Source organism: Myotis daubentonii, chromosome 14 (genome assembly GCF_963259705.1).
Source record: "Myotis daubentonii chromosome 14, mMyoDau2.1, whole genome shotgun sequence".
NCBI lineage: Eukaryota > Metazoa > Chordata > Mammalia > Chiroptera > Vespertilionidae > Myotis > Myotis daubentonii.
Genome location: NC_081853.1, coordinates 41,237,521 through 41,814,236, shown reverse-complemented (window position 1 = coordinate 41,814,236; position 576,716 = coordinate 41,237,521). Strand labels below are relative to the sequence as shown.

At 40.4% G+C, this 576,716-nt stretch overlaps 3 protein-coding genes, 1 long non-coding RNA gene, 1 other non-coding gene and 2 pseudogenes across 10 annotated transcripts; 2 read left to right on the top strand and 5 right to left on the bottom strand.

Moving 5' to 3' along the window:
- Window positions 1-42,706: 42,706 nt before the first annotated feature.
- LOC132215616 (ribose-phosphate pyrophosphokinase 2-like) lies at window positions 42,707-43,965 on the bottom strand. The gene has a single exon (XM_059664092.1). It carries the CDS (start codon window positions 43,940-43,942, stop codon window positions 42,983-42,985), a length of 960 nt encoding a protein of 319 aa, XP_059520075.1. The 5' UTR covers window positions 43,943-43,965; the 3' UTR covers window positions 42,707-42,982.
- A 69,637-nt stretch (window positions 43,966-113,602) lies between these two features.
- Window positions 113,603-135,677, bottom strand: LOC132215158 (uncharacterized). The gene is made up of 3 exons (XR_009448461.1): window positions 134,736-135,677; window positions 117,542-117,595; window positions 113,603-113,892 (listed from the first exon to the last, which is right to left on the bottom strand). It is a non-coding gene; the product is annotated as an uncharacterized LOC132215158 (long non-coding RNA).
- A 50,166-nt stretch (window positions 135,678-185,843) lies between these two features.
- LOC132215998 (small nucleolar RNA SNORA8) lies at window positions 185,844-185,974 on the bottom strand (annotated as a pseudogene).
- Window positions 185,975-202,730: 16,756 nt separating this feature from the next.
- Window positions 202,731-485,914, top strand: THRB (thyroid hormone receptor beta). Of its 6 annotated transcripts, XM_059664086.1 has the most exons (10): window positions 203,397-203,626; window positions 332,621-332,692; window positions 412,223-412,286; window positions 436,312-436,572; window positions 464,088-464,188; window positions 465,854-466,001; window positions 469,002-469,207; window positions 473,593-473,739; window positions 477,256-477,514; window positions 480,985-485,914. In XM_059664086.1, the coding sequence occupies exons 3-10, from the start codon at window positions 412,265-412,267 to the stop codon at window positions 481,224-481,226; spliced, it is 1,386 nt and encodes a 461-aa protein (XP_059520069.1). In that variant the 5' UTR covers window positions 203,397-203,626; window positions 332,621-332,692; window positions 412,223-412,264; the 3' UTR covers window positions 481,227-485,914. The 6 variants fall into 6 exon arrangements, with proteins under 6 accessions (XP_059520072.1, XP_059520073.1, XP_059520070.1 ...); XM_059664089.1 differs by lacking the exons at window positions 203,397-203,626; window positions 412,223-412,286 and adding an exon at window positions 202,731-202,746; XM_059664090.1 differs by lacking the exon at window positions 436,312-436,572 and having other exon boundaries at window positions 203,394-203,626.
- On the bottom strand, window positions 313,411-313,517 carry LOC132215976 (U6 spliceosomal RNA). Its single transcript, XR_009448665.1, has one exon. It is a non-coding gene; the product is annotated as a U6 spliceosomal RNA (small nuclear RNA).
- A 59,419-nt stretch (window positions 485,915-545,333) lies between the features above and the next one.
- On the bottom strand, window positions 545,334-576,064 carry NR1D2 (nuclear receptor subfamily 1 group D member 2). The gene is made up of 8 exons (XM_059664084.1): window positions 575,754-576,064; window positions 563,245-563,511; window positions 562,245-562,333; window positions 559,349-559,493; window positions 556,671-557,293; window positions 554,556-554,741; window positions 551,976-552,186; window positions 545,334-547,100 (listed from the first exon to the last, which is right to left on the bottom strand). Exons 1-8 carry the CDS (start codon window positions 575,767-575,769, stop codon window positions 546,904-546,906), a joined length of 1,734 nt encoding a protein of 577 aa, XP_059520067.1. The 5' UTR covers window positions 575,770-576,064; the 3' UTR covers window positions 545,334-546,903.
- Window positions 565,052-565,947, top strand: LOC132215331 (small ribosomal subunit protein uS5-like; annotated as a pseudogene).
- Window positions 576,065-576,716: the final 652 nt, after the last annotated feature.

The window sequence follows — 576,716 nt, the reverse complement described above, 5'->3', positions numbered from 1 at the left end:
TTTATTTTGTTCTAGGCTGCCATATTAAACTTTCTTGATTATCATAATACCTTTCTAGTTCATTCTCTTGGATTTTCTTTATTTTATTTTTCCATCAGCATTTATCCCCCCTATACCCTCTTCTCCCTTCAAACAGGCCCCTCCCCACTGCAATCACCACACTGTTGTCCAAATTCATGAGTTCTTTCTCTTTTTTGTTTTGCTCAATCCCTCTAGCCCCCTCCCCCAACTTTAAATTCCTTCTTTGATTGAGAGGCCATCTTATTTGCAATAATTTCAGTAAATTAAAAATATTTGCCTTTATTTTAAGATACAAAATCCTAATTCTGAATACAAATTTTTCTTTCCTAAAAGTGTTTACTTACTATTGTATTGTGATTTATGCTGTCATAGGTGCTTCTTTATATTTTAAAATCATAAGACACATAGAACATATTCTACCATATGTTTAGGCATTCTGCATGTCCTTTTACATGAGTGACTGAACTGGTAGGAATATAAATGTTGAATGAAATAGTCAGACTAGCATGACACATACAAAGGATATAACCAATTTTGTCAAGAATTGCAGCAAAAGCCTGTTTTAAAAAATAAATGAAGAATGTGAAGGATTAGGACAGGCAGCCAATGAACATAGAAAAACATGCTCAACCTCAAAACTTATCCCCCACAATTTCAGATTATAACAAAAGTAGACTATGTTTTTTACTGGCAAATAGGCAAATTTTAATTAAATAATTTAATGTCAGTTTATGCATGACTAATCAAATAAAGACTTAGAAATGGGGATTGTCCCCAAAAGTTTATATACATATACGAAAAAATTTTATATTTTGCAATTCAGAAAGAATCTATTGAAGAAAAAATAAAACACAGAAAATAAGCAAACAAACAAGTAAAAAAACAGCTGCAAGGATACCTGAAAACATAGAGCCAAGTAACTAAGTAAAGTTGAAAGTTATCTCCCTCAGTTTTCTCCTAAAATTTGCTGTTATTTTTGTCAATAATTTGGCCTTCTAGAGCCCGGTAAATAAAACTCTTATTATTGTTTATTTAGTAAGTAGGATTATATTTGAATAGTTAGAACTGCAGATTTTTCTGTAAAGTGCCAGATAGTAAATATTTTAGTGTTTCAGGGCCATAAAGTCTCTGTTGCAACTACTCAACTGTTGCCATAGAGCAGTGAAGGCAAATCTTTTGAGCTCGGCGTGTCAGCATTTGGAAAAACCCTAACTTAACTCTGGTGCCGTGTCACATATAGAAATTTTTTGATATTTGCAACCATAGTAAAACAAAGACATATTTTTGATATTTATTTTATATATTTAAATGCCATTTAACAAAGAAAAATCAACCAAAAAAACGAGTTCGCGTGTCACCTCTGACACGTGTGTCATAGGTTCGCCATCACTGCCACAGAGTGAAAGCAGCCATAGGTAATACATAAATGAGTGTAGCTGTGTTCCAATAAAACTTTATTTATAAAAATAGTCAGCGAGCCATATTTTGGCTGCAGTTTTCTGACCTTTGCTTTAGAATATACCTCTTCTTTGTTCCCTAATCATTGTACATAATATATTTATATGTATTCATCTGAGGAAAAAGCTAGGAGACCCAGGATTTAGAGGCCAAATTTAACCAGACATAGGCTGAGAAAGAATGATGACTCACCAGGATAATCTATAACTTGCTATACTGGCTTATAACTTGAAAATAACTAAACACTTGGCAATATCCAAGGGAAAAAACTCATTGCCGCGGTATTTATGCACAATTCTTTCAGGAATTTTTTAGTTATCCATGAGAACTCCGGATCCCTACCTACTGAGTAGCTGAGTATAGAGTTGAAACTGAGAAAATATACAGAGGGTGGGGGCTGCATAGCAGAGAAGAGAAATGAAGAGAAGGTAACCTCTGAACTTTTCTTGAAAAAGAAAACATGGGCAAAAGTTTCAAGTAATGTTAGAAGAAAATGCATTCAAATAGTATTGATAATAGCCACTGAAGTTCCTGCTGTAAAAGTAAGCTTTGTGAAAGTAAGAATGAATCAACCGTCTGATAAAACAATGATGGTCTGGGCCCTCGTTGTTCCTTCCTCTTATCCTCCTCTTTTCCTTTTTCCCTTCTTTAGTTTTCCTGATCTCCCATTTCCCATTTTAGGAGTGATGATTAAGTCCATGAGAGCACCCCAATCAGAAGTCCCTGACCACTGAGTACTGCCCTTGGTTATTTAACCGTGATGGGTATTTCTGAGAAGGTCATCGTTTCTTTCCATTGCGATGAGTGATTGACTCAACAAGGAGTTCATATTGCACCAAACACTTTCAAAAATGATTCATGTTAATGGCATGTCTCCGGGGATTGATGCTAAATAGAAGCTACAACTAAAGCTTAAAAAATGATTTAGCAATATGAAATCCCACAGACCACGGCGCATGTAGGCACAGTTGATGGTAAACATCAAAGAATAAATACAACGAAAAGTCATAAAATTGGATAGACAATAAATCTGACAGTTCAAGACCTTTTGGGGCTTGAATCATAAAAAATAAAATGACTTACTCAGGCATTCCTAGCTTTATTTTTTTTTATTTTTTTTATTTTGTGCCACACATCTTTTACAGGGCAGTGAGCTGAAGACAGTTTCATATTTCTGACATGTTAGTGTGGTTTACAAAGGTGGTTGCCTCACAAAATAAAACCAAATGGACATATTGAAGAACTACCTCCCTTTTGTCCATAATACTGATCACTCCTTGAGGGGGGAGGTTGTTGGGAATTTATTCACCAAAATCATACTTGAAGTTTTTATAGTCTTCCCATGGCGGCCACAAAAATGCAGCAAAAAAAAAGGAGAACTGATATAGCCAACTCATTTTAGTGTGTGTGTGTGTGTGTGTGTGTGTGTTTAAGTCTCCTAGTAGTCCTTTTATCTTTTAAAGGGGTTATAGTTGGGTGTTTAGAATCTTTTTATTCAATAATGACTAACATTTTATTTTTAAAAAGGAAAAGAATTATAACATTTTATATGAACTGGAGGGAGAAAATAAAGATACAAACTTAACATGTTAAATTGAAGAAAATATTAATGTCAAATTATTTGTCTTCAAATATAAAATATTTCCTTTGAAAAGCTTGTCTTAAAAATCTAAACTTAGATTATTCTCAATATATCTTTAAATGAAAAAGAAAAGAAAAATGTAAGCAGACATATACCTCTCTTTCTTCTCAAGAATTACTTTCTGTCTTAACTACTAATTCAAAATTCAGACAATACTCCACCACCATTTAGAAGGCATGGTGTTAAGACCTCTGTAGCACTTAACAATGAACAAGATGAGGTTCTAACCTCAAGCTTCTGTCAAAAATGCTCCTCAAGGGAAGGATTAAATCTCTACTGAATGAAGGAAAATGACCTTGGCTGTCTCTTGCTACTCCTCACACACAACTCTAAAGAACCCCATGAATACATGTTCTGTTTTACATGCCTCATCCCCATTTCCCTGTTAGACATTAAAATCCTTATTACTATGTTCGAGAAATAATGACTGGCTATTTTGTACCAGAGTAAACTCAATAATGACTAACATAGACATGCTCCCAGCAATACAGAGCTTGCAACTGGGTAAGAGAGATACTGGACAATTATATAATTAATTATTTTATTAATCTTATTTGTTATAAAGACAACAATGAGCATTGCCTAGTAGGTTAATTTTATACACGATCCTCATACCTACATTGTTTGAGACCTTCTTCTGTAAAGACAGTGGATAAAGTTGTTTATTTGACACAATGACTTTTAGGGTTTCTTTAGGTTTCATAGTCTAGGCCAGGCACTTTCAATGAAAGCAGTATTGCCCCGTGGGGTGAAATTCAGTTTTGATGGGGATGAAAAAAATCTCTTTTAATATTATATATATATATATATATATATATATATATATATATATATATATATATATCACATAACCAAATATATAGTATATCTGAGATAATAAAATTTCATGGGGGAGCAATTAGGAAAATAAATGTCTCAAAAGGCTTCTTAGGGTGGGAGGCAATAATGAAAAAAAAGATTGAGAAACACTTGCCTGGGCAGTGCTTACTGCTTACTAATAATCCATTTGTGTACACCCATTCTACCCAATGTTCTCCCGCTCTTCCTCATCTTGTGGGAACTGCTATCATCAGACACCTTGCCAACCAAATCTCTTACCTTTTGACCCTGCTTTGCCAGATCCTGGATGTAGGAAACATAGGCGATAAAGGCTATAGTTTAAGATAAGTTTAAGGCATGTGGGTTCTGGTTTAAGAGAGCTATATCCTTATAGCTGTTTTATATTCTTTATGTAAACCTGGGGTTGTTTTTTTTTTTTTTTTTTTTGCTTCATTGCATACTATATCTGATTTTACTAATCGATTCAATTACACTGGCGTTGTTTGGGATCTACATCAATTGTATAAATAGCAACATGAAATAGCTCTCAGGTGACTGACTGGAAGGGGTCACAGATCTACTGCAACACTCAACAATGGGTCATTTCTGTAGCACCCTTCAACTTTCCTTGAGTCTCACAAAAGAGGGTAGGGGGTCGAAAGCTGAAGAATAATAGAGAAGAGTGCAAAGGAAGGCACATTTAAAATGCAGATTCTTTAAACCCATCCCAGACCTACTGAACCAGAATGTCCAAGAGCAGGGCCCAGGAATCTGCATTTTCACTCGTTCTTTAGGTGATGGGAATGTCTGCCAAAGCAAGAGGCTGTGAGCCTTTGGATTAAAGCCAGATTCCTTAACGCTCAAAACCCCCAGATGCAGGCCCGGCCACACCACAAACATCACGTTCTGACCTCAGGGATCACCTGAGGATCTATGGCTTTTGGCTGCTTCCTTAAGCAGCAAAGCTCCCCGTACTCTGCTGGGCTATTCCTCTCTGGCCTCGCCCATCTTCGACACTACAACTTGTCCTATAAGGAATAGCTTCTACATCCCTTTCTCTGACAAAAGTTTATCTGGCTTTGCCCTAGCCACACTCCCTAGGCCCACATCAGGAAGGACCTCTTCCTCTACGTCCCATGATTCCCTGCTCATTCTGCCACCAAGCACTTAGCTCGCTCATTATATCATGGTTCTGCATTTTCAGGTCTTCCCTATTCAACCAGAAATTCTTTAAAGACCTGTCGTGTTATTTAGTCATTTTACCCCCACCCCTTGGGTAGAGTTTAAACTAAAAAAAATGTTGAATAAGTAAATGAATAAACAAATAAACTAAAGTGTATTCTGTATGTCTGATGGCCTCTAATTATACTCTAAAGTCAAATTAAAAGTCACAGTCTGCCTGTTTAGCCCCCAGTTCTCTATAGTGATGAGCGTAACAATAACTTCATAAACTAGTGACTAGGTCTCTTTGCTTGGCATTTATGCCCCCTTCTTGAAATGACAGCACCTCTAATTTATGAACTGCCACTTTGAACTAACTCCTATTTCAGTTCAAGTTGCTCAATGCTTATTTGAATAGCTCTATCAGGGTTCAAGCCTTTGTAAAAATGATGCAGTATTTCATAAAACTCTGGTTGACATAGTTATAAATTTCAGGAATGAGTCCTAGGCTCTTTGTGCAACTACATTTAGGCTCAGGGAACATTCCTTAGAGGCGGTGGGGGCTGCCACTCTAGGCTAATTATCAGGCCACATTCGGATCTCCTCCTCTGATGATAAAAGCTTTGGCTGCCTTTGAATGAGGCACTTCAAAGTCTTCCTTTCATAAGATTTTTGAAATCTCAGCCCATCGAGACTGTCACAGCTTGACATGCTTGTGCATTTGTCATACTCTCTGGAAGCCTGCCTCCCACCCTGACCTGGGATAAGCTGAAAGCTCTTCCTACTGATAACGATTCTTAAGGGAAAAAAAAAAACAAAAAGAAAGAAAAAAAAAGAGACAGCACGGTGTCATAAAATAAGGGGAAAAATCACTCCATTTGGTCCAGGAATTTTAAGCGTGGAGGTATTTCCATGATACCAGAAGGAAAGGATTATGTTCATCTGAGAGGTTTCTCTGGACAACACAGACCAGGCCCCTAAAAGAAAGTGGGTTGGTGGATCCATGTCAGTGTCCTGGCAGAAAACAATGGGATATTTGAGAAGAACTTAATTATAATTTGCAAAGGTATAAACAGGATTTAGGGAAACCAAGTGGTGATGATGTGATACCCTGGGACTAACTACAGTAGGGGAGCCATTAGCATCTTAAACCTAAAGGAGTAAGAAATGAGAGTGGTTACAGAAACCCAGACAGGTGATCAAATGGAGCTGACCTCTCAACAGGAGCTTTGGCCTTCCACTGAGGGACATAATCATCCCAGAGCCACTCAACAAGAAGGCAGGTAGGAAAATAAATGCCTCAGCCTCACTCTCTCCTTATCCTCCAAAATTCTGCTCATTTTTTCCATCAATAGAACTTGCAGCCAGAAGATAAGGGAATTCACTGGTGTTGTCCACGTGGGTCAGCCTCACAGGCCACAGTCCAGGATGCAGGAGGCAGAGAATGGCTTCTTGGGGCACACAGAAGACATCAAGCACAGAGAGTTTCATGGAGAATTGAAGTGGGCGTGGAGCAATGGAATTTTCTTTGCTGTTGTTGAAGGAAGGAACGGAAGCTTTATTGGGTACATATACGGTACAATAAAGATTTACTGACCACAATGGCTCCAGTGACTTATACATCCTCTGCTTTAGGTTCTATTAAGGTGCTGAGAGCCTGGATCAATGATAGTATGTGGATGTGGTGAATGGTTATTTTTCAATGACATGCTGAAAGGTAGCAATAATAAATGCTACCTTTTTTAGAAACAGAGAAGAACCATATACTGGGAAACCCTAGTCACATCTACTGCATAAATTAACTAATAATTAATTGAGGATAGACAGTATCAACCAATTACATAAGTAAAATTTTAAAATGTATGTGAAAACAATGGCCTCTGTATTTCATATACATCTAGATATGGTTATGGTGGGGACTGCTGACCTCAGGACCAACTCCAGCCATAAACAAAGTCAATGACCACCTACATGGTGTGACTCAAGCGAGGAGTGAGACTCTCCAGTGCCTATTGTCCCCAATCTTCCCCAAAGCCAGCCACTCATGCTTGGGATTCTGCTATTACAGAAGCATCTTTGTGTTTCCTATACTCTGGATTTGCTGGTGTCACTTCTCAGAACTCAGGTACTCCTAAAGCGGTGTCAGGTTAGTTATTGACATGTTGAGTCAGGCAGTAGTAGTAGCAGCAGGAATTAGATTATTAGTCCCATTTAACCCAACAACTATCCGCAATTTTTAAAGTGAGGAAAGTGGACTTGTTGCACAGGCCACTGTCTGAAGAAGACAGGCTTAGCTGAGATTATCACCAGATAGTGAGACAATCTCTGGATAGTGAGGGGACTCCAAGGAGTAGCTAGAAGTCAGCATCAGAGGATCAGTAGAGAAAGAAATCTAAAGGGGAAGTAAGGGTATGGAGTAGGTTCAATGACTATTTGTTTTAAGCAACATATTTTGTGCAGGTTGTCACGGTAAGCTATTTGAAAGAATTGCCTCATATAATCTTTACATCAGTCCTATGAAGTAGATCCTCTTAGCTCCAGATGAGAAAAATTATGTTTCAGGAGGCTCAGTAACTTGCCCAAGGTTACAGAGATAGTAAATGATGAGTGAGAAGGATTCAGAATCCTCTGCCTCCTTTTCTCTAAGTTTACTTCCTCTCTTGTCCCCTTTGCAAGGGATTTAAAGAAGGGTGAATTAGAACTGGTAGTGGATTTAAAAAAAAAAAAAAAAGGAACAACAACAACAAAAAAAGCTTGAATCCAAAATGCATGCATACTGTCCCCAAAAGAGTTATTTAGTCATCAATTCATTGTCCAACAAACTTTTACTGAATGCTACAATAGCCTGAGCTTATACTAAATTCAGGGTTTATAAGAGTGAAGAAATATTCCCCTACTTCATAAGTTAGCAATGCAGTTTTTTGGGCTGTTACAAACCAGAGAGACAGAGTTTAGGTATAAGCAGACTTCTTAGGTAAGTATTTGGTGCTGGGAAAAGTTGAGGTAGAAGAGGAAGCACTCATATTAGTTAGTAAAATCTAGGTTATGCTGCAATGACAACAGAAATATCAGGGGTTTTATGTGATGCAAATTTATTTTTCACTAATTCAAAGTCTTGATGGGTCCTGATGATTCTGTAGGAAGCCATTCTCCACATGATGACTTAAAAATCAAGGCAGCTTCCTCTTTGGGGGAATGGAAGGGTTTTTTTTGTTCGTTTGATTATTTTATCCTAACACAAGGCCTCCTTCACTATTGCCAGAGCATGGGAAAAATGAGATGTGAATAATACATGGGATTTTTATTGACTCAGCCTGGAAATGAGATGCATCATGGTTGCACTTACTGAGAGGATGTTGAGGAGAAACAGAGAAGAACCATATACTGGGAAATCCTAGTCACATCTACTGCATAACTTAACAGCAAATGTACACAAAATGTCTGTGATAATACAGCCTTTTGTAGTGCAGGAACTATTATTTGTGACATTTCTGATTTTCAGGGTACCAAAGAAAACCAGGTAAGAAAGTAGACTATGTTGATAAGAGAGGCATGAATATAACCTAATCCACTCTCAATCCCAGCTGGACAGCAGGGATCTTCTTGAGAACTGACTCCTGTGGACAAAAACAAATAAACAAACTAAGGGGAGGAGATTCTTTCATTTCATTTCCTGGCTACGGTCAGAAATCTGCAGGACCTCTCCTGGAAGGGAAAGACCATCTTCAAGGGTAACGTGTTAAAAGATGGTTTGGCTTTGGCCAAATAGCACAGCAAGAGAAATACACCAAAAGTTGCAATTTACAAATCAGACACATTAAAGGCTTGGAGGCACTAATTAATTCTTAGTCAATGCACTGTAAGGCTACCCTGAAATTGTGGCTAAACTGCATAAAAAGAAACATGGTTGGAACCAAGGTTGGAAACTGAGAATTTGGGAAATTAAACTCATTACTCCATATACCTCTGTTATGACTCAATTCTTTTTCATTGCCCCCTTTTGAGCCTTCTCTGTGTCTATTGTGCTCCTGAGATGAGTAATGGAATTTAATATTAGGTTCTGTTTTTCCAGTTGCAGGTGTGATTTGGCCTTGCACAAGAGCAGCAGGACACTTAACAGTCTACACAGAGAGGCTTAGACAATATTCAAGGAAATGCCCCTTTCTAGCATGCTGGGGTACGGTTGTTCCAAAGGAGAAGGGCAAAGAGCTTTGAAATTTTGACAGTGGGATTGAATGCACTAGGTAGGAGCAATGGGGAAAGAAGCAAAGTGGGAATGGAAAGGGTGCTGATCTAGGAGTCTAGACACTGGGTCCAAGTCGCAGCCACTCTAACAATCAATGTGTGACCTTGGGCAGGACACTTCATGTGGTGGAGTCTAGGATGTGCTACCCAGACTCTTCTTTCAGCATTGAAGGACTCATTTACCCACCTGCCGGGAGGATTCCTACAGAAAGCCTCAGCTGTCAACCCTTTCAAAGATGGTTTCAGTTGGAGAGTGCAGCTTCACCCAGGGGAGTCCCCATCTTGAAGCTGGTCAACAAAGCAGCCTGGCTGGCCCTCTTGCCCTAAATCTGGAGGTAAAGGCCATTTTACCTATAGAGGTCTCCAGGAGCTCAGCTGATGCCTTTGCTAAGATTGCCTTGCAACTCAACTTCTTGATTGGCCCGCTTTCTGCCTCTCTCTTGAATGGGTGTTGATCCCAAGAACACTCCCTGATAAACACCTGCTCGCAGTCTCCACCTCATGACCTCATGACCTCATGACCTCTTGCCTGGGAAATCCAATGTGCCAAAGAAATTCATAAAAGATGTCTGTGAAAGTGGCAGTTGGCCACTGGTAGATAAAACAGTGTAGGTGACCCGATAAATATCTTCCTGACTGTTCAGAATTTTGGGACAGAGGAATTTTTTAAAACTTTATCTGATGTATTTGGACTATGCCAACAAAACCCAAGCAGGGCATTTGTGAGTTAATATAATACCAAAAGTACTGTTCACTCCTATAAGATAAGGAGTTACTACTATTAAATATACAGTGTTCATTCTATTCAGCTAAATGGGTTACACAGCAAACCAAAAATGGTCTCCTTTAATGTCAGATTTTCATCATTTTGCTATGATAATCAGTACTGTGATCTTAATAATATTACCTCTTACATGTGTATAGTATGTGCTCATTTTAATTTATCTCATTCAATCTTCCTAACAATATTGTGGAGAAGGCTGAGCAGGTATTATCTCCAGGTAATAGATGAGTAAACTAAAGCTTAGAGAGCTTAAAAGATTTACCCAAGACTTCATAATAGTGTGGTGGCTTCTAGACTTTCTCAAAATTTATTGACAGGTAAAAAAGCACACATTCAAATGAGCCCCAAATGTACAACGATCTCCATGTTACCCCCTATGCCATACTTCCATGTAGCAACCATAGTGAACATTTATTTTTATCTTTAGTGTTGAAAGTATTACATATGCCCGCTTTTTCCCCCATTGACCCCTTCTAAAGGCGCATCAGGTCTTGTCACTTCCCTGCTCTGAACCCTCTAGTGACTCACCATCACACTGAGATAAAACTCCTGAATCTTTTCTCTGGTCTACAAGTTCTTACATGTATAGACTTCTCTGACCACTTCCCCGACTCCATCTTCTGCTCTACCCTCTTGCTCACTGACTCCAGCTTCCTAGTTCTTGAATGAATAAGCATGTTCCTTCTTATGCATTTGCATCTCCTATTCTCTCTTTCGCTTTCTCTGGAATTTTCTTTCTTCAGATATTCCCAGGAAACTTTTTCCTAACTATCCCCAACGATAAAGCAGCCCTTCATTCCCCTATCCTTTGACATTGGCTTTTGTTATTCAAAGTTCTTATAAGTGCTTAACATTATATTAAGCATGCATATGCTTATTTTCATATTTGTTTCATATTGTTCATATTTGTTTATTTATTCTTTCTCCCCTAGAATATGAACTCAGTGAAGGCAGGGACTTTCTCTGCCTTGCTCATTGCTAGATCCCCAGTGCCTGGCAGAGAGCCAGACTTAGAGTTTGTGCTCAATAAATGTGTGCTAAATTGTGAGTGAATGAGTCTTGCCGAAGATGTCAGTGAAGTAGTTGAGATGATAAAGACAGGATTCTAAGTTCACATTTGCTGCAGTCAGCACTTCCCTTCTCATTAACTAAAAAACTATATAAGTTTCAAAAGACTTTTATGAGAAACAGCCCCAGCCTGGCTTCTTCACCACTTACAAGCTGTGGGAGTTTCAATGTGTTATTGAACCTTTCTCTTACTCTTAGATTTCCTCATGTGTTAAGGACATACTTGTAGTTGTGGGAATTAAAAAATTGGATGTAAAAAGCAAGCACAGTGTTTGACACTTGGTAAGTGCTGAGTGAATGTTTGTCAATAGAATTATGAAAATCATAAAGAAGAATTACATACACAATCATTCCATTTATTTATTTTCTCATTCATCATCCATATACTAATGAGCTAAGCACTGGAGAAGCAGAAAAGAATGAGATTCACTCGAATTTGTAAGAAGGCCTGAGACTGGTAGGGGAGAGAAAGTGTGTACATTATCACTTTTCTCTCTGCACTAACAGAAACTTCCATAGTATTCACATGTATAAAGAATTCATTGAGATAAATTAAAAGAATAAATAATTCATGTATTCATTATTACACTGAATGATGTTTTGCTCATTTGATCTTCAAATGCCATTAAGACATAGCTATGGAGAAAGAGATAAAGATTCTGACCTCAAGAAATATACAGTTTAAGGAGAAAGGCAGGCTTGAGGTCACTCAAATACTGACCCTGCCTGAGGACCTGGATTGTGTGGTATCAAGATGTTGAAGTCTTGCCCTAGCCGGTGTGGCTCATTTGGTTGGGCATTGTCCCATGCACTAAAAGGTTGCTGGTTCAATTCCCAGTCAGGGCACATACCCATGTTGCAGGCTTGATCCCCAGTAGGAGCCCTTATAGGAGGCAGCCAATTGATATTCTTCTCTCACATCAATTGTTTCTTTTTCTCTCCCTCTCCCTTCCTCTCTCTTTTAAAAAATAATAAAAAAAAAACATTTTTTTTACATAAAAAAAGTTTTAAAAAAGATGTTGGAGTCTTAAACTCTCACACTATCAATAAGATCTAACCTCATAATCCTGATTCCAAATTTTTCTTGAAAGATCTGATGTTTGAGCAACAGTAGGCCTGCATTTCCTTCTGATAACCAAATTCTGAAGTGAATAGTGGTCACCCCCTTTACACTAACTTCCAAAGATTTTTAAAATCTGTATAGTTTACCTGTATTCTTATAATCTTTTATCCTGTTTCCAATAGGCAAGAGTTAAAATTTGCTACAATAATTGTATTTTTTATTTTCTTCATATAACCATGCCACTGCTTGTTTTACATATATTTAAGGCTGTGTCGTTAGAATCATATACATGAATATAATGTATTCTTGGTGGATTGCTGTTTTTATTATGATTTCATGCCACTTTTGTTCCTAGTAATTGTTCTGCTTTAAAATTCTATTTTTTTCTGAGTTAGTATTATTACAAGGTGTTCTTTTGAGTATTACTTGATTGCTATATGCTTTTCCATTTTCTTCTTTTTCTTACCTCTCACCTCCATTCTAGCCTTTATTACCCCTGACTACCAGTTCTAAAAACCTCTTCAACCTGCCCCTCAGGTCCAAAGAACCAGATCTTACATCAGCATCTTGGCGTACCATCTGAGAGGTCACTGGGAATTCTGATGACCCAGTGACATCATCGATGGGCAGCACGGCCAGGCACCCAGGGAGAGGCTGGGTCTGATTCCTATAGCCTCCCAAGTAACTTCTCTCGGTTTGGACCTATTTTCTCTATTTTTAAAATTTTCTCTTAAAAATATTTATCTGTCATTACTATGCATAGAATTTGAAGGTGGTTTCTAGTTCTGTGAGGAAAAAATTAGACCTTAAGAGCCTTCCTCAGCAAAACCAATGAGCACACAGAGTCCATGAGCAACTCCTCCTCCCTTCCTTCATAGCTGGACAGATCTGGGAATACGAGTTTCAGTCCCAAGGTCATAATAAAATTTAAGGACAAATGTCTTTAAATAAGTTGTATATTATCAGTTTAGAGGGTACATAAGCACTAATTATTATATCCTTAGCTTCAACGGTGTATCTCAGATACTTCATCAACACCATTCATGTGTTATTATATTAAGTAACAATGCAGTCTTATTACAGAGAGAGAGAAAGGAAGCAGACATTGAGTGGATAGAAAATAATAATTGACCATGAAGTTGAAAATATGCAGTGTGGGAACCTAAATTTAAACAACACAATGCTTTTACCCACTGAAAACCAGCCTGTCCCGCTATGTCCATTCAGATTTCCCTAATCTAACCACTTCAATTTGTTGTTCACTAATTAGATAGAATTATCCAGGAAAAGAAATCACCGCCCAGTAATTACTTCATTGTAAAACATAACGAGCATCGCAACCCTGACACATACTGTAAAAATCGCAGCACAATAAATAGAACACTGTTTTCCAACAATAACCCGGCAGTGAATTCTGCTAGTGTATTTCTTCGTGAAACATGTTTATGTGATAGTCTTCCAATTTTATGGGGGAAGTTTATCACCATAAGGTGCATTTCATGACAGCCGAATAACTACATTCAGTTAGGCTTGTCACCATGTGCCTTCCGTATCAAGACACATGCTGATTGTATCAAATACTGTTGACTGTCTTAGTGCCACAAATAGAAAAGATGATTACACTGTTCTGTGTAGATATGATGCAATATTATTCACATTGCAAGAAACCGAAGGTCAAGGTTGTCTAACAACATTAGAAAGATTGGGTATTGAAAGCTTCTTAATGTAGCGATGATTCACTAATGGGCAAATGACAGGTGTACCTTAATATGTGGATGATTCTTTATGTAAACGGGTGGGATAGAAGTATATGCACATCAAATCATTGCATGTTGTTGGGTGGGGATTTAAGTTATTCATTTATCTTTTTGAAAATAAATAAAAGCAATGCTTTAGTCACCCCAGCCCTTAAAATGCATGTATTTATCTTAAAGGACCCTAGTAGGGGACAAGGAATCAAAAATTTTGCCTCTGTCCTGCACAGAAGCATTCTGTGATGAGTTGGAAAATATGAGTTCCTTTGCCCTACACCATGGCCTTCACCTGCATTTCTGGTTTTAGCATAGGTACTTTTACCCTCATTTAGTGTATACTGCAAATCATATGTCTATTAGGCTATATAATCAGGTTGATTTTTCTAAAATAGCAAAGATCCTTAGAAGTTAATCAAATTTGAAATCTATTTATATGCCATTGTCACACAGCTATTGTGGTCCTATCCCAGCTCTGCAACTGACACAAAGTATATGAGCCTAGAAATTTAATTTCTCAAAATCTCATTTTGAGATTTGCTATGCAGTAACCTTTGATCTTGGTTAGGTCTTAAAGTTCTTTTATATTCATGTTGTAGAGTTTTAAAAAAAAAAAGATGTTCACTAGGATGATTTTTACAATAGCATATTTTTTCATCATTTCTTCCTTCGTATCCACACACTCTTGAACTAAAAACATCATAAAATTGTAATTTCAATGATTTGCCATATAAATGCACCATTAATTTAAGAAATTGAGCAACCATCCGATTGAATTGTCTTGGGTTAAATGCTATGGAATGTGTATTGACATAACAGCTGTGTCATGGAGACTTGACTGGCTTTCAAAGGATAAAAGTTAGTGTGATGTAATTAACAACACACATGTGTTGCCATTTAATCATAGCGTTTTAAAAGATATTTGCAATTCTCTAATCCACAGCCTTTTCCAGCCTGATCCACAGAGTGTCCTGGAAAGAGCCTGTGAGCAGTATTCGAATGGACAAAGTGAGGCATCTTGATCTGAGATTAGGACAGAATTGATGCTGGATGAAGCCCAGCTGGAGGAGATAAAAGAAAATATTCAGACGAATTAGTCATGTGGAGTAGGAAACTCAGTATTGTCCATTAGATGGTAATTGGAAAATTGAAGACAGTGTCTTCAAAGAGTGCAGAGAGAAATAATAGGCTGTTCCAACATAGCTCGGGAATCTAAGAGAAGAATGTAATTGCAGTCTCAAGCTCCTGACTAGTAGACATTACTACACTGTTCTGGGTATTAAGGCCTCATCCAGCATTATAGTCATGGGTAAAAGAATGAAGAAACTGGTGTGGCTCAGTTGCTTGGGCATTATGCCGTGCACCAAAGGGTTGCTGGTTCGATTCCTGGTCAGGGCACAAACCCGTGTTATGGGCTCAATCCCCCACCCGCGGCTAGCAGGAGGAGGCTAATAGGTGCTTTGCTCTGGTATTGATGTTTCTCTCCCTTTCTCCCTCTCCCTTCTCTCTAAAAATCAATAAAAATGGTTGTTTGTTTGTTTTAAGAATGAAGAAACCACCACAGGCAGGGATAGAGTATATGTGAAATGGTTCTGTGGAAAGTAGGACAAGTATGTGTATTACTTGATGTGCTGCATAGGTGTGAGGAAGTTAAAACAGGAAAGATTGTGGAAAGGAGCCGAGGCAATTATCTCAGTTCCACAAAGAAAAAAAAAGTAATAAATGTAGAAAAAAATAGGAAGGTTGGGCCTTAGAAAAGTAAGAACTACATAGACTGAGGCTGAAGGGGATGGGTTATGGGCCCACAATTCAAAATTGGAGGTCTGTATCAGATGTTTCCTTTTCACCAACATCTGATATGTGCCCTGACTGGGAATCAAACTGTGACCTGGTTCATAAGTCAGTGCTCACCCACTGAGCCACACTGACCCAGCTATTTTATTTATTTGTAAACACCTACTTTTTTTTGAAACATCAGTTTCCTCTTATTTGTAAGATAAGACTTCTTTGAAGTCTAATCTATATATATATATAAAAGCCTAAGTGGCCGGCTGACTGGCTGACCAGCCGGTAGCTATGAGGCACACTAACCACCAGGGAGCAGACGCTCAACACAGGAGCTGCCAAGCAACAGCAACTTTGCAGAGTGCCCTCTTGCACTCCCGGACCCCTTGGGGGATGTCGGACTGCTGGTTTCGGCTGGATCCCCACAGGCCAGGCTGAGGGACCCCACCTGCCAGAGGGAGCCTGCTCACTCCACAGATGCCCTTCGAGCCCTGGCGCCGCCCCAGGTGTGGCCGGCCAGGGAGAGACCACGGGAGGTTTGCTCCAGGGTGTGTCTGGCCTGTCTCGCCCAGTCTTCTAATTAATTTCCTTTCAATGTGCACAAATCCGTGCACCAGGCCTCAGTATTTTATAAATGTTGAAATTGTTGGCAGTAAGAATCTTTCAAACATTTAAATATGGGAATTAAGTTATAAAGAGAAACACAACAGATTTTTCAATTTAACACTTATTCCCACATTAACCAGCTTTGGGTCATTAACTGCTATATAAGGATTGATGGTTTTCCACCTTGCTTTAGTGAAACAAGTCCAAAGCTATAGAGTAAATGTTCCCAGAATATGAGACTTCGTTGCAGAATGTTGTAGGGAGGAATGGCTTCTGCAGAGAGGAGCGGGGCAAACAATACCCACAATAAGAATGATTATTTGAAAGAGGAAAGGGAGAAAGAAAACCAGAGAGAAGGAGGAAGGAAAGAGAGGCAGCGAGAAAGACATAAAGAAGAGACCTCAAAGGAAGCTACAACAAGCTACCCCAGAGCTTGCAATCTACCAAGGTCAACACAAAAGCTGAACTTGAGTGTGGGCTCCAAGAGGCTGCTGCCCATTGGTAGAGGCTGACAATGTGACCCTCAGGATTTTTATTGAAACTCGAGTATCCATCTTGTCTCAGGCTATGTCAGAATCCAAACAAAACACAACAAGAACAACTGTTTCTGCTCTCTAACTCAGTGGTCCCCAGTGAAAGTAAAACGGAGTTGCTGCCGAGTGGGAAAATGCTACCTGGGAAAACAGAGAATAAGCCTTCACTTCTTTAGTACATCCACATTCATTCTGTCATTTATCATTAGTAACCTGCAATTAGTGGCATCTGGAAAAGAAGCCTAAATCACAAATCTAAGGGAAGAAAGTGACAGTTTCCACCCAGACTTCCTCTTCCCTCTTTTGCACTACTTAACCCGCCCCTAAAGTCAATGCAATGTGTTGGAGCTGGAGCAGAGGACAGTTAGGTTTCAACATGAGAGCACACACAGGCCAGCAAGGCCTGTTGGAAGATGAACACATGGAATAGAGCTGAGTTGCCCCAGTTGCCTCTGCCTATGCCATCCCTGAGGGCTGACTGGGGAGTCAGCCCTCCATGTGAGAGGGCTCAGCCAAAAAAAAACAATGCGCCGATGAGCACATGCAGTGGGACCAGAGGAACCACTCAGCTGACCTGCAGATTTTAAATAAGTGCCTATGGCAGTGGTTCTCAACCTTCCTAATGCCGCAACCCTTTAATACAGTTCCTCATGTTGTAGTGACCCCCAACCATAAAATTATTTTCGTTGCTACTTCATAACTGTAATTTTGCTACTGTTATGAATCGTAATGTAAATATCTGATAGGCAGGATGTATTTTCATTGTTACAAATTGAACATAATTAAAGCATAGTGATTAATCACAAAAAACAATATGTAATTATATATGTGTTTTCTGATGGTCTTAGGCAACCCCTGTGAAAGGGTCATTCGACCCCCAAAGGGGTCGCGACCCATAGGTTAAGAACCGCTGGCCTATGGTTTTGAGCCACTGAGTTGTATTTGTTATGCACCACAATTTTGGCAATAGATAACTGATGCACTGCTTTATGCTACCACTTTTGTTATCAACTGTTGTTTTTACAGAACTCTTCAATTGATTTTTTTTTTATTTTTGCATTTGCTTCATTGATCATAGAAATAGTTTCCATACAGTATTCATTGATTCAAGTGTTACTTATTGAGCACCTAATATAAGCCAGGCCCTGAGAAAACAGGGGACAAAGGTAGTCTTGGACCTTAAGGATTAATTCTTGATATGTTATATAATGGTAGAATAAATACCTTATATTTATTGAATGTATTCTATGTGCCAGACATAGTGTTTTTTATTCATTCATCCATTCATTTATTCTTCAAATATTCTTCATTCAACAAATACATATCTAGCACTGCTACATACCAAGCACTGTGTTACATATTAGGGATGCAGTCATGAGGAAAAACAGACAGGAGCAGCCATCATAAGTTTAGTCTAGTTGGGAGAAGTCCCAGGCTGGCTGGGAAAGATGTGCATTAAATCATCTTACCAATGTACAACAACTGTGATAAGAGCTATGAAGAAAAGTTATAGGGAGTTAGTAGAGCATAGGAAGGGGACTTATCTAACCTGAATATCAGGAAATTGAGATTTTCCTGAAAAAGCGTATTTAAGGGGAAAGAGAAAGAGTGTGGCAGGCAGATGAAATCATGCAGGTGAAGGCCCTGAGGCAAGAGGGAGCTAGCTGGCTCCTTCAAAAAAGCTAAGGGCTGGTGTGGCTGGAATGTGTACAGACAAAGGTAAATGGGATGATCACTTAGTAAGTTATGTAATGTCTAATCACTGGGGTATACACCTGAAACTAATGTAATATTTTCTGTCAACTGTAATTGAAAAATAAAGAAGATCTATAATAATAAAAGCATAATATTCTAATTAGACCAGACGACCTTCTGCATGAAGTGGGGGCTGCAGCCACGGGATCGAGGCAGCCGCCACAGCTGTGGCTGCGAGGGAGGGACCCAGGCCCCAGGCAGCCACCCATAGCTGCAAGGGAAGGATCCAGGCAGCCACCACAGCTGTGAAGGCTTACTCTTGCACGAATTTCATGCATCGGGCCTCTAGTTAAGTAATAAAAAAAAGAAAAGAAAAATAAAGGTAAATGGAAATGTGGGCAGGAGCTGGAGCCTGCCTTAATGAGGCTTCTTGGTGTTTGTTCTTATGCAGTAAAGTCCTTGAAGGAATTTCTCATTCAATATTCACTACTCCCCTAGCACATAGATAATTTTATTATGTCCATTTTATAGATAAGGAAACTAGGCTTAGGGGAGCTAGGCAACTTGGCCAAATTCATTATTTCATACGTCACACCCCAGAGCCAGCACTCCAGCATTCAGCTATCCAGCTCATTCCTGATACTTTCTCTCTTTTTTTTTTTTCTGTTCATCAAATTATTTATTCACTTGATTTTTAGATTCACTTGTTGATAGATATGTATTTGTTGTTCATAATTTTTATCTTTGCCTTTTTCTTCTTCCTCCTCTTCTTAAAGGATACCTTTCAGCATTTCATATAATACTAATTTGGTGGTGATGAACTCCTTTAGCTTGTTCTTATCTGTGAAGCTCTTCATCTGACCTTCAATTCTGAATGATACCTTTGTTGGATAAAGTAATCTTGGTTGTAGGATCTTGGTATTCATCACTTTGAATATTTCTTGCCACTCCCTTCTGGCCTGCATAGTTTCTATTGAGAAATCAGCTGACAGTCATATGGGTACTCCCTTGTAGGTAACTAACTGTTTTTCTCTTGCTGCTTTTAAGATTCTCTCTTTGTCTTTTGCTCTTGGCATTTTAATTATGATGTGTCTTGGTGTGGTCCTCTTTGGATTCCTTTTGTTTGGGGGTCTCTGCACTTCCTGGACTTGTAAGTCTATTTCTTTCACCAGGTAGGGGAAGTTTTCTGTCATTATTTCTTCAAATAGGTTTTCAATATCTTGCTCTCTCTCTTCTTCTGGCACCCCTATAATTCAGATGTTGGTACACTTGAAGTTGTCCCAGAGGCTCTTTACACTATCCTCATATTTTTGGGTTCTTTTTTCTTTTTGTTTTTCCGGTTGGGCGTTTTTTGCTTCTTGGTATTTCAAATCTTTGACTTGATTCTTGGGATTCTCTAGTCCGCTGTTGGGTCTCTGTATAATATTTTTTATTTCAGTCAGTGTATGCTTAATTTCTAGTTGGTCTCATTCCTGATACTTTCATTAACATCTTGAGAGGAAGCTATGTCATACTTCATGGGCTCTCCCCCATCTGGTCCTTAACAGAGAGGCCTGGTACGGCAAATAGCACAGCTCTGAGAGTTTGGCAGACATGGGTTCAAGCCTGACCCTGACCCTGGGTAACCTTGAGCAAACAATTTAATTTTCCCAAACCTCTGTGATTTCATTTTTTTTTTCACATTAGGAAAAGGGATAATGATACCTCTTTTCAGGCAGGGTCATGGGGACATATAAGTAAAGAACTTTGAAAATAGTGGCTACTCAATAAATGCTGGCTGTTATTATGATTACTGGGGATTCCATAATGGGATGTGGACCTAATGCTTACTCATTATCACTATCATCAAAAGGCAACCAGCCTTACGACACTCATAAGTCAAAAAAATGACACTGACATTGAACTTCACCGGGGATTAAATGGCTCAATTAGTAAGAAGCCCTGCTAATTTCCCAGTCCACATCCTACTCTGGAAAAGGCCTCAGGTCTTGTGCCTATGGACTTAATGACTTGCACATGGACCCCATCCATCCTAACTACTTCAACACCCTCAGGGAGGGTGGACAGCGGGCCTCTTCAAAGCTCTCTTCTGGGGAGAAGCATCAGTCTCAAGGTGACTCCAGGAAAATGCAAACCTTTGGACTTCTCTCATGTCTCTATTTCTCTACAAATCTTACTACTTCCTCACCTCTGTCTCCCTGGTTTTGGCTGAGGAATCTGAGTTTACTTGCCATGTAACACCACTGGGGAAGGCACACAAGATATATGTACCACCTAAGGAACATTTGCTGAATGACCAACAGGATGAAAAAAACAACATCAAGTGATTGAAATCAATATAATAGCCTCATTCTAGTACTTCATAGGTGTTTGGGCCACAGAAGGGCTCATGCTGCCTTAGACGTCTGTGTAGTATAATGTTGTATATGTAAATGTCTGTGTTGTATAATGGTGAAGAGCAGGCCTCTGGATTCAGACAACACCCTTCTACTTAAGAGCTGTGTGACCTTGGGCAAGTTGCTAACCCACTCTGGGCCTGCTTTGTCTGTAAAATGGGAATAATAACCACTTTACGGGGCTTTTGTAGAGAACAAATAGATCATGTATGTAATAGTCATATAAAAATGATCATGTATTGTTGGCAGAGTGTCTGGCACTCCATATAGGTCTCATACACACACCGTATAGTTATTGTTACTGTGAACATTGTTCAGGCCTCTCAGAGAAGCTGCCTGCAGTCCGTGTGTTTATTTACTCAGGTAGGGAAATGCAGCGTAGAGTAAAGAAGTTTCAAATTCATAGGAAAAAGGCTTCCTTTCCCCGCCTCTTACCTACAGGGAAAAGGTGGCTTCATGGTTCCCCTTCCTAATCCATTACTAGCCCTGGGCGACATAGAAATTCCTTCACTGTGTTTTTCCAAGAGAGTGGATCAAAAAATAAATAAATACTTGAGTTCTGTATAATGAAATTCATAGTGTGCTAAAAATATGAGGAGGAAGCTAGGACCTGGCTATTTTTGTAGGTCAATATTTGTTTCTGAGCAAGGAAACCCCATGGCTAACCAGACCAGGGAAGTCAGGATAAGTCAATAAAAGTTTGTTATGTTTTAATTACTTGTTTGTTTGAATAGTCCTCTTTCCTAGTTCCTCTTGAATTAGCCATGCACTGAACAGCCTAGATTTCCCCAACGCCCACTTCATTCCACAAGACCTCCGGCAAAGCAGCTCTCCTGGCTATCATGTTTCCTCTGTTATCACCGTCCCTCAGAGAATCAAAGAGCCCAGGGGGAGGAAAGACCTCAGCAGGCAAGCCCCTTTCCCCAACACACACAACCCAGGGATAGTGTGCCACCCACTCTGTGCCCCTGAATGGCCATGGCCCCGGCCTTGCTGTGCTTGGACAAGTCCTTCCAGGGGCCCACCAGACCATCAGGGTACATGATGCGTACTGATTCCTTCTCCACCACAACTTGGTATTTCAAGTGCAGTTGACCCTTGAACAACGGGAGTTTGAACAGCCTGGGTTCATTTATACATGGATTTTTTTTTTTTTGCAATAAATATAGTTGGCGTTTGTATCCACAGGTTCCCCATCGGCAGATTGAACCCAACCACTGATCAAAAACAATATTTTCATTTCCCCAACTTTGGATTCCCAACTGCAGTTCAAAAATACTGTTTTGGATCCACGGTTGGTTGAATCCCAGGATGTGAAGGGCCAACTTTAGAATCAAACATGTTATTCAGATTTTCATCCGTGTGTGGCTCATTGCCCCAACTCTTCCTTCCTGCCCCCCCCCGACCCCCCAACGTTGTTCCAAGGTTAACTAACTTTCAAAACCACAACCTGGATTTCAGGAACCAATGACATTACTTTTCAGCATTGTGACCCCCCAGTCAGTCGGAATTCCTGGGAGCTTCAAGTCCCCTATCTGAGAAACCAGAATAAAGATGCATGCTGTTCTCTGACCCCCAGAGCTGTGCTGAGGTTTAAATCCCATCTAACATGCAAAGTGTTTTTGCAAACCTGTCAATTGTGCTGCAAAAAAACATTATTACCTATACATGGGCAAATAGATACTAGAAAAACCTGTGCCCTCGCTCTATTCAGATAATGTGAAACCAAACTTATTTTGAGCATGTCAATCTAAAAGTCCTGAACATGGAAAGCAAGTGGGCCTTGACACAGAACTAGGGGCTGAGTAGTGTTTGTTTGATGGTTTCCAGGGCTACCCAGGTTCTGGGGCTCAGAGATAAGGCTAGGAGTCAGGATACTCAGTCTCATCCAGGTAGCCTTTCTGTTGCTATGTTGTTTGGCCCTGTGAAAACTTTTAGGAAAAAGAAAAAAGAAATGAGTTTATTGGATGCTTTTAAATTTGAGCAATATTTCTTTTTCTGCAATGAGTGATTCTTTTCAATTCAGGAAGAATAGAATTGATTTTTTTTCTGGGTAAATTCAACAAAACAACTTAAAACATAGTCTAATAATGTAGCTATGATTATTAGGGAATTACTGGATTTTAAAAAAATGCACATAAACACTTAGAGAGTCTGTATCTCTGAGACATTCGCTGATTTGTTCACTTAATCACTTATTCAACAAATATTTATTGAGCATCTGCCATGAGACAGGCATATACTGTAGGTGTTAAAGATACAGTTGTAAATAAAACAGCAAAAATTTAAGATCTGCATTAATTCAAACTGTATCTAGTCATTTAAATAATCAGGAGAATAATGAATTTAATGTAAGATAAACCTCTAGCTAACCCAGTAAGTCTCAAATGCTCTCTGAGGAATCACTGAATTTTGCATCTGTCCACATTTCTGCTCCAAAAATATTTGTGGTACAAGACAAGAGAAAGGATACAGGAGTGAGAGCAGAAGCATTGTGCTCCATGCCCTGCCTTGCCACAGACTGATTGTGTGGCTGATTGGGTCCTTTCCCTTTCTCTGAGCCTCAGTTTCCACACCCGTGAAACAAAAGTGTCTTCTAGTTCCTATGCATATGAGTCTCTGATTCGGTGACTATTGAATTCAGCTGCTAGAAGGCAGTCTGTGAACCACCTCCATGATTTTCTGGGACTAGAATCGAATAACTATATTTTCTGTTGTTTTTGTTATGTTATGTTATTTATTTGAATTTCCTGTACATGTAAAAATTGAGACACTTATTTTAACTATCTGGATAGCCAACTCCTCTTGATGGGTAACAGGATCTGGCCATCCAGACACTTGCCTCAGGGCAACAATAGATCACGGACTAAAGAGCTGTCACCTCTAGACGTCTCCTGGGTGCTCAAGTTAGCAATAGTCTCTATTGCTCCCTACTGCCTCCTGAAACAAATGCTGAGGATCCATGTTTCCTGTTCCCAGCACTTGTTACTCATCTATTACCTGCAGGCTCAGGTGTAGGTACTTCCCATGCAGCACCTCAGACTTGAGGATCTCCAAAAGGAAAATTCTAGAACAACCAAGATGTCTTCCTGAGGACCCTTCAGCTGATTTCCACAATGCACAGCAGCATGGCTTGGTGGGTAAGGCAACTTCCTTGATTCCTACTCTTCATTTCCCACTGATAATCTGGGTGACCTTGGGTTCATTCATTGCTCCCAAGAGAGGAGTGACCTAATTGTTAATATTAGAGAAGGGTATACAAGGTACATGTACAGGCCTCAATCAGACTCCCACATACTGGCCTCTCTGCTCAGCACCCCTAGACCATCTTGGTAGTAAAAGGAGGCCCTTCTCACCAACTGCTTTGCTTGCTTTTGGTCCAGTGTAGTGGTAGCACTGGCTGAATGCAGATTCTGCACATAAAAGCTATACAACTTTGGGCACTCTACTCAAACTATCTGTGCATCTATGTTCTCACCTAGAAAGTGAGCATCACAATAGTATCTACCTCAAAGGCTTGTTTTGAGAATAAAGTGAGTTCCTAATCTATATCAAGGGCTTAGAAAACATATTAAGTGGTAAGCATCAGATGTGATTAGCTTGGTGGCTGGGAGACAACCAAAAAGGAGTAGGAAGCCCATTGAGCTGTAGATGTGAGCCAGGTTTCCAGTCCAGTGTTACCACAATTAGGTCAAACCCTGATCCCTGGCTCCTACATCTAATTCTCATACAGTTTAGAGTCTGTAAGCGAAAAGTGTAGGATTAATAATCCCCTTAACACCACAACACAGGCCAGTTGTTATTAAAGCTTCTTTTTGCTTCTTCTATAATCCCACCACCATTGTGCATAGGGGTTATCACCAAACCCGAGAAACACCACTCCTCAAACCTGCCATCTGGAAATGCCACCCATGAACCTCAGCCCCTAAAGTCAGAAAAGCTTTTGGAAATGAAAGGGAACTAGCAGATCATCTTCCAGATGAGAAGACTAGGCAGAGAAGTCCAAGGTCGCCCAGGTTGTCAGTGGGAAATGAAGAATGGGAATCCAGGCAGTTGCCCTCCCCGCCAAGCCATGCTGCTGGGCATTGTGGGAAATTCTTCCTTCTCCTATGTGGGATGGAACATGTCTCAATGTGTAACTATCCATTGGACTAAGTCGTTTGGGAATAAGTTGTTTCGTAATCTTATGTGTGTTGAATGGGGAAGATGACACTGATATAGCAGTGTGGAATGAGGAAGGGAGAAGGGGTACAGAAGGAAAGAAAAAAGCACAGGCAGTCCTTCCCTTGTTAGAAACGATGCGTGTAAGTCTCAGCTGGGAGGGGGCCCTTGCTCAGGCAGTGTGGTGAGGAAGGCAGGTCACACAGGGGTCTTCCCTCCAGGAAATAACCTTCAGCAGCATTGTTTTCTAATATGGGGGATAATGAACAACACTGTTGATCCAATTTTCTCTTTCTTCTCAGCGTAGAACTTTCTCCCATGCTGTCAGCCCTTTGGATTTATTGATACTATAGGGAGTTTGGAGAAATATAGATATTACTTTGGCTTTTGGGCTCTTTGTTTCAAAAGAAATGTTTGAATTGTCCTATTTGACAAAAAAATAAAAGGGGAAAAAAGAAAATAGGCTTGGCAGTCAGAATGGCTATTTCTTACACTGAAAGGAAGGAAAAGGAAAGGTGAAGGAAGGAATAAAATAGGTTTTTATTCTATGGTGTGGTGTTTTTTTCAATTAATGATATAGAATGTCAAAGATTTTGGTGGGAAAAGTATTAGATAATAAACAAGAAACCCACACCTAATAATGGAACAATCTGTGTTATTAGCTTGATAGCTTTGCCCTGCAAATATCATCAGAGTAGCTGGCCAGAGTAATACTGGAATGTATTAAATATATATATTTCTCCCTACTGATAGTATAGAACAACTCAGGTCAGGCCCTATTACCGAATACACCTAATATTGTTTTCTAAATTTTCAACACCTATTCAAATAGAAGCCTTGAAAAGAAAAATTGCCTCTCACTCCAAAGCTTTAAAACACACAAAAAGGCACCATATTGCCACTTTAGGGACACATTTGTTCCCTGCTGTTGCTATTTTATATGTCATTTCAGTCCTGCAGTTAGCTATAAAGCAAATCTTTTCTTTTTCCGGAGAGGAATAAGAGCTGCCTGAAGGGAAACAAGAATGAGAAGCATCCTTAAAATGACTGATTTACAATTGGCAAGGATACACAATATGAAAATTATAGCTTTCTCCTTTTGAACATGGGAGCCTCAGCTCTTACCCTAAAAGGACCCCCTAAGGCCCCCTATTGGCACAAGAGAGAGGCTGTCATGAAAGGACCATATGGGTTTTCTGAAGATATCAGGAAAAGAGTGTGTGTGTGTGTGTGTGTGTGTGTGTGTGTGGTCTGTATGTGTTTCTGTGTGCTGTGTTTGAAATGTGTGGATGTGATTGGAAGTGGTGGTATGTCATGGTAAGGGAATGAATTCAGCAAGGGTTAGGTAGAGTTAAAAGGAAATTCAGAGACATTAGGACATGCCACAACTCATTATGCACCGGAGGTGGTCTAGTCTAAACATAAGCATTGAATTCAGATACCTTGAGTTGTAATCCCTATTCTGACAGTGACATATGGTGTACCCTGCCTGTGTTTTGACCCTAACTTATCATCTGTAATAAGGAAAATAACACCCACTGAAGAGGGATGTTGTGGAAATTTATTTATGTTGCCAAAGGGCAAGGGGGACCAAAGGTGAAAGGTTGAAGATAAGTCAAACACTCTTTGCCTGTCAACAACTCATGTATAGTTCATGTGTCATTCTCCATGGGTTTAACCTTCTCTTCATGACCTTCCCAAACACCCCTCTGGGCTGTGACCAAGTAAAAAAGATTCTCTGATACTTCTCTCAAAGAATAAGGAGAAGATTCACAAAGCTAGGTGTGACAGACGGCCCCCAAGTTGGCCCATGGACCCTCACTTCCTTATATTGTCTTCTAGTGTTGTTCCCTCAACAACTGAATCACAGCTAGAGTATTTACCCAATAGAATATGGCAAATGTGTGAGATTTCCATGGCTTTCTCTGGGGAAGTCAGCTACCACATGGTTAAAACATTCAAGCAGCCACAGGGAAAGACCTAAGTGGAGAAGAACCAACGTACCAGCACCAATTTGCTAGCAACATGTATGAGCCACCTGAGAAAGGTATCCTTGAGCCACAGTCACACCTTCAGATAATAGCAGCCCCATTCAGCATCTGACTGCAATCTCATGAGAAACTTGGATCTGCCCAACCAAGTGACTCATAAATTGCTGACTCACAGAACCTGCAAGATAATGAATTTATAGTCTTATCTTAAAAAACTATATTGGGTAATTATTTGTTACATATTAGTAGATAACTAATATACCTAAAATGGCCTGGGTTGGTGTAATTCACAAACCATTCTATTGAAGAACCTACCCTCAAGTTCCAGTCATCTTTTAGACACTGGTTATACTATTGTGAATGTTCTCAGGAGACTACAAGTCTACTGAAGATTCATTAATGTATTCATTTGTTTAGCCTTTAATTTGCCAAATAATTTACGAAGTACCTGCTGGATCCTAGATTCTGCAGTAGGTTCTGGGAGAATAAGAATCAGTTAAACATATTCCCATCTAGTGTACTGGTGGAGGCAAATAAATAAACAGATAATCGTAACATAGGGTGGAAAAAATGATGACAGGGAATTGAGTAGAGAATACTGTGGGAGCCCTTGCTTGAGGGCAAAGCTAACTTAATCTTGAATAATCAGTAAGGATTGCTCTGAAGAAGGGACATTTAAGGGCATTCCCAAAGGTCAGGTAGAAGTTATCAGAGTGACATAGAGGAAAAGAAAGAGGGGCTGAAGAAGAATGAGCAGCATGTGCAAAGACAGACCAAGCTGCAGTGTATAAATCAGCACCAAATGCACTAACAGTGGCTGGAGAGAAAAGGATTTCTTTTTTCCTTTTGATTTACACTTTAGGTAAATGGCCCTTTTCTAACATAATTACCTTTCTCCTGTAAAGTCAAAGAAATGTTCAACTACATAAACTCTAGGACAAGCAAGGAAACAAAAAGGCTTCACTTCTATATCCAGACACCCTTTAGTTCTTTCCCCCCAGTTGTCTTCCCTGGTCTGGGACCTATATCCTCTTCTGTTCCCTTTCACAGCTCATATAGGGAAGTCATTTATACCCCAGGGGATGTGTCTACTGCATTGTGGTCACTAATGAAATTAGTTCTTCCAAAATGGTAGGTGGCCTCCTCCAAGAGGCCTTCTCTCCGTATCCCAACTAGAGTTAGGCCTCTGGGGGCCCCAGGGGACTCATTCTTAAGGTTTAGCCTAGAACCTACTAGAGTGGATTGTCACCTGTTAGTTCATTTGTTTGTTTGTTTTCTCAATTAGACTGAAATCTGGTGTTTCAGTGAGGAATGACCCCTCTATTATTTCAGTGACTGGCATACTCACAGTAGGCCCACAGATATAACAAAGACCCTTCATTTTCTCTCGTACCACTCTAGACTTCCCCTTTAGAGTCTTCTTTTCATTATTTGAAGTTACTCATGTATATACATTTATAATTTGATGGGTGTTCATTTGTTCGATATTTCTCACACCCACTCACCCATCCACAGTAATTGGAAGTTCTGTGATCATTTGGACCTTACATGCTTGTTTTCCACCATATATAAAGCCTGTCACAGTGCCTGGCAATTAGTTGGCCCTCAATAAATATATTTGGAAAAAAGGAACTATTTAATTTAGTGATTAATATTGATTTTTTAAAAAAAAAATCAATGTGGTTTTGCATGCTTGCATATTTGTGAATCTTTGTTCCGCTTTTCTTGAAAAGTTAATCTTAAATACAAAATATGCAAATGCCATTTTTCAGGGAGATTTAATGAGTTTTAATTTGATTCAATAAATTAGTTTTTAGTAAGCTCATTATCCACCAACTCATTTTCTGAAAAAGCACACACAGAGTCTCATAAATATGCAAAATCAAAGTATCTTTTCATGAATTAGAAACTTAGACATAATTATATATTTTTTTAATAATCAATTACTAAGTAAGTGTTGGATTAATACCTAACAAGATAGCACTGAACTGGCAAGTGAGATAGCAGAATTCGTCAGCATGTGTACAAGCCATTGTGTTTTCACACTGTGTCTAATGAACATAAATAATGCCTTTGACACAGATCTAATGGTATTAGCCTTGGGTTTCTCTCTGCAAGCTGTGGGTGTGAAAGCAATGCCCCAGGTTGTTTCCCTAAGAAGGAATGTGTTTGTTTGTGACTGGCAGCAGGGGCCAGATTAGACATTCCCTCATCACACTGCTGATTGGCAGGTGGAGCTGAAAAAACAACCAGCAGGCTTTTCTGAGACCCAGGGGGGAGGGCCCATGTTTGAATAGGTGAGCAGCTTCTGTGGCAGTGCCAAGGGAAAGGAAGTCCTTGGAACAAAGGTTGAAATGTTGGCCAATAGCCTCAAGAAACCCAATGACAGTGTAACTGGCAATTTTTAAGAGAGTAATGGAGACTGCGAGAAGCTTCTGCCTAACTTAAAATGAAGCCGCCTCCTATCTTTCTGGGCAGTTTCTCAAAAGCCACAGCGAAATGGATGTTGGTGGGGTGAGAACGAAAGGGGATTCCAGGACTCTCCAATAAGCTGGTGGATGGGCCCAATGAAAAGCTGAAATTTAGTATTTCCTAAGGTCTTCTCCAAAGAAGAAATTTGTCCATGAATTACTCCAATGTCCAGGGAGAAAGGCCAGTATGAAGTCATTTGCTTATTTACTTTTAATAAATCTCATGTTTCCCTTCCTAAATATACCCTGTGGTTAGAAAAGTGATGTTTTGTTTCAGAATTATAGTCATAACGCTACTGGATACAGAGAGCAGCAGTTGAATTAATGGCTGGAAATTTGATTGTATCATTACAAAATGAGGGTGATAAGAACTAAATTATAATCTTGCATGTACAAAGAGATAAGAAAATAAAGCTTGTAAATGAATGATCATAGTCTATCATCATTGACACAAACATCAGTGGGTGTTTGCACTGGAGGGAAAGAAGAGATGCCCACATACTGTTTGCAGAGTTTGACCATAGACGAAACTCGATACACTCCTACTAAGATGGAGAGTAGGAATTAGAGAAATACAGAAAAAGCCTGTCTGATTTTAAGACTCCTGGAGTGTTAAACCTTTTTCTCATTGCCTTATAAATACAACCTATTAATTTAATTAATGTATGGCATAGATAATGGCCAAGACTTCCCTAAAACGGGCATTTTCCAACTTAAAAGTGATACGGGAGGGGAGTGAACCCAGTTAGGTTAGATCAGTCGTCGGCAAACTGTGGCTTGCGAGCCACATGTGGCTCTTTAGCCCCTTGAGTGTGGCTCTTCCTAAGCCTTAGGAGTACCCTAGCTAAGTTAATAACAATGTACCTACCTATATAGTTTAAGTTTAAAAAATTTGGCTCTCAAAAGAAATTTCAGTCGTTGTACTGTTGATATTTGAATCTGTTGACTAATGAGTTTGCCGACCACTGGGTTAGATGATGCTGTGGTATAGCTTTCAAATAGTAAACCAACATTTCAAGTTTAAGGTTTTCATTATGATCCATTTGGGTCTTCATTATTTACTGTGATGATTAATTTTATATGTTAACTTGGCTAGACTATGGTGCCCACTTATTTAATTAAGCACCAGTCTGGATATTTCTGTGAAGTATTTTTTTGTTGTTGCTAATCCTCACTAGGGGATAATTTTTCCATTGCCTTTTTAAGAAAAAACCCACTATCTAATAAACTAGATAAGATCTCTTAGGATTGAAATAGTGTACAAATCCAGAGGCCTTCAGGGTTTGTTGTAGAACTTCTAGCTAAAACTTTTCTGGAAATCCCAATATTTAGAATTTCTATGATACAAGTACTGAATACAACTTTCTCATCATATCACAAGACATGATCTTTGGGGGACGGGACATAAACAGAGCCCTATTAATGACAAGAGAATGTGTGCATGGAGCTCCAAGTTCAGAAAAGTATCCAATAGAACCAGATATTAAATTCATAGAAAAATATAACCCAAACACATATTTTTTCAAAATTAATAAAGTGGCCTAGTTTTGATAGAAATAAATGAATTTACTGTATAATAAAACTAGAGACCAGGTGCATGAAATTCATGCAGGGGTGGTGGCGGGGGTGGGGGGGATCCTAAGCCCAGCCTGCACCCTCTCACAATCTGGGACCACTGGCTCCTAACCATTCACCTGCCTGTCTGCCTCATCGCCCCTAACCCCTCTGCCTGCCTGCTGCCCCTAACTTCTCGCCTGCCTGACTGCCTTTATTATTACAGATAAAATGGATTTCTATCCTTAAATAAGTCCTGTGAATGACAGAGTATTCATATCCCTGGAAAAACATGAAAAGGTACTGTTTATACATCGTAGTTAAATTTTAGGTTCTGATCATTATAAGAGATATTTCCCCCTAAATGAGTGCCTAGCAGGACATTCAAAAGTCATACGGGCTAGGACACCATAATTCATTGTGGGAGTCACCCACGCAGTGCAAGCTGTCTAAAGAAAATGGTCCCTGCTCACTAAGTGCCAATACACATCATTATGGCAGCATTAAGGAGGTCCTGTATCCTTTGACAACTGCTATGTTATTCCTTTCTTATAAAGTCCCTTTGATGAGGTCCAGTTAGAGTCACACAGTCTCCATCAAGAAAGGGACCCCAAAGTCCATAGTATCCCATTTAGTGCTTGAATCTCTTCTACAACATCTCCACCAAGTGGTTGTCTAACCTAGTGTCCTAAATCTGGTTATTCACGTACAACCATCACCGTATTTCAATATTCCAATCCACCTCTTTCCTTGTATCCCTGAAAAACATGTGGTGGTGAATGTAGAGACTCAATTTATATAAATCCACACTAGCTGTCCATATCATCTGTCTATATCAGAGATGATTTGGGTGATAACTGCAGTTATCAGAATTTTGAAACAATTCTTGACATGGTGAACACACCGCCTATAGTTCTTGCTAATTTGTGGAGTTGGATGGCTACCTGTGTGTGAAATCACGAGTTTGATGTACTAATATTTTCTATTTATTTTAGTAAACAGAAAGGTATACCAATTAAAAGATAAGCTGTGTGCCACCTGAAATATCTTGCAGGTCACACTTTGAGTAACACTTGATCTATACCCTCAAACATCCACGGTGTGGTTTTTGGATGAAATTACGAAAATGTACTGGAGTGGTAATCCAAAGACCTATATACGTACTCTTAATTCTGCTTCCAGTGTGCTGAGGCTGAGTTCACGCCCAGACTTGAGCCCGAAATCCTGTTCCCAGCGTGGGTCTTCTCCCCAGCTCAAATGTACTTGTCTGCATAGCATTTTACCCCCCAAATCTCTCTTGAGTCATAAATAGACAATATCGTCTCTCCAGGCCTGTTCTGTAGAGTTCTAGCTTTCTTTTTAAAGTTTCTCCTCTAGAAACCAGCTAGTGCTTATCTCTGATCAGCTGTTCTCATAAAGAACATAGGCTCTCTTTTCTCTGGATTCTGGGAACATTCTTTGCCAGGTCACAGGGGAAAGGCAGAGAAACATGACCTATATTGCCACACAGAGGGAGTACTACCTTGCTCTTTGGTTTACCCCTGAGGCTGCACAGTTCAGATTGCTTGGGTAGGAGTGAACGTTTAGCATTAGTTGAATACCCATGACCTTTCCACACAGTCCAGGTGTGATAGCTAAGAGAAACTAAATCTAACAAGTATTTCACAGGCTTGAGCTTAGAGTAATCAGCTTTTCGGTGATTCTTGGTTCTGACTTGATTGGTTAAAGAAATGGTAATGGCCAGTTTAAGAACAGATCTGTCCTTGAAATGCTTTCACTATGAGTGACAACATATCGTCTTACTGTATAATTCTGCTGGAGAGGTATTTTAGCACATCCAGGCTGCTATCACAAAATGCTATGGATTAGGTGGTTTATCAACAGAAATTTATTTTCACAGTTCTGGAGGCTCGCAAGTCCAAGATCAAGGCACCAGCAGGGTGGGTGTCTGGTGAAAGCCCGCTTCCTCATAGATGGCCATGTTATCACTATAAATTCTCTGTGGTCTCTTTTGCAATAGCACTAATCCCATTTATGACCTAACCCCTTCCCAAAGACCCCACTTCATAATACCATCACACAGATAGGGCTGGGATTTCAACATATGAATTTGGGAGGGGATTTTTCAAGTAATCCTCATTTGCTCCAAATTACCAAACGGCTTCTACCAGAATCAAGCATTTTTGCATCACCAGGCAACATGCATTTATTGAGTGCCTATTACATACACGTTACAGGAGTGACACTTGCCACTCTGGGAAAACCAAAGCAATAAGAAGTTAGAGAAAAAAATTCTTTTTACCCAAACTATTTATTGGGGATTAGCTGCCCTTGCAGACAACTAAGGAGGGTGGAAAAGATAAAAAATACTAGAGAGGGAAGTGTCTAGAACTCTGTATGGAAACTCTAGTAAAGACAGAGTGGAAGCCAGGAAGATAGAGAAAGGAGGTGAAGGAAAATTGTTCTCTGCCCTGTCACCACTCACCATCAGCCCTCCCCCCAAAATGTGTAAATTTTTCTGAAACTTACAAAATGCCTGTTGTAAATGGATTTCTCAAAAAAATTATACCGGTATCTGAGCTTTGCACCTGGAGTAATATGGGTGAAATAGAGACAGCACTTACAGGCTCAGGAGTCAGAGACATAGAGAGGCATAACTTACCTAGGGATTGCAAAGGACTTCTTCTTTAAAGAGCTTAATATCACCCTGGCCGGCATTGCTCAGTGGTTAGAGTGTGGGCCTGCAAACCTGAGGGTCTTGGATTCAATTCCTGGTCAGGGATGGGTACCTGGGTTGCAGGCTTGATCCTTGTCTCCAGTTGGGGTGAACTTGGGAGGCAACCAATCAATATATCTTTCTCAGGTGGATGTTTCTCTCTCTCTCTCTCTCTTTCTCTCTCTCTCTCTCTCTCTCTCTCTCTCTCTCTCTCCCTCTCTCTCTCTCTCTCTTTCTTTCCCCCTCCTCTTCCTGTCCATTTTCTCTGGGGGGAAAAAATTCAATGGGGAAAAATATCCTCACTCCTTGAGGTTTAAAAGTAAATAAATAAAAGAGCTTAAAATCTAGTGAAGGGCAAAGATACATATTCATAAGCCCAAAGATAAAATGAAATATGTAAGTGCAAAAGAGTGAGAGTGAGATTATCGGAGCTGGTAGTCAGAGGAGGGAAAGAATCCCTGTGAGCTGAATGGTGGGAAAAACCATCAGAACTGGCCTTTGGGAGTGATTTTTTCACTTTGAAAATCAATGGCTCCACAAAAATGCATTGGCAGAACGGGGAGAGGATGTAAAGTGAATTATTAGAATATATTATATGACTAAAATGATTTTATGATTAAATTATTTTGTGAATGTTGTTTAATTTTAAATTGAAATATCTATATGCTCATCAGAAACACTAAGACATGAGTCCATGAGTAAGTGTCAAAGAGGAAATTCTCTAACAAGAGAGCAGGAATATTTCAATTTCTTATGGCTTTCAACCCATTAAAATGTCCTATCAGGTTTATAAAAATGGCAGTATATTTTTAATGTTTATACTTTACAAATGACCACTTTAACTATAACACACAAATAATAATAGCCAATGTTTGTTGTTCCTAGGGTTTAGAAACACCATCAATATTCTTGCACCCTCAATGACTGCATAAGGTATTTATGTATTACTAGAGGCCCAATGCACGAAATTCGAGCAAGAGTAGGCCTTCCTTCCCCTGGCTGCCAGCACCGGCATCCCTCACAGCCCTGGCTTCATCCAGAAGGTCGTCAGGAAGGATATCCGGAAGGACATCCAGTCTAATTAGCATATTACACCTTTATTATTATAGATAATTATCTCTATTGCACAGATGAGATGCTAAGTCACAGAAAGATTGGCTGAGCTGCCTAACGTCACACAGTACTAACAGATGGAGCCAGAATTAGAACGCAGGCAGTCTGACTCTAAAACCCACACTTTCCACTGTACCATAAAATTATCTGTACATCCTCATTTGGAGAAAATGTCCAAGTTTAAATTTAACATGTTTCAGGAATGTGACACACCCACATCCTGGCACACACACACACAGTTTCCATAAGAGGCTTTGAGAAGATATACAAGCAAACAACTTAGAAAGACGTGTAGGTCTGGAAGAAATGCATTCTTATCGTCAAAAGGTAAGAAGTTGGGGTTTTCAACTCCTGGATGTAAAAAAGCATCAAAAGAAAAACTTCCCCATATCCAGAGACCAAGAGTTAACACCTAAATTTCTGTCCTAAGCCGTCTCCCGCAAGCATAAAATTCTACTTCCACACAAGCATGGAATAAAATTACACCAACTAATTGTGTCCTCCAGCTCCGCAAAGGTTACCTACCGCAAGTGCAAGGAGACAGAGTTTCTGATAATTAAGTCTCAAAATTAACTTCCTATTAAGATAAATGAAGAAAGTACATTCCCCCTAGTGATAACGTTTTAGTCTGGCTGTTGATTCAGTAAAATTAGCAGAGATTGATTTATATGCGAAAAAGAGGGGGGGTTGGAGGGTCAGGTCAGGGAAGTGCCTCATGGAAAGGAAGGCAAATCTAGGTCATAGTTCATGATCTCAAGCACATGGGCCAAACTATAGTTTATTAATGTCTGTGAACTCCCAATTGCTTAACATCTGACCTCAGCAAGACAGACTTCAAATCAGGAAAGCCGGTCTTTAGTCCAGTTTCTGCCACTTACTAGTGCCGGGTCCTTGGGAAAGGCAACTGACCTGTCTGAGTTTCATTTTTCTCACCATTAAAATGGGGATCACATGCCAACCTCACTGTTAGGGTGTGTGTGTTGGGGGGCGGGAGGGGGGCGGGGGGAAGGTCCTCATGAATATAATATGTATACAAATCCTCTGGGGACTCCATAGGCCACAAATGATGCAACTTTATTTCATCATTAATGTGAACAGAGCCAGCCATTTTTGTATAACTTTATTTCTTCCACCTGAATAATTCAATTCAGATGACAAATTTTACAAGCAGCACAAGGCGAGAAATGAGGATCAGTATGGCTTGCTTCCAAGCCAAAATTGTTAGAACCAATGGTTCTACTCTTAAAAGCAGGACCCCTCAAGCCTGCCATTATCTGGATAAAAGTGAGTTTACTAATTTAGAAACACCACTGAGTGTATTCCTGGCTAACCAAAGTCATCCTTCTCAAAGGACTGAGCAGAATTAATTATCTCATGACTGAGAACATTATATGCTACAAGCTGATTTTGAAATGTTAGTAAAATAAGCTAAGTTGTTTTAAAAGGCAGGGAATACTGTTGTGTGGTGGCCAAGGGGGAAAATGAGATAGAAATGAAATATTGTATTAGCAAGTCCTAACTCTGGCTTGCTTGGGGAAATGGAATAAGAGACCGGTCTTCTGTCACTAGAAGGAAGTGTGCCCAGATGGCAAATACAAGCAGCTCAACCTGCAAAGAAGAAACCACCCCAAGTAGCGGGAAAGGTGTAGATTCTTCTGAAAATGGGTTATTTCTATCTCCGTAAGCTCACAGGTAGTACATATAACTGCCTAGGCTTCCTGGAACTTTTATTGAAAGTTGGTGACTGAAGCATCAGTCACTGTAAAGCATAAGAAAACTTAATGGGAAGATTCTGTATCATTTAATTTCTTAAATACTTAAATGATTTGAAGGAGAATCGTTTTAATCCCCATTATTCTGTACATCCATTTCCTTTCCTCTTACATTCCCATTTTACTTCCATCATATCCACATGTATTCTTCTGCTTTTATTCTAAAGTCTTTCTCCAAATTTTCATATATTCTAATGAAGTTTCTCTAAAAGTTTCTTCATAACTGATAGCTATAAGGATTGAAATGTGTATTAAATAAATATTATAACAAGAATCAGTGTACCGTTTTAAAATTAGAAGTAACTGTCTACAATTCCATGGTGTCACTCCAACAATTATTTTCCAAGTAAAAAGCTTATAGAGAAATAGCTTTAATCTAGTTTAAGTACAATGTGAATTCTATTTGTATATGTAACACTGTAAATATTTCCATGCTAAATTTATCCCAATAAAAATTATCAATTAGTATATCTTAAGCTAAAATCGGTATATTAACTGATTAACCAGGTTTCTTTTTTACTACTAAGATTAACCAGCTTTTTGAAATATATAGAATACTTTCTTCTTCTAAAAGAACTTTTAAAAAAAATAGCACAACATGAACAATTATAATGACAGTCATAACACTGTCACAGTCCAAGCTGCCACATATGGTTGTGTAGGTTGAATATGGCTCAACTCTAGGGGCCATCACTGACACTTCTAGTCACCATGGATTTATACTTAGATAAGTCACTACTCCAAGGGAGGACAGGGAAGTATCTAGGTCAGGGTTGGCTTTATCTGACTCACAGGATTGGCCTAATGGTGAGCTCCTCCCATTTCCTAAATCTGTACCATGTGCCAGGCTCTGTTAAATGAGCTTTTCCCACATTACTTCATAGAATCCTCTCAACAATCCTATGAGGGTAGAAACTATTATGTCAACCCCATTTTACAGATGAGGAAACTGAGACCTTAGTTCACTCAGTTAGCAAGTGGCACGATAAAACTTTATGTAAGTTCTTTCTGACTCCAGAGTCCAAGTTCACCCAACTCTTAAATTCTATGTTATACTGATTTTAAATAAATATCAATACCTATATAACACACATTATCTACACACCAAATGGTGATTTTCATCTTTTAGATTTTTACCTCAAAGGTAGAATTACTGGGTCAAAGAGTAGATCTATTCTTAGGGTCATATAAATCTACTTTTGTCACCAATAATATAGCTAAGTTCCACTACATGTTTTCATCCACCATTTAGAAAATATTTATTGATCAAGTACTACTCTTCTAGGAGTTGGAGAAAGAGCAATGGCAAATAGACCACTTTCTTAACTTGAAGAAGCTTAAAATTAAGGGGCACCCGAGATTATTTTTCCATTGATATTTAGAGAGAGTGGGAGGAAGAGGGAGATACACAGAGAGAAACATTGATGTGAAAGAGACACATCCATCAATTGATTGCCTCCTGCACACAACCGAGGTACGTACCCTTGACTGGAATCGAACCCGGGATCCTTCAGTCCAAAAGCTCATACTCTATCCACTAAGCCAAACCAGCTAGGGCTAGAATGTTATTCTTATTCCTGTTTCTAACTTGGTCTGGATAAAATGTTAATCTCATTATTTAGATTTATATTTTTTATCATGGTGACCATGGATCCCAGTGAACTCTAGTGACTGCTGCCCTGCTGTGTATGGAGCAGTGGTAGAATTGAAACAGAAAAGGCAAAACATGGTCAGGAATTATGTCCCCCTTCTAAACACTTCTATAGCACATTGTTTATACAATAGCATCATGCTTTATGACTTAGTTACTTGTGTGTGTCATTTATAGAATTCTTTCAGGCAGCACATTACGTGAAACATTTTAAAATATTGGTTTTTGTGGTTACTCAATAAATATTTGTTAAATGAATGCAAATACTACCTGAATGACCAGTAATACAAAATAACGGAATAAAATAAAAGAATTAGTAATCTATCACACACACACAATCTTGTTTTAAAAACAGCCTTAGAAATCACGACTCTACAATTATTATTTAAGACACCAAATATGCAATTATTTGTAATACTGCTTTGCACTTTTTCCAAATCAGAGCTGATCTAAAATATCAGTTTTGAAAAACAGGCATTCCTAGGTGCCTCCTCATAGCATCTGATCTAGTTGGACCAGGAATCTATTTTTAATAAATTTTCCAGGTGAGTCTTATAATCAGGCAACATTTTTAAGAACTATTGTTGAAAAATGTGTGACATAGTAGAACTTGCAATGGATTGAAAATATGAAGACTAGAGAGTCCTGCATAGGTGAGCACAATTTCTAGTCCTACTTAATGCTGATTTAACAGATAAGATTTGGGGATTACTTATATGCCTGTTAGAAATGGCTTAGATGCTACTTTAATGTTGCCACCCTCAGTTTTGAAAATGGGTTTGTGACATGTCCACGTACTAGGAGAAATAATCACTGAAGTTCCTTAACAAGATAGACACCACATATAATAGAAATACTATAATCAGACTAACAGAGGAGTTTCATGTTAGAGAATGCTCTCCCAAATATAGAATTTGAATTAAATGATGCCCATGCACTCATGCTATCTTGTCTTGAGTTGGTCATATACGGTTATACTCATAAACACATAAACCTCAAAAAAGCTCTGTGAAACAGAGCAATTTAATTCCTGTGTATAACCCAGCAGATGTCTTTATATGTTTTCAAACATGTCCAAGAATACAGGAATGTACACAGACAAGAATGCTCATAGCAGCCATATTCATAACAGCCCTAAACCAGAAACAACCCAAATGTCCGTCAGCTGTAAAATAGTGAAATAAAGGGAATATTGTACAGCAATGACAATAAACAAATTATTGGTCAAACAACATGAACGATTCTCACAAACTATTTGTGCAAAAGAAGCCAGCCATAATAGAATACGTATTGCACAATCTCATTTATATAAAGTGCAAAGCCAGGCCACCTAACCATTGGAATTAGATGTCAGGACACTGATTATCTGGGTGACTGCTTATTAGGAGAGGACATAAGGGGTCTCTGCTGGTAGTTTTTTATCAGATGCTGGTCATATGGGCACGTTAATTTTGTGGAAATGTATTGAATGGAACACTTGTAATTTCTGCACATTTCTGTAAGTATGCCATCTCACTAATACAATTACTTTGAGAAAAATATCTGAGTATGTTTCTCCTCCAATTCTGCATTGTTCATACAATAGGGGGATGGCTGCTGGTTATCTCCACTGATGCACAGTCTCCTGTCCTACAAAGAGCTACAGAGAGTTTGTATAGGAAATGCATGACAATTTTCAAATGCAAAGATTCTGCCTTTTATCTACTTCCAGTCTATTATTTACTTTGAATGTGTTTTCCAATAATGGCCCTATATCTTTGTGCTGATTCATCCTCTTGACTCTGCCTGATCCTCTCTAAGAAGATAGAACTCATTTATGTCAATGGTTCTAATGAAGTCTGCAAAAGAATAGACAAGGGCTGGGTTCTCCAAGGGTCACCTCTGTCGGCTGTATCCCCATCAGCCGTCATGAACAGCCACCGCTTCCAGGCCAGGGGACCCTGTGCGTGAATGTGTTGACAAGGCATGTTTATCACCGATTAGAATGACAGGTCATTGGGTCAAGAGCCCTATTGTGGATGAGGACGGCGAAGGTGGCGCTGGGATTGAGCTGAGGAGCTGTTGAAAGATCAGTAATGGAAAACAGCTTGGACGGCAAACAATGTGGGAGCTGCCAGAGACCTCCATCAATTTCTTTGAGTGTTTTGGGGGAGCCTCTCTCCAATCGTTTGGTGGGATCTCCCATCCAACAATCAGTACCTACAGTTCTTTCTCAGAGGATTTAGGGGTTCCAGAGCTGCTTCACCAGCAAATGCAGGGAGCAGGGAGCCTGGGAATCTGCATCTCCCCGGGGGGACACGTAGTGACAGCTCCTTCACCCCTGCTTCAGGAACCCCTAAGTCAGGATCAGGACAAGAGTGAGGTAAGAGAGGAACACAATTTAAGGGGGAACCAAAAAATTTAGTAATCAAGATAATATTTCAGTACAGTACTTTTAAAAATCAGAATGAACGTAAAATCCATGATGATCAAAGTATCATCATTTACATAAAAACCGGAGCAGTATTGCTGATTTTTCTTTTTACCACAGCCACCCAAGTGGGAGGACACCTCTAGGGGGAGCTCTGGAGCATGTCACACTCAGAAGTGTCCTTGAACCAGAATGGAACCCGAGGTGAAAGGAAAAATCAGTAATACCATTCTTGTTTGTATTTCAAATGGCAATATTTTGATTATCATAAATTTTATGCTCATTCTTATTTTTTTTAAATATATTTTTATTGATTTCAGAGAGCAAGGAAGAGGGCAAGAGAGAGAAACATCAATGATGAGAGAGAATCATTGATGGGCCTCCTCCTGCATGACCCACATTGGGGATCGGGCCTACAACCAGGGCATGAGCCCTGACCGGGAATCAAACCATGACCTCCTGGTTCATAGGAAGGCGTTCAACTACTGAGCCACACGAGCCAGGCTGTTCATTCTGATTTTTTAAAATATTGCACTGAAATATTATCGTGACTACCAAATTTTTGGCAGGGAGGGGCCATGTGTCATTTTGATTTGGGGGTTTTCTTTTGCCTCATAGGATTGTACCCCCTCACCAGGCTCCTTTTCTCACCTCCGTCCAGTTTGCAAAGGGCACCTCTCTCAGAGCTGTCACCTTCCCAGGACTGCCTCCAGAGGCGCATGCTCACTCTGAGCCCTTTCCCTGTGCTCTTGGTCACTGTTGTTATACTTCCTATCATCTTCCTTTGTCTAGCAATGATTTTATCTCAATCTCCTTTTCTTCCCCTTCACACAGTAAGACCCTCACCCCCCCACACACACACCCGACTCTAACCCAACTTGTGGGAAAGCTTCTGTGGAAAGCAGTCTTTGTTTTTTACCCACAGGTAAGTGGACCATGTTCCACCAAAGGCATTGGAGCTGTGCACTCTTGTTTTTCTTGTTGACTGGTAACTTAAAGGATATTTGGAGAGATTTGGATTCCAGTAGCTGCCATGATCTTGGACTCCGGAAGTTCTCCCCACCCCGGTTTTGACCCCTTTGGGAGAGTCTGCTGAAGCCAGAACCTTCTCTTACTCAGCTGTCTCATTTTAACCTTCTTCCGGAACCCTTTCTCCCATCCTCAGGCCGACAGCCTCAGTAGTAGAAAATGTGAAGCAAAGAACAGTGCGTAGACCTTAGCATTCCAAGTGCAATACCCCTTTCACAGAAAATAATATTTTTTTATTTTTAATTTTTTTTATTGATTTTAGAGAGAGAGGAAGGGAGAGGGGGAGAGAGAGAAACATCAATTGGTTGCCTCCCACACACCCTCCAGGGATCAAACCCACAACCTGGGTATGTGCCCTGACCAGGAATCAAACTGGTGCACAGGACAATGCACAATCAACTGAGCCACACTAGCCATAGAAATTCCCCCGAGCATACTTTCATATTTAAATCATTGGGTGTATGGTTAGAACTGTGGCCTTGGCTATCTTCTCTCCCACCCCCCTGGAACAAGAGAGGCTGCTAATGAGTATTTAAGTTTTCTAACCTCTACCCTGGGAGGGAGAAGGGGGCTAAAATGGATGTTGGATCCGCTGACCAACATTGCCCATCATATTCACCTACTACATCTCATCAATCATTATTTCTGCTCACTTCACCTCATGGCATCATTCTTGAATCTCCACAGCCACCTCCCTAATTCAAAACCGCATCCCCGATAGCCTCCACTTAAAAAAACACACACCTCCAAAATGGTTTCTATTTGTTATGTGCTTTTGCTGTAGTATTTGAGACTATTCAATTCTGCTATAAAAGACAAAACAAACAGGATGGGTGTAACTCTTGTTGGGGTCCAGCCTCAGCAGGTCCAGGGGTTCCCAAAGGTGTGGACTGAGGCCGCGAAGAATGAAGGACACAGAGGCAGCGTTCAGTTGATCGGTCTCGAGGTGCAAAGGAAGAAACAGTGGGTGTTGGACGGCACAACAATCTGATGTCTTGCGTTCTAACTGCTGAGTCCTAAAGCTAAGAATCAGATAAAAACACGCTAGTCAGAAGCCAGCAGGCTTGCTCCGCGCTCGCGTCTGGATTCACAGGGGCACGTGGCTGAACAGGTAGGACAGGGATTCACCGTTGTGGTTACTGCGGATCGCCTCGGCCAAGATCATCGAAATGTCAATAACCTGGATCTTGGAGCAGTGACTCATTTTGTCCTCTTGCGGGATTGTGTTTGTGACAACAACGGCCTCAAAGGGGGCACTATTTATTCTGGAAATAGCCGGCCCAGAGAAGATCCCATGGGTAAGGATGGCATAAACTTTGGTGGCTCCGGCCGAGATCAGCTTGTCAGCAGCGTGGCAGATGGTGCCACACGTGTCGGCCATGTCATCCACGAGGATGGCCACATGGTTCTGCACGCCGCCCACCAGCACCATCCGGTCCACTTCGTTCGCCTTCTTCCTCTCCTTGTGGATCAAGGCAAATTCCACATTCAACCTGTCTGCTATCGACGTGGCCCTTTTGGCTCCTCCCGCGTCCGGGGACACGATGATGCAGTTCCTCCAATCGGCGACGTTCTCCCGAATCCACTGCAGGACTGCGGGCTCCGCGGACAAGTTATCCACAGGAATGTTAAAGAAGCCCTGGATCTGGGGAGCATGCAGGTCCATGGTGATGATGTGGTCTGCGCCAGCCGCACGCGAGAGCATATCGGCCACCAGTTTCGCAGAAATCGGAGCACAACTCCGGTCCTTCTTATCCTGGCGGGCGTAGGGGAAGCACGGGATCACGGTCGTCACCCGGGACGACGACGCGATCTTGCAGGCCTGGATCATGAGGAGGAGCTCCGTCAGGTTGTCATTGACCGCCCCGCAGCCGCTCTGGATGATGTACACATCCTTCCCTCTCACGCTTTCAAGGATCTCCACTCTGGTCTCCTGGTTGCTGAACTTCTTGGTGACCACCTTGCCCAGCTCCAGGCCCAGCCGGTCGGCCACCTGCTGGGACAGGTCCTTGTGGGAGCTGCCGCTGAACAGCATGATGTTGGTCATCTTTGGGCTCGAAGGGGGCGCGGCGGAGACAGACACGCAGCGGGGGCACCAGAGCCTGCGGCGGGAGCGGGAAAGCACGCAGCCGGACAACGGTCGAGCGCCAGATGTTGGGGTCCAACCTCAGCAGGTCCAGGGGTTCCCAAAGGCGAAGAAGGAATGATACCGAGACTGCGTTCAGTTGTTCAGCAGCCTAGCCAGGTTCTCCAGGCAGGATCTCCAGCCAGGTTCTGTCACAGAAAATAATAACCTCCCCTAAAAATATTTTACAATGCATTACAATTCATGAAGCTCCAATGCGAAATCAAAACCCTGTGACATAAAAAGCTCTAACTACACATGTAAACAAGTCTATGCTCTAAGTGGAAATATTACGTTGGATTCATGGCTTTAAATTTATTTCATTACCAGCTATCTCGTGGCAAATGAAATGCTGAGAAGCCGGAATGAGAAGTGACTGCTCTGGTTCCCCTGCTCAGGAATTTCATCTCATACATGTGAGGTGCCATCTTCTGGCGAAAGCACTTCTGCACCTCTCACCCACAGCAAGCATTTTCTCTGAAACAGCCTATAATAATAGCATCTGGCCCACTTATTTCTGAAATAAATATAAAAAGGGAAAAGTCCTTTTGCTATTATTTAATCAGTTAAAAATATGAGTCTTCGAAATAAGTGCTGGGGATGATATCAATGTCAGTTTCCTGGTTTTGATATTGTACTGCAGTGAGGCGAGGTATTAACATGGGGGGAGGCAGGGTGATGGATGCAAGAGGCCTCCGGGTACATTTCTTTGCAACTTCCTGGGTATCTATAATTATTTAAAACAAAATTTTTAAAAAAATTAAAAAAATAATGACAAAAAAGAAAGGTTTTCATGTTCTATAGGAAAAGCTTTTAGTTTGAAAGATAGGACAGCCCTTATTAGCTGGGATTCAAGAGACAAGCTGTGCAGACACACTGCCCAGCAACCTAAATCCCATTGCAGATGATGTCAGTGAGAAATGCTTCACGTGCATCTGAGAAATTGATCTGCACTGATACCCAGGGCCACAGGAGTGGCTGTCTCAGGACTTCAGCTGACACTTGGCCTGAAGTGCTTGTCTTCATCCTGACCTGCCGGCTGGGAAATGTCTCTGAACACACCTCATGTATTGTGCCATCGTTGCCTGTGTGTGACAGACAGGCTGAATAACAACCCCCAACGATAGCCGGTCCTAATCTCAGGGTCCTATAAATGTCACCTGGTTTTGAAAAGGGGCCTTGGCAGATGTTGTTAAGGATCTGGAGGTGAGGAGACCATTCTGGCTTATCCAGGTGGGCCCTAAATGCAATCGCCAGTGTCTTCGTAAGAGAAACACAGACAGAGATTCCACACAGACACGCTCCAAGGGGAAGGCAATGTGAAGGCAGAGCAGAGAAAGGTCTGCAGTTTCTGATGCTGGAGAGTGGAATGATGCAGCCACCTGCCAAGGAATGCCAGCAGCCCCAGGAATGCCAGGCCGGACCAGGCAAGGAACAGATTTTCTCCTAGAGCCTCTGGACACCTTGATTTCAGCCCAGAAATACTGTATGTATTTCTGGCCTCCAGAACTGTCAGAGGAGAAATTGCTGTTGTTTTAAACCCCTAAGTGGATGACAGCAGCCACAGGAAACGAGTATGTCATGAGGGTAGGAAATTTCCTGCACTGACCCAGACGGGATCCTTTGGACACAGTGGATGGAGCACTAGATGGAGCATCAAGAGGCTTATGTTCTAGTTGATGTCTGAGGTCTCTTCTGCCTCCAAGATCCTGACATATTACTAACTTCTGCTGCAGTTGCAACCTCTGTGCTCATGGGGGGGAAAGATAAGTCTCCTAAAAGTAAGTGTGTGTCTTTTCTATCTCATATTGTAATAGGCATATTCAGATGCTAATTGAAGTCCATTATCTTCTCCTACCATAGCCTGAGTATGTAATCTAATTAGTTCCAAACCTGCCCTACCATTTCTCATTATGTTGACATAATGATTTTCAGAATGTTGCAACTGCAAATGTGATCTGTGCATCAGCATCACCTGGGAACTGGCTAGAAACGCAGGCTCTCCTCTCAGGCCTCACCCCAGACTTACTGAATCGGAACCTGCGTTTTCACACACGTTGCAGATGACTGTATTGTGCATAGGAAAGGTTAAGAAGCTCTGCTCTAGGACCCAGGAAACCAGCTACATCTCCAACGGCCTCACATAGCTGAGCCTTCATGTAAATTCTCAACCCTAGGCTTTATGCTACCCGGAAATGTCAGTGTTTTAAAGCACACCTTACCTTTCGCACAGATATAGCATCTACTGCTGCATCAGCACGCAGGAGATGGCGCTGACATAACACATACCATTCATAACACTGTCAACGTGGTCGTTTCCCTAGGAAATAAAGGCTATGTCTTTTCCCCAGCATTTGCTAAAATACCACTTTTATTTGTGGCTCTCCCACTGCCAGGCCTCATGTTGTTTTCCTCAAGCGGTGTTATGCTGGTGCCAGCTGGGAAGGGCCAGCTCAGCCCGCTGGTTTTTCCTTTGCTATTGTCACTATGCTCACAAGTTAGCAGCCTCGCCTTCTTTGGTACCCAGTTTGAGAGCTCCGTGGGTGTTCCCTGGGCTTGTCTTGCAGTTTGTTTGGGAACAGTAATGTTTCCATAGTTCCGATTGCTCGGTTTGTCTGGCTTCCCACTACCAATGTTTTCACTCTCCCTGGGGCAGATTTGTCCATATTTGTTTCCCATGTTTGCAACAGTGCAGCATTTTGACCCTATTTCACAAAACACACGGTGCATTTCTCCTCATCCTGCCCTAATTGTTTAGTTTAGAGTGTGCCCTGTTTTGTCAAGATGAAAGTAAAAGTTGGCTTCTGTCTTTTAGCCATTCCAACCCACATTCCATGGATGTGAACGTGGGACCCTTGAAGCTCATACATGGGGACACACCTTTTTTCCCTAGTTGTTTTTAGAGGAAATGATTTCCTGTCTATATTTGTCCGCTGGAGAACAGTCTGTGATCACCAAGAGAAAAGAAACTAAAAAATAGCGAATTACTCAGAGAAAAACTCTTTGCTAGTGACTTAGTGAATAAGAAAAATACAAAACTCACATCAACCTGACTTAAATCCTACCTCTCTTTGGAACAGGCCTCCTGGGGTTGCAGACTAGGCCATCAAAGCCACAAAAAGCAAATAATCCAGGAAATCCAATTGCCAGGGCCGGGGGATAAATAGGAGCAAGTCAACTTTAATTCCACTCTCTTGGCCAGAAAAAGCAGAAGAAATATAGGAATGGATTCAATGCTACCCATTCTTCAAACCAAATATTTATTTACAATAACCATATGGCCAATGTTTACTTGATTTGATATTTGTATTTGTTTTCTATTTCCCCCTAGGCAACCTGAGAAGTAAATGGCTATGTTTTTAAAATAGGATTAAGAATGAATTGGCCATAGAAAGACTTAAGACTCTACCAGGCAAAGAGAACAGCATAGGCAAAGGTTCTGAGGTGGGAACTTTGACCTTACTATTTTCAGAGAATGAGAAAGGGGCCAGTGTGGTTAGCATCTTCCCCCATAGTATAAGATCCACTCCCATATATTATATATTTGGTCGTGAAGATCAGGATGAAGAATTTGAAAATGGAAGAGCTAACGATCTAAGATTCTAGAAACCACAACTGAGTCAATCCTTTTGCTGTGACCAAAGGCAGTGTCATTGCTTTCACACAGGACTCCTAACCATGTAAAGGCTTCCCATCTCTCAAAATCTATAGAGGAATTCAGGGTGGATTTCTAGAAATAATGTGAGACAAAGCATTTGTCATTGAAGAAAACATTAAGCAGTATTTCTAAATTAGTTCCCTCCATCCCTTCCCCAAATAAATGGGTCTTTCTTTTTAGCAAAGGGCTGTAGAATTTTCCTAAGTAATTTTTTTTTATTTTGGTTCTAGCCTCACAAAAATTTTACTTTCAGTTAACTCAAAATATAGAAAACTCTTATTCATTGCATTAGGCACAATGAAAATAGCGACAAAACCTACAAGAGGCAGAAGGGTAGGTCAAGGTAGTGGAGCTTTTGGCCCATGTTCCATAATATCTCCACAGTTAGTAGTCTACTGGTTGCTTTCATATGTAAGAAATGGGGTCCCTAAACTAGGAGTCAGAAAGCTTGGGTTCTAGGCCTGGATAAAAGCCTAAGAATAAAGGATATGTCTTATTCACCTTTGTACAATTAGCTCTTTTGAGGAAGCAGTAATTTAGTACTAAATAAAGGGCTGAATGCTGGCTGGCTGGCTAGCTCACTGGTTGGCTGCATAAATGAATGAGACTGAAGGGAGAAAACAGAGCACAGGCCAAAATAAGATTGCTCAAAACCAGGTTTTTTAAGAAACATTGCCAACGGATGATTAGTTTTCTCTTAGTTGGCCATAGATAGGAAAATAGACATTGGCTTCACTTCCAATCAAATACTCAAACCATTCCATAAAGATAGGCATTAGCCATTTGATTTTGAGAAAATCTATCAAACTCTGTTGGCATCAACATTCTCATCTCTAAAATGAAGTAGCTAGACGAGGCTATTTCTAGTTTCTTTTCATTTCTTACTCTTTAGGCTTCTATGATATTCACTACTAGGCACAAGAAGATCCTTGATCATGAGAAATGTATTTCAGAACCTCAGTTTAAGGGCAGTGGCCTTTCTGCCATTTTCTCTTTCAACTTGGGAAAAAAATGCTTAGAACATTGACATTAATTTCATCAAAAATATTGAACTAGGCATTTTAAGCACATGAAATATTTACATTGAAAGAAAAAAGATATAATAAATCCTTGTTTTCTGTGGAGTTCTCCATTTTATAATTCATCTTGTTATGTGGCCAAAAATCTCTTTGGCAAGAGTCTAATTCCATCCCCCATGCCACTCCTCAGAATTCTCCATCTGATATGCCTGATGATTGGACATAATTCCTTTCCTTGTTTAAAACACCTCTTCCCACTTTTTCCTCAGGGAAAATTGCCTTTTCTCACTTCATGTGGTTCTGGTGATAGGGGCAGGGACTTTTACCAAGATGTACCACCTGACACAGGAGTGGGCACATGACCAGTGGTAGCCAATCATGTTGTACTTTCTAGAATTTGCTTCTTGGATGGAAACTCCCAGAGACAAAAATGGTTTAGAAATGACTTATCCAAGGGCAGCCCTGGAGAAGTAGCTGAGGATGTTCTAGTTCTAAGATTCCAGGCAGTAGTTCTACAACCTGAGCTTACATCAGAATTGCCTGGAGGGCCTGTTATAACACAGATCACTGGTCCCCACCCCTAGAATTTTTGATTCAGTAGATTTGATATGACAGGAAATTTCAATTCTAACAAGTTCCAAGGTGATACTGATATTGCTCATATAGGAACTGCACTTTGAGAACTACAGATTTCCAGAAACACCCTAGATCCTTTCTTTTGTTGAAGTCTTGTTTTCCAACATGTTCCTCAGTCTGAAATTATCCAGAATCCTTCTAAACAATCCAGTTTTATTGTTTAAGTTGCCATAAGTCACTTTAAGTCAGATTCTATAATTTGTAATAGAATTTTGGAAATGGAGATTTTCTGAAGCGTGGGAGGCTGAGGCACACTGTTTAAGCTCTCTTGGCCAATATGATGCTTATATTTGCCAAGGTCCACAAATGCATGGGTGAATCCTTCTAGTTCTTCCTGTCTCCCTGCCTACCTGCCTACCTTGGGCTCCGAAGTTGTCCACGGGCCTCACACTTTCACCCCTGCTCTGTCTGAATTTCCCCTGCCCCAAATACCTGCTACTTAAGCCAGTTCCTAAGTTCATAATCATCTACACCGGGTCCCATCCAGATGGGTAAGAGCCTTGACTAAGACCATTGTTCAGGATGTCTCTTGTTTTCTGACCTTTTCTTTGGAAATAAATCTTACTTTGCTTATTTATTTAAATATGTATTTTTTTAACATCCAAAACAAATCTTATGTTAGATGTTAAGTTAAAATGGCTTATTTATTTAAATATGTATTTTATTTAACATCCAAAACAAATCTTATTTTAGATGTTAAGTTACAATAGTGGTCTTCTTAAAAATGTTCTTAGCATGATGTCCCCAAAATGAATACTCATACCAAAGATATTTTCCTGCTCTAGTGAGAATAAATTTTTGAAATTTTGAGAAAATGCTTCAGCCATCTGTCCTCTTTCCCTCCAGCTGTGGTAAAGGTATCTAATTTTTGCTGGTCTTTTACAAAATGATAAACTTTAAACTCAGGCAACCTGTGGACATAGACTTAGATGAGTACCCCCTTTTATCTTACTACTCCTACCATTGCTCTGGAGTATCAATGTAGATGTTGCCGTCTTTGGGAAGTTACTTTCTGTCTCAAGACTGGTGTTGCTTCCCTGCTATAGTTCCCATAGCAACTTCTCTCTCATTATGGACTGCTTATCAGGACATAATTGCCTGTCTACTTTCTGTATCCCTCCTCCCTCCACTACACCTTAAGCTTCTTGAGGACTCTTGGTTATTATATAACTGGTATCTAGGACAGGGCATTATCTGAACATTATGTAGATACAAATGTTATCACATTCTGGGTGTCAGGTGGGTGTGTCAGCTGATATGCTAAACATTAGTACAGTTGTTTTTGCCTACCCAGCATCCATTTCCCCCCTTTTCTGGTGAATCAACCCTGGCACTTTATGGTGAAATCACTTCTCCCGCAACCTTGAATAGTGCGCTTTGAATAAGGCAGACCCCACTCTAGGCTCCATGGAGCAACATACTAACAACGCCTGGTATTTTAAGCATTTTTGACCAAGGGTCAGAAAAAATTTCTTTCTGAATTAATGAAATGGTCCCCTCAAGAAGTGCTAATATGAGCAATCAGAACCCTGAAATAGCTCAAAATAGTTTCTCAACAAAAGTCCTTTAGATTTCTGCCCAAGAAGAACTATCACAACGATCTGCTTGGGAAAGCCTAAAAGCCACATTTTCTAAGAGTCTTTTGACACAGCTGGTGAATTGTCAAGTCCCATCCTTCTAACCACAGTGACTAGCTCAGGAATGGGCATGAGACCCAAGGCAGGACATCAAAAAGCCACCTGAGATTTTAGCCAGGACTCTTGGCAAAAAAGCTCCTTATTTCTACTGGGTTGACTAAGCCTGAGCTGCTATAGCCATCTTTGCCTCCTCATGAGAAGAACGTGCCTGGCCCAAGAAAACTGGATAAACTCTAGTCAGGCCACACAATTAGGAAGTGTTCTTGAATTACAGCCTTTTGTAAAAAACAATGACAACAACAACAAAACAAAAAACAGTAACCTAGTAAATAAAATGTCTGCCTGATTTCTGTGAGCCACTCTAGCAAATTAAATTCAAGGAGGGAATTGTGGAAACCTCTAATCTGTAGCAAGTTGGTCAGAAACACAAGGACAACCTGGGCTTTAGACTGACAGCTGAAGTTGGGGGAGGGGCCAGTCTTGTGTGATCCGATGACTTAACCTGTGGGATCTGATGCTATCTCCAGGCAGATCATGTCAGAATTCAGTGGAATTGTAGGACGCCCAGCTGGTGCCCAAAATGTGCTTGTTGGTGTGGGAACACCTCTCCCTACCGTCACCCTCACTCCCCACCCCCACCATCAGAACTGGATACAGAACCTTTTACTTTTGTTTTGGCTTAATACAAATACCTCAGTGGATCTTTGATGCAAATAATAGGTTAAATAGGGATTTTAAAAGATCTTTTGTCTCACTGGTCACAGGAGATTGCTTAAGACCTTGAGATATGCCTGAAAATTCTATAAAGCAGGGGAAAGGTCCAAAATAAAAAGCTGGAGCGTCCAAAGACACACTTCTGACCCTGATTATGATGAGCAATTTTTAAATGATAGTGATGTGATTAGATAATGATGGTGGACTAAGCCTCTTCAAATACTCAGAAATACTGTTAATACACAGCCCCAGCCTCCACTACCTATTATTTGCATTTCCCTTTGCTGATGATTTTTGCAAGTCCTAAATGTTTCTTCTGTGTTTTCAATTCTGCATTATAAAATTCTTCTCTTGTGGCAGCCACATGCAACTTGTTATTCTCTTAAAAGATTGTACAATTTCATTAGAACTAGAAAGGGCTTTGGGAATGTTACCAAACTGGCAACATTCATCTGGCAATAGATCTTGGCCTAAGTAGGACAGGATTTGATTGAATTAAAGGGCTAAACCTTCTGAGTGAATGATCCAAAACTTTTGGAAGAATATCAACAGTGTTTGCCAAACTGAATAGATCTCTGTGATTATAGGCAGGTGAAAGATCCTTTTACTCTACTCAATATATATATATATATATATATATATATATATATATATATATATATATATATATTATTGACTTTTTACAGAGAGAAAGGGAGAGGGATAGAGAGTTAGAAACATCAATGAGAGAGAAACATCGATCAGCTGCCTCCTGCACACCCCCTACTGGGGATGTGCCCGCAACCAAGGTACATACCCTTGACCAGAATCGAACCTGGGACATTTCAGTCTGTAGGCCGGCGCTCTATCCACTGAGCCAAACCGGTTAAGGCTATTCTACTCACTTTTATTGGTATATTATTTACTTCACCAGGAACCCAATAAAATGGTTTCTTGAAAGGGTTATTACTTGACTTCAGTAATTTCAAAACTCTGATATGTCCTCTTACTCAAAAGAATGATAACATTGCTTGCTTTTGAATTTTAAAAATACTTGCTTTATCTTAACATGTGGTTATAACTCAAAGTATTTAATGTCTAATATTTACTGACCCCCTAGAGCAGTAGTTCTTAACCGAGGGCAATTTTGCCCCATGGGCACATCTGGAAACATTGTTGGTTATCACAACTGGGGATGGGTTCTATTGGCATCTACTGGGTAGAGGCCAGGGTTGCTGCTAAATATCCTTCATAAGACATCCCCACAAAACAAAGCATTATCTGGCCCAAAAGGTTAATAGTGTTGAGGGTGAGAAACCTTGCCCTAAGACCAGGTGGGATTCTGAAGGTATGAGAGCCTATTCTTGCCTTTGAGTTCTTTAGAATCAAGTTAAATAAAACAGTCCTCCCATGGTGTGATGCTTGTATGTGATGTATAGAATTAACCTCTTACTCTACATGTTCTATCTAATTGATTTGTCAACACTTTGAGGCAGGGACATACTTAACTATTTCTTGGTCAGAAAGTGATGGTTAGTTAACTCTTTTCTAGTCTGGGAGTATTGAGGGTAGCACAGTTAACTCTCAGATACTCAGCAAAATAAGGGTTAAAAGAAGTTAGAGATCCAAAATTATGCTTGAAAAAAGTATGAGTCAAAGTGGGCTCAGATGGATTTTATGTAAATATAAGTAAAGTTATATCTAGTAATTTAAAACATACTTTTCATTCTAATATGCACATATAATAAAAGTAATCAATTGCATGTAATATTTAACAAGCACTTAATATAAATTAGTTGATGAAAAGATTGCCCCCAAATTATTATATATTAAAATAGCATGTTATTTTGTATATCTTAGCTGCCCATATCAATCCCATTCCACCCGCAAATATTAAACAGGAATCAGAAATAACTAAAAGATGCAATCCTAAATATATGCTCCTTTCCATTCTCACCTAATTCCTGCATTGCCTGATGCAGCCATAGCTCTGATGCCATCGGAATTACTTAGCTACCTTCCTCCTCCTTTCCTTCTCTAGGGGGCAGCCTATGCTTTGGTTGGAGCTCTGATCAAGTATAGAAGCGGTATTCTGCTTGATTGTGGAGGCAAAGGCACACTCCCAAATTATAGTGCATACCTTGTGGCATTGGCTATTCTAAAGTTCCAAACTATTGTTACTCTGCAATATGGAAATTTGTAACAATACTCTTTTTCCAAGGGTACTGAATATTTAAAGATAAAACCTATGTTAAATTGTAAACATATACATATTCCCATATCATCAAAAGGGCAGCAAAGTTGTTCTAACTAATGATATCAACTCAACTTGAGGAGGTTCACAGAGGCTGATGTATACAATCATCAGAGAGATTAATTTGCAATAAGCTATATAACTGCCAAGATAAAACCTGTGAGTTGACAAATCCATAATCCAAAAATTCTTGTTTAGTATGAGTACATAAGAACTATCAATCATATACTAGTAATTTAAATGTTTAATAACATCAGGCCCTGATAACCCAATATCCACAGAATAAAGTAGCCGGATTTGTGCCAGGTCTTTAATGTAATAAAAGAGTCATGTTTGACCTATTACAGAGCAGTTAAATTTATTTCTCCTGTATTTTGGGCTTTCTCGCTTCCTACTCCTTGTCTTTAGTAATTAGAGTGAAAATAGTCCAAAACCTGACCCTTAGGGACATTCAACACTCTGTTCTCCTAAAGAAATCAAACTGAATGCTGCAAACAGCAATGCAGAAATAAAGAGATCCCTTATAGCCTGAAGATATCAGGAAATCCTTGCCACTGGACTTGTGAAAATTTTGGTTCACTAAGCTCTTGTATGCTTGACTATTAAAATCTAAAGGCATCACTATTTATCTGGTATCACTATAAAATAGAATCAGGATTCGATTATATAATTAGATATGATGAGCAAGCCATCCAAATGGCAGAAATGAAGAGGGATGAATCACAGATATAACAAACAGAATATGATTATGCAGGAAGGACATGAAAAGCAGTGAATTCATGTGAAGTATGTTTAGGGGTGAAATGGATTTAAAAAACCGAAGGAGAGAGTTTTATTTATGAAAGTAACTTTCCTCTATTAGGTTCAAAAATGCTCTTTAAAATAATGTTATTGCTCATAAAAACACAGAAAATTACATGGACATGCTGATTTAAACACAAACTAGAACATACAGTGTTATTTCACTTTATATGAAATTAAAATCTGATAAAATGATTCAATAGAGATAGAGGATAGATTAGGGTTGGTTTTGGAGGGAAGTAATGACTGAGAGGGGCATGAGGGAGCCAGCTGGGCTATCGACCAGACTGCCTACACACCTGTCCTCTCATGTTATATGTCAGGTAGCTCCCACAAGAGTCCCCTGAGTTTCCAGATCTAGGGCAATAAAACCCAGTTGTCCATACCCAGGAGATGGCAGACGTTGCTGATTTTTAAAAGGCAGTATTGGGGGTGGGATGGAATTAGAATGAATGCAGTCCTTCATCAAAGGCAAGACTCTGCAGGTCAGAAACCTCGGAGTTAGTTCAACTGGGTACATCTTCTAGAAAGCACAAGACAATCTACCCCTCTGTAAGGTTTCAAAATACCTCAGCCAGGAAGCACAAGATTCATATTCGTATTAAGAGGACAAATAGACAGCTATGCCTACTTGTTTGACTAGAAAGGCTTTTACACGTCAATAAAGTGCTAGTTTGTCACCATTATGTGGCATGTGGGCCCATAAAGCACACTTGCCGAAAGTCTTTGCACATTCAGATTAAAATGAAACTGCTGAACAAAAGCTATCTTGTACGTAGGCCTAACCGTGAATAGCTAGAGGGGGTTTTCTATGAGGGTTTTTAGTTACATGCACTGAGAATATACCTATCTCTCGTTCAGTTTATTGGAGAGCCAGGAGTTTTTTTATGAGCAAATGCATTAGACTGAGCTGTATTTCCTAAAGGATTACTTTATTCTTTCAAGTACATTGCATTCACATCTAAAAGTTAGAGTTATCTATTGACAAAACAATAAGTTGATCAGAAAGTGGGCAAGTGATTTCATGTTTTATCTTAAAAAATGAAGTTTCTCACCATGGTGTCAAAACACTTGTAGAAACCAAGGGTATAGTCAGCTTTGCAAAATGAATGTCTCACAGCCTCACGTGGTCCCGGATCTCATCCAAAGCCAGGCAATTTGGAGCCTCCTCACTTGAATGTATTCTAGCCACAAGGTGAATAAGGACATTTTAAAATAAAAAGTTAAAAACATATAAAAATAATTCATATACAATATCATCCTTTATCCACAGAACCACTGGCCACCCTGGGGATCTCAGAGCCCTGCTAGGTTCTCTGGACAGGGGTCTCCAGGACGGTCCACTTAGTCTGTGCCTCCAGCCTGCTGCCTTCCCCACGTGACCCAGACTAGGACACCTTGGGAATTCATCAGGCAGGAGCCTGGGGATTTCTGCATCAGGCGGTGCGCTGACAAAAACATCAAACGTGTGCAGTCCTGGAACCACTCTCACAGAGGAGAACTCAAGTGCAGTGGTGTGTCTGCCATCTTCCTCATCTGCCAATGCCCTTCTGTGATTGAGCCGGTTTACAAATCACAGCAAAATGTGCCCCCAACCCCAAAGAGCTTCATGAGAAAATGGAACAAATGTAGAAGGATTATTCAGGAGCGCTGATTTTATTTTAGGATAAGTGATGAAATGTATCTTGTGGATCATGCCTGGAATTCTTTTAAATTGTAAAGGGCAGTGCACGGGATGTAGAAACCAGAAACCTGGGACTTCATGTCATCTCTTTCCCCAGCTCTAATCTTAGGCTAATCAAGACCCCTCTCTGTCCCTGATTCTTGTCATAGGGTAAATGAATGTGTTGTCTTTTGTTTGTTTGTTTGTTTTCTCCTTCCAAAATTATGCTACAATGAGAAGGAAGACAGCACTAGCCTGGCTGTCAATATGAAGACCCATTTTTTGCTTAAGAAGCTAGAAGCTCTGGATAAGGCACTATAAAAATAAATTGCACATTATCACAATGAGCATACTGGAACCAAGTAATTATTCCAATTTCACAAACGACTTCAGGACGTTTTATTTATTTTTCATCCCATCTATATATTTAGGACTAGAAAAATGAGCTGGAAATGCAAGTAGACAAAAAAAAAATCTTATGTACTAGGCAAAAACTAATAATTTTCAAGCATTTAGTTTTCATTATCTTTAATCACAAATTATGTTCAGTTTTACTTTAGCATACTAATAATTTGCAAGCATTTCAACGACTTTTTTACTAACATTATCAATATTTTAAGATTGTTTTTCAACTAAGAATTTTCAAACTAATTTTCAAGCATTGATTGTTCATGGTATCCTTTAGTCAACAAAATCATGTTCAGGCTTCTTTAGTGTAATGGTTGCCATTTTGTGTTGAGAAAAGATGACATGAATTAATTACATGTTGACATTTCGTAAATCAACATATTTAATTAATTCTTCCAAAGTGTGCATTTTCTTTTTCTGTTCTCCATTGTTTAAATTGTTGGTTTCACTTGAAGATGTGGCTATGATGATTTGGAGTCTCCTTCAGCCTTTAATTCATTGTTCATAATTTTGGGTTTGATTTTTACATGATACAGTTTTTCTCCACTGCTTGGCAGACTTGACCTGGTTTTGGGGGGTGGAGGTGTATATTTGCCAGATTGAAATTTAAAGAGAAAGACAGATGATCCCTCCCGGGGTCCCTAAGGTGGAGGTCTCTTAGATTGAGCAGGTTACAGAGAAATTGGCAACTGCGGGGTTGGGCCAATGTTTGCCAGATTTCCTTATTTCCTGAATGTTTTCTTAATTGATTTTTTTAGAGAGAAAGCAAGGGAGAGGGATAGCGAGATAAAACATCAGTGAGAGAGACACATTATCGATCAGCTGTCTCCTGCACACCCCCTTACTGGGGATCAAGCCCGCAATACAAGCATGTGCCCTGACCAGAGACCAAACCAGTGACTTCTTGGTTCCTGGGTCAAGGCTCAACCACTGAGCAACACTGGCCAGGCAGATTTTCTTATTTCTTCAGAGAATTTAGAGAACTAGTATTTTTCTTCTACAGCTCGTAGAACAGCAGAAAACTCTTGGATTATTCCAGAGATGAGTTTCCTAGATAATTCTTAACAATGTGAACGAAATGGAATTGATATTCATTACCTCCAAGTGTAATAGTGGCAACCTTCAAATTATACTAGAAAGTCAGCAACATTAGCTACAGTAAAATACTTGTTTCAAAGGAAAGTTTTTAAACAGCATTTTTTCTTTCAATACCTGATATCACGCCAATTAGTGACTTACATAAATATCCAATTAAATACAATTGCATGTCTCAATTTTCCATTCTACTTAAAGTGTAAATTTGTATAGATTCACAGTAATATTATTTAACAATGTCGCATAATTAGCTCAAATTTTAGAAGCTAAATATTTAGCAGAAATGAAATGCCCCAGTGTATACAAAGGATCATAAGCCATCACTCTGCCCTGAACATCAAATAAAATTTTCGGAATCTTCTAAGACTACAACTTGATGATTTGAGCAGTAATGACCTTGAAATCTAAACAAATGTGTGAAGGCAAGTGCTGGAGGGGGTGGTGGGAACAGCCAGGGAGAGGTCAATGGGGGGGAGGGGTGGGGGAGACATATGTAATACTTTAAAAAATAAAGAATTAGAAACAAACAAACAAACAAAAACCTAAATAAATGTTGTAGGACTATTGGGATCAGGAACAGTTGAGTGAAAGTGTGTCTAAGAAGCACCACCAGATGGCAGGAGAGGAGAAAGAATTCCAAACTTGAAGAAATGATCAGCTCTTCCATGCCAGAGGGTGACGATTTTAGAAGCATGACACATCTCTTACCTGAACTTTGGGCGGTGGAAAATACCAGTAGGAATCATACCTCCTAATACAGGGCCGCCAGGGTCTGCCTCCCAGCCCTGGTTCCCCATGAACTGCAGTAGGATGGGGGTCGTGTCGCATGATAAGCTCTCTGGACTGCAGGTTCCCACTTTCTTTTGTAAAATCAAGATCAAATCCTACATAATGATCAGTAATTTTTAAAATATGTTTTTATTGATTTCTGAGTGATGAAGTGATGAAGGGAGAGGGAGAGAGGGATAGAAATATCAATGATGATGCCGAAACCGGTTTGGCTCAGTGGATAGAGCGTCGGCCTGCGGACTGAAAGGTCCCAGGTTCGATTCCGGTCAAGGGCATGTACCTGGGTTGCGGGCACATCCCCAGTGGGAGATGTGCAGGAGGCGGCTGATCGATGTTTCTCTCTCATCGATGTTTCTAACTCTCTATCTCTCTCCCTTCCTCTCTGTTAAAAATCAATAAAATATATTTTTTTAAAAAAAGAAATATCAATGATGAGAATCATTGATCGGCTGCCTCCTGCATGACCCCTACTGGGGATTGAGCCCACAACCCAGGCATGTGCCCTAACCAATAATTGAACCTCCTGGTTCATAGGCCGATGCTCAACCACTGATCCACACCATTCAGGCAAGAGTTTGTCATTTGAAGTGAACCAAAGGCATCTCTGAATACTTCAACTTTTTCTTCTTTTTAGGCAATATTTAACTAGGCCTGTGCTAACTAGAACTCATGAATTAGTGATCCCTATGCAGGGTAGCCTCACTGCCCAGCCCCAGGGATGCCATTCCACACAACCTTCAGGGAGCCTTCTGAACAGCTGAGCAGAGCCCCCCTGCCCTGTCAAAATCAGGCCAAATAGTTTAGTGATCCATAGGTTCTCTGAAAGGGTTTTAAACAGCCTCAATTGCAATTTCTTCACAACTTCCTTGGGAATTTCTTCAAAAGGCATGTGTGTGTCTTTGTATGTATGTATGTATATATGTATGTATGGGAGATACATTACATTACATTGACTCACAGAGTCTCTGAGTTAGAATTATTTATTCATCCCTTACTTGGACTTAAAACAAATTACTTAAGTCCTCTGTGGCCCAATTTTCTCATCTATAAAGTAGAGTAAAAAATGTCTATCATGTAAAGTAATGATGAGCAGGGCCATCTGAAGACATTCATAGGCACAAGGCACTTGGGGAGTTTTACCTGACAAAATATTATACTTATACTCTTATTTAGAGCACTTATACTCTTTATTAAATATAAGAAATCATTTTTTAAATGTTTGAGAGTTTTATCATTTTATTGTCAAAATGATGAAAAATAATTTCAAGCCTCCCATTCTCCTTTTGTGTTTTGAAGTCAATATTTTTCTCCCCAAGTCTTAACCAGTTTTATAATTTGTTGCAGAGCCATAGGCCTATTATAGGGGTAACGGATAATACGTCTCTGACTGTAAGTTTAAATGAGATAATGCGCATGAAGTATTTCACACTGTACAGACCCGTAAAAAAGCATGTGACAACTGTCAGCTGGACTTATTCATAGTCTTTACTGCAGAACTTCTGAGGCTATCCAGAGACAAAAGGAGAGGCCAACTAGAACCAGGACTTTCAATCCGGGCTGCATATGTGAGTCACCTGCCATGGTCACTTGCCAGGTCAATTACAACAGACTCTCTTGGTGTGGGACCGAGGTATATTTTTAACACTCTCCGGTTACTCCAATGTACAAAGTTGAAATCACTTGAGTTAAGCAGAGGTAAGCATTCCTCTTCACAGAAGAAGAATGTTTCCCTTTAACATAATGCTTCTCAAGGTGTTATCCCCAGACCAGCAGTTTACTTGGGAACTTGTGAGAAAAGCAAAGTTATAAGACCCTCTGAATCAGAAGTTCTGGGGGCCCAGCTATCTGGGTTCTAACCTGATAAGTAGTACATTTTGAGAATCATTACTTCAAAGAAACATGTCTGTGTTCTGTCAACTCTCAGGACCTCATAATTTATTATCTGTTAAAATTTTAGGATGACAGGGCTTATAAATGCCAATATTATTTAAGTCACAGCACACAAGAAATCATTATCTTCCAATGGTTGACAAACAGGTTGTTAACTCTTCCACCTCAAACTACCTGCTCTGATAGCAATCAATAGATATAGTTGTCACAATTGTCATTCCTCACAATTATGTTAAACTCTCCCAGTCCATATTCTAACTTCTCAAGGGTTGAAGGTGTGGTGAGCAGAGACAAAATTTCTCCTCCCTCCATAATCTTTTGATTCCATGATCTCTAAATTCTCTTTCCACAAAAACTCTTTTCATACCCCTTCCTGTTCATTCTTGAAACTGCAGGGTTCATAAGCACGTCTTTGAAATGTCTTCAAGTAACCTTTCTCCTTCCTAAGAGTGATTTATATACCAAAGGTGGCCTCTCACATAGGGATCCTGGGTAGGTATTTCATATTATTTCCTTCTTTTGCCTATTTTGTGGGTAATTTTCACCCCTGTTTCTTCCATACTCCTACCAACGTGGTCTTTTTCCATTTTGCATTTGCCATATTTCATCAAATTGTCCTAGTAAACATCATCTCATTTATTATTCCAATGTTTTTAAAGGGCTACATTCAAAGCACTACTAATGCTGTGAAATTTGGTCACACTTTAGAAACTTCCAAAGCCTTCTTCCCTTGGGGATGATAGCTATAATCTGACTAATGAACCTGGCTGGTTTTTACTCATTTCTGTCCCAGTCTTTCCTCAAACCCCAAACTTAGTCCTCTGGGCTTCCAACGGTCTGTTATATATGCCCCAGCAACCCCTCCAGAATATCCTCTCCCTCCTTCTCTCCATTAGTTCCACCCAGAGCAATGACTCCCAAACTTGACTACACATGAGGACAACTGGAGCTCTTTGCTAAAATTCCAAGTCTTAGAAAATCTGATTCAATTGGACTGGACTTTGACAGAGAAGTGGGGTATTTAAAAAATTCCCCAGGTGGTTCTAGCATGCAGCAAACGTTAAGAACCATAATCCTGGAGCAAACCCACCTGCTAAAATGGCTCCTGCACCCTCTGCTGTCTGGCACTTTGCTGCCCTCTGCTGGCTTCGTTCAGCTTCTTCAACTGGCTCGGCCCGCTGAAAGCTGCAACAGTACCCTTTGGTTTAAAAGTGTAAAGTAGGTTGCAGGTATCCGTGAAATTTAATATACCCTAACTCCCCCTTTTTACTTTATTTTGTTTATTTTTTCATCTAAAAGAGTATCTAGGCAGAAAATCGGACTTTTTTTTCTGGCCTGATGCTATTTTCTTGTTTGAGTAAGAGATATTGGGTGGATCAGGAAAGAGGAGAAAAAAGAGTTGGCATCTGTTCAAAGACACTCCTGGTTGTGAGGTTTAGAGAAAAGTACTCTGGGCTACTGAGGTTCTTTTTAAATAACTGGTGGTGCTGGAGTGATGCAATTTAAAAATATTTGAGGGTTTCCTTTTGTGTGTTTTAAACACTCATGCTGTTCTTTTTCACAGCAATAATAGCATAGATATTTAAACTTTTTCAGTTTTTACTGTGTGCCAGCCAGGGTTACAGGTGGTTTACCTCTCCCCTTACAACAACCTTTTATCCCTACTTTAAAGATAATAAAGATGTCTCAGAAGAATTAAGTGACGAGTTCAAGAAAACCGAGTAGGTGACGGTTATGGGCTGAATTATGTCTTCTCCAAATTGTGTATATTAAACCCCTCCCTAACCCACAGTATCTCAGAATGTAACCACATCTTGATATAGGGTCTTCAAAGAGGTAATTAAATTAAAATGAACTCATTAGAGTGAAGCCTAATACATCCAACTGGTGTCCTTATAAGAAAAGGAAATTTGGAGGGAACAGGATATGAAGACACAAGGAAAAGATGGCCATGTACAAACCATGTACAAAAAAGGTGGCCTGGAACAGAACCTCCCCCCATGACTCTCCAAAGGAATTCACCCTGTTGACACCTTGATATCAGACATCTCACATCCAGAACTGTGAGAAAATACATTTCTGTCAAGCCACCCAGTCTGTGGTACATTGTTATAGCAACTCTAGAAACATACAGTGACAGAAAGAATTCAAAGCCAGGCCTGCCAATGTCAAGCCTTTGCTCATTCAACCACTCCACAACCTCGATCCTTGAAACTATAAACTATTAGAAGCTAGTACCATGGATGAGCATAAAGTATTATGTGTCCTTATTTTCACTTTTCATATAATTACTTTCTGCACTTCAACAGCCAAAAAGAGTCCTACTTTGGTGGAATTACCTTTATCTAGTGCCTCCCAGTAAATCTTTATATCTTTGTTAAGTACTATTTTTTTTATCTGTATCTCTCTCTCTGGCCATGCCATAGAATCTTCCTTTTATGCCTGAACTTCTGCACCCTTCAGGTTCAATTCAATCTAAAGTTGTTTTCTTTTATCTCCCGAAGATCATAAACACTCCACTTTTCCTCTCTAATCTGATTTGCCTTTCACGGTTACATTTTCGATAATTTCCCTTTTCATGAGAATTCTGAATACCCACACATTTTTCATATTAAAAAGTAGATAAGCATGCTCTACTGAACCTTTTTCCCAATAAACAACTAGATCATTCAAATTGCTCAGATTAGCCAAGCCCCATTATTAGCTAATGATCTCATACGCTGCTCAGAAAAGGATTCATCTAGTTTTTGCTAATGAGGAAACTTGCCTTTTCTTCCCTTTCGGATAATAAGCTCCTTATTGATTTCCACTCTGAAGTATTAAAAACAAACAAACAAACAAACAAACAAACAAAAACCCCACCCTCGGTTCATCTTTACCTCTGTGAATGAAATAACCACCACATAGTTTGGGATCTCACTTCCTTCTACTTGTCCCCTCTTCCATTCAGTTTTTTTTTTAAAAAATATTTTATTAATTTTTTACAGAGAGGAAGGGAGAAGGATAGTTAGCCAGAAACATCGATGAGAGAGAAACACCGACCAGCTGCCTCCTGCACACCCCCCAGTGGGGACGCGCCCGCAACCAAGGCACATGCCCCCGACCGGAATTGAACCCGGGACCCCTCAGTCCGCAGGCCGACGCTCTATCCACTGAGCCAAGCCGGTCAGGGCGTCCATTCAGTTTTGTGTGTTTTTTAAAGTATATGTTCATGCCTTTTCGGCATTTTGAGGCCAGCAGCAGGATTTATAGATCGGATTCCTATTGCAACATCAGGATGAAAATACCACAAACATTTCATGGGCCTCCACGGCCCACCTGAGGTTTCCTATGACTCAGAACATCGAGACAGGCTCAGTGAATCATGTAGTCAGGACGACCGCAGGATTAACCTCACCCCTCCAGGACCAAGGATAAACAGCTGGATATAGATGCTGCGTTTACGTAATCAAGCAGGCCTTTCTGGAGGCTTCTGGGTGAGTTGGGCCCTGGGGTCCCTTTGGAGACAGAGTCTGCATCCCACATCCAAGTGGGTTAAGAATGCTCCATCCTCCGAGGAGGAGGCTTAAATCCCTCCACGTGGGTGTCCTCAGTGCATAATCAAGTTTCTTAGTTGGAAGAAGCACAAAGTGGACTCTGGGTGCTGTACGCAGAAAGTTAATTGATTGAAAAGATATTGGATAGCTTTCAGGATTACCATGAGGGCCAGAGAACAGAGCTCAGAGAACAAGGACCAGCAGACAGCGGCCAGGCCGCACCTTGGCAGAGATCCAGTCTAGAAAGGACAGCACTTTCACTTCCACTGAAAACTGAACGTGACGGTGGCCTCCTAAGATTGAATGCTGCTCAGTTGCAAAATTCGCTCTTCCATGGTTATAGCTGCTTTGCATCACTACCGCCAACCTCAGATACAGACCAAGCAAGTGCAATTGGCCACCTCTGAGTTGGGTGCTTGCTTCCCAAACCAAACTATGAAATTGTTCCTAAGGTGGTGTAATGCAATTACCTCTCATTTCTAAAAATGTACTCTTCCCAAAGGGAGAAAACTTAAAGTCTCATGATTCCCTACATCCAGCTCTAGCAGAGGATCTCTGGATGATGCCAGTTCTTCTGGCTCTGTCATGGCCCCATGTCCAAATTCTCCTTTGGACAATTAAGTCAGTAGTATAAGTTTAAAAATCGGCATATGTAAATATATGTGACTCACTGCACAGAAGGAAGTATGGGTAGACACGATAAAGTTACATACTAATTTTTACAACTAGAGGCAATACTTGGTATCTATGACTTCTTTCTGCTGGTTCTCATTCCCAATTATTATGACCTCTGCTGATCAGTGCTCTTTAGCTGATGAGATAACTGAACCTCCATCCATGAGGGTTCTGATACCACAGGGGATACCCGGAGTATTTGCCCCCACTATATAATAGCAGCCCTATTGCTCCTTGACAGTATCAGTTTTCCAAGCCCATACTGTATTCCACTTTGGCTTGTTCACCCAATAGTCACAGATGCCCCAAAGAGTGAGATGGCAGTCTCAGTTTATAATTCAAGGAAAGCATCTGCGCATGGATGCCTTCATTTCTACACTGCTAAAACATCAAAACCAGCAGCTCTCAGAGTCACAGGGAAAGGAGGCCCATTCTTCCAGTTGACTCATTAGGAAAAATAGCAATGGGCACATCCTTCCCTCTCATCACTTGATTCTTAAGCCCATATGTAGGCCATGAAAAATGCCCTGGATGCAGTATTGGTCACTCACACCTACGCATCTTCCAAGACAGCACCCAAATCTCATAATGTGTGGTCTCTCAGCTGGTGTGATCACAGTTTTAATAAACCATGCCACCATTCTACAAAGGGTACAATCTCTAGTTGAGAAAGAAAGTGCCTGATCAGATTAGCGATTCCTTTGAGTATCAGCTCATTGCTCTACTTCTCTTGCTGTGAGTCTTCCTGATGCACATCATGGAACATCACGAGGGTATAGAGATAGTCGGGATGTCCACGGATAGTGATGCTGGAAGAAGTATGGCAGGAGGAAAGGCAAACCTAAATCCTCAATGAGTTTCCGATTTACTCCATGACAGAAAGGGTTCGATTAGTAAATAATACGGCACATAAAATCCACAGTGAAAGACTAAAAGCATCTTTCGGGCAAAACATTCTAAAGTATGTGTAAGGAACAAACCTCAAAATAAAAACTGTACAACTTCGGATAGAAAGTGAGCTAGGTCCTGGAGTTTTGTGTACATGGAATGTGCTTAAAATATGTTGTTTCTCCACTTGTTTCCTAGACAGTGGGATTCAGAAACATGGAACTGATTTGTTGACATGTATAGTCAGCAAACACTTATGGATAACAAGCCATGTATGAAATGAACCATTGTGTATATAAGTCATCATTGCATGTATAAGGAAGAGTTCAGAAGAGGGATTTGAGCTAGAAATAAAAATACCTGTGGGCAATCCTCAGATAGCAACTGAGTTGGTGAGTGTGACTGAGACAGCCTTGGGAACAGAGCCAGGTGAGAAAAAGAGATGTTCTAGTCTCAAATCTTGCAGAAATCCAACAGTCAATGAGATGACTAGACTTCTGCTAAGTTCCACATCCCCATGGAACATCTAAATTAAGTATAGCAAATGAAACCTCACTTGTAAACACAGACACTATAATACATTATGGAAAAAATGACACAAGTAGGGCTATATAACGACCAATGTAGAAATGTAGCAAAATGAGGGTTAAAATAATCCTGGGTGTCTCCAGAACTGTGTCCAAGAAGAGACCAGTGGTTTTGATTTATTTAGAGAAAATGTTTGCCTAAAATGAAACAGTTGAATTGCTTTAAAATATTTAATAGAATTGGTGTGTAACCACATCTTTTCCAATCCTGTAGGCAAAATGGTGTCAATGCAAAGATGAGTTTGAAGAGAAGGTGGGATGGACTCATTCTTTGAGCGTGGAGGAAGAAAAGGAAGGATAAGTGTGCATGTAGAAACATGCATAGCTCCAGAGCAGGAAAGAAAGGGAGGTCATACATGATGGTTCACGGTTGGTAGCAAGTCCCGGGGATGAGAGGGCATGAGGAAATGTTGTCATTTGATAGTTAAGGGAAATGGGACTTAGGATAAATAAGGTGATATACAGAAGTCAATGAAGTTTCTGTTAAGCTAAGTGACATGAATTTTTAAATAGGATTGCTTTATTCAAATTTCAGATGAAACTATCTTTATAACATTTGTAGTACCTCGAATTTATGGTAGTTGACATCCAAACCAACAGCTGTTTAATTTTTTTAAATGAGTTGCAGGGTTCCAGTAGATAAAATCATCGGATAGCTGACATTTTTTACTTTAAAGCTGGTTATTTTCTCCCTAAACTAAAGCAATTAATGTGCTATTTTATGGCTTTTCTCTAAATAAATTATAGAAAGCCAGAAAGAGGCTGGGAAGGGAGAGGGGGGAGCCTATTATATGGGCTAAGATTACTCTTAATTATTGACCCTCTTTAGTCCTCACTTCCCACTAGACCACAGAATTTACTCCAACAAGCTTCTGGCCCCTCAAGCCCCACCCTCCACCCCCTTCCCAGCTCTGGACAATGGCCTGCCACAGGTTTTAAATCTGGAGCCACTGTTAATCATGGAGACCTGAGGCCAGTCTACAACTATAAGCAACCACCCAATTATATCATATGCTAAAAGAGAGCATCTTCCTATTTACAAAGAAGGTTAACCAAAGCTGATGATAGTTAGATTTTGTTAGTGCTTTTGGCCCCCAAATGAAATCTAGACAAAGATAAATTAATGATATGTCTGAGTGTGATGAATAGATAAGTAAAAGATGTAGTCCTACATTCATATTTTGGTTTGTTTGTTTGTTTACTAGGCAACAAAAACTTCCTACTATGTACCTAAATGCTGTTCTACATCCTCCTGGAACTTAATTTCCTTTTTCTAAAGAAATGTTACTAGTTTCTGAAGATGGGGATTTTGTTCAGATTGCCAGTGCTGCCCATTTTGTAAAGTAAACATTAGGCAAAGAGCTCATTGATAAACTCATTTTCTAAATTATTAGAGGGTTATTTTGAGAATGTTAATAAAAATTCCATTTTCCAGATATGCATTTCTCCAAGAAGCATTAGAGAAAATTATTGAATTTTATCAGCACTGTGTTTTCCTACATGTTTTTCTATCTAGTCTCTCCATTAGTGAAATCAACTTGAAAGCCAGTAAAATATGTCAATGAGATAGACTTTTAATATTGGCTAATGAAACTAATTTCTTGACTCATCTATTTGCTTTTTTCCAAGGCCATCCAACCAAACAGGCTTTTAGAGAAATTAATATGTTGCCTTCCTCTTATTAAATCAACTCTGAGAAATTAGCCAAAAGCACTGTAGAGAAAAATCCAGCTCTAGCTACCTTTTCAATCCTACTGGGCAACCCAACACAACCACTGTTTAGAGCTCATAAAAAAAAAAGAGCAGTCCAATTAAGATCTATATGAAATCATTGGGCAACTGCATTTTTTTTAAAAAAAATCTTTATTGTTGAAAGTATTACATATGTCCCCTTTTATCTCCCTTGACCTCTTCTAGCCCACCCCCAGCACCCATCCCAGGCCTTCCACCCTATTATCCATGTCCATGGGTTATGCATATATGCATACAAGGTCTTTGGTTGATCTCTTCCCACTCACCCTCTCCCACCTTACCTCTCTCTTTAGCACTGATTTTCTCTCAGTGAGGGCTTATATTCTAGGTTTTCTTCCTTTTTTGAATTTGTAAGTACTTACATCCTATCTGTATATCGCCTTTAAAAAATTGACTGCAGCTACCATATTTCTTTTGAATTTTATAAAGAAAGAAGCATCAGTCTCTACTTGCTGCAGCAATCTCTCTTCATAAATATTATTCTTAATTACTTAAATATAAATTGCTATATGTTTATTGTCTAATCTTATTGCTATTTAGAAAAGACCATATACTACTTATTAATAGAAGTTAAAAATATATAAACTATTTAATAACTTACACAATCCCTATGTTCTGTCTCCCACACATCTTTTCATATCTTTTCAATGTGTCTCTTTTTCTCTCCCCACCTCCCTGACTCCACCACCATAGTTATCATTCTCCCTGACTCGTGCTTCCTTCTGCTCTTTCCTGAAATCTGGATTATTAAAACTGCCTCTGCAGGGACACTGTTGGTGCCCTACCCAGATCCCCTGGAATCCTCTTTTCCCATTTTGTGTGTCCCTCCCCCAGCTTCTGCCTGTTTTGCTTGTCACAGCTTGCACTTGTGAGCTATCTTAAGAGGACTGCCCTTGCCCTTGGCCTGCTGGAGCTGAGTCACCCACAGGTGAAGAGAGCTGGCACTGCCTAGGAGTTTACACCTGGGGAGGAATCCATGCCAGTGCCTGACTGGCAGGGACAGGAAGGCCCAGCTGCCTTGCTCGGAGGCTAGTCAAATGTTGAAGCACAATTTACTCCCCAGGGCTCCCATGGGGATCAGGCTGTGGCTGGGATGCCACCTGTCACCAGTGTGTAGCCTCCTCACCCTCCCTGTCTTGCTTCCCCTACTTCCCTACAGGTCTTCTCCAGCAGCACTTCCCCCATCAATCATTTCAAAGTCCTTATCTTCAATCCAGCTACAGGATGGCCAGCCCTAGGAGAGTCAGCAGAGGTTTCCAGGTGTCTAACATTGACCTTCACGTTCCCTTCTTCACCCTATAACAAGAGTAGCCTTCAGAACTGCAAGTCTGTTCGTGACATGGCTCTGCTTCAAACCGGGCAGGGAGGTCTCACTGATCACAGGGACATCCTGACACCTTGACATGGTGCGCAAGTTCCTTCATGACCTTGCTCAAATAACCCTTCACTGCCCTTTCTTCCTCCACCTCAGTCCCTTTGGTCTTTCTCAGTTCCTTGAATACTCTTTCTCCAGGCTCTCTCTTGCCTTCAATCAGGCTGTTCCCTCAGCCTGAACCAGTCTTATCTTGGTCGGCCTCTTTAACTAGACACTCCTCTTCCTGCTGCAGGCCCTCACCCTTTCTGGGAAACTTGACCCTGCCATCCTCAGACCAGGTCATGTGCTCCCATGACCTTAGAGATGAACATGCCTTATGTCTGTTCCTGTTCCACTGTCGGCCTCTCTTGCTAGATTGTTAGCTCTGTGTGGGAATAGGAAATGCCTATCACAGTGCATGACACAGTTGGTGCTTTGTAAGAATTTGTTGAATGAGTAACTGCAGTGACAGATTAAAAGGCAGGGTAAACTTAGCATTTGCGTGGAGAGCCAATCTCTATAGGTGCTCAAAACAGAACAAGAAAAGAAAAGATCTCATTTGCCAGAATCCTCTCAGGGAGAACATTGTGTGTGATTGGAAGAAACATGGATAAGTGACCCTTGTAAGTGCTGAGACCTTTGAGTGTCAGACTCATTTAACAATGGATGAGAACAAAACTGCCTTCTTAGGAGAGTGGGTCTGGTGAAAGACAGGGCCTTTACAGTTCAGATGAGAGAGTGCAAGTTTGTGGTCAGAGCTGAAAGGCTTGGGTAAATAGAAGATATGAAGAGGGCAGCCAGTAGGAGGCCTTTTCCTCCACCTTTTTATCTTTTTCTTTCTCTCTTTTCTTTTGCAGCCTTTAAAAAATGTTGGAGAAATAAAGAGTATTACTTTGATAATTAGGCCTCAAAATTATTAGCCTGTCCAGAGGTCCCATGTATCTTCTTTTAGGCCTGAATAAATGCGTGTTGTATTTTTTTCCCTCTAAAATAAAACAGAAGAGACTTTTCTGTAGCAAACTACTTCTCATTGCAATTTAGGTCCTCAGTCTTCATTCCTACTGTTGATGTGAACGTTAAAATGGTGCCCATTGATGACAAGACAAAAAAAAATTAGCAGAGCAAATGTTAGGGATAAACCAATAGTAATTCTAAAGGAGGGAACCATCACCCATTCACTCTCACACCTAGCTGGGAGAGAAGGAGGTAATGACAACTTCTTAGAACTAGTTTTATAAGCTGATCAACCCATTTACCTCTTAATTATTTTAATTCATTTCTGAGAACCTTGCCCTTAAGTGGAAAGTTGTTAAGTTTTAATAGGAAGAAAGTATGACATATTCCATCACAACCCAAGATGCCCAAGTAATTTTACAGATAGGAAAATATAAAAAAGTAAATATTGATAATAATTCAATACAGGTAAAAAAAATAAAATAATACATTTTGTATAAAAAAAAAGTGATGTGATGAAAGTTTATTGTATTCTTTCCTTTTTGGCAACAATTTCTTCATTCATTTTCCAACTTTTTGCTTGCTGATAAATAAACTTGAATTTACTTCGAAATAACTAACAATCACCTTTGTAGACAAATATAGGCTGAATACAAGAGAGCTTGAAGCATGGGGAAAGAGCACGAATGGACAAGAACCGAAAGAGGCACAGAAGATGCTGTCCCTTCATTCTTGCCTGCAATATAAATACAACTCAAAGTGCTGGGGGTACATCTAATGATAGTACAGAATTCCAACTGTTTTATTTCATGTTTTGACTCAAAATCATTGACTCAAGAAAATCGATTACTTGGTTTCAGTATTAAACCCCCATTAGTCTGTGGAAGTTACTGACCTTGACTTCTGTTAAGAATAATATCCCAGAATGTCAGCCCAGTGTCAGTGGATAATGCTCCACTGATCCCTTATATTCCTTGGAGGCCTGACCTTTCTAAGCAAAGGACATGTTTATACAGCACACAGCCATGGAAGCTAGAGATAATGTTTTCCTCTGGGGAGATCTGGAGACATCCAGAATGTTAAAGAAGTATTGCTCTACTTCCCTCCCGGGAGAGACTTCGGACAGTCCAAGGCGATCTTTCTCTCCAAAGGGGATGACAGGCAGACGTGCCAGCAGCGCCAGTGAAGACCCATGGCTCCTCATTTGGGGGATCCTTTCCTGCGGCAGCACCACTGCATGTGCAGATAAACATCCGGCACTTAGCACCCCATCGTTTGGGAGAGGACATGGGGAATTGACACAGATGCTGTCCTGACCGCTGCTTTGCCGAGAATCATAAACCATCTGTCTCGGACCAGAAGTCTGGTGTCTTCTGCAGGATACGTGTATCAGACTGGCAAGCTAACCTGTTGGTTTTCAATTCGGATAAAATCTCAGATGTTTCACAATTTCAGACTTAGCACCCAGTTTTCAAAATCTGAAGAAAGCGAATATCCAAGAAGGCTATGGCATAGGAGGACGCTGAACTTGCCCTCTCCCATGAGCACACTCAAATGTACATGTATATGGGAAGCAATTACACCTGCGGTGCAACTGAGGGCTGAATAAACACCTTCTGAACAACAAATGAGAGAAGGAGACTGAATAGAAAAGGCTGGGAAGCTGTGGGACCTCCAGGAGCACCGTTGTTTATGTCACTGATTTTCAACCAGGGTGCTGCAAGGATTTTTAAAACCTGCAATACCTGACTATTTAGTCAGGGGCACTGCCCTCTTTTCCCTTGAATTGTCAAGTAAAAAATGACAACAACCAACACAACAATAGCTGTCGGGTGTGAATGAATCAAAATTATACCCATTTTTTGGTCAGATGGGCAAAAAAATATTTGGGTTATTTTTTGGTGCGCTGCCGAATTTTAGTGATTATGTGTGCCATGAGATGCAAAAGGTTGAAAATCGCTGGCTTATGCCCCACTCCACGTTGATTGGGCAGACGAGAGCTCTGTTCTGTGCTTTGGCCTACCTGCAAGATCATCCCAGTTTCCCATCACATTTTGTTCCCAGCTACACTGCCTGGAGCCTTTTGACTCTGAACAAAGAGAGCAGGCAGGAACAACAGGGTGTCACCACACACATCTGGGCTCCCTGCCAGGAGCCACTCCAGCCCCGCAGGCCAGTGTCCCAAGCACCATATGTGCCTGCCCTGCTCCAACCTGCTTCCCAAAACTACCCAGCACATAAAGCCAACACAGAGGTAGCTTTTAGATAAGACCACTTTCTGTGCAACAAGCAAGACAGAGACTATAGAGAGAAGGTTGGGGAGCAGAAGGAGCTCTCCAGGGACCGCAGGAATTTTCCAGATCAGAGGACTTGGTGAGGGCAATGGTTTCCGGTCCCCTCCACTTCCACAGTGGGCGGGGCATTCTCCAGGTGCTCTGGACTACCTGCAGGATTGCAGCAGCGCATTCCCAGGCACACCACCCAAGCCCATTTCTGGCCCAAACAAAGGGTGCAAGCCAGGCTCACCAGGGCCTTACTTCTTCCACCTGGCTTCCCACCTAGAGTTGATCCAGCTCCATAGGCCAGTTCTCTAGACACCTTAGGGCTTAGGCACCCATTCAGCTTCTGCCAGCCTGGCAACACCACCCGGCACACACAGCCTATACAGGGGCTGCTTCTACATAAGGCTACTTTTTCAGGACTGGAAGAGATAGCTATTTGCCTAATTCATAGAAACAAATATAGGAAGTCAAACAAAATAGGGAAAAGAAACATAGAAAAATACCTCTCAGATGCAAGAACAAGTAAAATCTCTAGGGGGTGGGATGGGGAATCCTGAGGAAAAGGAGATAAGTAATTTGCCTAATAAAGAATTCAAAGAAACAGACATAAAGAAGCTCACCAAACTTGAAAGGAGAATAGCTGAACTTAGGGAGAACTTTGTAACCCCGTAGAAAACTTCGTTTCTTTAATATGACATTTTCTCCTTTCTTTCCTGTTGACTCAAACTGGCCTCACCCAGCACCCTGACTCACCTGAATCCTTCTCCCTTGCACGTCCATTCCCATCATCATTAAGCCCTCAAGGCAATGCGGGTCTGGTCAACATCAATCTTAGGAACAAAGGCTTATGTGTATTGACCCCTGAGACAGCATTTCAGTCGAACTAGAGATAACATCTAGGTCTCAGTTGTGTTTCCGCTCCAGGACCAGGAAAACATTCAAACCAGATGAAGTGATGCCATGGCTGACATAAGGACCAAATGCACTCATCAACTACCCTACCCTAGCACTGGCCAATCAGTAGAGACCAGGACCCTAACTCCCTAAGTCACCATGATTAATGATTTTTTCCCCTGTATAACCCACCCCCTGGAAGCTAATTTAAATGGGTGGAGGACCTGCAGAGATATTTCTCCAATGAAGACATACTTATGTCTAATAGACATATGAAAAGATGCTCATCACTAATCACCAGGGAGATGCAAATTAAAACCATAATGATATATCACCTCACAGCTGTCAGAATGGCTATCATTAATAAAGCAACAAATAACAAATGCTGGTGAGGATGTGGAGAAAAGGGAACCTTCATTCACAGTTGGTGGATTGTAAATTAGTAAAGCCACTAGAGAGATTCTTTAAAAAAAATTTAAATAGAGCTGCCACAAAATCCATCAATTTCACTTCTGGGTATTTATCTAAAGATAACAAAAGCACTAATTCAAAAATATATATGCACCCCTATGATCACTACAGCATTATTAGAAATAGCCAAGATATGAAAGCAACCTAGATGTCCAGCAAATAGATATATATATCACATTTTCATCTATCTATTTGCTGGACATCTAGGTTGCTTTCATATCTTGGCTATATATATGCTTGCCATTTTAAACTACATGGATGGACTTACAGGGTATTATACTAAATGAAATAAGTCAGACAAGGACAAACACCATATGATTTCACTTATAGGTAGAATCTAAAAAGCAACAAAAAAATGAATAAATGAAACAAAACAGGTCCATAGATATAGAGAAGAAACTGATGGTTGCCAAATGGGAGGACAGGTTGAGCAATGAAAATAACTTTCTTTTAATTTAAAAAAAAGGAATTAGGGATCATTCTGACGCATTCTCCCAGAAACACAGCACTGCCAACTACCATTTTGTGTCATGCACTGCAGTAAAATATAGTCTTAATTTTGAAACAGTGTCTGGCACTATGAGAAAAAATATAACATCAAAAATAACCAACAGTTTAGTCAAGGTTATTTTTTTTATATGGAAACCGACCAATTTAGCCTTAGCTTACTTTTATTTAGACTTAGTTTAGGATTTTTTAGATAATACAGGCTAATGCTATGATGATTCATCTTTTCTAACAATAGCTTGATAAAATATCCCTTTACCTATTTTTGTTTGGAAGAACCAGCTCTGTATTTCAAACTTTAAGAATTTGGCAAGTATTTGCCCTAAGCTATTTCAAGAAAATCATGCTTTGATTCAAATGATATTATTCTGAATCCCCTAAAATATCTGTGCCCTTTGCAGATGACGGTGTTTATTGCTCATAGCCACTATGCCACTTTTATGTTGAGGAAGTGGGCGAAGATCTCTTGATGGCTAGAAAGGGAAACACCTCCCATCCTCAGGGGATAAAACCAACTATGATCATTCCTATTTGTCAATGATGGGCCCAAAGATGGGCAAGTGGTCTGTTCTGGCTAAAGAGATGTAAGGAAAAATTTGCTGCAGAGAGGCATACTATTCAAAATAAAAAGACTAAGCCTTCTCAGGAGGAGGCATTTTGCCTTTTATGTCATTTTTTGGAATGTGGACATGATGCTTTGGTTTGTTATAACCATTTAGGGACAAGCATGAGAGTAAAATCCAACATATTCAAGATGACAAAGCAGAACGCTAGGAAGAGCTGATTTTTGGGATCATTGTTACTGGTTGAGCAGCAATCCTTGCCTACCAGCTTCTTACTGTATAAATAAAATAAACTTTTATTTAAAACAAGAATTCGATTTTTTTGTTCTTAGCAGCTGAACATATTCGTAATTATTTTGCAAAGAGAGTTCATGGAGGAGATATGTTGGTAAGAAAACAACCCAATTATTAATTGATTGCCTTATTATTTTAATTTTGAAGTATTTCTATCAATATACAATTATTTGCAATATTGATGACTTTTTAACTCAAAGTCTGATACAGAGACACAAATTTGCTTTAACTGTCCTGTTGTTACAGGATTATCATTAATAACTATAGCATTTGTCTTTTCAACCATAAGGGTACATTTTATTAACAGAATTCTTTCCCAATTTTTCTTCAGACTCAGGAATATCATTCTTTCTTTAGATATTCTCCCTCTTTGTTAATATTTAAAATAGACATATATAGATCAACCTGGTCTTTTGAAATAATTAGCACGTTCTAAAAAAGCATTTATAGTTTTGTTTTGTTTTTAACTAGTAGTTTTACCAAGTCTAGTGAGGGCAAATACATGACTAATCCTCCTGTATATTTTCTCCCTCTGACCAAGACATGGCTTTAAATTCCTTCTGAAAAAAATAAAATATAACTAAACTCTCTATTCCAAACAGCTACTACCAATCATTCAAATTTGGAAAACACTACAAAATGTATGCACAGTCTTCAGGTTTGGCAGTTAATTTAAACATGATTATTAGTCACTTCATAGCCTTCTTGATTAGCAGGTTGGCTGTCATGGTATCACAGCACTTGTGTTCAAGTCACCCTTACTTTACGTAGTAACAACCCCTAAGTACAAACTTAGTGATGCTGGCAATTCAGATACACCAAAGACAAGCCATAAAGTGCTTTCTTTAATGAAAAGGTGAATATAGTACCATAAGATATTTTGAGAGAGGGGTCTCATTCATATAATTTTTATGACGGTATATTGTTATAATTGGTTTATGTTTTGTTAGCTATTATTGTTAATCTCTTACTATATTTAATTTATAAATTAAACTTTACAGTATGTATGTATGGTATAGGAGAAAATATTATATAGATATAGGGCTTGGTACTATCTTCACTTCCAGGCATTCACTGGGGTCTTGGGATATATGCCCCTTGGATAAGGGAATTACGGTACTCTACAAAAATTTCAGAAATTGTCAAGTACACTTATTCTTCATAGTTTATGAACAAAACAAAAAGTAAGGCAAGAGAGTGGATGCAAACTGACAGGCAGGTGTCTCAGGTCCTTTGTGCTGGGCATGAAATATAAGCAGAGCTGGTGCTTTTAATGACCCAGATGCTATTAAAATAAAACACGGAAGCAAACACGGTGAGTGTTCAGATCATTGAAGCAACCCCTTAGGGAAAATTGTTTTATTGCTTGATTTGGATGCTAAACACAATCTAAGTACCTTTCCCAACCTATAAAATACTAAGATCATTTAAGGAGATTCTCTTCCTTCTACAGCCTATCTTTGGGAGGTAAGCAAGGTGAAGCTTAATTCTTCTTGGATCTGATTCACTTTTTATCCACCTTTCTATTCTATGTACGTGTGTGTGCTCCTAAACGCCACAGTTATTGCAGCAACCTCTTCCACAGCCCTGGGGTAGAAGCTGGGGCCAGGGAGAAAGCAGCTTTCCCTGCCTTGGTCTCTTTCCATAATAGCTGGTGAGAACTAAGCAGCTTGCCAAAGGCTTTCTCAATGTGGCATGAGAGGTATTATTATTCATCAACTTTAATATTTTTAGTGACTCATATCTGAAATTAGATCAAAGGCCTGACCCATTTAACTTCAGTACGTTGCTGGTGGCTGAGAAGTGATTGAAAGCCAGAACTTTGGCATATTACAAAAACGGACAATCACTATTATGTAAGTCATGAAGTAAATGACAAACGATACCAAATACTGTCTTAGAAGGAAGGAAAATCAATAGTGCACATTGTAATTGTAATAAATTACAGAGAGAGAGATTATAAAGGATCAAGAAAAATATTCCTGTCAATTCAGGTAAATATCTTATATATAATTGTGGACATAGGATGTGCAGGTATTTTAACTTCTGGAAGGCTAGTGGATTAAATATTTAAAAGTTCCTTTCACTAAAAGAAACTAAAGTTCTGGCGTCGGGGGAGTGTTTAAAATTTTTAAAAATGTATTGTGGAACTGGAAAGAAAGAAAGGAATCAACAGACACTAAGAAAGACAAAGGGAAGGAAGGGAGCAAGTTAATTAGCTAGGTGGGAAATCTGGGATACAGGGAAGCACCCAGGGCCACTTTTGAGATCTGTAGAACCCTGGTAACCTTGGACTCTGGTATTTGGTGATGATCCATGAGACAGAGGAGATGTTGGAATGTAAAGACACAGTAGTTTGAAGCAAGAGGCCTAAGCAGGGACCCCAAAGGGCTCATCTCAGTGAGAAATAAATATACGGCACAGAGGGAGACAGCAAGGTGCTTGCCTGTCATGTCTTGGCCCTGCGCACACAGAAAAATAACTCCTCCCTGAAGATTCATGACGAGCCAGCCTGGTGTGGACCCAGAATTTTTGGAGTCCAAAATTGCAGCAAGTTATGCAAGGAGGCCTCTTTTACAAAATGAATACAAGAATATAAGGGTAAGTATTAAGAATATTTACTTAGAGTAAAAATAATCATAATAAGATATAAATTTGAAAAAGCTGTCAAAAATCAGAAAATCCAGATGAACATAACATGTTCTATTACATAACTGCCTAACACAGCATGTCAATGATGTTTTCCCATGTTTTTGGGGCTGCAATTCCTTGATCACCATTTTACATGACAGAAGTTTTGTTGTATCAATTCTATTGAGGGGATGAAAAGATAATTTAGTCTTTTCCACCATGTTTGATCAAAAACTATCTTTTTAAGACAATACTTGAAAAAGACTCCTTCTGTTTCCCAATTCATTATTGGTGAGATGAAAAATATTAAGATTATTAAGTGTGACAAAATCTGTATTTTTTCTTCATTTGTGAGCTGGAAAGTTTCAGGGCTTTTTTTTTTACATTTTCTTGTGCAGTGGCCAATCTTAAACATACTTGAAGTGATGATATGCATGAAGTAACCGATGTTCTCATTAAACTTCAATGTTAATATCTCTTGTCAAAGCAGCATAAACTTAAAGTTTTTTGACATATTTATATGTCTCACCTCCTTTCATCAGTTGGATTGTAAAACAATCAAGATTCTGCTTGCTACTTCTATTTGACATTTCTCTCTTCCTCTTCATGAAATATTGCTCTTGGTATGATAAATTTTTTATTATAATTTGCTTTTTTGATGCCAGGATAATTTCTCTTGATATCATTGACAATCTTTATTGCTATTGTTTCAAATTCCACTTTTTTTAATCTGAATTTTCTCTCCGTTTTTAGGAAATAGATTCTAAGATGACAAAATATATCTGGAAAAGGCCTATAAATAATGACGTACTTTGTTAAAGCATTCCAAAATGCCCGTCCAAATTGCAGTAAAAATATTACATTCCCAACTAAATTCTTACTCAGAACCCAGAAAGCCTGAGGCAACTCCAGCATCACCCAGTGGGAAGGAAAGTATGACAGAGCAGAAGATGGAATGAAAAGAGACAGTAGTTTGAAGCAAGTGCTGTTTAAATATCATACTTTGACAATACTGACAAGAACATAAGCCCCTGTGAACACAGTGCTATTTCTTCTCCAGGTCTTGTACTTGTCTTGCCAGTGAGGATTCCCATAGGGGCCAGCAGCTAAATTTTATTATTTTCCCAGGAAAATCATTTTTCAAGCCAACCTTCACATCACTTGAAAGCTGGAATTTCTGCTACATGGATAGGACAAAAAGCCTCAAGTGCAAATTTAATTTACAGTGGTCCCCAGTTGGTAATGCCTTCAGGTAATGAGATTATAACACATTGAAATCCCCTGTGGATGGATTAATGTTTTTATTCTTATCTCAAAACTATTTCCACTTTACTGTGAGTGCCTGAAGAAATGTATAGACTTCAGAATAAAACTTGCATACATGGAATGTTGGAATTATGGAATATAAAAAAATATGTTGAATACATTTGAAAGCATCAAAGATAGGCAGGAAGACATGAGCAAAGAACAAGATTTTTATTTTAAGAAATATTTGAGAATAAATCAAATGGAACTTTTAAACATAAAAATGATCAGATTTAAAAACTAAACAGCACATAAGACAAACATGAAGATGTTATTAGTGAATTAGAACAGAGATTTAGAGAAATTCCAAAAGAAAGAAAATAAGAGATATAGTGAGGCACAGATGCTGTATGGAGAAGGGATAGTAAGTCAAAAAAATATTCCAGAAGGAGATGAGAGACAACGTCGAAGAGGCACAATTAAAAAGATAATGGCTGAGCCCTAAATCATCAGCCTGCGGAAAGGTCCCAGGTTTGATTCCTGTCAAGGGCATGTACCTTGTTTGCTGGCACATCCCCAGTAGGAGGTGTGAAGGAGGCAGCTGATCAATGTTTCTCTCTCATCGATGTTTCTAACTCTCTATCCCTCTCCCTTCCTCTCCGTAAAAAATCAATAAAAAAATAGTTTTTTAAAAAAAGATAATGGCTGAGAACTTTCCAGATTTGCTCATAGGCAAAAATCTTACTATTTAGAAAGCCCAATAAATCCCAAAGAGGATAAATAACAGGATGTATATACAAAGACACAGCATAGTCAAACTTCAGAAGAGCAAAGAAAAAGTACGAATCTTCAAAGTAAACTGAGAAAGAAGACAAGTTACCTAAAAATGAACAGGGAATACAATGATGGCTAAGGTCTCAATAACAACAATAGAAATCAGGAAAAAGTAGAATTATATCTTCAGGGTTCTGAGAAAAATAACTATCAAATAAGAATTAAATACCCAGTAAAATGATTACCTTTTTAAAATTGACGATGAAATAAAAAAATTTTTAGACAAACAACTGTTTACCACTTACAGCAATAAACCCTCACTAAATATTGAAGGTATGTTATTCAAGCAGGAGGAAAATTATTATTTTGATTATTCTAAAATGCAAGAGAAAATAAAAAAATGTATCAGTAAATATGTGGGTAAATCTAAACAAATATTGAATTATGAGATGATGATGTCTATATAGTTGTATGGTTTTAAAAGCACAATGAAGACCTTTGTGTGGCTCAGTTGGTTGGAGCATTGTCTCACACACCAAAATGTTGCTGGTTTTATTCCCAGTCAGGACACATACCTAGGTTGTGGGTTGGATTCCCGGTAATGGTTCATAGGGGGGCAAGCGATCAATGTTTTTCTCTCACATCGATGTTTCTCTTTCTCCTTCTTCCTCTCTCTCTAAAAGTCAATTGAAAAATATTCAGGAACTCAATAAATGTGTTTAATGGAAGATTAGACAGAGCAGACAATAAAATTAGTGAAACAGAAAGTAAGCCAAAAAATTATTAAGGATGAAGTGTAGAAGCACAAAAGGATGAGAACTATGGAGGAGAGGGTGAACAAAACAGAAGTGACCATGAACAGGTAAGCATTTAATTAGAGTCCTAGAATGACAAGAAAAAGAGAATGAGGCAGAGGCAATACTCGACAAGATAATGTATGAGACTTTTTCAGAACTGATGAAGGACACCAATATGCTGATTCAAAAAGAGCAAAAGATCACAATCAATATAAACAAAAGAAAAAATCCACACTGAGACATGTGATATCAAAACTCCAGCAAGTTTAAAGATAAAGACAAAATCATAAAAAACAGGTTAAAAAAAAAAACCTTAAAAAAATAGTGGTTAGATTGACAGCTACAATGGAAATCAGAACATATTAGGATAATATTTTCAATATACCTGCCCCCAACAAATCTATCAAACTAGAATTTTAAACCCAGCAAAAATATCTTTTGATATTATAGGTAACATTTCTTAATTTGTCAAACAAAAACTAAGAAAATTTACTGCCAGTATATCAACATTAAAGAAAACAGAAAAGAAAGAAAAAGTGAAAATAATAGGTAGAAAAATTACTAAAATTAAAATTAGAAGGCAGAAGTAAATGTAATTGCAAGTTAGAGATAGAAGGTATAGGAAAAAAATGAAGATCAAATAAAATGATGAATATTTCAGTAAAATTAAATAAAATATGACAGTATAAACAGTAATAAAATGGTATTTGTATAAAATAAAATATACAATTAAAATGCACAATTGTCTAGTGCATTTATAATAATAGTAGTCAGAAGAAAGAAACATAAAATGAAAGTATTCCAAGGTTCTTTTACTGTTTGGATCAAAATATAGGAGCAAATTATCATTAAGTGTTGATTAGTAAAGGATGCAGGTTATATTTTCTTGAGTAAGTGCTTGAAAAGAAATACTGTAATCTTTCAAAATACCAGACAAAGTAAACTTTAAACAAATAAAAGGCCTCTAGTCAGAGATCATTCTCTATTCATGGTTTCTTCATAATGATTATTCACTAGGAAAAAATAACAATTCTATATTTTTATATACCTAAACTCATTTTCTAAATGTATAAAGATCTGAGAGAAATACAATGAGAAGATAAGTAACTCCATAATAATAGTAGATTTTAAAACAGTTTTTTGTAACTTTTCAAACATGCACCAAAACTATCAATAATCTACACTAATAAAAGAGAAACATGGTAATTGGCGTATGACCGCTACCCTTTTCATTGGCTAATCAGCGAGATATGCAAATTAACTGTCAGCCAAGATGGCGGCCAGCAGCCAGGCAGCTTGAAACTAACATGAGGCTTGGTTGCCTCAGTGACAGAGGATCATTAGAGGAAACCAACCTTCCCCGCCTGCGGCTGCAGGCCTCTGGACCGGCAGTTTAAGAAACATTATAACAAATACCTCCAGACTTCAGCCAGCAGATTCGCAACATTGTAAGCAAAGGCCAGAAACCTACTTTCAGCCGTGGAGGCCTAAGAGCTGGAGCCAAGCCTCAAGGTAAAGCTGGCCCAGAATTAAAAAAAAGAAAAAGAAAAAAAGGAGCGGTTGGGAACTTCAGTCACTCCCAGCCTGAAAACAGCCCTCAGCCCCTTACCCAGACTGTCCAGGCACCCCAGTGTGGACCCCCACCCTGATCCAGGACACCCTTCAGGGCAAACCAGCCGGCCCCACCCATGCACCAGGCCTCTACCCTATATAGTAAAAGGGTAATATGCCTCCCGGCACTGGGATCAGCGTGACAGGGAGGAGCCCAAACTCCCTGATCGCCCTGCGGCTCTGTGTGTGACAGGGGGCGGGGCCCCAACCCCCTGAGCAGCCCTGCTCTGTGCCTGATAGGGGGGAGCTTCCCAACCCCCCCCCCCCCCCACGGGCCCTGCTCTGTGTGTGATGGGGTAGAGCCATAACCTCCCCATCGGCCCTGCCCTGAGTGTGAGAGTGGTGGCGCCCCAACCCCCTGATCGGCCCTGCTCTGTGGGTGATACAGGGCGGTGCCCCAACCCCCTGATGGGCCCTGCTCTGTGTGTGACAGGGGGCAGCGCCCCAACCCCCTGATTGGCCCTGCTCTGTGCGTGACCGGGGGTGGCACCGCAACCTCCTCATCGACCCTGCCTTGAGTGTGACAGGGGGCGGTGCCCCAACCCCCCAACTGGCCCTATCCTGAGCGTGACTGAGGGTGGCATCACAACCTCCCAATCTGCCCTGCTCTGTGCATGACGGGGCAGCGCCCCAACTCCCCAATCGGCCCTGCTCTAAGCCCGACCAGGGGCTGTACCTAGGGATTGGGCCTGCCCTCTGCCACCCGGGAGCAGGCCTAAGCCAGCAGGTCATTATCTCCCGAGGGGTCCCAGACTGCAAGAGGGCACAGGCCGGGCTGAGGGACACCCCCCCACCCCCCCGAGCGAGTGCACAAATTTTTGTGCACCGGGCCTCTAGTCCTATACAATAAAGAGGTAATATGCTAATTAGACTGGAGGGAACAACCTTCCAGAACGACCAATGGGGGGTGGGGGAGGGCGCCAAGAGGCAGCCAGGGCTGCAAGGGCTGAGGAAGATGGGGCTGTGAGGGCCAAGTTCCTTGCACAAATTTCGGGCCTCTAGCATAATCATAAAAATCAATCTAATGTATACAGAGTATTTTACCCAACATCTTCAGAAACGTTTTCTTATCCAAGACAAACTGAACATTTACACAATTACTTACTGGGTCACAAATCTGTCCCAAGAAAATTCAAATGGCTGAAAATACACAGAGAATGTTTTCTTATCACAATTCATTTAAGCAGAAAATTAAAAGCTTCAGTCAGTCAAAAAAGAGGAGAAAACTCCCATATGGTTATAAATTAAAGCTTAATGTTTATAAATCACACATGATTAAAGAAGTAATCAAAATGGAAATTAGAAAGTTTTTTAACTGAATTACAACAAAATGTTATATTTCAAACCTTATAGAATGCTCTAAAGTATAGGGTGTTTTTTTTTCAACCTTAACACAACTTACATTTATGAGTGGATAATATTTCTGGGAGGGGGCGGGTGCTGTCCTGTGCACTGCAGGATGCTTAGCAGTATTCCTGGTTTCTACCCATTAAAGGCCAATAGCACTTTTCCCCAGTCACAACAATGAAAAATGTCTGCAGATATTTCCAAATGCCCTCTGGGATAGGACAAAATCACCCCAGGTTGAAAACCACTGTTACAAAGTGATGTCTAGAGGAGAAAAGAAAAGGCCAAACATCATGGGCTCAGCATACTTTCATTTATCTACTTCCAGTCAGAAAAAGACAAGTATCATGTGATTTCACTCATATGTGGAATCTATCACATGATCTCGCTCATATGTGGAATCTAATGACCAAAATAGATTCAGAGACATAGAAGCATGAATCAGACTGTTGAATCTCAGAGGGAAGGGAGGGTGGGGCTGGGAAGAGATCAACCAAAGAACTTGTATGCATATATGCATAATCCATGGATATAGACAATAGGGTGGTGAAGGCCTGGGGTGGGGGACAGGGGCAGGCTAGAAGAGGTCAATGGGAGAGAAAAAGGGACATATGTGATACTTTCAACAATATTTAAAGATATATATGTACAATAAAATAAATAAAAATAGGAAGTATGAAGAATAGTATATCAAATCATAAGAATGGAGGGAAAAATAACTATAAGAGTAGAAAGTAACAACATAGAAAACAAAAAGAATAAAGGGAACCACTAAAGCCAACTTTTTCTTCTTGAAAGGATTAACATGCTTTCTACATCTAGAACAAGATTAACCAAGAACAGGAGAGAAAAACCAAATAACCAAATAACCAAAAACAGTAATGAAAAACATTCATATTTTTACATGATTTTTTACAAAATATCAAAATTATTTCATTATAATGCTTTCTAATCTAAATCAATACCATACTTAAAGAACATGATAAGTTTATATACTACACTCAATTAATTTTTATGGTCTTTGTAGACAATTAACCAATATTTTCCACAAAGTAATTATGGTGCACCTTTGTAGCTTTGTCTTTATTATGAAGATACTGAATTAAATATTTTTCAAATTTTATTCATAATATTCTGTGCATTGATGTCTTAGAAAGGGGTAAGAATGGATGAAAGACCCTCTAATTGATAATGTCAGAAGGTCATCCTGTCCTGCCCTTTCTTCAGACCTTCAGGTTTATTAATCAGTTTCACAAATAATCTACTGCATGCCATCTATACACAAAATATTCACTCAACCATTCATCCATTTAGTGAATATTTATTGAGGATCTATTATGTGCCAGTCACTGAACTGTGCTCTGGGGGAAAATTATGGACAAAAGAGATAAGGTTTCTCCCCTCGCCCCAATAGGGCCTTTTGTACATTCTGGAAAGGCTACCAAAATCCAAGTGTGGCTGGATTTTCAGTCACCAAGAACACTCAGTGCATTGCTTTCTGGAGCCTACTATTTTTTCAGTTTGTAGTGGAACTTTATTGTTAGATAAAATGAATAATGGATCTACTAACTGATCCTTTGATTAATAAGAGTTCCTTAAGGGGTATCCCTTAAGGAAAAATATTAAAACAATCACTGTTTAGAGGTCAGATTTCTACATGGATCTCACTTGAACCAGTTACATAAGGAAATCAGTGGCTGACCTATAAAGTGAAACTCATGCTTATATTTCAGGCATTTTGTGTTGCATAACAAGATAGTATTAAAAAGTACATTTGAATTATAAATACTGAGTTCTAGTCAATGATATGCAGACTGAAGTAGAGAAAAGTACATTGATGCACTCAACTTACTTTGAAATATATTTAAAAATATGATATATTGGTGGATGGACAAGGCATGGAGGGATATGTGATAAAGCCAAGTGTATTAAAATATGTATGTGAAACTAGGGGGTGGATATCTGGGTGTTCATTGTCTAATTCTTTCAGTTTCTCTGTATATTTGAAAATGCTTATAATAAAGTATTGAAAAAATGTTAACCAAAAATAAAGTATATACATACTTTTAAAGCAGATAGTACTAGTTTTCTGGAATTAATGTTTATGTTTTAGTTATGCAAATATGCGAAAGTACATTGTTGTAAAAAATATTCAAACACTATAGATAAAATCTTCCTTGGCCAACTCCCCAAATCCTAGACCATTCTCTAGATTCTAGAACTAAACTTTGTTATGAAATTGGGGTGTATATTCCAGATTCACATAAATATTCATATATGTATCTGTGAGTGTGTCTATGAAAATATGCCAGTCTTTCCCTCAGAGTTGTATCTGACACATAGTAAGTGCTCAAGAAATATGTATTAAGAAATATCACCCTTTAAAATTGATTAAATATCCAGCAAATGGGATAATAGTAGTAGTACCCTGTAGAAAAAAATACTTTTTTTGTGACCTCCCTATGCCAATTTGCAGTCCGTACCTCCAGTCCAACTTGACATAGAGTTGAATACAGTATTGACTTGAGAAATAATCACTTTCAAAAGCTTAGCCATTTACTCACTCACGCATTAATTGATGCAATCAATAAGCAATTTTTGAGAACATCCTACGTTAAAGCACTATGCTTAAGCTGTCACCTTATAACAGGGCTTTTAACTTTGGCACTATTGACATATTGAACATTTTTTGTTGTGGGGCTATCTGGTGAATTGCAGGATGTTTAGTAACAATCCTGACCTCCACCAACTTCTTGTCAGTAACACTACTCCCTCTAGTCTTGACCATCAAAAATGTCTCCGATATTTCTAAGTGTTCCCTTAGGGGCAAAACCATTCCCAGTTAAGAAATACTGGGCCACAAGAAGGCTGTAGCCTTTATCCTGGGCCGTAGCTTTAGGCCTGTGTATAGCAGTCTCCCTTGAGCATACACACCACCCCTATGAGATGACCACTTACGTAAAGTACTGTAACTTTTAAAACACAAACATCACATCATTCTCCCTATCCTCTTCCTCTGTTGTCTAGAAACTTACATTTTTAGAATTATAAACAGAAAAATATATCATTAAAGTACATTTCCATGCAATATAGCTACCATCCCTCCCTTTTGCAAATGTCCTATGCTTCTGAGGGATAGAGTATAGATGGGGTTGGAGGGGCATAGAGAATGAAATCAGAAATTATTCCCAATCCATCAAAGTTCAATTTTAGCCTTTTCTGATAGAGAAAACATCCTGGCACCTTCCATGGAGTGGAATAAAACAAGCACAAATTTAATCTTCACTAGGGCACACATCTAACCTCTCTAAGCCACAGGTAAGCCATGGGCATGCCCTGAGGATCACCTGACCAACTGGCCTCTAACTCCTCACCTGCACTTAACTCCTCACCTGCACTTCTGTAAGCACCGTACCTCATATAGGGGTGATATATAGGGAATTTCAATAAATATTTGTGGCATGGATGGATGAATCATAGTATATAAAACGTAAGAGAAATGTGATACCAAACAATTGCTATTGTCTATAGAAGCATTGTTGACCCTGCTCTGTGATTAAAGATATATACCTTTTTCTATGGTGTTCAACACCAGCAATTTTTGTTTGTTTACTTATATTAATCCTCACCAGAAGATAATTTCTCCAATGCTTTTCAGAAAGAGTGGAAGGGAGGGCGGGAAGGGGAAAAGGAAAGAGAAAGAGAGAGAGAGAGAGAGAGAGAGAGAGAGAGAGAGAGAGAGAGAGAGAGAGAGAGAGAAAGGAGAGAGTTACTAAAAGAAACTTCACATTTTATTCACATGGCAAACTAATTATTATTTTAAAAGTCATAAACCATATTTCTCATTTTACAAATATTTTTTGCACAGATCTCTCAAGTCACTCATAGTAGTCCCTCCCTTATCCAGAGGGCACATGTCCCTAGACTTCCTTCCAGTGGATGCCTGAAACTGCCAATAGTAATGAACCCTCTATGCACTGTTTTTCTTTTACAGACATACCTTTTCATTTAAAGAAGCATTTTAAAGCTTCTCCATGGCATATCCAAATTGCCAGCATCACCACTTTCACACTTGGGGCCATTAATCAGGTAAAGTAAGGGTTACTTGAACACAAGTACCACCACAGTCCATCTGATAATCAAGACAGCTATGAAGTGACTAATGGGTGGGGAATGGATGCCATGTGGAGATGCTGGACAAAGGAGTGATTCTCATACTGGGTAGGTTAATGCAGGATGGCTCAAGATTTCATCACACTACTCAGAATGGCCCACAATTCAAAATTGGGCATTTCTAGAATTTTCCATTTAATATTTTCAGACCATGGTTGACTGCAGGTAACTGAAACTGCAGAGAGCAAAGCTATAGAGAAGTTCTTATATTTTTTAAAATTGAATTTACTGGGGTGACAGGATCATATTGGTTTCAGGAGTGGATTTCTGCTACAAGATCTGTATATTGCATTGTGTGCCCACCACCCAAAGTCAAGTCATCTTCCATCTCCATTTATTAGGCCCTTTTCACTCCCACCCCCATGTATTCTTTACATAAAATTATATCATGTATATTTGCCCAGCAGAATTATAATTACACCACTTACATAAAGCTCAAAATAAAAGTCAAAATTCTCATTTAGAATATGCTATATTTAAATGCAATTTTCTTTCCCTCTCTGATTTGTATATTACTGCCTTGACCCTGGGAAAGTGTGAAATCATCTGGGTGTTTTTTTTTCCTATTTTTGTACTAAGGCATTTTTTAAACTCTAAAATGTAACATAGAATTCAAGCAGCATGGGAAGAGCTTTAAATACAATGTTTAGCCCTCATTGGAGATATAAAATCCATCATCTGAAGCAGGTTTTATGTGCTTCCTATGGAGTAGGACTCATAATACTGTTTATGACCGAGACTAGACTGGTTCAATTTAGTTTCCCAGGGGAAAGAAAAGAGCCCCATTTATTACTCACAGAGATGCCCCATACAATAGAGCCTGTCATTCTTAGCAGCTTTAATTCAGTAGTCAGAGGATGTTACTGTTAGAGGATAATTTACTAACAAAAGCAATAGACCCAAATTGCTTAGCAAAAGCATCAACATGGACTGGCAATGACTGCATGTGGGTGTCAGGAGGAAACAGAGGGACAGGCTCACTTCTGGTGAAGTTCAGGGTCTGAGGATGCCTCTCGACCCGATCCTCTGTGGGCGAGTCTTCATAGCCTGGCCCTGGTGCCATTTGGGCTCTACTTGAAGGGCCTGCCCGTTCAGGTCTCTACTACCTGGGCACCACCTCTCAGGTGCTACCCTACAAACCCTCCTCTTGGGGCTCCAGGAATCTTCCAGAATTTGTAACCCTTCAGCTAAAGCTAAAGGCGGGTGTGGAGTCCAATTTCAGCTGCACATTGGCATCACCATGGAACTGTTAAAAAAAGCACCACCCTGGTGTTGGGTTTTCTTTGCCATGCAGGATGCTATTGGAACAACTGACAAAAATCTCAACCAGGCTGTACATGAAATAGCACTCTTGTTAGCATCCTGAATTTCAGTAACTGTTCTGTGGTTACAGATGGGAATTCCTTGTATTTGGGAAATATGCATGAATAACTAGAGCCAAAAAAATCATATCTGCAACTTACTCTTAACAAGGTCCAGAATAATTATATTTGGAGCAATTGGGTGAAGGGTATCTGAGAGTTCTTTATATTATCGCAAATTTTTTTGTAAGTGTGGAATTATGCCAAAATAAAAAATTGTAAAAAACAAGTAAGACTCATGCCTAGGTCCCACCGACACTTAAACCAGAATTTCTGGAGATATCAGGCATCAGTATTTTTATATCTTCCAGGCCATTCCAGTGTGGAGCTGGAATTGAGAACCACTGAAGTAAACATGCTAGTGAGAGAGAGTACACAATAGGGAGGCCAGAGGACACGGTGAGCCAAAGGGGCAGTTCAAGTTCACATAGAGGTAGCCAGTTATTTTTGTTTCAAAGTTGATTTTCTACCAGCATCTTCTGGATTTGCCCCAGACATGATGACAAATGACAACCACTTGACAACATTATTTTAAAACTACCACAAGCACTCATGTTAGCAGGATGGAATGAGGCCTTGTTATACGATGGTAAACAAAAAAATCTGTTCCCCTCATCCTACCAGCCATAACTTCTTAAATTATTCACCCTTTACCCACTAAGTTTTCACTCCCTTAAATAAGAATCAACCATACTTTTCTCACTGTATATTATAGCAATAAAATGTTTATAGTTTTAATGGAATTAGTCACTTTTAGGAATTCTTTACTCTCGCCTGGGCATTTTCAAGTAGAATTTACATGTGCAGTATATTTTTGAACGTAAATTGAAAGAAATCTTACAGCATACAATTACATAAATGCTTCCCAGTTGCTACAAGATTCTGAAGTTGGCAATGAATTTGTCACCAGAATGTAAATCTCCTTCACAGAAATGTGTGGATTTTTATCAGACATGACTGCTATGGCCAACATTTACTCCACTGAGAACTTCAACTTCACTACGCTCTCCTTGGTGAGTATATTTTTAAGAAATGCTTTAATTAAAAATACACTTTGCATCTCCTGTCCAGCTCCTTTAACAATAATAATCAGGGAGGGAAATCATCTGCTATTAAATGCAAACTCTCTTCTTGCTACTATTATTGATAGAGGTTTTAATGATTGTTTTATTTTCTTCCATTGCCTACTTTAATGTAGAGGGTATGAATCTCAGCCTATATGTTTACGAAATAAATTTAATTTTGTTGTAACTAAGCTTACTTTCTATGTTGAGCACTCAACCCACTGGATGGTAGGTGTGATAGGCTGAATAACAGCCCTTCAAAGACATCCACATCCTAATCTCTGAAACTTGTTACTTAATGTGTCAAAAAGGGACTTTGTAGATGTGATAAAATTAAGGAGCTTGAGATAGGGAGATGACCATGGATTATCTGGGTGGATCTGATGTAATCATAAGTGTTCTTATATGAGTGAGGACACTGTGAAAATGGAAGCAGAGAGGGAAGACGCTGCATAGCTTTGAAGATGGAGGAAAGGACTTCAAGCTAAGCACTAGAATCTAGAAAAGTCAAGAAGATCTTCTAGAGCAGCGGTTCTCAACCTGTGGGTCGCAACTCCTTTGGGGGTTGAACGACCCTTTCACAGGGGTCGCCTAAAACCATCCTGCATATCAGATATTTACATTACAATTCCTAACAGTAGCAACATTACAGTTATGAAGTAGCAACAAAAATAATTTTATGGTTGGGTCACAACATGAGGAACCATATTTAAAGGGCCAGAAGGTTGAGAACCACTGTTCTAGAGTCTCCAAAGGAACACAGACCCATTTTCGACTTCTGACCTCCAGAACTTTAAGATAACAGATTTGTGTTGTTTTAAATTGTTGACTATGTGGTAATTTGTTATAACAGCAATTGGAAACTTACACAGTATTTTAAACTCAGTCTCAAGGATCCACCCCTTCATAGGCATCAGTCAAGGTCCTGGGAATCTATCACAGTGCTCAGGTGCTGGGAGAGAGGCCCAGCTGGCCTTCAGGCATCCATCCACACGTGGCTGCTGACTGCTGCCATTCCTATCTGGGTGGCCCGTTCAGCTCCATGGATCCCTCTACCCTAATACCTCAGAGCACAGGATCTGGAAGAATCTATATGGACAACTACTCTACTACTTCTAGGGGATCCTTCATAATTTGTTGGAAAAGTAGGGGGAAATGTCATTGGAAGCCCTAAATAGCTTTTTCCTTTTTTCAGTTCTTTCTCTCTCACCTTGTCAGAGTGCATTTTATTTGCTATTTAATGTTTAGTAAATAAAGAAAAACTAAAATATTAAATAATTACCATGAATTTCAGAGTTTATATTGCGCAATTCCAGTTTTAAATGCAAATGGAGGAACATCTAATGCATATGCACAATCCCTAAATGACACAATTTGTCATTTGCAGCAAATTTATACATAGGTATTTTGTTTTTACCACAACAGTGAAAACGCTACAACAAAACTAACCTGTTTCCATTTCAATTCTTGATCTACCAACACACTCTATATTCAGGTTGCTGATAACTAAGACAGGACTAAACCAAAAAGGAACTGTGGGTAGTCTCATCATTCCATTTCCTTCTACATCATCATCTTCAGCCTCGGTGGTTCACTAATATAGGAAAGTACAAAAGCAAGGAGGACATGTCAAATCCCTTGGTTGAGGTCATTCCTGTTTCTTAGGGTGCCATTGCCTTCTGCCTGCACTTGAAGCACCTTCTGGTTCCAACGGGGAAGCACAGACTCTCGGGGCTGTCAGTGCCCCCAGGTACTCAGTCACAGACATAGCACACTTGTTATTCACTTTGAGTCCATTGGAATTCTGAGCTCAGGCAGCATTGGAAAATGTTCCTCTGCTCATGCATGCGCTCTGCTTTCCCATCAGACTTCACTTACAAAGCCCAAGTCCAAAGACAAAACCATTAAGGTTTTCAAGAAGGCAGCAGCGCAGCATGAAACCAAGCACGTGGCCCTTCTGAGTGGCTACTTCCTCTCTGACTCTCACTTCCTCCCTAATGCTTCTGTCCAGGATGTGGGGCTCAAGGGCTTTCTACTTCATGACTTCCTGTCTCCGCTTGCCCAAGTCCAAAGAACTCTTTGTCTAGTTAGGGCGATGGAAGCAAATCTCTTCTCTTTATTTTTCCTCAACCTTGTGTCCATGTCTAGAATCCTCTCCTTGCCCCTGAAGCTTAGGCCATTTGCACAGTCCTGAAACAGCACGCAGGCTTTTTATGCCCTTGTCTCTGTCCCTGTTCCAACTCATTCCAGGGATAGCCACAGCAGAGCTTCCTGGGATCTTTACAGTGTTTTCTGTATCTTCACATCCCCTCTGGGCATGCCTGCTATTACCTGCTCGCTGGGTAGGTGACTGGTAAAGGCCACTTAGCCTAGCCTCATTTTTTTCTGGAGTCTGTGGTCCCAAACATTTTATTTCCAGTTGTAAAACACTATCTGGGCTGTGCTTCTTAGGACTAGAAAGTTGTGTTAAGCCCTCTGGAACTCTCTTAAAAAGACTCTGGAAGTCTTTTTAAGAAATTCAGCTCTCTGGGGCTAAGGCATATGGTTAAATATAATGGTGTAGGTCAGAGTAAGCAGGTTCTATGGCAGAGTTAATGAGGCACTGAAAATTATGTCATTTATCCCTAATGTTGTAATAAAATATGACTGACACCACACCAATCCCATTTCTCCTCCAACGCACATTCTTATAAAAACGCAATAAAATAGCTTCTATTGAGAACAGATGTTGATTTTTCTGTTAGCTTCCTCAATATTTTGCCAGACTTCTTTTAAACACAAATTTCATGGACACGGTTAATTATATGCTTAAATGCAAGTGCATTTAAAATATTTTATTATTACTGTCTAAGTAATTACTTAGGCAATGTAAAAACCATGTGTAATTGTATAGACTGGAGATATTTTTATTTTAAAGTTTTCTGCCTTGAAGAAGGAAACTAGCATAAATTACTAGAGAAACATTTCTCTATTCAAAAGTATCAGAATGCCTATGTATATTTAAAAAACATTACCCTGTGTGAATGTATGTGTGCTTAGGTAGATGAAAGGAACTTTAGAATCATTTACAATCATTTGTTTATATAGTCATGGCTTATAGGTGAAGGGGGGAGGAAGAATCTCCATCAAATATCAGTTTAATTGCATTTCTTTCCCATACTGTCCGATCAAAGTCAAATTCTCAAAGCCTTACTCTTCCAAGCAATAACAAATTACTTTGCATTTACACCACTACCTGTATCTTTACCAAAACCCCAATTGGGAGCATATAACATCGGGGGTGGAGGGGAGGGAAGAACACAATATTTAAGTTACAGGAATAAGACCAATGGACTGAAAGTTGTACATTTATAAAGGGTGTTCCATTAGGCCACTCCAGAGGGCACCATTTACACTTTCTCTGCATCAGGCAACATGGTGACTCTAGTGTTCACTTTCCTGCTATTTCTTAATGTTTCTTATTATTTCCAAATGTGGTACAGAGGTTAGGAACCTGGTGACTGCTTAGTTTTGAATCTTTCCACTTCTTCCGGAAGCCAAATAGAACAACAAGGAGAACAAAAATACAGCCATGATATACATCTCTGGTGAAAGTAAAAGTCAGAGAAAAATCCACAAACTCCAAATGATGTGTAAAGGTGGCCAAAAGAAACTGAGCCCAGGTCTTATGCAGGAAGCTGCCAGATATATGGAGAAGAAGAGGGAGTGCAGCAGAGGTATTTTGGTATCAAATGTTAGATATCAACAAATATCTCACCCTGAGTAAAATCTACTTGAACAAAAATTAAATATACCAGAACATAATAGCTGAAGGAGGTGAAGAAAGACATGAACATTCAGAGTGGAATCCAGAAAAAGCAAATCTCAAAAAGTGCCCTCTTTTGCAAAAGAAAAGGATGTCTCAGAAGACAGAGGCTATGTCTCTGGACTATCCAGCCAGTGAAGGACTCTAGAAAGTTCAGGGTTTGTGGCAGAAGGAATGTGGAATCGTTAGGTTCTGTGAGCCAGAGGAATGGGGCTACATAGAGAGCCCTATATTCAAGAAACTATCGATAATGGTAGCCATGAAGCAAAGAGACCTTGGGATATCACTTGTCCCCACGGGCTATATTAATTTCAGACAAAGCAGACTTGAGAACAAGAAAAATGATCATGGATAAAGAGGAGCATTACATAATGTTAAAAGTGTCAATCCTCCAAGAAGACATAATAATTAACAGTCTAAAGGAGAAAAATATGATTATATCCACTGATATGAAAGATAATTGACAAAATCCAATACTCATTCATGATAAAAACTGTCATCAAACTAGGAAGAGGGAAACTTCCTCAACTTGATGAAGAATATCTATAAAAAAAACACCCTACAGCTAACATCATAATTAATGGTGAAAAACTAAGTGGTTTCCCCCTATGTCTGGGAAAAGGAAAAGAATGTCCTCTTTCACAACTTCTATTCTTTAGTACAAAAAATCCTACCCAGTACGAGACAATAAAGGAAACAAAGAAAGATATATAGATTGGGAAGGAAAAATAAATTTATCCTTGTTTGCAGATGATATGATTGTATGTGTAGAAAATTCTCCCAAAAAACATCAACAAAAACACTCATGCAACTAATGAATGAGTATAACAAGTTCACTGAATACAAGGCTAGTAGTATACAGAAATCAAACTGCTTTCCTGTATACCAGCAATGAACAATTCAAGTTGCATATTAAGAAAACACCCCTTAAATAGTACCAAACTATAAAATAATTTGGTATAAATCTAACAAATATGTGTAGTATCTATGTGCTTAAAACTATAAAACTGATAAGAGAAGTAAAAGAAGATCTAAATATAAATGGATAGATAGTCCATGGTCACGGATGGCATACTCAATACTGTTAAGATGTCAATTATTCCTAACTTGATCTATAGATTCGACACAATCTCAATACAAATCTCAGCAAGATATTTTGTAGGTACTGACACCCTAATATAAAGTTTATATGGAAATGCAAAAGACCTAGAATAGCCAAGACAATATTAAAATGAGAAAAGCTTTATGTAAATAACATGAAAAGTTAATGAAGCACAGAAAACAAGTAGTCTGGTCAAACCCCATCTTGGGGCAAAGACTAGAGAAGAGACTGGAGAAAGTTTGTCCAATAGATAAAGGGCAGGATTACAAAGGGTGGGGTAGGGTTTTGCATAAGAGTGGTTAAACTGGACCTGTGTCAGAGAAGCTCTGAATACCAGCCCTAATTTTTGTTGCTCCCACATCTTTGTTGCAGCCAGGGCAAATGAAACATGCACTCTTAAATATATGTCTGTGTCTCATGTTATCACTGCAAAAAATTGGGTTAAAGAATTCAAGGCTTCTTCTTGGGTTTCTGTGAAAGTTGATTGGAGATTATAGTTGTGTCTTTTACTGGTCTCTCCCTACCCCCTCATCATCTTCCTCAGAGTTGAGCCCAAGGGGTGTGGGCATAGATCCAAGGGCAAGCTATTTATATTTATCTTGTTTACTCTGTTGTTTTTGTAGCAATTCTGTATATTCAAAATGGTATTTTTAAATGGATTAAGTGAGTTTTGAAAGAAAAAAGCTTTCCTGAGATTTTAAAGTCACTTTACAAATTTTATATGTACTGACTACTCTCTGCCAATCAACATCAGTTTATAGGATAAAAAATTTATGAAGCCATTTTCACCAGAGATCTGCCTAAATAGTTGGCATGGGAACTGATATGTCAGCCTTGGTCATAATGGTAGAGACATGGAAGATTTGTAAAAATGAATCTTGAAATTTTTGGATGTCCTTAAATTTTGGATAAATTGATTGACTTATATTTGTGTATTAAGGTCATCTATGCCATGTATGTAATGCTCTTATGACACTACTTCAGTTTGGGGAATGTGACAGGTTTTAATGTTATCTTCATAATGTAAATTATCAGAAATAGTATCTGATAGTTATATTAGGTAAAGAAGATTCTGAAGTTAAAAATCACATGGAAGATAAAATAATTGGTGAATTGTATTAATTTACACTCAAAATTCTAAATTAACTAATGCATAATGCTCCCTATATCTAACTATCAAAATCCTTATTTAAAAAGTATATGTACTGCTTCCTTCAAAAAATGGTCTCAATCTCATTTAGTTGAAACAAACATTTTTAAAACTTTAAAATGCATTTATTTTGTTTCCAGATATGACAGAGTAGCTAGATTTAGTCTAACCTCCCATTGAGAACATCTGTAAAAACTTGCCCCAAACCACCAAAACAACATCACTATATGAAGGCACTGGAGACAAGGCAAGTCAGCTAGGAGATTTTTTTAAAAACGTTAAATCTAACCACAGGGTATTTACAAAAGACACCTTTAAAATGAAAGATCAGAAACACTAAAAATAAAAGGATGAATATGGATATAAAAATATTAAACAAAGGCCCAACCAGGTGTGGCTCAGTGGTTGAGCATCGACCTATGAACCAGAAGTTCGTGGTTCAATTCCTGATCAGGGCACATGCCCAGGTTGCAGGCTTGATCCCCAGTAGGAGGCATGTAGGAGGCAGCCAATCAATGATTCTCTCGCATCATTGATGTTTCTATCTCTCTCACTCTCCCTTCCTCTCTGAAATTTATATATATATATATATATATATATATATATATATATATATATATATATGTGTATATATATATATATATATATATATTAAACATTAAGCAAAGAAAGGCTAAAATAGAAATCTTAATATCTGGCAAAATTTAATTCAAGGCAAAATATAGAAAAGGAGTAACGAGGAAACATTATGTACTGGTAAAAGATATAATACAAAAAGAATTTTAGCCACCATAAGGTTATACTTGCAAAACAATCCAGCTTTAGATTATTCATAGAAATTTAGGGAGAAATATGTTTATCAATAATTGCAGTTGAGGATTCTAATAACCACTCTCAGAAATTTGAAGGTGAAAACAGACAAAAGGTAAGCAGGTATATCAAGGCAATTCAATGAATAAGTTCCAAATATTTAGATACATATGGAACCCTCAGTCAAAAAACAAACAAACAAATGAACGAAAACAGGGAAAATATTCTTTTTGAGAACGTGAGAAATATTTATAAAAATTGACTGCAGATTAGGCCACAAGGGTAACTTTCATAAATCCCACAGACTCATTTTTATATTGACTATATTTTTTGGTCATAATGTAATAAAATTAGAAATGAATAATATAAAGCCTGAGTTTCTAAATTCCTGTATGTGTAGAAACTAAATTATATACTGCTAAATAACCCTTGGACTAAAAGGGGAATAATTAAATACTTAAAACTAAATGGCAACAAAACACCCCAAGTCCCAATTTATTTGACACAGCTGAAGCAACACATAAAGAGATATTTATAGCTTTAAATACATTGACCTGGGAAATAAGAGAAGTTAAAACCCACAAGCTAAAAACTCAACTCGAAAAGTAAGAAAAATAGCAACAAAGGACATCCAAAGAAATAGGATTGAAAGAAGTAGTAAAGATAAAGATAGAAAACCATGGCATGAGAATTTTTAAAAACCAATAGACAGTATTAACAAAATTAAAAGGTAGTTCTTTTAAAAGATGAATAAAGCATATGGCAAAACTGGTCAACAATATGGGAGCTAATGAAAATAAAATAGAGATAGCCGAAACCGGTTTGGCTCAGTGGATAGAGCGTCGGCTTGCGGACTGAAGGGTCCCAGGTTCGATTCCGGTCGGGGGCATGTACCTGGGCTGCGGGCACATCCCCAGTGGGAGGTGTGCAGGAGGCGGCTGATGGATGTTTCTCTCTCATCGATGTTTCTAACTCTCTATCTCTCTCCCTTCCTCTCTGTAAAAAATCAATAAAATATATTTTAAAAAAAAAAGAAAAGAAAAGAAAATAGAGATAGAAAAATGAAAAATAAACACAAATGAAATAGGAAGTGTTTTAAATGGTAAAAGAAAGCTAATAAATATGAAAGCCTAGACCAGGGGTGGGCAACCCCTGGCACGCGTGCCAAACATGGCACGCCCGTAACTTTTGCTGGCACGCGAAACCCTCTCTTATAATCTTCCATTTACAATTTTTTTCTTAGTATCGACTTTTTAATTTTTCAGATAAATTCAGTGTAGGTGCATCTTAGATAAATAAATACTTTTACATAACAAGTTATCTTAAAGACCATAGACATGGATTGATGAGAGAGGGGAAGAGCAATTTCTATGCCTCTGCCTTAACTCTCCCTGCCTTCCTAGATCCGACCAGTGTTTTGGTTTCATCCACATACACTTGTGAATCTTTGTTCTCAGTGATGAATTTTGTTAAATCTCGTAATAGGAGTAGCCTGATGGATGAAAGTAGTAGCTCGTGCATATCTCTGAAGATCACAAAATATGAACCTGATGTAAAATCTCTGTCATCAGTGATGCAGCAGCAAAAGTCTCACTGATAATATCAAACGGAGTCATAAAGTTTTCTGTCAGACTATCAGTGTACACGTATACATTAAAAAATAAATGTATTTTTCATCATCATATACTGTGTTTTTGTCGCTCGAATCAATTTTATTATTTCTTCAAGGCCCTTCACATACGTACACCTTAAGAGATATCAAGTAGGCGTAACATCTTCTCAAAAAATTAGGGTTGGCACGCAGAAGAATTTTGAGTCAGAGATTTTGCTGGTTTTGGCATGCACTCACCAAAAGGTTGCCTACCCCTGGCCTAGAAAGATAAATTATTTAAAAAGCATAAAAATATTAAAATTGGAACAGGAAAAGTATAAGCCTTTTCATTCATTCCATAAATGTGGGAATCAAAAAGTTCTAATTAAAATGTAAGCTGCCCTAGCTGGTTTGGCTCAGTGGATAGAGCTTTGGCCTTCGGACTGAAGGGTCCCAGGTTTGATTCCAGTCAAGGGCACATACCCGGGTTATGGGCTTGTGGAGTGTGCAGGAGGCAGCCTATCAATGATTCTCTCTCATCATTGATGTTTCTATCTCTCTCTCCCCCTCTCCCTTCCTCTCCATAATCAATAAAAATACTTAAAAATAAAAAAAATTTAAATGTAAGCTAAGTAAATGAAAAAGGTGCATTGAAAATAATTAGTCATGATCAAGCCGGATGTACCTGGGAATAAGAGAATGTTTCACCTTCAGAATAGCTATCAGTGTAATTCTCCACATTAATGATTATCTCAGAAAATTTAGAAAAAGTGTTTGATAAAGTTCAACATCTATTTATGACTGGTAAACTTAAAACACTCATCTATTTGATAATGTTTGTTTTAAAAATTAGAGCAAATATAATAGGTAATGGAGAAATTTCAGGTGCATTCTCTTTATGATGGGGAATAAGACAAGAATACTAGTACCCATTTTCATCACCACTGCTCAAATCCAAACCAATGCTGTGAATAAAAACCAAGCAGTTTAAGAATTGGAGACCTGTCAATTGGAGATGATAGTGATGATGCACCCAGAAAACCCAACAGAATTTTTTAAAACTACCATAAATAAAGATAGAATTTAGTAAAATTGTTGGATACAAGATCACCTTAGAAAAATCTCTCTACCGTATATATAATTAAATGAAAATTATAATAAAAATAAGAAACCAGTCTATAAAAGAAATAAGAATTATAAAATATCTAGAAATAACAAAAAATACACAAATGCGCTAAGGAGAAAAATATTTAAAACTAATAAAAGACATAGAAAATTATCTTACATTGGAATATATTCCATGCTATGGGACTGAATAACTTCATATTATAATAATGTCAATTTACAAAAAAATATTAATCCAATGCAACCCATATAAAAAAATCTTTGGATTTTTTTTGAGAAAATCAATAATCTAAAATGTAAATGAAAGAATAAAGGCACATTACCAGCTAAGTTAACTTTGAATGAGAAAGTAAACTTGCCCTACTACATATTTTAGAATATACAGCCAATATTATAATAGTATTGGTTCAAAAACAGAGAAATTAACCAATAAAACAAATAAGGATTCAGAAAAAAATTGCATGTGTAAGAAAATTTTATTATTAAGATGAAATCACAAGCAAAAATGAAAAGAACCCAGTGTAGTGCGGGAAAAAATGACTCATCCATGGAGAAAAAATAAAAATGGTAGTTGACTAACATAAAGATAGCGTCACAATATAATAAAAAACCTAAGTGTGAAAGTTAAAACATTGAAGTTAATTAATAGAAGATAAAGTAGGAGAACATTTTTGTGGTTTAAAGTAGAATTAAGGAAGAGAACTTCAGAATTAAAAATTTAAAAATGTGACTCATAAGGACAAAAAGAGATGAATTTGATTATATCAAAATTTATAACCTCCATTCAATCCCTATGGACAAAGGTAACAGACAATTGGCAGGTTGAAAGAACCACAGAGCAATTAATATCTAGAATATACAAAGCAACAAGAAAAAGGCAGTTAAGCACGGGCAATAGACAGGAAATTTATAATCAAGATAAAAAGATAGTTATCTGCTTGTGGTAGCAAGAAGTTGAAGGCAATCATAAGGGAAAGGATAAAAAACATACACATAGCCGAAGCCGGTTTGGCTCAGTGGATAGAGCGTCGGCTTGTGGACTGAGGGGTCCCAGGTTCGATTCCGGTCAAGGGCATGTACCTGGGTTGCGGGCACATCCCCAGTAGGAGATGTGCAGGAGGCAGCTGATCGATGTTTCTCTCTCATCGATGTTTCTAACTATCTCTCTCCCTTCCTCTCTGTAAAAAATCAATAAAAAATATATAAAAAAAAAAAAAAAAAAAAAAAAAAAAAACATACACATATAGTATGAAATTTCAAAATTCTAAAATCTTTCAGAAGCTCAAGAGGCAACTTTATGGCAGAAAAGACCACAGGATATGGAGAGAAGTAAATTATAGGTTTCTCTCAAAATTACAAGAGTGAGAATTGTGAAGAGAAGAAATACAAGATATATTATGGTATCTTCCATTTGATCACTTTTAATAAAAATATATGGAATACCTGATGTGCCAAATACTAGGGATATACTAATAATTATTTGTTGACTATCATATTGGCATTGTGAAGGTTTTATAAGATAAGAAAAATAAAGGGATTGTTAGAATTCTGGCATTAAGGTAATAGTTTTAATTTTAAAAATTAAAAATATTTTTAATTTACTGTTTCACTATTTCCTGTGACTTTCCTTTATCTTTAAAGACAACACATTGATTTCTCTTTACATGTGCGTGGATTTGCCTACAACTTCTGTAACTATAATAATAAAAGCATAATATGCTAATTAGACCGGACAGCCAAACGACCTTCCAGACAAAGCCAGGGCTGTGAGGGCCGTGCCCCTTGCACAAATTTCATGCATCGGGCCTCTAGTAATAAATAAAAACCTTAGATATTTCTTAAGCTGGAATTTTTAATTATTAATATAAATTTTAACATTGATATTTAAACTTTACGTATACTGTATAAACATACAAATATATATATCATACTTTGAAAAACTTTAAAGATAAATTATTCATTCAAAAGCATAGAAAACATTAACATTTTTAAGTGTTTAATATAAAGGCAGACATTGAGTCTTGAATCTCATGCATTTTCAACTTGTCTACAGGAAAAAGAAAGGGTTTCCAATTTTATACTATAAGGATAGGTCTTGCATACGAAATATCTCTTCATGCATATCTTCTGAACAATGTGTTTGCACTGTTTATTCCTTCACCTTCTTTGCCAGGGTGACACCCTTGGATGTTCGGGTAGTTCACTGCGTGCCAAGTGCCACATCTAACGGGCATCATTGGTATCATTACTATCTTTATTATCTTGAAAAGTTCTTATTTTAATTAAGCAATTTTATATAATAATTTTGAAATTTTCTGACACATGGCAGGACTCTCTCTTTTTCTAGCCAAATAAATATATTTTGCCAGTCTTCTAGTTGATAGAACTAACGTGCTTAATTCTAAAAGGGCTAAAAAAAAAATTAAACTTTAGATTGAAAACTTATAAATTTGGAACCAGTTTGACAATAAAAATACATTGTTGAAATCATAGAGACAGAAAGTATAATGGTGGTTACCAGGGGTTGGGGGGAGCGGGAGGGGGAAGTTGTTTAACATGCAGAGAGTCCAAGTTTTACAAGATACAAAGAGTCCTGGCAATAGATGGTGGTGATGGTTGCATATCATTATAAATGTATTTAATACAACTAAACTGTACACTGAAAATGGTTAGTATGATAAATTTCATGTCATGTGTATTTTATCACAATAAAAAATGGAAAAAGAAAAAAACCTTGTTGATCTAATATCTCAAGTGCCCATGCTTCTAAATAAGAAGCTGCTATTCTTCAATGTTGCTATTAGTGCCTTGGCTAAATTTGACATTCCAGATTTATATATTTATATATTCTATTTATATATTCTGCCATTTATACATACACCTGAAAGGAGCTGTTGAATACCAAAATAAAATTTACAAGTAAGTTAATTATGTCATTAAACATAATGTAGCATCTGAATATATTTAACTTTAATAATCTATAAATAAACATTATATAAACATAATTATGCTCATTTATTCTAGTAATTGTTTTTAATGGAAATTCCACTAGTATAAAAATTAATCACTGTTAAAATTAAGTGGGTTAAAGTGTTATAAATTCTAAGTTAAAACATTTTTTTTCTGATGGAAAATAGAACAATTTGTATAGAAAATCAGAGTCAGAAAACAAAAAAAAATGGCATGGTATATAAAAGGAAAATAAAATATAATATTTGTATTTTAAAATAAATTCTGGGAAAATAGCTCGAAGGTAAAAAATATTTGAGTTAATTTCTATTAGGTAATTTCTAATATTTCTATTTTTAGAGCTAGTAACTTACAGTTACATCACTGATGGAACAGAATATGAATTTATTTTCTAACTCTAGCTCAATCATAATAGATGAATTTCAAAAAAAATGGATGATATAAAAAAGTCTCCATTAAAATCAGTATTCTTTCTGCTCATGGAACTACATGGCTGTGTTGTTCAGTTACACAGCAGTCTCTCATCCACTTCAAGCATGAAATTTTAATTTTCCAAAAGACAGAATAGGTAAGTTTCAGAAACATATTAAACACAAATCTACTTCTAAGAATTCTATATGCTAAATTCTTTGGGGATTAAAAAAGAGAAAGAGAGAGAGAAAAAAACTTGAATATTGGTAGCAGCATTTATCACATATTCTTAGTAAAATAAAGAAATCCAAAAGTCCATCAAAAATGATGTTAATATTCTAAATTGAAATTAAAAATATATAGTTATTAATGACACAGAACAAGAAAGGTAAAGAGCATCCAGGTGTGTTACTGTTAAGCTGATTCGTTTGGTAAAAGTATTTTATTATTTTATATTATAACTAGAGACCTGATGCACGAAGTGCAAGAGTAGGCCTTCCTTCCCCCTGCTGCCGGCACCTGGTTTCCCTCTGGCACCCGGGACCCAGGCAGCTTCCCTCTGGCCCTGGCTTCGTCCAGAAGGACCTACAGTCTAATTAGCATATTACCCTCTTATTATTATAGATATTAATTCAGGATATCAACAATGAAACCAAAATATTATAATAGTTGAAGGCCTTGCTGAGACCACATCATAGTTCACCTTTCCCCTTTGTCCAAACCTGCTTCCTTCCCTTCCCTAATCTGTCCTGCCTTTACCTTCCTTTCCTTCTCTTTCAAAGGTGTTAATCTCAAGTGTGCTCACCGATAACTGTTTTACATCCTAATCTATATCTCAGGGTCAGCTTCCTATAGAACTAACCTACAACATATGCCAAATAAATTTTTACCCCAGACATGGACAACAATTTCTCCAATGTAGAAAATACTAATAAAATAAAAGGGTGAACAAAACTCAATTCTCCTGCAAATCTTATTATCACCCTGCATGTGTTATAATATCATCTTTAAAGAAAAAGATTAAGAAACCAGAAGAATGTCATGACCTTTTTCACATTCCAGATTGACCTATGAAATTTGAAGAATTAGAGTGAATACAAGCTATTGCAACGATGTACAATTTGAATTTATTAACATACCAAGGAATGCATATTTATGAGATAGTGCAAGTATAAGAAATAAACGGCCTTTAAGTTGTTTTTCTAAAATCTTAAATGAGGTGGGTTGAAGTACTATAGTATGCATGTAGAGCAAGAAGTTACATGAGCCCTGGCCAGTGTTGCTCAGTTCGTTAGGCATCATCCTGTGCACAGAAAGTTTCAGGTTCAATTCCCGGTCAGGAATTGAATTTGCCGAGTTGAGGGCTCCATCCCCTGTGGAGGACATGCAGAAGGCAGCTGATTAATGTCTCACTCTCATAACTATGTTTCTTTCTCTCTCCCTCTCTAAAAGTCAATTTAAAAATCCTAAAAAAAATAATTTACATGACATATTTGTGACTATTTTATAGCTCTCATTAGTTAATTTCATCAGTAGAGAATGTAGCATCTCAAAATTAAAAATGTATTAGAAAGTATGCAAGTTCTACTATAACTTCACAAGAAAGGCTGTTAAATCTAATAACTGTAACATTAGATATTAGAGCAGGTAAACTTTGAAACTGTCAGAAGGAATTTTATTATCATGAAAGCAAGATATGTAACTTTTATAACAAATTGTTAAATCCTAAGACTTAATGCCTAATTATGACCAAAATTTTACATTTTAGAATAAGCTTAATAATTTGATCTGTCATTTATCTATAATAACATCATTCGTTTTAGTTATTATTGATAAATAAAGAACCAAACTTTTTTGGTACTTTTGGGCCAGTAGTGGCCTTGTTAGTTGCTGTGAGTATTTATGTATTTTTAAAGAATTAACCAAAACTTCTACAGTGAGTGAGCTAATTAAGCTTGTTAAATAATTAAAAGATTAAAAAATTAATTCCCACGAATTCCAAGCCTTCAGTTTCAGATTTGTATCAAACGTTCTTCTGTCACAAGCAAGATAATATCACAGAAGTTGAGATACACTAATTTTAATGGATTGTTATTATATGAATCATAATAATTCTAGGTCTTTCATTCAGTTAGTCATCACATACAGGGGTGGGTAAATGTAGGCTTACAGTTGTGATACCAATAAATAATACAATAATTAATAAATAATACAAGAATAAACTCTGTTTTGCATTCCCACAGCTGTACACCTACTATTGCCCACCCCTGTAATTTTTTTAGTACTCTATTAGGTATATATTGCTGCATAATAAAGTACCTCAAAATGTAGCCTCTTAAATCGACAAGCATTTATTTCACTGACAGTTTGTTAGGTTCAGACTACGACAGCACCTTAGCTGGGTGGTTCTGACTCAGGGTCTCTCAGGAGGTTGCAGTCAAGCTGCTGGCCCGGTCTGCAATCTTCTCCAAGCTCAACTTAGCCTAGGGAATTCACCTCTAAGCTCACCAGTCATGGGCGGGCCTCGGTTCCTTGCCACATGGGCCTCTGCGTAGGGCTTTGCACAACATGGCAACTGGCTTTCCACAGAGAAGAAAGCAAGAACAAGAGAACACCCAAGGTAGCAGTCGCAGTGCATTATAAGTAACCTCGGAAGGGATAGACCATGTCATCTGCTGCATCCGATTGGTCACACAGATCAACTCGGAGAGGGAAAACTAGCATGCGGACCCTGAGAGGTGGGGCTCAGGGGAACCATCTTGCAGGCTGGCTCATGTAAGCACCTTCAATCGGCTAAGAAATGCACTAGGCACTCAGAGGAAAACAGACATGAATCCTTCATTTTGAAAGCAAAACTGACATTAAATATATAATTATGTTCCTACTATCATAAAACTTGTCTGAAAGAATGAGCTCATGGTGATCTAGGCAAGTATAATAGGGGGATTGCTGAGGGCTTCCCTGAGGAAGTGTCACTTCAAGTAAAAATGAATGAGAGTAGCCGGGTGAAAATATTAAAGGCAATAGAGGGGGTTTAGTTTGAGGAAAAATGGTGTTGAAATAAGCTCCAAAACTGAGAGAATGTAGAAGGGAACCTTATAGCTTCCTCTTTAGAAAGATAGCATCATAAATATTTTGTCCATTAAGAATGGAAGTAAATTTCTGAATAGTAAATGACATAGTCGTTAGATCTTGAAGCCCGAGAGATAGTCTCAAAGCAGCCACATGTCTGATTTGACTGAACTTGTTATTCTTAAACTCGTAACACCCAAGGCCAGGTAAGAATTTTCCCAGTGGCATTAAACCTGTTAATTGACTTTCATATTACACACACTAAAGGCCTTGATGTAACTAGTTGTTTACAACTCTTACAAAACATTGTTTAGTTAATCTCTTGAGCCATAAAACAACAGTTATTGTGGACATTAATGATGGATTAAAAGCTGTAACTGTTGCAGATGATTCACAAGCAGGCTTACTATGCTTTTCCTAAAGGTGTATTTTACAGAAAGGCTATAAAAACACAATCTGCAAATGAGTCATTAAAAAAAGCTATCCTACAGTTCTCATCCTACTGCAGTAGAAAATTTTAATAAGGTGATCTCTAAAAGCTATCCCCCTTCCTACACACACACACACACACACACACACACACACACACACACACACACACACCTGAGAATTGCTGCTGGGGTGGGGCGGGGAGGACAGACAAATAAGAAAAAAATTCCTTCTCTAATTTATAAATCTTAGCAATTTTTCACATTAAGTTTATTATATTTGTTAAAATAGGTATCTGACCTGACCTCTCCCCTAACATGAATATTCTGCATTGGGGGTAAGGAGAGGCATTGGGAGAGAGCAATAGTTTCCAAAGTATAGCCCCAGAGAAAAATCTCTTGGGAATTTGTTAGGAATGCATATTCTCAGCCTCCCCCAAAGCCAGTGAATCAGAAACTTTGAGGGGGAGCCCAGCAGCCTGGTTTTTAACGAGCAAGGTGGTTCTAATACATTGAAGCTTGAAAACCAGTGGGATATCTTGTCAACTCTTTGTTATCACTCTGTGATGAACCAGGACCCACAGAAGTGATTTTGCAATTGGGATTCATCAGTTCAACCAACTTTTGCTATTGCAATTCAGCAGTTCAACCAACCCTAACACAAGGAACCCCACAGGCTGTCCCCATCCACCTCTCAAAGTTGCAGGGTTCATAAATCAAGAGCAGAGATGTGTTGACAAGGAACTATTTACAGTTCTCCCAAGCCTTCCACAACTTTAGCATGAATTTGGGGGAAGATACCCTAGCTAGCACACTGTGATTTTAATCAGTGGTTTGAGCCATGGGAAAGAGAAACAATGGGGTGCAAAAGAGAATTGTCTGGACTGGCAGCCAGGTGCTCTGGACAGACTGAAAATGTGAATCTGACTCTATGAAATGGGATGACCCCACTGGCCTACCCCCTCAAGGCCTCCATTTCCTCATCTGTAACATGAAGGCTCAGTTTCCCACAAATTGCATCTTTTAAAAAAGATTTTCTTCTCACACTTAATTTAAATATTCCTTCAGAAATAGATCATGGGTGGGGTGATGAAACAGCCTGGCCTCCTGGGACTTCCTGGTTTTAGTACTGAGAGTTCCTCAACCTGAGAACCCCTCTGTCACAGGCAACCTGGAATGGTTGGTCACCCTATGTGCGCCAGTTGGTCAAATGGCATCCTGTTGTTGAAGAAATTTGAATTGATTTTGAATTTTTACCAAATTAATATCAATTTTTCTAAGGGACTTCAATGTTCAAGGGAGTTTTTTACGGTTCTAGATTGAAATAAAAGTAAGAGCAGTTTAACATTGATGCTTTTAGGATCAATTTATAAACCTAAATGTAACAAAATCATGTTTAGGTTTCATAATGACGAAATGACTTTCTTCTGATTACTTTCCCCTCTTCTATCATGACATACAGATGTCAAAGTGACCAACCATCTGGTTTGTTCTGATTTTCCCCATTTTAGTTGAAAATCAGGATAGCTGGTCATCCTACCATTATGTTTGATTGCTGAGTAATGCAATCTTCAGATTCCATTGAAAAGTTCCCTTCTGTTTTGTTTTTTGTTTTTTTTTTTAAGTCCAATTGGCTAATTGGGTTCATTTGTCCCTTGGTTTAGTAGACTTTAGATTAGACACGGTGGAATCAGAATTTCAAACACTGACTCTAAAGGAGGTTTTGTGACTAGTCGCCTTGCTCACAGTTGCAGTGAAACGTCAAAAAGTGATTTCCAGGGAGAAATAGAAATAAAGAAACAGACACTAATACCTTGGCCTGCTGGCAGAATGTCCCAGCAGCAGCCTGGCCTCACCTTCCAGGTGAGTTATTGCCAGGAGAGGTGCATAGGGGACTACAGCTCTCAAAAGTGGAGATGGCACTTGGAGGTGGCCCTTCCTGGGTGGCCTGCTTAAAGCTTCTATTTATTTTTTATTTTATATTTTTATTGATTTCAGAAAGGATGGGGAAGAGAAAGAGATAGAAACATCAATGAAAATAGAGAATCATTGAACAGCTGCCTTCTGCACACCCCCCACTGGGGACTGAGCCCACAACCCAGGCATACACCCTAACTGGGAATTGAACCATGACCTCCTGGTTCATAGGTCAATGCTCAACCATTGAGCCACACCAGCTGGGCAAGCTTCTATTTCTTAACTGAGACACTAGTAGGCAGATGCCCAAACATTGACCTCAGTAGTATCCCAGTTCCCATGGATCGGATGACCATATGGTCAAGTGTTCATTCATAGGTTTTCTCTGGGCATATGGCAGCTATTTATTTCTACTTTTAGTAGCTTCTTTAAGGGAATTATATATATACTAGAGGCCAGTTGCACGAAGAGATTCGTGCAATAGGTCTTCCCTTCCCCTGGCTGCCAGCTCCGGTTTTCCTCGAGCACCTGGGACCCAGGCCTTGGCTCCAGCCCAGAGCCTTCTGTCTTCGCTGCTCCAGCCTGGAGCCTTCCATCTTCGCTCCGCTGCTTTAAGCCTACGTATGCAAATTAACTGCCATCTTTGTTGGGTTAATTTGCATGCTCTCCTGATTGGCTGGTGAGCGTAGTAGAGGGACAGTCAATTTACATGTTTGTCTATTATTAAGTAAGATGCATAATATGCTAATTAGACCAGATGTCCTTCCGGACGACCCTCCAAATGAAGCCAGGGCTGTGAGGGAAGCCCGGGTCCTGGGTGCCAGAGGGAAGCCGGTACTGGCAACTGAGGGAAGGAAGGCCTACTCTTGCCCAAATTTCGTGCATCAGGCCTCCCATACACTCTGACCATATAAATAAATTGCTGTATTCAATTTCCAATTATTCATAATCTTCAGACTGTACTCAACCCTTTTAAATTAGCAGTGAAATCAGTACATACTTTTGTGAATAGCTGGAAGAGATCCTGAGAGCGGGTAATTTCTTCACCAACTGCATTTCCTCACAGCACTATACCAAGGGCTAAATATTTTTAGTGAAGTATTGCTTCAATTATGCTAATTTAATGAGTCATCTGATGTAAACTTGCCATGATAACTGATGACTATCATGTTGGAAATAACCATTAATTCAAAAGGTGAGTTTTCATTCTAATTTTGCAGGTCATTTGGCTAGTTGACATTGGCAAGTCATTTCATCTTTATGGTTTTTAGCCTATTATATATAAAATGGTGACATTAATCTTCACTTTTATGGTTTATATTATAAGCTGAAGGCAAGTATATATGATAGAAACAGTATAAACATCAGGAAATCATCAAACTTTATTATGATTCAAAGCAATAAAATTTAAGGTTATTTTAAGCCTACATTTTAGGAATATAGAAGTCCTATCTTTTAGAAGTAAATCAAAGTAATCTGGTAAGATTTGATAGATTTTCCAAAATCTAGTTAACTGACTCTATTTCAAAGTTGTTCCTACATTAATGAAATTATAGTGTCAATTTGGAAAAAATATTCCTGTTTGGGGATCTCTTCTAGATAGAAAAGAAAAAATGGCATTATGGTGGCATCCACTCTATTCCAAATTATTCTTGGTTTGTTATTCAAGGCAGTGCCTGTAGCTTGGTCCATGGTGTTTCAAGCTTTGCACTTAATTTAATAGAGACCATGGTGTGTAGGGGGCTTTTTCACTCAATGAAAATCCTACTGGGTCTGCTCATGTCTCACATTTTTACCACTGACACATATTTGGCCTTCAATATCTTAATTACTACTTCTTTGTTTCTGGTTAAAGCTTATGTGAAGGCACAGCCAACCATGTTTTCACCTGGTAGGAATGAGACATTTCCAAGCACTTACAAAGACTGGAAATAACTACAGTCTACTACTCTCTGCTGCTATGGCAATCAGCCTGGGCTTAATGTGAGGTTTTTCTCACTGTCTAGATATGGTGAATGAGAACTTGAGTTACCCTTGGGGCTGGACTGAGTTGGGAAGGAGTAAATAGTCAGGTATACGCAGCTGATTACTCCTCAGGAACTATGGCATCTCCAGGGATCTCCTGCACCAGATAGAAAATCCATCCTTGACTACCTGCTGTCCTTGTGTGTCTCCACTCACATATTGTAATTCCAATTCCAGGCAGAAGGAATGTGATTGGCCTAGCTGGAATCACATGATCACTAGTGTGGTGAGAGGGCTGAAGGACCGTGGAAGGAAGCCTCACAAGAATCACATGGGGTGTGGGTGTGGGTGGGTGCAGTTACTAGAACCAGGGCAGGGATGGCGGAGTGCAAAAGTTTTGTCAAACTTCACATTCCCTCTACCCATCCTCAGATTTCCTATTCAATAAAACCTGGGAGAAGAGACAAGCATGCCTGTAGAGAAAACCCTCCCAGCCCACCTTGGATCCAGAATCTTACTTATGATCTACTGTCCAAAGAAAGAAAAGCTTTCCTCCATATTTCCTTCCCGGATTCTCTCCTTAATTTTAGTAGGGAAAGCAAGAGGAAAAACCTGTGAATTCAAAAATATATAGATCATCCTTTACAGCAAACAGACTAAAAAAGACAGAAAAGTTAACATGTAGATAAATTTTGAGGGAGAACAATTGAAGTGCTGACACTGGATGGTACGCATTTTCATATCAAAATAAGAAGTGTTTCTTTGGCTGGGATGGAGGTATGAAGAGGTGAGTAGAGAACATCTGTAAGACTTACTACCTATTTTCAAGTAGGAGAGGTTATTAAACCATTGTCGAACAATTAAAATGGCTTGAGCAACTGAAGTTAGAAGCATGTATTTCAATGGCCCTAATTATTTGCAGGCACCTGATGGTTAGTTAAATCTGGCATTTATGTTTGAAATAATTTCCGTTCATCTTGTTTATAATTGCAAAATTAATGTGTTCACTGTAAAAAGTTCAGAAAATACAAACAAAAAGAAGAAAAAAATAATACTAAGCAGTAACTATGATTGCCATTTTGTTGTATATCAAGTTTTTTCTGTGCATATGTGCAAATATGAAGATTTAAAATATCCATGTTTTTTCTTTCCATGTAGCAATTCAATGCCCACGGTCAGAAATTTATAAAATACCAAAACACATATAGAACAAAATAGACAACATTCATAATCAAACACTTAACGTGTAGCTGTACATAGATATACATTTTCTCAAACAAAAATAGGATCACACTGCTTTGTAAGACCACTCAGCTTTGTAAAATACTTTCTTATTTAAAGATATAATCTCACTTTTAAAAAATATTATCCATCCCTGCTCCAGTGGTAATCATGCTCCAGGGGACATCTGTCAATATTTGGGGACAATTTTGATTGTCACAAGGAGGGGCACGTACAGAGAGAGGCCAGGGATGTTGCTAAACACCCTACAGAGCAAGGCTCCTTTCCCTGTAACACAAAAGAATTACCCATGCAAATGTCAATGGTGCCAAGGTTGAGAGCCCTACCCTGTTCCCCAAGGTCTCCCCCTCCTTGCAGGTATAGGGGATTAGAGGAATATTTCAGTTACAGTGGCAACCAGTCAGGATCCCTATAATCCCAATCTATCTCAAAAATACTGCCTTTTTCATCCAACCTAAGAACAAACTTGGCAGGGATACCAGTGGGTGGAGGCAACAAAGGCTCCAAATCTTCTGTTTACTTACACTGATAAGTATCTGAATTGCTGGGAGGACCAACAGGCCTGTACCCTCTGAGACAGTCTTGCACATGGATGCTGCGTTCACAAACATAGCCGGCTCTGAAAGCCCTTTCTTCATTTTCTCCATACGGACTCCACTTAGGATGCCATCCAGTCTTTACACTTCATGCCACCCACCCATTCCATGGATTTCTGAACTCCAGTGGGGTATGAAGACCCACCTCCTTGGCCTCTGTGCTGTCCTTCCTCAGAGATAACCCTGAGTATCAGGTGGTTTTCTTCCAAATGTGTATCAACAATAGGTACTTCTGGGACCAAAACTTTGCAGAAAACTACAAGATCACTTGTTATCGTACCTTATAGCGAATAGGTGTAAATTGAACTCTATTTTCATACCTGACCTTTCTCATATTTGTCTACTTATTTCTGAGAGGCCATTAGTCTGTTATTATGTCATGATATCCCCCATCAGTTTTAATGGCAAAATAGAATTCCATTATGTGAGTGGATTAAAATTTAAGAAATCCCTCGCTAGTAAAAGTACCTGATATACTGTGGGGTTTTTTTTTCACTATTATAAAAAACATTTTGATGTCCATGTACCCTTACATAGTGTCATATTGTTTATGATAAATTTCTAAGTGAACTGACTAATTCAAAAGTATGCCCATTTTTAAGTAGGCTTGTAACAATACTATACACATAGTTTTAATCATATATGGCATAATTATAACAATATATAATATAGTAACAATATACAGTACAGTTGTAACAACATACAGACTCACGGTTTGGCATATATACACAAAACACTTGCGTGTGTACATAAGGAGATGCACTCAACTGTCCACAGCAGCATTATTTGCAATAGCCACATATTGGAAACTTTCCACATGGTCATCAACACTAGAATGAATAAGTAAGTAGTACTATAGTCACACAATAGAACACTACTCAGCAATGATAACGAGTGAACTACAACCATATCCAACAACATGAACAAATTTTACCACCATAGTGTTGCGTCAAAGAAAAGACACAAAGGAATACATGAGTTAAATTTGTACATTTAAAAACAGAAAAAATTAAATAGTATTTTCAGTGGTACATACATTGGTGATAGACTATAAAGAAAACTGAAAGAATAACTACCATAAAAGGTAGGGTAATGGTTATCCTTAAAGGTGAGTAAGGGGGAATGCATTCAAAGACAGCCATGAAGCTGGTAGATTATGACAATAGTCTTTATTCTAATTTTGAGTAATGGTAATATGTATGTTCACTTTATTATTATTCTCTAAAAGTCATACATATTTTAAATACTTTCCTATATATATTTTGAAATTTGTACTGAGAAAAGAAAAGTATCCAGCCCACCAAAGTCTTCCCAAGCATCTCATCAGATGCAAGGCATCTGTTCTATCCACCTTCTTCTTCACACATGGAGTCAAACTGTTCAATCTAATATAGAAGAAGAAACACCACCAAAAATAATCAATGCATAATTCTTTGGGTAGTGCATGATGGTTTAAAGAAAGATAATAGGAGGAGACTCAAATACCCCCTACTCCAAATTTCCTCTGCATCCCATAAATTTTTCAGATTTGTGGCAAACAAGGATTTTTGAGAAAGATTGCTCCCTCTTAGTAAAAAGGTTCTTAGGGCTCATTCACTCCATTGTATGTTTCTTCAAGGGTCTAGGGAAGATCTCCAGGAGTTCAGAGATCTGCCTGCCCCAGAGGTAATTCTGGCATCTTAGACATCTTCTGTCAGGTTAAATTTATTGATAGCTTCAACCAGAAAGGATAAGCCAAAATGTTTTTCACTTCCAATATACGTGAGTAAAAGCCGTAGGTGCTATCTTATTTAGGATTCTGAACTGCAAACAACAGAAGCTATCTCTGCTTCATAAAACAGAAAAGGAGTTTATGAAAACAATATTGAGGATCTTAAAGAATCGTTGGGAGGAATGGAAAGCCACACCCAAGCTAATCTTCCGGGAACAATGTCCGAAACCCTGCAGCAGAGCTGGCCTGGTGAGTAACCAGGGACCACTGCCAACTATCAATGTCACTCCAAGGACAGGCACTGGTAACCGTGGTCACACCAAAAGCTGGAGGCCTCTGCTGTCACCACAGTGGAATGAATCCCCTTGGCACTTCCTTCTCCAGTTGCTCACTTTCAAATTGAGGTCTCACATTGAATGTGTCTGGTAGAACTTAGGTCACATTGTACAGACACTGTCTATAAGGGAAGCCGAGTATGAATATTCAAGGTTCTAACAAGGCACTAGGCAGCCAGATATTATTAACAATGTCTACCTCGAGGTAGGCATCCATGCTCTTTTGCTTCAAAAACTTTCTGTCCGCTCTAACTTATGGAATAACAAAAATTTTGTTCCTGCCAAATTCTAAATACATGATTGATGATATTTTTAACTCTCCAGACAAAAACATGAAATTTCACCATCTGCTTTGCTCTTTTGTCCCTTGTGGGCAATAAATTTCACAAAGTCCTCATGATTCAGAGGAGTCAGAGGTGGGGCCTTAGATCTGAGTCTCCATGCACATTTTATATCCATTTGCATACCACTAGAAGAGGTTGAGCAACCAGGAAGTCCAATTCAACCCTTTTGACAGAAGTGGTTGGCACACAAAACCCTTGCAGTGGTAAAAATGTACCTTTAGGTCATTCAGAACTCCCAGAGTCTCAAGGTGAGGCTGGTGGAGAACAAGCACAGGCTGGATTGGATGCCAACTTTATGGCTAGTGGCCATACTGCTCTCCTACAAGCTGTTGCTGTTTGAAGCTATCCTGAAAGAATTTCTGGAGGGATTTAAGACTGGGAAAGTCAGGCTCCTTTTTGTTCTATTCTAATTAGCAATTTTGAGACATGTGCTTTCTATACCAGGGCCTTCAACCCCAGAGGACATAATCTCTGCATATTAAATATATATTTTTACATAGAAACTGAAGATACCTGGTGGGAGTGAAGGGGGAAGTTGCCCTTAAAAGAGAGAGAAAACTGCTGGGATTGTTTCTCACTTAAAACAATTTAAAGCAATTTGAGATGGACTGTCAATATTTATTGGAAGTCACGGAGAACTAGAGGGCTTTGTTAAAACATTGGAACTCCCCTTTTAGTTCCTAAAAAGAAAAACATATATTGAGCCCTTTAGGTTCCAGACAGAAATGAGAATATATGTTACCTAAAAAGATCATCCAAAAAATAGGACTTGGGAAAATATAAAAGCTCCTGCTCTGGGAACTTTTAAGAGAGGGCAGCTACCAAATGAGCCAATAAATTGATAAGGGGAACATGAAGAGTCCAAAAATATATTGTATAATAAATGGGGACTTAGTAAGTGATAAAGCCATCATTCCAATTCACTGGGAAAGGACGAATCTTTTAGTTAATTCAGTTGGCCCAACTGCCTATTCATCTGGAAGAAATAAGGGTAGACTCCCCTCTTCACACCATATGGAAACAAAAATAAACATATAGATTAAAGGTCTAGTATTTTTTTATAAAAATATAAGAATGAAGTATAGGAGATTATCTGCATAATTTAAGGGTGGGCGAAAAACATCTTCTGTAACACCAAAACTAGACATCACGAAAGAAGAAGTTGACGGATGTACATCAAAATAAAAAACTGTGTAGCAAGGATTCTATAAATAAAATGTATGTTAGACTGGGAGAAATTATTTGCCACCCATATGGTTACTATCCCTGATATATTAAAAGCTATAACATATCATTAAGTAAAATATAAAAATGAGCAAAAAATAGCAATGCAGTGCTTGAAAGTATGAAAAAAAATGCTCAATATCCCTCTAACTTAGGAAATTAAAACAATGAGATGCAATTTTTAACAAGAAAAAAAGCAAGTTTTGATTTTATTTGTTTGGGTTTTTTTTTTACTATGTTTATAGTATGATTTTTTTTTTTTTAAAGAAAGGTAGGAAAGAAGGAAAGCCCTATGTATTTGTGTGTGTGTACAGGGGAGGGTTGTTTTGGAGGATACACACCAAAATGTTAATTACTTCAGGGTCAGGGGAAGATACTAAACCAAAAAGAAAGAAAAGGAAGGGAAGAAAGAAAGAAAGAAAGAAAGAAAGAAAGAAAGAAAGAAAGAAAGAAAGAAAGAAAGAGAGAAAGAAAGAAACTTAATTTTTCTCTTAATACATCTTTGTATTGTTTAACTTCTTCTAATGAGAATTTATTTCCTTTTTAATTAAAAACATCCAATAATAAAGCACTTCCTTAAAAGTAAATGGGTTATTGACTATTACGATGAATTAGGACAAAGAGTTGAGCCAATTGATTGACTGTTACGTCATTCATTGAGATAAAGATATTTTCATTGACAATAAGATATTTTCACATGGCCCTAACTGGTTTGGCTCAGTGGATAGAGCGTCGGCCTGCGGACTGAAGGGTCCCAGGTTCGATTCTGGTCAAGGGCATGTACCTTGGTTGCGGGCACATCCCCAGAAGGGGGTGTGCAGGAGGCAGCTGATCGATGTTTCTCTCTCATCGATGTTTCTAACTCTCTATCCCTCTCCCTTCCTATCTGTAAAAAAAATTAAATAAAATGTATTAAAAAAAAGATATTTCACATGATTAATTCTTTTTTTTATAATATATTTTATTGATTTTTTACAGAGAGGAAGGGAGAGGGATAGAGAGTGAGAAACATCGATGAGAGAGAAACATCGATCAGCTGCCTCCTGCACACCCCCTACTGGGGATGTGCCCGCAACCAAGGTACATGCCCTTGACCAGAATCGAACCTGGGACCCTTCAGTCCGCAGGCCGACGCTCTATCCACTGAGCCAAACCGGTTAGGGCTAATTCTTGTTTATCTACAAATCAGTCTACAACTAATGTTCAAGAAATATTACTCTCTTTCAAATCAAAGTTATTTAGACTCTGAGTTCTTCCATCACATGAGGGTGTTGGGACATTCTATTTCTATCATGATTGGGCCCTGTCCAAGGCCCCACCAGACATCTGGGAAATGATAAGGCTGCAAGTGCTGTAACTAAGTGTGGGGAAAGAGGGCTGGACTGGAGACAGAAGATGTGGGTGGAGGCCAGTCTTTTACCTTCCAAATGATCCTGGTAGATTGATACAACTCTCTGTGCCTTGATGACCTCATCTATAATAATAAAAGTGTAATATGGTAATTAGACCAGACAGCTGAACAACCTTCTGGACGTCATTCTGGAAGTCCTTCCGGATGAAGCTGCAGCAGCGGGGGCCAAGGCAGAGGTGGTTAGGGGCAATCAGGCAGGCAGGCGAGCAGTTAGGGGCAAGCAGGCAGGCAGGCAGAGGCAGTTAGGGGTGATCAGGCAGGCATGCAGAGTGGTTAGGGGCGATCAGGCAGGGAGGTGAGCAGTTGGGGGCGATCAGGCAGGCAGATGAACAGTTAGGGGCAATGAGATGGGCAGGCAGAGGCAGTTAGAGGCGATCAGGCAGGCAGGCAGAGTGGTTAGGGGCAATCAGGCAGGCAGGCAGAAGGGTTGGGGCAATCAAGCAGGCAGGCAGAGTAGTTAGGACAATCAGGCTGGCAGGCAGAAGGGTTAGGGGTGATTAGGCAGGCAGGCGAGCACTTAGGGGTGATCAGGCAGGCAGTGGTTAGGGGCCATCAGGCAGGCAGGCGAGCGGTTAGGAACCAGAGGTCCCAGATTGCGAGAGGGATCTCACTGCCAGTTTAGGGGATCAGGCCTAAACCAGCAGTTGGACATCCCCCGAGGGGTCCCAGATAGTGAGAGGGTGCAGGTCAGGCTGAGGGACCTCCACCCCCCGCCCCCGTGCATGAATTTCGTGCACTGGGCCTCTATTCTATAAAATAAGATTGGTATCATTTGCCCTGCATAGGTCACAGAGGTGTCATGGCATTATGGTGTTTAATCCTGTTAAAATGATCCATTCTGAAACTCCTGGTGATCTAGGACTTGGCTGAATGACTGCCACGTAGACTATGAAGATAGTCAAGTCTTTGAGAGGATAATGTGTTTACAATTAAGAGATCTTAGAGAATGGAGCAGAGATGACAAGGGTGATCTGGAATTCAGGTCTCAGAAAGTTAAATCAGCAGAAGGCTCAACAGACTTTCCTTGGTCCTAAGAACTCTCAATATCTAGGTCTAGTGCTTCTTCCAACAACACAGTCGCATAGAATAGTTTATTCTCAAAAAGATTTAAATTAAAATAATCTCTTTTTTTTCTCATCACACATAAATTCTTACAGAATGACTAAAGACTTCATTTAAAATTTCTTGGATAGCTCTTTAGAGAAATGATGATTATCCAAATCTTTCTCCAAAGTCTTTGAAAACAAGGAGGTGATTTATGAAATATTCAATGAATGTCTGAAATATCAATGATTGTGTTATAGCCACAATTACCATTTTTTCTGGGCTCAGTGAGAATTCTCTGAACTAAGAGTACCCTGTATTTATAATATTTGATTAGTGCTTTGTCCACTCTCTAGAGTTAATGCCTGGGAAGAGTAAAATTGTGTTCAGGGAATGAGAACCCTGGTTTTATCCTAAACTGGTCAACCATTAGCTGTGGACATTGAACCAGGGACTCTGCCTAGAAAGATCTTTGTTTAACCCTCATGGTCAATAAGGCACTCCTACCACCTAGGATTTAGATCACTATTTTCCATTACAACATGATAACAGAAGGCACCAGCTATTGGATGTTTGCTTTTTAATTGATTGTCTGGATGTTTTGTGACTTGGTGTTTCTGGGCAGCTTGTAATTTTTACATATCATAGTGTAGTATAAGCTCTGACAGTTGTTGTTGTTTTCTTTTTTATGCCAGTGTCTGACATAAGATTTGATTGCTGAGGCATCCACTTAAAAGACTGCTGTCTCCAATGAACACATTGCCAGTCATAGTGCTGGATAAAGAGCCAGGCCACCTCCCCGCACTGAGATGGTTTTGCTTTAGAGATCTTGGTTAATTTCAATCACTGATCATTTGGACTACTCGTTTCTTTTTTCTCTTTTCACACCTTAAATTCCCACTCTTGTGTTTTAAATTCACCACTAAACAGTGAGCCCTAGAAATCCTAGGCCCCCACCCATAATCTAGCTGTGGAGTCCCAGGTATGTTTTGTAATTTCCAGGTCCAAAAAGGAATAAGCCTTCATTTTTTTCAAAGTTTCCAGATGGTTATTGCAAAAATCATTTTAAAATCATAATAAGAACCACAAGGGTTGGTCCAGTCATCACATTGGTTATGAACAGCATAAAACACTTAGTGTGACTTCAGTATTACTAAAAAGTCATTATGTATCTCACATGTTAGGGAACTATTGCTTTATAACTAAAACTGAACCAATTATGCTAATAATTGATATTTGCTCCTATGTTATTAGTAATGACTAATACTGAGGACAGTTAAAAACAGATTCTATATTATATAAAAACTAGTGACCTGGTGCATGAATTCATGCACATTGAAAGGAAATTAATTAGAAGGTGGCTGGTGGGGTGGGACCAGACAAGATGGGCTGGACACGCCCTAGAGCCAACCTCCTGCGGTCCCTCCCCAGCTGGCCACACCTGGGTGGTACCATGGCTCTGTGGAGCGAGAGGGTCCCTCTGGCAGGTGGGGTCCCTCGGCCTGGCCTGTGGGGATCGGTCGAAACCAGCTCTCCAAAATCCCCCAAGGGGCCCCAGAGTGCAAGAGGGCACTCTGCAAATTTACTGTCATCCAGGGTGTAGAACGCAAACACAAGTGTGCAATAAACCAGATTCGGGGCTGACAGTGCCCCAGCAACAACATAATCCACTGCTGAAGGTGGAATCACATGGCCCCGTGAGGAAGCGGGCTCCCACCACTGCCAAGTCACTACAGCTAGGCGGCTCCTGCATTGAGCGTCTGCCCCCGATGGTCAGCGCATGTCATAGTGACCAGTCGAATAATTGGACACTTAGCATATTAGCCTTTTATATATATAGATTCTAATTGATAAGTTGCAACTTCATTCTAAACTTCCTCCTCCATGTGAGCCACTAATGCAGTGATGGCAAACCTATGACACACATGTCAGAGGTGACATGCGAACTCATTTTTTTGGTTGATTTTTCTTTGTTAAATGGCACTTAAATATATAAAATAAATATCAAAAATATAAGTCTTTGTTTTACTATGATTGCAAATATCAAAAAATTTCTATATGTGACACGGCACCAGAGTTAAGTTAGGGTTTTTCAAAATGCTGACATGCTGAGCTCAAAAGGTTCGCCATCACTGCACAAATGCAAGGGTCAGTAAACTTTGCTCCACAGGTCACATCCAACATGCTCCTTGTTTCTGTAAATAAAGTTTTTTTGGAAACAGCCATACTCATTTCTTTACATATCATCTACAGCAGCACTCATGCTATATCAGCAAACTTGAATAATTGAGACAGATCATAATGATCCACAAGTCCTAAAATATATACTATCTGGCCCTTTACAAAAAAAAATGTTTGCCACCCCCTGCACAAATGTATCTCTCACCTCAGTTGGAAGGCCTTGCCCTACAGAGGCAATTGTATATCTTGGGCTGACATTGAGGGCCTGACTTACTTGGCCCCAAGTGACTTCCCATTTTTCTCTTGCATAAAGCCTCTGCTCTAACCAAGGTAGCCCAATCTCTTTTCTACTTCTTGCAGATAAAAAGGTCTCCCCTTCCCCGCCCCAGCATACACCTAGCAACAGTGGCCCTAATTAATTCACAATGATATTCCCAAATCCTTGCCTCTCAAAACATGGTCCATGAACCAGCAACCTCGACATCATCTAGGCACTTGCTGGAACTGCAGAATCTCAGACCCCAACCCAGAACAACTGAATCAGAATCTATATTTTAACAAGATCCTCGGATGACTTGACACACTGATCTAGAGCAGTGCTCTCCAAGAGAACTTTCTGCAATGATAGGAATGTTCTCGCTGCAATGGCCAATATGGTAGCTACTCACCACCTGTGACTATCAAGCAATGAAATTGTGACTTGTACAACTCAGAGTCGCAATTTTTAAATTTACTCATTTAAATAAATTATGTCTATAAAACCAAATTTGGCTGATGGCTACCATATCGAAGAGCACAACTCTAGACTGTGCCCTCAGAAAAGGATCACTGGTGAGCACTTGTAGCTCACTTTTTTAAGGTGCCAAAGTCACCTGGAACATTCCAGAATTGCCCTGAGCCTGGAAGAGGATATACCTTATGGAACATCTAGCAATGCCCCTATTGGGTTCTGTGGCTGGAGCAGTCAGATTGTCCCCAAAAGCCCAAGATAGGCACAGACATGGACTATGAATGAAATCTCAAGAACCAAATCCTTCCAGGTGGTAGTTGAGACATGGGGAGGATCTGCATAAGGATCTATCCCAGGAGGGCGGTAGGGAGAAGGAATACCTTCATCAAGCTGATACATCCAACTGAGGAAACCAGTCCACAGGCAGTATCTTGCAAGCTCAGGCCTGACCCTCTGCCTTACCCTAACTACACAGGCCCATGAACCAAAAGGCCTCAACCACAGGACCTGTAGAAGCCATCTTGTGAAATCTTTGTACACAGGTTCTGTTGCCAAGGACCTTGTGCAAGGGTGTACAGTGCAGGAATCTGGTGGCAAAGCAAGGGGTAACCTGGATTTTCTTTTCACAGTCAAGTATTTCCTCCTCAAGACAGAGCAAAGACCTCTCCATCCACTCTTGCTCAGAGTCTATATTCTCACAGAGACTGGGGCCCCCACCACCACTTTCTCCCCAGTGCCTCACACCCTTATGTTCATGGTCTGGGAGCTGCTACTGAAGAAAGTGGAGGCATGCTCTGAGGTGCCTGATTCTTATCTCCCTTGGCTCAAACTGGGTTTCCCAGAAGAACTCTGCCTGTCATACATCAATTTCTTAGGGTTGCCATAGCAAATTATCACAAACTCGTTGGCATAAAGCAACAGAAATTTATTCTCTCACAGTTCTAGAGGCTTAAAGACCAAAATCAAGAGCCATACTCCTGAAGGCTCCATAGGAGAATTGTTCCTTGCCTCTTCCAGCTACTATGGCCCCTGGTTTTCCTAAGGTTGTGGAAACATAACTCCAGTCTCTACCTCCATCTTCACATGGTCTTTTTCCCAGTGTCTCTCTGTGTCTTCTACTTTTCTATCTCTTAAAGGACATCTGTCGTCATTACATTAAGGACCCACCCTAATCCAAGATGATCACATTTTAAGTTCCTTACCTTATTTACATCTGTAAGGATTCGATTTCCAAACAAGATTACATTCACAGGTACCAGAGTTAAGGCTTTGGACATTTTTTGGGGGGCCACTTTTGAACCCACTATGCTTTGTGTCCAGCATCCTTTCCAGAAATTCTCAATGTCTTCCCTTCTGTGGGTTTCATCGTCCTGCCTGTCCTTCAAACACATTGAAGGGCCCCTACAAAGCTTGCTTTCTGGGGCCGGGAAAAATGATCCAGCTAAAATAACTCTCTGAATAGCAGTGTTTCACTTTAGCTGTGTACCCTGGAAGCATGGAAATCTGTGGGGTGCTGCCCCTTTTCAACTGGCCCCTCCTACCTACCTTATCTTTACTTTCATGGCACAATGGCATATAGCAAGGACACCCCCTTCCATTTCCCTGACAGCTTGGTCTCATTCCCACAGTCCTCACTCAACATGCTCCTGTACCCACTGGGAGAACGCCTGGAGAATGTCCCATATTCACTAACATATTAGATGCTCTCCCATTGTCTCCCACCCACACTCCCTCCATTGAAATGAAATCCCCAGCCCTATTAGAGTTAGGTCAGATACGGAGATTGTGGTTGGGCCAGATTTGAACATTTGGCCTGGGGAAATAGCCACAGAGTAGGTTAAGCTAATCAGACTCCTTTCAGAAAGATAGAGTCTGAGCAGGTTGAACAGGGATGGGCACTGCCCCTGGCTTGAGGTCTTGTGCATCCTGAATTGCAGATCGTGTAGGGATGGCAGTCATGTTGGGCCATGTGCAAGCAAAGGAAGCCTGATTAGGAGGCGGGTGTGCAGAGAGCTGTAGACACAAGAGAACATTTGGTCTGAGCATTCAACACAGAGAGAGAGGTGCTTAATAACTCCCACTTTCCTCACTCCCTACACATTTTTCCAGAATGTGTCCATTACTTTTCTACAAACCTCCTTTTAACTCAAACGGGCCTAAGTGGGTTTCTGTTCTTTGTAACTAAAAGACAACCAAAATCATTTCTGAGTTATAATCTGTTACGTTAGGAAGACCAACCTAATGGAAAGAATTATCTTATAAGAAAGAGGCATTCCATTAGTTGTAATAAAAATAAATAAATAAACAACAACAAAAAAGATCAAAGCCCAGTGAGCAAACTCATCTTGGGCCATAATAATTTAACATATTGGTGACATGATTTACAAATTAAGTGCTTGTGACTTTTGTCAATAACAAAGTATTCTTCCCCTGAAGAACTTGATCATTTGTGGATGCGTTGATAAAGTTGTGTTTCTGAATCTGATATTAGAGGTGACAACCACAACAATCATGAGGACTTGATTAGCATCTTGGCGGCTCTACACATTCTTATTTCATCAGCTACAAAAGGCTCTGCCAAAGGGAGCACATGAAAATGGGAGGAGGGACAGACAGCCTAGTACCAGGTCTTAGATAAAACTGACCTATCTAAGGCTCAGATTTAGACTTTCACGTGTGGGTAATTATTTTTGTTTTGAGGCTATGGCAGGTATAAGATGCCCAGTAAATATTTTGCCTGTTTAATATCTCCCTCCAAACCCCCCCCATATAAATGAGCAGAGAAATTAAAAGGAAATACCCAATCATAGAAATGGCAGATGCCATTTTTATGGAAGAGAGTGGGTTTCAGAGAAAAAGGGTTTGAAAATGTTGTTTTCTATAATGTTAAAATGCATGTGGAGAAAACTCTAGAATGTCGCCTTTTGGTGCCCTGCCTTAAAGTTCACATGTTGGGCAAAAGGGGAAGGAAGAAGAGAGAGATTTGATACAGCAGTGCCAGCTTTTTCAATGTGACATTATGTAACTGAGTGAGAAGCACTGAGGCCTCTATCCTGGTAAACCTTCAGAACTTCAGAGTATCTGCTAAGCCTTAAATAAACCTTCTAATTTTGGCCTAACCACTATAATTGAATTTTCTTTTCCCTTTCTCTTTCAATAGTTATAAGTATCTTTCTATGAAAACTCTTTGACCTCACTGGGAGTATTAAGAAATGTGAATTTCTTGGTATGCAAAATTAGAATGGCAAAGCATACTTACCAGGGGGATCAGAAGGGTGGAATAAAATAAAATTTTTCTGTGGTCCTCAACCTTGGGTGTACCCTACAATCACCTGGTAACCTTTAGAAATATAAGAATACCTAGGCTCTGTTCTTGCCCAATGGACTCAGACTCTGTGAGAGTGGGGCCTGGGCATCAATATATTTTTAGAATCTGTAAGCACTCAATACAAAGCAAGGGCCCAGTCTTTAAATCACTGTTAACTTGAGACTCTTAGGTAGAAAAGAAAAAAAAAGGGGGGGGGGAGAATATGGTGTGTGTGTGTGTGTGTGTGTGTGTGTGTGTGTGTGTGTGTGTGAAGTTGGGGGGGGGGGAATGGAATCAATGAGATAATTACTTAACTTTGCTCTAAGTCATAGCCACCGCTCTAATATCATCTCTAAACTTTCATCTTCAGAAGCCTATTGGTCACTAGAGGATTCTGATGGGGAGGTGTCTAGACACTGGATGGATAACTACAGCCAATCCCATCTTTAACACTGGGAAAAAATAACCTACAGCTACCCTATTGACCAGAATGACATTACATTTGTACCGAGAAACACAAGTAGAGGTAAATACAAATAAGTATTCTTCTCTAACATGATTGAACATGAAAAATTATATACTCTATTTTCTCAAAAACATATCAAATATGGATTTGAGCTTTCCGAGAATAAACACATGACAAATATTTGGAGCTTAAGTGCTCCTGAGATATAGGAGAACAAAAAGATACCTATTCCTCACAATGTAACCTTGGAAAAATTACTTTTAGCCTTTCTGAATACTATTTGTTTCATCTGTAACATGATAATATAACTTATTTTGCAGAAATATTTCTGTTACTTAAATAAGATAATATATTACATTAGCAACTTTATTAAAGCTTCTGCCATATAGTAGGTATAAAAGAAATAGTAGTTAAGACTTGTATCCTGAGAGTCATCATTGTGAATAGGAATCATTATGTTCTAATTTTCGAGGTTGGCTGGGAGTTCCAGCTTATTAAATGCTGATTCACCCAGCCTTTACCATAGGTATTTTTAACCCTGTGTTCTTTGGGATTGACTAACTTCGGGAAGTTAGAAACTTGGGATTGACTAACTTCGGGAAGTTAGAAACTAAGTTCGGCAAGTTTAAACTTGTTTAAAGCCAAGTTTGTGGTACGTTATTATGATCTCTGGTACATCTCCACACCCTCCTATAGAATCCTTGTAATTCTGATTGCCATCTTTGTATTTTAAGTCAATGTCAAAAGCTACCAAACATTGCCAATTTAGCATTGTGTAATGCTAAAAAAGTTTCCACCAGAAATTATGCTACTGAACATGTTCTTCTTTAAGGAAGTAACAGGTCTGAACAAAGATGTTCCAGAATGTTATTGCTATATCTAATGTAAAGTTCATGTATGCATGTATAATTCATATATCATTAGTTTGCTGAAATAGTCAAGATGACAGTCTCTAAGAGTTTAAATCAAATGGGTAATAGCATACCCTTTACATATATACTTCACAGAATATCACTTTAGTTACACAACTTTTAAATGGATTATCTCATGTAATTATTAAATTTTAAAGTATGATTACCATGTGTGTTTTATTTATAAAAATTAAAATAATCAAAACTTACATTGGGTATTTATATCTCAAAGTTGAGATGTCTAATACCAGATTGAAGTAAAAAAATATGTTCTGAAATAGAAAATGCACAAATATTTGTAGATGTCCTTTAAAACAAGTTTCTATTGTGCCTTTCCTCATATTTTATAATAAAACAGCCATTCCATTTCTTTTTTTTCTTTTTTAAATTTTTTTTTCTTTATTGATTAAGTTATTACATACGTGTCCTTATGCCCCCATTGCCTCCCACCCCCCATTGACTATAGATAACAAATCCTATATAATAAAAGCATAGTATGCAAATTGTCCCTTGGACCAGGAGTTCAACCAGGGGGTAGGGCCGGCTGGGAGAAGGGAGAGAGGCCCTGGCCGGCAGCCAGCAGCTGCTAGGGACCTTACCAGTGCTCAAATTTTGTGCAATGGGCTTCCAGTATATAATAAGAAATAATATAATTCAATTTTTAAAGGTGAAAGGAAAAAAAGTAATCCTAAAGTGATTTTTAACTAGAACGCATAAATTTTTTAATAAAATCACTGGCTAAATTACTCAACAACAACAAAATAAACTCATTTTGAATAAATGGTATTATCATGAAGCAATAAATTCTGGAGTCTCCCTGTCACATTTGTCCCTATTTCATGGCCTACCCAACCCCTAGCTGCCCAAGCCTATTTTTCCCCCAAGTAATCCAGACCTGACCTCTTATTCCTCATAGGCATCAAAATTCCATGTATCATCCTCATAAGACTCTGGCCTGGGAGACAGTGGGTAGCAATGGTTATTAACCAGGTAACTGTGTTCCTTATGCTTTATCATAAACTCATCTATGACCCCCTTCTAAGTGGCACCTTGCACACTTCTCTGTTGGGAGAATTCTAAGAGATTATGCTGATGTAACTTTCAGACAATGTGGCAGGCCAGTGGTCGCAGTACTTTGGGTCACATAGGTAAATATCCAGCTCTGGAGACTATGTAGCCTTCACTTGGAATCTGTATGAGCCTTCCTCATCTTTAGGTCTGAACTGGCTACCTTCATCTTCTATGCTCAACCTGCATATTCCCTCTAGACTTCAGATATTGTCTTTACAAGGATGAACCCTGAATCTCCATCTCTAGATTTAACTTCTAGTTTGTTCCAGTCCCCAATTTCTTACCACATATTGAGTATCGAGCATTTCCACATAGGTGTCCCACTGGTACCTCAATCTCAATATGCCTATAATGGAACTACTTTCCCCCACCCCACCCCTGACCCCCGCCACCATCTCTTTATCTTAATTTCTTTGTCTGCTATGAATGGCATCTCAATATTCCAAGTAGTTAAGCTCAAGATTATATGCTTATCACTGATTCCTACAGTTTCCCCCTTTGTCTTCCATAAACATTCAACTGCCAAGAGTGTTAATGACGTCATATAAAGGACAGAAACACACCACCCTAATGAACTCTGGGCTGGCCAGACTCTAAGTGGAGTCTAATTCTAGGTACCTTTCTAGATACTTTACATTAGGTAGAATAAAGGGCACCAAGAAAATAGTGAATATTCAAGAAATCGTATTAGGTGGAAACAGGACAGTGGTCACAGAGAAGAAAAAACATACGGGTTTTATGAGATACCAAATTTAGCTGTGAGACCAATCTCCAAGATGCAAATTTTCCAAAGAAATACCTAGAACTGGTTATAGGATACATGACCCTTTACCCAGACTGGGAATTTAAAGGAGCTAAATTGTTGGATAAGGAGAAAGGAATTGTGAAGTGATTTTTTTTTTTTTTTTGAGAGTTGAAATCCACCACCGCCCTTCCTCACGCCCCACCCGCCTAGTGTGGGAGAGTTCTATATTCATTCCTTACATGTGCAGGACAGAGGTGCTGGTGCCTGGCATGCAAGTTATCTTTGGAAAGTTGCAGTGCTCTATGGCTGCCCAGCAAGTGGCTGTATAGGAAGTAACTGTGTTTATGTCAAAATGAAAGTCAAAGGCATGTGAAACCCAGGGACCAGACGAATTAATAATTACCTGTGGAAATGGAACCTGAAGTTATATTGAAAGGTATTCTGACCAAAGCGGGGGGCCGACATTGGGGTGAGTGTCCCCAGTAGTAAAAGGTAATGATGTATATCACCAGGGGCTATAGTTGAAAGAAGTTGGCTGGATTAAAGAAATTTCATTAATTACATTAATTGGCTGCATTAAAGAAATAGCAGTGAGTGGGTCCAAAGGAGAATCTTCAAACCCTAGCACCATCTGTATCACCTGGGAGCTTATTAGAAATGCAGAATCTCAGCTATCACCCAGGCCTTGAAACAAAATCTTCACTTTAATGTGATATACACATAATTCATATGCACGTTAAATTTTGCGACTTGGGAGCCAGTGTAGGGAGGTATCAATCAAATAAGAACTTTTCTGTCCCCTTTAACTTTCCTTCCTCTCCCTGCTTAGATCTCCATGTTTGGAAATAGCAGTTATAGAATTGGGGAGATGAGCAATAAAGAGAACAGGAAAGCCTGCTACTCGAAGGTAAGAGGGTAGAGGGAAGAAAGCATACTTCCAATATCCACGAAAGAATCAATTGGTATCTTTGATTGAACACTGTAAATCACAGGATTGCGTCTGTGTTTACAACTTAAAGTGACTATAGAAATTGATTTCCCAAGGTTGACCAGAAGTGTCATGGGACTGCCCTGGCAGGAGAAGAGCATCGCTTCAGAGCAGGCTTGAAAAGAAGTGAGAGACAAAGAAAAGGCAACTCTTTGAAGACGATGAGTCCTGGCGTTTCTGGTTACCATTGCACACTGGTAACACTTGTCTTCTAATCCTTGATTGATTGTCAGGCACAAAAAGCACTGAACACTAGCCAATTGGCAGGCATTACTAAGAGAGAGATTTTGCCTAGCAGGCTATAAAAATCTTCTATAATTGCTAACAATGTCTAATCAGAAAAGAACTGCATGTTGTCATACTCCTGGAATGGCTCAGGCAAAAAAGACCCTCTAGCCTTTGGGTTGAAGATAAACTTTACATTGACTCATAGGGTCTACACATTGTGCTACCATATAGTCAAGCCCTCAGGGATAAGTAAAGTCTGTGGGAATGTCTGCCTCTATATTAGTGACCGAACTATTACCTAGGCTTCTTGATTTGTTGTAATGATGGCTCTTTACATTCTTCCATCTCTTCCCTGGATATCAGCTTGTCAGTTAGTAGCTATCACTTCCCTACCAATCATTCTTAATTTGCTATCTCTAATCATCTGTAGGCTGCAAAAACATATGACCCAGCTTGAGAGAATTGTGTACAAACAAACTGCCTGTGAGGTCCTTTCTTATAAATAGAGAATTTGGACTTTGGGTCATCTACCTGGTCACTCAGGCATCTTCTCTGCTTATCCTCTGGTTCTAGTGAATTTGTTCAATAGCCAAGGTAGGTACCCAGAGAAGGCAATTGATTATAACCTTACATATTTAGGAAACCTTGGGAGAAGTGTTAATTTAAATTGTTCTAAGTATCCTTGCAATGTAGCTAGTTTAATATGTGAATCTCAGATCTCTGGGTGCAAACTCAGATTCTCCAAATAGTAGCTTACAGTCACAGGGGAGATCCTTGGCCTCCAGGACCGCTTTCTTTTCACCTTTAAAAATAGAGGTAATAATACTTATTTTGCAGCGTTGTGTAAACTAAATGAGCCAATGTTGGTGGTGCACCTGGCATGTCTAGGAACCCAGTAATTTTAGTTCCCTTTCCCTACTCAATTTTACCTTTTCTTCAAGCCTTGGCACTACAATGTATGTGTAGGGGCCATGTAAAACCATGGCATATGAGCAGCAATTCAAACACCTGGAGATGTTTGCTCTGAATAAGGAAATACCCAGCAGAGAACTGTTGGATTCCAAGGTTCGGAGGAGAGGCTGGTAGCAGGGAGAAAATGACTTCCTCCTTTTTATTTTTGGATTCTAGCCCTAGCTGTCCATCCATACTGTTATCAACTCACGCCAGGCAATCATTGTCTCTCACCTGGGCTACTACAGCCACATCCATACTGGTCGCCCTTGACCTACTCCTGCCCTATCTCCATTCAGTTCATTCTCTACCCTGCATCCTGAATGACCTTTGAAAAACATGAAAGCTGGCTAGGTCCTGCCTCTGTTTAAAATTCTCCAGGCCCCCTTTGACAAAAGCCAAACTCCTTATCACCTGAGGGTATTTGTGACTATTACTCAGCCTCATTTCCCATCCCTCCATGGGTGCCTGACCACCTACTGCCCTGCTCCCCCACACACACACTACACATACCTCGTATTTACCAAAACCCAAACATGTGAATTTCCTTAGAGATGCTTATCTGTCTCACGGTCTTCATGCTTATCTGTTTGGAACAGCCTCTAACTTGCCCTTGAGGTGAAATGCTTAAAATCAAATCATCTTCTCTGAGAAGCCTTGTTCTGTCCTCTGACCCACCTTCCACCCACAGAATTAATCACTCGTCTGCCCTACTTCCATATCTCTACTGCCAATAGTGTGTCATAGCTATGTGTCTCCTCTTCACTGTGAGCTTCCACACCACACACACACTCTAACCCTTTCTCCAGTTCCAGGACAGTGCCAGGGGGTCACCATGTCAACGTTGACACCATAGCTCTTAAAACTTTAACACAGGCTGAGCTGCCAGCAGGATGCTCAGCAGTAAATGACACCATCGAGGTGCCTTCTACTGTGAGGGGTCACTTATCTTCACATTATTTATGGTATCTTCAAAAGATACTATCTATAATAATAAAAGCATAATATGCTAATTAGACCAGACATCTTTCCGAAGGACCTTCCAGATGAAGCTGGGGCTGCAGCTGTGGGATCCAGGCAGCCACCGTGGCTGTGAGGGAGGGATCGAGGCAGCCGCCATGGCTATGAAGGCCTACTCTTGCACGAATTTCATGCATCAGGCCTCTAGTAATTTATAAAAACTGATCTACTGAGTCCCATTAATTTGGAAATGCCATCATAAAGTGGAAGGATTAATCAGAACAGAGATTCTCTAATTTAATGTGCACAAGAATCACCTACGAACTCTTGCTAAAATGCCAATTCTGATTCAGCGGGTCTGGGGTGGGGCCTGAGATTTTGCATTTCTAATAAACTCCCAGGTGAGGCTGGTGCATCTTGAGTGGCAAGGATTTATAGATTATCAAATTCAGCTGGGCTCTGAAGGCTGGGTTTAGGATAAAATTGAAGCAGAAAACCTAAAAATCAATGTTTTAAAAATCCAAACCAATAATAATAAGTTCAATTATGATATCCACAATGAAGGAATGGAAAGTGCTTTCCAAAAGTGGTATTTTAAGGTACCATTTCAGAAGCCCAAATATTGAATAAGGCAGAAAATGTAAAACATGTATATGACCTATACATGTGTTTAAAAATACTTCTCAATGGTTGATTAAAATAATTGTTTTCAAGGAGTTGGCAGACTATGTGTAGAAGTGGAAATTCAAAGCTACTAAAAAATTGAAAAAAAATAAGTTACTAAATGATAATTTCCAACTATTAAAGTCAAAGCTTTTGATTCGACTAGAAAAGAAGTTAAGTGAATTACTTGCTTTTAAAAAAGATATAGAACTCCTCCTCCAGAGGTTTCTATGGTTTCATTTAATACTTTTGCTATTAATAAATTCATAAAATGGGTTTGAAACATAATGGACACTAATTAGGAGGAGAGTAACAAAAGGTTCAAATAATTTAAAAACTGAAAAAATGGTTTATGCTCCTCCAGTCAATGACTCATAAACAGAAAAGCAGTGGAAAATATTATTCATACATGTTGCTGGGTAGTCAAGTGACAAAGAAGCATTTCCAGACCTTCCGTCTTGGGAAATTCTTGGCGAGGTATAAAGAGATAGGGATCTGGAGGACAGGGAGTGTATAACTTACCAGGCTGGAAAGACAGTGGAGTTAATAAACCATTTCAAGTGCAGGAGCCCATTCTCCTCTCATCATTTCTATTAATAAACTCCTGCAGTATAAACATCTCTCATATAGAACCAGTGCTGACAAAAGACTCATACAGTACCAAGCTACAAACAATATCATTTTGTAAGGACAGACCGCAATATCCAAAGAACAATTTTATGGGGAAATGCCTCAAGCCGCCATCTCCCATCACTGACAGCTGTGAACTTCATCACTAGCAATGTGTACTATGCACTTGCTCTGAAAGCTGGGCGTTCCCAAAAGACATAACTATTGCTCTCTTCTTACACAGACCCACTGATATCACAACCGGTTCCCAACTCCAGGAAGAGGGTATTTGCTTATTGATCGGAGACGTGTAGGTTTTCTCACAATGGACTGCTGACAACCACAAACACACTCGTTATTGGATTCCAAAGGAAGATTCCCCCTCTTCCTTGAGCCAGCTATATTCTACCTGCCCATAATGATCCCGCTTGGTTAATGCCAAGTGTGGTTCTGTTCCAAACTTCTACCATCTTGCCTGGGAATCCTCCAAACCCAGGGCCAAGAAACAATGATGATTATTACTGTTTTATTTATTGAATTTATTAGAGTGTCATCCTATATAATAAAAGGCTAATATTCAAATTGTCCCCTCGACTGGGAGTTTGACCAGGGGTGGGGGCCGGCTGGCCAACCACCCATGGCCCCTCCCCCATGGCCAGCCCTGCTTCCAATGCCCTCCCACCCTGATTGAGGGTGGGGCCAGCCCACCAACCTCCCATGGCCCCTCTCCCCCGCCCGATTGGGGTCCATCAAAGCAGGCCAGCCGGACCACACCCATGCACGAATTCATGCAACGGGCCTCTAGTTGGTTAATAAAATCATATAGGTCTCAGGTGTACAATTCTATAACATCTGCATATTGTAGTGTGTATTCACTACCACAAGTCAAATCTCCCGTCATCACCACTTATAGTCCCCTTATCCTCTTTTACTTCCCCTCTCCCCCCTTTCCCTCTGAAAATCATCTTACTGTTGTCTGTGTTTTTGAGCTTTGTTGTGTTTCTTTTTTGTTTGGTTGTGGGGGTTTTTTGCTTAATTCCTTCACCTTTTTCAGCCAGGCCCCAAACCCCTCCTCTCTGACAGTTGTCAGTCTGTTCTCTTTCTCTAGGTGTCTGTACCCATTTTTTGTTGTTGTTGTTGTTAATTTATTTTGTTCATTAGATTCCACATCTAAGTGAAATCATGATTATTTCTAAAGAGATCAGGTTTACTTAATAGCATCTTAACAAATGGGAAAACCAAGAGCATTTACATAAGATTACATGAGATTTGAACTGTAGATATCATCAACAACACTGATTTTAGAAAAAAGAAAAAAAGAACATTTCTTTCCCAGTACAAATGTCCTTGATTTCTGTCCATCATCTAAGTCAGGAAACTAGAACTTCGTGATCTGCTCCCAGAGGAATGGTCTATTGAAATGATTAAAATATAAGCCCTGCCCCTGCCCCCTAAAGTGTTATGCTTACATGTGTCAGATTTTTTCCATTAGGAAACATGGGTACATTTTACTCTTTGGAAATAATTTTTTAACTGTTTTTTTTTTTCATTTTCCAGCAGAAAAAAATAGCGTGAGTCTTTGTCACTCCTAGGAATAAGTGTGAAAGTTTATTAGCTACAGTCAACTAGTGGAGTCAATGCCATGAATTCAGTCCAGGGAGTGACCAGGAAAACATATTTTAAACTTCATAATCTAAATCCTCTTATCAAATTTGAACAACCAAGCCTATTTCCTCAAATGTATCTATACATACTGGTAAGAATTACTGGGCTTCTCCCCAAATTGCACTGAGTCAGTCAAAGGGAAGCCTGATGAATCTACTTTTTAACCATCACCCCATATGGTGCTGATGCAGGTGGTCCTAGACCTTGCTTGGGAAGACTCTTGTAAAGTCGCTGGTCTTTCCCAAATTACATGTGTTGGGGACACAGATGAGAGTAAATGCAGCTCTTGGCAAAGTTAAGTGACCAAAACACTTAAAGAATGATTACCTAGGAATACAAACAACATATAGGACAAATCAAGGGGGAAAATAGTGCTGATTTAGGTATAAAAGTACCTGATTAGAAAGAAATAATGCACTCTTTTTACCCAGTCTTTTTGCCTTAAAGACTTTCCTAATTAAAGAACCCAGAGAAAAAGCTGTCAGTTTTTGTCCAGAATTGTAGCAGTTGGTTTAAGCTCAATGCATCAACGGTTCCAGGAAATGTTGGACTAGAGGTATAAATAGAAAGCAGTAACAGAAGCAATATATCATCAGCGTTAAAGCAAAGTATTTTGAACAATTTATAATCGTGGAGTGGGGGAGAGGTGTGGTGGGTGTAGAATCAGAGATTTGCCCCGCTTACTTGTATCACAGCTGTGACAATCAAAGGAAATGTCTGGATTTCCGGATGTTCCTTGGAAATTCTGGTCTCGGTGAACTGAGAAAGGGTGTATGCAGGAAGTTGATCTGTACCTATCTTTTCCATCTGCTGTTTTATCAAGGCAGCTCCATGTTTTAGAACAAGAATTAGCAATAGGTGTTATTTTCAGGAGGCATGGTGGCTTAAGGGGGGAGGTCAGGGTGAGGGAGGGACTGGAGGTGGGAATGAGGTTACAGGTGAGCTGTAGTGAGGACAATCCAGAAGAGGGGAGGCAGGGAATGCTCCCATTTCCACCTTAGACTGAAGTTTTTCTGAGACTTGTTGCTCCCTAGGTGATTGAGGCAGAAGTTGTAGGGGAGAAAGGTGATAGAAAGGGTGAAACTGGGCCTTTGATGGATATCTTAGGTTGAGTTCTCCCAAAACAGACTGAGACAAGGATATGGCATCAGAGTTGATTCAGCAGGTGATCTCAGGTTACCAATATGGAGAAGTAGGAACCAGTCCCTCTGGGGAACTCTGACGAACAGTAGAATACACTTCAGCATTGTCCCCATTGAGGGGTGAGGCAGCTGGGTTATTTTCCCACCAAGAGCTTCCCTCAGTGGCTGGTTGAGGGTGGCTGCCAGAAAATGTTACCTCCTAAGCATTTCTGGTCTGCCCCATGAATGATTAGGTGAACTCCCAGGACCAGAGAAAACCCTCAGGGAAAGGACCACTGGAGCTTAGAAATGTGAAAGCTGAGAGGATATGGGTGGGACGCTGACAGTCATTGGTACAGTGGAAGACACTGGATGGACTATAAGTGAGTCAAAGATTGGGATATCTCAATATCCTGACTGGATGTTCCATTTGCATGTAAAGGATTAAAGAATGTCTTCTGGTGAGAATAGGGTTTAAATTGAATTCATTTTTTTTCTATTTTAGAAAAATGCTTTCTGTGGTCAATCTGCTCCCATGGTTTTCCCTGTGGAAAATCCTGTAGTCAGCTGCATAATTTTAATTATAATTAATATAATATAATTAATATAATATAATATAATATAATATAATATAATATAATATAATATAATATAATAAATATAATTAATATAATATAAATTTCATCAACAACTGCCATGGTAGAAAATGGAAGCCACATTATTTTTTGTTTGACTAATATAGCTCCTGCACTACCACATCATTTATAACCATAAAAAAGAATTATGTTGATAACAGTAATATTTAATAACAAATTAAACTGCTATTTAATAACATGTATTTAAAAATAGCTAGAGATATCCTCTGGGTAGTTGCCTAGTGGAGAGCTATTGCTTCCTCCCAGAAGAGCTGCCTACTTAACATTTTTACATTTGGTTTCTTCCATAATTAGCTTAATAATTGTAGCTTGGGAACAATTTATTTCAGCTTCTTCCTTCTTTCATTTATTTATTTTATTGGTTTTTACTTGCTTTTAGACTGAATGAGTTGGGGAATTGAAAATCATCCTTGAGTTCCTCTGCGTTTCTGGTTTCAATCTAGGCTTGGAATGGAGATCACTCCAGGCTCCCAGCCTGTCCCACAGGCTTCCCACTGGTGCAGCTGAGGGCCTGGCTGTTGCAATATCACTCATGTCCAATAGGTGCGTGTAAGGCCCTGCGGGGAGGAAGGTTGGCGACTCGGCAGCCTCTCTGGGTTACCAAACTGCCTGCCAACGCAGCTTGGGGCTGAGACAGATAGAACAGGGAGATAAATCTGAGGAGGCAGCTCAAATAACCCTAAGCCACACTTGAGAGTACCCCAAGAGGATGCACTGGAGGAAAGAAAATCAGATATCAGATCCCCCTAAGTGGAAATTTCCCAAAGGACTCCATTTATCACTAACTGCTTGGTTCCAATGGAAATTCCCCAAGACACTGAGGGGCTTGGTAGAGAGCCATATCGTTTGGAGGGTTGGATTTTAGAGGGATGGGTAATCATGTCACAAAAGTCAGATCTTAGTAAGTAGTCCCCATAACTGCCTAGAAATCCAGAAGGTTTAAAAGCTGATATGATATTAGAAATCTAAGCTACCCTGGTACCCAGGTATATAGCCACCTCATTTAGTCAGAATGTATAGGAAATGGCTTTTCAGCTTCATTTAATTTCTCTGGTTACAAAGCCTTCCCTTTAAACACTTCTTTAATTTTTTTTTTCCACTGGCTTAACTAAATTTTAAAAAAATCTAAAGAACGGAGACATTTTATTCATTATTTGAGTAATTTCAGTGTTTAAAATGGGTCATCTGAACATACTTTTCACCATAAACTGTTTTTGACACAATTAAAGAAGGAAATAGAATGTTAGACTCTTAGTAGACACTGATGTCAGTTTATTTCCTGATTTTTTGTCCTTTTTTTAAAACTCTAGGTAATTAAGGGTTGTGACTAAGCAAGGTTATGATCAATTGAGGTTTTGCTGTGGTAAATGTAACCTATGTTCATTTGTCCTTGCTTATGGATGTCTTTCGTTGTGATTTTAAGCTTTTCCATTTTGTTTTGGTGAGTGTATTGATCAAGGTTACATTGTAAGGTGCCTCAAAGGCAAGGCACTGACTTTAGTTCATGTCTACTGCCCGTCTGCGTGCCCAGCACCCGACTTCATTCCTTTCCGCCTTCCCATCTTACACTGTTGAGTCCCTGAGGGATCCCTCAGGACATGTGTTTGGCAGACACACAAGTGAACTGCCAGGACTGTCCTGTGGAGTCCGTGACTTGGCACTTGATTTCTCTTTTATTTGCGGTTCTCATGAAAGTCTTCCCAAGTCCAAACACTGCCCAGACTGCTTTTCTGCCCTCTGCTAGAAAAACTCCCGTTTTCTTCTTTCAGTGATCACAGCACCTAGGGATGCCCGGTATCAACGGTCAGCCCCAGAAGAATTGGTCCACTGTCCACATCCCAACCCTGGCGAGACAGGGGGTGAATGCTTCAAAACAAGGGGATCGTTTGACACCCTTTATAACTGCCTTGATGTATAGATGAGATGGACTGATATTTAGTCAAGCTTCCTTAACTTATTCAAAAAAGGCTTCTTTCATCCCTTATTCCTGGAGCCAAATATTAATATACAGGGAGTCCCCAGAAAATGTGTACACACTTTGAGTAATTATTAATGCCAACGTGTTAAATCTGAATAGAAAGAAACATCAATTGAGCTAGCAGCTGTAAAGGGTGTGTAAATTTTTTTTGGACACTCCATATGTCTGAAACTTAGAAACACTACTGGCTTGTTGGCCAGTTATAGCAAATAGACACTTATAGTATTATGTGCCCATCACCCCTGCCTTCTCCTGGAAACTATGTCCTTCTCCCCTCCCCCATCACACGGCCACAGTTGAGGCTGCCTGCTCTTTCACAGGGACACCCAGGATTAGTCCTGAAATGTTACTGAGTATTTCTGTGAGCTTTTTCGTATTGGAACTGGGGAAAATAGTCTATTTCTGTCTTATGGCAGAAGGTATGACATATAAACAGGACAGAGAAACATGGGTGAGGAACATGGACAGAAAGGGAAAGAGGGGTATGTTCAAGTACCAGGTTCTGTTCTCTGTCTTTCCCTGGTACCTGGCTGGCTGCTCAACCTTGCCCACTGCTCCTATTATGGTTTTCTCCTCTTTGATTAATAATTCAAGTCTGGTTTCTGTTTTTTACAATCAAAGAACTAATACACAAAATGAACGTATTTAACCAAATGTAGGTGAAATATTTGAGCTCTGAAAATAAAAAAGTAATCATCTAAAATAATAAAAAGCATAACATGCTAATTAGACCAGACAGCTGAACGACCTTCCAGGTGTCCTTCCGGACAAAGCCAGGGCTGTGAGGGCCAAGGCAAGCCGCCACAGCTGCAAGGGCCGAACCCCTTGTTCGAATTTTGTGCACCAGGCCTCTAATAACTAATAATAACAGTAATAAAAGGAGTCATTTTAAAAGTGGCCATACCTGTGAGAACTAAGACACAGTAACATCTGATATTAAATCTTAGGGTAAGCTATACCCTCCCAAAGCACCGTGTCTTTCTCTTTTGTTTGTTTTGATAACACTTTACCCCAATTGTTTAACTGTCGCACTCATAGCCCTTAAGCAACGTTAAGTTTAGGAGTTATGTCTACCTCCTTCATCACTATATCTCCAGGACCTTGCACAAATTTGGGCACATAGCAGTTGCTCAGTAAGTATTTCTAGAATGAAAACTAGTGAAATCATGAACAAACAAAAGTATGAGAGTGAAGTGGGACCTGGATAAGGACTTGAACCAGGTACCATAATGGGAAAGGGGAAGGAAGAAGACCGGTGCATTGAGCAAAACTAAGGGAAATCTCGGACACCATGATGACGTTAGTTACATGAGACCAAAGGACAGTGGTTTCCAATGGAGAGATAAGAACATTGGCCAAAGATGTCACCTCCTTCACAATGCTGTCTGGGACAGCCCCAAAAGGATCTAAGCCATCACATGCCTCCATAAATGCCCCAGTGCTGGCCTTGGGGAGCTTGAGCATTTTCCCCTTCAATTTCCAACTCCACCACACCACATGCGGAATTGGACCAATAAATAGAATTGTGAAGACTGTACCAAAAATCCTCCCTGAATTCATTTGAAAGCAAAAGCCACAAGAGGGCAGAATGGATGCTGAGGTTGACTATGAGGGATGGGGTTATGAGGTTGGACAAAAAAGTTGCTGAAATTTTAAATTTGGGGTTTTAGCCTGAGTTGCATGTTTGTTTGTTTCACATGACAAAAATGAAGGACTTAGATTACAGATCCTAGGTTGATTGGAGATGAGGGGAAATATTTTTTAAGGCTGAGAGTTAGATAGAGGTTATATCTACAAGAGCTTAGTGAATGCCATTCTAGAGAATGTGTACTTTATCCTCTAGGCTGCACCTACTCAAAATGTAGTCCATGGGCAAGCATCATCATCATCACCTTTCAAAATACAGAATCTGGGGCCTATTAGATCAAAATCTTCCCTTTGATAAGATGTTCCAATTATTTGAATTCACATTTAGAGAAGCACTGGTTTAAGAAATGTGGAGTCATTAAAATTTCATACGAGGAGCCCTAGCCAATTCGGCTTAATGTTTAGAGCATGGGCCCTTGGACTGAAGGGTGGGTCCCAAGCTCGATTCCGGTCAAGAACATATATCATGGTTGCAGGCTCATGTGGGAGGCAACCAATTGATGGGTCTCTCATATCGATGTTTCTCTCTGTGTGTCTCTCCCTTTCCTTTCCACTCTCTCTAAAAATCAATGGGAAAACATCCTTGGGATTAACAAAAAGATAAAAAATAAATAAAAATAAATTTTCATATGGAGAAGCATCATAAATACATTTGTGCTTTGGAAAAGGGATTATAGAGGATGGATTAGAGGACTAGAGTGGAGCCAGAATATTTTAACAGTTTTGGCAAGAAATTATATGGGTTCAACCATCAAAATGATATGGGAGAAATGAAATATTCAGAATTAAGACATGTAAAACGTAGAATGAAGAGGGTTTATAATTAATTAGATATAAGGTTGGGCAACAAGAGAGGGGGGAAGGTTTCTAGATTGTGTCCCAGGCAGGCTGATGTGACAAATGTTGGTACAACCCTCCTTGAGCTCAAGAATACAGAAAGAAATACAAGTACAGAAAGGAAGAATTATCATTTTAGTTTTAAACAGGTTGACACCTCAGATGTGCTAGGAAACATTGGTTGGAAAGCTTCATAGCAACATTGTGAAAATAAGACATTGCAGCAAAAAGGCATGATAAATCATAAAACGCTATACAAAATATATATGCATGTGTGTGTACATATATATACATACATATACATATATCATATACACACACATACATATATACACACACATACATATATCATATACATATGGTGTTTTAAACCACTTGTAGGCTTTTATCCTCTATGTTTTCTTTTATATTCTGATTTTAGTAGGGTAAGAAATGATTAACAGGCATAATCATTGTCCCTGTAAAAATCTATTTTGCAGTGTAACAGCAGACATGAAGCTGAAAAACAAGTGATAAAGGCAGGAAGTAAGAAACCTATCAGATGGGGAATAAGTAAATGTTTGCTTTGGTGCTGATTGGAAAATGGAATGTGTACATGACCATAAGTCACTCACAGTATATAGCATAGACCCTATACTATTCAGTATGGTAGCACCTAGCCATATGTGGCTATTGAGCACATGAAATGTCACTCATCAAATTGAGATATACCTGAAAAATACACACAGGAGTCAAAAAATTTAAGGTAAAAAATAAAGTCCTGACAGGGTGGTTCAGTTAGTTGGAGCATCATCCCATGCACCAAAAACTGCTGCAGGTTCCATTCCTGGTCAGGGCACATACAAACCAAGGCTGTGGGTTGGATCCCTGATCAGGGTGCAAACAGAAGGTAACTGATTGATGTTTCTCTCTCACATCAATGTTTCTCTCTCTCTAAACCTAAATAAAAACATATCCTTGGATTTAAAACAGTAACAATTATTAACATATTGATTTCACCTGCTGTTTTTCATGTATGTGGCTCTCATTTGTGACCCATTATATTTCTACTCAATGGTGTTTGAATAAAACATGACTATGAAACTGACTGTTACTAAATCCCTGGATTTTTTGCATCTCATTTTATTTTATTTTCTTAAATATTTGTATTGATTTCAGAGAGGAATGGAGAGGGAGAGAGAGATAGAAACATCAATGATGAGAGAGAGTCACTGATTGGCTGCCTCCTGCATGCCCCCTACTGGGAATCGAACCCAGGACCCTTCAGCCCACAGTTCAACATTCTATCCACTGAGCCAAACCGGCTAGGGCTGCATCTCACTTTAGATGCATAGATTTCGCCTATGTCACCTTGACTGGTTCTCCAAAGATTTCTAGTTTCATCTTGATTCCCTGTTTTGCTCATTGCTTACCACCAGAAAGTAGTGTAAGTAATGGAAGAAGATGATCTATGACTTGCCAAATTCTCTTGGGCAGATCTTCTTCCCTCTCCCAGTAGTACAGCCTGTCCCTTGGTTGACTGTCACCATAAGTGATCTCTTAAAATTGCGTCCAGACGATTAGGGTTGGAAGGAACCCTCAAGATAATGTAATCCTATACCCTTCACTTATGGATGAAAAATCCAGAGGTCTAGTCATGCCAATAAATATGCCTAAATTATCTTTGTTCCTCTACCCAATACTTTTCCTCTAGTTGGGCCCAGTTGGCCTAATGCAGACAAATGTTTGCACAAATATGTGGGAGCAGTTATAATACAGATTTGAGCACTTCTTTGAAAATGATGAGAGAGGAGTTGAGGTGATTCATTTTATAAAACTATTCTTTCATATAATGAGTAGGAGGCAGGTCATCTGGAGAGAGTCTGCTTAGAAAAGAAGAAATTAATAATTCGCAGAGCATGGAAGAGATTTAAGAGGGTGGAATGTGGGGAAATGGACAGGAAATCAATAAGAGATGAATAAAAATTTTCCAAGCAGTAGTGAAGACTTTAACCTCCAATCATGCATCACAGTAAGTAGGTGCTCAAATCAAAAATATTATAAAAAGAAACATGTAGGAGCCTTACTGTCCTGTGTTCCCTCCTCTAGAAATAATTTGATAGTATCTAGCAGCACTTAATTTGGATATAGACTCGAAATGTAACACTTCTGTGGTCCACCAGTTGTTGAATACATAATCAAACCATGTTCCTGTGGCTGGAAGGGATTTTCAAAATACAGGGTGTATTAGTTTCCTAGGGTTACTGTAACAAGTACCACATATTGGGCGGCTTCAGACAACAGAAATCTATTGTTTCACAATTCTGGAGGCTGGAAGTCTGAAATCAAGGTGCCAGCAGGACCATGTTCCCTCTGAAACCTATAGGAGACAATCTCTCCTTGCCTCTTCTTATCTCCTCATTGCTCACTGGAAATCCTTCCTATGCTTTGACTTTCAGCTGAGAGAGAGAGGCAGACATGGAATGAGAACCAGAAGAACCAAAAAAGAAAGAAACAGAATCAAATGGCAGACAATGCTATCATATCAATAATTACCTGAAATGCAAATGATTTAAATACATCAATTATAAAAACAAAGATTGAAGAATGGATTTAAAAATGACCCAACTATATGCTGCTTTTAAGAAACTCACTTTCAATTCAAAGCAGGTAGGTTGAAAGTTTTAAAATGGAAAAAGATATATCAGGCAAACATCAGTTTAAATAATAAAAGAGCAAGAGTGATTTCATATATGTGATAAAATTTGTAGAAATAAACACATACACAACGGAATGCAGCACAATTGGAGAATAAGAATAAGACAGGTGGAGTGAATCAATGTCAACATACTGGCTGTGATATTATAGCACTATAGTTTTGCAAATTATTTCCAATTGGGGAAACTAGGTAAAGGGTGTTTAGATAAAGGGTCTATTATTTTGTACTGCTGCATGTGAATCTACAATTATCTCAATGAAATATTTTTACCTAAACACCAAACAAATCTACAGAACTGTACTGGGTATCCTCTTAGCTCAATTTTAGAACAAGAAAATAAGAACAAAGTTAGTATTCACCACTCTCCCTCCTTTAGTTAAAAAGTCATACAAATCATATTGAGTCCTTTAACACTTATTTATTGTCTATATGACATATCACTAAGAATACATTTTTGTGTTAACTTTTTTGGTAACAAACCCTTGAAGAGAGAGATATTGAATAGAGCCAAAAAGATTGAAAAAGAGCTTAGTCTATGCTGGTTTCTCAGGTATCCAGTATCATCTTTAATTCTGTTTTAAAGGATTCAGTTCAAAATTCCTTACCTAGACTCAATACAGAGTGACAGAGGCAGCACATGTGGTTACACCTTTGCTTCCGTGTCATGCACTGGCCTCAGGCATAATTCATGAGTGAGCACCATCCTCACTTCAAATCTAAATTAATGAGAAACTGGTGGTAGTTTTGCTAATGAATATTTGTACTTAATCCGTTCTCCTTGACAAGTAGTTTGATCTGTAATGTCACTTTATGGATTTTGTCTCTGTAAATGGCATTACCCTATTTAAATTTCCATATTAACATAAGTGTGTCTAAAGATGCTCTAAGGATGTAAACAAAGTAAACCCTGAGAAAAATGTGTGCTGTCATTACTAACAAGTCTGCCTTCTGAAAACATTATCCTATCTAATAATAGACAAACATGGTAATTGACCATACCACCGCTACGCTTCCTATTGGCTAATCAGCGCGATATGCAAATTAACCACCAACAAAGATAGCAGCTAATTTGCATACTGCAGGCAGGGCGGGTCAGCGCCATCCCGCCTGCCCCGCCGCCATCTGGGCCTGCTATCTGCGACCCAGGGTGGCGGGCATCCCGTGTGCGACCCGACCCTGGGCAGCCAGGTGGGGCAGCAGCGATCTGCCAGCTTGCCCAGGTGTCCCATGTGCAACTTGACCCAGCGTGGTGGGGAGGGACAGTGTGGCTCCTCTGTCACCCCAGCTTCCTCATCACAGCTCCCTTGGGGCCTAAGCCTTTAGTCGGACATCCCCTGAGGGCTCCCTGGCTGCCAGAAGGATGTCTGACTGCAAGCTTAGGCCTGATCCCCCGGGGAGTGGGCCTAAGTTAACAGGTGGACATCCCCCAAGGGGTCCTGGACTGCAAATGGGCACAGGCCAGGCTGAGGGACACCCCCCCCCCCCCCGCCGCGAGTGCACAAATTTTTGTGCACCGGGCCTCTAGTTTACAATAATATCTTGAATGAGTGAGATCTGGTGAACAGTAAGTAATGCCTCAGTTGACTCACTAGAACAGTGGTTCTCAACCTTCCTAATGCCGCGACCCTTTAATACAGTTCCTCATGTTGTGGTAACCCCCAACCATAAAATTATTTTCGTTGCTACTTCATAACTGTAATTTTGCTACTGTTATGAATCTTAATGTAAATATCTGATATGGAGGATGTATTTTCATTGTGGCAAATTGAACATAATTAAAGCATAGTTATTAATCACAAAAACAATATGTAATTATATATGTGTTTTCCGGTGGTGTTAGGCGACCCCTGTGAAAGGGTCGTTTGACCCCAAAGGGGTCGCGACCCACAGGATGAGAACCACTGCACTAGAAGGACAAATTGCAGCATGCCAGGTGTGGTGTATCAGTGAGTCCCAGCCCTCCTGATGTCCTGCTCCCCAGCAAAGCCTCACAGACCCAGAGCTGAGAGCCACTGAACCAAAATGTCCAAGGGAGAGAAGGAGAGTCTACATTTTGTTTTCCTTAGTTCATTCTGCCACTACAAAATTCAGAAAAATTAATGTACTAAATCACAGTCAGAAAACGTTTTCTGAAAAGGTCCAGATATGTATTTTAGGCTTTGGGGGGCCAAATAATACCTTGAAACTATTCAACTCAACTTTCACGTGAAAGTAGCCACAGACAGCATGTAAATAAACAGCTGTGGCTGTGTTCCAGTGAAACTCTATTTATGGACACAGAGATTTGAATTTCATGTAACTTCCACATGTCATTAAATATTTTTCTTTTTTGTTTAGCCATGTTAAAATACAAAAGAACAAAAAACAAACAAACAAACAAACAAAAACAGTCAGTTCTCAGGCTGAACAAAAATAGGTAGTGGTAAGCAGAATTTGTCCTGCAGTGTTGATTTGGTGACTCTGTATGAAATTATCAATGATATTAATATTTTATTCATGAGTAATTATTCTAATTTATTCTCTTTTGCTTCAGCTGTACTGGAAGAACTCAGCATTGATTATTACTTTTTTTTTCCTTTTTCAAGTTAATATGATTTAAATAACTCAAAATCCTATGTAACTTGAAAGTTGAGGGTGGAAAATATTGAATGAATCTGTCTACATAAGCAGCAGGGCATATCAAAGCATAACCTAAATTCTCTAAATGACAAATAAATGGTGTTTTGTGCATAAGTTGATCAATTTGAGAAGCATCAGTAACTAATTTTTTAAAAAATTTCTATCCACTTCTCCCTTTCATTTGTATAGTTGTAGCTACTACATGATGTAGGATATTCCATTTAATGTAATGTAAGTTTAAATGGGTTGGTTTAATTTGAGTAGCTTTTTAATTAAAGTAAACCAACATTTGCTGTTTCATTGCCTAACAGGATAAATTGGGCATGAACATAATGCATGAATATAAAATATGGATAATCTAAAAGATGGTGACTCAAGATCCTTCTCCCATTTATTTTATCTCTTCATGTAGTACAAGTGAGGCCATTATTTGTTCTGTAGAACCACAGAGTAGGGCTTCTGCTGCCTCTCTTTTTAAGCTACTGTAGGTAAAAAAATATATATGGCTAATATGCAAAGTATCCCCTTGGAGTTCAACCAGGAGACCAGGAGTTTGATCGCTTGCTATTACGTGTGATGACGGCCAGGGGGCAGCATGGAATGAAGGAAGGCCCCGGCCGGATGTCAGCAGGAAGGCCCTGATGGACCCTGATTGCTGGCCAGGCCTGGGGACCCTACCTGTGCACAGATTTTGTGCACTGGGCATCTAGTAGGTTATAATGAATTTAACCTTGAGAGAGGAGCTCAAATCATTAAATCTAATCAGTAGCTGAGTGGTCCAGATAAATAAAAAATACAGACAAATAGGGGACTTATAATTCTCAAGAAGCTCTTTGGTTCTTTTGTTAACAGAATTCATATGGCTGAATCCTTTTTTCAGCAAGCACTTATTGAAAGCATGCTATGATTCCAACTAGGATATAACACTGAATAACACCAATAAGCCCTGCCCCCACAGATCTTCCATTTTACTGAGATGGGAACTAGATGTTTGAAATTCCTGGAAGGAAAAAAATCCCAACTTTTTTTCATAAGAGTTTTTATTGTGTTCTAATTGGTTTAGAATAAAAAGTACTAATCCATGGCTATTGATTGTCATGTTTTCAAAAGCTATATGTACTTTCATTCTCAATATAGGACAAATGACACCCATCACAGTGAGATTGGCCATCTTCCGCCAAGATGTCAAGGAGTAGGCATATTTTACGATGTTCTAAGCCCCTCCAGGAACCCCCTCGACAAAACTAGTTAAGCTTAGCTTTTTTCTCACTTATGGGATTCAGCATATATCATTTGGTTTGGAAAATATGGTTTTTGAGGACATATAACTAGACAAAAGCTTCATGTAGTCTTTGGTATCATTCATGTTTATTTATGGCAAGCACTATGCCAAATAAATCCTATAAATGTCATATAAATGCTATTAGATACTATTATCATTCACCTTTTATGCTTTAGAAAGCTAAGACTCAGAAAGTTTAATTATTCATTCAAGGTTAAGTAGAAGTTCTTGACTCCTAGGTCTGTGTTCTTAAAACACTATGTTATATATGGCTATAACGAGGTAAGCCCTGACTACAAGAGTTTATAAACTGTGGCCCCTAAAGGGTGAACTTTCTTTCAGTTTAGAACTCCATCTCAATAATTGAAATATAAAAGATAGAATATATTTGTGTGAGCCGGCATGGCTCAGTGGTTGAGCATTGACCTATGAACCAGAATATATTTGTGTGAATTGCTTATTATCAACCCTGGAAAACTATGGAAATATTAATTTGGCATTAGATTATCATCATATTGTATCATATTTAATTGTAAAAGAATTGCTATTGATCAAAACCACAAAAGAGTTGACCCTCAGGATAGCATTTAACTATTATACTATTGAAATAAATATGACAAACATCAGCCCTGGCTGATGTGGCCCAGTTGGTTGGAGCATTTTCCCAGGCACCGAAGGGTTTCAGGTATGATCGCCGGTCAGGGCACATAATCAGGTTGTGGGTTCAGTCCCCAGTCTGGGCATGTATGGGAGGCAACCAATTGATGTTTCTCTCTCACATTGACATTTATCTTTCTCCCTCATCCTGTCTCTCTCTCTAAAATCAATAAAAAAAATATTCTCAGGTGAGGAGTAAGAAAATATATATGAGAAACAAAAATAGTAAAATATTGAAAAAACATTTAAACTTATTTCAATGTCATATGTGATTCTGGCAGGCATTTCTTTTTTTATTTGACCTCTAGGAGTTTAATAGTATTGGTGATATGCCTATAAAAAAAAAAGGGAAAATAGCCATGACTAAAAATATGGATTTTATTTAAGCACTCATAAAAATTTCAATTTCAACACCCAGGTGTTTTGTTTATATTTTTTGGTGGCCAAAAATAATAAATTTATTTGATGTTAAAACTGGTCAATTTGAGTGTTCCCATTTAAAAAGGTGTTGAGCTTACCTCTTTGCCTTCCAATTAAAATAACTTTGCAGTTAGAAAAGTTTGCAATAATGCTGGAAATTAATACAATTGACGTAAGGTTAGTATCTGGAAGGCATTTCTAACTAAAGTCTATTGGAACCCGATGGAGAAAAACCAGAGTATAACCAATGGATGTTTTGCCCATGAGGCAGAGCATTTCTTCCTGCTTTAAAGAATGGAAAGTGCCGGGAGCTGGTCCATCCTTGCTGTTTCAAGGGACCTGGCATATATGGCATATGGTTCTTAATATGTTTGCTCACCTTCTATGAACAAGCATGCTTAAGCTACATAATCTTTACTCCCTGGAATGGAGATAAGAAACGCCCTAACCTTTGTAATAGAGATTGATAGGATTGAATCAACTGGTATAAATACAGATGTAACAAGACAGCAAGACACAGAACTTAGAACACAGAACCTAGCAAGAGAACATGGACACACAGCCTGGCTGGAGATCCTAACCAGAACTTCACTGGAGATCCAGACCAGAACTTGGCTGGAGATCCTGGCTAGAGATCCTGGCTAGGCTGCTGATCAACTGAACGCTGTCTCCATGTCCTTCCTTCTTCGCCGACTCCGTCCACACCTTTGGGAACCCCTGTACCTGCTGGGGTTGGACCCCGGCAGGAAAGAATGAAGTAAATACTTTATCCCTTTGCCACTTCCCCCAACTGGACCTGGGGCGATAAGAACAATAAGCAACATTCTGCAAAATTCTGGTTTTCCAAAGGAACACCTTTCAATATCTTTGCAATCAATATTGAAACTCTAACTGCCAGAACATAGTAGAATGTTGTTGTGCATGGTGAAGGGTTGTGGCTAGCTTTGCATGGTGCCTTTTGCCTCTAGTCCCCAAAACAAAATGCTACAAGAGCAGTAGAACTATACTATGGACTGAGTTGTATCCTCAAAATTCATTGGAGGTTGAAGCCCTAACCTATAATGTAACTATATTTGGAGACAGGGCCTTTATGGAGGTAATTAAGGTTAAATGGGATCAGAAGAGTTAAGCTATAATCCCATAGGATGTGACCTTATAAAAAAGAACACCAGAAAGTTCAAGTGTGTGCTGTAACCTGCTCCCTGGCTCCTAGTTCTCTCTCTCTCTCTCTCTCTCTCTCTCTCTCTCTCTCTCTCTCTCTCTCTCTCTCTCCTTTCTTTTCTCTACCTTTCCTTCTCTCTCTATTACCACCATGTGAGGTAACTGTCAGAAAGTGGCTGTTTGCAAGCCAGAAAGAGAGCTTTCACCAGAAATGGAATCAGCTGTCACCTTGATCTTGGATTTGCAGCTTCTAGAACTGTAAGAAATAAGTTTTGTTGTTGTTGTTGTTGAAGCCACCAGTCTGTAGCATTTTGTTATGGCAGCTCAAGCAGACTAAGACACACTAAAGACAAGGGATTGCCTTTTGTCAAGTGTTTATCACTTTAGCACTACAAAGAATTTGGCAATGATGGCTCAGTGATCCAAGTGAATAAATGTTATGTTAAGAATTATGGAAATTTAATTAATAACATTAAAGAGTTCTACAATAAATAGGGAAAACAGACACATTCATGAATACAAGATTCAAATATTGTCAAGATGTTAATCAAGGTATTCCAAAACAAAAAGATACAGCAAGATTTTCTCCAGTTCAACAAGCTTTTACTAAAACTTATATGGCAGAGCAAAGGATAAAGATACAAAGAACACCTGGGAAGGAAAAAAAACACTTAGGAGGACTTCCTCTATATGACATAAGACTTCGTAATAAAACTAGCAAATAAGACCACGGTATTTGGTACAAAGATAGACAAATAGATCTGCATAAAGAACCCAGAAATAATACAACATATACGTAGAAACTTATTTTATAAAAGAGCTGACATTTTAGATCCATGGGAAAAAAATAGATGTTGACTTTGTGGAGAAATAAAATTAGATCCCTATCTCACACCATACACAATTCCGGATGGATTAATGATTTATATGTAAAAGGCAAAATTTCAAAACCTTTAGAGTCAATATAGGAGAGTATCTTTATAACATCAAGAGCAATAAGCCAGAAAACAAATCAAACATAGGCCTCAGTAGCAATGTTAGTATCAGACAAAGCAAAACTCAAGGCATAAAAAATAAAGAGCAACAATATATGCTGGAAAAAGGAACAGAATATCAAAGAGCTGTAAGATTACAAACATGTGCACCTAATTTAAACTCAAATAGAGCCACAACTGAGAAAAATAAAGTGGAAAACAGATACATCAACAATTGGAACTGAAGTTTTCACATGACCCCTCTCAGAACCAAATAAGTTAAGCAAAACAAAAATAGAAAAATTTTAAATACTAAAACTAACATATAGATTCCTATAGAATTGACTCCCAAAAGAGAACATATATTTCTTGGAATACAGAGCACTTACAAAAATTAATTATGTAAAGTTCCACAATGAAAATCTCAATACATTTTTTTAAAAACAATTACCATACCTACTATATTATCTTTCCATTAGGAAAACTTGGAAATCAATAACAAAATAATAAATTTTAAAGCTGCAAGCATATAGAAATGAAATAACATTACTAAATAACTCCTCCATCAAGGAGAAAAAATCATAAGGGAAATCTAAAATCATTAGGAGGAGGAAAACTAGGTAAACATTTTATCAAAAAATTTAGGCCACATCTAAAGCAATATTCAATAAGAAATTCATAAATGCATACAACAGAAAACAAAATATTCTGAAAAATGAACAATGAAGGAGGTTGGGAAAATAGCAATAAAGCAATCCAATAAAACTAGAAGGAAGGCAGTAATAAGATATGAATTAAAGAAATAAAACACACAGAAATAATATAGAGTATTAATAAAATAAGCTGAAATTATGAAACCCTTAACAAGATAGAAAGCTGACAAAAGAATATTAAATACTTCATTCACTTATAAACATGAATCCAAAGTTAATTAAGTGATAAATGCATAAAACAAAACCTTCTAGCTAATGAAACCAACAGAGTTGTGTGGTGGGTTTTTTTTAAAGTCATGATTAAGCAGGATTTATCCCAGTAATGTAAGAAAGTTTCAACATCAGGAAATCTATCGACACTATGTTAAGGAATTAAACAAGGAAAATTATATGATTATTTAATAGATGCTGAGAAAGTAATGATAAAAGGTTCACCATCGGTTTTTTTATTAAAATACCCAAACTAGAAATAAAGAAACTTACTAAATTTGTAAACATCTACGGTACATATCTAAAAAAACTGTAACAAACATTGCGCCAAAATGGAAAAACTATAGACACATTCAATTAACATTACAATCAAGAAAAGAACGCTGCTATCACCACTCTCATCAAACTAAACATAGGACTTACTTAAAAAGTCTTGTCCAATTGTATATGCAAAGCAAAAGAAATAAAAGGTGTAAGCGTTTTCCCGGATATGATTTATCTCCATTTTAAACACAAAAGAATCAATACACATTTAAATTATTATCAGTGTACCTCCTGGTCGGTAGATATAAAGTAGTTGTCTATACCAGCAGTAACCAAACAGATAAGATATAGATTACAGAAAATATAAGGGAAACAAAATGCTGCTCAAAGTAGCCATTAAAAATATAAAATACATATCAGGGTCTAACTGGGAAACACACACCATTATGAGTTTTTAAAATAGAGGAAATTAAAGCTGTGAATTGGTTTCAAAAGTGATAAAAGAGCTAAAAAGCCAGACAGGACAGAGAGCCAACCCAGAGATCTGCAACAGGAAGAACCCACTGCAAAGAGGTGAGCCAGGGGCCGGGCTTACCAGGCAGTCGCTGGCCCCACCGTGGGACTGTCCAACAGGACCTGGAACTGGGAAGGAGACAGAGAGAGGAAATCTCTGTGGCTTCTTCCTTCCTCTTGCTCTCCATCCAATCTCCCACCACTGCTTCCATTTGCTCCAACCAAGGGGGGAAGCCAGCCGACACAGGGGCCTGGGGAAGCACAGCTTATCTACCTGGGACTGCAACTTCCACAGCTCCTGCCTCCAAGTTTCCGGATGGTCCCCTCAGGCCTAGAGACAGTATAGGCTCCCAGCTGATGCTATTATCTCGATAGTTCACATCTGTTTTGTTTGCCTTAACCCTGCCTACAGGTCTATAAATAGCCCCTTGTTAAGCTTCTCAATTAAGTCCTCTGAGGGTGCCTTTGTTTCCTGACTTATAAATGCCAAGCAGGAAATGCTAACTAACGCATACTATAGGAATTCCTTGAACTGTGCTCACAAACTCTGTTGTCCTCCATTGTCAGAAAGAAAACACTCAGACTCTAGATCAGCGGTTCTCAACTTGTGGGTCACGACCCCTTTGGTGGTCGAACGGACCCTTTCACAGGGGTCACCTACCAGGGGTCCTCAAACTACGGCACGCGGGCCACATGCAAATACAAACATTGTATTTGTTCCATTTTGTTTTTTTACTTCAAAATAAGATATGTGCAGTGTGCATAGGAATTTGTTCATAGTTTTTTTAAAAAACTATAATCCGGCCCTCCAACGGTCTGAGGGACAGTGAACTGGCCCCCTGTTTAAAAAGTTTGAGGACCCCTGCTAAGACCATTGGAAAACACATATATAGTTACATATTGTTTTTATATTAATCACTATGCTTTAATTATGTTCAATTTGTAACAATGAAATTGGGGGTCACCACAACATGAGGAACTGTATTAAAGGGTCGCGGCATTAGGAAGGTTGAGAACCACTGCTCTAGATGAACAAGGAGAGGATCCTTTCCTAAAATTTAAAAGAAGATATAATTTAGTCCATGAAAAATGCAACCCTCTTTTCAACGTATTCCTGCAGTGAGGAAAGTACTCTAATGCCAATTTGACACTTTTTTCTTCAATAGCATTGAAAGGGTGAAGAGCTTTAAAAGCAATCAAAAACGTAAAATTTAAAACATCCTTTTGTAGAACATATTGCAGCATGTGCTTCCAATCACTGGTTTTCAATTACTGTCAAACAAGAATTCTGTTTAATTTCTCTAGCTATTTTCCTCTTTTTTATCTTCCTGATTTTGAGTCTTTAAAAATGAATCATTTGGAGAGGGGTGAAGTTGTCATCTAAAAATTTTATCATTTCTTCTTTATTTTTTTTCCTTTTTTGTTTAAATCTTTATTGTTGAAAGTATTACATCTGTCCCCCCTTCCTCCCCCATTGACCTCTTCTAACCCATCCCCAATTCCCACCCCAGGCCTTCACCACCCTATTGTCTGTGTCCATGGGTTATGCATATCATTCCTTCTTTAGGTAGCTATGGTATACAGATGGCTTAAAGCATTCATAATAGATATTTGTATTCATTAGAGATGTTCTCAATTTCTGAACAAGTTCCTTAAAAAGAATAAAAAGAGTGATGTGTCAACTTCTTAGAAGATATTGTGAACTAATTCATTTCTTCATGTTAAGGGAAAAGTTCAAATCTACCAATACTGATGGTGTGTTAGTTTTAGGATTAGGACTTTACTCCTACTCTTGAAACACTTTACTTCTACTCTCAAGACATCATCAGGCCCCTTGTCTAAAAAATATTCACAGGACTGATTTTAAGAACATAGTGGATCACATCTTACTAACTTTATGACCTTGTATGAGACTGTTTCTGTTAGGTCTGATCAAATAATTGAGTCAATACCCCTTCCCCTTTAGACCACTTCACAATGGACATTCCCTTTTGCTTAGACCACATTCCACTTGCTAAGACCAATATCCTTCCCCTCCAGACCTTCTAGGTTCCAGACCACCCAGAGAATACTCCACCCAGAAAAAGCCCACCCAGAGTCCTTTAAAATCTCTGACTCCCTGTCCCTGGGTGCTGGCGCCATTTGGGGGCTCAGCCCACCTGGGTTTCCCGATGACTTATTACATTTATAATTCTTTGCGGCATTGGCTTCATGTGTTCCTCCTTCGGTGACCCTAACAGTTTCCTCATCTAAAAAACAGCAATACTATTAATCTTTATTGTTGGAAGTATTATAGGTGTCCCCTTTTTTTCCCCATTGACCCCTTCTAGTCTGCCCCAGCCCCTCCCCCCAGACCTTCACCACATGTCTATGGGTTATACATATATGCATACAAGTTCTTTGGTTGATCTCTTCCCACCCACCCACCCCACACCCTCCTCCCACCCCCACTTTCCCTCTGAGGTTCAACAGTCTGTTGCATGCTTCTGTGTCTCTCTATTTTGTTCATCAGTTTATTTTGTTCATTAGATTTCACATATGAGTGATACTTGTCAAATAATATTAATAGCATCTTCTTTGTGGGTTGCTGTGAATATTAAATAAGTTAATACTTGGAAAGAAGTTAGGAGAGTGCCTGGCACAATGTACTAATTAGGAGAATGTAGCAGTTCCTCTAGTTGAAACTCCTTCTATTATTACTTGTTATATTGAGTCAAATAAAAATATATGCCCCTGGCAGCATTAAATTAAATAAAACTATCTAACTAGTGAAATTACTATCCAAATCTAAGGAGCAAACAATGCACTGGAGGAGGGTAGAACAAGGGAAAATGGTGTAAATTAAAATTAGTATTATACAGTGATTATTCATTTCTAAAATGTGTCCTCACTTATAAAAATTAGCTTGGCAGTTGCTTGCTCACATTTCCTCCATATTTGGTACAAGTTCAAATTTGCTAAAAAATCCTGGACACTTAATAATATCTGTGCAGAAAATCATAGAACAAACTAGAAGAAAGATTATATGGGTGATCATTCTTTACATATTTTGTTAAACACTAATGTAGTTTCATTTTCAGGATTCCCTAATTCAGTAACATTTAAATGTTAGAGTAAAATAAATATCAATTATATCTACAATTCTTTACTTCGGCTGCAGATTATTCAGACTTTTCATGGCTAGCAAGAGGCTTAAATAAAAAAATGTCTGGGAACCACATTGTTTGGTACATAACCGCAATAAATGTTACTGACTTTATCATCATCATCTATATATATAAAAGCCAAGCGACCGGAATGATGGAATGACTGGAATGACCGGTCGCTATTGTGTGCACTGTGGCAGCCAACCAGCCCGATCAGGGCTCCAATGGGCCCCCCAACCTCCTGCAGCCCCTCCCCCTGGCCAGCCTGGCCCCCAATCACCCCCTCCCATCAGGGGCAGGGCCAGCAGCCAACTTCCCACGTTCCCTTCCCCCCACCAGCCCGGCCCCAATCAGCCCCCATAGGGGCAGGTGGCCAGACCCTACCCATGCATGAATTCGTGCACAGGGCCTCTAGTTGTCATTATAATTCAAGGTAGGGCTAGCTAATAATAAACTTGAGATCCCTCACATACAGTATGAGAAGGTCAGCCTGGAATGGCTCTGTAACCCTTCACCTGCAAAGTACACTTAGAAGAGTCCTGGCCAGTGTTGCTCAGTGGGTTGGAGCATTGTCCCATACACCAAAAGGTGGTGGGTTCAATTCCTAGTAAGGGTACATACCCAGGTTGCTCAGGGCGAGTCCAGGAGACAACAGATTTATATTTCTTTCTCTCTCTCTCTCCCTTCCTCTCTCTAAAATCAATTTTAAAAATTGATACTTTTATACTTTTTTTAAAACTTTTTAAAAGTTCACTTAGAAGAGCTGCTTTGGATTTGACAGTTGTTTTCAGATATATTTTATTTGAACATTATCAGTAGTGCTCATTCACAGTACCAAAGATATGTAGAGTTTTGAGCCAGAATCATCTGCAGTCCTCATTCTTTACTTAATATTTTGCTTTGTAGACCCAGCCAAAACTGTAAAAATAGCTTGTCGTTCAAGAGGTATTTAGACTAAGAGCCAAAAGATTCATAAGTTTGATTTAAATGGCAAGATGCTCTTTGCTGGGTAATTTTTATCTACTTGAACACTGGAGATAAGAATTAAATAATTGAAGGTGGGCATGAGTGCCATGAGAAGTGTCACGAGAAGTGTCATCTCACTTAAATTTACTTCTTTGTCAGGAGTATCTGTATTGCCTTTTATCCTCTCATGGCTATTAGATAAGGTAGACATCAATAAAGCTCCATAAAAAAATCTGAGACAGCCTAATAATTACATGTGTCGAGACACTTCATCTGGAATTTTCAGACCTAAAATTAATCGTTTTTTGATCATCAATAAAACCTGTTTCAGAACCACCTTTCCCAGAAATTGCCAATGAAGGAAAAGAGTACAGTTCCTCGGGTTACATAAGAGACTAACAGGAAATGGCCCAGTTTTTATTCTCCAACTATGACCTAGGAGAACAGGCATAGTCTAGAAAGGGTCTGTTCCAAGTCATCTCTACTGGCAATCAAATAAAAGGACATAGTCTTAAAATCCCAGTGAGTGTCCTTTGCAGAAGGTGGTACCGAATCAGCAGTAGCCTCTTCAAATGGGAAAAAGTAGTTGGTGAAGTGAAGTCATTATGCACTGGGCAACTGGGCAAGTGTAGACCCTTTTCTTTATCGTTGGATTCTTAAGAGCATCTAGCCTATTTAGAAAAAAATAAATAACACCAGGAATATAACAATCATCTTAATGTTAGGTAAAAGGCCAGAAACTGTGGGCTTTTTAGGGCTATTCGAATGAAAAATGCAATTGTACATTCTTACATGAAGAATCCTAATTTTGAGATTGCATTTCTACCTGGAAAATGTCTCTTTGGTGACTCAGATTCCTCTTTGTACAGAAGGAAGCTTGTTAACTTTTAGATCCAAAATTTCCCATTCACAGACCTCCTTCCCATGTCTGTGGGGCAAAACCTTTCCTGCAAGGGCTCCCTGAGGTATATGCCCACCAAGGACTGTCCGGAGTCTAAGTCACCCAAAGTACAACTAGTACCCAGTTGGGTCCTTCGTACTGGGAAGTTCAGGAGCCACAGTTTGCATCTACAGGTAAGAAAATATAGGAATTTTTTTTTCAAATACATATGAATCTTTTCCCCTTCTACTCCTGTGGTGCTTTATTTATCCTTCTGCGCTTTCATTTCCTAAAACAATCCCTAGGAGAGATTTTTCCAAGATTACTCTGTGACGTGGTTGATGATTATAAAACACTGCCCTTTGGAAGAATCCCTCCCAATGAGGGAAAGATGACCAAATCCACAACAACAACAACCTTGGCTTGCATTCCTCCTCCTATTGATAGCATTTTTCTTAAAAAAAAAAATAATTAAATAGATGATTTGACTATTTGCAGTGTGAATGTACCAACCATCCACATTCTTTTACTTGTTCAGAAGAAAATTCTGATTAGAAAACTCTGAAGGCATTTGTTGCTTTAAATACTAGTGGTTTTGTGAAGGGAGAGAAATTATCATGTAAGTGGACGCTTAATGGATGGTTCACTAAGAGAATGACTTCCTGTTTTGCTGTTCAAATAAAGAGCAACTGCATTGCACGTGGGGATGGTCAGTAATGCAAGGATCCCTTCTTGCATGGGATCATATTTTAATTCTTCCACACTTACCACTTTTCATTGATACTTCTGAGACTCGCCCATCAGACAAACTGATTTCCATAAGAGCCTTGGAGAGAGAGGAGCAATTTTTTTTCTTTTTTAGAGAAGTGAGAGGGCCATGGTCTTGCACAAAGAGGTCAGCTGGCCTGAAAAAGAGCCAACTCCAGTTGTATAATGAAAACTGACCCTGGCCTCTGAAAGCTCCCTTGCAAGTCTTCCAGCAAGATTTCATCACTGCCCAGACTATGGTATTTATAGGGGATGGGCTAGTTTAATAAGCTGTTTCACCAGCTTCTTAACTTTCACTGCAAATATTTCTCCAGAAGCCAAGCCCTCCAATCCCACTCATTTTGTGGGCTCGGGGTATTAATTATAGTTCAGTTTCTACAAAAAACAAAAAAAATACACGTGGAAGAACTGTACATTTCTATGTCTGTTCCTAAATTGTTTGGCCATGACCTTTTGTTTTTCACTCTGTTTTAGCCCCAGTTAGTAGGAAGTTCAGCATTTTAGAATTGTTATAATCTATAGAATTTGAAGTTGTCCACCACTCCTAGTTCCTTAAAGGGCATTTTGTCTCATTTTTCAATGTGTGCTACTAGTTCAGGCTTAAAAGTTTAACAACAAAGGGGAAGAATCATCAGGTCATGTGCATGAACCAAATTTGGTGCAAATCTCAATTTATATTTGAAGCAAATATATAATGGACAGTAGTTAGATTTTATGCTTGTGGGATAATCAGCATTTAAAAAATAATATGAAAAGCAGAAGTCTTCTGTAATTTCTCACAGGCGTAAATTTTTCTCACAGAAATTATAGATTGGAGAGAAAAGACAAATAACATACATATACATTTTTGGAAATCACATATTTTGAAAATGTGAGAGAATTTTATATCAAACCATTTTTATATCAAACTATTTTTATGACTCATTGTTTTTAAATTTTTAGATCAAATATTTATTCCTTTTATTAAAAGAAACAGTAAACAATAAATATTTTTACTATGTTCTACCAATTAGAATAAGGGTCTTTTTCTAAGCCCTACGATTATACATATATGGTTCTTATATGATTGTAATTATTGTATGCATACCACACGATTGCTATTTGTAACTTAACAAAGAGTTTTCTGTGTATCTCTAAAGTCCACATATTAGTCAGATTTAAAGGCAATAAAATATTTTATTGCTATACCATTATTAACTCAGTTCCCAATATTTGGACATTGGTCATGACTTTCAAAACTATATACCTTATGACTGTGTCCATGTAGTAGTTTTTCAGGGTTGCCATAACCAAAGTATCACAAACTGGGGTAACTTAAGACAGTAGAAATTCATACTCTCACCGTCCTGGAGACCAGAAGTCTGAAATCAAGTTATTGTTTTGTGTTTTTGCAGTTTCTGGTATCCCCGGGCATTCCTTGACTTCTAGCAGCTTAACTCCCAGCTCCAACTCGATTTTTTCACACCATCATCCCTCTGTCTCTCTTCTCCTCTTTTTTTAAGGACACCAATTACATGAACTAAGGCCCCACCACCCTACTGTGCTATAAACTCCAACTTAACTAATGTCATCTACCCTACTTCCAGTTAATGTTGTATTCTGAGGTTCCTGGAAGGACATGAAATTTGGGGGACATTTTCCATCCCAGTTGCATGTACCTAAATCATATTTCTAGATATGCTAACATTCTCAGTTTCTAAGGGACGAGAAAAGAAAATGCTCTCACATTTTTCAAAATATATGATTTCCAAAAATATATCTGTATGTTATTTGTCTTCTCTCGCCAATCTGTAATTTCTGTGATAAAAAATAATTCTGCTTTTCATATTATTTTTAAAATGCTGATTATCCCACTACTATCCATTATATATATTTGAGGAAACAAAAAAGCTTTATAGCAATCATGAATGTAGTATCATGTCCTGTAATCAATACTCTTTTTCCCAAGAGCCAACAAATTTCTTCACAGCTCCCTATCTATGACTGGGGCTTGTAATGGAATAAACAGCTTCTATACCTCAAAGTCTATAGAGGATCCCATTTCCCAAAAGAGAGGGGACACATATAAACAGAACAAAGCAGCATTTGTCTTTCATCTCCTCCATCATTCGACTTATATTTGTTGATCTTTAGGAAACCCCAATGTACTCTTGCCAGAAAAAAAGGAACATCTAAAATTTAAGAAGAGGCCATAGTCTCTTCAATGTGGAGAATTTGGAGAGGCAAACATGCCAAAGTTCATCAGCTTTGCAGACATCACATAGGGAGGGGATCTGGTCTATACATTCCCTCAGCCATTTTTTTTTTTTTGAGAGAGAGAGAGAGAGGAGGAGGAGGAGGAGGCGGGGGGGAGGGAGAGGGACACAGAGAAAGAGAGAAACAGATCAGCTGCCTTTTGCACAACCCCTATGGGGATTGAGCCCACAACCCGGGCATGTGGCATGTGGCATGTGCCCTGACCAGGAATTGAACTGGCAACTCAGCCATCTTTTTAAAAACAGGGTAAACACCAAACACCCTCATCCCTTACCCTTCAACGCATCTACTATCAGCACATCAGAACATGTTCTGGCACAGCATAGGACACTGTGTGAGGGTAAAGCGTAACACGATATTTATTCTGAAGATTGAGATCATTGGTAAAATATTACAATGTGTTGTTTTATTATTAATATTTTCTTTTCAGAGGAGTTTAAGGTTACAGCAAAATTGGGGGGAAAGTACAGAGCTTTCTCATATATCTCCTGTCACTACACATGCATAGCCTCCCCATTATCTACATCCCCCACCAGAGTGGTACATCATTTTTTACAATTGATGAACCCACCCTGACACATCATTATGACTCAGAGTCCATACTTCACTTTACGGCTCACTCTCCATATAGTCCATTCTCTGGTTTTGGACAAACGTATAATGACATGTATATAATATACATACCGTGATTATAGTATTATACAGGTTATTTTCTTCCCTAAAAATCCTGTGCTCTGCCTATTGATCCCTTCACTGCCCCCCTCCTCCCAAATCCCTGGCAGTCTCCATAGCTTTGCTTTTTTCCAGAAGGTCATATAGTTGTAATCATACAGTATGCGGTCTTTTCAGATTGGCTGCTTTCATGTAAGAATATGCATTTAAGTTTTCCTCCAAGTCTTTTCATGGCTTGGTAGCTCATTTCTTTTTAGCACTGAATAATATTTCATTGTTTAGATGTGCCATAATTTATCCATTCACCCGCTAAAGGACGTTTGGGTACTTCCAAGTTTTGGCAATTATGAATAAAGTTGCTATAAACACCTGTGTGCAGGTTTTTGTGTGAATATAAGTTCCTAGCTCCTTTGGGTAAACACCAAGGGGTATGGTTGCTGGATCATAGGGTAACACTATGTCTAGTTATGTTAGAGCCCCCAAACTCCAAACTCCCTTCTAGGAAGCTCTTTACCTGCTCTGACGATTTAGGAAAGGATGAACCTGCAACAGAGTATTTTTAGACCTTCACAAAAATTAGCTTTAAATTGCCATTTTCCCGAAGAAACGACGTTACCTGGTAGCCGTGCATATTCACTAGGAACATGTCATGCTTGTACTGCCTACCTGCTTTCCAGGAAGCCCCCGATGTGAGACATATATGAGACTTGTAGCATTTTTATTTGAAAACAACAAAATTGCTTTCACTGGGAAACATTTTTTAAATACAAGGTTAACCCTGGCTGGGTGGCTCCATTGGTTGGAGCATTGTCGCATACACCAAAAGGTTGCGGGTTCAATTCCCATTCAGGGCACATGCCTAAGCTGCAGATTTGATCCCCGGTTAGGGCGTGTACAGGAGTCAACTGATCCATGTTTCTCTCTTCTCTCTCTCTCTCTCTCTCTCTCTCTCTCTCTCTCTCTCTCTCTCCCTCCCTCCTTCCTCTCTCCCTCAAATCAATAAAACATATCCTCAGATGAGGATAAAAAATTACAAAGTTAGTGATCAAGGCTGTATTGTCACCTAGCCAGTTTGGCTCAGCACATAGAATGTTGGCCTGCGGACTGCAAGATCCTGGGCTCCAGTACAGTCAAGGGCACATGCCTGGGTTGTGGGATCGATCCGCAGTGTGGGGCGTGCAGGAGGCAGCCAATCAATGATTCGCTCTCATCATTGATGTTTCTATCTCTCTCTCCCTCTCTCTCTTCCACTCTGATATCAATAAAAATATTTTTTTAAAAAAGACTGTAGCTTCCCAAGTAACATCCATTCCACTTCCAAAGACAGGGGACTTTCATAAAGACAGGTCAAGATAAGGTCCGTCACTTGACAAGAAACTGGCGAAATGAACCTTGACAGAGATGCTGCGGAACTTGGCTCTCCAGTCACAAAAGAGCCATGCCTCTTTTGATAAAGAAAGTGAATGCTCAACTTCAAGGTATGCAGATAATGTTCTATTTGTTTTGGAGTAGTTAACATAAAGTTTCTGTGGTCAGGACTTCTAGAGAGAAACAGAAAAACAGACATAAAGAATTCACCAATAAATAGACTGCCTACAATCCAAATTCTATAAAGCCCACAACTAACCATTTCCCTGATATTTCAGACCAATATGGAGGCCTTTTCTATTTTTCATAGTGTCTGCACCTACCATGAAATGCAGTAAATGTCTGTTGAATTGAGTCAAATCAAGTATAATAAAAAATAATAATAATCAGCAACATTTTTGCATGTCACCCATCTGGTGTGGAAATAAAGAGACTGATTTCTTATTTGCTGGCTTTCTTTTTATTCTATTCCTCTACTCTCTTTTGTGATACTACTAATCCTTCAGTATAAACATTTTATTCACTCTATCTAGATTTTTTTATGTACTAACAAATATCATAATTCAATTGACGACCCTCTGTTATAATTCAATATTTCACATCTTTGAATTGAGAAATTAAGAAATCAAAGGTTTTATTTTCTGTTTTTAGAGTTTCACCACCAATTTCCTTTACTATGTTGAGATCACTCTTTCTCTCAGGAAATACGTGATCCAAAAAACTTCTTTGAAAAGCATTATCTTTTCAAGGGCTTCTTATATCAGGCATTTGACACTGACTTTTGATATGGTTACAAAACTTGACCCCTCCATGTTAAAAGGAGACCCATTTATAAAAGAAATAATTGATGTCATTATTTCCAACACTCTTTCTATAGAAGAGGATATGGAGATTCAGAGGGTATGATCAAGTTTCATTCACTTAAAACCCTTTAATGGCTTTCCAAGGCCCACAGGACAAGGTGAAAGCCTCTCAATGTAGCTTGCAAGGCCCTGTATACTAGGTGTACCGGTTAAAAATGCGGATACCGGTTAATAATGCGGATTGACCACTTACCCGGTTAAAAATTCGGATTTTGTAATCAAAGAAAATATGATAATTTCAAGAGAAACATCAAAAGTGCTTTATTCAAAGTAATGTCCATCGCTAGCTACACATTTCCCCCATCATTCAGGTAATTTGTGGATACCGTCCCAATAGAACTTTTCTTGTTTTGAGGCAGACCATTCAGAGACCCAATTTTCCACTTCTTCATATGTTTTGAAGTGCTGCTCAGAAAGACCGTGTGCCATTGATCTGAATGTAATCTGAAGGAGCAAGGTCTGGTAAATTCAGTGGATGGGTTAATATTTCCCAGGCAAGATCTTTTAACGTGTCTTTAACTGGTTTTAAAGTGTGTGATGGTGTGTCATCATGAAACAAAATTACTTTGCTGTATCTTCTGGCCCATTGTGGTGGTTTTACGATCAAAGCATGGTTCAAATGGATTATTTGTTGTTAGTAGTGATCAGTATTAATGGTTTCACCTGGTTTTAGAAGCTCATAATACCACACCTTCCTGATCCCACCAAATGCAGAGCATTGTCTTCTTTCTGAAGCAATTTGGCCTTGCAGTCGATGTTGACCTGAATCAACCCATGAATTTGTGCATTTGGGATTCTCAAAATAAATTCACTTTTCATCGCCAGTCACAATTCGATGCAAAAAAGACTTTCTTTCGTGCCGTTGAAGCAATATTTTACTGATCACTTTTCGGCTTTCCATTTGTCTTTCTTTCAGTTGATGTGGCACCCATTTTCCTTCCTTTAAAATCTTTCCCGTTGCTTGTGAACGATCAGAAATTGTTTGCTGAGCAACATTTAATCTTTCTGCAAGGGTTTTTGATTTTGACATGCATCTTCATCCAATAATGCTTATAATTGCTGGTCTTCAAACGTTTTCAGTTAACCTGGACATTCTTTGTCTTTCACATGGAAATCATCACTTTTAAAGCGTTTAAACCAGCGTTCACGAGTATCTGCTGATGGAGCACGGTCACCCTAAGCTTCTTGAAGTACATGATAACTTTCAGCAGCACTTTTCTTCAAAATAAAGTAATGAATTAAAACTTCCCACAGATGCTCTCTTTTTTTGGTGTGAAATTTGACTTTTTTAAGCATAAAATATGAAGTTTCAAAGCTTGTTGTCAATACAACAAAATAGCATACATATCAAATCACATATGTATCAACATATGTGTAACTCCATCTAGTGAAAAAAATCCGCATTATTAACCGGTACACCTGGTAACTGGGTCTCTGCTCTATCACTCCATACGACTCCAGCAGCCACTGGAAACCACTTACACTCTGCCAAACTCAGTGTGCTATGATGCCCCTCCCCTCCCTGAGTCTTTAAAATGCTGTTTCCAGTGTCTTAGAAAACATGCTAGCGCTCTCCTATCCCATCCCATCGCCCAATTAGTTCTTACTAATCCTTCAGGTCTTAGACTAGATATGACTTCCTCTGCTCAATCTTCCCAGACATCCCTAGATTGTTTAGATGCCCCTTCTCAGATGCCTAATATTTTCAGGTGTTAGACAACAGGCAGTCCGGGTTATTGTCCCCGAGAGAAGGGAAATTTCAAGGTGAGCTACACAATAGCCATGACTTTCTGCTTGAAGGCACTTTCCAGACCACGGTGCAAGCAGAGCAAGGTGGTCTTGGAGAACTGAGGAGAGAGACTGGGCTCCTGGGCTGCTGAAGCAGCTGGAGTTTGCAGAACAGAGTACTACAGGGAAGGGCGTTTACACAGAGAATGAGCTCCAGAGCTGTTCCCAGGGGTCCCCATTAGTCCTTCACTTAATACCAAGCTATGCATATGAGGACAAGGACCAGAGAGCAATGAGCTGAATACAGATTCTAGAGTGGCTGGGAGTCATTGGAATTCTGACCAGACAGTGACTTGTGGGAAAATATTAGGCAACCTGCAGATAGTGTTGCAGAAAGAGAGAAGGAATGGGGACAGGAAAATATATTTATTGAAAAAATAATGTCTGAGGGGGAAAAAAAGAAGCCATTGGTCCAACAAGCTTAATTAACCCTAAGTAATATTTTTAAAAATAATAAGAAGAAAGACTATATCTAGGCACATTCTAATCAAATGTTAAAACCAATGAATAAAAGAAAAATCTAGAAGAAGCCAGAAGGTAAAAAAAAGACATTTCAGAGGAACAATAAGAATCACCAGTGAGTTCTCTCCAGAAACAGTATAAGCCTGAAGACAATACTACATCTATAAAGTGGGGGGAGGAAAAGCTGTCACCCACGAATTATATACCTAGCAAAAATAGCCTTGAAAAAAAAATGAAAGCAGGTGAAAAATATTTCAAGATGAACAAATGTGAAAACTTAACCACCAGCAGATTTAAAATAATATTTTTAGGCTGTCGGAAAATGATACTGTATGGAGACTCATAAAAGGAATGAAGACTAGTGGAAGTGGAAAAAATGTAACTATAAAAGTGGGGTGAAGAGGAATCCACAGAGCAAAAAGGCCCAGCATTTGAAACCGGAGGCTGAGAGTAGTAAAGAAGGCATCCAATATAAGAAAAGAGAGAAGCCTGGCTGGTGTGGCTCAGTTGTTGAGTGTCGGCCTATGAACCAGGAGGTTACAGTTGGATTCCCAGTCAGGGCACATGCCCGGGTTGCAGGCTTGATCCCCAGTGGGGGACGTGCAGAAGGCAGCTGATCAATGATTCTCATCATTGATGTTTCTATCTCTCTCTCTCCTCTCCCTTCCTTTCTGAAATCAATAAAAATATATTTTAAAAAAGAAAAGAGAGAAGTGACTGATTGCAGAACTGGACCAGAGAAAATAGTAAATGAACTTGGAACTTTTGTTGCACAGAAAGCAAGGAAATGGTCAGAGAAAGATAGGGACACGTCAGAAGGACTCACAGAAGCCGATTTGAAAGCCAGCAAAATAATTTTGAACATCAAAATGAATTATGACAATCATTAATTACAAGCTATTGATTACAATGGGAATCCATAAATCCATATTTATATAAATAAATTAATGAATAAATTTAAAGTTTGTGAAAAACTGGATATTTGCTTGGTTCTATAGCACAATCCCTATAAAATACTTATTAATTACTAGAGGCCCGGTGCACAAAATTTGTGCACTGGGGGAGGGAGGGTCCCTCAGCCCAGCCTGCACCCTTTCACAGTCTGGGAGCCCTCAAGGGATGTCCTACTGACAGTTTAGGCCTGCTCCCCATCTGGCCTCCTTCTGCAGGCTGATCAGTGGAAGGTGCCACCCCCATCACCCTGCTGCTGCTGCCACTGCCGGCTGCCAAGGTGTTTTCATCAACATGGACTTCAGTCCCTTCACCATGAAAAAAATGACAACTTTCTTTAGGCATTTTCAAGATGTCTCTTTCATAGTATATGACATTTCTTTCTTTCTTTTTATTTTTTTTATCCTCACCTGAAGATATTTTCCATTGATTTTTAGAGAGCGTGGAAGAGGGAGACAGAGAGAAACGTCAATGTGAGAGGGACACTTTGATTAGTTGCCTCCTGCATGAGCCCTGACCTGGGCCCTGGCCAGGAGGAGCCTGAAACCTAGGTACATGCTCTTGATCACAATTGAACCCAGACCCTATGGTCTGCAGGCCGAGGCTCTATCCACTGAGCCAAACTGGCTAAGGCAGGATATGACATTTCTTAGCCCCTCCAGCAGTGGACCTTCATTTATTTCCTCCAGGAGTGAGGTGGAAAAACCCTAGATCACCTTCTTGGATTCTTATTATCCAAGTTATCAAGAACACTGCAAGTGGCATACTGGGAGCTTAGCCAATGAGCGATCAGAAAAGGTGTTTCCTCTGCAGCTCATGTGCAGAGGCGGGCCTGCTGGGGCCGGGCGGCAGCGGCAGCTTGGGCACGCCCCCCTGCCTCCCCTCTGGGGCTGTGCCATCCGTGGCTTGCCTCACAGCGCAAGCAGTCCCCTCCCGCCCATCCGTGTGTGCAACCTCCTCCTGAGCCGGTTGTGACTGTTATGGTGTCCTGGCTAATTTGCATATTACCTCTTTATATATCTAGATGATAGAGAAAAAGGTAACTTTAGTGTAGCCTGGAAAACACCCTCTTTTTAAAAATATGTATATTTTTATTGATATCTGAGAGGAAGGGAGGGAAAGAGACAGAGAGAAACATCAATGATGACAGAGAATCACTGAACGGCTGCCTCCTGCATGCCCCACAATGGGGATTGAGCCCACAATCCAGGCATGTGCCCTGACTGGGAATAGAACTATGACCTCCTGGTTCATAGGTCGCAAAGCTCAACCACTGAGCCATGCTGGCCCAGCCTGGCAAATACCCTCTTGATCAAGTAACCAATGTGAGCATCATCAGTGGTGGGACAAATTAAATTGTGCTACCTGATATAATAAAATAAGAATACAGCATGACCTCTGTAATATTTTTGCCCAAAGATGCATAATCTGAACCATAGGACAAAGCATCAGGGAAAAAAAATCAACGAACAATTCTATAAAGACCTTTAATTTTCAGAAGTGTCAAGGTCATAGAAATCCAGGAAAGACTAAAGAACTGTTCCAGACTGAAGAGACCTAACAATTAAATGCAACAGGTGATACTGAAGTGGACCCTTTGCTCTCTATAAAGGATATCATTGAGACAACTTGCAAAACTTGATTGAGGTTTGGAGAGGAGGTGGCAGTGATAAATCAAGGTTCATTTCCTGATTTTGATGGTGGTATTGTGAGTGTGAAGAATGTATTGGTTTGTAGGAAATGTGCACTAATGGGAAATGTAATTTAAAGTAAACACTCCAATCAAAACACAGGGATTAAAGAGCCTACTATATCCTGTGGACCAGAGACACACTTTAAATGTAGAGAACTTCTTGAGATATTATGTTCATTGTTTGTCTTCTCCCAGGAGAATGAAAATCCCACAAAGACAGGGATCATTGTAAGGTTCCCCTTTCTTTCTCAAGATCCTCAGAACTTGGAACAGAGCTTGGCACATAGTAGCCATCCTATATAATAAAAGGATAATATGCAAATCGACGGAACAGTGGAACAACCTGAACACCTGCAGCCCCTCACCCCGGCTGGCCCTACCCTGGAGTGGGCACCCCCACCCCGATCAGGGGCAGGGCTGGCCAGCAAACTGCCCGTGGCCCCTTGCCCCAGCCAGCCCACCCCCAATGGCCCCCATCAGGGCAGGCCAGCTGGACCTTAGAGTGCACAAATTCATGCCCTGGGCCTCTAGTTTTTAAATGTTTGTTGAATGAATAGTTAAATACTCCTTTAGCCTGCAGGCTCCAGGACAAAGCCCATGTTCCCTGTATGGCCATTTCCCTGTGGCCTGACATATAGAAAGCCCTCAATGAACATTGGTGGAATGAAAAAAAGAATTGAGAATTGAGTCAGTTGCTTTGCCAGTATGGAATGAGGCCAAATTCACATGGAATTTATTGCAGTTATCTTAAAAGAAATTAAAGCAAATTAAAAATTAAGTTAAGCCATTTTCTATTAGAAACTGTTGGCTGCTGGACCATGGAGACATACATTTACTGAGTTATCTATTATCTGCTCCCACCTCTTTTTTTAAAAAGCCTATAAATGGAAACATTTTACCAGGGTTTTCATTTCTACTGGAATAGATATCCCAGGTATTGATTACCAGATGGTCATGATAATGGCCATGAAACTTCATTACCACTAAAAATGCTGGGCCCAGCAAAACCTTGCTTACAGAGGTTTTAGGTTTCTTATAAGATATACTGATAACATGAATTAAAATATCTTCTTAAGTATACCCTGCCCTGATTTTATGCTTGCTTGTACTTCCATGCATGAGAAAAAAGAATTCACTTTCCCATTGCAATCTAATATAGATTAAACTAACTTTCTTTTTGCATGGAAAGTGGAATTATTGTTTAAAGTAAAATGGGAAGAAATCTCAATTTCTTTAAAAAAATTTTGACTAGCTCTGTATTTTGTGACTAGAAAGCTAATATTTGGTTCAAAACTACCACACCCATGCTCATATTTATGAATCCCTTCTTTCTTAAAACACTAATGTAACATTGTAGAGATTAATGTTTTGGAATTTTAAATCAGCTTATCACACACATTGAGAAATGCACAGTTCTTATAGCTCAAAATGAGCAATGAACATAGTTATGTAACCAGAATCCAGGTCAAGAAATAGATCATTATTAGCACCACCACCCCCCAAAAAACCCCACATTTTCCCCTCCCAACCACTATGCCTTCTTTTCTCCCCGAAGATATGTCCTCTCCTGACCTCACACATGATAAATGTTTGCCTGCCTTTGTATTTTCTATGAGTGGCATGGTGTCGTATGTACATTTTTGATATCTGGCCTCCTTCACTTAACCATATGTGTTTATAGAGATTAACTTTTTATCTTAAATTGAAATCATTATTGAATTTTCTGTGATAAAATGTAATCAAACATTATCCTGGAATTCATCCTCTTACCAAATAACAAATTTTAGCAACATAAAATTTTACCAAACATAACAAAAAGTCACTAAAATAGTTAGATACTGAAAACAAGAGTAGCCAAGGCAGATCTTATTAAAGGTAATAAAAGCATTCAAATTAGTGCTCAGTTAAGTGACTGGCAATCCACTGCTAACATTCTGTTTATATTGGTAAGACATTCTATCTAAAAATCATTGCAGACATATCGAATAGTGTATTTTCAAGGCTGTGTATACGTCTTTGCTCTTTGATGTTAGATTTGAAGCGGGGTATTTATAGAGAGAACTATGTGCCTGTGTATCACTCAAGTAACATATATACTCTATTGGCCCTCCCCTTTCACTAGGCTGTCACTGATACTATAGAGTTTTACAGATTACAGGTTTTGCCTAAAGCGACAATCAGCTCTCTTACCCAGTAATTGGATCGACAGATTTGGCTCAGCTCAGCAAGTCTGTACTTTTCTGTATGCAAAAGAAGCCCAGAATTGAAGTGAACCAGCCTTTTGCTGGGTCAGGATAAACAGAGCTCCGTGAGGGAAGTTTAGGAAATCTTCTTAAAGAATATTGTGGGTCCCACTTCTGTATCTTTATCAATTGAATTTCATGGTTTATGGATACATTGGCATAGTGTATATTGAAAAGAGTAATCCAAAACATTGAGTTGGTTGAAAAGGATTTCAAAAGGTTGGCTTCATTAAAGTGGAATGTTTTCTAACTTTCTACATCCAAGTCCTGGTTTTCAGGCCATGGTATTTTTGTTTTTAGGACATTCAATTGCTTTTACAAAAGAGAAATAAATAACACCCATGCTATGAGCTGCTTTTAAATTTCAAAATCTAAAATCTAAAGTGAATTTATTCATAGCACACTTGCTCTATTTAAAAAACAAAACTTAAATCTGGAATAGTCTAGGTCATAAATTTAAGTTCGGTGTGGGTGAGCTTACGACACCACGAAAAACTCCACTTTTTCACTTCCTAAATGTACTGCCCTATTGGCCAACATATAAGGCTTTGTTAGGCTGTCTTAATTTTTAAAGGAGAGGAAAAATTCAAGTTGGAAAAAAAAACAAAAAAACCTGTCACATAAAACTTTCCATTTCTAGCCCCCAGGGCAGCTTTAGGAGTGAAAATGTACCCTGATACCCCTTCCTTCCTTCTGCTTTAGGTGGTTCCAGCTAGTGTTACTGATACTGAAATTTAAATATAATTGCTACTTTAGCAGGCCAGCCAGTCTGTTACAAGTTGCATTCTGTTACTCTGTTGGCTCCGAAAAGGGGCTAGTGTCTCTCACAGAGTCAAGCATTGTTAGAAACAGAAAGCATTTGAAAATGGAGATTTTTAAAACAGATTTCAGATGATTTAATCGCCTCTCTCCTCCGATTCTACCACAGACCTCTCCCCTCTCAGCATCTACAAAGAGAGGCTTGGCGAAAAAGGAAGAGGTAGCAATTCTTTGCAAAACTGGTGAAGGTACTTGGGAGCTGTTGCCTCGTCTTCTCTGTCCACACCAATTACCTAGCTTGGTGGGAAATCCTGACCCTCCAGGTAAACAGCATTTAAAGTGTGAATCTTGGCTTTCCATTTGACGTTCAGTTTTGTGCAAGCTTTTTAACCTTTCTGAACCACAGTTTCATCATCTGTAAAATGGGAACAAATTTTCTCACTGCACAGGGTTGTTGTGAAGATGAAGTAAAAACATGTAAATGAAACCCTTCGCACATTAAAAGCACGAATAAAGCCCAGCCAGCATGGCTCAGTGGTGGTGTGTCGACCTATGAACCAGGAGGTGACAGTTCGATTCCCGGTCAGGGCACGTGCCCAGGTTGTGCGGGCTTGATCCCCAGGATGGGGCATGCAGGAGGCAACTGTTCAATGATTCTCTCTCATCATTGACGTTTATATCTCTCTCTCCCTCTCCCTTTCTCTCTGAAGTCAATAAAAATATATTTTTTAAAAAAAGCACTAATAAGTATCAGCTATCACAACTATAACATTTAGAGGAACAGGATGGTGTGGGCCAGGTGCTAGTGTCTACCACAGATGTAGTTCGTTTCTTCTTTCTCTGCCCCCAGGATTCTCTAAGGGAGGTGGGGTCACATGGCTGAGTTTTAGCCCAGAGAAGTGAACAAAAGGCTTGGGTACCACTTTCGGCTCAAAGCTTTTAAGAAGCAGATGTCCCCTCCTCCCTGTTTTCCCCCCTTCCATCTACATCAATGGTTCTCAACCTGTGGGTCGCTACCCCTTTGCGGTTGAATGACCCTTTCACAGGGGTCACCTAAGACCATCCTTCATATCAGATATTTACATTACGATTCATAACAGTAGCAACATTACAGTTATGAAGTAGCAACGAAAATAATTTTATGGTTGGGTCACAACATGAGGAACTGTATTTAAAGGGCCAGAAGGTTGAGAACCACTGATCTCCATGCAAAGGATTACAAGCCCCTACCAGAAGGAGGAGCCACGGATGGGAGAAGCCACCACTCCGAAAAACCTGCATGAAGGAATGCAGGTACCACTACACCCCAGCCAAGAGCAACATCCCGGCCTGTTCTTTGTGCCATGGTTTATTTGGGGGTCTATTTGTTACTGCCATCTACTTTGACTAAAAACAGCAGGTAGGGAGCCAGGATTCACATTTTAAATATTCTGGGTCTGGTAAGTCAGAAGTTCTCACTATAAAAAAAATGAGAAAAATTTCCAACTAATTAAAGGTTTCACTCAGCCTTGCACCTTCACATCCCCACAGAGTTCCTCTCTTGAGCTGAACTTTTTCCCAATGCTGTTCACTCTGCACAGCTGCCAGATATCTGTGCTGCCCTTTTGTCTTCCGGAGCAATTTTCCTTAACATCGCCAAAACAGGGTGCCGTTTTTCTGTGCTTTATTGAAATCCTAAGGGAAAATGAAACCAAAATAAGGAGTATCGGTTTTCTAACCCTAAGAATCCCAGTAAAAGGACACATGGACTTTATCGAGCATAAGAGCCCTGAAGATACTGAACTTGGATCCTACCCTGTATGGTTCCTGGTCTTGGGTGGTGAGCGCATCTTGTTTTATCTGCCTGGAAGCAGGCTCCCGAAATACACAGCTCAGCTCAAACACAAACACAAGCTTCCCTTTTCCAGGGGAACTCATTTCCTGTTTCAGTTCTCCCCACCTCACTGGTCTGGGCACCCAGGATCTGTCTCCACGTTGGAGAATACACTCAGTTTAGAGTTCATGTGAGAGTCAATAGTGATTAAATGCCTTGAGCCCCAATACATGATATGACCATTCCCAGCTCCAATAACAAATGTCGCCTTTTTTCTGAGGTGTTCTATCCCTGTAGTCAGAGATCGTTAATATCACAAATATTAACTGCTCAACTACCAAAGCATCGCCTAAAACATGTAGGAATCCACAAAGGGGCCTACTGTTTTTCTCCAGCTCCTTATCAAAGTTTCAGAACTTCTTAGCCATAAAACAAAAACGATCCGTAATGCAACTGCTCAGTTTGAATCCAGATTAAGTAGTAGCCTAAAAAGTAGCAACCACTCAGCAATCACAAGGTTTAAATGAAATGTAGGAACCCAAACTATATGGTATTTCTGTAGTTCGTTGTCAATGACAATGCTAAAGCAGGGTTGGTCTATCAGCATAAAATACTTTTTTGGGAAAAAACAGCAGCAAAATCTCAGTTTCATTATCCAAGGCAAGTCCTTTTGTCTTTAGTGTTTTAGAAAATAGTTAAGATTTCCCAAAATGCCATGGATGGTTGATTCAAACAATATATATTAGATATAGATATAGATAGAGATAGAGATAGAGATAGAGATAGAGATAGAGATAGAGATAGAGATAGATATAGATATAGATATATGATTTGAAGACAGCAAGGGGACTCAGTCAGCTATCAGCAGAAATTACAAATTTGGAGGTAGGTTTAGATGCATTAGGTAATGCCCCAAGACAAATCTGAAAACAGACTTTAATGCATCCCTAGCAATGGCCAACGAAGATCACAACCAACTTTGCTAAAAAGAGGAGCTTTACAATGTTCCATTAACATCCAGGAATGGAAACCCTGAAATCTCATAACCAACAATATGTAGGAAGCCATTCTCTAAGGTTTAAGCCTCTGCATACTGCTATTTTAATTATGCATTGCAGGCAAACTGTGATTGCATCTTGCCAGCATTTTATTAGAATGTCAACTCAATTGAATTACATCCCGTGGGAAAGATTAGCATGGATTTGGGTATGATGTGTGAACGTGTTGCTGTGCCCAGGCCAACTTCTTTTAAAGTTGTGTGCTAATGAGAGTGAAAATGGAAAGAGAAGTGTGAGATTCTCAAATCCAAGAAATCCTGCAGCCACTCTTCCATTCCATGGTAATCCTCACTCTGTTTGCAAAGGCTGCAAAGGCAACACGATGCCTGCCAGAGAGCACAGTGTCCTTTGAGCATGAGGAGAAGATAAGAGGGGTTTAGAATGAGGGGGTATAGGTTCAGTCATCTCCTCAGCATTATGCTGGAAAGGAATCAAATATTAAATTATACACCTGATAGAAATTTGATGGAATCAAATTGTTTAACCTCTCCCCAAAGACACTTGGCCTAGCAGATTTTGAGATAATACCCACATTTTACTGAAGAAATGGAGGCAGAAATTTGGAGTCACTGGCTTGCAAATGAGTGGCATAGAAAGATCCCAGGTCTCCCAAAGTCAGCCCAGTACCCTTCTTTCATACTATCAGGCACGAAAATTCCTGCAAGAGTAGGCCTTCCTTCCCCTGGCTGCCAGCACCAGCTTCCCTCTGGCCCCAGGTTCATCAGAAAGGACATCTGGTCTAATTAGCATATTACCCTTTTATTATTATAGATTCCAGTTTCTAGACAATATGCCAACACTTCCCATTTTGTCTTTTTCTTTCTTTTTTGAAACTTGTAATTAAGGAGAAAATCTGAGTATATAATACAGGCAGATGATGACTTCCTTTGGTGGAGTAAAAATAGGATCCAGTAGAGGAACTGGATAAAAACCAAGGCGAGATACAGTGGTAAATCTTTTTCTTCCTCCTTCCCGCCCACCAGTGCTTACAGGTTATTGTGTTTGAAAACCAGCTGAGACAGGTCCCTGAGAACAAGCCTGTGGCCTTCCAATTTCTGCGTCTCGTTTGATTTTAGTCCTGGGTATTTTCAGGAGTTATCCCTGGCTTCCCCCGGTGAAAATTAAAATCACCTCTGAAAACCTCAAAGCAGGATCCCCTCCTCTGTGATGACTGGGGAACTGAGTGGCCATCTGACAGCGCTTCCCCCACTGACGGGCAGAGCAGAGCCAGCGACCATGGTGGACAAGGCCTTTGTGCTCTCCTCTCTCTGTGACCCCAGGAGAGAGGGGAGTTTGGGAGGGCAGAGCCCCCGGAGTTGGGCCAAGGGACCAGAAACTTTTATGTTTTCAGAAAGAAATGTGGGATATGCTAGCGTTCCAGTCGCTCGCTCAGGCAGCTCCCTCCCAGATCGCACCTTGCCACCCTGCACCAGGGCCTCCAGCCCCAGCCTGGGCAGAGATGGGAATCAGGCAGAAGGCGAGGGCCCTCCCTCGGAGGAGCCAGTAGAGTTCTCCTCTGGGCGCCCCCTCCAGCGCTGGTCGGTGCCAAGGCCTGGGGACCAGGGAAGCGGTGGGCACGGGGCGGTTCTTGGGGACGGAAAGTGCCAGCCAGCGGCCCAGCTGCGCACAGGCGACGCCAGGCCTGTGGAAAGTATCAGATCGCCTGTGCCAGGATGGAGGCCACTCACGCGCAAGCAGCCACTGGTTTTCAAAGCCCAGGGGCATTAGAGCAAAACCTGGCGACCCAGAAAGTCTCCGCGTGACTGTCGCTGGCTCTTTGCTGCCGCCCATCCCCCACTTGCCGACTCTCGCTGCTTTCCTGTCCCCCGCCCACCTCCGCCCCGGCTCTTGGGTGCAGAGCCACCTCCCCGCCAACACCCCCAGGTCCTGAGCTCGCGGGGTGCCCCCTTCCTTCACCTCCCTTTGGTTGTAGGATGGAGAGGAGCAGCGCGCTCTCCTCCAACCCTCCGGAGTTTTGGGCTCTAGACGTTCCACTCTCGATACGCCTCCTGACTCGGGCTCCCAGGGAACCCCCACGTTCCCCCTGGCCCCGATTCTGTACCCGTGAGGGAATCTCCCACCCTCTTCCCCTAGGAGGCGCCAGACTGACTCGCGGGGCCCCCACTCTAGCCTGTCGCACCCCCTTCCCCCCCCCCCCCGCCTCCCTCCTCCTTGCGGTCCCCTGGGTTGCGGCCGGCAGCCCGCCCTTCCTCCGCCGCGGGGTCACTCGGGGACAGGCGCCTCCCCGCCCTCCCCCGGCGGGAGTCCAAGCCTCCTCGCGGCGGCCGCAGCGAAGCCTGGGCCCGTGCGGAGCCTACGACTCACTCCCGCGCGACGCTGGAACCCTGTCCCGGCCCCGCGCCCCGGGGAGAGCGGACCTGGGCGGCCGAGATCGGCGACCGCCCCGGGAGGCAGCGCTGTGAACTTCGCGGGCAGAGACGCCGGGGACCGAGGCGGAGGCGGACGGCAGGTGCCCGCGGACGGCACCGAGTGTCGCTAGGGCTCGAGGACAGAGAATCCCAAGGTCGTTTGGGCTTTGCAACCCAGCGTTTCCTTCCCTAGTCCCCCTCCCGGGTCTCGCACTTGACCCTCCCGCGCTGAGCATCAGTGAGCGCGCAATGCCAGGGCGCCAAGCCCCAGGTACTTTGTAAATGTGATTGAGAGCTCCCACGCTCTCCTGGGCAAACCCCCGGGCAACTGTTTTCATGTCAATTTCATCGCAGTGCAAAGTGTACATAAACGTGCACCCGCACAGCTGGGAGAATGATCACATGCTGCACACACCTGTGCAACCAGCAGCCAGAGCAAGAAACAGACCATGGCCAGCACCCCAGGCGCTCCACCCCCATGCCAGCTCCTTCCAGCCTCTCTGCCCTTCCACCCACCTCACAACCATGCTCCCGATTCCAACACCAGATTGGTTTTGCCTGTTTTTAGTTTCATATAAATGTCATGGTCGAGAGTGTGCTCTTTTGTGTCTGGCTTCTTTTCACTCCACGTCACGTGGCCTCTGGTTGAAGGTTCTCCTTTCTGTGTTGTATTTTCTTGTATGGAATATGCCAGAAATTGTTTCTTTGTGTATTTTCGTGGACATGTTGGTAACTTTCAGCTCTGGGATGATTTACGTGGATAAATAACCTAGGAATGGAATTGCTGGGTCACAGGAAGGTATTTGTTTGGTTTCAGTAAACTTGGCCAAAGAGATGACCAAAGTGCTGTACCCACTGACTTCTCACCAGCAAAGTAGGAGAATTCCAAAGTAGGAGAATCCCTGCGGCTTCAAGTGCCGGGGTCCAACCCCAGCAGGTCCAGGGGTCCCCAAAGGCGTAGACGGAGTCGGCGAAGAAGGAAGGACACGGAGACAGCGTTCAGTTGATCAGCAGCCTAGCCAGGATCTCCAGCCAAGTTCTGGTCTCGATCTCCAGAGAGGTTCTGCTCAGGTTCTCCAGTCAGGTTCAGTCACCAGGTTCTAGTCAGGCTCTCCTGCCAATCTCCGCAGTCAGGTTCAGTCCAGGATCCCCTGCCATGCTCTCTCGCCAGGCTCTGCCTCCAGGCTCTGAGGCCAGTCCCGGTCCAGGATCCTCCGGCATGCTCTCGCCAGCGAAGTTCTTCTGTCTCTAGAGAACGTTCTGTGTAGGTTCTGTGCCTAGGCTCTGTCTCTCTTGGTCCTGTCTTCCAAGCCCTGTGTTCTAAGTTCTGTGTTCTAAATTCTGAGTGTTTCTGTCTTGTTACAACTGTATTTATACCAGTTGATTCAATCCTATCAATCTCTATTACAAAGGTTAGAGCGTTTCTTATCTCCATTCCAGGGAGAAAAGATTATGTAGTTTAAGCATGATTGTTCGTAGTTAAAGGGATTAATTACCCGCCTGGCACTTAGTTGAGGGGTTTTATTCCCTCCCTAACTTCAGGGGAAAATCCCTACCTGGGGATTCAACCTTTCTCGGAGAGGTGACCTTGGTTAAAACACAGCGCCAAGGGGAGCAAACATATTAAGAACCGTATGCTATATATGGCGGGTCCCTTGAAACAGCAAGGATGGACCGGCTCCCGGCATTCAAGACCAGGATTTATTGAGTACCTATTTATGCAGTGAACCCAATACACTGAGCCCCTATACTCAAGGAGTTGTACTAGTATATTGACAGACAGTATGTACTAGTATAGTGACAAATACCTAGACAAGTTAATGCCTGATGGCGGTAAGTGCTGGGAAAACAATAAAACTGAACCAGGTGCCAGGCTGGCGTGGCTCAGTGGTTGAGTATCGACCTATGAACCAGGAGGTCAGGGATCCATTCCTGGTCAGGGCACATGCCAGGGTTGTGAGCTCGATCTCCAGTGTATATATTTTTATTGATTTCAGAGAAGAAGGGAGAGGGAGAGAGAGAGAGAAATATCAATGATGAGAGAAAATCACCTGATTGGTTGTCTCATGCACACCCCACACCTCACACTCGAGATTGAGCCTGCAACCCAGGCATGTACCCTGACCTCCTGGTTCATAGGTGGATGCTCAACCACTGAGCAACAGGAGCCGAGCTAAAATACATTTTAAAAAAAACAACACACAACCTGGGCCATGAGATGAGGAAGGGCACTTAAAACAGGCTGGTCAGAGAAGGCCGCTAGGAGGAGATGACAACTGAGTCCAGACCTCAGAGATAAAAAGGCCACAGCCTGAAGGTGCTCCAACTCTCTCCTACCCTCCCCTGCCTCCCAGTTTACTGAGCTCCCCAACTTAGGGAAACCAGGCTTTGGTTTCCAAGGTCTTCATGCTCACCATGCTTATTGCTACTCCTGGGGGCGTGGCGGGGGGGGGGGGGGGCTCCATTCCCAAGCTCCCCTATGATGGCTGCTCCAGCTCTGGCCATTACACTACACTGGCATTATACTTGAAGCCATCAAGAAGAAGTGAATTTTTTTTAAAAAGGAGCAAAATATATATATATAAAAAATCTTTCCCAAAGCAACTGTACAACACTTCTGTTTATATCCATTGCCCAGATGTATTCACCAGAACCAGAAAAGCTGCAAGGGATGCTGGGAAACATAGTCTTCACTCTGGACAGCTGTGTCTGCAGCTAGAAATCCTATTACTTGGACTAAGGGGAGAATATTGAGGGACAATCCGCATTTCCCCCCAAAATGGAATTAGAGGTTTTTCATTTTTAAGGGCTTTCAACAATTCAAGGTCAATGGTTTCCACCTTTCGAATATTAGTGTTTCTCATCTATCAAACAAGAGGGTTTCTACCAGGTGAGCTTTATCATTTTTCCCAGCTCTAGAGTGCTATGATTCTAGATACACTTTATTTACAACATGGGCCTTTATAATGATTATATTTTATTTGTTACAAGGAAATACGTTTTGCTGGAGACATATGATTTTTCCTGCAATTATTCTCTTTGCTAAAGCTGGATTGACTGGAACTAGTCAAACATGTTTTGCTGGCCCTTTATGTATTTGATACATTTATTTTGTGGAAAATAAAGAAGTTAAAAAAAGGTCAAACAATGGAAAATGTACATTTTTATGGTTGCTTAAGTTAACCATGTGTTCTGAAAAAAATGTTAGACATAAGTATATCTTCTTTTAAGGAAATATAAACAAATACTTCTTCAGTTAAAATAATTCTTGATTTTTAATCGTGAGTAGAACAACCAGAAATTAGTCAACATTATCATCAACCCTTCTCCAAATCTGATTTTAGACAGTTGGGGTAAAGAGACAATTTACCTATTCTGCTTTGTTTGTTCATTTTAATCATGTTTATTGTTCAGTGTTGTTTGGGTTATCGCCAGTGGTTAGACTGAATTTTCCGCAGTGATGGTGGAAGGTAACCCATGAAAGGACTGGTTACCCACAGGAAATGAACTTGGATTTATAATTTGCCAAGATTACACCACAATGTAGATCATTTATAATGCAGGGTATTCGATCTTGACTTTCATCTCTAGACTCTTCATAACTCTAGCTAGCCATAGAAAAGTGGCCAAATGATAACTTTGACTCTGATTCCAATTTACTATTGAAATAATTGATTCAATATTAGAGCAAGCGATAATTCCTATTTAATTTAGTATGCAAAACTTTCTTGATTTGATTTGCCTTAATTGAGTAATTCAAAGAACTGTTGGCATGAAATAGGATTTTACAAGTTTTCCATCAATTAGGAGTTGTTCCTATGAAAGGCCTCTTAAGAAATATTAAAAATAAGGCACCGAATATATAAATTTTATGAAAGCACTGTTTAAATCATGAAACATATTTCTTGTTAAATTAATTTAAATAACCAATTTAGCAAACAAGGTGCCTGTCCTTTGGAAGTATATTTTCTCTTCAAATAAGGGCAATTCAAAAATTAGTGAGAGAATACATATCTATAAATAGATATAGATGCAAATATTTTCATCTATTTTCCTGCATGGGGCTATTTGCCCTGAAAAATAAAGCATCCATTTGTATGACCTTTGAAATGATTTTTACAGTGAGATAATTGAAATAGAAATGATTTTAAAACTATTAATCTTCTGGTAACTTGATAAAATGCAGAGCCAATGACTTACCATCCTATATAATAAAAGAAAAACATGTAAATTGACCATCCCTTCGCTACACTCACCAGCCAATCAGGGTGAATATGCAAATTAACCCAACAAAGATGGTGGGTTAATTTGCATACACAGGTGCCAGCCCAGGCTGAGAGCAGAAGCAGGAGAGCCAGAGGCTTGGGGGGGGGGCCATGGCCCCCTTGGTCGCTCCCAGCACAGGGAGCACCAGGAATGCTGGGAATCGTAGTTCTGGTGGCAGACGAATCTCCTAGACCAGTGATGGTGAACCTTTTGAGCTCAGCATGTCAGCATTTTGAAAAACCCTAACTTAACTCTGGTGCCGTGTCACATATAGAAATTTTTTGATATTTGCAACTATAGTAAAACAAAGACTTATATTTTTGGTATTTATTTTATATATTTAAATGCCATTTAACAAAGAAAAATCAACCAAAACATGAGTTTGCGTGTCACCTCTGACACGCGTATCATAGGTTCGCCATCACTGTCCTAGCCACTAGAGCAAAGTGAGCCTGGGGCAAGTTACTATTGCAGTGGGGGATGGAGGGAAAGCAAAGATGAGAGAGATAAGTAAAATCAGAGTGTCTAGGGAAAATTAAAGGGAAGATATCCTAAAACTTCCAGGAAATCTCCACCAATGAAGCAAAGAAAAAAAAATGCCTCTATTATTCTGTGAGCAACAAACCAAACTGGGTTGGAGGTCTCAATCAATTCGTTCATATGATTGCAAAGACAGACAGAAACTCCTAATTGGAGAGGGCTCCCCTGAGGGCTCTCAGATTGGAGAGGGTGCAGGTCAGGCTGAGGGATCCCCAGCCTGTGCACGAATCTTCGTGCACTGGGTCCCTAGTAAAATATAATCTGTCATCTTTTAAGATATGAGCTAAACTTGCTTATTCAGATTTGAGCATAGATCAGAAACCTGAATAATTAAGCAAGACACCCTCTAGTCTTATAATTGCTCAGAGATTTAAATAAGGTGGAATGATTATCTATCACAGCTCATAATAATACTCTTAAATTTAGAGCTCCAAATACCCCCACTTACCAGTCGGCATGCTTCTCAAAGCTTCAGACTGAAAAACTGCAGCTGTGTTTATGTGATAATTTAGAAGCCCTATTACATATGCAAGCAACTGGGCTGCATGACTCAATCACAATCATTCATTTTGCTTTTTTTGTATCGAAGAAATAAAATCAGAGAACTATATAGCATTATGGCCAGCTCTTTAAAATCACAAAAATCAGGAGATTGAAAATTATAGTCCCACCAACACCCCCCCCCACACACACACACACAAATCTTTTCCCTTCCCCATTAAATAAAGTTTACAACAGAAATTCCAGATATATGTAGTTAAGGTGTGGTGTTCAGTTCAGCAAACATTTATTAAGGCAATAAAAAAAACCTGTATTATCATAATAAGATAAATTAAGCCATGAGTAAGACAGGCTTCTTACCCTGAGGATCTTGGAGCCTAACAGAAGATATTTGGAATTAAATCGTGTGTGTGTGTGTGTGTGTGTGTGTGTACATAGATAATATTCTTTATGGAGAACATCAATAAACAGATGAAGTTTGTTTCAAATGTTAATACAATTCTGGAATATTTTCTTTTGGGGATAGAACAGGTCAGAATGATTCATATTACTTGTGATTCACATGGCAACAATTTCTAACGTATTTATTGTCTAGATCCACAGTGACCCTAGCAAAAGTATGTATAGTTCATCTCGCTATATATAACACCCAGATTCAGAAAACTTGTGTAAAAATTTGTTTTGTATAAATGAATACCAATTTAATAATACTGAATGATTAACTCAATTTTTAAAAATCAAAATCTAATTTAGGAGTTTTTCTAAATCTGAGCTTTTCTCGTATTATTTTTGCTTATCTAATATGTGTGTGCATGGGATGAGGAGAATGTACTGGCTTTTTGGAAGAAAAATTTTATTCTGAAACATTCAAACACTTTTTTAAAGGTGCTATAGAGAAGTGGAACTTTTATAATTGTATTGGGACATAAACAAGGCTGTTTCCAATTTACTCCTGGGTTGCATTTCAGATGTTAAGTTGATTGGAATGCAAAAGTTTCTACTGGAAACAATCTCTTATGTGCTGAGTTTTCAAGAAAGCACACAAAAGCAATTCTTTTATCTAAAGCTCTTTAGCAATCATTCTTCAACACTTTTTTTCTTTAACTTTTGAGGGCTTCAGGGGAGGGAGGTCAACAGCCTTCTTATTCCTCCACCTCAGTAGCCAGAACCTTCTCAACCTCTAAGTCACAGTGATGGCTAAGTCAGAGCTCCTGAGGTGATGGGAGAGGTGGCTTGGAAGGAAGACCTGCAGGACAGGACAACTGTGCTGTAAGGGATGAGAAGGTGGGTAAATGGTTAAGGAGTCTTTGCTTCTTTTCTAAGCAGCTATAGAAAAGAACCTCTATCACTGAGATTAATGAAAGGAAAAGAGACATCAAACAGAATGACTTCATTTATACACTCTTTAATCTCTAGATAGGTAGATAGATAGATAGATAGATAGATAGATAGATAGATAGATAGATAGATAGATAGATAATAGAAGGATGGATGGAATAACAGTCAGACAAGCAGAGAGACAGACAGATAGAAGCTGTAGAGTCATAGGAAAAGATAAAGGTATACATGTGCATATTCAGATATTCAGTAACTACAAGCCTGATTGCAAAGTTGGGCTACATGGGATCTGATCTCTGATTTGCTACTTGGAAGTTGCATGATTTGGGGCATGTACTTAAACCTCTCTAAGTTCCCTGTCAGAAAAAGAAACACACAGAAATAATAACAGTACTGACCTCATACAATGTGGTAAAGGAGTAATTGTGATAATCCACATAAGTCTAGAACAGTGGTTCTCAACCTTCCTAATGCCGCGACCTCATGTTGTAGTGACCCCCAATTTCATTGTTACAAATTGAACATAATTAAAGCATAGTGATTAATCACAAAACAATATGTAATTATATATGTGTTTTCCGATGGTCTTAGGCGACCCCTGTGAAAGGGTCATTTGACTCCCAAAGGGGGTGTGACCCTCAGGTTGAGAACCACTGGTCGAGAACATAGGAAGCAGAAACAGCATTTTATGACACATAGTTGAAGGCTACATGGAAAAGGAGAAAGGCATATTCAACTAGAGATCAGTTCCAGTTTAACTAGATTTTTGACCTTGAATAGGTCCTTCAATTTCCTTGGGGCTCAATTTCCTCAGGTAAAACGAGGAAATAAGTATAGATAAACTAGTGCTTCTTAAATATTAATGTGCATAGAATCACATGCTGAGGATGTTGTTAAAATGCAGACTTTGATTCAGCAGATCTGGGGGTAGGGGTGGGAGGTTCAAGATTCTGAACTTTTAACCAGCTTCCAGAATGAGGCTGCTGCTGCTGGCCTAAGTATCTCACTTTGAGTAGCGAAGATCTAGCCAAGAGTGAATTGCAGCTTCAACACTGTAGTTTATAATTATGATAATGGCCCATTTTTGCACATAAAGAAGTGATGAAGGATTTGGGTTCACTTGGGAGGAAAACCAGTCTCAAATTATCTCCCTAGAGTGCTGATTGATTTTGGAAGTGAAGGTCAGGCCATAGCTAAGGGGTCAGAAGATTGCTGGCTGCTGAGAAGATGGCCAAGGGGGATTGTTCTGTCATGGTCCTCAGGACAAAGGCAATTTTAAGAAGTGGAAGGAGGCTTGAGCAAATTTCAGTTGGGATATTTCTTTTTTTCTTATTCTGGAAGGCAGCATGGCATGATAGTGAAGAGTGTGGGTTTTATTTGAGCTGTGTGTGTGTGTGTGTGTGTGTGTGTGAGAGAGAGAGAGAGAGAGAGAGAGAGAGAGAGAGAGAGAGAGAGAGAGAGATGTCAACTAGATACGGACCATTTTCCCAGCTCTGCAATTTAATGGCTGACCTTGGGCAAATTGATTAATTTTTCTTGACTTCATTCTCTCTTCTATAAAATGGGAATAACAGTACTTTGTTGGGCTCTTGTGAGAGGGAATTAAATGAACTACTGCTTAAAATACATAGCATAAAACTTACATGAACAGTTGGGTTCGCAAAAGATTATTTATTAAAATGATCATCACCATCACCCTAACCACTACCATTAAGTTAGGGACACTGGAAGGCTGAGCGTTATAATCTCAGCTCTATTTTAGTTTCTACCACAGTGGTTCTCAAAGGTCAGTGCACACAGGAATCAATGGCTGGGCCCCACCCTCCAGAAATTCTGACTCAGTAAAGAGGTCTTGGGTGGAGTCCAAGATTCTGCATTTCTAATGGATCTGGAAACCACACCTTGAAAACCACAAATCTGCAAGATTAATTCCTATAATTGGCATAATTAGGGGTTAAAGCATCCCTGGCAACTGAATGTTCCCTATAAGTGAAGCTAACTTCAGGTGGGACATGTTCTTATTTCCATCCATTCTGATTAAAACTTTCCTAAAATATATCATTTTCACTTTCGTCTCTGTGAGCAGGTGCTCTTAAATACTTAAATTCACTTTGGGGCTGAAATCATCAATAGTTCATTTTGATTCCAGAAGAGATGATAAAGTATGGCTTTTGATACATGAACTTAAAGATCAACCTGAATATTTCTAGAATGTATTTCCAAAGGGTCAGTCATAGATCCATAAAAGAGATAGTGATGAAACAGGAGTCAGCATGATGAGTTCCTGAGAATAAGTATCTCAGGTTAACTTTATTTTTATTATTATTACTAGATTGTTAGACTGTTAAATTAGAGAAATGATGCAGGCATATATATATTGGACTAACCAGGAATATGAGGCAATATGAAGGTGTGTCGAGTTGGAGGAGTGTCATCCTGAGTAGATGTTTCTTCTAGTTTGCCAGTGGATTCTATCCTCAGTCCTGTCTTCCTTGTTCTCAATTTGGATGTAAACATACTAGTAGATGGCAAACTGAGCCAGAATAAAACACAATACCATTACCCATAGGTATTAAAACACAGGCAAGAAGACCACTTGACAGGCATAATAGTTTGGAGGCTTGGAAGGGAGGCCAAGGCGGACTTTCAAACCCCCCACTCCAATCCCCAACTGTGACTCTCTGATAGTTATGATCACTTCTTATGACACATGGCAGAATAGCCAACAAAGGTAGGCAACTGCCTCAGAGTTTTTGGTCTTTGTTGCCAGGATGACAGCAAATTACCTCTCCCAACACACTCATTACTGCCCATCCAACTTTTACCCCTTCACGTGTCTTCTTCCTTCAACCTGTTCTTAGATTGCTCTTTCAACTCTACAAAGATATGTGAAACCAGATCACCAAACTTGATAAGAAATATAAATGCCACAAGAGAAACAGACCAGTGAAAAACACAGGCCACCATTTGTGGGGTTTGGTCTTAGGATCTCAGAGGGTGTTTTTTCTATATTACGGAGAAACGAAATTATCCGAACTTTGGTCTCCAGAGCTGTCGTATGTTAACTAAAATAAAACCCAACCATCTATGTAGTTATCATTCACATTTCAATGATTGTGCTCATTTTATTAAAAAGTGACTTGGAAAATGGTTGCTAAAAGTGAATAGAAGGTAAAATAGCATCATGCTATATGTTCTGCTTAAATATACTTGTTCAATTAAATTGGGTTACAAACTCAATGTGTATATATACCCTACACTCACTAATCTCTCATTTGTTATTGCCAAGGGGATAATTCCTAATGACAGATGGAAAAAAATGGTTTTTTTTTTAAAAAAAAATATTGTATCAATAAAAATACCAGGTTTAACATGCCAAGAAAACCAATGATGCCAGGTGCTGAATTCATATTGCAATGTCCTTTGAACACCCAGCAGGAATAAACTGCTGAATCCAGATACCACGCGGTGCAAGAAAAAAGTGTTTTAAATGGAAAGGAATTCAGAGGAAACTTAAATAATTCTCATTTTACTTCGCTACTTTGTTCGACATCTTCTTTCCCTGAGTGGCACCATACTAGTGAGGACTCTCTTAACAACATATCAGTTTTATTTGATAAACTGTCTAATTCACACTTACCTCCCATAGTCAATGGGTTCTTAAGTCCAGGCTAGGTTGGGGTCAGACAGGTTTTTCATTTATCATTCCTAATGATCTGTGACTATTCCACTCGCTTAGGCTTTTATGTCTGAGATAAACATTTTGCTAACTAGTCATGGGTCATGCAAGCACATTAACTACTCCCTGCTAATTTGTCATCATTGGTCAGCTGACCTTCACTGGGTAAGCCAGATCCTCCCTTCTCTCATGATTCCATGGCGTTGGCAGTGGCAGTAACTATGTATTACTTTCTCTCATCCACAACCTGGGAAAATGAACCTGCATTTTAGAGTCCTTTCAACCTGATTAGGTTATATAACTGCTGATGTATTCTGAAAAGATGAATTGTTTTATATTGCAATGTTTCCACTGAGTAATAGCGTATCATGCGGGTAAGTCAGGAGAAAAGTATCAAATTACAAATTTAAATACACTGGCTCTGTATTTAGAGATATTTATAAAAGGGGATGAGGTGATATAAGATATTCAGGTACATTCTAGTGGTGCTGTGTATTTCCTAGGTTATTAATTCCTTAGCTACACTTTTGGGAAATACTGCCAAACAAAAGAATTGTAAGTAATCCATAATTACTGAATGTGTATTTTTTTTTTATCTTAGTAGCCACGTTTGTAAAAATCATCTCATTTCTTGGTCCAATCATTTCTATCTATTGGGCAGTTTGTGAGAAGTATATTACTTGAAATGTCATGCTTGCAGGATTTTTTTTTTCTTTTCCTGCTTTTTAAGGAAAACATTGTTTAAATGAAATTAAATTGTTTTTAATAGAAGTGGATTAAATAACATGTTATTAATAAGCTCCATATTTTTCTCTATTCTCTATAAGATGCTGAAACATGCCAGCAAGCAATTTCTTAACCTAGAAAATCATTTCAGCAGCAAAGTTCAAATGCTCTGACAGTGGGAGGTAGAAACAGTGGTTCTCAACTGGGGATGAGCTTGCCCCCTAGGGGACATTTGGCAAAGTCAGGAGACATTTTTGGTGGGACCAGGAGGAGGAGGGGGAGGAAGAGGTGGATGTATGTGCTACTGGCATACAATGCAAAACACAACGATTTACCCAGCCCAGAATGTCTATGGTTCTGAGATAGGGAAACCCTGGTCTAGAATCTTGTTTTAAATGCAAGTGAAAACCACTGAGGCAGGCTGAACTTCACTTACTGGACCCCTATCCTTTTCAAAGGTGAGAATGTAGCAACCCTCAAACATGAACTCGACCTAGGATACAGGAAGAAAGAAACCTTTGTTCCTTTGTGTTCCAAGTCTCATTAAGAAATACAAGTGCAAGAACCATTCCATTATAATGATTCGTGACCACATGCTCTTTAGTTCCTACAAATTGTCTTATTTGTTCTTCTTAACTTTAATATGCTGTAAATTGGGGCATGGCATCACCACACACCATGAAATGTGTTCGCCCCTTTTCTAATTGTGCATAAGCTGATGGTTGAAGTGTATGCTATCCTTCTGCTTTTAATTCTGCTCATAGAGCATAGCATTTAAAACAGGGTGATAATTCAAAGCGCATGTTCTTCTAAACTTTTTTGTTCAAACCTAACAATATGACAAAAGAAAAACACTGAAAAACTGAGATGGCGCTTCAGGATAAATATAAATCATATATTTCACAATGATTTGAATGTTGGTTCTTTCTTTTTCAGGATACACTCTGGTATATTCTCTTGCAACTTTATTCTTTTGTTCTGTCTTGCCCATTGCTTTAATCCTGACTTGATCTATATATATATATGAACATATATATATGTTTAGGATATATATATAAACATATATACATATATATGTTTAGGAGATATATATATATATATATATATATATATATATATATATATATATATATCTCCTAAACATTTTTCCCACTGACCACTGCCATCCTATCTAATAAAAGAGAAACATAGTACTTAGGCATACCTCCACTACCCTTCCCATTGGCTAATCAGGGTAATATGCAAATTAACTGCCAGCCAAGATGGAAGCTGGCAGCCAGGCAGCTTGAAGCAAACATGAGGCTTGCTTGCTTCAGTGACGGAGGAAGCCAACATTCCCCGCCTGCCACTGCCGGCCTCTGAGCTTGCAGTTTGAAACATTGTTACAAATATAGAAGCTAAACAAAACCCCAGAAACCTGCTTTCAGCCAGCCAGGATCTCAGAGCTGGAGTTGAAACAGTGTTTCGATTATAGAACCCAAACAAACCAGATACCTGTTTTCAGCAGCTGAGGCCTAAGAGCTGGAGCCAAGCCTCAGAGCTAAAGCTGGCCCAGAATTTTTAAAAAAAGAAAAAAAGGAGCAGTTGGGAGCTTCATTCACCCGCCAGCCTGCAAACAGCCCTCAGCCCCTCACCCAGACTGGCCAGGCACCCCAGTGGGGACCCCCACCCTGAAGGGTGTGTGACCAGCTGCAAACAGCCATCATCCTCATCCAGGCTGGCCAGGCACCCCAGTGGGGACCCCCTCCCTGATCCAGGACACCCTTCAGGGCAAACCAGCCGGCCCCCACCCATTCACCAGGCCTCTATCCTATATAGTAAAAGGGTAACATGCCTCCCAGCACCGGGATCAGTGGAGCCGCAAGGCCTCCTGGCACCGGGATCAGTGTGACAGGGGGCAGCGCTCAAACCCCCTGATCACCCTGCGGCTCTGTGTGTGACAGGGGGCAGGGCCACAACCTCCCTATCTGCCCTGCTCTGTTCGTGACAGGGGAAAGCACCCCAACCCCCTTATCAGCCCTGCTCTGTGCCTGATATGGGGGAGCTCCCCAACCCCCTGATCGCCCTGCGGCTCTGTGTGTGACAGTGGTGGTGCCCCAACCCCCTGATCGGCCCTGCTCTGTGTGTGACAGGGTGTGGCGCCCCAAACCCCCCCTCCACGGGCCCTGCTCTGTGTGTGACGGGGTAGAGCCATAACCACTCCATCGGCCCTGCCCTGAGTGTGACAGTGGCGATGCCCCATCTCCCCTATCGGCCCTACTCTGTGAGTGACAGGGGGGAGCTCCCCAACACCCTGATCGACCCTGCTCTGTGCATGACAGGGTACGGAGCCCCAACCCCCCTGATGGGTCCTGCTCTGTGAGTGACAGGGGGCAGCGCCCCAACCCCCTGATTGGCCCTGCTCTGTGCGTGACAGGGGGTGGCGCCGCAACCTCCCCATCGACCCTGCTTTGAGTGTGACAGGGGGCAGTGCCTCAACCCCCCAATCGGCCCTACCCTGAGCGTGACTGAGAGTGGCATCGCAACCTCCTGATCCGCCCTGCTCTGTGCATGACGGGGGCGGTGCCCCAACTCCCCAATCGGCCCTGCTCTGAGCCTGACCAGGGGCTGCACCTAGGGATTGGGCCTGCCCTCTGCCACCCGGGAGCAGGCCTAAGCCAGCAGGTCGTTATCTCCCGAGGGGTCCCAGACTGCGAGAGGGCACAGGCCGGGCTGAGGGACCCCCCCGAGTGCACAAATTTTTGTGCACCAGGCCTCTAGTCTATAATAATAAAAGCGTAATATGCTAATTATACTGGAAGTCCTCCCAAACGACCTTCCAGATGAAGCCAGAGCTGTGAGGGGAGCCCGGGTCTCAGGTGCCAGAGGGAAGCCGGTTCTGGCAGCCAGAGGAAGGAAGGCCTACTCTTGCATGAATTTTGTGCATCGAGCCTCTAGTATATTATAAAACCCTTTCTTATAGCTTAGAGTTTAAGCAAATTATCCTCGATAATTTCTTACAAGTCTCCATTTACTGGTCTGTAAATGGAAATACTTCTACTCTCTCTCTGAGAGGATTGTTGTGTATAAGTAGGAAACTGGGAGCTTAGAAGGTGTCTGGCACATAATAGATGCTCATTAAATAAAGCTATTATTTCTTTATGAAAAAAAATCAGAGCAGGATTTTGAAACCATATAATCAGCAATATTTATTAAGCACCATCTATGTAGTATTTGGTACTGTTCTAGGTGTTTGGGAGACTTCAGAAAGCAATGTAGACAAAAACAAACCCTACTTTCATGGAACTGGCACACACACACACACACACACACACATACAGAGAGAGAGAGAGAGAGAGAGAGAGAGAGAGAGAGAGAGACAAAGGCAAGCACATACACAGGTAAAAGCACATGCACACACAATGATAATATAAACAACCTGCAGCTCTTCCCTTACTTATTTTAGAAAATAAATGAGAGTAAGCACTCCTCCTGCAGTTGGCCAAAATGGAATGGTCAGGGACAATTAAGAATTCTGGAGGAAGATTTTTCTTTCGAATACCATTTCTTTGGAGTTTCAAGGAAAATAAAGGTATATTTATAGAAAGTAGGAAGATGATCTCTCTTAAGAAAAAAATCACATATAATGGCAATCGGTACCAAACCATGGGGAAGGAGGGAATAGGCTTTTTAGACACCATTTTATTTTATTTTTTAAATATATTTTTTATTGATTAAGATATTACATATGTGTCCTTATCCCCACGTTACCCCCTACCCCCCCCCCCCCCCCGCTCATGCCCTCACACCCCACCCCACCCCCCGTTGCCCGTGTCCATTGGTTAGGCCTATATGCTTGCATATAAGTCCTTTGGTTGATCTTTCCTCCTTACCCCCACCCTCCCCTCCCTTCCCTCCAAGGCCCGACAGTCCAATCAATGCTTCTCCGTCTCTGGATCAGTCCTTGTTCATCAGTTTATGTTGTTCATTATATTCCACAAATGAGTAAGATCACATGGTATTTATATGCTCTCCAGTTCCATCCATGCTGTGGCAAATGGTAAGAATTCCTTTTTCTTCTTCTTCTTCTTAAAGAATACCTTTCAACATTTCTTATAATGCTGGTTTGGTAGTAATGAACTCCTTTAGCTTTTTCTTATCTGTGAAGCTCTTTATCTGACCTTCTATTCTGAATGATAGCTTTGCTGGATAAAGTAATCTTGGTTGTAGGTTCTTGCTATTCATCACTTTGAATATTTCTTGCCACTCTCTTCTGGCCTGCATGGTTTCTGTTAAGAAATCAGCTGACAGTCGTATGGGTACTCCCGTGTAGGTAACTGACTTTCTTTCTCTTGCTGCTTTTAAGATTCTCTCTTTGTCTTTTGCTCTTGGCATTTTAATTATGATGTGTCTTGGTGTGGTCCTCTTTGGGTTCCTTTTGTTTGGGGTTCTCTGCGCTTCCTGGACTTGTAAGTCTATTTCTTTCACCAGGTAGGGGAAGTTTTCTGTCATTATTTCTTCAAATAGGTTTTCAATATCTTGCCCTCTCTCTTCTTCTGGTATCCCTATAATTCTGATGTTGGTACGCTTGAAGTTGTCCCAGAGGCTCCTTACACTATCTTCATATTTTTGGAATCTTTTTTCTTTTTTCTTTTTCAGTTGGGTATTTTTTGTTTCTTTGTATTTCAAATCTTTGACTTGATTCTTGGGATCCTCTTGTCTGCTGTTGGATCTTTGTATATTATTCTTTATTTCAGTCAGTGTATGCTTAATTTCTAGTTGGTCCTTTTTCATATCCTCGAGGGTCTCACTAGATTTCTTGAGGGTCTCACTAAATTTATCGGCGGTTTCCATAAAATTCTTGAAAAACCTTATAAACATGGTTTTGAACTCTATATCCAGTCGTTTGCTTTCCTCCATTTCTGTCATTTGTGACCTGTTTCTTTGTCTCCGCATTTTTTATGCTTCCCTGTGTTGGTAGAGTGGTTTTGTGTGCTAGGTGTCCTGTAGGGCCCAGTGACTCAGCCTCCCCAGTTACCTGAGGTGGACACTCTTGATGCACCCCCTTGTGGGCTTTGTGCACAGTCTTGTTGTAGTTAAGCCTTGATTGTTGTAGGATCACTGGGAGGAATTGACCTCCAGGCCAATTGGCAGTGAGAATCGGCTGTGTCTGCAGTGGGAGAACTTCTGTGCTGAAGACACCCTTCTGGGGCAAGACTTGCTTCAGTGGGGCTTTGGTGCTCACTGAGTCTGCCCCCTGGGTGTGTCCCTTATGGATCTGAGGAGTTGTAATCCGGATGGTCCCCCTCTGACCACTGGGTACACTGGCTCTTGGAGGTTACCCAGCAGGAGCTACGAAGAGAACTGCAGATTCCCCTTCCTTTTTTGAAGTTTGGAGGTGCCCTGATGAGGCCCAGCTGTGAAGCAATGAAAGCTGCTGTGGGCCTTGGGTCTTCTCTTGGAAGTTCTGGGTCTGTCTGGCCCAGCTGCAGTTTGTTAGGTAATTTTCAGGTTGCAAAGGGCCAGGGCATTCATATGCAAAAGCCTCTGCCGCAGCCTGGGTGGGGCGGGGTCTCAGGGAATCAAAGGGTGGAGCAAGGAACTATGGCGGATTCTCAGCCCTGCCCTAAAGGGCCGCGCGTCTCAGTGTCCTGATAATTTAATTGCTGCAAGCACCTCTGAGGGAAAGCCGCCCTCGAGTTCCGAGTTCTGCCTGCTGCCAGACAGTCCAGTTTCTCCCCGTATGAATCCTGGGTCCCCAGAGACTTCCCAGAACCGGAGTTCAGAGCAGTCGGGAGCTTGTTTAGACACCATTTTAATAGCTGGCGAGATCATGGAAGAAGAAATATATCCACAGTAGATTTACTTATTCCTCTTGAACATAAAAATAAACAATCCATAGACTGCAAACAGACCAAGTAAATGAGAGCACAACATAATTGCTAAAATATGCATGAAAAGGGAATAAAAACTCATTACAGAATACATGAGTTCTTGGTAGAAATTCTTTCTCTGTCTCAGAACTTTGCCATCTCTTTGCCTGAAATAATCCCCCCGCCTCTCCTCTTCACCTGACTGGTTCCTGCTCATCCCTCAGCACTTAGCTGAAATGTTCCTTTCAACTAAGAGACACCTTCCCTGACTACCCCATCTAAATTAGGTGCCTTCACTCACCACCCTCCCTTATTTATCCTCTCTTTGTCTGTCTGTCTATTATCTATCTATCTATCTATCTATCTATCTATCTATCTATCTATCTGGATATATATTTTAGGTGTCCTTCTACCCCACTTGAGTCAAAGTTCTACAAAGAGAGAAAATCATTTTATATTGGCCACCATGATTTTTCCAGAACCTACTTTTTCCTCAGTAAATGTTTATGGATGAAAAAAAAGCTACTCACTCAGGGTACGTTGACTGCCAAGAGCCCTGACACAATCAAAGCATGCTTCCTTTAGTTCTCTTGATAAGCTGAATACACCCTGCCCCTGTTGTTCTGTGTGCAAACACATTGCATTATTTGGCCTCAGTCTATTTTTTCCCTGCGTATGTGGCAGAAAGTGAAAAATTCTTGGTATGGTGATAATCCCCTAGGCCCAAGCAAGGAACCAGGGGTAGGTAAGGCTTCTTGGAAGATGTTGCTCAATTAAGAGAGGAGAATGAAAGGGACCTATGGTTGTTCTCATTTGGAACTTCTCAAACGACATGTTTGCCACTAAACCTCAGCCATTTGCCTCAATCAGATCCTAGCCACATGACATTGCTGATTCTCCCCTCCAGTGGTGGAGCCCATTTTCCCTTCCATCCAACCTAGGCTGAACATGCGACTTGCTTTGACCAATAGAACTTAAGCACATGATGTGACATAAGCAGAGACCTGAAAGTGCTTGTGCTTTGGCGCTTGCCCTCCTGATGGTCTTTGGGCCCTGAGATCACCACCATGTGAAGAAGCGGATGAGGAGCAAAGCTGATCCACCACAGCTGAGGGCCTCCCAGCCTGACCAGTCGACACCACCAAACATGTGAGTGAAATGATCAGAGATTACCCAACCTCAAATTAAGAAACTGCCCAGCTAACCCACACAACCATGGGAAAGTAAATGGTTTCTGAATTAAGCCACTAATTTGGGAAGTGATTTGTTAGGCAGTCCAGCTAACTGATACAGTCACAGGTAGCATATTACTATGTGACTGGTCCAGGAGTCTATAAATTGTAAGTTTGGCACTAGTACCCTAAGATTGTCCAAGGTATAAAAAGGGACTTCCTGATCCAAAGTTTGGGACTCACTGCATTCTAAAGCATTTTCCACTTAGAGATTTGCAAAATAAACTGTGTATTAAAATTCTGAGGAGCCATGCAGTAAAAGAAAAGATACCTGCTTAAAAAATGCTAAAGATACCCTCCCCTTTTTCAACTTTTATGACCTCTTGGCATCACAGTGTTGGCATCAACATCATTGCTGAAACCCTACTCTGAATGCAATGGAAAGGGGACTGAAGAAGAACTGTGAGATCTTGGTTCTGGTTCAAGGTGTAGAGTTTACAAGCTGTAGAGCCTTTCACAAATCTAATGGGGTAAAATTAGATAAAATGAGAGACATAATTTCTTCCTTTCTAGGCCACCACCCTATTCGTGTCACCTTGGTTGGAAATTTTAAAAATGATGCATGACAATTTGTCTTCTGTATTATATTCTGTTTTTGATGAGTCATGGCAACTCTAAAGTGGCAAATCATTCATTCATCTTGAAATCTTTGTTGAGAGTTTGAATGCTGGGGACATATTAGTGACCCAGTCTCTCTATGACAGCTTGTATTCTAATAGAGGGGGTGGTACATTTGTTCAACTGAGGAATCTACATTGACACATTATAATCATTAAAAGTCCATAGTTTACATGACAATTCACTTAGTGTTGTGCCTTCTATGGTTTGGACAAATGTGGGATGACATGTATCCATCATTGTATCATACAGAGATTTTCACTGCCCTAAAAATCCTCTGTGCTCCACCTATTTATCCCTTCCCCCACCCCAACCAGTGGCAACTGATCTTTTTATTGTCTCCATAGTCCTGCCTTTTCCAAAATGTCACATTCTTGAAATCATACAGTATGTAGCCTTTTCATATTGGGTCTTGTCATGTAAGAATATTCCTTTAAGTTTCTTTTATGTTCTTTAATTACTTGATAGCTCATTTCTTTTTAGCACTGAACAATATTCTGTTGTGTGGATGTACCGCAGTTTATTTATTCATTTACCTATTGAAGAACATCCTGGATGCTTCCAAGTTTGGGAAATTATGGATAAAGCTGCTATAAACAGCTGTGTGCAGATTTTTGTAGGGACATACTACTACGTTTTCAGATTCTTTGGGAAAATGCCAAGGAATTCAATTGCTCAATTATATGGTAAGAGTATATTTAATTTTGCCAAACTGTCTTCCAAAGTGCTGTATCATTTTGCATTCCCATCAGTAATTAATGAGAGTTCTTGTTGCTCCCCATCCTTGCCAGCATTTGTTCTTGTTAATGTTCTGAATTTTGGCCAGTGTAATAGGTGTGTAGATGTCTGGTTGTTGTTTAAATTTGTATTTCTTTAATGACATAAGGTATGGAGCAGGGGTCCTCAAACTTTTTAAACAGGGGGCCAGTTCACTGTCCCTCAGACCGTTGGAGGGCTGGACTATAGTTTAAAAAAAACTATGAACAAATTCCTATGCACACTGCACATATCTTATTTTGAAGTAAGAAAACAAAACGGGAACAAATACAATATTTGTACTTGCATGTGGCCCGCGGGCCGTAGTTTGAGGACCCCTGGTATGGAGTATCTTTTCATGTGTTTCTTTGCCCTCTGTATATCTTCTTTGGTGAGGTATCTATTCAGGTCTTTGGACCATTTCTTAATCAGGGTGTTTGTTTTCTTATTGCTGATTTTTAAGAGTTGTTTGTATATTTTGAATAACAATCTTTTATCAGATATGTCTTTTGCAAATATTTTCTGCCAGTCTGTGGCTTGTTTTTTCATTCTCTTGACATTGTCTTTGGCAAAGCAGAAGTTTTTTATTTTAATGAACTCCATCTTATCAATTATTTATTTCATGAATTGTTCTTTTGGTGCTATATCTAAAAGTTTTGGGCATTTCCAAAGTCATTTAGAGTTTCTCCTATGTTATCTTTTAGGACTTTTATAATTTTGCATCCTACATTTAAGCCTGTGATCCATTTCAAGTTGATCAAGTTGAGAAGGGTGTAAGGTCTAGGTTAATTTTAATTTTAATTTTTGCATGTAGATGTCTAATTGTTCCAGCACCGTTTGTGGAAAGACTATTTTTGCTCTGTTGTATTACCTTTCCTTCTTTGTCAATTGTGAGTGACTATGTTTATGGAGACCTGTTTCTGGACTCTAGTCTATTGAATTTATCTATTTGTCTATTCTTTTGCCAGTATCATACTGTCTTGATTACTGTAGCTTTACAGTAAGTCTTGACATTGGATAGTGTCAGTTCTCAAACTTTGTTCTTATTCTTCAATACTGTATTGGCTATTCTAGGTCTTTTGTCTATCCATACAAACTTTATAATTAGTTTATCAGTATCCCCAAAATAACATGCTGGGATTACATTGAATCTATAGATCAACTTGGAAAATCCTGACATGTTGACAGTATTGAGTCTTCTTATCCATGAGCTTGAAATGTACCTTTGCTTATTTAGTTCTTCTTTAATTTTGTTCACATTATTTTTAACATCAGGAATGAGTGCAAGAATGAGTAGGAATTACTAAAGAAAATATCAGAAAAGAACATTTGATGACCTGAATTTATCGAATCTCTTATCATTAATTAATTAAATCCAAAAGTATGGCAAATTCGATCTGTAGTTTATCCAAACAAACAATGAAAAGCGTTCTGTCATTTGACTTACATGTCTCATGAAAATGCTATTAACATGGTCAGGAAAACAAAGCAGATGCTTTCCTGTCTTCCCCAAAGAAGCTGCCATCATGGATTTGAGCCTATTTCATTTTTATCCCATATAGTGGAGAATAATATCAAAGTCTGCTTTAAACAATTAAGTTTTTCCCAGGTATTTAATTTAGTAAATGAATGCAAAATATTGCTTAAAAAAATAAGGAGCTCTCCATCAAATAAATGTCTTTCTCTGGTCATTGAGTGGGGATAAAATTGCATACAGTTTTGAAATGTAAAGTAAAAGCTGGCAATTACATAGTCCAATCCCTTACATTGATTCATGAGGATGGGAGGACCAGGAAACCAATGACAAGGCCAAGAGAATACAAGCTATTTCATGGCTCAGATCAGATCAGATCAGCCTGGCTCCAAATCCAGCATTTGGGGATTTCTGGATGACTTTACTCTCACCTATATTCAGGAAAAATTTCCAAAATTCCACACAGACATTCTAGAAACTTGATGTTAGAGAAAGGCATTCTAACTTAAGAGTTTAGTAGCAGTTAGGAAGTGCTACCGAAAAAAAAATATTCAGAAAAAGAATTTTCTAAGAACAGAGTAATTTCCTCCAAAAGACCACCATTAAAGCCTAGAACTCAGAGATCAGTAAAGGAGTCTGTCTCCAGAAGATTTTATTTCTGCACAGCTAATTTCAATCATGTATCTGGGTTTGTGCTCAATCTTTGCCACAGATAGGAGTGTTCCTCCTCTTTCAGAAGCTGTTTCCATCCTGTTCACTGTTCTCTCTCCAGAGCCTACAGCAATGCCAGCCCAGGAGTAGCCAGTTGGTAAATATTGTTACAAATATTTATAAATATTTATTGAGTTAATTAATTTAGAAAGAATTATACTTCAATTAAAAAATTATCACAGCAAATTTGTTTTAAAAGAATCTTTCAAGATAAGATTTTAGCCTTTACTATTTCCCTAAGTTTTTAAAATAGCATCAGTGGATATTTTTTTTTACAAAATAACAACAGGTCATATTCAGTGGCCACTTGCTATGCACCAAGCACTATGTACAGCATTATTCATCTATTTTTACAGTTTTTCTTCACACATCCCAATCAAGCAGGTGTAATTGTTTTCTCCATGTAACTAAGGCATGGAGAAGCTACGTAACATGCCCAAAATGATTCAAAAAGGTACAAAATTAGAGCTCAAATCCTTAGCCAGCCCATTATTGTCAGGAACCACAGCAGAGGGCTTTGCTCAAACCTGCATAAATGGAAACTCAGGACCCTCTTGTTTTCTCTGCCAGTTCTATGTTTGGTTGTTTGCCCTACATGTATCATTTATGGATGCTCAAAATACGTCTGCACTTGTGTCTGTAGGAGCGCTGTGACTAATGTTGTATGCAAGGCTGTGTAAACTTTGGATGAGGCAAATTGATTGTAATAGAGAGCTATAACACATGAAGATAGGGAGTGTCAATAAGACCTATATTGCCCTCAAATTGAGAATCTCATTTAACTAACAAAAACAAATAAATTCAAAGTTATAACTGTAACTCCAGATAAGACTCATTCAGGAATTTTAGGACCTGGAGATAGTCCATAATCATAAGTGTTATATTATATGTATTATTGTATCTAGACAAATTAGAATTTATTCCATGAAAATGACTAAGAAACAGAAAGGATATTTTCACAGAATTTTTAAAATCACATTGCCACTTTTCGTAAACATAACCAAAAAAAAGTAGTACACTTAATTGACATGTTTGTGGAAGATGTGTCTTAAACCACTAAATTTCTTCTGTGACTGACTGAATTTAACAACATAGTGTATTTTTGTATGCTCACGATGAACATGGTTACTACAGTCCAATTAGCAATTATTCAGCTCATCTTAAATCTATTTTTCAGACAGCTGAAAATTAGTATTTAATTTAAAAATGTTTTGGAATTCTTACCTTCTTTCCCTCACTCACCTTTTTCTCAATGCACTTTAATTCATCGAAATCATTTTTTGTATAGGCTTTTAATATGTGCGTTAGTACATAGAAATGATTTGTGGCTGCAAGCAGAACTTATAATTGCTATATAAGGTAAGAGTTGTCTTGAATATTAATTATTTTTAGGATTTTCATGTCTATGATACTAATATTTATTCACTCAAATTAGATTTTGTTTATTTTATTTGTGATAACAGTAAGAATGAACAACAGAGCTCTGATAGAATGACTAAGAGATAATATATGACCAACAATTCCACTCCTAAGCATGTGTCCAAGAGATATGAATAAATGTACCAAAAAGAATTATTCAAGAATTTTATTGAACGATTTGCTTTATTTGTAATACTCCCAAACTGGAAACAACTGAAATATCCACCAATTGGAAAATAAATAAATAAATTGTAGTACTATATATTTATATGATTGAATATGAAATAGAAATTAAAAATAGGACAACTATCTAATCCACACAGTAATGTGGATTTATCTCAAAAACATTACAATAGTGTAAAAGAAACCAGCTATGAGATAATACATTGTGTGATTCCATTTATATGAAGCGCAATAAAATAAATGATATTAGCAAAGCTAATAAATGATGATAGGATTCAAAATAATGTTGACTTCTAGAAGAGGAATGTTAATCAACACAGAATACATACAGAGAAACTTTCTGAATTGCTGGAATTTTTCCTATCTTATTCTGTGTGGTGATTACACAATGGCATAAAAATCTAAAAATGTATCCAACTGAATAGTTAGCATTTGTCTATCTACTGTACATAAATTATACTTCAATAAAAAAATTATCACTCTGAACATTGTTTTAAACACACCTTGTTTTACAGCTATGTCGACAGTTGATGCACCTAGGCCTACTTCATTACTTTAATAGTATCTATCTAAAGAAAAGATGATTTAGGCTCTAATAGAGTTTGGCTTGGCTGATGGGTGTGATGACATAACACTAACTACTGTAACAAATACGCTTTCATATTTCAGTGGCTTACCACAGAAGAAGCTGATTACTCAATCACTGAAGAGTCCAATGTGAATCTTATCATTCTCCTCTGTATGGTGTTTTAGGGACCCAGGTTCCTTCCAGCTTGTGGTTTACTAGTTCCTGCCCAGGGGCCCCAGAATCTTATACCACCAGGTGGAAGACAAGAAGAGAGAAAGAATGCAATTAGGGAATTTTCTAGGTTTCTAGCTGGTGACATGCATGTTTTACTTAAGTCTCTTCAGATCAGCCCAGTGTACAGCAGCCCCTGAAGCAAGGAGCGAGGGAGATGTCTCATGACTCCCAGAATGTGTTCACATTTTGTAGCCCAGTGACTCCTTCTCCTGCTTAGAGGTAGCATGATGTGCTGCTTAAGGGTCCATCCCTGTTCAGGTCATTCCTTTGTTTCCAACAATCTGGTAAAATCCGGCCTATTCTTGGACTATTTCAAATGCACCTAGTTCTGTGAAATCTTCCTGATTTTTACCCTCACTTTACACCCACATCTTTAACTTCCTGACCTCAAGTTCCTTAATGTATACTAGTTATCTTTGACACAGAGAAAATTCTAACAGAATTTTACTTCTCTTATTAGACTCTGGTAACATGAGGGCACAGCAGAGTGGGGACTAGAGTGAGGCAAGTGAGGCCTTGGATGTAAAATTCAAGGGGACGGACGTCCAAAATCTCAGTAATCAAGAGAAATTATATTTTAATACAATATTTTAAAATCAAAATTAATGCAACCATTGTCCCAGATGAACAATATATCAAATTTTTAAATAAAGACTGGTTCAGACCCTGCGCTGATCTCATTCACTTCAGTCTAATCCCAGCCCTTTTGGATCCTATGTTTTATTCGTCTTCTAACCCAGTTATTGTTGAATGAATGAATGAGTATCTGAATCTCTTGAAATGATTCATTAGCTTGAAATGTACAGATCCTGGCAATGAAGATGGACAGCTATGGTGAAATGTGCTCATGGGTCATGAAAACAGTTTGGTGATGTCTTCTGAAATCTACAGGATTAGGACTGCCCTCAATCAGTTCCCCTTAAAATTCTCCTTCATTGTCCCACTAGTGTAAAATGGGGAGGGGGGATGCATGCTCTATTGGTAACCATTTGTTACCATCATGCAGCCTATGAGACTGCCCTTCGAGGGCCCGTTCAAATGGAATCCTAGCAGTTCATGTTGTTTCAATAACGTCGCATTAAAATTGTCCTCCCCATTGTTCTAAAACATTATTACAATCACAGTCGCATGAATTGTTTGAGTCATGCCACATTATTTATTTAATGTTTTAATTTACTCTGTACTTCAGAAGTTTCCAGGCCAAATGAGATCAGAAAGGCAAAGCCGTTTGAACAACGGGAAGCAACAGTGTTTGTTATAATTCATTCTCTGTACCGCATTTCCTACTTAGGAAGGAATTTAGCTCCAAGTTATACTCAAGAAGAGAAAAAAATAAAAAGTTCCAGCAGTCTTTAAGGCCTATCGTGCACCTTTCAGATGGAAGATTGACATCACCCTTATCTACACACCACCACCACCACCACCACCACCACCAGCACCTCCACCGTCTGGCCTTATTACAAAAGTTGTTTACCCACTCTTGGGCCCCTGCCATAACCAGTCAACTGTTGTGGCCTATCAGGGCCAGGCTGTTTTCTTCAGTGGCCAACGTTTTCACTCACAGTTAGCCACCAGGGGGCCCCCTGTTTGGAACAAATGGTGAGACTCCAATAAGCTTTCCTCCAAAGGAACCAAAACATCCCGGGGCAGCCGGGGCGCAAAGCTAGGGAACTTCCCCGCAAAGAACAACTCACCAGCCACAAACCTGCAAGTCCTATGGCGCAGCCTTATTACGAGTAAAGAAGAAAACACGGATGTATCGCCAAGGACGGAAGGGAAATAGGATCCCTGGAATTTCAAGGGAGAGGTCCCTCCTCTGGCCAGAGAGCCTTGGGGTCTTCCACTCGCCTGGGGAAGCTCCCTGAAACTCTGTACATCAGGCGCTTGGAACGGTTTCTAATTTCCTGACAGTGGTAGTTAATGCTGTCTGCAGGGGTGGCGGCTTCTCGCCCCCTTTCCGTGGGATGCTTCCCAGAAGCTGGAATAAAACACACGCCACTGTCTGGCAATCCAGAACAGTCTCCAAAAAATGATCTATACATTGTTCAGGCAGTTGAGGTTTCATACAAATCGTCCTAGCTCTCCACATTTAGTATACACATGTATATTGACTCATGAAGTCGGAATTATTTTAATATTACCTACAAGAAAATAATTATACCCTGTCGTCAAAATAGTTTTGTTGCAACTGTGTAGCTACTGAACCACTACCTTTTCGCTTTGGGGGTACTCAGTATTTTTACTGCTTCATTTTCTCCCAATCTGAATCCTTGGCCTTCAGGACTCGGGGGAGGCAGGGGGGGGGGGGCACCTTAGACATTCCTATTTGCCTGGGCAGAATTTTTCGAGTATACATTAGTTTTGTCTTCCGGCTTTCTTTGTACATATCCAGGGCAAAGACACATGAACAGGGCGGCCCTCTGGAACCTGTGGAGTGCCTCAACCCCGGCACACATCTCCCAGGATATGCCCAGAGCTGGGAAGGGGTGTCTCCCTCCAGGGCAAGCCAGGTCTTCTGCAAACTTCCATTCCCGGGGTGGCGTGGGTAAGAGAACACCAGACGCCGCGCTGGGTGGGAGGCCCCGCGAGGAGCCAGTGCGCCGTGTCTACCCGGCAAGCGCCACAAGTTGTTTGGAGGAAAAAAAAGGGAGGAGCGCGGCCCGGCAGGCAAAATCAAGCCGTACTTCTGGAAGTCACCTCCTCCCCGCCCCCGGTCACTCGTTCCCCATTCCTTCCACTTTGCCTACTGGAGGAATGACGCCCAAACCCGAACGTCCGTGCTCACACAGCCGGGTGGGTGAGCGCGCTGCCACCAACACCCACCGGGGCGACATCGCCACCGGGGCCAGGGCACCCCGGGTGGGAGGCACCAGCGGGGCTGGGAGGCGGGGGAGCGGCCGAACCTGGGGACGCAGGTGTGGAGCCGGCCAGCCGGGGTGGCGTGCACGCAGGGAACCGGGGTCGGGGGACGCGAGCCCGGAGCGGCCGACGCGTCCGACAGCCGGGCGGGAGGCGGCGGCGGCGGCGAGACCTGCGGCCGGGAGGCCATTTCCTCGCTACGCCCCTGGCGGAGCCCGCTTTGCCTGCTCCGGGCTGTCGCCGCCGCGGAGCCGAGCGCCGGGAGGGCTGGAGGGGAAACCAGGTCACCGGTTCGCAGACGCGGCGCGCGGGGCGTGCGCCCCGGGCTCGGAGGCAGGCAGCGCCGGGGCGCGGGCCGGGGCAGGCCGGGCGCGCGGGGGGCCGCGGGAGGCGGGGACTCCGGCGGCCGGGCCACACTCGCTGCCTCCGCCTATAAAAGTGGGGTGGCCGGAGAGCGGGGGCCGGCGGGGCCCTGCGGCGGCCGCCCCTCTGCGCCCCAGGAGTTGACATTTTTCTGGACTCGCGCGACGTCCCGTCGCCGGCGCTCCCGGGGACCCCGCCGCCGGCAGGAGGGGGCGGAGGAGGGTGGAGACTGCGGGGCTGGGCCAAGGAAGGCGCACATCCTCGGGCGGGCGGCCGTGACGCGGCGGGGATGAACTTTGCATGAATAATGTGAGTGCGCCGGGCGAGGAGACCTTCTGCTCCCCGGGCTCGGGGCGAGCGCCCGCCGCCGCCTTCCCCGGGCAGGGGCGCGCCACCCCAGCGGCTCCAGGACACCGGCAATTTGGCGAGAGGACCGTGCGCGGAGGCCGGGGTGAGGGGGGTGTCGGGGGGCGGGGGGAGGGGCGACAGTTCCAAATGTCCAGAAGGGTGGGCAGGATGGTGACCGGGGTGTCGCGGGACACTGAAGGGGTGCGGCCGGCCAGCTGAGCGCCTGCGGGCGGGCGGGCGTGGGTGGGTGGGGGTGTCGGTGAGCCGCCCTGTTACCTGCCTCCGCGGGGTTTCTGCGCCCCGAGTCTGGGAGGCTGTGCCCTCTGGCGCCGGGGCAGCGCGCAGCGGCGCTCCCGGAGCCACGGCGTGGGCCGTGGCAGAGCTGGGTGCCCGCTCCCCTCGCAGCGGCTCTGTGTCTCAAACCCCAACCCGGCTGTTGACAGGCTCCTTGTGAAATGGAGTTTGGCATCCTCGGCGCCGAACCGAGTGGAAGTTTCCATGATGAGGAAGTTCTGTGACACGGGAATTCGGAAAAGGTTGGCAGACACGGGGGTGGGGGGGTGCGGTTTAAAGGGACTGTGGGTCCCCCATCCCCCCTTTTGCTCCTGCCCGGGAACTGCCGGGTTTGGAAAGGAGAAGAATCCTGAATATTGGCGTGCGCTGTCACCGGTGCCTGGCTACTTGGTGTCTCCCCGCCTCTTCTGCGGGTCCGCGGCGATCTCGCCAGTCGCACTTCTTTGCCTCGCTTCTCTTGACGCAGCATCGCTGTCTGAGTGGCCCGAAGTGGGTTCTGATACCAGGAGTTGTGCCAGCTGTGTGCCCCCCCGCCCCCCCCCCCATCCCCCAGAGAAGGACTCATTTGGGGGGAGTATTTTTTTACTCCTCGTGGATTCTGTCCTTAGCTGCTGTGGTCACTTTGGAAAAGGATTTCCCAATGACCATTGGAGGGTTGTTATTAGTGCTAAGTCTTAAGCCTCTGATTTGTTGGGGAGAGGGAGCATGGGGTGAGTTTTTAGTTATTAATTTTAAATGTCTAATTTTCCCCAAGTGGGAAACCGTCAAGGGTCTGAAGCATAACAATTTGTAAAGTGAGTCAAAGAAAAGAATTTATCTGCACAGATAAGTTCAGATTCTTCATTCTCCCCCCTCTCCGCACAGATTTAGGATTCATGAAGATTCAAATAGGACCCCCTAATCAGTAAACAAACAAACAGACATTGAAACAGCCTACCTCTTAGCAGGTTACTGGTCTCAGGTGCTAGTGAGATTGTTTTAAAGACCTGTTTTGAAGTTCAAACACCTAAAGCACAGCAGGAACAGGTGTACTGGGTAATGTAGACCTTGGGCAATATCTTTACATGACTTTGCCTTCTATTAGTTGAGTGTCCTTATTTATATTGTAAAAATATATAGCATGCATTGGATTACAAAGTAAAACTTGCCTTTTAGTCAAAATATTCCATGATTCATTCTGACTATTCACCGTGACTGCTCCCTCATTCACTTGTTTACCTCTCTTATTCTGAAACAAGTCAGGGACTAGGAAACATTTTTCTCTTAAAAAAACGCTGTTTTGATGAAAAGTATTTTTGAGTAATGGATGTTTTTAGTTTTGGCTAAGTGTTTTAATTGACCCTAACAGAAATTCAATACTAAGTGATTTATTTGGGGTATTATATGGGAAGGCATTGGTGAACAACCATTTATTATTTGTGATTGTTAAATAGATACTATCCGAATTCAATTTTCATGAATTTCTAAGTTTTGTTATATATTAGAAGGAGGACCATCTGCTAGTAAATATGATTTGCTTTTCTTTTCCAGCAAGTGGAAGTAAATGATACTGAATCTAGCCACAGAACTATATTTTATGAAGCAATTCCTGTTGGCATTACAATTCAAAGGCATAATTTTATTGACATTGAAATATTTGTTTTATAAAATAACTGACTTTCCAAGAGTAATAAACATTCCATTTCTCCCCTAGAAATTCTTTGTAGTAAGTTCTGCTATTAAAATAAATTTTAATCTACATCTTTGAGAAAAGGTTATTTCTTAAAGTTTCCTTAAGAAAGTTGTGGATTCCTTTCCTTTTCTGTTTATTTTTTGTTGTTGTTGTTTCTTTGTTTTGTTCTGTGTATTTGAGTGGTGGTGGTGGTGGGGGGTGCAATTATTTGAAGCACAGGTGTGTGGAGCCACACATGGGATTACACATTTCTTTTTTAGTAAGCTCATCTTTGTGATGGAAATCAGAGTAAAGGTGGTTGGTTTGTTTAGCTCCTTTTTGTCATTCTAGTGTAAGATTATGTGTCACCTTCTTAAAAAGTCTTTCCCTGACCACTTGAGTAAAGGCCATCCCTCATTCCTTCTGAGACACTGGTTTTTGCCCCTCCCCCCCCCAACCTTGGTTTTATTTGCAATCTGAATTGTTCATTTCAATTGGTTCATTTTATTGATTACCTATCTCCTGTGTCTAGAATAGAGTCCATGAGAAAAAGTATCTTGACTGCTTCATTCACTCTTGATCCTCCAACATCTTGAACCGTGCTTGGCACACAGTAGGTGCTGAGTAAATCTTTGTTGAATAAAGGAATAGTTGCGCCCAAACATTGTGTTGACCAAAACACCTGACTAAGCATCCTAAATGGGTATCAATTGGGTAGGCCAAGATCTGTGCCTGTATATGTGTGTGCCATGTATATATGGGTCAATCTTTGTTTATCTCTCTCTCTTTTAAGATTAAAGCTAGCCCCATTTAGGTTAGTGGTGATACAGAGTTATTTCTGAGAGTTTTTCTTGGGGGCATTTGCCTTGAGTACATGGAATCCCTCAGCAACAGTTTGCCTTACCTAGGTGCCTGAAGACTTTGACCTTCAACATGCTGGGTTGCAGCAGAATTTTTATGCATTCCAGAGGTATTGTCAGTGCTAAGAGTGAAATTCCAGGAAATAGACATCACTGGGTGATAGCTATGCCTTCTCACTCAGCAGGTTCTAGCAGTATCTCTAGCTGATCTACAAAAGTGGTGGTTGGGGAAAGGGCAGATGAGACTGTCAGGATCCCACACGAGATAGAAATAGCCCGTGGAAGTAGATTGGAAATAACCTGGTGGTTACTCTGTACCCTCTCCCTTTGCCCCCTTTTTCCCACTTCCATAAGCAGATTTTGAACCAAATGATTATGGGAAATATTGCATTATCTGAGTTTGCAAGTTGACTGAGCTGTGGTACCCAAGGGGTTATCTTCAAATTAGCTAGTCGTGGGAACTTTTTTGACAATTGAGATTAAAAGGAAGTTACAATAAATGATTATGGAAATTTGTTTTTCTTTATAGAGTATCGACTCTCAGAAACGTGTCTGAGTAAATCTAAAAGGTCTACAAAATGATGAAACTGGTAAAAATGGTAGGGGACAAAAGATAAACTGAAATCTTAAGTGCTTATTGCTTTTGAGTATTTAATTTAGCCCTGAGCTTCTCAGTAGCCAAGTTCAGAGAGGAAAAAAAAAAGAGAACTGGAGGAACCATTAAAGTTATAAGGATATCTCAGATAACATTGGCAGAGTGCTTACTATAGTGCCTGACTACTAGTATATACTCCTATGAAATATCAAATCATATAATGGCCAATACTTGAACTTCAGTTCTCCAGAAAATGAAGTAAAGATTTTATATGATCATGTTTTTCACCAACCCTAGAGAGAAAAAATATGCAGAAAGCAGAATGATGTAAAGTAACCCAGTGGGAGTTTATCTTTGGAGATAAGCTAAGCCATGGTCCAGCAGTGGAGATCCTGAAGATTGTCCCCAAGGTAGAAATAGAGCTCAGAAAACCTAGAGGAATGAATGGTTGACATGTTCTTTAGGCTGACTTTCTCAAATATCCAGTGTCACGGCCAAGCTTTTCACTAAAGCAATCTGAGAGGACAGGACAGCCAGGTACTTGAAAATGACACTATGACCACAACCTCTCTGAACAGATGGCCTTGGTGCTTCGTGTTTTACTTTGTCTAGCTCCTGTCTTCCTGTACAGCAGCTTGTTTTCAGTGTCCATTTCTATCTCCCCACGGAAATTGTGATGAGGGGCTATGGGTTATTCATCCTTGACTCTCGGCACCTAGCAAAGTGTTTCACACATGACCCAGGGAAACACTTGTTCAAAGAATCAATCTAGGAGGAGAAGGGGTGGTGCCTATCTTTCTCTTCTGATTTTGAAATTAAGTGTCATCTTCTAACTTGATTTTGCCCAAAATGAATGTTTGCTGCCTAGATTGCATCATATCCCAGCTATTTTGCTTTAAGGGCTTAGTCTGGTGTCTGAGGTGGTTGAGTAATGGGTGGCAAGTTAACTCCTCGCTTTACTTAAAGTCATTTTGATTACTGGATTTGATTCCTCATTCAGCCTGCACAAATCTGTGTACCTACTATGTGCCTGGCCTTGCTAGTCATTTTGTAGCTCAGCATCGAGCCCAGTGACCTTTGAGGCAATGTACATATATTAATACAAAGAGATTCTGAAACTGTCTACACTGTGATAGAATGGATCTGCTTATTGGGATCTCTTATATGGCCCCCTAGATGAAATAAACTTATTTTGGTCTGAGGAAGTGATTGTTTATAGTTTCAGTAGCCCATGTGTATTAGTGTAAATTGCAGTGGGATTTGCCCAAGATTCTCTTGGCATCCACATGGTGTGGGGATTAAATATGTTTAGGCCACTAAGTCTCTGATTAAGGATATTCACTCTCCACTTTAAGTTCCCTAACTTATTAGTCAAGTGACATTTAAGTAAGTACGGGGGGAGGGAGACTATCCAAATCACTGAGTCACAAGTAGTGTATTTCCATACACTCCTCTAAGGAATCTGGCCAACCGACAGCTAGAATAGTGATCTAGGTCCAATGCTAATGTTGGTTTGTCCATACTGCCCTAATTTCAAGGGACTTTCAAGACTTTATGGACTGGCAGCTCTTGTGCAGCACTATTTTTATTGACCAAGAAACTGAGCTCCATTGTGAATTTGGATAATTTTTCCAAATGGCAACTCCGGAAAGTCTGGAATTAGGACCCAGAACCTTGACTCTCTGTCCCAGGAAGCATAGTATAGCCTTTACACTGTACAGACAGAAACATATATACATATAACATATGCAATCATATGTATATTATGATATATGTATATGCTAATAATATGTAATGTGCATATAACATTATAATAATATAACAGTATTAATAATTACATATACATGTATGTACTTGCTCAGATGGGGCACACATAGCAGTTAGGAAAGGATTGATCTGAATTAAGTTATTCATTCAAATTCCTCATCCCAAAAGACAGCCTTTAAGGATTATGGCTCCTCTTTTGTGATCAAGAATTTAGAGATTTATTCAGAAAGTCATGAGTGATAAGCTGATTAAAGTAAAAGCTTAGACAAATGAATGCACATTAACAGCAGGTATGCCTTCTTAATTTGGGAAACATACTTGTGTGACTCCTCTGGTGGCTCAGGAATGTTTGAGATGAGAAGAGTGAAAAGATAGTCATGGTTTTAGTGTTATAATGTATGGTTATGACATTCAGGAACCCATTGAGTATGCTGATTCTTGTGGCAGATATTGTTCTGTAATTCTCAGGATGGCTCAAATATACATTTCCTCTCTTTTTGTTTCTCTTCGAATACTGTTTTCCCAGATTTCAATAATGGTTGCACAGAATGGGTGCTCAAAAAAATGTTGATAACAATCATGCCATTCCTGGGTTTGGGTCAGTTTTTCATATTTCTCTTCCACAAGCTTAAAAGTCTCGCCTACTTGCACATCCATACATGCAGAATCTGCCTCTGTGACAGGTATGTGCCATGTTCTCACAGAGAGTGAAAAAGGCACTGCGTGTCTCTGGGCTTTGGCTGTGGTTCCCATGTCCAGCTTCCAGATCACAGGGGAAATTCCATAGTCACGATGGTGTCCCATGCCACAAAGGTTGTCATCTCTTTTAGTCCTTTCTAATCCTGAGTATTGTGGCAGATCCTCATCTTATTTTACTTTTTACTTATTTTACTATTTACTTATGATACCCTGTGGCCAATTATATTTGAGAAATCCTGAGTTTAAGTACATAGTGTGGGAGTTTTCAGAGCCTATTTTTGTTCTAGTGTGTGTTATAAATATCCAAGATGGAAAGTAGGTAGCAAAATATTTATTTGTGGCCCTAGCCAGGTGGCTCAGTTGGTTGGAGCGTTGTCCCTGTACACCAACAGGTTGTGAGTTCAGTCCTCACTTGAGGCTCGTATAGAAGGCAACCGATTGGCTTATCTCTCACATTGATGTTTCTCAGTGTGTGTCTCTCTCTCTTCCCACCTTCCCTCCTCTTTCTCTCAAATCAATCTCTCTCTCTCTCTCTCTCTCTCTCTCTCTCCCTCCCTCTCTCTCCCTCCCTCTCTCTCCCTCCCTCCCTCTCCCTCTCCCTCTCCCTCTCCCTCTCCCTCTCCCTCTCCCTCTCCCTCTCCCTCTCCCTCTCCCTCTCCCTCTCCCTCTCCCTTTCTCTCTCCCTCTCCCTCTCCCTCTCTCATGAAAACACATCCTTGGGTGAAGATTAAATAGATTAAATAAATAAATAAAAATTAAAAAGTTAAAAAAAAACTTTGTGTGTGTGTGCATGCATGTACATGTGTGGGTCTCTGTGTGTGTGTAAAGCTAAAGTTTAATACAAGAGGTTGTGAGGAACAGTCTATAGTGTTACACTTTAAAAACTAGTCTCATTTGTTTTCACCTCTGACTACCTTTCAGAATAAGTGATGACTCAAAGGGGCAGTTTCTGGTCCCAAAGCAGAAGATTTTTTGCTTTTTCCACAAAAAAAACAAAACTGTCAATTTGTATACAACACTGATTAATGCTGCCATTGTTGAAGTGTTTTGGGGACGATGTAAAAATAATGCTAAATTGCGGTTACTTTTAATCTCCTATATAATAAAAGGCTGATATGCAAATTGTCCCCTCAACTGGGAGTTCGACCAGGGGGTGGGCCAGATTGGGGAGGGCCTGTGCACAAATTCGTGCACCAGGCCTCTAGTATATTATAATCATAAAACATATCTTTTCTTGACTTTCTTTTTGATGTTAAGAGGTATTCATTTACATAAGCCAGAAAATGGTTAATTTCTGTTATATGTGTTTTTATTTACTTTTTTGAATTTCACCTAAGCTTCACTGTAATTTCTACTCCACTTCCACCATCTGGAGATCTAGAATAATGTGCTTATATTTGCATGGTAGCTACAATAGGGGAAAATAGCAGATTGTATATAGTCTTGTATTATTTGTCTTTTATTTTTTAAAAAGAAACCAGGAGAACCTTATCTAAAAAAAGCCTTTTTAAAAACAATTTAACTGTTGATGGTCTATACAGGTGATGAACATCTCAATTTATCCTGTAAGGGATTTGAAAAATATCTTGTCCCTCTGAGGCCTCTTGGAAAAAAAATTAAATTGGCCTTTTAATTTGATCTCATGTTCTATAGGTTTGTAAATGTAAGGTGTTGCTAAGGTGAAGGCAGCATCTAGGATGTACTCTATATGCATTCATTTACTGTTAATTAAGAATATGTGATCAGATTTATCTTTATTGAAGTTGCCACAAAAACTGAGCCTTCAAACCTTTTTCTTCTTCTGAAGTTTGTCTGTCCATCTATTGCTCCCTCCAGCCTTCTTCCCATCCTTCAATTCATCCATCCATATATCATTTATCTATCCATCCATGCATCGTATGTGCATCAGGCATCTACTGGATGCCAAGCTCTAGGGTAGGTGCCCTGGTATCCTGGGACAATGTACAGGAATTGATTTTGTGTAGGACAGTGTTTCTCAGCCTCTGAAATATTGGCATTTGAGCCAAATAATTATTTGCAGTGGAGGGCTGTCCTGTGTTGTGTAGGATGTTTAGTATCATTGCTGGCCACTGCCCCACACTCCAGTTGCAACATTCAAAAATGTCTCTAGATACTGCTAAATGTCTCATAGGAAACAAATTCACCGCCATTGAAAACCACTGGGTGTAGAGTTAAGGACCAGGACTGTGGAGTGGGAATGTGTGGGTTCATATTCTGGCTTCACCTGGCTTTATTGTATGTGCTCAGTTTCCTCATCTATAAAATGCGAAGGGTAAATGAAATCATGTAGCACTTGACCCACAGTTAAGTATTCTCAAACATTAGCTATTTCTACTGGTGGTAGAATTAATACTTCAACAAGCAATTACAATATTGGTAAGTTCTATGATGGAGTAAGTACAATGTGCAGTGAGAACCAATAGTTGGGAATGGGGAGAGTTCTAGGCAGTAAGAACTCCATATATAAATGTACAAAGTGCGGTTAAAGTATGAAGTGACTGGGAATAGCAAGGACCCCAAGAATTGCAAGGAGCCCGAGTGTCTGACTGATGTGAAAAGGACAATAAATGAGGATATTAGACCTGGTAGGAGTCCTATGATGAAGACTTTCCAGACCACAATAAGGAAGATGGACTTTGTCTTGATAACATGAAGAGACCGAGTGTTCAGGAAATCAGATTTTTATTTTAGAAGAGTTCTTTGGGACAGATCTTGTGTGGGAGAGGAACTGAAAATGATGAGACTCTTAGAATAATCCATTGAGAGATGATGGCTGCTGGAACTGAAGCAGTTAAATGTTGTTGTAAAGTCTTTGGGAACAGATTTCACTTTCTCCAAGATGTGGCAAAATTTTTCTAATTTAACCCTAATAATCTTAGCAAGCAAGATCTGCACTTAGGGAGCATATTTTACTTTCTCCAAGATGTGGAAAATTTTTTCTAATCTAATTCTAATAATGAATCTTCTTAGCAAGCCAGATCTGCACTTAGGGAGATTTCAAGTTTAATTTGAAAGAAGATTGCATGATAGATCCTCTTTAAAATGATTTCAAGTGAAGCTTAAAGACCATCTCACAGCCTATTTGTAGCTGAATATTACTCAAGGGTTCTCTGCTATTGTATGTACATGCCTACAGTTTCTGTGTCAGATGGAAATATACTTCTACATGACTACATTGAATTAACATTGTGATGTTGAGATTATTTAGTGTTTCGTTGATTTTCAAACTGATAGGAATTTTATTTCTTTAATGATCAAAATTAGAGATGGTGGAGGATATGAGGGAATGAATGAATGAGAGTGATATGTAAATACTACCTACTTAAGGATAAAAATATTTTGGACAAGTTTCTTGACTTATCTGAGTTTTAATTTCCTTAGTCATAAAATGATAGGAGTTTATAAGTTAGATAATCTCAAAGTAATCCTTAGCCTAGGAGTTGGCAAACATTTTCTAAAAATAGGATATAAAATAAATATTTTCAGCTTTTCAGTATTTGTTGAGGATACTCAACTCTGTTGTTGTAGTACAAAAATAGCCATAGATAATATGTAAACAGACCTGCATGGCTGTGAACCAATAAAACTTTATTTACAAAAAAGCAGATGGTGGGTTGCACTTTAGTAACCCCTGCTAGCCCAGCAGGAAGCCAATAGAAATGTACTGCGAACCACATATATACTTTAAAATCTTCTAGTAGCCACATTTTAAATAAGTAAAAAGCAACCAGTGAGTATAATTAAAATATTTTATCTCCCCCAATATATTCAAAATATTAATATGTAATCAATAGAAAAGTATTAATAAGATATTTATTTTTTGGATTAAATCTTAACTATCAGGTGTGTATTTTATATTTGCAGCATATCTTAACTTCAACTATCCACCTTTCAAGTGTTCAACAGCCATTTGTAGCTGCTAGTAATTGGGACAACCCAACTTTAGCCTTAAAATCTATAATTCCAACAAATTCATGCAAAAATAACTTAAATGCATTATTTCAAGTAATTGCAACACTTTCTTTTTTTGCCACATATATTGGTTAAAAAACACACTATACATTGAAATAAAATTAAAAATGCACAGTAGCTCACGACTAGAGGTTTATATTTTACTCATGTGAAGTTGAAAATTGCTGTTTCTGCTGATTGTTGCCTGTGCTCCACAGTGGTTCAGGGTTAGTCTCGATTCCTTTGGTCTTGGGCTCCTCCAGCTCTAGCTCATGGCTTCCAAGGTCATGTGTTCATTGCATCCGACCACTGAGAGGGGAGTGAGCGTGGAGAAGCTCGCTGGCTTCCTAACTACCTTGGCTTGGAAGTGACACAAACTCATTTTGCTCAAATTCCACTGATGAAAAGGAATCACATCCCCCCACAAAAATAAAGCAGAGTGAGTAAGATAGTCCCTCCTGAGCAGTTGCTTTCTCTGTACTATAGAATGGGGAGCAAGGATTGTTTGATGAACTATGTTGGCCACACTGTGCTACTCTGTTTTTTAATTCTTATGTAGATTTCATCACATCACTGTCTTATTGTTTCTTAAGGCAAGGGATGGAAATATCTTTATAGTAATGAAGTAATCCAGTTCTATTTTTTGGTGCAGTACCACCCTCCTATCTGACCTAATTCTGTTTCCTGATTTCCTTCTCACTCTTAGGGGGCCGTCTTCAATCTTGCTAGCCCTGGCTTTTCCTTTTAGTCTTTGACCATCATTTTGATTTTTTTGGTAGATCAGTGTTGGCCCTAATATACACATAGAATTGAGAGTTTGTGATTGACCCTGGCACATCATTAATGTGCTCATTTATTTTGAAGGGAAATAAAATTTAAAGTAGAGTTGTTAGGGAGCAGAGGCGAGAGCTGAGTCTTGGTGTGTTGACAGAGAGATATTGAAGCCATTTTCCTGGAATCATTTTACAGAGCTTTAGACTGTTTAAATAAATGACTCATTACATAATGTCTTGACTAAAAATACCAGTTTTTCTCATATTTACCCTACTTATCATTGCTTACTACAATGGGAAACCCTCCCTTTTTTAGTCGGAAGGATGTTTTTGTTTGTTTCCCTTCCCAAATTATCAACATGCTTTATCAAATATTCAACCAGGTCTATAGAAGTAGCTCCCATGAAGGAAATTTAAGAGGGGCATGAATTATAAATGTGAGGTAAGTGAAAAGAACAAAGAAACTTCTTCCTTCTAACTATCCACATTTTATCTTTCTGGAAACCTTACCATTTAATTATTATTAAAATGTCTTATTCTAAGAAGTAAGGAAGTGCAAAGGGCACATGCCTTTTGGATTATCAAGAAATAAGACTAACCAATGATAAGTATTATTTTGAGGACACATACAAGAAAAAAAATTTGTGTGCCTTTATATTAGCGTAGGTAGGGCTGTCTTCAACTCTACAAGTCTATTTTTGTAAAATAGTTTGCAATATTTTGAAAATTAACATTTGCAATATTAAGAAATGAATCCTGACATATGCCTCTCAGGTACAGAATTTAGCTAATTCTTAATCCTATATAATAAAAGGCTAATATGCAAATTGTCACCTCCATCAGGAGTTTGACTGGGAGTTCAACCAGGAGGGCAGGGCCGGCCAGCCAACTTCCCACAGCCCCTCCCCTTGGCCAGCCCCGCCCCTGATTGCCCCTGCTCATGAAAGAATTCGTGCACTGGGCCTCTAGTATTCAATAATAGATGAGAAATAATTCTCTTAATAATCCCCAACTTGTTACTGGCTCATCACTAGGGTCTCTGGGGCTCAGGGTAACCCACAGTATAAACACCAGTAATGTCCTATTTAAAAGTCTTCTCAAGGAGCAGTGATTGGCCAAGTGTGCTGTAGCCAACCTTCAGGGCTGATAGAAAATGAGAATAATAGATGTTCAGTTACCTGCCCAGGATTCTGGCCTCTTGAATGCAAACTTAGCTCTCTCGCTTATATTGAATATGGGGCTTAAGCTGCCTACCTTACTTCTTTTTTTATAGCAGCTACTCCCCTCCCTTGTTCTTTAGCCATCCAAATTCAAACTCTGTCCTTTAAAATCCAATCGATATTTTCCTTTGCTTCTGTTTCAACCCAGCATCCCAATATCCTTCATTCAAGGAGCTCCAGATATCCTTCTATAATTAATTAGGATGGAGATCCAAATTCTCTCTGCTTCTGCTTGACTGAAACATGCCACTTCAGTGACGTTTCCTTCACCGTCTTGTCCAAAGGTTACATGGTTAGTCATTTATTATATATATTCTTCACCATGCACTGACCAAGCCTCATATTTGTCAATGAGATGGATATTTCTTTACTAGATTTGAAGTTCCAAGAGGGCAGGGACTGTGTGTTAAACAAGTTCAGTGGAGTCTAGAAGCGCAGAGTCCAGCAGTAGGTGCTGAGTAATACTTTCCTGCTGTAGGCTGTCTTCATTTAATTAGGATGAATCTAATTTTAAAATGAACAACCGTGTGTCCTCAGATGAACCAGAATATACACTTACAAGGCCCTGCTGTCCTGCATTATAAATAAGGGAATAGGTTGTCCAACAGAAAAGCAATGCTGTTCTTTTCCCTTTTAAAAAAATTAAAAAAAAAAACTATTCACACTTAAGAACTGAAGTAGAAGATCTTCCCATCTCCTCAACTAAGTTGGCAAGAAATCAGGGCCCCAGAGAGGATGTTCTCTGCAAATATGAAACCCAACAAAAATCTATGACCTGAGAAGAGTGGCTTCTGAGGATTTGTAAAGAAAGGTTCTTAAGAATGGCTTACTGTCGCCCTAACTGGTTTGGCTCAGCGGATAGAGCATTGGCCTGTGGACTCAAGGGTCCCAGGTTCGATTCTGGTCAAGGGCATGTACCTTGGTTGCGGGCACATCCCCAATAGAGGGTGTGGAACAGGCAGCTGATGGATGTTTCTAACTCTCTATCCCTCTCCCCTCCTCTCTGTAAAAAATCAATAAAATATATATTTTTTAAAAAGAATGGCTTACTGTAAATTGACCCCCAAGGTAGGTGGTCTGACTTCTCAACTTGCATGACCACAAGGACTTCCTTAGGTGATGGGTTCAAGTTTCTGCAGGACAACATTCTGAGACTATTTGGAAAGGGCCAAGCTACATCAGTTTTTAAATGTTCCTTTTGCTCCTGTGAGAGCCTCTTGGACACATTGCTGCTGTGACATCTTTCACAACTCTTAACTTTTTTGTGGACTTTGTGTTTTGTTTTTAATTTTTAGTGTCTCAGAATTTCCATTACATGGAACATGAGTGTTTTAACATCACTCTGAGGGGGGTTACAATTCATTTCTCTTTATCTAAGCAGTATTTTGAAACAACTTTTATTTTTGTTATTTTATGGTTTTAAGTCCCCACTGGTGATTCGTTCAAGTTTCATTTGAACCAAGGCAGCCATTCCTCCTCACTTTTGTCTCTTTCCAGCACTAGAGTAAGACCCACTTCTTGGAGCCAAGGCTATTCCTTATATGAGTTCTAGCAAAAGTTTGACTTTAGTGGCATTTGAGACTAATAGGCATTATGTTGCATTTCCTGCCATTTTTGAGCAAAAGATGTGGTTTTGCTTCTTCAGTCAATGGAAGAGAAAGAAATATACCAGAAGATATGTTTCTGATGGTCTGAGAGAAGTTGGACTCGGAGGGACCTAATGATTCTGTGCTCAGGCCTTGAAAATGAGAACATCAGCCCCTCTGAGAAAGGGATACTGTGGACCCAGAGAACCCTTACATCAGAGGAACCTGAGGATCCAGTGCCTGCCAGCTCATTATCCCTTCAAAAGACTTATCATTAGGCTTTGGGTTCCCCAGAAGCAGACCCTGAGGTGAAAATTTAAATGCAAGTTATTTTAGGGAGGGAGTGAAGAAAACACCAATAGATGAGTGGGAAAGGGAGCCAGGGCAGGAACAGCCGCCCGAAAGGGAATGTTATCAAACCAGTTACCACTGTGGGCACCTGGATCTTAGTCACATTGGGGAATTCTGGGAGACAATGGGGAGCATGTGCCTCATAGTTACCCCACCCAAGAGGCAAGTGAGCGTATATTTATTCACCTGCCAGGGATTAGGTGAGGACTGCCTCCAGAGGCCATTGATTTCCTGACATTTCAGGACTACCACTTGGGCAGCCAAGAGCACACCTCCAGGCAAAGGAATGCAGTTTTGGTCAGTTGGAAGATAAGCTGGGGGCACTGACGTGGAGCCCATGGGGATAGGGTGAAGGCACCAGCAGCATCTACTATGTTAGCCTTTCTTGCCATTGGTGTATGACCATGCAGCTTAGGTGTAACCCCCATTTAGACTTAAGAAACCTACCCCTGACAATAGATGTTAATACTACAGATACTCATTGAGAATCACTGTTTTTCTTTGCACTTGTGTTTGGTTCTCACGAGGTACAGGCTGCCTTTAGCTGGAACAGTGGAGCTGACCCCACTAGCGATTGGTATAGGATCAACTAGAGAGCAAGCCATTGAAATAGGAGGCATGGCCAAATCATCTACCTGCTTCCTCTGCCCCATCATCTCTTTGCTACACTGCCTTCATTCTCTCTAAGACCTTGCTCTAACCCACAATCTTGAGGTTATTATATTCTCCAAGTCAGATTCCTGAACAAATAAAATGTCAAAATAGCACATCTGAATGTTAAAATTATTTCAGTTACAATTTCAGGAAACAGTGCTCTGTCAGAGAACATTTTGCAGTCTTAAAAAATACAGCTTTAAAGAAAAGCTCATCTTAAACCAGGAGAAAACAAAACAAACAAATAAAACTGTAGGCTGGCCAAAGGACATGCTTACCGGTTTCAGAGTCCTTGAAAAGAAATTCCCTAGGTTATGGGAGATACAGGCTGTCCCAAAAAGTGACGCTGCAGTTTTAAGATTTTATATTTTCACAAGCATAAATGCTACACACTTACAAAAAAAATTATTTTGAAGTTTAATCATTTACATTTCTTCAATACTCACTTAGCTTTGCAGATTTGGAAAAGAAAAACTTTCATTTCAATATTTTGTTTCAGCCTCTGATCGAAGATGGTAACCATTAAGACAATACATTAACATGAAACATTTACTTTTCCAAATCCGGAAAGCTGAATGAGCGTTGAAGAAATGCAGATAATGTAACTTTCAAAGGTGTTCTTGTCTAAGTGTGTGGCATTAATCCTCCCGAAGATACTAAACACCCTGTAGAAGGAAAGAAAACCATGTCACTCTTCAAGCGCGGGTCTGTGTGCGGAGACCTTGCCGAGTCAGATTTCACCACGTGTGGGAAAGAACTAGTCCTCAGGGGTGAAACCCAGGCGCTTTGTGAAGGAGGGTGCTGATGCCAGGAGGAGACACGGTTACAGGGAAGTGCTTTCAGGCTCGCAGGCACGATCTGTGCCAGACGATGACTTGTCTTTGAAAGTGCCTTTGCCTTTGCCGGCTCGAGGCAGCTGGGCCAACCGAAGGGCCCTTTCTGAGCTTCCCAACTGTCCTCTCGGGCTCCATCGGAAGGACTTTCCCCCCAGATGTGCGGGGCCTCTGGTTCTGATGGAATGATTGCTTCCTGGCGTGTTGACTTAGATGCTAGTGAGTTATTTAAAGTGATATTTTATGAAACATGACTTCAAATATGTTTTCTAAGGAACAGTGAACATGTTTATTTTCTGAAATAAGTAGTATCAACTCTACGGAATTTTAGTTTTATTAAAATTCTAAAAAATGATGGTGTCCATATTCTTTAAGAATGCTGTGTTTTGGGAGAGTTGTAAATGCTATAAAAGGTGAGAAAACTAGTGTTCCCTCTCAGGTGAAGTGTTAAGTTATGTGGTTTTGCTCACTTTGTCTTTAACTATCCTGTTTTCTTGTTCCAAAACTAATCTGTTTGCTAGTACACAGCCCTTGAGAGTGTGTGTGTGTGTATGTTCAAATTACATAATTTGAGTGTATATGAATATATAATTTGAATATATGTTGACTATGTGTTAAGTATATATATATAGTTTGAGAGCAATATGAGAAAGGATATTTGAGATATTATAAGTGGTAGCAGTTTATAAAAATTTTTTACATTTATTTCTAAATGGAATAAGCTACAATTTCTCAATATTGTGGTTTGATTTTTCATAAATTATTTTTTATTTTACCAAATAAAACATTAATTTCAATAATATTAAGTTGTAGTTACTCATATTCATATTTGCCATAATGTATTTTAGTTTTTTTTTTTTTGCTTGTTGGAAAAAAAAATCCTAACTTTGTATTTCAGACTCCTGCTTCCTGTTGCATGATGGCTACAGCTGTATAAAGTAGCACTGTTACCCACAAGACTAATGAGAACATGACACATTTGAGATCCATGCCAAATAGAACATTTTGTTTCTAGAACATTAGCTATAGAAAAAACCACATGTTAGTTTCGTAGATTTCCTTTGTGATTTATCATAGATGTTATGTTCTTTCAATTAAAAGTGCAGTTCATTGTAGGCAGTCATTCTTCTATCTACTGCATCTTGGACAGATTTCATATACACACTTTTAAAATTAGTAAGAAAAGGAAATGCTTTAACATGCACCAATCTGATATGAGTTCACACAGTCAAATCAACGGTGCCCATCTGTCAGTGTTTGGAGCTTGAACATCTCCCTATACCTCCAGTTCCATAGTTACCTATGCATAGCAGGCATTGTTTGCAACAGTCTTCTGATGCATAAAAAAACTGAATATTTTTTTAAATGATGTATCAGAGACAGAATCCTTGCTGGAAGTATTGCATATTTGGATGATGGTAGCTTTTTTTATTTTCCACATAAGAAACCTAACCCTGACAGTAGATGTTAATACTACAGATTCTGGTATATCTTTCACAAAGACTAGGATAGAAAATAGTTTTGTGCCAACTCACATAGGTTTTGGCAGCTGATGTACTTGAGAAGTATTGTGAGGCCGGATACAGGAATTAGCGGCGAAAAGAGTTGTTATTGGATAGTATTTTCTGCTATGAAATAACTGAGAATGATAGCCAAAGTATCATGTCTGGTCTTATCCTGTGTCCATACTCATTGAGGATTAAATCTTCAAATTATCTCCTCATGTTGCTTTGGCGTTAGTTTTGTGGTTTTGAAGGGGTACTGTACATATTCTGAAGACTTGTTCATTTTCTACTCAATAGTAAATCAGAATATTCATTTGGAAATCAAAGATACTATGTAAGAGTATCTTCTGATTGGAAACTTTAGTGTAATATCACATAAAGCACACAGTAAACTTTTTTATTGTCTCTGGTTTCTGAGTCCTGATACTCTATGTATAAAGATATCATTCGTAATACTTTAAAAATTGACATCAAAACAGGTATAACTTTTTGAAGAAAATGCTAGGTTCTTAAAATAAAATTGATGCTAATATTTTCTGTTATATTTTAAAATGGCAAAATTGTGTTTATTTGTGCATTTTATCATTTGGACTTTTCGTCTACTTTATTTATCAATTATAATACTCATTGTTTCAGGAGGGTTTGGCCAGCCCCTTGACATTGAGAACAGGAAGGAAATAGTATATGAGAAGATAAGGCAGGTGGGGAATCGTAGGCAAGCTCATATTTTGTCTGCAAAGAAAGATAGAAAAATTTGGCAAAGAGGCCACAAAAGTGCAAAGCTGCTATTTGAAGTTCAGCAGAGCCTGTGTTACTTATTTCACCAAGTAAAACTGAGTCTTCTGTCAATCAATTTGGTTGGACTCTTTTGAAATGTGCCTGTGAGAAGACCTGAGTAATGTTCCCTTCCACTATTACTCAACTGTCTGCCAAACCTGGAAGCACATAATTGCTTACATTACGTTAAGTGACTTCAAGGTCCTCAGGAATTAAGGACGTGAGGAAAGCAATCTTTTGTACAGTTGGTTTTGGCACTCCTTCCATAGACGGATGAATCACCCTTAAACAAGTCCAGGACTTGACTTCATGAAGACTGGCAGAGAGAACAGTAGGAGACAATTGGCTTTATGTTCTAGCCTTTTGCAAAGTTGACTTTTCTTTGTAGGGGCTATTAGTCTTCGGGACAAAATGCATTATGGCCAGATGTGTCTACATACTTTAGGGGATTCTTCTAGAAGGGAACCAAAGTGCTAGATCCCTGTAGATGTTTCAAGATGTTATCATTCTGGTAGCGGGAATATGGGTTGTTTTGACCATCAATAACTAAGTTTAGTATTCTCTGGTTTAAAGGGTAAGTTAAGAGGGTCAGGGTCTCAGAAATCATCTGAACATCTTGATTTGTCCTATCACATTCAACCACAATAGTGTAACATGGCAGGTGAATTATTAAGGCATACCTGAATATAAATATGGGTGTCCCCACTAATATAAATATGGCTGATATGATATTAAGAAAAAATTACTTCTCCAGCTTTTAATATCCAATTCTGTAAAAAATGGCTTAAAAATTGCCTATGATAAAGAGTGGGATTAAGAAGTTCTTAGTGTAAAAGTAAAAGGAACTAGTCTAAGCAGGGCTACACCTTTAGTCTGCCTGGCTTCCAGGACATTTTCTCCTGGATGGGGGAGAAGGAAGAGTAGGAAAAAGGTAGAAGAAATGGAAATGTAAGAAGAATACCAATAGCTGCTCTGCTCATAAGGAAAGCAAGTCTCTCATGGTGTCCACCTGGATAAGATGGAAATTTGCAGGCTGATAATAGGAAAGTTCACATGTTGAACAATCATATGCACATCATGTTTTCATTAAATAATATCAGGCTGGTGGAGGAGGATCTGCCAAGGGCCTCTGGCCTTATGCCCCAACTCTATGTGGATGTTGTAGGTGCCACCATAAAAGCATGAGTGACATACAAATGTTCAGGGGTCACAAAACTGGAGGGAAGAGCCAATATGCTGAACAAAGAGTGTGGACTTAGCTTTTGAGAGGCTGGAACAGTAAGTTCAAATCAAGAAAGCCTAGAAGAGGATTTAAAACCACAGTATTACATTAGATACACATTGGGGGTGCAAATCCTAGGAGACCACCAATCATCAATTTAGTATGAGCTGGTAAGCAATGCGGTGCCTCAACCCTCACAGTGGCCGTAAGTTCCATTAAAACAATAGTTCCCAAACTTGAACTGTGTCATAATTACATGGAAGGCTTGTTAAAATACAGATTGCGCCCAGCTGGCATGGCTCAGTGGTTGACCATCGACCTATGAACCAAGAGGTCATGATTCGATTCCCAACCAGAACACATGCCCAGGTTGCCGGCTCGATCTCCAGTGGGGGGCATGCAGCAGGCAGCTGATCAATGATTCTCTTTCAGCGTGGATGTTTCTATCTCTCCCTCTCCCTTCCTCTCTGAAATCAATAAAACAATACCAAATAAATAAATAAATACATACATACATACATACATACATACATACATACATACATACATACAGATTGCTGGGCCCATCTCTAGATTTTCTGATTCAGGAGGTCTGAGCTGGAGCTGGAGAATTTACATCCTGAACCAGTTTCCAGGTGATGCTGATGCCCCTGGCCTGGGCACCCTGTATGGAAACGACTGCATTGAAAGAACAAGTTTTACTCACATCTAAAGAGATTACTGTCATCTCCTGAATTGTTGAAGCAATTTGGGGTCCCACTCTTTCAGTGAGAAAGAAGCTAGAAGGATGGGAAGAATTCTGGCAACTGGGTAATGTTAAGGAGTATTGAGAAAAGAAGAGATGATGGGGAAGAGAGACACTTCAGAGAAGCAGTAGCTGCCTTCAAACACTTGAGAAATCAAAATGTGGAAGAGTCTTTGTTAAGAGTGTATACATTGGAACCAGATAAACTTGGATTTGATTCATCCTTTTATGTATTTAACAAATACTTCTGTGGTACCAGGCACTGTTCAAATGCTTTGCACGTTAATTCATTTAATTCTTATAACAAACAACCGTATATAGTAAGTATGTTCAGAGAGGTTGAGCAACTTTCTTAAGGTCACATAGCTAGTAAGTAATGTAACAGATATTGGAATCTAGGCAGTCTATGTCCTTAAATACTACATTTACATGTCCTCTACCCTGTTGGTACCTCTCCACTTATTGGCTGTGTGTCCTTAATGACATTCCCAACTCTATGTGACTCCGTTCCTTCACCTTTAAACAGAGGTTAGAAGACCTTTCTTACAGGGTTGTTCCAAAGGGTCAAAAGAGATAGTATTTGCAAAGCATCTAGCTTGTGTCTTGTGTGTAGACTTATGTGATATCAATACTAGGAGCAATATTGATATTGGGTAAAGTCAGTGTGGGTCACACTGTGACTGAAGAGTCTAAAAGCTACTTGACAGTTTCGTGGCCCAGGAATAGTGCCAGGGCTTCCGCTTTGGGAGTATTTCTTGGCCTCTGTGAGGACATGGACAGCACCCACACCTTGAGGAGGAGGCTGGACTTACTAGACTTTAAAATTTTATGACTATAAAACATTGATTTCATCATCGAAATGTCAGTCTGCATCAGATTGTTTGCTTGTTGCCCCCTTGCTCACTTGAAGCTTTGTGCAGATTCTAACAGATTGTGCCTGTCATAGATAAGGTAGTTATAAAAATAAGTTACCCAAACTGTTTTCTGTTCCTTACTCGTACCTCACTCAGCACCAGCTCAAACACCTGTTCATAGTTTGTTGCTTTTCAACACTTCTCACCAAATAAGCTAGTAGAATGTATTCTTATATCCAGTAGCTATTTCTTGCCTAGTTTCCTTATACCTCAGTTTTCCTTAGTAATGATGTATTTTGATTTTTTTATGTATCTGAAACAGTCATATTTTAAAAGCAATGGTAATTATTCACGGAGATATTTAATTATACTCCTAAGAAGTAGATTGAATGCTTCCCCTGACTTATATGTAGGAATATGATAAGAAAAACCAGACATCTAAGGGGGAAAACTTGTCTGGGGTGCCCTGTTTTGTGGTGGAGTTTCACAACCAGGGATAGGACTAATGTTGATGCCACAGACCCATGACATTGTGGTTTATTTGAAGTGTTTACCCAGCTCCTGTGTGGCTCTTGCATGTACAAGCAGCTCTCTTGCCTGGGCTCCCTCAGGAATTAATTAATAACTCACGAACCTGTCCGACCTATTATATGCTAGTAACTGTGCCAAGAGCCCAGAAATCCAAAACGCATAGAGCTGATTCTGAGTGAGGATGTCTAACTAGGCAGTTACAGAGGCAGGGGGATATCTGCTAAGAGAGAGGGAAACCCTGGGTTCTTTGAGATGGTTCGGTTGAGGTGTCTACTGGGGAGAACTTCCCAGAGGAGGTGATGCCTGCTCTGTTTTTAAAGAATACTACTAGTAGTAGTCAGCTTGGCAAACTTGTGTGTGTGTGTGTGTGTGTGTGTGTGTGTGTGTGTGTATTAAGTAAATGTGCATATACTGGATATAAACTGCCAGGCCTCCTCCCCCATTGATGGGGTTTCCAGAACCCTAGCATCCAGATGTTTTACTTTGCAAGGCAATAATTTGAAAAAGCCTTTTCTTGGAAATCTGAGCAGTACAAGAGAAAGACCTAAAGGTATTGAACAGAGGGCACCCTGAGTTATGTCTCACCGTGTCAATCTACAAAGTAAAAGGTAAAGTTAACAAAATCTCCCAGAAAGGAGGAGAAAACAATAATGGCAAATAGGAGAGAAAAAATAAAAACAGGATAAATAAAGGGTCAGTTTAGTCAGCCCAACATTTTAATAAGAGAAATATCAGGAAGAGAGAACAGAGAAAATGAACAGGAGGAACACTTAAAGCAACTAATTCATGTTTGCTAACGGGTATACATGTTGGGTGGGCAGGGAGAGACATGAGCTGGTTCTCATCCTCCGTAGTCAGGAGTAAACAGATACTATCTAAAACTGAAAGGCCAAGTAATACAGTCATCTCATTATGAACATGGAGGTAGTCTTCTTTCCTATAAATAAATAAAAATGCTTAGAGTGGCTATCTATAGAGAGGAAGAGATGGGAGGGGGAAATGGGAGACTAGTCTTTCATAACAAATCTTATACAACTGTTTGATACTTAAAACCATGTGTGAGTATAAATTTGACAAAAAAAATGAGTGGAATTTTATTTACATCTAGAGAAGGAGCAAACTAGATATAGCAGAAAAATATGACTAAACTTGGAAATGGTGCTGATGAAATCACCGAGCGTACAGCTAGGACACGGAGATTCAAACTAAAGGGAAACTTTGATTTCCAGACAGGATAACTAAAATCCACACTGAGACTCATCCTATTGAGAATGCAGCCAATCAAATATAAAGGAGCTGGGATAACATTACTTGCTAAGAGATCACAATTAAACAGCCATCTAACCTCTGTGATTTTCAAAATGCTGAGCAAAATTGTCATCCCAAAATTTTATACTTGCTAAAGTACAGTTAAATTTTAAAACAGGACAAAGTAAAATTTTATTCAGATAAGTAAGACTGGGTTAATTAACTTTGCTGAAAGAAGTATTAAAGGATATACTAGAATGAGAAAAGAACTGAACTAAGAAAAATGGCATAGGGCAAATGGCGAGTAAGAAATTAGCATAATGGGAAATGTAAATAAGCACTGTTGGTAAAATCAACAACAATAATAGTGACTATTGTTGATGAGTGTTTGTTAGAAATAATACAGAACTTGACTACTGTACCCATAATAATATGGGCTGAGGAAGAAATGCAAGTAATTGTCTTCACAGTCTTTGTATTATTCTAGAAAAGAATCCAGATAATGATTTTCTTTAGATTTTGGTTGGTACACAAATTTAGGGATAACTTCCATAGAAATGGAATGACTTCCAAGCCAAGGGAAGGGAATAAAGCAAATTCAATAAATTTAATAGTTAGCAGGAAAAAAAGAGTAAAAACAAAACTGAACTCTCTAGTTTGAAGACAAAGATTGCCAGATTACATAAAAATACAAGCTCTAGCTGTATACTATTTACAAGCATCAAACCTAAAACATAGTGACCCAAATATCCTATCTAATAAAAGACAAAAAGGGTAATTGACCATACCTTCGCTATGCTTCCCATTGGCTAATCAGGGTGATATGCAAATTAATCGCCAACAAAGATGGCGGTTGGCAGCCATGCAGCTGAAGCGAGCAGGAGGCTTGCTTGCTCCAGTGATGGAGGAAGCCAAGGTTCCCCGCCTGCCATGGCCCGGCTCTGAGCTCCGAAAGCAACAAAGTTTCAATTATAGAAGCTAAACAAACCCCAGATACCTGCTTTCAGCAGGCCATGGCCTCAGAGTTGCAGTGAATAGGAGCCAGCTCTCAGCAACAGTGACGGCAACAAAGTTTCAATTATAGAAGGTAAATCCCAGAATAAAAAAAATAAAATAGCTGAAACTGGTTTGGCTCAGTGGATAGAGTGTCGGCCTGCGGACTGAGAGGTCCCAGGCTCGATTCCGGTCAAGGGCATGTACCTGGGTTGCGGGCACTTCCCCATTGGGGGATGTGCAGGAGGCAGCTGATCGATGTTTCTCTCTCATCGATGTTTCTCTCTATCCCTCTCCCTTCCTCTCTGTAAAAAATCAATAAAATATATTTTTAAAAAAATAATAAAATAAAATAAAAAAAGGAGAGGCTGGGAGCTTCAGTCACTGACCAGCCTGAAAACAGCCTTCAGCCCCACACCCAGACTGGCCAGGCACTCCAGTGGGGACCCCCACCCTGAAGGGGGTGTGACCAGCTGCAAATAGCCATCAGCCCCTCACCCAGGCTGGCCTGGCACCCAAGTGGGACCCCCCACCCTGATCCGGGACACCCTTCAGGGCAAACCAGCCGGCCCCCACCCATGCACCGGGCCTCTATCCTGTATAGTAAAAGGGTAATATGCAAACTGACCCTAACAGCAGAAAGACTGGGAATGACTGGTCACTATGACACACACTGACCACCAGGGGGCAGACGCTCAATGCAGGAGCTGCCCTCTGGTGATCAGTGCGCTCCCACATGGGGGAGCTCTGCTCAGCCACAAGCCAGGCTGACGGCTGCCAGTACCGCGGTGATGGTGGGAGCCTCTCCTGCCTCCTCAGCAGCGCTAAGGATGTCTGACTGCAGCTTAAGTCTGCTCCCCACTGGCAAGTGGACATCCCCCGAGGGCTGCCGGTCTGCCAGGCTGCCAGAGGGATGTCTGATTCCCAGCTTAGGCCCAATCCCCCGGGGAGCAGGCCTAAGCCAGCAGGTGGTCATCCCCCGAGGGGTCCCAGACTGTGAGAGGGCACTGGCCAGGCTGAGGGACCCCCCCCTCCCACCCGAGTGCACACATTTTTGTGCACCAGGCCTCTAGTTTGAACATAATTGTGATGGAAAGAGATATATTGGGCAAATACGAATTAAAATAAAGTTAAAGTAATAATATTCATCTTAAGTTAAATAAAACATTAAGGTGACACAAGAAAAAACTGTCATCACCATTGATTATTTGGATCAAAATTTAATGACCTAAATTTATCTTTATCTGGGTATTTGTGTTGACATACATCATATTTACCAAGTTAATGCTACTATTTCTTAAGGGAGTTCTTAAGGCATTTTTGAAGGGTCAATAACTCTTTCATGAAGGATAGTATTTAACATATTACTTCATCAGTGGCCTAAGTGGTGATAATGTGACCTAAATAAGTAGTTTTTTGTTTTTTTTTTTTCATTTATACTTAGAGAATAGTTGGCAATACTCACTGACAGCATCTAATTCTTGGGTAGTAGTTTGGCTATCATGAGACTCCAGGCCCAAATCAAGTATACTTTTGAAGCAATTTCTAATCACAGTGAAAGTTGCCTAAGCCACATATATTATTTCTAAACTTGCTTCATGTAGCAGTAACTTAATTGCCTACGCTTTTTAAAATATAATATCACAGGGTCCTTAAAGATTATCATCGAACTTAGAAATGAGATGGTGTGAAGAGAGCCCTCCCCCGCTTCAAACATGTTTTCTACTAACCAAGTTATGTAGAAATCTTAATCCGTTTAACATTCTGTTAAAGTTTCAGATACTCCTTCCTCCCCTCTTAACTGGCCCTTGATACAGAAAACAGCCCATGTCCTTACTAATTAGGCCAAAGCAGTCTCTTTGTCAATAGCAGGGATGAGTGTTCACTCTGTCCAGGAGGGAAGCCAAGTTGTGTAACCCAACAGCAGTGACAGGAGCGGGGTTACATGGTGTTGGTGGAAATTTGTTCTTGCGAATGCGCAGAAGCAGGTCGGCTTTAGGTACTAGCTTCACTCATGCTGGGTGCCTTGCCCAGAAGGGGGTGGGGCTGGTAGCCTGAGAAACTGGGTATTTTTCCCAGGCTTCTGGGTCACTGCTGCAGCCTTTCATTGCCCTTTAAAAAGCACCTCGAGGAAACTGCTCACTGGCAGCCCAAGAGCCCACTGGTTCCAGGGGAAGAATCTGGGCAGCAAAGAAGAGTTTTCTCCCCTCTCTCCTTTGCAGGGCCCTTGGAAAGAGGGAGTTAGTGCATTCATTTTAGACCCAAGGCCAAAAGGTAGCAGTTGAAAACATGTATTTTTTCCTTGTGGATTTGAGGCTGCAAGCAACCTAATTTGCTTGCTACTTATTACCATTAAACAGTTTTAATCACATAGATATTTTCTTGGTATTTAAGAGTTTAGACCAGGGTACAATCTCAGCAATACCTTGCTCCCCAAAGCTGTGCGAGTGATTGTTCTATTTCACTCTAAGGATTTCACATCTGAGAATTTTCTTAAGAAAACCATCTACTTCTCATACCATGAGACGGTTCTGTTTGACTTGAGTTATTTACTCCAGAATGTTCGTTACCAATTGTGTGATGTTTTTGATTGATATCATTTAGGACAAATAAAATGCTCACCCATTTTAAAGGTACTGTTCAAATTTGTTTGTGAGCCCATATTTATGTTGAACCCTTTACCCATTTCAAATGATTTTTTTCTTTTATTTTTAAATTATCAAATGAATAACATCCTTATTATTCTGAAAAAAAAATATCAACCAGACAGGAAATATTGAAAAGAAAAGGATGCCATTCCAGTGCCACTTACTATTTGTGGACTAGCTTAAAAAACAAAACCATTTTCTGCCACATGTGGCCACGCATCTGGAATTTTAGAGTGTCCGACTAGAAAGAAACATCGAGATCATTTATTGAAACCTTCTCAATTCCAAAGAGTAATATTTGGTTTAAAAGAGGGAGGTAACTTGTCTGAGGTTATCATTTCAATATGCTTGAGTCTTGGCCTTGGAACTCGGCTCCTTGCCTTCTAGGACCTTATCCAGGTTATCACACTGCTGACAAGTTTTTCATTATTAACCACTTATTTTTAATACCTTTTATTATTATTCTGATCACAGAAGGAATAAATGCTCATTGTAGAAACTCAAACATCAATTCTCCACCTACCCTTTGTCACTACCTTTGAAATGATGTATTTCCTTCCAGGCATTTTTCTGTGCCATCATTGTACAAAAATGGGATCAGACCTCACATAATTTTGTGTACTGACTTTTTTTGCTTAATGTCTGGTGAACATTATTGCATGGCATTGGACATTGTTCCTGAAAATTATGGCAATCTGTGCTGTAGATGTACTATAATAGCTGGTAAGTTCCATTAATAGCCATTGGAGAAGGCACCACATTTTCAACACAAAGATGTTCTCTTGGACATAGCTGAATATAAATCCTTGTATGTTTCACTTGCTGAATGAAGACCCAGCTGTTTAGGAAATTTAGGAAACTCTTGGAAGGACAGTGAATCTTTAAAACCCAAAGTTATTTCATGCCATTAGATTAGATATCCTATAGTTAAAGAAAATCAAATCATTCTAGAGAACAAATCTGTTTAGCTCTGACTTGGTCAAAGATAAACTGATCATTGTTATTTAGCCACATCTCTGTTTTATTAGACAACTGGAAGAAGTATTAGAATAATCTGCCTTATTAGTTAGTATTCACAGTGTATTTTATAATGTGAATAACAGTAATAGTGATAATAGGAGCAGCTACTATTTATTGAGAATATACTGTGTGTCAGCTACATGACAATGTCTCTACAAACACACTTAATCTTCACAACAGCCCAATGAAGTAGGCACTAGTTTTATCCTCACTTTATAGAGAAAGAAACTGTAGCTCAGAGAAGTAACTTGCCTGAGGTGACAAAGTGAGGGGTTGGCAAAATGCAAAGTGAACGCAGACCTCCTCACTCCAAACCCTAAAATGGATGGAGCCCATCTCTCCAAAGTGATTCTGATGAATTAATTTTACTTCTTGATCATTTAAATTCTTTTATTAGCAGTGGTTCTTAACCTTTTGGGGATTTGAGAATCTGTACTGTTGCCTAGAAAATGGTATATTTAAAAAGATATGCACAATTTAAAACCAAATCTCAGTAGAGTCTCTAACCTAAGAACCCCTACACTTGGGTCTTTACAATTTTTCAACCTTCTGGAATCTTTTGCTAAAATACAAGTAAGCTTATAAGAGGAACAAATAGAGTACTTATCAACTGAAATTGTGACATTTGAGGGGGAGGTAGACTCTGAGGAAATGGAAACAAAGATGGCAGGAAGCACTTGTTACATATTATACCTGTTCCTCATTTTCTGGAACCAGGAAGTTCTAGATGGGACCACTAAAAATGTTAGGACTGACACTGAATCATAACTAAAGAATAATTTCCAAGATATGATCTCATAACCAAATAATGAACTTTCAAGATATCCAACAATTATTTAGTGAAATGTAAAATAAAACTTTTATGTTATTCCCACTTAGATTAGTGTGTAGGAACAAAAGATAGTTCTTTAAATATGTAAATATTCGTTAAAAAGAAAAAAATCTGGTGCAGAAAAATTCATTATCATTACAAAACTAACACAGTAGTTTGAATTTTTTCTACATCACAACACCCATCATTACTGCATATAATTGCGAGTAAATTGTTTTTCACTGCAATTTTTCTGATCATCCCTGAACTCTATGGTGCCCCTGCTGATATTAGTTTTATAATTTAAACCATTGGATTCATTTTTTCAGTGTGATATAAAACAAGGAAAGAAATAATTTCTGCTCAATTTTAGATAGATAAATCACAAAGATAAGCCTTTAACTTTTCCATTTTGCTGTTCAAATGACAAGAGTTCACCAGATAATACATTCTAAAATGCCATTAAGATAATGTGCTAAATGAAATCTCCTTAAAGTACATATTCTTTTTAGGGGAAGTGGGAGCAAAGTAATGGGGATAGCAAGTAAGATGTTAGGCACCATCTGATTTATGTGGTTTAAATGTTTCTTAGAATTGAATGGCTAAAAATTAACTCTTTTGTTATGTATTTTGGAAGTGAAAATTGTACCCCCAAAATACAAATAAATACATTCTCAATACATACGTGATATGTATGTATATAGTATGTAAATTGGGTACATTGATTTGTTTTCCTTTTAGAATATTTATAACATATTTGAGGATTAATAGCCATACTATATGGACATTAGACATCTGAGGCTCTACTGGTTTGGAGTTTGATCTTTGATCTTTCTTTTGGAACAATATGAGTTAATTCTCCCAGTAGTAAATTGGGTGTTCAAAAGCAACATTCATTCTTTCAAGCTATTGATACAACATTTACTACACTGTGGGGGTAGGGGGAATGTTTGACTCAGTCAACTTTACCATTTATAAAAGATTTGATGGAGGAAATTGAAACTAATAGCTAAATTATTAGCAGTTGATCCATTAACTAGTACCCTACTGAGTGGCCTAAAAGAGGTGAAAATGTTTAACACCCTGAGAGGCAATGAGATTGCAATGGGAGAGAAGAAAGCTCCTTTAAAAAAAAAACAACACAAAGGCAACTGAATATAAACTACAGGCCATAATTTCCATCTTCTGTAAAAATTACAGAGACCTGAGCCTACTAGACATGTTTGAAGAGAGCTTGAAAACAGTCAATCAAATTCAGCTGCTTCATCTTTCAGGAATGAAAAATGATGCTGAAATAATTAATCTGGCAGCTATTATCAGCCCACGATGACTGTCATTTAGCCTCAAATGTTTTCCTTTTCCTTCACCTTGCTGCATTTCTTTAAACCTTACTATATTGATGTGGGTTCTGGGCCAATCCCATAGACAGCCCTTGAGAGCTTGTTGGAAATACAGTCTCAGACCCTCCCAGACGTGCTGAACCAGAATCTTCATTTAACAAGATGCCCAGGTGATTCATCAATGTCTGGAAAGCCCTGCTTTAAAAACTGATGCATTGACTGCATAATTGCCACCGTTATAACCCTGAAGAGTTCATGTAGCTTCCAAATGTGCCCATCCTTTCTCTAAACGCATACTAGTATATCCTCACTGGGAAATTGACCTGCTATTTTAGAGAAGTATAGGACTGGAAAGTATTTTCAGGTTCTTTTTTCTTCCTTCCCTCTCTTGCTTTCTTCCAAATAGAATGCAGTTCAATAAAGCCTAACTATTGGCACAGGTGGGATTTGACAATTGGTGACACCAAAAATTCCAAACACCACAAGTTGTGCTTGTTTCATCATCTCTCTCTCAAAACTATTTCTGGAATGATAAATCGGGTATTAGATGAATTCTCAATTCACCGCCTTTGCCCCTTTACTCCCTACCTGGAATGGATATTAATTAACACCAAATGAATAAAAACTCTGAAAGAGTATTATTAATCAACCTAGATAGAGTACAAACAGGTTACTGAATGAGAGAAAGGCAATTAAACACCATTATCACTATCCTGGACAAAACTCTATTTCCTAGTCCCATAAAATGGAGAGGAACCTGGTTTCAAGGTTGTTTCTATCTGGTGACAACCAAAGCAGATTGAGTGAACGCATTCCTATAAGCTTCATAAACACTTTCAACTTATTTTTAAATGCCTCGCTCTGAGAATCTAAAAAGACCGTATGCTTTCATTTTTACTGACTTCTGTGAGAAGATAATCGTTTGCAGAGAAATTCAGTGAAGCAGCTGATAAAATGCTTTAGAAATATATTTCAGAAAGTAGAGCAATACTAGACATATCAAAACGCTAGCCTCATGTTCTCCATCCTACTTACAGCAGCCCGGGGCCCGGCAGCACATCCATATCTCCTCCTCATCCAGACAAATGGACTATTTCATTGAATTTTATAATACAGTTCTCTTCTCTACCTGTTATAAAATATCCCCTTGGAAGGAAGCCAGGATTCTCTTAGGCAGTTTAGACTTTCTGAAAGAAGAAAATAGGAAAGGGGAGTAGCAAAGGAATGTAGAAGTAAAAATGAACTTTGGGGTCAAAATTCTTATTGGAACAGATTGAACCATCTGATTTTTTTTTGAGTATAGTACCACTACCAATGTTTAAAATGAACTATGATTAATAAAGTTATGCTGCACCCTCAGCTCTCAGCAACACTATGAAACAAAATCAGCTTTTAGTTCACATTTCTCACTGATGCCCACAGAACACATGGGATAATTGAAGCACCCAAGTTGGGTGCGATTTCTCAGGGTCTCAAGAGCAAGTTGGGAAGAGGAGGAAGGAAAGATAGAGAAAGAAAGGGTTTGCTGGGAAGGTTGAAGAGAGAATTCAGAATCAAGAACGTTCTATTTGCAATGCCTTCCGTGCTGCTTAAGACCTAATAACGGAGGCTACCGGTCCAAGTGTCCAACACTGATGAAGACCAAACTAAACTTCCCAAAGCTAGACTTAGAAACCCAAATCTGAACTTCCTAATCTCTGCTGCCCTTAAGAAAATAAATCTTTATTTCAACAATGGCTAGCACATGGCCAAGTACTCAGGCAAGGCTTATTGCAGAAGAAGCAATCACTGTGTGGACTTCATCCTTGCGGTCTTCATACTTTGAGTGGAAATTCCTTACCTACATGTGAGACTTAGTGCATAGACCTTTGGCCTGAGGCCATCTTAGAAAATGCCATTCACTATCTATATTGTATATGGTGCTGTTGAAAAATTAAAAATAAAGCTTTGGTTTGGAAAAACTCTGATTCTCATTGCTTTTATGATCTTGCGGGGGGCGGGGGGGGATTTTATTCTCTTTGGGTCTCAGTTTCCTAACTCTAAGACTCTAAGATCATGATCTTATACACTTTGTCCCACTCTACAATTCTGTAAGTCTGGCCCTATGATTTCAAGCTTGCCTTTAAACAATGACAGAGAGAGGAGACCAGGAATTATAAGAACAGAGGGAGATCATAAATGTGCTTGAAAGCAATTATAAAAACTCTTTGGTTAAGCCATACCTGTTCTTGTAAATGCCAAGCTTCTAATTTTAAATTATAGTAAAAACTAGATTTTGTTATTTCTTTACAGCAGCTTTATTGGGTTTCAATTCACATACAACTTACTCATTTATAGTGTGTATAATTCAGTGGGTTTTTAAAATTATATCCACAGAGTTGTGCAACCATCATCACTGTCGAATTTTATATTATTTGTATCATCCCAAGAAGAAACCAGTCCTTGTAAGCAATCACTCATCCTCCTCCCCTGCCCTATTATCCCAGCCCTAGGCAACCACTAATCTATCTGTCTCTATGAATCGGCTTGTCTGGACATTTCATATATGTGAAATCATACAACACATGGTCTTTTGTGACTGGCCTTTTTTCACTTAACTACATTTACAAGTTTTAGTCATCTATCAGTATTTTATTTCTTTTTATTGCTGAATAATATTCCATTATATTGCTATGTCATATTTTATTTTCCATCCATCAGTTGATGGACATTTGGGTTGACCCACCTTTTGCTATTATGCATAGTGCTGCTATGAACATTTGTGTGCAAGTTTTTAGGTGACATATGCCTTCATTTTTCTTTAGTATATACCTAGGAGTAAAATAGCTGGGTCATATGGTAACTTTATTTTTACCAGACTGTTTCTGAGGAATTGCCAGATGGTCTTCCAAAGTGCTACACCATTTTAAATTTCTATCAATAGTGCATAAGGGTTCCAATTTTTCCACATTCTCACCAACAATTAATATTTTATATTTTTTATTATTACTATTCTAGTGGATATAAAGTAGAATCTTGTTGTAGTTTTGATTTGCATATTCCTTGTGGCCTATTTTGGAGAAATGTTCTGACATATACTTTGCTGATTTTAAAATTGTGTTGTATTTTTGTTACTGAATTTTTTATATATGCTAGGTATCAGTTCCTTATCAGATATATGTGATTTGCAAAATTTTTCTTTCATTTTTTTATTCCATTCTTGAATGCATTTCTTTTTTTAAAATTAAAGTATTGAAATTCTAAAGAACAGGTACCTTGATCTCAAGCCACATTGCCTATTACACAGAGACATAGAGAATCTGTCTTTATTCCTAAAACATCTGTGACATAGTAGGGCCATAGAAAATCATGTACACTAGATCATTCAGCTATTTTCTGATGAGAGATTTGGCACCAATTAAAAAAATATATCTTTAAATTATGATGAGAAATAGTAAAAAGATATGTGACTGAAATTGTCCATAGTTTAGTATTAACAGATATTTATGGAACACTACTATACATTGGGATTAAATAAGAACAGTTGAGAGTTTCATTCTCATCTTATTGGGACAAAAGAACTTTTTAAAAATCTGGATATACTGTAAGGTTTTAAAAAATTATTCTTTAGAACCCTGGCTGGTGTGGCTCAGTTGGTTGGGCATTGTCCTGTGCACCTAAGAAGTTGCCAGTTTGATTCCCATCAAGGCACATACCTGTGTTGCAGGTTCAGTTCCCAGTGAAAGATGTGCAGGAGGCAACCAGTTGATGTTTCCCTCTCTCCCCCTCCCTTCCTCTCTCTCTAAAAATCAATTTTAAAAATCTTTCAAAAAAGCATTCTTTAGAGATTTTCTTTTATTGTTTCTTTCTATGTATTTTCCAAATATTTGCTTTAATAATTTGTATTCACGAGTTAAAAATAAAGTAGAATATATATATATGTATATATATATTCATTCTTTTTAAGGATCTCTCTTCCTAAAATCAATGATGTTGATTAAGTACCTTCTTTAGTTAATTTGCAGAAGTTTTTAAAAGAGCTATTCCAGGGTTAATTCACTCACTGAAAAAATAATTGCTCTGTCTATATTTCAAGGTCTGGTCTAGGAGATGGAGCAGGGCAGTGGATGAAACAGACCTTGATTGTGTGTCAAGGAGCTTACAGGCAATAAACAAGTACAAATACAAATAAATGTAGAGTTATAATTTTCTTAAATTGCTATGAAAGGAAAGAAGAGGGTGCTAAGAGAGGCTACTAGGGAGACCTATTTTAGACTGAGGGCTCAGGGAAGTACCCTGAGACATGTGGAGGATTAGATGGAGCTAGCCAGAGAGGGAGAAGAGCATGCTGTCAAAGGGAACAGCATGTGCAAAGGCCATGAGGCAGGAAGGAGTTTGCTAAGTCCAAGAAAGGGCAAGAAGGCCAGTGGGCTAGAAAGGTAATACATGAGGTAGAGAAGGGTAGGAGACAAAGAAGAGAGCAGGAGCCAGTTCATATAGGAGGTTGTAGGCCACGTTAAGGAGTTTGAATTTTATTTAGAAAGTAGTTGAATGGTTTTGAGGAAATGACATGACCTGATAATAACTTTTTAAAAAATTATGTTGACTGCTTCATGAAAATTAATGTGTAGAAGTAAGGTAGAAAGAGAACCAAAATGAGCATTTAGGAGGCTTTTACAGTTGCCTGAGTGAGCAATCATGGTAGGTTAGACTAGGATGGGGCAATGGAAAACCAATAAGGTGAACTATGGTTGAGAGTATGTGTTCTACAGACCATCAAACTTCAGAGGGAAGGCAGGGAAGGGTGGTGGTGGTAAGAGATCAACCAAAGGCCTTGAGTGCCTGCATATAAGCATAACCAATGGACACAGACACTAGGGGTTGTGGGCATGTGCTGGGGGATAGGGGTGGCCGGGGAGAGCTCAATGGGGGGGGGGGGAATGGAGACATATGTAATACTTTAAACAATAAAGAATTTTTTTTAAAAAAAGTTGAGAACACTTGAAAATCACTGCTGAAGAGAAGAAAACAGTGTAGAACAACAACAACAACAAAAGAGTATGTATTCTAGGCTAGAATACTAATTCCCTCTCTTACTAGTCATATGATCATGGGCAAATTAGTTATCCATGCCACCTTTTAGGTATAAAGAGATAATAAGAATCATCTCATCATAGAATTATGAAAATGGAATGAGTTAGTAATGCCCTATATGCATCATAAGAGTACCTGGCACATAGTGAATGCTTTAATAAGTGTTGATATTGATTTTACTATTTCAATGGACAGCTGTTGATATTGGTTTGGATGGGGAACAGGAGTGAGGTGCCAAAGACAACTGCCAGGTTTCTGGCTCGAGTAGCAGGTGATCAATGACGCCAGGTGCTGAGATGGAGGAAACTGGAGAGAAGCAGAATTTGAGGAGAAGATTAAGAACTTTGTTTAGGGTTATGTCAGTCTGAGATGTGCATGAGATATCCAAGTCAGATGTCAGGCGGTGGAATCCGGTGCTCAGAGTAGGGAGTGTCCTTGGCCAGAAACTGAGCTTGCATTCAAGATGAAACTAAAATGTACTTGATAAATTTGCGAAACAGTCAGCACTTGGAATAATGTGACTGGCCAATGGGATAACAAAACAACTGGGTGACTGACCTTTGAAGAGGTGGCAAATATGGCAAAAAGAGTGTGGCATTGTTACCAGACCATCTTTTGCACTTTACTCCCCCATTTACTATGGGGGTGTCCACAAACAGTTACAAGTGTATATTGACAGCTCATAGATGCAATGGGTTGGAGAGGAGGGATCATGGACAACTCCCAGTTTCTCTCTTGAGTGCCGGATAGTTTGTAGGGCCAGTTCCTAGGATGGAGGAGAGTGGGGGAAAAAACACATTTCTCAGAACTTCAACTTTCTCAGCTGGAGATGACTATACCTTCCTCACAGATGAGGACCAGAAAGAATGTATATAACAGTGTAGTTCCTGGCACATGGTAGATGCTCAATTATGATTTTCTTGTGTGGTCTCAGCTCTTCTTCCCTTTTTACCCCAGCTGTATCTCCACCTCCCTGCTTCCATTTTTAGGTTAAGATGTAAGATGGGTACAGTGAGGTGACAGAGCAGGCCAGGACTAGGGTGAGGCAAGTGAGGCCCTTGCCTTAGGCACCAATAACTAAGTAATCAAGATAAATATTGTTTTAGTGCAATATTTTGAAATATTGAAATCAATGCAAAAATACCTATGATGAATGGAATATCATATTTTTACTGAAGAAAGGATGCGCCCACCAGTGTGGCTCAGTGGTTGAGCATCAACCTATGAACCAGGAGGTCACGGTTCGATTCCAGGTCAGGGCTCATGCCTGGGTTGCAGGCTCAATCCCTAGTGTGGGGTGTGCAAGAGGCAGCCAATAAATGATTCTCATTATTGATGTTTCTATCTTTCTCTCCCTCTCTTTTCCTCTTTGAAGTCAATAAAAATATATTTCTTTAAAAAGAAAGGATGTGTATTACTGAGTTCATCTTTTGCCTCAAGATCTATCACTCAGTATGGCACGGTGACAAGGTAAAAACAGAAAACAAAAATGCTTCCACTCCTGGTTCCCCAACACTCTTCATTCCTTCCAAAGCTGGTAGCTGAGAGCCAGTCAGCAGACTTCTGTACTCCAATGATTTCTAGATGCTAAAGGACGTGTTCAAACAGCCTGCGATACAGGGTGCACTTAAGATTGGGGCTCGGGGCCTCTCCTAGCCCAGCCCCTGACCCTCTGCTATCAGTCACAGTGTGGGAGTTGGGAGCAAGATGTTCAGGTTCTCCCCACCTCAGTGAGTGCAGACCCTGTGACCCTGGAACTGTTGAGCAAACACACAGTGAAATAACCCAGTGCTCTATTAAAGGCTGGGGTTTAAAGGTCAGCTTTGTGCTTATTGGCTGCAAGTCTGATTCACTCCCCAAATGACTCTCCGGGAGTTTTGTACTTGGGATATGGTCTGAGAGCATGAGCATTTCCATGCAGAGCGGGGAGCTGTTTGCTTTGCAAGGACCTGTCATTGCCAACAGGAAAACAGCAGGTCAGGAGTGGGTGGACGATGAAGGGAGGTCCCCGGACAAGGAACACTTCCTTCTGGTTTTGACTTAGACAGCTCCAGGGACATGTGGGACATGTGGGACATGTGTGGCTTGTGGCTTTCTGCTCTTTCCCGTGGAAATCAGAAAATTTCCACCTGAAACCCTTTGGTAGTTGAAACATCGCCAGCAGGATAACGAGTGACTCACAAACAGACTTGTCAGAGCGCCTATCTATCATGTAGAAACCAATTGTGGAATTTTGAGCTTTTGGGGTCACTTTTCCTCTCACAAAAGCTGGGGATGGGGAGCCAAATTTTAAAACGACGTATCAAGTATTTTTATTTAAAGAAAGATAGTCTCCTAATTGTTTACAACACTTTACTGCAAATGTAACGTACCATTGCAATGTGCATTTATGAGTGGTTCGGGGTGAGATGATAAAGAGAGTCCCGTGAGTTACTCCAAAGTTGCTGCTGAACACGGTTTACATGCCGATGGCACTTTAAGATTGCAACATTTCGTTTGGTGACCTTCATTCCACTTGACTGCATGCACCTTAATCTCTCTCTCTCTCTGTCTGTCTCTCGAAAAAAAAAAAGCTGAGCCTGTTATAGATTGGTCAGTTATTGGTCTTGTTTTTAAACCCAGTTTTTCATTTACCTATTACTTTATAATGCCTGGTTTAGTTTGTACAAAAGGATGAAATTCATTGTGTAGCTCAGAAACTTATTTTAGGGAAAATGTAAGTGTCATAAATTGAAACCAAAAGACCTCATAGATAAATCAGTACATTTTAAAGGATAAAAGTAAAGAATGCTTCAGAAAAATTGTAGAATATGTACACAAAGGCATATTTTGTAATAAAGAGACTTTGAAATGTGCAACTGAAAGTTCAGAAACAGAATAAATGTTGGGACAAATCAGCTTTTGTGAGGGCTGACAATGTGTAAATATGATGTTTGCTATAGCTCTCACTGAACAGTTACTTGGCTCTCTGAAGGAATCTTTGAGTATTCAGTCTTTATTTCTCAAGAATTAATACCAAGACTTTTCAGACTATAAATAAATATTGCATGGTCCCTGAGCTAAGGCATACCCATGGAAGTTTTGTTTCTTAAAGAATTAATAAGATTTTCTATTGTATAAGTAAGAATATTAAATAATTAAGCTGTGATACTTTGTTCCAAGGGTTCTAGTTTCCTTCCATCTATCCTCCCTCCTCTCTTCCTCTCTTCTTCCTTTCTTTGCTCATTCATTCTTACGATGTCCATTTGAGTGCCTGGATTATCTTATTTCTACCTCTATAATATTAGTTTTAAATCAAAGCAGTCCCATTAAGAATCTAAAAGCCAAATTAGGATCTTTTTTAAAGCTCCTATTATTCATCCAAACTTAATCTTCTTTCCCCCATTATTACATAATTTCTGAAACTAGTATTTATGCAGAAAGTCTCACCAATATATTGCTTCCTTTAGTATATATATGAATACTATATATATATATATATATATATATATATATATATATATATATATATACTAGGGGCCCGGTGCACGAAATTCGTGCACTGGGTTTGTGGGGGGGGAGTGTCCCTCAGCCCAGCCTGCCCCCTCTCACATACTGGGAGCCCTCAGGCGTTGACCCCCATCACCCTCCAATCGCAGAATCGGCCCCTTGCCCAGTCCTGACGCCTCCGCCAGAGGTGTCAGGCTTGGACAGGGGACCCCCATCTCCCCCTGATCACTGGCTCTGGCCCCCGCCCAGGCCTGAGGCCTCTGGCCCAGGAATCATGCCTGGGCAGGGGACCCCCATCTCCCTCTGATCGCTTGCTCCACCCCCCGCCCATGCCTGACGCCTCTGACCCAGGCTTCAGGCCTGGGCAAGGGGACCATCATATCCCCCCAATCCCCGGCTCAGCCCCCCGCCCAGGCCTGATGCCTCGGCCAGAGGAGTTGACCCTCATCACCCTCCGATCACCAATCACCGGATCGGCCCCTTGACCAGGCCTGAGGCCTCCGGCAGAGGTGTCAAGCCTGGGCAGGGGACCCCCAGCTCCCCGCGGTTGCAGGCTCTGCCCCTGCCCAGCCTAACGCCTCTGGCCTAGGTGTCCGGCCCGGGCAGCGGGGACCCGCAGCTGCAGCGGCCCCGTGATCGTGGGCTCCGCTTTAGGCCCAGGCAAGGGACCCCTAGCTCCCGGGACTGCCAGCTTCGACCGTGTCCAGCTCCCATCGCTGGCTCCACCCCTACTTCCTGCTATCACTGGCCAGGGCGGCAAAGGTGCCTGATTCTCCGATCATGGCTGGGGGGCAGGGCAAAGGCGGCCCCAGGGCTGCCTTTGCCCTGCCCCCCAGCTCTTAGCTCCCCCCTGGGTTTCCGATCACTGTCAGTGTCAGGGGGCTTCTTCCTGCTTTCCCTTTCGCCTCCCTGCATTGTGCCTACATATGCAAATTAGCCGCCATCTTGTTGGCAGTTAACTGCCAATCTTAGTTGGCAGTTAACTGTCAATCATAGTTGGCAGTTAACTGCCAATCATAGTTGGCAGTTAATTTGCATATAGCCCTGATTAGCCAATGAAAAGGGTATCGTCGTACGCCAATTACCATTTTTCTCTTTTATTAGATAGGATATATATATATGAATACTACATATAGTATTATATATATATGAATACTGTATATATATATATGGTATTTAGCTAAAAGATAAGGCTAATATTCTTTAAACTGGCTACCCTATTTTGAAAAATCTTTACCTACCTCTCTACACCCAATACGAATTGTTACTGCATTTGTAGATAAGCATTATGCAGAAAACCATTTTCAGTTTTCAGAAGAGAAACTCAAAAATTCCACAGCAAATTAGAGCTGTTGAACTAAATGTTGGTCTGTTAATAAGCAGGGAGAACAATTTGACTATTTCCCTGCTGAGCTAGAATAGAGTACTGCTCTCTTTTCTCTGGGAGTGTTTACCACCATGACTTTCTTGGTCCTGGGAATTTCCTGTCAAAAATCCCATTTCTGTCAGCCAGCCATCGCACGTTCCTGGGAATGGTTAGTATGGCAGTGGTGTGGCACAATGAGTTTTGATGTGATAGGGGCCTGTCCTGATTTCAGAAATGGGTCATACAGACATGAACCCTTGAAAACAGCTGGAATGCCGAAACCGGTTTGGCTCAGTGGATAGAGCGTCGGCCTGCGGACTGAAGGGTCCCAGGTTCGATTCCGGTCAAGGGCATGTACCTGGGTTGCGGGCACATCCCCAGTAGGAGATGTGCAGGAGGCAGCTGATCGATGTTTCTCTCTCATCGATGTTTCTGACTCTCTGTCTCTCTCCCTTCCTCTCTGTAAAAAATCAATAAAATATATTTAAAAAAAAACAGCTGGAAGCAGGTTTAAAGTAAAGAAAAGTCATTAGACTGTGTAGACTGTTTGCCATGCTTCTAATGAAACACATCTCTAAGTAGCTTACATTCAGGAATTTGAAATCATTGTTTGTATAGAACTTTTGGGTTCCCGGTGCTCTTTCCTTGCTTTTCATTGACTGACTTGCAACCACTGCTTTGTTACGCCTCTGATAGCCATGTGCCTTCCCATTACTCCCCTCTGCCAAGTTCAGAATTCTGCCTTTGCCTTCAAACTCAAGCCAATCCTGCTTTCACTTCTTTCTGTCTAACCTTTGTCTTTGACCTGGTTTTGGCTGGTTTGTTTGCCGTTCTCTAAATTCACACCTCCCTGGTCTGTCTGTGTGTGGACTCCTCTGTCATTTAAAAAAAAAATTTTATTGACGCTATTACAGATGTCCCCTTTCCCTCCCCCACTTTGCCCACCTCCAACCAGACCCCAACCGCCCCGCCCCCCTCCTCTGGCCTTCACTACTCTGTTGTCTGTATCCATGGGCTGTGCTTATATGTTCTTTGGCTAATTTCTTCACCTTCTTTTATCCAGTCTCTCATCCCTCACCTCTCTGACATTTGTCAGTCTGTTCCATGAATCCACACCTCTGGTTCTATTTTGTGCATCAGCTTGTTTTGTTCATTAGATTCTGAGATCATATGGTATTTGTCATTCTCTAACTGGCTTATTTAACTTAGCATAATAATCTCTAGTTCCATCCATGCTGTCAAAAGGGTAAGAGTTCCTTCTTTTTTCACAGCCACATAGTATTCCATTGTGTAAATGTACCACAGTTTTCCTATCCACTCATCTGTTGATGGGCACTTGGGCTGTTTCCAGATCTTGGCTGCTGTAAATAACACTGCTGTGAACATAGAGGTGCATACATTCTTCCTGATCGGTAAATATCCTCTGTCATTTATTTTTAACTGATGGCACATTGTCCTTCACTGTCATCCACTAGTTTGCACTCTCCTTTCCTCCAAAGCCAGCTGCAGGTCTTTTCATCTCTGAAGGGAACTTCCTGTATTTAAATATTAGATGTTTGTACCCTGAACAACTCTTGACCATTTTAATGTACAGTTAGTCAAGTAACCCGAATTTGTTGTAAATTTTCAAAGACTAAGATTTTTATTTTTTCATGCTTGTAATCTCATGACAGGTACTTAACTGGGGTGTGCCTCAGTTCAGAAAATGAACTTCCAAGTTGTGGCCCTGGCAAGATGGGAGGTAAACAAGTCTATTTTAATTAAAACCCCCATATAATAAGACTACTTCTCCCTCTGATGGAACAAACCAGGGAAAGGCTTGCTCATGTGTATAGACTAGCTTTCTTAATTGATAGCATTTGTCTCTGTTTATATATAGTTAATCTAAGGTGTGATCAATATTTGGTTCATTATTTAATCTCTTTGGGCATTATTGCCTTCTCAGAGTTAAGCTATAACATTTTTTCTATTGAAAGCTTTTTTTTGTTATCTTAACCATTTTTAAGTGTACAGTTCAGTTGTATTAGTACACTATTGTGCAACTGTCATCGCCATCCATCGCGGGAACATTTCTTGCACAACTGAAACGCTATACCCATTAAACAATAACTCCCATTTCCCCCTGCAAACTCCTGAAAACCAACATTCTTCTTTCTGTCTTTATGATTTGACTACGCTAAGTACCTCATATAAATGGAATCATACAGTACTTGTCTTTTTTAACTGGCTTCTTTCATTTAGTGTAATGTCCTCAAGGTTTATCCATGTTGTTGCATATGTCAGCGTTTCCTTCCTTTTTAAGACTGAATAATATTTAACTAATGTACAATTTTTAAAGAATTTTGCAACAACATTCTGACCCCTGACTTGTGTTTATATGTGATTATACTGATTATTTCATATATGCAAGTTTTTAAATACTTACTAGGTTAACCTCTATTTTGTTGAAATTAGATTATGATGGTATTTACTTGACTTTCCTTAAATTCTCAAGGTCCTAAGGCATTCCCAATTAATAGCAGTTTTATATTTTCTTATATATAGAAAATGATATGTTTTATATTTTCTTATATCAAGAAAGAAAATATTTTAAGAATTGCTATCAATTTCATCACTAAAACATGGGTTACATTAGTCCCTTCTCAGAATTAGAAACACCTGAGGCATTCACAAAAATTAAACATAATTTTTAAATATATAAATAAAAGCTTTCATTATTCAAATACTTATATTACAAAATATTTGGAGACTGGACGTTATAAAAATCATTTATAATTGCATTTCCCTAATATAACTTAGGATTTTAATGTCTTTCACATATTTTTTATTACATGGTTCTAATCACAGTATATAATTAATGGCTTTCAATACTCTAAAACAGAAAAGCTGCCCAATAGAAGTCAAGGTAGCTTCCCAAAGAATCTGATCACTTGTTTGATTGAACTCAAAAGCACCTTGGGAATCACGTGAGAAAAGCTCAGTTATCGTGTGTTTTGACCTCAAGGTTCTGCTAGTCCATGTGATTAGGGACAACTGGCTGGACAGTGGGCATTCCCCAATGGCTTCACAGAGCTGGTAGGAGCCACGCTGTAATTGGTCATGCTTATGGAAGAAAGACAGAAATAGGGACCCGCAGATTGAAAGATGGAGACCCTGTGGGCATCTTGGCCGAGGTGAGCTCCCTGGATCTTACAGCTCTCTCTCTTCCTCGGAGTCTGAGGCTGCCTCAGGATCCTTCCATGAAAGCTTCTTTCCTGATTAGCTTTTGAAAATTGGGGTTCTGTTTCTTGTCACTGAGAGGTGCCTGACTAAACCACCTTGCCCTTGACCTATTTCTGTCCTGTTAGGGTTGTCTGAATGATTTACTAGCTTGATACTCTTCAGGCTGATGCTGCTACTCCTCAGTGAAACTTCACCTAACCGGCAGGCCAGGGGTATTTTCCCCTGTGGCTCTGTCACTGCGATCTAGTAGGTTCTTCATAAATGCTTACTGAATGAATTCGTTTTGAAGACAAATATTCTCTCTTTGAAACCTGCAGCAATCTTGCTGGGCAGCATGAAGCAACTACTTGTCTCTTTATAGTTCAAAATCCTATGGTGCCTTTTAGTTGACCACTGACATATGAATCCTTCTTCCCACATTCCACCTCCTTCTCTTGACTCTCCTGAATCCTTTCCATATAAGAACCCCTGTGATTATACTGGATCCACCCAGATAATGCAGGGCAAGCTCTCCATCTCAAGATCTTTACCTTAATCGCATCATGAAGTCCCTTCTGCCATGTAACATTACAGAGTCACAGGTTCCAGGACTAGGATTTGGACATCTCTGGGGACCCTTTTATTCAGCCTCCCGCACCCATATTATATTTCCCAGGGCCCTATAGGGCACCCCATAAATATTTGCTGAAAGCATAGAGAGACTGAATGACTGGTTGTATGTAAGCTCCTGAATTATGCTGGTGAAGGAGAAATGGACTGCTGATGGCATCATTGCAGTAGGGCTGTGCAGGAAAACTTCAAGAGTGTACGTTTTTTGAGAACAGTCTTTCCAGTGTGGACAGTGTTATGCAATGATACTTTAGCAGAGGCAGAAGGCATTTCTGCAGAAACACACATCATTCCCTCAGTAATCACTCAGCATGCTGACCTCCTTCCAGACCTGCTTCCTGTGTTGAGATTGTTTTGTTGTGGCCAGACTTTGAGTGGGAGGAAAGTGGAGGCTGGCAGAGCTGAGCTGAGCAGGAAGAGGCCAGAGTGGAAGGAGCAGAGAAGGAATTAGCCAGATCTGATGGAGAGATGGCTTCTGAGATGATTCCTTTTAGAAGCTGAAGTGGTTTCTGATACCCACTCCACCATTTCCCTGAGATCCTGCAAGAGAATTAGAGGGACACAAAAGGCAGACTTCTTTCATCTCCTTAGAAGGTCATGTCCAATGTGTCCAGCTCCTTGTTTTTCTTATCAGGCTTTGATTTATTTTTATTCTTTATAAAATAAATTTCATTCTGCTGCTTATTGTAGAAAATAAAAATTACCTATTCTAATACTCAGAGATAGCCACTGTAACATTTTGGTATAATTTTTAGAATGTTTTTCCCTTCATATATTGTTACATTACAGAATCAGGGCCATGGTCTACATACAGTTTTATATGTTACTTATGTTCACTTGCCTGCAAGTATTTTTCTTATAGCATTTAAGTATTCTTCAAAATACACTGAGGCCTTGACTTACGAGTTTAATTCATTCCGAGACCGAGCTCGTTAAGGAACTCGTTAACTCAAATTACTCTGTCAACTCAATGCAAAAAATCTGCCCAGAGACAGCTGGTATCTCAAAAAGCTCGTTAGTAGGGACACTCGTAAGTCAAGGCCCCACGGTATGATCGTTGTTAATGACTGTTTAGTATTGTACTTTGGGATGGAGAACTGTAGCTGAGTGTTCGTGCTGCCTCCTAGAATGAATGAGGCCTCTTACATAGGCTTGCATTTCATCTTTTGCCATCTTCCTAATTGCCTCCACCTAACAGTAGGTACAATCAAAGGGCATGAACATTTTTATAGTTCTTCTTGGACATGGCCAAAGGTATTCAGTTACACTCCTACTGGCAGTGTATGAGATGTCTGTCTCTCTTCATACTCAGCAGCATGAAGCACTGATCATTTAAAGTTCCTTTTGAATGCTTATTGGATATTTACAGCAATTCTTTTGTAACTTGTTGATCCATGTTCTTTGCCCTTTTATCCATTTTGTTAATATTTTGCTTTCTTAACTGTCTCTTACAGATTCTTTGTATGTCATATCTCTGGGAATTATTTTCCTAGTGTGGTGTTTGCCTTTTAATTTTGAATATTGTGCTATATATCAGATATATGAATTTTTTCATGGTTATTACTGCAATCACATCTATTATTACTTTCTGGTATATTCCACTACTTCTGAATTTTGAAATTCTTCGATTGGTCAAATATCTAATAAATAATCACCTATATTTTTCAAATCCTTTATAATTTTACTTTTTAATTTAATATCTAATCCATCTTAGTTTGACATTTATATAATTTGACATATTGAATAATTTCAACACCACTTATTGATTAGATCTATCTTTAATTATATTGGTATATACATTCCCCTATCTGGACTTTCTATTTCATTTCTTTAACTATCTATTGATTATTGTAGTGAAACCATATTATATTTTGTATAGCACATTCTCATTTCTAATATGGCAAGCCCTTCGCTATGCTGTATTTTAAATATGCTCTAGCAATTATCACCTGGGAATACTTCAAGGTGAACGTTGGAATTAATTTTTAAATTAAAAAATTCTGATGTATTCTGAATTTTGAGTATCCAGTGGAATTATGTATAAACTATTAGTTATTTTGGAAGAGTTTGCATCTTTAAAAATTTTAATCATTTCATAATATGCTTCTGTTTTTTCAGATTTTATCCAATGTAACTGAAAAAGTATTTCTGCATAAAAGCCCTGCATATTTTTAAGGTTATTCCTAGGTATTATATACTTTTAATTGATTATATTTGGGATATTTTTATTGTTTTCTAATTGTTCATTGCTGTTACATAAAAGCTATTTATATATTTTTTACTTTATTAATGATAACCCTTTTTCACCTAATTTTTCTAAATTTTTTTTAGTAGAAAACATACTATAACAAATAATGATTCTATTACTTGTCAAAAGAGCATACCTCTTATTTCAGAATTATGTCTTATAGCATTAGCCAGAATTTCTATAACTATGTTACAATTACTTTGTGGTTTTCTAGTCTTATCTTGTTTCTGATTTTTTACAGCTATGATAGGTATTTCCAATCATGCTAAAGAAATTTTATTGCATTCCTAATATGCTGAGAGTACTTTTTTTAATCACAGGATTTTGAAATGTTATTAAATGATTTTTTTATTATTTTTGATAAATTATAACCTATGAGGGGAACATAAAATGGAAGGCAGAGTATAAGATTTATGGTTAGACAGACCTGGGCTCAAAGTACCCTCTTCCTCTTAGAATTGTATAATGTTGAGGGCCTTATCTGTTCTCTTCCATTTTCAGTTCCTTAAAGCTATGATATGAGAATAATAATATAAATATTGTAAAGATATTGTAAGTGTCCAATTAGAATTGTTTGCAGTTAGACTTGAAACAGAGTAGATTTGAAACAGAGTGTCATATTTGTTCAATTCTTGTGTAATTTTTCCCTTTGATCTATTAAAATGGTGTACCATAATCACAGATTTCCTAATATGTAATCATCTTTTTATTCTTGGAGTAAAGCCTACTTGGTCATGATGAAATGTTTTCTTAACTCACTTCTGTATTCAGTATTTGTTTCAGATTATTGCGTCAATTTTCATAATAATTTGGCCTTTGGTTGAATTTTTATGCTGTCTTGTTAGTTTTGACATCAAAATAATATTTACTTCATATAATGATTGGGAAATTTTTATCTTTCTGTGCTTTGGACCTATGGGAAATACACACACACACACACACACACACACACGTGTGTGTAATTTTTTTAAGAATTTGAAAGAAGTTTCCTGTGGAATTTTCTATGCTTAGGTTATTTTTTGAACCAGATAATGCTTTTACAACTTTTTAAGATTTTCTCTATTTGTTGTGGTTTGTTTTCATTGTGTCTACTTCTGCTTGTATCAATTTTGGTAATTCCTGTATATCTTAAAATTGTCATTTTGTTAACATTTAAAAAATACTAGGCATCGAGTTGAATACAGTGTTTCTCTTAGATAATTTCTAAGATTTTTAGATCTGTATTTCTCTCTTGGTTTATTTTATAATTCTGAGGTTTATTTGACTTATTTTTAAGAACTATTTCTTGGATTTATGTATCCTACTGTTTTTGTGCTGCTCACTTCTGTAACATAATCTCCTAGTGTTTAGATCTTAGTTTTTTTTAAAACTTTTGACTCCGCCACCCCAATCATTGGTGGTCAGCAGTCATTTACGGAGTGCCTCTAAGGCCACCGTAAAGAGAGGAGCAGGTGTCAGTTTTTACTCTGAGGCTGTGAGGTTTTGCAGACTGTTCTCCCTGGGTTCACATCCCAGCTCCACCACTGACTACCTGTGTCATCTCCAACCAGTTCCTTCAACTTTCCATGCCGTAGTTTCCTCACCTGAGTGTGAGGATATGAAGCTCTGGGAACGGTGCCTGGCATATAGAAAGCAACTTCTCGCGATTGTCATTTTTATATTTAACAATAAATATTATGGTTGTTCTCATGCTTACAATGTATGTATAGACATAGTTGTGAATGGAAAATATTAGAGTATTTTTATTTGTCATGTTTGGAAGGGTACCAGCCTTTAGAAAAAACAGATACTCGAAATAAAAGATACTGCAAGTATTTAGAGGGGGAGAGGGGAGACCATGACATTCTAGTTAATCTGCTCCAAATTAGCATTGGTGGGAAAAGGGCATTTCTTCACATGCTGTCCCATCTGTGTGGGTCCTCACATCCCTGCTGGTGTCCGTATTCCAAACGTCAGAGATAAAGGTGTGGTTTTTTTAAGGGGAACCAGCAGCTTACAGGAATGGGGCTCAGGACTTTTTGGTTGTGGGGGAGAGGATCAGTGTGAGAGAGGATGCTTCTGTTTGGAGATGGTTCTCCAATGATGCAGAGTATTTTTATTTTTTTCTGTCTGGGATGTGGAGGGCGCACCTGATCACAGTGGCAGTAGGCAAGGTGTGGTTTGGTTTTTCTCACCGTTGTCATGGAGGTAAGTGAGGCGATAAAGCTGTGGATTAGACTGCGCCTCAAGTGAGTCAAGTATAGCTGTGGGTTAGACTGCGCTTTATGTTACTTGCCTTCGTTCATTCAATGATATTCTCTTGGGGTGCTATGCTTCCTTGAATACTTTCTTAGCCCCTGCTACTTGTAACAGTTTCCTGTGTCTCCCCAAACGGAGAGGCATCTGTCAATGTCAGTGGGCATTCGTTAATGTCAATGTGCCCCCATTGCTTTCAGGATAAAGTTCAAACTCCTCAGCAGGGCACAGAGGGCCTCCCCACGTCCCTCTCCTACTACCGGTCCTCGCTGTGCCTCGCCATGTTCATTATTGTGGCAGCCTGACATCTAGAATGTCCTCCAAGGTCCCCACCCCTGCTGTGCACGCCCAGTGTAATCCCCTCTCTTTGCTGTGGACAGGACCTGTGAACCTAATGGGATTGTCACTCTCTTCACTGCTGTACCTAGGTCTCCATCTTATCAGAGTGAAGACAGAGAGATTCCCCTGATGTTCTTGAAGAAGCAAACTGCCATATTGTGGAGAGGGACCCATGCCAGGGGGTAGGGGACACCTTTAGGAGCTGACAGCAGTCCCCAGCTGACAGCCAGCAGGGAATGCACACCTCAGTGCTGCAATGCAAAGAGCTGAATTCCACCAATAATCACTGAGCTTGGAAGAGGACCCCAAGCCTCAGATGAGTTTGCAGCCCCAGCCAGCACCTTGATTCTAGCCCAGTGAGATCCTGAGCAAAGAGCCGAACCCAGGAGGCTGACCCATGGAACTGTTACGTCATAAATTTTGTGGTTTTCAGCTGCTAAAGTTGTGGTAATTTCTTATACAGCAATAGAGACATAGTGCTGTCCATTAGTCTTCTTGTATTCTCTTCCCGCTGATCACCATTTCCCTCAGTACAGTTCATTTCTTTGTGTCCCCAACAAGGGCTCTGTTATCACCCCGTTGGCATCCGCAGACTTGTCATCCTGTTCTATAGGAAAGAAAATGATTTCTATTCTTAAATCATACTCTACATTTGGCCTTTTTCTCCAGAGGATGTTTTTTTTTTTTTTCATAAAACTATTATCAGCTGTCTAGTCTCTTAAACAAATGTAACTGTAAATATTTATAAATTATTTTTTTGCATTCTTCAAAACTCCATTTATCAGAATACATATCTGAAAGAGGAAATTCATTATTAAATTTAGACTGAGTCTTGGAACAAGCATGAATGAAACCGTGTGAGAACTGCAGTGGCTCCTGGGAGGGTGGTCTCTAATGGTAGGCTAATGAGGACCCACCCTTGGCCTTATCAAGGTATTGTCTTTTAATCAATAATTTTAGTAAGGATATAGGTTGCATATTTATCTGAATTTTGGTTGACATGAAGCTTGAAAGCATAGCATATACTTTGAGAACAGGATTAGAATCCAAAGAGGTAATTTAAAGTTGGAATTATGGGCCAATTCTAACAATATGATCATTGAATAGGTATAAAAGAACTATAATTAAGTTTAAAAAATTAATCTAGAAACTAAGGATCAGGTGAGACAGACAGTGTATGCCAAAATATTTAGATTCATTGTTTACAAGTTGGTATAAATCAGTGGTATGTTGGGACTTCTAGTAGAGCTTAGTTGAATCATGAAGTTAATTTTAGACTCTATTAATTGAACTGTTGTGTATAGAACAAAAATAGTCCTATTCTTCTTCATGTGAGTCACACCAGGAGGTTGGGTACCTTTTTATTAATATATTTTATTGGCTTTTTACAGAGAGGAAGGGGAGGGGTAGAGAGTTAGAAACATCAACCAGCTGCCTCCTATACACTCCCTACTGGGGATGTGCCCGCAACCAAGGTAAATGCCCTTGACCAGAATCACACCTAGGACCCTTGAGTCTGCAGGCTGATGCTCTATCCACTGAGCCAAACTGGTTAGGGCAGTTGGGTACCTTTTTTAACAAGGGTCATAGATGAACTGGAATTTCTCCATTGGGCAGGGACCAGATGGGTGAGAAGATTTGAGATCACATACAATTTGTGGAATAATCTGAACTGTATATTTTGCCTATGGAAGAGAAGGTATTTAAGAATTAGACTTCCTTTCCATGACTTCGGTGAATGGAAATTACAGGGAAATAGATTTTTTACTTACATTAAAGAAGTAATGATTAACTTAATAGCAAAATAGACTTGGCTGCCTTTGGGAGTTATTGAGCCCATTGTCCCTGAGATGTAGAGGTTTGGGAGGAAGAAAGCAGATTTGTGAAGAAGTCTTTTGCATGTGTTGTCACCATGAGACAGTGATACACCTAAAGACACCAGCAAACATAGTTAGAAGCTGGAAAGTTTTACTTAAGCTAAAGACTACAAAAACGTATGTGTATGGTTCATAAAGTGAGAAGTAACACAGCATGATCCCAAGTAGAGGATTGGCTCCCCCAGGTTGCCCAAAGTTCCCCAAAAGAGGGCATCTACCCCTAAATTAGGCCACCAACGTGGAACTCAGATTCCTCTAGATGTGAGAAGCTACCTGTAGTAGATGCTGTTAATGTCCCACTCAGATCCCCTTCATTGGGCTGGTGTACCCATCCTCCAGCTGCTGTGGGTGTTGGCTACCAGCTTCTCACGTCTACACCCTACCCTGTAGAAATGCACTTGACTGATGACATTTGCCTCATCCAAATAAGCCTGGGAGGCTATAGCCCCCATCCCTTGGGGAAGCCTTTGGCCAATGACTGGCTGATGCAGAGGTATGACACCTCAGTCCCCAGTAGCTCAGTCACCTTCAGGACAACCTCTGAGATGGCCATTGGAACTCCAGAGCTCCTGGTGGAATCAGGCTAGACTTCTGGCACATTCTTGTTGCCTTTCTCTGCCCTATCATGCTTCCCTCACTCCCGCATACGTTTCCCGAAGAGCCCTGGCTTGTACAGGAATTTTCTTAGGCCTCACTTCTAAGGATCCTTATCTAAGATACCGCCTTTGCCTACCTTTGGGGGATTTATAACCTCCTGCCCTTCTGAATACAAAAGCATCTGCCTTTTCACCTACCCTCTTACCCAGTGCTAATAACAGGGCCAAAATATCACTCTTCTATGTTTGTATTCTGGGACTGGGTAAAGGAAGGTCATTTTGCCAGAAGCATCCCCAGCAGGCTCCGGCTTTCTGCCTGAGGACCTCTCCAGCAACTCCAGAGAGGCTTCCTCCCAGAACTCCCCCCATTCTAACACCAGTGATTCTATAGACCTTACAATGCCACTTTACCTCTCCAAGTGTACACACACACACACACACACACACACACACACACACACACACACACCTCTTTTTGTTCCCTTTCTGACAATGGCAATGCTGCCCGGCTCTCCTATGGTGAGGAACAGATCTGAGGCTTTGTATGTCTAGCAACAGCATTGCAGGGCTTGTCAGATTAGAGAAACATGAAGATCAGTTGGCTTCCATCTCCTTTTCTTTTTTTAATGGCCTTATGTTTCTGTTCCTTTGTCCTTCTCTCCAGACATCCTTCTCATAATGGGCACCTGGCTGATCACCAGCCATATAAGGTGGCATGTGGGGGAGGAGGAGCAAAAGCTCAGTGTGGGGGGAAAAGATGGCCTGGTTGGGGAGTAGGTAGATGTGTTTAATTCCTGACTCGGGATTCAAGCTGGGCAGCCATGTGAACTTCAAGTCATTTAGCCTTTCTTAATTTCCATTACCCATGTAGGAAATGAGTAGAATGTGCTAACTGACAGGCTCATGAAGACCAAGTGAGCTAATGGATCTGAAGGCCTCTTATGAAAGTGTGAAGCCCTTGACTAACATGAACTGTCACTCATATACTGTATTAAAGTGCAGTCCTGCTCCTGAAGAGTTTGCAAAATAGAGGGAGAGCTGAGGTCTGAATATAAATAAAAGCTATTTAAGGTGGAGATGATTCGGTTCATCAGGACGACACATTTCTATAAAAGTTCAGAGGATGATAAACCCAATTCCTCCTGGGAACATTTGTTTTGGGGGCACAAAAGTATGTTCACCTTCTCTCTGTTTTTCCTTTCTGGCTTGGGACATATGGACTGTAGGACCCTTGAATAAAACCAGAGAAATAACAAAGATCTGATAGTCCTTTATGCTTCATGCATAATGGGCCTAGTCCGTATACATAGAATTGATGTAGAGACTGAATAATCTCTTTAGAATCAACCCTTTGTAATGATATGAAACTATACCAACCAGGTCTGAGAACTGGAAATGTTTCTATAGGTAGTCATTTTTACCATTGACTAGTTGATTCTTTGATCATAATGTGAGCAGGTTAACATTATTATGATTATCCCTAAAATATCCAGAGCAGCTCAAAGAAGCTAGACAGAGATAGCAAGATGAACATGATATTACAGGCCACCCAACCTGCGTATAATGGATGTGTTAAGCATAGAACTGCAACCTCAGAATCAATGCTCAAGGTCAATGCCACAATACCTGAGATATAGAATGCTTTCCTGATAATTTGAATTGTTATTATTTTTCACAATGAGGCTCAGAGTAAAGCTTAAAAAAACACCAATTGTTCTCATTCATCTTCTAATGTACTCAAGCTGATATATTTTTTAAAACTCAAAAGATAGAAATGAACACATGTGTATATGTGTATAATATACATTATATTTATATACATACATTATATCTATGTTTATTTACAGATAATTTTTTAAAGAAACCTGACTTTTAAGTTTGGGCTCTGTCTTACATGGTTGAGTCATGGATCAAAGCTTGCATTGTTGACTTCTGTGTGTTTGTAAGCGATGCCAATCTTGTCCAGAAGGCCTAGACAAAGAACCCAGAATGGTGCCTGCAGTTCTTATACTCCCTCCCAGTGTTGGGCTTTCCTCCCTGTGATCCAGTCTCCTGCCACTATTCTTTCTTCTGTGTTGTTGTTGTTGTTTTTCTTTTGATCTCCTTTGCATATTTCTTCTTATGAGAACAGCACAGGCCCCTGTGCTTACTCCCAGATACACACTACCATGTTATTCCAGTATTATTTCTTTTCTCTTCTTTTCCCTCAAACAGGGATTCTATTGTTTTCTGACTCACCCTGGGGTCTATCTAATCCTCTTCTCAGTACATAAGTGTCATTTTTTAATTCTCTCCCTGCCCTTGCTTTCTTCCACTGTTCTTAAGGGCACATTTAATGATTATTGTATGTTTAAGCACTTATGGAGTTCTTTGATTTGTCTAGTCACTGAAGCTGCAATTAATTTCTACTTCTGTGAAAGAGTATTAATTATACTGAGGCCTAATCATCTATTCTTCCTGAACAGTTTGGAGGGCCTGGAGAGGAGGAGGCCAGTGGAGCATCTGTGTGTGTGCATGCTACATGCTTTTGGTTTCTTTCCTGAACCCACAGGACTTACTGTTTCCAATCTTGCTTTTTCAATACTGTGGGAACTGATTCCTTTTCAGTTTTTGAGTGGTTTTGTGCAGGGCTATGCCTTCTAGTATCATGAGAATATGGGCAAGCCTCATTCTCTTGACTCCTTGCAGCCAAGACACTGAACTCGTATCCAAGTGTTGAGAGAACGATCAAGTTAGTGAGAGAAGAAATGTCCATCTCCACATGGGCATGCTCTGAGGTCTTCGGGTTTTGGTGTAGCTATGTGCTACCTGTTTCTGTCCTTGATCTACTGGACTCATTGATGCACTTGGCACAGCTAACCAGAACCCTCTCCCTGTTCATCTCTCTACATTTGCTTCCTTTGACCGTTCTTTTTTATCTCCTCCTGTGTCCCTCTACCCACACATTTCCTGTCTGCTTTGTCTCACTTTGCCTAAGTGGCTCTGTTCTCCAGTGTTCTGATTTTTTTCTTCACCTCCCATTTACCCAGTATTCTAAGGTTCCAAACCTTATTCTCTCTCCCTCCCCTATTAGTTTTAATGGCTTGGCCAGTGATGTCACCATGTACCTAATCAGCCAAGCTGAAAACCACCAGGTCATTATAGATCTCTTCTCCCCAACATCCAGTTGGTTTTCAGTGAGAGGTTGCTCCTGTCTGACACCTTATCTCCATGCTTTCCCATAGCTCCTATCCCAGGCCTAGACTAAGACCAAGATTCTAGATACAACTACCAGGATTTTTTTCTAAAAACAAATCTGAGTATGCCACATCTCTGATGATAGGTGTCTCTTGGATTGCTGAACACTACACAATAAAATTCAGATGACCCGCATGGCATACAGGGTCCTACAGCATCTGACCTTCGTCTCCTTCCTGAAGTTTCCTGTCCCCCCAGCTATGTCTTAGTAGTCCCCCCAAGTAATGTCTTAGTATTCGTAGAGAATGCTTTTCTGCCAAGGCATATTTTTTTTCTTCCCCAAATTTTCTTTTTCTTTTCACTAGCTGTCAAAGATCTATTCTTTTCTCAAAACTATCTTGCCAAGTTTTCTGGATTTTTTTCATGTTGAAGAAACTGTTCCTCTGTCTTCTGTCAGCTGAGTGTGGTACGAGTCCTGAGTCTGTAGCATGACTTTTGACCCCCACATTGAGTGTTGTTTTTTTAAAAGAATGCTTTACATTTGCAGAATAATTTATAGATGGCAAAGCTTTTTCACAGACTTTCTCTCCATGATGAGATATGAAAGGAAGGTTGTGTTCAACAGTGCTTTGGTGTCGGTCCTATTTTGGTCATTTTTGATCCCCATGTACTGTTACCTACACCTTTGGTAACAAAGAAAATGTGTCAAACATCCTGCCACTTAGAGGGATAAGAACCTGGACAGAACACTTGGCGAGGATGGCCAGCCAACCCTGTTCTTGAAAGTGATCGCCTTGAATTAAAGACAAAAGGACCCAGAGGAGATCTATATGAACTCTTAAAGCTAGGATATTTTTGCTAAAAACATTCTTTGTACAACTTTGAATACCTTTTTTAAACATAATTTTAAGCTAAGAAGTGTTCACCCTCTTTTCATCTTCCTTTTTGTTTTAATCATGGAACTAGGCCTGTCTGTCTGGTTAATCAGTGCCCAAAGCAAAGATAACCTAGGGTCAGTTGGCACTAGGTAATTTGGAAACTAGCTACAGGTTAAATCATAGGAGAGGGAGAGAGAGTGGACTCAGAAAGCATTTATTGGACTACTCAAGTAAGCATATAGTCATTGAATTTTAGAGCTTATAAGGATTTAGCCTCTAACTATGGCTGAGGAATAGGGCCCTGAAAAGTCAAACACCCATCAGGACCCTCACCGTTATTGGCCATGAACTCCTAACTCCTTTTGAGAATCCTTTCCCAGCCCTGTTAATATACATGAAGGCATTAAAAACAGCTTATGAGGGAAAATAACTGAGGGTCACACAAATACAGCTAATTGTGTGTTTGAGCCTTCCTTTTGTGTAGATTAGGTGGGTGATAACAGTAATAGAAGCCAGGAACTTTTTACTGCGTTGTCTCATTTGATCCCTACCAAAAAAAAAACACCCCAAAACCTATGAGATGCTTCTATTCATTTTCTAGTGCTGCTGTAACAAATTACCACAAGCTTAGTTACTTAAAATAACACAGATATATGACCTTACAGTTTTAGAGGTCAGAACTCAGGACTAAAGTAGAAAGGTCTACTAGTACTAGTATACGCCTGGTTCCTTCTGGAGCCTCTAGAGCAGTGGTGCCCAACCTTTTCTCCAACTTTTTCTTGGCCATGCCCCACCTAAGCATCTCTAAAATACTGATGCCCACCCCCACCCCATGACATCTAATGTTTATTATTTAAAAAGTGAACTCCTATGCATGTGGAAGAAGCCTAAAAGGCCATTAACTTGGTCTAAACAGGCTTCCAAAGAACATGGCATCCATGGAAGAGAAAAATAAAAGAACGAAAGGACAGTTGAAGTACTAAGGAAGAAATCACTAAGAAATTGTTTAATAATAATAATAATAATATGAAGTGGTATGAAAAATTGCAAATAAAGTTTCAAAACATACAATAGAGAACTGAGATGCATAAATGTCATAATATATATTTATATACTATATATGAGGCCCCTAGAACCATAAGAAATGTGAAAAATTCACTGTTAATAACTCATTCTCAAATTGCCCCCCTTAACAATCAAATTGCCCTTCTGGGGGGGGGGGTGTCCCATGTTGGGAACCACTGCTCTAGAGGGAGGATCCATTTCCTTTCCTTATTCCGTTTCTAGTGGTTGCCTACTTCCGTGGCTTATGGCTTCTTCCTCCGTCTTCCAAGCTCATCACTCCAAACCCTTTCCGCCATCACCTAAACATCTCTGCCTCTGATTCCTCCTGCATCCTTTTTTAAAAATATTTTTTAAATATATTTTTATTGATTTCAGAGAGGATGGAAGAGGGAGAGAGAGATAGAAACATCAGTGATGAGAGAGAATCATGGATCGGCTGCCTCCTGCATGCCCCACAATAGGGACTGAGCCTGCATCCCGGGCACATGCCCTGACCAGGAATCAAACTGTGACATCCAGGTTCATAGGTCAGCGCTCAACCACTGAGCCACACCAGCCAGGCCTGCATCCTTCTTATAGGAGCTTTGTGATTATACTGGCCTCTCCAAATAATCCAGGATCGTCTTCTCATGGTGAAAGGCTTAACTTAATCATATTTGCAGAGTCCCTTTTATCATACAAGGTAATATATTCATTCACCTGTTACTGGGACTAGGACATAGACACATTGAGGGTGGGATATTGTTCAGCCTACCACAGAGAAATACTGTTCTACAGCTGAGGAAACTCAGGCTCGAAGAAATTAAATAACTTCTATAAAGTTAGATGGTATCAAAGATAAGAGTCATTCATTCTTTTTACCACTATCTCTGGAACTGAGAATAAAAAACAAATGATATAAGTGACCTCAAAGTAATTATGATATAGCATGATTAGATTTTTTGACCAAAAATATGCTAATCCAGTGGTCTGAGTTATAAAATATAATCCATCATAAGGAAAAGGGTGGTTCTAAACCTTTTCTTTTAAAAAAGGATAACATTCTTCAACATAATTAAAAGAATAAAAAAGGTAAAACTTCAACTATAATAGGCCACCACCCAGTGTTAGTCATCCTGTTGGCTGCTGTGAGCTGATATTTTAATTTTCAAAGCTTAAATCAGCTTCAATACATTTCTATCACTTGTTAGTGGGTGGCCACTCTATATGCAGAATAAAGCTAACATTTTTAAAACTTCACAGAATTTCTTTTTAATTTTTGAAGTCAGCTATCACATTTCTCCTAACCTCTCTCTTTTCTCAGATGAATATCTCCCGTTCAAATTCAGTTAGCCATTTTTATATGAGATGGATTTTTGACATCCTAATGTCTATTAACTTCCTCTAGAAACTCTCTAGTTTGTCAAATATGTCTCATAAAATATGGCTTTAAGGATTGAACATGATATTACCATAATAGTTAAATAATACTGAATATGGTGGAGATGTTCCCTGCCCTTAATTGGAAAGTGTATCTCTGTAATCTTGCCCTATTTACATGGAATTAATGGCAAGCTAGACAAACCAGCCCTTTCCAGAAAAAAAAAATTTTTTTTAACCTATATCTTGACTGATAACCCACTTGAGGTTCAGAGAAAGAAGCAAAACATTCCTTTACACTTTCATCTCACGGCAGTGCTACCTAGGCAACCTTGATGGGGTTATCAAGGCCTGCCTTTCTTGGGGTGTGTGTTCCCCGCCCCCCCTCTCTCTCCTATCCTTAATTCATTTTATCTATAATAATAAAAGCATAATATGCTAATTAGACTGGATGAAGCCTCCTGCAGCTACAAGGGAGGGATCCAGGCAAACACCACGGCTGCAAAGGCCTACTCTTGCATGAATTTCATGCATCGGGCCTCTAGTTTATAAATAAATTTACATGTTATAACATATAGGTAGGCTATGAAACTTAACAATGAATTAAATTTTCCACTAAACCAATGCCCATTTTAAGAAGCAGGACATTACAGTTGCTGGTGATATTGAATAAATAGCATTCCTTGCTGCTTCTACTTTCCTCCACTGTGATACACTGCTATGAATTTTACCTTTTATTGCAATATTTTTAGTTTTATTGTATATATCCCTAAATAATATGTTTTTTAGATGTTGTTTATCAGTGGGCTTTATAAAAATAGCATCTCTTGCAACTTGCTTTTTTATCCACACTTTTATTTCTAAAGTTTATCAATCTGGTATATAAAGCTAGAATTTGTTCATTTACCCCAGGTATATATTCTATTGTGTGAACATACAACTTTATTTATTTGCTATTCTATGGATGGGCTTGTGGATTATTTCCTGTTTAGAGAGTTTATGTCCAGTGATTTGCTATTACAAACAATGCTGCTATGAATTTTCCTGCACGTGTCTCTTTGTGCAGGTGACTAAGAGTTCTCTAGGATTGGAATGGCTGGGTCAAAGGATAAATACAAAATATATTCTTCACTATGTAATTCAAAGTGGTGGAACCAATTGACACTCCCTTCAGCAGTGTATTAGAGATCTTGTGGCTTCCCACCCTTGACATTTGATAATGTCAGGCCCTTAAATTTCACCCATCTAAACATGTTTCTTATTATGGACTAAAGAAGCATTGCCTTGATTTCCAATGAGGGTGAGTATGTTTTCCTACATTTATTTACCATTGATACTTGCTTTTTGTGAAATACTAGTCATATCACCCCACCCCCCATTTCTCTCTAGCATAATTGTACAACTAGCATAATTTCTTAAGTAGTCCTTTATTTCCCCTTTGGTCATCAATGCCAAGGCTTTCATAAACTAAATTTTCATAAACTAAATTCTATTTCATTAGACAGTTTGTCTATTTCTGTGCCAATACATCATGTTTGCTTTCCTTTCCCTCTTTCATTTTCCATTCTTCTGCCTTCCTTTAAGGATTCTGCGTCATTCATTCCATAGTTCACTTTATGTCCAAAGTCAGCTAGTGTTTTAGGGACATCCTGATAGACTCCATGGTGATTTCCTCTCAGAGCACATGCCAGTGTATTATAAATCTCTCCTTACCACCAGGGTCACCATGATGATGGCAGTGAAGGGGACAAAAATATGTTCTATTACTCTTTCTCTAAGTTCTTGTGAAATTTACTTTTTATATTTGTCACCATATCACTCAGTTTATTTAACATTTTTTTTCTAAACTGCTATCACTCAGGTTAACCTTGTGCCCTGTATTTCCTAATTAATTTTTTATGTTAAATGCAGCACTTTACCTTTTGCTCTCTAAATTTTATCTGATTCACTTTGACCCAGTGTTCATGTTAGTTTTGAAATATGATTACATTATCTCAACTGTCCACAACTGTTCAACTATGATGATAATCCTTTCTATCTTCATCCAAATCAGTAAAAATTTTGACAGGACAGAGTTCAATAGCAGATTTCTACATACCATCTTCTCAATTGACATTGACTAATTAATTAACAGTTATTCACCTTATCTATTCTACCATCTTACTCCAGGGTATCTTGCAAGATTTTATTGATCACCTTGCTGAAATAAGCATGTAAAGTCATTGGTATACCTTGATGTGTATGAACATACAATACAATAACATAATATATGTTATATTATATGTCACATATCACATATATATTTGTTCATGTCTTCTCCCCAAGTTCATGCTACCCATTATTCAGTACCTCATCACTGTCTTTCAATAGTATTCATAGATCATGTATTTAAATATAACTTCTAGAATTGTAGTTATTATGGATTTGATATTATCTCCCATACCTATCTTTCTCCCCCACTGCCCTCAGCTCTCTCTTTTAATAGTGAGTACAAAATTTATTTTTTTCATACATATATAAAAAATGCTGCCTTGTTGCTTGCTTGTTTGTTTCTCTACATTACTTCTGAAGATCTAATTCCCCTGACTTAAGCAGAACTACTAGTAAGTGCTCACTTTCAACCTCACTGTTTCAGTTTATGACTAAAGTTAACCAATTAAGGTCCCTCCTTTACAATTTGAAGAACATTCTTCTTGTTGGAAATTACAAAAGCAACAGGGAGAAGGATTGTTTTCCTTCCTGTTTGTCCTACACTAATTGTCTTATGTTAGCATTGCACCATCTGGCTTGAGCCATAGGCCTGGCTCTTCCTGTTCTTCTTGCTCTGAATAGAACCAAAAATTCATTTTGATATACTCAGCATTTTCTTTGCAAGCTTCAGCTCATCCTTGACCCAAATTGGGTCAACCAGATTGGGCTAGGGAAGGTAAAAGAAAGCTTGTCAAGACCTGGTGAAGCCGAACCTTAAACAAGCACCAATATTAATATTGCTGGTGACACTGGCAAGTAATCCTGCTGAGAGCTTATTCCCAAACGGGAATTGGGGGCTAAGAGATAAATTTGATTACTGGAGATGGAGGCACCCATGAACTGTGTACATCAAGCATGTCAAACTTAAGACCGGCGGGCCGCATGCCTTGTTTATTTATTTAAATGAAGCATGCGGCCTGCCGGCCTTGAGTTTGACATACTTGGTGTACATGAAACTGCTACCATCTGATAAAAAACATTCTTTGCAATATATAAAAGATGGCTCTAAAATAATATCTGTGCCTAAGGAATAGTAATATCTTCAGTAACCCCCAAACAGGCCCATAGTAGGTACTCAATAAAAATGTATTTATTGAGAATAAAAACAAGGGGGTGAGGAAAAATATTTCCTTTCAGTCACATGAAGGACTAAAGTTGAGAATATGGATTTAATTTTTCATATTATCTTTGAGCTGATAATGACATTTTCATTTAAAGATTCTGACCACTTGATTCACAGGGAAACAATAGTGATGAAATACTAAATATGCTTCTTGGAAAACGAATTGCCCTAGCAGATTAAAGACACAGAAGCTAGGGGAAATATGCAAATCCTCTTTGTTAAACTGAAAGGGAAGGAAGCAAAGGAAGAAATTAATGGAAATTTTTCAAACCTTAGTTTCTTTCTCATATTTTTGATAAAAGCCTCTGGGAATGAGTCAAGGAGGAAGAACACCAACCAAGTCTTCTTGTTTAGAGATATTATAATACTAATGATGCAAGTTCAAACATCCAAGAAAGGCACTTAATATTTTCTTTTGAATATTAGCAATTATAACTATTTTAATATTCTCAACACTCTCCAAGTTTGCAGGAAAGTTGAAATTATGTGTGTGTGTGTGTGTGTGTGTGTGTGTGTGTGTGTGTGTGTGTATAGAGAGGGAGAGAGAAAGATATAGAGAAATATAGATAAATAGGTAGAGAAAATAATTTTTCTTTTCCTAAGGTCCAGTGGTTCAGTATATGATGTAGTACAGAGTTTTGCAGAAATTAAGTTGTTTAACAACTCCTGGTGTTGCAGGTAATAATCTCTAAATTTGTTCAAGTCCTTTTAGAAATAGGCATGGCATAAATGGTAGATTGATAATCCATTTCCTACTTATTTGTATTGGTTCTCTATGCCACTATTCACTTGCTAAACAGTCATTCACAGTGAGATCCTTTTTTGGTTATAGAAACAAGGCAGTGGTTTGAACTGAGTTAACTGGTTACTGGCTGGAAGGGAGAGTTATCCTCAGTCACAGATCCAACTTCACTGCAGGATTTGCTATTTTTAATCCCCGAACTCAGAAACTTAATTTCGTTAAAAAGGGAGGAAGTTGTCAAGGGAGGGTTGCTAAAAGTTCATGCTAAATTTGCTTAGAACCAGATTGTGTTCATTAATATTTATACATCTATAGTTGGGAAGGGGCGATAATGGTTCTTTAAAAACACTGGGTATTCATTCTCCACGTATCGCATGGCCTTCTGACTAGAGAAGGTGGGTTTTCATTGTACAATCAATGAGATACAGATGGAAACCATCTGGCGCCTCATCCCCTTTTTGTCAAAAACCTTGTCTTGTCTCTCACATGTCAATGATGAATGGAGAGATTTCAGTCTCTAGCTGAACAATGCAGTTTGAATCCCTCAGCTAGCCAAGGGTTTTTTGGCAAGCATCGATGGGCTTAATATTTTAAAGAAACCAGCAATCATTTTAATTCATTAGTTGAGGCCTGTTGTTCTAGGCAGTGTTTTTGATTTGTATTTTGGGCATTGGCTTTGTTTCTGATTCACAAGCGAACTCCATATGGGTATATTTTCTTTTGCACAGTATAAATCATGGGAACAAAAGCGGCTGTTTTATCTGATAAAATGACCAAAATGCTGAGAGTTTCTTTTAATCATCTTCTGTATTAATTATGATTCAAATGAAGTGTTCAGACCAAAAATTTCCTTGTTAGCTGGTACGGAGCATACATCGGAGGACACAGAATGGAGTTAACTGGACTAGAGACAATGAATCTAAAAATCAGTGTGGTTCCCTGCTTTGTGAGAGGAAACTTGGGGCAGACCCAACTTAGAGCATCTTGGGTATGACACTTTTTCGGTTTGTCTGTCTGCTGAAAGTGAGTTCCTGGTGGAAGCAAAGGGATTGACTCATGTGGTCAGCTTTGACAGTGATAATTCCGCTAACCAAAAGCAATTGGTTTTCGTATACTTCATATCCAGCAGAAAAAGGTGAACCATCAAAGAGTAAGTGGATGCCAGACCCTTATTTAGAAACTCATTTCCAGAGTACTTCCTCGCTTAGTAGATACTCAGCCCAGCTCTGTGCACCTGCTTCTGTAGCAGTTATAGGTGCCCCCACTGATGTAGAGAACACATAATGTGCAAATTCCTTTATTTAACCATGAGGATTAAGGATTAAGGTGTTAATACATAGTGTTTATTCCCTGCCAGACTATTCTAAATTTCATATATATATATGTAAATATATATATATAAAATATATATATTTACATATTTACTCATTTCATCCTTATAACCACTCTAATAGACAAATTATATTATTATCCTCATTTTTACAGATAGGAAAACTGAATCCCAGAGGAACTTGCCCGCGTCCCATAGCTATTCACGGGCAATGCAGGGATTCAGATCCACACAGAAATCTGTGTACTTCAGCACTATGCAAATTGTTTCTCACAGTGACCTATGAGATAGGGGTCATTTCTGCCTTCAGGATAGGAAACTAAGGCACAGAGAATTTTCTCCTGAGAACTTCGGTTTTAAAGTAAATAAAAGCTCTCTTTGAGTAAGTCATAGACCTGGGTATTCATTTTTTTCTTTTACAATGAAACCAGACTTAGAAAACAGCTTGTCATAAAAAGCATTGATTAATGTAAAAGTACTCATAATCATACTTGTTACACTATACTAAATATAGTCACAGACAATTATAAAGCACTTATGACTCAGCTCCTTAGAATTGCATAGGACTAACCTGGTATTACATGTTTGCTTTATATACAAAGCAATAGTCTGACACATAAAGGAACATTGAAGCTTATGTCACATGGAGGTCAGGAATGAGTGCTGCAGTGCATTGAATAAGTTGCCAACTTCTAAACAAGTTTGTTCCAAGATTAATTAGTTTGCAGATTAATTCTTAGGAAAGCAGAATTCACTTGCCTATGGAAATAGTAGTCGTTAGGACTCCTTCGTAAAAAAAAATTCAAAAGATGAGGCAGCAAGAGCCAGGTGAAGCAGGAGCATAGTGGGTTATTCTCCTCAATCCTCTCTTTCTGTACCTCATAAATGTTCTCCTTTCTACTATAGATTTCCCACTTCCCAAGGCATTTCAGTTATTTCTAATTATATAACAAACTACCCTACAACTTAGTGGCTTTTAATAACTATGATTTACTATTTCTCACAATTCTATGGGTGAGGACTTCAGGTAGGCTTGGCTGGTGTTGGTTGCTCCATTTGATGTTGGTTGGAGGTCATGCATTCAGCGTGATTCATCTGTGGCTGGGTAGGGCTGGAAGGTCTAAGACAGTTTCATTCAGTTGTCAAATGACCCAGTATTCCTCGCATGTCCTCACCTCGTAGCTGAATTTTCACTTTCTCACAATGTGGTGGTTTGAGGGCAGCCAGACTTCTCACATAGAACCTGGTTGCCAAGAGGAAAGAGGGAAAAGCTACCAATCCTTTGAAGTCTTGGGCTGACAAGTGCCAGGACATAGCACATCACTTCTTCCACATTCTATTGGTCAGAGCAAGTTATAAGGCTACCCCAAAAAGGGAGGAGAAATTGACTCTGCCTCTTCTAAGGGGAGTGGAAGGGTGACGTACATATAAGGAAGGAAGAAGCTGATGATGACCACCTTTGGAGATTGTCTTCTAGATCACCTCTTCATTGTTGGATTATGGAGAAGGTTGAGATGTGAGCCCCTAACTCTTCAAAGTAGGACCTACCAATATGGTCATGTCCCAAAAGTAAGTTCTGTGGACGCCAGGGATGTGAAAAATCTCCAGCAGCAGCTAAAAGAAAAGGAAATTCATACACATCCCTCTTTCCCCTCCTGTTTTGTCTTTTTTAAAAATTGTCAGAAATGTAACAGTGAAGTAAAGAGAAGTTTGTTTCTCACATAAAGTTCACAAGCAGGCAGTGTAGGGCTGGCTGGACTTCTTCCAGCTCACAACCCCACGTCTACAAAAGGACTGGAAAATGGCAGCTCTTCCCTAATTATTGCATAGATCACATCCATATCTTATCCCAAGTTAGATGATCACAATACATGAGGCTTTCATTCTGGGCAACTGGGTATGTGACCTGGGCAGTCACACAGGGCCCCATGCTCAAAAGGGCCCACATTTAATTTACTGTTCTCCTGATGCCATTTCAAAATTCCTAATAACTTTTGAACAAGTGGTCCTCATTTTAATTTTCCACTGGACCTCACAAATACAGCCAGTCCCGGGAGACATGAAGGTAAGAGAAAAAATGAAAGAGAATAGCCCATCTTACTTCTACAAGGTAACACGTGTAAAGTAAAGGAAAAATGGAGAGGCAGCTAACATTCACTGAGTACCTGTTATAAACCAGGTATATACCCATGTCATTTTTATTCCCATGAATTAATGTCATCTCCAGAGCAAATGTGTGAGGTAAATAAGTTCATCATTTTATAGATAAGGAAACAGATTCTCCAAGCAGTTAAGTGATTTGCATAACGTTACATGACTAGCAAGAGGTGGAGCTGAGATTTAAGGCCAAGTGTATCTGGCTTCAATGCTCTTATTCTTTTAACCCCTCCAGGCTGCTCCATGGCTGAGATTAAAAAAACAAACAAAACAAAAACAAAACCTACTCTTCATTGGTGCACTATTATGAAGTGATCTTTCCACCTCTGCGGAAGTAGATTAAACTAAGATTAAAGGTGTATGGTTTACAATAAAGTAGAGTTGCTGTCTGCAAAGCTTATTAAATTTTTCTCCATTAAGTCTGACCTAATGAAAGATTCTCTGAAGATAGAAGCAGTGACATGTAAATATGATCAAGATATGATATCAAAATTACTGGACTGTGCCATGTAATTTTTATAAGCTAATTGCATCAAGGTTCTTAAATCTATGAACAGCAATAAACTAGGAGTCCAAACACCTGAAATCTGTTAACTTTAAATGACCTTGGCTAAGTCATTTGACTTCTCTGAGTCTCAACTATAAATTGAAAAAAGGAGGATCCTACAACTATGGTAAATAATAAAAAAAAAAAAGGTTTCATCACAATTAGAACCCTAAGTAGAATTTTTTTTTCGGCATCTAGGGAAGGAAGCCCAAATTGGCTTAATATTGAGAGGGCGTCCATCCTTAGCAAGAGAGAGAAGGAAAAAGAAGAACGGGTCCTATATTCTAGTACATTGAAGGTTTCTTGAGTGGGTTGGCTTCCTCTCCCTATCTGTGGGCCTTTGGTTCTGTCTGCCACTAGTAGCCAGGGTTGCTTGCCTGGGATAGCATTGAGCCTGCCAGCAGGCTGGGAGAGGTGATCATGTGTGATGCTTGTTGAGGAAGCAGGAAGGAGCTCTAAATTTGCCTGGTATCTCGCAATCATGATTTAAGTCTTTTTCTTTCTATTCCATTGTCCTATGGGCAAGGAGCAATGGCCCTGTCCTAGCTATTGCTCTAGGATTGATTGTGAGTGGTTTCAAAGGTATAGATCCAGATTCAACTGACAAGAATGCCATGATTGATAAATTATGGCTGCCATGGGTACTGGAGGTATAGGGGATGAAAGATGTGGCTCATCTTGCATCTATTAGATATTTGCCATCCTAGCTCAATGTAAACTTTCCAGAAATATTTGTTGGATGAATAAACAGCTATTTCTGTTGGTGTTCAATTTGTTGTAACTGTGAGGAAACTGTGGTCCCAGAAGTTGTCTACAAGTCTAGAAAATTTAGGGCATTGGCCTACGTGAAAAACATGGATTTTTCTCTTGATTTCTCAATGTGTGGGTCATAAAATATTTGTATCAGAATCACATAGTGAGCTTGTTTAAACTAATGATTCCTGGACCCTATTTTAGACATACTAAATCAAACTCTTTGGATGATGATGCACAGAAATCAACATTTTTCACAAGTGTCCTCAGTGAACGTGTGTGTGTGTTGAAGTTGAAGAGTCATTGCCTTATGAAATTGGTTAAGAAAAAATATATTTTTAAAACTGGAAATATTTTTATTTAGTACATCATAATCTCAACTAAGAAGTCACTTTGCAAATGGTGCTGGGATTCAGTACAGGGTTAAAAATCCAGTTTGATTAAAATTTTCAGTGGTAGGTGTGGAGGATCTAAATAAAAATAACTTATGGGCAAATAAATTATTTTTTTAAAATCTCATAGTTGTAGCTTACTCAACCAAGTAATGCTCAATGAGGCTATCTATATACTATATAAAAGGCTAAGCGATCATCTGACCACCCAACTGGTAGCTATGACCACCACGGGGCAGATGCTCCATTCAGTAGCTATGACATGCACTGACCACCAGGGGGCAGATGCTCAACACAGGAGCAGTTCTCGGATGATGCACCCTGGAACCAGAGAGGAGGAAGCCCGATTCTGGGGTGCATCACCCGAGAACCGCCCTTTCAAAATCCAGGACCCCTCGGGGGATGTCAGAGATCCAGTTTCAGCCTGATCCCTGCAGGCCAGGCCGAGGGACCCCACCTGCTGGAGGTATCCCGCTCGCTCTGCAGACGCCCTTCTAGCCGCAGTGCCGCCCCAGGTGCGGCTGGCCAGCTGGGGAGGGACCTTGGACGGCTGGCTCCAGGTTGTGTCCAGCCATTCTTGCCCAGTCCTACCCTGCCGGCCACCTTCTAATTAATTTCCTTTCAATGTGCACGAATCTGTGCACCAGGGCACTAGTGGATACAAATATATATATATATATATTTTAATCTTATCCCTTTGAAATGTGTGTATATCTTTACACATAAATGTGCAAATAATGGAAGGGGAATAGGGAGGGTTGCAGAAGACCACAACAAAGATTGAAGGGTGGAATCTAAGCAATGGCCAACTTTGGAGAAAATTAAATAACAGTAAGTTGATGGATGAGAGTAAAGAAAAAAAGGACAAAGAATAGGACAAATTTTTAGAACGTTTTTGGAAAAATGACTCCAACACAGACAGTCAGATGACAGCAGAACAGTATTGTCAAAAGGACATAGGCAACCAGAATTTGAGTCTGACTCTGCCACATAACCAGTCCTATGATTATGGCTAAGTTACTTAATTCCTCTAGATTCCTGTTTTCTCATTTGTGAAACTGGATAATGATAAAACCAATACAACCAGTGGCCCAAGTGGCAATAAGACTTAACAAGGAAAACAAGTGTGAGGAGCCGGCATATAATAAGCACTCAGTGGCGTCCAATGGAGAGGTGTCAAAGCTAAAATGACTTCCTTTTTGAAGTGTACCTAATACATATTGTTGTTGGTGATCTTGTTCTAGCTTTTCTTACTGGCAAGTTATTTGCTCACTGCAATCAAAACATTATGGGACACTAATTTGCTCAGGAAATCACTCTTAACTGATTTGGGATGTCACCTCAATCTCACGCAATTACATTTTAGATCTAGAGGAGACCTAGGAGATAATTTAGGCCCATTTTATAAGTATTTATTGTAAAATCAGGAAGAAATTACTTGTCCTACACTACTCAGCAGTAGGTGGGTGTCCTAGTGATTTGATATTCTTTCTGCTCTACCATGGTACTTTTGTCAGGGTTCTGGAACAGCCCTTTTTGGGAATACTGCTCTCAGATTGCTCACCAACTAGGAAGACCCATTGATCAATTTACTGTATTCTAGCAAAACTATTATGGAAGAGTATAGCAAAGGGATGTCACAGCGGACTTTCCTGTATAGTTGAGCTTAAATTAAAAGGAATTGGTCAGTAATAAGCAGTGAAGAGGGAAGGATTAATGGTATGAAGCAAGGAAGGTATGACGTTACTCAGATGGGAGAAACCAAAGGAACTCAGAGAACTGAAATGCTAGTGGAGCAGGAGCATAGAGAGAAAGGGAAAGAGTGCTGCAAGATGATGCCTGAGAGGTCAGCAGGAGAAAGATAACCCTAGGCCGTGTGAGCCTTGTTGAGAACAAGAACTTTATCTAAAGGGTTATGGAGAGTCATTGAAGGGCAAGAGACAAAGGCATGATTCTGCATGGATGAACAACAGACTACAGAATGGAAAGGGATGTGGTAGGAAAGAGGAAGAACAGTTAAGAACACTGCCCAGGTCATTCAAAGAAATGATGGTGCCAGGAACCATGACTGTAATCTTCGCAACACAATCAGGTGGAATCAAGAGCAATCCAATTAATTGCACAATGTTTCATTGTCCTTGGGCTTGAAAAAATCCACCCCAAAGCATTTTGCTTGGCCATGTGATTTAAACATGACCACAGCAAGGAGAAAAACATTATGGTTGCTTGAAGTAAAACATCTCAGAGATCTCTTTGGCTCATTTCTCCCCAGTTACACTATTTTGATGGTAAATTTGAAAAGTCGTCAATTTGATAACCAAATTGGTATCTGTAAATGAATCATGCCCTGATCTTATATTCTTTGATATTTACAAAATGACCCAACCTCTATGTCCATCCTTCTTTCAATCATCTGCCTTTGATTTTAGCATATAACCAAGGCTGTCTGATCTAGTTAGTTCAGAGGGGTTTCGGAACATGATAATGAGGCCAGTGTTGCAGTTCCAATTAGCTTCACAGAAGAAACACCAGCTTCACAGCAGCAGCAGACTGAACTTCTAACGCCTGCCACCCTCTCAGCCAATGGCCAAAGGAAGATGAGAACAGACAATGTTGCTGACTCAGCACCCCCAGGGCCATTTAGCCTGGACAAGTTCACTGATGATGATGGGCCCTCTGTGTTATATTCCTACACCAGTTCACTGCAAAAAACAAAACAAAACAAAAAAAAAAAACACAAAATGAAGCGAACTCTCTAAATCAGAGTTGCCTTTATAGGAATGTAGATCATTAAGGCAAAGACTTTCTTATTTTAATGTTTTGGAATTAACAAAACAAGAAAAGCTGCAGTTTTCAAAAGTATTTAAACGATTTTTTTATTTCTGTTTTAGCATTCACAATTTTGACCCTATATTTCAAGTAAGTACATTTTATCCACTCATGAAATTATTTTCTAATTATTCACTTAGAAGGATGGGTCATTACAAAACCTAAATTTGCCTGCCACTAAGTACATATAATGGCTAACTCAGGCAATTTTTTATTGGAATGGGAAGACTTTTATAAGTATTGAAATGGGGGTTTAATTTTACTTTCATTTAATGTGGCTTTGTATTGGCAAAGGGATCTTAACAAGGATCTCTAGCACCAATTTCCCTAATATAAATTATGTGTTATATAAAACTAGAGGCCCGGTGCACAAAAATTTGTGCACTCGGGGGGAGGGGAGGTCCCTCAGCCTGGCCTGTGCCCTCTCGCAGTCTGGGACCCCTCAGGAGATAACAACCTGCTGGCTTAGGCCTGCTCCCGGGTGGCAGAGGGCAGGCCCAATCCCTAGGTGCAACCCCTGGTTGGGCTCAGAGCAGGGCCGATTGGGGAGTTGGGGCGCCGCCCCCTGTCACACTCAAGGCAGGGTCGATGGGGAGGTTGTGGAGCAACCTCTGTCATGCACAGAGCAGGGCCAATCCGGGGGTTGGGGTGCTGCCCCCTGTCACACACAGAGCAGGGCCAATCAGGGGGTTGGGGCGCCGCCACTCTCACACTCAGGGCAGGGCCGATGGGGAGGTTATGGCTCTATCCCGTCACACACAGAGCAGGGCCCGTGGGGGGGGAGCTCCCCCCTATCAGGCACAGAGCAGGGTGGATAGGGAGGTTGTGGCCTCGCCCCCTGTCACACACAGAGCCGCAGGGTGATCAGGGGGTTTGGGTGCTGCCCCCTGTCACGCTGATCCCGGTGCTGGGAGGCATATTACCCTTTTACTATATAGGGTAGAGGCCTGGTGCGTGGGTGGGGCCGGCTGGTTTGCCCTGAAGGGTGTCCTGGATCAGGGTGGGGGTCCACACTGGGGTGCCTGACCAGTCTGGGTGAGGGGCTGAGGACTGTTTTCAGGCTGGGGGTGACTGAACTCCCAACCGCTCCTTTTTTCCTTTTTTTTTTTTTCAATTCTGGGCCAGCTTTAGCTTGAGGCTTGGCTCCAGCTCTTAGGCCTCCCTCCGGTGCTGAAAGTAGGTTTCTGGCCTTTGCATACAATGTTGCGAATCTGCTGGCTGAAGTTGGGCGGTATTTGTTACAATGTTTCTTAAACTGCCAGCTCAGAGGCCGGCAGGCAGGGAACGTGCAAGCCTCATGTTAGTTTCAAGCTGCCTGGCTGCCAGCCGCCATCTTGGCTGACAGTTAATTTGCATATCTCGCTGATTAGCCAATGAAAAGGGTATTGGTCGTACGCCAATTACCATGTTTCTGTTTTATTAGTGTAGATGCAACCTTCATAGAAGCATGGACCCCTGCATCTGCCCTTTATTCCAAAGATTAGATTCAGTTCTTCTTTTGGAATATTTGCATTGTTCCCACTAAGCTGCCTATATAGTAATAGATGCAGGTGAAGTTTTGCCAGTTAGGTTTATAGTCTCAGTTTCAGCATTAAGATATGTTTCTTTTCATTTTCCTCTGGTCTTTGAATTCTGATCTTACTCATCCAATCCCAAGCTACATTTCCCCAGTAGGGAGCTTATAGAGCTAAATATCATTTACTTAATGGATTTCCTTTCTCATTACTGCCTAACTCTTTCTTCTGGCTTATCAAGAGGCCCAGAAGAATTTTCAACAATATGTGTAGATATTCTGGTGATGAACAAATATTCACTTTCAAGTTCTTCCATTCAAAATGCATTCATCAAAATGCAGTCAGTTTTAGCATCCTATGGAGAAATTGATATTTACTTCACTTTATCAAAAGTTTACTAAACATAATGAATCTCAGATGAATAATAGTGGACAAGCCAAACAAATTGAGCCTTGAGTACAAGAATATCTATAGAAGTTTCCATGGATTGCTTTTTAACCAATGAAATCAGAAACATATGTGTTTCTAATTGATTTCACCAGTTGCATCTAGATGGGTACCACATTCTCCCAACTGCTTTTTAGTTACCATTAGTGATGATTCAGGATCTCTTACTTCAAAATGCATGATATTCTCCCCTTTCAAGGTTTCTAATATTTTATTGTCAGGCATTGTGCAAAGTGCTTTCATGGATTACTTCATTTAAATTTTTTTTACCATGGCCTATGTTATACATGAGATTTTATTATTATTCTCATTGTACAGCTCAAGGAACTGTGGGGTAAATGTTAGTCAATTGCCCAGGATCATACAGCTAACACTAACACAGGACAAAGCCAGAACCTGAATTTGGTCTGTATGAATCCAGAGTCCATTCGCTTAGTTGCTACACTATACTGCCTCCCAGAAGTCATTAGCACACAGAGTTGTGTTATTTTTTTATTTCCAAGAATATGATTTTATTTCTATCATACTTAATTTAAAACAAATAAATTAAAATGATACCCAAATACTTTCTATGTCACCCAAACCTGAATTCCTACAGAATGTATCCTGTCTGTGCAAATTTAACTTAGTATTGAGCCTTCATCAGTCTGCTTTCATGAGTATTAAATTTGTAGCTAGAAACTTGTTCATGTTTTGAGTAATCATATTTCATTCCCTGTGACATTTTGGGTACTTAAAATATGTTCAATGATGTTTTAAAGAATACGATTTACACCACTTCCTTTAGAAGACTATAAATTAAAAAATGGTAGACAGTGTTAAACCATAATTACGTGGAAGATTTTAGTAACCTCATAAACCACAAGAATGAAAAAGAAAAAAAATTTTTTCAACTGCTAGCATCAAAGTCTCATTTTGCTGATTCTATTTTTGCAGCATTGATGGAAGTAATCCAGTTAGGCTGACGTTTTTATAGAGGATAGTTTAGTGTTCAAATAAGCCATATTATTTCGCCATCTTTATTTGCTTGATAGAAAAGGTTTTCTTTCTTCTGTAATGATTTGAACTGTGCTATAAAGTAAATAAAATGTGTCTTGTAGGTTGTATTATGGCTCCAGAAGACACATTTTAGTTGCTGTAAAGATTTTTGCTATAACCACAGTTGATGTTTACAAATACACCCCTCCTAATTTTTAATGCTGTTGTATTTCTTAATGAATCTAATCACAGAGAATGTGTCAAAAGAGAAGAGAAACTTGGTCTCAAACATATGCTTGGGTTTCTGTTAGCAAAAAACCCCAAAATGTCCAAATGTGATTGCATACAAACACACACACATGCTCACGCATGTATGTGCTCACACATGCACTCAAGTTTGGATCCCTGGTAACACAGTGGCGCTTAAGGCCAAACACTAAGCATATGTCAAAATTTGGTGTGATCACAACAGCAGAATGGTACAATATTGTGTCATTCAGTCTGATGCAGGAGGAGAAGCCAAATAACAGGAAATCATAAAACAAATGTCATTCCCTTCTCAGAAGCCTTATGTTTGAATAACTAAGGGAAAAATAAAACCAATATGTTTCAGTGTGACTTACTTGTATTGGTAAATTGATAGATACATTTATATTCTGTAAGAGAAAATAGACTAATGAACATTTAATGGTTGAGACATGTTAGATAAAATTGCTAAAAGTTGATGTTTCCGTCCTATAAGTCAAAGTACATCTACCCCTCATTTAAAAAAATCACATTTATAGTTCAAGTTAACAGAATAATATTTACTGTATTCATTTGAATAATTTCTTCCTATCTGTACTTTTTTAAGATGACATTTTTCATCATGTAAAAAAGGGCATAACTTTAAAGATGGACCTTACCAACACATATAACTTGTGTATAGTTCAAATATTTTTAATATATTGTTATCCATGAGTTCCCTTATGAGAGCCAAAGATAGAATAGTTGTCCATAACCGGCAAATTTTACCAAGAATAAGAATTAGAATTCTTTCAGAATCCTTTTAATACCTTTCCTTTGTCCAATGGGCAAAAGGTAATGACTTGGAAAAGTAAATTGGGACCAAATGGTAACTCCTTGAAGAAATCCTCCTATACCATATTAGAAAGTTATGGCTAAATGAAATAGCCTATAGATTCATGGAATTGAAATGCTGTTGGAATTATCCAGGCCAACAGTTCTCAACTACCCAATAAAAGGGTCAGGACCCACATGGATAAATTGCCATGAGCAGTGAGTTATGTTGTATGTGATTTATTTCTAATGTTCAGAGCAAATTACTTTATTCTTTTATAAATTAGAATATATTTTAAGTTATTCTTCTAACAATGCCACACTAACCCAATAGCATTTCACATTAGAAAGAAAGAAGTACAGGTTAGCTGGTGGGTCCAGTATTACATACAGATGCTTTGGTGATACCCATGGGACTGAGTCTTGCATGAAAACATAGGTGTGATGTTTTCCAGCAGAAAAAAATTGTAATCTGCAGATCCAGGCACCTCCTGAAAACTTTTCCAAAATCAGCAGAGATTGTTGAATTCATATGCAGAACGTTGGAATCAGCAAAGGGTCATAGTGTTGAGGGACATTTCTCCAGGGCACGGTGAGGGCTGAGAAAATATCAACGCCACCACTGGACAACACAGTTTTCGTAACTAGTTGATTAGAGCTCTTGGGTTCTATGTCTTCTTCCTAAAGGCAGTACCTGGCACCCTCTGCCAAAATTTATTTTCTCTGAGCTCAATTTATCTAGGGTGGCCATGTTCCCGGTGCTGACCTTTTCTTCCTTTGGATGTGTTAATATCATGGATTAAGCACCATAGTTGGTTTCAATCCAGTAGCTATTCCCATAGACCTAGGACAAGAGTTAACTTAATCAGCTCATTGCTTGTAGAAGAACCTTATTCTTTTATCTACAAGTTATTATTTGCAGGGATGGGGCATTTCAGATTGCCCCCATTTAACAAAAAAATAAAATCTAAATCTGACTCTAGTTGCTGTTGCTATTTTTAACTGCATGATTATGATATTTCTCTAGATTATTTAGTGGAGTGAATTCATACCATCTCTCATCCTTATGATCTTAATTTTATGTACCCCCTTTTGTGGCTTGACAACACATACTGTCGGTTGTTTTCTTTTGAAGTGACAGACCCATCACATTTGAGAAAAAGGAAGCCAAATGCTCAAGTATGACTAAGCATAATTTGTCTCTTACTCATTCTTTCAAGAAAAATAATGTTCAGTGAAGCACGCAGGTAGTTCAGTTCACAATTCAGTCACACAAATGCTTTTCCTCAAGACAATAATCATACTTCAACTTGCAACACTTTGGCTATTTTGTCACTCAGAATAGTTTTTAAAGTGCTCAAGCGTTGAGATTTAATTGAAATAATTTTATTGCTTCATCAAGGACATTCTTGAATCAAACTGGCTTGTTTCGTTTTGATTTGTTTTACTGCCAGTGCACAATGTGAAGAATACAGTGATGACTCATACAGTTGGAACTACTGCCTTGATTTGTGCTAAGTCACCACAGTTTTACCCTCCATTGATTTTGCACCATCAGGGTTAATGTCAATATAGTGGAAAAGACAAATAATGTCTTAATGTTATTATGCAAATTATTTTGACCTCATGGACATTCTGCAGGAGACTTGGGGTCTCCCAGAGGTTCTTCGACACATTATGAGAACTGTATTCCAGAGTTGACAATGTGAACATTTTATCCTGTTTGCTGGAAAATTATTTAACAATAAAACATTATGAATCTAGCTAAAACCCCTACTCCTCTCCTTCAGTGCCTTTTTCCAGAGATTAACTACTATATTAAAGTTAGTATATCCTTTCTGTACATGGTTTTGTACTTCCTGTATTTTGTAAACATAACAGCATATTTTATGGTTTTTTAAACATTATATAAATAATTCCATTCTGTATCTATGCTTTTACCAAGATTATTTTATTCAACACTATGCCATGATGTTTTTGAGATAGATCTATGTTGCTACATATAGATCTAGTTCATATATTTTAAATGCTGTTATATTCATTTCTTTATTCCTACATGATGGATATTTAGATTATTTCCAACTTTTTACTATTGTGAATATTTCCTTAGACAAGAGTCACTCTAGGTTGGATATCATGAAGTGGACGTCCCAGGTCTAAAGGCATGTATATAGTCATTTTTTCATACCTATATTGCCAACATGGTTTTACCAATTTACAACCTAATATCTTCTTAACTGGTATTCTCCTTTTGTGAGCAGTTTTGCAATGTGTGTCAAACACTTCAAAAGCAGGCATAAATTTTGAACCAGAAATTTCAATTCTCAAAATTGACCATAAAGGTCATTTAGCCATCAGTTATGAGTACAAAGATTTTTTTTAAAAATTGCTTACTGTAATATTATGTCTAAAGCAGAAAATCTGAACAACGAACAACAGCTTCTAGATATTTAATAATAGGTGATTAATAAAATATATTATGGTATCTTTTGATGGACTATTATGTAATCATTTTATATCCCAATTTTATCTAATCAACATGTTATCTATATAATAAAAGCCTAAGAGTCCATTACAGCAGAACGACCAGAATGTCAGTTGCTATGATGTGTACTGACCACCAGGGGGCAGACGCTCAACACAGGAGCTGCCCCCTGGAAGCTGGGCTCACAGCTGGTGAGCACAGCAGCAGTGGCAGGAGCGTCTCCCGCCTCCATGGCAGCGCTAAGGAGCAGCGAGCTGAGCAATACAGAGCAATGAGCAGGCAGATGGTAAGGAGTGAGGGCTCCCGGACTGTGAGATGTCTGACTGCCGGCTTAGGCCCTTTCCCTGCAGGGAGCAGGCCTAAGCCAGAAGGCAGACATCCCCCAAGGGGTCCCAGACTGCAAGAGGGTGCAGGCCGGGCTGAGGGACCCTCCTACCCAGTGCACAAATTTCATGCACCAGGCCTCTAGTTTTATATAATTACTAGAGGCCTGGTGCATGAAATTCATGCACGGGTAGGGTCTCTAGGCCTGGCTGGCGATCAGGGCTATTAGCCTTTTATTATATAGAATATTCATCAAAGTGGGTGATAGGAATACAAGTAATCTTTTTTTCTTTGAGTTCTTTTCATTTTCTTATGTGTTTAAGGAAACATGTTATTACAGAAAGAAAGGGAGGGAGGCATGGAGAGAGTGTGGCAGGGAGGGAAGGAGGGAAGAGGAAGGAAGGAAGGAAGGAAAGAAGGAAGGAAGGAAGGAAGGGAGGGAGGGAGGGAGGGAGGGAGGGAGGGAGGGAGGGAGGGAGGGAGGGAGGGGAAAGAATGGAAAGAGAAAGAGAGAGAGAGAGAAGAGAAGAAAAGAAAAAAAAGAAAAGAAAAGAGAAAAGAAGGGAGGGAGGGAGAGCAGACAGTGAGAAGTTATATTCTGAAACCTCATCACAAACTTTCAGGTCGGGCCAAAAAGTGAAACCACATTTTCCATATTTGACACTGCATGGAAGTCAGTTGAGAGTTTACTGCAACCCCAGAGATTTTGATTTGATGGGACTGGGGATCAACAAGAGCCTGAAATGCATAGACCTCAGACTTTAAGAAATACTAATTTGAAACAGTAGCTAATTTGATCTGACATGCCTACATTGATGAGAAAAATAAGGAGCCTTGTCATTTTCAATATTCAGCAGGCAAAAAGGTATGCAATGGTGAGGGGAGAGTTCTGGTGGTGCCTTTCCTCGTTGAAGGCCTGACGGCAGGAGCTGATAGCCGCATCCTGGGGTGGGAAGGAGCTCCCTTTCCTGAAAACCTGCCCCAGACTTTCTTTCTGTGGCATTGGCAGCCTGCCCTGAAGCAGACAAGGTCAGGCGTGCAGGTGGTGACTCCAGGTGTTCATCCTCAGTTCTCTCCCACCCCTGCTTCCTCTGTTTCTTGGCGCCTTGGTCACTTCCTCTGTTGAGCAAAGCTTTGCAAAGTTGAACATGAGAATGTTGGGGTGAGCTTGTGAAAATACATGTTCCTGGCCTCCAACCCTAGAGCTTCAGATTTTGTAGGTCTTGGTGAAGCCTGGAATTCGCATCTGTAATAAGCTTCTAAGTGATATTGAGCTGCTGGCCTATATATTAAACTGAGATAGAGCCAGGAGAGTCACCAAAGAGAGCCAGCCAGGGACTCAAGGAGCGAGCAATAAAATGGTATTCACTAGAACTCTTATCAGACATCCATTTAGAAATGTAGATATGGGTTCTGGCCAGGTAGCTCAGCTGGCTAGAGCATCGTCCTGATACACCAAGGATGTAGGTTCAATCTCTGCTCAGGACCCATACAAGAAGCCACCAATGAATGCACAACTAAGTGGAACAACAAATAAATGTTTCTCTCCCTTCCTCTGTCTTTCTCTAAAAAATACAAATTAAAAATAAATGCAGTTATAGATGCAGTAGTTGTAACAGCATTACTAGTGGTAGTGGTAATATGAATAGAGATAGTAGTAATAGTAATGAAATTACAAAAATAAATAACTAAGGATCATTTTTCGTTCCATCTTTTGACAAAAGTCTTGACCATGATCTTGCCAGAACAGAGACAAGATTTCGGATGCGAAAGTGTTAGGAAATCATGAATTGCAAAAATGTCTCTTGAAATGAATGCGTTACATTTTCAGTGAAAGCAAGGTCTTTGAAAACATACCAGACCTGGTGATCCAGAAAATGTTTTTTCTTTTTCTCCTACAGGGTATTATTTATCTTTGGCTAAGAGATTCAGCCAAGCCATTTTTATAGCCTCACATGTTATCAAAAAGTTTTTATTGCTCAGTCTACTCTGTTTCTCAACCTATTGCATTAATCCTGTCTTTAGAAGCCAAGGATAAACTGACTTCTAGATAAAAGGGATTTTAAAAAAAACAAACTCATTTGTATTTTTCCTTTTTGTGTTAAATTATGAATGCAGTAATTGGTGGTTAATGAGATGTAAGTGCTGTAGCCTCAGACACTTTGGGGTTACTCATGTCTCTGTACCATTTTCATCCGGCCCTCATTTTCAAAAGAGCAGACCTATAATTATGCCAATATTTGTCCACGCCAGAGCATATTTTGTTTTTCCTTGTTGCTTCCTATAGACCATAAAGCTATGGAAAGCATTGGACATGCAAAATTATTTTTACTCCCCTCCCCAGTGAAAATTCTGAGGGGCAACTCAATAAGATATAATTAAAGGTGTATGACTCATAGATTTGAGAGGTCACTGAGACATCTAGAAAGCACCCAATCTGACCGCTTGGCTTTAGTATCAACTCCATGTTTCAGATGAATTAGCCGTTGCTCACAAAAAGAAAATACATTTGAAGCTGGGATTCAAACTGGTCCTAAAGCCTGTTCCTTGTCAAGAGGTGTTGGCTTCTTTGAACAGTGTTGTTTTTTATGTTTTGTTTTGATTTCTTTTGTTTCACATATGCTACTGCCAGCCTACCTTGAACTCTTTCACCACCTAGTTGAATGTTTTTCTCAAGCTTTTAAAGCTTCATTTATATTTGATTTATTCAATATCTTTCAGTGATGGTGTCCTTGCCCAAAATATTTTGATCGACTATATTTACACAGAGACCTGAATGAGAAAGATACGTGCATCTTGTTTTGTATAAAAAAGTTCAGGTTTCATGTTTACATTGAAAATGTCAGTCTGTTTCCACTCGAGTGCTAATCTTTTTAAAAATGTCCCACACATTGAAGGTCATCCAAAAGGCAGAAACTTATTAGAACCTTGGGTTCAGTTTACAAATGTGTTTGGCTAGCTCAGTGTTAAAGTTCAAGTAATCTCAGAAGTATTTTTAAATATTTGCACAGGAACACTGATTAGTTTACTAACGTGTTGCCTCATAACCATCCACTAATAACCACCTTGGTCATGATCATTAATTCCAAGGGCTCAAGGGTGCTCTTGGTGAAGGTAACTTGCTTTAGTGTTGGAAGCTGTCATATGATGTCTTTAAGATTTCAATGTGGTGACTCAGAGAAGAATTTGAAACCTGATTTTTAAGACTGCTGTAGCGTCTGTAAATGTGTGCATTCTACCTAGAGAAGTTAAACCGGCCAGAAGACAACAGATTCACGTATGGGTGAGGCAGCCTCTGCCTCCCTTGGTTCTGACCTTTGGGCAGAGCTGATGGCTTCATGGGCTGCTGCCTGTGCAGTCACGCAGGCGCCACGCTCGACAGGGCTCTGTATTTGGTTTAGAGCGTTGCTGGTACCATCTTGAAATTCTTAATAATTTTTTAGCAAAGGCCCTGCTTTTTCAATTTGCTCTGGACCAAACAAATTATGTAGTTAGTCCTGCCTTTTGGTAATAAGTTTCTTGTCACTGTATCAACCACTGAATAAAGGAGTCGTACCCTCAAAGTGGTCACTTTTGCTGCCCTTGTATCTTTTGGGTAGACTGAAGCGAGCCAAAAGTTGACAAAATATAATATGTGGATGTTTGGAGTCTTTTTCAATTATTTGAGTTTTTTATTGTCTACATTTTTCTTCATTTATATCTCCTAACCCCACCTCAATCCCACTTTAAAAAAAAAAATTAGAGTTAATTACTAGTATTTACCACTAAGTATTTTCAGTCTCTCCACCCAACATCATTCTCACCATCACCATGTAATCAGGTACGGTGCAAACAGAGGATGCTTTTAGCTTTGAATTATCACTTTGTTGTGCGGTGTGTCTTTTTTTTCTGGAGAAGCTACAATTACAACAGGTTGACAGACCAGAGAGGTGACTTCTTTCCCACCAGCAGCTGGTTTGTTCTGACCAAACGAGCTCCTCTTGCCCTTTGAGAATAGAGTAGCCACCCAGGACTGTGAGAGGTCATTTCTGTATAAAACAAGGACTTGCTGAATGTGCTAAAATGCCGAGGGCCAGGCATGTTAACATTGACAAAAATTACCCTGGGTTTGCAAGGAACATATGCTTTCCTGGTTTATTCATCATCTCATGCCAAAGGATGAAAGAGCAAAAGAGACAGAGGAAAGTGTTTCTATGTCCCCATTGATGGCTGGATGTGGTTTTACATTATGAGTCTGCTTTCAGAAACTTGGAGGAAATCTCTAAGCAACCAACTGGCCAATTTACATATCACCTCCATGATAATGAATTGCTTTGATGGGCCACTCCAGTGTCTGTTTTCAAAGCACTGAAAATGCCAAACCAATCCTCAAACTGTGTTTTTTTTCATAATCTTCCAAAATGCTGTCTTTTTTCCTTAATTCATAAAGTTTTATCAAATGGCATCCCTTCGTGGTTTTGCTTTGCATTTCCCTTGCAGCTAATGACCTCGAGCACCTTTTCATGTGCTTATTGTCCATTTACATGTTATATTTGGAGAAATGTTTATTTAAATCCTTTGCCCATTTTCTAATTGTTATTTGGAGTATTTTTCATTGTTGAGTTTAGAAAGTTCCTCATATCTTCTAGATACAAGTTCTGTATAAGAAATGTGATTTGCAAATATTTTATTCCACTCTGTGAGTTCTCTTTTGACTTTCTTCAAGGTATCCTCTGAACACACAACAGTTTTTAATTTTGATAAAGTCCAACATATTTTTCTTCGTTGTTTCTACTTTGGTATTCTATCCAAAAAGGCTTTACATAACCCAAGGTAATGAGAATTTTCTCCTGTATTTTCTTCTCAGAGTTTTATAGTTTTTAGCTCTTGCATTTAGGTCAATAATGCACTTTGAATTCATTTTTCTGTACAGCGTGAGGAAGGACTCTAACTTCATGCATTTGTATGTGAATATCTTAGAGTGCATTTTTAAATGGTCTCCTTATGATAGTTAGTGAACATCTTGCTGAAAATCATCTGTGTGATAAACTTCATGGGGCTTGGCACATGGACATCTATACCAGAAGTGAATTGCCAGAGAATTTCAGCTTCTTTCTGCTATCCCCCAGGAAACCCATACACTGGTTGAAAGTCTAAACACCTGGAACTACCAAAGAATACATTTACACAGCCTCTAGTCTGAGGTCTCCCTATTGGAGAGAAGGAACACTTAGTAATAAATTTAAGAGTAATATCAATCACTGATGATATTTCATTGTTTTCTGCTCTTTCCTGTTCAAATGAAAGAAGGACCCTTCCTAAAATTGAGTCATAAATTATTTCTGGGAAGATAATGAAAATATCTAGAATTGCTTAAGAAAGGAGCAGATAAACCATACCCCAGGAAAGCCCTTGAATGAAATGTAACCCAAAGTTCTCAGTCGGGTGGATTTTTCTACTTGCTGGTGGAATTGTTCTTTATTCTACCTGCCGTCCCCACAGCCACAGAGCTTTGAGTTTTGATGATACACTCCTCTGCTTTGGACTATGTTTCACTCAAGGGCCTTCTAGAGGAATGGAGACTTTGTGTGAGGCAAAGGGCACACGATGCAGTGTGAAGATGATGTTTTGTTGAGTTGTTCACTTGAAACCAATGTTACCCAATAAATTCAATAAAAACATAAAATAAAATAAATAGATGTGCTGATTCTCATGTATGTAAGTTCATCTTCCACAAGCAGTCTCTGTGTGATTGTCTAGGAAGGGAACATGCAAGATAAGTGTCTTTCCATACTGCTGAGCTTAAGGAGGGCACATTGATGTGTGCTTTGTGAACACATATTGAAACTTCTACCACTTGCTATAAATCCCTCAGGCAAATGCCATTTTATTTCAAAAAGGCAACAAGAAAAATAAGCACGGAATATCATATATTCGGATACAAATCCTGGCTGTACTACACAATCTGGGTAATTTTTAGTGATGTATTTAACTTCTTTGAGCCTCATCTTCCTCTTCTTTATTATGGGAATATTAAAATATTTATTAATGGTCATTTTTCAGATAAACTTGAATAACAAATGTAAATTTCATGGCCCAAATTGGAAGTTAATATATTTTATTCCTTTATTTCTTTCAATACCAAAGATATGGTAGACCAGTGATGGCGAACCTATGACACGCGTGTCAGAGGTGACACATGAACTCATTTTTTTGGTGGATTTTTCTTTGTTAAATGGCATTTAAATATATAAAATAAATATCAAAAATATAAATCTTTGTTTTACTATGGTTGCAAATATCAAAAAATGTCTATATGTGACACGGCACCAGAGTTAAGTTAGGGTTTTTCAAAATGCTGACACGCCAAGCTCAAAAGGTTCGCCATCACTGTGGTAGACTCTAGTTTCAAAACTCAATTTTGGGGCCTTAAGTCCAAAGAATTAAAAGGACTGTTTTTTTAAATGGAGATTGGATTTACAATTGGACACGTAAGATCCCTCCCGTATATCATCCTGAAGCCCTTATTTCTTGGCAGTTATAGGCCCTCACCTCACGAGGTCTTCCTGCCACCCTAAGAAAAACATAACTACTGTCCATAATTTTGGTGATCTATCCGCATTCCAGCCAACTACCCAACTGTTTGGAACAGCAGGTGTTTGTTTTCTTTGGTCAGAATTTGCATAGACAAAATGCAGCTGCCTGTTTTTGGAAGAGCTTTCTTGGTCTATGTCATTTGGTTAGTAGGTTCAGCATTGTGATGCACTGTGACCTTGGTCTGTGTACGACCTCTACGGGGTTCCCCTTGCGCTTGTTTATTCAGGCATTTATTGACCACAAAACTGAAACTAAACCCAAGTTTTACTAAGGTGCTTTTGGGAGGGATTAATTGTTCAGTGGGAATCTTTGTTGGACTGTCGGTAGGTGGGAATATTACCATGTGAGGCCCTATACAGAGAAAGTTGCTAGAAGGAGGGGTGGGATCTGGCTTCTTCAAGTGACCTTGAATGTTTCAAGCACTTCCATTTTCTTAGCATGATATGGAAATCCTGATCATTTCTCCATGGCCTCCCTGTACAATCCTAAAGATCATCAGAAAGATAATTATCATAGATGAAAGGATTTCACTCAAAGAGCAATGCAGTATATATTCAAGTAGTGTTATTTGTGTTATTTGTATTCCTTTGGAATTCAGTTCAGTTCTTACAAAAGAAAAACTAAGAAGTTTTTTTTAATGATAATGTGTCAAAAACTGGGAACAATGAATTTGAGAACTATAAATGAGAAAGCAGGGAAAGAAACATTAATTCAGTGATTAATTTAGCAATTATTTTGATCATATACGTCGTTTTGTAAACCTTGTGGATGTAAGTAGAGATAATAAAAAGTAGAATAAACTCTTCATATCAAGAATGGAGGACAGAGGCATATATAAATTTCAAGCAGTATATGTTCCAAACCTCTGAAAATCCTTCCTGGAATTTGGCCTGGAATATATAAATCTAGACACATAAGTACAAATGTTACTCATAGAACTATAAATATGTAAAACCTAAACTATTTGATTTTGAAATGCAGTTATCATTTAAGGCTATTTAAACACACACCCTGTTTCTGCTGGAAGTCAGCACATCCCCTTAAAAATGTAGGACTTTGCTTAATAATAGGAAAAACAGAAGCATGGAGAGTAATTTGAGTATGATTTACAGTTGAATATAACTAACTTTTTAGATGGAGAAGTCCATAGTGTTACTTTAGATTAAATCTAGAATTAATTCTCCATTAAATCTAGAATTTTAACTGCAAAGAAAAGGCAAAACCTCAATGATTCCATAAAATAAAATATTACATATTTTCTCCAGACTTGGAAGGAATAAAATGGGGTTTCCAGTTTAAACAAAACCTTATGTGTGGTTGTAAGAATCAAATGAAAAGATGCGCATAAAGTGCTTTGGAAATGGCAGCATACACACCAGGATACCAGGAGGGGCCGCAGAGCATACTGGTAAGGAGCCTGGTTTTGAAGCCAGGTTGCATGTGTTCCGATTCCAATATGACTGCTCTTGTGTGATTTATTTAACCTCTGTGTGTCCCAGTATCTATGGCTGCAAAACAGGGATTACAAAGTTCCTATTAGTACTATGAAGAATTAATCAATGCCTAGCCAGCATGGCTCAGTGGTTGAGTGTCGACCAGTGAACCAGGAGGTCATGGCTCAGTTCCAGGTGAGGGCACATGCCCAAGTTTTAGGTTCAATCCCCAGTAGGGGCATGCGGGAGGTAGCTAATCAGTGATTCATACTCATAATTGATGTTTCTATCTCTCCCTCCCTCTCCCTTCTTCTCTGAAATCAATAAATATATATAAATCAATAAATATATATATATTTTTTAAAGAGAATCAGTTAGCACATGTAAAATTCTCAGGATATTGCCTGGCAAATAGAAGGACTCAACTAATGTTGTTATAGTTGATGATGATGATTGATGATGATGATGATGACGATGATGATGATAGTGTATTTGGGGAAGGTGAAAATACAAGAGGAAGAAGTATGTGTTTGTGAAAATGGGAAATGGATCAGTTGGCCCAATCTGTTTAAAGAGGAGTAAACAGATTATTAGAAACAAATTAAGTTCAGAATTAGAATGGAAAGGGACACCCGGTTCATGAATACATTCTAAGTTGAGCCAATCATCTTTCTTGATACTGGTAGAAATAGTAGTATCAGCACTTCACATAGTTTATAAATAAAATATTTTGAGCAATTATTGCACATATACTATGGAGTCATGAAGATGCAGTTTAAAAACAAAATTTAACAAGGAATCACTACTGTCTCAGGATTTAATAGCAAGTGTTACAGAGATTATGAAATGATGATATGGGATAATAAACATTTTTATTGCCACAAATAGAGGATGACGGCATAATTCAAGAATGGTAGACAAAACAGCAAGACTCCAAGGAGTGAAAGACCATTCTCCACAAGACCTTGTCGAGAGCTTAGCTACATTGTACTTTATGTCTTTATTCATATTTTGTCACCCATTTTCTAAGACAATGGCTAAATATTCCATGCTGGAAAGCCAGAGCCACCTGAGCCTTAGCTTCTTGTGGCCATGACACAGATCCCTGAGCAGCCCCATTGCTCTCCAGAGAAGCTTCCCAAGGCCAACCAGCCCTTCCCACTCACCTGCCCCTCTTGCTCCACTGCTCCTCATCCCTCCTGGCTGCCACTGACACAGGCTGGGCCATGCCACTGCTAAAGAGACTTCTCCATCAGCTGAGGGAATTGTCTGTGGGCTGTCTCAAGTCTGCTACAATTATTCCAGCCACACTTGGCAAAAGCCCAGGCTGTGAGTTTTTAATGCTAAAAATGGAGAATCAAGGCCAGTGCTCTTACTATAATTTTCTTAATTCCAAGTGCTTATAAATTTATATATATATATATATATATATATATTCAGAAGAAGGACTGGGAAGCAGCTGGATGGCCAGGCCTGAGAGGCTGGAGACAAACTGAGCAGCTATGTTGGTCTTCAGCCTCAACTGTCTGCATAACCCTTGATTTCTTTTAACTCTGGGCCTGAGGATTCGGGGCCATAAAACTGAGCTAATAAGTGTTGAACTATCTGATTTCTTGTGAGACATAAAGAGTAGAGTTGATTGCCAAGCCGTTAGCAAATGGAAAGTATTGCAGAAATGCTTATAATAATAAGCAGCTAATTATAGCACTTTCCCAGGTTCTGGGACCACTGTAATGGGAAGGATGGCACCTGCAAGACCTAACATGTCTATTAAAGAGCTGGCGAGATGTCTGCTAAAGTAAATACTCTGTTATATATGGTAATATCTCATATGCCGATCAACATAATAAGTCTAGCTGGACAGCTGCTGGTGTTTAAGATAAGCAGAGCAAATGAGGGGGTGTTTTAAAGTCATTTATGCACGAGGAGCTATACCTAAAGGAGGTTTCAGCTGGAGCGTAGAGATGATGGGTGACTCATGCCTCTTGGTGTCTTCATAGTCCCTATGATTATAAAGTGCCCAGCGTTCTGCCTGGCACGTAGTCACTGACCAGTAAGTCATCGGGGTTTTCCCCTTCTCCTAGCGTTTTGTCACCAGTGGGAGATGGCTTGGGGGAGAGGAGTATGGGAGCTTGGAGTGCCAAGAGCACACATGCTAAACCAAATCAGTCCATTTGCTCTACGTATGTAGCCTTGGGACAATGCCTCTAGTTCCCCTTTCCTGTCAGATTGTCACCTCTATGCCATGCCTATGAAGACATTTTTGAACTGCCATTGGTTCCCTTTTATTCAGTGAGTTGCAACAAAAATACCGGTTGACTCAATCCCATCTCTTATGGACACGTACAGCATGCCAAGAGTGAACGCTGGAGTGAACACAACTGAACAGATTCCTACTTGTTGAGTATTGCTTATTGCTGTAGCTGTTTTTAGTAACACTGCCAAAAGCTTTTCATCCTCTCTGAGTTGAGTGTATCTTTTGGGTTGTTTTTATTGTTAAAACTAACCTTTGACACAGAGTGGAGTGAGCAAGGAAAAGGGAATTGAGGTAGAGAACAGTTTGCGGGAGAACCGTTGGAAAAACCCTCTCTCCTGCATTACATTTCACATTCCATTAGAGAACAACCAATTAAAAACAAAGCAGAAATCTGGCTGAGAACCTGAAAGGCAAGTTTCAGCATGAGTGAATTTTTAACAGCCTCAAAAGAGGGGGTTAAAATGAAATTCTGACAACCTTAACTACACGTCTTTCTTAAAATATTGCTATGATGCTGAAAGGTGAAATGTCAGCAGTCACGTATTATTCTATCTAACAATAGTTGATCATTTTTCCTCTGTGGGAGCTCTTGCCCTTTTATAGTTTTGACTCTGGGTTTTGACTGACTGCCCACGGACTATTGGCTATTACTTGAGCCATTACCTGCACTTGGGCAGCAGGGCCAGGACCTGTTCTGCATTGCTGAGTTCTCCAGGCATTTGCTCCAAGAGATTTCTGCCAAGCAAATGAGTCCTATACATGGACTGTTTCTGTCTCTGGTTTTTAATCCACTCCAGTATCCTGTATTCTTTTTTAAAAAATCTTTATTCTTCCTTAAGCCTTGAAAACACACTCATGGTCATTTTTTCTGACATGACCAGCTTCTTTCTGTGGTCAGGAAAAACAGAATCTCCCTCAGAATACTCTAGAAGGGTAGACACGGCTCATGGTTATCACAAGGTGGCGAAAGGGGTCTTCTACTGAATTCTGTTTGCTTAACAAGCATGCTTTGAACAACTGCTATGTTCACTAACCTAGGGCAGTGGTCAGCAAACTGCGGCTCCCAAGTCACATGCGGCTCTTTGGCCCCTTGAGTGTGGCTCTTCCCAAGCCTTAGGAGTACCCTAATTAAGTTAATAACAATGTACCTACCTCTATAGTTTAAGTTTTAAAAATTTGGCTCTCCAAAGAAATTTCAATCGTTGTACTGTTGAAATTTGGCTCTGTTGACTAATGAGTTTGCTGACCACTGACCTAGGGCATCTGCTGGGGAGAGCTACCAAGATGACTATTACATAGACCCCTACCTGGAAAGAGGCTTACATTTTGTGGGAGAATTCAGATGAGAAGTATATGTGATTGAGGGGAGCAGGTTGATCAAGAAAGTAGCCTCTCTTGAGTTCAGAAAGTGGAATCCTGAAATCAGTCAGGACCCATCAAACTCTAATGTCCTCAGGGTCGGCAGGTGAAAGAAATGAATGAACGGTGAGGACTGGGGCACAGTGGAGTGTGAGTGCCATTTGAATGGGTCTAAATGTAAGGTATGGAAGAGGCAGGAGCATGGTTTGAAGGTTCAGTTTGGAACTTTTGATGGTGGTCTCCTTGCAGATAGCTTCAAATACTGAGCTGAGGAGTCAGGGTTTTATTCCATGTGATGGGGGAACAAAGAAGGTTGTGAGCACGGAAGTGGTAAGATCTGCCTTTAGAAACAATAACTCTGACTGTGAATTATGGATAGGTAAATGAAGACAGTGAAGTGGGTAGATATAGAGGAAGAGGCCCCTGAATATTGGTGGAGGCACACTGTAAGCAGGACAAGGACAGGGAATTGGTGGAAGAGACTTACTGGAGGTGGGAAAGGATCTGGTCATTGCTTTGGTTCAGGTTTTGAGTGTGTGATATCAGAAGCACAGGATGAGGATAAAGTTCTGGGATGCAGGGGGAAATGAGCACAGTTTCAGGTTGTGGAAATGGAGATCTTGGGCCTCAGGAGAGAGACTCTGTCCAGAAGACTTGGGAACCTCCACTTTAAGGTTTCTGTGGGGTTGGAGTTTGGATGGGTGGGGTCAAGGTTATCGAAGAAAGGACATCTAGGCTGAGTAGTCTGAAGATGCGCATTTAAAGAGAAGGTAAAGGAAGCTTCTGCTTAAAGAATCACATTGCACATTATACCACTTAATAGGAAATGAGCTGCTACTGTGACCACAGGTTGTGAAAGTAGTTTGCGAACTGGTAGTTACTGGGTAAGAATTAATATTTAAGGAGAAACACATGATAATTAACACATAATGATTGAACTCAAAACTTTCTAGATAGAAGCTTACTAGTAAGGCCAGTTCCACATGGAAACACAGCCCTGACTTCCCATGAATGGTGATGAGCTCAGCTGGTTCCAAGTGTCTCAACTGTTTGTTGGCTACTCAGTACATACAATTTTCTGTTATACCATCACATAATGCTTTGTAGATCTGACTTGTTTAGATTAAGTAGAGATAATACTTTTATTCTAATGGCAATATAATTGCAGGATCCACTTTAGTCATTTATGTTTTAAAATCCTAAGGATTTAAAAAGCAGGTTATGCTGAATGTAAAAGGAGGGAGCAATCCCCCAATACTTAAAGAGTGTGACAGTGTATCCAGTCCCGCCCTGCCCCTCCAGGACAGAAACATCGCACCTGCCTGCATCCATGCATGTGTGTGTGTGAATTATAGCGTATTTGATTTTTTATGGAAATTATTTAGTAATTTGAATGTTCCCATAGCTATAAGTATGAATGCCAAAGACCAGAATGGAAAGAAATGTCTCTTGCAGAAATTTTCAACATAGTTTATTCTCTCAAGTAGCAGGCTGGTGGCTAGTTGCCTTTTTCTGATTATTCATAAAAATTCACCATTTCAAATTACATTCTCTTGCTCCAGCATTTATTAATGAGCTACTTTCACTGTGGCCACAGGCTGTGAAAGTAGTTTGGACATCTGCAGAACATCATTTATAACAGAATTCTTGTTAGAACATAAAATTTTTATTAGCCCTTAGAAATGAAATTCAGGTTGTGACCTTTTTTTTGTTGTTGTTAAAGATTTCTCTCTCCCCAATTAAAGTCCCCTAGTCTTCCAGAAAACAAGTATACATTTACTTAAATTTTATTGTAATTGAGATATTACATTCATGCAATGTGCAAATCATAAATGTATGGTTCAGTGGATTTTTACAGAATATATATATATATATATATATATATATACACACACACACACACACACACACAGAGAGAGAGAGAGAGAGAGAGAGAGAGAGAGAGAGAGAGAGAGAGAGAGAGAGACACCCCAGCCAGATCAAGTTCTAGGATATTTCCAGCACCCAGATGGCTCCCTCCCTCATGCCTCCTCACTGTCAATATCACTCCCCAATAGTAACCTCTATTCTTAATGCTATGACATTGTTCATAGATGCATGGGTTTTAAGAGTAATGGTTACATATTAATAAATTCTTAAATGTATTTTTTCTAGCGTGCTAGAGTACTAGAAAGTACTCTTGTCTTCTTTCCACAGGTTGCTTATATAAGAGGAACTTTTCCTATTCAAGTGACTAATCCTTGGGCTTTTGCAGTCAAGAGTGGCACACTCTAATTATACTAAGGATGAATTATACCAAGGGTGGAAATTATACTAAGGCTGAATGATTTTATAATTTCCGTCCTCTAAAGTAGGTCATAGGTTTTCACCATTTTCACAGAATTGAAGTCCTACTAAATTTTCCCCTTCTTTCACCATTCTCCTCTCCCCATGTGTTCTAGTGGGTATTATCTGAATGAGTTTTCTTGATAAATATATATATATATATATATATATATATTTATTCTATTTATTCTAGAATATATATAATATTCTACTTTCCATTATATTATTAATACTACCTTTTAATAATTAATGGCTTGTCTCCAATTCTCAGAGTTGTGACAGTTTCCAATATATAAGAATGCAGAATTTGATAAATAACCAGAAAAGATCATACCTCTTATTTAACAACTCAGGAAACCTGAAAACACTCAATGGCCTTGTTTTCTTTCTGACCTATAGGACTTCTTCTATAGGGTTGTTCTATGATTACCTTCTAAACCAAACTTGTCTCCATTTAGAAACCAAAATAGGAAGTCTGAGGCTCATTTCTTCAACCCAATATGATGAATGAAAAAATGTTGGTGATCACATATAAAGGTGACAAGACTTGGTGTCGCCCAGATTGCTGCTGGTGCTACGCTGCTGCTGCTGTTGCTGAGATAATTCTCCGGACTAAAAAGGCATCCAAGGGAGACCGGTAGTAGATTACATGGAAATAGAGACCAAGAAAGATCTCTTAGATATTAATCTAAACAATTCTTCCCCAGTTGTTGAGTTTGCCCTCTCAAGTTGTTGTAGGAACTATTATCATAGGAACTGGCAGTTCCATCAAGGGAAGATGATCTAAGGTGAATTGGGGCAAAGCCATTTCTTTGCTCATTAATCAAAATCAAGAGAATCTTGTTTCATACATATTGTTCCTTTCTATAAAAAGACTATGACAGTGTGACTGAATTTCCAGGAGGAATTTTCTAGCACCTTTAATGAGGGGGAAAAATGTGTTTGCATGAATGAGTATACAACACCCCTAAGAATGCTTGTGAGAAGATCTATTTACTCTACACTTGAAATAGAACTGAATTGGCAAGAAAAGAGAATTATGTGAATATGCAGGTTTTGCAGTGTTACAATTATAGTCCTAGTGATAGCATATTAAGAAACTAATTACCTTTGTAGGCTGAAGGAGAAAATTTTAAGATACACTTGACCTCATGTCATTACCAAGAAAATGATAGTTTTGTTATGATAAATTATTTTAATTATTCAGTGCATTTAATAAAAAGAAAACAATTGCAAATATTTAAAATAAAAAGTGAGTCTTTTCACTTTTCTTTCTCCTTGCCCTTAGTCCCAATCTCTACATAAACATGGTTCATAGTTTCTGTCAGGTATTTTTAATGCAGCTACAGGATGGATGGATGGATGGGTGGATGGATGATAGATAGATAGATAGATAGATAGATAGATAGATAGATACACATTTATTTATCTAATTTCTGAGTCAGTTATCATCTTGAGGATTCAATGATGAGAAAAAAATAGATATATCACCAACTTTCCTAAATATCATAGTCTAGCAGAGGAAATATAAACTAATCACATACAGGTAAAGGTATAATTATAAATTAAATGCAAAAAAAATAAAAGTGTGTGAGTTTCTCTGAGGAAGTGGCCACTGTGCTGAAATCTAAGGAATGGACAACTGAATTGGATTAGAGGGGAACATTCCAGACAGGGACAAGAGAATGTGCAAAGCCAAGAGTGTGTGCCAAGAGGACCACAGTTTGTTCAAGGCACTGAAGATGCCCAGAGTGGCCAGAGTATAGACTGAGTAAAACTGGGAAGAAGTGCCTACTTAGAATCCAGTTACAAGGCTATTGCAGAAGTGCAAGGGAAAGAATGAAAGCACCTTGGACTTGCATATGGTTGGAAAAAAAATAGAGGCATTTCATGGTCTTTTGGGAAACAAAATCCACATGATTTAGTAATGGATTGGAAGTACAGGGTAAGGAAGAAAGAAACAAATATTCTGTTTGTTTCTCTCTATATATGGACTTATCCTGTACTCTTTGTTTTGAGCTTGCATTTTTTTATCTTAATAATATAGTTAAGAGACCCCCCTTTTATTTTAATTTTTTAATTTTATTGGGATGACATTAGTCAACATGAACATATAGGTTACATGTGTGGATTACTAATTTACAAAATCTGTATATAGGACCATGTGCCCACCACCCAAAGTCAAATCTTCTCCTGTCACCTCATATTAAGACCCCTTTCTTCCCCCACACCTCTCCCTCTGGTAACCACCACACTGCTGTTTGTGTTTGTAAGTTTCAGTTTTATATTCCATATATCAATTAAATCACATAGTTCTTAGCTTTCTCAGTTTGACTTACTTCACTTCACATAATGTTCTCAAGGTCCATCCATGTTGTAAATTACACTGTTTCATCCTTTCTTATGGCCATGTAGCACTCCATTGTGTATGTATACCACATCTTTCTTTATCCAGTCCTCTATCATAGGCACTTTGGCTGTTTCCAACTCTTGGACACTGTGAATAATGCTGCAATGAATGTAAGGGTGCATATATCTTTGTGTATAAATGATTTCGAGTTTTTCAGGTATATACCCAGGAGTGGGATTGTTGGATCGTATGGTAGCTCTATTTTTAATTTTTTGAGGAATTGGCAGACTGCTTTCCCTAGTGGTTGTACCAATCTACATTCCCACCAGCAGTGAATGAGGGTTCCCTTTTTTCCACAACCCCTCCAACACTTGTTGTTGCTTGTCTTGTTGATAATGGCCACTCTAACTGTTGTAACGTGTTATCTCATTGTAGTTTTAATTTGCATTTCCCTGATTGCCAGTGAGATTGAACATCTTTACATATATCTATTGACTGTATGTCTTCTTGGGAGAGGTGTATTTTCAGGTCCTCTGCTCACTTTTTGATTGGATTGTTTATCTGTTTGGTATTGAGTTTTACAAGTTCTTTATATATTTTGGAGATTAAACCTTTGTCAGAGCTACTGTTCGCAAATATCATCTCCTGTCTGTTTGGCTGCCTGTTTGTTTTGTTGTCCACTTCTTTTGCTGTGCAGAAGCTCCTCAGTTTGATATAGTCCCATTCATTTATTTTTGCCCTTACCTACCTTGCCTTTGGGGTCAAGTCCATAAAATGTTCTCTATCACCCAGGTCCATAAGTTTGGTACCTATATTTTTTTCTTTGTGAGTTATAATTTCAGAGATTCCCCTTTTAATTATGTCTTTTTAATAAATTGATTTTATTGCATGATACAAATGTGTCATAATTCCTTTCACAAGTATCTTATTGAGAGGTATATAGAGAATCCTTCTGGTATTTTTTGTTTGATTTTTTTTTTTGGAGGGATGGTATTTCAAACAATAGTACAATTTAAAATAGCATATTGAATCTGTGCATTTGCATTTGCAGATTTGAGCAAATGTGATGTGATAGATTCCCACCAGTGTAATTACTAGGTTAAAAAATAGGTACACTTAATATTTGATAGATATTTTTAAATTGTCCTTAAATAAGTTTAGAGCATTTTGCACCAATACCAATAATTTGTGAGATTACTTGGTTTCCCATTCCATCAATAACTAACAAAGTTTTTAATCTTTGTCACTCTGATAGATACTAAATCTTTTTGTGATTTGCCTTCCTTTAAAAGAAGCTTGAATGTGTGTGCATGTACACATATGTGTGTGTTTATTGGCCATTAGTACTTATTTTTGTGTAACCAGCTTGTTCATAATATTCATTCATCTACTGATTTTCTTTCTTAATTTGTGAAAGATTTTTGTTTATTAAGGATATCAGTCCATTTTCTAGGAAATGAATAAAAATATATAATCATCTCCATAGATGCCAAAAATGCATTAAACAAAATTTACCAACTTTTTTCCCCACTAATTTATTAGTACTACAGAAGTGGCATTTTGGCCCTAATTTTATACTGAGCTCTACTGTCTCATTTTTCTATTCATTCTGCTATCTTTTTTATCTAATTTTGCTTTATTTTCATTAACATTCTTCCTTTTATTGCTTTTTATGATGAAAAGTATTTGTTGTAGATTTTTTTTTGAGGCTTTTTTTTTAGAATGTATTTTTCATCGGTCTCTCTTCCATACCTTTCTCTCCCCGCCCTTTTTTTCCTCCCCTTTCTTTCCTATGTTTTTTCTTCTTTTTGCATAATTGCTATGTCATTTGTTTTTATCTTTCTCATATTTAATGTGGAAAGTGCAGCTAGACCACCCTTTTCCCTCAATATTGTATCCCTGAACCATACTTACCATCCCATCTGCTCTGAGATGTGTTCATGTTCTCTTAGAACTTAAGTTTGAGGGCTGGGAGTTATTGGGTATTGCTCGTAGACAAGGACAGTAATAGTTGATGAATTTAGGCTCTATGCTTTGATCTGTGGTTTTATTTAGCATGTCATAGTGCCATTTATATTTTTATAAAGGGACAATTTCTAGACCTCTCAGTGGGATCCCTAGGGTGCAGATTATGCTATAATTCAGAGAGAGTTTTTGGAGCTTTTGCTTTTGACAAAGACTGTTCTATGCACTTTCTTCCCCAGCTTCAGTTCCCCATTCCCCTTAAGTGAGTTGGTGTCGTGGTGGTGGGTCAAGACTACTACTCTAAAAGCTCATTCTGTAAAAAACCTTTTGCAGACCACATTGCCTACATCCCCTCCAGACAGCTTCCCTCTCCATTATATGGCTTTTGTGATTCCCATCAACTCTCCCAGAACTGCTTTCCTCTCCTAAAATTACTGCGGAGATAGAAAGGAATTACTCTTGCATCTCTATGCTGTTGTATCTCTCTGTCTCTGATCATAATCTTTCAAATATTGTTTTACTAGATTGTATCTCTTCCTTTGTTTGAATATTGTTTAATATTTGAAATTTTTACTCAGCTTACTAATTTGGAAGAAGGGAATTTTTGGCTACATTATCTTCACTATCACTTTTAGCTTTTTTGGTCAAATTTCATTATCTTCATAATTGGAACAAATAATTGCTACCCTATCTGTCTTTTAGGATCAGATTAGATAATGTAGTAGAAAGTCCTTTGTGATAAGCCCAAAGTTAGCAGAGGGAAGGAAATAGTAAAGATTAGAACAGAAATAAATGAAACAGGAAATATTAACAAAACTAGGAAGTGGTTCTTTGAAAGATAAACAAAACTGGCTAGACTAATCAAGAAAAAAAAAGAGGACTCAAATAAATACAATTATGAATGAAAGAGGAGACATTACCATAGATATCACACAAGTACAAATGATCATAAGAGATTACTATGTTTAATTATACATCAACAAATTGGACACCTAGAATAAATAGATAAATTCATAGAAACATACAACCTACAAAGACTGAATTATGAAGAAATAGGATATCTGAACAGACATAAGTCAGTAATCAAAACCTCCCAACAAAGAAAAGTTGAGGACCAGATGGTTTCACTGGTGAGTCCTACCAACATTTACAGAAGAATTAGTGCCAATTTTTTGCATACTCTTCCAAAAATTGGAGAGAGGAAACACTTCCAAACTCATTTTATGAGGCCTGCATTACCAAAGCCAGAAAAGGACAATATAAGAAAAGTGTTCCCCAATAACCCTGATGTATATAGCTGCAAAAGTCTCAACAAAATAGTAAGAAACCAAGTATAATGATACATTAAAAGGAGCATACACCCAGATAACTGGGATTTATCCCTGTAATGCAAGGATGGTCCAGTGTAGGCAAATAAAAGAATATCCTCTTTCACATATATCTGTGTGTCTAGGACAATCAGGTTTAAACTTGTACCAGAATAATTACTAATAGTGGCTCCTTTCCCTCTAATGTTTTTTTTTTTTAAGACTGAACTCTTCACACTTTCTTTTTTTAATTTTTATTGAATTTATTGGGGTGACATCGGTTGATAAAACTATATAGGTTTCAAATGTACAATTCTCTAATATAGCACATGTATATTGTATTGCGTGTTCACCATCTAAAATCAAGTCTCCTTCCATCACCATGTATCCTCCCTTTTTCCTTTTACCTCCCCCACTCCCTTTCCCTCTTGTAATTACCATACTGTTGTCTGTGTCTATGAGGGTTTTTTTTAATCCCTTTAACTTTTTTACCCAGCTACCCAACCCCCCTCCTCTCTGACAGATTTCCATCTGTTTTTTGTATCTATGCTTCTTATAATGAAACTAGAGGCCCAGTGCATGAAATTTGTGCACAGGTAGGGTCTCTAGCGGCTGCCGGCTGGGGGCGCCTCCCTTCTCCTGGTCACCTGCTGCTGCTGCTGGCCCTGCCCCCTGGTCAAGCTCCTGGCCAAACTCCTGGTCAAACTTTCAGTTGAGGGGAAAATTTGCATATTAGGATGTTATTATATAGGATAAATGATGGTGATTGTTATAAGGACCTTGGCCAAGGTTGAAACAATAGACCAGTAAATGAAAAGGCCAATGCCAAGACAAATAGATAGAATTTGATGCATTAGGGTAGGAGGGAGGAGTGAAGATAGGAGAGCAAAAGGTGGGTCCAAGTTTTCTGCAAGAAAAACTGGGATAATGGTAGTGACAGTGATTTTTCAAAAACAGGTATAGTGGGAACTTGAAATAACATGGTTTAAGGATAACAAGAATGAATTTGTTGTGAACTGTTGAGTTGCAGGAATCAATGAGGATCCAAGTTGATTTATCACTCATAGAGTTGTATGATGCAGCTTAGGAGTTCTATATCACATTCATAAAAGATGTATTGACTGTGCTCAGCATTGTGGAGCAGAGTAAAGATGTCAGGTGTCCTTGCTGCATCACCTTTCTGAATCATGAGACTTGTCACACAATCTTCAGGCTGAATAGGAATTACTTTGTAGTACTTTCCACTCCTGGAGGGGGAAAGTAGCTCAGACAAAACAAATAATAATCAAACGCTCAAATACATTCTATCATAGCTCAAAAACCTTTCCACTATAAGGATTCTGAGTTGGCTGTTTCTCTTGGCTTTAAACATAGGTTCCTTTTCATGTCAGAAAACATTCTCAAGATTTTTGTACCCTTGGCTCACCCTTCTTGGAGCTCAACACCTGACAAATAGCAGTTGACCTTTCTTATCTCTCAGCGTGTGGCTTTCTGTGACTTAACTGGGAAACTTTGCTTGCTATGTTCTAAGTGAGAAATATAAATCACAAAATACTATGTATAGTTATAACTTTTAGTGTACAATTATAAGAGTGTGCGTTCATGAATGTAGAAATGAACACAAATGCATATATAAAGGTACATGTACACACACACATCTAAGGCAGTGTAGAGGTTAAGTGCACAGGCCTCAGAGTCAGGCAGGCTGTGCATCTTTTACCTATGAAGCTGGAATAATACCTGGCTCATAGAGTTTTTATAAAGGTTAAGTGAGATGATGCTTATAAAATGCTGTCAAATGATTCTGGCATTAAAACAAGAAAAAAATATATACCTAATTTTAAAAACAGTTGTGTTTGGAATTGCAGGATTTTAGAAAATTTTGTTATCTTCTTTATGCTTATCTATTTTTTCCCAGATTTTCTCTATCTTTTATAAAAAGACAAATTAAAATAAAGTTTTATTAATAAAATGAATGCCCTAAGATAATATATAGCAGTGTGGGGGAGGGGGAACCATACATGTTGGTAAGTTTTTTAGTTCAAAATTCTCCGTTCATGTATTGTCTAGCTGTGGCACCTGCCTCATGTCTCCTCTCAACTTTTTTCTTTTTAAAGAGGAAAGGCTCAGTGGCCCATTTTACTAGGACTGTTGTCACTCATCCCTGAAGAACTGAGAGTCCATCAGGCTAGGAAATAGTCAGTATTTTTATAGATTGCATTGTTTTGACATTATTTACATTTTCATCTTCTTACTTCTTCTAAGCACTCTAAGAATTAACCTTTCTCTGGTCACAAGTCTAACAAATGAGCAGCACTGTCTCTTTTTCAATGTAATTGGAATTTCCCACTAACATATATTTTCATTTGAACAAATCAGAAGCTACCTGTAGATTGAAAGGAAATTCTTATTCACTGTGGGACTTACAAGTAATACTAACAAATGAATTTAGATGGAAACCAAAAGGAGTTTTTACTACATTCATCCAAATATGTGCACAATCTTTGCCCAATTCAGTCTGTGCCTCATTCACACTGAGTTTCTCTTGAGCCTGTATTACTAGATGATAGAATTGGTTTAATTCAACCTTGTAAACAAAGAAGAAAAATTGGTCTAAGAATCAGCCAGTTGGGGCATTGAGCAACCATATGAGTTTTTTCTTCAGCTTGGTCACTAGATTCCTGTATCTCTCATCTTATACACTTCCTTTGTTGGCTTGAAAAAGTCACTTTTATAAATTAGCATTAACTTGTTATCTAGTTGACTTTTGAAGTTGCTTATTTCATAGGTTCATGAAATTTTGTAGCTAGAATGAGCCCTAGAAGGTCTCTCTTCTCAGTTTACATGGGGTGTGGGGATTTAAGGAGGATCAAGGTAAGAGATTTGCCCAAGATAATACAGCTCTTTAATAAGGGAGCCAGGACTATCCATTTTCAGTTATCAAATGTTAATTCTCTCATTGGGAAGTAACATTCTGAGTCACAGTCTACACAGTCCAGCATACATGCCTCTAAGGCCCTGTCAGAACTGTGATTGCTTCATAATCTCGAACTTGAACATTTCTGAATCCCACTCTGCCAGGTTTGCAAAGTCCTCTTGACATGACTAAATCCATCATGGCTGCATCTCTGCTTCCTCATCCTTTTGCTCAGGCTCACTTCATGTCGCAGGCGTGATGCCATCAGCACCCCCACTTTCAAATCACACTACTTTGAATGACCATATTTTTAGGGAACATGTGCCAAAGAAGACTCTCATTGGTTCAACTTGGGTCATGCATCCATCCCTGTGACCAAGAAGTAGGACATTCTGTGCCACATAGTCATTTGGCTACTAATGATTAAACCAAGTGGAATCTGTTCCCTATAGGAGAGAAAGGTTCTCTTGCTATCCATTTGTGTTCCTAGAAGTGGGAGAAAGACATACTGGGCAGGTAGAAAAAACTACCCACTTCAGAGATCAGCCAGACTACAAGTGTAGTAATTTTTATTTGATGGTGGACATTGTGGATATGACAATGCTAAAACGTTGGATGTCTTTGTCTTCAGGAAGGTTAGTTTTGATCTGGCAGACACTTAATTTTCCTGGCAGATGAACTCTAGGCAAGGCTTGGCTTTAGACTTTGCTAGGACAAATCTAGAATGGTCCCTACTCTAGGACTACGGTAGTCCCTGTAAGACATTGCTTTTGGGGGTCTCAACTGAATCTCGGGAGTGTTCATCAAGGTCTCTTTTCTCTGGCTGGTTGGAATTCCAACATCTCCAGACAGTGTGCAACCTTCTGCTCATGGAATACTCTTTTGTCTGGGCTTTGTGTATACTGTGTTTACTATTCAGCTAGACTCAGGGGAACCCCTATGCATATTTCTGGCATATTTCTGGAGTTCTTTCTTTCTACAGGTTCTTTTTCAGTACCCTGCTGCACAAATGGCTGCCATATCTCTCCCCAGATCTAAGCTTCCTCCACCCAGCTGCTCTCTGTTTGGACTCCACTCCCCTGAGCTGCAGTTGGAAAAGTGTCCCAAGGCAGAAAGCCAACGTAAATGTGGAGCTTATCTCCTCTGTTTCCCTCCTTCCAAGGATCACAGTCATGTATTGTCTGTTGTCTGGTGCCTGGAACTGTTACTTCAAACTTTCGTCCAGATATTATAGTTGCCTATGTCCATGTATCCATTAGAGCCAGTTGTAAAACCGATTTTGTAAAACTGCAACAAAAGCACAAAGAGATTTAATCCTTCCCCAAGCTTGGCTCTATTTGCAAGGCTACTTCATGTTCACAGGAAATTTCCTAAAAGTAGTGAGGACAAGTTCAGGCCTCTTTACTAGTAAAATGAGTTATGGGAGCTAGTCATTTAATCTGAGGTGAATCCTTTGTGAAAACTAATAATCCTTTCCTAATTTATCTATATCTCTATAAAAGCCAGTATTTATTTATCTCCTGATGTTCTTTTTTTTCTAATTTATCTTTAGTGTTGAAAATATTATAGATGTCCCATTTGTTCCCCCATTGACTCCCTCCACCCCAAACCCTCCCACCTCACCACACCATTATCTGTGTTTATGGATTATGCATATATGCATATAAATTCTTCAGTTAATCTCTTCCCACCCCCTCCTTCTTTTCTTTTATATGAGGATATGGTCATGCCGAATCAGTTCTAGAGTAAGGGAAAGAGAACTAGACTTGAATGAGAAGATCTGTGTTCAAATTCCAGCAGTGCTCAAATCCCTGGTCTTGAGATTGTGTATAAAGTGGAGTAAAAATACCAATTTTCTAGGATTGTAATGATAATGTTGAGAATATTCTTCAGACTCTTGTTATTTGCTATCAGTAGTAGTACAGGGGACTAGGCAAATTTAGAATTAGGTGACATTTAAGCATGTTCTTTGAAGTAGCTTTCTTCTTTTTTGTATAGCTAAATATAATCTTAATAAAATCTTTGAACACAGAGTGTTTCTATATGACAAGCAACCACATCTAAAGTTATTATTGAAAAGAAACACAGTGTGTGCCCCTTCAGAATATGTCTGTTAGCACTTGGCTTTGCCCTGCAGAAGTTTGCATTACTTTTCTTTCTTGTCTGTTAATCCCTGAGTCATAAAATCTGAGGCTTTATAAAAGAAAAGTAAAGGGGGGGGGCGAATATGTGCAAAGAAATCTGTGTGTTTGAGTTTTGTATCTCAACTGTTTAACAGTTTCATAATACAGGTTTATAACTTGTTGAGAACAATCGACTGACTATTTTAAGCACATTAGCTTTGCTAAAGATTAACTTTTTACATGCCTGGCAAGTGTGGTGAAATTTAAGCTTTGAGGGTCAGAGAGAGAAATATTTTCCATCACTGCCTGTGTTCTGAACTTTCAGTAAGACACTAACACCTATCTTCAGTGTGTTGCATTCATTTGTAACCAATGTGATTCAAGCATTTTATCTGAGTGCACATACAGGGTGGGGCAAAAGTAGGTTTACAGCTGTATATGAAACAGTTTATTCTTATATTATTATTTATTATTGTATTATTTTTCCATATGAGCAACTATAAACCTACTTTTGTACTCTTAGAAGAAAGTGAAATAGGAGGTCTTGATAAATGAAAACTTAATTTTAGTTTCATTATACTTTTCATTTCTGCTTATGTTCACTCATATCCTCATTAAAATCTAGAGAAATATAAAATATTTATGAATCTTCATCCTAATATATATAGCATTCTGATCTGGATTCCACACATGCTTTAATTCACAGTTATTTTACATAATTTGAAATATTTTTAATTTTTAATTGCTTTTAAACAATAGTATCAGTCTTAAAGGCTTTTTATTCACGCAAGAATTTATACTACATTGGTTTTAAGAAGGACGTTGTAAATTTAGCTTAGAGCATACAGAATATAGTCAATAATATGGTAATTAATTATGTGTGGTGCCAGGTGGGTACTAGACATAGAAGAGGCATCACTTTGTAAATTATATAAAGGTCTAACCACTACGCTGTACACCTGTAACTAATAAAGATAATATTGAATATAAACTGTAATTGAACAATTAAATATATATATATATGCACATATAAACAAACATATTTAAATGGTTTACACATTCATATACTTAAATACTTTGAAGCATAACAGGAACAAACAATATATATGTAATCCCTTCCTATGTACTGATTTATTGTAGCTTCAGGATGAATATTTGCTTTTTAAATTATGTGCTTCAGTTCAGGTCTGTCTTTATCTATTTGCTTATAATGTTGTCTCCGAAAATATTTAGCATTTAATAATTGTTCTGGGTAGACCCTAAGTTAATACAGTGCGGAGCAAATTAAATCTATACTGTTTGATTGGGCGTATCCCCTGTGTCTCTTTTTTCTACTTGAAATAGTTAAATTACTTTGGCTCATTAAGATGTTTTTCTTTGGTTTTCCATCCGAAATGCATGATAAGGTGACTGCGTGTTTGTAGTCTGAAAGCCTGGTGTTTGTTTATTAGTATTTCCAGCTGCCTTGTCTGTGTTCATAGAGGGCTTATCAGAGGTCTGGGTGGCCTGTGCTAGAGTCACCCCAGCAAGTGTGAGAAGAGCAGATACCTTTGTGTGCTCATTCAGGCGGCCAGGAGTCATGGCCAGCCTCCAAGGTGTCAGCTGAGGGCTTGGAGTGCTGGGCGGTTTGGGAGGTCAGAAGTTAGAAAAATCACCAGGGAGGTTGCCATTCAGGGTATCCACTTGCTTTCAGAACGAGTCAGACAGGGCAGAAGATTCTGTGTGGTCTTCAGCTTACATACACCTTCATTCTTTTCAGTGTGTTTGCACACATATTATCTCTCCAGGTCCTGGGAAAAGAGCAGCCAGAGGTCTCCCTTAGTTTTACGAGAGCCAATATCTCACCCCAAGGAGACTTGTTTGAAAATTAACAGTCTAGACTTTGATCTTTGTTGGGGTTTTCCAACAAGTCAGAGAATCCTTTCTTTAAAGAAATATTAATCTGACACCCAATATATAAAACAGGTGACTGCTTTAATTCACATTTGGACAGGAGGGTCCAAAGTCTTTCCATCGTAGGCTTTATCTCCTTCTTTGTCCCTGATGAGACCTCTAGGCCCCTGGAGGCTCCATGGAGCATAGTCTGAAAAACACAGCAAAAACAGACCTAGGATGTCTGTTGGCCCTCAACATTACCACTTCTAAAATCCTATCTCGCTTTCACTGGGTGTTTTGCACTTCCTGTTACATTTTTTCAGAAATGTTTGTTTTTCACAGAGATACATGAAGCATTCAGGTACAGTAATGAAGCCCCCTGGTCATGATTCATTCAAGCTATGTGACTTTAAGATTGTCACTAGATTAGTGACCTTGGCCTCCCCTATCTGTAAAATGAGGATGATCAGACAGGCGTGGAAACGGCCAAAATCTTTGGCTAAAAGATATTGTCCAAGTGAGATTGGACTGAGAGGAGCTGTTGATCTCAGGTTCATTCCAGTAGACATAGTGATCCCTGGGTCACTTCAGGAACAGCCCCTCTGTTCATTCTGTGGTAGCCGGGGTCAGGTCATCAACACAGGAGCACATCAGTGGATGCAGAAGAAATACCTGTGGCTGAATTTCCCCTCCGGGAACTCTGCATCCCATGCGCTTACAGTCTTGAGGCTTCCAGTACATTTGGCTAAATAGTTCTTTTAATTTAACACCATAAATACTTAATCTCATGGCATATGAAGAACGTTGGATTAGGAGTTATAGGGTCCTGTGTTGTACTGGAACTAGCTAGTTTGTCCTGACTCAAGAGAGCCAGCTCTGCACAGGCCTTCCCACATCTGCATGAAGTAGCATCATGTTGGTGGTTTGAAGTGACTGTGGGGGATTATTTACACCTGAAAACCAGCAAATGCTGCAAATTGTGGCTTCTTTATTGAGAGCTGTTTTACCAGCACACCATGGAGTAGAAGTGTTTGAATTACAGATCCAATACTCCTACGAAATATTTTAAGCCTCCATTTTCTCACCTATTAAATATGGAAGGCAATGTTTGCTCTGTCTCCCAGATGTGTTGTGGGAGTCCAAAAGTATGTGAAAGAACTTCAAAAACAACACTGTCGTTTCCCGTCTTCATCGGGCAGACAGAGAAAGGACATGATGAGCATGAGCTATCTTTCCTTCAATAAACAGATAGAATGAGTGTCACTCATGCAAGATTTTATGAACACAACATTATATCTGATTTAAAGAATTATAAATACAAAATGCCTTGAAATGTACTTAAAGCTGTTCTTCAACATGGAACCAAAGGACAACTGCCTTCAGCACTTCCAAGGCTTAGGACCACTGAGTACCGAAGGATTTCTGTTGGGCATCAGCTTCCAAAGTGCCCTGATTCCAGCCTGCACGTGCTTCTGCCTATATTGCTGTGACACAAGTGAGGAGCCGGGAATAGCGTTCTCCTTAAGGAAGACGCAAGAAGCTAGACAGTTTCTGACTTTGTGGACAACAGTCATCCATCGGCCCTAGGATCTGGGAGAAACGGTGGGCGTGGATAATTCTAGCACTGGCAGTTTCTACAGGGGCTTTCACAGTAAATCTAAAAGGAAATCCACAAACAACGCAGTTTACAGACAAATGATAGTTATTCAGATAATGGCATAAAATCTCTACCAAGTGTACTTCAAAGAATATGATCTTTCAATTGAAGACATGGTAGAAAACATGTTTTAAGCATTATCTATGCTTAGTAGTTGTACATTAGTTATAATCTTTCTCCTTTTTGTGCCCCAAGACTATGAATGGTGTTGCCTTGGGATCTCTAGGGTTCTTGGGTAAACATATTTTCATGAGTGGTGGGAAGAGACAAACCTTTACCTTTTATTTTGCACTGTAATCTTTTTAAAAAATATATATTTTATTGATTTTTTACAGAGAAGAAGGGAGAGGGATAGAGAGTTAGAAACATCGATGAGAGAGATCGATCAGCTGCCTCCTGCACGCCCCCCACTGGGGATGTGCCTGCAACCAGGGTACATGCCCTTGACCGGAATCGAACCCGGGACCCTTGAGTCCGCAGGCTGATGCTCTATTCACTGAGCCAAACCGGTTCGGCGAGCACTGTAATCTTTTTTTTTTTTTTTTTAGGGCATCTTTTATTTATTTATTTATTTTTATTGCTTAAAGTATTACAAAGGGTATTACATATGTGTCCATTTTCCCCCCCGCCCTAGACAGTCCCCTAGCCCCCCCTGTCCCCCGGTGTCTTATGTCCATTGGTACAAGTCCTTTGGTTGATCTCTTACCCCCCTGCCTCCTGCACCCCCACCCTCCCCGGCCTTCCTGCTGCAGTTTGACAATCTGTTTGAGGCAGCTCTGCCTCTGAATCTATTATTGTTCAAAAGTTTATAATGGTCTTTATTGTCCATGAATGAGTGAGATCATGTGGTATTTTTCCTTCATTGACTGGCTTATTTCACTTAGCATAATGCTCTCCAGTTCCATCCATGCCGTTGCAAATGGTAAGAGTTCCTTCCTTTTTACAGCAGCATAGTATTCCATCGTGTAGATGTACCACAGTTTTCTAATCCATTCATCTACTGATGGGCACTTAGGCTGTTTCCAGATCTTAGCTATGGTGAATTGTGCTGCTATGAACATAGGGGTGCATATATCCTTTCTGATTGGTGTTTCTGGTTTCCTGGGATATATTCCTAGAAGTGGGATCACAGGGTCAAATGGGAGTTCCATTTTCAGTTTTTTGAGGAAACTCCATACTGTCTTCCATAGTGGCTGCACCAGTCTGCATTCCCACCAGCAGGAGCACTGTAATCTTAAGCTAAATTTATCCCTTTGGAATTGTATCTGTCTTTCATGGAATTTTTAAGCTGTTGTTCAGAAATATACTGTAAAGGTTAAGAGAATAGAGTTAAAAATTAGAACTGTCCAGGTCTTCCAGCTTTATCCCCCACTGTTTCCTTGACCTTCTACAAGTTTTGGGTTTTTTTAATTCTCCCTTAGCCTCTGTTTCTTCCTCCATCAAATGGGGAAGTCATCTAATAATAGTCTTTCTTTCCTGGGGCTCTTTTGAAAATTACATGCAAACAGAGCTCAGTTAATGTAAAGTCATTAGCCTCTTTAAAGAATGAGTCCACAATGGTAACATGACCTAAATTCAAGTGATGACTTCATTGAGGATCTTGAACAGCAATGCCACGTAATGAAGCTGAAGCCAGAGTAGCCGAAGCTGAAAAGCCATTTCCCAACTTGGGGAGTCCTTGGAGACAGTCTGAATCTGTCAGAAGCACAACTGGCATTGAGGCGCTATGGTGCTGTGGTGCCTTAAGTGTGGCATTATGCCTGGGGAGATTCCCTAGCACTCCCTGTCATTGTTCATTTTGGTTCAAGGGGAGTTTTTCCCAGACCAGTGTGGGGGGAGGGGGGCTGGAGAATATTATGGAAGAGTAGAGCATTGTTCCTCCCAGGTAGTCACTCTGTGGATCATTAGCTATGCTACTGGTGCATTTCATGTTGGAGAATCTTCTCCTTCTGTTCCTTTGTACACACTCACATGCAGGCATCACACACACACTGCCCTGATCATCTGACACGGTGCCACGATAAAGCCGGAGGCCGTGGAGCTCAAGTAGGAGCCCAGGGCATTGAGATGTAACGGAGCATGCCAGAACCAAGAGTCATTTATACTCTTTCCAAAATAAAGATTCCAGGGCAGAGGCATGCCAGGGGTGAGGTGGTAGGAATGGTCTCTCGCAGGCACTGCACACAATGAGGGGGTACGTTGTAGAGAATTTAAAAACAATCATAAAACCTACAAAAAAGTGAATTGGCTCTTTATTATCCTCCTGCCCTGTTCTAAATGACCTCAGGAATAAAACACTCCCTCTGGGAAATATATTCTGTTGCCCTAAGTTCTAAACAGTTGCTGCAATGACTGTTGAGTTTTAATAACATATTCCAACTTCAGCTTAGCACATTTTATTTCTTATTATTTTTCTACGAAACATAAATTCACAAGTTAACTTAGAGAAGTCCCAGTTGTCCAATCGGCCCCAGCACGTAGGATCCAGCTGCACGAAGCAGTTTCCATGTTAGTTTGCACAGTTAGTTCCTAAAGGTTTGACTGATGTTCCATGTTTTAAATAGTTTGTGTCTCCAACAGTCGGAGCACAACATAGGTAGCACTTAAATAGATTCCCAAAAAAATACAATGATAGCTAGTGATTGCACCGTTGGAGAAATAGCACTTGAGTTTCTTCAGTTCTATCCTGCTGTGGGACCTGGAATTTTTATTTGTGTTTTCCATTTAAAACAGTGAAAGAAAGTGTGCACTGGGAGGTGAACTATTTTTGTTTGGTAAATGCAAATTGTAAATGAATGCAGAACATGTTTATTTCATTTTAAAATTGTTGTTGCAAATGTTGTTTAGAGGAGGGGAGTATTAAAAAATGACCCAGGCTGGGGGTAAAACGCTGCTCCCTCATTGGGCTCAGACAAACAATAGACTTCTAGCTTTCAAAGACTTTTCAGTGGAAATTGATTTTACCATTGTCTTCTCATCCTTCCTTTCTGCATTTGGAACCCATGTGCAATAAAAGGCACTTGGAACTCACTAGAGACCTGAATTCAAACCTCAGCCCTCCCACTCACCAGCTAGCAGGCCTGGGATGCGTTGCTTATTCTCCATTTCCTCTTTTGCAACTTGAGAATAAAACCCCATGGCAGAGTCTGGATAAGCTGAATCAGATGTAGCATGCAAAGTGTCTGCTGTAGTGCCTCACATGGTAGATAGGGTGTTCGTTTCCTCCGCCCTCTCCACCTTCTCCTTCTCCTTCCTGCATTGGCCTGTGTCTGTGTCTGCCAGTGCTCTTGTCTTTATAGGATTGGGATCAGTGGGAAGTACCCTGTACATCATATTTACAATGCCTGATGTACTCAGCAACTAACACATCATCACTGTGCATCATCTGAACTGTCCCCTCTGAACCTTCCAAACTCCACTTTAAAATGCAAGGTTTGACAAAGAACTTGCATAACCCATGGACACAGATAATAGGGTGGTGAAGACCTGGGATGGGGGGGGGGGCTGGATGGGGTCAAAGGGGGAATAAGAGGATATATGTAATACTTTCAACAATAAAGACTTTTTTAAATTACGAATTACAAAGCTATTTTAATAAAATAAGAACTTTCAAATAAAAATAATAAAATGCAAGGGTTGAAGGAGGGAACTTCTGAACTACAATCCAGGTCTAAAATGTTGTGGAAATCCTGCCTGGATGAGTGCGGATCCCATATAAAAACAAGGAGAAAATGTAAGGCACATGAAGTATAGGGTGTGTTATTAGACAAGATGCCATAAAGTAATTGTACCATATAATATTTAAGCTCTTAAAGTTCAAACTCTTAAAAATAAAATTAATATTTTAAAAAAATCTAATTGATTTTTCTAGATGATACTTACCATCCATTGTGATAATTGATCACAATGGCCACTTTTTTTGGTGGTTCCCAAAGTAGATTTGGTTTAAATTAAGGACTATTAATGGATTTGCTCTTTACAAAGTATCTTACCTACAGCCCAAGGAGTAAACTGCCCAGGGACCTTATAAATCCGGCATGGCTTTCACGTTATTAACATTGTTTAAGCAGCTCTAGTCCACTGAAAAGCCTTTGTTTTTATTAAGTCCGGTGACACAAAGTTGGCTGGAAATTCTGTGGCATTCATCATTTGCACTCTGCTGTGTGTAGCTTCCAAACATGGGCAGAGAGAGTGCCCATTCTGCCCTCTGCCTGCTCCCACACACTCCTCAACACATCCAAGCTCACAGGGAATGAACTTGATGCAGTGGCTCTCTGAGGCCTGGTGCTCTCTTTCAAGGAACTCTTGGGGAAGAAGGCAGGAAGTAATGCTCCCGCATAAAAACTGGCCAGCTAATAATGTGGCAGGGAGATGATTTTTTTTTATAAATACAGGACTTAGAAATATGTTTTTAAATGAAGAAGTTTACCTTTAATGTGCTAGAAATGGAGAATCCTTCACTTCTGGCATTTTCTATACATATGTGGAAATAAGATATTAGAGTGAATAAAATTAGGAAAATAGGCATTTTGGTATGGAAAATCTGCATGTTTATACATAGACATATACGTTGTTTCACTACAAAGAGATGTAACTTGTTTATTTGTTATTTCTCTGAAGCAACTCCAATAATTTTTTTAAACATTTAATATTTCTCCATAGAGAGAGTTTTTCAAGGCCTACTTCTTTTTTTTTTTTTTACTTAATTATCTTTTTAAAATTTATCTTTATTGTTGAAAGTGTTACAAATGTCCCCTTTGTTTTTTCATTGGGTTTTTTTCCCCCATTGACCCCCTCCTCCCCGCACCTGCCCTCCCAAGCCTTCGCCACACTATTGTCTATGTCCATGGGCTGTGCCTACATGCATGTACTTCTTAATTGTTTGTTTTCTTTCTAACTTGTCCTGTGAATACTCTCAATAGCCCTTTCCCTGGGAAGCAGTGTAAGTCACATCCAATTATTATGTCTTGTTTTCAGGCAGGTGTCAAAGCAGAATTTTGAACTTGCTTACTAGATAGGTTATGTGGAACAAGTAATTTCACCTTTTTCCAGCCTCAGTTTTCTCATCTGTAAAATGGGGATACCAACATCTACATCATGTGATCATTGTAAGGATTAGAAATAATTTGTGGGAAGTTCTATCTTAAAGGCTCTTATTGAATACTAGAGGCCTGGTGCATCAATTCATGCACAGGTGGGGTCCCTCTGCCTGGCCTGTGGGATCAGGCTAAAACTGGCTCTCCGACATCCCCTGAGGGGTCCCAGATTTAGAGGGTGGTTCTCGAGTGAAGCACTCCAAAATTGGGCTCCCTCCTCTCTGGTTCCAGGTGCGTCACCCGAGAACCACAGCTGCCAAGTCACCACAGCTTGGCAGCTCCTGCACTGAGTGTCTGCCCCCTGGTAGTCAGTACACGTCATAGCTACCAGTCAGATGGTCGAATGGTCAGCCAATCACTTAGACTTTTATATATATAGATTAGCTGTTATTATTAAAATATGAAGTGCCTGACACTTAGAAAAGGTGATTCCCTCCCATCCTGAAGCACTACATTATCTTACTTGATTGGCACGATCAAGTTATCACTCCAATAATACCTCAGATGTTTGTGGTACATCAGGATGCCGATGGGAACACTTCACTAAAACTGGTCTCTGATATATGTCTCTTCACATTTTATTCATGCCCCTCTGTTACCATTTCCAAAATTTCCCTCTATCTCCCTGTGTTATTTTTTCCTACCATCACATGCTTTTCAAATATTGGTTTGTTGAGTAGCCCTGCATAAATAATCATTGTATTAAGAGTATAGGTCTTTACAACTGAACCCAGCACCTATTTTGTTTCAATGAGGCTTAAGTGGAATTTTTATGTTTGCAGTTCAAGCAGTTATTCTGGAAACGTGGATTGAACCTTATGTTACTTCCCTGGCTTCTTCTAGTTTTAATAACAAAATAGGCAATTAGGGACTTATTTAAGGAATGGAAAATAATCTCAAATTGTTTAAGGGTATTTATGTATATTAGAAGGCAGAATAATGCCACATTTTCCTAATTTCTTTATTATGAGCATAGGAATTCAGACTTGTCTACCAACAAAATGCACATAATTTTTCTGGAAATTCTAAAATTTATTACTTGAAATTAGTGAGCTTAATATGTGAAGACACCAATTTATTTCTTGTGCTTAAATTGTATTAAAGACTTAAAAGACATCTCATCCAGCAAGCTCATCCATCACTTATTGCCAAAACATGTTTTCTACTTCTATATCTTTTTTCAGACAATTTTCAGAAGATGTTTGAAACCTTTTCTTTTCCCCCCCTTTTTTTTTTTAAATATGGAAGGCTTCACGAATTTGCGTGTCATCCTTGCACAGGGGCCATGCTAATCTTCTCTGTATCGTTCCAATTTTAGTATATGTGCTGCCGAAGCGAGCCCTTGAAACGTTTTCTTTCTTTTTCCTCTTTCTTCATATACATACATATATATATATTTGCCCCCAGAGAAAAATTTTTAATCTTTTCTTCCTTGAACTTCACTTTGGTTTGGCTAAACACCCTACACATGAATGTCTTATGTACTAAGCACTTTGACCCACTGAAAACTCAGACTCAAATAGATTGCTTAATATTCACCAAGTACCCCCACGGCTTCAGGCACATTCAACCACCTCAGGTATTCTGTGTGTGGCATGAGTTGAATTCTATTCAGCTTATTCTTGAATGAGGGAATGTTGGCGTGGTCTTAAAAACTGAGTTAATGCATTCTGAGCAGAAGCCTTTAAGAGTTCTGAGGATGTTAGCCTTCCATGTGGTAACGTCCTGCAATGTCTTTGGACTCTTAAATTCCTGCTGCTGGCTCTCACTGGATGAAATTCTTTTTATGCAGGTTTTAATATATTTTTATTGATTTTTTAGCGTGAGAAACATTGATGTGAGAGAGAAACGTCAATTGCTTGCCTCCTACATGCACCTCACCAGGGATCGAACCCACAAGCCGGGTATGTGCCCTGATTGGGAATCAAACCGGTGACCTTCCGGTGCACGGAATGATGCTCAACCAACTGAGCCACACTAGCCAGGGCATCACTGGATGAAATTCTTAAGCAATTTAAGGTCCAAAGTCGCCCTTGACTTACCCCAAGGAAATATGACTTGCTAAACCTTGATTTATTTCCCATCACTGTAATACTTAAGAAAGTCCATCTCCTCAATAAATAATCATTCAAAAGTAGTATCAACTACTCTAAAAATTAAATACCCTAACCATAAGAAACAAAAAATAGTTGGGTGTTTTTCCTTCATTTTCTCACTCGCTTCCCTAGTCCCAACTGAAAGCTGGATGGTTATGCAATGATTATGGTGTGTGTTTTCCAAGACAGCGGTAGTGGTGGTATTTATAATAATCTGACTTTGAGGAGTCATGGACCCCCAAGTGTGTGACCTTAAATCTATTAGGCTTCCTATATCCCTTCACAGGTACAAACACCACACACACACACACACACACACACACACACACACACACACACACACACGCAGCCTACAGATGTGGTTTAATTTACTTGAACACAGTTTTTTAAAAAATCCAAATTTGTTGACAACACATTATGAAAATCTGGGTTTTAAGTTTCTTCTGCAAAAATCAGAACATTTGGCACTCCTCCACCCCAATTTCTCCATAGCAACCATCAGCTGGAGCTGTAGGAGCCAACCCAGTGATGTTCAACCTTGATAGCACAGTAAGATCACATGAGGCGCTTTGTCAAAAAATACCGATGCCTGAGCACCCTCCCCCCCTCCCCACGCAGACCGATTAAACCATCATTTTCAACAGCAGCAGTCGCAGCAAATGTTTACTGAGTGCTTGGAAAGCACCCTGGAAAGAAAGCTAATATATAGAATACATCCATGTTGGGGACACAGAACATGTCTGCAAATGATGATAAACAACCCTATGAGATACAAGATCAGCTTAGCACCAAGCGTGCTATATAAAGCAGCGGTTCTAGCTTTGCTGCCTATTTGAACTACCTGGAGGGCTTTGAAAAATCCTGATGCCCAGGTTTGCACCCCAGACCAATTACATTGAAATCGAGAAGGGCAAAAGGAACTCAAGCATCAGTATTCTTTTTTAAGCCGGGATGCCCATGCACCGGAACATTGCAAAGCAAAACCCGGGAGACAGACCGGTGCTTCTCAAACTTGGAGATGAATGTACATCACCTGGGGGTCTTGTTAAAATTCTGCTATTGATGCAACAGGTCTGGGTTGGGGCCTGAGGTTCTGCATTTCTAACAGCTTCCCAGGTGATGCTGATACTGTTGGAAAGGGGGCTACATTTTGTGTTGCAAGGATGTGGGAAATAAGCTGTGCTGCTTTTTAAATCTGCGACGCTTGGACAATTCTCTTTATCACTCTGATCAGCAGGGTTTTTTGGCTATAAAGTGGGTATAACAGCCCCTCCCTAGGACTAAATGCAATAATAAAGATGTATAAAGTACCTTGTACAGTAGATGTTCAATAAATGTTTTTGTCACTGGAATTGAGAAGAGACAAGCATGACTTAGCAAGGTGCACGGGATCATGTCTTTAGCGTTTTTTTAAATAAGACCCCTTATTTGAGTAAAGAGAAGAGCTGGCTGTAGTGTTCTTTGTAACAAGTGCTTGAGTTTCACAAGTAATCCTCAAAGCATTTATTTTTCATTTTAATTCCCTTTCCATCTTTATGCAAAATTGCTGCCAAATAACAAGATTTTTAAAATGGATAAATTATAGTTGATTTTCTCTGCTTCTGCCACCCCTGGTAGAGACACCAGCAAGCTGTAAAGTGGAAGGAGGGAGCAGAAAGGATGGACAGAGAAAGCCAAGGTCATGCTGAAGGTGTGGCTGTCCCTTTGTTACATGGGCAAAGAAGGCAACTCCACTGAAAATTTCATTTCAAAAAATTAAATACTTTCCAGTTCTGCATCATAGTATTTCCAGAGGCATAAATGAGAGAAGTGGAATATTATAGAAAAGTCCATGAGTAATTAAAGTAATGAGAAAATTGTCTAGGTATCTACTAACAGAAGATATGGTGGTTTTTAAAACATAGTCAAATTCTTTGACTCTCTCCCAGCTAGACATGTGTGTGGGGGGTGTCCCCTCTCCTGGAATTTGGGTGGGCTTGTGACCACTTTGTCCAATAGTGTCTGGTGGAAGAGACACTATATGATTTCCAAGGCTGGGTCATGAAAATCCACATGGCTTCCCTTTTGTTCTCTGGAACACTTGCTCTTTGGTCCTGAGCCACCATCCACTAATCCCAACTACCCTGAACCTGCTATGCTAGAGAAACCATATCTATGCACTCTTGGAAATAATACCAGCTGAGCTCAGCCTTCCTGTCATCCCTGCCTAGGTGTCATGTATGTGACTACCAGTCCAGCCACAGTTGAATATCGCTGGGTATCTTTGTTAACACTGCGTGAAAGTAGAGCCACCCAACAGAGCCCTGCTTGAATTCCCAGCCCACAAACCTGAGCGGGGTAATAAAATGGTTGTTGTTTTAAGCCATTAAATTTTGGGGTGGTTTGCTTCCCAGTAATAGATGACTTGAAAAGGGTTTAATTTTAGTTTTTGTATAAGAGCCATCTTAATTCTTCCCAATGGAAGAATATTAAGTTTATTTGTGTATGTTAAGGAAGTCAGGAGAGCATAAAGAATATGCAAGAGTCAAGAGATTTGGGTTCTTGCATTGATGTCATTTCTTCCTAAATTAATCTATAAAATCATCTGATCTCAATAAAATAGGAAGAAAAAAATTTAGAGGAAGGGTTGGCTGGTTCTGTGGCTTCTGATCTTCTTATGAAAAAAACAACCATGTGAGAATTGATGGGAAAATTGCAGTGGAAAGAGGATAAAGAGCAAGTCCCAGTCTAACTCAGATGTTAAAATACACTATAAAGCAAAGGAAATTAAGATAAACCAGTGCCAACATGGGAATACAGAGGCAAATTAGCAGAAGAGAAGAGAGATCAGATATCATGTAAATATTTATGGGAATTTGGTATATGATAAAGATGGCATTCAGAACAATGAGAAAAGGATGGATTATTCTTTCATGTTGGGTCAACTGGCTAACTTTTTTGGGGGGAAATAACAAAGCTGAATACATAGCCACTACTTATGCCAAAATAAATTCCAAATGAATAAAAGATTCTGACATAAAAACAAACCATGAGAGCACCAGACAAGTTTTTAAAAATAACTCTGGAGTGCATAGGCCTTTCTAACTAAGATACAAAACTCAAGGGCTATAAAAGATAGGTATTTATATCTGAGTATATAATTAAACATTTATTTATGACAAAAAATACCCTATCAACACAGTCAAATAACAGACACCACACTGGAAAATATACTAGTAACACAAATGTGACATGAAAGCTCCTTTAATTACTAAATACAGAACTCTTATGAATCAAATTAAGATCCAAACAACATGAGCATGATAGATGTATAATATGAATCTTCTTCTATGAAACAGAGAACATTAGATATATTTTCATGTGTGTGCAGGAACATTTCTAAGAGGATAAATCAGGCTTTATTGATTTACGGTGGCCAGCATTAGGGAGTCTCACTTTCCAGCACATACTCTTGACATTTCTTTTAGCGACATATATATTTAATTTCTGTTCTAACCATAAAAGGGACAGTAATTCCTGGTCCTAGTCAGGTAGCTCAGTTGATGAGAGCATTGTCCTGATGCGCCAAGAAGCAACCAATGAATGCATGAATAGGTGGAACAACAAATGGATGTTTCTCTCCTCATTTCCATGAGACTTCGTTTAGAGAATGAGTCACACACAGGTTGCAGAAATGTGCTAGCAGATGCAACCTAGTCTGTACAAACCCTCTAAACAAGCTTGACAAAGGAGGTCGATTATATTTACCTTGCAGTGTGTTAGAGAGACCTAAAGTGGTCAGATAGTGTGAGAGGGTCTGAGAGACAGTAAAGGAAGGAAATGATGAGAAACTCCTAAAAAGCAGAAAGGCTGGTCCCAAAGATGCCAGGCAAGTCTTCACAGCCATAGGGACTTATAATTTTGTTTTCAAACCAGAGTCTTTATTCAACCTGCAAGCTTGGCTTTCCTCACTTTTACTCACAGGTTGACACTCTTGGAGAGCAGAAACACAAACAGAACACAACCTTCATGCCATCTCCCCTCCAGTGTGTACTCTCGATGACCCAAATATCAGTTCCCAAGTCAGTAGTAAACGTCTTAACCTAGGACTGAACGGTGTTCTAAGATGTTGATAAAGTTCGCCTTTCTTTTATAGATCAAAAGCCTATGGGCAGGTCTTAGTGACTCTTTATGCCTCGTGTGCCTTTCCAAAGTAAACCTGTTTCTACTCAGTATGTGATAGCATCGGACGTTCCTTTAAAACTCTTTATTTAGAAACTTTAATTGAGAGTAGGGCATTAGACTACCATATTGTAGGTGGTGCACCCATCCACATTACTGAGAAATTGTTTTAAACATTTAACAGTTTAGCAAGAAGTAGAGGTTAGTAGCTTCGTTGCCAAAATCTCAGTACAGTATTTACAATTTGCCAGATGGACTTGCCTTATTAGATTTTGTTTTATTTCAATTAAAACAAATAAACAAAAAAAAACACTTCTTAATTGATGAAGTGGCTTGCTAGTAACATGGTTTTATAGGAGTTTTTCTTTTCATGTCTTTTTTTACCGTATAGAATTATCTGTCAGAAATAAATGATGGAACAGATTAACCTGTCTTTTTCCTTCTTGCATCTGCCAGTGCAACAGTGAGCCTTCGGTGGTACACCCTACTTACTGGCCAGCACGGGTCAGGGAAGTGACAAAGTAACTAGAACCCACATGAAAAATGAAGATACTCTAGCCTGCGTGCTGGTGTGCCTGTTAAATCAATTACGACTATCCTCTGGTCCTGGCTTACCGTGGCAGCCTCATTTCTCTGGACTGCCTTCATTTCCTTTCCAAATAGCTGTAGAGTGGACTCTAGTGCTCACTTCGGCCTTGGCCAGCTGGGTAACATTAGTTACTGTAGGACTAGGGAGTTTTACAAAGGGAATTTATTAGTGTTGTGACATTTATATTCACTGTGTGGACTTTCAACTGGGCCATCTAAACCTTTCATGTTATTTATAAAGTACAATTTTTTAAAAAATTTAATTGATTTCGGAGAGGGAGAGAGAGATAAAGATATTAATGATGAGAGGGAATCATTGATCAGCTGCCTCCTGCATGCCCCACACTAAGGATTGAGCCCACGGCCCGGGCATGTGCTCTGACCAGGAATCAAACCATGATCTCCTGGTTTATATGTTGACACTCAACGGAGCCACACCGACTGAGCTATACAGTACAATTTTAACTCAGTCCACACAACCTGCATGAGAAGATATAAAAAAAATTTCCTTTTTAAATTGGTCTTCTTTCATGTAAATATGTCCAGAGGGGTAAGAACTCACATTTTACTTTTACTTTGCATGAGACTCTGATAGGCCGTGTTCCTATTCTCTGTGTTGTTAGGAATTTAATTCCTGAAGTTATCTTTAAAGAGAAAATGAACAAAGTTTCCACATATTTATTTTTTTTTCTTTTTTTCACATATTTATAAATCAATTAATGAACAAACTAGAATGTATAAATAAGTGCATTATTATATTTTTTACAATGGCTTTTATTTATCTAGTTGTAAATCGATGCCTATAGTGAAAATTTGGGTGGGGGTGGGGGGACATGCATTTAATATTCATTCTTAATTTCACTAGCCAGTGATTGGAGCTCCTCTTAGGATTTTGGAGTGTTTCTTCCAAATCCTTTTCTGTGCATATGGTGTGTGTGTAAAAATGGTTAAGTTCGTATTTTGCATGTATAGTTTTTCATCTTCTTTTTACATTTAACATTTGATTGTGGTTATTTCTCACATTGTGAATTTGTAATTTTTTGTTTTAATGGCTGAACCATTGCTTTTTCTTAAGCATTCCCTCCCCCCACCCCCACCCCACCCCCACCCCCAGTGTGGAACTTACAGGCTGCTTCTGATTTCATACTAAAGCAAATACTTCTGTAGGCATCGGTGCATGTAAATCTTGGTTTGCATTTTTGGTGATTTCCTTGGGAGCATCCTTGCTCACTTGGAACTGAAGCAGAATCAAAGCCTCAGATCCCTTTTCTAGGGAAGAAGTGATTCATTTCAGCCCTGTTAAATCCCTCCTCACTGATGACCCCTTTTTGCTAAAGGAATGATCAGTCACTTTCACATCCCTCTTTGGCCCACAACCTTGTCTTCCCTCACAAGGACCACTTTACCAAGTCGGACCACCGTGCTCGGCCCAAAACAGGCTTTTCTTTCTTTGGGAAGATAAGCCAGGATGGCAACTTGCCCACAGTGCTTCAAGACCCTTTTGTGGCCAAAGTTTTGTTCCATAGGACCAGGCAGAATGTTTTAAAATGAAAGTTTTACGGAGGTGAAATGTGTCCCTGTGTTAGAAAGATAAGGTTCCTTCCCACATGTTTGCTCGCTCTGCTGTAGACACACAATTTCAATGACCTGAGAAAGACTTTACACCCTGAAAAGAGAGATAACGGAAACTCAAGACCGTGAAGTCCTTTATCACAGCGGCGCACATAGATGCTCACACCATTCTTCATTGTCAGCTGCGGGACCCTTTTGTTCCTCTTTCAAAAAGTGGCTTTGTGTTTCTCAGAACGAGCGGGCTCACTCTCTCCCAGCTGTCAGAAATGCAAGAGAACGTCATGGAAAGCAAGAGTGTATATGGTTCCCTGAAAGGTTAGAGGTGAGCTCCGGTCCCTTCGTCACAGTCGCCATCTACTCTCCTGTGCCGGAGACATCGTTACAGTGGAGGGGCAGGAAGTGTCTCTCTTATAGGCATTGAGCTTCTTATTCCTAGGGAAGTGCCACCCAGTGCCTTGGGAGGACCTTTTCTCTCTTTACTATGTGACTTTGAAAGCTGTTTTTTTAAGGACTTGCTCTGGGAAAAATTGTGGCAACTTATAAAGATACATACATGATAATAAGTTCACGTAAATTTAAAAAGGAAAAAGAAGAGGGTAGAGGAAAACAAGGACAGACACTAATAGGGAACTGGAGATTAGATTGATATGCAAAATGTATACCATTATTCATTCAATCACTTTTTATTGAGTGCCTAATATCTTCCAAGAATCTTGCGTTAGAACACGTTTTTTAAACTAAGTCACAACACATTAAACCATCTTGGTGAGTGACCACCATTTTTAACGGAATGGGATATGTGAAGGCTAGAACAGAACAAAACAGGAAATATTAGAGAGCATTGCTCAAAGTAAGGGCATTGTTTTAGGTTTATGTGTATGTGTATTGAATCACTATATAAAGTGTATTTTTTACTGTGGTCATAGTAAGTGAAAATGTGTAAACCACTGACCTACAGGAATGCACAAATTTTGGTTAAAGAAGGTATCCTTAAATTTTTCCTAGTCCAAGGGCAAAGGTTTCAATAGTCATCTTTCACTAAGATGTTCTTTGTTATAGGGTTTTATCAGATTGGGAACATTTTCTTTCCATCCCAGTTTGCAGGAGTTTTCATCATAAATAGATTTAAATGACGTAAATGTTTTTATATAAACGCTTTTTCTGCATCCACTGAAATAATCATATTTTTTTCTCTATTTTCTTGTTAATAGGGTGCTTTACATTGATTGATTTTTCCAATATTTTTCCAACCTCCTATTTCTAGAATAAATCCCTCTTGCTCTTGTTATCCTTTTAAAAATATCTCAGGATTCAGTTTGTTGATGTTTTTTAGTATTTTTCTCCTAAAATCATAAGAGATGTTAGCTTGTTATTTTCTTTTCTTGTAATATTCTTGTTTAGTTATGGCCTCAAGGTTGTGCTGGCCTCATCAACTTAGTTTTATATAATGAGACAAGATCTACCTTATTTTATATTCTGAATGAACTATGTAGGATTGATGTGCTGTTCCGTTAAGTGTTTGGGAAAATTCACCAATGAAACAGTTTAAAATGAGGATATTTTGTGAGGAAATTTTTAAGTACAAAGTCGATTTCTTTAATGGAAATAGGATTATTCAACTTTCTATTACCTTTTTCCTGTTTTGGTAATTTTTTTAGTGGTTTATCCATTTTATTGGCATTTTCAAATATTGCCAAAAAGTGCTTATATATCATCTATTATTGCTTGCATTTGAATTTTACAAACATTTTAAAACTAAGACATTACAATTATTGTCAAACAGTTAATATTCCTTTAGATTTGCTGCATATTTACCATTTTTGTTTCTCACTATTCCTTTCTGTATTTCTGAGCTCCCATCCGGACCTTTTTTCTCCTGCCGTCTTAAAGTAGGTTCTTTAATACTCTTTTAGTGTTCGTCTGCTGATGGAAAATTCTCTTAGGATGGCTAGTCTAAAAAAGTCTCTACTTCCTCATTTTAAAACAGCCTTCTTGAGGTCTAGCTGATATAAAACAAACTGAGTGTAAAATATACAGCGTGGTAAGTTTTGACATATGTATGTTAAAACATCACCACAACCAACACACTGAGCATATCCATTTCCCTCAAACTTTCCTTATGCCCCATTTGATTCTCCAAATGCAGAGAATAACTTTGGGGGCACTTAGAACAAACCCATATTCTCCTGGGCCTTTGCATTGGGTTCGTCAGGGAACTAGATAAATATCTTCCAAATTCCTGGGACAACATAATAATAACAGTACCAGCTAACACATGTCATGCGTACGTGTGCCAGGCACTTTCTAATACTTGATTTTCTTAATTTAATCCTCATTACAACTCTACGAATTAAGTATTATAATTGTCCCCATTTTGCCATTGACAAACCTGAGTTAGGTGCTAGAGCTCCCGAAAAGTGTTCTCAGGACATAATCAAACCCTTTGTGCATCCTTTGGCCCAGTGAAAATCTACCTGGACATTCACTGGTGTTTCGGTATCAAGCGCAGATGTGTTATTTCTAATCCTTTTTTCTTATTTTTATTTTAGAAAATTTGAAAAATTTGGGTAAATATAATGAATAAAATTTCAATCACCAATAACTCAAACACCCAAAGTTTACCACTTTTAGGATTTAATTTTATTTCCTTTGAGTCTTTTGCTACTATAGATAATGCCACACGAACATATTTGTCACTGAAGTTTTGTATGTAGCCATAATCATGTATTCTGAGAAGTAGAAATGCTGAATAAAAGAAGGGGGTGAATGTCAGCTTCTGATGCACTCACTCACGGGGTGGAGACGGAGGATGCACAGTAAGCAGATGAATGTCAAAGTCTCACATGTAAGGAAGAACATTTCAGTCCTGGAGTACTGGCAAGAAAGCCACCAGAGAATCTCATCTCCTGATATAATGGCTCTGCAGCATCTGTTTATTTTTTCCTTTTAGAAAGATAAAATGTATTTCTTTTTCTTTTTTTAAATAAGTAGCTTTCTTTTAGTAGATACCCCTGAATTTGGAGGCATAGAGCCTTTTATTGTTTACTTGTTTGTTTGTTTGTTTTTACGGTTAATTATGTTGCTCCAATTCCAATTGCGTTCACTTGGTCAAAAGAATCATTCCCAAGTCCGTTCTGGTATATAATCTGGACTGACAACCCTCAACGCCCAGATTCTGTCATGCTTTGTTTGGAGATCCTCCGGCGGTGGCTGTCCGGAGTGATGAATGCCATCTTTGTTGAAAGGGGCAAGAGGGAGAATAATCTAATTCTACCAGAGAGAGAAGACAGTAAACCGATCCTGTGTTTCCATTGCTGTTGGAAAAAGAACAGTAAATGACAGCAAAATTGAATAGCTTGATACTTGCACGGTATAAATTACCCAGCGGAAGAGATGTGTTGAGAAGCAGAGTGAGGATTTGATCTCCGCCTTTCAGTTTTCAGTCATTGTCAACCACCGAGTACAAAAGTTGGCTCCGCAAACCTTGGCTTCATCCAGGATACCAGGGAGAGAGCCAAGAGATTTTTTTTCCCCCTGCTAAGTTGCTCTGGATTGGTCTTTTGTGGATATGTTTACATTGGTGAATACAGTCAGAGTACTTTAGTCATTTTGCCACAGTAGTGTTTTTCAGACTGTTGGGCCCTATTAGTGGGTAATGAAATCAATTTAGCTGGTCATTACTAACTTTTCTTTAATGGAATAGTATTTAAAATAGAATATAATCGAATATAGAATAGGATAGAAAATATCAAAGCGCCTCACATAAATAAAATATTACTTCATGACACTTTGTTTTAGTTAGATATAATCACATACATCCAATTATAGGTACATGTGTTATGGATTAAAACATACTTTTTATTGTGGGTTATGGTCAACTACTTACTGTTGAGAGTTTTTTATATTAGAGATTTTTTCTTGGAATATTTTTGTATATAGACAATTTTCCAAAATTTCTTTTGTGTGGGATTGAACAGATCAAACTTTGGAAGTTGGGGTTGATGTGAACAGGGAGTCTTCACATTGACATGGACAGTAATTATCTTTTTGATGATCAAAACTCTAAGTAGAAAAAATATTTGTTTATCTAAGTCTGCCTTCATTGTGGTCCTACATAGAAAGCAACTCTGATAATGACACTTCTTTTCAAATATCAGATGGAAAAACCCCAAGGTTAGAAAACCACCAGAGTGGCATTCAAACACCAATCCAAGGGTCACTTTGAGAAGAGGATGGCTCATGGTCATACTACATACCTACTTGCCTATAATTGGAGTTAAGAATTTACCAAACAGTGAAGACACTAGTAGTTGATGGTGATGACATGTGCTGATTTTAAAACCTTATTATTCAATAATGGAATAAGTTTTCATGTTTGCAATATTTCCCCCTGCCCCAGTCAGTTTCATTCAAATCTGTGTTGATTGCTTTGGGTTAACATTAAGGGGATGTGTGAACTTGGGTAAGATCTAGGTCAGTGATGGCGAACCTATGACATGCAAGTCAGAGGTGACACGCGAACTCATTTTTTTTGGTTGATTTTTCTTTGTTAAATGGCATTTAAATATATAAAATAAATATCAAAAATATAAATCTTGGGAGAACCAAGATGGCGGCATAGGTTAACGCCGGAGTTTGCTGCTTTGAACAACTACTTCAAAAGTGAAACCAAAAAACGGAAGGGACATCACCCAGAACCACAGGAACGCTGGCTGAGTGGAAGTCCTACAACTAGGAGGAAAGAGAAACGCACACGGACACTCAGAGGAGGCGCAGTGCTGAAGTCAAATTCTGAGGTGCGGAGTGCGCGGAGCGGGCTGGCGGCGGAGGGCGCGGTTGGCGTTTTCAATCGGGAGGGAGTCGCAGACTCTGAGCTCCAGATCCGGGCGAGTCTTTAGGGACCCAGACTCAAACGGGAGAAGCGGGACTGTCTGGCTTCGGTCAGAGCGAGTGCAGCTTTCTCTCCGAGCTTTGCAGTGGGTGCTGGGACTCAGGCAGAGCCCCTGGGGACAGGACTGAGAGCCGCCATAACTGCTCTCTCCGGCCCACCCTGTTGATCCTGTGCAACCTGCCCGCCCAAGCCCTGCACAAAGGCATTTGCTGGATAGCCTCAGGCAAAGGCTAGATTAGCACCTCCCTAGAGGACAGAAGTTCTCTCACTGCTGACACAGCTGATTCTCATAGCCACTTGGCCTGTAGGTCAAACCCTCCCTGGAATTAGCTACAACAATCAAGATTTAACTATAAGACTGCGAACAAAGACCACTAGGGGGTGCACCAAGGAAGCATAACAAAATGCGGAGACAAAGAAACAGGACAAAATTGTCAATGGAAGATATAGAGTTCAGAACCACACTTTTAAGGTCTCTCAAGAACTGTTTAGAAGCTGCCGATAAACTTAATGCGATCTACAAGAAAACTAATAAGACCCTCGATCTTATATTGGGGAACCAACTAGAAATTAAGCATACACGGACTGAAATAACGAATATTATACAGACGCCCGACAGCAGACCAGAGGAGCGCAAGAATCAAGTCAATGATTTGAAATGCGAGGAAGCAAAAAACATCCAACCGGAAAAGCAAAATGAAAAAAGAATCCAAAAATGCAAGGATAGTATAAGGAGCCTCTGGGACAGCTTCAAGCGTACCAACATCAGAATTATAGGGGTACCAGAAGGAGAGAGAGGGCAAGATATTGAAAACCTATTTGAAGAAATAATGACAGAAAACTTCCCCCACCTGGTGAAAGAAATGGACTTACAGGTCCAAGAAGCATGGAGAACCCCAAACAAAAGGAATCCAAAGAGGACCACACCAAGACACATCATAATTAAAATGCCAAGAGCAAAAGATAAAGAGAGAATCTTAAAAACAGCAAGAGAAAGAAACCCAGTTACCTACAAGGGAATACCCATACGACTGTCAGCTGATTTCTCAACAGAAACTTTGCAGGCCAGAAGGGAGTGGCAAGAAATATTCAAAGTGATGAATACCAAGAACCTACAACCAAGATTACTTTATCCAACAAAGCTATCATTCAGAATTGAAGGTCAGATAAAGAGCTTCACAGATAAGGAAAAGCTAAAGGAGTTCATCACCACCAAACCAGGATTATATGAAATGCTGAAAGGTATCCTTTAAGAAGAGGAAGAGGAAGAAAAAGGTAAAGATACAAATTATGAACAACAAATATGCATCTATCAACAAGTGAATCTAAGAATCAAGTGAATAAATAATCTGATGAACAGAATGAACTGTTGATTATAATAGAATCAGGGACATAGAAAGGGAATGGACTGACTATTCTTGGGGGGGAAAGGGGTGTGGGAGATGTGGGAAGAGACTGGACAAAAATCGTGCACCTATGGATGAGGACAGTGGGTGGGGAGTGAGGGCGGAGGGTGGGGCGGGAACTGGGAGGAGGGGAGTTATGGGGGAAAAAAAAAAGAGGAACAAATGTAATAATCTGAACAATAAAGATTTAATAAAAAAAATAAAAAAATATAAATCTTTGTTTTACTATGGTTGCAAATATCAAAAAATTTCTATATGTGACACGGCACCAGAGTTAAGTTAGGGTTTTTCAAAATGCTGACACGCTGAGCTCAAAAGGTTCGCCATCACTGATCTAGGGAGTGGCCCAATTGCATATTAGTAAGATTTTCACATGTGAGAAATATGTATATGAATATGAATATAAAGATCATAATAGCATATGATACATTCCAGCAAATATATTCATTTATTGACACATCATCTTTATGAAACTAAAGAGCAGTTAATACAATAAATGAAAACAGTTGTTCTAGAAAACGGCAGTAGCTGCTGGGGGCTATTTGAGAAGGATTTGGAGATTGTGTTAGGCCTCAGGAGTCATCAGTAAAGGTTGTATCTGATTAGTAATGTCTGTGATGAACAGAGGAGGGGGACAGTGGTGATATAAATGCCGTGTGTTTATCTCGGAACTTTTCAATTTTGTAAATCTTTACAGTACCTTGGAAGCATGAGTTGCCTCCTCCATTTTATAGGGGGAAAGGAAGGAATAGCAAGTGGATGTAGCCCAGAGTTAAACCTTTTCGTAATCTCTGGTTCTTATTTATTTCTGTTCACATTCGTCCTATTTGTTTAGTGCCTCATAAATGTTTATATCGCCCTCTCCATTCCCATTACCACTGTTACATGTTTCATCTTCGTTAAAATAATTATTGTAGGAGCTTTCTAAATCACTTCCCTGTTTCTGGTGCTTACAATGGGATCAAGGGTCATGGACTCCATTGAAAAAACCATGTGAAAGCTATGTCCCATCTCTCAGAAAACTGAATGCTTATACAGACTCCTGCCAGTTTGTCCAGGAGCACTGGGAATTCCCCAAGGTCTACCCTTGACTAAAACCCCTGGTCTAGTTGTCGCCCTCCAATCTACCCATCAAATTTCTATCAGGGTAATATTCCTAACGTGCAGTTTGGATCATATCACTCTCTGCCCAGAACCATTTCATTTCCTGTTAACTTCAGAACAGAAGTCCAATCTGCTTGAATTAGAATTCAAACTCTTTCAAGCTCTCACCTTTGTAGCCTCATTGCTCCTTCCTCCTAAATACACAGCCTTCTCAGCCAAACTAGAATATTGCAGTTTCCCCAATAACTTCACCTTGCTCCCACAGTTGCTTTCTAACCTTCAAGCCCAGTGTCTATTCTGATTTTCATTATTTTTGTGGCTGTTGCTCTCAAACCTGTATAATATCTTTACGTTGTGGTGGTGTATTTGCCTGTTGGCCCCTCGGGTGTTGTTTTTTTCTTGCCCTTCCCTTGTATTCCTGAGAGGTTGCTCACTGAGGGTTGTGCTGCCCAGGCCTCCATCTGGCTTCAGCCATTGGAAAGCCCTGGAAGGGAATGGAAGATTGAAGGAAGGGAGAAGCCAGGGCGCTTCTTCCCCACACTGTCTGCCTCAGACAGTGTCTCTGATGATAACTGTGTCTCCTCTGGGACTTCAGAGGAGGACCTTTGAGCCTTCAGCTTTTGCTGATTGACCCTGGTTCCCGGGCTCTGATATCAAACATTTCAATTCTTTGTCCATATAGCTCAGGGATTTCCTGCAATTACTGAGTTCCTGGATGCCTCATTTTCCCATTTGTCTTTCCATCTTTTTCTTGGCCTGTGTAATCAATGCCTTCATTATAGTCCTTCTGCTTGAATACTTAGACCAGTTTACATTTTCCTGATTGACTCTTGACTGATACAGCTGGTATTTGGTGGATACTTGCTGCATTTTACTACCTAATTTATATCATCTTCTATGTGGTCATCTCTTTTTTGAGTGAACCAGAAGTAGGTCCTTTATCAGTCATCTAGTGCCCAATAGTATTACCTGGAATTACCTGGCATAGTAACAAATTACCTCAAAACTCAACAGTTTGAAACAGGGGCATTTTTAAGTTCATGAGTCTGAGGGTTGGCTGGGTGGTTCTTCCACTTCAAGCTGGGCCTACTCATGCATCTGTAGTTAGCTGGAGATCAGCTAGGTGGCTCTGCTCATTGTGCCTGGGTTCTCTCATATGTATGGGGCTTGGCAGGTCAAGGCTGATCTAGGATGGCCTTGGCAGAGACCACTGACATGAGCAAATTCCCTTCCATGTTTCTTAACCATTACTGGCTAGCCAGGCATGTTCTCATGGCGATCACAGAGAAGCAAAAGAAAAGACTTAAACATAACAAGAACTTTTTCAAACATCTACATGCAGCAGACTTGCTAACATTCCATTGACCAGAGCAAGTCACATGGCCAAAACCAGAATCAAAGGGATAGGAAAATAGACTCAGCTTCTTTGATGAGAAGAACTGCAAAGTTACATGACAAAAGGACAGGTATAGGGAGGAGTGAAGAATACAGGCTATTAATGCAATGCAATCAGTCTGTCTCAGGCTCCATTAGATTTTAAGAGACCTGAGATAACACAGGTGCAAATAGATAGATAATAGATAGTAGATAGATAGATAGATAGATAGATAGATAGATAGATAGATAGATAATATATGGCATTATTTTTTGCCATAATAGTAATCCTTTTAAAATGAAAACTTTGCGATAAAATATACATTATATATTTACTAATCTCTTCCATACTGTTCATGTGTACATAGTTAGTGAATGAAAAAAATAGACCAAGGAAAGAGACATTTATAAATAACATATTAGTTAACCAAGTTAAAGGGACTTTATTTATCCTTTAACCTTCAATTTGCATTAATTGGGAGCAGTCCTGGGAAATTGTGCCAACCTCACCTCAGGTCAGATGGCTTAACAAAATGAACTTTTTCATGCCCAGAAATAAATGTATTCCAAATATAAATATGAATCAGGTACAAACAGATTCTTTTGAAAGTACAAAATAACCACACTGTTAATATATTTGTGCCCCAATTAAAAATGTGTAAAGAACACACATTCTGAGCTAAAGTTGTCCCAGGAAGTAATTCTCATTTTTGCTTTGAATCTTGGGTATACAAACTGGGCCACCTCCTTTGAGCTGTGAGCTCCCTGTTTTCTAAAGAGAAGAATTAAAAATGGGTATGTTTAGGTTGGAAGGGTCTGGGGCTTGACCTTGCTACTTCAGATTTCCTTCATCGCTAAGAAATCACTTTGAATATGTCTACTTGGAGTACTCTAATTTGGTTTGTCCTTAGTTTGAGGCACACCATGAAAGACGCTGTCTGTCTGTATTATAGCAAAATTTGGAAACCACCTCAATGACACTGTTTTTCTGTTTTCTTTTCTGCAGTTTTATCTTTACAACCTACATTTGTTCTCAGTAATTCAGAACAAAGCCTGTGACACCCTACTGCCTGGATGAGATTGCTGGCTAGCCTCTTCCTCACTGTTTGACTTTGAACAAAATGTTAAACCTTTCTCTGCCTCTCCTTTCCTCCTATGAAAAATAGGGTAATTAATAATACCTACCTCTGCCCTGGCCAGTGTGGCTCAGTTGGTTGAGTGTCAGCCCCTGTACTGAGAGATCACTGGTTCAATTACTGGTCAGGGCACATGCCCCACTTGCGGGCTCAATCCCCAGTAGGGGGCGTGCAGGAGGCAGCCAATTCATGTTTCTCTCTCTCTATATATATATATAATCAATAAAAACATACAACGATAATATCTACCTCACATGATGATTTTGAGGATTAAGTTAAGTGAAATTAGGTGAAAGAATGTTGCATAAACCATCCCACAAAATGTGCTGAGTAAACGTTATGTATAAAAATGCTTATTATATTAATCATCATATGAGAATTTTTATATTGTTTATCCTGAGTCAGGTTCACATGTATTCTTCCAAGTCTAAATCAGAATTATAGCCTCAAAAAAATAAACCAATGTCCATTATTATTTTCATACAGAAGGCACTGTTTGTTTTTAAATATTAATGTTAGGGGTAGTGGTATATATTTACTCATATGTGCCATAAAAACACAACAACTACAAACGCAAGCTTCTTCTTGGCATTGGCAAGTCAGCCTTTGAGAATGCTTTTAGAATATGTGTCTTAAATGTCTTCATCTTTGGACTCCTACTCTCAGAGTTCCTGATTGTCCAACAAACAGCCAGGTGATAGTAATGGCTTGGAGTTTGAAGATATAGGACAAGAGCAGTGGAGAGAGATTTTGAAGAAAATATATAAATATGGCCCCAAAGTCTTCCTTCATGTTGCTTTAAAGAGGAGGAAATTAATAATAAGCAGATCAATTTTTAACAAATATATTTTGCCTTTTAACACACTGAATGTTGATTCTGCATGAAGTCATCCCGCAGAACAGCCATAGTTAAAACAAGACAAGGCAACATCCCGAGAAGCTCAAGAGTCCAGTGGCAGAGAAAACTCACACCTACACACAAACATACGCACACCCACACATACCCAACAATCACTTAATGATATAATAGGTGCTTTTATGGGGCCATAAACATTGGGTGTTGGGCGAAAGGACAATGAGCATATATTTATTCACTGTGGCAGCTAAAGGGATGAGCTGGAGATCCACACAGTTAGCTCTCACATCCCTAACGTTGACTCAAAAATGCAGAGGGATAGACACATATGCATAGATTCATTTCATATAAGTAAATTAAAAACACAACACTGTGCATTGTCCTGGGTACACATATTGTATGTGTATATTTTAAATGTGGACTACAGAGATGCAAACAGATGTATGTTCTGGCCTTGGAGTGGAATTGTCAAGGAGATTATACCTAGGCTCTATTTTTAATTTTTTTTTTAATTAAAAGGGAAGAGCAGATGTGAAAAAATTTTATCAGCGGTCCATTCTAGGTAGCAGGAACCCAGACGTTTGTTCTACTGACCCTTGTTTTTCTGATTGCTAAGTTGCGTACAACAAAAATTTGGGAACCACAGTTAGTTGAAAAGCAGCTTCTCGCTTGTCCCTACACTTGGAGACATTGTCTGCTGCACAAGCAGATGCCACTGTTTGTTTGGCCACCTCTTTCATCTGTTTATACCTGTGCGAAGTGTCCCCAACATAATCGCACTTAGCACAGTCTAGACAGCACCATAGCGTCATGCTTGGATGCATGTCCTGTGGTTTCACCACAGGGCACAGTTGAAGCTTTTATTTGTTAAGACCTATCTGAGCCCCAGCTGGACCCTTGTTAGCACATTTCTAAATTGTTTCAGATTCACATTTGTCTTTTAGTCATTTTCCCAGGCTGAGAGTCCAAAACTCCTCAGTCCTGTCCACAGAAAAGTAGGTCTTTGGGATCCACAGGCGTTGTCCCCTGCCTATAATGTGTTACTATAATCTCTGTGTTAAAGGATTCTCTGAAACCAACGGCAACCATCTCCCCTTTGGAATGAGATTTTATCTAAGTCTATTTGCATTTATTCAAAATCAGAGACAGCTCTGAAACCAGACTCTATTTAATCATAGAAAGAAGAGCAGATTAAGCAAATGTTGGGGAACTTAAAAAAAAAAGCACTTGTATTTATTTTCTTGTGTTTCCTTTTTTCCAGATCTGCGGTTTCCCCCCGATTGGCCGTCCTGCGTGGGTGCCAAGTTCCACACGTGATTTCATGGATCAGAAGGTCAGATAGCAGGCCTGATTCGGGTGTTGGCCGAGTTGTGATCTCTATGCTTGTCACTTTGCAGCATTGTTGGAATTATCTTCTAATTGGTGGCACTGCTGCTGTTGTTCTTTAACATAGTTTTGAATTCTGTAGGTATTCAGGGAAATATAAAACAGTAAATGGGCTTTTTAAAAAGCATAATTGGAGTAAAGGAATGCCACAAATTCGCGTGGGGGAATAAGAGTAATGATAAGACAGGGAGAGAAAGGAGCCCATCTTTTCATTTGTTGTGTGGGAAAATTGTGCTCCATGAAGATCCAACAGTCCTCTTCCGTCTCTCTTTTGTGTGTGAAAAAGTCCTAAGACTTACATCACCCGTTGGTTGGAGCAAGTCAGGTAGGACGGAAGCACCTGTGCAGCAAGGATCCCCTGTCTTGATTGACAAGCCCTCTGAATTCTCCCTGTCCATTCCCAGGTGTTTGCCAATAACCAGCAGCTCCTTCTGCAACGCAAGGTTAGAATTCGGAACCCGGTTTGTTTACATTATTATAACGACAGTTTCAGTTTGTCTCTGCAGTTAAGGTTGTGTCAGCACTTCCCTTGCTGTGTTTATTGTTTTTAGCAGTTTAAAAGCTACCCATGAAAAAAGTGGTTCCCTGGCTGGAAGGTGGCATTCCGGCTGGGCCCGCGTCTGGCGGAGTCTATAGAAATGCGCGCTGGCTGTGGGAGCCCGGTCTTTTGAATGCTGTCTTTGTGCCTCCCCTGGCCCAGGGCCTCTGGCCCATTGTCTAGGTGCCTCAGTTAGGGGTGGCGCTATCTGATGGTAGCTAGTACTAATATTACAGTACTTAGTGCCCAGGCCCTCCCTGGGGGCCCCTGTCTGGCTGCCTCTGTCTCCCAGCCTTCTCTCCAGGGGACCAGTCACAGTTCTCATATCAGCAAACTCTATTTGTAATTTATAGAATAATCGGGCAAAGGGACCTGCGAGGATGGTCTAGACCTGTGGTTCTCTCTAACTTTTTTTTTTTTTTACAAAGAACCCTTTTCCCAAATGAAAACTTTCAATGAACCCCCATTTGTAAGACATGGAAAAGTACAGCTGTTTTGTATGAAGATGAGAAGGGTGCTGCAGACCCCACTCTTCGGCCTCCTCTTCACCCATGCCCAGTCTAGGTGACTTGTCAGGTCCCTCACCCCTTCCCGGAAACCTACCACTCCTCAGAATGCCTGCACACCATTCTTGCAGGCGGTTCCCTCAATTGACAGATACGGAAACTAAGAGGTGGTTTTTATAGATGCTATAAACATGAGGCACTAGACACTGAGGAGTTCTTGCTGTGTTCATTCATTTGTATGTAGTTTTAGGAAAGGCACAACTCACCTATGGTGATAAGAATCAAAACTGTGGTTACCTCGTGAAAAGAATGGATTAACTGGGAAGGGGCACAAGGGAATTTTCTGGAGTGATGGAAATGTATAAAAACACAGAGAGAACATAAAGCCAAACAAACAAAAAAAAATACTAGGCATTTACTAGTAAGGAATGAAAATACTGATGAACATCCTTATATACTGAGAATGCTGATGAATTTTCTTAATGCTATGTTGGGTCTAAGGTCACTACACAAGGTTTCAGAAAATATGAGACTAGCTGCTTTTCCAATCCTTTCTTTGTTCAGTAATTACCCAAACCAGGGAAAAATACTCAGAGAATTCCAGCCAGTGGAATGACTGACTATCTTTCAGGGCCTTGTACCCTGTAATGTGGCTGAAGGAAGATAATGGGCATTCTGGGAATGGAAATCTCAAGTATGTACTTGATTCATGCATTACTTGGACATGTGCTATTGATAATACCTGAGAGATTCTTCATAATTCTTTTATCCTTTGCTACCTCACCTGAATGCTTTTCCATGACCTATAGAATGCAAGGTTCCTTCTCATTTATCCGAGCAGAATGGAACCTCTAGTGACTGAGGTTGGGAGACAAGCCTAAATAGCACCTGTACAATAAGCTACAGGTGGATTCGGGCGTTTTGCTTTTGACATGTGTCAGGTAGTCTCAAATGACTGGCCGTGTACCTATACCCTTGCAATAAGGCATGTTGACCCTCTGAAAAGCACTTTCTTCCCCCTGAAATACTTTGAACCAACTCTATTTAAATTTTCTCTATTTGTGTGTTTTAGAAGTCTTACAGTAATGTAGAAGGTAATTATTTTGGTTAGTTGAGGTCATAGGCCAGGACGTTAGGATCCAGCAGCCAACTCTGCCTTCCAGAGCCTGATGAGGAAACTGGGGCTGGGAAGAGCAAGACATTTGTTTTTAAAGGAAGTAATGACAGAGCTAGGAAATGGCAAGAGAGGGTCCCTTGGAGCCAGAGCAGGAAGGATTTCAAGCTCCTCCAATGTTCCAGCTTTTGAGGCTGTGTTACTTTTCTTCAGAAAGGACAAACTGCCTACTCCTTGAGTGATTTCCCAAACAAGGGCTTTGGCCTATTTAATTCCCAATGTGGATCCACCCTGACAAAAACTCAGTTCCCTAATGAAGCTATGGCAAAACTTCCATAAAAAAGAACATTTTCAATAACCAGACATTTTTAAAATTCACAATTACCATGCTTTGTCTGCACGTACACGCAAATTTCCTAATCAAATTAAATTCAATTTAGCAAGAGATTTTTTATATGACCAATTCAGTTTAATGTGCCTAAGAGCAGAAATGAAAGTACACAATGTTTGCAGAATTTGCTTTTTTGCAAAACTCGCTTTTTTTGCAATTCTGTGCGCATTTGAAAGGAACTGTTTCTTCAGATCATTATGAGTCAGCCTATCCAAATGGAAAATACCAAGATGGAAATTGTATGTCTTCTCCATTTCAGTGATTTGGGGCAAGTGATTTTCCTGGCACCAAAGTTCTTGAAATGTATGTATGTGTGTATGTATGTATGTGTGTGTGTTTTTGTTTATTTACTTACTAGGTCAAATGTTCTTACGAAAAACAACCTGTGTAGTCACATTTTGCTAGTCATAAGAATGAGAGTGAGAGGGAAACATCAATAATTGAAGCCCAATCTATTGATATTTTTTCCCATTAAGTTTTTAAAATCAGAAATCTGAACCACTAAACTGCTAATAATGGCTGTTAATAAGTGACAGAATACCCTAATTTGAGTTTTATCTCCTTTTCCTTCTCCCAACTGTTTTCCTTGTTGCTATTGGGCTCATAACAACTAAAAAAATAGGATGAAAGAAAAATAACCGACACTTTAACCCTCTCTGATTGCATTTTGTAAAGCCAATTTGAGTCCCATTTTTTTCCCTGCAAATGTTGGAGGGGGGCAGGTTTGGTTGTCATCGGCTGCCTACTGCTCAAGGTGTCTTCTCAGGAAGTTTGCTGAGGCAAGCATTGTAATTTCTGCTGCAACGTCCTAGACAAAGTCTCTCATTAAAAAGTAATTGCCCTTACACTTACACAGTAAAAGCATAAAAACATGCATGGGAAAAACACATGCCAACTGTAAACTAGTGGCTAGCTTGGCAAGAGAAGGGCGGGAGAGGAAAGAGATAGGGAGAGAGGTAATTAGTGTTTTGCTAAGTTTTATTTCTTATAAAGAGACACGAAGCAAATAAAGCAAATCTAAACGATGGGTATGTGGGTGTCTGTAATATCATTTTATACGGTCTTTGAATGTGTGTAATATTTCGCACTTTATTTTTTACTTAAGCAAATGCCCAAATATAGGCAAAGTGATTTGAGTCCTTGAAATCTTTAGCCATAATAATCTACTTACAAATTACATATCATACTTTTGTGTCTTTGCACATGCTACTTCCTCTCCCTGCCTGTCTCTATCCTACTGTTCTCAGTGTAACCACTTCACCTTCCCAGACTCATCAGAGGTATCACATCCTCCAGGAAGCTTTGCCTGATGCCCTGCTCCCAGTTCATATCTGGTTTGGAGGTCCTACTCATTGCTCAAAGAACATTATGCATGTTTGTATCATGGCATATATTACACTGCTGTGTAAACACTGGTTTGCTTCTCTGACTTCCAGGACTATCATGTCTGGCTGAGCTGCAGTACCCCAGTGGGCACCATTTACACACTGTCCAACCTGCACAGTTATGGAGGCAGTCCTGCCTCCTTCCCACCAGAGAGACCACCTTTATACCTCTGTGCAAAATACCTATTCTAGTTCCAGTGCTGGAATTGGCACATATTTACATAACAAACACTTGTTTAATGAATGAAAAAGTGAGCAACCAAACTCTAGTTTTCTTGATGAAGAATTCTTTAGCCAAGTGGTTCTCAAAGTGTGGCCCCTGGACCAGCAGCATCTGCATCACCTGGGAACTTGTTAAGTGCAGATCCTTTGGCCCCCTCCCAGGCCTACTAAACCAGAAACTCTGGGGGTGGAGCCCAGGAAACTTTAACAAGCCCTCCACATGATACTGATGCATGCTGAACTTAGTGATATACTAACTTAAACATATGAAAACTAAAAGCAAAGGTTTTATCTTACCTAGGTTGGGTCTGGAAAGGTGAAGAGGAGTGATCTAGGAACTGTAAGGGCAGTGGGGTCAGGCAAAGGAAGTAGCATATGCCAAGACACAGAAGCACGATACATAATTTGCAGGCAGATTGTTATGGATGAAGTATAGAATTCAGGCAGTGAGGATAAGACAGATGGAAATCTGGAAGTCTGTCTTAGGTGTTTGCGTTTTAATCTGACAGTCATAGGGAGCCATTTAAAATTTTTAAACAAAGTAGTAATTTAAGCCAGTTTTATATTTTAGAAAGTATCCTATGGCAATGGTGTGACCGATAGGATGGAGGTGAGGTTGCGTCAAGTAAGCAGCTATTAATTAGTCTCGGTGTAAAATGATGAGAGCTGACGATGAAGAGATGGTGGCGGTCACTACCTATGAAACTTTCAGTGAAGGGGTTAGAATTTGATTCAGGACTAGAAGAATAAACAAAATTTGACTTTTATGGAAAAGGAGGAAGGGAGAGAGGGGTTTAATAGTCCCTAAAAACCTATTTCCAATATTTAGCAGGGGGTTTTGTGTGTGTTTCTATTATTATTGTAGGCAGTGGGTGGTTTCATGTCTGAACATTTGCTGTATTGTGATTTAATACATCTAAACAGATTTTTATTTCTACTTTAAACTTTTGATACACTAATATATCGTTGATGTTGAAATTAATCAATGATGAAAATTTAACAAGGATACAGACTTTTAAGTGTGCATTTCTTTAGAACTCAGAGGCCAACATCACCATCCAAGTAATGCCCCTGTTCTGCAATCTGTTTTACAGACATCTTTTTTTTTATAGGCATGTTATGTTGCAAATGCTTAGCCAAGTGCCTATCTACCCCCACTCGCTTGAGCCTGGCTGAGCCAAAGGATGAAATTATTCACCTTCTCACCCCCTAAATGCCTGCACTTAGCAAAGTATTTGGCACATAATATGTGCCTAGCACTCAGTTAATATGGTGAAAATTCATCTGCCTGTAATCAAGAGAGACAGAAAAATTATACATAAAAAGTTCTTATAGCCTGGCTGGTGTTGCTCAGCGATTGAGCATTGACCTATGAACCAAGAGGTCCCAGTTCGATTCCCTCTCAGGGCACATGCCCGAGTTGTTAGCTCGATCTCCAGTAGGGGGCGTGCGGGAGGCAGCCAATTGATGTCTCTCACCAATGTTTCTATCTATCCTCCCTTTCTCTCTCTCTAAAATCAATTTAAAAGGCTTATTAAAAAGATAATATATAAGCTTCCTTTTGATTTCTATTTAGCCTACTTTTTAAAGAAATTACCTGCACAAAGGAATTTAATATCAGCATCAACTATATGGTGGCAAACATACTTGGAATTGAAAAACAATCGATATGATGGAAGGTTCTGTGAATTATTGTCTTTGCTATTAATATAAATTATTTTTATACTTATCAGATATGGAATGAGAGAGAGAGGTTCCACGTTAAGCAAACCTTATATGGGAGCACTTGTATTCACAGAACAGATAAAGTGAATAGCAAATATTTATTTAGCAAAATCTTTCTTTGCCTACAGATTCAAGATAGCTACTTTATGTATCAAGTTACTGAATAAACTTAGATGTGTTTTGTACCCAGCTTTATCAGAGACCCAGCTGGGCTGTGAAGGGGGCTCATTTGTAAAGATATCTTATGAATTAAGTAGCTAAATATACATTTGAAAGAAGTAATAGATAGTAACTTTGATCCACCTCAAGATTCTAAAATGGTTTGGTGATAGACTCTCAGACTTACTTTCTAATTCCCCCCCTTTAGATACATTTCTACAACTGGTACTATGATTTCTGGAGTATTTTAGCAAAGGGCTAAGGAGTGTCTGCCCTGCTTGTGTCAGCTATTGGTTTCTGGTCACACAGAATTATATACTACTGGAGATAGAAGACATCCTAGAAACAGTCTCCTTTCTTACTCAAAGTGTGGGTTATGGCAAGTAGCATTGACACCATCCGGGAGTTTGGTAGAAATGTAGACCATCAGGGACATCTCTAGATCTAGTAAGTCAGAATCTGCACTTTAACAAGATTCTTATGCACATTAAAATGGAAGAATGTTGAATCCATACTCAGTGTCCTTGAACTCTGCATGGCTAGCTGTCTTGTATGATTGTTGTTGTTGTCAGCCTAAAAACTTTTAAAAACAGAGTCATTAACAGCTTCTATCTTGGCTTGGGGAACAATTGCAATTTTAAAGGGCAGAAATGCTGTAGACCAGGAAGCAAAGAAAGAAAAATAATTCAAATATATACATATGAACTATGGTTGCCTGGGGCCTGAGTTTGTTGGAACAAGTCAACTTGTTAAGGAAAACATAATGACAACTTTATCATGGGCCACTTAATGCTCGTCAAAATGAATGGCATCATTTAATGGAAATCTTGGACACCAATAGGATTACTTCTACATCCTGTTTTTTCATGCTAAGTTTTTGAAATGCTGGGTGTACTAGTAAAAGTTTGGGGTGGAGTAGGAGGTGGAGTGAATGGGAGACAGGTAGGCATGAATGCAATGCTCATTCATGAAAAACGCACTTATAGCTAAATTCCCACATGAGTTCCACCTGTACCAACCTAGGACTGACCCATTAAATGGCACCCAGAGGTGCTTGCATTGCAAAAGGTGGCAGGATGTTAGGAAAAAGGAGATGAAGGTAAAGGTTTTGATCTTTTCTGTAACAGATTAGATGCAGGACTATGTGATAAAATGAACAGGAGTCTGTACCCACATAGTGTTCAACCACAGAAGATACAAGCTTCTGTGAAAAGAAATATCTCTCATTAGAATGTTCTAGCCAAATCAAAACCTTGATAATAGCAATGTAAAAATTACATTAATATTCTTTTGCATCTGGGCAACTATGCCCTGAAGCAATTAGCTTTCCATTCAGAAGGAAAAGCTGAGGAGAGATTCTGATGCACCCAACATCTGCGACCAAAAGACAGAACACTGCCTTTGTGGAGCTTCAAGCAAAGAGAGCAGCTTCAAGTGTTGCTCTGAGAAAGACTTTAATACCTAATTACTCCTATGAGGGGTCATAAGACCGGCCCCAAGGCAAATCCAATAAACTCTGTGTTACTTGGTGCATGTCGATTAGATTAAGAACAACAAAGATGCTTAACCCATTTACCTACTTTTCCCAGGAACTTTTAAACCCTCTGTTTGAACCTGATATTTGTAATTTGTCATGAGCTTTTGAAACAATTTTATTTTCCTGCCCTTAGGCTATAATCCAGTACTGTCCACTAAAAATATAATGTGAGTCAAAAAGCAAGTCACATATATAATTTAAAATTTTCCAGTGACCACAGTAAAAAGGAAACACTACAGATGAAATTTATTTTGCTATCACATTTTCTATAACTCAGTACCCAAAATGTCATTTCAACAAGTACCAATATAAAAATTATTGAGATATTCTACATTCTGTTTTTCATGCTAGGTTTTTGAAATGGTGGGTGTATTGTACACATACCAGTATAACACATCTCACTTCAAACTAGCAACATGTCAAATCCTTAATAGCTACATGTGGCTAGTGGTTTAGAAGAACCTGATGAAAACTATAGACCTTCCTCCCAGAAAAAAAAATCACATTAGCCCACAAACCTCTAAGGTTTGCTCTGATAGGGTGTAGGAATGAATGGAGTCTTTGGGGACATGCTATTAGCTCATCATTGTAACATAACCCGTTGAGCTATTCAGCCTGTATTTATTACAGGATGAGGATAAGGGGCATATAACTGGTTAGAGTCATTCACTTTGTCATGATTGATGGACTATAGAGTTGTTTCTTTTCTTCTACTGATGATTTTGCCCCTGGCTCTATTTGCCAGAAGATAGAGCTGGAACTCTCCCTTCTCTGGAGAAATGGACCAGGAAGGTGGGGGTGAGAGGATACTTGGGGTGGTGGCTCAGGCAAGCTCTGCTCCATGCCTTAAAGGGATGAGCTTTTCCTCTCATCATCTTTGCTAGCTTCCTCCTGTTGCAGTCCATTTGGTGAGCCCCAATGTACAGAGTGGGAAGCAAACCAATAATTGGTACTTGACCTTCCTGCAGCATAGACCTCAAGTGCAGACTGCAAATTTGAATGCCAGCCAAAGCTGGGCAGGTAACTTAAATGAGTCACTTCAAGAACTGAAAATTTGGACTTTTGAGTGAAATATCTGTTTTTTCCAATGTTGACTGATGATTTAGTAGTAGTGATAGTATTTTTTTTAACACTAGATACACCAATCAGAATACTGATACAGGGTGGATTAGTCCAATCAGTTGCCAATTAAATTTCCAGTCAAAACATCAGTGGTGGTTCTCAATCAGGAACTGTGTTGGTGAATTTCATTGCTATCACAGTGATGGGAGGGCTGGGATGCTACTAGCCTTTGGGACCTTCGGTGCACCACCCAAGATTTGTTCTGTCCCAAATGCTGTAACACCCCAGTTGAGAAACACTGAAAGAGCCTGGGAATTCTCCAGATCCCCATGTGTTGTTGTCAGGTTAAACTGGGGTTTGGGGCCAAAGCCCTGTTTGGTAATGAGGAGAAAATGCCTTTTGCTAAAACATCTATTTTCTTTCGGTTGGGCAGGTGTGACAGACATTGTAGGTTTCAAGGATTTGAAATTTTTGTATCCTCTTTGGCTTATCTCACTTTTTGGCAAAGCTTTGCAAAAGGATTTTAAAGATTTTATTTCTCCTTTTCTGCCTTTACTGTGCTTAAACTTTTCAGAGTTTTAACTTTACTATGAAAAATAGTTTTCACAACCTTATTTTTATGAAATGACTTTCAAACAGGGTGATGCAAGGAGATGACTTGCTTATAGGTTTATGACTGAGAAAAGGTCTGTGTTGCAAAAATCCCGAATAGATGGTTCAGCTGAGCTCTTTATTCGCCCATCCCCAAAAGGGAGTTATGCTACAGGTATAAGCGCCTGGGAAGGGCGCATCCTTGCTCTGCCTGTTCCACAACCATGCCATTCAGCCGATGTATATTAGGTTTTGTTCAGTGATGATCTCTTTTCTTGAACCAAAGAGGGTCTTCTGGAAGGATGTTCGGAAGGACGACTGAAAGGTGGTTTGGCTGTCCAGTCTAATTAGCATATTATGCTTTTATTATTATAGATTGCAACTTATTCATTCTCCTGTAGGTATGCACTTGGGTTATTTCCAGTTTGGGGTTGTCTTTTGGTAAGCATTTCTTATGGATATATTCCTAGGACTATAAATGCTAGGTCATAGAATAGGTTCATGTTTAACTTTATTAGAAACTTCTGAACAGCTTTCCAAAGTAGTCATATGCCTTTACACTGCCCCCAGCAGTGCTTAAGAGTTTGAAGTGATCCATATCCTCTCCAGTACTTAGTAATGCCAGTCGTTAAGTTTAATCTTTCTGATGGGTGCACAGTGGTGCCTCATTGTGGCTTTAATATGTGTTTCCACCTAAAATAAGTTAGTCATAAACATTGGTGAAGTTCATGAAGAAGCTTTTAAGTTCTTGGCCCAGGCTATCGTGTGTGCAATATTGTTAACCCTTCTCAGGAATCCTAACTATTTCTCCTTCCTCAGAGACATAATTTTCTAATCATGCAATCATTCCAGCTGTGTCAGACGTGAGCTATCCCCAGAGCATGGTGCTGATCAACAGTGCACAGGGGAGACCCAGCATTGCTGCCACGGGCACCTGGCAATGCGTTTGCCCCTACAACACAGGGCAGCCCGCCTGCCTGTCAATAAGTACCCAGTGAGAATTTACTGAGCATCTACTTTGTTCCAGGCACTGTGCTGGGCCTTGAGGAAACACTGGGGGCTTAGGCACAGTTTCTCTCTTGAAAGGCTCACTTATTCTGCATTCCACCTGTATGTTCACTTCCAAAGTGAAGCATATTAGGTCGAATGCAGTATAAGTGCTTTCAGAAATGTGTGTGCTCAGGGGGCTTTGAGGGCCAGGGCATAGGGGTTTGGAAAGGCCCAGAGCAATGAAAGGCTTCTCAGGAAGAGTGATAACCCAAGTGAGATTTGTAGGAAGCAGAGGAAGGGCATCCAGGTAGGGTGGCTGCCATGAAAAGGCGAGGAAGTGAGTCTCCGTGTGGGGGTTTCAGGATTGCCAGGACGGACCGCTGGGGCGTAAGGCTTATGCAGGAGAGCATGGCAAGAGGTAAAGCCAGGATGTGTGCAGGGCCAGACTATGCAGGCGCACTTAGGGGTCAACAGACTTTGCAGAATTTCAGCCCAGAGAATCTCTTTCTCGGTTTCCCTGCGAGCAAAAGTAATCGTCTCTGAGTTTCGAATTCTGCTCATCTGTTCGTATTAAACTGCATGGTTGTTACACTTCTCTCTAACTTCTTACCTGGACACAAACTGTTTGCCACAAGTGTGTGCTTTCTCATTTACAATAATCTTGGGAATTTTATTTTCTTAACCGTTTGTTTTTTCTTATATACCTTCCAGAACCAGCTAGCTCATGCCATAACCCTGAGTGCGGCCTAAAACAATTTTAGTTTTCTTGTAGAATGACGTTTTATTCTTGTTGTTTGTGGCTATCCTTTTGATTGGAAGAGGGAGGCAGACATTGACGTTTCCAATAAAGGATCTACTTAGTCTCCTACCATTGTCAGTCCTGACAATGCCTCAAACCTTCTTCCTCAAGCGCAGCCATGGGGTAACAGAATTACCTCCATTTTATTTAGCAAACACGTAACATGTAGTTCTGTCCATTTCCCAGGGAGTATTCTAACTACATTACATATAGCAACTCATTTGGTCCTCATGACCACCATAGAGTTGAATGATATTACTTCCATTTTATAGATGAGGAAACCGAGGCACCAAGAGGTTAAGTAACTTGCTCAAGTCACAGATGGGATCTGAATTTTATTTTTTCCATTCCTTTTTAGAGAAAGTGGAAGAGAGGGGGGCAAAGGGAGAGAGAGAGACAGAGAGAGAAAGAAATATCAATATGAGAGAGACACATAGATTGGTTGCCACCACATGCACCTGACTAGAGCTGGAGAGCAAATCTGTAACCTAGAATCATGCCCTTGAGAAGGAGTTGAACCCACAATCTTTTGGTGAGCAGCTCTAATCATTGAGCCACACTGGCCAGGGCGCACATTTATCCTTGTAAGTACTGTACTGTGCTGCTGCTTCACACTTGTGAAATATCCCGCAGAAACTGCGAGAAACAAAGTTCAATCTGCAAACATATATTGAGCAACTGCCTGGTGGGTGAGTCAGCAACACCTTTGCCCCAGGACCTCTTAACCTATTTGAGGAGACGGAAAACTATGTTTGTAATGCAATGTTAACCCGAGGAGGAAAGTAACTAACTTTGCCTGAGGAGGTGAGAGAAGGGCTTGGCTCAGCCTTTGGGACAAGGAGCGGACAGGAGGCGGGCTGTCAGGGCTGTAGCAGGCAGAGCCTGTTTGGGAGGTAGTGAGGTGTGTTGCGGACGGAGACTGAAGGCGGGAGGTAGGATGGTGGGAGTCCGGGCTGGACTGGAGCATCTCGTGTACAAGCTGAGGAGTAAGGTTTTATCTTGGACCCAGTGGGAAGAAACTGAGGATTGTTAAGTAGAGGAGAGAAGTGATAAGCCATCTTGATTGCTATAATCTAAGAGAGGATTATAAATGATCAGTGCAGGGTATTTCGAATCTAGAAGTATCAGGTGGGTTGCCAATAAAATATAGAGTCTGGGGTGGGTGTGGGGTAGAGGGGGTCAGTGGAGAAAATGGGGGGATAACTGTAATATTTTCAACAACAAAGATAAAAAATAGAGAATCTGAACAATAGCATGCGGGACAGAGACGTCGAGAAGGGAGGGGACAGGCAGCTGTGAACAAGAGGGAGGGAGGGAGGAAGAATGGGAAGAGGGAGGAGAAGAAAAGAGAACCATGTCTGCTGAAAGAAAGAGAAGGCAACATTGAGGGAGGGAGGAAGGAAAGGATGGAAGTGGAAAAGAAAGGAAAATCTGCCAGTACCTATAACTAATCTCCTGGCACAATGCCACTGGCAAAAGAAATGCCATGTGACTGGGGCTTTCTGAAGTATTTGCGCAGCCAGCTTTTGTTTTGGTGGTTCACCAGCAGTTATTTTCATGGCTCCGTAATAGCCCATCGAGATGATTTCCATGTGAAGATAATTTGTCAGGCTTATGTAAGACTTCACTTAGGGGGGCATTGCCTTGGCATGCAGACAGTTTCCAGACCGGACACGCCGGCACAAACATGATATCTGAAGAGTGCAGTAAAGCAAATTAAAGTCATCGCGAGGCACCCCGGCAGCAAACAAGTGTTGCTATAGGGGGCATTTTCAGAATAATGCTTTTCTTTAAAAAAAAAAAAAAAAAAAAGCCACTTGAAATGCAGCCTCCCAAGCCTGAACCTTGATGGCTTCAAAGCCAAGGAAACTTCAAATATATGGGAACCGTAAGCCTTATGTCAAGGCAAATTATCCCTGTCCACATCCTGGTCATGAGCAGCATAATTAGTGCAGTGAGTTATTTTATTTCCCCTCTGCAGTTAGGATGATCGGGCTGGTGGGAGGGAACTGGACTTGGAGAGGAGTAAACGTTCTCATCGCCCAGGGCCTGTGGATGCGGATAAGGTAGCATGTCAGGTGTTAGTGGTCCAGGCAGCCTCCTGGTGTGAGAGGAGTCTCGTTTCACGAGGGGTTTCGGTTACCACGAGCTTCGCTCATCTTCCTGCTGCGACACTGGCTTCTGGTCGCGGGGCGGGAGGCATGGTGTGGAATCCCAGCTGCAGAGAGCAGCCTGGAGTTGGGAGCTGCTTGGCCGGGAAGTGCGTTATGTGGCAAAATCCATACAGTCATGACGTCACCCCAGCGTCAGTCAGCACGGGTCTCTAAGGTGCATTTCCAGCACGTGTAATTGGGATAGCTCAGCCACGTAAGTGCAGGACGTGGCTTTGGGTTCCAAGCAGCCGAGCAGTTTATTTGCTTAGGAAGGTTTCATTCTACCTGGCTGGGAACTAGTGGAGAAGCTCATGCTGAGGGCGTGGAGATGTCAGCAGATCCGGAAAGCCAGTAGGACAGCAGGGTAAGTGTCAAACCTCCCCTGGTGCTCTCTGCGTGAACGCTCAAGATTTTAACAATTAATGTGGGGTCAAGACCTGTCCATATTGCCAACTTTTCTTTAAATTCCCATGGATCCTTGCTAAGGGTGAGATTACACAAACTTCTTTTTACCAGTGTTTCTCGTATATTTTGAATTAAAGTTAAAAGACAAGGAGATATATATATGTATCTCCTCGGTCTCAGGTTTTCTTGGTCATGGCTGAGGTGTGGGGGAGTCTGAGGGGGGGATAAAAAGGGATATAGACTATAATGATGTGTTTTTTAAAGTTTAACAATTTTAAGGAGATTGGTAAAAGAAGAATGAATTATTTTTCTAGTCTTCAGTACGTATGAATAGAAAGTTGTAATCAGTTGCTGGTGCCGTACCTTGAGGGACATTGAGTTCCCTCCAGGCCCACACTTGAGGAAACAACCAGAATGTGTTCATAGACACTGAGGCTTTGGAGATAATCGTGTTGCACAGGAAAGGTGGGAGGAACTGGGAGTAGTCAGTGTGGAGAAGAGAAGAATGCAGAAGGGATTGCAGCTGTTTTCAAGTACAAGGACTCAAGTATGGAGTGAGGAGGCTAGTTGTTCTGTATGTCCTTAGAAAAAAAGGGTTTTGTGCTTGGGGTGGGGGCGGGAGGGAGTAACAGACCCCTTTGACAACCTGACCAAAAAAAAATATCAAACTATAGACTAATTCCCCCAGAAGAATTCATTTATATAAATGCAAAACTAGCACAAAATATCAGAGATTTTGTGGAGCCTTATGAAGTCTATGTAAAGAACTCCTGTTTTGGATGGTAGGGCTGACCGTGAATGGAAATTTCAGGACTTGGATTGACTTAAGGAAGAATTCTCAAATAGTTTGGTAAGTGCTTCATGGGGACTGGATTTTTCCTAAGGGGTTCACTCCCACATCACTGGAGCCCTGGATCTGGTGCAGGTGTTGTTGCTTCTCGTGTGTATCCTTAGACTGAGTATGTGTTCTCTCTGCTGTGAGATGGAGGTAAAATCTATCACAAGGTGGTTGAGACAATTCAGTGACAAAGGGTGTCTGAAATGCCTATCTCAGTACTAGGGTAGATGATGAACAATCATCAACTATGTCAGGGGTCCTCAAACTACGGCCCGCGGGCCACATGCAAATACAAATATTGTATTTGTTCCCATTTTGTTTTTTTACTTCAAAATAAGATATGTGCAGTGTGCATAGGAATTTGTTCATAGTTGTTTTTTTTAAACTATAGTCCGGCCCTCCAGTGGTTTGAGGGACAGTGAACTGGGCCCCTGTTTAAAAAGTTTGAGGACCCCTGATCGAAGTGATTCTCAAAGATCGCAAGTTTAAAGGAGAAAAAAAAGGCAAAGCCTAATTGCTGCTTCTGCATAAGATTTTCATAATTATGTTCCTTTTTCACTGTTCAGAATATTATAGAGAGCATTCTAGCTTTGCGTGGGAAGTCCTTACAATCAATGTCTAACTCTAAATATACACCAGATTTATATTTTTAAAAAACTTTTAAGGTGAATTGAAAGGTAATAGTATGGTATCTGGAAAGATTTTAAAGCATTCTAACCCAAGTGTGAATGAATATTGCAGAGAATGAAATGTACTTGGAAATAGTCAGTGTTTTCAATGAGGAGAAACTTATCCTGAATTTGTATTTAATAGAAGAGGAAATGAGGCTGCATTTTAAGGCAATAGTTAATAATAGGAAGGAACAGTAACTATATATCAAGTGAAAAGGGATAATACTAAATAATCATAGAGTCTATAATAGATGTTAAATGCCTGTCTTTAAGATTCTAGCAAGGAACATAGTTTTCAAAGGCTTTTGGTAATGGGCTTTCTAAAATGTCCAATTGGAGTATGAGCTGGAGGATCTGAACGTTTAGTTCTGTGGGTGACAGGACACTCTTAGCAGCTGACAGCTCCAGGGAGCAATTCCAGAGCATTTGCCGCAATGTGAATCGTATTTAATCCACCAAGGAGCATAATGGAGCACCTACTACATCCAAAGCTCTGTCCCAGAAATTGCTTATGTTCCCTTCAAGGGGCATGGCTGGGTTGGGGAATTCAGCACATACTTGTAAAAGGATGAGCGTTGGGACAGTGATTTCCCACGTTGTTGAGAGGAAAGTGAGCAGGTTGTGCTGACGTTGACGACAGCTTTCATGGAGGAGGTGAGAATTGAGCTGGGCCTTGAAAAAAAAGTAGGCGTTTTTGTCTTCTCATATCATTAAATGGCAGCATCAGTAATCTAGGTGTTCAATCCAAAAACCTAGAAATCATACTTGCTTACACTTTCCCTCACCCCCTAATCCGAACTCTCGGCAACTCCTATATCTCCTACCTCCGGAATATATCTAGAGTCTGAACACTTCCACCATCTCTACTGCCATCATCCCAGGTCAGGCCACCATCATCCCTCTGAAATGCTTCAATGGTCTATTAACGGGTCTCTCTCTTTTCACTTTTGGCCCATTCTTGAATTTGTTCTCCACAAAGCAGCTGGAGTGATGGAGTCAGTGACTACCATGATTTAAACTCTTTAAAAATTCCCTGTTGGGCTAAAAATAAAGTCTTTGCTCCTCAGCATGGGCTGCTTGGCCCTGTAGAAATTGGCCTCACTGATCTCACCCCCATTCTTTTCCCCTTAGCTCACCATGGTCCAGCCACACTGCCGTCCTATGGTGCTTTCATCCGCTTAGATGTACAATAGAGAGGAAAGAATGTGAACATTACTGAAGGTTATATCAGGAGATCAACTCTCTGAATTAGCAGGAGAGCTGGGCCTTGCAATGATTCTGCCACACAAATGTGGGTGTGTACATAGAAAATGTCAGCAGCGTGGTTTGAATTCAAGAAAACCTCCACCCCAGGGAAGGCTCCTTTTGTATCTCAAAATTTATCTCCCCAACCAGCTTCATTAACTTCTCTCCTAGGATAATATATTTTATTAAATTCCCACCAAGAAGTACAGCCAGTATTTACTGTGTGCCAACTACTATGCTAAGTACAGGAACTATGATGACATGAGAACAAAAGACATGGAAACCCCACCTTCTTAGTGTCTTTGGACGACTGGGGGATGAAGACAATTATAACAGAAGATAATCACAATGAGGAGCTTTACAAGATGCCATGAGAACACAAGTGCGGGCACCTAACTCTGACTGGGGAGGTCAAGGAAAACTTTCCAGGGGAAGTACCATTTTAGCTGAGACCTGAAGGAACAGTGGGATGTGTGGCAGAAAACGGATGCAAGTATTCAAGTGTTCTTGGCAGGGCAAACAGCACATGCAAAGGTATGTTATTAAGGGAGAGCATGACACTTTCATGAAAACCAAAAAAAATCAGGATAATTGTGGCATAATAGGAAGGTTGGGCGAGTAGAGAAAAGAGGAACACAATATCAGAAGTAAGCAGTGGCCTGTGTAAATAGAGTCTTATAAGTCATCATAAGGTCTCTGGACCTATTAGTAGCAAATAAATGGTTTTAAGCAGTGGGATGACATGATCTGATATGTGCTTTAGAGACCTCACTCTGGATAGCATATGAAGAGGGGGCATGTCCAACAATTGGCAGGCCAGTGGAAAGCCTGTTCCTAATCCAGCAGAGAAAGGATGTTGGTATAAACCAACATAAAGGTAGAAATGACTGAGGGACGTCCAGAAGAGAGATTTAGAAAGAATAATCCACAAGATTTGGAGATGGACTGAATAATACAGAGGCAAATGAGAGAGAAAAAGCAAAAACACTGATTCATTTTCACCATGGGAAACCTCTTTCAGGGTACCATTTGCTGAGATAGGGTCTCAGCTGTAACAGGAGGGCTGGGAAAAGATGGATAGAACTCATACCTGATAGTGATGTTTGTTTTTTTTAAATCTGAGGTCAGGTTTTATTTGTGGTATGGGCTCCGTAAATTCTGAAAATAGATGGTTGCAAGAGTCTATGAAAAATGGAGAGGAGATACCAGAAGGTACCCAAGGCAATCATTAACTCCTCACTTTTGCTTAAGCCTTTGCCAAGGTGCCAACCAAGTTCTTCTGTCATTAATAAATAATATTAAACAGAAATATTGAGTCTACTAGATAATAGCAAAGTCCTTTCCAGCTCCATTGTTTTGTGGTACACGGTATTTACATTTTCCACAGTCAAGGTGTGCCTGTAATCTTATCTGTTTGGGGCAAGGTTGTTATTGCAGCTCATTGGGGAGTAAAAATGTTTATTCATCTCAACTGCCTTCACATCCCTCTTCAGCCATACACAGGTCCTCATTTACATTTTGGATGAGTAAATGTCTGGACTGTGTAGTGTTTTATAAGCTTAATGGACATGTGAATGTGGGAGAAACAGACCAACACCGAAATAGATGACAGTAGATATGTGCTTGAGACACCACCCAATTAATATAATTTCTGTGACATCATCCCACTTTAGTTGAAGGCTTCTGCAATGAGTAGCTCTTGTTTTACCTGTAATTTAAACTCTTATTAAACAAAGTGCTGCATGAGAAAGGGTTCCTTTAAAGCAAGGTTTCTCAACCTTGGCACGACTGACATTCGGGGCTGGACTATTCTTTGTTGTGGGCACCTATCCTGTGCATTGTAGGGTATTTAGCAGCATCCCTAGACTCTACCCACTAGATGCCAGCAGATACCCCCACACGCACACCTAGTTGTGACAAATATGTCTCTGGACATCGCCAAATGTCCACTTCCGGGACAAAGTTGCTCCCAATTGAGAACCATTATTTCAGAGCAGTGGGTCTCAAAATGTGGTGCTCAGACAGGGAGCCTCAGAACCAACTGAAAACTAATTAGAAATGTAAATTGTGTGGCCACAACCCACACCTACTGAGAAAGAAACTCTCCGTGTAGGAGCCAGCAGTCTGTTTAAGAAGCCTGCCTGGGATTTGGATGCACACTAAAGTTGGAGAGGCTCTGCTCAAGAGCAAGGAATGGTCACTCAAGTCTCCCAAGAAGTAGTTATCTATTTTTTAAAAAAGACGAATACAAGAAGGTCTTCTCTCTTTTCTTTTCCTTTCCCTCTCAGTGAAGGAAGTGAAAGTACATCATTGCTTTTCCAAAAGGCAAAGATTATTGATAAGTAGTTTCCTACTATGGAGATTCTTTTTTGTTGTTGTTTAATCCATCTTTATTGTTGAAAGTATTATAGATGTCCCTTTTGTCACCCCCACTGACTCCCGTCCTCCCCATTTCTGTACCCTCCCCAGGCCTTGACCCCACTATTGTCTGTGTCCGTGGATTATGCATATCTGCATATAACTTCTTTGGTTGATCTCCTCTGCCCCTCCCCTCTGAGAATCCTCAGTCTGTTGCATGCTTCCATGCCTCTGGATCTATTTTGCTTGTCAGTTTATTCTTGTAGGTAGACAACAATTCTTAAATCACATAAAAAGTTTGTTACTCTGAACAGAATATTTTTCCTTAGTTCACAAAGATCAAACAGTAACAGCGTGATTTGGTATCAGATTGACAAAGAGAGATTTCAAATAAGCACGCGGAAAAACTTTCCACAAGTAGAATAGAAATGTGACCCCAAGCTTCCATTTAGGGTAGCCAGCCCGCTCATCCGCCCCTGCTTCAATAGCGTTTAGAAAGCAAAGACAGATGTCAGTGTAAGGGACACCTTCCTTTGTTTTTTTTTCTTAGCTTCCTTTTTTTTTTTTTACCTGTTTGTTCACTGGCCTCTTTGCCACCCAAGCAGCTCTAAATAAGGGAGTAGAGTTTTCTGGTTTAGTTAAAGAGCAGTCTTATAATGCTCTTTATCTATAAATTATAAATTTATAGTTAAATTATAAATTATAAACGTTCAGGTATAAATTCTAGTCTTCAAATGTATTTTCAAATTCTGTGAGTTACTAACCAATTCAGTGATGTCAGTATCCTTCATGAAATGCCTATTGGGTCCCTGAACATTAGATTGGATTCTGAAAATCATTTTATTGGAAAGGGAAATGGTGATCCACTTAGATATTTTTTTTTACTTAAGAGCACTTATATGCCCAAGTAAGAAAGATAAGCTTAATAAGATTTTGTTCATTAATGTATTCTTTTTTTCATGTATTGATTTGCTCAAAAAATATTGAGTGTCGACTCTATACCAGTGAATAAGGCAAATATATATTCTCTGACCTCATGGAGCTTACATTTTTTGGAGGCAGGGTAAAACAAAAGAAATAGCCCAATACTTCAAATTTTGGGTTGTACCCTGTTCATGGGTTATAAGATCAATTTAATGGGTCACAAACCATTCTGTGATTATTTAATGAACAAACTAGAATAGAATGAAAAACTAGACTTTGTTCTCCCAGACGTAACTGTGTTATTTCATCAAACTACTGTTTCATTTCTATGTATGTGTGAGGGCATGAATCAATGTAAAACATTTCTCATCATGAGTTTTAAAAGTTTGAAATATACTGAAGTTTTCAAAATACAGAAATAAATGAAATGATTTCAAATTGGAATACATGCTAGGGAAAGGCTAAGAGGCTGAGAGAGAAAATAACAAAAAATGTCAAGTGCGGGGAGGCAGAACCAGAGACGGCCTCTCTGATGAAATAGCATCCCAGCTGCACCTGGCCCAGGAGTGAGAGCCAGCAGGAAAGAGGAGACAAGCAAGCCTTCCAGACAAAGGGAACAGCAGGTGCAAAGGTTCTGTCTGGGGCCTGAATACCTGGTGTGTGGCAACTAAATGGCAAAGAAAATGGACAGTTCATTTCCTTCCTTCTAAGGAAGGAAAATTCTAGAACTTTTGGTTGATAGTGGCACAAAAACAAGAGAGGCATGAATCTATTCCATAAACACAGATAGATTTCACTTCAAAGACATGGAAAATTCCCAATTCAGATAACTCATAGAAAGAAACTATATTCAATTAAAATGTAGCAAATATTTATTGAGTTTTTACCATGAACGAATATTTACACTATGGTGAATTAAAAAATGAGCAAGCGTTTAAGATGTAAGTGTAGGGTTGTACCTACACTTAGACACAACAAAAGACCAAGGATTACAATTTACTTATTAGTGAAAGTTGGCCGTGCTCCTTTTTAAGAAGGCCTATTCCTCATGCCTCAAATTTATTTTCCTGTATTTGGCTTTATAACAAAGATTTCATTCACTCCAGAATGGTTTCTGCCCAGTTAGATAACAGAGTGGTTTCTGCTTAATTAGATTATTCGCTCTTGTCCATATTTCAAAAGATAGGGATGTTGTGTATCCAATGGTGATTTTATAGTCTAGGACTCCGACATTTTGCAGAGATTTAGGACCCTATAACACCCTGCTCGCGAACCTAAGACTCCCTAACGCTTTTCTAGAGTCCCAAATTCTAAAGCCAGCACTTTGATAGCGGTATGTCTGTGTTTATAACAAATTTGTTATTATTGTTATTAAACTATCATTATTAGTATCTATCTTCTTGCTATCTCATTCAGTCCAACTGCCTAAGCTTCTTTTATAAGCATCCCTTCCCCTGCCTTCCTGAAAACGAACAGCCGGCAGCTTCTTCAAAACTCAACCTCCCTTTTTTATTTGTTTGTGTGTTTGTTTTTGCCAGATGGGCAGAATTCTACAGCAAATGGCAACAAAAGCTATTTCAGTGGTCTCCAATATCTATTCACAGTCCTAACTTGACTACGGTAGACTGTGGAGTCTCAGATCATTGACAAGTGGTCTGGAAACTCTGGAGACAGGCAGCTGGAATCCAGGAAGAACTTTCAGTATTGACAGAGAAAATTTGTGACAATTTGGGACACAACAATTTGCAGTTGTATCAAGAGCCCCACCAAATGTTCATATTTTTTGAAGCAGTAATTTGAGAATCTTCTAGAATACTTCTGAAATTTTTTTTCTAAAGAAATAAGCCAGAATTCAGAGACAGATGTTGGCACAGAAATGTTATTTGTGGCATTATTTGTATTTGAAAATCGACCAAATAATTTTCAATGGGAGAATTTAAATAGATGTTATTATATGTATATAATACAGTGGACTATTTTAAGACATTAAAAGCACTATTTATGAAGAATTATAGATAGGAAAATGGTGAAGTTATAGGTGGAAATGATAAAAGTTGGAATTTATTATATAAATTCAACTATATATAAAACAGATGCATAGAAAAACTAGAAAGTATGAGTTGGGAGGGCTGGATAGTTCCAGGACTAGACATTGTTTTTTATACTTGTCTATATATTTTGTTTTGTCTATAATGAACATATAGACCTTTTGTGTTCCAAAACAAATTTTAACTCATACATTATCATGTTATTCCTATTCAATGAATATAAAAATAATTCATGGTTTCAGATAGTATTTAGCATACATATGGCACAGTATAGGATACCAAAATTTCCTTGCCAACATCAATAAACATACACTTGTCTAGTTTAATCACCAATAACTTCCCAGTAATAAAGCAACATTAATAGTTTATCATTTGTTGTTGATTGTATTTATAAAAACAATTAAGAACTCTCACAGAAGATTTCCATTCTTTATTATGAGGAACATGAGAATGAGGTATAGCTATGGATTGCTTTAAAAAAAAAAGTGACTTTTTTTAAGAACCAGATATGCAAGGGTAATTAACTGAGTCATAATAAATTATGTACCTCCCTAATTGATTTCCAAATTTTGTCAATTAATTATAGGAAAGTAAAAAGAAAACTATTTGCATGCAGACATATTTTAGATCTCTTTAGAAATTTCATCAGCTCCCAAAGGTCTACACAGTTACAAGTTACAAGGCTATATATTATGATCTACATAGTGAAATCGGTGGACTGGTAGCAGAGGGTTTAAACCTAACATTTTCTTTCTTTACCCATTTGTGAAACCATTTTCTATCCCTTGGGAAAAAAACAAGCCCAGCTACCCTGATCACCTTGAAAATTTGGTGGTTCACCCACCTCAATCCCTAGCGACCAAGTTAGTCAGCTGTGAGCAGGCAAATACTAAGAAAACGTATGCTCCTCTGTTTTGGAGAATTTTTCCCTGTTGCTCAGCCCGGTTATAATTTCTGCTCTCAGGGAGTCTGTATTTATGACAACCCAATCATCTTGGCCTGAGCACTGCGTCTCAGTGTGAGGAACCAGAGACTTCTGAGGAAGGCAGCTTTATAGAGGAGACCACACTGTTGACAGATTCATGCCTCCTCCCTGTGGGTGGTCAGAAGCAGGGAAATCGGAGCTTTCCAGCTCGGGCCTGTCATGTGCCAGGAAATTTCGATGCAGGGAGCTGTTATCTGTTACAGCGAGGAGCCTCCCCAAAACCAGAATTACAGGTCACTAATATTCCCTTCTGCATGCCAAAGCAAACCCCAAGCCCTTAATCCCCAAAAGACTTGGCTATTGATATTAAAATTATTTCTTTTATGAAGCGTGTGTAACGATTTGTTAGTTTCTGGGCAAACAAAATAAAAACATCATTGAAGCGCTTTAACATTGAGCTCATCTAAATGAACAAGGAAGGAAGTATGTTATCTGTTGGGAAAAGACTCTTTCTGAAGGAGTTGGTCCATGGGAGGAAGAGATGGACTCAGATTTCTTGGGAGCCAACTTGGTCTTAGAAAAAAAGTTCTAAGATAGAAGATTAGAGCAAGGTAAACCTGATTTTGAATCCTGCATAGAACTGGATGTCCTTGGACAAGCTCCTGAATTTTTTTACCCTTTATTTCCTCATTTTAAAAAATGGAGCTTATAATAAATACTTTACACAGTAGATATCAGGAGAAATGATATAATGGATATGAAACACCTTGCTTTTGTAGTATGCATTTCACATACCTGATTAGCTCATGATTTAAAAATATTAAAATGCTTCCAATCCATTGTGACCAATTTGCCCTTACTGGGAAAATGTACTTCTCATTTGGTTATTAGAAGGCAGTTTGCAAATGGTCATGTCTAACTTAGTTTGGGATTGATTACTACCCATTATTTCTACCAATATATAAATAGATGCTAATAGTAATACCTGCACCATCAGCCTTAACCTCATCTCACACATGCAACGTCTATTGTCAGCACAAACCCCAATACCAGGTTTTCATGCTACTTACACATTCCCATCCAACATTACCATAAACAGTCCACAGTCCATGCATCCTATAGAAATGATTTTCCAGGTAATTATCAAAGTCAATGCCTGGATGTGTTTATACATGGAAGATATTTGTTATGCAATAACAAAATTTGTGGGAGGGAAGAATTGTCTGAGCAAGTTCAATATAATATGTTTGAAAGATAGATTACGATCTTGAGAAAAAGGAAAGCAAAGCAGGTAAATTTAGGAGATATTCCTGGAGATGGAGCAACTTACAGCCTTTTGTATATAGATGTACTAGAGGCCTGATGCACGAAATTCGTGCAAGGGACTCGGCCCTCACAGCCACTGCGGCTTGCCTTGGCCCTTGCAGCCCCGGTTTCATCTGAAAGGTCGTCTGGAAGGACGTCCAGTCTAATTAGCATATTACACTTTTATTATTATAGATGCCGGCTACATTTACAGCAGTGGTTCTCAAACTTCAGCATGCCTTTGAATCACTCAACAGCCTTGGATTCCTGGACCCTCACTCTCCCAGAGTTTCTGATGCAGTAGGTCTGGGCTGGGGCCAGATCATTTGCATTTCTAACAAGTTTCCAGACAATGCTGATGCTGCAGGTCCAGGAAATACTATGAGAACCACTGATCTATTTAATTCGTAAAATTAATTTTGGTGGTGTTCATTTTTTTCCAGCAATCTAGAATAGTTTAAATGGCACTAAAACCATCTTTAAAAGTTAGTTGGAGCCCAGCTGTGAAATTATTTAACCTGGTACTTTTAAATGATAGAATTTTAATCACTGTTTCAATCTCCTTTTATTCAATTTTTCTACTTCTTCTTGGGTTAATTCTTACCTTGTTAAGAAGTAATCCATTCCCTCTAGACTTTTATATCCTTTGCAGTAGGATTCAATAAGTGCTTTCTTATACTTATTTTCATCTTTTTGTGTGTTTATTTTTTCAATAATAATATTTCCCTCTGTTCTTTCCATAATCATACTCAGGATAGGATTATATCTTTTATAAAGGAACCAACTTTTGAATTTATTTGTTCTTTTTCCCATTTTTGTTTTCCACTTTCATTTACTTCAGTATTTATCTTTGTTAACTTCTTCATACTTTATTTAGGTTTAATCTTTTGTTCTTCATGGAATTTTTTAGTATAAGTAGTATGTTCATTTATTATAAGTCTTTTAATAGCAAAACTACCATAGCCATAAGTTATATGTTTTTCTCTGAATATAGCTTTAACTGTCTTCCATGAGTTTCAGAAGGAAATAAATATTCTCCTTTTCATTGGTTCTAGATAGCTCATAATTTAAATTTTGCTTTTCTCATTAATCCTAGAATTTTTCAAGTAATTAACATTGACTAGCTAGTGCTTTCTTATATATCATTTTTATTTCTTAGGATCTAAGATTATGATCTATAAAAGTTTCTACTTTTTAAAGTAAGTTAAAATTTTCTTTTCAGCCTTGTAATGCAAGTTCTCTGCACAAATCTATTAGATTGTGTAACTTATGTTTTTCAGATCTTTATGTTCTTTCTTGTATTTGGGCTCCTTAATCCATTTTGAAAGGCCCCAAATCATTTTCTAAAGCCAGCATAACCTTTATTCCAAACTTTATAAACAAAATACAGACTAGAAAACATGGACCAATTTCACTTACACACACAGGTACAAACTTCTAAATGAATTATTACCAAGTAAAATCCAGAGGCATCTCAAAAGAATAATGCACTATGACCAAGAAAGATTAAGGAAAGGAAAAAGTAACTGTAGCAATACAAGTGGAAAAGGAATTTGTAAAATCCAGCCATTTTTAATTTTAAAAACCTTAATTATTGTCTGTTTCTGTTTTACTTCAATGTGATAAAGACTACCCACCAAAAATTAACAAAGAACAAAATTCTAAGTGGTGACACTCTATGGCTCTTTATATTAAAATCAGGCATAAGAGAGTGGATGAATGATTTATTATCACAAAAATGCTGCAGAACAGCTACTCAACTTCACAGACATATAACGTTGAACACATAAGTAGCTCACAGTTGGTGGGGATCAGGGGAACTGGGCTGGGCTTGCTCACGTGTCTGGGCTGGGTGGCTGTGGACTCATCTATGATGGCTTCTGCCAGAACGATTAGGAACATTGTACCCTACAGAACATGTTCTCCTCTCCCAGGAGGCTAGCCCAGGCTTGCTCTTATGGTAGTGACAGAGGACCAAGAGCAAGAGTAAGCCCATTATCAGAAGCACTTTTCAGGCCTCTGCTTGCATCATATATGCTAACACCCCATTGGCCAAAGTACTTACATGGCTCAGCCTAGACTCTGTGTGAGAGAATTGCAAAGTTTCATGGCAAGGGTCACAGACACGGAAATTTGAGACCATCCGTGCAATCTTCTACAACAGCAATTTCAACCAGTGTGCCAGTGAGTCGGGGGCACTGACCTCTTTTCCCTTAGATTGCAAAAAAAAAAAAAAAAAGACAACAGCCAACACAATATTCATCTGGTGTGAATGAATAAAAACTATATGTAATTTTTTTGTCAGATCAGCAAAAAATAAAGTTTTCGGTATGCCACAAAATTTTAGTAATTAGTTTATGTGTGCCAGGGGATGAAAAAGGCTGAAAATCGCTGCTCAACAGGTAGGGACCTCTGCTATCACTAATATTATTCATCATTGTTTCAGAGTTTCTAGTGAATTAGTGGGACAAGAAATAATTGGTATATTTCATGCAACAAAAAAAGTGATATCATTTTTTTGTTGATGGCATTGTGTACCTATAAAAGTCAAGGAACTCCAGTGAAACACTGCTTTAATTAAGGACTCGCTTGTGATTGGGCCCACCTGGATAATTCCAGATAATCTTGCCATCTCAAAATCTGAGTTATCAATCACATCTGCAAAGTCCTTTTTGTCATGGAAGGTAGCATCTACACAGGTTCCCAGGATGAGTGTGTATAAACGGACATCTTTGGGAACCATCTTTGTGCCCCACAAACTTTTAGATAAGATTTAGGGAGAATATTTTTGTGACCCCATAGTCAGGGAAATGTCAACAGGAACTAACTTATAAAGGATAAAGGAAAAGATGATGCCATGTCGTTTTCTTTTTTTTTTTTTTAACTAAATGACCAAACATATCCTAAAGGAACTCAAAGACATAAGCTAAATGTCTTATAACATGTGGGAAAGGTTCATATGTGCGTTTTTACAGCATTTGTAAGAATTGATAGAAAACAACCAAGGTTTAAGAAAACGGGATAAATATCTGAATAGCCAATGTGCCGAAAAGCCAATCCACGTGGCCAATAAAAACACATGAAAAAATGCTCAGCCCTAGTATTTTTTAGAAAAACATAAGTTTATGGTAACAATGATTACATGTATTCATTTCCTAGGGCTGCCATGACAAGTCACCACAAACTTGTGGTAATTTAAAATAACAAAAATGTATTTTCATAGCAAGAAGACTGAAATCCAAGTCGGGGCCGTTCTCCTTCTGAAGGCTCTCGGGGAGATTCCTCCCTGCATTTTCCAGTGTCTGTGGTCTCAGGTATTCTCCAGCTTGTGTGGGCATAACTTCAACTTCTGCCTCTTTCTTCACATGGTTCCCTCCTCTTCTCCCTTTGTATCTGTCCCCTGTGGGTCTCTCAGAAGGATACTTGTCATGGACTTTAGCGCCCACCAGATAATCTGGGATGATCTCATCTAGAGATCCTTAGTTATATCTTCAAAGACCCTTTTTCCAAAGAAGATATTATTCCTAGATTCTGGGGATGAGAATTTAGACATATCTCTTTTTTTGGGGGGGAGGGGGGAAGAGGGGTAACCGTTCATTCAGCTATTACAATGAGATATCATCCCTCCCATCAAATTGGTAAAAATTTTAAAAGAATGGTTATACCCACAACTGTGATATATGGAAAGATGAGGGGTGGGATTCTCATATACTGCTGTGGTCTTTTGAATCTTTGAAAAGCAATCTAGCAAACTCTATAAATGCAAAAACACACATACCATATATTACATGATTCAGCTTCTGGGAAACAAGCCCGTAAAAGTAAAAGCACCAGTGTGCAAGACTCTGTATACAAGAACGTTATTGCATCATTACTGTGGTAAGGAGAAAGAATCTGGAAACTAAACGAATGCCCAGTAATTGGGGAATGGTCGAAAAAATTATGGTACACCTATATTGTGTGTGTGTGTGTGTGTGTGTGTGTGTGTACTGTTTGAGAAATATATGGAAGGATAAGTATCACATTTTATAATGGGCAGAGAGGTTGGTAAAGCATGCAAGAATTCATGTTTGAGGTTTCAACTGGAAAAATGACTTTCTTTTGAGTCACAGTGCCTGTGATCCTGTATAAACTTCTTGATTCCCTAATTCGTGGTGTCACTGAACAAAGTCCTGTGTAACCTGCCACCCTGAGTCTCTAGTTGCTCAAGCTCAGGTAGGAGGGAGCCCACGCTCATCTCTCGAGCTTCTCCATCCTGTGAGTATGTGCTGAATTCCAGGAGGAGCAACGTGTTTTGGTTCTGCCCTCCTTGAGGCATAATGAGAATATTGTTTTGTGCTTTGACTGGACAGATCTAGAAATGTAATCAGTGGCTTTTGACAGAATCATTGCTGAGTGAGAGAATTCCTGTGCCGTTGTGTATGGGAACTGGCATATGTCACCCCTTCTTCCTGAATCCCCCAGAATATTTTGAGCAATGGGAACACATTGAAAAAGATACACAGCTTCCTCCTCCAGAAAAAATAAAAATAAAAAATAAAACCCAGGCATTTAAAGGTAAAAAACCCACCCTGACCAAGTGGCTCAGTTGGTTGGAGCATCATCCAGTACACCAAAAGGTCATGGCTTCAATTCCCTGTCAGGGCACAGACCCAGGTTTTGGGTTCGATCCCTAGTCAGGGCACCTACAGGAGGCAACCAGTTGTTTCTCTCTCACAGCAATGTTTCTCTCTCTCCTTCTCTCTCCCTTCCTGTCTCTCTAAAAAACAAAACAAAACAAAACAAAAATAAATAAAACTGAAAAACCCTGGTATGTTTGTTTAAAAAGAAAGGGGGGGTGGGGAGGGGAGACACACTTGCCCTGAAACCTCAAGGCTTCCTGGAATCTCTGTTAAGAGTTCAGATGTACTGATGATAAATTTCTAAACACCATAATTTCAGTCAACAATATCAACAAGTAGATAAAAGCCTTTGATCCTAGGAACAGTGCGGGGGGGCAGGGGGGGTGTTTGTTTTGTTTTTAATTGTGAGGAAATTTTGTTAAACCTGGTAATCTGTGAAAACCTGAGATCAGATTGTCATTGAGCCTTTCAAATCATTTGCACATTTGCGCACCGTCTGGAGTGGAGCGCCAGGTCTGTACCAACTCCAGAACACTTAGAGCTACATAGAAATGACTTATCCACATCAGATCTCTTAGAAAACACCCAAAGATCAAGTAACTCTTCCTTCCTCCTGGAGAGCTGGGCTCTTAAAGGGCCTTCTTATTTTTAAAGAACCCTTAGGTATAGCACATGATTCTTACATTCTTCTTCTATGTGTGTGTCTTACTCTGCTATGAATACAAATTACTTTTTTAATCGGAAAAGAAAAACATATGAACTAAAATCTCATCTATGCCATTTGAGAATTGCAGCTCATAAAGTATTTTTGCAATGGATTTTTAAAGAAATAGTTACAATCCATAAGCAGAATTCATAGCATGAATGCCTAAAGACCTTTTTTCATGTTAATATTTATAGGAGATTAAACTCTCAGTGGGTTACAAATGTGAAAGAGTGTGCAGCTTGGAGGGAAAGGCCTTCTGCATAATAGGGACCTACAGCCACATCTTGGCAACTCGCTTCCTCGCTAAGCCTCCATTTTTTCATCTATTAAGTAGAGATAATTCTTACCTTTGCAGAGGTGTTACAAAGCTTAGAGTTAATGTTATAAAGTGTTAGAAAATTGCAGCAATAACTAACAAGAGATGAAAATCCAGGACAATATTTCTTCCCCATTTTCTTCTTCCTTGTTTTAAATAACTGCAAGCAAGAGCAATACAAGATGTATTGGGCCATTTATCCTCAGAATGCTATTGGCTTCTTTATTATCTCTGGATACTTATTTACATCTAAATATGCCAACTTTGCTGCAATTTGGTAATGGGAACAAATAAAACTTTAAAAAGAAGAAGAGATGTTGGAAACCAGGTATGTGGTTCCCATGAGGCTGGGCAGCATCTGCAAGGGAAGGTCCTGAGTGACTGACCAGCTTCAGAGTTTTGATCTGAGTGCTGGTTGCAGTTTATACACTTAAATTCTGTGCGTGCGTCTATAAGTGTGTTACGCTTTAACAAGAAGTTTAAGCCAAATGAAAAAAAGAAAAGAGATGTCTCAATAGTAAATATCCTCGACTTAGTCCTTAATGGACTCTTATTTTTTAATTTTAACCCAAGGACATAGATATTTTTATTGATTTTAGAGGAAGATCTGGAGAGAGAGAGAGAGAGAGAGAGAGAGAGAGAGAGAGAGAGAGAGAGAGAGAGAGAGAGATAAGAATGAAACATGGATCATTTGCCTCCTACACTTGCCCTGACCTAGGATCAAACCTGCGACCTGGGCATGTGCGCTAACCAAGAATCAAACCCGAGACATTTCAATGTATTGTATGATGCTCCAACCAACTGAGCCACACCAGCCAGGGCAATGGACCTCATTTTTTTATTTGAATCTATCTATCATATGCACATCAGAGAGAGAGAGAAAAAATCAGCATTGTAGAACAGAGGTTTTCAACTAAGCGTGGACATCAGACTGGCTTCGAAGTTTTTTTAAAAATCAAAGATCAAGATCCTCCCCTAGAGATGATGACTCAGTAGGTCTGGAGTGGGGCCCAGAAATCTGTATTGTTTGAACTCCAAAATTAGGAACCACGGCTCTGAAGTCTAAAGCAGAGGTCCTTAAACTTTGCTGCAGGTTGGAATCCCTGGAGGAGTTTAAGAGCTATTGAGGGCTGGTTCCAGCCCCAGAGCGTCTAATGAATTGATCTAGGGAGTGACCTGGGCACCCAGGCTTTTTAAAGCTCCCCAGATGATTCTAATGTGCTAAGCAACATTGTGAACAACTGTCAAGAACCAAGGAAAGCAGCTTGGGAATCTCCTATGGGTGTTTATCAACAGCAGGTGAGACCAGCGAGGGAACTGCAGCCTCATTTAACTGCCCCAAGTCCAAGCTGCCAGCACTCCACCCACCATTTATCCTGGCCTGTGGCTTTCACATAAAGCAAATATTTATTGCATGTAGCTATAATGATTATGTATTTGTTTATAAGGCTTAATATCCTGTCTGTGTCATCCTCCTCCTTTTAGCCTGTAAATTTCTAAAAGGCAGGGACGAGGGCGGGGTAACTAAGTGCTGCAGTTAAAAGGATGATCCCAATAAGGCAGCAGTTCCTTTCTGCAGCTCACCAGACACCAAACCCCACCATTTTCTATCCCACCTGCCCCAATGACTTCGCTATAGGAAGAGGAGAGGCAGGAAAGCAAACTGTTCTTGGAAATAAAATATCTGTGTCACAGAGGAGACTATGAGACTCTCTGAAGTAAGGTTCACATTCCAAAATAAAGTTACTCTGGTGGTAACTGAGTGGTTTTGTTTTGATTGGGAAATCAATGCTCCAGATGACAGTACTCACTATTTATACAACTTCCAAATTCTTTGCTTCCTCTCTAACCCATGGATTTGACCTTGCACTCAGTACCATCAAAAGACCTCTCTGATACGCCCTAGAATTTCCTTTATTGTGTCCAAGAGGTGGAGTCGAGTGGGATTGGAAGGGGTAGGGCCTCTCATCATTCATCAAGGAAGTGCAAGTTGCCCCTTGAAAGAAGCCAAGAGAACCAAAGGCTTGGTTCATTTTAGCTGTTTGAGAAATTGTTTAGCTAAAGGGCTCTTTGGTGAGAGGTGGCAAAATCAGCTCTGAAGCCTTGCTTTTTTCCTCTGAAAGTCAAACATAAAGCTTGTGGATATGCTCCTCTGTCAGAAATGCCCTCCTCTGTCCTTAATGCTTTAATACTTCCTTTCGAAACCTTCCCTAGTTTGCCAGGAAGGAGGGGAGGATTTGCTCTCTCCTCTGTATTCTTACAGCACATTGTTCACGCTGGCTCTAAGATGTGCTATCGTGTGTTAGAAATATTCTGCCTCTGGCCAGGCTCTTCTGTTAGACGTGGGCTCTTCTTAGGAGAGGAGGGGGTCTTACTTAAAGTCCCAGCCTCAGAACTCAGTTCTAGGCTTGGCATGTAATAGGAATGACAGTAGACAGTGTTTGGCACAGGAATTTCCCATTCTGATAATGTGGCCATATTTATTAGCAGAAGTTTTGGACAGTGAAGCTTCTAACTAAAGCTGACATTATCCTAAAATAGGAAGCCACATCAGTGTTGCCTTTTGTCTCGATAGATGTCAGACATCCAAATAACTCTGACTCTCCAACTGGGCTCTAATGGAAGATCAAAGAGGCTCTTAAGACCTGGTCCTTTTCTCCATTTCAAGAAGTGGGTTAATACTGCAGGTTAATTCTAAGCTCTGGACTCTAAACTGGAATGGCAATGGAGGCATATCTGTTCTTTGATTCTAAGCGAGGTAAAAAAGACAGTGGAGTTGGAAAGGTGGGTGTAGGAAAGAAAGTACTAAGTTTATGGTTGGGCTAGGAGGAGTAATACCATTTAGATAAGAAGGGACCTGGATCATCAATCTGTGCTGTCCAATGCTGCAGCCACTGGCCACGGGGGGCTATTTAATTTAAATATAAATGAATAAAATGAAAGAAAATTAAACATTCAGTTCATCCGTCACACTAGCCACATTTCAAATGCTCAATAGCCACATGTGGCTGATGGCTACCATATTGGACAGTGCAGATGTAGAACTCTGCCATTATCACAGTAAGTTCTACTGGATAGCACTGGATAAATCCAGTCTTTTTACAGGTGGGAATCCTGATAGCTGGAGTTCAGGGATTGGCCCAAGGAAACACAGTAGGCCAGGCCTGAGACCCAACCTCAGGAACCCCAGGCTGGCCCCATAACACTCCATGCTGTGATATTTGCCCACTTTCATTGTATAAATTGTCTGTGTGGGTCAAAGAAAATGAGGAAGACCAGCAAACCTCAATTAAATTCTGAAGTACAAAGTAGCCATTTGGTGCTATTGCACTAAGCAAACTTACCGAAATAAAATTTGTAGGTAAAAAATTCATGGCATAGTAACTATGTTAAGTGGAAAACTTCTTCACTTCTGAACAAACCTTGTCTGTACACTTAAGTCAAAATGCTATGTGGCCATAAAAAGCACCCTCTAATCACTCAATATCCGGTGAAGAAGTTGCATGCCTGAGAGCATAGAAACATATTAGCTTCCAGGGCTAGATGAGTGCTCTGGGACCTCCAAGGAGAAGGGAAGGTTAATCATTCCTCTGCAATTCTGCTGCTCTGACTGATTTCACCACCAGCCCAGGACCAGCAATTGCTAGAAAAATGAAGCTCCTCTTGTCGGAAAGATGTTGTTTTTACAATATCTGTTTAATTAGGATATTTTAACCACTTCATTGTGCATCATGTCCCTTAGAACGGGAATTGAATTGCGTTGTCAGAACACTTTTAATGACTAAAATCCTTTTGAGTATATCTGAGGAGGAGTTCTTATTCATAATCTTTTTGTTTCAAATCTTTTTGAGTACAGTTTTGGATGTGTACAGTGGACATGCCTAGGATATGAGGCTGACTTGAAAGAACATTTTGTTTGCAAGATGCATCTGTATCAATTCGGACATTTATAAAGGGCCTGGGACCTGACAAGCAGCACTCTGGGAAGGGCATGGCCCACGGAGAGAGACACGTGCATTGCATGAAATCAAAACAACTTTGTAAACTTTCTGGAAACCTTCTTTTTCCTCCTTCATATCTTAAACACACACACACACACACACACACACACACACACACACACTCCATAACTAAGCACCAAATATTTTTCTTCCTGCCAGTGTTTTGGGATTTTTTTTGGCTCACTCAGATGTGGAAACTGTTGCCTTGCAGGCGTTTCCAGGAGGCCAAGGAAATAAAAAGGAAACACAACTTGGTTCATTTCTTTTCTACTAGGAAGTGACATTCAGAAGAATCAACGCTGTCGGCCACAGTTAGAAATCAGGAGAGAAGCTAAGTATTGCCTTGGAAAATAAGGAAGTGGTTTTATGATGGACATCAGAATCAGAGCTCTTTGCTGGGGATAGAGGAATGAATAGGTCAAGTTGAAGAGATTCTACATTTGTCAGCAGGTTGGGGAACAGCCCAATACTCTGAGTTTTTGTCAGAGAAGAGAATTTTCAGTCATGTCAATAAGTAAGAAACTGATGTCAATCTCAGGGTATTTAAAAATATATTAGAGAGATTTCATGAAATAAAAATTGACAGTCTTTTGAGTTGTTTTAGTCTGGACTGTGTTTAATACCCACCAACCAAGAAACAAACCCCTCAAGATAATGAGGTTTCCTGTAAGTGCAGCTGAAATAAATAAAGCGATACTTTAAGTTTCACTTCATTTCTGAAAGGCAAACCTATATTTTAATCCTCAGTCCCCTAACTCTCCCCCTAAAAAGAATTGATAGATGGATAAATAGATAGAGGAATATATACCAGCACACTGTTTTGCCTGAAGAAAAATTGGAATGCCATTTCTTTGAAGGCAGAACCATATAAAATTGTAATTTTTGTAGGTTAAAATGACCAGATCATTATGTTTTTACCTAATAGAAGGTGCATGTCAATCACTCTTAAACTGTTGTTTGCATTTACTAAGCATCTAGAACAGTGGTCGGCAAACTCATTAGTCAACAGAGCCAAATATCAACAGTACAACGATTGAAATTTCTTTTGAGAGCCAAATTTTTAAAACTTAAACTATATAGGTAGGTACATTGTTATTAACTTAATTAGGGTACTCCTAAGGCTTGGGAAGAGCCACACTCAAGAGGCCAAAGAGCCGCATGTGGCTCGCGAGCCACCGTTTGCCGACCACTGGTCTAGAACGTTGTGCAAATCGTCAACCAAGCAATTTATGAAATACCTCTCTCAAAGTGAAGCTGTGTACCTGGAGATCTTGTTGGTGTTTTCAATCCTATGTGCTCAATTTCTTTAAAAACTCCTTAGTCTTCATGCACCTAATAAGCCGCAATAATAAAGCCCTTGTTTGTCCATTTGCCAACCCTCCCATTTGGCCAGCAAGCCTCTAATTTGAAACCCCATCCTGGGCTCTTGTCCATTTTCTGTGAGTCTCTTCGTCCCCTCCCCTCTCTGAGCCAGCCCTCTGGACCACAGTCAGAAATCAGAAGGGCTCTATTTCCTTCAGCAAGTCACTTCTTTCAGCGTTTCTGGCATTGCTTTGGTGCAGTGGCTTTCAAACTGATGACCACAGCCCACAGTAAGAAATACACTTTACATAACTATTGAGCCCAGGGGTGGTGTGTGTCTGCAAACTCAAACAAAAGTTTCACAAAACAAGTTTTACTCGTAGGCAATGCAACGAACTCTGACACGTTCCAGTCGACTTTATTTAATTTTTAAAAAGATACTTCTTGCTCCCCCCTCTAAATTGATGCCACAGCGCACTCATGGGCTGGGACCCATAGTTTGAGAAACACTGCTTTAGTGTCCTTGGTTCAGCCCGGGAATTTTAAGTTTGGCAGTCAGTCACAGGCTGGCTTATATCGGCAGAAAAAGGCAGGATTATTCATTGCTAGGAACACGGTAAAAACATCCTTTGGCAGCTTTCAGAAGACTTTTTAATAGCAGTGGGATAAACAGGTATTAAGTCTATTAATGGAAGAGTGCCTCAGCCAAAAAAATAACAAGGGGTTAAAAGAGAAAGCTGCCCTACAGTCAGAAGGTAGATGGAATCCCACAAATTCTAATGTTAGAAGGTTGCCTTCAAGTCCCGCTCTCAGCTGATAACAAAAGAAGGTGGGCCTGTTTTCCAGGTAGTGAGGAATGTAGGTATTTCAGATGCAGGCGGTGGAAAAGAAAACTCAGGATGTTGATTTAGAAAGCCTCCCTCCACAACTGCCAATCATGCCTCGCTTCTTGTTGGGACCAGGAACTGAGTCTCCTCTGGGCTGGCAGCCACTGGCTTTCTTCCTCCATCTCCTGGCCTTCCCCAGCCTTCCTTTTATTACCTTGGGCCAAATCTGTTCTGCTCTGGCCACCAGGGTGAAAATTTGTTTTCTCGATTTGGGACCCACTAAAAGACATTCTTTAAACGCGAAGGAAATTGTGTATCGGGTGTACCTGATGCCATGATGTATTCGTGTACCAAATCAGAATCCTATTCAGTCCAACTTCAGAGCTGCGGCTTTTGTGGCAGCTCTGACATCCAAGATAAGTGCACAGGAAATTCTGTGCTTGGCAGAGTCCATGAGTTATATGAGTAAATGTTCTTTTCTCCTCTTAGTCTTCGGCTACTGGTGTTTCCTTTTCAACCTCATGCCTAAGGAGGATGGGATTTATCAGGTAATAGCCAAAGGTGGACTGGATGTAATCAGTCCAGGAGCCTACGTTTTAATTGTCTTCCTATAATGTAACATCAAGTTCAACCTCATATGGATCACTGGAGGTGATCTGCCTTCACACTTTTATGTTCCCAGCACCACCCAGAAAACACGGGAAGGCCATCAAGAGAAGCTCTGATGATAAAGATTCTTGGAGATCACAGAAGAAAGCTGGAACATTTCTCCCACTGAAAGTTGGTTTTCTTATCTCTCGCAAACAGACCAACCAGGAAGAGCTGGAAGAATATTCAACAGGGGTATCAGAACCCCTGAGGATGACTCTCATGTCACCTACAAATCAGGGGACTGTGGCCTAAGAGAAGTTATGCTTCCCAACAACTAACTTTCTGCTTCTGTAAACGAAGAAAACCAGTCTTGGCCTACGTTGCTCATAGAATGGATGTGAGCATCAAATCATGCACATGAAAATACTGTGACAAGCAAAGTTCAATATCTAGGTTCCTTTCTGTTTTCATTCAGTCCAGACCTAATGCAGACAAGAGCTTAGGGATGTAAGGATAGGGGTGAGGGGACTTTTTAAGTCCTCTTAGCCCTAGGATTCAGATTTTTATGCTGATTATGAAGGACTTAGATCTGAATAAAGGAGGAGCCTTAAACCAAGGGCACCAGGTAGAGAGAAAGACAAGCAGAGGTATTCAGTGGCAAAGAAAGGACATGAAAAGGAAGCCTGTCTAAGGGGGCTGAGTAACCCCCACCCCCTCATTGTGTCTTCAGGTTATACTGGATATTCCAAAAACTCCCAAGAAGAGCCTGGATTCCCACCTCAAGCTGCAGGGCCTCTAAGTGTTGCTTGAAATTACCTACAACTCATGAATGTTGGCTATTAGTCATTGGAATTTACCCAACTTTAACTAACTTCCATCAAACTTGATCTTCAACTTCTTCATTTACAGGAGCACATTGAAGTTGAAAGTAAGAAGGGCCATTTAAACCCCATTCTTGTGTTCTGGTTCTGCACCCCATCCCACCCTGGCTGGTGGTAAGAAATGTACTCTGCCCTTCCTCATACAAATAGGATTGTTTACCAAAGTAAGGAGGGTATGTAAGAATGGTGTTTATATGGGAAGAGAGAGATGTTGCCATGATGAGAAAATTTTGTTTCAATATAAAATTTCTATTTCTTCTGGTCACACCATGGTATTAAGCCTTGAAACTGTGCCACTTTCAACATGAATAAGCAAAGTTGCTGGTGACATGCGTGAAGCTTGATGTGGGTGACCTCGGCCTAAGAGTGGCTCAACATTCTTCAGCTATCTCCACAAATGACCTAGCCATTTGTCCAAATGCAGCTTTTTGAGACATTTAGAGGAGAAAACCCTAGAGGTTGGGGCTGAAATATTAAACCATGTGCATTAAGTCGGCTGCACACAAAATTCCTTTCTTGCTTCTCAGCTTGGTGAGGATAACAGGGTTGAGCAGTAAAGCAATGGAGCATTTTCAGGATTTCCTTCTATCTTTGCATCTCTAGGCATCTTCTTGAACCAACTGGAAAATAATATTTAATACTTTCTTTAGAGATTACTGTTTTGTGAAAGCATGCTGGTGTTGATAAATCCTGCATGGCTGATAAAGGCTTGTAAATGAAAAGAGGCATGGATTAGTCAACTCGGGCTACTATAACAAAATACCATGGATTGCATGGATTAAAAAGCCAAAATTTATTTCTCACAGTTATGGAGGCTGGGAAATTCAACATCAAAATGCTGGCAGATTTGATGTCCGGTGAGGTCCCTCTTCCGGGTTTGTAGATGGCTGTCTTCTCACTATGTCCTCACGTGGCCTTCCCTTGGTGCGTGCATTCAGAGAGAATGAGAGTTTTCTGTCTTCCTCTTCTTATAAGGACACCAATCCCATCAGGAAGGTTCCAGGGTCAGAGCTTCAGCATATGAATTTTGAGGGGATATAAACTTTCAGCTCATAACAAAGCATAACCCTAAAAGGAACATTAAAAATGCTAAAAGCTTCTAATCTCAAGGGTCAATTTAATTTAAAATTACCTTTACCATAGATAAATTACATCTTGTCATTTATTACTAATCTTATTTCAGAACTTTACTTGTATCATTCAGACTTCCCTGAGTCCACAGCACTCTCCCTCCCTGGCCTACCCAAAACAGACAGGAGATCCACCCAGCTGCTCCCCACACATTTACAATGAGTCTAATTGGTGTTTGGCTTCTCACTTCTATGCACTACATCTTCTAATCTTGTCCATCTTGGTATCCTCAGGACCGAGACTGGGGCCTTACATATTATGATAATAATAATGGCTGACCTTTACTGCATAATTGTCATATCCTAGGCACTAGGCTAAGTGTTTGTAAGTTTCTTTTCTCATACCACAGCCAATGACGCATATTTCATCATTGTTTCTGTTTGCGGATAAGAAATTGAGATTTATAAAGTTAGATACTTTGCTCAAGGTCAAAAAGTTGAGAAATGATGGAGCTGGCTTTGAACCCAGGAACTCCTTGATCTCAGGCTGTTAATCATTGCACTATTGTAAGTGCTTAATAAATGTCTGGTGGATGCACTTACTCTTCAATGAAGGATGAATGAATACATAAACGAATGAATATTGACTTGATTATTTCAAGCTATTGATGAGAGCTTTCAGATGAATTACCTGAAAGTTCACTCATCAATCAATTGTACAATGTGACTATCAATTATTAAAACATTAGCTGGCAACTTTTTGGACGATGGTTCAGAAACTGACACAAAACAGTACTACTCAGTGAAGTCGTATACAATAAAGACAGTTGAACTTGGCCCTAAGTCTCCAAGTGATAGGGAGTGGCTTAACTCAAAGGCTGTCTATGAGAACATGAAAAAGATACTAATGAGAGAAATAGAAGAGGATAGGGAGCATTTCCAGACTCCTTTCTTTCCTTTCAGTCCCTGAACATTTCAGTTCCTGGGAACAAGGCAGTTTAGGGGTGAGGACAAAGCCCATGGATGTACCTACTAAGTCCAGCAGTTATTCAGCACCTCAGATCACCAGGGAGAGCGTTTTCCAGATGCAGAGGGTTGAAGGAGGTGCAGTGAGACCTACTGAGTCAGAATCTCAAAGGGGGTGGCCGGGTCTCTTCAGTCATGTTGAAAGTCCCCAGGTGATTGGCTGTACACTGCCTTTGATTGTCTTCTCCTAAGCAGTTCCTACAGTCCAAAGGAGATGGCAGGAAAAAGCCCATTTTAGTCAGTTGCAGAGCTAAGTTGCTCTCAAAATCCTGAACAAAAATAGGCATTTCTGTCCTGCTCAGGACAGAGCCAAATAAGAAATATCAGTGTGGCCAAAGACAGTTTGATGTGATGATGTCTGTGAAACAAGGCTCTCAGAATCACTGGCAATTTCTTTTTCTTTTTTTTACTTCTTTTCTCCTCATAAGAGAAAATATCAAACAATAAAGTTTCAGCAGCAGGTAAGGTAGCAGCAAAGGTGCCTAACTGTCGGGGGCCCTTTCCAAATGGAACATTCTTCAAAAGAGTGAGAAATGTCCTCAAAGATTGTTCATTCCGGTGTCCTCATTAATAGATTAAGGTGAGACAGTTGATGTTGCTCAACTTTAAAAGTTTCATAAATTTGGAAGTGATTACTAATAGACTGGGCAAGCTGCCAGTGCATTTTTTTTAAAAAAGATAATGTTTAATTTTCAGTTGTGCAAAACTATAACATTGCATTGATCCTTGTGTGCATTTCAAATGACTGTGTTCTGTATTCCTTTTCCAAACAAACATTTCTGCTTGTGTTGAAACCCAAGAGGCAAACTTCCTGTTTCAAAAATATTTGAAAGAGGAGACTGCCAGCCAGGAACCCAGTGGTTCGCTGGGGAAAGCAAAGGAGAGACCTGGAACAATGTCGCGTTCTCTGATAAGAACATATCACTTAGACTCCCTGAGTCTCGGTTTACAAATCCATAAACAGTGCATTCTGTGGGAGCAGAAAAACAGTGGGTTGAACTGAGAATGGAGCTGGTCCTAAAACTCAGGTTAGAAAATATTAGAAGGCTACTTTAGTCCTCGAAAGCATTCTATTCACAAGCCGCTGGAATTGGAGATTGTTCCTGTTGGCAAAGCAGAAGTCTAGAGATCATGGGGTCCAGGGTTTTCAAACTGCAAGTTGTGATGAATAGTGAGCACGAAATGAATGACAGGGGTCATATCCAGCCTTTTTTTTCATGAACAATAGTAAGAATAGAAGCTATCATAATACATCCCTCCTAGAAAATTAAATACTGTTTCATGAAACTTTTTTTTGTATGTGAGGGGAGTCCCAATGCAAAATATATTTCTTATTATAGATCATCTAGTCCGGTGGTCGGTAAACTGCGGCCCCTTGAGTGTGGCTCTTCCACAAAATACCACGTGCAGGTGCGCACGTACAGTGCGATTGAAACTTCGTGGCCACACTCAAGGGGCCAAAGAGCCACATGTGGCTCGCGAGCCGCAGTTAGCTGACCACTGATCTAGTCCAATACCTTCACTGTATAGATATAGAAAAAATTAGGCCAAAAGAGGTTATGACTTGCCTGAAATGGCACTATTATTTAATATAAATTGAGACAACAAATATTTAAAAATCAACTCTGCCTCTTGGCAAACCCAGTCGTTTCCAAAATTGTAAGTAAGGATTCTACAAACAATGACACAAAATTTCCTTAAAAGAAAACCCAAGAGCCTATTGGAGGAACAATAATATCTGTTCCCGTGGGATGTTAGAATAATAGTTTTATTGAGCTCAATGAACTGGGCTCTGTGTGAAGTGCTTTATAAGAATTACATCACTTAATTCTCCACGGTGAGATCCGTACTCTAATTATCCCCTTTTATAGATGAGTAAAGGGAGGCTCAAAGGGGTTGTAGTCATTCCACTACCAAGTGGAAGAGCTGCAGTGTGGATCCAGAGCCAAAGTGCACTTGCTTGGTTGCCCTTTCTCACTTTCCCTTCAATTGATGCCTAGGTGGATAGATAAAGAAAAACAGATTCATGCCTAAATTCTAATATACATACATATATTTAGACTTTAGGTATTGTATACTATGTAAGTATAAACCTGATCAGAGAGTATAAAAACACCCTCTCAGAGAAAAATAAGTTGAAAAGCAAACAATATATTTGTGGGGAAATTTTGCTTGCAGTACAATTTCTGTTAGGCACACAGTATTTCTTAAAATTAAATTAACCAATAACCACTAACTGGCAAAGCAACAATATGGTGTTTTTTGCAATGACCTAAATGTAATGAATCTTTGCCTCACTTTCTTTAGTCAGGTACCCTGTGAATTTCAACCTCTTTGTATGTCACAATCAAAATAGAAATGCTTTCGATTATGATAATAAAAAAAGAGAATTAGACAAGATAGAAAGAAGGAAAAGGAGAAAAGGGAAACAGAAAGAATGAGTCATCAAAAGTGGTCATTTACAAAGGTTTCACTGATTATTTATGCCTACATTCATCCCTAATCTCTTGAATAGTCTTTTTTAAAAAGTTAGATAATATTATTCATGAATGTCACCCACAAAGAAAGAGAACACAAGTGAATCTGTAGGAACTTAAATATAGTTACACTAATTTGCTTCCCCAGTTCACCTTAACTGTTTATCCCTTTTGGTTTTTTGCTCTGGATATTTTATTATTTAAGTCCATATAAACAGTATGCCAAAATAGGATCATCAGATGCAGAGAATTAGAGATTAAGAAAAGTCAATTTACCACAGACTTAATTACTGAATGGAAATAAAAAGAACTCAAGGCTGGACTCTCCCAATCACTCTTAGGAAAGCACGCCTTGAAATTACAGGGCAAAGAAGAACAGAGAAAAACTCCAAAGATAATCTAGTCCATAGTACCGGTCAGTCCTGACACTCTCATTGCCAAAGAAACCGTTCTACTCAAAGTGTGGTCCTGAGACCAGCAGCATCAGCACAACTGGGAGTTTGTAAGAAATGCAAATCTCAGACTGCCCTAGACCTGCTGAATCCAAGCCTGCATTTCAACGAGGTACTCTGAGGATTCAAGCACATGTTCAAGTTTGAGAAGCATGAGCTATCCCCTTGTAAGGGGAAAGAAATCCAAGGTTACCCTGGAGAAGTTGAGATCAAAGTATCACCACAACCACCCAAAGGGAGAAAACAACAAAGTAAAACATAAGAAGATGTGATTTGATTATCATTGTGGGATATATGAAATACTTGGAAGAAGTTTGGTGATTTACCCTTACAAGCTAGAACAAAAGGAAATCACATTATCTTGGGAGAGATGAAGGTCAGCTAGAAAGAAACCTAAAATGCTGTACATCGGACCTATTTCAATAGAAGCATGTGCTAGATCCCCCAGGTGATTTTAGGTGGACCAAAAGATCTTGTTTTGTTTCTAAAACATTCATTTTTCAGTGACATCCTGTTTATGGCAAATGGTACTGGCTTTCCATTTATAGTAGTGATATAATATTTTCTTCGTAAAGTTTATTTCAGTTTTTTAACGGGGTCCATTTAAAGAACTACAGTCGTTAAATAATAGGGCAGATGGGTTGAGGGTGAAATATGAGGGACTAGGAAGTGGGCTTGCAAGACTAGGTCAGCATCACCCTGAGTTTCACCTTGCACAGATGAACGTCAAGTTTAAAAAGAAATGGAAGGCTGCCAACCTTTCTATTTTGCCAAATTAAGATATTTAAGAACAGTACAAAACATAGTTTGCTATCTACTATTACCATATAAAAGAAAGAATATTTTATTGCCTCCAAAAGCAGAAAGATAATATTAGAAAGAAAAGATAGATCTGTCCAAGAAAATATGGTTGGCAACCCTACAAAGATACATACATGCCGGTCCACAGTCCCTTAACCAAAATCCTTACCATACAAGTTTCAGAATGTAGATTTTTTTTTATTGGGTGGGAGGGGGTTCTAGGAAGGTATGAAGATAGTACTGTGGCATCTGAGGGAACATCCAGTACCATATCAAATATTTTAATATTTCTGCAGTGAAATACATGAACACACACTAAGTTGAGTCAGTAGAGATTTTATGGAACCCCCAAATGAAATCAGGTCCACCTTTACCACCAAATAAGTTATGGAAAACTTTCAGTTTTTAGAAATTTTTTTTATTTTGATATTACAAATAAGGAATTCTGCCCATATATTCTATAGCATTGCCCTTATTCTTCTCACTTTGTTGTGAATCATGGACTACTCTATCACTGACAGGCACCAGTGTGAGCATGATGCATGGAGTGTGTGTTTGGCCTCTGATCATATAATTTCTTCTGTTTCTCCAACTACTAGTATAACCATAACCCTCTGGTAATGAGATTTATTAATTCATGTTATGTTGTACTCGAATATTATTGAAGAGTTTTCCAAATGGTCACCTGTTACAATGTAAGTTCCATGAGGCAGCGATGTCTGTTTTGGTCACTGATGTATCCTAAGCACTTAAAAGAGTGCCTGACACATTATAAGTGTTCAGTATTTGTTTTAAAAAAATGAAATACCAATATTTTCAAGTTAACAGCCCTTGCAAATACTAAAATAATCATTGACAGCTCATGGATATAGAGAATTGAATTACTGGTGTGTGTGTGTGTGTGTGTGTGTGTGTGTGTGTGTGTGTGTGTGTGTGTTCAATTCAGAGCAACCTGTTAGATTCTTTTTATGGAAAAAAATTACATGTTTATGTGAGTGCTTCCCACTGGTTCTTCAGTTGTAAACAGAATTTGGATAAGAGAGTTCCAGATGATGTCATACATGGAATCATCTGAAACTCTGAGTCAACACTAATAAGTATTTGGTACTGATGATTATTTTTTAAAGACAGAATATTTCATTTTCTTTGCTATTTTGGATCCAGAGAGGTCAATGAACTTTAATAGGGGAAAAATAAATAGTAAAATAATTCAGTGGAAATAATAAAATAATTCAGTAAAATAATTCAGTGAGCTTTTCCAAAGAAACTGCTTAGCCCTAGCTGGTTTGGCTCAGTGGATAGAACATCAGCCTGAGGACTGAAGTATCCCAGATTTGATTCCAGTCAAGGGCACATGCCTGGGTTGTGGGCTCGATCTCCAGTGTGGGGCATGCAGGAGGCAGCCGATCAATGATTCTCTCTCATCATTGATGTTTCTCTCTCTCTCTTCCTTTCCCTTCATCTCTGAAATCAATAAAAATGTATATATTTAAAAAAATAGAAAAACTGCCTAGCCACCAAGGTTCTAGATTTCTCTTTATGGTCACAACAAAATATGACTGCAGCAGGACAAGAATGTGATGTCAAAGAGAAACTCATGTAATTGTGGCCTAATTCTTCCAGAAGGAAAGTTAATTTGGTTCTCTTCCCTTGACACATATGAGCATGGTTTTGAAAAAAGTGTGATTAAATGAGAAAAACTTACTTGCCAGAGGGGAAAAGAACTATACCCAACCAAGAAAAAGGCAGTATCATTGTCTCTTAAATAAAGGCAACATGTCTACACACCATAAATTATTGGCGATCTTTTTCAGAACTAAGACAAAATCCTGCAGGCACTTACCAATCACAGTGCATATTGAAATTTTAAATCCTATCTACTTAAAAATTATAGAGCTCAATTACTAGTAAGTAGGCATTACCTTTGAAACACAACAACCCCTTGACCATCATAATCACAATAGCTCTCACTTAGTGAGTGCTCACTGTTTGCAAGCACTATACAATGAATGGTACTCATCTTACAAACTTAAGAGTTGGCATCACTGCCCCCACTCCCATTTTACAGTTCAGGAAATTAGAATTCAGAAAGGTTAAATAACTGTCTAAGTTTATACCACAGTAACAAAGTGGGGGTTGTAATCCAGCTCCGTCTAATCTGTATGCTGTCTACTGTGCCACATGGCCTTTCTCCAGCCATGTTAGTAGCAAGAAACACTTTGAAAGTGTGTGGCTCTCTGGTATAAAGGTCATTGCTATCCAACAATGAGCAATTCCAATAATTATAATTCATTTTTTTCTGTTGAGTCTTTTCATCTTCTGCCATTGCTTATGACAATAAATTACCCATAAAGTCAAAAGCAATTCATCTCAGCTAATAATCTTTTCAACTTGCCATTATTTTCTTACCTAGTTATTGAAACTGTTCATTCTGAAATGGAGTGGGGCAAAAGTAGGTTACAGTTGTTTGTATGGAAAATAACATAGTAATCTATAAATAATAATACAAGAATAAACTGTGTTCTGCATACTCACAACTATAAACCTACTTTTGCCCCACCCTGTAGATGCATAGAAATGTAATTGTCCAATTAATTGTTTTCTTGTACCATGTTATATCTGAAATAATGAAACTTTTACTTATAGTTTTGCCAGGCACCACCAGAAAAGAATTACAGAATTTCTAAAGTACAACCTTTAAGAAAAGATTCTCCATAAAAATAAATCAAAGAAAATATTGCCAAGTGTAATTAAAACTATAAATCATCACTCCATTCCTTGAACAAATGCATTGACTACCCCAGTATGTGTTAGAAATTGGCAGAGGTGCTTTGGGGCTTATGAAATTTGATTTAGTAAGTAGATACTGAGTCTTGAAAGTGAAAAGAACCTTTAAAATAAGGCTGATATTTGAAATAAGACCATAAAAGTTATAGATGTTTCTTCAGTCACAAAAGATGTGCAACATGGAATATTGTTGTACTGTTCTCCAGAGGGCGCTCTGCACTCTGGAGGTCTAGGAAATGATTGGTGTTGGGCCCAGGATGATTGTAGGCAGAAGAGGATGAGGCACTGGCATGAACACTCCTTGCCACTTCCAGTCTGCTCGGATCCAGGCCACAGCCTATAGCAGCCACATTGTGCTAATCACCCTTGGCACCTCCTCATTGCCACCTTGGCAGCTCCTCATTGCCACCTTTCCCTTTGCAACAGCATCAGGCCTCAGGTTACCAGCCTCAATTCCAAAGAGAATAAAATAATGGACTTCTTTTTAAGGGAAAATGACTAGCAGCAAATCTGTCTCAAGAGTCTGTACCAGGAGACCGCCCGAGATGTGTTGCCTGCTATTCTGTGACCCACATGACCTGAAGTACACGTCATCTGTCTTCAGAGCTTCAAGTCAGAAAATCAAAGGTCCCCGGGCCTGTGCTACTAGTATATCTGTATTTTGGATTTCCCTTAGTCCTTTTCATGACATTTTGAAAAGGTATTGATCCGCTCAATGCTAATTTTAGCTAAGAAAATGCTAACAGGTCTGGATACATCATGCCTTCCTCTAAACCCTAACTCTGTCACACCCACTCAAAAAAAATTCCCATTTTCTCTTTTGCCTTGGGGGATTGTCTGTGGGCCAACAGAATTTATGAGGACTCTGTAAAGAGTGGGAACTCCTGAGCCCACAGTATAAAAGTGCCTTCTTCCTGTGGTTCTATCTTCCCCTCCTTCCTTTCTCCTGCTGATTTATCTCAGATCCCATGGACCCACCTTAGTACCTGCTCCTCTACCATTTGCATTTTTCTGTGCTCCTGGCTTATCTCTTGGGATCCTTTTTCCTTTTTCAGGTTCACCTTTATTTCCCTGGTGGGTGGAGCTGAACCTTGCTATTTTGGGCCTTCCTAGAATCAGCCCTATTCAAGCTGGCTCAACGGAAGCATATCTTCTTGGGTATCTCTCATTCTGGCAGGGAGAGGAGAATCTAACGGGCAGATTACAGGCCAGCAAAAAACTTGCTCCTAACTATGCCATTTACCATGTTGCTAATGAACTTGACTCTACAGCCTTTTTAACTCTGCACGTGACAAAGATGCACTTGGCTGGTCTTGTAATTTACACTTTATTCTAGAAGAAGGTTGTGGTGGGTCTGGTGTGTGACCATCGGTTGAGCTGGAGCATTGGTACCCAGTGGGAGAAGGAAAATTAAAGGCCGTGCTTTGGCTCCATGCCAGTGTATCTCCGGTTGGGCATGGCTAAGTGTCCACTAGCCAAGGAGGTCACAGTGTGCTCCCTTCCTGCTCCCTAGGACCCCTTCCATCTGAACTAGCTGTGACCTGTGTTCCTCCCTACATTTTATTATAAGTAGATTGTATGATAGTTTGTCAAAAATATATTTAGAGCTACAATGTCCTAACCAAAGAATTCACACAAATGGTAGCTGGTCCTCTCCTCCTAGTAGGATAACTACTAGGGCATTTATCTTTTCCTATATTATGTTATAGATATTTGTGTGCTGGTTTGATCTAACCCAAAGAACTGACAGCACCTGGGGGAAAGATTGGTGAACATCACTTTTGTAACCCTCGGAGCCTTAAAGGAGGTGAGAGATGAATAGCTACAGCAAGTTGAAACTAAGTATTCACCCTGTTGCCCCCCAGTTGATGAGAAAGAGGAAAGGAGGAGAAGGAAGGAGAGAGAAAGGAAGGGGGAAATAAGGAGGGGAGGGGAGAAACAGATGAGAAGGCAGGCAATGAAAGTGAATAAGGGAGGAAGTGGAAGGTGAGAGGTAGGAAGTAAAGATACAATAGCATACCCGTGGTCGGCAAACCGCAGCTCGCGAGCCACATGCGGCTCTTTGGCCCCTTGAGTGTGGCTCTTCCGAAGCCTTAGGAGCACCCTAATTAAGTTAATAACAATGTACCTACCTATATAGTTTAAGTTTTAAAAATTTGGCTCTCCGAAGAAATTTCAGTCGTTGTACTGTTGATATTTGGCTCTGTTGACTAATGAGTTTGCCGACCACGGGCATAAGCCAATGGTTCTCTGAGGGTGGTACCTGAAAACTTATTAGAAATAAAAATTTCGGGTAACTATCCCAGAATCAGAACCTCTGAAAGTGGAATCCCAGAGTCTGTGTTCTATCAAGCCCTGCAGGTGATTCTGTTGCAGCTAAATTTACGAATCAGTGGTGTAGAACTTCGTCTCCTTTTCTGTATGAAATCTCTCACTCTTCTACGCCAGTGCTTATCACACTCCAAGGTGCATGCAAATGGCTGGCAGATTCTGATTCAGCAGGTCTTGGGTGGACCCTGAGATTCTGCGTTTCTAATAAGCTCCTGGGAGATGAGAACAAAGGGGTGCTACAGAGAACCCCAGGAGGTCCCAGCTGTTCCTGTAGAGGCTGACATAGGTGGGCAGAGGGGGAGCAGTTGAGGTTCCAGACTTCCTCTTTCTCCCTCACCCCTTTCTCCGTCTGTAATAAATGCTTCTCTGAGTGAATCTGTTTTACTTACGGGGCTTCCCATAGCTTTCATTTTGAAAGGGGGAGAAGCTTTAAAACTACAAATAGAATGAAATGGATAAAACAACAAAGAGTCTTACTGTTGAACAGCTTGAATGCTGGGCATCTTCATGATGATCTATCTCTCCCCTTAAAAAATTCCAATGAGATAACTAAATGACGTAGTTACTGCTGGAGGATATCTAAATAGTGAAGACTTTAAACTCAAGTTTAAACTCAAGCTCCCCCACTATCTGTGAACAAGACGTTACCAGAAAATGTTCTCTGGCATTGCATTAGACTCACACTTACAAACCACTTGAAATATAAAAGTGAATATTGTTATTTGTATTAGCTGTGCTTTGAACGTAAGTACTCTATAATTTGCCTATGTATAAGAATGTATATCTTTATTTAAGGATCTTGAACTAAAATACAAACATTAAGTTGAGACCTTTACTCTTTTCTTGACATCTTTTACCATGTGATAAGTATGTTGCCCTTCAACTTTTACACTGAGAAACAAAATTCTCGGGAGCCTGCATGCCTGCAGACTGACTATTAAATTAGCCAGGGGAAGGTCAAGGGGAGAAAAAAAAGGAGACATATGTAATACTCTGTGTAATACTTTAAGCAATAAAACAATTTTTTTTAAAAAAAAAAAAGCTTATTTCTAAAAAAAAAAAAGTGCTGTTGTCATAGGACACATAGTACATGATGAGACAAACAGTTGTGTAATTGATTGAGAAATTAGGCTGTAGGAATATGCAGGACATCTATTTGGACTTGAAAGTTACTTTTTTTTTTTTTTTTTACTAATTCTGATAAGATTAGAGGCTTCCTGCTATTCAAAGGCGGCCCAGTGGGTTTCTTTTCTTCTAAAAACCTCTATTTGAGAAAATTTGGGAGAAAATTGTGTTTCTCCCCAACACGTTCAGAGTGCTGCTTCCTGAGGATATGAGAATCCCAACCTTTGCCCTGTCAAAGTGCTTTAATAACCTCATTCCTGGTCTTGGTAGCCATCCACTTTCCAAATTTAGCCAAAATCAGCAATGAATACTCCAGAGAAGTCCAAGTCTTGTCTCCACCGCCGTCTTGTCTCTCCTTTTCTAGAGCTGCAAATCTTGGGAGGTGGGATAGAAAAAAAAAGAACAAGTTCTGATGTATTTGGCATTTTCATAAGCCACGTGGATATAAGTAGAGTGTAAAATACCCTGTTGTTTGTTTGTTTGTTTGTTTTTAAAAAAAGATGGTTTGATTTGTAAGAGAGAATTGCACTTTGCCTCCAGGACTGAATATCCTCCTGGTATATAGAACTTTTTACTGACTCAGATCATAACATACACTCAAATATACTAATAAATTAAAGTCTCCAGTAAACCATTTACTCAGAGGAAACAGTGTCGAGTGATTATTTGCACGTGCCTAGGGAGGGCTATGCTTTGAAAGTGTATGTCTAAAAGAAAAATTGCTTAGACCAGAGCATCCTGGGAAAAGGTATTCTGGAAAAAAAAAAAAAGCCTTCTCAAGGAGGTAGTGGGGTAAGAGATCAATACTCTTGAATCCATACGAATGAACCTTGTCAGGCGTCCCACGTTGGTAGAATTCAAAACATTTCTGTGCAAGATTAGATGAAAACCCATGTTTTTAATAATCAAATGATGTTAGGCTAGGAAATAACTTTAGATATAAACTAGTCGAGCCTCTACATTTACCAAGATATTCAAAGGGCAGGAAGACTTGGTCGAAAGCTCCACCTGGTCCACAGGGGTGAGGCTGGACTTCACATCAGCCAATCCCAGTCCAGTGCCATTTCCAGGAAACTCTCTGACTTAAGTCTCCGAGTCCTGATTAATGGACCCATCATTCCCTGCTAATTCAGTTCCTTTTCAGAACCTTGCAAGAATTGCACAGATGCTAGCAATGCTTCTGATAAGCCCCAGCTGGAAGGGGTAGGAAGTATCTAATTTCTAACCAGCCTGAGTAATGGCATTATAGATAGATGCTTATAATGTTAGCGCCCAAGACTGCAGGTTCCTTTGATTGAATGGCAGCGTGGATGCCTTTACATTCTTGTTATTTTGATAATTGGATGGGATTTCCAGTTCATCTCTGACCCAACACTTGTATTTCATTTCTGAAGTGAGTCATGGAATGAGTAATTCATTGTAACTTTGCAGAACAAACTGTACCTGTAGCTCATTAAAATGTGTTTAAAGTTTAATAAAATTGTACCCCATCCTGTAATAAACCTGGTTAAGTGTCTAGAACATCATGCACGCTTTTAATGGCCTGTTTGTTTTTTTAAGATAGGAAACAAGACAATTTGTTAAAAACAAAGATGCAATACTGCCTTAAAGTTGCAGTTTAAAATTTTTTTTGCCATTTTCAATGGAACCATCATTTATGTTTCCAAAATATCAAATTCTGATCTATATGATCACATATTTTAAAATAATTTATTTTCCATTTCCCAATCTGAGTAAATACCACCCATTTGTAAGAGGTTAAATAGCATTGTTGAATTTACCAATGCTGAGATACATTCAATGTTGAAAAAAATAAAATAAATAATAGTTTTAGAAGAAAATAATTTTTAATAAAACCAAGAAAGAACCAAAATTATACTTGTATAAATCACTAATGTTTATATCAAAAAAGAATTTTACACTCAACTTCTTACTAATATAATGAACATCTCTGCTCAAATTTCTTGACAAGGTGAATAAACTAGAGATGGAACACAAAAGCTGATGTTGTTACCCTTAATCAGAAATAATTTAAGTGATATATTTTTTGGCCTTTATTTCTTGTATTTAAATTCAAATATGTTTCTTATATTTTGCCATATTTCTTATATTTAAATTCATTTATGAATTTAATATATAAAGCAAAAACATAAGAAATTGATCAAAACAAGAAATATATACAGGGTGTCCCGAAAAAATGTATATATATTAATCATCTATAGATTCTATTAGATTTTGAAAATGAGATGTATTTTAATAAATACTGCCTTTATAATTATTCAAAGTGTGTATACATTTTTTGGAACACCCTGTATATATATTTATCCATTTCAATAAGCTGTGGGAACTTCTGCCCTTGTTGACTAAGAGGCAATGTTGATCTTTTCATGGGGATAACAATAGTAAATCCTTAAGAATTTAATCTGTCTTCTTTCACATTACATGTTTCCATTACTTTAAGTCAAATCAACAACATTCATTAGCAAGAAAGCAGCATTTCATACTTGTGGAGGAATGACTAAGACAGTCATTGGTGCAAAATGTCAATACTGTCTTAATTCTGTGTCCTTCTGGGGACTAAGTCACTGCCACACACTGTACAATGTCCTGAGGACATGGGCCGTGCCTGCCTGGATGGCCAGCAGTGCCTACCCACAACTGGTGTCACATGCCAGTGCTAGAGTGTGTAAGAAAGCACTCTACTTCCTATATTTAGAATGTTGCTTGTATACTATATTAATGTATATTAATGTCTACATTTTTATGCAATAGAATATAGGATTTACTATAAAAATTTTAATATAACAGAAAAAATATAAGAAATAATTCAGAATATAATCCCAAATTCTATCATCCCGAAAAAAAAAACAGCACTAACATTTGGAGAACATTCTTTCTGTATTATTTCTCCATGCATATGTACAAAGTTGGAGAAAAGGAAAAAGGAAGGATGGATGCATAGAAGTAATTTTATAAATATGTCATCACATTATAAATGCCACTTTAAAATGTGCTAAATTCAATTTTACTTGAATTTATCTGAAAAGAAACTGAAGAAATTGCTGAATTTTGGCTAAATGTTTCTTCACCCAAAGGATATTAGATTTCAAAGATCCCTATGAAATGAAAACATTTTTTAAAATGAGAGCATTCCTTTTTTCATTGTCTCCATTCTAAATAATATTAACTACACCAATTTAAAAAAAAAAAAGGAAGAATTGCATTTTCCCCACTTTACCTTTCCCATTCTTTCAGCTTGTGTTAGTTATGTTATTTTTACTTTGTCAAGATTTATAACACAACTTCTACTTTAGCTGATTGTTTAGGCATACCCTATGTGTAAACCGGTGGTGCTCACCAATGGTCCTTTCACCCGGGCTTCTCTAATCTTGTTTTTGGCTGAATTTCATTGTGAAGTGTTTTGCTTTGTTTTTGTTTTGTGTTGGTTTTTTGTTTTCAAGAATTATAGCACTCTGGGTGCTTTAATTCCCTAAGTCCCCCCACCTTTTAGAATGCATGTCTTTTATATCCCACCGATGTTAGCTGGGTCCACTTGCTTTTCCTCGGTACTTTGAAAACAACTGCCCCATTGCCTTTGAGATTGGATGTCATAGTGTAGAAATCTTGGGCGGGCCAAACTTACGGGAAACTTTCTTTTTCTGTCTTGTTGACTAAAAGATTATTTTTTCACCTTGAAGTTCATAATCTAACTACGATATGACTCTTGGTCTATCATTCTTGTTCAATTTCTTCCTGGGACATTGCATGTCCTTTTGATCTGCAGATTAAAGTCTCCTTTCATTTCTGGAAAAGTTTCCAGTATTACACCTTTGCAATTTTTTTTTATTTTTTTACATTTCTTGTCTCTGGAAACACCAATTATCCTTATGTTCTTTTGTCTTTAATCTCTGACTCTAGCCACTTATCTAACTGCTATAAACTTTATCTCTTCTCCCTCCATTGACTATTTTATGAAGTCTTTCTTCTTACTATTTTAACTTTTTATTCCTTGCTGTTTCAATATTTTTATTTCTATAACAGTGGCATTTTGGTTCTGTTTGTTTGCTTTGTTCTGCCCTCTCCCTTTTTGTTACTCTATTCTTTTATACATTTGTTTTAATCTCTTGTTGTAAATTGAGTACTCAGAAAATTTTAAAAATTTTCTTGGGTCATATTTTCTTCATGGGCTGAACTATTCTCTCTCTCTCTCTTATGATATCTCTGTCTCTATCTCTCTATCACCCCACCTCCTTCCATTGGTACATGGTGTCTCTTTTAATCTCATTCATTCTTGAAGAGGAAGCTCTGCCCAGGCCTTCTTTTTACTAGAGGATAGGTGGATTTTTCTTGACATATTCCCCACAACATCTTAAAATCTTTTGTTTTTCTCTCTGAGTACAGTTTGTGGGTTGAGTATTAGCCCCCAATCTCTTTTCTAAAGCAAGGAAATGCAAATGGGGAAGGACTAGTACAGCAGGTTGCCTTTACTGGGGTAGCTCCCTCTTCTAAATCTCATTAGATATAACAAACCATGTTTCCCTTACCAACTGCAGTGGGTCCCATGGCTATCGTCTTCAGCTCATTCCCCAATTTGCCAATGCCCCATGATCACACATAAGAACTAGTATTTTCTAAGTTGTTTTTCTTGACTTTTCCCAGGGCTTCCTTTTCACCTCCCTCAGCTCACTACTTTCCAACTCTAGAGATATCATTAGAGTCTCTGAATTCAGCCTATTCACCTTCTTTCCTCCATAATATCTCAGCAGTGAAGGGATGCAAATTACAGGGTTCCAGCCCGCTACTCCTAATCCTTTGGCCAACACTTTTTAAGATGAGGATATGGAATGATACTCTTTTTTGGTTTTGTAGTGGATGAGAATTTTTTATTTTGATTTATACTATTTTAATATATGTTTTGTTCATTCATTAACTATTAAAAGAGGGAGAACCGTGATCTAATGTCACACAATGATCTTTCTCCCTATCATCTCAAAAACCACATTAGTTTCTATCAAAAAAATAACAACACTGCCCAGATTTTGAAAAGTTTTAAATGAAGATAAAGATTTCCATGCCAAATATTTAATTTAATTATTTTATGATTATAAAATAATGCATTCTTTGAAAAATAATTTAATACAGAAAAGCATTGTAAAGAATACATAGGCATTCACTCATAATATTTTGGTGTGTTTTAGTACTTTGCTTGTCTGTGTATAGCTTTTAGAATTTGAATTCACACTTCATATATAGTGTTTAGTTTCTTGCTTGTTTTCTCTCTAACAGTACACTATGAGCGTTTAACATAGCCTTTAATATTTGGGAAAGTATTTTAATCATTTGGAAGCATGCTAATGTATTCAAATAATCTCCTATTGTTGAACATTTATTTATATTTTTTATAAACATTAATGCTAGGATGAACATCTTTCTATGCAAACCTTTGGTTGTACTCCCTTTAAAATATGTCAGTAATAACCATTATAAACCTTTATTATTAAACAGATAAGGGAGATAAAGAAAAATCTTGCACCAGATGAATTTTTGGGACATCACATTTTGAATAAATTTAGGTATATGTATCTTACTGTTTTGTTTCACCATAAATTCAAGGTCTAAAATCATGTGAATTCTGATTAATTATTTCATGAAAGCCACTGAGGCATTTTCTAAATTTCTTCAAAAAAAGTATCACTTTTACTGCCTTGATCAGTGCCCTTTGGATTTTTCTACAAAGTTCAGAGTAGCACAGTGATTCAGTGCACAAACTCTGGGGTCAGAAATACGTAGGATCCAATCCCAACTGTGTCACTTGCATGATCAGATGCCCTTCTGCACCTCCCTGTTTACCTCCTTCATCATTATGTTCTGATGACAATGGCCTTTCCTTCTGTCCCTCACACAGGCAAAGATCATATTCCACTTGGACCCTGATATTTCTTGATATGTAACATGCTTCCCCCACTCTACTCAGAGTTGGCACTTTCTCGTTCAAGGGTTAGGTCTCTGCTTAGTCAATGTTCTCATTAACTTTCCCTCAAGTTATTCTCTGTTCCATTATTCTTCAGGGGGTCCTCAAACTATGGCCCGCAGGCCACATGCAAATACAAATATTGTATTTGTTCCCGTTTTGCTTTTTTTACTTCAAAATAAGATATGTGCAGTGTGCATAGGAATTTGTTCATAGTTTTTTTAAAAAACTGTAGTCCGGCCCTCCAACGGTCTGAGGGACAGTGAACTGGCCCCCTGTTTAAAAAGTTTGAGGACCCCTGTTCTACTTTATCGCCTTCATAGTACTTTACACCACTTAAAAGTATCTTAATAATGGTTCTATAAAATAATAAGCCATATATAATAGCCTAAGTATCCACCTGATCGTCTGACCGGTAGCAATGATGCGCACTGACCACCATGGGGCAGATGCTCAATGCAGGAGCTGCCATGATGCACACTGGCCATTTAAAAAGAAACAGCACCACGGACCTGGTGCCGACAAACCAACAACTCGGCCCCCAAGTGGGACACAGGCCACACCACTACCCCAGAGCAACAGCCCACCAAATCGCAGCCAATGCTGCTGATACCCCATAGTGCAAAATGCAACCCACAGCCCAGCCCAGCCTAGTAAACGGTAGCTGTTGGCACCAGGTCATGACGTCACATAGCAACCCCTGGCTTCCTCTCCCTAGCTACTAGCCTCCTTGGAGTTTCTTCAGCCCAGGAACACGACTTGCTTTATAGCCAGGTGCAAACATTTTACACTGTAACCAAATATCTGTGAAGCATTTTTACGTGCCTCATCTCATTTGATCTTCACAGAATAGGTAGATAGGAGACTCAATAGATCCTATTTTCTTTTCATTAGCTTGAAAATGGAGATTTAGAAAGTTTAGAAACTTAACCTGACTGAAAGGAAGCAAGAAATGGTGGACCTTGAAAATGACTTCAGGTTTTTCAGAATATAGTCAAACACTGCTGCAGTTAAATATTTTACCCTTTGTTCTCCCTGTGTGATCTACAATAATAATCTGCTTTGTGTTGATATTTACTGCTGTGTTGCTGGAAATTACCTGAAAGAGAAGTTGGGCTGCTTCACTGGGCTGGAAAAAGTTTAGCTAAATCAGGAAGCAGGCCTAATTAAGTAGGTTTATTCTATATCCATAAAAGGCTAAGTTGACTTGCGCATGCACGATAGATACATATAAAGCTCTCGCTGGCGCCAATCGCATGTGTGTGTTTCAATATGACATTGTCAATTGTGAGTTTGGTTGACACTTCTATTATAGAGAAAGGGCGAATAGTGATATTAAAATATTTCTTCTAATTAATTTCCTTTCAATGTGCACGAATCCGTGCACCTGGTCACTAGTAATAAAATAATGGCTTTGGTTGATGGTATGGGTGCTGAGGTAAGCACCCATACCATCACTTCCTTGGACCCACCTAACAGCTGTGGTGCCCTTCTGCTGTGAGGGGGACTGCCCTCTTGTGGGCTTTTATGATATTACTACTAAAGGCACTACGTCTGGCTTTATTTTTTGTAAGGACAGGCTTTTTGTTTTGGGGGGGTTCTCCAAGTGTCAAATACCTGAGACTTACTGATTTTCAGGTACCAGATTAGTACATTTTAATCCACCTGAAACAGGAATGACTTAAAATGTATCCTGAAATCATGCCCAGTTTCATCTTCAAAAATAATTGAAGGTAAAATGCTAAATTTAAATGCTAGGAAATTGGATGTGTTCGTCTATTGTGCATATTCATAGCATCACAATATCATTTTTAAAGTGTCTGCTTGGAAGAAGGGGTGAAATTTTTCCTTTCACTTTCTTGTTAGCTATGTGATCTTGAACAAGTCAGTTTACCTGTCTGTGCATCTGTCCCATCACTTGATAAACAGAGATAATGCTCCCTAATTTGCAGTAGTTTTATAACAATTAAATGAAATAATGTGTGCACAGTGTCTGGCGTACACACTCAATACACGGCAGCTGTTGAGTGAGAAGAAAAGGAAAGGAGAGAAAAGGAAATTGGAAACAGTCCAGCAGGCGAGTTGGGATTGGCAGAATGCCAAAAATGACAGTTACTCAAAGTTGTTGTACATAAATGGCTGGAAGTCATAAAATAGCTGAAGAGAAATATCATCTTCTATTGTGTTTGAAACTAATAATGGAATGCTTTGCTCCTCTATATCAAACTCTATATAATATTCATTGTCTTTCAATTCTAGGCCCAGATACTCTAGAAGAAATTTTTATTTTTAACCCACCGTCTACATTGGGTAAAAGAAGTCTTAAAAAAATAAATTTGACAAATAAATATATAGAGTAATTGCTATGTGCCCAGAATTATTGTGGATGCTGGAGACAGAGCAATGAACAAAATAGGGGTGTTGGGGGGGGGGGAATCCTGTCCTTATAGTGGTTATAATCTAGTGGAAGAGAAATAGGCAATAAATAATATTTTTAAAGTAAATTATGTGGTATATTAGAAGGTGAAAAACTCTGTGGAGTGAAAGTAGGAAAGGGGGAATGATTTTAAATAGGTGGTTAGTTAAATATTACTGAAAAGGTAACATTTGAGCAAACATTTGAAAATGATGAAGATAAGATCTTTAACAATATCTGGAGGAAGAGCTTTTCAGAGAGAGCCTGTTGAAAGGCCCTGAGGCAGGAGCGAGCTGGTGTGTTTGAGGACCAGCAAGGAGGTGAAGACAGGAGTGGAGTGAATAGGAAGAACAGCAGGAGATAAAATCAGGGGTCATGAGGGACTTCGGTTTTTATCCAGAGTGTTTTAGGAAACCATTGTAGGATTTGTGCGAAGGGGTGAAACGAACTGATATGTAATTCGACCAGTGGAGCCATGTGATATAATTTATGTTTTACAAGGATCACCTTTGGCTGCGTGTTGAGAATAAAATATTGAGGACAGAGGTGAAAGCGGTAAGACCAAGCTCTTATAGTCCAGGAGAGATAATGCTCCCTAATTTGCAGGAGAGAGATGATGATAGAAATAATGGAGGTGAGAAGAGTGTTTTGAGTCTGAATCATTTAGAATCATCATTCACAGTGATAAGGAAGACAGAGGGTGGAACAAGATTGTTGGGAATGTTTTAGGGGGGCCCAGGAAGGTTTATAACCTAGTTTTGGACATGTCAAGTTTAAAATGACCATTAGTGTAGATAGTAATAGATACAAGGAGAACTTGGTGAAAGAGCCAGGTCTGCACTCTGCCACCATCGTGCAGTTCACAAGTCCCCGGTGCTACATATGCCAGGGCTGCCAGACTAGTCAGATGGCAAACTAGGCAGAGCAAAACTATGCACCCACAGAGTTCCCAGAAAGAACTATCTCTTCATTTCCTCCCGTGCCCACCATATTTTCCTCTTTGGAAAAAAAATCATTATTTAAACAAAAACTTGCCAGTCACAAAAGGCCACATACTGTACGATTCTATTTATGTGAAATGTCCTGAATAGGCTAATCTATAGAGACAGAAAGTAGATTACTGGTTGGTTGGGGGAGAGGAGGGAATCATAACTAAAGAATATGGAGTTTCTTCCTGAGATGATGAAAATGTTCTAAAATCCACTGTGGTGGTGATTGCATATATCTGTGAATATACTAGGATCCACTGAAGTATACACTTCAGATAGGTAAGTTGTATGTATGGTATAGGAATCATAGCTTAAAGCTGTCCTAAAAGCTTAATTACTCATTTGTATAGAATAGATGAATATCGAGGGCTTATTAATGAAAATAAACCAAATCATTTAGACCTATGGCTGAATTCTTTTGCATTTAACTTTAAATAGAAGAGCTTACTTCAAATGCTAAGAACTTTTTGACATAGGTTAAAAAAAAACAAAACAAAACAAAACCTTCTAGTCTCTAATATGGAAACTAACTTCTAGGAGTTAAGTTTCTTTTTTGAAGGAAAATAAGAAAAAAAGCCCAATTCCCATTTTGTAGTGCTTTGTTGTGGAAAACTTGGACTCAAAGCTGCTATTAATTCTACTTTTCAAAGCTAGGTCCTCTCAAACAAATCAAAACAAATGTTCCCAGGAGCCTTAAGGTGATAAGTTCCTCTTTTGTCAAAGAGACATTTGCCGTTAAGAACAAATTCATTTCTGCTTTTGTCAGCTTCGTGGCTGAGCACTAATGGTGTCCTCATTTTCACTTTTACATTAACTTTTTTGCTCTAAGCTTAGGGAAGCTCACCCCTTTCCATACCATCGTTGAAATGTGCCACTTGTTTCTCTTTTAAAACATGCTGGCACTTTTTTACCTCATGTTCCGGGTGAGCTAAGTGAGTCCTCAATCGTTCATCTTGGCCACTTTGTCTCTGTGTAGGAAGAGTCTCCGGATCACATAGTCCTGCCTTTCAGTATCGGAAAATAAATTGAGGGTGACTGATTGTTCACCCTTTATTTTTTTAATATACTTTTTCTATTTTTATTGATTTTAGAGAGAGAAGAATGGAGAGGGAGAGAGAAACATGGATGTAAGAGAGAATTTACCTCCCATACACACCCCGATCAGGTATCAAACCACAGCCTGGGCATGTGCCCTGACCAGGAATCAAACCACCAACCTTTCAGTACAGAGGACAATGCTCAACCAACTGAGCCATACCAGCCAGGTCCCACCCTCTATTTTTGATGGGTATACATGGGGGAGTTATTGGATATACTTTGAACAGCATGGGACTTTGCAGTCAGACCATGAAGGAAGCTTCAGGGGGCCAAGTTAGATTTTCGGCCAGTGGTCTGTGACCTTTTCATATCTCAAAATAAGGAGGTGTTCTTTCCAACTCTAACATCTAGAAAGGTATTGAACTTCTGAGAAGCAAACAGCTGGGGTCCAAGAGTCAGTAGGACCTGGTTAGAATTCTAGATTTACTACTTACTAGTAACCTAGTTCTAATTCTTTAGCCCCTCTATGCCTCAGTTACATCCTGTAAAAAAAAAAAAGAAGAATCATATCTGCTGCCTAGGTACAGCCTGGAAGTTACTGATCACAGGGCTTGTGATGGACTGAGAGTTATTAGTATTTATGATAATGATGCATCTATAGTCAACTCAACACAAGCAAAAGAGATGACCCTGCACACACTTTTAGTCTAGCTGGGGAGCAAAGCATACGTGAGGTTATTAGCCATCTAGTGTAGGAAGCAACCATCCAGGAAAGGGTTAGACAGCAAACACAAGAACTCGAGGTTCAGGCAGCTCAGTTCAGGGCCAGGGCTGTTGGTTGGGAGAAAACGTAAACTGAAGCTCTTCTTGTTTGTTTGTTTCTTTCTTTCCTCCCCTCTGGCTCTCCCAAGTTTATTTTGGTATTGAAACCAGGCCCACCCAGGGGAGCTAACCAAGCAACAGACCCTTCAGCCTTTTCCTGTCTCCCAGCCTCAGACAGACAGGACCCTCCCACCCCGTTGGCTCTCAGGCGTCGCCCGCCTTGCTGGGTGCCCTTTTTAAGTTTCTCATCTTCCCCCAAATGATTTCTAGGCCCCAGTCTTGGTGCCTAGTCCTGCTTCCTAGCATGCCGTCTTTCTCCTTCTTTTCAACTCCCTCTCTGTTCTGTCCAAAGGAACACCTCTCCAACGCTGTGGTTAATAAATTAATACAAAGAGAGGGTTTTGACTTACTGCACCAATTCAATGTCAGAACGCTATAGAAGGGTCCTTTGAGCGGTCAGTTTCTTGTCAGTGCACTTGCTGGCTTACAAATTTTGCTCTGGGTTGAAGGTGCCAAACCACATAACTGAGCTCCCAACTGCAGAGTTCCATGAACTGAGCTAGCAGAAGCTGAGTACCCAACGGCTCAATGTTGGCCTTGGCTATAACTCTTAAGGCTTCATCGTGATTGTGGGAGATGCCCCATGTGTGTATACCAACGTGCATTCACTTGCTGGGTTAGTGTGTGTCACATATTACATAATTCATGGCATGTAAACTGGGGAAAGTGCTTCACTCTTGGGGCCAGTTAAGAATATCCCCCAATAAAAGAAACTGGAGTGACCCACTATTTAGATCAGGGGTCAGCAAACTGCAGTCTGAGAGCCAGACCTAATCCATAAGTACAGTTTTATTGGGCTCACTGATTCATTGTTTATGGCTGCTTTCACATGACACAGCATGGTGGAGTCATTGCAAAGGAGATGATTTTTCCCCAAAAGCCTGAAATAATTTACTATCTGATCCTGTTCAGGTAAAATTTGTCAACCCTGATTCAGATGTAGAGACACCACCTATGATAGGTCCATTGAATATAGCCATATAAATTATCTAGTTTTCTTTTTTCCAGTGAAGCATGTATTTTTTAGAGATCTTATAAAGCTCCATTTCATTTTTAAATTAAAACGTAAAATATCAACAGAATAATATTGATAAGCTAAGGGGCCTCTCTGTGAAGGTTGAGGTCATCCAGGAACATTTAAGACTGGGTAGAGTAGCATCTAATCTGACCTCATCATTTCATAAGTTGAAGAACCTGGGAACTAACGGATGTGCCCAGAGTCTCATGACAGAGTTATGGCTGTCATGGCCCATAACCCAGGCTCCTAACTTCCTGCCCAGGGCTTTTGCCAACTCTGTTAACAATGTCAGTGAGCAGGGCCAATTGGTGCTACTATGAATTCAGATGACCAGCCTCAAATCAGCCATCAACATTGCCCAGAGGTCCTACTAAGAGTCTCTGTTCAGCCTGGCCGGTGTGGCTCAGTGGTTGAGCATCAACCTATGGACCAGGAGGTCATGGTTCGATTCTGACCAAGGGCACATGCCCAGGTTACAGGCTCAATCCCTAGTGTGGGGCGTGCAGGAAGTAGCTGATTACTGATTCTCTCATCATTGTTGTTTCTATATATATCTCTCTCTCTTCCTTCCTCCCTGAAATCAATTTTTTAAAAATGATTTTAAAAGAGTCTCTGTTCAACATACTCTTCCACCATCTGTAATGACTGTTTCAGACTTCTTAATCTTCCAGGATCTCTAACACCCCCTTGTCCTCCCTTATTCTCATCAGATAACCTCACCTTCTGCTTTAGAGAAAATGAAACCTATCCCACAGAAACCAGTTGTCCTGACACCAAACTCATGAACCCACCTATATCAGTACCCATCCTCCCTTCCTCCCTTCCTCCCTTCCTCCCTTCCTCCCTTCCTCCCTTCCTCCCTTCCTCCCTTCCTCCCTTCCTCCCTTCCAATAGGAGAGTTGTTCCTTCTCTGGATGGATGGAAACCCTTCACAGGAATTTGTTTTACAATGCCAATTTCTCTCTCTCTCTCTCTCTCTCTCTCTCTCTCTCTCTCTCTCTCTCTCTCTCTTTCTCTTACACACACACACACACACACACACACACACACACACACACACACACATTGCATCCTTCTCATCAGTTTTTAAGCTTGTTCACATCCCTTATATTTTTTAAGCCACTTACCCACACACCTTCTGAAGCTAACTCCTACCTATTTCTTCTCTCATTCACAGCCAAACTTCCCTAAAGCGCCATCAATTTGCACCATCTCTGTGTCCTCATCTCCCAATTTTCTTCAGTCTAATCTGGCTTCAGGTGCCCTCTCACCAACCAGATAACACTTGCTAAAGTCGCTGATGATCTTCATGTTGTTAAGTGCAGTGAACATTTTCCAGACCTCCCATACCATTCAGTACCACTGACCACCCTCTCTTTCTTGACATGATACTCTTCCCTTGGATTCCAAGACATACAGCACTCCAGGACTTCTCTGTACCTCAACAGGCTCTCCTGCTAGCTCACCTGCTGATCTGATTCCTTCATGAGCTTACTTTTTCCTCCTGACTTTTCAATATTAGATTTCCCCAAATGTTGATTATACGGACTTCTCTTGGTTGATTTGTAATCCTCAAGCAATCTCATCCATGTCAAGTTCCACCTCCAGTTACCATTTCTCTATATGCAAATGAAGACTTCCTCTAACTCTTTCAGCACACAGTGATTTTTTTTGGAAGGCAAATCTAATCATTTCCACTTGATTTAAGAGTCTTCAACTTAGGATACATATAAAACCCTGTCTATGGTCTAAAAGGTCCTGCCTGGCTAGACTTCTCTCTGCCTCCACAGCCCCTTCTCATCCCCAGCTCCCTACTCTCACTCCTCCTCCTGCACCAGCCCTTTATCACTGCTTATATGGGCCAGGATCCCCGCCTCCTCCCCCCCCCCCGCACTCCTCCCCACCCCCTCCCCGGCCGCTGCTCCAGAATGAGCCTTGCACATTCTATCTGTATGCTTAGGGTTGTCCTTCTCTCCCTTTCCACCTGGGCAACTCCTACTCATTCTTTGTCTAGGAATCTCATCCTGTCTTCTACAAACACTTCTTTGACTTAAGTCAAATCCTGCTTTTTAGCCTTTCCCTTATAACACTTAGCTATAATTTTACATTAAATTGAATAATTCACTTGATAAATATCTGTTCTCTCCCAAAAGGCACTAAGCTCTATAAGAATAGATACTGTGTATTATTTTTGTTTTATGTTCTGTACCTAGCAATGATTGATCAGTAGTCAGCACTCAATACATATTTCATGAAAGAATAGATGGAAAGAGGAAGGGAGAGAGGAGGGAAGATAAGGAGAGTGAGTGAATAGATGGATGGACAGTTATGATGTATTTGATCTAAGGTATTATACTTCAGCATAGCTACTACACTGATGGGATGAATATTGTGCAGATTTTCCATTAACTAAGAGCAAGGGAAACATAAGCATTTGACAACAGTGGGGTTGTTGAGGTTGGCACCTTGGTGGACATCTCCATGCCGCTTTTATACTCTTCCCAGGGACATTCTATTTCTATGGGAATATAATAACAATAACAAGTGTAGTGTGTGTTTCTTAACTACCACAAATATTACTAAAATGCAAACTTGTGGCTTCTGATTCATACATGTGTTAGAGAGGAAACTCCAAGCTGTCACAGGGTCATAAATAGCTCTTCATTCTTCCTCACCGTGATTCTACATGACTAATGTCATTAGCCAACCACAGAAACTAAGCCATTGGTCACAGGAAAATAAAAATGCTGTATGTTCTGGTTGTTTTTGACACAAAACCTCTGTTTGGGCAAATATGCATGCCAAGGATCCCTAGGATAAACTACTTTATAGCATCCAATCAGGTCCAAAGAATTGAGCTGTTAAACACACATATATATACACCCTCTAGCAATCAACTGAATCCAAAGTACTGAGCCTTTTACTAAATGCCTATGAGGCGAGGCCATTTGTGTTGACTCCTACACATTTAAGTGCAATCCTCTTCAACAGTTATCTTAGTAGGAAATGTATTTATTTTAGTAATACTGCCCTTTCTGTAAATATTTGCAACTCCTCTTTGGGACAACCTTCAAGGCCAAGAGTATATTATTATTATTAAACCCATCCTCAGCCTTTTGAGGGTAAATCTGATTTTTAGAAAAACCCAATGTTTTGAAGAATCAAACCTGGTGAATTAATCAGGGGTCAAGCCAAACATTTGGTCCAAATAATATTTAAGTCCAAAAGATACAGGTTTTCTTATGTAGAAAAAAAAAAAAAACAGAAAGAAAGGTTCTACAGAGACAACTGGTTTTCAGTGAAGAGTTCCATAAACGTTTGAAGAAATGGAAAACATGCATAGCTTCAACAGATGATAGGGCTTACAAATTCCAATGTGTTTGTTTTAAAACTCAATCTCATTTCTTTAGAGATTTGAACTGGCCGCCCCACAGGCCAGCCTTGGCCAGCAAGATGTGTTTTATTTGGCCAACATGGTGGTTTTATTTAAAAATTGAGTCAGGATTCAAACATCAGAAGATTTCAAGTGCATGTTTGGATTTCTGGTATTCTCTGGAAAATCTGAAGATCTAGCTAAACTGTTCCCACAACCCACGTGACAGTCCCCCCCTGGAACAGTATACCTGTCGCCTTCTTTACAAAGGAAACAGGCCTGCGCCCCTGACTGCCATTATTGACCGCCCTGACCTCACATTTATAGCCATACTCCCTCTCCCCTTTGCTCTTTGTTGTTCTGTGTGACATGTATTGCTTTAATAGCCTGTACCATCTCCCTCTAGACCAGGGGTGGGCAAACTTTTTGACTCGAGGGCCACAATGGGTTCTTAAACTGGACCGGAGGGCCGGAACAAAAGCATGGATGGAGTGTTTGTGTGAACTAATATAAATTCAAAGTAAACATCATTACATAAAAGGGTACGGTCTTTTTTTTCAATAGTTTTATTCATTTCAAGTGGGCCGTAGTTTGCCCACGGCTGGTTCTTGTGTCTTCCTTAAGGAGAACGCTATTCCCGGCTCCTCACTTGTGTCACAGCAGTATAGGCATAAGCACGTGCAGGCTGGAATCAGGGCCGTAGTTTGCCCACGGCTGCTCTAGACCAGTGGTTCTCAACCTTCTGGCCCTTTAAATACAGTTCCTCATGTTGTGACCCAACCATAAAATTATTTTCGTTGCTACTTCATAACTGCAATGTTGCTACTGTTATGAATCGTAATGTAAATATCTGATATGCAGGATGGTCTTAGGCGACCCCTGTGAAAGGGTTGTTCGACCGCCAAAGGGGTCGCGACCCACAGGTTGAGAACCGCTGCTCTAGACTGAAAGCTCATGAGGGCAGGGATTTTGTCCTGTGTTTATTCACTGCTCTGTCCCCAGTGCCTTGTGGGTGATGTACACCTGTTGAATGAATGAAAGTCTAGTCCCCATGGGCAGTGGAGTTTATAAGCCTTGTTCTCTAGAGTCTTACTCAGTAGAAGAAAAGACCAATTTTCACCTTCTTATAAGTCAAGAACGTTTTCTAGCCTCTCTACACTTCATTTTCTTTGCTGTATTACTTCGTTGATGCCACTATCACAATGTGTTTGCATTTAGTCTTCAAAGCAATTTTGTAAAGTGCTCTTTGTCTCTGAATTTTCCCTCAAATTTTTCCACCTTTATATGCAATATTTCGCTTCATCTCATTATATCCATTTCAGCCCCTTCTGGCAGATGCTCACTCATGTGGGGGACATGAAGAAGACAGGGATGTAAAAAGCACTTCTCTCTTCTCACCTTTCAGTCGCCCTCTTGCGCCTCCTATTGGCAGAACCAAATAGAAAGCCTCTGGCCTGGGACTCCAGGAAAGAAAAGAGCTTGCAAAGGTCCCAACCTCCGCATCACGGAGCCGAGAACAGAAGGGCGGACTTGGAGCTGAAGGGCAATAGGTGGCAATCTGGCACTCAGCTTTTGGTGGTTTGTAGGTGACAGCCAGCCAGCTTTTTTCCATTGTCCTATTCTAAAACTTTCCTTTGAACAACTACTGACGTCCTAAATTTCCAAATATATCTCTTGGCTTTTCAAGAAAAACACCTTTCCTTTATTAAGAAAGTATTCATTGGTAATCCCTTTATTATCAACTTTTCTGGCAGCATCAAAATGGGATTGAGCCTGGTAGCATGTGAGGAGTCAGGACTAAAGGGCAATTCGTTTTCACACACTCCTACCCAGCTGGTACACTTGTGGGGCTTATTCTCATGAACTCAACTGTAAAAATGATGGGAATACTATCCTCAATCAAATGGATCAGGGATTATTAATAGAACTTCTCATTTCCTGAACAACCAGGTAACCTTTATCTAACTCAGGAAATGTCTCATCTCTAATAAGAAGTGTTTGTGTCTTACTAATAGGTGTGAGAGGATTTCAGACTCATCCAAAGTGAACCTTTCAAATAATTTGTGTCAACCAGACCAAACCTTGTGTTCTATACATTAAAACTTCAGCTGCCTGATATTCTGAGCTAGTTGATAAGAAATATTAATAGCCCTGGCCAGTGTGACTCAGTTGGTTGGGTGTTGTCCTGTGCACCAAAAGGTTGGTGGTTTGATTCCTGGTCAGGGCACATGTCCAGGTTGCAGGCTTAATCCCCAGTAGGAGGCATGCAGGAGACAGTTGGTTGATGTTTCACTCTCGCATTGGGGTTTCTCTCTCTCTGTCCCACACCCTTTATCTCTTCCTCTAAAGGTCAATAAAAATAAAAATACAATTTTATAAAAGGGCCAGTCTTAATCCTGACCATCCAACTTAAATTTAGTGCATAATAAATTAAAAGAAATATTAATAGCCTAGGTTTCTTTTTAGTTCTAGTTTTAACACTCTGTATGATGCTTCAAGTTGAAGTGTGCATTTATAAAAGTTTTATTGACATCATTTACATAAAGTTCACCTATTGAAGTGTACAATTCAGTGGATTTAGTTTATTTACAGAGTGACACAGCTATCACCATAATCTCATTTTAGGACATTTTTATCACCCCAAAAAGAACGCTTATACTCATTAGCAGTCACCCCTGACCCTGCACGTATACCCCTCCCGCCCTCATCCCTACTGCCCAGCCCTCGATAACCACTAATTCACTTTGTGATTATCACATAAGAGTGATTTTTTAAATCTAGACATTGCCTGGCAATCCCATCTTTTGATTTATAATTAGAAAAAAAAATATCAGTATCCTCTCTAAATCTGTTATTTTTGAGAAAATGTATGTTCTTCATGCATCACTGAGCTTTCCCTCCTCCATTCAGTTGTATCTTTCACCACCACCTACGAGGTGACCATCGTTAGTCATTTAACAGGTATTTATTAAGGTCCCCTGTGTACCACACATGGGTTGAGAATTTGCAGTAGTCAGTGAGCAAACCAAAGGCCCCTGATCTCAAGGAGCTGCTCTCCTAGCAGAGAGAGATGAAATAATATGCAACAACAACAAAACCAGAACTAAACTGTGCAGTGGGTTCAAAGATGCTGCATACTGTGGGGACAAGAAAGGGTGGAGCTGGGTAAGGGGCCTTAGAAAGGCCGGTGCACAGCGGCTGGCAGGTCCAGACACACAGGGATGGTGAAGGTGGGCATCCCCAAGAAGTTAAGGTTTGCAAGTCTCATGAGGAGAGGGAGCGACCTGAGCAGTGTCTGCAGGACGGGCATTTCTTGGACACTAGCACTGCAAAGACCCTCTGCTGGGGGCACAGATGACATGTTAGAGGAATAGCAAGGAGGTTGGTGAAGCTGAAATGGGGTGAAAAGCAGGAGATCACGACAGAGAAGCCAGTGGGGCAGATCATAGAAGCCACGGCGAGGTTTTGAGCTGCAACTGCCATGCACTAAATTATATTCTCAGGGGACCATTCTGACCGACATGAGAGAAGAGATCAGAGGGGAGCCAGACCAGAATAGGGAGGCAGCCCAGATATCATCTTAGAGGCCACTTTAGGGCAGTGGTTCTCAACCTTGGCAGCATATCCGAATCACCTGGGCAGCTTTACAAAACTGAGGCCTGAGCTACAAAACACTAATTGGTTTGGGTGCAGCCTGGGCACTGAGACGTTGTGAAGCTGCCCAGGCGATTTGTATGTGCAGCTCAGGTTGACCATGAGAGTTTTAGGAGCACTCGGCAGTCCCACCTGTTTGACTTTGCAGCTGGGAAACAAAAACCTCAGCTGGCCCAGTCTGCCCATTGGCAAAGCTTATTGGCAAGGCTGTTTTGAGGCAACCAGATATCTCACTGCCACGGCAAGGCCAGAATGGGCCCTGCAGACAGTGTTCCAACCGGGATGGGGCTGGATGGAGCCCACCTGGACCTCCACACACACCTTGAGGAATCCGCTCCCATTCTTTGGCTTGGATCCAAACCTCAACCTCTGAATGGGAGAGCCAGGCTTTCTCCCTACAGCGACAGGGCGGAATAGAAGTATAAAGCTGGAAGTGGGTATGTGATTTGTTCAAACAATTTTTTGAGAATTATAGTTACAGTGTGCCAAGCATTGTTTGAGGATCTACTGATAAAATGCTAAGCTCTAACGGTCCTTGCCCAAGCGAAATGGCTCCAAGTGAATGCCGTATAATATTTCAAAATGTGTTATTTGTGGGAAGGCTTTAAATAAACGAAAGGGAGGGGCACCTTTCAGTTGCATATCTGAGCTGTTGGCATTTCTAATTCAGAGGGATGAATAGACCATCATTGTGTTGCACGGGCACAAGTACAGCAGAAAAAAAGATGCTTGGAGCCGTGAGCCGAACATGAATCAGCAATCTCGTTCTATTGTTCAGAAAATAATTATGATGCTGGAAGTAGGCTGCAAAAAATGTTCAGGGTGATGAAATAAGGAATATGAGTTTTGGTAAATAAGTTCAAACCAGGGAAACTATCAATAACATATTTCTAATGCCTACACACAAAAATAATCATCATCGTGTAGAAAAGCCCTTTCCCCTAGCAGGAAACAGACACCAGCTAAAACATTGCATCTTGTTTTTGGTTTCCTGGGGTCAAAGGAATGTAAAAAAAACTCAAGAGGATTTACAAAAAGCTGATTTGTAAATATGAAAAATTCAACCCATGAGAAGGGAAATGGTTTAGATGCAGCGTCGATAACGCAGGGGGAGTGTTTATCTACACATGATGAAGTAGAGCTGCCCCAGCTTCAGTAACTAACAAATGTGTCCTGAGTACCTGCTCTGCTCTGATCACTGGGCCAGCTGGTGGGGAGAGGAAAGGAGCGGTCCCCACCTTTGGAAGACCTTCTCATCGATGCAATGAGCAGGGAAGTGCAGAGATACTATAAATCACTGGTTGTCGAACCCCAGCATGCATCGGGGTCATACTGGAGGGCTTGTTAGAACACAGACCGCTGCGCCCCACCCACAGAGCTTCTGATTCAGTGGGTCTGAGCTGAGCCTGAGCATCTCCGTTTCCAAAAAGAGTTCCCAGGTGATGCTGATGTTACTGACCTGGGGACCACCCTCCTCTAAGAAAATAAAAACATAAGGCAGGAGAGGAGGGTGAGTGTGAGTTGAGTACAGAAGTTCCACTGACAAGGTGCAAGGGACCTGCTGGTACTGTGAAGATGCCACTTTTTAAATGTGTTCTCCAATGTGTAGCCAATGGTTTTTAATTAGCAATGTACTTTGGATAAACCACACTAGCTGTGATTTTGCTACTACCCAAGGAAGAGGCAGGGGAAGAAACTTTTCTGCAGGCCTGTAGAACTCAAACAGAACATAAGACAGCAGTGAATCCAACCAATGAGCATGCATGTGGACGCATAGCAGCGGGTAAGAGAGTAGCAGGGGGGACCTATCCCCACACTCGTGCTCATTCTGAAGAGCTTCTTTCACGAGTAGAAGTTCTCAATAGGATCAGCAGGGAGGCCTTTTCGAGGTACACATGCCTGAGCCCAGCCCTAGAGATGGGGAGCAAGTCTCCTCTGCTGATTCTGCCGTGAACTCCCTCCTGTGAATTAAGTACCACTTTTTCTACAGCCTCCATGACTGTGCCCCAAACTTATGTTAGCAGAGTGCAAAGCCAACCTCTTTGAAAATGTAGAACTTCTGCATATATTGTGTTGCATTGTCATTTATTACTGGAGGACCTGAGTATCTCAAATTCAAGGGTGCCCACTTAAATGCAAATGGCCTTCTGAGAAGGTAACTGTTCACCAACAGAGCCTGGTGCCTTGGCATCACCTTTTCACTGGTAATGTTCTAGACAGGGATGACTATGCCTTGGAAAGAAGTATGGATGCCAGCCCAGCAACAGGTGTAGCTGACCAACATGGCACCTAAGTTCCTCTAAAACAATGGTTCTCAACCTTCTGGCCCTTTAAATACAGTTCCTCGTGTTGTGACCCAACCATAAAATTATTTTCGTTGCTACTTCATAACTGTAATTTTGCTACTGTTATGAATCGTAATGTAAATATCTGATCTGCAGGATGGTCTTAGACAACCTCTTTGAAAGGGTCATTTGACCACCAAAGGGGTCGCGACCCATAGGTTGAGAACCGCTGCTCTAACATGTTCCCCCATGGCTTAGGCTAGCCATGGGCAAACTACGGCCCACGGGCCAGATCCGGCCCGTTTGAAATGAATAAAACTATTGAAAAAAAAGACCGTACCCTTTTATGTAATGATGTTTACTTTGAATTTATATTAGTTCACACAAACACTCCATCCATGCTTTTGTTCTGGCCCTCCGGTCCAGTTTAAGAACCCATTGTGGCCCTTGAGTCAAAAAGTTTGCCCACCCCTGGCTTAGGCTATAGCTCCTAACATGTGATTCCTGGAGAGTATAGATAGTCAGATCACCTGGGAACTTGTTATAAATACAGAAACTCAGACTCACCCACCCACCCCCACCTGCAAACTGGCTAAATCAGAATTTCTGGGGGTGGAGCCTAGCAATCTGATTTAACAAGACTTAACAGGTGCTTGCCCAAGTTTGAGAACAGAACAGGATGGAAAAGCAGGCAAGCTGTCATTTATAGATCTACTCATTTAAGTATTCTGGCATATTAAACATTTCATGCTTATTTGTCAGATTTTCACCTAAGATAATAGTATCAGGCCAACTTCTTGACTACCTTTGGGCAATCCTATAATTCCCAGTGCTAATGGGACTTATTGCATCCCCCTCCTTAGATGGTGCAAGGGCTGGGTTCTTTTACTTTTTAGAGACTTTATCGCAACCTCCCCAAATGATAGGAGCTCATGAGGAAATTCTGAATGATGGTCAAGTATTATTTATTCCAAAGACTAGCTTATATCCTGCAAAGCTTCTCTGTGTCTCATTCTCTTATTCTCCAAAATAGTAAGGCCGGCTGACTCACTTAGCTGTATGAAGCTAAAAGGTAAAATTATATGGGCATGGTCTCACAAAGAGTAAGAGGGGGAATTGATATTAGTGGGAGCTCTCTTCATCCCCACCAGTTGCTGGTTGAAGTAGGTTTCTTGCAATGTCATGAGAAAAAGAATTTTCTGAGACTTGCACAGGAGAATGAGTGGCATTTATTTGCAAGGAGTTAAATCCCTGGTTTCCAAGGTCTCGTTTCCCTTCATCCCACCAGCTGTGTCTTTGGAAGGGCTAGAATTAAAGCTGTTGCCCAGAGTTTCCATTCCATGTTGGGGCATCAGGCTAGCTTAGTTCGTGTTTCCAGCTGCTCCATCAGTCCGTTGCATGTGGGGGTCCACATGACTATGGAGGGAACATGAGCGAATGCAAAAGAGCCACAAGAACCAGGAAAGACAAGAGCTCCTTTTTCTGGGGGATTTATGTATTCTCAAATTTTCATGGACTTGCAGGGATCTCAACCCTTCTAATCAGTTACCTTTGTTTCCAGGTTTAACTGACAGGCGCCTGCCCTATATCACCCTGACTCATTGCACCTATCTTACCCTTTGTCCAGTCCCTTCCTCCAGTGATCTGCAGGAGTGGATCGGTGGTTCCCTGGGTGTAAAGTTGCAGCTTCCTGGTGAAGCTGCCCAAATGGCCATGCTTATAATATCTGATCTTCCCTTTGCTCATTTCCTATTATTAATAACTACTAATTACAATGGTACCAAAATACGATCATGTAAACCACACCTTTGAACTTTTCACTGATTTCCCAAACTCTTACAGCCATAGTGCCCAAACTCTGTACCAAGGCACCCTGGGAGTGTCACAGCAAACCCATAGGAATGTGTTTAAATTTTGAGGGAAACACATAACTGTCAGACATCACACAAACACGATTAGGCTATTTGGACCTAATTCATTAATAAATACAATATTTAAGTATTTCCTTTGACTGTGAAAGAAAATTACTGAAATACTGAGGGTGACATGGATTGAGAAAGTTGGGAATGTCAGTATTCTAGAATCACTGACACCAGGAGGAAGTATATATTTTAACTGTACACTTTCTGGTCATAATCATGTAGAGCCAGAACATTTAAGGAAATATATATATATTCTAAATTTAACTTAAATGTCAGGGAGAAAACTGTAAGAAAATTGTAAATACATGAATCTTTTACAGGCTTCTTCTTTTTTTCTTAACCTTCATACCTAGATCTACTCAGCCCAACTCCCTAATTCATCCCTTAACTATGGTTCCTTTGATTAAAAAAATAATAATAATATCCTAAATTCTCATTTGGTGTCCCATCCCTTTATCACCTAAACACAATGGGTTAATTCTTACAAACTTGGGTTAATAATTGCTCCGGTGCATTCCTGAAAATCACCCTTAAAGCAGATTATTGAAAGACTAAATCTAGTCTGTGTGTGTGCTGTAGTATGTACATAACACCTCACAGGGAACCATAGAAATTTGCCAGTAAACTTAGCCAAAGGGACCTTCTTCAAACAGTGTCGAACAAGAAGCCAATGACCGGAAAATGGAGACCGTGTAAAGTTTATGAAGTATATTTCTGTAGGGACTCTCTGCACTGTAGTCTCCCTCCCCCGCCCAGTACTTGGCATTAAAGTAATAACCAGTTATAACTATATTTACCAGAAGAATTTTATTTCATCTTCAAGGAATTTTAGGGGCAAAGCAGTCTTCCCAACACCTTTTTAGGAAGATTCTTCTTTTTATCCCAGAATTGAAAATCTGCAATGAGCTCACTGCGGATTCTAAAGGCAGCAAAGCATTAGCTCAGTCTGGAGGAGGCAGCATCCTGGGATGTAGATAGCTCTTTCAAGTGATCAGGTGCTAGAGTCTTTTCTCATGACGCTGTCCAGGGTTGGGGGCAAGAGTGGGTTCTTTGTTGTTGTCTTATTCATCAGCAAACACTTTTGAGAAGTCAGTAATAAGTTATTTGCTTTACTCCTAACGTTTTATTTTCACATTCTTGTTTGTTTGTTTTTTTCATGCACGTGTTTCAGTGAGTCATCTAACCACAATTATATATTCAGGCATCTGGTGGTTCTGTGTAACACCCTCATTCCTCCAGAGTTATTTAACTCCCCGGACATGATGAATGTGTTTCTATCCCCTTCGAAACACACACACACACACACACACACCACCACATCACACCGCACCACACACACTTTTATTTTCTTTGGCACAGGAAAGCTACCCTACTCTCCACCAGGTGTCAGTAGAGTCAGTTTTAACTACTTGCTTTGACCAACAGGGCATCTGTTAAGTTGTTTCTAAGGCACCCATCTGCTTTCTCTAAAGAGACTAGCTCCCATTTCTTTTCTTTTTTCAAACAGATTTTTATTGATTTCAGAGAGGAATGGAGAGAGAGAGACAGAAACATCAATGATGACAGAAAATCATAAATTGCCTGCCTCCTGCACACCAGACACTGGGGGTTGAGCCAGCAACCCAGGCATGTGCCCTTGACCGGAATTGAAACCAGGACACTTAAGTCTGCAGGCCGATTCTATTCACTGAGCCAAACCAGCTAGGGCTAGTTACCATTTCTTAGAAACATTCCGACATGATAGTCCACCTGTAGAGAAAAGGTAGCTACAAGGAAAATACACAGAGCAGGCACTCAGTCTGATTCTTTTACCGTTGGTCTCATAAAACTTTTACTGGTTGGTTTTTTCTTGACTTTTCCGTCACTGTGTTATGTGGCTAGAAATTGTTCCAAGTTTCACTCAGTGTGCCAATAACTTAGATGTGGCAGCAGATTGCTTTATGTTCACAGGGGCTTTTGTGTTTGTTTTAAAGCCCACTCTGGCCCCAAGAGCCCCCCCTCCCACTGCTAACCTAGTCCTCAAAGCAGAAACAGGAACTTACTCAGGCTGCAGCCCCAGAACCCTGCACACGAGGATGGAAGAATGCTATGTGTCAAGTGCACCTATCCTATTTAATTCATGCATTCCACTGTGTAGTGAATGGCCTTATACATATTGATAGCTTGGGAAAGCAACCCATGGCTCTTACCATCCCTTGTGTCATTCTGTTGGTCAGTGGCTGGGCCCACACTCTTTCCATGCCATGGTGACTTTGCCTGAATAGAGAAGGAAAAAGAGAAGGGGAGAGGGAGAGAAGGGGATAATGATGTGGCATGGACATGGGTTATGATAAAGAGTGGAAATGAGCTCCATCATGAAGTTGTTGAGCTTGAAGTAAAAGGGGTGGGTGGGGTAGGAGTAAAGATTAATCATTTTGCAATGATTAAGAACAAAATAATCAGCCACAGCAAATTAAGCTCAATTTCAACCACAGATCCTGGTTGTATTGTCTCACTCCCTCAAGGCAAAACACAGTGACTACCGAAAATCTGAAACGCAAATTATAGCTTTGCCATTCGATAGTCATTTGCTAATGTCTTTTATGTGGGACCCTAGTTTCCCACCATCCCCGACAGAGGAATTCCGACCCTGCCTTCTGCTCTAGGAGGGGGTCCACTAGGACTAACACTGAGCCACAGCACAAGGCTATGTTTCCTACTATGTTTCCATGTTTATTAACTCAGAGTCATAGGTTCCTTTTCAACCAGCCTCATCCGTCTAATTGTGCTGGCTTTAAAAAATTGTTCTTATTTTTTATACTAACCCAAAAAGGGTTAGTTTTACCAGTGGAAAAGGTGGATTATAGCGTGGTATGATTTGAGTATACCTTATCTCTTTTCTTTGAGTTCTCAAAATTATTGCCATCATCAGAAATTCAACCATTATATACTAGAGTCCTGGTGCATGAATTTATGCACAGGTGGCGTCCCTCGGCCTGGCCAGTGATCAGAGCTGATCAGGGAGTCTTACCCAGTCCTGATCGGGGTCGGCCAGCCAGGGGGGAGGGATCGTGGGAGGTTGGCTGTTGGAGCTCACTGACGACCAGGGGGCAGCTCCTGCATTGAGCGCCTACCCCCTGGTGGTCAGTGCATGTCATAGCAACCAGTCGACCAGTCATTCTTTCAACTAGTTGGAACAGTCGCTTAGGCTATTATATATATAGATTCACTTCCTTGGATGTTAGATTTACTATTAAAATGCAAAAACCGCAGGCAAGGACAACTCCACTGCATTAAGGATGCTATAAAATTGGGTGCACGTTCATCTGTGTGCCCAATCTTCCTTGCCCCTCAAAACAAATTTAAATGAGCATGAAAGGTAACCTTAAAAGGGGGGGAATTAAAAACAACAACAACAACATAAAATTCAGTCTTAGAAGAGGAGAATGGCAGTGGGGAGGGGAGGAATTCCACCTCCATTTTATCTTGGTGTAGTGATGGGTCTAGGCCAGTGGTCGACAAACTGCGGCCCCTTGAGTGTGGCTCTTCCACAAAATACCACGTGTGGGCGCACACGTACAGTGCGGTTGATACTTCGTGGCCACACTCAAGGGGCCAAAGAGCCACATGTGGCTAGCGAGCCACAGTTTGCTGACCACTGGTCTAGGCAGTCAGCTTCTGTGCTGCTATGAGTCTTTAAACCACCTCAGGACCCTTCGAAGTAGAGGCCAGATCATAGCTCCAATTGCCCATCCTTAGGGATGATTGAGGCTGGTCAGGAGATGAGGAGATCATAACAGTAACTATAATAATGAAGAAATATTCCAATAACTACTTTTAAATTTACAAAGCATTTTCAAATTGCCTTGGTCCCCATGGTAACCTAAAGGGTGGGAACTGTGATTTCACTTTACAGATGAGGCTCAGGGAATAAAACAACCTGTTCGTGTTCAAGACAGCCAAACTACTGAGCCTAGACTCCAAACCACCTGGAATGACTCCAGTCCAGTCTCTCCTCCATGTCTGGGATTGAACTTGTTCTTAAAAATGTTTCCCGAATGTCAGGGTGAAAGGTTTGATGGGAAGAGGTGTTTCCCTTTGAGAGGGAGGGGATGGAAAGGAAACTCTAGGAGGGAAAGAGGTGCTTTTCAAAGTGGGGGCAAGAGGCACCCAGCAGAGTTCCACAAGCCCTTTGCTCTCCTAGCGTGGGTGTGGCCCACTGAAAGGACAGCCATTTGCCTTCACCAGCTGCGTTTCCAGATGCCATAGGCAGAGCAGTGGCGATGGCCCAGTGGGGACAGGGCGCAGTGTTTCACTTTCATTAGGTACGGACTGTCTAAGCAATGACTCAGTAGGTCCATATGGAGAGTTTTTGAAAGGGGTCATTTTTACAGTTGACCCTTCCATGTTGTAGTTTCTGTGGGGAAAATGGAAACACACAGGGATGACGGGCGTGCCATCAGGGCGAGTGCACTGGAGCTTTACCAGACGGAGTTGGGGTGTTCTCTGTGGGCCTTGTCGATCTGGCTTTTTGACCTTGAACATGAAGTCAGAAAAACAGCAAGGATTCCACGCAGAGGTGCCCCCAGAGGGTTAGCCTCCTCCACACGCTGGCAGAGTGATCTTTCTCAAATAGGGTCATGCCCTTAGGACCTTCCATGGCTCCCCGTTTCCCACAGGATCAAGTCCAACTTCGATAGCAAACCCTTCAAGACTCTACCATGGGGCCCGAAACAACATGTGCAGCTTCATTCTTTGCCAGTGCCTGCTCCCTCCCCACCCCAGATCATATATCCTGTGCCAAGCTGCTGTCCCTTTTGCTCTTAACGTTGTTTGTGAGCCACACCTTTCATTCCGGAGGCAGGCTCAGCCCTGAGTGTCTCAGCACCGCCCCTTGGCCCATGGCATCCTGGCTTGTATTTTTAACTGCTCCTTGCCAATAGTTCTGCCTTTTCAGCCAGTTTGTAAAATGGATTGTAAATCCCTTGAGGACTGAGAGCCTGTGGTCTTAACCTATTTGCATCCTGGGTGTTTATTCCGGTATTAAATGCTCACAGCACATTCATCACTGTCTTCGTATTTCCTCCTCCTATAAGTCACTTGATCCCCTCCCCCTCTGCTCACCACCTCCACTGCCACCACTGGCCACCTTCGTCTCTTCCCACCCCCCTCCTCCCTGCTGTGGCCCCCTCTCTGGTCTGCTTTCACTCAGCAGCCGCTGGGAAGCTTTACAAACTTAAATTGATCATTTTACTCCCTTGCTTGAAAGCTACATGATTTAAAGGAGTTTCCCGTTTTCCTACACAAGGCTCATTCTTGCAGAGTAGCCCATGTGCCTCAGGAGTGTCGGGGTGAGAATAGAGCATTAAATCATGACAGGGGGGAGGCCTGCTGAAAAGAAAAGCCTTTGGGTCCAGGGTCACCTCCACTGGGAAGCCTCTCCAGATTACCCCAGGTAGAAATGGCCTCTGCTTCCTCTGTGTCCCTGTCTTCTCTGACGAGACACTTAAGGGAAAACATATATACACTTTTGCATCTGTTTTTTAGTGTGGTTCTCTCCCTCTCTTAGATTGGAAGCCCCTGGTAGACAGGCTGGAGTGCTATCTTTGGATAAAGCCAAGGCTGAACATAGTAGGCTCTTAATCGAGGCCTCTCCACTGACCAACCAAATAAATGGCTCATGTAAGAGGCATATTCTCCATTTCAGGAGCACTTGCCTAGGAGCCTAAACTGAATGTCATTCTCCTGGTCAGTCATTGATGCTGAAATATTCAAGCTGTTAAAGAACCATCAACTTTGAAGGGCCCTCACTGGATCTAGCCAAAGACTTCCCGACCTGTTCTATCCAGTGACATGCAGACCTGTGCCTCACCCTTCCTGGACAGAGTTCATTGCCAAGTTCATTGCCAGTCTTTCATCAGCATAGCCCCCCTCCCCCTTCTAACACATTGCGCCAACCCTCCTCCCCACTGATCTACTCAGTGAGGCTCTTTGCTGTATTTGTTGCCTTTCCTGGCAAATAAAACAGCTCAGCTTTCTTTAGTATTAAGCTCTTGGGATTTTGTTTTCTCCCAGGCCGCAGCCTTGGCTCTGGAGGGCACCTTCTCTGCCACATTGTGTGTTACAGGACCCCATGCAATGGGCCCTAGACACCTGCCTACTTTAAAATTACATTTTAAAACTCTAGAGCTCATTTTAGGGAAAATAGCACTAAATTTACTAAGTACTAAAGTACTATAGTAATAGTCATATACTATTAATTCTATGGTAATGGTAATAGTATAGTCATACTAAAGTACTAGAATACTAAATATAAGATTTTCTTTCCCTGTTCCTGGATTCTTTCTGCTTCACATGTAATTCCTTCCACCCATCACCTAGCCCAGTGGTCGGCAAACTGCAGCTCGCGAGCCACATGCGGCTCTTTGGCCCCTTGAGTGTGGCTCTTCCGAAGCCTTAGGAGTACCCTAATTAAGTTAATAACAGTGTACCTACCTATATAGTTTAAATTTAAAAAAAATTTGGCTCTCAAAAGAAATCTCAGTCGTTGTGCTGTTGATATTTGGCTCTGTTGACTAATGAGTTTGCCGACCACTGACCTAGCCCCTATGCTTCAACTTCCCCAGTTCAGACTTGAGAGTAACAAATTGCTGATTAACACATGTGGTATTGTTTGGAACAAAAGAGTTATGGAAAATGCAGGTTATAACCTGTGGTGTTTTTTTCTTGTCTTTTTCTTTGTAGGAGATGTCAGTGAAAAAAGGGGTCCAGAATGATTACTAACCTATGACTCCCAACAGTATGACAGGTATCTGTGCTTTTTAATTTTTCTTGATGTGTCTCCGTTTCTGTTCCACTTAATTGAGAACATAAGGTGTCTAGAAGACCAACCTGAGAGTCTTAGCAACAATAATTTCCAAACCAACAAGTGTTATTAAATGCAAGTGCATCCCAGGAATACATCTCTACAAATATGCTCTCATCTTCAGAAACTATGAGATGTGTCATCACCACAGACATGATGGGGAGGAAATGAGAACTCACTGTCAAAGGCTAGTTTTTAGCCATCCTAGGATCACTCTCGCCACTGAGTACACTCTTTACATTCACTCAGATCAATGTAATAAATAGCTCTTCACACTTACAGACCAGAGTTCAGGCATCTTCCCCAGAGTGGGCTGTCTGTTCCATTCAGCAGTAGAATCAGAATGGAATATGATTCAACCACATAAGATAAAGTGAGCTAGAAACTCTTAGCAAGGGACAGAGGAACAACAATATGACCCCTGAGGGACATAAGATTGCAAAAGCACGACTTATTTGTGCAACACATAGCGTAGGGTTTGCAAACCCAAAGCCCCAGGGACCAGGCAGATATGCCAAGGCCTGACACAGATTGGGTGTATAAACAAAACTCTTCCCTCTGAAGAGAAGCCAGCCCTCCACTCTAGGCAATCACTGACAAGCAGAGATGAAGCCCTGTGTGTCCAGAGATGTTGACTTTTCAAAAGTTAAAATCCAGGTTTTAAATAAAATACCCCCAATTGTAAATGTAAGCAATAAATGTATAAAAATATTAAAAACTCATGGGCCCATCAAAATGTCTGCTGACTGGAATCAACCGTGGGCTGTCAGTTTACAACCTCTGCAACCAACTTGCAGCCCAGCACCAGGCCATGGCTGTCCTTTCGGTTACTATGATAGGAGGGCAGTACCCATAGACTTCTGTGTGTCATGGGTACACCCTCACTTTTGATAATCTATTTATGTCACCTCCCCACCCAGTGACAAACTAAATGGACAGGACAATTCTTCCCAGAATTCATGCCCCAGTAGCACTGAGAAGTTGAAGCAACTGAAAGTTGCTGCTCAGCTTCTGGAAGTTTACAAGCCTTATGCAATGACCATTACATTCTATCTCCCAGCATCACTGCCCTGCCTCTACCCATCTACACTTGTGTTCCTGGTGCAACAAGATAGAATGTCAGAATGCTTCACACCCATATGAAGTGAGGGTCTCAGAATCACCTTCTCGCCTCATTTCTCATAAACAGCCATCACAATGTACCTACTCCCATTTCTATTCCATTGACAACCTGGCCAATCCTCTTCCCCACTTAAATTTCACACTTTCTATGTCATAAACCAGCTCATTCAGTGGGAAATTTGTGTAGATCAAGCTTAGCTAAGCCTCCATGTGTTTGCTGCTCTGAGTGGGAATCTCAACCAGGAGTGGTGGCCTAAGTCTTTGCAGCCACAGGCATGTGTGAGCACACAGGCGCCGAGAGCAGTACTGAAAACCAAGAGAAAGTGCCCCTCTGATCAAGGACAGTGTGGGATCAAGTTCGACACATGGTGACTCTCTACCCCTTGATAATCTGCCCCCTCCCCTGAAAAAGCCTCCAAAGATATGATCTCAAAGAACGCACCCTCCTAAGACATGAACATAGTAAAACTTGGTGTAAAAGTGGGTGATCCAATGGTTTTTGTTTGCTTTGAGGTTGGTTCTAGATAGAATGTGGTACTGAACATCTATCCTAGATTCTTATAGAGCAGGGGTCGGCAACTTTTTTTTAAGGGCCAGATAGTAGATATATCTGGCTTTACACACTTGGCCATTCTGCCATTGTAGCATGGAAAGCCGTGGACTATGTATAAACAAATGGGCTTGTCTGTGTCTCAATAAAACTTTACTTACAAAACAGGTAGCAAACCAGCTTTGGCCCAAGGATTAGAGTTTGCTGACCCCTGTTCTAGAGTCCAAGATAGTCCAAAACATCTTACTGTTGAGCAGAACCTCCAAGACCAAGCCAGCTGATCTCCAGGACTGAGCTAGGACTCTGGGCCGGCTCCAGAACAATTCTGGACGAAGCCTGCTTTCAGCCAGTCTTGTGGAAGCCGAATGCTTTCCTTGCAGGCTGAGTTGAAACCCAGCTGCCTCCCAGTGAGCTTTTGCTTTCCATCTTTGCTTCTTAGAGTAGAAACTAACAGTAGTTCTATTTTCAAGAGGAATCTACTCCATACACACATATGCCCAGTATGTTAATGGATTCAGCTGAGAAAATTATCACTTCAGACTCCTTTGTTTGTAGAGGAAGTAAAAAATGTGCCTCTTCTCTCTCTTTTGCTGTGGTCTTGTACTACATGTTTATTTTTAAAACCTAAGGGGAGACCATAATAGAGTTGTAACGTGTCGCAACTAAGCCCTTGCTTTAGGAGCATAATTTAAAGGGCAAATATGCATAATTTCTTCTTTGAAAAACGTAATAGGTAATATTATTGTTATGCAGTATAGAAAACCAATTAACCTTTAAGAAGAGAAAACCATTATTTTACATGAACAGGAGTAAGAACATTGAATCTCTTTTCCTAAAACTAAGAAGACCAGCATTTTTGAATAAAAAAGCCACCTCAGACACGCTGCTTATTAAAGTTATATTTTGTATAAACGCAAATGGAAAATTATTTTCTGGGGTTACTTAATATCAGCTATGATGGAATTAGATCATGCCAAAATTTTCTTACTGCTTTCTTAAACTAATTTGAAATTAGGACTGTGTGAAATAACTCATTGAAAATACTGATTTATAAAGAAGAAAGTAAGAAAGTGCCTTAATATAGTTTATTAATCTAGAATTAAGTGCTGCTTCCTAGATAATCTGAGGGGAATTCTACTAACATTTATGACATTATAATGAGCTCTACTTTGCATAAAACCATGATTCAGAGCATAAAGGAGTTTGTCCTAAAATGTTAAATAGCAAAGTTTGAGGCTTTTGGCCGTGGTTGGAAAGGAAACTAAGAACTCAGACTCCTAAAGGCCAGAAACAAGGATCTATTATGTTGGCACTGAACCTGGCTTCATGAAATTAATATATGATACAAAGTTGAGCCCTGTTGTGATGTTGTCTTTTTCTCCTCAGGGCATTACTGTTGAGTGCACTCCAGGTCTAGGAGAGGGGTGTTTGCAAGGATGTGACAGGAGCTTTCTCTGTTGTTGCCCATGTGCTTTCATGGTCATCTTCAGAGTGTTTGCTTCCTTGTTGGGATGGAGACATGAGTTAAGGAAAATGGAGAATTGCAAAGATGTTTTTTTAAAACTTGCATCTCCCATTATTCCTTTAGGTTAAATATTTTCATGTTTATTGCCCACTTGCATTTCATCTGCAACTCAGTTGTTCACATTTATTGTCCAGTTCCCCTTTGTGGATATTATGTTTTTCTATTATATGTTGGAGTCATTTATTATATACTAGGGGCCCAGCGCACAAAATCGTGCAAGACCCAGACCCGCTGTGCTGGCAGGACCCCAGGCCTCACCGTGTGGAGCTGCAGGACCCCCGGCCTTACCTTGCGGAGCCGTGGTACCTGCCTCCCCGCCATGCACGCAGGTTCAAGTCCCCACCCACCTACACGCACCTCGCCACGCATGCCGCCCCACCCATCCGCGTGCGCCTGCTGCGCACACAGCCTCCTGGTGATCAGTAGTTACAGCATGAGGGCATCACAACCACATAGGCTTTTATTAGTATAGATTAAGGATAGTAACTAAGCAAGTTACCTAATCCATCTAGAGCAGTGATGGCGAACCTTTTGAGCTCGGCGTGTCAGCATTTTGAAAAACCCTAACTTAACTCTGGTGCCGTGTCACATACAGAAATTTTTTGATATTTGCAACCATAGTAAAACAAAGACTTATATTTTTGATATTTATTTTATATATTTAAATGCCATTTAACAAAGAAAAATCAACCAAAAAAATGAGTTTGCGTGTCACCTCTGACACACGTGTCATAGGTTCACCATCACTGATCTAGATTTTGAAATCCTTATCAATTAAAGGAGAAAATTAAGGCTATTTCATCTTTAGCTCTCCTTCCACTTACTTTTAAGATTAGATTATTTATACTTAACATTTGAAGGCTTATAAATCACACTTTCATAAAGTAAGACATGGGCGCGTTGATGGTTGATGTAAAGCAAGCATGTCAAACTTGCGGCCAGTGGGCCACATGCCTCATTTATTTGGCCTTTGAGTGTTAGCCTCTGAGTTTGACATGCTTGGTGTAAAGGAAATGGGTGCCCTGGAGCAAGGTCATTTGTGTTTTAAGACTATCCTACTGGACAAATTTTTCAGAGGCAAACAAAACATCTAATTTGGCGAAACTCAGTATCTTATTGTAAAGCCCATGTCATTTTTCAAAGGTGACCCTCGAAGTGTTCCTTGGGCTTTTCAGCTGCTCCCTAATGACCGTACCATTCCTTCAGAAAGAGAATCACAGTTACACTCATGTCCTGCAACCTAAGTACAATGTCTTTCCGTGGGATCAAAAAGTTGTTGGCAGCAAAATAATGACACCCTCAACTATAACATATCATGTTAGCAGCATACATGTCGTTAACATTTCCCATTGTCAATAAATGCCACAAACAATTGCGTTCGTGGCTACTGAGTCATCGTACAATGAGACAGTCCCTAATCGCTAAGCTTTTTTTTTTTTAATATATTTTATTGATTTTTCACAGAGAGGAAGGGAGAGGGGATAGAGAGTTAGAAACATCAATGAGAGAGAAACATCGATCAGCTGCCTCCTGCACACCTCCTACTGGGGATGTGCCCGCAACCAAGGTACATGCCCTTGGCCGGAATCGAACCTGGGACCCTTGAGTCCCCAGGCCGACGCTCTATCCACTGAGCCAAACGGGTTAGGGCCGCTAAGCTTTTAATATAATGCTATGTCAGTACTGTTATAACCAACTGCATTGTGCATCACATTGCACCTCTGATTATTTCCTCAGGATCACATTCTACTAAGTAAAATGCTGGCTCTTGGGGCATGAACACCTCTATAAGCCTTTTCTGTTGCTGAATTGCACCAGATCCTTGGCCAGCTGAGGGACCCATCATATTCTCTCCAACTTTGGATTTGCTTTTGGTAGTTTATTTTTGAGGAGGGTATTTATTAGGCAAAATTTTAGCACACTTTTTAAAACTTACATTTTTCTTACTTATAATGAATTTGACTACACATGCAAACATTGAGTGGCCACTTAAAGGTCTTCATTTGTAACTTACCTGTCCATCTAACTAATCTATTGTGCCATTTGCCTTTTTCTTGTCATTTGTATATTAAGAAATTAATTCATTATCTATCAAATATTACAAATACTTTTCACATTTTAGTATTTGCCTCTGCTTTTTGCTTATGGTAATATTTGACCTTTTAAATCTTTTCTTCTTTTGCAGTAATTCCTTAATAACAGAAAGGTTGCAAGATTAATTCAAATAATTCCCAGCTATCCTTTACCCAGAGCCCTCGAATGTTAACATTTTATCACATTTGCTTAATTCTTTTCCTCTCTCTTTCTATTTCATAATTACATAAAGCCTCCCAGTCCTGGGGTAACATGGGAAAGGAAGCAATTATGTTTATCTATTACATAATTTTTATTTTGAACCACTTACTAATAAGTTGTAAACATGATAGCATGGCATTCTTTGACATACAAAGCTTTTAGTTTGTATATAGTGAGCTCTATAGAGGTGTCATTCTATGATCTATGTCTTTGTTATCAAGCTTATAAATGTGTTCTTATAAGTACAGAGGAACAGAATTCAGTGGGTTTTTTATAAAGAGTTAAGATTTCTATTTCAGTATGTAGTTCTTTTTTATTAAACACAGGAATGACTAGTTAAAGTCAGAGATTTTCTCAACAAACACAATCTCATATTTACCTTTTATGCACCAACCATCCACCCACAGTACCCAGTCCTAGCCTTTGGGGACAGGGAAGGCAAACCCTGGAAATTCTTCTGTCCCTTCTCCCAAAGTCAGGACAGCCAAAGCCCAGGCCTTTGTACTGGTTACCCCTGTGAAGGACATAACCACCGAAGCCAGACGTGGTCTCCGCTTCCTTTCCCATGTTACCCCAGGACTGGGAGGCTTCATATTGATTGACACACTCCTGGCGTAATTATTCTGAAAGGGCATCTGGAGGCGTGTTTCAGTTTCTTCCAAATTCCTGTTTCCCCAGTTGTGGCCAAAAATAAAATGTGGCCTTCAATTCCATAGAGCCATCTATGCACAATACATATGTTGCCACAAATAGTTTTGGAGAAAGAAAACTACCAAGTTGCCCAAATAGCTAGCTTGTCGGTGGAGCCAATGACAAAAAGGATCTTTGATTCTATGTCTTGGGTAGTTAACCCCACGAAGCAGCTCCCTCCTCAGCATGGTGTCACGTCTTTAAAAAATAATCTTAATACTCTCAACAATAAAAATAAATTAATGTTTAAAAATCTCACTGCAAGGAGGCTAGAAAGGAAACATCAGTCTTCCCTGGAAATGCCTTGAGGGCAGAAGCAAGGCTGCTACACACATCACACTGAAAATCTTTAAATTCCTCCTCCGACATCTCTCCCACGGATCACTCCTCATGGTAACTGCTGAAACCTCATGTAATCTTCTCCCCCTCATCCCAAAGGCTAAAAATCCTTGTGTGTTGATGCTGCACACACTGCTTCCCTCCCCCTCCAGTTTGGATCCTCCCTGCTCTCACCTGGTAGCCCCAGCTGCTCATATCCTTGAAGATTATAGCACCTTCTCCCCACCGCTCCCATTACATCCCTTTTTATTTTCATTTTAATTTCTAGTTTTTCAATTACACTCTACTTTCAATATTATAATTATTTGGTATTAGTTTCAGGTGTACAACAGAGAGGTTAGACAATCATATGCTGTACAAAGTGATCCCCTCCACTATTTCTAGTACCAGCCTGGCACCACACATAGTTATCATAATGTTATTGACTACAGTCTCTATGCTGTTTATTACATCCCTGGGACTATTTGTAACTACCAATTTGTTCTTCTAAATCCCTTCACCTCCTTCTCCAAGTCCCCCAACCCTTTTAAGACCCCACTCAGCAAATAAACAGAATTTCTCCTCCAAGGAATACACCTTAGAAAGCAAGGCAAGGGAAAACCATAAATGTTTATAATTTTTACATATTTTCTCTTGTCACCCACAAATGGGTAGAAGAGGGGGAAAGTCACTCTGTGGTGTCCAGTATGGGGAAGGGAGGAGACCAGCACCTCAGTTCAAGATTTTCTCCAGTTTCTACCATAACAAGGAGGAAATAAAGGAAACCGAGAATTTCTGCACAGCTAATATATAGCCCTTCTTTTTAAACACAAAAGCAAAAAGAACAGAAAACAGAAGGAACAGTGACCGTTTATATAATATGAGTGAGTATAGAATCAGACCTTGTCATATAGTCTTCCTAAAGAAAACTTGCCTCCTACAATCTGATTGTCTCTGTTCTCCCATCCCTCCCCGGTCTCTTTAACTTCCTGAAGTTCTCCTGAGAGAGACACTGTTAATGAAAAGACTAAGTTAATGAAATCCTACCAAATCCACCCAGATTAGTAAAAATCTTCTCTCAAAACTCCCGAGGCCTCTAAGACAATTAGTTGTAGAAGAACTTCACTTTCCAAACTTGAGCTGCAGCCACATGACCAGGAAGTTGAAATGTTAAGAGAACAAGGCTTTATAGGGTGAAATATGGAAGCAGAAGAGTTGTGGGGAGGAAATGATTTCTTTACCAACAACTCCTGAGTTCTTCCAAGAAGCCACTCTTCACAATCTTTGGCTTCTCCTAATCTCCTGTTCCCCACCCCACCTCAGTTGTCACCACCATCATCATCATTACTACTACCGTCATCATCACTGACCACCATTATCACACCATCACCATTCCGATGAACTGCTTCAAGCCTGTTGTCACCAAGAATTGCCCAGCACATCTCTCCCCCAACTTCTAACACAAATAACAACCTTAACCTACCAGGGTTCTGTCAGGACCTATCATCCTCTCTAATCTCCCACATGCCACTAAAGTCCATAGCAGTTGTACATATGTAGGTGCAAGGTCCTTCAAAAGGATTGAAAATAATTTTTCCCAACAAAAATGTAGTCCCTGAAGAACATGTTATTTTGTTTGCAGTGAGCCAAGAGTTATTTTTCTATGCCACCGCCACCCGTCCCCACCCCAAACTGGAAAGTCCCGGGCCCCTATTTTATCCCTCTTGGCTTTTTTCCCCAGTCTTTTTTCCCACATTCTTGCTCTAGAATTTGGCTGTGCTGTAGAAGGGACACTACTGTGCAAGTCCAACCCCCAAGCTGGTAGAGTGCAGATGCATTTGTTTTGATGCTAACGCTGAGCTGAGAGTCGTTTTCTCCAATCCTCACATTTTACACATCAGCAGGCAAAAGCCAGTGTAGTGAAGTCACATGCCCAAGGTCACCACGGAGGACTTACGTGTTTGGACCATCAGCTCCCCCTGCAGCTGCCAATAAAAAGAACATTTCAAAAACCACTGGTTTCCCATCATTAGATTCCATTCTACTCATATAACATCAAATTGTGGTTCTCATCTTTCTGCCAAGACCCTCTTGTTATTCCCCACCAACACCACCTCCCTTGAATCCTGTGGTTTCAAACATTTACCTGCCAAACTGCATTTTTTAATAGAATTCATTGCCTATTTTTAGTAATCAAGAACAAACATAATTTGATATATTTGATGAGCAGGATGAAATGACCAATGTTCCCATACTGCACAGATATATGGAAAAATTGCTGTAGATATATATATGTATTTTTTAAATCAGAAGGCATAAGATTTTTCATGAAAGTGGCATAGGTTGCCTCATATCATTGTACTAGAGGCCCGGTGCATGAATTCATGCAAGGGTGGGTTCCCTCAGCCTGGCCAGCCATCAGGTTGATCGGGACCAGCCAGGGGGAGGGACCGTGGGACGTTGGCTGTGGGAGCACACTGACCACCAAGAGGCAGCTTCTGCATTGAGCGTCTGACCTCTGATGGTCAGTGCGCATCATAGCAACCGGTCGTTCAGTTGTAACAGTCACTTAGCTTTTATATAGAGAGATAATTTCTCTTGGGCCTTTTCAAACTTTATAAATTGCTTATAGTTTTCCTCAGTACTACTTTTATGGACCTCAAGTTAAGAGCTATTTGAATGAGTAAATTCTGTATTCTAATTTTCTCAACTCTAAGTAGGAATTATACTCCTATAATATTTAGCTAAATAGAACTATAAATGAAGCCGTCACAATTCCAATTACTACTGGCACTGCCTTTAATCAAAAACGTCTTTCAGTATTATTATAAAATCGTTCTTCAAAAATGATGTCTATGTAAGTGAATATAAAATAGCCTATCATACTCAATGCATAATGAAAATATTCATGAGAATTTCAATCATTTGATACTGTGCACCAAATTAGATCAAGAAATCATTGACATAAATCAGAACATTAGTAAATTCTTTGAGTGTTTTTTCAACAGAAAATTCTAATTAGATTTAACATTAGTGCATCTACAATATTGGATTCTAGGCGATTTTCAGCTGGTGATTTTTTAAACATGCAATACCTGACTATTTAGTCAGGGGCACTGATCTCTTTTCCCTTAGATTGTCAAATTAAAAAATGACAACAGCCAATACAACAGTAGCTGTCCGGTGTGAATGAATCAAAATTACACCTATTTTTTTTGTCAGATTGGCAAAGATATATTTTCTTTTTTGGTATGCAGCAGAATTTTAGTAATTAGTTTATGTGTGCCATTAGATAAGAAAGGTTGAAAATCACTGTCTAGGGAAATAGCAGAGATAAAAAAGAAAAAAAGCACAGAGTCTAGATGAGTAAGTAATATGGTACAGTCATTGTCACTAGCAAGCACTCAATAAACGTGAGTGCTCTCTTTTTTATATATTTGTATTGATTTCAGAGAGAAAGGGAGAAGGAGAGAGAGAGATAGAAACATCAATGATGACAGAATCATCGATGGGCTGCCTCCTGCATGCCCCCACTAGGAACCAAACCCACAACCCGGGCACGTGCCCTCGACTGGAATCAAACCTGGGACTCCTCAGTCCACAGGCCAATGCTCTATCCACTGAGCCAAACGAGCCAGGGCTAAATGTGAGTGCTCTTGCTTCTTCAATACACAATCTGAAAATTTGATATTTTTTTTGGCCCTGTGCATCTAAGCTATGAAGACAAGTTTGTCCCAGAAATCCTTGATAGAATAATTTATGGAATAATGATATGTCTGAGAGACTGAAAGGTCAAGTAGAAAATGTCTCAGTTGTTCCTATTGTTTGGGATTGAATTGACAGGGTGAGAATTCTGTGAGTCATGTTTAATGTGCAAGGTCTTAAATCATAATGATTTGAGCTACAAACAAATACTGGTTCGGTTCCAACAAAAGTAAACAGAGAAACATCAAAGCTGAAAGCCCTCTGTGGGGTTGGTGGCCTTTACATTGTAAAGCATCCGTTGCAAATCAGAGGAAGGTCTTCAGAGGTGGTACATGGGTCGCTGGGACCAGCGGGCAGGAAGGCTGCAGTGGCTCCTCCTGCTTGCTGACCGGTCAGGAAGAGCGTGCAGACCTCTCACAAGAAGCAAGAGGACAGTATCTGCATCCCCCGCATTGCTGAGGCCTCGCTCTTCTGGCCAAGGCTCTCCCCCACCGGGGGTGGGGGGGTGGGGGGGGGGGGACCCTCACCTCTCTATGGCCCTCCTTGACTCCTTGTCTCTCAGCTCTTGTTTTATTGCGTCCTATGATTTCTAAATAGGACAGAGCAGCTTTCTATTTGTTTTGTTTGAAAGCCTGCCTATTTTTTTACTCCCTTGTTTCATCCTTTCTATGAGGCTCTGTTTTATTTCTCTTATTTGCTTTTATGTCTTTCTTTTAAGTGCAGGATGGCATGGGTGCCAGGAAAATGATGAGGACAATATGCCTCTGAACCAGGAAGGTATATATCATCTTCACTCTAGTTATCTCTGCACCAGCCATTTTTAATGCCCCCAAACCATATCTGCATTGCTGACCCCTTAAAATGCAATGGAGGGGCCCAGGGCACAGGCCTGTGGTTAGGTCCACCTAAGGTCCAGTGTGGCTCCCCCTCTTCAGCTGTGACCTTGGGTAGTTGCTTTTCCTTTCTTAATACTCGGTTTCTCCATCTGTGAAATGGAGGTGATCATTTTTTATTTCAATATTAGTGTAAGGGTCAAAAGAAATAACGTAATGTGCTCAACACCGTGGCTGAAACATTGCTAGCCTCAAGTAATAAATGGTAGATGCCATCATCAACCACCACCATCTCCTCAGTATCTCCAGGCCAAATGCACCATCCCTGCCAGAAAAGCTGAAGGAGACAAAAGCAGCTGTCCTGTTACCTTACTTCAAATACATTAGAGGATGGATTTGATGCATTCCATAACCACTTTGAATCAGAGACCCCAAGAAACTCAGTCACCTCACAATTTTGCCTAAGGCTGGTTTCCTCAACTTCAGCACTATTGACATTTGGGGATGGACACGTCTTTGTTGTGGGGGCTAGCCTGTGCATTGTAAGATATTTAGCAGCATCCCTGGCCTCTACCCACTAGATGTCAGTAGGGCACACACATACAATCAAGTTATGACTGCCAAAAATGTCTCCGGACACTTCCAACTGTCCCCAGGAAGGCAGAAAACCTGGCTGAGGACTGCCAGCCTAGGACAGCCCCATAGGCACTTATGATAACTACAGTCTCTGTATCTCCTTTTGAATCAATATATGGATCCACCAAATAACCCTCATACAGAGGTGACATATAGGAAGCCCCTGCCTCACTTTGACAGTGTCCTTCCTCCACCCCCCCCCCTTTTCTCATCTTTCCAAGTAAATGTAACCCTAGAATTGAGGCTGTGGTAAATGAGGCAGTCCCAGGGAGTACACTGCCCATTCTGCTTAGGGTAGCAAGCTTGGATCATTTCGTGACACTTGCCACTTTACTTGCCATATCATTCTAAATAAACATAGCAATGAGAACATGTATTTAGGTTGAGGAGCACTTTGGTACCACCATTTCAGTAGCTCAGTTTGCTCTGCAAAGCTGTCATCTGTAGACATATGGCAGACAAACAGGATAATTGCTAATAGCCCAATACTTTTCATTCTTTTGGTTACTATTTGGTCAGAAAATAGGCCAGACTTCCATAAAGCTGTAAATGTTTGTATCTTAAGCTGTGACCTTTCTTGTTTTTCCCTAAAACATCATGCCTTTCAAGTTCTCAGCATCAATGTTCTCAGACACTAAAGTTTTATGGTCGAAATCAGGCAAATCATTTGGACATAATGTCCTTCCTACATTTCTAAATAAACATGCCCTTTGACTCCATTCTTTTGGAGGAGAGATTTTGCTTTCTGAAGCCAAGTTTCCTGAGGAAATAGATGAATCTCTCTCAAAGCAATATTTGTGCTAAGAGAAGGTCCATCATAATTTCCATAGGATTTCCCATCAGGGCAGCTTGGCCCATCTTGAGGAACCTCCAGGCACAGCTCTGCCTTTTAACGAGCTTTGTGACTTGTGAGGAAATTATTTATTTCTCTGGGCAATTGTCTCGCCTGTAGAATGTAGTATAGTGGTTATGAAAACAGCTTCCTATTCACTGCCTATAACTTTGGGCAACATCTTCAGCTCTCTCAGCTAAAGTTTCCTCACCTGTGAAATGAGCTGACAATACCTTCTTCACAACCATTGTTGTAATGAGTAAAATAGTATGCATCCTGCCTTGCACATAGTAGGCCTTCTACACGGGTTAGCTGTCACTATCATAAACTCAAAATGAAATCATCCCTTTGTCAGTTCTAAATTATTTATTGTCCTTTTAACCTTTCAGATGAGCATCTAGAACACAAATCAATTCTTTATTAGCTTGGATGTTGTAATTATTTGCTTATTTTTGCCTTTTTTATAAGTTCTTTGGTCGCTTGGAGGCAGAGCCCATACCACCATAAATATTAACTTTTAAAAAAATATTTTTTTATTGACTCAGAGAGGAATGGAGAGGGAGAAAGAGACAGAACCATCAATGATGAGGGAGAATCACCGATTGGCAGCCTTCTGCATGCCCAACACTGGGGATCAAGCCCAAACCCAGGCATGTGCACCGACAGGGAAGCAAACCGAACTGTGACCTCCTGATTCACAGGTCAATGCTCAACCACTGAGCCACACTGGCTAGGCAACGTTAACTCTTTGAAAAATCCTCACTGGGAAACAGAATCACTCCGTGCACAGCTGTCTCTTGTTTGATAAATTTACTGGAAGAAAAGACATTTTAATTAGAAAAACAGCTCTTAGTGTTTGAGGTATAGAGTGAAAATGTCAGAATTTGAACAGTGTTGAGATGGAGCAATAAATCCTTGTGGTCTACCTAAAACCATATTTTTTCAGTTAAAAGATCATGGGACAAAGAATCAAAAGACCCATCTCAGCTCTTCCTCTGTCTGGGTGACTTTGAGTAAGAAAGTGACCACTCTGAGCTTTAGTTTCTTTATTTTAAACCTCTCATTATATATTCTAGTCCATAGAATTTAGTTATTTTGCCTGTGAGGATCATCTAAGTCATTTGGTGTTGACTTCCTATTAGCAGCTAAAGGGCTGATGTGGTTGGCTAGACCTCCTTGAGTTCAGATCCTGACTTTATCATTTAGTCACTGTGTGACCTTGGGCAAGTTGTTTAACCTCTCTGTGCCCCAGTTTCCTCATCTAAAAATAAATGAGGGTAATATTTCTACTTCACAGAGTTTTTGTGAAGATTGAATTTAAAGTGTTCAGAATGGGTGCCTGGCATATAGGAAGCATACATTAAATATTACCTATTTGTTTATTATTTCATTGGCTGTCTCCATGGAGGAAAATCTTAAAAAGATAAAATTCTAATCAGATTTCTTGGTGTTTGGGATTTTTCCATTTAATGAACCAAATTTATCAGCTAATCACTTGGGAAATAAAGACATTAAATACCCATCATCCTCACTTCCCTAACCTGCAATCCATCAAACACTACTTTCCCCTTTGATTCCTGAATGGGAAAAATCTTCTCTGTGTATAGTAAATATTTTCAATTGGGTAACCTCACATGTTTAACAAATTCTATCTACTTTAAATGGAGACTGTGTCCGTAGCACAGTGCCTCAAACATCAATGTGCATGTGAATCACACGACAATCTTATTAAATTGCAGATTTTGACTCATCAATTCTGTGGCCAGAATCCCGCATTTCTAACAAGCTCCCAGGTGATACAAATGCTGCAGATTCTCAACTACACTTCCAGTAACCAGGGCTTGGAAACTCATGAGCCATTTGAGGATGGAGGGCACAAGGTGGCACACCTGGCCCTCGATGGGGGCAAGCAGGTTGGAGAGAGGCAGGCCTTTGGGGAACCATTGCCAGACACCCCTCTCCAGCCCCAGGCTCATCAGCTCTACTTTAAGTAACTGAAAAGTTAAAAAAAAAAAAAAAAAGGTATGAAAAGGACAATAGAAATCCCACTTACTTCTCTTGATTCTCCTGAACTGTAAAAACATCATAGAATAGATGGCACCAAGCAGTGTGGCCCTCCTGCAATGCTAAATTCTCTTCCACAAGACAGGCAGGTGGGAAACAATTGAATCCTCCACACCATTTCTGCTACTGGGACAGGAACTCTGAGGTACAGATGCTGCTAAGCCAGATCCTCCAGTGGAGCATACCATCTCCAGGGGCTGTCATACCACTAGGGCCCACTTCATGAAGCGTGGGTTTGATGGATTTAGCAATATTCTAAGGGCCTGAAAAAAAGCCCGGAAGCGCCTTCTCCCAAGGAGTCCTGGCCTATCTCAAAGCTTACCTGCTGAAGGGCAGAGTGAGGAGGTGCGCATGCGGTGGCAGCATTTCTGTTCCTGAATGAAAGGAAAAAGCAAACCTTTCCAGATTGAAGTGTGTCCTGCCTAAATGAATTCTTCATAGTTACTTATATGCACAAAAATATATCAATGGAAAATGGTAGTGAAGGGGAATCTGTAGACTTTGACACCAGTGTATATTTTTGTCCATGTTGTTAATCCCTGGGTGTGACGGAAAGAATATGTGTGCTTTGCAGCCAAGTAAGGAGACTCCCTGCAGTGGTTCTCAACCTTCTGGCCCTTAAAATACAGTTCCTCATGTTGTGACCCAACCATAAAATTATTTTCATTTCTACTTCATAACAGTAATTTTGCTACTGTTATGAATCGTAATGTAAATATCTGATATGCAGGATGGTCTTAGGCGACCCCTGTGAAAGGATCGTTCGACCCACAGGTTGAGAACCGCTGCTTTAGATTGTGATGTATAATATTGACCTGCTCATCGAAGAGTCACACTATGTCTTTCCATTTCAGAAATTGTACATCTCAAAGTGTATTCTTTTTCCACAAATTATGCCCCAGTCTGGTTTCCAAAGTTAGAAAAGATTCCCATGCATTTGCTACTTTTGGAAGGGGTATTTCAAGCTTGGGAACATAAAATGGGGTCGCTCTTATAGGCTACCTCATGTTTTGTTTTGGGCTTTGTTTTGGTTTTTGTTGTTTTGTGTTGGGTTTTTTTTGTGTGTGTTTTTTTTTCCAAAAATGTGGGTTCAGATTGGCAACAAGAATAAATATTATGATCTGAACTTTCATGCAGGAGAAATCTAATCCTGGCAGCAAACATCTGTTCCCTTTTATGTGCATTTGTGGCTCTTTAATAGGAATGTTTCTGCAACAGCTGTAGCTTTTCTAATATCCTAAATGGAATCACCCTGGCCTTTAGAGTAATTACCTCCAAGTTTGAGTCATCCGACCTGAGGCTTCTCTGATCAAATGGGTATGAATTATGGAAAACCAAGTACCCATTCCTGGGGGAGGAGTCCATTGTGCCCTCCGGAGAGCACTCGCCCAGTCTTTGGGGCTCTGGTCAGTGTTCCAGCCGCCAACGCGTTCGGATGTGGTTAAATAATTATAAGGTGTTGCCCATGAACGTGGTCACCGCCATGTTTTCATGCAGTGAAATTCCAAGTGGCATTTCCACCATGATCTTTTCACTGTGTTTCACACTAAACTTTAAAGAAAGGTTCTAAATGCACACTTGTCAAAAAAAAAAATTTTAATGGTTTTAACTTATTATCAAGAGATTATCATTGTAGCGTCTAGTTTCAGAATAATTATGTGAGGTTTCTATAGCTCTGATGATTGTTTTTCATCTGGATGGTGATTGCCTAATGGAATAGACAGGAAAACTGGAGAAGTTGGAGCAGCCAGATAAGGAAAAGATTTGTTTCTCTCTTAGCAGCGCCCAGATCTCAAGCACTTAATGGACTGAGAAACGCTGCCAATGAAACAAGAGAAACCCTCCGCGATAGCAAATGTAAATTCAGCTGCACACAGGGCCAGAGAAGGCCAGCCTCAGCAAGAGGGAAAGTTAATAGGCAGGTGCCCAGTAAAAGAAAGACAAAACCATATAGCAATGGAAAACAGCCTACCCGAACAAAGAGGCTAATTTTGCAAGACTGTGCCTACAAGAAAATATTTCTGAGGACACAGTTCATGCAACCAGACAGCGGCTGACCAAGGGCCTCAGCAGGTCCGGGTTTATCAGGTCTCTGAAGTAAAACAGCAGAGTCGATCTCCAGAGGTATACACTCCTATTGGAATGTTCGAGCACAGTACATGCTCCCCAGTATTCCGTCCATCCATCCATCCATAAATTTTCAAAGAAAACCTAAATAAAGGGGTAGCATTTTCTTGTCAAACCACAGCATCCAGTTTCTTTAGGGACCTCTGCTGCAGATCTTGACATAGTCACAGGCACATAGCACTTGGGAAGAGGGGAAGTGAAGAAAGAGACGATTTGCGGAAACAGTATGGGACCAAGAGAAGGTAATGAGCAAGGGCACTTATCTGAGAAGCTGGAGCATGGAACAAGCACAAAGAGAAGAAATATTGATTCCTATTTCCCACTGGGCTGCAAAGGGGTGGGAGAGAGATGCAGAGGGCTGCCAAGTTTAATTAAATTCCACTCAAGGCAGTGAGCATTCATTAATGGACCAGTCCCCATGCTACATGCTGGGGTACATAGCTAAACAAGCCATGGTCTCAGCTATTAAGGAGCTCACAAACTTAAAACAGGTGAACTAGTAATTACAGTACTGGGGTATATTGTAACACACTCTAAATAGAAACATGGGAATCACCTGTTAACATCTCTCCACCCTTGTTTTCTCATTGGTTAAAATGACAGACACACTACCTATTTCTTGGCATTGTTATGTGAGTGCCTATAGCTGTGGGAATTGAGAGACAGATTAAGTTAATTGGAGTCCAGTAATGGGGGAGAGGGGAGGTGTGGATACTGTTATCATAAAAAACATTCAAACCTGTTAATAATTTTTTGAATTTATTTGAGCCAAACTGTTGATAATTGCCGGGAAGCAATATTATCCAATATATTGGGTATAATGCTCTGGAGAATGGCAGTTTTTCATCTTGTTTTATACATTACAGTCAAAGGAGGAGACATAAGTGGGTTACGTGAAATCCGTTGGTGATAGATTAGAGGGGCAGGAGAAAGCAAAACGGGGGAAATCTCTGGGATTGGATAAAAAGTAAATGATGGACACATACTTCTACTTGCTGAGTACAGGATAGTTAACAATCAACAACTAACTCAGTAACAATGAGAGGATTTGTGGGCTCTGCCCTGGTGTGCAGGCGCATTTGGTTGTGCCCTGAGGGGTCCGGAAAAAGGGAAGTTACAAGTTACCATGACATTTCACAAGTATGTTATCTTAGATGCAAAAAGACAGTAAGTTCAGTAAAGATCTTTGTCAAGGAAGATACTTGCCTAGGACATGACTACCCACTATAAACTGCTTTTTAACTAAAGGTTTTTAATTTCAGACCATCTTTCGTGGTTACTTGAGGTCTCTTGAGCTTGCAAGACCCGCCATGCAGGCCTTTCCTGAGCTTGTCAGGGGCCCCTTTTTTTGTCCACAATACCATTGACACAATACAGGCAGGACATGGTACATCCTTGCCTTACAGAAAAGAGACAAGTATCATAGATATTCAGGAGAGAAACCCAAAGAGGGAGAACAGTTAGTTAGCCCAAAGTCACACAACCAATAAGTGGCAAAGCCAGAATTTGAACCTTGACTAGCAGAGCACTATCATACTTACTATCCTGCCTCTAAAAAGCAAAACCCTTTTCTTTTGCACTAGCAGATAAGGGAAGATAATACCACTCATAGTAGAAAATCTGCATTGCACTGATTTTAGTAGTGGTGAGTTCTTGTTACTTACCAGTAGCTTTCAGGTAAGAAAAGAGGCATAGACTCTGTGACGAGGATGTTGTTTTCTCTTTGCAAAGTTACCAGATTATTAGGGGGACAATAAATATTAATTAGGATGTTGTGCCGGGTAGACACTGTTTTACCAAAAAAATAAGGAAATTATAAATAAATGTAAATTATTATGTCATGAGGTAAAAGTAGCACATGGAGGAAGGAAGATACATGGAAAGTGTTATGGAAGTTTGGAGGGTAGATGGATGCTTTTAAGAAAGCTTAAACAAGCGAGGCCTGGAAGGTTGAGTAGGAATCCAACCTCTGTTTTCATTATTATGTTGTCTGATCCATCAAGCTGCTAAGCAAGCCAGGTATGAAGATAGTCAGGCCAGCCTTAAAGGAAATGCCCACTTCACCAAAATGCCTCTCGCACCTGCCTTGCACAGCAGGCAGGAATCCAATTTTAGACATTCATTTCTTGGGCCGTGGCCCTACACCTTCCAGGCATCCTTTCTAAAACACGACTTCTGCTGGGAGCGATGACTCCTCCCAGGTTCTCAGCCTTCACATAGTAGTATGAAGTCACTTATCAAACTCCTTTCTTTGAAAATTATGCTTAAAGAAGACTTGACTTTGGAGCAGCGGTTCTCAACCTGTGGGTCGCGACCCCTTTGGGGGTCGAACGACCCTTTCTCAGGGGTCGCCTAAGACCATCAGAAAACACATATATAATTACATATTGTTTTTGTGATTAATCACTATGCTTTAATTATGTTCAATTTGTAACAATGAAAATACATCCTGCATATCAGATATTTACATTATGATTCATAACAGTAGCAAAATTACAGTTATGAAGTAGCAACGAAAATAATTTTATGGTTGGGGGTCACCACAATATGAGGAACTGTATTAAAGGGTCACGGCATTAGGAAGGTTGAGAACCACTGCTCTAATGTATATTTTTAAAAGCTCATTTGGGCTATTCTGCAGACAATGGATTGTTGGTGGCTGAGAGTGAAAGCTAAGAGACCAGTGGTGAATACAAATGAGTAATTGGGAAAATTGAATAAGACAATAAACATACTTAACAAAGAAATTTCAAAGTACTAATCAAATGATCACTATTAATAGGCCAATGGCCACTCATCAAGTTAAGTCAAATAATGAGATGAGTCTGTTAACAGTAGGAAAAATATGAAAGAGCAGATGAAGTGCTTCTCTGAATTTTAGGTTCCTTGTCAATCAAGCAGTATACCATTATGTACTTCCTGAGGTGTTCACAACGATGAATAAGTGTCTAGCTCACTACCTGGTCCATAGTAAATGCTCAGTCAAAAATTCGTCTCCTGTTCTACATGACCCCACAGCTAAAAATAGGGTGATATGTACATAGTCTGAGAATTCAACAAGGCTAAAACGTATGGGTTGAAGTAAAAAAATTGAAATGGAAATTAGAGACATCATATTTAATAGCCTGATCCTACACAGTGATAATTCTGCATACTCCCTGAATTTGCAAAGCATTTTATATACACATTCTCCTAATATTGATGGCCTTTTCATGCAAAGTAAACACTCTTAGAATGAGTGCCTTGAAATCCCTACCTTCTCAGCTGACCCTTTCTGAACCCTTTGTCATAATCCTACTTCCTCTGCCTTGGCGCTTTTCTAGGTGACAGCTTGCTTTGGTGTCCTGAAATACTTGAATATTTTCATATAATTCTCCCTTTTTTGATGGACAGATTTATTTTCTATCATCATTAATGAAATTTCCAGAGATAGGCTGTAGGTAGTTACGTTACTGAGATTTATGCTTATTTCTCCTTCGCAAAGGAACCCTTTGGAGCAGTACTATGTCATTCAAAGGCACTAGAATTATGGCCATCTAGTGCAAATGCAGTCATTCCCATCTAAACTCCCCGAGACACAGGGGCCAATATGTAGAAGTTATTTCAGTAATAGTTCACATGTCCCCACCTTGTTATTTTCTTTGATTTTACTTATTTATTAATTTGCATCATGACTGGTTAAGTGTCTTGGTACCTAGAATATGAAGTATTAAAAGTCAGATGTTAGCTGGGATCTATTAAGAAGCAAAGGGTTGCCGAAACCAGTTTGGCTCAGTGGATAGAGCGTCGGCCTGCGGACTGAAGAGTCCCGGGTTCGATTCCGGTCAAGGGCATGTACCTGGGTTGCGGGCACATCCCCAGTGGGAGATGTGCAGGAGGCAGCTGATCGATGTTTCTCTCTCATCGATGTTTCTAACTCTCTGTCTCTCTCCCTTCCTCTCTGTAAAGAATCAATAAAATATATTAAAAAAAAAAGAAGAAGAAGCAAAGGGTTTATACTTCACCTGAGTAACAAGATACCCCCCTTTTTTAAAAAAAAAAAAAAATGTATTTCTACTACTGTGTACATTGTGTCTCTAATAATGCTCAAAACAACAGGATTTTTGAGTGAAATTTGGTTACACATATACCTGTACTCTATAAGTAATATCCAATTAACATCTGACTTTAATGCTTCACATGATCTCAAAAGAATTGATGAATTTTTTATCATAACACATTTACTCCAAGACTGTAAAACATTAGAGTTTTATAGTGAAGGACATAACTGCCTTATCCAGAACTTGCCAATAATTTGTCTTTGTACCTTAGATTTTCTTACCCCCATGGATCTCAAACTCTATTGTATCAGAATCTTCTGGAGGACTTAGTAAATATACCAATGCCCGGGCCCCATCCTACTTCAACAAGCCTGGTCTTCGTGGTCTTTCATAGCGCCATGGATGATCCTGATTCTCACCAAAGTTTGAGAATCATTGACTTAACCTTTGATATTTTAATTCCTCTAAAAATATATCTCATTGGTTTGATTCGGGGGGGAACCAGAGGATATAACCATTAGACATAGAAATAACAGAAAATTCCTGAAAACCATTATTACCAAGCAAACGTATGTGGAGGTAACTTATAGTCAACCCAATGAAAGCATACCCAATAGGCAGGATTTAAGGAGTCTGGTGTAATAGGTGCCTTCTCCCTCTTTGGGAATGTATAGGAATTGTATATGCACCCCCTCCCCCCCGCTCCTGTTTTGGGGAGGATGAAAACCAAGAATGTTTCTTAAATAAATCCCTGTAGTTTTCCCAGGACCCAACCAGAACTTCTCAGTCCCCAGGTTTCCCAGCAGTGTCCCCAACCAATAAACCTGCCAATTAAGCAACTAATATCATTATCATGAATGTAATTACAGACAGTAATTATGAGCCCGTAAATGCCTCCCACGAATAAAACCCTTTTCCCAAACCATCTCAGCCTCCTTTCTTAGGAAAATGGAAGGCAATCCTATCCCCTACCTCATCCCTAATACAGCCTCCCTTGTATAGAAAAAAAAACCGCTCTTGCTGGCCCAGGGGAAAGGCTGTACTCTAAGGAGGAATTGTCCCCTTGAGTGGAGTCCCTTTCAGCATCTCTCATCCAAGCCTGTTCACTAGCTCCCTCACTAGGGAGCAGTGATGACCCAGTTAGGCTGTATTTCTTCATTTCTGTTAAGGCAGAGATATTAATACCTAATTTTAAGAATTTCTGTAGAAAACACGAAATATTGGAGGTTTTACAAAGTAGCATGGTGACTTTTAACATTGCTTAAGCCAGATGCAATTTACTGAGAACTTAGAGAGTCCCAGAAAATAAAGTAGACATCGCAGAAACGTGCATGGGTGAGGTTTTTCATGTCTGTAGAAACAAAATGAATCTCTTTGGGCCCAGAATTAACTCTTGCATTCAGTAACTGTATACTTAGCTCATGAAAACCTCAAACCCTTATGGATAATAGGTATTTGAATGGATTCTACATAGATATGTTGAGTCTGAAATGCAATACAATCCCCCAAGATCTCAATCTGTTTCCTTTTAATGGATCATGAGCATAAGTGCCTGTAATTGCACCAGTGGTTGGCATGGTTGAGTCCGGACCATGCATTGAAGAATGCCATATAAACTCTAAGGAGAAAGGACCCATGTTTGTTTCACTGACCTCTACAATGCCAAAAGCTCTCTGTAGAGTGCATTTTCAGGGCTCTTCTCTGAATAAGAGCAAATGTTACATCCAAAAGCTATCATATTGTATGACTTTTTTTAAAAGGGATTATTGCTTACTGGACAAGGTAGAATATTTCGAGCCACAGCATTTCCATTTACTATGACAAGGAAATCATATGTATGACTTTATTGTTGTGTTTGTTCAAGGTCTTGTTCTGGAATAGAAATGGAGTGTGTGGGTACCAGGATTTTCACATAGTAACTGAAGACCCTGAAGGGTAAATGTAACTTCCAAAAGTGACTGATAGATTATACTTTCAGAGAAACCATCCTGACCAACAAACATCAACTGAAGACATGTAGTAGCTTTAGAGAGGGTGCTTTTGAAAACCTAAACTATTTTTAACCCGTGTGTTAAATAATTTAAACAACATTTTAAATGTTTGAAAATTCCCAGTACTATGCACAGGTCAGAATGGACTTGTCTTTCTAATATGGATATCTATAGTCCTTTGGTAAATTCAGCATAAAACATTCACTTACAAATTATAGTCTTTCAATCTCTGTATGTGATTGCTTTAAAAGTAGAACTGTGTTTATGTAATATTTTTTCTCATTTTGACAGGCAGTAGCCTAAAAATTTTTGGAAATATGGATGACTAGATGGATTGTGTTTTTTAATGTGTATGCCTATACAAATATGTGTATTAGCTTGCTCATTTTTACTTTCTACTTTATATCCATGTACAGTATATCTTTATTAAGGGGGTAAAATTCACCACTAGGGAAGGTTAATGTGATAAAGTTTTCATTATATAATTTCCATCATTCCCCATATTTTAGAGGGCTGATCTTCAAGTCCATATCAACTGAATAGAAAAACAACAACACAATATACATCAATAATTTTCTATACCTCAACCAAAGAGATTTAGGGCTTATCAGTCTATCATTGGGACTCTTAATTCACCCCAAACTAAAGTACCACCTGCTGTCCTTCATCAGATCTCATTGCCAATTTGAGACTACATTGAAACCATGTACAAGATCCAGCCTCCTTCTTTTAGGTATTAGAGGGAGAAGGAAAACAAAGTTGTCACTCAGTGTAGCCACGTGAACATGTCCCACTTAAGTAACAGGGTGCCCCTCAGGTCAGCCTGCGATAAAGCCCAAGTCAAACAAGGCTGAATCCTGGATGTTTTATGTCCTAAGGATCTGAAATGTCTTCACGACCAGCCCTGACCCTCCTGACCTCAAATGGTCACCTAAGCAGTGACATAAATCGGTGTAAACTTGCTCTTGTGACATTGCCGTGGAAGTGAGACAGGCGAAAGTACAGCCTTCCCAGGGAAGAACTAAACATAAGGGTTGATTAGTCTGACTGGCAGTTCAACCATGGTGGCTCTATGCCCAAGGCTGACAAATTCTGCATCTTATCACTGCTGTCAAACGGAGATGCATGTGAACACCGTCAGCCCAAAAGAATTGAGAAACAACTTGCCTTCCAGCAGTGCATCTCAACCAAACCTTGACAATGCCAACAGCTCATCATCATGTATTTTTCAACCCTCCAGAAAATGGCCTTCCAGCCTGGGACAAACCGAAGCACTGTCCAGACCACGAACACGACTGGAAGCTAGTAGGAATGTCTGAAGCCTGCCTCCATAGGAAGAGCCATTCGGAGAGGCACAGCACATTGAAAAATGAACAAACATCGCCACATCTCATCCAGCCCACTTGGACTAGCTCCATATTCCATCTGGACCATGACGATGTGAATGATCAGAGTGTCCCAAGTGCCCAGACCTTTCAAACGGAAGAGAAGAAATGTAAAGGTAAGCAGATTTTTACTAGACCTTATCAAGTATTTCAGCAAGGACCAAAAAAATGCTTTGCTGTAGCTATGTGGTTAGTCTTCATGTATTCCAGTGTTCAGTGTCCATGTGTTTTCTCCAACGGTTCTGTTATGAAGTTTCTTTATCCCCAAATCTTCTTTTAAACATAAATAAATAAGTGGGTTCCAAAGGGAAGCAGTTAATTTCAGTTTCATGTTGGGTTGGGGCACTTGGGGAATTGTTTGCGTTTCTCTAATTAGCAGAAAGGTTGTTAGTTTTGGCTTTAATTCTATTTTAAAATCTGAGTAAAAACAGACATTGCTATCATTATAGAAGTACTTGCTTTGACATGTGGACATGTGTCTGTGTGTGTGTATGTTTCTTTCTCAATTGTGCCAGCAGCTAATGGGATCTCCAAGGCTACCTTTAAACTAAATAGGCAATTTGTATTCTAAAGAGAGGTTTTAAGTTGTGGGTGGTGTTGTTTTTAACTCATTAAATCCTTGTGTCATCATCCTGAAAGGCGAGATTATGGTTTTAGGAGGTGGTCACCTCATAAGAAATATGTTAAACTGGCCTAAGTTCCTGATTGCATTCGACTTAGCTGGTCTTTACCTCAGGTCGCCTCCACCCTGACAGATGTCTTTGTGCTGATCGCTTTATTGTCTTAGGGCTCCCCAAAATCTTTGCTTCTTAACTTAGTCTTTAAATGTCCAAGAAAGAAATTTGTGTCTTTAAATGTCCAAGTTCATGTAACTTCCCATTTGTTTTCAATTTAGCATTTAAAAAAATGCTTTTGATTTTTTCTTTAAGGATTTTGACTCATGATAAAATTTTAAATTGGGTATTTGAATATTTGGCAATCACATACAAGATATGTTAATGAAAATTTATAAAGACTCCTCTGTATGAGCCATGAAGGACTTTTGCAAACTCTTGTAATTGGGACAGAAACACATGATTATATTTACCCCTCTAAGCGAAAAATGGTTGTTCTTTAGTTTTTCTGGAAACAATTCAATCACTCCTTGGAACTACCAGTTGACCTAGGTAGCTGAGTGTACAAATTTTCAGATGAAAATAGAATATCTAAAAATAACAATAAAATAATGGTATAAGCTCTGATTGGAGAATATCCCAAACTATTTATGTTCTCTTTGTGAAGATTTGTGTTTGTCCCTTATCTGTATTATTTAGGAGATTTGGGAAATTAAAAGCAATATTTAGGAAAAAAGCAAAATGTGTTTTTTTCAAAGGAGTCAGGATATAGGACAGGTGTGTCTGTGTGTATGTACACATTTGTTTGAAATATAATTGAGATTTAGTCTTAGAATTTGTAACTAGGTTGTATCTTGAATTTTGTGAGCTGGCATCAAAATTATGTCAGTATTTGGTGTACAGTGAAATGCCAACAGAAAGTGTAGTGTCCTCATGATATAAAAACCTCACTGGCTAATTTTGATTTGTTCACAATTGGTAGCCATAGTCATTCATTCATTCATTTATTCATTCAATAATAGGAACAATCTCTGCTCCATCATTTATGAGAAATATTGGCCTTGGATGTGTAGAGTCCCCCGCACCATACACTTTTCAATTTGTTCATACACCTTAAAGGCAAAAGGAAAGAGTCTTTATTTGGATCCAAGACCCTAAGTATATATAATACAGTGGTTAAGACCACATTTTGAGTCTAACATATTTGGGCTAGAATACTAGATTTGGGCTAGAATACTAGCCCTTCCAAATTTCTGTTCTTGAGCAAACTTATGTGATTCTTGATAAAATTAAATAAGATCATGTTTTTAAGCACTTAGCCTAATACCTCACATATAGTGCTCCCTAAATAGCAGCTATCATTATGACTAATCATTGTTGTTAGTTCTGCATCATTAAATCACATCAATTCCTTGGGCTACACCGTGTGCCTGGTAAGGACAGGGGACAGGAAGCAGGACAAATGAGTGTGGGGTGGGACAAGACATTTCAGGGAGGTTAGAGTTGATTTTGCATTCGTTCAGCTCTCTACTGCTGGAAGTCAGAGAATTCTTTAATAAGACATTATAAGTAAATATTAAAGTACTTCCTCAAGATTCTAGTATTAAAAGGAAAACAACTAAGGTTAATTCTCCTGTAGTTTCCAGACTAACCAGGGTTCACCTTGGCATGGATGTGAGCCAATGCCTTGGTTCAATATGAAAATGCCACCAGGAAGACTATGTTGTCATGGCCCAAGAACCATATTAACTGAATTCCAGTCATTCACAGTGGACACCTATTTACCAGTGAGGCCAGGAAACAATGTGATTAGTCACTCTTCTTTTTTTTTTTTAACTTGGTTCTTCTCCATCTGCCCTCCTCACCTGCCTCTATATGAGAGTTCTATTTTGATGTCCGTCCATACTGGATGTTTATTTCCTGGATATCTCTAGCCCCCAAGCATGCTTGATATCTCAGTTCTGGGCTGTAATTTCATTCATTCATCCCACCACTGTTTATTCAGTGCCTACATGTGTGGGATATTGTCCTTGATGTCCCAGCATGAAGAAATAGCAGTGGGGCTAAATGAACATCTACGTAATCCCATTTCAGGGACCCCAAACTGAACTGATAATAACTAAATGGCCTTCAAGGATACAAAAAATTAAGAGTCTGCCGTGCAGAAGCCAAAAAAACAAGTTGACTGCTTAATGTTATGTAATGAGCCCAACTCCCAAACCAGTACCCCTGTAAGTGTGATTTGTGGACGAGGATCCTTCTGCAGACAATGACTTTCCCCACTCTATTGATGCAAGTGCAGAAACTGAGAATAAGCTTTAAAAATCTCTATAGCAATTTGACATTGCCATTGACATTCAGACGCATGAGCAGTACATTCACATCACTGAACAGGATATAGACCAGTTGGGTATTGTCAAACCTGCCTGTCAGTCATGTGGGGCCAGAGCTACATAAATTCTTGTGTAGTTGAACCATGTATTGAGCCATAATGAGTAGGATATTTCTTTTAAAATAATTTGAGGATCACTGATTTGTGCGTTATAGTGTTCTTCATGTTTCTCTTTAGGTTTATTTTTGTGTGATACATCTAATGTTTTGTTTTCCATTTTGGTCTGAATTCTGCTTTCATTTTAATCTGCACATACCTGTGCTCCGATCTGCTACAGTCATTCTAATGAAATTCATTGGTAGCATATTGAACTAGAATGAGATCTCTGAAGAACTTTCATTCTGCTGCAAAGACCGCAATTCAAATCTGCTTTAGTACCAGACACTATATCCAGCCAGAAGCAAGTGGCCCATTCCCTTCCCCAAGCCACCCTCTATCTCCACACTACACCTCCCTGGAGTTTTTGTCCCAATTTGAACTGATAGCTTGGCCATGAGGACCACATCCTTCTGCTGATCTCCTTCGTTTCCATAGTCTGAGATGATGTATTGGGTGGTGCTCACAGTTCACCAACCAGTGGCACTAGCAACACCTGAGGCTTCTTAGAAATGCAGAACTTCAAGCCCCACCCCAGACTCCTGTATTGGAAGCTCTGGAAAGGGGCCCAGGAACCTGAGTATCAGGAAGAACCTTAGACTACAATTCTTCAATTCTTAGTACAGGAAAGGGTCTGCCACCTAGTGGACTTTTGGAAAACTTGCATTTTTCTTCCAGACATCTCACCTGGGGAGCCGTCTGAGTCAATTCTTGATTGGGCCTTCCTTTAGTCCGGGCTTATTATTTTAATTGCCAACTAGATGTTCTGTGGAATCACTCTGCCTGGTAACACCTCCCTCTGGGAATTGAACCCTTCTGAGAGTCCGATTCTCTTTGCCTGGAGCTCTGATCCTCCTCTAAGTTTTTATGCTGTATAAGGCTTCTCCACTTGGCCCTTTCACACCCTCCTGAACTCTTCTCCGGAAACCACAGGGTCCCCCGAGACTGACAGGATGAGTCCTAGCAGATGCAGGCACCCCTGTAGCTGAATCTAACCAGCCCGGATAAGCCCAGATAAATAATCAGACCTCCATACTTCAATGCTTGTCCTTGATGTGAACCAGGGACCTTCCAGAAATACTGGAACCTGGTGGGAGAAACAAGGCAAGCTTGGCCCACCTCACTGCTTGCATCAGAAAAAAAAATAGCAGCAATCCAGTGATTTCACTGAATTTTCTCTGTAGATCTGCTGTGTGTTTTTTTATCAAGGTAATTGAGTCTCAGATCCCAAAGGAGGCAAGAAAAATAGTCAAAATAATTTCACTAACAAGTTATTTTCTCTCATTATGAAAATTTTCTAAGTGTTTAATAAAAATAATTTTTAAAAATTATTTGTAATTCCATCCTCCAAAGACAAATAGGGTTAAAATCTTTATTACATTTTAGTCTTTTTTCTGTGCATATCTGTTTTTTACAAACTTGGAATATATTAGGCATACCATTTTTTTTCTTTATTGATTAAGGTATTACATATGTGTCCTTATCGCCCCATTACCACCCCACTCCCCCACTCATGCCCTCACCCCCCTGGTGTCTGTGTCCATTGGTAAGGCTTATATGCATGCATACAAATCCTTTGGTTGATCTCTCCCCCTTATCCCCACCCTCCCCTACCTTCCCTCTGAGGTTTGACAGTCTGATTGATGCTTCTCTGTCTCTGGATCTATTTTTGTTCATCAGTTTATTTTGTTCATTATATTCCACAAATGAGTGAGATCATGTGGTATTTATCTTTCTCTGACTGGCTTTTTAGCGTAGCATAATGCTCTCCAGCCCCATTCATGCTGTTGCAAATGTTAAGAATCCCTTCTTTTTTACAACAACATAGTATTCCATTGTGTAGATGTACCACAGTTTTTTAATCCATTCATCTGCTGATGGGCACTTAGGCTGTTTCCAAACCTTAACTATGGTAAATTCTGCTGCTATGAACATAGGCATGCATATGTCCTTTCTGATTGGTGTTTCTAGTTTCTTGAGATATATTCCTAGAAGTGGGATTATTGAGTCAAATGGGAGTTCCATTTTTAGTTTTTTGAGGAAACTCCGTAGTGTTCTCCACAGTGGCTGCACCAATCTGCATTCCCACCAGCAGTGCACAAGGGTTTCTTTTTCTCCACATCCTCACCAGCACTTGTCATTTGTTAATTGATTGATGATAGCCATTCTGACAGGTGTGAGATGGTACCGCACTGTCGTTTTGATTTGCACCTCTCGGATCATTAGTGACTTTGAGCATGTTTTCATATGTCTCTTGGCCTTCCTTATGTCCTCTTTCAAAAAGTATCTATTTAGGTCCTTTGCCCATTTTTTGATTGGGTTGTTTATCTTCCTTTTGTTAAGTTGTATGAGTTCCCTGTAAATGTTGGAGATAAAATTAAAAGCTTCTGTACAGCAAAAGAAACCATTAACAAAACAATAAGAAAGCCCACTGTGCCCTGACTGGTTTGGCTCAGTGGATAGAGCGTCCGCCTGTGGACTGGGGGTCCCAGGTTCAATTCCAGTCAAGGGCATGTACCTTGGTTGCGGGCACATCCCCAGTAGGGGGTGTGCAGGAGGCAGCTGATCGATGTTTCTCTCTCATCGATGTTTCTAACTCTCTATCTCTTTCCCTTCCTCTCTGTAAAAAATCAATAAAATATATTTTTAAAAAAAGAAAAGAAAGAAAGCCCACTGCATGGGAGAACATATTTGCCAATGTTATCACTGATAAGGGTTTAATCTCCAGCATTTACAGGGAACTCATACAACTTAACAAAAGGAAGATAGGCATACCATTTTTAATGCTTAAATAATATATCATGAACACCTTCCCTTGTCATTAAATATTATTTGAATCCTGACTTTTATTGGCAATAGGTTGTTCTTGCTTGTAGATATACTATAATTTATTAAACCAGTCTCCAAGATTTAGACAAGTTGAAGTATTTTTTAAAACAATATCTTATGTCAGCAAAGGGGCAGACTATTAACTCATGCTCTTCATAAGGAGAAAAGGATGAATCAAATCAATGATGACAATTTTAAGTGATGTATAATTCTCACCAAAATAACAAAGTGTTCTGAAATTGAGAGACATAAAGCCAAGTCATTATATGTATTATAATCCTTCAAGTTAGACATGCACCTTTTCTGTGGGTGACAGCTATCTTTGTCCTTAAGTAAAACACAAGGGCATCTTCAGGTAAATGAATATTTTAGAAGATGGAGGATTAAAAAGTTTGAACCCTTTCACCAGTATGACCAGCTGTTCATCCGTCTCGTCTTTCTACTGTGCTCCTACTCACCATATATCAGGGTGTACAGTCCCGGCTGAGAGCACCAGTGTGATTCATATACTTCAAGGACACTCTGGAGCCTTAGCCGTCAACGGGGGAATAAGTGCTTTCTATCCACTTCTGGCATATGCAAGAGAGCCCTGTGACTTGATACTTCAAAGGCAGGGAAGAGCACCTTGTAAGTAGGCCAGGGCAGAGAGAGGTAGAGGGCAAAAGAAGCCACCAGCTAGAGTGGAGGTGGGGGCAGGGTGGAAATACTGGGAACAAGGCAATGTCAAAGAAAGGCACACATCAGAAATTCAAGGCTCTGTTTCATCCAACTTTCATTTCCGTTGAGCAGATGGATCACGAGTTTTCCAAGGCCAATTTAGCAGTGTCTGTCACAACAATGCTTCCACCCAGCCGTTCCTCTTGGAATATCTATCCCATAGAAATATGCACACAAGTCCCAAAGGTCTGAGTTCAATAGTTTTCTTTGCATCTTTGTTTTTGTTCCTGAAATTTTGGAAATGATCCAAATGTCCATCCGTAGGGAAGTGTCCCCCAAAAATTGTGGTATATCTAAAGCATCTACTAGAGAAATTAAAAGATTTTTTAAAAGAGGTGGTTTTAGGAATATATAATGGAGAAACAATCATGCATAAAGCACAGTATAATCCCATTTGCAGTTTTTAAAGTCTATATAGCTGTGTGTGCACAAATGTGCATAGCAAAAGTTACTGATGCACACTACCCTTGTAACAGTAGATACCTTAAAAATGAAAGAGTAGAATAAAGGTCGATGCTAATATCCTATCTAATAAAAGAGAAACATCGTAATTAGCCATACCTCCGCTACCCTTCCCATTGGCTAATCAGGGCGATATGCAAATTAACTGCCATCAAAGATGGCGGCCGGCAGCCAGGCAGCTTGAAGCAAACATGAGGCTGGCTTGCTTCAGTGACGGAGGAAGCCAACGTTCCCCGCCTGCCTCTGCCAGCCTCTGAGCTTGCAGTTTGAAACATTGTTACAAATATAGAAGCTAAACAAAACCCCAGAAACCTGCTTTCAGCTAGCCGGGATCTCAGAGCTGGAGTTGAAACAGTTTTTCAATTATAGAACCCAAACAAACCAGATACCTGCTTTCAGCAGCTGAGGCCTAAGAGCTGGAGCCAAGCCTCAGAGCTAAAGCTGGCCCAGAATAAAAAAAAAAGAAAAATAGGAGCAGTTGGGAGTTTCAGTCACCCGCCAGCCTGCAAACAGCCCTCCCTCAGCCCCTCACCCAGACTGGCCAGGCACCCCAGTGGGGACCCCCACCCTAAAGGGGGTGTGACCTACTCAAACAGCCATCAGCCCTTCACCCAGGCTGGCCAGGCACCCAAGTGGGACCCCCACCCTGATCCAGGACACCCTTCAGGGCAAACCAGCCGGCCCCCACCCGTGCACCAGGCCTCTATCCTATATAGTAAAAGGGTAATATGCCTCCCAGCACCGGGATCAGCGGAGCCACGAGACTTCCCGGCACCGGGATCAGCATGACAGGGGGCAACGCCCAAACTCCCTGATCGCCCTGCGGCTCTGTGTGTGACAGGGGGCGGGGCCACAACCTCCCTATCCGCCCTGCTCTGTTCGTGACAGGGGAAGGCGCCCCAACCCCCTGATCAGCCCTGCTCTGTGCCTGATAGGGGGAGCTCCCCAACCCCCTGATCACCCTGCAGCTCTGTGTGTGACAGGGTGTGGCGCCCCAACCCCCTGATCGGCCCTGCTCTGTGTGTGACAGGGTGCGGTGCCCCAAACCCCCCCCCCCACGGGCCCTGCTCTGTGTGTGACGGGGTAGAGCCATAACCTCCCCATCAGCCCTGCCCTGAGTGTGACAGTGGCGGCGCCCCAACCCCATGATCAGCCCTGCTCTGTGGGTGATAGAGGGTTGTGCCCCAACCTCCCCCCCACAGGCCGTGCTCTGTGTGTGACTGGGTAGAGCCATAACCTCCCCATCAGCCCTGCCCTGAGTGTGACAGGGTGCAGCACCCCAACCCCCTGATCCGCCCTGCTCTGTGCGTGACAGGGTAAGGAGCCCCAACCCCCCTGATGGGCCCTGCTCTGTGAGTGACAGGGGGCAGCGCCCCAACCCCCTGATCGGCCCTGCTCTGTGCGTGACAGGGGGTGGCGCCGCAACCTCCCCATCGACCCTGCCTTGAGTGTGACAGGGGGCAGTGCCCCAACCCCCCAATCGGCCCTACCCTGAGCGTGACTGAGGGTGGCATCGCAACCTCCCGATCCGCCCTGCTCTGTGCATGACAGGGGGTGGCGCCCCAACTCCCCAATCAGCCCTGCTCTGAGCTCAACCAGGGGCTGCACCTAGGGATTGGGCCTGCCCTCTGCCACCTGGGAGCAGGCCTAAGCCAGCAGGTCGTTATCTCCCGAGGGGTCCCAGACTGCGAGAGGGCACAGGCCGGGCTGAGGGACACCTCCCCTCCCCTCTGAGTGCACAAATTTCTGTGCACAGGGCCTCTAGTTAAAGATATAAAACTACATTCAAAATTGTTCTATAATAAGAATATACTTATGAATAACTTGTGTAATTGTTTTAAATGTTAAGGTCATATACTTTACATTCAGACAGGCTTAGGGTGACTTCTTCCTCTTTAATTTACCAGCTCAGTGCAAATTTTTTAACCTCTCTCTCTCAGTCTGCTTTATTCTAAATGGGGTAATAATGTCCAGTTGTTAGATTTGTCATAAAAATGAAAGATAGTGCATGTTAAGCACTCAGCATAGGGCCTGCAGCTTTAGTAAAGATTAAGTGATATCATTTTTTTAATATATTTTTGTTGATTTCAGAGAGGGAGAGAGAGATAGAAACATCAATGATGAGAGAGACTCATTGATCAGCTGCCTCCTGCACACCCCCAACTGGGAATCGAGCCCACAACTCAGGGGGCTTGACCGGAATCGAACCTGGGACCCTTCAGTTCACAGGCCAACACTCTATCCACTGAGCCAAACCAGCCAGGGAAAGTGATATGTTGTGCCCTTTTCACCAATATTCAGACAAAATCAGGTACAATGTGGATGGCTAACTTACTAACATTGCAGTGAAGTTGAAAAGGTATTGTTGGAATAGTCAGCCTTATAAAGAATCACAGGTGACCACTGGAATTCAAAGTCTTTCCCTTCCCCGGGACATCTCCCATGGGGTGCCCCGAGTGCCTGTAATGCCATCATTGCCCTTTGTGGTTTTTCAAAATGCAAACCTCCTGGCTGGATAGTTTGTCAAGTCTCTAGCATCTCCAAAGGAATCTGAATTAGATCAGATTCCGTTCTCCTTTGACAAGGTCTAATCAAGGCAATGGAAGGATTGGGGATGGAAGGAGACCATGAAAAGGTTGATGATAGCAGGAAAGTGGATAAGAGAAAAAGTAAGGAACAGGACTACCACATACCACTGTGCGGATTGTCAGGTTGTGTGCTGTACAGTAGGATCAGTGTTCACACTATCCTATTGTTGAGGCTATGCCACAGGTGCCCTGAGGAAAAATGTCACTTCCCTCAATGTCTGCCAAGGGCTGTCCCTGAACAAGGGATAAAACTACTCGTAGACAAATTTAGACAAATGGCATATTGTTTGTGGTCTATCAGGACATTCCAAGATTGATAACACTGTATTGTATAATTGAAATTTGCCAATTACATGTTAATGAGCCAGAGAGGAGGAATCTTCCCTCAGTGTACATGTATACCAGATCATCATGATGTACACTTCAAGTATCTTATCTAGTACAGTTTTATTTCTCAATCATACATCAATAAAGCTGAAAAAATTCCAAGAATCCTCGAGTTACTCAGCGGGGGGTGAAGACACTTATAGAATTCCAGTGATTAATAAATACTCTTCCATCCCCCTGGAAATGCTATGAAAGAGAGGCCTTGAAATACCACAACTGGATCTTGGAATTTGGGGCCCTACAATCCATTACTTGAAAGCTTAAACAAGTTTTGACTTTAGGCTGAAATCAGATTAAATATTATTTTCAATATGCAAGAGAGAATTTCATGCCCAGCCAGTGTGGATAGGTGATTAAGCATCAACCTATGAACCAGCAGGTCTCGGTTCAATTCCCAGTCCAGGCACATGCCCAGGTTGCAGGTTCAATCCCCAGTGGGGGGCGTGCAGGAGGCAAACAGTCAATGATTCTCATCATTGATGTTTCCATCTCTCTCTCTCTCTCTCTCTCTCTCTCTCTCTCTCTCTCTCTCTCTCTCTCCCTTCCTCTCTGAAATCAATAAAAATATATATTTTTAAAAGAGAGGATTTCATGAAATAAATACCCAGCAAGAATGTTTAGAAATATTTTGAGCATATAAATGCCCTTGTCTGACATGGTTAAGTTTCTGGACCCCTCAAAGAGGACAATGGAGGAACCAGGAAGAATCATTGTATGTCAGGTCATCCCTACAGTACCCTGGGCCCCAATGCAAGCTACTAATGGCATAAGGACGGCAAACTGGAGGCATATTTTATAGCCACATCCTGTATTCTAACTCGTCATCCTGTTTACATGGAGAAAATGCATATTAACTAACAATCTGGAAGATTATAATTTTAGGTCATTCAGCCACTGTCCACTTGCATTCATTAATTTAGTAAGCAACATATTATATGCTTATTGTGGACCCCTAAATTAACTTAAATATCCAGGAAATAAGCACTACACCTTTATCTGTAATTTATGCATTGATTTTAAGAGAACATAGATGTAAATGTAAATAACTATTTCAGATTTACTGCATAGAAAGCTGATATTGTAAGTGGAGGCACTATTTTCAAAAAAAAAGTGAAGGGTTTGCAACCAAATAAACTTGGATTCAGATCATCACTGATCAGCCTTATGATCTTGAGAAAGTTCTTAATTCTTAAGCTCTCTAGGTCTCAGTTTCTCATCACTAAAACAGGGACCAGAATATCTCCCTACGAGATTTCTATGCCTCTGATCTTTCGATTCATCTTCTACATAGCAGCCAAGGGTTTGATTTTAAAGAATTAGAAACATGTCACCTAACCCCTCTCCCCAATCCCCAACCCAGCTTGAAATTACCCTTGGTTTCAAGATAAAGTTTGAAGACATACAGGTCCCTCATAATGTGGCACAGGACTGCTTTGATTCCTATCTCTCGCCACTTATATAACCCAAACCCTGGCCATTTGCTGTGCTGAACGTCGTCTCCGTGCCTTAGTTACACCCTGTTCCCTTTTCCTACATTACCTCTATTCCACACAGGGCTTGTGCTGTGAACCACTTCCCATTAGATTAGATTATTTAAGCATCACAACAATCTTGTCACTTTTTCAGGCACATTTTTATCAAAGCAAATTCGTCTTGGTGCTGGATTGCGAACAAAAGCCTCCCTTTAACATCCTTCAGTAGAGCTGTAATAGGCTAGAGCTGTCGAAAAGCTTTTATTAAATACTAAAGGAGAAAAAAAGTAGAAACAAATTCAGAGTACAGATGTTTAAAGGAGGAGGACTTTGAGTTTCTATTCCTACCAAAACAAGACTCAATCCCAGAGCCTGAAGGCCAAGTCTTGTTCTGCAGCCGCCTGGGGATTTGCACTTCCACGTGTCTGGCCTGCTTCTCCCGACCAGCAGCTTTCCTCCTTGGTAAACACAATAAAGACACCCCCTTCAGCAGCTTCCCAGGCTCCTAAATGGAAAGCATTTTCTCTATCTTGAGGGAAAAAGAAGTCCAGAGGATGACAGTCTAGACTACGATGGCAGTTCTGTGGTAGTTTTAGGCTCAGCACCTAGATTCCTTCCAGCTTATTTTTCTATCATCTCTAGAGTATGACTTTCATCCTCATCGACCAAAATGGTGTCTGGGGCTCCAGCAATCGTATTCACATTCCAGACAGCAGGAAGAAGGAATGAAGAAGCAAATGCTATGCACTAGCTTTCTTTTTCAGCTGTATTTTAAGTTCCCTAGAAACCACCTTACAACATTTCTTCTGCTATATCTCATTGGCCAGAAGTTATTCACGCAAACAGACTAGATGCAAGGGAGACTGCGAAACAGAAGTTTTTTCCCCAAGGACCATTGCCCTCTCAAATGTAGAGATTCTATTTCTAAAACAGAAAGTAAGAACAATCATTACAATAGGAACTAGCATTAACATTGACTAATGTTTATCTTTCTTTATGTGCCTTTTATAAGTATAGTTGATAACACTCTTCCTAAGACATATGTGTTCAGCTGTCTCATGTCTCTGGCCTCCACTGTTAAAGTCCTGCATACTCTCCAAAAGCCAGTTCACAGGCCCACTCGTCTGTGAAGCTGCCGCTGAGTCTCCAGGCAGATTCTTCCTGTGTTTCTAGGTCACAGTTATCCCACACTCCCTTGTGTTTAGTTCTTTCCTGGTCTGTCTCCTTGACCTGTCTCCTCTACTTGACTAGATAACTCAAGGGCAGGTGAAGCCAGATTGAAGTGTAGAAGATAAACTTTCAAGAACTAAGGGAAATGTGCAGTGAAACTGAAAATAAAGAAAACGTAGTGAGTAGTCAGGATGCCTTGGCTCTGGTGAAGGAGGACTGAGGTTGTACACCTAATAGACTAGCAGTTCTCAAATTCTGCTGCCTATGAAAATAACTTGAGGAACTTTTAAAAATATTGGTACTCAAGTTTTACCCTATATCGATTAAATCAGAATTTCTGAGGGTGACACTTAGGTTCTTTAGAGTTTGTGAGTGATTCCTGTCTGGAGCTTTATTTGAGAATTAGCACAGTTGGAAATAGAGAAAAAAGAGAGAGAAACCATGTCTTCCCTCAGAGTCCTTGAGAGTTTGTTGTTTACCTATGAGTTTTTCCAAGCAAGATTGTGTCTTAATCTTTTAAGCTATTTCCTTCTGGCCATGGACAAAGGTATATTTTTATAATATATAATTATTGATTGAAACACTTCTAATGAGAATTTTAAAAACCCTCTGAGTTTATTTCAGGAAATTTGAGGCACTATGGGTCAAATAACTCGTAAGCTTCTCTTTAAGTAACTAAATTAGAATAGTCAGACAGGGAAATAAGGAAGAAATCTTACTGTAGCTCACCTCGTTTGTGACACATAATATGTTTAAATTACTTTATTAACTTTACAAAGAAGCCTGGTAGCTTGATCATAAGTGATAGCATTGTGATAGCTTCCATCAGGATGGGAGGGGCCGTAGTTCAAATTCAGTGTGAGCGTTTAACTCCATTTCCAGCTACTAGTAAAGAGATTTTTCATGCATTTACTACAAGTAAAGAATAGCCCCACTTGGTACAAGGAGTGAGTTTCAGAAAGTTTCGTACTGTTTTCTCCAAAAAATAAAAATTAGTGGGAACTGGGTTCTCTTAAATCTGTTTTGAAACTCGTTTTTCTATTCAGTGATTTATGAGGGAATTCAGGGTGGTTCTAATTCAATTTAAAAAAATGATTCTCAGGGGTCTTCCAAATGTTTTGTAAAAATTGAGAGAAAACATTTTTTTGGTGGGGGGAGGGGAGTGGGGAGGCATTTTTTCCTTTTTCGCTGCAGTATTTATATCCAGTTCTGAGGCAGAATAAAACTCTGAGTTTTCAAGTACATCTAGCAATTCGGAAAAATTGTTTTTACGTGTTTTTTGGAATGAAAGTTGAGGCTCTGGCTGAAGTTGATACTGTTGCTGGTGAAAAGCAAGAAATTGCTTGGATTTGTGCCTTCAATGAAATAGACAGGGAGCCAGGAAATGTGCTGAACAAAATTACAGAATTGGATGGATTCGACATGTAACTCCTAACCAGAAAGAGGCCTTGGAACAAGTGTATTTGCCAGGAATGAAAACTGCTTTATTGAAAGGTTAATTTTCAGATTAGTTTGGGAAATTTGAGATAAATAAATGAAATCAGACCAAAAAAAAAAAAAAAACACATAAGGCCTGGATCCTTTTTCCTCGGGTTTTCAGAAAATAATCATTGCTTCCAATGAAATGTTTTGACATTTTCAGTAGGGAGAACATGTTAATTGTAATGTTATGTGTATGTGTTCTTAAAAACCCTTGTGAATACTGCATCTGCCAAAAAAAAAATCTTTTATTTGTTTTAAGAGTAATCAGAGAGTAAAAATACTATTGAAATGTTAGCTATGTTCTTCATTCCTTTGGTGACTTTCATGCTTTCTAGGATGTTGCAATTTATTCTCTGGTTGAAATGTACCAATTTGGAGAAAATTCCTTTACTTGTTTTATAGTTCAAGTTTTTCATGTTTATAGTTGTTTTACAGTTGTTTCGTTTTTATAGTTGTTTTCATTTTTATAGCTGTTTTACGTGTTTTATAGTTGCAGTTTTCCAAGGAGTCTTATTACTAAACGTCCACAGGGTTTGCCTGGGTTTCTTCCCTTATTTTGTCTCATCTGCAGCTTGTTCTCTAATTCTTCACCTCCTTCCATTGATTCGATAGCTCCTTTACTACATTCATAAAAACCCTCAGCACTTAAAAGGCTCTCTTGCAGGACAGTGGTCTAATTTACTCTGTATATTGAATACACTTGCTGTTAAGCCACTTGTGGCAAGGACCGTGACTGAATTTTTGAACAGCCTCTGCTCCCACCACCTCCTGCTCTGTACCTAATAGTTGCCCAATAAATGTTTGTTGAATGGTGATAATACCCGCCTTCCTCCTGTCATATGTCCCTGACCGGAAGTCCAGGCTACTATTAACTGGAACTTCCTGTCCAAAGCGGAGTTCTCACTATTGGACATTACGTATTATATTGCTGTGGTCCCTTGCGGGGGGGGGGGGGGGGGAAATACCAGCAAGGTCACACATTCATTCATGGACCAGCTGGAACGCCCAATGTAAACAGCACCACCTGAAGTCTAGCCCTGCGAACTGAGTCTCCAGAGGAAAGAGGAAGACTCTGTAGGCTCAAAGAAAGCAGCTTCCGCCCTCATCATCGAGAACACACACGTATAAGTGGACATACACGTGCAAACTACCATTCGCATGAAGAGAATACCATTAGTAATCATCAGCAAGTAACTATGATCGAATTTGATATTTGCATCTTAATTCAAAGATGTAGTGATTCTTAGAGAAAACTCTTTTCCCATTTGGATCACTATCTTTAAGTGCCTAGTGTGTGAATACAATTAAATTCAATTACGCTTCAAGATAGTCCCCAAAGCAGATTTGAATGGGAATAAAATGATGGTGTGCACAGTTTTCACATACTACTGGTAAGAGTGCTGTGAAGTGACAACAGAGGGGGGAATGCTGTAATAGAGGGGTATTCTTCTTAAGGGTATTCCCCAGGCCAGTGATGGCGAACCTTTTGAGCTCGGCGTGTCAGCATTTTGAAAAACCCTAACTTAACTCTGGTGCCATGTCACATATAGAAATTTTTTGATATGTGCAACCATAGTAAAACAAAGACTTATATTTTTGATATTTATTTTATATATTTAAATGCCATTTAACAAAGAAAAATCAACCAAAAAAATGAGTTCGCGTGTCACCTCTGACACGTGTGTCATAGGTTCGCCATCACTGCCCTAGGCTCTCCCTCAGGCACTCATAAACAAAACAATAAAGACAGAATAAGCAGTTAAGTTGAGCTTTAGGTCTCATGTAGATTAGTGCTGATGATGTAGAAAGTTATCAGGTGCAAACCAGCAGCATTTTCAAATGTGGCTTTCCTGGGCCTGTTTTAAAAACCTGTGGGATCTATGTGTCATTAGGAAATGGTTGGATCCTGGTTTTAAAAGCTGATCAGTAACATTCAACAACAGATTTAGCCACTGTCGTTCGTATGACTGGATTAATGTTTTGGAGTCAGTCATCAGGCTAATAAACTCGATTATTGATTTTAGGATTTTCTGTGTATCCAAGGATAGTCTCTAAGATGTCTTTATAACATTTCATGCTTAAGTTGTCAGCCAAAATGACATAACAGTGAGTAATCATTTTCTAATCATGCTGAAAGGGATTCAAAACCACCTATAAAATGAATCTTCCCAGTTTCAGAACAACAGGAGGATTCTTGCTCTCAGTGCTGTAGCTGGGCTAAGGTCATCCCTACCTGCCTGCCATCTTCCCCAGGAATTAGCTTCATTCACAGCTTAAGACCTCAGGTACTCAGAAATCTGCTTTCCAATATGTTCAAATGGCAGGAGAGCTCAACAGACACCTCAATCTAGATAGGATTTTAGCACATCAGGTGCTATTCCAAAGTAACGCAGGCTGGGTTGCCGTGTTGGTGGTGGTGTTTATTCATCTTCCTTTCTCCTTTCATGTGTATGGATGTACGCTTCTCGGCGTATATGCCCAGCGCTCTGGGTGTATGGGGCTGGTGAATGCATGCATAGAGTGTGTGTATATGTAAAGTAGGAACTGAACTAGGGTAACAAAATGAACTATTGCATGCAAGAACTCTATGAAGTGCACCCAGCTGCCAGCAGCAACTGCTACATGCAGGCCACTGATTATTACGCGTATTTTGAAGATAGTCCGGGTTACAGTGGGTGCAGCGCTCAGGCTGTGCCCAGTAACAACATATATATGGAACAGGCCTGGGCAGTGAATCAGCCTTATACCTGTAGTTACCCTGGAAACATGCTAAAAAGCAAGGACTCTGACTTGGACATGGCCCTGAATCAATACAGCCAGCCTGAATATTTCACCGAAGAAAAGTCTTCTTTTTCTCAAGGGCAGTCACCATCTTACTCTCAAAAAAAAGGTAGGGACCATTGTACCTAAATGTATTAAAAGTTTCCGTTGTGTGTTAAAGTTACAGTTTGCATCAGCTTTGTCACATATTTGACTTGGATGCTGAGTGTTTGAAATTAAAAACAGCAGTAAAGAGAGGCTGCTGGGTGATTGAAAGGGGTCCATGAACAACGAAGATTTCCAAAGATTTTTTTCTTTATATATGAAAGTTGGATTGAATTGGTTTTTTAGACAGTGTGTGTGTGTGTGTGTGTGTGTGTGTGTGTAGAGAGAGAGAGAGAGAAAATGTGTGTGTGCATATATACACGTGTATGTGTGTGTCTGTGTGAGTGTGTATATATATATTGCCCAAAGTGATTAATGTCAGCTTCTTTGCTAAAGAAAACATGTAAAAAGCTTCCCCTGGGTGAATAAGTACTGCGGCATTTGAAGTGGGATCATTCTCCCCAGTCCATGTTCAGATTAAAAACTCATTTGAGTTTTTCTTGTCATTTCTCATTAAAAGTTTATTTAGTTAACTAGAAACATATTTCAGTGAGGCAAACAAGACTATACTGTTGACATGTTAGGATTTGTAAATGTTCACTTCAGTATATTTACTTACCCACGTAAACTGTAAAGAATCTACTTGTAACCATACCAAGGGGTAAGAAGCTAACACTCAAAAAGAAACTGGAACATTTTATATTGCCATTGTGTCCCTAAGGTTTGACATGTCTGCAATTATGTCAAATGAACTCTCATATGAAAGTAAATGAAATATCCTCCAAAATATCCAATGTTGAAACAAGTGCAATATCCACTTATTTTAATAGAGGCTGTGGTTTTTACAGTGCTGCTTAATTTTCTATCAATAGATCATTTCTTGTATTACCAAAAAGTAAAATCAAAGAGGCAAACAGGTAGTTCTTAGGGAACTTAGTGGCAACTGCCAGATATAAAATACTTTCTAAAACAGCTAAATTCTAGTGCAAATATGCCAGAAACTTGTTTTTTCTGTGTACAATCTATAGGATATTTCATAGAAAACCCAATTCATGGGTTTCTTAATTTGCAGGTATATGATGCCATTGATCTTCAAATGTGAATTTCACTGTGAAATTATCTTAAAACAGAATGTGGTTTATTTGATGTGGCTCCTATAACAATTATCATTTGCCTTTTTAAATGTGACTATGGTTAATATAGCCTGTTTTCAAAACTGATAAGTAGAATCTAAAAAACTATAAAGTGAATCTAAAATCCTTGTTTAGTTTTTATCATATACTGTGTTCATGTTTTCTGTGCTATTCTATAACTTCCAAATATGAACTATGAAGAGGATTATAGCGTAAAACAAATTCAGACTTGTTCATCTGCATTTTCATTTAGTTTTACATCCTTTTGAAGGGCATTGAATTTCTTATTTATTGCAAGGAGCACACCATGTAAGTGAGATAGATTGTGAGCTTTCTATTTCATTTAATATTACACTTTCAAGTAGTTTATCTTTGAAAAGAAGTCAAGATTACCTCACTCAACATGCCTGGATATGCCTTTCGTAGTGATGTAGGATCATAAGAAAATATTAGTGTCCGTCTTTCGATTTGGGCATTCAGCTATTCTTAATAATTCCTGAAAAACTTTTCATGCTTTTTTTACTCGTTTTTCTTTTGTCTTTCCACTGTATTTTCTTCAACCAGCACTGGAAAATATTTGCTTATAAAATGTTAAAATGGGATTCTTTACTAATTAATTTGATGCTTGAACTAGAGGTTAAGACACACTGTGTATGCATATATTGATGTAATTTCTCAAAGCCATAAGCCATTGAAAGGCCACTGCGACCTGCCAAACTCACTAAATCAAAGCAGGCAAATATTCTTAAATGCGCCACTATTTACTGTTACAAGTCTTTAAGTAAATCCCAGTAAAACTAAACCCAGCTGTTAACTATCTCTTAGGACAAAAGGTCGTACCCAGCATGTTTATCCATATTGATCCATTATTGATTTTTGTTGTTCCGAAAGGCATCAGATATATCTCCTTGAGGCAAAATTAAGACTATAAGCAGGTGTCCCGTGAGGCAGACCTCATTATTCCAATTGGATCTTTATCTATTTTCATGAAATTCATAATTGCTTCATCTGTGTTTGTTGCTGTCCTTACAGCACTTCACTAATGCAGCTGTCTTAACTTTTTATAATTTTTTAAGGATGACTTATTTGCTAGCCTTTAATTAGAGTTTTCTAGTATGTAGAGAATGATCATAATCTTGTTTTTTTTAAGGGTATTTATGGACAACAGTGTGGAAATTGGCTTGGGAGTAGATGGAGGAGGGTGGGGGGGATAAGTGGTGATGGAAGGAGACTTGACCTGGGGCACTGAACACACAATACAGTGTACAGATGATGTGTTGTGGAATTGTGCACCTGAAACCTGCATAATTTTCTTAGCCAGTGTCACCCCAATAAATTCAATAAAAAGGAAAATAAAATAAAAATGTTAAAAGTGTATTTAAGTACACATCGATGAAATAAAGGAAAGCTACATACAGAACCTAATGTTAGGTCTGGTTATCTTAATGGCTGACTTTAGAATGACTTTTGACTCCTTCTGTGTAATTTTCCTGTTTTTATATTTATAGCCAAGAGGGGGGAAAGTCATCAAGCTTCTGAAGCATTGAGAACACAAACTAAGAAGGAGTCAGAATTCAGTTCATTGAATCAAATTTGAAATAAGACTTCAAGAATTGGTGGGGGAAATTATGTAATTTCCACATTGAAGAGGGCTGAGATACAGAATATAATGTGTCTTATTTTTCACTATAGACTATGAGAAAACACACATTCAATTTGTAAAAGTTAGAGACAAATTAAAAACACCATAGCTCGCCCTAACCAGTTTGGCTCAGTGGATAGAGCATTGGCCTGGAGACTGAAAAGTCCCAGGTTCGATTCCGGTCAAGGGCATGTACCTTGGTTGCGGGCACATCCCCAGTAGGAGGTGTGCAGGAGGCAGCTGATGGATGTTTCTCTCTCATCAATATTTCTAACTCTCTATCCCTCTCCCTTCCTCTCTGTAAAAAAAAAAATCAATAAAATATATATTTTTTTTAAAATACCATAGCTATCACTCAGAATATATGAGCTCCTTTTTTTAATCTATGTTATTTTTTTAATATTATTTTTTGTCTTCCAAGTAACCTAGCCATGATTTGTTCAGTTAAAATCGGTCGTTGCAGCCAGTTCTGGTCGCAGACTTCAGAAGGAAAGGGAATAAGTTTGGAAATCAGACGAAGGGGAGGGGAACTGGCAGCCAGGATGTTGTGTCTTCCTTGTGGCGGTGGTTTCAGCACAGTTAAAATTGATGTCTTTTTGTGGGGGAAGGGAGAGACGGGGGCTGGCTGTTTCCACCAGAAATTCCAATGACATTCCAAGTCCCCAAGCAGCTTGAGTCTGGCTGTTCTGCGGGCAGCTTTGCCAGTCAGCCTCTGGGTCTGTTTACACAGAATCCTTCTCTGGGGTGTCTGTCCTGCACAGGATTCTCTGCTTCGCAATGTGCCGTCTTTACAGGAATTGCACATCCCCAGAGTTGCTGGTGTGTTTGCACCAGAGTTGGTGATCGTGTCCAAGAGGAAGAGAATGTCCTGCTTTGGAGCCAGGATCGAGGAAATGGGATGTGCTTGTCCTGTTCGGTTTGGGTTTGGTGATTGCATGTGTTCTGGTTCTTTGTGTTTCAGAGAGAAAAATGGAAAACGGAAGCAGAAACTCTACATAAAACTGTTCTTTCTGAGTCTGCTTTCATTGCCCCTCGATCTTGGGGACAGGCATCTAAATCTTTTGTGTGTGTGTGTTCCTAACTCTGTGGACTTTGTGTGAATACTTGGGTAGACATTAGAAATGGAAATTAAACGGTAAGGTTGGGGATGTTTGAAGTGACCCACATCAAAAGGCTTGGATTAAAAAGAGGAGTTAAGCCTCATATTAGAAATATGATCTCTAATTAGAATTTCCTTGGCCTCTTTAAAGTTAAAGATTGCTATACCATAGAGTTGGGGATGGGGAGGTTTTAAAGTCTGCCCACAGAGAAAAAAAATGTTGCATGGGAAACAGGTACCCTTAAACGCTAGAATTACCCTCGGTCTAGTGAGAGGCAGGCAGGAAAGGAAACCAAAATGGGAAGATTTATAAGTCCCATTGCATAATCACTCCCAGCCATGAACTTGAATATGAAGTGATTGCATACTCTTTTGATTTCTCTTTCTCAACTTTCCCTCCTCTTCCCTCCCGTACCCTCTTCTCCTCTTTCTCTCTCCTTCACACCACCACCTCTGTTCCTCAATCTCTTTCTCCCTCAGTTTTCCTTTCTCTCCCCTCTCCCATCTCTGCTCTTCCTCTCTAGCTGAATTTCTTTAGTTTAAACACATATACAATCATTCCACCCAATGACCTGTCACAGACATCATGTCTTTAAAATGTAATGATACTTAAGAGGTTAATGCAACTGCAGACTTTCCGACAATGCTTATGTAATTGTAAGAATGCTAATGTGAGGTTAGGAACTCAAATTAGGCACTGCCACCCGTATACTATTAAGAGACAACACCAGTCCAGAAAATAGAGCCATTTTGTAGAATACATAACATACTCTTCAAAAGTTAAATGACAGTGCCTCTCAGCTCGCAGAAATGGAAGCAAACTAAGAAACAGCAATGGTTTCCAAGCCGAGTCCAAGCTCAGACAAAAACATGAGTTGGCTCTTCTTTCCTTTCTTTTCTCTCTTGTCAAAGGCACGTCCTTCAGAGATGTCATTAGATGCCCTAACTTCATCCTAGAGCACGCGCTGCCATTCCTCACAGTGAAAGCTAAGAGCAGGAGTCCAAGGCATTATGAGAAACTGAAGTCAGATGCCTGGCAGGCTTGGGAGAGACTATGGGTGCTGCTCATTTCCTGCATTCAGGGTTCATGTCCACCACCTCGCATCCCTTTGTGAATACTTCTCCACAAACTCAGAGCTTTTTGCTCAGCGCCCAGGATTCGGATGCATTCGGCCTGAGGTCCAATTGCTTCCCACTCTACCATGTGCTCTAGTCCCGCTTTTTCCACCCCATCTTCTTGTACTGGTACTACGTACCATGCCCACTACCGGTATCGGTAGGCTTCCTTGTCCAGGTCCTCATGTCGACTGACCTTCCGTGCGCTGTCCTTGGTACCTCCCTCATCTCAGATCCCTCGGTACCAGCTGCTTTATGAATTTCCTCAGTTCTCCTGGAGATTCCCAGAACGTGCTTTCGAGTAGTCACCGCACCCTGACCTCTTTCCTTATCCGCAGATACTTCCCACCACATTGTCCTGTCCTCTTCTCCCCCTTTACCACTTGTCTCCCCCAAAGACTCGTGCTTCCAGACACTCAGTGACAGGCGTCCCTTGCACTCTGCATCCACCACAGGCTCCTCTTCAACATTCAGACCCTTTTCCGTGTCCTGTTAGATCAAACACTAGTTCCACCAACTCTTCCCTTCCCTAACGAGTTCCATTTTCTTTCTGGTTTTATGCTTCAGTCCACTCTCTCAGCTCCAGAAATCTTGGCCAGTTTTCCCACGTGTTCCCCTCTCTGCCATACTGCCCTCCATTCCTGAACCAATGACACTTTTTCTCCACCAGCCACCCACTGCCAGCCAGTGTGCACCCTGCCTTTCTCAGCCTGTATCACTTCAAGTCACTAGCTCAGCTCACAGCCTATCAGCCTCTTTCGTTTGATCGCCACCACATTCAAAGGTGGTACCCCTTGTTTTATGCAATGACACTAAGTCACGTGTGCAAATTACCTTTTCAGAAAAGAAAATAAAGTATATTTAATGTATGTTAGAGCAGAGTGTCTCAGCCTTGGCACTCTTGACATTTGGGGGCTCTCCTGAGCCTTGTAGGATATCTACGCATCCCTGGCCTCGATGCACTAGATGCCAGTAGTCCACAACCAACAATGTCTCCAAATATTGCCAAATGTCCGTTGGAGTCAAAATCACGCCTGGTTGAGAACCACTACATTAAAAGAACTTAATATTTAGAGACCATCTACAGTAAAGGATCTTTTGAAATGTGAAAATCCCTCCTTTGATTTCATATTGAAAAGCTTAGATTTCTACAGATTGAGCTGTTTCTTAATGGAGTAGTACACTTGAACATACATAGACATATATACCTGCAACATGCTACTTACATATCTGTGTTATAGGTCATTTCCATAGCCTGAATTGGGGTTCTCTTTGTCATATATGTTTGGTTATGTCCACTCCATCTAGATCATTAGCACCATGAAGTCAGTGCCCTCCTTTTCTTCATTGTGTGATGTGCACACCCACCATGACTGCAGGGCGTACCTGAGGGAGACCAGTGCAGCTTAGAGTAGCAATGATTTTATCCTGATAACAATGTAGCCACTCCTTCTCCTTCATGTCACATCAGGCTGAAGAGCTGATAGCCCGCATTTTCAGAGCTATAACCTTGAATCTCGTTCTGAATGGATTTTCAGATAAAGAAAAGGCCAATGTTTTTCTCAAACATGCAGGACATGAAATACCTGTGGGTGTTCCGAGTGAGCCCAGTGCCATAACTTCACTCTTAAAGCAAAATCAGAGTCAGCTGGTGCCCATTGCAGGTGACCCTTTCCACTCCCGCCCCTTTCCCACTCTTCTAATAAACCCCACCTCCCTGCTTTTCACCCATCCCCTCTCGTGAAACAGAAAATGATCGCATTGGCACCAGAGTTCTAAAACTCTAATGCCTGCAAGCACCAGAGAGCTAGTATTAGTGAGAGAGGCTCGGTTGTTTGATAAGGACTGCTTAATTTAAACTTTTCAACCCGCACACATATTGCTTATTTTATAAGAATATTTTTCACTTCCAGAAAGAAATATATTCTCTTTCATTTTTCTTGAATTACGTTTGTCTTCCCACTTTTGACAAGGATAAAAGTTCTGTGAAGTATTCTTTTACTTGTAAAAAAAGACATAATGCAGGAATAAACGTAAGTGGCAACTGACATTTCGCCTCAGAGTTGGGGCACAATAGGGACTGGCGCTGACCGTGGGTAACTAGCAAGTATGCCTCTCTCTTAGGAGAGAGAGTTGTTGCTGCCCTATGAAAATGTGGGCTTGGGAGTGCCAGGTCTACCCATTCTTCACAAGAAGCAGAAAGCTGGGTTTTATGTGAAAGCTCCTGGTTTTAAAAATTGGCTGAGATTTTTAGTCACCCTGCAAGCTAAACACTGTAGACTGCCAGTGTGTGCACCCTTGTGATTAAGATTTTGACTAAAACTCATTCTATCCATCTATTCCCTTTCCTGCTGGTTTGCATCAAGTGGTTTAGCTCTAATTATGGATTGAAAGGTTGTGTCAGCTGCTAAGAATTTGAGTCTACAGGGATAGGAAGAAGGAAGGTCCATGAAACTGTATTATGACCAACCCTCGCCCTAAAAGTTAATACATTTTCATTTCAGGAAGTCTTTTTTTTTTCATCAATAAAGACTGATTTATTTATTCAACGAATATTTATTGGTCACAAAATGAGTACATGCTAGCTATACAGCGACAACAAAAACTAGACAGAACCCCTGCTCCTGTGGAGATTACGGTTGAGTGAGGAACAGCCTTTAATTAAGTTATCACACACTAACTGATAGCACAGAGAACTATCAAGCTATGTCTACAGTAAGTGCTGTGAAGATCACATGGGAGGCATAGTGGTTAAGAGCATGGACTCTGGAGCCTACTATCCAGGTTTGAATCCTAGCTCCACCACTTACTATGTTATCTCAGGCAAATCTCTTAATTTCTCTATGCTACAGTTTCTCATCTATTAAATGTGGCTAATAATAGAGCTACCTTATAAGGATGATGTGAGGATTAAATGAGGTCATATTTGTAAAGCATTTAGGGCATATCTGGCACATGGTAAACACCAAGTTAAGTGTTTGTGTAAAAAATTATCTATGAGAGCTTAATGCTTTTTGTTCAGGAAAAAAATTGAGAACGTGACTGGTGGGGCAATCTAGGGGCCCCACTGTCACCCCCCTTGGCTGGCCTGGGGCCTACAGGCTGGGAGCAGCTCCTGCGATGAGCATCTGCCCCCTGGTGGTCAGTGTGCGTCATAGCAACCCGTCATTCCGCCATTCAGTCGATTTGCATATTAGGCTTTTATTATATAGGATTTTTCACTTCCAGAAAGAAATATATTCTCTTTCATTTTTCTTGAATTACGTTTGTCTTCCCACTCTTGACAAAGATAAAAGTTCTGTGAAATATTTCTTTACTTGTAAAAAGATATAATGCAAGAATAAATGGAAATGTGTCTACTGTCCCCCAGCAGCAAGGACCCAGCCAGCCAGGAGGCAAGGTGTAAAGCAAAGCTGCTCAAAGATTCCACTAGGGCAGTACTGAGAACAGAAAGGCAGTGGCTGTTCTGAGGAAAGATTTTGTGAAGTGGGGGCCTCCAGGGCACCTCAGCTGGAATTTGTGGACACAGAGAAAGAATACCTTTTAAGTTAATGCTGTTTCAAGTTTGTACCCAGTGACTTACACAAGAGACCCATACATGTTTGTTAAATAAATGGACAGATGGATGGATGGATGGATGGATGGATGGATGGATGGATGTATAGATATATTGTTTACCAGCGGGTTAAAGGTTAACATGATGCAAAATTTGGTGTCTAATACTAAGAATCAAATGTAAAAGGAATCAGAATTAGTATGTTGGGAAAGACTAAAGAATGAACCATTCAAGATTTTTGAAGTATATAAAGAAATGACGTGGGAAAGAAAGTACCAGTGGGGAAAAGCTTAACTCAGAAGGATCTGTGCTGTGGATGAACTGAGGAGGTTCAATTTAAATTGGAAGAATAACTAAACATACTAATGATTTAGCTTCCTTAGGGGTGTCAAAGTATAGGCCGTGTGTCCAGAGAACTAGTTAGTTATCAAACTGTAGAATTGGGGCGGGGGCGGTATAGTGAACATGGTCAGAGATGTTCTGGACTTAACTAGCATTTTCCAATGGATTTTAGTGGTCAGTCTTTATGAATCAAAAACAATGGTTGCTATTTGTGTATTAGTTCCTTAGCAAGTCCAGGTTTTTTAAATAAAAACTACACAAATAAGACAGTTTGTTTTAGAAAAATTGAAAAACATGAATTAGCAAAACATAAATTTACCTATCATTTCTTTGTATGGATGGGATGCCCCAAAACTATGTTTGGAATGAATCAGTGCCTAATGAGTTTTCCTGTCGATTTTGTTAGTATTTCTTACTAAATTTGAGTGACCATACCATCCATTACCTAAGAGATAGTGGTATACACCCTTGGGGTTGGGGGGGGTTTACAGTTATGCAAAGGGGAATGATAACCAGCAAGGAAAGACTCTTTTGATTGGCATGAACAGTGGTCTCTATAGCCCAAAGTAGAAAGTTGAACAAGTTGTGTAAAATTCAAACTTCAAATTTTCACTTCTGGTGATGGTATCTTAATCAGATTGGCCTGGACATAGTGATTCTCATGCGGGGAAACAGTATTGCCCTTAAGCTCTCCTTAGTCATGTCTCACTGTATTAAACCTAGTGATCAGAGTCCAAAAAAAAAAAAAAGCATCAAATCTAGCTGATTCGTGAGCATGCATCTCCCCAGATCACTAGGTCTTGAATGAGCTTGAATCTACTGTTAATTTCTAGGGTGACCCTAAGGCAGGGTTCTCAACCTTCCTAATGCCACGACCCTTTAATACAGTTCCTCATGTTGTGGTGACCCCCATTTTATTGCTACAAATTCAACATAATTAAAGCATAGTGATTAATCACAAAAAAAATATGTAATTATATATGTGTTTTCCAATGGTCTTAGGCAACCCCTGTGAAAGGGTCATTCGACCCCCAAAGGGGTCGCGACCCACAGGTTGAGAACCACTGCCCTAAGGAAACCCAAACTTCTGAAGGCCTGTTCACCTCAAAAGAACTTGATGATCTCCCAGGACTTTCCAGCTATAAAGTGTTCTGAATTTATTTGCATGGTGCCTTGATTTCAAAGTGAATCAAGCCCTCTAAGACAAGATCTAAAATAAACAAAAAGAGTGTGTTGACCAGAATCCAGAGCACTCGGTGTCTCGGATCCTGGCTCCACAATCTTTGGGTCTGTTCCCACTTGCACAGCAAGTGTGAGCACACCTATTTCTAAGGCATTCTGAAACCCTGGGCCTCATAAGCTCTGTAAGTGTGAGATAAGATGCCAGATAAGGTTAAGGTTAAGATACTGGGGAAGTATATTGTCAGGGAAAGACTTGTAAATGTTTTCTCGTTAAACATTTTATTTACCTTTTATATTTAAATCTCAATGATCAGGAGAAATAGATCCTAAAGCAAAAATTATATTAAAATGTATTAAATAATTGTCTTGCCTCCTCTCTCATCCATGTTACCTCCTGTCTTCTCCTTATCCTCCTCCTGGCTGTAGTATGTCTTTGACTTTAACACAATATTATTTTCTCACATCCTTCTTTCTTCCTCCTTCACAGGGTACATCCCCAGTTACTTAGACAAGGACGAGCTATGTGTGGTGTGCGGGGACAAGGCCACGGGCTATCACTACCGCTGCATCACCTGTGAAGGCTGCAAGGTAATTGCCTGGGGTCCTCAGGAGTCCAGCCCAGCTCCAGGCCCCTCCCACCAGAATGCAACCTTAAGTTTCAGTTCAAATTAGACCCAATTTCCAACATTCCTGGCCTGTGATCTTCAAGGTGTCTGGTAGTTCTCTATTTTTTTGGCATGTTCAGGAACTAATTTTTTTTCCAAATCAAAAATAATTAAATGAATGTTTGGGAGAGTGTGATGTCTGTCTGGTTTTTTAGAAAGGGAGATAATGAAATAAAAAGAAATAAACGAAGTTCTCCCTTTGAGTTTTAAAATGCATAGCTACGACATGTTATCATCCCAAGAAGTTATCATTTCTCCTCCTGTTTTATCACCAGTGTTTTAAGGAGACAGGATTCACTCTGCCATAGGCTGTTTGCTGCTGATTTGGAGTCTAATTCCTGGGTTCCAGGCCAAGATCCAGCATGTGGTTCCCATGTGACTTTGGACAAGGGATTTAACCTGTCTGAGGCTTCATTTTCCAAACCCCACAATGGAGATACCGAGTCCCTACTTCATAAGTTGTAGAAGAGACAGAAGATATGTGTACAGCACTTTGCAATGAGCTGCTCACAATAAGTGCTCTCTGCCATTATCAATTCCTACAATACTTAAGTATATTTGCTAAGACTTAAGTATCATGTCCAGAAAGGTTCTGGTAGAACACACCCTTGAGAGTGTTACATAAGCCACCTAAGCCTGGAACTAAATGGCATCCTCAGAAAATTTCACAGTGGCATTCTCCCATGCCTTAAGAAAGGAAGAAACACATTGAACTTAGGGTGGATGTCTGCGGATACTAGAGAAAAAGAGTGTGGCTCAGTGGTTGAGCATCAAACTATGAACCAGGAGGTATCGGTTCAGTTCCTGGTTAGGGCACATACCCAGGTTGCGGGCTCAGTCCCCAGTAGGGGGCTTGCAGGAGGCAGCTGATCAATGATTCTCTCTCATCATTGATGTTTCTATCTCTTTCTCTCCCTCTCTGAAATCAATTGGGAAAAAAATATATTTTTTAAAAAAAGAAAAAGAGTATGATGAAAGGAAAGACCCTAATGCAATGAGCTCAGGGAAAAATGTGATAGAGAACCTGAAATTTTCTACTCCCCATGTACTGTTGTTTCAAGGATGATCTGAACTGATCATGGCTATCTCAAGAATCAAAAACAAGAACTAAACTAAATCTCCAAAGGCAGTTATATTTGTTTAATTACTAAATGATTAAATTATGACACCAAAGTATTGCAAGTAAGTCTCCAGCTCTTTTATTCTCCATTAAAAAGTACAGCAAATCTCTTCATAGCTTAATTTAGCAGCATAATTATGGCTCTCTATGAAATGAAATAATATCATTTATTTATATTATTACTCAATGTTTAGAAAGATAAAAGCAAACACTAGACTTTCCCATTAGCCTCTTTTCCTTGAATAAATGCCAAAAAAAAAAAAGATATTAACTCTATAGTCCTGTGACATCTTCTTCAGCTCAGATTTAGAATTCTTTACATTCACTTTGATCCAACTGTCCTATATTTGAATAAGTAGAGCTACAGGCCCAAAACAATCCATCACAGCTCTGTGGACATGAGATTCTGGAGTCATGTATTTCTAGAAAATATGAAACTGTTGTCTTGGGTCTTTCTTTTTCATGTAGGGTTTCTTTAGAAGAACCATTCAGAAAAATCTCCATCCATCCTATTCCTGTAAATATGAAGGAAAATGTGTCATAGACAAAGTTACACGAAACCAGTGCCAGGAATGTCGCTTTAAAAAATGCATCTATGTTGGCATGGCAACAGATTGTAAGTAATCTTCTTCCTTTGTTTTATATTCAAGGGGTGTTGATTGGGGAAAGGTTTGGTTCAAGGAGATCAGCCAGGTAGAAAAGCGAGCAGGAACCCATGTGGACAGAGGGGAGACACCTAGCATTTCCGCAGTCATTGCTGGGTGGTTTCCCGCTTCTAACTCTGCACGTCTCCAGCTGATGGGTGAGGGAAAGCGATTAAATTATCCCTTTCATAGTTGCAAGACTGTTCGCAATACTCTGTCTGCAACGGAGATTATAAATGAGAGTCTTGTCCATTCACCTTGGGAAGGTCTAATTTTACACACAACATTCATGTGGGGAGAACCACATGGATGACTCCTACTCTTTTTCAAAAGCAGAGACAGGAATTTATTTTGTGGCCATTTTCAGAGACAGGGCACTGGCAGAAAACATCGTGATCAGAAATTTCTGAAGAATGCGAAGCTGCGTGCTATTGCAGGAGTCGCCCTGCTGTTGGTTGGTGGTTATATTTTTGGCCTTAAAAACATTCCGAGCTGAAGTCTTCCTACCCAGTTTTCAAAGTGCCACAGCATATGGTGGTGAGATTAGCCGCCGCCATTTGGGTCCCTTCTCCCCACACTGAGGAGGGGATTTACACCAGCAGCTTTAGTTAATCTAATAATAAAATAAGGACTGTGTCATTCTGAATGGATGGCCTCTCTTTTGCCAGGCATCAGGGTTAATGACCTCTCCTGGCATAAACTTTTTGCACATCAATGAAGGATTCCAATCTTTAGTAAAAAAATAAAATAAAAAATAAAAAAAAAGAAGAAGAAGGAAGAAAAAAATAGGAAAGAAAGAAAAAAGGAATGCATCAAGGATTTTTTTCCCCATGAAAGAGGAAATCATCATGGCTTATGTTTATGTGACTAACAGGGTTCTCTCAGTTAGAACAAAAATATCTGTGGAATGTTCTGGTTTGCCCATTAAAGAAGACAGAATGGGGAGCTTTTAAAAGGAGGAGGGTTGTGTTAGGGTGTTAGGCTGAAAATCCAGGGTTAATCCCACCTCCCGGCTGAGCATATTGTCTTTATCTTTTAAAGGCTTTTAGCCATTGCCAACAATATGCCTGACAAGGGTACGTGAAAATGACTGACCTAGAAAGAACCAAATACTTAGATGTGTCACTAAAATGAACTGTTATTATTAAGTATCCATTTCATTGTTCTATTGAGAACTTAAAGATACGAATGTTTATGAGGTTTAAGAAAACTCAGTGTTAACCTAGACTGGGTGGGACTCCATTCTGAGTGCACCTTATTTGCTTGTGAAGTATTATTATTATTATAGGAGCTCAGGCTTTAGAATCAGAAAAACTCTTGGAGTCCCAGATCTGCTACTTACTAGCTGTGTGGCCATCAGACTTATCTCTGGTTTCCCTTCTGTGAAATGATCACCTACTTCGCAGGTTGTTTGCAGGATCAAATTAAATAATGCACGTCTGATGCAACCATCTCTGGCACAGTGTATGCATTTGGTAAATGGGGTTATGAGTAAAGCCCCCTCCCTCTTCTCCCTTTAATGAGTGAACTACAAAAACTGAACAGGGCTCATTCATATTCCCCACACTTGTCAATCCTCACTTGACGTTGGTGATCTAATCAAATCCAGGTGATTATTCTGTTTACAGACTTGCTGAGCACCTTTGGTTTTCTTCTTCCTGCTGCGTTTGCTTTTTTCTTTTCCTAGCAGGCCACACCTTCATCAAGAAATGGCCCGAGGACAATGATGTAGGACTGGAGTCACGTGTCCTGGGTCTTGTCTGGGCTCTGCCATGAACTTGCTGTGTGACTTTAGGCCAGTGGTGATCTCTCTGGATCAACTTCCTCCTCTGTGGAAGGAGAGAGTTGGACTAGATGATATCTAGGGTTCCTTCTAGTCCCAAAAGACCATGACTCTATAGTGGTAAGCCTCAGCCTTTCCATTCCACAGATAGTTACTAAGAGTCTGGCAAAATGGGTTTGTTTTGGAAATTAACCACAGAAGTACAGACTTTTTGTTTCCCTTCTGCATAAATGATAAAAATCATGGCTGCATTTACTGAGCACTTTTAATACATTATCACATTGACTACCCTGTGAAGTGGGTATTATTGATCCCATTTTATAGGAAGAAATGTAAGCCTAGTGAGCCTAACTAATTTGCCAGAGGTCACACAGCTAGAATGTGGTTGTGTCAGGATTCAAACCCAGATCTTTCTAGATGGCAAAGCCTGGACTCCTTTGCCACCAATAAGGGTTGACCAGGTAGAGAGTAATACAAAGTGAGTACCTGTGAAACCCAAGAACAGCCTGGCCACATTCTAATTATTCCTTACTAGAGGCCCGGTGCACGAAATTCATGTACAGGTAGGCTCCCTAGGCCTGGCCAGCGATCAGGGCTGATCAGGGCCTTCCAGCTGCCGGCCCAGGCCGTCCTTCATTCAGCAGACACCATAGCAAACGGTCAAACTCCCAGTCGGTCAAACTCCTAAGGGGACAATTTGCATATTAGCTTTTTATTATATAGGAAGGGAGCTAATGAGGAGCTGAAGGAAGGGATCATCAGCGTCCCATTTATTGCTACAGAACTTTCTTTAACCTCCTAAATTCTCTTAGTAAGAGCCATCTGGAGGGAGGAAGGGAGTTATAGAAACTGAAAGAGTGAATTCAGATAATTGGCTAGACAGACTCATCTGGGAACCTGTGGGTAGGATAGGTTTGTCCTCTCCTTGCTTCTTTCTTATTTAGGGCCAGCTTCTGTGGGATTGGGATGCCCAGTGTCCAACCAGCTTTGTTTGGAAAAGCTGGCTAGACACTGGTAGTTTGGCACCTGGGCTCATATTGGACAATGGCTAGTCAATGGCAGTGTGCTGCCCAGGGAGAAAATGCCCCAGTGTGACCCACCCTGTGGGCCCCGCTGAGCGGTCCTGGGACGTGCAGTCTGCCACGTGTCTAGGAGTATCTGTGTTTGTCTCCCTCTCTCCTTCTCCCAGTGGTTCTGGATGACAGCAAGCGGCTGGCAAAGCGGAAGCTGATTGAGGAGAACCGGGAGAAGAGACGGCGGGAGGAGCTGCAGAAATCCATCGGGCACAAGCCGGAGCCCACCGACGAGGAGTGGGAGCTCATCAAAACCGTCACCGAAGCCCACGTGGCCACCAATGCCCAAGGCAGCCACTGGAAGCAGAAGCGGAAATTCCTGGTGAGGCTCCTAGCACAGCTGAATAGCAGCTGCGAGTCAGCACTTTCTGCCTCATCTCACTTAGTCCTCACAGCCCTGGGGGCTGAGGTGACCAGCCCATCTTACTGAGAAGGACTCTGCAGCACTGAGAAGTCAGGTGATTGCAGAGCCAGGAATGGAATCCAGGTCTCTCTGAGAGCAAGGGTCCCTCCTAGCGCTACTGTTTGTGGGTCCCTAGATTCCAGAGCAGTTCCTACGGCCCCATTATCTGCTTGCTTTTGCTACTAGCTGTGGATTAATTAGTAAAATTCATTACTTGCCAGCTTTCCCTTTTAGGCTCATTTCTTCCCTCAGATGCCCATTTACATACATACTTAATCCACTAAGCTCACTCCAAAATATTCCCTTCAGAATAACCCCTAGAACAAAGTATTCCTTATCTCAAATGCATTTTTATGTCAATAGAAGTCAAAATGTTTAGCTTAAATTCTCTCAAGGCCAGGAAGACAAAGTCGGGATGAGGACGAAGAGGGGGCATGTAGAGAAAACAGGACTTTCAAGACCCTTAGAGTATCGTTGTTTGATGTTTTTATAAAAGTAACCATTGTGAAAGTCCTTGCCACTCATTTCTCCTTTGAACTTCGCAATGCTTTGAGGCTGGAATTACTATCCCATTTTACAGATACGCAAACCAAGCCAAGGCCTTAAGTGGCTCACCCAATATCATGTTACTAGAAAGTGGCTGAGCCAGGCCCAAGGCCAACTCAGGTCTTCTGCTTCCAAGTCCAGGCCCTCCACCCACCTCACCAGATGGACTACCCATCCCACCACCAGCTGGTGTTTGACCATCACAGAGACTGACCCTGCTCTTGGTTTATGACACGAACCCTTCATGAGTATCTCACTGAGCCCCGCATCAGACATTCTGTGGCAGTGATGACAAACCTTTTGAGCTTGGTGTGTCAGCATTTTGAAAAACCCTAACTTAACTCTGGTGCTATGTCACATATAGAAATCTTTTGGTATTTGCAACCATAGTAAAACAAAGATTTATATTTTTGATATTTATTTTATATATTCGAATGCCATTTAACAAAGAAAAATCAACCAGAAAAATGAGTTCACGTGTCATCTCTGACACGCGTGTCATAGGTTCACCATCACTGCTCTATGGGTTTATTTTTAACTCAAGGGTACATGAGAGTACCTTTCCACTCGAACAAGAAGGTATAATGATATAACTGTCCTACTTCAACATCACCATTATAATGTGATTGGTGTGTGTGTGTGTGTGTAGGAAATTTGGGGAGAGGGGACTCTTACCCATAATTCACTTTGTTGATGACTTCTACCAACAGTGTTAGCAAACATGATTCTAAGAGCTGACATGAAATGTATATTATTTGTAGCTGCTTGATCTGTTCAAGAAATTGCCCCCTCTTGATCCAAATATAAATAACCACTTCTTCAGGCCTTTTTTTTTCTTAGAGGGGTGCTGGAAAAGATCAGAATGCTTGCACTGTCCCATCTATCTCTACAATGAACTTCATTTCTATCAGCCAATCCCCTTCTGTGCCTGGGATCACTCCTGCAACTCGGGGGAGCGACCATGTTCCATTCAGCACTGTACCCAGGGTCTGGCACATGTATTGTTGAAATTTGTGGTAGCTCTTCTCCGAGTTGGCTGCCATTAGATTCTTTCCTCCTTGTATACACAGCCCATTCTCCCATGGAGAGGTAGAGTCTATTTTTCTCTCCCCTTGAATCTGGTCTATGATTCCTTTAAACAATGGATTTGGAAAGAGTAACCACTCAGGCTGAGTCATAAGAAGCCTTGTGGTTTCCATTTGATTATCTTGGAGGGGGAAGCTACCTTGTCTCTCTGGGGGAAGCTAAATGCCATGTAAATAAAAGCCCACCTACCCTGAGAACTGCCATGCTGTGAGGAAACCCAAGCTAGCCATGTGAAGAGGTTCTCAACCCAGGCACCAGAAATGTGAGTAAAGAAACCTTCAGATGACACCAGCTTCTGGTGCCATATGATGACAGTTGTATGAGGGACCCCAAGTGAGAACCAACTATGCAACTGAGACCATCAGCCCCCAGAACTCTGAGAGTAAACAATGTGTTGTTTTTAAGCCACTAAGTCTTGGGGTAGTTTGTTACACAGCGGTGGATAACCAGAACAGAACTCAATAAATATTTATTAAACAGAACATACAGTTCCACCATCCTCAGAGACAGTACAGTTAAGCCGTGTCTCAGCCAGGTTACAAATAAATATTTATAAATATTCCTTGCAGAAGGATGACCTCAATTGAGTACTTATGCTCAGGATGAAATTTTCACTCTTTTGGTTGGTGAATTACTCCTGCAAAGACATTAGGAATCCTTCATTAAAGTCAGCTTTGCTAAATGGCATTCAGGTCCTGAATAGTCTTCTACACATTAGGATTTGTGTCTCCTATGTAGTGAGACCCCTTTTTTGCTTGCAACACTGCATATTATTTCATTTATTTTCATGTGATAATGGCTCATCTTGCTCTGAAATAGAATTTGAGGAGGCCTATTATGCTAATAATAATAATAATGTATCAAAAGGGATTAAAAGATATTGTCATCAAAGCTAGAAGTATTCATTTATCTGGAATGGGTAAGTAACTTACTCCCCGAAAAGAGTTTCTTCATCATTTTTTATCCTAAGACCATGACCCAAGTCAGAAATAGAGAGACTGGTGGTTTCACCCAGGGTTCAAATCCACATTTGTGCTGAGAAATAAGAGTCATTGGCAAATAGGCACTTTTGCAAAAGCCATGCAGATTTTCCTAATTCTAAAGCCACACTGTACAACTGTTTCCAAAAACACTTCCATCATATAATTTTCTAGTTTTCTCCATCCACTTAAATGCTCAATTTAATCACCAACAATTTGCAAGTGATGACAGTGATGGTGAAGAGTCCATGTGGACTGGGACAGGAACAAGAAGTCTCTGGTGCCAGACAAGGGAAAGCAGTGTCTCCCCACCAAGGGTAACTCACTTTTACACCTCCCAGGGGCAGTTCGGTTTGGAGTGAACCATTCCCCCCACACCCCACATACCAACAACATTATTGTCTATTGGCATTGTGTTATTATTGTGTGTTGGCATGTGTTATTATTCTGATCCCTTAGTTCCCGTGCAAAGGGATGGCTTTGAATGGATTTTTTCACCCAAGTATAAAATGTGACCATCAGAACCAGGGCCAGCCTGCCTGCTTTTCCCCTGGCAGAGTTACTGTCTGATTTCTCACATTCTTAAATGGGGTAGCCTTGAAAAAGGAACATGAGCAAAAGGTTCAGACAGGATGAATGACTTGGCCATGTGTGGTCTGTGTGGGCAGATCATAAGACAAGTGCAATCAACTCAGGAAGGCTTCTATCACCCAAGCAGGAAGCACTGGTGACAACAGGGGATACATGGAGGCCACACCATGGCAGTCACCGAACGCCAGGCTAGGGAGCTGGACAGCTCCCGAGGGCATCGGGAGCACAACCACCTGGGGGCTTGCTACAATGCTGATTCTGCACAATTGAGTCTGAGGAGAGAGCTAAGATTCTGTATTTCTAAGAAGTCCTCCAGTGACACCCATGCTGCTACACCACCCTTTGAGCAGCAAGACCATGGATTGTTCTTAGGCAAGTGAATAGCAGAGAAGTGCCCTCGGGACATTTAATACTAGTAAAATCCCCCCTCTGCCTGAGGGTGTGCCAAGTTTTCATGACTCAGTTCCTATAGGCAGCCTAGATAGTTCCTCTCACGCTGCTGTGACCTCCTCCAGCTGGAGCCTGTAAGCAAACAGGATGCTGAACCCCAGCTGGGTGGAAAACAAGAGTGAATCCACAGGGTGCTGTCTACTGGGGCTCCCGAATTCCCCCCTCCCCCCGCCCCACTTCCTCACTGCCCACATTGAGCCCACCTCGCACACAAAGACACTCATCAGAATGTGCAGCACTCTGAAAATGCCCTATGTCACCTGGTGGAAATATATACCCTTTGTGCTTTCAGAAATAGAGCCCAAATTCCTCTTGTCTGTCTCTCTCTGTCTCTCTCTGTCTCTCTCTGTCTCTCTCTGTCTCTCTCTCTCTCTCTCTCTCTCTCTCTCTCTCTCTCTCACTCACACACACACACACACACACACACACACACACACACACACACCAATCCTGTGAACAATATCACTGAGGCCTATTACAGCAATGGCCAAGACATATATCTTTGCTCAGAGATATACATGGACAACTCTATACTTAAAATAGACTGGGTGTACAGATTGGCTGTCCAGAAGACATTTTTCTTCCACATCAGAAGTAGGATAAAGGTCTTTCAACTTCATCATTTAACTCCTTCTTGTCTCTCCTCCTTAGCCAGAAGATATTGGACAAGCACCAATAGTAAATGCCCCAGAAGGTGGAAAGGTTGACTTGGAAGCCTTCAGCCATTTTACAAAAATCATCACACCAGCAATTACCAGAGTGGTGGATTTTGCCAAAAAGTTGCCTATGTTTTGTGAGGTGAGGAAATGATTGTTTTTCTTCTGCATTTTTTTCATTGTAGTTCCATCAATTTCCAGGAATACTGAGTATTATTTATAATTTAATATTAACTAGTAGGGATAGTCCTATGAAAGTAATGTCAGTCCAAAATGAAAGTGCACCCTTTCATTTATACTTTCCCACCCTCTCTACTCAGTCATCATTCATTAGCTTCTCCACGTGAGGTTGATGAAGATCCTATTCATCCACCCAACTCCAGGCATAGGAAAAGATGGTAGCAATACTTGCATTTATTCAGTACCTACAACGTCCTAGTTATCATGCTCAAGTTTGCCCACATTAAATACAATCCTTGTAACAGATCTGCAGGGTGGCTTTAATTAACCCCATTTCACAGATGGGGAACTTTGAGGTCAAAGTGATTAACTTATCTATATGTGGGGGCCATAGTTTGAGTCTTAATCTCTATTCTTTTAACTATGTATCCCAGCAACATGGCTGTGTGGTTGCCTTTTAATCCTCAAGAATAGAGGATGACCCTTACAGAGCAAAGATTTTAAAATCTCCTTAAGTCCTCCCTCTTTTCCTTATAAGCTCACCCTTTCTTGGCCCATCTTCAGGGCACCTTGAGGAGCTCACCTACCAGAGGTCGTAGACTTGCCCTGTGGGACACTCATCCCTAACATGAGCAGTTCTGCCCTGTGGTAGCTGAGAGCATGGGATCTGCAGTCAACTGTATAGGCAAGAATTCTTGATGAGTTATTAAATGTCTTCAAACCTTGGTCATCTCATTTTTACATATATATATATTTTTAAATTGATTTCAGAGAGGAAGGGAGAGGGAGAGAGAGATGGTAACATCAATGATGAGAAAGAATCATTGATTGGCTGCCTCCTACTTGCCCCCTACTGGGGATCGAGCCCACAAACTCAGGCATGTGCCCTTTACTGGAATCGAACCTGAGACCCTTCAGTCCACAGGCCGACACTCTATCCACTGAGCCAAACCAACTAGGGCTGGTCATCTCATCTTTAATGAGAATCATAATAGGATCTACCTCTTAGAGGTGTTGAGAGATTGACATGGGATAGTTAGTGCTTGGATAGTGTCTGGTCATAAGTATTCCATAATTTTAGCTGTTAATACTATTATTATTTCATTCATTACATTACCATCTTGCCTCTACCTTCTTTTTTGAATCAAGTGGGGTTATGTTTTCTGGAAAATTTTTCCTTTGAAAAATCCCATCAGGTGCCAATTTATTGATCTTCACATCTCCAAGGGGACCCAGAAAAATACCAGATGGAGAGGGCCACGTAGTGCTGTGGGTCTCTCACCCAAGCCACTGAGTGATACGTGAATCTAGTTTCACCCAGAAAGAAGCGGAGTTTCCTCACAGGGACTGACTCTGCCCCACCTTGGCTTCCAGCCCATTTGTGTTCTTGAGTCTGTAATAATGGGAGCCCAGACCTCAGACATGATGGAGACATTTCTCATTGCCTATTTCTGAGCCTCCCAGCTGAGAAGGATGCAGGTTTCTGACCCCTAGACCCAGCTGAGAGTGTGCCTCCCTCTTACCCCAGCTGCACTGAGGTGGGGGCCGGTGAGTCCTGGAGAAGGAATCTGACTTATACCCATATTTGGTGTGGAGCGTTCATGCCTCTGACCATCTTTTTTTTTTAATTAACACTTATTAAGTTTTAGAGAATATTACAAAAATAATACATATTCATTGGAGATTTATACAGCATGATAAAGGTAAAGGTGCATGGTAATACCAATAAGAGATAAACTGCTGACATTTTGGAGCCTATTTTAGTCTATTTCAAATAAATGTGTGTGTACACACACACACTAAATATACACACACACACACATATATATATTGTGTGTATAATATATATAATATTTTATTATATATGTATTATATATATTTACACACACATAATATATATATATATACTTTCATTCTGTAGTAAAAGCTAAGCAATTTGAAATTATATGGTAAAGTAACTAGGTTGCGTTAGTAAAAAAATATGAAATACCCAGTGTTTTAACTGTAAGTTAGTAGTATTACCTTTAGTTTTATATAATAAATTGAACTTTGGGTATTGCCAAGAGTATTTCCCAAAAAGAATTTGTACTTGCTTAATGAAGAGATAGAGATTATGTGTGATTTACATTTCCCTTGTTTATGGAAACCCAGTCCCATCCAGAGTACTTGAATGAGTGTGTTCTCTTCTGTTGGCATTGGACTCCGACAGATAGAGCTTCAAATCGTGGCCTCGCTCACAAAACTTTCATGTGACCACCCCTTGCATGTTCCTCAACCTCTCAGTGCCTGGATTTCCACATCTATAGATAAAATTGGAAGCAAAATATGTACCTCACTGCACTGCTGTGAAAATTCAATAAGGTGGTGCACATAAATCTTGGTATGATGTCCAATTCATCAAAAACAAACAAAAATTCACAGTAATTAATAGTCTTTCAATCTATTTTGATAAGGGCATTTAATTAAACGTTCTCCCTATTCAAAAAATACAACTGATTTTTTTAATCATCTTTCTTAGCAAAATTCTTTTGTAAAGTTTGTTATTAATGTTATTACACTGTCACAAATCCTGATTCACTAAAGCAACCAAATTAGCTAAAAAAGAGATCGCCACATTGACAGAGAGATATAGTGTGTGGAGCAATTCTGGTGCCATAAGCACTGAGAATATAATCCTAGGAGCCAGAAGTCTGAATGCTGGCCTCACCTCACTCAATGGGTGACCTTGGGCCCTGTGGGTAATAGGCATCTGTAAGGGACTGTCTGATTCAGTGCTTTTGAAGAGACTCAAGGAACAAACTTGCTTCAGAAAACAAAGACAAACACAGTTGCCAGCTAAGCATAGAGCAGCGGTTCTCAACCTGTGGGTCACAACCCCTTTGGGGGTCAAACGACCCTTTCACAGGGGTCACCTAAGACCATCGGAAAACACATTTGTAATTACATATTGTTTTTGTGATTAATCACTCTGCTTTAATTATGTTCAATTTGTAACAATGAAATTGGGGGTCACCACAACATGAGGAACTGTATTAAAGGGTCGCAGCATTAGGAAGGTTGAGAACCACTGGCATAGAGTCATCTGTTGATTACTGGAGCTATAAGTCAAAAGTGTTGGCAAATTTAACATAAACACAGCTCTCAAGCAGTTAGTTGGGTTATAATACAAACTCCAGAGTAAGGAGATATAAGCAGTTTCACTCAACTGCTTAATACCAGTTGGAGATCTGTATCTTATGCCAAAGAAATGCAAGTTCCTGAGAGTAAAGTCAGTGAAGATAATGATCAACTTGGAGTCCAAATATATGGTTGTATTTGGAAAGTCTGGAGCCAAGTAGGAAGGGAAAAGCCACAAAGTCCACATGCTCAAAGAGTTTAGGACAAGTGTCTATCACAGGAAACCGTTATGATACCACATGTTGCTCTTGACTAACCTTTGCCCACTTGTTCTTTGCTGATGTGGGCTGGTTCTTTTCAGCTGCCATGTGAAGACCAGATAATCCTCCTCAAAGGCTGCTGCATGGAGATCATGTCCCTTCGCGCTGCTGTGCGCTATGACCCAGAAAGTGAGACTTTAACCCTGAACGGGGAGATGGCAGTGACACGGGGCCAGCTGAAAAATGGGGGTCTTGGGGTGGTGTCGGATGCCATCTTTGACCTGGGCATGTCGCTGTCTTCTTTCAACCTGGATGACACTGAAGTAGCTCTCCTTCAGGCGGTCCTGCTGATGTCTTCAGGTGAGTGTGCCCCGGCTCATTACGGGGTGTCAGGAGAGTTTGGGTGCTAATTCAAATCACCTGATGAGTTTTGAATTCCTCTTTAGCTTCAGAATTATAGCTCACTGGGGCCCTAGTCTTTCAGTAAAAATAAAACATAGCTTTTCTAAGAACTCCCTATGTGATCTTGAGGGAACCCCAGCTTCTCTGGGCTTCAGTATCCTTTAAAAATAAATTGAACTATATAAGTGGAATTATATTCCTGGAGAGGGGGGTCAAGGTAATCTTTTTACTGAGATTTCTGTGATACAAGGACAGTTTTGACTAATACGGAATCATAGTGAGGAAGTTATTTCTTTCTTATAGCTCCTAAATGTGGCAGAAAGAGAGATTCGGTTTGATGCTGATCTGTCTTTAGCACCTAATACTAGTTAACCTCCCTTTTTAAAAAAATCCTCACCTGAGGACATGCTAGAGAGAGGAAGGGGAGAAAGAGAAAAAGAAGGAAGACAGACAGACTGACTGACATCAATGTGAGAGAGATTGACTAGTTGCCTTCTGTATGCTCCCTAACTGGGGATAGAACCCACAATCCAGGCATGTGCCCAGACAGGGAATCGAACCAGCAACCTTTCAGTACATAGGATGGTGCTCAACCAACTGAGCCACTCTGGCTAGGCTAACCTCCCTTTTTAAGAAAGAGAGAGCAGATCTCAGGAACAGTTTTGAGCAACAACCTTTAGCTAAAATGTAAGGTTTTTGCTATGCATTTATTTCTGTGGTTATCATCTATTGTGGCAAATGGATTTTTAATTATATTTATTAGGGTGACATCCTATATAATAAAACCCTAATATGCAAATCGACCAAAGAGTGGAACGAATGGCGGAAAGGCCAGTCGCTATAATGCACACTGACCACTAGGGGGCAGATGCTCAACGCAGGAGCTGCTCCCTGGTGGTCAGTGCACTCCCACAGGGGGAGCGCTGCTCAACCAGACGCTGGGCTCACGTTGGCAAGTGCAACAGGGGTGGCCGGAGCCTCTCCCACCTCTGCCGCAGCGGTAAGGAGCTAGGGGTCCCAGACTGTGAGAGCCCCGGACTGAGAGAGGGTTGTCTGACTGCCAGCAAGAGGGCACAGGCAGGACTGAGGGACTCCTCCCCCCTGCCCCCCGCCCCAGTGAGTGCACTGGGCCTCTAATTGGTTAATAAAATTATATAGATTTTATTTTATTTTATTTTTTTTAAATATATTTTATTGATTTTTTACAGAGAGGAAGGGAGAGAGATAGAGAGTTAGAAACATCGATGGGAGAGAAACATCGATCAGTCGCCTCCTGCACATCCCCCACTGGGGATGTGCCCGAAACCCAGGCACATGCCCTTGACCGGAATCGAACCTGGGACCCCTCAGTCCGCAAGCCGACGCTCTATCCACTGAGCCTAACCGGTTTCGGCAAAATTATATAGATTTTAGATGTGCATCATCTATATATTGTGTGTTCACCACCCCAAGTCAAGTCTCCATTAATCCCCCCTATACCCTCTTCTACCTCCAGCAAATGGATTTTTGTTTAATGAATAATATGAAGTTTCCTCTTTAGTGAGTCAATTTAACAGATTGAGTAAATAATCTAAGCAAGGTAGATAAAGGGAGTATGTGGGAATGGCAAAAATTGTGAGTGTAATTCCAAACTCTATCAAACACTGAACTGAATGATTCTTCCCATTTCTGCCTGCCTGACAGCCATGTGACATAATGACTGTAAAGTCTTCCCCACCTGAATGGCCTGGGCACTTTTCATTAATGCTGCCAGGCCTAGGAAAATGTTACAAAACACTTTACCTTTGGCCATTGACAGCTACACATCAGTGCTCTGAAGCTCCAGTTCCTCCTCAGAATTGTCTTCTAAGCCCCACTGCTTTGTTTGGCATTTCACTTACACAAAACCTTAGGCCTTTTCTTCAAAGACCTTTCTAAACGCTACTACGAGCTACCAAGTTCCTTGGTCCTACACCACTAACCAGAGAGCTAAAACAGAGATGACCTGAAAGACATATCCTTGAGAAATTTTGTCTCAGATTGTTAAAAATAGTCCTTGACCTTTAAAAATGTTTCTCTTTTCATAAACAGGTTTAGTACAACTTGAGCATCATCCAAATGTCCTTTCATCTTTTTCTCCATCATTTATAGGACCACCTTATCTTTATGTCTCATCAAGAGACAGAGTTTGATCCCACAAAACCCAGGTTATCCCTTTAAAGGAATACATCAGAGCAATATTGTGTTGAATTTCTATTTGGATCAAAAATTAAAGGATCTTGTGGAGAATTCTTCTGGCACATTCAAAGGAAAAGGGAAGTCAGGGAACCAGGAGAGAGAGGGAGTGAGTAGATCCACAGAGTAGCAACATCAAATATGAAGGGGGGAAACGAAATAGGAATGCACAAATTGCAATTTGAGCTAAATAAGGGATTCCAAACGCCCATGCATTTTTAGACCCAGAAAGGGGAGTTGAGCCATTAGCCCTGTTCTTTCCTTTCGGATTAAGCAGAACTTTACATAGATTTTTACTAATACAGATTCTTCGATCACTGGACAATTGGAGTGTGAATTTATATGATTGGAGCTACAAAAAGCAAGCTGAGGAGACCTGGGCAGTGGGGATAGGCTTCCTGGAGCTGTCTGAGGAATTCATCCAGGTTTATAAATTACTTTTGTAATTCAAGTATTTGCAGCCTGGACATTCCACAGTCACCCTTGTGACGCGCTTTATCACTCTCGGGAAACTGCCTTGAGTCCCCGCCCACAGCAGTGGGGAGAGCGCCCGGTCCTTACATGCTCTTGGTCTCTTCTCGTTCCAACTCTGGATAGCTCACATCCCCTTTTCTTTTTGTTTTAACCCCCGACAGTACCCCAACACAAGGCAGCTACAGGTGGAACTTTTACTAACGTATAAGGGAAGGGAAGGAGTGGTTCACCACAGCCTGACAAACAACTTAAATTGGATGTTGTGCTTCCTTGTCGTCATGGGATTTTCTCATTGTCCAACACTCCTCCTTTGGCATCCAGGCCCCCTGTTCCCAACTTCCTTCTGTTCTGTGCATGTCCATGCTCATCCCCCTCTTTCTCCCGGGGAGCCACTGGAGACTCAAAACTGTTCCGTTGGTATGCTTCGTCTGTCAGCTCTTGAGGTGGGGTTCTCCTTCTAGACCCTGTGAGGAAGGTATTGCCCTTCACACCCATGGAGCGGACTGTCTAAACCAGAGGTAATTAGCAGAACAAAGCATTGGTCCCCTTCATAGCAATTATGCCATGTTCTGGTATTTCAGTGCCCATGCCCCAGAGTTCATGTGGCACCCGTGCTCACTTCTAGGAGTTGGAAGGTCCTCAGATCTGCCCACTTTCGCATTAAAGGGCTTGAATCAGGCAAGGCAGTCCCTCTCCTTCCCACCCTCTGAATTAACATCCATCTTCTTGCGCCCCCTCAGATCGCCCAGGGCTCGCCTGCGTTGAGAGAATAGAAAAATACCAAGATAGCTTCCTGCTGGCCTTTGAACACTATATCAATTACCGAAAACACCACGTGACACACTTTTGGCCAAAACTCCTGATGAAGGTGACAGACCTGCGGATGATTGGAGCCTGCCATGCCAGCCGCTTCCTGCACATGAAGGTGGAATGCCCCACGGAACTCTTTCCCCCGTTGTTCTTGGAAGTGTTTGAGGATTAGACTGGCTGACTTCCTTCTCATAATTCCTACAGCACTACTGGGTGTCATTTCATTCCATTGCCTAGATCTTTTTTGTTTGTTCCTTTGTTTCTTTGTGTTGGGAGGGATTGTAAAGGGAGCTAGTCCTTGGCGTAGACATGGATGAAATTGCCCCTTGAATGCGGGTACTTGCAACTATTGCATTTTGTTCTCCAGTCCTTTGATGTGAATGCTTTGATGTTTTTACAGCTAGGGAGGTGGGGTGGGGACCATCATTAATTCACCAGCACCAAGCCACCACCAGCTCCCATCTGTCCCTGGTCAGAGACTCAAGCAAGCAAAATGGCACAGCAGAAGACTAAAGAAGCCTTAAAACCAAGATCATGTGTTCGTCTTGATCCAATTTGGATTTTTGCAGGACTCAAGTTAGCAGGACACAGACCATCTTTGGTTAGATGTGGCTTCCAGCTTTCTAAGGAAAGGTCTGGACAAGTTTTGTTTATTCTAAAGCATGCTGGCTTCAGCACTCTTCATTCTCTCCTGGAAGCCTAACTTGGAATATATAGAAATATTTGTTCCCCAAAATCAGCTGTTCTTTCACTGGAATTTTTATAATCTTATGATTTAATTCAAGTTATACAAGGCATCACTCAAAGCCATGCAGGTACTTGACTGATTGAGACCAACATGGAAAATCATTTTCTTCAGCCAGCTCAAAGAAATCAGAAATGTTTGTCAGTGACTCAAGAGTTTCCAAAAATTCACATATTATTACCTCATAGTAGGAAGGCTTCTTTACAGTTAAGGCTCAGAGAACGTTTCCATAGAAATTAGGCCTCTTTACAGTTGTCATTTTTCAATGACATCTAATCCATCCTTTCTCAAACTCCTAAAGTTATTAATCCTGATTGCATCTTTGCTGTGCTGACAACAGATTTCCCTATGGATTACATATTCTAATCAAGGAGAGACAATGAGCTGAAAATGGAGTCTTATGGAGGAATTTTGAGGAGAGACCAGTGCAGTTACATTCCAAGTTGAAGGAAGCACAGTGATCTGAGAGCACTCTTCATGGACTGATGGTTTGAGGATGCTCCTTCTAGTCTTGAATCCTCAAGCTCTTTGCTCTACTCACAAAAATGTCTCCTTGCCCCCTCTTCCCTCTGACTCTGTGGCTTGACTATCTCTAAACAAACACTGGTCTAGCCACTGACGCTCTCTGTCCCTGTTAAAGAATTGCCCTAAGGGATATTCAACAGAAAATGCCCATAGATCATGTACAGGAACCCTCACTCACCTTCCCCACCTATCTCACCTCCCTGATAACAAACATTGGAGTAGCTTGTACCCAGAAAACAAATGGTGACATTGCCTCATCACTTCAGCGTCAGAACATGGGCAAAGAATGTACCCATGCAATTGAATGTATCTCATTCTTCACTGGCATAGTAGACAAACACTATTTTTTAGCCTGCCTTGTACTGCCTTATCCTGGAAAACCTGGGGACAATAAGCCATATCAGTGAGATTTACCTAAAAACAAAGGAATGAAAGTCACTGTGAAAACCAAGTCAGATCTTTTTTTTTTTTTTTTTTTAACTGGCCTAGAAGTCAGGGTGTCAGAGTTCTAATTTGTGCTCTGTCAACTGACAGATTTGTGACCTTGTTAGATTTGGGTCTTGGTTTTCTCACCTTGGGTCCTGATGAATAAGTCATAAACTCTAAATTCCTTCGAATCCTTCATACTCTACTAATTTCAGGGGAGAAAAATCTGGGTCTTTTGATAGTTTCCTTCATATTCAAATTTCTACCTTCATTAGACAAAAATTATGGCCCTCCTAACAGATACGGAAATATTTGGCATTGATTCAAAATAAGAATTTGACACACTACTTGTCAACTATGTAGAGAAAGGCAGGACGGCCGTGGAAACACAAGAGGAAGGGCATTGAATATCCCAAGAGTGACTGGAAATAATCTGAGAGGAAATGTGTATGTTTAATGCACTAGAGCAATTACACTGGCTTCTAGAGGAAGGAAACCAGAGCATCTCTGTGGAACTTGCTAACCATGTTTACACTTTCATTCTAGGTGAAGAGAATGAAAGTGTAAACGTGAAGGTCTTGGGCAGACTACCTACTTTGACTTTATCTATAGAAAGTAAGGTTTAGTTCTCTCTGGGCAGCCTCTAGCCAGTCTCCTTAAGTTTTTGCTTTATTAACATCTCAGCTCCCTCTGTTGACTCTGAAACATAACCCCTTAGTCACCTTCTAGCTCCAGGGTTAACTCTGAGCTTTGTGGTGTGGGGCAGATTTCCCTGAGAAGGCACTGAGAGGGAGGCAAGCAGGTGGGGTAGGGGAAGGTTCACAGACTCCTTGGGCATCAAGCCTTCCGGGAAGTTCTCCTCAATCTGTTGGTCAGAGATTCCCCCACATAGTAGACACACCCAGATTCAAATATAAGTACAGAGCCTGATCTCAAGCGAAATTGGAATGCTTTGTGGATTAACCATGATTAGACATTGGCCAATGACACAGTATATCTACAGTAATCCAGACAGCCCCAAGTACATTTACGTTTGATCCTCAGCCTCTTAAATGATTGCCTTAAACAGGCAAACCACTGATCTAGTACTCTTGTTTATGCTAAGGGTGACAAGCCTTAAGGCACTTCAGGTAGAAAGGAAAGGCTATGAGAACTCCAAGGATCATGACCCTACTGGTCAAAGTAGCTCGTTTCTTCTGTAACTGATTGAGGAACTTCATGCATCTCAAGACTCCCATCTCATAAAACTCAATTAGGAGGGATTTGCTCTGGATTTTTTTTAAAACACTTTTTTATACAGTCCAGACTGTCGAATCAAGTGTGAACCTGATCAAAACCCCTCACAGTGGGGAGACATCCCAGTAGGGGAGGCCACCGTACAACTGGGATTCTTATTTATAAATCACTTAACTTTGGGGGATGAGTGAGGTGTGTGGGTATGTGTGTGTATATGTATATGTGTGTGTGTATATGTATATGTGTGTGTATGTGTGTGTGTGTTACCTTCAAGTGTACTTTGCTCTTCAACTTAGCTGTGCAGTATTTCCAGAAATAGTGAGAAAAGTAAGATCTTTTCCTCTTTATGATTCTGCTCAACACACCATGTGCCACCTCAGAGCTTTTTCTAGTCAGATGAGCCTCTGTCTTCAATGACGCGCTTTGCCGTGTTGATGCCTCAGCCCAGCGCCGTGTCCCTCACCTGGGACCCAGTGACACCTCTTCGGTCTGCAGCGCTGTCATCGGGGTGGACCACCAGGCTTGGCTCTGCTCCAGCAACGCCATTCTTGCGGCTCTTCCCTGAACAGGTGTGCAGGCCTTGGCCCCTCCTCAACACTAACCCCCCACCCCCACCCCAGACTCAGCCTCCACAGAACCGCTGAGCGCCCTCCTGGCATGTCATCGTCGTCGGTGATACGTTCTTATTCTGTGGAACTCTAACCTATCCGTGTCATATTGACCTTTTGCTGCATGAGTCATAAATTATGAAATCAGTCTGATGGTTTTTGAAATGTAGCCAGCATTTGTAAGGCTAAACCTTTTTCATCAACTGAATTTAAGTGAGTCACCAAGCCGCAGTTCCTCTTCAAAAGGAAGAGTGCTCATGGACATTTGAATCTCTGCCCTTTCCAAAGGCTATGGCATCAGGTTCTCAAATAAGCTCGTAATTTTTCCTGTTATTTTAATAATATGGAAATAGTAGCATAGTGTTTCTTTTGATAGTGATAGACTATAATCCATATTTAAATTTTATAGAGAAGAAATTTTATTGTACTGTGATGTAGATATTTATTATCCAGGTAAGGATTTGCCCGGTGTGTATTTTTTACAATTGAAACGTTTTACTTTAATCTTAAAAAAAAAAAAATACATTAAAAAGATGCGCAAAAAAAAAAAAGGACTGGGGGGAAAAAGGTTTGGCCTTATCACAGAATTTTTACTGTGCTGTATAAATGTTTGCAAATGCAAAAAGTGTGCATTTCCAGTGTGTGTCCACATTAATGAATGCCGCCTTCAAAAGCAATATCGTGCAGGTAAACGCTGTTTGTGGCTTTCTGTTGCACAGTTCAAACTGACCCACCTTATGCACAAGACAATCAAACAGAAATCTGTCCTCCTCAGGATTCAGATAATACTCAAGTAAATTACGGAGCACAATGTAAGACAAAGGAAGACTATTTAATTACACATGTACTGTCGAGACAGAAGATATCAGGGCATGAATAAGCTGGCATTGCCCCATTTTTCTTTGGGTTTTCCCAATTAACACACGTTTTCATTCAATTATAGAGCCAAATTGGATCTCTATGCTTTTTTCAGAGAAAACGCTTCTCCCCCCCACACACACACCCATCATGTTTTCATGCCCTGAGAATCAAAAAAATGCTACAGAATAGGAAGAGATTGACTGTCATTGGAAGATCTATGTGTTGCAAACAGTGTTACGTGATATTGCTAGATTGGTAATATTTTTTTCAGCCTAAAACTCTGTTGAAATCTGTGATCAAAATGTTTTAAACTATCCAAAAAGAAAATTTGTATATTTGGGAAAAATGGATTTTTACATAGCTTTTGTATGCAGATATTAAATTGTAATTATGAATATAGTGGGCATAGATAAAGTCATAAGCTTCAATTCTAAAAAAGAAAAAAAAAAGCTTATAATGGATGTATTTTCCTGTCTCTTTCTTTAAATATTATGTTCTAACTAGGCCCAGTATTGCCTACTCTTCTCATCTCCACTGCTTCCAAAGGGAGGGAAACAGGGATGGAACAACATTTGTTTCATAAACATCTACTAGAATAAGCAAATTTCCTTGGGAGGAGGGTTTTGGGGGTGGGGGAGGGAAGAGAGAAGTAGAAGTCTCATGGGGGAAGGCCACAGAGATGGAATGAGGAGGAGGGAAGACTTAACTTTTTGTAGCTCAAAGACTATATTCATCTTATCTCAAAATGTCCAGAATATTATTAATGGAATTATATTAATATCACCTGTCAACATATATCTCAAACCCATTGCCCTGAACACATGTTAGGACTGTTTCTGTAATGACTGACAAAGAGGTAAGTCAAACTAGCTTAAGCCTAAAGGGAATTATTAACTGCAATATCTAGAGCAGTGGTTCTCCACTGTGGCTGCACATTAGAATCACCTGGGAATCTTTTTTAAAATCCTGATTTCTGGGCCTTATCCTCCGGAAAGTCTGTTTCTTTGTTATTGGGTGGGGCCACAACATTAGTAACAAAGAAACAGACTTTCCGGAGGATGAGGCCCAGAAATCAGGATTTTAAAAAGATTCCCAGGTGATTCTAATGTGCAGCCAAGGTTGCGAACCACTGATCTAGAATGTGCAGGGGTAAGGTAGCTTCAGGCATGGCTGAATCTGGGTGCTGCCTCAGTATTGTCGGGAGGTGCCTCTTTTTATCTTTCTGTGCAGATTTTCCTCTGTAGAAATTCCTCTGTAAAAATCTTCATACAGATTTCATGCTCACATAGCCTTTTCCCTTAGGGTAGCCCCCCAGTAGCACTAAGATTAGCCTTAAGAGCTTCAATCGTGGGGAGTTTCTTTGCCCCACAGTTCCAGTAAAAATTGTGGGTCTAATCCTCATTGGCCCAAACTGGGTCATGTGCCCATTCTCGAGCCAATCCCTGTAAGGAGGACAGATTTGCTAATTAGCTCTGAAATTGATCCTCTGAAATCCTGGAACTGGGTGGGGAAAAGAAGGATAATCGGCCCCATCTAAACTAAGGACTAAGAGTTGGGGCAGGGATAATTCCTCAAAGAAAATTCTAAGTTTTGCTACTGTAAGAAGTATGGAGGAAGAACAAGCAAGCAAAAGCAACAAATGTCCACACCAAAAGTTAAGTCTGAAAGCACGTCCGTTTTCAGTGCAGCAACGGAGTCTCCTTTACACAGAGGATGCTCAGCATGATTTGGCCAGGACATGAACCAAATAAACACTGTCCAAAGAAAGTGTCTAATTACATCCTACCTGGCTCATGAAAGAGGCAAGTCCAGGTAAGATGGAGCAAGCATGTCTTATTTCCTTGGGCTAGATCAGTTCCAAGTACTCTTTTCTGAGTCCTCCCATTTTCTATTCTAAAGATTGTGTAAAGCCCAGCCGGATGTAGCTCAGCGGATGAGCGTTGACCCAGGAACTGAGAGGTCACCGGTTCGATTCCCGGTCAGGGCATATGCCCAGGTTGCGGGCTCAATCCCCAGTGGGGGTGTGCAGGAGGCAGCCAATCAGTGATTCTCTCTCATCATTGATGTTTCTATCTCTCTCTCCCTCTCCCTTCCTCTCTGAAATCAATAAAAATATATTTTTAAAAAAGGTTTGTGTAAAGCTTTTATATTTATCTCCTTTGTACATTATGTACGTCTTAACCGTTATGAACACATTTCCTTCCCTAAGAAATTATTCATTTTCTATTGGAGAGTTTTATACATATATATTCCAGCCAGGCACAGTTCTTAACCCCTTTACACAACAAAGCCAACCCAAAATTAATGTGATACCTAATGGCTTGATTTGGGTCGTGGAGCTGGTATTATGTCACAACCTGGACAATTCTAATCATCTAGAAGGAAGAGGAGCCAGAGGATAAATTTAATTGGCTTTCCCACCTCAAGATGGCAGCTCATCCTGGTTTCATATTTAGCTGCTCGAGGCACTTAAGCTCTGTAAATAAGTGGAGTTTTCATTAGGTTCATGTACACAAGTTCAGACACATTACATGTTGTTCAAACCAAAAAAAAAAAAAAAAAAAAAAAAAAACCTACTAGAACTACTGAAATGTAGAGTGTTATAGGTACTCTTGGAGTGTATATCTCTAGGATCCATGGGCTACCTGACAAAAAATGGTCCACGTTATACTCTGAAAACTAGAATCCATTTCTACCATATACTGATGAAATCATAAATGAAGTCTGTGTCAGTAAAATGCTATAGCCTGCATGTTATACTAAAAGGAGAAGAGAGCCGTCTTAGCCTGGGTTTCCCCAAAAAGCAGAGCTTATGTGCTACAGTTTTAGTAGGGATAGTAGCCCCCAAGGAAACAAGAGTGGAGGAGAAAGAGAATGAGGCAGAGGAGGAGAGAGAGTGAACACAAGGGTGCATTGCTAAGCTGGCCACACTAAGCACGGTTGAGACCTCAATCATGCAAGACTATCTTCTACGGGGCCAGGTGAATACTGCATCTCAGGATAATTCATAAGAATTTATCTACTGGTTCTCATTTCCCATTATCAAAGCTGGGCTGACTTCCCTGTACTAAGTAGTACATGCCTGGCCACAGAGGAGGCCCTGTGGAGTCTCACACTTCAGAAGGAAAAGCAAGCCCCCAAGTGGGGAAAGTGGGTCTCCAATCTCACAGCTGGGCAGAGCCCATCTAGACTCGGTGCACATCAGGGGGCAAATGGGAGTGCCCCTGGGCCTTGGGAAATAAATGTTAGAGGATCTGCCATGATCTGATGTAGGGGTTCCTCCAGCCGGCAAGTTCTTTCAGGGGTCTCATTTCAAGGGCAAATTTCTTTCTATACAAATGTCCAGCTGAGAATTGTGTAGAAGCCAACAGAAATTTGTTTTGCCATACATAACTTCACTTTGGTGCAAACATTTTTTGAAACAATGCATTTGAAAACTGAAGTCAGATGAAGTTGTAATGAACACACATCTTTCAGGACAGAGTGATAACATCCTCTTTCTTTTAACTTTACTTTTCACATAACTCTAATTGCACTGTGGGAGGCAGATGCATATAGAATAAACCATCTTCAAGTGAGAAAATTTCAAAGTTCCTGTGCCCACAAATCCTAATGGATACAGAGGTCTGAAAAGCACTCTTCAGTTTTACCCTGATTCCTAAAAAGATGCTGCAGTCTTACTTGTTGCAGATATTTGGGTGTATTTGAAGTCTAATGATTTTGTGATTTTCCATACGGGTATTTTTAGCCTGAAAGAGAGAATTTAGAATTTCTTTTCGCTACCTAAAGTCAAAGCCAAATAGAGTCTTTATAACAATAAATTAAAAGGTGAAGAACCCAAGACCATCAAAGATCATTGACTGGTAAGTAAGCTGCTTTGTGAGAATCCAGTTGAAAATTTCAGCAAATTCACTTTCATTTTCTCCAGCACTTTGACAGAAATACCCCTCGTCAGTTACTTGCTACTCAAGAGTCCCAGCAGCCAACCCGCAAAGAAGTGCCAGGTGTGTGTGATGCCTTCCAGGGTTCTTCACTGTCATGCTGGAGTATATCATAATGGCGCACCATGTAATGAACAAGTATCTATGCCAGGAATCGTACCAGGCCCTCCATGTTACATCTAATCCTCCAAACAAACCTATAAAGTAGGTGATAGTATCCTCGTTTGGTAATGGAGAGGATGAGTGTGCATAAGCAACTTATCCAACATCACACAGGTGACAAGTATCCAAGCACATCAGGTTCAAATATCCATGTTCTTTTTACAACCTGTACTACTAAGACCAGCATAAGGCCTTAGCCCCTGAAGAAAGAGAAAAGGCAACTCGGCTCTGGAAATGTTTATCATTTCCCCTTCCAAAAAGGCTCACCTTCCCTAATGCAAAATAAATAAATAAATAAATAAATGTGCATCCTGAAAAATAGGCTACCTCACCTCTCACTAGGTTGTATCTATTGCAAAAGCACTCATTAGCGTTGCAATATTAAAAAGTGATTTCTCTTTGTAGGACTCATTTCTAACCCAGCTGGCTTCTAGAGGTGTCAATCTAATAAGAGGAAATTTTATTTTGCTAAGCATTTGGAAGTCCTCAGTTTTGCTTAGCAAAACTTAACTACTCATAGTTAAGCTTGGGGAAGGCTGAATTGCTCTGTTTAATGGAGGAAAAGAATTTACAGCAGTGAAGGTTGGGGAAGTGGGTAGAGGACAAGAAAACAAGGTGACAGAAACACTGAAGTTTCAACTTTAGATATCAAGTTAAAATCGGTGAATGTATGGTGCAAATTAATTTCTTACAGAAACAAATGAAAGGGGGCATTCAGCTATCATGTTGATATGGAACAAAAGAGATCCAAAGCCAAGGAGATCTTGATAATAGAAGTATCCAAGAATTTATAAAATTCTGGGGGTTACTTTATCTGGTATCAGAAAATTGAGAGGTGAGTTTCTCAAAGCAATCTCACCTAGCTCTGAATAGAAGGCTGTAGCTGACATCTGGTAGATACATTTACTTAAGACTGCACATAGACGTGGGTATAAATTAGTAGATTGAAGACCCTTAAACCAAATATTAGCAATCAAACCCGGGCACATTAGGGAAAAAATGTTTACAATAGTTGCAATGTCTGAAATGTCACTGATTAATGTCAGAAATACATAGGTAGCTTTTCCAAGTCAATGAGAAAAAGACAAAGTGTAATAGAAAAATGGGATATTCACAAAGGAGAAGCCCAAATGGCTAACAAGTCTATAAAGAGATCCCCAACCTCACTTACTTTCAAGAAACAGGGACACTGACAACACTTTACATTCACAAATTAGACGGACAGAAAATACCAAGTGGTAACAAGATCATTAGAAGATGAGGACTTCATCTCCTGCTAATAAGAGTGTAAACTTGCCCTCGTTGGTTTGGCTCAGTGGATAGAGCCTGCAGACTGAAGGGTCCCAGGTTCGATTCCAGTCAAGGACATATACCTTGGCTGCGGGCACATCTCCAGTGTGGGGTGTGCAGGAGGCAGCTGATCGATGTTTCTCGCTCATCGATGTTTCTAAACTCTCTATCGCTCTCCCTTCCTCTCTGTAAAAAATCAATAAAATATATATTTTTTAAAAAAGAGTGTAAACTGGTTCAGCCCATCCTTCCTTTAGCCAATGAGTCTATATAACCAGGGTTCCATTTCTGGGGACACTCCCAAACTCACAGAGATCTATAGGCATGGTCATTTTAGCATCACAGAATTTGCAGCATCAGGGAGTTGAGTAGAGACTAGAGAAGAATCAAAGAATACTGGGTATAGGGCTACCATGGAAATCCTTACAACGTCAGAAACACTGAACTAGACTTGCATACCAAAACACGTAAGAAACAAAACAAGACTTATAACAACATATATATGAACTACAAACACATACAAAGGAACTCCATATATTTTACATGGAATCATACATAACCAAGGACTTCAGACTGACTTCCTATGTGAAATAGATGAAGAGAATAAAATAAAACAGAAGGGCCATTACAGGCTGATGATTTAAACCGTGATGAGGTGAAGAATATGATTATCTCAAGTCCCTGCACCTGAGGTCCCCCCAAAAAACTGCCAGGTTTTAATCATTTCTTTACTATCTCTTCCCTGAGTTACCCCCAATACAGTATTTCCTATGTGATAATAGATAGTAAATGATTAGATGACTGGATGACAAAACCCTGGTGAGGCGTACAACCTGTGGCCTCAGAATCAGGGAGGTAAAGTCAAAGAGAGCCTGAAGATGACTGGGGGGGGGGGGGAGAGAAAGGGGTAAACAGTCCTGGTTGACAAATGGTTTTGCAGTTGCAGAACCTATTTTTCCAATCAACAAAATCTCTATGTAACTCCAATATGTAAGAAAGGAAAGAAAATGTTGTGGTTGAATAGGTCTGCCCATTCATCCACACCCCAAAGTCCCCAAAGCAAATCCTTAAATCTCTCTGAGAGCTCTGAAAACCTCTGATCTAGAAATCCTTGCAGGTATAAGCCAAGTCAGGAGCAATGCATGGGTCAGTCAACTTTATACAAGGCCAGGGTAGAATCATTTGTCAGCAGTCTATAGAGAGACAGGGCCAGAACCTGAGGGTAGGCTGCCTGGGACAAGAAAGGGAAGCCTGAGAGATGGGCTTCTGCTGTCACAACTCTTGCTTTATCCTTTCAAATCAAATTAACAAGGCTCTTTTGTTTTTATGAGCCTGGTATTACATATTCGATCTGTTTGTGCCACATAAGTGGGGTAAGCAAGTTTAAACAAAACAACTTCTGTCTCTTCTAAGTTCCTCTCATTCAGAGGGCTATGAGCCAGGATCCAGTCCATTTCATGTGGGAATGATTCAAGGACTTGGGAACATTTAGCCTGGAGAAGACCTGAGATGGTATTCTAGCTCATGTCCAAGATACCTACCAGGTAGAAGAGGAAATCAATTTGTTCTGGGTTGTTTCCAAAGAACATAGCCGGGATTAATGAATGGAAATTACTCAGAAGTCAATATCAGCTCAACCGAAGAATGAACTATGTCACAGCAAAACTGTCTAAAGCAGTGGTTCTCAACCTTCTGGCCCTTTAAATACAGTTCCTCATGTTGTGACCCAACCATAAAATTATTTTCGTTGCTACTTCATAACTGTAATGTTGCTACTGTTATGAATCGTAATGTAAATATCTGATATGCAGGATGGTCTTAGGCGACCCCTGTGAAAGGGTCTTTCGATGGCCAAAGCGGTCGCGACCCACAGGTTGAGAACCGCTGGTCTAAAGTGCAAACAGAGCGTTCCCCATCACTCAAGGTGTTCAAGCAAAGACTAAACTCTAATCTGGCAATGAAGTAGTAAGACTTGAAGTGTCCAAGCAAATGACCTCATAGGTCTGCTCCAGCCAAGGTCACATCATGCCATGCACTCAGGGACCTGCTGCCTGCACTTGCTCAGGTTTTAGGCTCTTGCTGGTGTTGTATTTTAGGTTCTCCATGTGAGATGAACCAGAGTTAAATGCAACTTCTGGTGCCACTTACTTAGAATGTATAATCAGTCCCTGCAAAAGCAGATGAGCCAGTAAAATAAAGTCTACCATCTGTCTCTCCATGTTTTTTTTTCAACAATCATCCTACTAGCTCCTGAGGAAAATCTTCTCTGTGCAGCCGTGAATCAGGCTGATTTGAAACCATTACCAGAGAGAACGGTGTGCCAGAATCAAAGAGCAACTCTACAGTGAGAAAAAATACAGCAAATAAATTCTAGGATAGGCTGACACACTAGGAACAGTCCGTAGTCAGTGGTTCATCAGATGATGCCGAATGCTGCGGTCATGATTAAGAGCGTCCCTCACAGCATGAAGCTCGAGTTGGTTCCCTCTGGTTGAGACTCTGCACATTGGTTGTTTGCCCAGACACGAATTTATTTTGACCAAAATTAGTCTTAATCAGCTTGCCTTGAGTAATGATGTAGCCAAAAAAAACACAGCCAGAAGGCAGTTTAAGAGGCTTCTCCAACAATTCATAAGAGAAAACAGAACTTTAAAAAAATATTTTGTAAAGGATTGATCCCTCTCCTGCATTATGTAGTTTAATTGGTGTTAGCAAAAGCTATGGTTGTCCACTGCGAAATGGGATCTGGGGGATAAGAAGGGGACTATGGGAGGGCCAGTGCCTTACAATAGTCAGGGCAGGGGGATGTACTGAGAAGTTCTGCGGTGGGCTCTCCGCTCCTGCACAGGTGCCTCCTGAGGCTTTAGAGCTAAGTCGATGGTATGTCAAAAGTGTGCTTGATTAGCTTCTGACCACTCTAAATTACTATGGATGACAAGCAAGACTAACAATGTGCTGGCTCGCCCTGGCTGGTGTGGTTCAGCTGGTTGGAGCATTGTCCCTCACACTGAAAGGTGGTAGGTTCAATTCCCCGTCAGGGCACCTACCAAGGTTGCTGGTTTGACCACCAGTCTCTGGGAGTGCATGGGAGGCAATTGGTTGATATTTCTCTCTCACGTTGATATCTCTCTCTCTCTCCAATCAATAAAAAAAATTAAATAAATAAATAAATAAATAATAAAAATGTGCTGGTGCAACTTTTTCCTCCAATATAGTGATTATAAGTCACATGTTTACAAAAATTGACGACATCAGCTTGTCATGAAAACATTTTGATTGCAATCAAACTCATCACCCATAGGAATGCCTTCATTTCACATCCAAATACAGGCTTCTTTCTTTCCAGAAATGAGACTAAACTCTCTCTCCCTGAAAAAAATGCACTTGATATCTCATCCTGACAGGAAAACAGGGGTGGGAGGGGGGAACAGGCAGCACCGCAATTCTGAAAATTACAGTGTCCCTGGCACATAGAAATAAAACGACTGACCCCAGAGACTCAAAGGAAGTATATTCTTAATTTGAACCCAAGTATCCCTTGGGGTTCTGATGACTTATTCTCAAAGTCGACAAGATTTTACTGAATTTCTTTAATTGTTAGTTTCATTACAAGGGTAATTTTAAAACTTACCATAAGGCATATTGGAAAATATAATGGAAAAAGATCATTAAGTGTTGGAACCCACTGTCCAGCGTAAGATATTCTCCCTAAGATGGCAGCCCCCACACTGTTGCTTTTGCCTGTCCACCATTCCTTTCCTCTTCCCCCAAGCCCCCACCCTCCTGCACCATGGAAGAACTTTGTATATGTTGTCTGTAAGCATGAAGGAGGCGACAACACAAGAGTAAAGTCAAAGGAAAGCCAGGAGCAAAGAGAGAATTCCTTCTTCACTTCAGGCCTGTGATCCCATGGCCCAGAGGACAACCATGGTTAACATCTAAGTAAATAAACATCCTTACAGATATTTTTATATTATACTAGTGGCCTGGTGCATGAAATTCATGCATTCAGTGCAGGGGAGGGGAGTCCCCCAGCCTGGCCTGTGCCCTGTCACAGTGCGGGAGCCCCACGATCCATCACCCCAAAGAGGTAGGCCCTGCCCACCCATCCGGGGCTCCTCGAAGATTACCCCAAAGAGGTAGGCTGGAGCCAGGGGGAGGCCTGCAGACCCGTGGCTGCGGCCCTACCCCCATCCTTGATGCTGCAAGTCCCCGCCCACCCACACCTGCTGCGTACGCAGCCTGCTGATGGGTCATTACTGTGATGGTGTCCCGACCAATTTGCATATTACCATATTATTAGTATAGATATATATTTTTTATTGATTTCAGAGAGTAAGAGAGAAAGAGAGAGATAGAAATATTAATGATGAGAGAGAATCATTGATTGGCTGCCTCCTGCAAACCCCCTACTGGGGAATGAGCCCACAACCTGGGCATGTGCCCTAGACCGGAATCCAACCCAGGAGCCTTCAGTCCACAGGCCAACACTCTATCCACTGAGCCAAACCAGCTAGGGCCTTACAGACATTTTTATATGCATACATACACAAGCATTTTAATCACTTTTTCAACTTTCAATGTAGACTGGATCCCAGAAAAAGATCTCCAGGGTTAACCCAAAAGGAATATAAAACCATAGGTTAAATCAACAGAAGAGGCAGGAGTGGGGCAGGTGGCAGGGGCTTACACTTATGTCTTCCCTAGGCTTTCTGGAAGCTGAACATTTCTCTGATCCAAGGTCTTCAATCACACTTGTTTTTGCTAAGTAATGTGTTTAGATAAGTGATGTCAAAAGGATCACAATTTTTTTTCATTCTCAGCTTTTATTAGAAACATGGAAGTGCCATTATCACCATCCTCCTTGGAGACATTTGAGAACATAATGAGCTTGTCCTTCCATATAAGTAGAGAATTCAAACCAAAAGAATCCTTCCAATGAATCACATTAACATGAATTCCAAGTGTCTTTAAACATTTGGACCTGAAAAAAGGTATTGGTTGTGTGTGTTTTTTTCTGAATCAAAATGCATCTTCTTACTTAATGCAATGATACATTTCCACAGAACCTGCCCCCGCTGCACTTCAATGAAACCAAAGATCCAGAGAGGTTACACGAAAGCCACTGACGTGACTTTCAACTTAAACTGATTAGGGGCCCTTTCAGAAAACCAAGGATAAAAAGAAAATTCTAAAACTTCCAAAGAAAATAAATAGATAGATAGAGCAGAAGGTATTGCATTTCTCACCGTAACACTGGGGTAGGAAGACAATGGAACAGTCTCTTGAAATTATTTTCGATTTGTAATTATTACCTAGCCTTGTAAGAATGAGAGAAAATTTAATATTTTCTAATATTTAAGAACTTAGAGAGTTTGTTACCCATGAGCTCTCACTGAAAAAAATGTCTAGACAAAGTGCACAGCAGAAAACAAGAACAAGAACAAAAAATTAACCTGGAAGAGAATACAGAATAATAGAAACCTGGAATTACTTCACCACATGAGAGATTCGGGGGGAAAGAAGAGGCAGAAAAGAAGGAAAGGCATGCTGAGTTTCTTCCATTTTTGAGCGAAGGAAGCAGATATTGGATGGAAATTCGGAGTTTAATATTAGTACATATACTGATGGTTTTAATACTAGTACGTATACTGATGGTTTTAATGTTATTTTTAAACAGTGGAAAGGGAGGTATATGTAATTTTGTCATCCTTCTTAAGCAATACACTAACAATAGGAACTATAAAAAACCAACTGATAAATTTGTCTGTATAAAAACTTAAAATTCTTGTGGGCCAAAGAAACTAGGAACAGTGTGAAAATGGCAAGGATCAGACAAACTTTACACTGGAAGAAAATATTGATAAATCACATGTCCAACAAAGGATTTTGTTAAAATATATTAAGAACTCTCAAAAATCAACAGTAAGAAACAAAATTACCTTTTTTATGAACAAATTAGACACTTTATCAAAAAGAAAATGAAGAAGGCAAATAGGCTTAGGCAAAAATATTCTACATTATTAGGCATTAGGGAAATGCAAATTAAACCACAAAAAAGCTACCATGACATATTTATTAGAGTGAATAAAATAAAAATACAATACCATCTGCTGAGCAAATGCAGACCAAATGAAACTCTACATGCATTGATGATGGGAATGCAAATGGTAAAGCCATTTCAGGAAAGAGATAAAAAATACTCTCAAGTCTATACAGAGTGTCCCCCAAAAATGTATATACACTTCAACAGCTGATACTATTACATTTTGAAAATTAAATTTTAATTAATACTACCTTTATAATTATTCAAAGTATATATACATTTTGGGGGGATACCCTGTATATCTTAACTGTGTAGGTTGTCATACAATTGTATAGATTTTTCAAAGCTCATTAAACTCTATGGTTAAAAGGGGTAAATTCTATTTTACATAAATCATATCACCATAAACCAGGATTTTTAAATGCATGCAGAATTTGAAAGTTCTACATTATATTTTAAAATGTGTTTAAATACATCCCACATCAAGAAAATAAATAAATAAATACATCCCACATCAAAATTCAAACATATTGTCATGTTGAATTTTGTTACAAAGGGATGAGCCCATATGTATTTTTTCAAGAATCATTCGTGGTATTTTTAAATGTATGTATATGATCTATTCCATATTATGTAAACTGATTCGTATCATGTAAATATCTATGGAAAGTACTTATTCTCATATAGCTGAGCATTGCACATTCTAAACATGTAGAATGTTCAGATATGAGAAATGATTATGTGACTTGAAAAGTATTTTTTGCTGCTTAATACAAAATAAAAAGTAGTTTAATTTATATCATTAAAAAAATACTTCCTTCATCAAGAAAAATATTCCCTAATAAAAGAATTTTTTGAAATGATATTTCCATGTTAAAATTGATAGAGTGCTCCCCAAGTGATGCTTAAAAGAACACATATTTCTATATCAATAAGGAACAAAAAGTAAAATCAAATCCCAATTAACCAAAAAAAGGAGAATTTGCAAATTTATTAAAAATAGTTAAATGTGGGGTGAGAAAAGATTTGGCAGTAAACATAAACAACTATTTTAAAGTAAGGATAATATTCTAAACTACATATTAATAATTATCATTATTAATGCTCTATAAATAGCTGTTGAAGTGTGAAATAATAAACTGAGCCACCACAAATAGAGAGCATAAATAGACCAACAGATTAATCACAGAAGTAGAAACAGTTATAAAAAATTTATGCCCCAAAATAACAAATAGTGCTAACAAAACAGTACTAAACAAAATAGCACTAAATAAAATAGTACTAAAGTACTATTTGTTAAATTTCCAAACCACAATTTACGCCCTTGTTGTTACCAAAACTTTTCCAAAATATAGAAAACAGTATGTACTCAATTTGTTTTTATGAAGTAAATGTGGTTTTGATCATAAAACCTAAAGGCATCCAGAAAAAACAATTAAATGATAGCTTGATCCTGCTTTTAAACTTACATACAAAAATCCAAAATAAAATCTAGGACACAAGATGTGAGTTTAGAGGACCAACTCCACCACGGGGATTGGCTTCAGTAAGGGGGGCAAGGCACACCCCAGAGGGCATCGCCAAGGAGACATCGCAACAATGACATCACAGGCCCCACCCAAGCCCAGAGGGCTCGGTTCAGACAGTCAAGCAGGCACTGTGCGAGGCTGGCCGTACAAGACCACACGGTCCCCAACATCATGGAGCTACCTTCCACTGGAGGAAGTGGACACTTGTTAAGAAAAATAACCAAATGTTGGAAATAAAGCATAAAGGTGACTACGTGTCATTTCAAAGTCATAGCAAAACTTTAAGAGCCCCTACCACTTCCCCAGGGACTATTTCATCCTCTGGCAGAATGTCTTTTTTTCTTTTCTTTTTTTGCTTGATTTTTTTATTACTGATTAAGACCAAGGCTCTGTGAAGTTACTTGTTAACTTGCAAGCATAGACTTTTGTCTAGCACAGATGCAAATGATCTTGGCCTAGGCCAAATGATAAGCACACAGGTTAGAGTTTCATTGCTCTGTACGGCATTAACCGATTTTGTCTGTAAGGCAGCAAACTTGCTTCGGCGTGCCTTTCCCACCTGACGAATGTTTTGCGAACCAGCCCATTCATTCTTCTAATTTATCTAACTGATAAATCTTTGATATGTGCTCACTAAACATTTGGATGAAAGCCATGATTTTAACTTTTAAAAAATTATACTGTTTATATCTTCAACAAATTATGACACGAGTAACCCCTCACTACGACTGTGAAATGGCTATGAAGGCAAAAAAAAAAAAAAAAAAAAAAAACCTATTTGGCCTGAGGGGCCCTGAAGGAAATGGTGCTTAAACAAAGGCCTGGAGGCTGGCTGTACTTACAGGAAACCCAGGCACAGGAAAGAGCCCGCATGAGTTAGTCCTTCCTAGGGTGATTTTCTAACTACATCTTAGACTCCCAAAGCCCCAGAGCAAAGTAACCAAAAATGACCCTCTTCCATTACTGCAGCAGAATTGTCTTGTGTTTCTACACCAAAGCAGTCTTCAAAATAAAAATAATAAATAATAATGGTCATAATGTCTACCATTCACTCAGAGTTTACTTACAACGCTCTGGGTTTGGTGCTAAACACTTAGAGTAAATTACCCTTAATCCTCATGGCAATCTGACAAGGTTGCTACCATTATTATCTCCATTTTACAGATGAGAAAACTGAGGCTGGGAGAGGTTAAGTTATATGCCCAAAGATACACAACAGGCCTGCCTGATTCCAGACCTTAACTCTTTTGCAGTTCTGCCTCTTCCAAAGACATTTCTTCATGTTTTGTGCTACTTCATAATAGGGAAGGGGTACGTTATTTTTTGTTTGTTTAACATATCTCTTGTAGATTAAAACATCATGGTTTAAGAACAATATATATGAAGGGAGCTGTGGTTCAACGCTTACATTTATTGGTCCTGTTCATTTCCTAAAGCTTCCTGCCCCAGTGACTTGAACGTGAAAAGCAGGGTTTGCTCAGAGTGGCTTTTCAACATAAAGTGCCTTGTAGAAAAGCTGTTTACTTCATGCCTCTGCTTTTAACTATTCCCCAGCACAGGTCCCGCGGTTGCCTTTCTTTCGTCTATAAGCCCTGAGCACTTGTCCAAAAGCTTTTATCCCCACTGAGTGGGCAAAAAGCCTTCCCCACCATTGACCTTGAAACTGGTTCTGAGTTTCTCTTAAGTGTTTGTTTGCCTGTTTAGCCAAGGGTTGAGAGTTCATTGTGAGTAAGCTTCCCAGAGTTCGCTGATGGGTTTTCTGTTCCTTTCCTTTCTCCATTGACACTTCCTGCTTGTAAGCTGAGGATTATATAAAAATGAAAGTTCCCAGCTACCTTTCTTAATCTTATATTCAAAGAGAATACATGTGTCAGAGATATTTTCCAAGTGATCCAAAGGGGTGTTGAATTCTTTCCTGGGTCCCTATGGCTTGGAGTCTAATACCAACCCTGACCCTTCATGGCTTTTGTTTCTTAATCTTTTTTTTTTTTCTTTTTGTTTCTTAATCTTGAACAGCCTCAAACAAAATCACAGAATCCTATGATAGCTCCACTAGAGGCACCGGAGAGATCATCTAGTCCAACTTCCACATTTTACACAGGAGAAGACAGGAAAAGTTTCAGCGCTAAGACCTCCAGTGAATATATTAATATTACTTTTTTTTAATCCTCACCCAAGGATATTTTTCCATTGATTTTTAGAGAGAGTGGAAGAGAGAGGGAAAGACAGAGAGAAACATCGATGTGAGAGAAACTCATCGATTGGTTGCCTCCTGCACGTGCCCCAACCAGGGCCCAGGCAGGAGAGGAGTCTGCAACCAAAGCATGTGCCCTTGACTGGAATCAAACCTGGGACCCTTCGGTCCACAGGCCAACGCTCTATCCACTGAGCCAAACCAGCTAGAGTATATTAATATATATTTTTTTACCTTCCTAATTGTACACTCTTTGTAAGCAAAGACCCCCAACTCAAACTCTTGTGCCTCATTTGCTACATCTATCTATGTATGTAGTAAACATTTAGAAGGGATGGGGGAATAGATGTTTTATAGGACCTTCCATTCAAGAACCTTTGCTTTAAATTGAATGGGAATAGATCGAACTCATGAGAGATGCACAATGAAACATTGAAAGGCCTGGAGAAACTTCATCTCAACTCAATGGATCCCTTAAGGGATGCTTTGGCTTTTATTCTGTTTGTTTTTATTCTGTATGTAGCAAATACATAGAGACACCATTACAAAAGGTTTGGGCAACACATAACTATACAGAGTAAAATATGAAGCACCTCCAACTTTCCTTCTCGTCTCACTTCCCTCCTGATTGTCAGCCACTAAGTGTAGTAACGCCATAAGCGTCTGTAGACATAAGCGGCGGACCTTCCCCATACGTGTCTATAAAAAAATAAAAATGTTTTCCCTAAGTGGCAGCCCTGACCAACTTTAAAATCACTTTTCGTGAGAATTTTCAGCTGAAAATATTCAAGAACACCCAAATTGTGAGTATCATGTTTATTTTTATAATATTCATTGCAAATTAATTTTTTTAAGTTAAATTCAAAACATCATGGCGTGTGGGGATGGTTTCCATTTTGGACGCATGGCAGTTAACTGGTTAAAGTGTGTTCTTACAGTCCTTGTCAATATCTTCCTACACATATGTAGGGTTTGGCTTTTGTTTTACATATATGAGACCATGCCTTACTTGTTGTTCTGAAACTTGCTTTTTCTCTTAAAAATGCATTTTGGAGCTCTCTCCAGATCAGTACATTCCATCAAATGGGTGTTTCATAAATTACTTAGCCCTTCTCCTATGGATGAGCCCTGAAAGTGACTGTAATTTTTTCCTACAATGAACAATGCTGCATGTATGTGAGCATTAATTCAGAATGGATTCCTACAATGACATCGCTAGACTGATACTTATTCTGAGTAAGCAGATCAAAGGTAGCAAGAATGATCCAAACCAAGTATTTCAGCAGATGGCCTTGGACAATTTGTCTAGGTGCCCCACCTGATTCAGAGAGTGATACAGGTTCAAATGAGATACAGTTGTGAAAAGCCTTAGGAAAGCATGAATTGTTATATCAATGAAAGGAACTAATAACCCAAGGATAGCAATATACATCAAAGAAGTGGGCTTAGAAAGTCCCGTTGCCTCAGTGGCAGATAACTCTGAGGGGCCAACCCTGTCCCAGAGTTGCTATGTAACAAACCACCCCAAAACGTAGTGGCTTAAAACAGCAATAATTTATTAGCTCAAAATTTGAGTGAGTTGGCCATTTGGGCTGCACTCAGTTGGGCAATTCTGCTCTTCTTGCCTAGGCTCACTCCCACGGCTGCAATCAGCTGTATGTGTCTATTGGTGTAGACTGGCCTAGCTCTGGTGGTTGGTGCTGGTAGTCAGATGAATCCACTGAACTATGTGTCTCTATCGGGCTAGTGGTCTTTTTCCTGTGAGAGCAGAGAGGGTCCCCGACAGCAAAGGTGGACAAGTCCCAAAAAGCAAATACTTCTCAAGTGTCTGCTGAGGCACATTTGCTATTGTCTCATTGGCCAGAGAAGGTCACATAGTCAAACTCAGAGTCAGTATGGCAGAGCACCAGGCACAGCTTAGAGTCAAGGAGGGGAATTTTGCTAGCAATTTTGCAAACACTCTATCACAGATAGTGTCTAAGTAGAACTGAAGGAATAACACTACGTGGAGACAACAATTCAAAGACAATTTTAATAAAAGTCACATTCCCTAACATTTATTGAGCCTTTATTATGTTCAAGGCAACTATACATTTATGATCACATGTAATTCTCGTACATCCCTATGCAATAGTTATTATCTCCACTTTTCAGATGAGAAAACTGAGGCTTAGAGAAATTCAGTAACTTTAGCCAAGGTTACTCAGCTAAGAAATGGTAGAGCTAGAATTCAAACCCAATTAGCCTGGGCCCAGAGTAAAAACACTTTCCCACCAGGCAACACAGCCACCTGTCCACTAGCCAATGTGCAAGAGATAACGAAAGCCAAAGTCTAGAATTGGCAGTGAAGGGGGAAAAAGAGGGTAAAGAGGTAACATCAGTAGAACTTACTAATTGGATGTGGGAGTTAAGAAAGAAGGATGATGCAAAGATGACTCGTTTCAAACCAGCATGGCAGGGAAAACATGTGAAATTGGAAGTTTTGACTGAAGCCCTGCGCTATGAGAGATATCAGATGCCAAAGGGAGATGTGTAAGACAGACCCACTAGTTACACATTTTCAAAGAAAATTCCAAATAATGGTAATCTTCATTCAGATCAAGAATACAGAAGACTCAAGAGAGTAGAAATTTAAGAAGAATTATTGAGGATTTGTTTGGGGGAAAACTCTACTGTAACACAAACACCCACCTACAGGAAGGTATGGGAGTCACTCCCCTTCATGCTAAGCCCAGTGAAAGGGGCTTCAAGGACATCACTCAGAGAGTTTGATGTATGTTCCTGGCAGGTAAAAGGCACAGGCCACAGATTTCAGATTCCACCTGAGAAAACTAGAGCATTCCGCTGGCTACAGAGTCGACTTGAACTGGAGAGTCATTGACCTTCCTCAGATCAAAGACACATGAATCCTGAGGACCAGATGTGAAATCTGCAGCTGGGACATGATCTGAGGCCATTATAAAAGGGATCTTGACCTAGAGGATGGCTTTCTAGGCCAAAGGAGCCCAGTGGTAGTAGGCTGGACCATGCACCGTGGAAGCAGAAGTCAAGAGGGGACAGGCAGCTGCCAACGGATGGAGAGGCACTGTTCACATCAAATGGCATTCATTCTGCTTAAGAAGGTAGAAAATCAAGGGGTATGTTTTTTAAAGATTTCCATTTTTTTTTAACTGCACACAACTTTTAAATTGAAGGCATTAAAAGGATTATGCTTCCATCATCTAAAATACTGTGTAATCCTCTATTCCCTAGATAGGATTGAAAGATATAAGCAATATTGGCATGTTAACCCATTTTTCAAGATCATCTGAACTGAGATAATTTCAGACAGTGTGGACAAATCAAAGCTAAGCATCGTTGACCATGACAAATTAAAACCATTGAAAGAATACATCTTTTTATTTAATTCTCACCTGCGAATATGTTTATTGATTTGAGAGAGAGGAAGGAAGAAAGTAAGAGAGAGAAACATCGATGTGAGAAACATTAATTGGTTGCCTCCGTACTCACCCTGACCAGGATTCCTGCAAACCTAGGTATGTACCCTGACCGGGAATCAAACGCACAAGCTTTTTTTTTTTTTTTTTTTTTTTTTTTTGGTGTATGGGAGCAACCCGGCCAGAGGAAAGAATACATCATTTTGATCCTTTATTAGTTCACATTTCAGATGATCTTTAGTGATTTATCATTGTTCATCTCAGAGGCTTAAATTATCTATTAAGCTCCTAATAAGTGCCAAGCATTGTGGATATAGAGACAACTAAATCTTAAGAAGAAAGCTCTTGGCTCCTCAAGTCCCACAGGAACTTAAGTCCAGGCTGGGGTTGCTAGGCTTAGCAAATAAAAAACAGGATGCCAGGTTAAATTTAAACTCAGATAAACAAAGGGAAAATTTTAGTATAAGTATGCCCCAAATATTGCATGGAACATTTATACTAAAAAAGTATTCATTGTTTGTCTGAAATTCAAACTTCACTGGGCATCCTGTATTTTATCTGGCAGCCCTAACCCCGGTTTTTGTGGTCTGCAAGTTAAGGGCTTTAGCCAGAGGACATCTTTAAAGCGAGCAGTAACAGAAACAATTACAAACTAGGCTCTGCTTATTTTGCCAACTCGTCTTATTTGTCTCCATCAGAGGACAGAATCTGCTCATGCTAACTAAGCCTTAATCACATAGCCTTCCTAGTCATATGTCTGTATAGCACACTACACTTTTTAGTATAGTACTTTATTTTTTAGAGCAGTTTCAGGTTCACAGCAAAATTGAATGGAAAATATAGAGATTTCTCATATACCTTCTGTCCCCACACATGCATGGCCTCCCCTCTTATCAGCATCCCCATCAGAGTGGTATGTTTGTGATAATTGATTAGACCCACCCTGTCACATCATTATCACCCAAAGTCTAGCTTACTTCTCAATGTTGTACATTCTATGGAGTTGGACATGTGTATAATCCTCCTATATAATAAAAGGGTAATATGCAAATTGACCCTAACTGCAGAATGACCAGGAATGACTGGTCGTTATGATGCGCACTGACCAGCAGGGGGCAGATGCTCAATGCAGGGGCTGCCCCCTGGTGATCAGTGTGCTTCCACAGGGGGAGCACTGCTCAGCCACAAGCCAGCTCATGGCTGGCCAGCGCAGCGGCGGCTCTCCCGCCTCCGCAGCAGCGCTAAGAATGTCCGACTAAGGGGGGGAGTGGGCCTAAGCTATCAGTCGGACATCCCCCGAGGGGTCCCGAGCTGCGAGAGGGTGCAGGCCAGGCTCAGGGACCTCCCTCGAGTGCATGAATTTTCATGCACCGGGCCTTTAGTAACATCTATCCATCATGATGGTATCATACAAAAAAGTGTCACTGCCCTAAAATTCCTCGGTGCCAATCTATTCATCCCTCCCTCTTCCCTAGCCCTGGGCAAACACTGATCTTTTTGCTGTCTCCATAGTTTTTCCTTTTCCAGAATGTCATATAGCTGGAATCATATAGTATATCACCTTTTCAGATTGATTCCTTTCACTTAGGAATGTGCATTTAAGTTTCCTCCATGTCTCTTCATAGCTTGATAGCACATTTCTTTTTAGCCCTGAATGGTATTCCATTGCCTGGATGGACCACAGTTTATTTACTCATTCACCTACTGAAGGGCTCAAAAACACTCTCTGTAGTTCCATCTGCCCACTTGGCATATCTGTCCATATGGGTGCTTGGCATAGTTCACACTGGACAAGCCAATAACCAGTTTATAGCTTTGCTATAGAGCCCTCCCCCTACCATTATCACATCTGTTTCACATTTATTCACCCTCAGAGTAATCACGGTAGCACCAACCTCACCCTAGTACTACGCAGGATTCTAACTTTGTCTTGGGCAACCTGAGTAATATGTTAAACCCTCGACAAACACTTCCCTACCTAAGGGCAAAGGACTACCCCTTCAAGTGAATGAATGCTCCTTGTTTTGAATGGATGGACAGAATACCCAAATTGGCACTTCATGTGCTAACATTCTAAATGGGTGGAATTATCCAGTTGCCTAGAATAGCTGCAATAATTGACATTTGAGACAAAGTTTGAGCCTTTAATATACCTTACAACTTAACAGACAGTAGATATTTGTTATAGGTTCCCATACCATCTCACCCACTCACTAGCTGTATAACCTAGGACAAATTATTTAACCTCTCTGAACTTAGATTTCCTTATCTGTAAAATAATAATAATAATACCTACCTCCTAGGGTTTTTGTGAGGATTAAGAAAGATACAGATTTTATTTAATGTCTGAGATTATGTGAGTGTGATGGGTTGTTCTTGTTTTTTAATGGCAACAAATTCCTTCCCACTACTCCCATTGAGAGGAAGTATGTGTCTTCTCCCACTGAGTCTGAGTAGACTTGTGACTGGACCAACAGAGTACAGAGGAAGTGATCTCTATGGCTAAGTCAGAAAAAGCCATACAGGTTCTCTTGGGATGCTTGCTCTGGGAGATGTCAGCCCCCATGTACAAAGTCTGACTAACCTAAGCTCACCAAGTTGGAGAAGCCACATCCAGGCAACAACTCCAGCTAAGCTCCCAGTGGGCAGCTAACAAACCGCCAGCCACCTGAGTGAGCCAGCTTGGACATCTAACCTGGTAAAGCCTTCAGTGCTGGGGTCCGAACCCAGCAGGTCCAGGGGTCCCCAAAGGCATGGACGGAGTCGGCGAAGAAGGAATGACACGGGGACAGCGTTCAGTTGATCAGCAACCTAGCCAGGATCTCTAGCCCGGATCTCCAGCGAGGTTCTGTAGCCATGTTCCCTCGCTAGGTTCTCCAGCCAGGTTCTGTCCAGGCTCTCCAGTCAGGTTCAGTGTCCAGGTTCCAGTCAGGTTCTCCTGCCAATCTCTGTAGTCAGGTTCAGTCCAGGATCCCTTGCCATGTTCTCCCGCTAGGCTCTGTCTCTAGGCTCCGAGGCCAGTCCCGGTCCAGGATCCTCTGGCATGCTCTCGCCAGCGAAGTTCTTCTGTCTCTAGGCTCCGTGTAGGTTCTGTCTTCTGAATTCTGTCTCCTGAGTTCTGAGTCTTTCTGTCTTGTTACAACTGTATTTATACCAGTTGATTCAATCCTATCAATCTCTATTACAAAGGTTAGGGCGTTTCTTATCTCCATTCCAGGGAGAAAAGATTATGTAGTTTAAGCATGATTGTTCATAGTTAAAGGGATTAATTACCCGCCTGGCACTTAGTTGAGGGGTTTTATTCCCTCCCTAACTTCAGGGGAAAATCCCTACCTGCGGATTCAACCTTTCTCGGAGAGGTGACCTTGGTTAAAACACAGCGCCAAGAAGGTGAGCAAACATATTAAGAACCATATGCCATATATGCCAGGTCCCTTGAAACAGCAAGGATGGACCGGCTCCCGGCACTTCAGTTCATGAGCATCTGACTACAACCCACGCGAGAGCCGCCCAGATGAGCCCTTTCCAGATTCCTGACCCACAAAATCACGAGCAGAATAAAATGGTTTATACCATGACATAGTGGGTAGCTTATTACGAAGCAACAGTCACCAGAACAATGAACAATAGTAAAGGGGAGCGAATATTAATATTAATGTAGCTTCTAAATCTCATCAGCTCTAGAATCAGGCCTCCTGCTGTCCGAGGTGTGAACACCCAGGGGTGTCCCAGCTCAGACTCTGTTCTTACACTTAAGCGTTCCCTCTCTTCAGAGCCTGGTTACTTTCAATTCCCTGCTACGTTTCCTGTCTAACTTCTAGATCAAGAGAGTCTGGATAAACTTCAGATAAACACTTTAAAATTATTTCCTGGAAGCTCACCAAATCGAACATGTGAATCCTCCCAGTCGGCACAATTGAAAACAAGTTATATAATTTCTGTTTCTCCCAGCGGAAAGGGTTGTGCAAGACAGAGAACATTGGGACGGTTGCCTGTCGTCTGGAATCACACTTTAAATAAATAGACGAACTGCGCTGCACTGAAATGATGAATAATGAAATGGTAGAAATAGAAATTAAAGAGCAAAGGGGACTACAGAAGCTATTTCTGCCTCTCCCTGAGAATTCTTAATGGCTTAGGTTAGGTGTTTATTTCTAAGGGAGTGGATTATTTTTAATGCCTTTGAACATAACGCCTCCATGACATCCATTATTTCCAAATGCCTGTGATGTACTTCTCAGATCTAAATGTCCCCGAAGGACTGAGAAACAGCTGGAGGTTCACACTGAAAAGTGTATGCTTTTCCTTCAGTTATTTAAAATGTTCTATTGGCTATACCAGTTATTTATGAAATTCATTTTCTGACGAGGAAGTGATTTTCTGTAGAGGTTGGAATTATTTTAAATTTGACTTTTTCCCTCCTTCCTTCTTTCTTCACTGGCCAACACTCCCCAGGACATCCATTTAGGATGATATCACCTGGGATGGCATTAGAATTTTCCTGAAGATGGGTAATAACTAGAGATCACATTGGAATCATGCAATATTAAATTCGTGTCTGTATCTTCTCCTCCCAGTCCCTACTCTCAGGTCTCGTGGCATGCTGAAGAACATTACCATGTGCAAGTATTTTTAAGACATTCAGAATTCTAAAATCTTTATGGCAATCACTAATGTTTTAGATATCATGTGAATATCTAGAAATTAAAATTAGAGCATCGGTGCTGTGGTGTTTTAATCCCCAAATTTGACTGATCACCAGAAATACGTAGAGAATTCATAAAAATGTAGATTCCTGGATTTTGCTTCCAAAAAAAAAAAAAAAAGGAATCAGAGTCTCTGGGAAGGGGTTCAAGAATTCATGTGTTATATTAGAACCTGCTAAGTGATTTGATGGCCACCCCACTTCGATGGTCTCAGCCCACCTGCACCCACACCCTGCCATAAAACATGAAGACGAAGGAGCTGGAAAAAAGTAGACAGTGTGTTAGTAGTAGGAGTAAGGCTCATTCAGAATCTCCTCAGGCCAGGATTGGACCACATTGGAAAGGAGAAAATGAAATTCTCATTATTTGCAGATGACATGATATTATACATAGAAAACTCTAAAGACTACACCAAAAACTATTAGATTTAATAAATGAATTTGGTAATGTAGCAGGATACAAAAATAACACCCAGAAATCAATGGCATTTTTATACACCAACAATGAATTCTCAGAAAGAGAAACTAAACAAACAATCCCATTTATCATTGCAAGAAAAAAAAAATTAATATATTTAGGAATAAACTTAACCAAGGAGGTAAAAGACTTGTACTCAGAAAACTACAGGACGCTGAAAAATGAGATAGAGGAAGATATAAACAAGTGGAAGATATAACATGTTCATGGATTGGTAGAATTAACATCATTAAACGGTCCATACAACCTAAAGCAATCTACAGATTCAATGCAACCCCTATTAAAATATCAATGGCATATTTCACAGATCTAGAACAAATACTCCAAAAATTTATATAGAACCATAAAAGACCCTGAATAGCTTCAGCAATCTTGAGAAAGAACAACAAAATTGGAGGAATCACAATACCAGATTTCAAGTTATACTACAAAGCCACCATAATCAAAACAGTCTGGTACTGGCACAAGAACAGGCATATAGATCAACCGAACAGAACAGAGACCCCAGAAATCGACCCAAGCCATCATATTCAATTAATATTTGACAAAGGAGGCAAGAACATACTTGTACAATGGAGTCAAGACAGTCTCTTCAATAATTGGTGTTGGGAAAATTGGACAGATACGTGCAAAAAAATGAAACTAGACCCCAAATTACACCATACACAAGAATAAACTAAAAATGGATAAAAGACTTAAATGTAAGCTGAGAAACCATAAAAATCCTAGAAGAAAGCATAGGCAGCAAAATCTCAGACATCTCTCATAGCAATATGTTTATGGATACATCTCCTAGGGCAGTGGTCGTCAAACTGCGGCTCTCTAGCCAAATGCGGCTCTTTGGCCCCTTGAGTGTGGCTCTTCCTAAGCCTTAGGAGTACCCTAATTAAGTTAATAACAATGTACCTATCTATATAGTTTAAGTTTAAAAAATTTGGCTCTCAAAAGAAATTTCAGCCGAAGCCGGTTTGGCTCAGTGGATAGAGCGTCAGCCTGCGGACTGAGGGGTCCCAGGTTCGATTCCGGTCGAGGGCATGTGCCTGGGTTGCGGACACATCCCCAGTGGAAGATGTGCAGGAGGCAGCTGATCGATGTTTCTCTCTCATCGATGTTTCTAACTCTCTATCTCTCTCCCTTCCTCTCTGTAAAAAATCAATAAAATATATTTTAAAAAAAAAAAAGAAATTTCAATCGTTGTACTGTTGATATTTGGCTCTGTTGACTAATGAGTTTGCCGACCACTGTCCTAGGGCAAAGGAAACTAAGGAGAAAATAAACAAATGGAAGTACATCAAATTAAAAAGCTTCTGCACAGCAAAAGAAACCATCAACAAAACAAAAAGGGAGCCCATTGTATGGGATAACTCCAAGTCCACCCAAGTTGAAACGTTGAACTATACCCTACCGTGGAAATAAAGAGAATAAAGTAAACTTGCTTGTTTCATCCTTAGCACTGCCCCCCCAAAAAATTTTACATTCACTACCAGAGAGATCCAAATTCATGCTATGTCACACACACACACACACACACACACAGCCCTCAAATACAGAATTTAATTTAAAGTTTTAAAGTTAGGCCTGGGTTTCGCAGTACGCAAGGCAAATGGCAGATGCAAACACAAATCCCTACTGGAGTCAAATCATCATCCCACGCCCCAAGAAAGACTCAGAAATTTCCAAGGACAACTGCACAGTCCACAAGTACAAAACACAAAGAAACAACGTGCCATGAGTGGAGAGCCAGGAAAAAACAATAAACCATGCAGTCAATCCCACAAACACTGAGTTGTGGAACTGTACAATACAAAATGAAGAATAACAACAGCGTTTGATGTATTTACGGTAAAGACAACTTGGAAAATATGTGCCCGAGTGCATCCCAGAGAGACAAGGGTAGAAATATAAAGTAGAGCTTTCGAGCCCAAAAAGTCATTTAAGAGGGTCCAACTGGAGTCCAGCTGGAGTTCCAGAAGGAACTGACACAGATAATGAGGCGGAGGCACTATTCAAGGAAACCATGGCTGAGAATTTACTAGAACTGATGAACGGTAACAATCCTCAGCACCAAGGTGGTTTTTTTAGAACTTTTCCCTGAGACAAATCAGTGGAGCCTCAGAACACCAAAGAGAAAGAGGTCACCAAAAGCAATGGCATACATACAAATGGCAAGTATATTACAGTTGAATTCACAGAAGCAAAAATGAAAGACAGCAGAAACATACCTTTGGCAGCGCGCTCGGCGGTCCCGGCCCTTTGGCTTGCTTCAACAGTGTTTGGACAGGACGAGCCCAGGGACGCGCCCCACCCACCCCCCCCCCCCCCCCTTCTTCCAGCCTCCAACCACCCTCCAACCTCTTTTCCGGTCACCACCTCCGGAACCACCTCAGCCGTCCTCAGCCTCCCAAAACCGCCACACCATTTTGTTTTTCTTACCTTATCTTCTCGTTGCCGAACAACCACGAACTCCCAAGTTCATCAGAATTATTCCTCTCAGGTGGAGGCCTCCGGCACCGCCTGGCCAGCCTGCATCTGTGGGCCTCCCACGCCTGCCTCTCTCCGGGCTTCTGTCTCGACCTCGACGACGTGGCTCTGGAGGGCGTGGGCCTCAGCTTGGCGGAGAAGAAGCGCCAGGGCTCCGAGCGTCGCAAAGACGCAAAGCCAGCGCGGTGGCCGCATTCTCTTCCAGGACGTGCGGAGCCTCCCGGGATGAGTGGAAGCCGCCCTGGCCTTGGAGAGGAACTGAGCCAGGCCCTTGTGGAGCTGCGGGCCCTCATCTCTGCGACCTCCTGGAGAACCACTTCCGGGTGAGCAGGTGAAGCTCATCAAGAAGATGGGCCACCCCTGGCTCCCCTCCGCAGGCTGCCGGCCCCCAGGCTGGGCTGGGCGAGTATCTCCTCCAAAGGCTCGCCCTCAAGCGCGACTAGGAGCCTTTGGAGCCCAGAGGCCTTTGAGGGGCCCCTCTGCATTCCCCTGGTGTCTGCCTTGTGCCTGAGCTTCTCCCCCAAAACACTAAGCGTCCTTTTAGCCACCCTGAAGCCCTCTCCCATGCATTGGACCAAGAGATGGTGGTCACAGATATTAGTAAATGTATGAAGAAAGCTCAACAAATATTAACCGTTTAAAACAACAGTAACAGCCCTAACCAGTTTGGCTCAGTGGACAGAGTGTCGGCCTGCGACGAACTGAGGGGTCCCAGGTTCGATTCCGGTCAAGGGCATGTACCTTGGTTGCGGGCACATCCCCAGTGGGGGGCGTACAGGAGGCAGCTGATCGATGTTTCTAGCTCTCTATCCCTCTCCCTTCCTCTCTGTAAAAAAAATCAATAAAAAGTATATTTTTAAAAAAAAATTTTTAAAGACAGTCATAATGTACAATGGGAGGGAAGGCAGAGTAGAACTAAAATACTAAAAAACAGTTAAAAGATAAAATGAGAAGATAATCAGAATTCTATGGTCAATGTATTGTTAGGAAAGAAGGCAAAAATACATATAAACTTTAGATTTTGTTAATAGGTGTTTTAAAATATAAATGCTAACTACCAAAATAATAGATATAAAACATAGGATTTCTAAATAGAGGGGAAATAATCAAACGAGGAAAAGTGGAATATATATATGTGTATATATGTATATTATATACACATATATAATTTTCCACTTTTGTATTCACATATAGAAAATATGAAACAAAATATATTCTTTTGTAGATATATAGATATAGTATATATATAGATATGTAGATGTATAACTATAAGCATATAAAAGGTTTATATATGGAAATATAACAGATTTTATGTCTTAGTTAAGAAATCTTTATATATATATATATAAATTAGCATTTCTATATGCTAAATATATAGAAAAATTTTATTAGATAAAATTTAGGAATTTCTGTGCTTGGGATTGACATTGGTTCCGTCCAAATCCTCCATTGCACTATAAATGTCTCTAATGCTTTCCCAGGCCGTCTCCTCCAGCAACCAGATTCCAATCCTTATGTAACCTCCCTCAAACTCTTATCATCAGGCTCTATTTCCAAAGGCTTCTCTCCAGCCTTGAGATATTCCCCTCCTTTACAAGGCAGCCTTCCCTTGACCTTGAACTCTTCAGCTACTGATTTCTCTTGAAAAAGTGGTTTGGGATCAGAGTCTCCATGTTCATTTCTAAATTCCCTGAAGTCTGGCTTCTGCAAACTTAATAATAAAATGAAGTCATGCAATTTAATTTAAATTATTCATTCTGTGCCAACTGTGTACCTAGATTCTGGTCTTTAACAGCTTTGGTTCCTTTTAGAGGTACAATATTTAAACATGGAAAATGAATTGTAGAGAAACAGAAGATAAAAGTAATCCTAACGACTTCTACCATAAATTTAGTGCTGACTCTGCCAGGCACCATCCCAGGAGCCTGACTTTCATTCATTCGGATCCTGAAGACAAGGTGTTAAGGTCACCATTGTTATTCCCTTATTGCAAATGAGTAAACCAAGGCTCAAGGAAGTAAGTGAACGTCTTAGGATCACAAAGCTAGTAAATGGCAGGACCAGCATTTGAACCCAGGTCTGTTCATTCATTCCAAAGTCCACACGTGAGCCACTACACTTTAGAGCCCAGAGTAAAGCAGGTGGCATTGCAGGTGGAAATGCTTTGAGTGGTTAGGAATGGATGGACTCAGCGCTGCCCAGGATTCCTGGGGAAAATTTCAAAAGGCCAAAAAGCACTTCACCTCTGAATGCTGCCTGTCAAAAACTCACTAAGCCTGTCCTGGCTGCTGTGGCTCAGTTGGCTGAGCATGGTCCCTTACACCAAGAGGTCACTGGTTCAATTCCTGATCATGCCTGGGTTGCAGGCTTGATCCCCAGTAGGGCACATGCAGGAGGCAGCTAATTAATGTTTCTCTCTCACACAGATGTTCCTTTCTCCCTCTCCCTTCCTCTCACTCTAAAAATCAGTTTTTAACATGTTTTTATCTCACTAAGCCCAATATTCCCAACATAAAAGCTACTGGAAATTCCAACATGACGGTCAATATTAAAGTAATAGGTCCAAACTAAAGTCTTACACAAAGGAACATTAATGCTAATTCCTCCACCAATAAAAAAGCTTTGCTCTAAGGACAAAATACTTCACAAATATTTTCCATCAGTCCCCACAGGTATCTTATTCGGTTGTAAAAATGTGCTTCAGTCAAAGTTTAAAAACAACAAAAATCAGCTTCCTAAGTATCAACTGTCCAAACAATACTCAGTTTACATTTTCTTGATTCATAATACATCATTCGATCCACCGGTTAACTTCTAGGAAATAAAAGTCAACAAAATAATTACTATAAAAACAACATTACAAATTCTAACCACACAGAAATGAACTCACTCAGGGTTCAAAATGTGTTTTTTCTATCCCTTATCTAACTCAAGTTGAAATCAATTTCCTCTCCTCTCCTTTGCTTCCTTCTTCTGCTAACTCATCATCCTCTCTCCTACATTCCTGATTTTCTTCTGAGTATATTTCATCAACTTCTTAGAATATCATTCTGGCTTGAAATAACAAGTCATAAATACAGTCTGTGGCCGTTTAATGCAGATGGATCAAATAATGCAATAATGACACCTAGATCAGCACTCATCTCACCTAAGCACAGTGCCTAGGACAAAGCAGGCACCAATGAATGACTGCAAGATTGACTTGTGCACCCACTCTTATGGGCAAGTGTCTTATTAATTTGGTTCCTGGCATATATGGGCTTGAGTCCTGAATGGCAGGGCAGGAATGGAGGCCATGAGTGGTATGTTGGGATTGGGAAAGGAGAAGACAGACAACCTAAATATCCCCCCACTCCTGGAAACAGAGGTGCCCTAGCTAGTGTGCATCAGTGTGGGGGGAATAGTTGGAGAGGTGGAAGAGGGTTACTGCTTTGAATAAAGCAGGGAGCCTAAGGTATTTATGATTTTGATGATACTAGATGGTGGTGCACAGGACCTGCCATGGTAAGCAACTGGAAACCGAGTCCATTCACCATCTCACTGACCCACCCTGCAGTGCCCATGTGTTAATATGCCCAGGTCATATCCCCAGGAAGACAGCCTTGTCACCAGGCGGCACTGGGCTCTCCCTCCCTTGGCTAAAGGCCTGCGAGGAGGTGCCTGCACCACAGGCAAGGACTGGGATCACACCGGGCTCCAGAGGAGCAGGCTCCAGAGATGGACTGGATGAAATTCATTCCAGCTCATCAGGGAACAAAGTGGAAGGAAGGCATGAGCAACACCAGACTACCCTCTTTCAACAGCAACAACCAAAACTGGTTCACGGAGCAGGCAACTCCAAGCAGCTGGGACTGAGACTGAATCCCCGGGGCTCCTTAAGGACCTGCAGGTAGAGAGCCTTACATGGGTCAGGCTCCCAGCAAGAAACTGGTAGCACCTCAATTGGGAAACTGGAGGGGAGTTTAATGAAGGCACTGTTTACAAAGAGGGATGTCGCTCAAGGGAAACCAAGAAAGGTTAAGTAGCCTAGATTCGCTGGGAACATCTACCTTCACCACCCCTAGGGGGCAAGGGGAGAAGGGAGTTATCAGAATCCAGAGAGGACAGAAAAAATTCCCTGAGCTCACTCTCTCCACCCTGCAAATCCCCTGGTGCTTCCCTCTGGCTGAACCTAACCAATGCCCCAAGTCCGTAAAGTCCATGCAGGTCAGGCTCGCAGGGAGAGCTGAGAGAAGAATGAAGAGCTGGTCTAGGAAAGCAGATAGGAGCTGGCCAAGGATACTCCCAGGAAGGGCTAAAACAGTGGTTCTCAACCTTGGCTGCACATTAGAATCACCTGGGAATCTTTTTAAAATCCTAATTTCTGGGCCTCATCCTCCGGAAATTCTGTTTCTTTGTTATGGGGCGAGGCCACAACATTAGCAACAAAGAAACAGAATTTCCGGAGGATGGGGCCCAGAAATCAGGATTTTAAAAAGATTCCCAGGTGATTCTAATGTGCAGCCAAGGTTGAGAACCACTGGGCTAAAAGGTGCTCTAAGCCATTTAACTTGTAAAATCATTTTTACCTCATGGTAAAACGTGGATCAAAATCTACAGGAGAAACCAGCTCCCTCCTTTTTCAGATAACAGAGCTGAGTCTCAGGGAGGAAAAGTAACAGTAAAAAGCTAATAAAAAGTAGTGAACAAAAATGAGATTCAAATTCATCTGCTTGACAGCAGATCCCACTCTGTGGGCCACTCTGATATGCTGCCTCCAACAGCTTTATTTTAAAAGTGGAATTCTCAGACTGCAGAAGGACCTGGCTATAACCCATTCTATCTCACTGGCTCAAAATCTTGTTTTCTAAAACGACGACATACGGACATTCTCACATAAAACCCTCCATGAGAGCATTACACAGTCTTATATGAGGACAAGCAGTACAGAAAGTGGTCTATGTTTGGAAATAGTCAACCCAAAATAAGAAATAAACGAACGTTTGAAAGGGTAGAGTCGCTTGTCTCCGACTGGGCAGAGCTTCAGTTTTCAGAAATGCATGAAGATGAAAATGAGGCGTTGGAAGAAGCCAACATCACTGATTGTATGAAAGCTTCGAAAGCAAGGCTGATTAGGCAAAATTCCATTCTGCAGACTTTATATTCAGTGAGCAGTGGGCAAAAGGGAGGGTTCTTATCTTTCCGGAGCAATTTTTTTTGCAAAGGAATGCATTCGGTTCCTACTTGACACCTAGGAAAAAGCCAAGTTCAGAAAGCATAGCGCCTGCTCGGCTCATTAGATTAACAACAGTTCTCAAGCAGTTCCTGCTCTCAAAACTCAAGAAAGGCTAGTGAATGCCCGATTCCTGTTCATGCTCATAGCAAGTATCTCCATGAACATATATTTTAAGGCAAGTTCAGGCCTTTTTTAATTCTGCAGCAGGGAGGATCCTAGGTAGAAAGGTATTCCGGCACCACCACCTGACAAAGAAGCACCTCAGCCCGGGCGGGGTGGCTCAGTGATTGAGCGTGGACCCGTGAACCAAGAAGTCACTGGATCTATTCCCAGTCAGGGTACATGCCCGGGATCGTGGGCTCCATCCCCAGTAGGGGGTGTGCAGAAGGCAGCCGAACAATGATACTCCTTCATCAATGTTTCTGTCTCTCTATCCCTCTCCTTTCCCCTCTCTTTAAAAAAAAGCAATACACACATATTTTAATTTTTTAATATAGTTTTATTGATTTCAGAGAAGAAATTATTTGGTGACATTACCTTTCTTCGTAATCACACTCACAGGCAACAATCACACCTTTTTTTTTCTTTTTTATGGGGGCACTGGCTCACCTGTCCTTGATGAGGGGGTCTGTCTGAACCTGGGTGTGATGTGGAGTCTGTCTCACCTGTGTGTGATGGCAGTTCTATCTCCCTGTGTGTGATGGGGCCTCTGTCTTACCTGTGTAATGGGGATCTGTCTCACCTGTGTGCAATGGGAGGTTATCTTACCTGTGTGTACTGTGAGGTCTCTATCACCTGTTTGTGATGGGGTGTCTATCTCTCCTGTACGTGATGTGGGGTCTATCTCACCCATGTGTGATGGGAAGTCTATCTCACCTGTACGTGATGTGGGGTCTATCTCACCTGTGTGTGATGGGGAGTCTATCTCACCTGTGTGTGATGTGGGGTCTATCTCACCTGTGTGTGATGGGAGGTCTATCTCACCTGTGTGTGATGGGGAGTCTATCTCAACTCTGTGTGATGGGGAGTCTATCTCACCTGTGTGTGATGGGAAGTCTATCTCACCTGTGAGTGATGGAGGGTCTATCTCACCTGGGTGTAATGTGGGGTCTATCTCACCTGTGTGTGATGGGAAGTCTATCTCACCTGTGTGTGATGGGGAGTCTGTCTCACCTGTGTGTGATGTGGGGTCTATCTCACCTGTGAGTGATGGAGGGTCTATCTCACCTGTGTGTGATGGGGAGTCTATCTCACCTGTGTGTGATGGGGAGTCTATCTCACCTGTGTGTGATGGGGGTCTATCTCACCTGTGTGTGATGGGGAGTCTATCTCACCTGTGTGTGACAGGGGGTCTATCTCACCTGTGTGTGATGGGGAGTCTATCTCACCTGTGTGTGATGGGGGGGTCTATCTCAAGTGTGTGAGCTCGGGGTCTGTTTCACCTGTGTGTGATTGGGGGGGTCTTTCTCACCTGTATGTAATGTAGGTCTATCTCACCTGTTTAAACAATCACACCTTTTAAAGCTTGTAATATGGGAGAGGTCAATGGGGAGAAAGGAGACATATGTAATACTACAAACAATAAAGAATTTCAATTTTTTTTAAAAAAAAGCTTGTAATAAACCAAATGCTCTAGAATTTTTTACAAATTACTACCAAACTGAATTTTCTCCATTCCATGCTGATGTGATTGCTCTTTTAAATTCCAAGTCCTACATTTATTTCTATTACACTCAAATTTCAAAATGATTTTAACAGGTCTGAATTCTACGATGAAATGAACAATCAGAATGTCCCACCTGTCATGCCAGCTCTCAATTCCAGGTTATATTTTTAGCCGAAGTCATTTTTTTCCTAGTATTTCTTAATAGTTTATTTATAATCAAGGGAAACTATTCCTTAGCTCAAATATTCATGTTTCATAGTTCAGGAACATAGGTCAGTGACAAACTTCCATGGAATTCAACCCAAAGGAATTCTTTACATTCCAAGATACTTTGCACTCTGAAAGTTATCAGCTTTTCTCATCTCCTCAAAATCTTTCATGGGATCATTATTTCTGTAGAACCCAAGTCATTTTTCTTAAAGATCACCATCTCAGGAACAAAGACAGAAAGCTGATGCAATCAGATCTAATGAGGAAATCGCTGCATAATTCATGCATGGGAGAGAGTTTCGGTGAATGTGGGAACTGCCCCAGGAATGGCTCAAGCTTGGAGGTAGCAAAAAAAAAAAAAAAAAGAGGGGTGAACAAAGAAAGCGGGACTAGAGGAAGGATGGGGTGGGAGGTGGTGGGCAACTGACCACATACCAGTGAGGTTAACAGGTAAGGCAACCAGGTGTTCATCCCACACCACCTGTGCCAAGCAGAGTGAAGAAGGATGGATGCTTGGATGAAAGAGACCACACAGTGCAGTGGGTAGCTAGAGAGACCCAGAATTACTTCAGGAATTACCCAATCACCCTACAATGCCCAGAATTACTCTCTAGAATCTCACCGTGTACTATTATCCCACCAAAATCATATCTGTCCTCCCCATTAGAGGCAGTATGACATAAAACAGGAAGTCTCAAATATCCAGATGAGTACAGAAACAATAATGTTCTAAAGTTTGTAGGAAGCTCACAGCAGGAAAAAGAGGTACTAAATTCAACACACAGAGCTGACACCAAAGGAAACAAAGTTAATGGAACAAACAGGTAGAAACTGCAAGAAGTCCTGGGAAAACCCAATTAGAGTTGTTGGAAAAACATCAAAATTAAATAAAAACACAGTGGATACACCTGAGGAGCAATTCATAAGTCAAGAAATTTTCTCAGAATGCAGCCCAAAATTTCAAAGGGATTAGAAAATGAAAGAAAAAATTGGTGTTATTTATGTTGAGTTCTATTGTCAAAAAATGAGCCAGAGGTTAGTTAACTAACCCAGATTCAAGGGGAGGGCACTACACAAGACTGGGAGGGATGACCCATAGGGACCACCCTGCATGTGCCTCTATTATCCCTTTTCACATAAAGTTATAATTGCTTTACTTGCCAGTTTCACCACTAGATGATGAGTCTCATGAGGGTGAGAAGTATCTCATTTATCTCCTCAACCTACAGGGACTTCCTCAGTGTCTAGCACATAGCAGAAACTCACTGAAGTTTATGGAATTTAGTTACTCCTGTTGTAATCATCCAAATTACATAGCATCGAGTACCTGGCTTTAAAGACAGTTCTGGACCATCTGGGCTGTGTTTCTCTTTTAAAAATTTAAATTAAATTAATTGTTTTCAGTGTAAAGGTAACCTCCAGAAAAACCAAAGTAGAACATGCCACTTTCAAGACATTGGGAGAAAGAGGGACAAAGAAAAATATAATTCAACAAAAGTCTTCTACTCACTCAGAAATCTACAAATAAAGTAAACAAAACATAATAAACAACATGGCAGCTTTAAATAAAATAAGCATCAAACTTGCCTCCTAACCACAATAGAAATACAAAAAAAACAATCAAATGTCTCCTCCCTGAAATCGCGCCAGGTCCCGCCTCCAAGCATCATTGGATGTGGGCCACCAGGGAGGGGATGACCTTGAGCTGAGGCAGTTCATGATGGGGATGGCGGCTGAAGACTGTCTGCCAACAGCAGCTGGGACAAGTCCTTCTCAAGGGCCGATTAGGGTGGCCCATCACCATCTACATCACAGACGGAAAGACAGGTTTTGATTGAAAGTCTACATAAGGGACAGTTAGAGCTCAGGGTCCTACTCTCTGGAGAAATATATCAGGGAGGCTCTGGACTCATGAAGACCAGAAATAGTGGACAGTGGGGGTGAGGCTCTGGGTCAAAAGTGGTGGATTTGTTGTTGTTGATGATGAGAGAGAGAGAGAGAGGGATCAGTTTGTTGTTCCCCTTATTTATGCATTCATTGGCTGATTCTTTTTTTTTTTAATGTATCTTTTCCTCAGCGATTAGTTGCTTCCATTTTTAAAAATATTTTTATTGATTTCAGAGAGGAAGACAGAGGGAGAGATGGAAACATCAATGATGAGAGAAAATCATTGACTGGCTGCCTCCTGCACACTCCCTACTGGGGATCCAGCCCGCAACCCAGGCATGTGCCCTTGACCAGAATTGAACCCGGGACCCTTCAGTACGCAGGCCAACACTCTATCCACTGAGCCAAACTGGCTAGGACCATTGGTTGATTCTTTTATGTGCCCTAACCAGGAATCAAACCTGCAACGTTGGCATATCGGAATGATGCTCTCACCCAATGAGCTACCTGTCCAGGGCCCAAAGTGGTGGATTTTGTGAAAGTTGCCTCCTACATGAGAGCTTCTCCTAGCTCCCTTTCCCAGACAAGCTCCCAGAACTCCCACTGCCAAGGGGGAGAACCCCAAAACAGGGGATAGAAAGATCCTTCTGGGGAGAAATTGAATAGCCCGTTGGAAAGGACATATAGATACTAAAATCTCAGGATCTCCCAGTGAAAAAAACAGCTCACCCAATCACCCTACAATGCCCAGACAACCCACAGGGAATTGTTATTTAAGCCTCCGTGTCTTAATTGACTTTTTTAACTTTGGTAATAAAATAAATTTAATTTTAATAATGAATAGAATAAAGAGAGGGTTCTAGGGTTCTTTATAAGGCCCCTCTAAAAAATCACTACCCCAGTTCAACCGAACAGAGCCTAGAAGGTAGCATTGATTCAACCCAGCTCGGAACTGTTCTTTTTCTGTGCTGCTTGAAAATCAGCATCTTCACTTTAAACAGAGCCCAGCCTCAGATTAATTAATGGCTGTGCTGACTCACACTTCCATTCAAGCGCTTCCTGCAGGTTCAGTCTCAAATTAATTAGCGACACTCTCTCTTGCACTTGAATCTCACGTGTCTCATCTCTCGCAATTATTTAATGTGCCTTCTCCGGACAAAAATGTACTCTCTGGCTCTCAATAAACTTGTACAAATTTGCTGCCACCCTTCAAACAAGAGAGGAAGCCATCTGTCAGCCCAGGAGGAGCCTCAAGGTGAAGACTTCGTCTGTCTAAATCACACTTTGATTAATAGGAAGCAGGCAGGCTGAAATGGGCAAGTCAGCAACTACTTTTCTGTGCTCCACCTCTAGAGAAAAATCTCACAGCATATCTCTCACACACACACACACACACACACACACACACAGACACGAACTGATATAAAAGACAGAATCATAAAAAGCCATGTCCAAGGCAAATCTTTTTTTGTTGTTGTTAATTTTCACCTGAGGCTATTTTTCCCATTGTTTTTTTAGAAAGTGGAAGAGAGGGAAGGAGGGAGGAAGAAAGGGGGGCGGGGGGGGGGGGGAGAGAGAGAGAGGGAGAGAGAAATGTGAGAGAGAAATGTCAATTGGTTGCCCCCGTATGCACCCAGACTGGGAATCAGACTCGAAACCTAGGTAAGTGCCCTGAGCAGGAACTGAACCGGCGACCCTTTGGTGCATGGGACAATGCTCCACCAGCTGACCCACACCAGCCAGGGTGAGATGGTAGCCAATTTAATAAGACAATAAAAAATATAAGATGTGTAGTGGAAATAAAGAAACAATGCTAGGAAATCTAGCAAAAACACTCTAGAAAGCAACCTAGAAATTTCAAACTTAAAAACTACGAGAATAATAGCATCCACTAATTTAGCCATTTAAAAGAACAACATATAAAAAGATAAGCATTTGCGTAATTACCAGCAATAAGCAGTTAGAAATTGTCATTTTAGAAGTCTATTCATTATACCAACAAAACATATAAAATGCCTAAAAATACACTTGAAAAGAAATGTCCACGATTGATATGACTAACACTATAACAATTTACTCTAGACTACAGAAGATGGCCTGGACACAGGGAGAGACATTTTCATGCCCCTGGATGTAAAGTCGCATAATTGTAAAGATGTCTTTTCCTTCCCAAAGTAATCCATAAATTCTCATTGCAAACCCAGCCAAAGTCCCAAAATGTTTCCTTCATGAAATCTGACAGACTGATTCTCCAAATGAGAAAATGTTCAAGGATAGCCAAGAAATGTTTTAAAGGTAAGTACTGCCCCGGGCAGTTGGTGGGAACAGCATCCCATATGCCAAAAGGTTGCCCATTCGATTCCTGGTCAGGGCACATGTCTAAGTTGCAGGTTCAATCCCTTGTCAGGGTGTGTACAGGAGGCAACCCATCGATGTTTCTCTCTCACATCGCTTTCTCTCACTCTCTCCCTTCCTCTCTCTAAAATCAATAAACGTATCCTTAGGCCCTAGCTGGTTTGGCTCAGTGGATAGAGCATCGGCCTGCAAACCGAAGGGTCCCAGGTTCAATTCTGGCCAAGGGCACATGCCCGGGTTTCGGGCTTGGTCCCCAGTTTGGGGCCTGAGGAGGCAGCTAATCAATGATTCTCTCTCATTGATGTTTCTATCTCTCTTCCCTTCTCCCTTCCTCTCTAAAATCAATAAAGATATTTTTTTAAAAGAACCTTTAACACATGCTCATTTTTTAAAGAATTTAAAAAAATAAACATACCGTTGGGTGAGGAAATAAATAAACAAACAAACAAATAAATAAATAAACGGAAGAACAATATGTGGGACTTGATCTACCAGAAATCAAAAAAACTTGAAGGTATACACTAATAGACAAAGAGAGAGATTAAAGAAAATAGGAAATTTTAAAAGAGACCCATTATGGATCAGAATACATTCAGATAATAATAGTACTTAACACCAGTAAGGAAAGAAAGGATTATTCAAGGAATGTCTTGGGGACAATTGGATACTCATTCAGAAAACATTTCAGTTGGATCCCTACCTGACACAAATATTTATCAAAGATCTAGTGGTAAGCTCAAAAGGAAAGAGACATTTCCTGTCCTCACAGAGCTAACAGGTGAGAAAACAGATATTAAATCAGAGAACCACACAGATAAATAGAAACCACTACTGTAGCAGGGTCTACAAAAAAATGTGCTGCTTTCTACCATGAGATTTCAAAAAAGTGGGAATTGATTTAGGAAAGTCAGGAAAGGCTTTCCTGAAGAGGAACTGATTGAACTGAGTCCAGAAATTCCAAAAAATAAGAAGCCCTGCTGTTGTGGTTCAGTTGGTTGACCATCAACCTATGCACCAAGACATCACCGGTTGATTATAAATCAGTGCACATGCCTGAATTGTGGGCTTGATTGATCCCTAGTAGGGGGCATGCATGCAAGATGGATGGATGGTTATCCCAGTAGGAGGCAGCCACTGGATGTTTCTCTTTCTCTCTCTCTCCCTTCCTCCCTCCCTCGCCCTTCCATTCTCTCCAAAATCAATAAAAACTTATTTTTAAAAAATAAATAAAATTTTAAAAAATATAAGGATTTGCTCAGCTAAGAGATGAAAGGCAACATGCCTAGCAAAGGACATGGCTGTGCAAAGGCTCTTGGAGGAAGACTGGGTGGAGCATTCAAGGACGTGGAGGTGGGCCAGTATGGCTGGAACTCAGAACAGGAGGAAGCGTGAACTGAAATGAGCCTGGAAATGTAGACCAAAGCCAGATCAGGCAGGGCTTGCTGGTCACATTCATTGTTCCCATCCCTATCCTAAGAGCAATGGGAATCCATTGAGAGTTTTAGCCAGAGGAGTGACAAGAGGAGATGTGGTTTTGAAAAGATCAACTCTGGCTGCAAGATAGAAAAATGTAGAATGTAGGCAATCGCAGTAGTCCATATGAAAGATATTAATAGCTTGGACCAGGGTGGTAGCAATGAAAATGGAAAAAAGTTGAACTGATAAAGACATTTAAGAGGTAAAATGTACATGAGTTGATAGTGGATTGGATACTAAGAGTGAGAAAAAGGAGGTATGGAGAATGGATGGATGGTTGTACCATTCACTGAGATGAAGAGCACAGGACCAGCATGGCGCTGGGGAAACCATGAATTCCGGTTTGAACATGTGGAGTTTGAGGCATCTTGACATATACAAATGGAGGTATCAAGTAGGCAGTGCAAAACCTTAGAGAAATCCACAGAAGTGGAAAGAGAGGGTGGAGACCACACACCTGGACCACCTTAGCCAGGAAGTGACGTGCATCACACATTACACGTCATGTCTCACCATGTTCCACTGGTGAGAACAGCGTCCTGGCTGAGCAGCTGCTTCCCAGTGTAGTTCTGCCAGACAAAATACATGACACCTAGTTAAACTTGTTCAGGGGGAAAAATCATTTTTAGTATAAGTATATCCCAAATATTGCATCTGAAATTCAAATTTAACTGGGAGTCTTGTTTTTCATGATGGTTTGCTTTCTTGCTAAATCTGACAACCCTATTTATGGCAAGATCACACACCTTGATGGACAGTTGATCATTGCTGCCACATGATATACATGACTTAGAGTAGAATTCCACCATATTTCCTGTGCAGGTTGGGGGTGGGGAGGGATATAGCAATTTGTTCTTCAATTCGAAAGATCAGGAAAGAGGAGGCTTAGAAGTAGAAGATGAATGGGGAGCACTCTTGGCAGACCTTAAAGTCAAAAAAACACAATTTTCCCTGTAATTGTTCCATTTAGTCAACGAGTATTTATTGGGCATTGCTATGTTCTAAGTGCCATGCTAGGGGCTGAAGATCCTGGGATATTGCAATCCATGCCTTAAGACGCTCACAGTCCTGGGGGGGGGGGGGTGAGCTTGGGGGGAGCATAAATAAGCTGATGAAGGAGCACTAAGCCAGACTGGTGGAAACCCAAAAGGTTTCCTAGGGGAGATGGTGGCTGAGCCTCAGAAGTGGGGCAGGTAGGAATCCACCAAGTTAAAGTGTGCAGATCGCTGCATCCACTCATGGAGTAGTAAATGGTACAGGTCACACATCCCCACTAGAAACTACTAGAAACCTGGACAACATATATGAAACAGGTGACAGTTGCCAGAACAGGACTATTATCTCTGAGAGAAGGAAATAAACAAGGTGAGCCCCCCCCACAACTGCCCTGGGTTCCTGCATGGAGGCAGTTTCTGGACTTTGGCGCAAGGAAAGGAATCCAGATAGGAAGTGGGAGACGCACTGAGTTGAGGAGACAAATACAGGCGCTTGGGGAGGCTGAGGTAGCTGGAATTTACGGGGCAGAGTCCAGAGCGGAGGGAGCTATGCAGAGAAAGTTTCCCAGAAATCTGAAGAGGGGTCTCCCCGTGTCTTTAACTGAATACTAATCTGCACACACTTAGGTGAAGCTCCACAAAGCCAAAACAGGACAGCTGCCTGGCCGCCATGGCTCAGTGGTTGAGTGTCAACCTATGAACCAGGAGGTCATGGTTTGATTCCCGATCAGGGCGCATGCCGGGTTGCAGGCTTTATCCCCAGTGTTGGGGATGCAGGAGGCAGCCAATCAATGATTCTCTCTCATCATTAATGTTTCTATCTCTCTCCCTCTCCCTTCCTCTCTGAAATCAATAAAAATACATTTTTAAAAAAGACAAAAAACAGGACAGCTGTCAGGTAGCTATAACCTAAACAATTTCCAGAACCCATTCAGGGCTGGAAGATGTTTTGAGCTCTCCCCAGCCAGAGTGAAGACTCATTGAGTACAAGGCCATGCAGAGTGACCCCAGAAGTGTTACGCTCTAATAATAGAGCAAAGGCTATTCTGGACCAAAACAAGCAAAGTTTCGAAACAAGCCTAGAGCGGACCAAGCTGATCTGCACATAAGTTTACTGCGTATAGAAGCAAACGTCGACATTCTGTTTAGACAGCAAAATCCAAGCACCCAATGAAATGCTGCTCATGATGTCAACATCTAATTTTAAAATGAGTACACATGCATAGAAGCAGGAAAATGTGACTCATACCCAAGAGCAAAATTAGTCAAAAGAAACAGAGTCAGAAATAACAGAGATAATGCAACTACCACGTGAAGGTGTGGGGGCAGTTGATGGAATTTCAAACCAAGAGAGGAGTTGGAATACATGGAGAGCATCCAGTCCGTTCGGTTACACTGGTGAGAGCAGGTGTTCAGGACAGCCAGCCACTGTGATGAGAGGGCCTGGGCAACTGGAGGCAGATGCAATAGTAGGCTCCATCTGGAGAATTCTAGAAGACTCACGTAGGTCTCGTTGGCTGGCAAACAGAATGGCTGCAGTCCTTCCCACTAGGACAAGCCAGAATCTGGTTGTCTCTGCCCTAGTCATAGCTTTCTCACTTATTTCTAAGATGAACTTGGATTAAATACTTGCATGTTTTAAGGAAAGGAAAGGGAGTTCAGCTTTAATGAGCACCTACTGTGTGCCAGACACTATTCTGGGCACTCCGACACACATCAGTTCACCTAATCCCTACACTAGTCCTGAGAGACAGGTACTGATCCCCTTAGAGATGGAGACACTTAGGTCTAAAAATTAAGGCGTTTGCTTATGGTCAGTCATGTAAGGTTCGTATGAACTGAAATCTGTGAAAACTCAATAAATTGAACTGTGAGGACTGTTTTGAAGTCCTCCTCTGGCGTGCAGTCTTTGCAGTCAAGCTCACCTGGCCCCAAATTCCAGTTCAGCTGCTTGCTAGATGTTTGCCTTCAGAAAATTCCCCAGCTCTTCAAGACTCGGCTTCCACACATGTTGAGTAGGAGGAGTATGGGAAGATTAAGTGAGAAGATTAAGAATCTCAAGAACCCAGAATAGAGCCAGACACATAGTAGGCGTTCAATAAATACCTTCCCACTGTGTCCTCCTCCTCTGGTAGTTCACTATCTGAACTGATCTTATATCATGATAGGAGGGGGAATATCAACATCATAACTAAATCAAATAAAAAAATTTTTTCAGCAAATGTGTAAGACGATGGTTCTCAAAGTGAGGTCCCTGGACAAGGAGCACCAACCAGCATCAGCTGCAGTGTACATTCTCATCACTCCCACCCGGACCTACTGAATCAGAAACTCTGGAGTGGGCCCCAGCAATGTGTCTTAAGGAGCCCACAGGTGGTAATGGTACATACTAAAAGTTCAGAACCACATGTAAAATAGTTTCCCCATTGCAATAACTTAATTCAATTATTGCATAGACTGTGGTTCGATACTAACAACCAATCTAATAGCTGCTCATCGTGTTGTGTTTCATGGAATTTTTTCAGATTGCTTTGATGTATTCTGCTGATAAAACTCTCTACAGGAAAGAATAAGCCAAGTGAAGTGATGGTGGATGAACAACCTTACAAAAAGAGTCTCTCTAAGCTGTCAAGTTGATACAAAAAGATAAATGTAAAGCTCTGGAAAGAGCCATTTGAATGGCCCAGTGGAGGAAGTGAAGATTCAATTGGGAGCAACTTCTCTAAACCTAACAAGAGGTTAACACACAGGACAAATCAAAGCTCCAACCAATTGCACAGTGAATGCTTTTTTTCTTTTGTCAGCGGTTCCCGCCCCAATCCCTTACACTAAACCTTAGTTCCTAACTCAGCTGTTCTGTTTTCCTAACTTGCAAATTTGGAAAACAATGAAGTAATTTTGATCCAGAAATCAGGCACTTGTCATTAGGTGCAAAAGTCCACGTGCTGAAGACCTCAAAATGTTGAAAGCTACAAAACAAGAACTGGATGTGGGCTGGGCAGCTGAAAGCAATTACGCAGGAAATCTGGCGTCGAACGTAAATGGTACATCTGAGTACTTGGAATGAGTCTCAATTATATTTCAGTAGTTTTCATTATTTCCGATTGCTACAATACCCGTCCACATCCGTCTCCCAAAGGCTATCCTCCTCCATCCTGGCTTGCAGATGATTTCCATTGTTTTCTATGTTCTTAATCTTCTCTTTTATCTCCGCTGTTTTTCTTTCCTTCTTCATTTCGTGATTTTTTTTTTTTTTTCTTATAAGGCACGCACCCAGCGTCTGATGCTTCTACAAAATGCAGGGAATTTTCTTCTTCCTGTCCTTGAAGCGACAGCTTGTCTTTCCCCTCAAGTGTCTTTGCCGCAACGCCTGATAAACTGTTTATTTTTCCTAACACCTTTCCTTTTTTGCCTGAAAAACAAACATTACCCAAAAAAAGTCCTTGTTTTGCTAAATTGTTACTTTGCAATTTCCTGATGCTAGAGCGCCGCCTGCTGAGTAAATGAGAAATAGCAGGTCATACAGACTGGTTTAGCAAAAGATAAAAGAATTGGGTTCTGGTGCCCATTTTCTCATGCTAGGTACACAGTCTTCAGAAACGACAGGTGTAATATTATTGATATGGTTCCTCCCCCCTAAATATCTTGCATAAGTCATCAAACGTTACCCCTAATAGTACCATGAAAACCATACTACAGTAAAAGTGTATTTTTACCACCACCTACAAATACTTAGCAAATGTCCCACATAGGCAAGATGCTCAATAAATATTTGTAGATAGATAATATTCTGTGAAAGCATTTCTAATATGTAATTTAATGGTTTATTTATGTTTCCCAATAACTGAAAAGCTCCTTGAAAGAAAAAGAAAAAAAGTACATATTTCTAGGTTTGCATAATAGGTTTTCAAAATATAGTCGAAGAATTAATACTGATTATGATTCTAAATATATAATAGTCACCATTTTTAGCACCTATGATGTGCTAAGAACTGTTCTATGTATTCAACAAACATTTTCTCTAATCCTTAAAACCTGCCCATTTTACAGATGTGGAAACAATCTTAGTGAGGTTGAGTATCTTGCCCCAGATCATAAAGCCAGGATTCCTCCAAATCTGTCTGACTCTGAAATCCATGCACTTTCCACTCCACCAACTACCTTTCACAAATCTAAAGTCAGGACTAATATTAGAAAAGATCCGCTTTAAGGAACCTCAGTGCAACTCTGCAACCCCCACCACACACACACACACACACACACACACACACACACTCACACACACATCAGCCTTCCTACCAATAAATATAGCAACACACTCACACACAAGTTTACAAAATTACAAGGCCAGCAAGGCCTTTGTCAGAACCAGCTAATGATATGGCGCCTATGACCTCACATGGCAGTCTTTTTTCCCCATTACAGAGATCCCAGATCATTCCAAAGACCTTTCTCATAGTAAACTGAAGCCAGTTTTCTGTAGTTTTCAGAGCGTTTATCTATGATTCCCAATTCTTTTTCTGAGACACTACAAGATTTAATTACCTTTCCACATGCAAGCCTTTCAAAAATAGATGATGTCCTCTCATATCTCTCTAAACCAGCAGTTCTCAACCTGTGGGTCGCAACCCCTTTGGGGTCGAATGACCCTTTCACAGGAGTCGCCTAAGACCATTGGAAAATACATATATAATTACATATTGTTTTGTGGTTAATCACTATGCTTTAATTATGTTCAATTTGTAACAATGAAAATATATCCTGCATATCAGGAGAACCAAGATGGCGGCATAGGTTAACGTCGGAGTTTGCTGCTTTGAACAACTACTTCAAAAGTGAAACTAAAAGACGGAATGGACATCACCCAGAACCACAGGAACGCTGGCTGAGTGGAAGTCCTACAACTAGGAGGAAAGAGAAGCGCATACGGACACTCAGAGGAGGCGCAGTGCTGAAGTCAAATTCTGAGGTGCGGAGTGCGCTGAGCGGGCTGACGGCGGAGGGCGCGGTTGGCGTTTTCAATCGGGAGGGAGTCGCAGACTCTGAGCTCCAGATACAGGCGAGTCTTTAGGGACCCAGACTCAAACGGGAGAAGCGGGACTGTCTGGCTTCGGTCAGAGCGAGTGCAGCTTTCTCTCCGAGCTTTGCAGCGGGTGCTGGGACTCAGAGAGGCAGAGCCCCTGGGGACAGGACTGAGAGCCGCCATAACTGCTCTCTCCAGCCCACCCTGTTGATCCTGTTCAACCCGCCCTGCCCAAGCCCTGCACAGAGGCATTTGCCGGATAGCCTCAGGCAAAGGCTAGATTAGCACCTCCCTAGAGGACAGAAGTTCTCTCACTGCTGACACAGCTGATTCTCATAGCCACTTGGCCTGGAGGTCAAACCCTCCCTGGTATTAGCTACAACAATCAAGGTTTAACTATAAGACTGCGAACAAAGACCACTAGGGGGTGCACCAAGGAAGCATAACAAAATGCGGAGACAAAGAAACAGGACAAAATTGTCAATGGAAGATATAGAGTTCAGAACCACACTTTTAAGGTCTCTCAAGAACTGTTTAGAAGCCGCCGATAAACTTAATGAGATCTACAAGAAAACTAATGAGACCCTCGATGTTATATTGGGGAACCAACTAGAAATTAAGCATACACGGACTGAAATAACGAATATTATACAGACTCCCGACAGCAGACCAGAGGAGCGCAAGAATCAAGTCAATGATTTGAAATGTGAGGAAGCAAAAAACACCCAACGGGAAAAGCAAAATGAAAAAAGAATCCAAAAATGCGAGGATAGTGTAAGGAGCCTCTGGGACAGCTTCAAGCATACCAACATCAGAATTATACGGGTGCCAGAAGATGAGAGAGAGCAAGATATTGAAAACCTATTTGAAGAAATAATGACAGAAAACTTCCCCCACCTGGTGAAAGAAATGGACTTACAGGTCCAAGAAGCGCGGAGAACCCCAAACAAAAGGAATCCAAAGAGGACCACACCAAGACACATCATAATTAAAATGCCAAGAGCAAAAGATAAAGAGAGAATCTTAAAAGCAGCAAGAGAAAGAAACTCAGTTACCTACAAGGGAATACCCATACGACTGTCAGCTGATTTCTCAACAGAAACTTTGCAGGCCAGAAGGGAGTGGCAAGAAATATTCAAAGTGATGAATACCAAGAACCTACAACCAAGATTACTTTATCCAGCAAAGCTATCATTCAGAATTGAAGGTCAGATAAAGAGCTTCACAGATAAGGAAAAGCTAAAGGAGTTCATCACCACCAAACCAGGATTATATGAAATGCTGAAAGGTATCCTTTAAGAAGAGGAAGAGGAAGAAAAAGGTAAAGATACAAATTATGAACAACAAATATGCATCTATCAACAAGTGAATCTAAGAATCAAGTGAATAAATAATCTGATGAACAGAATGAACTGGTGATTATAATAGAATCAGGGACATAGAAAGGGAATGGACTGACTATTCTTGGGGGGGGAAGGGGTGTGGGAGATGCGGGAAGAGACTGGACAAAAATCGTGCATCTATGGATGAGGACAGTGGGTGGGGAGTGAGGGCGGAGGGTGGGGCGGGAACTGGGAGGAGGGGAGTAGTTATGGGGGGGAAAAAAGAGGAACAAATGTAATAATCTGAACAATAAAGATTTAATTAAAAAAAAAATATATATATATACATATATATATCCTGCATATCAGATATTTACATTAAGATTCATAACAATAGCAAAATTACAGTTATGAAGTAGCAACGAAAATAATTTTATGGTTGGGGGTCACCACAACATGAGGAACGGTATTAAAGGGTCGCGGCATTAGGAAGGTTGAGAACCACTGCTCTAAACATTCATAGTGCACACTCCCCAGTAAATGTAAACCAGAAAATCTGACTTTGTATGTAACTTATTATGGACTGAATGCTTGTATGTCCCACCCCTGTCCTCCCACCCCCCAAATTCACATGTTGAAGTCCTAAATGCCAGTGCGATGGTATTTCAAGGTGGGGCCTTTGGAAAGTCAGTAGGTTTAGCTGAGGTCACAGATGGGGCCCTCACGATGAGATCAGTGCCCTTCTAGGCAGAGAGTGGGAGCTTTCTCTCCTCTCTTTCTCCCCCGCAATCGTGCCCCCTCCCTACCATGTGAGAATACAATAAGAAAACAGTGTCTGCAAGCCAAGCAAAGGGTCCTCACCAGAACCTGACTGTACTGGCACACTGATCTCAGACTTCCCAGCCTCCAGAACTGTGAGAAATACATTTCTGTGGTTTAAGCCATCTGTGGCATTTTGTTATCAAGTGATCTGACTCTACACAGCAGTTTTATACCTTTCCATAATCATTGTATATTCTATACTGTACAGATTTCATTTCCTAGCAGTTACATTTTCAGATGAAGTAACTGGGTGGCCTTATTCTATATCTGAGATACTGAAGTGCGCGCACACACACACACACACACACTTCACAAAGGCAACTGCCACAGCAATTTTTGGCCACAACAGTTTTTAAGAAAAGCTCCGCACCAACTGCTGACTTGCCATCTCAATGGAACTCAAAATCCTCATTTTCAGGGCACCTCTGTTACTCCAATACATTCGTAGCACCTAGTTTCTCAGACACTTAACATTTTCAACAGCAGCCTGGGACATTTTTCTGCTGCCGGCACATACACAAGGTGAGTAATGCGTTTGCCAACAAAAATTGCAACCCCATTGTGGACCATTGAAAAAACAGCTACCAATTCTCCCCCACCTTGTACCTGCACCCTAGCAATGTGCCCTGATAGCTCCTTCCATCAAGAAGTAGAATCCAAAAAAAAGAAAAAAGAAGTAGAATCCAAACTGATGAACCAAAATAGAGCCAGAGGAAAAGAAAATGTTAGACTATAATAGAAGCTATTTGCACATTTTTAATATTTCCTACAACTTTTGTGATATTATACTATGTTAGTACAGTTTTGATCATCTATATATATAAAAGCCTAAGCGACCGTTACAACCGAAAGACCGGAGTGACTGGTCAACCAGTTGCTATGATGCACACTGACCACTAGAGGGCAGACACTCAACATAGGAGTTGACCCCTGGTGGTCAGTGCACTCCCACAGCCAACCTCCCCCAGGGCCCTCCCCCCCACCAGCATACCTCCCACGGTCACCCCCCCATCCATCCCTCAGTCCAGCAGGCCCCGTTCAGCAGGCCCTGGCCAGCAGGTGCCGGCAGACCCCCAAGCCCCAGGTGGCAGCTGGTAGGCCCTGGGCAGCCCAGCCCCGATCAGAACTGGGCAAGATGGCCCTGATAGGCCTGATCACCGGCCAGGCCTAGGGAACTGCCCCCTCCCCATACTGTGCATGAATTTTGTGCACTGGGCCTCTCGTATTATTACATTTAAAATCTTTTTTCTTGAAATAGTAATGTTTATTACATTATTAAATAGTAATGTTTATAACATTATTATACTTAAAATCGTTTTTCTTTAAATATTTATTGCATGTAAAAAAATAAAATACAAAATCTACACTAATAAAAAAGAAAAATGGTAATTGGCGTACGACGCTACCCTTTTCTTTTTTTTTTTTATATTTTATTGAATTTTTACAGAGAGGAAGGGAGAGGGATAGAAAGTTAGAAACATCGTTGAGAAAGAAACATCGATCAGCCGCCTCCTGCACATCTCCCACTGGGGATATGCCCACAACCCAGGTACATGCCCTTGACCGGAATCGAACCTGGGACCTTTCAGTCCGCAGGCCGACGCTCTATCCACTGAGCCAAACCGGTTTCGGCGACGCTACCCTTTTCATTGGCTAATCAGGGTTATATGTAAATTAACTGCCAATTAAGATTGGCAGTTAACTGCCAACAAGATGGCGGTTAATTTGCATATGTAGGCACAATGCAGGGAGGCGAAAGGGAAAGCAGGAAGAAGCCCCCTGCCACTGACAGTGATCGGAAACCCAGGGGGGAGCTAAGAGATGGGGGGCTGCCCCCCAGCCATGATCGGAGAATCAGGTGCCTTTGCCGCCCTGGCCAGTGATAGCAGGAAGTAGGGGTGGAGCCAGCGATGGGAGCTGGGCACAGTCAAAGCTGGCAGTCCCAGGAGCTAGGGGTCCCTTGCCTGGGCCTAAAGCGAAGCCCACGATCGCGGGGCCGCTGCAGCTGCGGGTCCCCGCTGCCCGGGCCAGACGCCTAGGCCAGAGGCGTTAGGCCTGGGCAGGGGCGGAGCCTGCAACCGCGGGGAGCTGGGGGTCCCCTGCCCAGGCCTGACACCTCTGCCAGAGGCCTCAGGCCTGGTCAAGGGGCCGATCCTGCGATTGGAGGGTGATGGGGGTCAACGCCTGAGGGCTCCCAGTATGTGAGAGGGGGCAGGCTGGGCTGAGGGACACTACCCCCCACACACACCCAGTGCACGAATTTCGTGCACCGGGCCCCTAGTAAATAAAATAAAATAAGAAGCAGACTCCATGCCCTAGCCCGTTTGGCTCAGTGGATAAAGCATCAGCCTGCAGCCTGAAGGGTGCCGGGTTCAATTCTGGTCAAGGGTATGTATGATGTTTCTCTCTGTCTTTCCCTCTCTCTTCCACTCTCCCTGAAAATCAATGGAAAAATATCCTTGAGTGAGAATTAACACAACATAAAAGAAGCGGAATCCAGACTTGTATAGCCAGCAAACTTGAGGCAGTTGCAATTTCTGCAGATAAGGGATGCACTCCAGGCTCAAAGAATGCTCTGAAATGAGCTTATCAGGTGAATCCGCCTTCCCTTGGCTCTGGGATCTGTTGTAATTAGCTTGGTAACATAATACACTCAGTGGCTATGGGCAAAGGGCTATGGGCAAAGCTCAGAGGAGTGAGAAAAGCCATCTAGAGAAATTGCCAGAATTTCCCAGTGTTTTCTCAAGCAGAGCCAGTAATTCAATTCCCTGGCATAACCAAGAATGGGTCCCCAGCTCTGCCAGGCCTTTCTGGCTCCCCTTAAATTGAAACTGTTTCAAGAACTAGTCTTCTGCTTCTTTGGTACTTTCTTTTGTTGTTGTTGTTTTTAATACTCACCTAGGATATTTTTCCATTGAATTTTTGAGAGAGTGGAAGAGAGGGAAAGGCAGAGAGAAACATCGATTGGTTGCCTCCTTCATGAGCCCTGACCAGGGCCTGGGCTGGGGAGGAGCCTGCTAAGGTGCATGCCCTTGACCGGAATCGAACCTGGGACCCTTCAGTCCACAGGCCAATGCTCTATCCACTGAGTTATACCAGCTAGGGCTCTATGGCAACTTCTAATCCGATGCCCCACCTGAATGAAAGAAGTGTGGTCACACAAAGGACAGAAGTTGATCATTTGTCAAATCTTGCGTTAGAGAAGGTGCCGGGGTCCAACCCCAGCAGGTCCAGGGGTCCCCAAAGGTGTGGACGGAGTCAGCGAAGAAGGAATGACACGGAGGCAGCCTTCGGGTGATCATCATAGCCAGGTTCCTCTAGCCAGGTTCAGTAGCCAGGTTCTAGTCAGGCTCTCTTGCCAATTTCTGTAGTCAGGTTCAGTCCAGGATCCCTTGCCATGTTCTCCCGCTAGGCTCTGTCTCTAGGCTCCGAGGCCAGTCCCTCTCCAGGATCCTCCGGCATGCTCTCTCCAGCGAAGTTCTTCTGTCTCTAGGCTCCGTGTAGGTTCTGTCTTCTTGATTCTGTTCTAAGTTCTGAGTGTTTCTGTCTTGTTACAACTGTATTTATACCAGTTGATTCAATCCTATCAATCTCTATTACAAAGGTTAGGGCGTTTCTTATCTCCATTCCAGGGAGAAAAGATTATGTAGTTTAAGCATGATTGTTTGTAGTTAAAGGGATTAATTACCCGCCTGGCACTTAGTTGAGGGGTTTTATTCCCTCCCTAACTTCAGGGGAAAATCCCTACCTGGGGAAAACAACCTTTCTCAGAGACCTTGGTTAAAACATATAGTGCCAAGAAGGTGAGCAAACATATTAAGAACAGTATGCCATATATGCCAGGTCCCTTGAAACAGCAAGCATGGACCGGCTCCCGGCAAGAAGGAGTTTAACTGCATATATGCCAACCATCCCCAAAGCTTCCTTTTTAAAAAAAAATTGGTTTTAGAAAGACGGGTGCGGGGGAGGAAGAGGAGGAGAGAGAGAAAGAGAGAGACTGGGGATCGAACTCACAACCTGGGTATGTACCCTGACCAGGAATCGAACCTGCCACCTTTCAGTGTACTGGGGATGATGCTGCAACCAATGGAGCTACACTGGCCATGGCCCCAGAGCTTCTTAACTCCCACAGCATGTTACCAACAAAGGCAACAGATCTGCACAGGAGACAGAAACATGGTTATTTTCTTGAAAGAACTCCAGAGACCAAGTTATAGAATTTCTAACACTGGGTTATTCAGGGGCCTGGTAAACACAGAAACCACCAGAGGGGCAGGGAGGGAAAAGAGGCAGGAGCAGGATGTCTGCTCTAATTCGGCATTCACTTTCTCTGTTTTGTAACAATGTCGGCTCTATAGAATAAAGCCAAATATGCTTTCTGTGTTTCTGGGTCTTTAAGGCCCAGGCAGCTTAGCAATGGGTAGGTTGCCATGGCAACCTGTAATTCAACTGTCTACTAAATTGAAAAGCAACAACAGAAAATCCCTAGCAAATAAAGCATGATACCTGTTAGTGACAGTTATCTGTTTATTACAGTATGGCTTTGAGCGCTTAAAAATACAAACACCTAGAATGCTCTGCTACGATTGAGTAAGAAAGCAAGGTTGTTTGTTTTCTTTTCAAAAACTCTCAAACAGAAAAGAAGAAAATAAACAAGTTCTGAAAGTGTTTACATATCAAGCCTCTTTTATGACCCCAGAAGAATGCTCCCACTATCCACACACACTGCACAAAAGAAGCCAGCAGGATTAAGCAATTCAGAATTCTAGAGCAACATGAGGTAGTGAGACCTCAGCCAGTAAGTGTCCTACATTGGACTTCCTCAAACAAAGGAAGGCCTCGGGACCACACTGAGCTTTGAGATGTGTGAGCAGAGGCTCTTGCATATGAAAGGCCTGGCTCTTTGCAATCTGAAAATTACCTAATAAACTGCAGCTTGGTCAAAGAGACCCAGAACTTCCAAAAGAAGGCCCACGGCCCCACAGCAGCTTCCATTCCTTCACAGCTGGGCCTCATCTGGGCACCTCCAAACCCCAAACAAAGAAGAGGAATCTGCAGATCTCTCCATAGCTCCTGCTGGGTAGCCTCAGGCAGAGGCTAAATTAGCACCTCCTTAGAGATCCAAGAGCCAGTGTACCCAGTGGTCAGAGTGGGACCATCCAGATTACAACTCCTCAGATCCATAAGGGACACACTCAGTGGGCAGACTCAGTGAGCACCAAAGCCCCACTGAAGCAAGTCTTGCCCCAGAAGGGTGTCTCCAGCACAGAAGTTCTCCCACTGCAGACACAGCTGATTCTCACAGCCAATTGGCCTGGAGGTCAATTCCTCCCAGGGATACCTACAACAATCAAGGCTTAACTACAACAAGACTGTGCACAAAGCCCACAAAGGGGTGCACCAAGAGTGTCTACCTCAGGTAATTGGGGAGGCTGAGCCACTGGGCCCTATAGGACACCTAGCACAGAAAGCCACTCTATCAACACAGGGAAGCATAAAAAATGTAGAGACAAAGAAACAGGTCACAAATGACAGGAATGGAGGAAAGCAAACTACTGGATATAGAGTTCAAAACCACACTTTTAAGGTTTTTCAAGAATTTTCTAGAAACCGTGATAAATTTAGTGAGACCCTTGAGGATATGAAAAAGGACCAGCTAGAAATTAAGCATACACGGACTGAAATAAAGGATAATATACAGAGTTCCAACAGCAGACTAGAGGATCGCAAGAATCAAGTCAAAGATTTGAAATACGAAGAAGCAAAAAACACCCAACCGGAAAAACAAAAAGAAAAAAGAATCCAAAATTAGGAAGATAGTGTAAGGAGCCTCTGGGACAACTTCAAGCGTACCAACATCCGAATTATGGGGATACCAGAAGAAGAGAGAGAGAGCAAGATATTGCTTGGGTTTTATGTGGCAAAAATGTTCCTGACTTCCTTGAGAGAATTAAAAAGAATTAGGGGAAGAAATGAGAGAATCAACTCTAAAATATTTTACACTCTTTTACTACAAAAACTGACATTTTTGTTAGGATCGAAATTAGAAGGTGCTGCTGTGCAGGAAAGAGCTCATCTTGAGCATAAACTGTTCACCTAAAAATTCAGGACCTACTGGAGAACTGACAGGTGAGCTCAGTGCCACTGAGCCAGGGGTTTCCCGCTGTTCCTCACGTTTCCTGGCTTTCCCCAGTTTCACCTACAAACAACTGCCCCGCCCGCACATATCCTGTCCCACAGTCTTGAGAGGTGACCTTGGGTAAAGGTACCAGGAGCCCTGAGCATTGAGGCAGGGGCAAAGGAGCAGGGAGTCATACCACCAGGACCGTGGGCAGGTGGCCAGCTGTGTGCAATGTCACACCAGGTTAAGACAAGGGCTATCTGTCAACCTTTAGCTACGGGAACCGTGTTTCTGCCCCCCAACCACCCCCAACACATTCTATAATTTTTTCAACTGTGTTGTTTACCTATCATCATATCACAACTGTTAGCCCTAGAAGGTTGCTGGAGGGCATACAGTCCAATCCCTTACTTTATAGAAGGGAACTGAACCCAGCAAGGTGAAGGGACCTCCTGAAGGTCATTGAAAAGCAGAATCACAACTAGAAAGGTATCCTCCGTCCTCAATGTTGAGAATATTTAAATCTCAAAAGCCAAGGAATTCTTCCTACCCTTTTTGGGGCCTGTTATTTTTACTAGCAGGAAGCGCCACGCTGACTATTTCTGCCCTTTGTGACAGACGCACACCATGATGGCTCCACTAGAACACCGGGGACCTTCCCCGTGCTTTCTTGTTTGAGGCGCTGGTGATGGGATGTGGACTTGGTCATCTTTCATCACTTGCTTAGATTCTCCTGAGGACGTTACTGCAAATCAGTGGTATGTGAAGGTCGAGTTCACCAGAGTCCATCTTGACTGTCAGTTACATGGGGAACATGCCCACCGAAAGCATCTGGAGAGGTTCTGCGCTTCCTCCAAGACTGCCCTTCCCGCTACTACACACATGCCAGCCGGTGTTGTTCTAAGTGGCTCTGATACTCTGGTGTCTGAAAAACCACCCCAGGGCAACCATTTTCCCACTGTGAAGAGCAACTCTCCCATGGCTGCTAGTGCACTGGCCAGCTGTCAAACAAACTTTTAGACAAACAATTAAGAAAGTTAGTGTCCAAATTTTAACAGGCCCAACTGAGTGTAAACACTAAAACCAGATCCATGAATTGGCTGTCTCTATTCATGCAGCGTTTCCAGATTCAGAAGGAATTTAACCTATTTCCCATCCACCACACACTTGTTTAGAGCTCAATGTTTCCTATTATACTGTAGAAAACGGGGGACAAAATACAACACAAATGTATGTAACAACCCACAGAATATGGTCAACATCATGATCAACTCCCAAAGTAGGTTACAAGGTTTTTTCTCCTGGAAGCACCCCTTCTAAGGAGCCCCAAGATGTGCTTAGCACAGAGAAGAGGGGAGGAGGTAATTTAGCGGAGGAAGTTTGGGGAATACTGCATCCCACTGAACACTACCTCAAAGGATTCACAATGCACATTCGTCCATCAGAGAACAGGACTGACACAAAGACACCTCAGTGACCTTGTTTATCCTGGCATTTCCCAATTTATTTAAACAAGAAGCCTATTGTCTTCCACCTAACATCACTTAGTATCCCCAGAAAAATGGTGGACGTTACTGCCTGGGAAACAACACAGAGAATGCTGACTATGTAACAGCCTTTACTTCCCCAGCATGGCCACAGCCGCTAGGAAAGGAAAGAGGGTCAGGAGTGGAGGCAGGTGCTGAGGCACCTTACCCCATTCATGGCCGAGACTGATTCTTGACCAGATCAAGTCCCCCTCCTCTCACCAACTCCTTCCCAGAAAGACTGCCTTATCAGTTATAGTGAGCCACTACCAGCTGGCATTGCAGAAAACAATCCTTGCTGGAATCTCTACAAACTCTAAAACCTTTTAAAAAATGTGTACCCTAGCCAGTTTTGCTCAGTGGATAGAGCGTCAGCCTGCGGACTGAAGGGTTCCGGGATTCGATTCCCATCAAGGGCACATGTCCTGGTTGCGGGCTCAATTCCCAGTACAGGGTCTTCTGGAGGCAGCCAATCAATGATTCTCTCTCATCATTGATTTTTCAATCTCTCTCCCCCTCTCCCTTCCTCTCTGAAATCAATAAAAACTGTCAAACTGTTAAAAAAAAAAAAAAAAACTCTACACAGACATTCCCCTATGCTAAGTTAAAGATTTACATAAGAGATCCTGCTACGTTCAAAGAAAGGTGTAAGATAAATTATAAATGGTCTTACAAAAACATCGATATAGATACCAAAGGGAGAAACTAAGATGGCGGCATAGGTAAACACCAGGAAATTGCTGCCTCCCACCACTTCAAAAATACAACGAAAAGACAAAACGGACATCATCCAGAACTACAGGAAGGCTGGCTGAGTGGAAATTCTACAACTAGAAGGAAAGAAAAGCACACTGAGAGCCAGAGGAGCTGCGGCAGTAAAGTGTAGAGGTACGGAGGCTCCTGCACGCAAAAAGGGGCTGGCACCTGAGGATGCGGCTGTCTTTTTTAATCGGGAGGGAGTCACAAGCTCCCAACTGCTCTGAACTAAGGTTTTGGGAAGTCTCTGGGGACCCAGAACTCATACAGGGAGAAACTAGACTGTCTGGCAGCAGGCAGAACTCTGAACTTGAGGGCGGCTTTCCCTCAGAGGTGCTTGCAGCAATTATCAGGACACTGAGACGTGCGGCCCCTTAGGGCAGGGCCGAGGATCCTCCATAGCTGCTTGCTCCGCCCTTTGATTCCCTGAGACCCCGCCCCATCCAGGATTCGGCAGAGGCTTTTGCATATGAATGCCCTGGCCCTTTGGAACCTGAAAATTACCTAAAAAATTGCAGCTGGGCCAGACAGACCTAGAACTTCCAAGAGAAGGCCCAAGGCCCCACAGCAGCTTGCATTCCTTCACAGCTGGGTCTCATCAGGGCACCTCCAAACTCCAAAAAAGGAAGGGGAATCTGCAGTTCTCTTCATAGCTCCTGCTGGGTAACCTCAGGCAGAGGCTAAATTAGCACCTCCTTAGATCCAAGAGCCAGTGTACCCAGTTGTCAGAGGGGGACCATCCGGATTACAACTCCTCAGATCCATAAGGGACACACTCAGTGGGCAGACTCAGTGAGCACCAAAGCCCCACTGACGCAAGTCTTGCCCCAAAAGGGTGTCTTCAGCACAGAAGTTCTCCCACTGCAGACACAGCTGATTCTCACAGCCAATTGGCCTGGAGGTCAATTCCTCCCAGTGATCCTACAACAATCAAGGCATAACTACAAGACTGTGCACAAAGCCCACAAGGGGGTGCACCAAGAGGGTCCACCTCAGGTAACTGGGAAGGCTGAGCCACTGGGCCCTACAGGACACCTAGCACACAAAACCACTCTACCAACACGGAAGCATAAAAAATGCGGAGACAAAGAAACAGGTCACAAATGACAGAAATGGAGGAACGCAAACTACTGGATATAGAGTTCAAAACCACGTTTATAAGGTTTTTCAAGAATTTTATGGAAACCGCCAATAAATTTATTGAGACCCTGGAGGATATGAAAAAAGACCAACTAGAAATTAAGCATACACTGCCTGAAATAAAGAATAATATACAGAAATCCAACAGCAGACAAGAGGATCCCAAGAATCAAGTCAAAGATTTGAAATACAAAGAAACAAAAAATACCCAACCGAAAAAGAAAAAAGAATCCAAAATTAGGAAGATAGTGTAAGGAGCCTCTGGGACAACTTCATGCGTACCAACATCAGAATTATAGGGGTACCAGAAGAAGAGAGAGGGCAAGATATTGAAAACCTATTTGAAGAAATAATGACAGAAAACTTCCCCTACCTGGTCAAAGAAATAGACTTACAAGTCCAGGAAGCGCAGAGAACCCCAAACAAAAGGAACCCAAAGAGGACCACACCAAGACTCATCATAATTAAAATGCCAAGAGCAAAAGACAAAGAGAGAATCTTAAAAGCAGCAAGAGAAAGGCAGTCAGTTACCTACAAGGGAGTACCCATACGACTGTCAGCTGATTTCTTAACAGAAACCATGCAGGCCAGAAGAGAGTGGCAAGAAATATTCAAAATGATGAATAGCAAGAACCTACAACCAAGATTACTTTATCCAGCAAAGCTATCATTCAGAATAGAAGGTCAGATAAAGAGCTTCACAGATAAGAAAAAGCTAAAGGAGTTCATCACCACCAAACCAGCATTATATGAAATGCTGAAAGGTATTCTTTAAGAAGAGGAAAAAGAAAAAGGAACTCTTACCATTTGTCACAGCATGGATGGAACTGGAGAGCGGATAAATACCACATGATCGCCGAAACCGGTTTGGCTCAGTGGATAGAGCGTCGGCCTGCGGACTGAAAGGTCCCAGGTTCGATTCCGGTCAAGGGCATGTGCCGGGTTGCGGGCACATCCCCAGTGGGGGGTGTGCAGGAGGCGGCTGATCGATGTTTCTCTCTCATCGATGTTTCTCTCTCATCGATGTTTCTGACTCTCTATCTCTCTCCCTTCCTCTCTGTAAAAAATCAATAAAATATATTTTTTTAAAAAATACCACATGATCTCACTCATTTGTGGAATATAATGAACAACATAAACTGATGAACAAGGCCTGATCCAGAGACGGAGAGGCAATGGATTGGACTGTCGGGCCTTGGAGGGAAGGTAGGGGAGGGTGGGGGTAAGGGGGAAAGATCAACCAAAGGACTTATATGCAAGCATATAGGCCTAACCAATGGACACGGACAACGGGGGAGTGAGGGCATGAGCGGGGGGGTAGGGGGTAACGTGGGGATAAGGACACATGTAATATCTTAATCAATAAAAAATATATTAAAAAAATAAAAAATAAAATAAAAGTTTGCCCAAAAAAAAAAAGAAAGATACCAAAAACCACACTTGGTTAGAAATAATATTTATTATCCCCTCCCCCCCATGTACAGATTACTTTTCAGAAACATGGAAGGTATTACCCATGTCCTCATCAGTAACAGTTTGTAGAAAATAAACTTAATTCATATCTCGTCAACAATATATTTCTATCATTTTTTTAAAACAATAGCCATTTTATTTTTCCATGTTAGTCCAACAATAACTTCAAGTTTTGTTTCAGATCAAATCAAGATAATCTTTGCTTATAGGTCATTTCTTGACAGAACCCCTCCCCCCAACCCCTAAAAAAAAATTCTATATCCTAAGTGATAAACTCTTCTTGTACATTCAGCAAACTTTATATTGGAAAGGAAAAAGAATAATTGAGATAGGTACTTACTCTCGTGCACAGTAATAAATCTAGCTGAGCTTCTACACCTTGCCTTGCAATGATGTTTACATAAAATAACTCATATCTTATCAAGTTACAATGGTAATTTCTTGAAATGTTGATATGAAAACTATACACTTAATCCTTCTAATTTTTTAATCTGTAGTTAAACCATTGCCATAAGAAAAAGCTGCATTCCAAGAAGATGTTACCCATTTCCCTCAACTATTTCTCTCTAAAAGCTTGAATCCTCTTCTCAGATCATATAAAAAGACACATTAAAAGCACAGGGGGAAAAAAAAAGTTTTAGCTTGCTAACATAATGCCCTTAAGTGTGCTGACATAATGCCCATATTTTAACTTTAAAATGTAAAAATCACGAGTTAAAGCATCACTTAATTCATACAGTACAATATTAATTCATCAACAGCGTCCCACCAACTCAGAAGTTTCCTAAAACTCAGAAGTTTCCTAAAACTGGTTTGTCTTCTCTGCATTTAGTAAGTTTATAACCAATGACCCAATCAAAGAATGTGCTTGTAATAGGCTGCTGGTTTAATTTTAGAATTAGAAGTTTCAATGTTGGGCTATTTTCAAATATAGAAATGCTATGAGTGGCACATGAATTATTAATTTTGTTTCCCATTACCTACAGGAAGAATTCATTCAAATAAAATTTTACAAGACAAAATGCAAATCTACATAACTATACATCGACGTATACATGTATATATTGAACCTAACTAAGGTTTTATAAGCAATACTAACACAGTTCTGGTTACACATTCCTAAAGACTTAGTAATTGTTTTAAAGATACATGTTATAAAGCCACTTATGCAAAAGGCAAAAATTAAGAATCAAGATGATCTTTGAGGTTTTCAGTATTATTTCAAAAAGCTGTTTCTATTCCCCATAGAAGAAAACTATGTATTTATCTCAGGGGAAAAAATTATAAAAAGATAATGCTATCATGTAAAGAATTCACAAAACTATACTGTATATCCCATAAGAGTCATACCTATTTAAGGTAAATCACAATTATGGTTTATATTGTATTATAGACATCACCATCACCTTTCCTCTTTAATAATGAGAGGGTTTAACTTTATTTTTAACTTACTTAACCAGTGCCACAGGAATTCAAGTACCCACAGCAACAAGTTAAACAAGATTACAAAATAAGGCATTCTGCTCACGTCATTAAAGTAACAGGCTGAGTATAGTAAAGTGAGCTCTTTCCATTTTTGAAAATTTATATAATCCAAAAATTATATAGAAGGCAATCTTTATTCTCCCCCCCCCCCAAAAAAAAAAAAAACAACTAGTTGCTATTTTCTAGGGGAACAGAAAAACACATAAAATCCTCAACTTTGGCTATTTCTCCTACTTCTATAAAAAGGTTGATCTTACCTATTTAATAAAGCCCAAAAAAGGTGAATGAAATGTTTTTGACTATACCACTTCTAAACCTGTAAGTCACATACTAAATGATTTTCCTAATTATAGATTAAATCTAATTTGATAAAATCCCTGTAGTGTTATTTAGGGGGGGAAGAGTAGACTCAGAACACACTTGTGCGCGCGCGCGCACACACACACACCAACATATTAAACAACTTTCTTAAACACTGACTGGTTCTTCAGAATGAATCAAAATATTATTCATCATCAAGCTGCAGCATGTGCATAAAGGGCAGCAATGTTACCTTTTTTAGCTCAAGGTAAGAATCTGAATAAACTTTTAAACAACTATTCCCTTGAACCAAAACTTACCAAAGGTGAACTCTAAAGTACGTATTTTCTGAAATTTGGACTCAACTGCCTGTTGCATTTTTACATTAAGTGCTGCTTAAACAAAAAGAGCATAATTTCAATATTCTACTGTCTAAACATTTAAAGCAATGGTTATGTCATCAATAAGTAAAATGCACCTAATTCGGGTCTTTTGACACCTCTTCTTTTAAGTTTATTGTATGATAAAGTTCTTCACAGTTTAAAATATTGTGAAGAAATATAGGTATAACCACATTCACATACATCTTATGTACACATACTATGTATCTGATGTACCCATAAACTGTGTGTGTGTGTGTGTGTGTGTGTGTGTGCCAGGATGATACCCCACACATATGCAGGAACCCTGAATAGATTGGTGTGGACTATGAAATCATTTCTAAGAAATGCTTACAAATCAGAAAAGAATATTATAATGAATAATTATACTAACAAAAATTTTACCTTATTTACATAGTGCCTATCTCCCAGGAGGTAAATATGATTTATAGAAATTTTTTTAGAATCTGTGATGTGAGGCATTGGAAACATTGTCAATTCTCATTTCCCATAACCAACCAACCTGCCCAGGATCATACACTTGAACAGTGGCAGAGTAAAATAGACAGGGAAATCTCCTCACCTACAAAGTCTCCAATCACCAGATCCAATAGTCTTGTGGTAAAATCAAGTTTCCATCCTACAATAGGACTTCCACCACAAGGATTAACTTTTAAGTCCTCATATACTTGGGACTGTGCGTTACATTTATACCACAGGGAGATCAAAATGGTTTTTGGTTTTGGCAGATGAAAAAGTCTAACATTCAGTGTAACTATAATTCAGTGTAACTTCTCCAGTTAAGTGCGACACAGCTGATTGGTCTACCAGGGAAATGCGGTCAACGTCTAATCATAGCTGAAAAAAATCTCAATCCAAACAGCTACTGCATGACAAAGAGATGGCCTACAATCTTGTGTTTCTTAAAGGCCTTCCTATCTCCACATATGGTACAGTATACACATATAAATAAGCATTTTAGCACAAATGTACAGTTAATATGACTCAGTTCATGTTAAATAAATGAAGGCCTTTAGGGGTGAACTTTAAAGGCCAAGAGTTCCTCAGAGTGCATGTTGTTTAAAGATCGAAGATCTGGCAACTTTAGAAGAAGTTTTGTAAAAATAGAGGCCTCATTTGGGTGGTTTTTTGTTATTAAGGTCCTTAGTGCACGGATGAGAGTTTCCTGCAAAGCCTCCACAGAGTTGACGTTTTCTATTCCAGATCGATCTAATGCAGAGTAAGGAATAGAGAAATAAGAAGGAGAGGATATATTATTGACATTCAAAATACACATAATTCCTGTTCATCGATTGCGTTAATAAATTTAAAACAAGATTTTATACATTGGAACACAGGCAAAAGATAACTGACAAAGTTTTTTAAATCCCAGTGGCAAATTTTTATAGCTATTTATTGTATTATAAAGATATGCATCACCTGGTACACTTGATACTTGAGGTTCTGATTTTTAAAAAATGAGATGCTACCTGCTCATTTTAACTGCTAATTGGCAAAACAAAATGAACAGTGCGGTTCAGAAATATAATTGCACCTCATATGGAATATACCCACATTTGCATGCTACCATGTGTGGTAAGCTGCCTCTAAAAGAGCCTCAGTGATCTCCTTGTCCTGGTATCCTTGTCCTTGTGTATCTATCCCTCTTCACTTGAGTGGGCAAAACTTCCTGACTTATCACTAATGAACAAAATATTAGATTACCAAAAAAAATGTAGCTTCCTTGTCCAGCTGGCTCAGTGGTTGAGCGTCAACCCAGGAACCAAAAGGTCACCTGTTCAATTCCTGGTCAGGGCACATGCCTGGGTTGTGGGCTTGATCCCCAGTAGGGGTGCATGCAGGAGGCAACCGATTGATGATGTCTCTCTCTCTCATCGATGTTTCTATCTCTCTATCCCTCTCTCTACCTCTCTCTCTAAAAAAATAATCAAAATAAATAAATAAAAATAAATTATTTTAAATAAATTAATTAAATTTAAATTTTTTAAAAAAAAATGTACCTTCTATCTTAGGCACTCACAAAGCCAGATGCCACGCTGTGAGCTGCCCTACGGAGTGGCCCAGTGCGAAGGAACAGAGGTTGGTCTCCAGCCAACAGCCAGCAAGGAACAGAGGCACTCAGTCCAACATCGCGCAAGGATCTGAATCCTGCCAACAACCCTGTGAATAAGCCTGGAAGCAGACTCTTCCTTGTAGAGCCTTCATATGAGATCGCAGCCCTGCCCAGAGCTGGCTACAACCTCCTAAGAAACCTGGAGCCAGAGCACACATCTAAGCCACACCATACCCCTAACCCTCAGAAACTGTGGGAAATAAATGTACACATTTTTAAGCCACTAAGTTTTAGAGTCACTTGTTGTACAGTAATAGATAGCCAACATACTATGCAACTTTAATGCCTATATTAACCTGCATGCGCTTTCATTAAGCAAACTGTTTATTAAGCTCATCATACCAATAATAAATAAGTGGTTAATAAACTAGCAATAAAAGGAAGTATCTTTTAAAACAAAAGTATCTTAAAATTAGCGAAACCTATGTTGTTTGCCCATTGACTTTTTTCATCATCGAGGGCTATTTCTTCCCTTTACAATAGGAGGCAGTAGTGTGCAAGAAATAGTCAATGGCTCCCAGTATAGGGAGTTATAATTAATAAGAAAAACACTTCTCCAAGGAAACAAAATTCTCTGGCCATTTATACCCTTTTTCATTTTTTACAAGGAGATTAAGGAAGTCTTCCATTGTAACTGATAGCTTAAAAAGCCATTTGCAATACAAATACTTAGAACAAGGACTAAAATTTAATAGTAAAGGAAAAACAGTTTAACTCTAAATGCAGAAAAAATAATGAAAATAGGCTTATCTTACATTTAATACACTTGGATTATTATCAATACTATGCACTAATTCTTTTTTTAAAAATATATTTTATGGATTTTTTACAGAGAAGAAGGGAGAGGGATAGAGAGTTAGAAACATCGATGAGAGAGAAATATCGTTCAGCCGCCTCCTGCACACCCCCTACTGGGGATGTGCCCGCAACCAAGGTATATGCCCTTGACCGGAATCGAACCCGGGACCCTTCAGTCCGCAGGCCAACACTCTATCCACTGAGCCAAACCGGTTACGGCTACACTAATTCTTATAGAAAAAGAAACAAATTGGTGACTATTGATTTGAACTATATGGTAATTCTTAAGAAAAAGCACACAAATGAATGTTGACTGTTTGGAGGGTGTCATAATTTGTCAGACAAAATTGTTCAATGAATAAAAGACCTCTTTTCTCTTAACATTTGATGTTGGCCATACAATCCATAGGGTCATCTTTGCAAAATTAACTAAAGTTTTTAACAATGCTTCTACAAGTTACCGCTGCCTTTAATATCCAACTAACTGTTTTCTTTAACATCCTTGCAATTTATTAATTGATTCACCAAACTCTAATTGAATGTAGGTGGTTACTGTGACAGGTGCTAAAGAATTAGCAGTGAACATAACCCAAAATTCCTTCCTTTACAGAGCTCATATTTTGGCAGAAGAAAGTAACTGGTTTGCATTATATCATCAGTAACTTACAATACCAACAACTGGAAAAGAAGGACAGTGATCCCCACAAGCAAAATAATCTCGATGGGCAAAGAAAGAAACAAACAGTAAGTGGGGAAGGATGTTTGAGTAGAGGAAGTGGTTGTCTTCTGGTGAATGTTTTGTGTTTGGATCACCTATGCTTCTCTATACAACTCAGAACTTCATGGAAATGGATGCCTACACCTAATGATGTAGATCATACTACGTTTTTCTAAAAACCTCAATTTCTAAAACCATGTTTTCATGATTAAGAGGCCAAAGAACCTAACTACAAATCTAGCTAGATCGTAAAACAATAACCCTCTAGAAACTGTAACAGAATACACAGCCTAAAGTGGAAATTCATCTTCTAAATGATGCACTACATCCTACACTGTGCAGTTTAACTCTGACACATCCAACATCTACTTCCTCGGCTGCTGCTTCCCTCTCCCAAGCCTGTGCTCCTCACCGAATCTCCTCTGTGCAAATTCTCTTCCCACAGGATGGAAGTTACATTCCTTCAACAGAAACCTCTATGAGGCCAAAACCGGTTTGGCTCAGTGGATAGAGCGTCGGCCTGCGAACTGAAAGGTCCCAGATTCGATTCCGGTCAAGGGCATGTACCTGGGTTGCGGGCACATCCCCAGTGGGAGATGTGCAGGAGGCAGCTGATCGATGTTTCTCTCTCATCGATGTTTCTATCTCTCTCTCTCCCTTCCTCTCTGTAAAAAATCAATAAAATATATTTTTTTAAAAAAAGAATAATATTTTAAAAAAAAACAACCTCTATGAGGACAACTAAAATCTGTATGAGCCTTGGTCTCATACCTACATGCCAGTCCCTAATCTTCAATTGAAAGAGACTGGTGCCATTTCACACAATCTGGTTCAATTTCCAGCCCCGTCAAGGAGTGTGGGAGTCAACTGCTCTACTATATGTCTCTCTCAATTGATGTTTCTATCTATCTCTCTCTCTCTCTTTCTCTATCTCTCTCTATCTCTATCTCTGCCTCTATCACTTTCTCCTTCCTCTCCTCCTTCCCTCCATTCCATTCTCTCTCCAAAAAAAAAAAATCACAGGAAAATATCCTCGGGTGAGAATTTATTTTTAAATGTGAGCATGTTGAAATTATTAATAAAACCAATACAGTAACTGAAAAAGTAAAATTTGTAAAAATTGAGAGGAAAAGTGAGAGGATACTTTTACTTATCAGTTATAGCTAGTAAATGAAAAGAGGTGTAAGTGTAGTATTTAGAGTTGGGTGGGCAACCATCAGAACAATCAAAATGAAAGATGGTTAGAAATATAGTTCTCTGAAGAACAGGCTCGGAGTAGCAGAAGGAAGGAGAGAATTTTCATTTAATACTCTTCGGTAGTTCCTGAATTTTATTTTCTTGTCTAGATAATGCTTTAACAATAACATCACTTTATAAGTGGTAAAGATTTAAATTTGACATGAATACTATCATATATTTAAGTGAAAACATTATTTTAAAATGCACAGAATTGTGCATGAAGTGTGTTTCTTGTAGATCTTCATATATAAACATAACAAAAACAAGAATGCATATATTCTTTTCTAAAGTTTTCCACTTAATAGGTCCAACTTTTTTTTTAATATATATTTTATTGATTTTTTTACAGAGAGGAAGGGAGAGGGATAGAGAGTTAGAAACATAGATGAGAGAGAAACATCAACCAGCTGCCTCCTGCACACTCCCTACTGGGGATGTGCCCGCAACCAAGGTACATGCCCTTGACCGGAATTGAACCTGGGACCCTTGAGTCTGCGGGCTGACACTCTATCCACTAAGCCAAACTGGTTAGGGCTAGGTCCAATATTTTTTACATAACATATATCAATAAGTAGGCAAGTGGATAAATGCAGAGATAGCAGAATGGATAGCAAGAGACTCCTAATGTTATGTTTTTGGTAGTGATATTATCACCCTTATTTCAACTTATTATTTTCAATTTTTCAAAGAACTCAGATTATTCTTATGGCCAAGAAACAGAACAAGGCTTTTTCAAAAGGAGATTAAAACAAAATAAAAACTATGGTCCTGGTGGAAAATACAAATGACAGTAGTAGCAGAGTTCCTAGCATAGAGCTCTGCCTCACCCCCTGCCTTCATTTCTTCCTCAAGTTTCTCTGGATATAGTCCTCCTCCTCCACCACCTCTGCCACAACCTGTTTCAGAAGTGCTCATTCCACTGCCTCAGACCTAGAGTTATTTCAACAGCCTCTCCACCTGACTCTCCAGCTCTGATGACTCGCCTGTCTATAATCCACCCAGATAACAATGCAGAAGTAATGTTAAAGCATCACTTTGTTCATGCATGATCGTTCCTCTACCTAAGAAGTTACACTGACTTTCTGCTGTCCCAGTTACTTACAGCTTCTCTACTTAGTTCTCACAGCTGTTATTCCACAACCTCGTTAACTGCTACCTTCTCCCCAGTTGGTCATTATATTCTAGGTGTGGCACAGTTTTGAACCAGCTTGCTTACCTGCAGATACCAGGACAACTGCTGTAAACAAACTCATCTCTTCATCGCTAAGCTGGAGAGCGTTCAGCTTCTCACTAAACTCAAACATAGAATTCAGCAGATCCCCGGCTCCCATTGAGTGCAAGTCATCCACGCTATACTTCTTTCCACTTAAAAAGGTGACAGTACGCTCCTTTGCATCAAATAATGAAGCAAACCGTACCATTAAAACCTGGAAAAAGAAAAATATTCAAGTATATTTGAAGAAGTTCAATACCAGTGCTAAGAAATACCTCAGTATTCAAGTCAGTTAAAAACATTCTACATATAAAAAAGCTGTAAAGGAAAAACTGAGTTTATTTTACCCAGAATCATTTCCTTAAGGCAAATTCTCTACCAAAGCAGTAAAATTCCAAGGAGATTTTTTTTTCTAGCAACCAGTAGCAAAATACTTAAGTCCTGTGATACTCTATCAATAAAGATTCTGAAATGCAAATACAAAATTAAAGCAAGCAATTATGCCAAGAAATTTGAAACTGGGCCTTGGCCAAAGGCATTAAAGAAACTCTTTAAGTTATCAAGTATATCTCACAGTCTCTAAGCCCTGAATAAAAAAGCAATATTTCAATGCAGTAACACCTGGAAATATCAAAACATCAAATGCAGCCAAGGCATATGCAACAGATGAACTCTAATTAGACCATTTCAAGAAATCATAGCCCAAAGAGACAATATACAAAGACAACTATTACAGTAAAAGTGGTCTACACACCAAGTTAGAATCAAAATCAGAACCAAACCAGTCAACCATGGCTTACCCACAGCACGCCGTCCACTATACTAAATGGTGACATCTGTCACATATTTCCCTCATCATCAGCGGAACACTGACCACCTTCTCTTTGCAATGCTCCCAAGCAAAGACTTGTTTCACCCAAAACAATCCAAAAGAGGGCGAGCCTTCTATGAAGATGGTGCTACCTAGAATACAGCAATCCCAAGGCAAATCACACCGCGGAAAGAACCCAAGACATGGAATTGGGGGTTTGTGTTCCAGCCCTGACTGTGTTACGAATTTACTGGTAGTCCAAGAAAAGTCTCTTCACCTCTCTGGGCTGTAGTCACTTAACTTCAAAAATGGGTGAATTGATATGTGATACTTTAATCAATTTTAAAAAAAGGTGAATTGATCACTATACACCTTGTGGCTTTAAATCTTAAGTGTAATGTTTTCCTTTAAACTGAAAATCCTAACCTATAGGTGTTATTTTTTAATAAACCATAGATATTTCATTCATGAACAAGGCTTCTTTCTTCTCTGTTCTAGTCCAGGTGCCCCAGAAAATAGAGCCTAAGGTAAAAGTTTATGTGGGGTGTGCACTGGCATATGTGAAAACAAGAGTAGGGAAAAAGGAAATGGAATAGGGAAGCAAAGAGAGCAGATATTAGCAACATTTACTGAGCTAGCCACCATTTATTAAAAAAACTAAGAGCTGCCGGAACCGGTTTGGCTCAGTGGATAGAGCGTCGGCCTGCGGACTGGGGGGTCCCGGGTTCGGTTCCGGTCGGGGGCGTGTGCCTGGGTTGCGGGCACATCCCCAGTGGGGGATGTGCAGGAGGCAGCTGATCGATGTTTCTCTCTCATCGATGTTTCTAGCTCTCTATCTCTCTCCCTTCCTCTCTGTAAAAAATCAATAAAATATATTTTAAAAAAAACAAAAAACAAAAAAAAACTAAGAGCTCAATCATGTGGGACTTTTATGGAGAAATGGCTCCCTACTCCCATGAATCAAAGATTTCACCCACCAGACATCAACTTCCCACCTCCCACCTCCCACCTGCATTTCAGAATAATGCACAAGTGAGCTCCAATCAAGTCCTGAGACTTCTCATACCTCAGAGCAATAGGGAAGCCATGGAGCAGACCCGTGAGAGTCACCTAAGCACAAGAGGCACTGTGTCCTACTAAACTTGCCAACCGTGGCTGCCTCAAGCCCAGGCAGAAGGCATCGCACAAGAGAAGCTGGAGTAGAAAAAGTAGCCATGGATTCTGGAGTGAGAAGAGGCCAAGAAAATCTGAGCTGGCATGGAAGAGATGTCTGATACATCCACCAAAAACAGGGTGGGGCAAAAGTAGGTTTACCGTTGTTTGTGTGGAAAATGCAGTAATAAATAATAATGCAAGAATAAATTCTTGTATTTTGCATACTCACAACTGTAAACCTACTGTTGTCCCACCCTGTATTCTACAATCTCCTAAAAGAAAAGACCACACACTCTAGTTACCCTTCATATTCTGTACAGTCAACCCCAGGCTAGGCTTTCAGTAGGTGTCCATCACTCTGCAGATCCCACCAAGTCCACGTCTAAAAGCAATCCTAGAACCTGGAGTTTGTATGCTGGAAATACAGATCATTCATATTTTAAGTCCTAAGAAATGCATTTACCTAGCTAGCCTCTCTCCCAAGATCCTGAAATGGTCATCCTTTTGTTGGTAGTTTCGGCCTCTGGACTACAAATACTCATTTAGAAAAGAAGTAAAATGCATGGAAATAAAATACTACATGCCGTGTATCCATACTCAAGATTAACAAAATCTACCTCAAAAGTCCCAGCCTTTAAAAGGTTGACTTGGTCATGCTGAGAGAGGTCTCTGAATCCAGGAATACGCTTTGCAAATTCCACCACTTCTTTCACTGCCGGGGTGAAGCTCATTGAAAATTCTTCCCAGATTTCATGCCCTGATTTATGAGGATCCACATATGGAGACTTACTCATTGGACAAACCTAATATGCACAAAAAAGAAAAACTCTTTAATTGTGAGAGGTGGTAAAGAAATTTCAGAAGTAGCATCTCCATCATTGGAAATACCAACATGAAAATAACCTTCAGGTGCTACTGATAACACTTTCTCTTTTGGATACTCTGCCTTTAGACCAAAAGCCTCACAGCAACCCATTTAAATAGCAATTAACTTGTTACCACGCAAGAGGCAGCCTATGCAAAAAATGAGCTCATTAACAAGCTATTTCAAAAACCCATTGCAGCCTGACCTGTCTGGCTCAGTGGCTAGAGCATCAGCCTGTGGACCAAAGGGTCCCAGGTTCGATTCCGGTCAAGGGCATGTACCTTGGTTGTGGGCACATCCCCAGTGGGGCGTGTGCAGGAGGCAGCTGATCAATGTTTCTCTCTCATCGATGTTTCTAACTCTCTATCCCTCTCCCTTCCTCTCTGTAAAAAATCAATAAAGTATATTAAAAAAAAAAAAAACCCATTGCACAGGTTGAAGGGTTCATTTTGTAGCACTGCTGCCACCTTATGCTGGCTTTATGGTTCAAAAAATAATCACACATATTTACTTCTCAATCCTATTAGTTATGGCAGATATTACAATTTCTTAGATGAGAAAATGAGACTCTAAGATGTTTAGTGACTTACCAAATAAAGCTAAAAGTCAAAGGCCGAGAACTCAAGCTCATAGTTAATATTTCAAAACTCACTTTTTTCTTAATGGTCACAATTACAATGTTGTGATTTCAAAGAGGAAAATATAGTGAGATGCCTCAGTTCTTTTAAAAGATCACTAATCAAAAAAAATAAAAAATAAAAAGATCACAAATCACCTATTTTATAAACAATGATGTTAAGCACTGACCTCCACTTAGTCAATAAGAAAAAATGACTGGAGTACAAGGTGCAACTTCTAAATGAGGATTGGGAAGGAAAAAATAGGAAGCTAAAGGCATAAAAACACTAAAAAGATTAGGAAGCATGAGCTGTAATCTCTATTAGTAAAATCATCCTTTAAATTTTCACTAAATCCATGAGATCCAGGAATGAAATAATTCTGTAACCATGATTTTTTTCCCTCCATAAGGCAGCCACTAATTCTAATAAAACATAAGGTCACATTTCAGATCAATAGGATCAAATACTTGCAAGTGACCAAAAATTCTAACAGAAGGATTGAGGAAAGTCAACTATTTTGAAAATACAAAGAGAAGGCTTTAATTACCTGGCTGTGGGAAATACCAAGCACTATCAAAGGACCTCGTGATTTAAACTGGAAATGGTGCAGTACTGATGCTTTTGATGAAATTTTGGCTGAATATAAACACTGTACTTTCATGTAGACTGTTGTATTTGATGAAAAAGACTTGAATGATATGAATAACATAAACTCATCTCATAGGATGAAGTCTGAGAAAATCCTAAGCTGCCTATTAAATGAAAATATTCCTAAATTCTAACACAATAAAACTTCCATGTTCTATATCCAAAGACCTATTTGCATTATAATGGTTAAAGAAAACTCCACAGAAATCAAGAAATTACTGCCCTTACAGGGAAAATCCCAAAGCTAGTATGGTAGTGATTAATCAGAATGCTTAAATTTTGAAAGGGATTTCTAAGAATTAAAGGACCAATTCTACGTGATCCATATTTTACATAAAATCCTAATGCCAATCATAGTATCAATCAAATCACATGCTTGTACCTGTGTGTAAAATTAGGTCATTCAACAAATGATGTCTACTAAAAGCATCTGACCTAAAATATTGCCCAAAACTGATTCTGTAAAACTCTTAGGTTTTGACACCCCCTCTCCCACCCTTGAAGTAGGTATATCCCCCACATAGAAGAAAACCTTCAAAGCTTTCCTTAATACGAGGTGAGCAAAAAAAAAAAAAAAAAAAAAATTGATTTCACTATACCAGATGCATTCTCCCTCCATTGTTGCACAGGTAACTATTCTTGTTCTCATTCTGAGAAAATCCATCTATGGAAACTCTATCACATACTCTTTGAGTATAAGCATTGGAGAAGTTCATACAATGTCCATTTGCAATACAAATGGCATGCCCATTTGGGTAGTGCATTATGTTCCTCCCCTTATACTGTCCATTGAGATTCTGCTGGCTCTCACTACAAGGAAAATGGCTGCTAAGCCCATTGCCACAATGGTCATGATTTAAATTATACTGCTCCAAGTTCTTGGGAATCCGTTCTCTCTGGGGCTGCATGGTCTCTGCTGAGTTTTCTCGCTGCTCTTGATTATACAAAAAGGTATCCTTGTGGGCTCTGGTCACCATGCCAATCACTTCCTCCTTTGCAAAATCAGAAGAGGGAGGAGAAGAGCTTTTGATGCTTTCTTGCTCCAGCTGGGGCTTGGGTCGCAGCTGTTCCTGGGCGGGTAAGGCTGTCTGTTCATGGTCTACTAATGTGTCATTTTGCAAATGACCACTGAACTGGCTGTTCATCATGCTCTTCATCGCACTCTGCATTTCAATTAGCATCCTCTGTTTTTCACGCTTAGGAATACGACCAAACCGAACAGCTATTGAAGAAAAAGATATTTAACATCTATATTCTAAATAAGACCTGTTTATAAAGAAAAATAACACAAAATTATCTTTGTTAGCTATGACCTCTAGCCATATAAGAAAAGAGTATCTACATGTCTCCGACACAAATTATTCTGAACTTACTGGCTGTACCATAGGAAGTGGGAGGGAGAAAATTTTCCATTGTTCTCCCAAAACAAAACTAAGGAGAAGATCTACCTCTTGGATAATTTATAAGCACAAATCTGGAAACGAAACTTTAAATTAACTAATGAAAATCAGAGCCTGAAGCAGACCAGCACGACTACACAGCACCTTATTAGTACGGCTGCAGGCTCTGTTCCTAAGAAGGAATTCAATACTTACATCCATTAACACTAATGGAACCTAGTAGGCACAATCACTCCCTGAATATCTGACTTTTCTCAATTCATTTTCATAACCTTATTCTCAAGATCCAACAAGACCCAATGTTAAGTGACCTGTTCTTTCCTTTAATAGCTTCTTTAAAAATAAAATCTTAAAAAAATAAACAACAACAAAAAACACATGGTTAATAGAAATGTAGTTATTGAAAAATCAACTTGCTGGATTTTTATTAAAATCAATGAAACAAATAAAAATGAAATCATTCATCCTCCATTATTTTAGAGACTTGTCTTAGAATGTGCCTGTCTCCAACATTCCTATCCTAGAGGGAAAGGGAAAAAAAGCTTCTGTCTAGTCTTTTTATACAAAGATAATAAAAACTTAACATACCACCCAGTAAGAAAGCCTTACTAATGTAAATGTATCTCTGACATTATCAAACAAACAAGTCCATAGTGTTTCACATTCTACACCTCTACTCCCTCTCCCCTTCACAAATGATAGACATTTTTATTCTTTTGGGGCAATCACAGTATCTATCAACTTTGGATTACTATTTCTAGTGCTATAAAAAATTTTTCAGGCAATTAAAAATCCCAAATATCAAACTGCTGTAAATCTCTTATTCAAGAAGCTCCTCATTGCAATACGTATTTCTGTGTCAGTAAGAGTAACCTAATGGACTGTTTAAATGCCCCTCCCCTAGATAAATGAGGTTCATTCTTAGCAATTCTTAATTAACCCTACTAAACTAATCCCTAATGTTTCTTTAAATTTTGCATCTCCTTTCAATGTACTCAGAATCTGTACCCTAAAAACACATTATCATCTCAGGGCTGAGAAAGTAACAGAGATAATGCGCATAACGAGAAATGAGTTCATCAGCAATGCTGATATTATGGAGAAAGAGCCACGGATTCCTATATCAAGAATTCCAATTTGGCTCAGTGGATAGTGTCGGCCTCTGGACTAAAAGGGTCCTGGATTCGGTTCTGGTCAAGTGCACATGCCTGGATTGCAGGCTTGTTGCATGCAGGAGGCAGCCAATCAACGATTCTCTCTCATTACTGATGTTGCTATCTCTCTCTCCCTCTCCCTTCCTCTCTGAAATCAATAAAACTACGTTTAAAAAAAGAAAAACTAAATCTTTTTTTGGGGGGGGGGGGAGAAGAAGTATTGAAATTGTATGGGGGAGGGGAATCTTTTTACAAGAACCAACAAAATAAAAGAAGTGAATCCTAGCCAATTTGGCTCACTGGGTAGAGCATCGGCCTGCAGACTGAAGCATCCCAGGTTCGATTGGGTCAAGGGCACATGCCTGGGTTGCAGGCTCAATCCCCAGTAGGGGGCGTGCAGGAGGCAGCTGATCAATGGTTCTCTCTCATCATTGATGTTTCTATCTCTCCCTCCCTCTTCCTTCCTCTCTGAAATCAATAAAAAAAATATATATTAAAAAAAAAAATAGTAGTGAGCCAAAGCTGTTCCTGGAATGTTGATGCTAAAATTTGACTTTAATGAATTTGGCATCCTACAAGGCATTAAAATGTGTTTTCTAAAATCTGCTTCACCCTAAGCATGAGAGGGCCACTGGTAACTGGTTTATAGCTCTGGTTTATGCTGAGGAATAAAAGCCAGCCCATGTGCTCTAAGAAAGAACGCTCTTTAAACTGGGAACATACCATCTCTCGACATTCCAACAGACAGACACTTTTTAAAGCGACACTGCTGACATCTGTTCCTATTCATTCTCATTATAGAACAGTTTTCATTCTTCAGGCACTTCTTGTACTGGATGTTTTGCTGAATGCTTCTCCGAAAGAAACCCTAAGAACAAAGGAAGATGTACCCATTCATTTAAAAACACCCAGATGAAGTCCTTATAAATAGCCTCCTCCAATCCCTAACCATCCATTACTAGCCACGCCTGAGAAATAATTTTGGCTTAGACCCAAGGGAAATATAATCTCGACCCATGGGATTGGCCTGCATTCTTACCAGTATCAATAAGCACCTATATCTACTAGCTGAACAAAACCCTCTTCCCTTTCTTCCTTTTTGCAGACTCTTGCTGCTTTCCAAGCACCCTTGTACTACACTTTCCCCTGTTACCAGCCCCTGCCTGCAGCCACATTTCCCAGCCCATACTTGAATCACATATAAATTCCAAAACTCTTGAAATAGGGCTTATTTTCAAAGAGTTAACAGAAAAATATGTTCCATAGCTACAGTAATCCCCTCACTGGAACGAAGGATTACGTTAGTAAAGCTTGGTCTCCCCTAGATCATTACCTGCTGACACCTGCAAGGCCTGCTTATATGTGCCAGATGTTCTTGGTTGCTTGCCAGCAACAGGTAAGTGTCACACCAGAGACCAACTAATGATCCAGGAAAAGAGTTCCCAGCTAGATGGCTATAGATTACTGCCTTCACTAAACAAATAAAGTAAGTGCATGTGCTGTGACAGGTATTCAAAGATCCCCAGCTTAACAGTTCCAAGGAGAACGGAAAAGTCAAGAACAAATTACCAAAAGTAACTTGAACTGCAATTTCCTTGCATATCATAACTAACCACACATTTCATGAATCTTATTAGTACTTGTGGGATACGGCAGTTTTAGACTTTATTACTGTGGTACTATACTTGGACACTACAATATCTGAGCTAGACACACCTTTAAGACAGTATGGAGCAGTTATGTGTAAGTATCAAGAATACAAAAATTAGACTTATTGGCTTGTGCTTTTGTTTCTCTAGCCCATAATTACTTCACATTTTCGAGGGAAAACAAACCAAAAAAAACCAGCGTTTCCCTGGTGAGGTTGAAACGGCCCCAATGAGGTCGAGATGGCCCCAGTGAGGTTGAAACGGCCCCAATGAGGTTGGGACGGCCCCGGTGAGGTTGAAACGGCCCCGGTGAGGTTGAAACAGCCCTGGTGAGGTCAAGACGGCCCCGGTGAGGTTGGGACAGCCCCAGTGAGGCCGTGATGGCCCCAGTGAGGTCGGGACAGCCCAGTGAGGCTAGGACGGCCCCGGTGAGGTTGGGACGGCCCTGGTGAGGCCGAAACAGCCCCGGTGAGGTTGAAACAGCCCCGGTGAGGCCGAAATGGCCCCGGTGAGCCCGGGACAGCCCCAGTGAGGTTTAAACAGCCCTGGTGAGGTCGGGACAGCCCCAGTGAGGTTGAAACGGCTCCGGTGAGATAGGGATGGCCCCGGTGAGGTAGGGATGGCCCCGGTGAGGTCGGGATGGCCCCGTTGAGGTCGGGACGGCCCCAGTGAGGTCGGGACGGCCCCAGTGAGGTCGGGACGGCCCTAGTGAGGACGAAACGGCCCCGGTGAGGTTGGGACGGCCCCGGTGAGGTTGGGATGGCCCTGGTGAGGTTGAAACAGATAATGGGGACCAGTATAGACTGATTAACAGGGGTAGATGCAGAGGCAGAGCAGCATTGAACAGACTGTCAAACTACAGTGGGAAGCCTGGGGAGGGTTTGGGGGGGTGGTTAAGAGATCAACCGAAGGACTTATATGCATGTATATAAGTATAACCAATGGACACAAGACACTAGGCGGTAGGGAAGGCCAGGGGAATGTCAAGGGGGGGAGGGGGGAAGGAGACATATGTAATACTCTTTGCAATACTTCAAGAAATAAAAATTATTTTTAAAAAAAGTGTTTAAATAATTTTTAAAACAGTGGAAAATTGCTGCATCTATATAAAATACTGACCAGCTTGTTAAGTGACCTGACCATTAAGAATTAGCAAAACCACAATTCATTGAGAGCCACCCTAGAAAATATTTCTTCTTTCATCATGTATATTCATTATCTTGCTCACCCAACATGTCCTGCCAAACTGGATTCCTGCTTCTGGCCTTCAGTCAGAGAAGAGCAGGACCACCTGCCTTGGCCAAGTTAATTCTGACACTCAGGAGAAAGGATTGTGCCAGATTTAAAAAGACAAAGAGAGATTCCCTGGATATAAGTACAGACTATCTCCCATGGAATTATCTGATGGACACTCTAAGAAATATTCAACTAGACTTACAAATATAATAAACTTTCCCAAGAATTTAATTTATATCCAAGTTTCTTTTACTCACTTGGCATTACTTCCAAAGACATCACATTTTTATAAGTATCTAGGAATTATTCCCAGCTCCTAATACCTGACATGTCAGAATGATAATGTATCTGATCAGACCTATTCAAAGTTTGGTCTAAACCAAGTTCCAACAAAGCAAGTCTGTTTTGCTCCCTGCTGTTTCCCTATCACCTAGAACAGCAGTTGGTGCATTAATAAATAAGCATTTGTGCACATAGTTTCATACCATAATTAAATTTGAGGGAGACAGCAAATTTATTTTGATCAAAATCTTTTTTAAAAAGTACTTTTCTGAATTAAAAACCTATTTCTCAAAACAAGTTATGTTTATAACTACATAAAACGCTTAAGAGGTAAAGAAGAGCAATGAGTTCTCTCCTCCTCCCAGATCATCAACTGTGAAAACTGGCAAACCAAACTCCAGCTTGTTTAATTCCAGAATCAGGAGCTTAAAGTGACCAAAGCATGCTTTTACCTTGCAGCCTTCACAAGCATGAACTCCATAGTGGAATCCTGATGCCACGTCCCCACAGACTTTACACAGAAGAACCATGCCACTAAATTCTAAAGCACAAACAGAAACAAAAGTAAAGACAGGAGAATATTTTCAACTGTTTGTTTTTTTTCCAATTGAGTATTTTATTTTCTTCAACTTGTGTTTTAAATAGATACAAATGTACTTTTATCATGTAAAAGAAAATTCCTTACACCAAATTAACAAATCAAAAGACATCATGGTTTTCTTTGAAACTCAGTTTATGGGACCAAAAATATTTCAGAAAGCTGATTTTGCCCTTTCCTGATGATTTTAAACATACTCTGAAATTTTGTAAATCTAAAGTTGCTTTACACCAGATATGCAACCAGAACTAAGAAAACCGTTCTCCTAGATAAGAATGGAGAAATCAATCAATAAAAAAAAATGCAAACGATGTCTTCACAGGCTGCTGTCCACACACTAGATAGATCCTATTCCTTCCTGACCTTCCCTTATACCAGCCCATCTTACCTCCACTCTCACTCAGGGGTCCAAATTCCACTATTCATTCAGTTATCCCAATTCCTGCTTTATTTCCAAATCCCAATGTTCCTAAGCTCCAACTTCATTAAAGCAAACCCCTTCCCATAACGAGTAAGTACTCTGTTCTAGACACCAGATTCAGTGCTAGGAGCCCAGAAGAAAGGTAGTAACTGTGAAAATGTGGCAAAAGGGAAAACTAACTGTAGAGGATACATGGTCAGGCACAGTACATAACCCCATCTCTCACTGAGGCAAGGATCAGTTATGACAACTGCTTGAGGCTGTAACTTTAAAAACCATCACTGATTTCTTACCTAACTACTGAACTATTATTACTCAGAAAGAAGTGAAAATCATAGTCCCAAATATAATGGTTCCCCCAAATGAAGAATTGATAAAGTAAGCCCCACCTGCAATTAACGGCACCAACCTTTAGAAAACTAAAGACACTTACTTGTCACTCCACTATGACTCTTTGTCATGCCAGGTGCACTTGACTTGCTTGTTTTCATAGAACAATCTATTCGATCATTTTTCAGAATGCCTTCAATACTGGAGAGATCACCACTTCTGGGATTACCATTGTTATCAGAATTAGAGCTATTTGGAGAAGATGGAACAGAAGAGAAGGAGGACTGGAAACTATTATCAGATCCCTCACTGTGACAAGAGGCAGGGCTAGAGGCTGAGCTGGAAGAACTGATGTAGGCAATCACACCTCCTAGAAAAAAAGAGAAATCAGATAATTAGATACATGATATATATTTTCTATTTTTATAAATCTGAACAGTAAAGTCACTAACTTTAGATATTGGTTACTGATTAAATGTCAGCTTATCCCCAAAAGGAAAAATAACCGGCTTCCTTATTTCCTACTATAATTCCTGCTTCCACAAAGTTCAAAGCCGATATAATTCCCACCGACTTAAAAAGTGAGAAGGCGCTCACGAGGGATTATGCTGAGCACATGCAGATCCAGATTTTCCATTTTCCAACTTTTCCTAAAATGAATGAAAGACCTTCCTGAGTGACTCCGTAACTTAAACAAATTGTTTTGGCCATGAAGAAATCTGGTTCTGATGCTCTCTGTCTCCATTACACCTTGACATGACACAATTCTAGAAACAAGAGTTCATCATTTGCCTCCCCCATCACTTGGCTAAAACACAGGTTAATCAAGAACAGTTTTAACGTCTGGAATTCTAGATAAGGTAACTTATCTCAAAACGGAGAACCTCCCAGAATCTCTGTTTTGATGCTCCCGGAAGACTTCTTTGACCATCACTAAACCCCAGTTCCACTTTCCCTTCTCCACCTACTTCTGACTTGCAGACACACACCTCTAAGCAGCTCTTAAGGAATCTAGACTCACTACTTATTCTTCTGCCTACAGTACATATTAAAGAAGCTAGAAGGAAGACTGCAGACTATCAGAGAATTTAACATTAAGGCTAAAGTTAATGCCCTCTTCATGGAACTACTCGCAAAACACTCTTCTCAACTTCATCAATGTAACTTCCACAATCCCTCTGAAACCTGGCCTTAGCGACCATAAACCTCCCAGATTAAGAAATAGCACTTAAAGTTATTCTTAGGATATAATTACAAGCTTCTTCACTCAAAGAGATAAAATGTTGCAAGAGTAATAACCTCATAGCCAAATATAATATTTTTCCAAATCCCAGGCCAAACAAGTCATTTTCATCTTCTCTGCCAAGGTCTATTGTGGCTTATTTTCCACTTCCCTCCATCATTAATGAACATTTATTGGCTTTTCAATGTGCATCAGACGCAAAGTTATCTCTCTTCCGTCTCTGTCCTGAGCTGGCTCTTAAACCTACTGTTCACCTGTTTCCATCTATTTCTCAACTAGACCATGAGCACCTAGCTGCAGTGTGTCTCTTAACTCTCTGTACATGCTTCAGGTGATAAGCCTGCCGTAAGTATCTGTGAGGCCTTCTCTATGAAGCCCATGTCTAAGAACATGGACAGATGCCCAAACAGTACAAAGCATTACCAGGAAGCTGCCAGTAGAACAGGCCATTTCTGACAACAATCTACATGACGATAGTGAGTAGTATCTGGAGAATTTTGCATATTCCCAAAGTAATCACTCCAAATTAATCATTCACTCTGAAATAAAACCTTCTCTGCTAAACAGAAATGACTCCCGAGTCTTTTATTTATTTTTTTAGATAAAAGACACGCTTTATAAGTCATTTAAAACACAAACACACGCTTCTTTTCCGACGAAACACCAAATGGCGGATGAAGCCGGTGCTGCGAAGGGCCCGGAGGGCCAGAGGCCCCGGGAATAGAAGGTCGTGGCGGCTTCGGTGGAGGATTTGTCCTTGGCTGGGGTTGCGGCCGGGGTCGCGGCCGGGGTTGGAGCGGCGGCCAAGGCCGCGGAGCTCATGGAGGCAAGGCCAAGGACAAGGAGTGGATCCCTGTCACCAAGCTGGGCAGCCTCCTCAAGGACATGAAGATCAAATCCCTAGAGGAGATCTATCTATTCTCCTTGCCCATCAAGGAATCGGAGATCATTGACTTTTTCTTGGGGGCATCCCTCAAGGATGAGGTCTTGAAGATCATGCCTGTGCAAAAGCAGACACGTGCTTTCCAGAGGACCCGGTTCAAGGCATTTGTCGCCACTGGGGACTACAATGGACATGTTGGTCTGGGTGTTAAGTGCTCAAAGGAAGTAGCCACTGCCATCCGTGGAGCCATTCTCCTGGCCAAGCTCTCTACTGTCCCTGTGGGGCGAGGCTACTGGGGAAACAAGATTGGCAAGCCCCACACAGTTCTTTGCAAGGTGGCTGGCCGCTGTGGCTCTGCACTGGTGCGCCTCATCCCTGCCCCCAGGGGTACGGGCATTGTCTCGGCCCCTGTGCCTAAGAAGTTGCTGATGATGGCAGGTATTGACGATGGCTATACCTCGGCCAGGGGCTGCACTGCCACCCTGGGCAACTTCGCCAACGCCACCTTTGATGCCACCTCTAAGACCTAGAGCTATCTCAACCCATATCTCTGGAAAGAGACTGTGTTCACCAAGTCTCCCTATCAGGAATTCACTGACCATCTTGTAAAGACCCACACCAGAGTTTCTGTGCAGAGGGCCCAGCTGTGGCCACCACATAATTTTATACAAGAAAAATAATGTGGCCGAAACCGGTTTGGCTCAGTGGATAGAGCATCGGCCTGCGGACTGAAAGGTCCTGGGTTCGATTCCGGTCAAGGGCATGTACCTGGGTTGCGGGCACATCCCCAGTGGGAGATGTGCAGGAGGCAGCTGATGGATGTTTCTCTCATTGATGTTTCCAACTCTCTGTCTCTCTCCCTTCCTCTCTGTGAAAAATCAATAAAATATATTTAAAAAAAATAATAATGTGAATTAAGCCTGCTAAAACACACACACACACACACACACACACACACACACACACACTCTCTCTCTCTCTCTCTCTCTCTCTCTCTCTCTCAGCAAAATATTGAGGCCAAAACAATTCCAAAGAACAGAAAGACATTTCCATTTACAGAGAAGAAGAAAATAGGCATAGGAATTTTAGTCTTTTAGTCTGTCATGTTGAAATTGGGTAGCAGATATGTATTTATGTACCAATAATTATATCCAGGCTATGGAGCCTCTAAGAAGCTACGCACAACCACAACTCTTAGGGAGTTTGATTACAACCCAGAAGAGATGTTAAAATAGGTGCCTACTATGCCAAGAAAAACATAGCAGTGTTCAACATACACAAAATTAACATGCATAAATGCAACTAAGTGCACTTGAGTTTTAAATAATGTGAACAATTCCATCCACTTTTCCAATCACTAAGCATGTGCTTTGTATCTGTCTTGAGGTGTGACTCTGCTCTCTCTATAGTCTGACCCACTTCCCAAATGCTCTTAGCATAGGCTTATCATCTGCCCAGAAAAAAGCCAGAGCTTGATGATGAATATTCATCCCATAAACCAGTCATTCTCAAAGCATGGTGCCTGGACCATGGGCTTCAGCATCACCAGGGAATCTGTTAGAAATGCAAGTTCTCGGGCCCCACTCCAGTTCAGCATCCTAATCACCTGGGTGACAATGATGCACAGTAAAGTTTGAGACCCACTGCCACAAAGCCAACTACTTCACCTGTGCCCAATGGAAGAAAAAGTGACCAACGGTAGTTTTAATAAAAAAAATTCACTTACCATTGACTTTAAAATCTAAAAGGTCCTAAGTCTCCAAACACAATGAGAAAGGCTTCCTAACTTTGAGTTCATTCTCATTATCCAGAGAGATTATGTAAAATTATATCAGAACCACCTGGTGCTTCTCTGAGCTACACATTTCCAAGGCCCTGCCCAGACAAGAGAGGGCACCCTTAGGAATGAGCATTTTTAACAAGGTCTCTGGGCGATTCTTTGCACCAAAAAGTTTAAGAATGGCTACAGCCCGGCCAGTGTGGCTCAGTGGTTGAGTGTCGATCTATGAAACAGGAGGTCACGGTTAGATTCCCAGTCAGGGCACGTGCCCGGGTGGGGTTCGATCCCCAGTGGGGGACATGCAGGAGGCAACCAATCGATGATTCTCTCTCATCACTGATGTTTCCATCTCTCTCTCCCTCTCCCTTCCTCTCTCTGAAATCAATAAAAATATATTACATAAAAAGAATGGCTATAACCACTGAATTCAAGCACACACTGGCCTAGTTTTAAAGGTTGTTTTCATTGACATAACTGCCTGATACCCTTAATATGCAATTTTAACATGGAAGCATATTAAATGTCATGTTCCTAAGTAAAAAAAAAACCATGGTGCTACCCTGTTTTTATAAAACTAGAGATTTGAAGTTCATATTAGAAATTCCATGTGTTAGCAAACTGGTGCTTTTTTCACGTGTCTCCACTAAGGATATAAAGAAAAATATTATCCTTAGTCCTGAATAAACTCCCAAAGGAAGGTCTCATCACTATTTGTCTTTTCTAAGCTACTACCTTAGTAGTAAAATTCAATTCCAGAAGATCTCAAGAGGATAAAAGATGAGAAAGTGATGGTTTTCCTTAGAAGACTTTCCCAGAGCCAGCATCTGAGTCAGCCATTTATACTCACAACGCCTTCAGACTACCTCAGTTTAAAAAAAACACACACAAAAACTTTTTGAAATCTGAGCTCTCCAAGTGGCTTAAGAACTAATTTAAAGCACTGAGTGGGCAATGGAAGGTATTGTTATAACCCAAAACACACCTTCCTTTGCAAAAGCTCCAAAATCAAACCTAAGAAAAATTACTGAGTTATTATCAGTCCAGTTAAGATCCTATTCCTATCCTTAGGAGTTCAAAAACCATTTACAACAAAAATCGGTGCCAGGCACTATGGAATAAAAGATGATCTACCTAGAAGCAGCTACATTCTCCTAGCAAGACCTTCTACACTGATTCACTTGTCTTACAGCATCTACTCTTACTACCAGACACCAACACCCAGATAATGATTAGCAACCCAAATGGATTAAATTTTAATTTCCTATAAGGTACAGAGTACATTCCTGAAGATCTCCTCAACCCAGTGAAGAAAGGAAAGTGAAAACTGTAAGTCACCAACTACCTAATCAATGTCAAGAATAAAAGGGCACAATTTCATGTCACATTTCATCCTCACAGGAACCCTGTGAATTTCCAGTAACCCATTTTACAGATGAGAAACTCAGTAATACAGCTACTAAATGGCAGGGCCAGGGTTGAAAGTTAGGGCTGCCTAAACCAGAGGACAGACTATTATCTCTTACTAAGAAGACCTGGGCAAGCAAGTCACTTTAACCTCTCTAAACTTAAGTCATCTTCTATAAATGGAATATCTGCCAGTTATTTATAAGACTGAAATGAAATGGTGTTCATAAACAAGGATTATTAAAGTGCTCTCTACACACACAGTTTTTGGTGATAAAGCAAGAAAGGCAAAATCCCCGAACCAGCATGTCCTAATACCTCCAGAAACAGGCAGAATATACTTCTTAGATGCCTCAAGCTAAAATTAGCTGAGGCACAGTCTTCTCTATTTTTAGTTGAAAAGGATGGTGGAGCTGGGCCAGGTTCCCAGGCTAGGGCTTACCCAGTGGTCAACTTCAGACAAGCCAGAAGTCAATATCCAATTCTGTCCTCCTGGGAAGCACTCACTGTCCCTGCATATACTGGGATTTTCTTGCCCCAATTCTAGGCTTGCCCATCATCAAAACCCTCCCACTGCCACTGCCCACCATCTTGGAATGCCTGCTTGAGTTCAAGTCACAACTGCACTTTTTTTGCCTTGTAATTTAGATTACAACATTTGTACCATCAAGAAGCTTTAGTTTTTAAAAAAATAAATAAATAAATAAATAAAAATAAATAAAAATAAAAAAAATTAAAAAAAAAAAAAAAAAAAAAAAAAAAGCCGAAACCGGTTTGGCTCAGTGGATAGAGCGTCGGCCTGCGGACTGAAAGGTCCCAGGTTCGATTCCGGTCAAGGGCATGTACCTGGGTTGCGGGCATATCCCCAGTAGGAGATGTGCAGGAGGCAGCTGATCGATGTTTCTCTCTCATCGATGTTTCTAACTCTCTATCTCTCTCCCTTCCTCTCTGTAAAAAATCAATAAAATATATTTAAAAAAAAAAAAAAAAAAAAAAAAAAGAAGCTTTAGTTTTGCCGAAACCAGCGTGGCTCAGTGGATAGAGCATCGGCCTGCAGGCTGAAAGGTCCCAGGTTCGATTCTGGTTAAGGGCATGTACCTGGGTTGCGGGCACATCCTCAGTGGGAGATGTGCAGGAGGCAGCGGATCGATGTTTCTCTCTCATTGATGTTTCTAGCTCTCTCTCTCCCTTCCTCTCTGTAAAAAATCAACAAAATATATTTTAAAAAAAGAAGAAGAAGCTTTAGTTTTCTCATTTTAAAAGGTTATTAATCGCCCGACTGGCACGGTTCAGTGGTTGAGCGTCGACCTATGAACCAAGTGGTCACAGTTCAATTCCAGGTCAGGGTACAGGCCCGGGGTTGTGGGCTTCATCCCCAGTAGGGGGCATGCAGGAAGCAGGTGACCAATGATTCTCATCACTGATGTTTCTATTTCTCTATCCCTCTCCCTTCCCTCCTGGAAATCAATAAAAATATATTTTTTTAAAAAGGTTATTAGTAATTTCTAATCACAGGATGGTAGAGTAGATCTAATTGAAACACTAAACTTCCAACTGTGTCCTGAGTGTCAGGGCTCTAGAAAACAGCCTTAAAAAGCCTTAGAGGCCAACTGGGGAAAACAGCTATGTTAACCATCCATTCCAGTGCAATGTGATTGAGCACTTTTCATACACATCACTGTGAACTGCTGAGGATCACACAAGAGCACTATAGAGGGCACAGCTCATGCAGGGCAAACAGTCAAGGTAACAATAAGTGGGGACTTAAAGAATATGTAAATTATTGAATAATGTACCATGTAAGAGATTACTTAAGATAACAAATAAATAATGCAGTGAAAAAGGGGAGAATGGGTCCTATTTTGTAAAATAGTGGTTTTTGTCTACATGTAAATTGCTGGAATGGGGGAGCAAGTGTAATCTAGTGTCTGGAAATAAAAACAAACTGACTGACTAGCAACAAGATTCAAAAAGTGGAATGATGAAATTGGGAGGCTCTGCAGACACCTGCCCTTTTCCACCAGCTATGACCCTTCACCACTGCAAACCAAGTGAATCCACAGCAGCTAGCTTGTGCTCCCCAAGTGGACTCTGTGGATTCAAAATCTGGCTCCCCCACTTGTCTGCCTAAGTTACTTAACGTCAAAGAGCACCTCATCTTCAACTGGTAGTACTTTTAACAACAGTACTTCACAGAATTAATGTGAAATATCAAAGTAGTAGCACATGTAAAGGGCCTCACACACAGTACATGCTCAACAGATACTGGTGATTATTTTTTACCATCAGTATACTGGAGTTCAATCAGAATAGTTCAAACAAAACTAACTCTCCCTATCCTTTCTTGGTTCCTTCAATTTTGAAGGTGTCATATGACCCAGTGGTTCCTCTGGGTCCACATTATTTCCACATTACCTTCTGAATGCCTTAACTCCATTGACTAGTCAAGCAGCTTCCTACTTCACATCCGATTCTTCCCATTATTGTGCTTTCTCTCTCTCCAAGTGAAGATTTCTTTACCCTTATCTCCCTCTGATCCAAGTTTGGAGAAACACAGAATACAGATTTGTAAAGATATGAATGAACTATGTGGAGATATTTTCCTAACTTCTAAAATATTAACTACAGTCAAGGTTAGTAAGTTTATGCAATGAGTTATTTAAAGAACCTAGTATACACAATCAAAACCTATCTGTGACAAAAATGTATGCATCAATTTCTACCACTTCTATATGACATCTATAACAGTCACGGAGAGGGTAGAGACACAATATGTCATGAGTTATAAGACAGATGAAATGGTCACTGGTTGAACTGTGTATTGAGTGATACAATATCAACCCAAGGGAAGGGTCAGAGGTGTGCCAGTGAGCAATGAATTTGGTTCCACCCTAGTCATCAACATTTATAATTTAAAGAAAATTAAAGGGAATGCTTATCAAAACTCTGACAGCAGAAATTGTTAATATACTAACAGCTTATGACAGCTTGAACTTGGAGCCAAAAGGAACAAGAGAAAATTTAAGACAGACAATTGCAAATTCCTACACTTAAAAGTCAAACAATTACCTGCACAATGGATAAAACCTAGCTTCCAAAAGTTCACATGAAAAGGTTCTGACTGCAAGGTTACTGTTGAGTCAGCAAAACAATATGCTACAAAAGCTAAGCCTGCCAGAGAATTCATTTGCAGCAGAATCCCCAAACTTGGAACTTGGTAACTGTCCAACGATTTCCGCAGGAGCCTGTTCATTTCTAGGTGCTACAGCCCCAAGGGCAACAAGGATGATGATTTGGGGGGGAAAAAAAAAAAAACACAACTCTGCAAAAACCAAGAGATAAGAACTGTAAACGGAAGGGGGGCGGGGGGAGTGGACGAGTCGAAGGGGGACAGTCCTCCAAAAGAAGTTTCCTATTGGTAGCTCCAAAAGGCAAGATTAAGATATGTAATATTGTTCCAGAAAGGTGCAAACCAGAGAAAATGTTTCTAATCACCTGAGCCTACCCCTATATAAGGTTGCAAAGCTGGAAGAATTTATTCATGCTAAAGGCTGCATTAGAAGAGACTGAACCTGATCACCTCCAAATCCTATCAAGAGTTTATAATTCCATGACAAAGTTACCCAATTTTTAAAAAATATCCTCAAAGGCTAAGTAGACCCATAGGCAATTAAAAGTTAGAAAATGACTTTATTTTTACTGTTGGAGGAAAATTCACCTTTGTTATTAAGGCGTTCTTTTTACAGTCTATAACTTTTAAACAATAAAAATTGCCTTCTTCTGTAACCTCACTGGCGTCTGTATAAAGGCCATCATTTATGGGCAAACGGGGAGAAGTAAAATATTGCCCCATAGCACTGTAACAGGAAATGTAACAAGAAAAAGATGCATAAAGCCAAATTCTGTTGATCGGGTTCAGGCAAGGTCAGCAACCTATGCGTTTGAAAAAAAACAAAAAACTGAACAATGATCAGTCTTAACAGCAGGTCTGAGTCACTTAGGACCCCTGAGTCACCCCGACCATCGGCTGGGCTGAATGATTAGTTATGGGTGTGACCGTTTACAGTAAGGCTCCCAGCCCAAGGAGATCTTCAAGCCGGTTTTTATGACTTAAGATATGGAAGATAGGTCGAGTCCTGGAGGAAAAAAAAATTTTTTTTTAACAGTGAAGCAGCCCCATAACAAGGGCGGGTGTTGTCCCATCTGCCGGGCGTGGCTCGTGGTCTTAGCATCTAAGACTCCTTGGAGCAGTGGTTCTCAACCTTCCTAATGCCACGACCCTTTATAATACAGTTCCTCATGTTATGGTGACCCCCAATTTCATTGTTACAAATTGAACATAATTAAAGCATAGTGATTAACACTAGATTACCCAAGGAAGTCATTTTGACTGCTTTTTAATTTCAATTAGAAAAACAATTATGTATATAAGGACACAATGTCTTAGAATTTTGTGACTTTTTGTACAACATATAAATGCGTTTATTAATAACTGTAGTTACCTCCCCCTCCTTCATTTCCGGTATATATATATATATATATATATATATGTTATACCTATATTGCCCAAAAGCAGTCATTCTGACTGCTTGGGAAATTATGACTCTTATTATTGAACTAGGGGCCCGGTGCACGAAATTCGTGCACTGGGTGGGGGGGGGGGAGTGTCCCTCAGCCCAGGCTGCCCCCTCTCACATACTGGGAGCCCTCAGGCATTGACCCCCATCACCCTCCAATCACAGGATCGGCCCCTTGCCCAGGCCTGACGCCTCTGACACAGGCGTCAGGCCTGGGCAGGGGACCCTCATTTCCCCCCATCACTGGTTCTGCCCCCAGCCCAGGCCTGATGCCTCTGGCCCAGGCGTCAGGCCTGGGCAGGGGACCCCCAGACCCCTCCAATTGCTGGCTCTGCCCCTTGCCCAGGCCTGATGCCTCGGCCAGAGGCGTAGACCCCCATCACCCTCCGATCGCCTGATCGGCCCCTTGCCCAGGCCTAACGCCTCCGCCAGAGGTGTCAGGCTTGGACAGGGGACCCCCATCTCCCCCCCGATCACTGGCTCTGACCTCCGCCCAGGCCTGAGACATCTGGCCCAGGAATCATGCCTGGGCAGGGGACCCCCATCTCCCTCTGATCGCTTGCTCCACCCCCCGCCCAAGCCTGACGCCTCTGACCCAGGCTTCAGCCTGGGCAAGGGGACCATCATATCCCTCCAATCCCCGGCTCCGCCCACCGCCCAGGCCTGATGCCTCGGCCAGAGGAGTTGACCCTCATCACCCTCCGATCACCAATCACCGGATCGGCCCCTTGACCAGGCCTGAGGCCTCCGGCAGAGGTATCAGGCCTGGGCAGGGGATCCCCAGCTCCCCGCGGTTGCAGGCTCTGCCCATGCCCAGGCCTAACACTTCTGGCCGAGGCGTTAGGCCTGGGCAGGGGACTCCCAGCTCCCCGCGATCTCCCGCTCTGCCCTGCCCAGGCCTAATGCCTCTGGCCGAGGCATTAGGCCTGGGCAGGGGACCCCAAGCTCCCCGCGGTTGCAGGCTCCGCCCCTGCCCAGGCCTAACGCCTCTGGCCGAGGCGTCCGGCCCGGGCAGCGGGGACCCGCAGCTGCAGCGGCCCCGCGATCGTGGGCTTCGCTTTAGGCCCAGGCAAGGGACCCCTAGCTCCCGGGACTGCCAGCTTCGACAGTGTCCAGCTCCCATCGCTGGCTCCACCCCTACTTCCTGCTATCACTGGCCAGGGCGGCAAAGGCGCCTGATTCTCCGATCATGGCTGGGGGGCAGCCCCCCATCTCTTAGCTCCCCCCTGGGTTTCCGATCACTGTCAGTGGCAGGGGGCTTCTTCCTGCTTTCCCTTTCGCCTCCCTGCATTGTGCCTACATATGCAAATTAGCCGCCATCTTTGTTGGCAGTTAACTGCCATCTCAGTTGGCAGTTAATTTGCATATAGCCCTGATTAGCCAATGAAAAGGGTAGCGCCGTACGCCAATTACCATTTTTCTCTTTTATTAGTGTAGATTGAGTAAATTTCTTATATGACCAGTTCGGCTCTGTATTGAAATAACAGTTTTCTTTTTTTTTCGATTACCGTCACATGATAACATACAAGTACATGATAAATTGTCGATACTTGATAAGTTGCAGTTGCTCAATAAGCTAAACTAGTGCTTGTTATTCGAATTTTTATGCAGTGATAGTTGTTCTAATAAGTTGTTTATTTCTTTTGCGCCCTAAATTCATGAAAGAAATGTCGAATAGAAGTGAGTTATTGGAAAAGCTAAGGAACATAAGTGAAGAGTGCTCCGATATTATTCTTTCACAATGCAGTCATTTTGACTGCTTTTGGGCAATATAGGTATATACTAAATTTCAGTCTTTCTAGTGTTAATCACAAAAACAGTGTGTAATTATATGTTTTCCGATGGTCTTAGGCGGCCCCTGTGAAAGGGTCGTTGGACCCCCCAAAGGGGTAGCGACCCACAGGTTGAGAACCCGCTGGGAGGGTCCCGCGTCTTGGAAGCCCCACACTAGTCCCGGGCATCTCCTTTGTACCGAAGCGCGCCCTCGCCCCACACTTCTTCCGTATCCGCAAGGTCTGCGGCCCGACCTTCTGCCGCCGGGCTCCCGCATCAGGGTCACTTCCCCGCCGCGCGGGCAGCGGTCGAAGCACTGCGGCATCTGCGCCCGCCCTAGAGCCGCGCGGCCGCGGACACAATTGGGGAGGGGGGGCGGGAATCACAGCCCGTGCACGCGCACGCGCGGCCTCCTCCGCGCCGAGCAACCCCGCGGGGGAGGAGGGAATCGCGGCCACGTCACAGCTCGGAGGGTTCCAGAGGGCGGGGCCTCCCGGGAGGCTGCCGTGTTCCCCGCCGGCGCGCGCGCGCGCGCCCCCGCCCCCACGTGTCCCTGCGGCCTCGGGGAATGTGGGTCACGGAGCCGAGCGGCCTCACGTGTCCCCGCCCGCCGCCGCCGCCTCAGCGCCCATTATGTAATGCCGCGTCACGCGCTCTCCCAGCCAACCGGCGCCCGCGCGCTGCTGAACGTAAACACAGCGCGCACGTGGCTCGCGCGGCCGGGCCATGTGAGGGGGGGCCCGGCCGGCGCCACCGGGCCGCGCTGCGGCGATGCGGGGAACCGTGAGGGCCACCGCGGGGCGGCGGGAACCGAGCCCGGGGCGGGTTCGCAGCGCGCGGCAGCCCACCCCGCCGCCCTGGGGACACCCCTGGCCGCCGCCCCCGCAAGTGCCCCAAGTAGGCTGCGAGCGACCCCTCCGCCGGCCCCGACCCGCCGCAGTCCGGCTCTTACCCGCATTCACCTCCATGGTGCCCTCGGGGAGGGGGCCGAGGCCGCCCGCTTCCCGCGGAGGGGGCAGCTCCGCCTCCTGCTCAGCGCCGCGCCGCCCCGGGCTGGAGGCGGCGGTGGTCGCGGGGCCCCCTCATGGGCGGGGCGCCGGGCCGGGCGGCTGGAGAGCGGGCTGCAGAGAGAGAGGCGGCGGCGGCGGCCGGGAGCGGCGCTCCTCGCGGGGCCCCTGACAACAAAAGCGCGGCGCCGAGGCTTCCTGCAGCCAGCGCACCGCGGCGGCGAGGGCGGCTGACGGGGAGGGCAGCCGCGACCATGTGACCCGCGCACACACCCCCTCCCTCCGCCCGCCCCTCTGGCCGCTGCGGCAACTCCGCCCCCTCCCGCCGCCGCGCCTCCGCTGCTCCCTCGCCTCCTTCATCCCTTTCCCCTTCTCTTCTTCATTCCCCCCCCTCCACGTCCCTTCCTTACCCCCCACCCAGCTGACCTTCCCGCCTCCGGCCGGGAGCCCGGTCCGCCCCCCCCCCCCCCCGCGCTCCTAGGCCCGTCCCCCCGCACTGGGTGACACCTCAAGTCACCTCGGATGGGGACCAAGAACCGCCCCGTGGCGCCGCGCAGACGGGCTTTTCAGGAGCCCGGGGTGTGCCAACTTGGCTCGGGCCCGCCCTGCCCCTGACCTCCCCGCAGGCCCCCTTCTCCCGCCGGGCAGACCCTAACCCTGGGCTCCGGGAGGACACGGCCTGGGCGCTGGCATCCAGCCCCGAGCTCAGACAGACCTGTGCGCGCCAGTGTCGCCTCGGAGCTCCGCGTGTCTGCATCCCGCAGCCCGTCTGGCTAGGCCCTGCGGTGTCCCTTAGGCACCTCAAGTGTAAGACGTAGACAGATGGGTGCGTATGTCGGCACGCGGTGAATGCATACTTAAGATCTGTGCATTTCACCTCGAATGTAGATGTTACATCAAAAGAAAAC

What these genes read in the sequence shown, in the direction of transcription:
- LOC132215616 (XM_059664092.1), bottom strand. Translation starts at nt 43,942, where the DNA reads ATGACCAACATCATGCTGTTCAGCGGCAGCTCCCACAAGGACCTGTCC.
- THRB (XM_059664086.1), top strand. Translation starts at nt 412,265, where the DNA reads ATGACTCCCAACAGTATGACAG. An exon ending in GGAAGAGAAGAAATGTAAAG is followed by an intron (nt 436,573 to 464,087) that starts GTAAGCAGATTT and finishes CCTCCTTCACAG; the next exon opens with GGTACATCCCCAGTTACTTA. An exon ending in TGTTGGCATGGCAACAGATT is followed by an intron (nt 466,002 to 469,001) that starts GTAAGTAATCTT and finishes TCCTTCTCCCAG; the next exon opens with TGGTTCTGGATGACAGCAAG.
- NR1D2 (XM_059664084.1), bottom strand. An exon ending in TGTTGGAATGTCGAGAGATG is followed by an intron (nt 557,294 to 559,348) that starts GTATGTTCCCAG and finishes TTTCTTCAATAG; the next exon opens with CTGTTCGGTTTGGTCGTATT. An exon ending in AGTTGTCCTGGTATCTGCAG is followed by an intron (nt 547,101 to 551,975) that starts GTAAGCAAGCTG and finishes ACTCTGCATTAG; the next exon opens with ATCGATCTGGAATAGAAAAC.